The following is a 576716-nucleotide window of genomic DNA, read 5'->3' as shown; positions in this document are numbered from 1 at the left end:
AACGTGAAATAATCCTACTAAATTGCTATAAAAGTTTCTATAGGTCGACTCTGATTGCATACAGGTTAAAGCATTTGTAGCACTGCTATCAACAAAGCGATGTGGGGCCAGTGCTCAAAAACATGTCTTGTGACTCTTCTACTTTATATCATTGATTTCTTGATCAAATATCTTTGAGCCCCAATTTCCTTATCTATAAAATGCACCTGTCAATCCTGGCATCAGTTTACCTCATAGGATTCTTATGACATTCAGAAGACATAAAGTGGAAATTTGAAAGCTGTAAGGAACAAAACACTGATCATTTTAGCATGGAAAATTTAAAGCAGATATAACCAATCATATTAAAGAACACTTAGACTTACACACTGCACTGTCTTGGTGAAGTATCCCAGACAAACTACTTGTAAAATACACTCCTTGAGAGAGAGATACAATGACTGCCTATATTTTGAGTTTTCAGTTATGTCTGGGGCGACCTATGTCTGGTTTCCCTGGGGAAGTCCTGGTCTATGCCTGTTGTCCCTAATTATAAACAGTCCATCATTTTCCTTTTTAAAGTGTCTTAATTTGTACAAAAAATTATATGATCATCCAGCCAGATGATGGATGTTGCAAAAAATGATATTATTGGTGGTAGCATGGATGGTTTCTGAGCATTGTTTCTGGTAAAAATTAGATGCCAACAATTGTTGTCCTACTGAAGTAGCATCAAGTTCAAGAAGAAAAAAAAAGCCTGATTTATACAGCTTTGTAGGAAATTAAAGCTGATATAGTTTTTAAAAAACTTAATTTAGACAAAGCAGATTAATAAAGAGAGAGGATGGGGAAAGGACTTAAGAATTCAAAAGGGTAAGAGGTGGGATCTCAGAGAACTTGTGATGAGTGAACTGGCTTCAGTCAGATCAGAATCTGCACTTGGGTGTTTTAGTCTATTCCCTTCCATTTCATGTGTCTTCAATTTCAGGTAAATCCAATCTGTCTCAGCTGTGAGAAAAGGAATGTATTTTGGGTCCTTCCATGCTTGTGAAAAAGGTGAAAAAGGAGAGCTGGTATCTACCTAGGAGATCAGATAGGTCCAGTCATATAGAAAGAATTCTGAGAGACTGAGTGGAGAAAGCTGAGCCTGACTGGGACTGAATCAGGGCCTCTACCAACCAGTGGGTTCTGGCACTTACTGTCTCTTGCTTGATGATGCAATGACTTCTATGCTCTCTTTCAGCTTCCATTCTTCTCCCTTTGAATCCAACTGCTATAAATCATCAGAGGGATCTATCTGGTCATGTCAATATCCTACTTAAAACCCATCGATGACTGCCAATTTTTATAAGACCTATCCAAATGTTTTAACATGCTAAGTAAGATCATCCCAAATTTGGTCAGTTCCTTTGTTTCCAACCTCAAGAGCTCTTCCCTTCCTGATTTCCTTTCCATATTCTATCAAGATGAACTATACAAAATCTCCATATAAATAAATCAAAAGCAATCAAGTATCAGCATCTCATATAGTTCAACATATTAGGGGGATAGAATAGCTTGCAGTTTTCCAAAAGGACAATTGCTATGTCATGTATCCTGCATCTGCACATGTGGTTCCTTCAGCATCCATTCACTCCCCCCAGATATGTATTAAGTGCCTAGAATGTGCCAGAGTCTATTCTAAGAGTTGGGGAGGCAGTGGAGAACAAGTTACACAGAGTCCTTGATTTTTGCATTCTAGTGGGTGAGGTGGTCAAGAAATATATGAGGGGGCCGGCCCCGTGGCGTAGCAGTTAATTGTGCAAGCTCTGCTGCTGGCGGCCAAGGTTCTGATCCCAGGCGCGCACCGATGCACCGCTTGTCCGGCCATGCTGTGGTGGCATCCCATATAAAGTGGAGGAAGCTGGGCACGGATGTTAGCTCAGGGTCAGTCTTCCTCAGCAAAAAGAGGAGAATTGGCATGGATGTTAGCTCAGGGCTGATCTTTCTCACACACACACACTATATATATATATATACATATGAGTATATACTGTAATATCAGGTAAGTGATAAGAGCTACTAAGAGAAAAAAACAGGGTAGGTTATGGAGAATGGTGGAAGAAGGAGTACAAGTTATAGTTCTGTGCCTGGAACTCTCTTCCCCCCACCCCCACTCCCGCTTTGTTAATTCTTCAACATTCTGCTAGAGCTTCACCTCTCTCAGGTGGTGGATATCCTCCTCCCTCCACCCTCCCACACACGACACCACCCAGACACAATGGATTTTATTAATCCCTCTGTAGGAGATCATGAAGTCCTTCTGGAGGCTAATGTCAGGATGTTCTCTGGCCCCTAAATGTGGTGCAATCAAAAGAATACGGATTTGAATTCAGAGGTACATTGAGTTTAAGTCCCTCATTTTATCTGAGGGATTGCACCACTGCACAATTAAGATGTGAATATTCTTTTTGCTTCATGAGATTTCTGTAAGTCTCGAATGTAACACTTTGAGAATTGCAAATTACGTTACTAATTTTAAAGTGTTATACAAATTTAACCGGCTATGACTATCTTCTCACTACAATGATCAACTGATGATACTTTCAAGAGAAGAAAGATCATCCAAACTCTATAGATACTTTTTACGTAAATGAACTGGTTGTTCATTCAGAAAGAATTAATGCACATGTGCTATGTTGCAGGCATTGTTCTAGGTACAGGGCACAAAAGCACTTTTATTTCATGGAATTCACTTACATTTTATTTTGGAGAAAGTAATCTGGAAAAAAAATGCAGAATATTTTAGTAGATATTGCTAAACACCATCGCATGATAGTTTCTAAACTCAACTTGGCTTTCCCTAAGACTTCCTCTTATATTAGCAATAACATATAAGGTTTTCCACCAATTTAATCTATCTGAAATAACCAAGTATTAAATTATATGGCCTCAGGAGATATAAACATAAGTAGTTTAATACAAAAAAAAAAAAGCATGGTAAAAAATAACAAAGAATTATTCCCGGTGGTGGTGTCAACTTTTCTACAAGGTTAATTAATCACTGCAAATGAGTGTAACTGAAACAGGCTACAGATTGATGTTGACTGTAAAGTTACAACTTTGCAAATCTCAAGCAAGTAACGTAATTTATTGGTCACAATCATAACACACTCATAATTAGTAAATCTTTAAGAGTACATATGAATTTAAAAAAGTAAAACAAACATCCAATTTATATGTTGAAAACCTTTGTTATCTGAAAGTATTACTCCATGTTGAATCAAGTTTGCTAAATTAAATAATATACTTTATGATACTTTATGAAATCTCCATTTTCATGGAGATTTTTATTTTCTATCTCAGAAAAGTTATGGGGAAATGTATATCAAATTCTATGGCCCAAACTCAAGCTTCATTTTTAAATTATGTACAAAGACTTAATCCAAGAGATTGACTCTTTTATTCTAAAACATTAGGGGAATAAAAGTGATAATTGAAATGGAAATATATATGGACTATCACGGATAAGATTCCCCAGTACTGACATATTTTTCTTAAATAGTCTAATCTAATCAAATATTAATAAAACTTACCTAATAACATCTGGAAACAGCTGGCTTTAACAACAAGGGATGGGCATTCTATTGCTTTATCTAACACCTCTGAAACACCTATTAAATACAGGAGATAGTTCTCTGTAGACTCCATGGAAACAAATCAATTTAGTCAATTCTGTTTTAATTGTGGACCTGATTCTACATGATATAGTGGCAAGAATAAGATATTTAAAATCAGAAGATGGGCTGTAAGTCCCTAACATTTAGCATTCAACATCTGTATAATATAGATGATGAAGATTATGATTACAGTCATTTATACTTTTCCTACTTGACAGGGATGCTCATTTATTCTTAAACAAAAAAATATGTGTGACACCTCTGTCATCTGCTGGATCTTGTGATGGGAATGCAAAGATAAATAAAATGTAGTCACTGAACTCAGCAGGTGTAAAGGCAGGTGAGAAAGGCAAATAAAGAGAACCATGGCAATAAGAACTATGCTGGAGGTTCTAAAGGAGCCCAGTGAGGAGCACTTAAAAATCAGATTTAGGGATGGAGGCATCATGGAAGTTCTCATAAAGGAAGTGCATCTCCATGGGCTTTAGACTTTCCCCTGAATCCTAGACTGTCTACTTGACATCTCCACTTCATTGACTAATGGGCAACTCAAACTTAACACAAGCAAAAGAGACTGCCCATCTCGGCTAATCTATCCTTCAGTCTTCTCCATTTTAGTAAATAAAACCTACATGTTTCCAATTACTCCATCCGAAAAAAAATTAGGTGTCATTTTTTTTTCTATTTCCCTTCTATTTTACATTCTGCAGCATGTAGTAGCTCTAAAACATATTCTGAGTTTGATCACTTCTCAGTATCTCCAAAGTGCTAACTCCAGAGCAAGCTGCCCTTCTCTACCAACCAACTGCAGGATCCTGGTTATCAGTGTCTCTACTATCCCTCTGCAAACAGTACTTTCTCCACATAACCAACAGAATGCTCTTTTTAAAGGGTATGTCAGATCACCTTGCTCTCCTGCTTATAACTCCAATGGTTCCTTTTCATACTAAGAAAAATAAACAAAACTATCTATAATCCAAATTTACCAGTTAAGCCCCTGTGCAACTCTCCCAGGAAGAGTTCTCTGAATGAGTTCTCTGAAATCGAGAGTACTGGGTTATGTCCCCCCTCTCCAATTTCCTGCTCCCACAATCTTGTATGCACACCACACTCATTGCACTTTCCACACTGTACTGCAATGATCTGTGTATATTCCTAACAGGCTGCAAGCTCCTTGTATATCTAATATGCTGCAAGATCCATGAGGGCAGATACCACATTTTTATCTTTAGTACCAACACAATTTATGAAACAAATGATGATAATTATTTCTGCAGCTGCATATTTGTGGGAGTTTTAAATTATCCCTAACAGGACAATTTCCTTGAATAAAACTCAGTAGCTCTTTCAATCTCTGCAAAAACCTGGGATTAAGATTTTCAACTGATAAGGAAAGTTATAGAAAAATTTTTCTACTGGCTAAATGCTCATTCTTTATTCCTTTTTGCTTTTCTCCACTCTAGAAGAAGGAAAAATCAAATTTTCTGCCTCCCCTGCAGCCAGGAGCAGCTATAACACGCATGTCTAACCAATTAAATGAAAACTATAGTCTGCTGGGTATGTGTATGATCTCCTATTCCTTAGGAGATAATACATATGTGCACATGAAGCAGAGAAAAATTCGATGAGAACTAATTCTGAGTTCAAAATGCTCTGTAAATATTTAAGGCAGATGTCTCAGTAGATTGAACTAGAAAAGTACTGATTAAAGGGCCAACATTGAATCTGAGCCATGAGAGATGTGGAAAGAGAGAAGGATGGAAGGCATTTGGAAGTCTTAAATTTTTGCTTTCACCCCAGTGAGGAAGATGGAGGCAAATCAGAGGGGACAGTGCTTAATTAAAAAACGAATAGATGGCAAAACTAATAGTAAAACTAATAATAAAAAACGAATAGATGTGTTCAAAACTGAAGGTTGAGGACACATACTTCTAGCGTATTCATCATGGCAAGTCCTAATATACAAAGCTTCTCTGTGGAAGGCTCCCTCCAGTTTTTGACCTTTTGAATTTTTGTCCCTTTCAGACACTGCCTTAGCTTTAGTTCCCCCAAAAGCAGAGCCTGATTCAGGGATTTGAGTTCAGGTAGTTTATTTGGGAAGTAATCCCGGGGAGCAGGAATGAGGATGTGGGGAGACTGGTCAGGGCAGGAAGAAAAGCTGATAGGAGGGGTGCTTCTGCTTTAGGCAGTGGGAGCTTAGTTCTACGGGGACAGCCGGCAAGTCAATGCATCCCAGAATTTCTGCCCAAAGAACAGGAGGCTGAGGTCATTTATCCACTGGCTTCTATCCTGCGTTGGTTGAAAGTTGCCTCTGGAGCATTAACAAACCTGGCCTTCTGAGCTGCACTTTTGCACAGGCCCCTCTGACCCCCACAGCTTCAGAAAAGGTTATTTTCCAAGGCAGAAAATAGCAAGATTGGCATTTGAAGTGGGACTTTGTCCTAATATGAGTGTGAGCTCATGTAGAGCTGTGCACCACTGTGGGTGAACTCAGAGAGAGGCTGAAGGGGTATGCTGCAGGGCATCAAGAATATCTGCTATAGACAGCAATCCCTACCCTGTGGATGCCAACAAACTCCTTTTCTAGGTTCTGGCCCCTGGTACTCCCTAGCACCTGGGCAGTTCAGAGAAGCATTCTGCCTTTCCCACATGTAGCCCCATCAAATCTCAAAATGGGTTCCTCCTGATACTGGCGCCCTCTGCAGGGGAGATGCAGTCAGTGGTTGAATAGTATCTCCAGTTCTGGACACTGAGCCCCTGTCATCCTCAAAAGTTGAAGACTAGCCACTAAACCAAATTGAAGAGTGGAGGCTTCCCTCTGCTCACTTCCCGTTCCAGAGAGCTCCTGCTTTCATCATAAACATCATTTGCCTAGAACTTCCCATGTGCCACATGCCATGTTAAGTAATTTGTAGACATGGCCTTATTTAATCCTTAGAACAGCTTTTACAGAATGATCATCATGGTCCCCATTTTGTAGCCAAGGAAACTGAATTTCAGAAGGAAACAGTGCAAGTCAGTAGGTGGCAGAGTAAAGATTTGAATCCAGCTCATGAAAACTCCAAAAACCATGGTCTCAGCAGCTATACCATCCTGACTCTATGTTTATCTCCACCCTACCACCACCAATCTCACCCTGCTCCAACTTCACACCAGACCTTAGATTGTGCTCTGCTATGAAAGTTGAGGACTGGTTACCCTGAGGTCACTGAGGTCCATTAGAGTCCAACCTCTCACTTTCCCCTGGAATTCCCTTCCTGGAGACAGATGAGAATCTGCTCTCTGCCTTGAATATCCCCAATTAGAGTGACTTCATTGCTTCTCATAGCAGTCTGTTCCATTGCCTAACTGCTCCCTGGGGTCTAACATTTTCCCTGATATTTAGCTTCAATATTCCTCATTGCAGCTTACAGCTTGTTAATTCTCATTCTGCCCTTGTTGATTAATAAGAAGACTTATCCCTGCCCTTCTCACAATATCTTTTTATGAATGTGTCGGCAGAATGATGGCTCCCTTCAGCAGCCCTTCCTTAAGCCTGAGCTGTTCCAGTTCTATTAACCTCTCCACAGAGGTCTCACTCTCCAAGCCTGGGACTATTTGTGTCCCGCTCCTCTCAACTGTGTCAATTAGCCTATGTCCTCAGATAATTTATAGTGTCCAAAAGGGAGCCCAGGCCTGGAGAGGCAGCCAACTCCAGGCAGAGACAGGCACGATGCTGTTGAAATTCACTTCTCCTTTTGCAAAGTGATATCTTAATTATTTTTTCCTTGAGGCAGACAGCCAAGATTTCTCCTTCTCAATGTCCTCTTTATGAACTTGGAATTATAGACTGTGGGAGCTGATTTAGACCTCTGGATCATCTCTCTTATTTGGAAGTAAGTTGAGGCATAGAGTAAATGAGGAGAGTGCCCAAGGTCACCAAGTGGCTCAGTGATCAAGTGAGAATGAGGACCAGCTCTGCAGTCTTCCAGGTCAATATTCCTTCAGTGCAAACTGAAGACTGAGCTCATGAAAATAGGATATGCCTGGATCTACCAACAGGAATAAGATCCGGGAGTGTGGAGTCATTGCAGGCAATGGAGCAAAGAGGTACACAGAGAAGAGGGGCGCGCAGCATCAAATGTTGAGTAAGGTGAGGACTGATAAGTGACTGGTGGAGTCGGCGATGGAGAATCACATGATGGTGTGAGGGGCACTTTTCTTGGAGGAATGTGGGCACGGACAAACAGTGTTGATCTAAGAAGATACGACTTCTAATGGAAAGTTATGCAGTCTTCTGAGAGGGTTGTTTGAGTAAACATTTTAAAATGGTGATGTAATATAATATGACGGTTAAGAAAACAGGCTTTGAAATAAACAGACCACGATTTGATTCCATGGTCTGCCACCTACTAAATATGTGTGTTTGGTCAATTTACCTAACTTCTCTGAACCTGTTTGCTCATCTGTAAAATAATAACAAAATAAAAATAAACATTATATTTATAATATATTAATTATATATAATATATAACATAATAACATTATTATGACACATAATATATGATGTTACTTATATGATGTTATATATGATGTATTAAGTTATATATATTTATAAATTAAAAATAATAATATCTCCTTCCTACAGCTGATGTGATAGTTATATGTGGTAATAACTCCAAAAATTCTCAATATTGTGTCTGGTGCTTGATAAATGCATAACAAATACTAGCTGCAGCTGTTAGCATTTATTGGTCTGTTTATAATCATCATCACTATCACCACCATTATTCCAACAAAGCTAACTCAAACTTTGACTTCATTTCTGGAGTTTTCTACCTGGCCACCTACCTTCTTGCTTTGAGCAGATAGTGTCCTCCATTCCCACCCCCGCATTTCGCAGAGAAAACAGAGATCATCAGATGTAAATACTTCACCCTGCTGTCATTACTACTGACAAATTTACCAATTCTCATGCATCCTCCTAACTTAGTTTCATGGGAAGAATTTTTTTTTTATTTGTCTAAGGTTAAATCTTTTGACACTGCCTTCAGTCTCAGTGCTTTTCCTGTGACGCTCCTTTGCTTCGTTATAGCTTTCATCTTCAGTGTATTGTCCTGCTGCAAGATATCCTTCTCTCCAGAACTCACTTTCCTAATAACAAGTCTCCTGATTTTATTATCTTTTGCAATATGAACAGGTGGAGAATGTCCAAAATCTTCAAATCCTGTTTCCTTTTTGCTTAAGAGTTTCCCCCTCAATTTACTTCTTTTCTCTTGCATTTCATTATAAGCAGCAAGAAGTAAGCAGGCTGCACCTTCAAGACGTTGCTTGGAAATCTACTCAGCTAAATATTCAAGTTCATCAGTTCATTGATTACAAGTTCTGCTCTCCACTCAGCTGTAGGACACAATTCAGTGACTTTTTCTGCCTCTATGTAACAAGAATTGCCTTTTGTCCAGTTTTCAATAACATGTTCCTCATTGTCTTCTGAGACCTCACCAACAGTGCCTTTACTGTTCATATTTCTACCAATAATATGTTTAAGGCAATCTAGGTTTTTTTGCTATTATGCATCTCCATCTTGTAACAAACAGCCTCTACTCGTTTCTAACTCCAAAGCCAATTCCACATTTTTAGATATTTGTTACAGCAGCACTCCACTATCTTGTTCCAAAATCTGTATTAGTTTTTTGTGGCTGCTGTAACCAATTACCATAAACATGATGGCATAAAATAACAGAAATTTATTCTCTCACAGTTCTGGAGGTCAGGAGTATGAAATCCTTATCACTGAGCCAAAATCAAGGTGTCAGTAGGACTATCCTCCCTCCACAAGCACTAGGGGAGAATCTGTTCCTTATCTCTTTCACCTTCTGGTGGCTGACATCATTCCTTCACTTGTGGCTCCATCAGTCCAGTTTTTGCTTCCATGATCACATTACCTTCTCCTCTTCTGTGTGTGTCAAATTTCTCTGCCTCTATTTTATAAGGACACTTGTGATTGCATTTAGAACCCACCCAGATAATCCAGAATAACCCCCCATCTCAAGATCCTTAATTTAATCATATCTGCAAAAGTGCTTTTTCTATATAAGGTAACATTTAAAGGTTCCAAGGATTAGGACATGACATCTAGCATACCTATTCATAATAGATACAATTTTTTCTAAGTTCTCTTCACCTTTCAGTATATTTTTTAAAAAGAAGTTGAGATAAATATATATACAGTAGGAAGACACTATTGACATGAGCACATAAAATTGCTAAAAGCACTGTGACAGGCATTAGACATGCATGATCTCATTTGATCATCAGAATGGCACTTCTTGGTTAGTATTTTTTTTTTAATTTTTTGTTTATTGCAGTAACACTGGTTTGTAACATTGTAAAACCCATTTCACAGTTAAAGGAAAAGAGTGGTATGTCATGTAACTAATACATGGTGGACCAGTAGTTAAACTGGAGTTTCTCTAACTCTAAAGCCTGAGTTCTCCTTGTGTCTAATATACTGTGCTCTATGAGTTGTTGTTCTAGGGCATTTTGGAGGTTTGAGATATGTCATCCACTAAGAAAACAAAGAAGGCGTAGAAAAGCAAGTCTCAAGAATGATGAATATTTTTTATTTAGCTTCTTTCAACAATGACGCTGCTGTCATTCATCCTTGGCAGTCCATTATACATGTGTGGCCATGGGCGCGCTTTCAGCTGACCACATTGGTCATTGGGCTGTGACCACACAATTCACAAATGGAGTTAGAAGCTCAAAGAAGGCTTTATACATACAGGGTCTTCTCAGAAATATTCTCAGTGACCACACCCTATCTATCTTCCTAGGTTTAATGGGCTGAGTTTAGGAAATATTTTGGTCTGGCTATAGCCTTCTATTCCTGCTTAATCATCCACTTTTCCTATCCTAGTTGTCCTGAAAAACAGGACACATGGCTTTGGTTTATGTCTAGAAGGAAAGGTAAAGCATGTTCATATTTAAATAAAACAGAGACAGAAAGTGCCAAGTGTGCCAAGATAGGTAGAGGTGAAGTGTTGGGGTATGCAGAAGAAGCAGATGAGATTTTCAGTTCTTTAGGTAGGTTTCAGAAGGAAGCAGTGATCATGGTTGGCCTCTAAATATAAGGACGATTTGGCTGCATTAGGATTGCAAGATATGGGGAAAAGAAAGGACACTTTGGCTAGGTTGAAGGACAAGAATGCATAGTATCTTGAAAAGAACAACAAATGATTTCCTTTGACTTAAATAAAACGTCAGGAAGGAAAGAAGGAAAAGTTAAGTTTAGATGTGTAGGTTCGGGATTATTAGGTTGTCTTTTGTATTTTGGACTTCATTCTGTTTGGATTGTGGTATCATCTAAGGATTTGGGACAGAGTAGTCATCAAGGATATTCTGAGCACTATAATAACCTGACAGCTGTGGGTGGATGGATTCGACAGGAAGAGACTATAGGCAAGGAGACAGATTAGGAGGCCATTGTAATAGTTCAGGCAGGAGGTAATGATGACTTAAACTAGGGCAGTAGCAGAAAGGAGAGAGGTGAAAGAATGAAGACCAAGCATATTGTATAAGTAAAACCCACAGGATATGACAACTGATTGGTTATGTGGGTTAAGGTAAGGAACATGGGGTCAGAGTTCTAGCTTAGTTGATTGGAAGTACAGATATACAGCTAAGTTTCTTTACAAGTGACTAGACATACAATGGCTCACTTTAGCAAAAAGTCTTTAAAAGATATTTATTTAAAGGATTTGAAGATGACTCATAGATTGAAAGGACACATTAAAATGAGGACTTAAAAAGGGATGAGAAACTCTAGGAATTACAGCCTACTGAGACCACACTCTTCAGGGTGAATTAGTTTGAACCACTTAGCACACTTGGTCATTCCATTAAAGATCCAAATTCTGCGGAATGAAAGAGAGAGAGAATGTGTGTGTGTGTGTGTGTGTGTGTGTGTGTGTGTGTGTGTGTGAGGGAGAGAGAGAGAGAAAGGGAAAGGAAGTCCGATTGGTTGGTTGCATGCCTACTTCTTGGCCAGGAAGAGGGTAACACAACTTGATTGATATGCCCATCAAGATTACATGCAATGAGTGAGAGGTAGTTTCCCAAAAGAAACTTGAAGCATCGCTATTAGAAAAGGGAAAGGATGCTGACTAGTTAAAAAGCAAGGATGTACACCTCAGAGGACTAAAATTCATATAGAAGGCTCAGACTTTGGAGTCAGAGTGTGTGAAAATCACTTAAGTTCTCCTTGTCTAGATCATTAAGAACAAATACACATACTGTAATCTATGCAGAAATAGAAGTATAATGATGTACACCTGAAATTTATACAATGTTATAAACCGATGTTACTGCAATAAACAAAAAATTAAAAAAAAAAAGAAAAAGAACAAACGCACATAATAATGGTGGTATTGTGGTTTGTCTCTTGTTCAATTTTAAAAGAAATGCCTCTTTGGTTAGGGTAAATTATATTAAGGAAGCATCCTTTTAAATAAATAAATTAAATAAATAAATAAATATTTAAATAAATAAATATTTAAATAAATAAATAAATAACACAATTAAAAGTTGATTTATGGAATAGTCATGAAATATTGCCAAATATATACTTGACAATGTTGTATTACTCTTTTACCATACTATGGGCTAAGTTTTCTGGAATTTTATAAAGGATTTGGCATCACATTCATAAGTGACAGTATCTATAGTTTGGTTTTTTTCCCCTTAATTACAAGCTTGCTTTATTATGTTTTAATATCATGGTTATTCTTGTTTAGCTTAATAAATTTAGCAGTGGTCCTCTTTATATTCTCTGAACCAGTTTAAACGAATATGTAAATAATCTGTAACTTTAACTTGAAAACATGGGACATAAAACTATGCGAAATTGGAACCTTTTTGTTAGTAATTTATGATTTTTTTCTTTTATTCCGTGATTATTGGGCACTTTAAGCTTTCTAAATCTTTTTGTGTAAGTTTTGATAATTTACATTTTTCTCAGGGAAAGCTTGCATTTTATCATGGTGCACAAAACTATTAGCATAAACTTATTTAGATATAAAATGGAAAGAATATTTGAGAAGGAACTTGAAAATGTATAGAAGTTGGGGGGAGGGGTCAAATTTGTTGAGTTTGGATGAGATTGAGAAGATCGGGGACGAAAAGGCAGGTAGAGGAGGGTAACTGTGTTAAGTTAAGAGGTTCCAGTATTTTGGGCTGATGCACTACACCTAATGGGTTGCTTGGACTCAGAAAAGCTGGCAGTAGAATCAAAGTAATAGTCAAGGAGAAATACTAAGAAATAGCCAAGAAATGGAAACCTGAATATGAGCATTAAACGCAATCAGAGAGATCATAAGCCAGGAAAGTAGAACTGAGTCTGGATGTAATGGGCAGAATGGCAGGTAATCAAGAACCAAGATCCTGGATGCTGCGAGTATGCTGCAGGAATATTTCAGTGTCCTGTGTTTCTGTAAAATAGAGAGATGGACATACAGAAATGGTGTTTCAAAAACACAAACCTGCCTAGTTAGCCAAAACAAAACAAAACAGAGCAAAATAGATTGGCTCATGTGACTCAAAGGTATTCAAGGGTTCAGACTATCTGGGGCAAGACCTCTTTTCCTCTTTCTTCATCTCTGGTCTCTGCTTTGCATTGTGTTGTCTCCATTTTTAGGCAGGTTATCTCCCTGTTGTATTAAAGAGAGCTGTGGAAGTTCCAGGCTTTCTTGGAACTTTGTGTCTGTGTAATATCAGAGGTTATAACTATGCATTTTACAGATTGTTGCACAAAATTCTTAAGGGAGATTTTGATTGGCTTTGCTTTAGTCATGTTGGCATCCTTGAATCAATGCTATGGCCAAGGAGATGGCTATACTCTGATTGGCCAGTCTTGGTTTGCACATCCAACAGTAAAGGGGGGAAATGACTAAAACCAAGAATAAAGAGTGGGAGGGGTGGGCCTCCCAAAGAGATGAGCAGACCTCTCAAATAATTTTAATTATGTATATAATTTTATATTCATATATATTCATATATAAATGGAATGAGAGAATGAACTAATTAGATAAAACTCTAGGGAAATTCTATGAATTGATTGGTTGAGTGTTTGACTAGAACAAAGTAATTCAAAAGTAATTCACAACTAGGCAGTTAGGCCCTTTCAGAGAATTTCTTGAATGCCTGGCAAAGGTGTTTGGTATTCTTATTTAATCAATAAAAAACCGTTGAAGATATTTGAACAGGCAAATCCTACTCCAGTATATGCATGCTGCTCTTCTCATGAAATGGTAACATCTACTTTCCAGCCACTTGAGTCTATCTGACCTTGTGATTTGCTCTAATCAATATAATGTGGTGGAAATGAAGTTCTGGGACTTCTAAGCAGAGGTCTTAAGAGGACTTATATTTCTCATTTTTGCTTGGAGGGAGACCCATGTGCTATATAAAGTGGTTCAGGCTATCCTGCTGGAGAGAGAAACCACAGGAAAAAGACCAGGAGGAGAGGAACCAAGGCATTTCTGCCAACATCCAGCATCAAAACTACAGAAACAAAGGCAGCTGTCTTGGATCTTTCTTCCCAGTTAAGTTACTGAAGATGATACCTTGGAAAGAGAGAGATTCAGCCTTCCCAGGCAGTTCCAAGGCATTTCAGCCGTCCCAGCTGAAGCCTCAGGCCTCATGGAGCAGAGATGAGCCTGTTTGCTGAGCTCTGCTTGAATTCCTGACTCAGAATAGTGAACAAATAAAATGGCTATTGTTTTAAGCCACTAAGTTTAGAGGTGGTTTTGTTATGCAGAACAATACATCATGTTCATAAAAATAATCTGGTTTGTTAATTAGAAGACAACCTGCTTTATTAATTAGAAGGGGAGAGAATGAAGGTAGGGAAATGGGAGATTTTATTGTCATAGCCCAATATAAGGTGATGAAATCTTGAACTGGGGAAATGTCACACAACAGTGAGCTAAATGACCTTACTTCTCCTTTTCTCTCTTGCTTGTGAGCCTTTAACTAGGCTATCTTATCCATCTCTGATTTCTAACACCAAATCACGTTGGCTGGGAGATGTAGGTGACCTGTACAGTTGAAGAAATTAATTAATGAAATTTGTTTTACCTTTTTCTGTCCATTTCAGCATTCTCTAATAGCTGAGAACATAAAAACACAAGTTAAACACAAATGCACATATACATACACCCACATTTGCTGTTTGAGTACTAATTATTCTTGTAAATGTTTTACTAACAGTAGATTCAAATTTATGGCAAAAATAAGGATCGTAGCCAGATTTGTGTGCTATTTATCTCCAAATTATATCTTGCTCCTGAAAAGCATGGTGAACCGTAGGGGTGTTGGTGAGAGGATTTAGATTTGTGTCCATAGATTTGCTCTCTTACCAACTAGCTATGTGACTTCAGATAAGTCACTTAACCTCTCTGTGCTTCATAGGCATGATGATTCTATATTTTGTGAGATTGTTGAGACAATAAAATGAAATGCATTGGTGAATAAAACTGGAGATGCCTGACACATTGCTGGTACCCAAAGTAAATTCATAGAATGAAACTGGGATTTAAAGATGATATTTTGTGATTTTTAAATTATTTTTACTGTAAGTCCCTTGTTTTAGTAATTACATTACCAATATATTATTTTTTTACCTCTTTATTTTTTAATTAGCTTTTTTCCTTTACTAGGAAGTAGAGGAATCCATTTTTAATTAATTCTTCTGACTACATTTTCATGGCTACCCTAAGTAGCTGAGTAGAATCTTAGACATATGAAATAATGACCCAATTTAAGTTGCTGTATTTTTGTAAAGCACTGGAAGAGAGGAAAGCACTTCAAAGTAATTAACATGAACATGCTCAATTACGTTTCTGTATAGTATGCCAACACCACTACCTGGAAATTCTGAAATTAGGGATCTCAGAATCCCCAATTGCTAGCACAATGAGGTCCAAAGGTATCCCCCTCTCTTCTCTCAAGATGGTCTTTTAGAGAATTATTAAGTATTAAAAGGTTAAAAACTAAGAAAACAGTAGCAAAGAGGGGTAAAAAAGTTCTCCCATCAGGCCAATGGGTGGAAGGGTAGGGTCACTGAATGTAGCCTTATTTCTGCTGGCCATGTTTCTTTCCTACCCAAGCTCCAAAGTAAGCGGACTGTGTAAGCGGGAATGAAATACACAACCCCCTTGTGACTGTGAGCAGCAAAGCATTCTCCGTTTGTGGTTTTCTTCAAATGAGGCTGCTTGGAATATGTGTTTGAAAACACTGAGACTCTTTATTAATCAAGCACTTCACTCGCCCTGCCAGCATAACGTTTCATTGATGTCAAAACTCCCTTAAAAATGGTTTTGGAGCCACTTCTTGTACACAGACTTCAACAGAAGAAATATTTTTGGAATTGTAAATAGAATAATTGAGGCAAATATTTGCCCATTTGGAAAGCTTCTGTAATGGCTTTAATTTTCAGTTGCATTTTAAATATGTAGATCTAGGCATTGGTGGTAGGTACAAGGGGCAAGAATGAAGCACACCCCAAGATCTGGACTTCCCTCAGAGAGTTAAGTTGTAAATGGGCTGACAAATGGGTCAGAGGAGAGCTATGAAAGAGTTTTGAAAAGATAGATTAGATCCCAGGTGAGTGCAAGTAGTAATTAAAGGAGTTAACCCATCCAAAAGAAGGATATGCCAATCAGAAAGGGGCTTCCTTAGCAGAAGCTAAGGAAAAGGAGAGTCATAGAGACAAGCATTGATAATGCCCTTCTAAGAGGTGCACTGAATAGAGGACCCCCAGACCCCAAGACACAACCTATCAGGACCTAGATGCAAGTCCATTCTAATTACATAGATGGTCACATCAGGGTACTACTGCCATATAAGGTGAACTATTTGAGTTATATAGGAAATATCTCTATTCTGATTTCGTATACTTGACAATCTGTTTTCCCATGTAAGTTTTATTGTAAGAAGGCAATGTGCATCCAGGCCACTTGAGAATTCTGATATGAATTATGGTGGAACATCTTGTTGTAGATGAGTAAACAGCAGCTTGTTTCATCAATCCCTGTGAGCTCATAAGTGTGTGTCTACCCAGAGAGACGGATCTACTTCTCTGTGTGTTGGAAAATCAGGTTTCTAGGCCTGCAGGTTGAGGGCTAGAACTTGGGCAGTGGTAAATTCATCCAGGTAACTGATTCTCTGGGAGGGCTACTGAGAGAAAGGTGGGGTTAGATTCTCATGGCTTCCAAAACTGTAACCTTGAGCAAGTTAACCTCTCTGAGGCTTATTTTTCTCATCATATGGGGAAGAGATACTCACTTTGCAAGGTCATTGTGAGTTTTTGAGACATTTGCTCCTGAAGCTCCTTTCTGCTATGAAATTATATGATGCTCTATATGGACATCTTTGGAATGTCTACCAGCCTATGACCCTGCTCTGACAACTGTACACCTCTCATTCACAGGGGTGATTCCTGTGGCCATGTTTGCGTTCTTTGACTCCCTTTCTCTACAGAGGTGGACACCTGGTGCAAAGGAAATAACACTGGGTCCATCAGTTTCTTTCTCCCATAAATGTTGCATGGGTCACAATGACGCTAGCCAATCTCAATGGAATATCTTAACTGGTGGGATGTGTAGGCTAGGGTGCCTGCTTCATAGTTATGTGAAATCCGTATCCAAAGAGAGATGACTAGATCAAGAAGCAGATGTAAAACATCACAAACAACAAGAACAACAACAAACTATATGGTGGCAGAATGAGGGAGATGGAGAGAGTAGGGTTTTCAATCCTGAAAATTTTCCTTTTATTGATCTCAGTGGCTTATGAGGTCCAGTTATATTCCCTGTCCTTATTTTACATAAGATATTCCTGTTATTTTTCCAATAATCCTAACAACCTCCTGACCCCCATGAAGTGAAGCTACCCTGAGCGAGTTTTTGGTACATAGCAAACAGATCTCTGTCCTTCCATCTTTGATTTGAAATCAGAAGAGCCAAGGCAAAGATCATACTCTCTGTGTGGAAACTCCCAAAAGGAGGAAAGGGTAATCAGCTTGTGGAAAAGAGCTGGTAAGTAATCTCTCCTTCATGGGAAGGCTGGCAACTTGCATCCAGACACTGCCCTCGCAGAAGCTTCAAACACATTTCTGAGAAGCTGCTGAAAAACCCAAGTGTCGGGGTATTGGTGCCTTTGAAAAAGGCCAGTGTTGCTCTAACAGGTACAGCTGAAATTTGCTTCCTCATCGCAGATGCGTTCATTATTTTTCTTCCATCAAACACTTTACACGAGGGTGGGGAGAGGTGTTCTCCTTCTTCCAATGCTTGTTCAAGTGTGTTTTTGCAGAGGCAGACACTCTGAGCCTGGCTGTGGCCTGATGACGTGACGACACCAAGCTCCTTCAATTGTCAGGGCCATCTGAGAAAGGCTCTCAGTCCAAGAGCTCAGTGTGGAAAGAGATGAGCCTGTGGCAGGGATGTCCATGGTGTCCCATACCCAGTGCTGTCACATCTAGTGCAGCACTAGAGAAAGTCCTCAGTGAGAGCAATAACCTCTGTCTTTCCAGGCTTTTCCCAACCAACTTGGTGAGGACCCTGTTTAAGATCTTCCCTTCAGATATCTCTATAAGGAGACAATGTGGTACAGCAGAATGAGGGCTGGGTAGAAGACCTGGCGGTAGGATTGAGGTCCATAACTTATGAGGAATCTGATCATGGGCAAGCTGATGACTAGCCTTATCTTCCATGTTCATTAGCCCTATCTATAAAATAAGAGTTTTATGGTAAGGATCAAGTAAGATAATGAAAAGAATTAGGGGTGATATAAATTAAGGCTATGTAATACTCCCCAAATATCTCTTCAATTACTCTATTGTCCTCTATTAGTAAACAATGCTCAATTGATTTTCTGCTGGAAGATAAGACTCTTTTTTTTTTTTTTTGTGAGGAAGATCAGCCCTGAGGTAACATCCATGCCAATCCTCCTCTTTTGCTGAGGAAGACTGGCCCTGGGCTAACATCTGTGCCTATCTTCATCCACTTTTATCTGGGACTCCGCCACAGCATTGCCTGACAAACGGTGCATCTGTGCATGCCCGGGATCTGGACGGGGGCCACCAGCAGCGGAGCACATGTACTTAACCGCTACACCACGGGGCCGACCCAAGATTGCCTTTTGATGAGTCATTGATGTTTCATACATGTGGTCTCAAAGGGTTTCTAAAATTTTTGTTATGGTAATCTAGAGGCCTGACCCTATATTCTTTTATATGCCTTTTGAGAGTACATCTATTGTCTTAATTCTAACACATGTAGATCTTGGAATGAGATAATAATAATTGCTATTATTTGTTGAATTTCTATTAGATATTAAACATAATGCATACATTATTATTAATCCTCCCAGCAGCCCTTTGAAATAGGTGCTATTGCTATTTGCATTTATTTTTTAATAAAAAAAAAGAAAAACAAGCCACAGAGCATGTCAGTAACTTGTTTTGGGTCACATACATACTAAATAACAGAGATAAGACTTAAGCCAGGACTGCTTAACTCCAAGTATCCAATTCGCTTCACTGCTGCATCAAATGTGATGGAGATTATGATATTATGTGGATATTGGATACATGAAATAATAAGTCAGGGAAGTATGCTAGTGAAGGGGAATGGGGGTGGGAGGAAGTAGGAGAACAAAGTGTTGAATGGGCTCAGAAATTGAGTGTTTCTGGAAGCAGTCCTGAAGTTAATTTTAAGCACAGGGTCCAAAGGCTGCCCCAAGCTCAGAGGTTGGGTAGCGAGTGTAGGAGTTTAACTCAATGATAGATCATATAAGCAAAAGATTCCTGATTGTCAGTGGTTAATGTAGCAAGACAGGGCCCTCTTGGGGTACTGAGAGATGTGTCCCAGCAGAACACCACCTGGCAGCTATGCACATGGAGACTATGATTTAGTTATTGGGAAGGTAATAGGGCAACAGCCAAGAGCTGATAGTCATGAAAATCTCATGTAGAAGAGGGGAGTCTACTCTACTCATCGACCCCTTTACTCTGCTCATTCAGTCCACAGCAGAGTAATTGAACAGATTACATGGTACTTGGACCTATTGGCTCTGTAAAACCTCTACCCTTGGAGGAATGTCTCACCACCATTGCTTCCCACCAATACATGATGACCTTACCACCACCATTTCCTCTGACTCAGAGAAAGAGGGAGTTGGGTGGAAAGTTCAGTTCAATTCAGTACAACAAATATTTATGGAGTACCCCTCTGTGCCAGGCACCATGCTAGGCACAGGGATACAAAGATGAATGAGACACAGTCCTTACCAGGAATGGTAAGTACACGGCACATGTGCGGCCACTTCCTCCTCCTTCACTGAGGCAGACATCATTAATCAATCCCCACACTCCTTCCTGCTGAGTCTGCACCTGGCTTCAACTCTTCCTCAACAGGCAGCCACTATCCATCAATAGGAGATGCCAAGTGGGTTGAAATGAATTAGCACGCCTGCCTTAAGAAGTTTTTAGTCTTGGGAAGGGAGAGAGGCTGATGTTTCCTTATGTATCCTTATGTATACTAATCTGCATGGTTCAGGTTCAAAGTAATAAAAAAACTTGAGGGAGCCCGGGGTCTTAAAAAATGTTCATGTTTTCTTTACCTGTCTTATTTATTGTAATTATTTTAAAGGGGATATTTCTGTTAATAAAGACTTAGTATCTTTAGGGAAGCATTTTTCCTTAAGTGCAGAGTTATTCTCATCAGAGAGGACTTCTATTAACATACAGCCTGAGGCAAAAATTGAAATACAGAAACACAGTTACAGAGAGTATAAATTCTTGCTAGAACTGCAATACATCTACTCCAGGGGTCATAAGAATGTGCTAACCCATCACTGCCAGTTCTTCTGTAGCCAAAAAAATCAAGCAGCTAAGAACTCCTCAGGGAAGGCAAGGTGGTGAATGGGGACCTATTATAAAATACACACTTTCAAGAGAACAAGAATTACAGGTAACTTCCCTCTTCTCTAAAGTGGGTGGTGGTAATAGAACTCCTCTCTGTGGACAGCAAGAAGGCCTTGCTTGTTCTGTGGCTTTGGCCATTTATACTTAATTTATGTTTTTAATTTTCTGGAAAGAGCCCAGAGGAGCCCACTGCCCAATGAAGTGCATGATACAGGTTTGGTAAACACAAATTAAAATAAAATAAAAATTCTCTAGTGCCTCTGGACACATCCAAAAACAGAATTAAGAGATTCTAAATCCTAGAGTAAGAATGATCTTCCAATTCTTAAAAGGCAAAGGGTAAAGGAAGAAATGAGAGGAGGGCATTAAAGTGACAGGATATAGCATTAGGCATGGTTGAACTAGACTTAAACGTTGGCCCGGCTAGCCTTCCTGAAAAGGGAACATTACAGCCGTGCAAAATCTGGATTTCACAGTGAGAAGAAATCAAACATAACACCTCTCACTCTGAATCACTTTACCCAAAAGAGCGTTTTGAATCGAGACCTTCATTACTGCCAATAACTGAGTTTACCTAAATAATCTTCAGCACTTTGGAAAGAGGACGAGGCCACTGCTGTTTGGCAGATAAAAACAGAGCAGGAATGGTGTCCTAGAGAAATCTTTTCTTCCCTTGAACTTTTTAAAAAATCTCTCCTACTTCAGCCCCTTATCTATAGAAGAATCCACCATGCAAAGAGTAGAATGTGGAGCCATGAAAATATTGGCTTATTAACAAGTGTTTTTGCTTGGCATTGCCCATGCACTAAATGCAGACTTTCATTCTTGGAAAGGGTAAGGCAAGATATTTAAACCTACTCTATTTCATGTAATATCTATAGAGGCATCGCAGACCCTCAAGAATCTTGCATCTGTATCCAAAGAGTTGAATTTAAACAGAGGACAATTAGAATTTGATTTGAATGACTTCGCTTTCAGTGAGCTGCTGCTAAGAGCAAAGCATTATGCTTGATCCACTGTGAAACTTAATAGGATTGGAAGTACTCTTGCCAAGTCGGAGTCCACTTGTGCCATTCTTCTAATTGGAATTGTGTGTGGGCTCCCAAATCAACAGTTTCCCTCTGGTTGTACAATAGACTTGCACAGTAAGCAATAAATAATATTTAGCAGCCTCTGGGTGCATTTGCATTTGTACAATTTTAATGATTACAATAAAAGCAAATCTTTTAAAAGTTCCTATTATGCTCCGGCCTCTGTCTTATGTACTTTACTTGTGTTAACTAATTTAATCCTCACAACAATCTCACATAATACAAATTATCACAAACTGGGTGGCTTAAAACAATAGAAATTCATTCTTTCACAGTTGTGGAGGCCAGAAGTCCAAAAGTCCAAAATCAAGGTGTCAGCCTTCTGGAGGCTGAGAGAGATAATCCGTTCCATGCCTCTCTCCTAGTTTTTGGTGGCTGCCAGCAATCCTTGGCATTCCTTGGCCTGTGGCTGCACTATAATCTCTGCCTCTGTCTTCACATGGCTTTTCCCTCTGTGTGTCTCTGTCACTTCTCCATTTCTGTGTCTTGAAGGAGAGTAATTATTGGATTTAGGGCTACCTTAATCCAGGATGATCTCATCTGGAGATCCTTATCTTAATTATATCTGAAAGATGCTTATTCCAAATAAGGTCACATTCTCAGGTTCCAGGTGGACATATATTTTTGGGACCCACTATTCAACTCACTACAGTTAATGTCCTCATCCCATAGACGAAGAAACAAAAATCTGTTTAAGTAGATCACAGAGCAGGTAAGAGAGAAAATCGAGCCTTGAGGCCAAGTACCTGAAAGCAGAGACTGATCTTCAGGACCACAGTAACACATGACTCTGTTGTGCTCTACTCATTTTCTCCTCTATGTTTCACTGTGGGTGAACAGACCACCGGATATGATGACAGACTAAATGCAGCATGATGAAATGAACCTAATGTGAGAATTAAATGAATCTGGATGATTCAAGGGGTGGACTGTAGTAGATGTTGTTGGTACCCTATCAGGTACCCTAGGATCCCTTTAGCCAGTTTGGTTAGTGTGCTCATCCTCTAGGTGCTTTAGGTGCTTCAGCTAATGGCTCACACTTACAACCTTCTCTAGGAGATTGCTCTTCAGTGATTGAAGCCACCTTGCCCAGAAGAGTCTGGATGTTAAGCCCTTCTTGCCCACCATCCAATGGACACTGACTGGTTGTGGCAGGGGTACAAAAACCCTACTCTCTTATCTCAAGGCAGGACAGACTGTGGTGAAATTTACCTTCCAAAGCTTGCCTTTGGGATTCAGGCTGAAGCTAGACTTCACCTGACCCACATTCTTGCATAGCTCCATCTCCTTCCCTGTTCTGCTGTTCTCCCTCCTTCCCTAGTTCTTCCAAGGAGAACTCCTTGAGTAAATCACAGTGTACACAAATCGCAAATCAACTTGTGCTGCTAGAATCAGACACTTTCCATATGTCACTTCATTTAGTCCTCACAATAACCTCAAAGGTAGCTCTAATTATCTTTACTTTAGGTATCAGGAACTGACCCAGAGAAGTCAGGGCATGTGCCCAGTGCTGCTCAGGAAAATGGAGCATTTTTACCAAAACTCTCAGGCTCAAGACAAGTGTGCCCTGTGAATGGGTCTGGTCTAGTGAAAGATTTTTGGGCTTTGGAATCAGACACAGTTGGATACTTAATATAACAGTAGCTATTTCTTGAAAAAAATTAGGCATTTGAAACTTTTTGTTGTATTTTTGGATTTTTTTCTGGATATTTTGTAAGGCTGTGAGAAATGTTTGGGATGATGTATGTAAAGTGCTTAGCACCACACTTGGCACATAAGACACACTGGGAAAAGTTAGGTATTGTTCATTGTACTCCTGTCCAGTGATGCAGCTTATGAAGCTGAGATCGGTGACCCGCCAGTGCTGGGCCCCAGCTTCCTTATGGGACGCCTCAAAGTTCAGCCTCCTAAGTCTGCCTGACCTGATGACACAGCCACTTCAAGGCAGTAATCCACAGAGGTGTCAATCTGAATTCAGAGATGAGGGTAACAGAGGCTTCTGTGGGAGAGTGAAACACACCTGAGAAAGGGAGAGAAGTGGCTAAGGTCTCAGGATGAATTTCATTGTGTGTGACACCCTGGTTGAAATCCTATCCCATAGGGCCATCAGGTGACCAATTAGAGAAAGTGGCTAAAATTGCTTCCATGTTGTTTTTTTATTCCCTTGTCCTCCTAAAAATATCTATGCTGAGAGTGTTGGCCTGTGTGTGTGTCTGTGTGTGTTTGCATGTGCATATGTATATGCATGTATGTACATATGTGTGTATGTACATGCGTGTCTGTGTTTGTGTGTGTCTCTTTGTGTATGTCTGTCTCTGTGTGTCTGTGTATGCCTGTATGTCTATGTATGTATATATGTGCATGTGTGTGCATGTGTGTGTGTGCATGCCCACATGCTAAAGTTGGTCTCCTCATTCAGACCTCACTTCATTGTCCTTTTGTTAGATGTTTCCCTCTTCCCTACACTGCTCTTCCCCAATTCAAACCCTGTGCTGAGTAAGAATGTCATTCCTCTGCTTATACTTTCAAGGATTCTCATTTGTTTAGATGGCTTATTATGGGACATATACTCTATTTACAACTTATTTGTCTCCCTTCTTTTATTAAAAATACCTCTTCTTTCTCAAAGACCCAGTTCTGACATCATCTCCTCCAACCACGGAGTCTTCTCAACTCTTCCAGGCAGAGCGAGTTATCCCTTTCCTTCTCTAGTCTCTTGTAGAGAGTTCCACTATAGAAGCTGCTGTCCTTCACTATAATGATGTGTCTACAAGTTTGTCACTCCTACAACATACACTATGGGATCCTTTAAGACAGGGGCTGGGTCATAAATTTCTGGTTCGGAAGGTTTGGCAATATTACTTGGAACATAGTAGTTTTTTAATAAAAGAAAAAAATAAGTAAATGAATGAATAAATGAAAGGATTAAGCGTTAAGCTTAACACTTCTATATACAGAATTCCATATCTGTAAAATGGGAAAGATGAAGGTAGCCAATTGTGTTAGATTAAACACTTGGCCCCAGTTCCTCACCCTTTTCTTCTGTGCCATTGTGGGCAGAAGCTTGGGCATGTTACTTGTGTTTGGCCAATGGCATGTGCGTGGAAGGGAGGAGGTGCCAGTTCAAGTCTAGCATCACTCCTGGGTACCTATTCCTCCTGTCCCTACAGCCTGGATTGCAGTATGAAGACCTAAGCATCAGAACTGCCCCAGCTGACCCCAGACCTGTAGTGAGAAGAGGAACTGTCCAGATAAGCTCAGCCTAGAGCCACAAAGGCAACCCAGCCAAACCACTGATCTGGGATGACAAATGATTGTGGTTTTAAGCCACTGAGTTTTGGCACGATTTGTTACACAGCATTACGGTGGCAATAGCTAACTGATACTCCAACCTCATTTGGTTTTTGTGAGGATTAAATCGGATAATTCATGTCTAGTGCTTAGCACAGGCCCTAGAACATGGTAAGCACAGATATTAGGCATCCCTATTATTAATGTTCCATTTATGTTATTTTATAGGGATAAGCCTTTTACAGAAAAGAACAGCTGGCAGAAAAGAAAAGCAAAAATCTATCAAATTCAATGAGGCTGTCACAGCTCAACTTTGCAATTTCTTTGATATTTGCTAAAAGCTTTTGGTAGAATGTGAAGCAGGATGATATGCTCTGTCTGGGAAGTCCTCAGAAGATTCACACTTAAGCAGAAGAAAGCAGACTTGGCACGGTGGTGCTCCAGCATGGAGGCTTATATAACTGTCCCTGTCATCAGCGGGATGGTCTGCTGGCTTTCCTACAGTATTTTCATTTTGCAAGGCACTTTGTTTGACAACCCCTCGTGTTAACAATTCCTTGGAGCCAATCTGTACACAAAAACAGACAGCTAATTCTTAGAAAGTGCCAAAGAATGGAGTTTATAAAGCTCAAGCCAATAGTCTCCTCTTTGTTTGTTGATGGGTCCCACATTCCCATCTTCAGCCCAACCCCCATCTGATCTCCAGACTAAGATGTCTCACTGCTGTTGGACATCCCCACCATGAGAGCCCAGACTTGCGTTACATTAAGATGTCAAAAAAGAACTCATCATCTTCTCTCCATATCATCCCTTCCTCCACCCCTGCCCAAAATGTGGCTCCAACTGTGCCCTTACTCAGTAAATTCACCCAATCTCCTAAGCCAGAACCTTGTGGCATCCATTATTCCTCTTTCATCCAGCCTTTCTCTCTCCCTTTCCCCAGACATCCAAGTTCTCATTATTTCTCAAATCACTTTACCTTACTCCATCACTACTTTTACTTCATCTCTGTATCCCTGCCTCACCCTCTCCTCTATCGTTTCTCTATTTTTCAAAGTGAGCTCTTTCATCTGCATGTACGTGTGTGTGTATGTGTTTGTGTGTATTTCGTACACAGCCTCATGTCCCCCATTGGACTGTAAGTTCCTTGGCTTTAGGAGGCATACCTGGAATTTTGTTCATTCTCAAGCAATTTTGGGGGGGATCTAATCAAATTAATTAATTAATTCTGACTAGATTGACTTTTAACCAAGCTCTCTGGATAAATGTCTCTACATCTCCACTCCCATCTGTTAAAGCAGAGCTATTTCAGGGAGGAAAGACAAATGAGTCCATAACAAATATCAGCCTACTAGGGATCAGTGGAACCCCAGTTCAGAGTAAAGCTTTTTATAAAAGGTTATGCAGAAAAGACTCTTGCTAGGAGTAGTAGGACTGAAAGGGGCAGCAGAAAATATGGTGAAAGAGGAGGAGAACTTAACATTACAAAACAAATGATGATTCTCAGGTGAAACAGACTCTACCAATTTTACCCCCTTTATCTGACTCATCTTCAGAGGCTGGGAGGCAGTGAGAGGGGCCAGCAGGAATTTGAGTGCTGGGATCTATCTGCAAAGGTCCACATCTTACTCTACCACACGCTAGCTACCTTTGTCAGCTTTTTATAATTCAATTATATCATGGGTAATACAAGAATGATTATAACAGTACTTGCCTTTAGGGCTGTTGTGAGAAATAAACGAAATAAAACCTCATACAGTCTCATCTAGCTCTCCATGCCACTGTTTGAAGGATGTCAGTACAGATTTGACAGAGAAGAGACTCCATCCAGAACAGTTTGGCAATTTGTCCAAGTTAGTGGTGAAATTAGTTTGAGAATCCAGTCCTTTCTGAGTCTCAAGTCCAAGTACCATCTACCTTCCGGATACTCTCTCTGTCTAGGGGTGGGGTGGGCTGGGAAGAACTCTAGGAATTTCCCTATTATTCCTCATGATCTTTCTTTTCTCTGAACACTTTTCTCTGTACTTTTTACCTGTGTCATTTAACTAAATGTTTTCCTTCTTCAAGGACCAGCAGAAATATGGCTTCCATGATTATGTTGGCTAAATTAGTGGTTCCACCATCTGGGCTCCAACTCAGACTCTGATTCCTATAATTTTCTTTCCAGTCCTTGAGATGCCAGCAACTCTTACAGCGGGGGCTCTTTTTGTCTGTCAGAAGTCAAAACACCATTTACCCTAAAGGGTTACTACAAAGGGTTAATATTCTGAGGACAAAATAATCTGTTCATACTTTCTGCTATATGGTGTTTTTCAGGGAGGATGTTAGGGATTATAGTGATAGTGCACATGAATGAGAAGACCTTGATGCTTCTTGAAAAGAATTAGATCTGCTCTGAGTTTGGAGAGAGAAGACAAGGACACTCCCCGACATATGAGCAGGCTGACTACTCTAAGGGAGAGGATGGTGGAGTCATAAATATCTTTCAGGTGTCCAACGCACTTTTCCTCCAAGAAAGAGGATGTTTTATTTATGGCATGGCTTTGAGGGGATTAGTTTGGGCAGGCAGAGCACAAAAAAATTCTCTTAAGTTTCATCCTCTCCAAGGCCCCCTGTTTTCTACTTTCTGACAGCGCTGGTTATGACCTCGCACTTGTCACGTATCTGGTCTTTCACCCTGGAACAGAAAAAAAGGTGATGAAATGGAGGGCTCAGAAAATGAGTCTAGCTTTTCACCTCCCAGGTGTGAAGAAGAAAGGGCTGGTGTGGGGGTAGGGCAACACAGAGAATGCCCCTACATTCTACAGGTCACTCTAGGGAAGACGACCTGCAAAGGGCCCTGAGAAGTCACAGATGCCGCCCCACATGGCGGGTTTATGGGTCAGTGAGGGGAAGGGACACTTTAATGAATGCAGCTGGTCGTCATTTTAGTTCTTAGTGGAAGAAGAAAAGGAGCAGACAAAACAAGCTGTCCAGACTAACCACTAGGTGGATTAGTAATGCCTGAACTTGATAGAGAAGCCAGCCCTCAGGGTCAAAGGATAAACTGATTGGTGAGAACTTTTAGATGCCTGAATTTTAGTGAAGCTATTAGTGCCAATTAGAATGACACTGGAGAAGAGGCTGGAAAGCTTAGGGCTCCAGGAGCATGTCAGGAGAAGGGGTTTGACGGCTGAGATGCAAAGAAAGATGGGTGATTAGGAAGCATAATTTACCCAATTACTTGTGATTTGGCAGAAGTTGGTTTTTAGGACTGTTTTTGTAACCTGAAAATGGGGGCCTTAGAAGCCTGTGAAATGAGGGCAAGGCACGTAGAGTGAAATAATTTCAACTCAGGGAAGACTTTAAGAACATAAGAACTGCCATGCTATATTGGGATCACCATGGGCCCAGGCCGCCATTTTATCTCTGACAGGGGCACTGAGGGAAGTGTGTGTGGACAAGATCCAGCTGTCAAATGCAAGAGTTAAGGAAGTCCTTGAAGCTTCCTTTAGCAGTCTGTCATTGATTGTCATCTAGATGCCACTGAAACTATTCTGAAATGATCAGTATGTTTCCTTTCCAGTCTTTTGGAGTAAAATGGTGGTGCTGACCTCATCCCTTATTAGCTTGTGATCTCTGGCAAGCTGCTTAAACTCTTAGAGTTTCAATGTGCACATTTTAAATATAGGCCTAATAATAGCTACCCTCACAGAATCATTTTGAACATTAAGAGGAAAAGTAATAAAAGATAGTTAATACTAATATAGCACTTACAGCTTACCACGAACTGAACTAAATGTTTTACGTATATATTAACCCCTTACTCCTCACGCAAATTTATGAGCATGGTTTTCACGGTCTCTATTGTACAGAGGAGGACATTACTCATATTGTGCTTAGGCTTAACTTAGGCAAGAGCTGGGAACTTGGTGGCTGTGGGCTTGCCTTCAGACCTTTGTGTCTCAAGATCTACTTAAACCACAGGGTAGTGGATGTTGGTGAATAAACTGTTGCTTACTTCAGTTTTAGTTGTTTCAGAAGTATGTGTTCATTCAGTCTCCCAGAAGATTGGCCAATTCATTGAGACTGAGACAGTTACATGCATATTACGCAAAATACCAACGATTCCCTAAGAAACAGAAATAGAACTAGCTGGACTCCAACAGAACTTATAATCACTTTCTTCCAGGTGTGTAGCACACATAGTCCTAGAACCACATTAACCAATGCTTCCATCTTAAGATCATTGAGTCTAGCAGACTCAATATTGCATTTTCAAACATAACTTGAAATGATACACCAGTGGTTGCTTCAGTCTCACTTTCTTCTTTCAAAAATATATATTTCAGCTTTCTTCAGAATAGGAGGACCTAAAACACATTTAAAGAGATCTTTAAGCTTTTATATAGTTCTTTCCTCTACCTCTTCAAAATATATGGATGAAAGTTTATGTATTGTAGTAGTAACATTTTATTTCTGGTAATCACTTGTTCCTAAAATAACTTGATTTCCTCGGGTCAGAAAGAAGAACTCTGTTTAAATGATTGCAGTAAACATGGGTAAAATATCCTGTAAAAAGGCACAGAGAGGACAGAGAACTAAGTTGTGTTGTCATCAGCAAAGATAAAAAGATTATCTCATGAAGGGAGCTGAAAAGGCTTGGGTTGGTCAAATCTGGTAATATGACTGGAATATTAGAGTGGTTTAACTGTTCACCTACATCAGAGTAACTCAGCACTATTGACATTCTGGGCTGGACAATTCTTTTGTTGTAGGGGCTGTCCTGTGCATTGTAGGATATTTAGCAGCGTTGCTGATCTTTACCCACTAGATGCCAGTAGCACCACTAATATCCCCAGTTGTGACACGCAAAAACATTTCCAGATGTTGACAAATGGCTCCTATGGGGGTGAAATTCCCTATGTTGACAATTATTGATTTACATTTTTATCAAGGATCAGCAAATTTGTTTTCTAAGGGCCATACAGTAGATATTTTAGGCTTTGACAACCATATGGCCTCTGTCACTGGTACTCAACTTTCTTTGTTGTGCAAAAGCAGCTATAGACAGCTTGTAAATGAATGAGCATGGCTGAGCTCCAATAAAACTTTATTTACAAAAACAGACAGTGAGCTGGATTTGGACCCCTGATTTATATCACTGTGAAATAACATGGCACAAAATACAATATGATGCTTAATATTGAGTGAAAAAGAACATTTTCATTCACAAATAAAATGAAATTACTGATAGCACAATCCAGAGACATCTGCTGTCATCTTCTCACACACGTGCATATGCACCGTTTGTCAAGGACAAAAACTTGAAATCTTGCTATACATGTATAATTTTGTATCCTGAGTTTTCATATGCTATTATTTATAGCATAGTAATTTTTTTGGTGTTGTATATTCTTGAAAAACATACTTTTTAATGGCTGTGTAATTGGATATTTTTATTTTTATCATTTTTCCTATAATGTGAATAATGGTACAATGCATATCTTTATACATATATCTCTAGTACTTTCTATAGGATAGATTTATAACAGCAGATTAGTTAATTTAAAGATTAAAAATATTTTTAAAGGCTCTTGGTCTTTTGTACAACTTTACCTTCAGAAATTTTCTGCTGGCTTTTATTCCTATCAGAGAATTAGAGATATTTTGAATTGAATTGCAGGCTAGATAATATATCAGCAGGCAAGAAGCATAGCTTTTCTACTTTACTCATCTCTCAGAGTACCCTGTACAATATCTGCTATATAAACTCCCAGTTAACTGTTCAAATGTAGAGTCAAACACTGAATTCTGAGACTGGGACATACGATATTGTAACAAATTTGAAATTTATCTCCAAATCTGTGAAACTATTGAGACTGTAGATGAGAGTGGCTGGTCGTACATGTAATGACCCCATAAGTTTGGGACACACAGTAAAAGCAGCGTTCTCAGCACCCAGAGTTGCATAAGTTGACATGTCACAGGTTGAGTGGGCGTAAGAAAATGACATAGGATTCACATAGTGGAGTTATTGACATGAAAGGAAGACCAGGAGGGGTCCCATCTCCCTGCACAATTCTAGGGTTTGTGTCCTTTAAATGCGCGGAATATTACCATTAGGAAAATATCATTTATGTGGATCATTGGATTTCCTGTTTTTAATCCCTGCAAGCATTCTGGCAATCTTCAGAGCTAGCAGAAACCACAATCGTGCTGTACAGAAACCCCAGCTTGCACAGGCCACCCAACCCTAAGGGGAAATTTCTTATAACCGGTTCTTTCTCACAACTCCTCCAGGCCCAGGTGAGACAGCTAACCAGACTGCAGACCTGGGCGCTGCTGAAGGAACGGGGAAACTGAAATCTATCACGTCTTGTGTTTTATCCTCCAGGATTGAGTTTAACATGGGATGGGATGTCTGAGCCACACAAATTTTTCCAGAGAAAAACTGGAGAGAACTAGTGCTTTGCTTCTGAGCGCTTATTTTCTGTGGCTCTTTGGCAGTGTGCCCTGGGCTCATTTCACCAGAACAGATTGACTATGTTAGACTTGTCGTCAAAAACCCTCTAGGCTCCCCATCTCGGCAAATTATATGCAGATATGTTTGAAAAACCTAGGATTGCAATGATGTATGTGATTAACCTGATGTTTTCAACATTGCCACCCTAATCATATGCTGTTAAAGGTTTCAGGTAAAGACCCTTTGGCCATGACATGAGCACAGTCTTCAGAGATCTTTATCACTGTTAGTTCTCAATGATGCTGGCCACCGGACGAGCACAGAACAGGTTCTGAAAGGACTGTGACTGTTTTCCAGGTGAAAATGAAAAAATATAACCTGGGCAATATGAAGGGAAAACATAAACCCCATGGCAGGCTCTTTGCTATGGCTCCACACTGACGACAGTCTTAACTCACTTACTGCTTGTCATAACCTGTCACTGAGAAGGTGACATACGATTAAAGACCTCACTTCCTTCATGAATTTACATGAATGCTATCCTTCTGGTGAGGAATCCCTGGCAGCTCCAGCTAAAATTGCAGCCCATAACCTACACCTTGCATTCTCTGTTCTCTTTCTTTTCTGTATCACCTTAGTCCTGATCACCATTTAACGTGCTATATATTCACTTATTTACCCTGTGCACATCGATCTTCCCCACTGAACTGTAAGCTTTGCAAGGGTAGGTTTTGTGTGTGTGTATGTGTGGGTTTCTATTTTTATTTGCTGCTTGGATCTCATTGTCTACATCAGTCGACACATCTTCGAAGGCACTGCCTGGTGGCTAAGCTTCATTTTGGGCTAATTTAGGAGCTTCTGAGGGAGGCCACTAAGTATGGTGTATACGGTATTCTTAGTATATATTTGGAGATTTAATCAAATAGTCACCACTCATATCTAGAGGCGATAATAATGATTAATAAGTAGCATCGTTAGGTTTTTGCTTAACAGATCTGCCTTTAATTGGAGAGGGACTTACACATTCTGATCTGCTACATAAACCCCACGCTCAATACCTGCCAGCCATTGTTTTACTTTCACAGTGGTCCTGTGAGGTTGATTTTATCACCATTTCCATCTTACCAATTAAGAAAATGGAAACTGAGGCTGAGAGATGTAAAGTAACACCCCAGAGTCACTTTAGTTGCTAAAATTAGCAAGTAGCCGTGCTGGGATGTGGACCCAGAGCTCTTTGAGCACCAAATTCAAGACTTTTCCATTGCATGAGGCTGGTCGGTAGGATTCTTCAATGTCTGGGGGGAATTGTGGGATAGGACTTACTTTGCATTTGTGATGAAGTCCCAAAGGCATAAAAGTGCCCTCTAAAGGCACTTTTTTTCTGACAATTTTTATTGAATCAGGACATAACACCACAACATTTTTATGAGACTTTCATCTCAGAAACCCATAATACTTAAAACACATTAATTCTCAAAGCTCACAAGGTAGGTAGCAAATTATTTTGATGGGAAATTGACTATAATAAGAAAATAGCAACACATAAAACGTCAGATTAAGGAAAATGTCAGGCTAAAGAAAAGCGTAAGGATTCCCATACATTCCCTAAGTTAGACAGGAGGATACTTATTAAAGCAAAAGTGGAGCAGGAACAAAATTTGAGAAGTTTTGGGGTTGGCCTGGTGGCGTAGTGGTTAAGTTCAGTATGCTCCACTTGGGCGGTCTGGGTTTGCCGGTTTGAATCCTGGGCGCAGACCTTCATCACTCATCAAGCCATGCTGTGGTGGTGACCCACATACAAAATAGAGGAAGATTGGCACAGACGTTAGCTCAGGGCCAATCTTCCTCAAGCGAAAAAAAAGGAAGGTTGGGAATAGAAGTTAACTCAGGGCCAAACTTCCTCACCAAAAAAAAAAAATATATGAGAAGTGTTAGGATCACTTGCCATAGATGGATGGTTTTAGAGTAGCAATGATTTTTGTGCTATGATTAGTGAGGTTGCCTATTAATTCTTAACAAATATATTGTCATGTCTCCAGAAATATATTTTTTTCCTGAAAATATAGCTCAAGAGTTAAGTACATCATTCTGTTCAACATTTATTTTACACTAACTATATAACACATGATGAGATTTGGCTATTCATTAAAATATTATTTATTGTCTACACCTGTGTAAAGCATCTGACTAGAAAATGCCGAGATGAATGCTCCCTTCACCGTGATTCCAAAACATCTCTTCTCTTCTGTAATAATAGTGATATTCATTGAAAGGCAAGTTTGTTTTTTCGCCTAATTCTGAATTGATGTCTTGAGCAGTACCCCAAATGGAATCTTAAAGTTGTACACGTTGAGGAACACTTATGATTTGTCTGGTATGAATCGGTAACTGGGCTATGCCCTGAACATTGGAGGATTACTAACTTGGTCCAGGTTGTTAAGGATGGTCCAATGTGGAAGATAGGTGAATTTACTTGGGTAAAATCGAAACACGTAGAGACAAATGGCTATCAAAGTTCCCACCGCTAAACACTGGTAGAGGTGGGATTCAAGCTTTGACTTCTAACTCAAATCTGGTGATCTTTCTGATTCATCCCACTGATGGAGGAAATGGTTTGATTTTGCTTTCTTGCCAAGGGGTTTACCCAATTAACTTCCTGTGTGCAATCACAGCTTCTGTTTGTTTAAGTGTCCTCCTGGACCCTGGGACATTATTTATTCTGTCTTTCAAAGGGATCTTGTGACTTGAGGTTTGGGGTTTATGGTTGTAGACTCAAATCAGATGTATCAGTCTGCTAGGGTTGGCATAACAAAGGACCACAGACTGGGGAGCTTAAACAACAGAAATGTATTGTCTCACCATTCAAGGCTAGAAGTCTGAGATCAAAGGTTGGCAAGGTTGGCTTCTTCTGAGGCCTTTCTCCTTGGCTTGTAGATGGCCATCTTCTTCCTGGGTCTTCACATGGTCTTTCTTCTGTATGTGTCTGTTCTAATCTCCTCTTCCTACAAGGCCACCAGCCATATTGGATTAGGGCGTACCCTGATAACCTCCTTCTAACTTAATTAAGTCTTAAAAGACTCTGACGTACTGGGGGCTAGGGCTTTAACACATGAATTTTGGAGAGACACAATTCAGCCCATAGCACTGGATGTGCAAAAACAGTGAGCTCAGTAAACTGGAGGCAAGATGATGCCTATAAAATAATAGATACTTTTAATTCAGGTTCCACCACATGCCCGGGAATTTACATGCTTTATTCCACGTTAGTGTCATAACAGCCTAACAAATTATGTCTTACCGGGCCTGTTTTCTAGGTCAGGTAGCGAAGAGAGGTTAACTAATTTCCCTAAGGTCACATAGCTAGTAAGTAGCACAGGCTGGGATTCATATTGACCTCCAAAGCTCTGCAGATTGCTCCTGAGCTGGATCCAAATACTGTAGCACACTCAAGGGGGCGATCTTGCTGAAACATGTCACAAAGCTTTTACTCAGACCCTGACTGTTCTTAACCCACAAGGGTAGAAGCCCCGGTGGTGACGAGAAACAGCTGAGACCAGAGGCACTGTGACTCCCACTGCGGCATCAGATGTCTGTCATGAAAGGCCACTTAGCAGACCCAAGAAGGCTGAGGGACATTTAAGTACTGCACGTTCTAACATGCAGAAAGCAACAACTCTCCACCAGCCAGGCTTGAAATCAAAAGCCCAACGCCTTTGCCTCTCTGAGGGGCGGCCTGTCTCCCAGGAATGTGGCCATGATAAACGAGAAATATGTGTAAAGTGTGAGCCCTTGCCCCAAAGGGTGCTGAATAAATGCCGAGTATTATACCATTGTTTATTTGGGCTACCCAAGTGCATTGGACTGAACAAGAGTATTTCTTTCATTGACAATCGCAGTCACTGTGGTGAAAAGATTTATGTTACGACATATGAATGATGTTTCTGTGTACATGCGTGTGTTTATGCGTGTGTGTGTGTTAATATTTGGTGTGCTGTGTAAGGAGATGGGGGCTGCATTTATCCTGGAAAATGAGCTGGAAATTTTAGGAAAGTTTTGGTTACCCACAATTCCCCTTTGACAGACTTCTCCAAAATTTCCAACTTAATCATGGGTTCTTTAATTTGAAGGGGAGCTCAGGGATCGCCTAATCCTAGTCTCTACCTAGTTTCAAACGCTTCACTGTAACACTCTGGAGATGTGGTTAACCAACTTCTACTTGAACACTTCTGCTGATGGGGAACTCACCACCTCTGGAGGGACATGTGTTCCTTTTGTAGACAGCTTAAGGGACAAAGGGAAATAACCTTTATAGGGCACTTTGGATGTTTCAGGCACTGTGCCCAAGGCTTGACATATGTCGTTTCATTTACCCCTCATCATAACACTCAGAGGTAGGTTTTACTGGTGTTCTTATTGTTACCACTCTCAAGGCTTACTATGGACAAGGCACTCTTCTATGCACTTCAGATATATTAAGCCATTTAATCTTTTCAAATACCCTATAAGGTAGGTGCTATTATTTCTCCATTTTATGGCTCAGAGATATTAAACAACTTTCTCAAGTTCACACAGCTACGAAATGGATTTGAATATGGTCAGTAGGATCCAGAACCATGCTTCTTACTGCTATGTTCTGCTGCATCTTATCATCCTGAATTTAATGCCAAGAAAATCAAGTCTCAGAGAGCTTTAGTGCCTGGTCACAGGTCACATTGTGGTGATTTGCACTTGGCTGTATCTGATTCCATACTCTTATTATTTCCATAACTCCACTTGGCCTCCAATTATGACAAAGTGCTATCTAAACCAATTGAGAGAAAATTGACCTCCATTCAATTGTATACATGGAAGCAGGTTCTGCTTTAGAGTCACTCCACAATCGCTCTGCAGATTTGTAAGCAGCTCACATTGTCTGCAACTCTAAATATATGCAGTTCTTTTCGTTAGTCTTTGCTCTTTATAATTTCCACCTGCTCTACTCTCGTCTAGATATTTTATTCCCTTCCTTCTAAAGAAGGAATTTTCAAGTGGGATAGCCATCCCTGAGCCCTAATTATACAGAGTGGACTAGATGGGCCAAAATGAATGGAACTGTAATCTTCTTCTGTTCATTTATGCAGTTAGTCAATTAGTTGATAAGTAAACAAAAATGTGTTCAATGATCTGTTAAATATCGGTGATCAGCAATCCGTCATTCTCCCAATTACACATATGCACATAAGTACTTATACACCATACACACCTGCCTGTTACTGGGCTATGAGATATTGCTCTGTTTAGTCATTCACTCTTACCTCATATTTTAAAAGCCACACCTTTATAAAATTGTCTATATCTGGTTGCTAAGTCCTACTCCTTCTTTTTCAAACTCATGTTGGTTACCTTGGCTATAAGTTTCCCTATTAATTTTAGGATAAGTTTTTTAAGTTTTGGTAAAATTTCTGTTGATATTTTCATTGTAATTACATTTAAAAAATAGTTTCATTTAAGGAAGTCTGACACCTTCATGATATTTAACCTTTTAATCTATGATCATGTTGTCTCTCTCCATTTGTTTTATTTTTTTATTTGCACCAATTTAACAATATTTTCTATAAACGTCTTTGACACATTTTGTTAGGTTTATTCCAATGGATTTTACATCTTTGATGTTGTGAATGTTATAATGTCGTACTTTACTTTTTAAACATTTTCATAAGTTTTTACATTTTAATTACATTTTGAAAATCAGGAATTTTTACAGCATGTTTTGTGAGAAGGTGCAGCAGCTCTGGGGGCCTTGAGGTGGGGTGAATACTAATACAGAGGGAACAGGCTACAGGACCCCTCTCCCCTATTCTACTCCCCTATACCACCGGGACTTTGGAATTTGTATTTTATCTTATGAAAAATGGGAAGGCTTTGGAATGTTCAAAGTAGATTATATTCTCTGGATGTGCAATGGAAAATAGATGGCAGAGGAGCAAGAGCCAACACAGGGAGATCGATTTGGAGTCTTTTTCAGTAACCCTGACTAGAAAAAATCATTGCTTGGAACTTATGGGATGTAAATACATATATGTATGTATATATACTTTTTTTTTCTAGTGGTAGTGGGAGATGGGACTAATATGGAACATGTTTTGTAAACACAATTGACAGGATTTACTGATAGATTAGATATTGGCAGTAAGCAGAAAGGAGGCATCAGGAATTCTGCTTAGATTTTTGCTTTGAACATCTTGGTGGATGGTGGTGACTTTGGCTAAACAGGGGAGACTGGGAGAGAAGTAGATTTGTGTGTGTGTGTGTGTGTGTGTGTGTGTGTGTGCAGGAGAGAGAGAGAGAGAGAAAGTGAAAGCAAGAGCATAAGGAACTGGATATTTAAGTCGAGTATAAGAAGATGTCAGAGGTACAGAGAAAGTTCTGGGAGGCAGACATATACACACAGGCAATATTTTGAAGTTTTCTGAGTGTTAACAAATGGGTGCATTACTTGGATAGTGTGTTAGATAGTAGAGAGTTCATGCTACTAAAGACAAAGCAGGTAACTTTTAACATCGTTTTAATGGTTTGCTGATCAGGAGGCACTGTTTTCAGCAATTTTATTTATTTATTTTTTTATTGTGAGGAAGACCAGCACTGTGCTAACATCTGCCAATCCTCCTCTTTTTTTTGCCGAGGAAGACTGGCCCTGGGCTAACACCCGTGCCCATCTTCCTTTATATGGGACGCCGCCACAGCATGACTTTCCAAGCAGTGTGTCAGTGCGCCCCCGGGATCTGGACCGGTAAACCCCAGGCCACCGCAGCAGAGTGTGCGCACTTAACCGCTTGCGCCACCGGGCAGGCCCCTGTTTTCAGCAATTTATATCTTGATACAATAGTTTATTATTTGTATATAATAATTTTATTATATTTTAAAAAATTGGTTGTGAGTTAGAGATTGACACATAATGTGTTATATTTTTTTTTCTGTTTAAAATATTGGGTACTAGCCTCCCAGTTGTCACTTTTGTTCCTGGTTTTCAGGAAGAAGTTGCTAACGTTAAGTAGGAGGTGCCTCTAGATGGTATTTAAATCTACATGACTGATTGCAGTTGCCTTGGAAGATTGCTAAGTAGGAGGTGCCTCTAGATGGTATTTAAATCTACATGACTGATTGCAGTTGCCTTGGAGGATTGCGTGGACATGGAAGAGAAAGGGGCTTAGTATCTGAGCCCAGAGGCACTTTCACTCTTAAAGAACAAGCTGAAGAGGAGGAGCACCCAGCAAGGTATAAATGAAGGAGGCGTGGCCAGTTAGGTGGGAGAATAACCAGGTCAGTGTCATAAGGTAGAAGGAAAGAAAAGAGCTATTTTCACAAAAAAACAAGTGAAATAATGGTGACCTTTGGTAGCAGAACGCAGAGGTCCTTGTTGGTCTTCAGAAGAGTCATTTCTGGGCAGAGGGAGGAATGACATTGAAACAGCAGTGACAGCCAACTTTTCAAAGAGTTCTGCTCTGGTGAGGAGTAGACAAATGGAGTCAGAGCCACAGGGGAAGATGCCGCCAAGGGAGGGTTACATTTTAAGATAGGATATAATAGATCATGTGAATTGGCTGATAAAACTTAGCTGGTAAAGAGCGAGAAACATATTGCAGAAAAGAGAAAGGAAATTTTCAAGTACAAAATTTTTGCATAGGCAATAGGATGGAGGGTATGAGCTTAAAGAGGAACAGTTTATCTGTAGTAATAGCAGAAAAAAACAAGATATATCAATAAGGATAAGGGGGGTTTGTAGTCTTAATGGTGAATTTTGTTGAATAAATTAATAAATGTATGTATGCAGTATTTTCTAGGATTATGGACTAAATTATAAAGCATAGTCAGTAATTGTGTTAACATGGGTAGAAGCAAATAAAGAAGACATCAGAGAGGAATTAAAAATTGGGCAGAGAATTTAAATAATAATACTGATAACAATATTATAAATAATATAGGAGGATGAGGATGAATTAGAAAAAGGAGGAGGAAGAGGGATATGGAAGAGCTACATTTTGGTGAGCACTTCATATTTGTATTCTCTATCTCATTTACTCCCACAACAACACTGAGAGGTAGTATCCATGTTTTACATATGCAGAAAGCGAGGCTCAGAGAGTTTAGGTAAGTTGCCCAAGGCCATACAGATTTTAAGTGGAGGAACTATGATTTGAACCCAAGACAGCCTAGCTTCAAAGATTGCATTCTTAAATATTCTGTAATTACAGAGTATGGCTACACAGAGATGAGGGAAAGACTTCCTGGTTAGAGGAAACAGCATCAGCAAAGGCAAGAAAGCACAAGGATGCCTGAGCAATAGTGGTTAGTTCAGTTAGTCCAGTGCAGAATGACAGGAACATAGGATATGTCCACATGTTCCCTAAAAACAGACTCTGACACGAGTAAGTGTGTTTAAGTGAGTTTTTAAAGGAGAAACAAGACTGGGAAGGAAAGAAAACCAAGTAAAGATGAAGACCGGTAAAAATCTCACTTAGTGTAGTCTGATCTTGAAACGGAATTCTGGAGTGGAGGTTATATCTCAGATTTGCTCCAATATGAGACTGGAGATCTTGACTGTCACCCTCTTGCACCCACTGATTATCAGTTGGAGGCGGAGTAGGAAGAAATACGGAAATGGATACAAAAGATGCAAGGACATTTGCTTGGAGCATCAATATTCTCTACCACTAGGTTGTTGGGAAGATGTAGGAAGAGTTGAGAATCAAGAGAAATAAGGCAGTCTTCTGAGTGGGATCCAATACCGTGGTAGAGAATTTGGAATTTATCCTTGACTACTCAATTACTACAAACAGGCACTATCGTTATTTTTTAATGAAAGATCTGTGTGATTATGGAAAAATAAATGTCCGCACACTATAATACACAGACACAGGGTGTCTTAACATCACTTTTCTGGGTTGAGCTAGACAGGATTTGGGATTTGGGTTTGAGTCTTGGTTAGGGTCAGACAAATTAGAAATGTCACCATACTGTTTCTGTCAATCATTTTTATCTGTATAATGCTCTGTAGACAAGTGTTCTAATTAGGATATTTTGTCTGCAAGTAATAGGAATCTGCTCTTCAGCTGGCTTAAATAATGTACAGCTAGTAAGATGTAGGGCAGCTCCAATATGGTAAAATTAAGCCAGCAAACAGTATTGTTAAGATTGTCAATAATATAATTCCCTTCCACTTTTCTATTTTGACACTCTCAGTGTGTTCTTTTAGCTCCTGTCATGATCTTAAGACGGCTGTCACATTTCTAAGCACTGTATGCAAAAGCAACGTCTAGTAGAAGAAGGGGAGTTGTTATATCTCGGTTGTCTCTTTTTAGTTTTAAAGAAAATCTTTTCCCGGAAGTCCCCCAGTTGACTACCTCTCACTTCTTATTGGCCAGAATTGCACCCTTTACCCCTGCATAGTCAGTAGTTCAATCACTGGCAAAGGGCAGGGTCTACAATGTTTTGCCTAAATCAAATAAAATTCACCCTTTGAAGCTTTACTGACCTTCCTTGAAAGGCATGGCTACATGGAGGAGGCTAAAAAATCTGAACAAAATCTAGGTTTTGTTAAAAAAGAGGAAGGGAAGCTAACAGTTGTTATGTCAGGAACCATCGAAGTCTGCTTTGACCAGGGGCTTGAGAGCAATAGAGATTCACTCAAGAAAGTTCAAGAAAGCTCTTTTTAAAAAGTGTACTATGTGTCCCAAGAGATTCTCAGTTTTAGCATTTTTCTATGTATAGTCAGTTATTGGGAAAGAAGAACAGGTAGGAAATAGCCTCTCTCTCTCTCTCTCTCTCTGTCTCATCATGACCTCCCTCCGAAGGTCCCAAAGCATCTTATTTCTCTATTTGTATTCACTATCTCCTCCCTATAAACTAATTTTTATTTTATTTTATTTGTATCAAAACTCTTGTCACTCTGGTCCCAACTGTATGTGGCCTTCTGGCTCCAGCTGGCTACATTCTCTCAGTTTTCTAATTCCAAAATTCCTAAAAGCTTATGATGATTGGCTTAGCTCTTATTTTTCTTTCCAGCCATAGGATGTTAGTCAGTCTTTGGGTAAGCTGAACTTGAGCAGGTGCCCACTGTGATCCAATTGTCTGTGACAGCAGAGGCTGTGGGTTAGGGCAATTCACCTTTAACAAGGTTTATGGACAGGAAATGTGAAGGACAGTCACTTGCAAAACATCTCTAACACAGTTTTGTTCTTTTAAGCTTGTGCAGATTATATAAGAAAAATATTTATAAAGCGAGCACTCAATAAATTTATCCCTTTCTTTTTTTCTCCATTCATTCAACAACCATTTATAAAACATCCACTTTCTTCTAGATATTGGAAATACACAGATGAAAAAGACAATGTCCTTAAAAAAAGTCACAGCTATTCAGATAAGCATTCTTAAGCAGTCAGTCTAGAACATTGGAAATATAAATAGAAGATGAACACCTAATTCAACCTCACACCAACACTTGATCTGAATGTTAAAGTCTAAGGAGTTAACCAGACAAACATGGATGGGGGAGGAAGGGCATCAAAAACTGATAGAATCATATATCCTCTGTGCTTCAAATTTTAGGAATTCCCATTAACATTTTATTCTATGTGCCTCTGGATTTGTGCAATGCAGCAATAATGTGGGAAACAGCAACCAGTTTGATTTCATTGGAATTTGGTAAGAATAGGGGCTGGATAAATAAGCAAAGGCTAAACATAGAAGGACATTTTGGAAGGCCTTAAGGGAAATATTTTTTAAAAAATTAAAACAATGCAGGAGCTTCAGATATGGGTAAAATGGAGTAAGCATATTCCACTCTATCTTGATATTCCATGGAATGTAGCTGTAACACTTGGACAGAATGCATGGAGAAGCTTTTCTGTGGACTCTAAAAAATAAATCGTAGCGGGAGAATTGAGGAAGAAGATCAGAATTCAAAGTACCACTGAACTATCGGTGAGTTTTTCAATCTTTTTTACTCTAATATCCCTGAGCCTGGATGCAACACAGCCCAGAAGCTAGAAGTGGAAACTGGTGTAGACAGAGAGAACTCCAGGAGAAGCACTCTAGGTTCTGGCTCAAGTAGTGGGAAATAATTTCCTAATGATCAGAGAGAATGGAATAAACATCTCATTAAAAAAATAATCAATTCTCTCATACCTCAGCCTGCAGCTGCCCACAAACACCTAAAATTCTGAAAGAGTGGAACTTTTCTCTCTGATCAAAGAAGCCGTCCTTCCAAGAGAAGGGAGAAAACCCCAGCATTTTTTTTCTCTCTTTCTATCCTCCACAGCTTGACCCTGTGTGTTGCCGCAAGAGGACTCTGGGAGAGTGGAGTAAGTAAAGCCTCGGCTTTTAGGTTGGAAGGTTGAAAAGGGGAGTTGTAGGAAATGGGAGGTTCTGAGAAGATTTCAGAGAGGAAGTAGTTCTTGAAAATGACCCTAAAACTTGTTTGTGAACTCCCAAGTTATGCATGCATGGAAATGATAAAACAAAAATACTAAAAATTTCCATATGATTTAAATAAGATCCAGCATCTCATAACACAATATTCAAAATATCCAGAATACAATCCAAAAATTACTCAATATTTGAAGAAGCAGGAAAATATCAATTCACAGGGGAAGAGACAATCAACAGATGTTAAGGTAGATGTTGAAATTATCTAATATACTTTAAAGCAGCTACCTTGAAAATGCTTCAGCAAAGTAAGGTGAACACTCTTGAAATAAGTGGGAAGCTAGAGCATCTCAACAAAGAAATCAAAGATGTAAAGAATCACCAAATAGAAATTTATAACAGAAAAACACATTAACCAAAGTAAAAGTTTAGAATAGGCTCAGCAGCAGCATGGAGATGATAGAGGAAAGCATCAATAAACTTGAAATAGATCAACAGAAATTATTCAATCTGAAGAACACAGAGAAGAAAGATTGAAAAAAAAATGAACAGATTCTGGGAACTTGTGGTGCAATAGCAAAATATCTAACATTTATTGAATGAAAGTCTCAAAAGGAGAGGAGAAATAGTGTGCAGAAGAAATATTTGAAGAAATAATGGTAGAAAAATCTCCTGAATTTGGCAAAAATCATAAACTTACAGGTTCAAAAGTTGAGCAAATCCCAAACAGGAAACAAAGAAAGAAAAAGCCAAGAAAATCCACACCCAAACTCATCATACTCAAACTGCTGGAAACTAAAAACAAAGAAAAATCTTGAAGACAGAGAAAACTAATACAATACTTAGGAAAACAACCATTTTAATGGCTATAAATTTCTCATCAGAAAGCATGGAGGCCAGGAGGAAGAGAAACAACCTTTTTAAAGGTATGAAAGAAAAGAACAGTCAACCCAGAATTCTCTAAGTGAAAAATTTATACAGAAACAATTATGAAGTAAAGTCATCCTCAGACAGAGGAGAGCTAAGAGAATTTGTTGCCAGCAGACCTACTCTAAAATAATCAATAAAGAAATATTTTCAGATAGAACACAACAACTATATTCTACAAGAAGTGAGTCTACATGAAACTCACTTAAAATATAATGATCAAGGTAAGACTAAAGTGGAAGGATGGAAAAAGATATACCATGCAAACATCAATCATAAGAAAGCTAGAGTTAATATCTAGCTATATTAAATCAGGCAAAGTAAACTTTAGAGCAAAGAATATTACCAGGGATAAAGTGAGACATTACATAATGACAATAAAGTCAATTCACAAAAAAGGCATAAAAATCTTGAATGTGTAAAATAAGTCCTCACAATAGAGCTTCAAAATATATAAAACAAAAGTTTACAACAGTGAAAGAAGCATACAAATGCACAATTATATTTAGATACATAACTTCTACTCTCAGTAATTCAACCTCTGCTCTCATTAATCAATAGAATTAGTGGACAGAAAGTCAATAAGGATATAGAAGAACTAAATAATGGCATCAATCTAAACTGGATTTTTTTTTAGATAGAGCATATCTTGGGTTACAAAACACAATGAAAAATTCAAAATACTTGAAATCATACAAAGTTTGTTCTTTTAGATTAACTAGATTAATCTAAAAGATTACCTAACCATAATATATTAAACTATAAGTCAATAGCAAAGATTACAGGACAATCTCTAAACAATTGAAAATTAAACAATATGCTTTAAATAATTCATGGTCAAAGAAGGAGTCTCAAGGGAATTAAGACAATATTTTGAATTGAGCAAAGATGAAAATACAGTATATGAAAATTTGTGGGATGCAGTTAAAGCAGTTCATAGGGAAAAATTCATAGCATTAAATATATTAAAAAGAAGAAAGATCTCAAATCAATAATCTGAGTTACTACCTTAAGAAACTAGAAAAAGAAAAGCAAATGCACTCAAACAAGTAGAAGAAAGAAAATAATAAAGATAAAGGCAGAAATCAATCAAATTTTAAACACAAGAATGATAGATGAAATCAAACAAAAATTTGGATTTTTTAAAAGATCAGTAGAGTTGATATATATCTATCGAGACTGAAAAAGGAAAAACAGAGAGGTGATAGAATTTACTAATCAAGGATGAAAACTGAGATATCATACAGAGCTCCCAAATATTAAGAGGATAGTAAAGAATTCTGTGAACAGCTCTATGAACAGAAATTCTATAACCTAGATGAAATTGACTGATTCCTCAGAAACCACAACTACCAAAACTAGATAACTTAGCGTTGTAGTTAATGATTGAATTTATAGTTTAAAAATTTCCAGAAAAGAAATCTCTAGGCCCAGATAGATGTACTGGAGAATTCTACCAAACACATGAGGAAGAAATAATATCAATTCTAGACAATCTCTTCTAGAAAATAGAGGAAGAATCAACACTTGTTATTTTATGAGGCTAGTATTACTCTGATGCCAAAATCAGACAAAGACAGTACAAAAAAGGAAACAACAAACCAAATCCCTCATGTACATAGACACAAAAATCAAGTAAATATCAGCAAATCAAATCCAGTACTATATAACAATAAAACGTGATGATCAAATGGAATTTTTCCAGGGAATGCAAAGCTGATTCAATATTTGGAAATCAATGTAATCTACCATATTAACAGCCTAACGAAGAAAGAAATATGATCACATCAATAGATGCAGAAAGAAGTTTGACAAAATACAGCATCATTCATAATAAAAATTCTCAGTTAACTAAAAATAGAAGGGAATTTCCTTAAGTCTATTAAGAACATCTACAAAAAACCTAGAGCTAACATCATAATTAATGTTTCTAAAATTATTATAGAAAGGCAAATGGACTAAGATTGTCAAAACGGTAGAATAAAGTTGTACTCACACTGCCTGATTTTAAGACTTACTAAAAGGTACACTGATCATGACATTGTGCTATTGAAAGGATAGACACATAAGTCAATAGAGCAGAAAAGAATCTATAAGTAGACCCAAACATGTGTAGACAATTGATTTTTTACAAAGATGCAAAGGCAATTCAATAGAGAAAGGATAGTCTTTTCAATAAATTGTTTTGGAAACAGTTAAACATCCACATGTAAAATAATGGACCTTAACTTTAATCTCACACTTTATATAAATATTAACACAAAATGGATCACAGATCTAAATGTAAAACATTAAACAATAAAACTTTTTGAAAATCTTTGTGACCTAGGGTTAAGCAAGATGTTATTAGATATTACCCCTAAAGCACAACCCGTAAAATTTTAAAAAAATGGTAAATTGGACTTTATCAAAAAATTTTTTAAAATTGCTTTTTGAAACATACTGTTAAGAGAATGAAAAGACAAGTCACAGACTGGGAAAAATATGTAAAAATCATATATCTAACAAATGACTTCCTTACAGAGTATATCAAAAATTCTCAAAACTCACCAGTGAGAAAACAAAAACCCATTTAAAAAATGGGCAAAATATTTGCAGACACTTAACCAAAGGGGGTATACAGAAGACAGATAAGTACATTAAAAGGCGTTCAATACCATAAGCCCTTAGGGAAATGTGAATTAACATCACCATGAGATAACAATACATAATTATTAGAATGTCTAAAGAAATACAGATAATACCAAGCTATGGAGAGAATGCAGAGCAAATGAAATTTTCATGCATTGCTAGTGGGAATTTAATATGGTACAGCTACTCTGGAAAACATTTTGGTAGTTTGTTATAAAGTTAAAAATACACTTATCATGTGACACAGCAATCCTATGTCTAGGCATTTATACTAGGGTCATGAAACGTTAAGTTCACGCAAAAAAACAGGCCTATAAATGTTTAGAGCAGCTCTATTTATAAAATTGCCCCAAACTGAAAACACCTCGAATATCTTTCAGTGGGTGAGTGGATAAACAAACTGTGGTACATCCATATAATTGAACAGTTTTCAGCAATAAAAAAGTGTGAACTCTAGATACACAAAACAACTTGAGTGAATCTCAGAAGCGTTAGGGCTGAGTGAAAGAAAGTGATCTCAGAGTTTACACACTCTATGATCACATTATAGGATGGTCTCAAAAGGACAAAATTATAGTGTTGGAGAACATATCAATGTTTGCCAGGGGTTAGGGAAGAGGAGAGGGTGTGACTATAAAGAAATATCAGTTTTGGGGAGTGATGAAACTATTCTATCTCTTGATTATGGTGGTGGTTGCAAGAATCTATATTTGTGTTAAAATTCACAGAATTGTATACCAAAATAAAGTCAACATTAAAAAAAGTATGTGGAAGATGCACTAGAGGGGTCAAGACAGAGGTATTTTAAACCCCCCAAACTTCTAGAATTGCAGTGAATGACTTCAAATCTTCCAGCAGGGAGTTCAAAAATCTGTAGGGATTCTTCATGGAACGTGCTTTCCCTCTGTGCAGAGAGACGTGCAACCTTTCGGAGGAAGTTTCCCTCGCTGTAAATGCCATTAGGAAACCCTCCTCTTTGAACATGGTTTCCATCTTTGCACAGGAGCCCGCCCCCGGCCTCAGCCCCAGGGTTCTGCGGAATGATGAGCCAAACCAGCTCAAAGTTCTGTGAACAGGGAGGACGAGGACTTGGCCGGGCCCAGAGCAATAAACGATACAGACTGCAGGTGTTTTGTAAAGCGGTGACATGTCAGCTCATGAAATGATACAATGCAGTGGGCTAGGAGCCTGCCCATGTACACGGTGACACGACTGTGTTTTATGGACTGAAAAACAGCATTACACACTGGGAGTGGGGGAGTATTGTAAGGAAGAATTAGACATTCGGTTGGATCAACTCCACAGCCTTAAGAGAGACCAAGTGGACAATGACAGCTTTTGTGGCATTTTTGTAAACCACATGAACTATGAGCTGTGACATGAGTATGTTTTCTCCACAACTGATTTGTTTGTGAAGTAATCAGGATCATATTTATTCACTCATCTAACATTTAATGAGCTGGTCCTCTAAGCTAGGCGCTGTGCTAGGCATTGGGAACAGAAAGGAATCAGACCCTGAAGCAGCTCTGCCTACCAGGATGGAATCTTGAAGGATCTCTGGGGTCAGCGGGATGAATCATCACAGCAGAGCAAAAAGTGAAGTGAGACCACCTCCCCAGAGAGGAAAGGCTGCTTGTTCCACATTAACAGATAAATTCCATGTCTTCCACGGATAGTCAGTAAGCATGAAGGTTACTGTCATGAACTCCCTGCTTTGCTAATTACTACCTGTGTGATTTGGGGCAGATAACTTAACCTCTCTGTGCCTTAGTTTCCTCATCTATAGAAAGGGGATAATGATTGTTTCTACTGCACAGTACTCTGAGCAGGATAAGAATACAGAACGAAGAATAAAGAAAGTAAAGTTCCGGGGCCGGCTCCATGGCGTAGCAGTTAAGTGCGGGTGCTCCGCTGCTGGTGGCCTGGGTTCTGATCCCCACACACCGATGCACCACTTGTCAGGCCATGCTGTGGCGGCATCCCATATAAAGTGGAGGAAGATGGGCACAGATGTTAGACCAGGGCCAGTCTTCCTCAGCAAAAAGAGGAGGATTGGCATGGATGTTAGCTCAGGGCTGATCTTCCTCACACACACACACACACACAAAAAGTAAAGTTCCAGCACATGGTAAATATTCAAGGTATGCCTGGCACATAGCATACATTAGATGATTGTTAATTTTCATTGTCATACCCCAGCTCAATGATCTTGCACTAAAAAGCAACTTATTTTGAGTCACTCTCTTGTTTAATTCCTGATTTGCCCCGTTTAGGTAAATAAGGAAACTTTGCCTTTAGCATTGACTTTCTCAGGTCCTTATCCCATGACCTAAGAAAGCATTGCTCATCTCTGGGCCTCAGTTTTTTTAAGTGTAGAAAGGGAGAGGTCAAAGACTTGACCTAGATGGACACCAAGGTCCCCTCAAGCTCCGGTAATTTACAGTCCAGGATGGGAAAAATGACGCTTGCCGTGGCTTTATATTTCCTATCCTTTGCCTGGAGAAGCTGTTCCCCACTGACTGTGAGTGCTTAGTAAGAAGACCAACATTTCCCTCTAGTGGTGAGTGGAGAGCAGTGACTTCCATTTCACGAATGATTCTGTTCCAAGTGCTTTCATTGTGGGGTGGACAGGTGGACAACTAAGGCAAGACGATTCTAGGTGACACATCAGCGAACATTTCTTAATTTTAGTATTGAAGATTTAAATGTAATGTGTGTTGGAAGAAACAGATGAAGCAGTGCATCAGACTTGGTGATTGCATGGATATTGTTTGTTCTTGGTTAAAGTAGAAAAGAAATAAGGCGATTAAAAAAAGGTAACTAATGGATTATGGTTAATAGAGATAGCAAAAGTCTTGAAGAGTAAGCTTAGAAAACACAAGTTTTTAATTTAACTTTTACTTTCATCAAAAATAAACATGTATAAGTTTGAAAAGGATCAAATAGTTATACAAGACTTGTTAAGAAAAATAGCGGTCCTGCCCCACCCTAGGCACTATCTTCTTCCTAAAGGCAACTGCTTGTAATTTTTCTTAGCTAACTCTTTATTTGCATCTATATTTTCAAATGACATGATTATACTTCTAGATCTTTCTGTTTCAGACATCATACATTGACTTTCTGATATGGAAGGTGGGATTTTGCTTTCTCTTATCCACCACTCCCTAGCACTATCCCCCTTTCTCTCCCTTACTCTCCTGCAAGTTTCTGTTGCTCTGTCTTCCCCATGTACTTATCAAGCCATTTCATTGAGTTCAATACTCATTATTATTACGTTATTATTTCTACGTATATGCTATTCTTAGTTGGCCCAATATAATGAGATTGTCTTTACTTTCCTGAAAATATTTACCTGTGAAGTCAATGATTTTTCTTTTTGTTTGATTTGCTTATTTTCCATATACTTATGATTAATTCAACAGTGAACTCTTCCCCAGTTGTGTAAATCTCCTTTGAATACACGCTAATACTTTAGACATTTTAAAAATGTCTAGTGTATCAGACAACCCCGTTATCTCCGTTCACTCAGGGGATTGATTTTGTTTCTCTCATGTGTTGATCACCTATTTGGATCCTGGATCCCATTGTTTCCTATTTTCTGGTTCATGCCCTTTTTCAGAGAATGCAAATCAAACCTGCCAGGTGATTTCTGAGAAAGAATACCTGATTGGAAACTTTAAGACCTGCCTGGCTGAAAATATCTGTATTGTATCTTCACATGAAATCAACAGATTGTCTGTGCGTAGGAGTCTTAGGGGGCAAATCATTTTCCCTCAGAATTTTTCATGCTTTTCTCCATTGCCTTCTAGCTTCCTATGTTGCCATTGAGAAGTGCAGTATTATATTGATTCTTGATCCTGTACGTAAAATTTACCCCCTCCTCTGCAATATCTGGCCCCTTGTCTGGAAGCTTGTTAATCCTTTTTTTCCCCCAATATCCTGAAACTTCTTTTTTTTTTTTTAAATTTTTTATTTATTTATTTATTTTTTCCCCCAAAGCCCCAGTAGATAGTTGTATGTCATAGTTGCACAGCCTTCTAGTTGCTGTATGTGGGACACGGCCTCAGCATGGCTGAAGAGGCGGTGCGTCAGTGCGCGCCCGGGATCCAAACCCAGGCCGCCAGCAGCGGAGCGCATGCACTTAACCGCTAAGCCACGGGGTCGGCCCCATCCTGAAACTTCTTGATGGCGTGTCTTGGTGTGGGTTTGTTTCTATGCACTATGCTAAGCCCTTTGAAATAGAAACTCATGTGTTTCTGATTTGGGAAATTGTTTAAGTATTTCTTTGGTGAATTCTTTATCTCCAAATTTTCTACTCTTTCTGACTGAAATTGCTAATATTGCATATTGAATCTCCTAGACATGTCGCAATTATTTTTATCTCATCCATTTTCCATCTCTATTATTCAGCTCTGTTTTTTTATGAGATTTTCTGAATCTTACCTTCAAAAGCTTCTGTTGGTTTTTTTCATTTCTTCTCTCATATTTTCTCATATTTCTCTACATTCTTTCATATTTCTCATAATTCTAAGAGCTCTTTTTGTTGCTCTTTGAGATTTCCTCTTTCATAGCTTCCTGCTCTTGTTTTGTAGATTACATATATTCTTTTATCCCTTGGAAGATACCAATGATAGCATTTTTTTAAAGTTCTCTTCTTTTTGTGTGATTTCTCTTTCTTCTAATGTCCTTTTTCTCTCTCCTTTTAGTCTCTGACTTTCATATTAGATGCTCTTTTTTCAATGTAAGGTGACCTTGGCTGATTGCTAATTGGTAAGGATGGGCACAGATATCTGATTAGAAGTTTCATGCGTATCAGTTGGCTTTTTCACTGTAAGGAGACTTAGCTGGTTGTTTTCATTGGGGAACCCTGAAGCCAGTACTTTTAGGTCTTTCCTCTTGGACTAATCCAATTCTCTAGAGAGGACTATTCCGATCTCCAGGATGTAAGTTGGACTGCGAGCACTCGGAAAGCTCAGTGTAGGGAGAAGGCAGGAGGGCTCCAGGTCTCAACACTGAGTACGTAAACTTTCTCATCTTCCCTGTTTGCGCAATCGCACCCACACCTTCCTGCCCAGCTGGGCCCGTTGTCCATCTGTCCAGAGATCCTTTGTTTTATCTTCTTTAGGGAATAAGCCCTCCTTTTTCTCCTGGGTGAGTGGAATGTTGTGTGAACGGGGAAAGAGATCTAGTGATCTGTCTGCTTTCAACAGTGTTTCAACCGTTCCTCTTGCATTTTGCCCCACCTTCTCTCCCATCCTCAGAAGTATATGACACTGCCAATTTCTGATCCTCTCCAGAGTTCTGTGGTGGAAATCAAGTTGCTTCTTTGCTTCCTTCACTACCAGCTTAAGCATCTATTTTTATGGGTCTGCTAAGTTAGTTACTACAACGCAGGCATCTGCTTTCCAGCTTCCAAAATTGTTTCACTATTCTCTCTCCTTTGTCCTTATGGATTTATGCCTTTAAAAATAATTTACCTGTCCTTTTAATGTTTTGTTTTGTTTTTTTTGAAAGGGAGGAACAGATTGAGAGAGAAGGATGGAAGTAAAAGTGAATGTATAGTGTGTGTTTGTGTGTGTGTGTGTTCTATCTATTCCGTTTGGCTGAAAGTCTCATAATTAGTATTTTTTAGAATTCCTTTTTCATTCCTTGGCAAAGCATTTTTAATAGGAATCCTTCTACAATGTTACTGAAAAAAGAAATATTTGAAAGGCAGCAGTAGCATGGAATATCTCTGGGTGTTCTATGAAAAATGCCTGACTGCTGGGGACTGAACTGGGATTATCACAGCCTCAGTGGAGTCATAGGAGGAGAAAAGGACTTTTTAGAGTCCCCACTATGTGTCAGGCACTGTGCTCTACTCCTTAGCATATGTTATCACATTTCATTTTACTGCAGCAACGATTCCATGAAGTAGATATTATCATTCATTTTTTACAAAGGAGATAGAGGATAATCCACAGGCTAAAGAAACACACAGCTATTGAAAAAAAAATAATAATTCAGCTAAGATCTTCTTGAAAAGGAAGTTCATAATCTCTCCACTCCAGCAAACGAAATTCATTGTGTGGCCGAAGCACAGCAAAGCGATTGAATAGTGCTCTGTTATTTACAATTATCCACATTCTTCCTTGTCACAAACCCATGCTTGACTTAAAAAAAGGAAAGGACTCGCTGAGAGCACAGCCTCTGATTGGGAACAATGCTGACTCGTTCTGTGACCTTGGGCACATTGCTTGGCTTTCAGGCCCTCAATTTCTACATCAGAAAAACAAGGTCATCAGAATAAATGGTCTGTTACATTCTGATGATCTATCTTGCAGATGGTGAGCTGGAGGTGCTGAGAGCTTCAAGTCAGATGGGAAGGCAAACGCTCGGCCACCCTCTAACTCTCTGTTTATACTCTTTGCAAGTAACTTCCCAACTGATAGTTCGACGATCTTCCAAATGCCAATGGGCATGAAATATGGTTTTCTCCCAAGTCCCTCTTCTCCCAAGTCCCTCTTCAGAACTGAATCTATCCACATACCCTTCAGGGACCTCAAAGTCTTGTCTAAGCTTAAGGTAAATAAATACTCCAAATGTGATATAAAAATGGAAGTCAAAGGAGAGACTGAGGAAAGGAGGCAGCGAACCTTGTACATTTTACCATATGGCCTCAACATTTTTGATTATTTTATGAATGCACGAGGTGACACACTGGTTTCTTCAAAGCCATTCTTGTACATGCCTTTCAGGGTTATAATCCATGTGAATTTAGATGATGAGGTAATTGGGTTTAATGACTGAAGCAGTGATTCAGGAAGGAGTAGACCTCAAATTATTTATAATAATAATTGTTACTAATTCTTGTATGATATTACTAAAGCAACATTAAAATGGTAATAACTTCCATTTGAGAAACAGAAGCAATCATACATATAATTTTATCCAAACTGCTTGTGTCCAGATGAAGAATCTAAGACTCAGAGAGACAATGTAACTTGAGTGAAGATTTGACAAAAATTATGCTAATTCTTAATTCAATGCTTTTTTCATAATACTCCATTGTTCCATTGCTGGTAGTATTAGCCCATCTCCCTCTATAAATGTCACAGTGCTGATTTAGAACTATGATTGATGTCTATATGATTAGGTATTTATTGATGCTGATTACTTTGATTAGTAATGATGTTCTAGGCAAAGCAAATCTTAGGTTATTAATAGGGAAAATAGATCAAAGAAGGCAAAGTGATATAATCCTAATTTCAACACCAGAAGTTGTCTAACCACAATTGTGATGATATTAGTAAAATGAAATAAGACCATTTCACACCATGGTATAAATATAATTTCATTCTATATATTCCAAGTATATTATACATCAGGTATTGGTTATGTGCTTTGGAAAGATTATCTCATTAAATCATCATAACAATAAATGAAGTAGGTATAATTATTATCCCCATTCCCTGGAGTTCAGAGAGGTGGCTGAGTTTCTCAAAGTCTATGCATGTATTTGACAGAGTTGGGATATAAACTTGGACAGACCTATCCTGGAACTCAGGGTCTTTACTGCTGAGCTACACTCCCCAAATTTTCCCCCAAATTCAGAAATTTTACATAAAGCACGTTGAAGAAAGATTTCACACATATTGAAGCTATGCCATATTATTGCAATTTTGCAAACTTTATCATGACTATTTAATCCAAGTCAAGTGTTTCATTCATTTTGGTGGCCATTTGGTCAGCAGTATCTTTCTCAGCATCTTGATCTCTATTTTTTACCTTTTTATCAATAAACTGGTGTTGGACACCACAGTGGTCTGTGATTAGCCGTTTATAAATACTTTAAGAAATGTGTTTTTTTGGTCCAAAACTAACTTATCCCACACGGGGGGCTTTGTAATATTTTATTGACATCTCATCCTCATTATATGAGCATTTAATTTAAAACTTGACTTCTCTAATCGTTCAATGGTTTCACAAGAGAGAAAAGATCAGAACTCCATCTTTTGAGACGTGTGAAAATACATAAATTCTTCAACCTCTTTGTATCTATTTCATTAATTCAAAAATAGACAAAATAAGATCAAATAACTCATTCATTCTTTTATTTAATAGTTATTGATCATTTGCATAGCTAATAGAATTAAATGTTCACTCAGTTAATAAATTAATTACTTAGAGTCAGAGAGACATGAGTTCAAATGCCAACCCTGCCCCTTTATTAAATGATTTTGGGCACATTTTTCTCATCATAATTTTCGGAAAGTAGTACCATTATTACTTCCTTCCAGGGAGTCTGGATGAAATGAGATTGCTTCTGGGGAAGGATAAACCACAATGTCTGTCACATAATTCATATTAAATAATTGTTTCTCATTCATTTATCCAAACTGTTCACCCCTAAGACAGCTTCTTCCTAGAATAAGACCTTGTTACAGAGTGAGAGGATGGCTTATACAAGGTAAGGAGTTCCAACTGTACCGAAATCATTTGCCTGAACTGTTTTCTTTTCCATTCAGCATTGCTTGTTTACATGGTGTCGGATCAGATGGAAGAGAGAAGAACAATGTGATTCATGATCTTCCTCCATGGAGCCAGCTGCAACATAAATGATGTCTCAGGAAATGGGATAATCTGTTTGTGTGGCCACAACTCCATGATCCCTGACCTGTCTTAATCTTCAGGGATGGATATGTGTGGCACTTTTGTCCCCAGGTGGAATTGAATGTTGGGAAAAAAAAAAAAAACACCATCCGTTTGAGTACTTTTCTTATGTAGTTGCAGATAGCTTAAAAACCTTTGGTATATGTTTTAAATCTTTTCTTTTTTCATTGGGCTCATGAGTTCATGTCTCCTGCTTTGCAAAAGTAACAAGGATTTTCCTGAAACCCATTTCTCTTGAGGATTTGAGATGCTCTTGGGTATCTGCCACAGTAAGAAAACAAGCTGAAGGAATGTGGAAATGTGAAGCCATCTGGCTGCTGGTCCACTTTCACACCGGCTCTAGGGGTCACTGACAGCCCTCCAAGAGCTGTTGAGACCCAGCTCCGACAGGAAACATTTGATCTCATCCCAGCAGTGCCTGGATGTGTGAACTCAGATATGTGGATTGCCTGTAAAATGAGTGGTTAGAGAAGATTCAAATTGGGGAACTTGAAGGAGGTGTTTGGAAACTGATTTCAGTCCCCTCGGAACTATCAAAATCCCAAGTCCCAAGTGCTTTGGTTAATATCATGTATCATTATATGTCAAATTTTTTTCTTGTGTGTATGCCATTGGAAATTGAGAGCATTCAGTATGGGAGGGACTTTGCTTAATATTAGAGGCATGACAATGAATGAATGAAATAGAGTTCCTGTCTTCCAGGATAACCTGGTGGTAGACAGACACAGGAGCAGGCACTGGGAATATGGTATGATGTGTTAAGACAGGTTCCAGCAGAGACAGGTTAAGCATTCATTCTAAGAAGAGAAGGTGGGTACCTGTTTCACTCAGCAGGATCCAAAATAAGTAGACCTGTCATTCATTCAACAAGTAATGAGCACCTAACTATGTGTAAAGGGCCCTCTAGTTCAACTATGTGAGAAAAGCCCTCTAGTTCACCTAACTAGTGCCTGGTGAACTATCTTAAGGAGTGTGTTAGTATGTTAGCAATACCATAGCAAAATATCACAGACTGAGTGGCTTATACAAGAGAAATTTATTTTCTCACAGTTTTAGAGGCTGGGAAGTCTAAGATCAAGGGTGCTGGCAAGGTAGGTTTTGCTCTGAAGTGTCTTCTTTTAGCATGTTGGCTTGTAGGCCATCTTGCTGTGTGCTCACATGACCCTTTTCTGTGGGCACGTGGAGAGAGAGGTAGAGGGCAATCTCTCCGATGTCTCTTCTTATAAGGACACTAATTCTATCTGATCAGGGCCCCACTTTTATGACCTCATTTACCCTTAATCACTTCCTTAGAGGCTCCAACTCCAAAGGCAGCCACACTGGGTGTTAAGGCTTCAACATATGAATTTGGGTGGGGGCACAAACGTTCAGTCCGTAACAAGAAGTGATGAGGATTTGTCTACGTAAAATGCATGGAGGTGACAAGTGAGAATTCTAGACATAGCAGCATGCATATATCAATGAGGGACTGGAATAGCATTGTCAGGTAAAAGACAGGACATCAAATTAAACTTGAATTTCAGATTAACAAAAAATAGTTTGTTTTCATATAAGTATGTCTCAAACATTGCATGGGACATACCTATACTAAAAAAAAAAGTAGTTTATTGTTTGTCTGAAAGTCAAATATAATTGAGTGTGTTGTATTTTGATTTGCTAAATCAGGCACCCCTTGATTGGAGAGCTGTTACAGTCAGAGAACTATCTATGGCATGGTGAAGCTGGCACAATGAGTAGGCAACATGAGCCTGGGGACACAGTCAGAAGGGCCCTTTTATATTTTAAGGAGTGTTGGGTTGTGAGTCATCAGAGCAAACAAGACCTCCTTTCTGAGGATACAGTGATGTGGACCCATCTCTTTCAGCTCTGTTGCCTGGATGGTCACAAAGACCATTCACAATCCGAAGCAAAGTGGCATCCTCATTTTTGTTGAATTCTACTGTTATGGGCTGAATTCTGTGACCACAAAACTTCATATGTGAAGTCCTAACCCCCAGTACCTCGGAAGGAGACTGTATTTGGAGATAACGTCTTTTAAAGAGATACTTAAATTAAAATGTGATCATTAGAGTGGCCCTAATCCAATATGACTGATGTCCTTATAAGAAGAGGAAATTGAGACACAGACACCAACAGAGGGAAGATGAGGTAAAGACAGAGAGAAAACAGCCATCTACAAGCCAAGGAGGGAGGCCTAGAATTGATCATTCCCTCAGAGCCCTTAGAAGGAACCAACCCTGTCAACACCTTGATCTTGGACTTCTAGCCTCCAAAATTGTGAGAAAATAATTGGTTAAGCTACCCAGTCTGTGGTAGTTGTTATGGCAGCCCTAGCAAACAAAGAGACCTTATACTAAAAAAACAAAAAAATGTTCATTATCTGAAATTCAAATGTAATTGAGTGTCTTGTATTTTGATTTGCTAAATCAGGCACTCCTCGATTGGAGAGCTGTTACATTTACAACCCATCCAGGCCTGCCCTCTACCTGAGCTTCCCATTTCATGATGAGAAAGCTGAGGACCACAGGGTTAGCGATTGGCTAAGGGTGTGTCATAAATTCAAAAGAGAATCTGAAGAACAGACACAATTTTAGACCAGGAATATTGGAATGAATGTGCAAATGGAGGTAAAACTGTTTTTTCCCAGGTGGAGGAGGAAAGTGGATTAGACCTCTAAGGACAGGACTGAATTTGCATGTCTATAGACAAGAATTAGTTTGCATTGCTACACGTTATTTACAATTTTTAGAGTTGTGAAGAAGCTTTAAGACTAGGACAAGCTAAAATCAGATAGCATGTGAGGGTGTGCTATATGTAGACGATACATATTTGTTTTCCATTGAAACACACATTTTTCCCTACAGCAAAATTCCTAGGTATCGGAGAGCATTTGGAAGCAGAAACTCATTACTTTGTGTTTCAGGGCAAAACATCAATGTGCATGTTCAGATGTTGGAAGACAAGGACACGCAGGAATCTAAAGAGACATTATGAAAGAACATATCTTCTCTCTGGCCAGTTAGTGTTGGAGAATTTACAGAATCAAATTTTTACAATATTCACAAAATTTACAATATTAGGGCCAGCAGAGTCTGGAATATTGTTCAATCCATTCATTTTATGGAAGAGGAAGCAGAGGTGCCTGTTTTTGAGATGAGGCAGTCCAGTCACCCAGCACTGGGCTGGGATGCATGAGCTGCCAAAGCCAATAAAATGTTTCTGTCATCACATTCTGCTGCTTTTGTGCCTGTTACCGCCTCCTATACCCTCTTCAAAGTGGTGCACAAAATAAATTTTAACCTGGAAAGATCAAATGCAAAAATGGAGGAAAAGTAGAAGTCCAGTAGCTTGGGTTTGGTTCACTGAACCTAAGTGGCTGATTCAGAAGCTCTACTCCCTGTGCCTTTTGTACGCCTGGCACTTCTGCTCTCCTGTACCTTTCCTTATACCCTTCTCTCTACCTGCAGTGTGCTGGTTTACACTGTCATAGCCATGTCCTCCCCAAATTTTACATTCTCTCCCAAACTCCAGGGGCTTTCATCAGTGGCTTTATTTGTGCCCCCGTTAGACACAAGCAAAGTCCTTGAGGGAAGGATTCGTATATGATGAACATTTTTACTTTTAAGCCTGAGGAAAATTGCCTGTTTATCCAATTTCTGTGAGGGCTTTGGGGACTGTGTCTATGTCTTGAGCAGCTATCATAGGGCACGGAATAAGTAGATGCTTACTACGTTTTGTTAGACTGAATGACATTCATGTGTATTTTATTACATCTGTTTGTTTAAAATATTTGAAGAGCTTGGAATCCTGTTGGTGCCCAGTGGCAGTCTTGAAGGCAGAGGTGGGAGAGAATAGTGAAAAAATTCATAATAAAATTAAAAAGTCATAATAAAATAATAAAAATTATAATAAAAATAAGTAATAAGAATCATAATTGAAGAGCTGGTTGAAACCTCTCCCTCCTCTGGCCACCCTTGTCCTTCAGTTGTTCTTCTAGAGCAGGGCTCATCCATGCATTTTAGCTTGCACATGGCATTTTAGCTTCTACCTAAATTCAGCCATTGTACTTAAACTGAATCAGTACTCTATACTCCAACTTTACTTACACTGAATGCTTAAATTTATACTCTACCTAAAGGATATCAATACTTAACCTAAGTGTAGAACTCTACTTAAACTGAATCAATACTACAATTCTAATATACTTAAATTATTCCCAGAGTGAATATTTTCCTTGTCTTTTCTGAATGGAAAAGTCTAGCCCTGTGGTTCTTTAATAATGGGAAATCATAGATTTGACCATGACCTTGAGGATTTGGTGAAATGGAGCTGGATGGAAAGCAATTCTCCTGCAATCTTTACATATGTTACATTTAAGATGACGTGATAGCTCATGAGACTGATGTTATTACCCTCAATTTGCAGATATTGGACCAGGCTCAGAGGGTGTAAGTGACCTGCCCAAGACCAGCCTGGTGGATGTAGGAAGCAGAGTTTTTATCAGGGTCTTCTGAACCACATCTCTGCTGGTTCTATCAACCCTCTTGTTTCCCCAACTCTAAGAGGTTACCCATGTCTTTGTCCTGTGTGAAGAGGCTATGTGTGAGCTGTCAGTAAATGACCCAGAGAGAGAAAAAACAAAGCAGACACAGCTCCTGGGTCCTAGAACAACGTTCCTATCCACCCTCTCTCTGAAAGTTGCTTATGAGATTCAGTGGCTTCTTCTCCAAAGTATCTACCAAAGCAAAAGGATAATGGGGCATCCTGTTGGATGATTTTGATTGCATTAGCTGATTCGTTCCCACCACACTCTGATGAGGCAGATTAGATGTTCTTGTTTAACAGATAAAGGCACTGCTGCTCAACTGTAATGACAATACTAGCTATTATTTGTTAACTGTTTACTCTGGGCAGGCACTGTTATAAACACTTTAAGCATATTAACACATTTAATCTTCTGTGGGAATAGGTACCATTATTATCCCTGCTTTATAGGTGAGGAAACTGAAGTACAGAATGGTTACTTCAGTTGTCCAAGGTTTCACAGCTGGTGAATGGAAGTGGTGGAGCCAACTCAGGTAGGTCACCTCCCTAGCTCATGCACAGAACCACTATGCAAAGATGTTGCATGATTTGCTTGGCATGGGGAAGCTGGTGCACAGGGAGTGGTAGTGATGCGTCTGACTCAAGGCTCTGGTTTCAAAGTCCACATACTTTTTAACTTCCTACCACTTTAGGTCACATAAGAATACAAATTTGGAGTCAGACTGTGGTTTATTACTTGGCCCCCAAGTGGTCCTAGGCAAATCTCTTGATCTCTCTCTGCCTCAGTTTCCTCATCTGTTAAGTGAAAATGATCATTATCCCTATTCCATTATTTTTTTAAGGATTAAACATGATTCTATGTGTGAAGGCTTGGTAAACTATACCTGTCATATAGAAAACACTCAATAAACAGGGGCTGCGATTATTTTTTTAAGTTTCAATTCATGTTTCAACATTGGTATTATTGTCATAGTTATTTTCATTAAAATATGAAGTATCTCAGTGTAAAGGAAAGTGTCATGGAAACTACCAGTCCTGGGTTTGTTCCTGGCTCAGAGAGGTATGTGAAAAAGCCTCATTTTATATCTAAAGAAATGGGAAACCTCAAGAAGCTATATTTCTGGAAGCAGGTAAAACAAGAGCTAGACAGAGCTGAGGCATTTGTTAAATGGCAAAAGCTAGACAGAGAGGGTGCATCCAAAAGCTAGGGCGTCCAGTGAGGTAACCAGGTGAGAGTGGGATGCTCAGGGCAGAGGAAAGAGGAAGAACAGTGAGATGATTCTTTGTCTGGGGCAGCTGTGACTGCTGACACGGCAGTGAAGACAACACTAAAGAAACCTAGCTTGAACAGAAGAAGAGTTTCTTGAGATTTCCAAGAAAAGAAACTGTATAGACATGTGAGCAAAAATGTTGACTGAAATACCAAATTGGCATTGCCTATCAAGTCCCTTATGTGCACGTTTTTTGAAGCACTAAGTAAGGTACTTACATAAGCAGCTGCTTCTGATATGATATTCATTACTATATTTATTAATACTAAAATGCAAAATATCCTTGAAGCCAGCTAGGATGGGCCAATTTGCTTAAGCCCCAGTTGCTTCATTGGCAAAGCAGTAATAATAAAAATTATTTTGTAGATTATCAATTGAGATAGTAAATAGAAAACACAGTTTTAGAGGTGCAGTAGGTGCTCAAAAATGGTAATATATAATAATTATTATAATGACTGTTTGGTAAAAATTAACCATCCCCGACATCCACTGAGTAGTTTGCCATGATGAAACCTGCTGCAGCTTGGATAGCTGGAGAACCCAATCAACTCTTGTCAACAAGGCCCAAGAAGATAAATTAAGATGAAGCCAATGAGTCTGGGCTGATGGCTTCTTGGGGCTCATCTTGAAGTGCTTTGGTGAGGTCTGTTTTGTTTTGCTCTGTTTGGGATCATTTCTTTTGCCACTCCAGCTACGTAAAGATAATAATCGCACCAATAGAACTGGTGACCTTTCACCTTCCCTCCCTTTGATAAAGTCTCATTTTCTAGCAAAACTATGACAAATGTCTCTTCCTTCACCTTCAGTAAACTAGCAGATAATCTGTCTATTATGCTTAATATTCTCTTACCCCCACAAGCCATTGGTATTTGATTTGGATTCCTCTGAATGGGGTGAACATTATATCTCTAACCTACGAAAAAGCTTTGCTCCTTTGCAATGTTGGTGGAGCTAAATTTGTTTTCACAGCTGGTTATACTTGGAGAAGGGTTAGCCGCCGTCTTGAAGGTTCTACCGCACCAGTTCATCACTGAGCCTGCTGTGTGGTGGGGGCTTTGAGCTGTTAACGGGAGGTATGGGGGGAAGTCTAAATTAATCATTTATGATTTATTTATTCTTTTTTTCCATCATGGAGTGAAGCGAACAGATGCCAACATTTCTAGGGCCAGGGCTGTCTAGATGATGTGATGCTTGATAACTGACTCAATACTTATCTGCCAACGGGACAAATCTGTAGGACTAGTAACAAAACCATATACTTACAGACCGCTTCACAATTTTCAGCTTGGTTTTCCTATTCTTGGCCTCGATTGATTCCTATAAAAATCTAATGAGTTAGAGGCTGCATTCTTTTATATCAACATTTACAGGTGAGGAAAAAGAAGCTCAGAGATGGATATGTGTCTTGCCTGAGGTCACACAGCTTGTATATAGCAGGTGAGCATCTTGAATTTCTGTCTCCTAACCCTAAGACCTGTACTATTTCCATGACTACATCAAAAGGGAGACACCGTATGGAGGCCTTCTCTGCTAAAGAGACATCAATCACTTGGATTCACTGTCCTTTCTCTAGCAAGGCCCTAAATTCTCACTATCATGCCCTCCAGTGACATTTTTGACTCAAGAATTTCAATCAGCCTTAAAGAGCACCTGTGTTGCATCAGAAACTTGCTTGGTACTCAGGATAGAGAGATGAAGTAAGATATAGATATTACCTTGGAGGAGCTCTCGTGCTACAGCTGCTTTCTCCAGTATGATAGCTGCTAGCTGAATGCACCTATTTAAATTTAAATAAACTTAAATTAAATATTTAGTTTTTCAGTTACATTAGTCACATTTCAAATACTCATTAGCAATATGTGGCTAATAGCTACTGTATTGGACACCACAGAAAGCTATTGGGACAAAATTGATCTAGAGTGAAAACAAGTAGGTGGACCCAAGGAGGTGACTATCTACTAAAGCAGACAGACTTGAAAATGTACCATTAAGTTTATTATGAAGCCTGATAATGTTCCCCAATAGCACCAATTTTGAAGTTTCTTTGTCCTGTGCTAGTAAATGAGATAATGTTATTAAGTGTTCATTCAATCAACAAATACTTGACTGTCTAGTATGAGCACTGTTCCAGGCACAGAGAATATACTGGTGAATAAGAAGACAAAGTCCTGCCTTATACCAAGGAGAGTCAAACTATTAAAAGAAAAATAAACAAGAAAATATTATATAGTAGTAATTAGAGATCAGTAGGAAATTAAAATATGCTGCTTTTTTAAAGAGTGACTGAGTATGACGTTAGATGGGGTGGTTGGGAAAGCGTCTCTGCTAAAATGATATTTAAGCTAAGATCTAAATGGCAAGAAGGAGCCAGCCATGAAAATATCAGGGAAGAGCAATATAGACAGTGGGGACTGCCAGAAAGAAAATTCTTGGTGTATTAAAGGAACTTTAAGAAGGAGAACTTGTCTGGAGCATAGTTTAAAAGTTGGAAAATAGCCCTAGGTGTTGAAAAAGTCAGCAGGGACCAGCCAGAGTTAGGAGTTTGGATTTATCCTAAAGCAATGGGAAAACTTTAAGGTAAAAACTTTAAAAGTAGGAATATGGCATGATCTGATTTATAATATAAGAGACAACTCTGCTCACAATATGGAGGATGGATTATATTGGGATAAGAGTAAAGCAGGAAAACCAGTTGGTAGACTATTACAACAGTTCGGGTGATAGAAGATGGTAGCTTGGACCAGGGAGCAGCTAGAGAAGATGGAGAGAAGTCAGTTTGTGGATGTGTTTTAGAGGTAGAGTCAATCAGATACACTGAGGGATTGGATATAAGAGAAAAAGAAGATAGATCATAGATGTTGGTCTTAAGCAATGGGGATGATAGTAGTGCCATTTACTAAGAGTGAGAATATTGGCAGGCGCACTGAAAAGGAGGAGCCAAGGGAGAATCAAGAGAGAATCGAGTTAAGTTTGAGGTGCATGTTAGGCAACTAGGTAAAGATACCAAATAGCACTGAATTTGGGAAATAATTCAGGGCTTGAGGAAACATTTTGGATTCTTTGATATACCAATGATGTTTAAACCTAAAACATTGGGGGGCTGGTCCAGTGGCATAGTGATTGAGTTTGCAAGCTCTGCTTCAGCGGCCCAGGGTTTGAAGGTTTGGATCCCAGGAGCAGACCTACACACTGCTTATCAAGCCATGCTGTGGCAGGCGTCCCACATGTAACATAGAGGAAGATGGGCTCAGACGTTAGCCCAGGACCGATCTTCCTCAGCAAAAAGAGGAGGATTGGTAACAGATGTTAGCTTAGGGATAATCTTCCTAACCAAAAAAAGAAGAAAACTAAAACATTAGGTCAGTGAGAGTGTGAATGTTGAGGAGAGGTAAAACTCCAGGACTAAGCCTAGTGTCACTGCAACATTTAGAGGTCAAAGGGAGGGAAGCAAAGGGAGCAAAGAGCTCCAGGGAGGTAAGGGGGGAATCCAGATGCATGCGGTGTCACTGAGGTCAAGCGAAGAGAGGGTTTCAGAAAGGATGGAGTCATCAACTGTGTCAAATAACGCTGAGATCAAATCCAAAAAAAAAAAAAAATGGATCATGACTATAGAATTTTGCAGCATAGAGGTCATTTAAAACCTTGGTAATCGATGTCTTCATGCATTTCTGTGAAGAAAATTGATTGGAGCTTATAGAGGAGAGAGTGCAAGGTGAGTAAGTGGAGTAACAATAATAGGCAATGCTTTCAAGACCTTTTCTTAGAAAGGAGAGCAGAGAAAAGAAACAGAAATTTATAATATATTTTATTGAAACTCGTATATCTAAAATATCATCATTTTAAAATAAAATTAACTTTAAAAATTAATAATGAGATAATTTACATTCTTCTTAAAAATTGAACCAAGTCCTCAAAATCTAGTGTGTGTTTTACAGCACATCTCAATTCAGACTAGCCACATTTCAAGCGCTCGACAGCCACCTGTGGCTAGTGGCTATCGTATTGGACAGCACAGGTATTGGGAGACCTGAAATGCCTGTTCTGGGTTCTGTGGTAGACAAAAGGAGAGCAAAGATCATCTCAGGAATCTTCTCTCGCAGGGAAATCTTTCTCTTCTAGATGGGACTATGAAGTCTCGTATAATTGCTTCAGAACTATTTTCCTATTTTTAGTATTTTTCTTTTATATAATATTTTCTCTCTCAGGCATTCAGAAGCCTCTGATAATCAAATTATAAGAAGTTTGAGATCTGTGAAATTTTAATGCTAAACTTGACTTAAACAGTTAAGAGTCATGTCTGAGAACTTGGTTTGTAAGAGAGGAAAATAAGATAAACACCAAGAACTGCTCCTTCTTGTGTCCATAGTTAAAGAAATGTGTATTATGAAGATACAAAGGTGAGCAGAATTTGGAGAACTCTGGAAAAGTCATTAATATTATGGCTTGTACAGTCTTTGTAAAACTTGATCTTTCTGAATCCAACTCAAACCAGGACATTGGAGGTAGATAAAAATCTCCATTTCTGAGTCAAGTATCTGGCTTCTGGGAATTTGGAGAATCATTGCTAATAGGAAAATGAGTTCAGGTAGCAGTTACAAATACAGGGCCTGATGCAGAGAAGATAATCAATAGATGCTTATTGAAATGTATTGAAGATCTGTAAGAAAGAGAAAAACTATCAAAATATCTCAAAAAGAAAAAAGTAGGCAATCAAATTTTGAACCATTTATTTAATAGTTGCATTTGTTCATTTTGACTAATGTTGGCATTATTTAGTCATTAAATATAACTCAGTGATTCAAAAAGTGTTTTTCAAATACCAGTGTGTTAGGTCCTGGGCTAAGCTCTGGGAATATGGAAATGAATGACAATCTTTGTCTTCAAAGAGCTTCAAAGCTAATTAGAGAGACTGACAAACATACATTTAGGTAGAGGTGACAAGTGCCTGGACAAAAGTAGGCATAATGAATTACAGTAGCATAGAAAATGACGCAGGTTTTAAATATGCAAGGTTTGGGAAAATGTCTATGGTGTAATGTTTAGCGATGTTTCATTGGTATAAGAAACAGTGAGATCTGAACAAATATTTTGATAATTTGTGAGTGCTTTTATTTTTCTACCCATTAATCTGTGTGCCCTTCACTGTTCCTATGGGCTTGTGACTGTGTTCCAGCTGAATGGGTCAATCAATTTATTTCTGTGGATTTGTGCCAAAATAATTCTGAAAAACTGATTGTGGAGCACAGTACCAAAATATTTATGTTAAGTGATGAAAAAAAAATTCAATCAGGAGCCGAGTAAAGTTGCAGCTGGTGTGACCAGGATTGAAGCAAGGAAAAGGCCAAGCAAGAAGGTGGCCGATCCAATAGGGCAGGGAAGGTGAACAAGAAGGCCATAGTGCAGTCGTGGCTAAGCCAGGGGTGGTGCTCTAGTCAGTTTCAAGAACCAGTATTGCTGGGAGATTGATTACAGAGAGGGGACTTGAGCAAATAAATTAATATATCAAAGATAATGGGTGCCATGCTTCTCACTGTTGGCGAAGGCAGTTAGAAATATGGAAAGGGGGAAAGCTAGACCATCCTAAAGTCTGGCTTCAAATTGGAGGTACTGGAGTAAACTCATGGTTTTCAACAGATAGATACACAAACAAATATACAAGTAAATGTGCATGTGTATATATATATATATATATATATATATATATACACATATACATATACATATACACATATACATATACATATACATATACACACACATATACATATTTCCTAGCTCTATATACTAAGAGGGCCTGAAAGCAATGAGACCCAGGTAGCAATGTGTATATGTAGAGCTCAGATGTTGGTTTACAAATACCACCTTTACTAAAAGCAATGAGGACTCTGTGGTGAAATTATGATTTTGAATTTGGAACTACAGCAGCACATGTGAAACATAGAACAACTTATTTTGGCAGAAAGTAAGGAAGTGTTCAAAGAATCATGAAGGCATATCAAAGGGATACAGAAGTCAGTTTGGGCAGGCTCCCACTGGCCAAATCTGGGACAAATTGAGCATTGAAATAATATTGGATTTTAATCCATTAAATAAAGTAGGAATCTGCCAGTCTATAGTGACATAAATGAATTAATATGGAGAAGAAAAAGCTCTTCCTAATAGTAGAATACTAATTAATAAATGTAGATAAAGTTATAGAATTATAAAATCACCATCTGATAGCCATCATAATAATAATTGATTAAAGTAAGAGTCATCAATGGATACAAAAACTGATGAGTGAAAGTTTAATGAGAAATAGAATATTTTCATAGTCTCAAAGTATTTCCTAACATAATACTTGCTAATTACAAAGAAAGATGTAATTACTTTACAGTGGAGAAACCTAGCAGACACCAGTTTAACCATGTGGTTATAGTTTACCTTGCCAATATTGGGACAGATTAATATTATATACTACCTATCAGGATACTGAGAACATAGCATCATTTCTGTGATATTGCTGCTCCAAATGCATAATATAATACTTGCAAAAGTATTGCATCAATGTTTTTGAGGGCTATAATGCAGTTATGTAGGAGATTTTTGTTTGCTTTGGAGAAATACATACTGGAGTATTTAGGGTAACAGTGAATCATGTCTACAAATTAATTGCAACTGTTTCATAAAAAAATCAATATGCACACATGTAAGATGGGAGAGAGACAGAGAGAATAAAAAATAAATGTGTTGAGGCGGGCCTGGTGGCTCAAGTGGTTAAGTGCGTGCGCTCTGCTGTGGTGGCCAGGGGTTCGCTGGTTCAGATCCCGGGCGTGCACCGATGCACTGCTTGGCAAGCCATGTTGTGGTGGCATCCCATATAAAGTGGAAGAAGATGGGCACCAATGTTAGCCCAGGGCCAGTCTTCCTCAGCAAAAAAAAAAAAAAAAAAGAAGAAGAAGAAGAAGAAGAGGATTGGCAGATGTTAGCACAGGGCTGATCTCCTCACTCAAAATAAATAAATAAATAAATAAATAAATAAATAAATAAATAAATAAATAAATAAATGTGTTAAAATATTAACTGTTGGGGAATCTAGAGAATCTCTTGTATTATAATTGAAACTATTCTATTGATTTGAATTCTTTGTTAAATTAAATAAAATTAGAAAAACACAAAAAACCAAGATGGCCAACTCTGATATTTGCTTAACTCCAAATTAACCCCAATTGTGGTTTTGTTCAGATATCAGAAAAGGTGAGTGCAACTACTTAATCTAAAAGTAGTAAATATATGACCCAGTTCTGGCTAATAGGATGTAAGAACAATGAGACTGGGAAGCCTTTGGGGAGAGATTCTCCTCCATGAAAGCAGGAAGACCTGTGAAGAGAAATTCCCTGCCCCATGATCTACTTGCCCCCTGCCCATCCATCCACAATCCAGGCTCTGAATACACTTGTATAATTATATGATACTTGGAGCAGTTGCAGCCATAGGTACTCATGAGGTCAAGTGAATCTTAGAGATGCTAACCCAGAGCCCTAATATCGTTTTTCAGTAAACCAACACCAACAGAAATTACCTATTTCCAGACTTCTTGTTATTAGAGAACAATAAACAACTGATTTTAGGCTATTACTAGTCAGGTATCATTACTTGCAGCTGAAAGCATTCCTAACAGGTACAGACAACAACAGCAACAACAAAAATTACTTCCACAAAGGTGTTGGTGGGAAGATGTGAACCATCAGTCTGGAAAAGCATAACCTAAAGTAGTATCAAATAAACATTGTGTTGGATTTCCTGTGGAGAAAGATCAGCTTGCTTATTAATGTGTGGCTTCATAACAACAAGGATTAGTTAGAATTTTTAAGAAAACAGAAAGGCATTTCATGTACTTACATCTCTTTGCTTTAAAATGTGTGGGCATTCCGAGGACTTTATAAAAATTGAATCTTAAGAACCCACTAAGAATACTTGCATGAAGCCAAACTCAGTTTTATGCCTGTACTGCATCTACCTTGTGCAGGGTTTTTCAAGGAACACTCCAAGGTTTTTGTAAATAGACCCCTGGTGCCTGAATATTAAGAATGTACTTCTGTACCAGGATGTGGTCATCTGTTAAGACAGAAATGTTTTTACTGATTTTTGTGAATTTATTTTCCCTTCCCTCATTTTTTGGTAAATTTTGTGTAACCTTAAACTGTTCCGTGTTCTCAAATACTCACTTAAAACATCAGACCTGACATTATTTATTTTAAAGATTCGTGTAACCCAGTATTAAAAGGGGGGCAACTACTGTATGGCACCTTGGAATTAGCGTGAAAAACAGAGCAAGTGTTTGGAATAATAGAGTAAATCTATAAGAAACTCTTCAGTTGAGAGGAAAATGCGATGTGACCCCCACACAGTAAATTCTTGTGGGAATGTGGAGATCATTTTTTTTTCTTACAACATCAACAAAAAAGCTTTTGGAATTTTTGGTTGACAGTGCATTGAATTCATACATTACCTGAGAGAGAATAGTCATCTTTACAATATTGAGCCTTCTAATCCATGAAATGATACATTTTTGAATTCATTTAGATCTTCTATAATGTCTCGATAGAATTTTATTTGTCATTTTGCAGAAGTTTTGCATAGCTTTCATTAGATTTATTTGTATGTACTTGATATTTCTGATGCTGTTGTAAGTGGTATCTTTTTAAAATTTCATTTTCTTTGTTGCCAATATATAAAAATTAAGCTGATTTTCCAAAATAATTTTTAAATCCAACAATATTTTCTATTCATAAAATTTTCTATCCATAATAATTTATCTGTATATCTGTTGGATTGTCAATGCACCTAATCATACCATTTGCAAATATTGAGATTTGTTCCTTCATTTCTAACTCAGATACATTTCTTTTTTGCTTTACTACATGTCTAGGACTCCAGAACAATATTGAAAAGAAGTATTAGCAGCCATCCTCGTCTTGTTCCCAGCCTCAATAGAAAGACTTTCTATGTTTCACCACTATGTATTGTGTTTGATACAGATTTTTTGTTTATCTAAATTTTTATTATATGGTAATTATATTCCTATTTACTTGCTCATAATATCCTGTTATGTTTTTGATGTACACAAAGTCTGTACTGCTGTTTCTCTTTTCACTCAATATCAATTATTTGTGCCTTCTCTCTTTTTTTGATCAGTCTCACTAGAGTGTTTTATCAATTTCATCAGATTTTTCAAAGAACGAATTTTAGTTTTGTTCATAGTTTATATTGTATTATTTTCTATCTTAGTTTTCTTCTTTAAATTATCACCTTCTATTTTCTCTCTGTTTATTTTGCTATTCTTTTACTAATTTCTTTTCAAATATGTGCATTAGAAGCTATACATTTCCCTATGAATACTATTTTGCCCGCATCCCACAAGCCTTGATATGTATTATTCTTGTTATCATTGAATTCAAAATATTATCTAAATTCCCTCATTATTTTTTTCATTTTTTACTAAGATGTAATTAGCATATAACTTTATATTAGTTTTGAGTATACAACATAATGATTCAATATATGTGTATATTGCAAAATGATCACCACAATAAGTCTAGTTAACATTTACCACCACACACAGTTACAAATTTTTTTTGTGTATGATAAGAACTTTAAAGATTTACTCTCTTAGCAACTTTCAAACGTGCAATACAGTATTATTAATGATAGTCACCATGCTGCACATTACATTTCTAGGATTTATATATTTTATAACTGGAAGTTTATACCTTTTGACCAACTTCATCAATTTTGCCCACACCCTACTCCTGCCTCTGGCAACCACCAAACTGCTCTTTGTATCTATGAGTTCTTTTTTTTTTTTTAGATTTCCTCATATAAGTGAGATCATACAGTATACAGTATTTGTCTTTCTCTGTGTGACTTATTTCTAGCATAATGTCTTTATGAGGCATCCAGGTTGTCACAAATGGCAATATTTCTGTCTTTTTTATGGTAGAATAATAATAATATTCCACTGTATACACATACACCACATTTTCTTTATTCATTCATCCATCAATGAAGACTTAGGTTGTTTCCATGTCTTGGCTATTGTAAATAATGCTGCAATGAACATGGGAGTGTATATATATTTTCGAGTTAGTGTTTTTGTTTCCTTCAGAAAAATACTGGGAAGTGGAATTGCTGGATCATCTAATTTTCATTTTTTGAGGAACCTCCATTCTGTTTTCCATAGTGGCTGCACCAATTTACATTCCCACCAACAATGCACAAGGGTTCCTGAGATTCATTATTTAAGCTAAAGATGTTTCCTATCGATATATCTATATTTTGTCCAGCACTTTACAGTTTACAAAGATCTTTCAAGTCCATTATCTGATTTGACTTTCATAGCAACCTCATGAGATAGGTGGGGCAGGAAGTTATCCATCCTGTGGATAGAGAAACGGGTCCACAGAGAGGATGAGATAAACCCTAGACCATACAGCTGGCATGTGAAAGGGCTAACACTCAAATCCAGTGCTTTGTGATGCTGATTTTGGTAATCCTTCTGCATGGAATTAATAATATTTATAATTTATTCAAGATCTTTTTCTTGTTTTTAAATAAAAGCAGTTAATAATTACTATATATCATATAATATACCATTTAATGTTCTATGCATTTATAAATATTAATTTATCTAGTTCTCACAAAAACTTTGTGTGGTAATCATCATTATCTATATTTTGTGGATGAAGACGCTGAGGCATAAAGAGTTTAAGTGATATAAACAAGTAAAAGTAATTACTAAAGGGCAAATTTGGGATTCAAACCCAGGATGTTTAGCTCCAGAGTTCATGCTTTTAGCTATTACATCACATAGTCTTCTTAAGAACTAAATGTCTATTTTAGGTTTAAAGGTGTCCTGCTCTGTAGAAAGACTGCTATGCCTTTTATTCTCTACACTCATGCTCCCTTCATGTTCTAGAATACTAAAGCTACAAGGAAATCTTAGTGTTCTGTAATACTCTTATTTTATATAGCAAACTGCTCAGTCCAAAATAAAACCCTTGTGGGTTATTTCTTAGATTCTGAATTTCCAAATACCTACTTTCCTCTTTCTTTTAACAGTCTGGGAATGACAGTGTAGAAACCCCAGGGACCCCATTCTTTCCTCTTCTAGAATTTAAGGCTCTAGCTAGACCTCACTAATGTGCAATTTCTTTCTTTTTTTTTTTTTCCAGGTGGCATTCTGGTTCTGCCCAGTTCCCTTAAGCTGATAGCGCCGTGAAGAGAGACATATGCTGCAGGAATTAGGGGAAAGACCCCAAGAGTGAACTCTGATCACTGTTTTCCTCCCAGTGTCCTCCCTGGATGGAGTGTGCTTGACTAGCTTAGCCTCTCTGAGAAGCTGGAAAAAACGAGTGCAGATGAGAGTGTGGCCATTGCTTAGTCACTAAATTTCCATTGCTCCATGAGGCCTGGAAATCCTCCTCAACTTTTATATAATTTCCTCATAAATATGTGTCAGGATTAAACGCAGCTCACCTCTCACCTCTTTAGCATTGCACTACAGACCTTACAAGTGCAGATTATCCACTCTTCCCAATTCCTGAATCCTTGTAATAGTCAGTGCTTCCTTTCTGTTCACACATCCTCTCATCTCTCCTTTTCACCTGAAATCTTGCCCTCTGCCTTCTGAATTCTTGCTCCAGGCTATTCAGTAGGCATTCCATGTGTAAAGATTTCAAAGTAAATGATAGAGATAATATTGCTCAATAGTGTACAATAGAGTGTTTGTAACAGATTGTGTTATTGGCACCAACTTGTCACCTTTCCCTGTATCCATGGCCTTTGCTCTTCAACTTTGCAGTACATTCATACCAAGGGAAGTGGGTTGGAGGGATACATTTACCCCTAGTCTTGGCATGAGACTTGCTTTAGCCAAGTAGATGTTTGCAGAAACGAAGCAGGCAAAGTTGTGAAGAGTACGTCCGTGACAGGCGTACTTGCTCTTGTGCTTCCACCATTTTCCTGAGAAAAACATGCCTGGGTTAGCTAGTCTGTGTTAATAATGGGAGGAGGTAAAGGACATGTGAGCAGAGCTGCCTTGATTAGGTTGTAACAGCCAACCACAACTTGGAGAAGAGGTCCCAATCCAACTTTGACCTTAATGTAGCCTGGTAGTCCTTGGAGGTGGGGGGGGGGGTGAAGGACCTGAAAGCCGAGCTGCCTCAATTAAGTTGCCCCAGGCACGTCTAAGCTAGACCAGAGTGCCCCATCCAAGCTTCAGATTCATGCGATAGCCCAGCCAAGGTCAGCAGAGTTACCCAGCGGAGCCCAGGTCAGCCAACACGCTGCCATCCCATGGACCTGCAAACTGTAATAATAAATGCCTATTATTTTAAGCCACTGAGTTTTGATGTAGTTTATTCCACACAAAGAGCTAACTGATAGACTATTTAAACGTGTCTGGCACTGTGCTAAATGCTTTACATATATTATCTTGTTTAACATTCAAAACATCCTGATGAGATAGGTACAACCGTTGTTTTTTTAAAATTTCAACAGTACATTTCCAGATGAGAAAAATGGACCCCAAATGTTATTTCAATTTCCAAAGTCACACATCTGTGGAATGAAGCCAAGATTCAAATGTAGGCAACCCGTGTCAGATATTCTCTATACCTAAGAATGTATGTCTGTTAGAGATTTTTCTATCTCCATATTGTCAGAATTGCATGCTGAGAAAGGGAACTAAAAATAAACCATGCTGTAGAAATACAGAACATTTCAAAATATGTAATAACAAGAAATTTCTTTTTAATCTTTCTCCCTACACACCACTGACATATACAAATGCCATAATACAAATGCTTAAAGTAATGAAACACCAACTTCTGTGCTTGCTTACATTCAGACTCAAAGTGTGCCAGGAAAAACATACGCTGGCTGCCGTGCATGGGTATTAGTTCCTGGACCTTCAGGATGCCTCCTACTAATTTATTTTCATCACCAGCAGTTTGAATGGTATCCCTTTGTTTTCATCATTCAGCACCACTTACAAAAAGTACAAGAAAAAAATAAAAGCTCTCACTCCTAAAATTTCAGACATATGGTCGCGGTTAAACGAATTCTATGGGATTGAGAAGCAGAGGACCTGAATCCATGATTTGTTCCTAGCCCAAAGTACCTACAGGTTGTCAGATAAGCCTCTGTACACCTCGGAGTCTAGATTTTCTTTGCAGTGTAATGGGGTCACTACCAGCTCTGGGAGCCTATGAAACATTTATTTATTCATTCTTTCATAACTTAATTATTGTATACTAGCTGTGTGTCAGATACAACACCACTCATGGGAGATAGAAAGAGAAACAAGAGAAAATCTCTGTAAGACTTCTCAGTCTGGGAAACAGGGATGGAGCCAATAAGTAAATAGTTACAGAAAAATGTCATAAGTGCCCATTGTTCCTTTTGTTACAAAAAAATACATTTACCATAAATTTAAAATAAATATGTTATTGAAGTTTTAATTAAAGAATTTATTTTTAAATACAATCTTTATATACTAAGAGAACAGAACCAAAAAGTTTTCACTAAAAGAAACTTAGCACTCTTAATCATGTTTTCTTCACAATCTATTATTTTGGTTCTTTTCTCTCTTTTTTTTGAACTAAGTGTCAAAGACAGAGAAATGCCTTGACAATATCCACAACTTGATCATGTGTATGTATGTATATAGTATACATATACATGCATGTATATGTGTGTATACATGTATATATATACAAGTACGCAATAGACGTAATAGGGGAAGAGTGACTTAGAGAAAGGCAAACAACAACTTTGGCTCTTGGGATGAACGGAGGAGTAAAATGTGTCATGATAAAGTTATTGTTTATCTGCATAGCAACACAATTATATAAATACTGAACATGCTAATTTTTCTTCCCTTTTTCTCCCCATACTCTCCTTGTGGTGTCCTTGGAGAAGCTGGAAAGACTATGCCCTCAGTTTAGAAATACATTGAAGAAAAGTTACATTTTATTATACCTGCAATTGATGTCTGCATGTTGTTTTAATTAAAATAAGTTTGGCTGTGACTAACAGAAAAATTTAAATGGCAATGTTTTTAACAAGATAAAAGTTTATTCCCTCAACTGGACAAACATAAGAATGGCTGAAAACTTTTAGCATTCGCTAAGTACCAGGCAGCATTCTGAGTGCCTCCCAACTGTTGACTCTTTTCATTGTCACAGAACCCTATGTGATCTTATTATCCCCATTTTACACTTGAGGAAACTGAGGCACAGAGAAATTAACTTTCCTCAGATTTCCCAGCTGGTAAGTGGTGGAGTTAGGATTTGAACAGAGGCTATCCAGCTCCAGAACCTGTGCCTCTCCTCCCGCTCGCCCAGCGCCTGGAGGTAAACCATTCCAGGTGAAGACGGAACTCCGCAAGTTCCTTCTAGAGTGGCCCTTATTTTCGTGACGCAGCATGGTCTCCACATTCCAGGCAGCAGTGTAGAGCAAGAGGTGGGGAAGAGAATATGTGCAAGTAATTTTACTTATATAATGACTTACATGTCCGTTGTGACGCTGCCGCTGACGTGGGTCTTGCACTCGGCCACACCAGCTGCAGAGTAGACTGGGAATGCAGTCTCCATTCTGGGTCCTGGTGACCAGGCTATAATTGCCCCATGTCCATGGACGAAATAGAATATTAATACCTGAGCAAACAATTTTAGAGACATGAGAAGAAATTGACAGGGACACGATTGTAAAAGGAGATTTTTGCCTCAATATGATTGGATAAAAATAACTAATAATACTGAATTGTTTCTATGTGCCAGGCTTCTTTTCCCCAAGCCATTTATGTGTTAGTGCATACATCTTCCCAATAAAGTATGAGGTATATACTAAAGATAAACAGTGGGGGAAGAAATTATACTATTAATAATATTGAACTAACAGTTTTCTAAGAAACTCTGTAGTTCATTAAGAAGAGTTATATCCACTTTTCAAATATGCACAGATTGGATTATTTACAAAAATTGACTACAGTTGAGCCAGCCCGGTGGCTTAGCAGTTAGGTGCTCGTGCTTCGCTGCTGGCGGCCCGGGGTTCGGATCCTGGGCGCGCACAGACATACTGCTTCTCTTGCCATGTTGAGGCCGCGTCCCACATACAGCAACTAGAAGGATGTGCAACTATGACATACAACTATCTACTGGGGCTTTGGGGGGAAAAAACAATTGACTACAGCAAAATCTCAATATATTCAAATTGTAGAAATTTTATGTCACTCTAACTGCTGACTAATATGTTTATACCCCACATGATGAACGTTTAGAAAATAAAAATTGTGTCAAAAAAGAAAGCTGGATCATGGGGATAACTAAAGACACAATACAGAAAAAATTGAAAATAATAAATAGGACAACATTATATTGTAAAACCAATACCAGAGTAATTGGAAGTTTCTCAAGGTAATTTAAGGTCAATTAATAAATTAATTTTCATTATGAAATAAGGAAAAATTAAACTTTATAATTTAACTTATAACATTAGATTAAAAAACAAGTTATACATCATTGATGAGGATGTAAAATTGTGTATCTTCTCTGGAAAACAATTTGGCAATTCTTTAAAATGTTACCATATGACCCAGCAATTCCACTCCTAGGTACATATCCAAGATAAGAGAAAACACATCATCAAAAACTTGTACATGAATGTTCATAGCAGCATTATTTAGAGTAGCCAAGAAGTGGAAACAACCTAAATAGCCATTAAATGATGAGTGCATAAACACAGTGCAGTATATCCATACAGTGGAATATTATTTGGCCATAAGAAGGAATGAAGTACTAACGCATGCTGCAACATGGATGAACCTTGAATATATGCTACATGAAAGATGCCAGTCACAAAAGATCATGTGTTGAATGATTCCATTTATATGGAGTGTCCAGAATAGGCAAATCCATAAGACATAAAATAGATTTGTTTTTGCCCTGAGCTGGATAGAGGAGAGCAGAGAGAGGATGGGGAATGACTGCTAACAGGTGAGGGATGATGAAAATTTCTAAAAATAGATTGTGGTGATGATTGTACAACTCTGCAAATATACTAAAAAACACTGAATTGCTTTACATGGGTGGATTCCGTGGTCTGAGTCATATCTCAATAGAACTGTTGTAATAGGAAAAAAACAGGAAAATTAAAACATAGAAGCTGTGTATCTGTGATTCCCATTTTTGTTATAGAAACAAATTACCAAAATAATCGTATTATGTTAGCCATCACAAACAGGAGGTTTAAGAATAGATCAGGCTGTGCTATGGAGAAAGAGATATATATAATTTAAAATTTAGCTAACAAGGACTACATCTGCATCAAACTGTGAATATGACATCACGGGATTTTTAAATCCACAGTACTAGGAGCTGGTGAAATGCCAGTCAGGAGAATCCAGAGAATGTTATTTTTCTAGTTCCAGACTAAAAGAGAATAAACGCTATTTTTCTGCTATCTGTTGATATTTTCTAGTTTTCACACCTCTGTTTTTCTAGGTCAGGCTTCATTAGTGTTTCACAAATTTTGTTTCTGTCCTTTGCACAAAATCTACACTAAACATCAACTTTTAAAAATTTATTCAACTTGGGGCCGGCCTGGTGGCGCAAGTAGTTAAGTTCCCGCACTCTGCTGCCACGGCCAGGGGTTCGCCGGTTCGGATCCCGGGTGCGCACCAATGGACCGCTTGGCAAGCCACGCTGCGTCGGTGTCCCATATAAAGCGGAGGAAGGTGGGCATGGTTGTTAGCCCACAACCAGTCTTCCTCAGCAAAAAGAGAAGGATTGGCAGATGTTAGCTCAGGGCCGATCTTCCTCACACACACAAAAAAAATTTAGTTCAACTAAAAAGAATTATCTTTTACTGCAAATTATTTACTGCATAACTCCTACGTGTAAGGCCTTGTCTTGACCTGAAACATGATGGATCTAGAGAGACGCATAACAAACAATTCAAATCCAATCAAAGTGCCCTGGTGGGGATCTGTGTGGGGGTGAGAGAGTGCAGTAGAAAAGTAGCTAAGCCTGCAGCTATCTGTCTATCTGTCTATCTATCTATCTGTCTATCTATCTATCTATTATCTAGCTATGAATTCATATATCTTACATTCACATTTCTATTTTCTTTCTCCTTCTCTATGTATGTATATATAAGTGTATGTCTTTCTCTATATATAATATGTATATATAGATATCTATAATATATATAATATAATATAAAACATATAATATATAGAAAGACATACTTATCATATATATATAGATATCTATATATACATATATATATGCACACATGCACATATATGTATACTAATATAGTTATATGTGCATATATATGTTTATATTATATAGACATACTATACATAACTTCACAAAGGTCTTATCAGGTAATCTTTTTTTTTTTTTACATTTGTTGTTGTCTCTTAAGATTATGAGTGGAGATGACTGTCAAAATACACTTTCCCTTCCTCGCATAATACTAGAATCATAGCTAAGCACACAGCTGTCCAGTTCCACTCTATGTCTGAGCCCTCCTTTGCAGTCAGGCATGGGAATATGCTGAGTTCTCACTGATGAAATGTGAGTGGAGGACATGTGTGCCTCTGAAGACTGATGTATGTCTCCTCCTTCATGTACTCTTTCCCTTTCCCACTGGCTGGAACCCACAGACACTCACCCCCAGCCGTGTAGAGATGCTGACCAGACCCTAGGGGACGGCAGAGTTACGTGAAACTTGGTCTCTGAATGACGATGTGGAACTTGGAACACTTGCCTCAGATTGCTATATGAGAAAGAAGTGAACATGTATCCTCACTAAGCTATAAAATAGTTTAGATCTCTTTGTTACAGCAGTAGACTCTATCCTAAGTTATATACATTGTATGGTAGCTTTATCGCTGTGTTGCCGCAGAATCTTCATACTTACCACTTTTAATGGCCATGTAACATTTCATTAGAATATATACTTGGACATTTCTTTTCTTACTCTTGGTTATTAATAAGGTTGTTTATAGTCAATAAAACAACCATGAAAATCAATTTGTCAACAGCTTTTCTTTCTAAGGCAGAATCCCAGAAGAGGCAGAACCTGTTGGAAAGTTTTGAATAGATATTTGTTCTAAATGTGTTCTTCTGTATTGCATCCTCAAGCAGCTGTCCTGACAATTTATACTGTCACCTACAAAGCCTCAGTTGCACTGAAACCTCACATACAGTATGTAATATTATTTAAATCATTTGGCTAATACCAAAAATAGTCCTTTGATCTTATTTTTGCTTTAATTTGTATTTTACTGATTAGAGTTTGAACATTTCTCCATATGATTGTATACCAATTGTATTTCTTTTCATATGAAATCTCTGTTCAAGTCTCTTAATATTTATTTTTTTAAGATTTTAAACATGTATGTTAAGGCTATAAATAGTAAACTCTTTTGTTATTTTTGATAAAACATTTTCCTAATACTCTTTTATGGCATTTCATTTTACTTTTGTTATTTTCTTGGTGTGACTATATTAGTTTTTACATAAATAATCATACCATTCTTTTCCATTTTAATCTCTTCCATTATTTCAACTGTTATAGGATCATAAACAATCTACAGAGATGATAAATATCTCGTTTTATAATTATTTATGAATTTATGATTTACACTTAATACATTGCATTAGAGTTATTTATGTACCTGTCTATTTTGCTTATGCTTGTCTATTTTTTCACAGCTCTTTGATTAAATGAGGTACATTCTTAATTGAATCGAGTTGAATTAGAAAGCCTTTGAATCAATTTTTCATGAGATGTGAAAGATGGCAATCAAAAACTTTAATTATGCCATGTCATAAATATATACTACATAGACTTTTCATAGAGAAAGGGAAAAAACTTAATAGTTAATACACATTACTATATGTCAGATACTGTGCTTGATTTTGTATATATATTATTTTAAATAATCCTTACAACAATCCTTTAAGGTAGGCTCATGACCTCAAATAATCAGTTTTCCAGAGGAAGAAACTAAAAAGATATGTGGCCATCCCTAGGCACGCAATGTAACGGGTGATCGTTAAAAGCTTCAGTCATCAGCCTTTTGACTACAAATCCTTAGCCACATCAGGGATAAATTTGTGGGCTGCGTGAAGAATGCGCAAATCCCCAGGACATATTCCAGTAATGCTATTGCCTGCAGGGATTACTGTTGGTTACTGGGCAATGGAAGACCTTTCTCTTAGGCCTGTATCCCACAGCCTTTATCTCACTCCTTGTGACAAGCTTCCAAGAACTTTTCCAGGGCATTTTCTCTCTTGTATGGGATTTGCCTATTCAGAATTAGGAAGATTACAGTATTATTGGAAGGAAATGACTAACATATATAAAACAACTGCACAGTCCTTGTCTCAAGAAAGTATGCAATCCTAATATATGGACTTTGAATTAGTCATTATATAGGAAGATCTGACCAGTATTCCTACAAAAGATGGGTTTTTTGCTATATCAAGTTAGAGGTGTGAACTAAACACATGGGAAACCTATAGGAAATGAATCACCTCTTGTATCAGAGTAAGAAAATTGTGGTCTTGGAATTATATGGACCTTGGTTCTAATTTGAGCTTTGATATTTATCAGTAAGCTACTTACTCTTTGACCCTTAGCTCATCTACAGATTTAAAAATATATATATTTTTAAGCATTTTGTGAAGGTTAGAGACAACAGGTATAAAGTAGTTTGATCAGTCCTGCTACGTAAAAGTTACCCAATAAAGGCTCATTATTATTTTTTGGAAAGCAGGTTATGACCTGATCACCCAGTACTCAGATATAAACGCTCTTGCCACGTTTTTAAAAAGTGTTAATTAATCTCCCTTGAATCTGAACTAATTGTGACTGGACTTATGTACTTAGAGAAAAATAAAATGTACAATATCGGCTTTATTACTGGTGAAGCTTGATTAGGGAATGTGGGGCTTTCTCTACTTTCTCCCATTGGTTCTTCAGTCAGGCATTTTGGAGCTGCCTGGAAGGAGAGAAGACATCTGCCTATGCAGTGTCATGCAGCAACACGGGCAGTGGAGACCTCCCTTTCCCCATCAGTGCAGATGAGATCTAGAGCTCTCCAGACCTGATGTTCACTCACGCTAACTATCCACCTAGACAACCATTGCTCCTCTTATGCGGAGGAGCAAAAGGAGGAAGAGAATAGCATAGAATTCTTCTCCATATTTTTCCAGAAAGTGCTGAAATCTTGGCAGACTTTCCCATTTTATGGTTTAATGTAAAAACAGAGTGAGAGGAAAGGAAAGTATATCTATTGTTAAGTTTTTAGCAGCAAGTAATAGAAATTTAAAGAATGGACATTAACATCGTGGAAATATGTAAGTTCAGATAAGAAGGAATTCAGAGGTGGAGTGGGCTTCAAGACTAGTCAGTCCAACAGTTAACGATACCATCAAGGTCAGCCATTAATTCTGTCCTAAGGCAAGTTCCCCCATGATTATAACACCTGTCAGTAGCCAGAGTGCAGTTTCCTCATTCATGACTTAGAGGAGAGAGTAAACCTGGCTTATGTCCATAAAAGCCAGAAAGTGTCTTTCTCAGAAGCCCCTTCTTCTTCCTTCTCACCAGAAGCTTGCTTCAAATGGACAAGCTTCCTTCTGCTCACCTGCCCAAAATGGTTTAGGCTTGCTTATCCTTCAATGAATTATGAGTAAAGGGGCTTAGACTAATCAGCTAGAGTAGAATAGATACTGAGAAAGTAGCACTTTTCTACAGAAGACTTCCTTCTAAAACCTGAAGCCTATTTTGCTGGATTCAGATATACATGGCTTATCTCCCGGCATTAGTAATGTTCAACCTAAGTGTCCCCAAAACTTGTGTAGCTTGATTATATACATCCACTCCAACTGAGTGCTAAATTTCACGTTCTAGAGAAGCATAGGAAAGCTAAAAATGGACATTTCCTTGAGAATTTATTTGAAAGGAAAAATTACTCTTAAATATTGAAGCAACCGAGTGTGTAGACAGTCAGTCTATATAATAGATGATATTCCTTGTTTATATCAAATAAACACAAGTGTGCGTTTTCTGAGGGAATTTTATTTTTCTGCAACCCATGTATTACTTTAAAATAGACTTATTTTACATCTCTTTCAGTTGTTCTTGAACACGCTGTCCCACTTTTGATGTTTTGGCTGTCAAAGATGATGATGTATTTTCTCAAGTTTATAATACACTTGAACATTAGCCTCTGGGGAACTTAACAGGACTGGGTTCCATGTCAGCAGAGCTTGAGCGGTATATTTTTTGATCCAAAGAAAAAGGTTTTTCTAGAGTGGGAAAACTTTTTGGACATAAAAAAATACTCACAAAATATGTGGAAGACTGAAGTGCAAATGATTCTGAAACACAGGTATTGGGTTTTCTTGGAAATTCATATGGGTTCAAAATTGAGACATATGTGCACAATGTACTTGGTCATCTCTAAATTGTTCCTTAGGGAATAAAATGTTATATATTTTTAAATATACTCTTTCAAAAACAATTTGTATTAATTTTTTCTTCCTGAATTTGGGCCATTTATCAAATAAAGAGTATGGTTGGCAGTAATTTTATTTGTAAATCATTGGGAACTGCATTCTCCAAAATATAAGTTAATTTTGAGTCGATTAAAGCAAAAATTGTTCTGGATGAACTTCTGAGGCAGCTTCTTACAAAAATTACATTGTTTTGTGGGAAATCTAGAAAGAAATAAAATGCTATCCTTCCATCACACCTAGGAAGATATTACAGAGCTCTCCAACAAACCTCAAGTATGATTTAAGGATTTGATGCATCTAGTGCACTTCCCATCCAAAGGTTCTGATCTGGTATTATGGCTTCAGGGCTTGGTTTGTTTGGGTTTAGAGTGATTTGCCTTTTGTCCTTTTCGAGAGACAGGGCATGCTAGTCTGACCACGGCTGATGGACCATGTTTAGCACATGAACTGAAGATAACGCCTATGGATAAATAGGGCATCTTTATGATCTGAGGTGGCTTGTTGAGAATGTGACATATTAGGAGTTTGGGTTTATAGATGATAAGGAATGACATCTTCCTATTGGGGTGATCAAAGAGCAGGCAGTTCCCTTGAACTGAGGTAGTGGTTTTCAACAATGTTAAATTGTTCCCATTCTCTACGAGAAACCGTATGTGCCAGTCTTACTAACACTGAAACCCAAGTTACTGTTACCAGTGAAGTCATATATCTAACCACCAGTGTTTCCATGTATTCCTGATACAAACTTTTATCACTAAAGAGAATCAATGCGTACTTTTGAAAATCTAATAAAGCTGATCATTTCCCATTTTACTTAATAATTTTTCTCATGTAGAAATAGTTTTAGATTACTGATACATTTTAACATAACATTAGGAATGTTAAAACAAAACAAAACAAAACAAATCAAGGTGATCTCTGAGAATACCAGGTGGGGCCTGTGGCAAGTGCTTAAAATGCTGGTTAATAATGCCAGATTTTATTTTTTAATGTCCTTTTGCTTATAAAAATCATATGGTTAAATTTAAAGTGATAGTACAGGTTATTTGTTGAATTTAAACTCCTAATGCACAAGATTCTTCTACAAATGGTATTTTTCATTTTTGAGTTGTATTCAGATTTGATACACACGTATAGTTGTTGCTCAATTCTAGCTCTTCCATAACACTTTCCAAGCCTATTCCAGACCAAGAAGTTTTCCTCTTCTAGAAGAGAAAGCTGGAATGAATGATGACTAAAGTTAGGCCCAGCTGAAAGATCATGTGATATTATGATCTTCTGGGACACTATTTAGCTAATAAGGGCAAATGTAAGAATCAAATATTCTATCCATAAGCAACACACACATCTTTGCACTTATTTATATTTTGCATGTCATGGCTCCCTTCTCTGTGCTCCTACTTTATATAATACTTATCGAACTACACTGATGTTCCCTCATGGATTGGTTTTCCCCTGTAGATTATATAATGCCACATGGTAGTTAATATATTTGTACTCTAGAAACTTAATAGCGAGCAAAACAGAGTTCAAAAAATTTTGGAATGAGTAGTGCTATAGACTGAATATTTTTCCTTTCCAAATTCATATGTTAAAATTCTAACCCTCAATGTGATTATATTAGGAGGTGTGGTGTCTGGGAGATGATTAGGTCACGAAGGCATAGCCTTCATGAATGAGATTAGAGCTGTTATAAAAGAGACTCCCTCACCCCTTTGGCCATGCGAGGACACAGCAAAAAGGCTGACATCCATGAATAATGAAGCTGGCCCTCACCAGACATCTAATCTGCCAGTGCCTTGATCTTGGACTTCCCAGCTTCCAGACTGTGAGAAATAAATTTCTGTTCCTTATAAGCTACTCAGTTTATAGTATTCTGTTACAGCAGCCTGAACAGATTGAGATAGAAATTGACACCTAGAAGTGGGGTGCTGTTGTAACGAATACTTAAAAATGTGGAAGTGGCTTTGGAATTAGGTAATGGGTAGAGAGGTTGGAAGAATTTTGGGGTGTAAGCTATAAAAAGCCTACAATGCTATCAATGCACCATTAAGGAGTATTCTGGTGAAGGCCCAGAAAGAAAAGAGGAGAGCTGTAGAGAAAATTTCAATATTTTCAGAGACTACCTAAGTATATGTAGAGTGAAAAGGGAAGAGGACTGAGGTCAGAACTGTCTGTCATATGAGCAATAATGGTAGGGTAGATAAAATAGAGCCCACAAAGACAGTAAGAAGAAACAAGCATAGAGGTAGATGGAGTAAAAGTGGTGTCAAGAAGCCAAGGAAAATTGCTATGGTCTGAATGTTTGTGTGCCCCCCCCAAATTCTTATGTTGAAATTCTAAGCCCAATGGTGATGGTATTAATAGGTGGGGCCTTTGAAAGGCAATTAGGTCATGATAATGGAGGCCTGGTGAATGGGATTAGTGCTCTTATAAAAGAGATCCCTCAGAGCTCCCTTGCCCCTTCTGCCATGTGAGGATTCACGAAGTCTGTGACCTGAAAACTGACCCTCACCTGAGCATGGTGGTACTCTGATCTCAGAGTTCCACCACCAGACCTGTGAGAAATAAATTTCTGCTGCTTATAAACTCCCCAGTTTGTAGTATTTTGCTACAGCAGCTCAAACAGATTAAGACAAAAAGAGAGATGGGTAGATTTTACCCAATGAGGCAAAGTAAGGTAAAAGCTAAAAAGAAACTATAGTTTGACAATTCATGACTTTTGCAGAATTTCAGTGTAAAAGTGGGGACAAATCCTGATTTTATAAGAATGAAGAGTGAACAGGATTTCAGGACTGGATACAGCAAGAGCAGACTCATACTGAGGAATTTAGCTGTGAAGGAAAGGAGAGGATTATTCCTTAATCCAGACAGGGACTTAGAGTCCCAGAAGAGCACTGCTGCTGTTGTTTTAAATATGGGAGAATCCAGCATTTACATTGTCTATAGGGAAGGAGCTAGTAGAAAGAGAATGTTAAGTTAGGTTCTAGTCCTAGATCCCAGGGAAGACAGGAAGGATTGAAATGTTGGTCAAATCAAGAGGCATGGAGAGGGATTCATATTTGTATTAGTTTCCTGTGGTTGCCATAAACAGGTTTGCTTAAAAACAAACCAAATTATTTTTTCACAGTTCTAGAGGCTAGAAGTCTGAAATCAAGGTGTTGGCAAGGCCACACTGGTAAAGGCTCTAAAGAATAATCCTTCCTTGCCTCTTTCTAGCTTCTGGTGGTTGCTATCAATCCTTGGAATTGCTTAGCTTGTAGCTGCATCATTCCAATTTCTGCCACTATCTTCACATGGCCTTCTTCCCCATGTGTATGTTTCTGTGTCTCTTAGTCCGTTCGGGCTGCTATAACAAAATACCATAGACTGGGTGGCTTAAACAACAGAAATTATTTCTTACAGTTCTGGAGTCCGGGAAGTCCAAGATCAAGGTGCCAAATTTCATTCTGGGTCCTCTTCTCTTGGCTTGTAGGTGGTCACCATTTTGGCTGTGTGCTCACATGACTTCTTTGTGTGAACTGACAGAGAGAGTGCAGGCTCTCTGGTGTCTCTTCTTAGAAGGGCACTAATCTCATCATGAGGGCACTCTCACAACCTAATTACCTCCCAAAGGCCCCATCTCCAAATACCATCACATTGGAAGTAAGGGGAGGACACACAAATTTGGGAGGACACAATTCAGTCCGCAGGAGTCTCCAAATCTCTGCCTCATAATAAGGATAGCAGTGCAAGTCTAGAGCTACTATTGTAGAGATTAAGGCAGGAAACTAGGGGGTTCATGCCTCACAGTCTATATTACCTCCGGAAATTGAAATACGTGGTCATCTACTGAGAAGCAGAGGAGAAATGCAGGCATATAAATTCCAATACATCATGAAAAGCCCTTTAGTAATAGTCTGATCATGGCACACTGTGGGGACACAGAGGAGGGAGTGGATAATTAAGCATAGGCCAGGAGATAAAAAGGCTTCTCTGAGAGGGCATGGGACTTTTGTCTAGAAAGATGAGGGCGAATATGTCCTAGAGAAAGTGTGTACTTAGAGAACATTCCAGGCAGATAGAGCAACAGGGGGAAAGGTGTAGGGTCGAAGAAAGGCCAGAGAACTTCATCAGCTGCCCACAGTGCCACAAGCAGCCATGGTAGGATCTTGCTTTGGAACGAGTATTGTTTATTCTGAATTCCTTTATTCTCCCACTCTGCCACCCTGGAAAAGGAAAGAGGGATGTTGACTCCTGGGCCCAAGAGTTTTTATTTTCTGATTGGGTGTCCTCTTACCTATTGTCCCATTATTAATCCCCAAAGGCCTTGGGGTTTACTGAAATGTACAAGGTGGGAGTAATGATTAATACATCCTGGGCCGAGGAGCTGCAGGATGGGGATGCCTGCCTCCTCACAGAGATGCCATTGTTCTTCCCTGAGACGGCATCCCTCCCTCCCACACCCTGACCACGGCTTCCCCAAGCAGAGTGTTTATGTGTTGAGTGCAACACTCCATGGACTTCAGGGTCTAATGGGGTGTGAGAGGGGGCCTGGGGTTTTTCATCTTGTTTTCAGCTGTACAAACACCATACACTTTTCCTTTCCACTCAGGGTCTAAGTTCAGGCCTTCTAAGATATTGAAGACTGCAAAGTGGTGGCAGGGACTCCACAAGTCGAAAGAGAGGGACCTGGAGCCTTCCACCCTAACAGCAAACACATTCAAAGTGTTTATTTTCTCAGCCCCCACCTAAGCTCTCAGATAAACATCTCGCTGGTGGTTGATATTTTAGGACTCCTCAGAAGCTTTGTTTAAAGGCAGCAGGACGGGCTCTCCACTGTCCAAAGCAAGTAGAACCTGCTTCCCAAAAATACAACCAGAATGAGTGAATGAATAGATTTTTCTTTCCCACTTATCATAACTTTTTTCCTTCCTTCCTCCCTCCCTTTCTTCCTTCCTTCCTTCCTCCCTCCCTCCCTCCCTCCCTTCCTTCCTTCCTTCCTTCCTTCCTTCCTCCCTCCCTCCCTCCCTTCCTCCCTTCCTCTCTCTTTCTTTCTTTTTAAGCTTATTAACATTGACTTCAGACATCTTCCCCACAAGTGGAACCTTTCAGGAATTCTTTGGACTGATTGATTAGGAAGTCCCTCCTCCCTGAAACAAAAGTAGATTCAAAGGAAAAGAGGGGCAGGGGATAGAAAATAGCATAAGCTGAACTCTTGTTAGGCATCTATTACTGTGATATACACTTACCACGTTATCCCACTTAATTCCCAGAATGACATGGGAGGTAAATGATATTGCCTCCTACTACAGATGAGAAAACTAAAGAAGATAAAGTAAGATTTCAACCAAGGTCTTTCTAGCTTCAAGGCCCATGTTTTTTTCTCCCTCCTCTATGCTGTTTTACCACCAGCTTCACAATTTTTTTTTTCCCAAAGAGAAAGAGGTGTATATATCGTCAAGAAATGACTATGGTTTGATCTAATACCACTGCTGTTTGCTATTCAGATATAAAATATAGCATGTCTCAGTGAAAATAGCCAAGAGTTAGTAACAGAAGAGATGGCTTTAAGTCACAATGTGGATACATAATATTGAAATTAATTGTGGAATAAGCTATACTGATTTGGGTGCAATTAGAAATCAATATTATCTTGCACCTACTAAACATTAAGAAAATAGAAAGATGAGCAATTATCTGTTGATTTTGGGCAATAGATACAGAGCATTTCGATAATTATCAATAATGTATTGAACATTAGTGTGTGCCAAGCATTAGGGCATTCTTTCATTTTATTCTCACAACATCCTGTAAGATAAAAACAATGATTATGCCCCTCCACCTATTTTTACATTTTACAGTTAAAGAAACTGAGGCTCAAGGGCATTAAATAATTTTTCCAAGTTCACATCACTAGAAGGTCACAGTGCCAGGCTCTTTACCCAGGTTTTCTGACTATGAGTCCACTTGGTTAACCATCACACATATTGACCAGTTCAAGCCCCTCCCCAACCCTGACCCTTTTCCTTGGATATTTATTCAATGAGGGGAAAGTGTATGCTAAATGATGAGGGCTGCCATGAATTATCTTAGTAACTGCTGAATTCCCCCTTTTTCTTAACACATACAGACATACACTGAGAATTTTTTCAGACTTGGGTTCAAATTCTGGTTTGGCCACTGACTAGTTGGAATGACTTTTTTCACATTACTGAACCTCCAACACTCAGTTTCCCCATTTGGCAAAAAGAGCAGATAGGACCCAACCACCAGGTTGGTGGCACCCAAAGTGAAATCATGTCATGGGAACTTTCTCATATAGAACTCAATAGATAGAAGTCATTTAATAAATATCAAACCAATCCCCATCCCTTTCCCTGAGTTCTAGCTTTAATTATAGGTATGAATTAAGTACAGACTAGATAATAGGAAAAAAAGCAAATCACTATTATCTTTTCTCATCAGTGTCTCATAACCTCTGCTGTAGTGATTTCTTCCACCCTACAATATGAAATCCCAGGAAGCTCCCAGGGCATTTAGATTTACACGTGGGTATTATAGTAGTAGGCTATAGCTAAAATAATGCTGCATAACAAACTAATCCAAGAGTTAGTAGCTTAAAACAATATGTATTAGTGCTCACAGGTCCATGAATCAGATGGAGGTTGGCTGATCCGGGCTGTACTTGGCTCCAAGATGCAGTTTGAGTCCAAGTACACTCCATGTGTCTCTCATTTTCCTTGGACAAGTGATTAGTCAGGAAATATTCTAATGATGATGGCAGATACAAGTGAGGACAGTGAACACATGAGATGCCTCTTAACAACTAGGCTTGGAGCTGGCATTATGGTATTTCTGCCTGCCTCTCATTGGCCAAAATAATTTACAGGACTGAACTCAAAGATAAGAGGCCGTGTGGCAGGCAGACCCAAAAGTGACCTCAATGATGAGCTACTTCTGGTGTTCACACCTTTGTATAAGCCCTTCCCCTTGAGTACAGGCAGGATCTATGATTTGTATATAACCAATAAAACATAGTGAAGGTGACAGGACATCACTTCTGTGATTATATTACACTATATAGGACTTTGTTTTACTAGTAGACTTGCTCTTGAGACTTTCTCTTTAACTGACTTTGAGGATATAAGTAGTCAAGTTGGGAGTCCCATGTCACAAAGAGATGAAGGTGGCTTCCAATTGACAGTCAACAAGAAGCTGGGGCCCTCAGTTTTACAACTGCAAGGAAATGAATTCTTCCAACAATTCTGCCCATGGGAAGGACACACCTTGATTATACAAAATCTGGATGTGCAGGCATTCTCAATAGAACACTCTCTCTCTCTTTGTTCTGCTGTTTCGAGGCATATCCAGTCAGCTTCTTCTCTTTTACAGTGCAGTTTTGTTTTCTTTAGACTTGATTAAGATACCAGTCGTGGGGCTGGCCCTGCAGCTTAGTGGTTAAGTGCACGCGCTCTGCTACTGGCGGCCCGGGGTTCGGATCCCGGGCGCGCACTGACACACTGCTTCTCCGGCCATGCTGAGGCCACATCTCACATATAGCAACTAGAAGGATGTGAAACTATGACATACAATTATCTACTGGGGCTTTGGGGAAAAAAAGGAGGAGGATTGGCAATAGATGTTGGCTCAGAGCTGGTCTTCCTCAGCAAAAAGAGGAGGATTAGCATGGATGTCAGCTCAGGGCTGATCTTCCTCACAAAAAAAAAAAAAAAAAAAGATACCAGTCCCTTTGTCACTCAAGACATACATTGAGTTGTCCGAATGGTTTTCTGAAGCCTCCCTTACTTGATTTAAGTTTTAGGCTGGGCATGGGTGTAGAGGAACACACTTTACCCCATAGAAAAGGGAAAGGAAAAGCATTACACTCCAAGAGCAGCACTCTCCTAGAAGGCCCCATTACCAAGCTGCCTGCTGGTGAATTCTTCTTTACCTAGCCTTATACATCCTGAAGGTAAGTAATGGGCTATGTTTAACAACACTGTCTTGGCAAGTTCTGCACAGATGGTTTTCAGTTTGGGGCCTTAACTGAAACTGAGAAATGGAGCAAATCCATTTTAATGTTCTCTTTCTCTGATGCACCTTCTGGTACAAGTTGCTTTTCCTCTAATCATTACTTGCATCATTCACACAATGGAAGCAATAATAACACCAGCCTATCAGTTTTGTTTATGAGAGTTTCTGAGATAATGAACCTAGCAATGAGCAAGTGTGCAATGACCCCTTTACTCCTGGAAGTGGTCACTCTTGCCCTAGGGTTGCTGTAGCAAAGAAGTTAAAAGCTTAGATTAAAAAGGGAGATAAGGGGCTGGCCTGGTGGGGTTTGTGTGCTCCACTTTTTGGCAGCCTAGGTCTCGCAGGCTTGGATCCTGGGCACAGACCTACACACCACTCATCAAGCCATGCTGTGGTGGCATCCCATATACAAAACAGAGGAAGATGGACACAGATGCTAGCTCAGCAACAATCTTCCTCAAGCAAAAAGAGGAAGATTGGCCATGGATGTTAGCTCAGGGCCGGTCTTCCTTACAAAAAAAAAAAAAAAAGGAGTGGGGAGATAATCCTGAATTCAAATCTCAGCTCTACTACTTATCAGCTATAGAACCTTGCACAACTTATGATTTCTCCATGTCATGATTTTCTCATCAGTGAGGTGGGGATATGAATAGTATTTCTCTCATGGGGTTATTGCGATGCTTAAATGAGAAAGTGCATGTAAGTGCTTTGTCAGTGCCTGCCAAATATTAAATGTTCAGTAATATTAGTTGCTATTAGTACAAATATAACAGTTATTAATACATTAATATCAAGTTATATTCTGAGATGTTTTATACAGAATAACCAGTCACTTTCTCCATGATTAAAAAGGTGTAATGATACAATTTTCATGCAGAAGCTATTTGTCTTAGAATACTGTAGGCTAGTTGGCTTGTAAACAACAGAAATTTATTTCTCACAGTTCTGGAGGCTGAGACATCCAAGATCAAGACGTTGGCAGATTAAATGTCTGGTGAGAGCCTGCTTCCTTGTTCATAGATGCTGTCTTTTCGCTGTGTCCTCTTATGGCAGAAGGGGCAAGATGTCTTTTTGGGGTCTCTTTTATAAGGATACTAGTCTCATTTGTGAAAGCTATGCCTTCATGAGCTAATCATCTCCCCAAGGCACCACTTTCTAATACCATCACGTTAAAGGTTAGTGTTTCAACGTATGAATTTTGAGGAAGACACAAATATTCAGTCTATAGCATTCTTTCCTGACCTCCCAAAAGTAATGTCCTTCTCACATGTAAAATACGTTCATTCTATCCCGACAGCCCTAAAAGACTTAACTCTTTCCAACGTCAACTCAAGTCTAAAATCCGAAGTCACACCTAATGAAGCACCAATCTGGATTTCTAACCCAACCCCTTAACTGTCCCAAACTGTAGACCAACTCATCAAATAGTGAATGCATGTTTCCACGGGCAATTCAAGCTCAAGATGTCTGTGTTTTTGGCTACTACCTTTGCTTTAGCACGTTATTCACCTTAAAGTCCCAATATAAATCAATGGCAACACCATGCATTCAGCCATCCAAGATATAAAAATGGAGTTATCCTGGACTCTTCCTTTGGCTTATCCTCCACATGTAATCAGTGACTGAGGACAACAATTCCATCCTTTTAATATTTTTAGCATCCATCCCTCTCCACCCCACTTGCACTGCCTTAATTCATGCATTCAACATCTCTCTTTTACATAACTGGACAGCCTCCTAACTGGCCGGCTTGCCTCAAATATTTCTCTTAAGTCCATCTTTCCAGTTGTAGGCACAGTGCACTTTGTAAAGTAAAAATCAGATTCTGGCATTTTCCTACTTTACACATATGACAGTCTCCCTTTAACCATTTATAGAATAACCACTATGAGCTCTTATTTGCCTCATCAATCTCTTTGCCATTTCTTTCACCTCCTCCTTGCTTTGTAGACTGTGATTCAGACATACTCTAGTACTTTGGGTTCCCAAATAATAGATTTTCCATCTGTCTATGCCTTTGTTCACGCTGTTCTCTTGGTCAAGAATGCCTTTCACTACCTAGTGAAAAGCTCTCATCTCCTAAGACTGAGCAAGCATCATTCCTTTATGAAGTTTTCCTGCTCACCCTAAACTTATGTAGAATTACCTCATTCTTTGTATCCTGGAGATATCCCATAGCTGCTTTGACCAGAGCACCTGTGTTGCACTTTATCTGTTTGCATGCCCATTTTTCTCATTAGACTGTGAAGACTTTCAAGGCAGAGGCTGTGACTTGCTCATTCATATATTCCCATCACCCATCACAATATTAGACACATAATGGACACACAATGAATTAATAGACAAGTGAATGAATAAATAAATCAGTGTTTGAGTGGATGAATCTACTAAATGGAGATAAAAACCCTGATCCTGTGTTCCTCTCAGGGTTTATGTGCTGATTAAATGAGATGATGTATATCAAAAATGCTTTATAAACCCTAAAGAATTATGGACTGCTAAAGAATAAATTATTTTATACATAGTCTTGAAAGGAAGTGAGAAGTCCCTCATGTTGCCATTGTTATCCTAGAATTTTCACTTTTGAATGTTCTTTGGGGAATCCCTAACAAGGTACAAATTGAACAAAAATTCACAGGGGACTGTTACTCTCTTCTCTTTGGTGTCTGCCAGGCTCGGGCAAAAACATGATTGGATTGGGAGGCAGGAGATCTGAGATCTTGTGGGACCTTGAGCAATTTGCTTTCATTTTCTCTGAATCAGTTAAAAGCTGAACCTTAGAATTGACCGAAATACGTTTTGTTTTGTTTTTCTTGTTTCACAAATGAAGAAATTGAAGCTTGCAGAAGCTGAATAAACTCAAGAGGTAGAGTCAGGACTGAAATACTCTGCTTGAATTTCAGGTCCATGCTCTTAACTGTTATGCTATGCTGTCTTTCATGGACTGTATATTTGTTATCAAAGGAAGACTAAGAGAAACAGTGAGATAATAATCTAATTTTTGAATAAAAAACTGAATTATGTAGAAAACCAGCATTTTAAGCCAGGTTATTTTCTTGAAAATAGATTTATTATGTTTCTCAAGGTTGTGATCTTAGCCTAGATTACTCAAAAAAAAAAAGCCTGTGAGAGCTTGATATAGGGGAGTTATTTTGGAAAGAGATCCCAGGGAAGGAGGAGGGGACTGGGAAGTATGAGACAGGAGAGGAGGAAAGCCCATTCGAGGGTGTGCTATCATGCTGATCACTGATGGACACTGGGGCTCAATCCCACTCAAGACTCTGATTAGAGTTATTCCTAGCTCTCAATCCCCTTTATGAAGAATTTCCCCGGGGGTGGTGTCTTTCCAGCACTTCCAGGGAGATGCACGCATCAGAACATCTGAGTGCATTTCTGGAACTTCCCAAACTGCAGAGGCTTAGAATTCCTGGGGCAGGGCTTTCACAGTGCAGCAGAAGCAAGAGGCAGTCAGGTCACACCTGTCCACAGCTGATTGCTAAGCCAATGTCTAGTGTAAAAAGGTAGGTGAAAGAGGATGTGAGATTGATCACAGAGGTATGTGCTGCACTCTCTTTTAACATATTAACAATGGAATCTGGAGGAGTGCAAAGGGATATGCCATCTGCCTAGGAGGTGGTGGGTCGCTCCACAGTAGTGTAGGTAGAAGAAGTAATAGAAAAGCTTCACCCTGAGTAGTGCCACCAGACTGTGTCTACTCATTTACCATGACCAGGCTCTAGCCCAGAGAGTGTAAAATGTATTCAATAAACTGAGAACCTCTGATGAAGCTGTTTAAATGAACCCTGTCCACTAGGCACTTTCTCCTTCCTGTTGCCTGGAATGCAGACATAATATGTGGAGCTGCAGTGATCATTTCGTGACTGTGAAGCAACATTGAGGATGGAAGTCAGTTGCTAAGGATGGTGGAGCAGAATGATAGAAGTTGCTTGGGTTTCTGATGATATTGTTGACGTGCCATCATATCAGCCTGGTCTAACCATTTCTGGACTTAGTTTACCTAAGAGAGAAATTGAACTCATGTTATTTACGACATCATTGTACACAGCCAAAGTGAATCCTCAGTAACAAAACTCTGCTGTTAGTATTTGATCCATTCCTGTCCCTCCAAACAATGATGATTGACTTACCTTCTTCTGGAGTTTGTTTAAAACAGAGGAAACAAGCCCAATCATCTTCACTTAAATTAGAAGCAATGTAACATGTAAAACTAGATAGGTGAAGAGTTACAAAAGGGATATTACCCAGATGAAGTGAAACGATGTTATTTGCTATGGGCAAGATATGTCTAGAGTTTCCCCAACACGGCATCTTTTCTGTCATCGATGTTCAGTTATCCTGAGTCTGGCATGTGGCTTGTGAAGAATACTAGATGGGAAGTCAGAGCTAGCTCTCAGATGGGGAAGTGACAGTGACCTGAGGTCTCTGACACTAAGAAAATTTTGGTTTCTTCACTTGATTCAGTTTCTGTGGGACTGTAAACAGCTGAGAAACTCAACATGACCTCTGGATATAACTCTTTTGATTGAAAGCAAATAAGAAAGGAGTTGAGATGTTATTCCATGGCTGGAATGAAGTGGCAGGAAATTCTGGGATGGCTGCTGGCTTTGCCAAACTATTTGCCATCACAAGACGGCAGTCACTAAAATTGCCTTTTTCTTTCAAGAACAGAGGGATCAAGAGGGATCATATACTGCTAATATTTTGGGGGCTGAGGATCAAATTACCTATGACGATGAAACCTTGGAGGACATAGTTTTCAAAATGGCAAATAGCAGGCTGGCATATGCGTGTTTACATGAAGGTGCTAGTAATTAGAAAAAGCTCCATGGAACACTGAAAACACAAAGTGGATTAGTATATAGAATTAATTTTATAAGTTGGGAAACATACCTCAGTAAAACTTTTTTAGCTACAGTGTAAAATCACTGATTTTTTAAAATCAATTGAAATAAAACAAAACTAAAAATAGCTAATATATATTACACGCTTAATATATAGATGACGGAAGCAGTTATTAATGAATAGTCACCTAAATATAAAGAAAAACTCTCGTAAGTACCATACTCTATTGGATTCTTTAATTCATCAGTTAATTTATTCTTTTAATCATTTAAGAGGATATTATTGCGTGCTTACTATATACCAAACACTATATTAACCAGTCAAAATATATTATTACTGTACTGTCTATTTACTTGTTTGATCTCCCTCCCCCCTAAAAATATTAACCTATTGAGGACAGGGAAAGAATCTTAGACATTTTTATATTTCTTTGAATATAAAGAATTGCCTAATGGACTTGAGACTAGGAATCCAGCAGAGTTCTGTTATTTCCTTGGTAAAATAAGGAAGTTTGACTAGACTGTCTCCATAGGCCCATTGAAGCCTAAGTCTATATGAGGCACTGAGTCTATATGAGGCACTCAATAAATACTTGCTGAACTGATTTATGGGAAATTCTCTCCTGGTGATTTCAGACAAGAAATATAGTGGCAAAGCTCTCTGGCACTTCAAGTAGAAAAGGCATATGTGAGCAGTGATAGAGGCAAATATCTGGCTTTGAAGAGCAAACCTAACTTTTCCTGACTTGGGGCTCCAGAACTCCAAGTAAATAATAAAGATGCTATGTAAGCAAAGCAGACGGTTCTCACAGTGAACTTGAAAGCAGGGAGCCATATTCTAGCACGTTATGGGTAGTTTATGGAGCACATCAGTTCATAACGTGAGACAAATTGGCACCAGGGACTCCAGTGGCAGTAGTCCAAGTGGACCACCAAGGAAGAAAAATGAAGAGAATGCCAGCAAGAGAAGGTCTAGTCTCCTCTCCTTAGAGTTTGAGTTTCTAATTTCTCAAAATGTTCCCTTAGCAAAAGGTTAACACCCTAATCACTGTATAATTTATGACTCTTGAAATAAGACATGTAGGCATTCATTTGTTCATTCAGTCATTTTTTCATTCATGCATTCATTTAACAAGCAAGGTTTTGAGCCCCTACAAAATTCCAGGCAATATGGCAGGCACAGGGGTTACAGGGATGAGGAAAACTCTGTAGGATGTCTGCATGAATGGAGTTTAAAGTCTAGTGGGAAAGACACACAGTGGGAGAGAGCATGGTGCTATGGGAGCACAACCTGGGGGAACTAACCTTCTCCTAGGGGGCCTCCCTCCTGGCATTTGATTAGAGTCAAAACTGGCATGATGAGTATCAGGATGGGGAGGGCTGGCTGGGGAGAAAAGACCCTAGGCACACAGTACATCTCTGCAAACAGAGCTCTTAACCTTGTAGACTATTAAAAGATATTCCTGTAGGCCAGAGAGGTAGTAGGGGTTTGTGATGATGCTGGGGAAAGGGGTGGAGTCCAGGTCCTCAAAAGCCTTATATGCACTGGCAGTAGAAAATATATATCTTGCATTCACCATATAATAAGAAGGTACCGGGAGATTTTAAGCCAGGGAGGGACATGATCAGATTTGCATCCTAAGATGAGCCCTGCTACTTTTTGGGTGAAAATATATTGTGACCAGATTAGAGTGTATGTGGGAAAATCTGGTGGGGGCTGTCATAATCTGGGCAAGGGGTGCATGTTCCTGGCTGGTGCTCAGATGGTGGTGGAGAAGCTGGCAACATGTGCATGAATTCATAACAAGAGGTAAAATTGGTAGGACTTGACAGCTATCAGCCGTAGGAGCAAGAAAGAGAAAAGAAAGAGACAACGATGCCTCCCAAGTATCTATGCTGAGCAACTGAATAGACAGGATGATATTTCAGGTGGGATGATTACTTACTGAACTTTGGAGCACTGAATGACAAAGTCTCTTAGAAAGGAAACTCCCAGTATTTCAGTTTTGAAACAATAACTTTAAGGAAATGGTGAGAAATCAATACAGAAATGCCACTGAAGACTGTTGGTGAAAAGATTTTGGAGCTCAGGCAAGAGGTCTTGGCTGGAGATGGAGATTAGGTAATTATGAAACCTTAGAAAGCCTGTGATCTTACAGTGAAGAGGAGTGAAGAGCAAAGGAAAGGAGACCAGTACAGAAGTCTTAAAAATCCCAATTTTTAAGAGTCAGGTAGGGGAAAAAATGTTAAGAAGCTGTGGAAGAATATCCAGGGAGAATGCTGGAAAACTGGAATTATATCTTCTACTTGCATGGAGACCTACAACAAAGAATGTCAACATGAGTCTATGTTTATTGTGACAGTATTATGTAAGAGTTTTACTCACCGTATTACCCCAAATTTCCAAATTAGAAATTCTCAGCTTAGACAACTACAAAAGCTATACTTCTAAACAACTGGTTTATTTCTATATTACAGAGAATATGCATATTACAGCACATAGGTATTACCCTTTTTCTGTGGATGTCAGGAAGATCTGAGATAACAATTTCAGTCAACGTTTTATTTATTTATTTATTTTTTGTGAGGAAGATCAGCCCTGAGCTAACATCCATGCTAAATCTCCTCTTTTTGCTGAGGAAGACTGGCCCTGGGCTAACATCTGTGCCCATCTTCCTCCACTTTATATGGGATGCCACCACAGTATGGCCTGACAAGTGGTGCCTTGGTGCACGCCCGGGATCCAAACCCTGGGCCACCAGCAGCGGAGCACGCTCACTTAACTGCTACGCCACGGGGCCGGACCCAGTCAACGTTTTATTTTTATGAGAAACTTAAAGCCGTTTGGGCATGTATTTCTGTTCACATCTCTCTATTGCCTCATTTTCCCATTCAACTTATTTTTCCTCATTTTTATTTATTTTAAACTATTTATACTTTTACCAAATACTTTATATTTTTGTAACTCATCTAGCCACTTTTCAAATGAGCTAGGATATATATTCATTAAGTTAAAATATGCTCATTTAATAACAATGCTTTTGACTGTCATTGGATTTATTATTATATTCAATTGAGAGGAAAAAAACAAATAAATAAAAGCAACTCATAAAACCTTATTTTATTTGAAATATTTCTTTTGAAAATATTCAACAGAACCCTCTATCCTTCTGTCATCCTTAGAAAATAGAATGAAATGACTAATAAATAACTCCTTCTGGGTAGAAATTTCTTATAAGATTTTATTATACACGCATATTTATATCAGTATTTATTACTTGCTCTTAAAATGTCACGTGGGCTGTAGACAAGACTCTAATACAATTGCTATGTGTAACTCATGGAATATAGTGATTGCAAATTCAAAAGGAGAAAAATATAGGTAGCAGAGAGGTGCATTGAAGGACATTATTCTCTCCCCAGCAAACCACCTGGGATAGAAGTGTCAAGGGGATTGAAGGTGATGCCACAAAGACCCTTGGCATAGAGACCTATGGCTAACGTCCACCATATTTGAACAGGAATCCCTGTTCCTTCTTTAGGTCTCATAGTAAAGTGGCAGGAGGGCTGGAAGTGGTGGGAGGTGGGTGGGGAGCATAGCAGTGCCTCAAAAGCTTTCCTTACTGCAGCTGTTCTTCCTGTAAAACACCCTGATCCCAGCAAGCATTCCTCTATACGTTGGGCAGCACTACTCCAGGTTAAATGATGGCATTGGTTAATAGTTTTGAGAGCTGTAGTGAATGGATAATAGATCTGAAAGATTTATTGAATTACCCTATATGAAATTATATGCTAAACTGTCCTGTCAGAGACTTACCAACACAAAAAGGTAAGTCACGGGTATGGTAGCTCTAGATCAGAGCCCACGGCACTAAGACAGATATGGAGAGGACATCCCACCAAACTTCTATTCAAACTTCAATACCCAGATATATTTCCCTCCTCTATGAAGACTTTCTCAACTTTCCCCAAACCCTCAGTACTTTGTTCATTCCACAAGCTAACACATGTGGGGGTGAAGGGCTGACTAAGAAGTCATTTTTCCATAGGCTTAAATTTAGACTTGTGACATAATCCCCAAATGAATTTCTTTATATCGTCACAGAAGTACACTCACAAAATTGAAGACAAACATTAATCACACATTTAGATTTTCACTGAATTTAAATTCCAGTCCAAACTGGCTTATCATTAGCTTTAAATTTTATATTCTTAATATATTCTGGATTTATTTTGTCAACAGTACAATTATGTGACATTACACTTTTCGTAATTTTGATTTAGTTTCTTCAATTTTTAGTGTACTGGGATCCCCAAAGACACACATAGATATGACCTTGGGGCCCTCTAGATTTTTGAGAGATCCTGATTCATTTTTCTATTATAGGCTTTATTATCATATTTAATGATGCTTATTGTTATTTGCTTCCTCAATACCCTCTATATTGCAGGGTCTAAGTTTTATACTCATCTTGGCAAAAGAACACTTGTCAAAGTGAAGTGAAGTAACAGTGTTGCTTAAACTACGGTGTGCATAAGAACAATCTTGGAAAACTGTCAAAAATCCATACTCCTGAGCCTTAACCCCAGAAACTTGGATTCATTAGGATTGAACTGGGACTCGAGGACTGCATTTTTAGTAAGGTTACTCTAATGCGATAATCTGTGGACTGTGCTTTCATAACTTAGCCCCAGGTGTTAGATATACTTGACTCCTTATGCCAATGCTGATCAATTGGTCATGGCGCTATCCAAGGAAGCTTTGAGAAGAATTGTAGGCCTGCACTAGGTTTCAATGGGAGATATTTCTAAACTGGAGGAATAGGTTGGAGTCAGAATGAATATTTGCTATGTTTTGTCGTCATTGGTTTAAACCAAGAGGTGAGAAGGGAACTAGTACTTATTTGATTCTTCTGTGAGTCAGAATCTAGGCTAGATACTTTACCTACAAAATCATTTGTTATCTCCCCCCAGTCCAATGAAGCAGGCAGGAACAGAGAAGTTAAATAATTTGGCTAAGATCTCACAGGCAGGTAATCGTGCTGGGATTTAACTGCTCCTTATTATTAGCCCACGTCCTTTCCACTTTCTAGCAAAATTGAGAAGCTCCTCAATGGCAAACTGATTACAAATTCTTTCTGGACTAAGAATTATGATATGCAAAGCCAGGTTGACTATCTATAATACTAGGTATTTTATGGCTTTCTTAATGAATTTGTCAAGGCCGCTCTATGTTATTATTCCAGTTGACTGATGAGCTACCTGCCTGAGGCTGGAAGTCTAAATTGAAGGACACTTTGCTGAGAGCCTGTGCACTGGTGGAGCTCAAAGCACTTTTATGTTATTTTAGAAGTCAGCTCCAATGCAAAAATACTTAACATATTTTCAAATATCCCATGACAACCTATGCAATATAACTTTAGAAAATCAAACATTGAATTTGGCTATTTTGTGTTTTAATTCATATGGTAAAAATATTTCAAAATATTTTTAAACAAGTAAATGTGACCTTTATGACTAGCTGCGTGAAGTCTGTTGAGCATGCTTGACATTGTTTACTTGTGTTTGCTATTTGTTAGGTAAAGAAAACAAACCTAAAAAATATTGAGAAATCAGCTTCACATTTGTTAGACCTATCTAATGGCTAAGATAAAACCTGAAATAATGAAACAATGAAAGATACACATGCATTCATACAAATAAACACAAAATGGTCAGACTAGCTTATAAATATGATATGGGAGAGGGATAGATTTCAATCATTTTCCGGAAGTCAGAAGATAGATTTGTAGAAATTTATTAATTCAACTGAATGTACTACATGCCAAGAATTGTGTCAGGCATTGTGAATATAAGTTATATGAGACATAATCCTCTGCCCTCACAGAGAGCATTATCTTGCACAGAAAATAAGTAAACCTATGAGTATGTGTTACGCTCCATACTTTGGGAGCATAGAAGCTGAGAGGTGGAGAATCCAAATCAGATTTGGGGCTATGGGAATTCTTCCCAGTAGATGTGATGCTTGGATTGACAAAAAAAGGAGAAAGGAAAGTGCATCTCAGATGAAAGTACTAGCCTGTGAGAAAATGCAAAGTCATGGGATAGAGGATGCATTGGCAAAGCCATGAATAATTCAGTATTACTTGTATGAGAGGCAGTAAGGCTCAGAAAGTGAGGCTCAGGACCAGGTAGGGACTCCCTGATTACGTAACTGTGTGAGCACTGACTTCAAGTCTCTGGTCTTTTGTTTCTTTACATTTATTTTTACATGGAGATTGGATGCAAAGGTCTTTAAAATCTTTTTCAGGTTGTTAAAGATCTGATTCTATATTTATTCGTTCAATAAATAGATATTAAAAATTCATCATGGGGGCTTGCCCAGTGGTGTAGTAGTTAAGTTCACATGCTCCACTTCAGTGGCCTGGGATTCACAGGTTTGATCCAGGTGCAAACCCACACACTGCTTATCAAGCCATGTTGTGGCAGGCATCCCACATATAAAATAGAGGAAGATGGGCACAGATGTTAGCCTAGGGCCAATCTTCCTCAGCAAAAAGAGGAGGATTGGTAAGAGATATTAGCTCAGAGCTAATGTTTCTCACACACAAAAAAAAAATTCATTAGGTAATAAGCACTTGGGATCTATCAGTGATTAAAATAAAATGTAAAAAGTCCCTTCCCTCTTTGAGCTGAAATTCTGGTGGGGACTTTACAAAATCACAAATATGTTAAAAGGTAGGAGGCGCCACGTATAAAAGAAAAAAATAGGGGCTAGCCTGGTGGCATAGTTGTTAAGTTCATACACTCTGCTTTGGTGGCCCAGGGTTCGTGGGTTCAAATCCTGGGCACGGGCATACTCACTGCTAATCAAGTCATGCTGTGGCAGCGTCCCACATACCAAAAATTATAGGAAGATTGGCACAAATGTTAGCTCAGGGACAATTTTCCTCAAGCAAAAAGAGGAAGATTGGTAACAGATGTTAGTTCAGGGCCAATCTTCCTCACCTAAAAAAAAAAATCAGGAAAGAGGATGGTGCAGACTTTAATTTTAAAACAGTGGTCATGAATAACAAGTTGAACCAACACAACTTGATTTCAAGACTTATAAAGCTACAGTAATCAGGTCATTATGATACAGACCTATAAAGATAGGCAAATATGTAAAGGAATGGAGTCCAGAAATAGACCCACACATAAAAGGACAACTGACTCTTGACATAGATGCAAAAGCAACTTTATGGAGAAAAGATTGTCTTTTCAACAAAGGATGCTGGAATAATTAATTATCTGTGTACAAAAAATAAAATAAAATTTAATCCATACTCGCACACTATTAAGAAAAAAAATCTCAAAATGGATCATATGCTTAAATCTAAAAACTAAAACTAAAAATCTTCTAGAACAAAACAAGGGAAAATGTGACTTTGAAGTTAGTATAACTTCTTAGATATGATATGAAAAGGATAATCTATAAAAGAATAAATTGATGAATTGGACTTCATCAAAATAATTTTTTTTAACAAACTTCTATTTCAAAAGGCACTGTAAAGAGAATGAAAAGACAAGCCACAGACGGGAAGAAAATTTTGCAAATCATATATCTAGTAAGGGGCTTGTAGCCATAATATATAAAGAACTCTTAAAACTCAATAATAAGAAATCAACCCAATTAAAAAAAAAAAAAACCCAAGCAATAATTTTACCAAAGAAGATTTGTGGATGACAAATAAACACATGAAAAAATACTCAACATCAATAGTCATTAGGGAAAAGTAGAATTAAATGCACAATGAGATAATGGTACACACCTATTAGAGGGCTAAAATTAAAAAGACTAACCATACCAAATGTTGACAAGGATGTAGAGAAACTGGAACTCATACACTATTGATAATGCTGGAATGTGAAATGGTATAACCACTTTGGAGAACAATTTAACAATCTCTTAAAAAGTTAAATATCCATATACCACATGTTCCAGCCATTCTAATCCTAGGTATTTTCCCCAAAGAAAAGAAAGCATATGTCTTTTCGTGTGCAAAAAGACTTGTACACAAATGTTTATGGCAGCTTTTTTTTCAGTAATACCTAGTCAAAAACTGAAAAGAACTCAAAAGCCATCAACAGGTCAGTAGATAAACAAGTTTGGTCTATCAGTACAGTGGAATACTAAACAACAATTTAAAGAGATTGATACATACAATAACATGGGCGAATCTCAAAATAATTAAGCTTAATGAAAGCAGTCAGACAAAAGAGAGCACATACTACATGATTCATTTACATAAAATTCAAAAAAATGCAAACTAATCTATTGATAAAGAAAGCAGAGGGGTGCTTGCCTGGGGATGGAAAGGAAGATGAGGGAGGAGTGGAAGAGAGAGATCAGAAAGGGACATGAGGAAACCCTGGGAGGTGATGGATATGCTCACTATCTTGTTTGTGGTGATGATTTCCCAGGTCTTTTCATATGTCAAAACTTATTGATTGTACACTTTGAACATGTGCAGTTCATTATATGTCAATTATACCTCAATGAAGCTGTCAAGAAAAAAAAAACTGGTCAAGCTAGATTTCATTGAGAAGATGATATTTGAGCAAAATCTTGGTGTAATGAGAGCGTTAATTATGTAGATATTTGGGGGAAAAGCATTCTAGACAGACAGAACAGTAAGTGCCATACACCAAGTCAGGAATACGCCTGACAAGCTTGAAGAATAGAAAAGAATCGGTATGGCTGAGCAGAGTGAGCAAGAATAGAAAACAGGAGATCAGAAAAGTCAAGGAGCTCACATATTGGAGACCTTGAGTGCCATTCTAATGATGTTCCTTCTTCCTCTGAATGAAATGGGGATCTGTTGTACATTTTTGGTAGATTAAGTTTTTTAAGATGACAGCTTACATTGTAAAAGGACAGCTCTAGCTGCTGTGCTAAAAACAGAGTGTGAAGAGCAAAGGTTGAAGCTTTAAGGCCGGTAAAGAGACTATTTTAATAATCTGGGAGGGAGATGATAGTGGCTAGAACCAGAGGATAGTCATGAATGTGGGAGGAAGTGGCCAGATTATGGACATCTTTTGAAGATGGAGTTTATAGATTTCCTGATGGATTTCGTTGATGAGTGAGGGATAAAGATAGGTTTAAGAATGACTCCATGGTTTCATGCCTGAGTAACTGAAAGTAAGCTGTGGCCAACACCTATGACGAGAACAGCTATAGATAGAGCTGGTTTGGGGATGGCGTACAGTATTAAACCCAACCAACCAAGCCTCTGCCTTCCTAGAGATTACATTCTTGAGCAGGAAATTAGATAATAAATATAAATATGTGCCTCTTTCTAGAGCCTGGGTTTATGTGAGGAAGAGCGACTGGGAAAGAAATAATTCGTCTCTGGCATTATCTTCTTTATAATGTAACCTTTTGGAGGACCCTTGGAAGATGATGAACTGAGTGCGTTTTCACCTTCTCGGTTCCCAGCATGATCCATATGCCTGTCCTGAGTCAAAGAGTTTGTAGGCAACTGGGAATGAATGAATTCTTGGGTTTGCTGACAACTTGGTGGGGACAGCTGGAGCAAAACATTTTAAACATAGATCAGATAAAGTCTGAGGACCAGTGGAGAGATCTGGAACAAGAACTGGAATGCTGAAAATTCTGAAAAGACACTGGGCAACATAGACCAAGGGAATGCTATGAAGAAAACAAACATCTGCCCTACCTTAGTGTACTTTGTCTTTCCCTCATCATGACGTGGAGAAGAAACTCATTGAGGTGGGCGGGTTCAAGAAGACCATGGAGCAGAGAGACTTCCTTCTGGGGTCCCCGTAGGAGACTGGGCTGCACTCACTCCAGCCATGGTGGTGGGAGTGTTTACGTTTTGCTGCTGCTACTTAGGATCAGTAGCAAACTCCAATAAACTCCACAAAGAAAAATTGCACATTTGAGGGTGCCCAAATACCAGAGAGAAGAACCTCTGATCCAATAAATCAAGAACAGAACAAAATAGATTTGCCAGAGACAGCTAACAACTTGAAAAAAACCAATAAGAGAATTTCATGATTTTCATATGGCAAAAGTCATGATTATGAACTAAAAAGATATTAATAGGCAAATTGAAAAAAAGAACAATTGCTGTCAAAATCTGAATTTATGACCTTGATAATCAGGTAAAAGAACCATCTGCAAGCATGCAGCAAAAACTCAAAGAGATGGAAATCATTAGGGAAATCATAAGAGATATAAAGGACCTGAGATGGAAATAACAGGATTTCTACATAGCCTCAAATAAACATACGGGTAACAGGGATAATCACTCACATGATATGAGAAAATGTTTTTTGAGATGGAAAAACAACTAAATATTCAGAATGAAGTAGAGACTTGATGAAAAAAGATACATACCTAGACATATTCTAGTAAAATTTATAAATTTTAAGAATAAAGATGAGGACATATATATATACACACATATACATATATGTATACACAAATACATATATATATATAGAGAGAGAAAGAGCAATTTAGCTACAAAGAAAAACAAATCTGCTTGATAATTGGACAACTTATGCGAAAGAGGGAAAATAGAAGATGGAATAACATCTATATATACTGATGAGAGAAGAACCGATACTCGTTAATCATATCCCATAACTCCCTGATAGGGTAAAGGAAAGATATTTGCAGCTATCAAAAGATTCAGAGTCTACCACCCACTCATAACACTGAAGAAATTACTAAAGAAAGGACTCTAACCAAACAACAGAGTTAGAACAAAGACCTCAGAATTGTGGTAGATGAAAAGTAAAGGGAACAAGAGTGAGTCTTTTATCTTATATTCACTCCACTTGTATTTTCATCTCTATAATCTGTAGGAGACTTCAACTGAATTCCTACTTTTCCTAAACATCTACGATAATAAGAATCATGGACAAATCCTTAAGAAATTTTATGAATTCAGCAACTTAATAACAAAATCTGATAAACATAGTTCAAAAAAAGAGAAAAGAACAATCTCACAGGATTCAAACACAAGCAGTGTAGCTCAGGGCTGCGTTCTTAAACACTGTTAAACCATTATATACAAAATCAATACCAAATTCAAATGACCAACAGACATATGTAAAGATGCTCCAACTCCCTTGTGATTGGGTAAATGCAGATTAGAGTACATAAGATATTACTTTCCATTCATTAGTCTAGAATATATATATATTTTAATGATAATGCCTACTTTTTCGAAGGATAATAGAGAAAAAGTATAGTTACAACCAATGGATGTGAATTATTATGCACTTTTGGGAAAGCATAAAGGCAAAATTTATTAAAAATAAATATACATATTACTTGCAGACCAGCAAATGCCACTCCTTGGAACATACACTATAACAATTAAATAGCAATCCATATAAAGATGTGCATGAAAAGGCTCTTCATAGTAGGAAAACTGAATCATTGAATGTTCATTAAATGTTGAAAACTTGACTAAGTTATCTATACCATGGAATACAATACTCTAGCAAAAAAAAGTAAATTAGGGCTATACTAGTTTACTAGGAGGCGTTTCACAACATTTTTTGAATGAGAAGCAAGATGCAGCGCAACATGTATAATATGGTCTCGTTTTTATAAAATAATGACAACATTGTCCTGTATATTTATAGGTGCAGGCATAGATATGTGTTTATGTGCATGCATATATTTTCCCTATATTATTATATGAATATGGAGACAATACACAATGATATATAAATTATTTACATAGGTTAACTGAAGAGATGAATGATGTAGATAAAAAAGGACGATGCAGAAAATTCTGTGTCGCTCAAGATTCAGCACCCTGTCAGCAGGGTTCCAGTTTAGATTCTGCAAATAATTTGCAAAAGATTTGGAAGATAGAAAGAAAGGAGAAGCCATTATTTTCCTCTGGGAGAAATATTTTGGCCAGTGGATAGAGTGCACTGTGAATTTTGGCATAGCTTCTTAAAAAGTTCTTGAATATCATTTACTTTGGTGGACAAGCAGCTGAGATGATTGACAAGTGGTTCCTGTCATTCCTGCACTTGCTGATTTCTTGAAAGCCAGTCATGGCTTTCTCTCTCCAAGCTTCTTCAGTGGTTTTGGAAACATCTAATTCCCTGTGATAAATCTCTTCCTGGTAAAATATTTAGAGTGGTTTCTGTTTTCCTGAATGAACCAGTTTACTATTGTCACAATAATGCTATATTGTAGAAGACCTTAAATTCTAATGTCTTAAAACAATAAACATTTACTATTGCTTATGAGTCCATAGATTAGCTGGTTCTTCAGGTCTATCTTAGGCTAGGCTGATCTCAAGTAAGCTTATTCACATATCTGAGGCCAGCAAGTGGAGCAGCTGGGGCTAGAGGGTCTAGGATGACTGGTCTAGGGTGATTCTCTTCCACATGGTCTCTCATCCTCCATTAGATTAGCTCAGGCTTTTCATATGGCAGCCCTGAGTCCAAGAGAGCAAAGGAAAAGCATGCATGGCCTCTTGTGACCTAAGTTTAGAATTTGTACACCATCTCTTCTGCCATATTCTGTTGGCCAAAGTAAGTCACAAGGCCAGATTCAAAGCATAGGAAATAAATTCCATCTGGCGAAGAGAGAGGCTGCAAAGATACGTTGCAAAAAGTATGGATACAGAAAGGAGTGAAGAATTGGAGTCATTTTTGTTATCAATTGATCATATTGATCTGCGAGGGAGGTAGATCTCTCTGAGAGGGAGGTAGAGAGAGAAGGCAAAGAGAAAGAAAGAAGAGAAAGAATGCAAGAAAACAAAGCATGTAGAAAAACACGCTTATGATGTAATCTCATTTACTTATTTATCTAAAATTATGCATGTTTGTGTGTATGCACAAAGAAAAACTTTAAACTTAAAAGTTTTAAGAGGAAAAAAAATAAAATCTTTCAATCTGGGTAGTTTCTGTATAGAATAGGAGTGTGAGTGCAATCATAAGGCAAAGTTTCTAAGGAATGAATGAGTTTAAAACTCCAGATAAAATAGAGAGAACAATTTAGCTCATGCTGGAGGATTAGCAGAAGAGTGTTATGAAATAAAGTGAAGTAGGCAAGACTCAGATAATCCCAGGCTCTATGAGTTAGATTAAGATGGCGATTCAACGGATGGTTTAGTAGGGAATGTTAAATTTACATTTAAATTGATAAAATATCATTTTGCCTGCTGTCTCAGGAACAGAATGTAAGCGGACACGGGAAAAGATGAGACATGGATTAGGAGACTGTTTAGTCAGGTGAGAGATAAGAATGGCCAGAAAGTTAGTGTTATTAGTTGAGATAGTGAGGATTGCACGACTGGGATATATTTTGAAGTAAATTTGACAAGACTTGCTGATATATTAGACTTGGAAAGAGAAGAATCAAGTCTAACTCCTAGATTGTTGGCTTTAAAACTTGAGGCTTCTTCAGACATTCAGTCAGATGAGAAAGTTTGAGGGAATAGCAGATTTGAAAGAAAAAAAATCAGGTTTTCTCTTTTAATCATGGTAAATTTGAAATGATTATTAGGCATCTAAGGGGAACTATAAAGAAGGAAGTAGGGCATGTAAGTGTGGAGTTCCAAGGAGAGGTAGAGCTAGAGATTTTATTTACAGATGCCATTTAATGGCACGGAAATGACTGAGATAACCTAGAAAGAATACAGGACACAGAAAGAGAAGCCATCATGCAGAGTTCCATCAAAGGAAGCCAACAAGAGGATAAAACTAGGATAGAGAAGTGTCACAAAATTCAAGAGAAAAGGTATTGAAATGAGGATGAAGTTGTCAAATGTATCAAAAATTGATAAAGGATCAAATTCAATAACAATGAAGAGAAGACCATTGAATTTCACATTGGGGGTCACCCTGGCAAGAACAGTTCTTTCGACTGCTGAAAATAGAAATGGACATTGTGGAGATATTGCATGTTGTGGTTATGGCAGTGCTACCAGAAACTGCTTTTTAGAAATTTTGCTGTGAAATTTTGCAGAGATATGGGGTCAAAATGGAAGAGGGATGTGTATTCAAGACAGGAATATTGTTAAACATGTGACGTGCTAAATTATGTTTATTTACTCATGGAGATTACCGTGAAGGAATTTATGATGTAGGAGATAAAGAGAAGATAAGAAGATAAAGAGAATGAGAAGGTGAAAATAGACAAGATCTAGAGAAAAATGGGGCCATTGGCCTTCGATGGAAGCAGAGACTGTTCTCTAGCAACAGCAAGTAGGACAGAAACAATGGCTTTGTTGAAGGCAAAATGAAGGAGCTCCTCTTTATTGGTATCAGTAAGGAAGAGGCAAGGTTATCAAGTAAGAATGAGGACTGTAATGCATGTAGGAGGTTTGGGAAGAGAAAGGAGCTATGAAATAATCATTTTTTTAGAGATTGGAAAATCAAACACACTTGGAAAATATGTTAGTTTTTTTTAGCAATATCTCCTGGTCTAATTTTTGATGCTTAATAAACGTTTATTTATTTAACTAAAATGCATATAGTATTTAACGATATGCTTGGCACAGTTCTAAGTACTCTATAGATATTAGCCTATTTAATCCCTACAACAATTCTGAGATATAGATATTATTATTATCTCACAGTTACTGATGAAGTCACTGAAATACACAGAAGTTATAAAACATATCAAAATCATAGCTCTAAGTGTGTGGCAGAACCAAGATTCAAACCCACTCTGGCTCTGAACTTCACACTCTTAACCCTATTTTATGCTAGTGAAAGAAAGAAAGAATGAAAGAATGAATAAATATTAAGGAATATTGAAACATTTTGTTAGAAGTCCTCTTGGTTAAAAAGGATGGGCCAGCTTATCATTTTATAAATCTCCATATCATAGATGAGGAGGCCGATCTTCAAAGACATTCAGCAACTTTCCAAAATGTACTGAACCAGAGGTGGTAGAAGAGGGGCTCACACCAGGATAGACTCAAGATCCAAGCACATAACTACATTATAACGTTATCTTTACTGTGGGAGGACCAGAACTATGCCAATTAAAGAAAAAAATACACATTCAGAACTGGTTGAAAACTAATGCAAAGGCGTAAGGCAGATGTTTGCCAAAATATCATTTGTATAATTAATAAAGTTCATTTAAGAGAAAATGGCCTCTCTTGCAGACAAATTAATCCCCAGTGCTGAACTCCAGCTTCCGGCAGATTCACCGCCCACCAGCATAATGACTGAGCGGAACTCACACTTTCTGAGGATGGACAGAGCTCTCCAAGGCCAGGGGGAAGGAGGAGGGGAGCCAGTCACACATGCCCAGTTTCTCATTCTGAAATCACCAATTAGGTAGTCACTCCCTCTTCTTGGAGGTTTAGAGAACACAGGAGGGTTGGGCTAAGGTAGCTCCTTCCACATGAAGGAAACATTAGAAGAGGGTTGGAGTCCCTCCAACCCCACGTGGAGAAACAACAGGACATAACAGTCCTCAATGAGAGATGGTTTCGTGGTATTTCAATCACCGTTGTCTGGCAAACTGGTTATCGAGTCTTCTACATCCTATCATGACTTCCAATGTGGAGTTTAAATGGTCAATTTAATTGAGACATAGGAAAGAAATGTCAATTTTGGTAATTAGAGTTGTCATGACCTTTCTCCCTTGTTCTCTTGGCAAATGATTGTCCACACTTACAACTCCTGCACAAATACCATTTCCCCCAAGAGAACTCCAATCTCTGTATGCTATCCACGCCCCCATCTTTCCCTGGCTCTATTACACTTCATCTCTCACTGCTCTATATAACCCCTGAACCAGGTGTGTGCTCTGTACCCTGCATGTGCGCACACAACTCTGCATTCTGAATTATTTCTTTGACTTTCTGGCTCTGAGATCCCCTGATGGTATTGATAAGAGATAAGGGCCTGTTTGTGTTTATGTGTCAGGCATATAGCAGAGTTCTTAGCATATGTTGACTCCTATGCTGGACTCCTAATTGAATGATTGAATTATGAAAATTGCATTGAATTCAATGAGATCTTTAGTTTAGTTCCAAAGGAAATACATAATTGTCTGATTCTTTCAAACTACAGGTCAGAGAACAGTGATAAATTATAAGGAAACCAATGAAACCATTAGCTGCGCCTCTTCAAAGAGCAGCTGCATTTCTTATTTTAAAGGAAAAAAAGAGATCATGTATATGAAATGAAATCTTAGATTTCACACTTTCTCATTTGAGAGTTCAGTGGCACTGGATAAGGAGTATAGTGGACACACACAAGATAATTGGTCAATTGGTTGGAATGTCTAATGTGTTTAGTTATCTGTAAAATGTCAAGAAATGAGTGACATCTACTGATTTAAAAGACTTAAACGTTCTGTGACTCTTCCCTCTTCATTTTTCTTCGCCCACATTCTCATTAGTGAAAAACTCTCTTTTTCCAGATGGTAGCATAAATTTTCAGGTCAAGTGATATTAAAAATAGATAATTGGCAGGACCCCATGAGTCTCTACAGAAAGACTAAACAGTCACAATGGGGAATATCATTGTTTTGCTTTTCTTTATGAGCTTTTATGTACTCAGCTGCTGCTCAGGCAGACTTTTACTGCGGTGGGACCTGCATCGTTCTGAATTCCGGTTCCACATCACTTCCCATCCTTTACACTCAGCTCCACGCCACACAAGTCAAGGGAAAAAGCCTAACAGCTGCACTCAAGTTCTGAATGTGCTCTCCCCCAAGGAACTGGCTGGGTTTGGCTCCGGAACCAGAATTCTATACCTTTTGTCTCCTGGTGCTTATATTTATAAGTACTCTGTTGCCTTAAAGAACTTGGACTGATAGAAAAAAATGTAAAAGGAAAACCAAGTTATTTCAAATCAAGTTAAAAGGTTCAGCTAGTTTTGTTTAAAGATTATAGTGATTATTATTAATTCAGATTAATAATTGTTCTTGGCTAATATACTCCATACACATCTCAAATGTTACTCCTTTCAGGAAGCTTTCCCAAACCCTCTGACTCTTAATTGATCTCATTGTTTGCACTTTCTAGAGTCACATACTTTCATCTGCATTTACTTGTAAGTCCGTGAAAAGCTAGCTCCATAGAGCACTCTACACCTAATTCTTCTTAGTGTCTTTTCCAGTGGCTGACCATGAAGAATGGAGGCACTCAATTTACATTGGCTGAATTTTATTAAAGTAATCTATGATAGGTTCATAATTTTGATGCCACATATCTAAAAACCTTGAATTATTAATGCAGAATTCAGAAATACCTTTTTATCATTTTAATTAAAATCACCCTTTTATTATCAATATTTACTTGTAGTGCTTATACTTAGAATTACTATTAAAATCAAAGGATGGCAATTCAGATTATAAGTATAATAAAACCAAATAATAAGTAAAACATTATCGAAGTTTCATAAAAGTTAAAATTGAGAGAGACCCTCGAGATATTTTGTAGAATATTTGTACTTCATAGATGAGAAATATGAGGCTTGAGGAGTGTAAGTGACTTATGCCAGATTGCAGTGACTCAGTGGTCGCCTCTAGGATAAACTAAGGTTTTAAGAGAAGCATTACCTAATGCAGTCAGACAGGTGTGGGTTTTCTTCCAGTTATGTGTCCTTGGGCAAATTACTGAAAGTCCCAAAGATTAACTGCAATGTTATGATTTATAATAAGAAATATATATTTAGTCTTCCTCCTTTCTGGCACAGTGTCTTTTGTTATGTTAATGGGGTGACTTTTGGAAAGCATCTAAGATTGGAGGCTGCTTGCCAGTAAACCAACCATGAGTTTAGAGGGTTGGAACTTTCAGTTCCATTGCCTCACCTCTGGGGAGGAAAGAAGGGCTGGAGGTTAAATCCATCACCAATGGCCAATAATTTAATCAATCATGCCTATGTAATGAAGCCTCCATAAAAACCAGAAGAACAGGACATGGAGAGCTTCCAGGTTGGAAAACACATGGAGATTTGGGGAGATTGGCTGCTTCAAGAGAGCATGGAATCTCTGTGCCCTTTCCCCATACCTTGCCTTATGTATCTCTTCCATCCTGCTGTTTCAGAATTTTGTCTTTTATAATAATCTGGTGATTTAGTAAGTAAAATGATTGTCTGAGTTCTGTGAGAAGCTCTAGAAAATTAATTGAACCCAAGAAGGGACTCTTGGAACCTCCAGCCTATGGTGGGTCTGTCAGAAGCACAGGTGACAACCTATGCTTGTGACTGCATCTCAAGAGGGTGTGAGGAGCAGCCTTGTGGGACTGAGCCCTTAACCTGTGGGGTCTGCTGCTTTCTTCAGGTAGACAGTGTCAGAATTGAGTTGAATTGTAGGACACAGAGGTGGTGTCAAAGAATTGCCTGGTAGTGTGGAGAAAACTTGCCCCCACCCCCACATAAATTAGAATTGGTGACCAGAACCCTTGCTAACTTTTCTCATTTGTAAGATAAAACAATAATGCTAATTCTTCAGCATTTGTATGAGGATGAAATGGCACAACATACAGGAAAGCATCTGGTTCTCAGTAGTTGATGCTCAATAATTACTAACTGCTGTTAGAATAATTATATATCACATAATCAAGTGGGCTACCATATGTATAGGTTCTGATGCTCAATAAATATTTCCCTCTCTAATCCTTTCTTAGTGTTTGATACTTTATGGTCAAACACTAGTTGTTTTGTCAAGCAAGCATGGCCATTTCTCCCTAAGAAGTACATGCAGCAGACATGTCAATTGCTAATTTCTAGTAGAGATATGACTTCACACACAACCTCCAGGAGGGAACACCCCAAATACACATGTAACATATTGCTGTCAATAGTACCATGGATGACACTGGTCCACCTTGGCCAATGGGATTTTCTTGAAAGAATTAAGAACAATGACACTGAGGGAATGAATTAATGAGAATGATGGACTCTTGAACTAAGAAGTCATGTAAAGTTGGGTCCAGTGTTAGCAATAGGACAAGTTAAAGCCTCAGGGAGGGTTCTGGGAGAAGAGAAGCTGTGAGTGAAACAGAGGAAGCCAGTTGCAGGCCAAAGCAGGAGAATGGAGGACAAGAAGGAGAGACACAAGGGAAGTAACAATGTAGCCCTTAGAAAACTGAGATTGGCTTTGACTTTGTGAGATGGATCAATAGTGCCCTCACAATAAATCATGCTTCACTTATGCTAACCTGAGCAGATTCTCTTTCTGGTAATCAAAATCTCATGCCTAGAACTGTGTCTTAGTGGTACAGATAACTTTTCAATGGCAAAAGGGGGAAAAAATGACTCATTCCAAATTCCAGAAATATACCGGCACTGCTCACTATAACTTAGAAATGTTTACTTCTGTCTCTTTCAAATGTGACATCACTTTCTTTATATGCCTACAGGGTTTTGGCACAGGAGGCAGCTCTTCACCCTTCCCCCATCCCCATTCCGGCAGCTCCTTGTTCCTTCTCTGAATTCTTGAATGGTGACCATGTGAACTGCCCCCCAAATGTGTGGTCTGAGCTGGTCTTTGAAGATTGCCATAATGATCTTTGCTGACTTCTGCCCTGTGCTTTTATTTGGAACCCCTGGTTGGCTGTTTGCTTTCCTAAATGTTAGCAGACTCTGAGCTGATGAGTTTTAAGCGCCTGCAGTGATCAGCACCAGGTCCTTCTTGATCAGTGACTTACAGTTTTACATTTACTTCATATATTGAAAAATGAAATGGAAAATATCAAGATAGAGAGCATCCCATGTCCCTCTTTTTCTTCCTTCCCTTCTTCCTTCTTTTTCTCCTTCCTTTTCTGCATCTCCTTTTCTTAATTCCACTCTTTCTCAAATAGTTTTGAACATATCTGTGTGACAATAATAAAAACATTTAGCTTTTCTTCATGGTTTCAATGTTATATTCATTATAGAAAATTTGAAAAATAAAAAGAATAAAAGAAAAATACCAGAATTCTACCACATAGAACAATTAGAATTAATTTTTTGGTTTATCTCTTTTTCTTCTCAGTTTTGTCTCAGATATGTAGATAAATGGATCGATTGATCAATTGATAGATAGATGGAAGATACATAGATATATAGGTAGATAGAAAGATAGCTACAGAGAAGGAACTGGTATAATTTTCTCTATATTTTTGTTTTCTGTGTATCACTTATAAGGATACTTTTCAAAGTTAAATATTCTTAGAAATGATTATCTTAGCTGAATATTTTATCATATAGCTACACCATAATTTATTTAATTCTGTACTTCAGCTAATAATGTTGTCTTATTTTTCCAGATATATAAAAATGTTATAATGAACAGTTTTCATATATTTTTAAACAAAAATTAAATGCATAATTAGTGTTCTCTAGGCTAGAATAAGCAAATTTATAGAGTTGTATGGTATAAACTTTGTAAGAGATCTTGATTTACGTTTCCAGACTATCTTCCAGAAAGTTTATTCCAAGATAAAAAGATACCATTAAAATAACACATACCTCAAATGTAAGATAATTAAGGGTGATTATTAATTATTAATTTGCTCTGATAAATTATTAATGAGAACAAATGAACGTGAAAAAACATTATATTCCCGTGTAATTCAATTGAATACAGCCACAAGGCATTTATAGAATGGTAGAGCACATTGCTAGAGATAATTTTATTGTTGAAAAATATTTTCATGACACAAGAGGTGATTAGTGCTATGGATTTAAGGATCTACGTCAAATCAAGAAAAACTAAATTTCAAAGCAATTTTGTCAGTAAAAGATATACAGCAATAATATTCATGCATTTGGATGGTAAGAGTGAACAAGTTCAGATCTTGAAATCAGATAAATAGGAAGCGATAAATACTGTTTGAAGATAAAGAAAGAATATTGCCTTCCAGTTAGCAATGACTGCATGAGCATATGAATCATCTGACTTTTCTTGCTATCTTACTTTTCAAAATAGGTTACTATTTTTTTTAAATATATTCAACATATACATAAGCGTGCATACAGTTGAGAGCAAAATCTTTATAGACTAAGAGATAATCCATAGTGAAGAGTAAAAGCTAAAAACCACATTTGCACAGTCTGCAATCTTGCATTCCCAATTAAGCAAGAACCCTGAACTCCTTACGTATAGCTTGATCCTGGGCTGAACACCAAAGAACAAGATTGAAGCAATTGCTAAACCACCTAAAAAAGAGATGCATGAATAGAGAAGAAAATTCCACAGAAGTTGAGTCCTTAACCTAAATCAAAAAGTGTATGGGCACATTCATCACTACAAGTCAGGTAAGAGAGTTGTGCAAAATAACTACATGAATAATCTTAAAACAAGCTTGGAGTTTTCAGATTGGTGATGGCAAAGACTTCTACTTATGGCAGTATAGTACACTATATGCTTTGAACATTTCTCCCTACTAAAAATGCAACCATATATATATTAATTGGATATATATACACACATATGTATATATTTTTAAAATTTAAATCTCTTGCTGAGCTAATGTGAAAGGAGGAAATCTACAGCGGCCACAAAATAAGTGAAAGCAAGAACTTTGGAGTTAAAGGAGCAGAAAAGTTGCCTTCCTCCCTGAAGTTTCCTTCTAGGTTCTCCTGGGTCCTTGACAATGGCTGCACTGGATGTGTTGGATAGAGCCAAATGTGGAGTGTGTAAGAGGAGACTCCTGTATAAAGCTGGGACCCCAAATGATGGTATGTTTAATATAAGGGTAAATGATAAATAATAGACCATGTAGAAAGAGTGAATGAGAAAATTTGCCATATTCAATATTTTATAAATTAGTGACTACAAGATGGAAAACTCTTGGGTTAGGGGGGTGAATTCATGCTACCCATGTGGATAAACCTCAACTGGATAATTTAATTTGAAATGTAATTAAGTGATAATGTTCAGAAGTTCCTGAACAATTCGTCTCTAGAGACATATAATTTCAATCTAGGGCTCAAATTGTACGCCAAATAAAGATCCAAAGAAAATCAGCAACTTCCAATAAAAAAAATAAAAAAACACGCAAATAAATAAGCCACTCTGAATGATAGCCAGAGTGAGGTTGGGGGTGGAGGGAACCTCAGACAACAGAATTTCACTTGCAAACACTTCAGATATTTGAATTATTAAAAAACGATATAAATTAACCATGTTTAATATGTTTAAAGAAATGAAAGAGAAGCTTAAAAACATGAGCAAGGTAGATATAAAAAATAATAAAAATGCTTTAAAATTAAATGAAATAATACATCTATAAATGAAAATGTAATAATTGAAATTAAAAGCTCAATGGATAAATTAAGAACAGATTAGATATTTGCACACTTATGCCCATAGCAGCATTATTCACAATGGCTAAAATGAGAAAGCAGCCTAAGTGTCTACTGACAGATGAATGGATAAACGAAATGTGGTCCATCCACACAATGGAATATTATTCAACTTTAAAAAGGAAGGAAATTCTGACACATGCTATAACATGGTGAACCTGGTGAACACTATGCTAAGTGAAATAAGCCAGTTACAAAAAGACAAATACAGAATGATTCCACTTACATAAGGTCCCTAGAATAATCAAATTCATAGAGACAGAAAGTAGAACGCTGGTAGGCAGGGGCGGGGCAAGGAGGGATGAAGTGTTGTTCCTTAACGAGTACCATTTCAGTTTTGCAAGATGACAACAGTTCTGGAGATCGGTTGTGCAACCATGTGAATGTACTTACCACTACTGAACTGTACACTTAACAATAGTTATGATGGTAAATTTTATGTTACATATATTATACCACAACTAAAATTTTTTAAAAGAACAAATAATATACAATTGAAGAGAGAAATATTAAAGTGGAACGTGAAACTAAAGAAATTACCTACAATGTAGCTCAGAGAACAAAAAAAAAGAGAGAGGGAGAAACAATGAAGAGAAGTTAAGAGGATAGAGGATAAAATAAGACGTTTTAACATGTTCTTATCAGGGTTATAGAAGGACACAATAAAGAGAATAGGAAATAGGCAACAATAAAAGCAGACGTTGAAAACATTACAGAATTATTGAAATATACCAATCTTCAGATCCCAAAAACACAATGAAACAGCAACCAGGGAAAACTGACGGAAATCCTCACCTAGAAACATTTAAACCCCACGACAAAGAGATCTTAACAGCAGCTCGGGAAAAAAGACCCAACACTTAAGAGAGATGACTAGGAGACAGAGAATGGACTTGTTAACAGCCGTAATTAAAGACAGAACACTGTAATCATTTTTGACTATTCTGAGAAAAATGATGCTTTCAACCTGGAATTGTATATGCATGTAAATGATATTTTAGGAATGAAAGTGAAATGAGCAAGAAAGGATGACGTGAGGAGCAGACAACTACACAATCAATGAGAATGCAGTGCTGTACGAAGTGAAGTGATAGAACCGTGGATGCTGAGAGAGTACTGAAGAAGGGCCTCCTAGTGGGCAAGGTGAGCTGTGCTCTGACTTGTCCTGGAAAGATGAATAATTCAGCAAGGGAAAAGAAAAGGAAGGGATTTCAGGTAAATAAAACCTACGCAGAGAATGCATGGCAGTGTGACTCTTTAAGACCTGTTTGGGGAATGGAGTGGAGAGACGTCAGGGACAGGAGCCACACCCCAGGTGCTTGCAGCGTCCCCCTCTGCTCCCCATCAGCCAATCTTGTCTCTCCAATGAGGCTGATCTCTCCTTGCTGGTTTGTTCTGGCTCCAGGTTGTGCAGAATAGAAAACAAGGCACATAGCAATATTGGCTATACCGTATTGGGAAGTTAGTTTTGCTCTCTGAGACTGATGTACTTTGAACCGAGTTTTAAGGGTGTGCAAGGTAAGAAATATAAAATAGAAACGGGAAGGGAAGAAATTCCCCTGTACTGCTGTTGGCTGCGTGCAAGAAACCAGGACAAAGTCCTTTACATACATATCTCATTTCCTCTTTGCAACAAACACGCAAGTACACTCGACCCTCCATTTTACAGATGGGGACATTGAGGCTAACAAAAGTCAATCAAGGTCACACTGCTAGTTAAACGGGGTGGCCAGGATGTTTGGGGGGGTTCCAAGCTGAGAATGCTTTGGTTTAAGTGGTTCTGGGGGTGAAAGTCAGTTGCTGCTGGTAGTGCAGTGAGATTTAGTACTTTCCTGACCTCTGAAAGGGAGTCTATGCACGGGGGATGACTAAACATTTAAGTCGTTGCCCGCTATTAACTCTCCGGGCAAGGAAACACGCGTCTCCGTTTATATTGCAAGTCTTGGCGGTCCTGCCCAGGCAGCGCTGGAGCATGTGTTTCTCCATGTCCGTGGCAGGAGGCCACACGCCATGCCTAGGTGCACGTTAACATGACATAAATGTTAATGTCCTGTTCTAAAACCAAGCCTGCGGGAGGGAGGAAATACCACCCCCGCCTACCCAGAGCCCATGTTTGGACACTGCAGTCTATATTTTGACTCCAGAGTGTGATGACTATGTAACTTTTCACAAGGATTTCATTTTTTTCCCTGTCAAGCCACATTATTTTAAGGGTGACAATAACTTGGCTGCAAATGAGCTGAAACCATCAAGGTGATAAATGAGTTTCTGGGGGAGGGAGGCATCGGCCTGGCCCGTACTTTGCAGGACCACACACCTCTGTCACTCTTCCACCTTCTTAGTAGAACAATGTGTCACAGATCTCCCCTGTCTGCATCCCCCCAAAGCCCCTTCCCTCCCAACCTCCTGCTTCTTAAGGCAATAGAGAGCCCTGAGCACTTGACTTTGGAAAATATACTGTATTTCATGGAGTTTGCAAAGGCGGGGGAAAGATCTGATATTTTCCCCTGGCTGTTAGCAAGGATCTGATTTATAAATCTGCCTTTGAGACAACTCCTCAACCAGTTTATTTTCTCTGTCAGCCAGGTCTGGCTCTGAAGTGGGCTTGCCCACGGACTGCTCAGTGGTCAGCCTGCTTTTGTGAGTTGAAACCTAAGAGGTATGTCCGGAAGGGCCTGGTGAGCTGGTGAGCTGAATTTCTTGTCAAGAAAGATGACTTTCATTACTATTTTACTGGAGAAAGTAGGGGGTAGGGGACAGGTTATGCCCAAGTTTTATGTACATAATCTCTTTTAAGTTATTCTCATTTAACTCATTCAACACAGCTAGGTTAGGTGATTTGCTAAAGGATTCCTCCTGAGACTTAACTGCCAGGATTTGAACCAAGAGCTGTTGTACTCTGAAGCTGCTTTCCCCGCCGTCTTTATTTTTGTCCAGTGCCCCATGCGAGATAACACCAATGTCATCAGGAAACAGTGGGGAAAACTGGGGTCACCTCCTTGCACATTCAATAGTGAGCAAGGCTTTGTGGCAGTAAATACGTGTAAAACACCTTAACAGAGCCTGGCTTAGAGCTATGGGCTTTCTATCTGCTATTATCCTATTGTTTACATTTGCTATTCATATATTCATATTTGCTATTTTATGATGTCTTGAGGGGAGGGACAGGAAAAAGGCGTTAGGGAGTAGATTGACATCAATCCTGCATCTTGATGGTGCAACAAAGGAAAGTACAGAGGTTTCAAGTTGACTGAAAACCTAGTATCTAATGGGCAAGCTACATGTGTAGTCGGAGCAAAGAGGAACACAAACTGGCTGACTGAAATGTGGCCAAGAGATGGCCAATCTCTAAGGACAGTCGGCCGCAAAGACGGAGTTCCAATGTCATGAAGAGCCAGAAAAGAAATGTAATCTGTTGTTTTCTTTCATCTTTTCTTTTCTTTTTTTTTCTAATGTTGCATGAAAGTTGATTTTAAGTTACGGGTTAAGGTTAAAATCCACTGATTAGAATGTACTTAGTGCAATTATTTGTTTACATTGTCTAACATGTTCTCTAGATGTGGAGTGGCTGGAGGGCATGGATTTGGGCTCATTCAAGGTATAGTCTTGGGCACACACTCAGTGAATGTCTCGGAAGTAATCAATGATGGGTGAGGTAGGTGAGTCTTTTAACTTCCTTGAGCCTCAGTTTGCTTTATTATTAGAGAACGGTAAAAAAGCCAGCCTGATTAGACTGCCGTGAGCATCCAAGAAGATCACCTTTGTGAAAGGCATTGTGTGGATTATAACACTAGTTCTGAGAATATACTTAAAAAGACTTAAGGGCCGGCCCTGTGGCATAGTGGTTAAGTGCATGCTCTCCGCTACTGGCAGCCTGGATTCGGATCCCGGGAGATCACCGAAGCACTGCTTGTCAGGCCGTGATGTGGCAGCATCCCATATAAAGTGGAGGATGGGCACGAATACTGGCCCAGGGCCAGTCTTTCTCAGCAAAAAGAGGAGGATTGGCATGGATGTTAGCTCAGGGCTGATCTTCCTCACGCACACACAAAAAGAGACTTAAATAAAATATAATGAAATTGATAATTGTAACATATACATCAGTAACTCAAAAATCAATCTCCAGCCCTGCCCTGTCTTCTAAACTCTAGACTCTAGTGATTAACTATCTACTTGTTAACTTCATGTGTTTATTTAAGGGCAGCTAAAATTTACAAAAAGAATGTTACATTCTGTATACTCACAAACCTGCTCCTTCCTAGATTTTCAATCTTAGAAAATGTCACCAACATTCTCCCAGTTGCTCAGATCAGAACACTTGGGAGTCATCTTTGACACATCTCTTTTTTCACGTCTACATTATTATTAGCATTTTCTTTTTCAGCTTCAAATTTATTAAATTTGCCAATCTTTTATAACTGGGCTTTTAGTAATACTAATAAAGACCTTCCCTGGGCTGGGCTGGTGGCCTAGCGGTTAAGTGTGGTGCACTCCACTTTGGTAGCCTGGGTTCAGTTGCTGGGCACAGACCTACGCCACTCATTGGCAGCCATGCTGTGGTGGCAACCGACATACAAAATAGAGGAAGATTGGCACAGATGTTAGCTCAGGGCTAATCTTCCCCAGAAAAAAATAAAGACCCTCTCCACTCCAAATTTTAAAATTATTTATTTTTCTACTAGTGTTATGATTTTTGGGGGGTCAAAATCATCAAATCATATGGAGTTTATAGTGATGCAAGGAGTGGGGTAGGGATATAACTTGATGCTTATTCCAAATGGCTACCAGGTTGTTCCAGTACCATCTATGGAAAAGGATCTCTTTACTCCACTGATGGATAATACCACTTTTATTATATTCTGAATATTTTATTGTATTCACTCTCATATGTGTGTGGGATTCTCTCTGGATGCTCTCTTCTCTTCTGTTGATTCATTTCTATATATATTTGTGCCATCATTGCTCTCATCAGGCTTTGTTATATGATTTGATATCATGTAGGACTTGTCCACACCATTACTACCTTTCCCCCCCAAAAAATGTTCCTAGTTCTTATGAAGTGATGTTTGCTGGTTAAACTTCCAAATTCAGAAGTCAGGTTGTTTGGGTTCCAAGACAGCCTCTGCCATGTAATAGCTGTGTGATTTTGGGCAAGTTACTTTAATTCTCTGTTTCTTGAAATCTCCATCTGTAAATGTGAGAATAAAATAATGCTTTCCTTCCAGAATTATTGCTGAAAGTGTGTTATTTAATACATGTATAATGCTTAGAAAAGTCCCTGGTACACAGTCAATAGGTAATCTATTATGATTCTTGTTTATTTGTTTTTCCACTTGAAAGTTAGATTCTTATTGCCCAGGTCTAAAAAAAATTTGATATTTTTGTTGTGGTTGCATTAAGTTTACAGATTAATTTGGTAAGAATTATACCTCTATGATATTGGATCTTCCTATCCAACCACAAGACGTGCCTTTCCAATTTATTCAAGTCTTTTTCTGAGTCTCTTCCAGTAGCTTTTTAATGTTTCTTCATATAGATCTTGCTAATTTTCTCTAATGATTTACCCATAGGTATTTTATCTTTTTTGTTACTATCATAATGTACTATTTTCTTCATTAGATTTTTTAACTGGTTCTTGTTTTTATTTAGGAAAGCTCTTATTGTCTGTATTAATTTTGTTTCCAGCCACCTTTAATATTTACTGATTTACTGTACTATGATCTGAATGTTTGTGTCTCCCAAAATTCATATGGTGAATTCTAACTCCCAAGGTGATGGTATTAGCAGGTGGGGCCTTTGGGAGATGATTGGGTCATGATAGTGGAGACCTCATGAATGGGATTAGTGCCTTTTTAAAAGAAGCCCAAGAAAGCTCCCTCACCTACTTTCCCCATGTGAAGACACAGAGAAAACACAGGATCTATGAACCAGGAAGTAGGACCTCACCAGACACTTAATCTGCTGGCTTCTTGATCTTGGACTTCCTAGTCTCCAGAACTGTGAAAAAAAAATTTCTGTTATTTATAAGCTACACAACCTCAGTATTTTGTTACAGCAGCCCAAATGGACTAAAATGACTATAAAAAGTAAATTTGACATAATAGTATTTATTTTAACAAGACACTTGAAATATTACTTTTTATTTTTTTAAGGAAATGTAAACATTTGTTTCTAAAATCCTTAATTAAGATAAATGAGAAAAAATCAGCAACTCTCTTCTTGTAAATTATGCTTCCTTAATTTTTTCTAATAAATAAATTTCTTAACTCAAAAGATAGATATAAATAACAATAGATACCACTGCACACCTATTAGAATGACCAAAATCCAAAACACTGACACCATCAAATACTGGTAAGGATGTGGAGCAACAGGAACTCTTGTTCATTGCTGCAGGGAATGCAAAAGGGAACACCCACCTTAGAAGACAACTTGACAGTTACTTACAAAGTTAAACATTCTCTTGTGATACAATCCAGAAATCACACCCTAGGTATTGGTAATTACCTAAGAGTTGAAAACTTATGTCCACACAAAAATCTGCATAAGGAAGAGTGAAGTTAGCATCACGGTGGAGTGAATTGTTCCCTCAGTGTCTCCCCACTAAGTTACAACTAAATGGACATTCATTAACCAACAGAGGATTCCCTACAAAGCACAATAGGATGTCTGAGAGATCCACACAGCCATACATCTGAGGTGGGGGTACTGGATCCCAAGGAAGCAGTGGAAGTGGGTGAGCAGATCCCTTTTCCTCCCCAGAAGCAGCAATCTTGGTGACAAGTGCTCACACAGCAGCCGGCATGTAACTGTAAGAGGAGGTGGGAGGAGAGGCAGGCCTGTGTGTGAACACTTTTGCTTTTGGAGATGCAGCCTAGCCCATGGGACCACCAACCATGTGGTGGTGGCCCCGCCAATGGGAATGCTCCACACCAAGTGGCACAGCTCAACCCTCCTGAAGGACACCCACCAAGCACAGAAGCTCAGGTGAACTGCCCATGAGTGTAGAGTGGGCCACGTGCACAAAAGAAATTGTGCATCCCTTCCTGCCTAGTGCACCTGTTTGGCAGGTCCCCTGCCAAGGCATTGGCCCTGCACCAGAGCACATGCTCGTGCATGTGTGACCCACCAAGCAGCTGTGGCCAGGGGGCAAATAAGGAGGGTCCCTACCAATACAACTTCCAATAGATGCAGCGGGTTCAGAAAACACAGTTCCTGCCCCCCCCCCCCAGAAGTGCCAGGTGGAATCTGTGATCTGATACTACTATAAATGCCTCGGCAGTTCATCAAACACCATGAAAAACCATAGTAACACTTCAGAGCAGAAGGAAAATGACAAATCTCCAGAAACCAATCCTGAACTCACATAAATTTACAATCTAAATGACAGAGAATTCAAAATAGTTGCCATAAAGAAACTCAACGTGTTACAAGAAAAAGCAGAGCTCATTACTCAATGAGCTCAGTAATAAAATTAATAAGAAGAAAAAATACTTAACCAAAGAGACATAAACTCTAAAAAAACAAAACAAAACAAAAAAACCAAACAGAAATGCTGGAGATGAAGAACACAACGAATGAGTTAAAAAAAAATCTAGAATCCTTAAAAAACAGATCTGACATTATGGACGGCAGAATTGGTGATCTAGAGGACAGAAATATAGAAATGTTTCAGGTGGAGGAGGAGAGATAACTAAGACTTAAAAAAAATGAGGAAATTCTTTGAGAAATATCCAACTCAATTAGAAAATGCAACATAAGGATTATAGATATTCCATGGGGAGAAGTGAGGGAGAAAGGAGCAGAGAGCTTGTTCAAAGAAATAATAGCTGAGAACTTCCCAAACCTGGGGAAGGTAATGGACTTACAAGTACATAAAGCCAATAGAATTCCTAATTACATCAATGCAAAAAGATCTTCTCCAAGGCATACAATAGTAAAACTGGCCAAAGTCAATGAAAAAGAAAAAAATATAAAGGGTAGCAAGGCAGAAGAGAATAATCTACAAAGGAACCCCTGTGAGGCTTTTAGCAGATTTCTCAGCAGAAACCTCACAGGCTAGGAGAGAATGGAATGATATATTCAAAATACTGAAGGACAAAATCTTTAAGCCAAGAATACTCTACCCAGTGAAACTATCCTTCAGATATGATGAAGAAATAAAAGCTTTCCCAGATAAACAAAAGCTGGAGGAGTTCATCACCACCAGATCTCTTTTACAAGAAATGATCAAAGATGCTCTCATACTTTAAACAGAAAGGCAAAGGTTTAGAAAGCCTTGAGGAAGGAGATAAACAGACAGACAAAATCAAAAAATTGCAGCTTTATATCAGAACATGTTAGCAAACAATTATAACATGAAAGATAAAGGGAAGGAAAGCATCAATAATAACAATAAACACTTCAATTTAGTCACAAACTCACAACACAATAGAGAATAATTTGTGACATCCAGAACTCAGAAAGGGAAATGAAAAGGGATGGAATCTGCTTGGGCTAATGGAGATAAGAGGCTATCAGAAAATGGACTGTCTCATCTACAAGATCTTTTACACAAACCTCATGGTAAACACGTAACAAAAAAGTCAAAGCAGAGACACAAATCATAAATAAAGAGAAAACTGAGAAAACCCTCACAAAAAACCACCAAACTGAAATGACAGTCAGAAATACAAGGGAAGAGAAACAACAGAAATATAGAACAACCAGAAAACAAGAGATAAAATAGCAGTAATAAGCCCTCATATATCAATAATCACTCTAAATGCAAATGGATTGAATTCTCCAATCAAAAGACACAGAGTGTGGGGCTGGCCTGGTGGCATGGTGATTAGACTCAGATGTTCCACTTCAGCACCCCAGGGTTTGTAGAGTTGAATCCCAGGTGTGAACTGATGCACAGCTTATCAAGCTCTGCTGTGGCAACATCCCACATACAAAATAGAGGAATATGGGCACAGATGTTAGCTCATAGCCAATCTTCATCAGCAAAAAAGAGGAAGATTGACAACAGATGTTAGCTCAGGGCCAATCTTCCTCACCAAAATAAAAAATAAAGACATTGAGTGGCTAGATGGATTAAAAAAAACAAGACCTAACAATATGCTGCCTCCAGGAAATACACCTCAGCTCTAAAGACAAACAGACTCAGAGTGAAGGAATGGAAGACGATACTCCAAGCAAACAGCAAGCAAAAGAACAGAGGTGTTGCCATACTTATATCAGACGAAGCAGACTTCAAGATAAAAAAGACAATGAGAGACAAAGAGGGGCAGTATATAATGATAAAAGAGACATTCCCCCAAGAAGATGTAATACTTATGAATATATATGCACCTAACACAGGAGCACCAAAGTATACAAAGCAACTATTAACAGACCTAAAGGGAGTAATTAACAGCAACACAATAATAGTAGGAAACTTCAACACCCCACTTACATCAATAGATAGATCATCCAGACAGAAAGTCAACAAGGAAATAGTGGACTTAAATGAAAAACTGGACCAGGTGGACTTAATAGATATATATAGAACATTCCATCCAAAAACTGCAGAATACACACTGTTCTCAAGTGTACATGGAACATTCTTAAAGATAGACCATATGTTGGGAAACAAGGCAAGTCTAAATAAATTTAAGAAGATTGAAATCATATCAAGCATCTTTTCCAACCACAATGCTATGAAACTAGAAATCAACTGCAAGAAAAAAGCTGTGAAAATCACAAGTATGTGGAGATTAAACAACACGCTACTGAACAACCAATGGATCAATGAAGAAATCAAAGAAGAAATCAAAAAATACCTGGAGACAAATGAAAACGAAAATACAACATACCAACTCTTATGGGATGCAGGAAAAGAGGTTCTAAGAGGGAAATTCATAGCAATACAGGCTCATCTCAACAAACAAGAAAAATCTCAAATAAGTAATCTTAAGCTACACCTAACTGAACAAGATAAAGAAAAACAAACAAAGCCCAAAGTCAGCAGAAGGAGGGAAATAATAAAAATTAGAGCAGAAATAAGTGAAATAGAGACCAAAAAAAACAGTAGAAAGGATTAATGAAACTAAGAGTTGGTTCTTTGAGAAAATAAACAAAATTGACAAACTCTTAGCCAAACTCACCAAGAAAAAAGAGAGAAGGCTCAAATAAATAAAATTAGAAATGAAATAGGAGAAATTACAATGGATACAACAGAAATAAAAAGGATTATAAGAGAATACTATGAAAAACTATATGCCAGCAAATTGGATAGCCTAGAAGAAATGGACAAATTCTTAGACTCATACAACCTCCCAAAACTGAATCAAGAAGAGACAGAGAATCTGAACAGACCAATCACAAGTAAAGAAATTGAAATGGTAATCAAAAACCTTCCAAAAAACAAAAGTCCAGGATCAGATGCTTCTCTGGAGAATTCTACCAAACATTTAAAGAAGATTTAATACCTATCCTTCTCAAACTATTCCAAAAATTGAAGAAGATGGAATTCTTCCTAACTCATCCTATGAGGCCAACATCACCCTGGTAACAAACCCAGACAAGGACAACACGAAGAAGGAAAATTACAGGCCAATATTGCTGATGAACATAGATGCAAAAATCCTCAACAAAACATTGGCATACCAAATACAGCAATACATTAAAAGGATCGTACACTGTGACCAAGTGAGATTTATACCAGGGACACAGGGATGGTTCAACATCTGTAAATCAATCAGTGTGATACACTACATTAACAAAATGAGGAATAAAAACCACATGATCATCTCAATAGATGCAGAGAAAGCATTTGACAAGATCCAACATCCATTTATGATAAAAACTCTCAATAAATTTGATATAGAAGGAAAGTACTTTAACATAATAAAATCCATATGTGACAAACCCACAGCAAACATCATATTTAACAGTGAAAACTGAAAGTCATCCCTCTGAGAAAAAGTATAAGACAAGGCTGCTCACTTTTGCCACTCCTATTCAACATAATAATGGAGGTTTTGGTCAGAGCAATAAGGCAAGAAAAAGAAATAAAAGGTATCCAAATTGGAAATGAAGAAATGAAACTCTTGGTGTTTGCTGACAACATGATTCCCTATATAGAAAATCCTAAAGAATCCCTCAGAAAACTATTAGAAAAAATCAACAACTACAGCAGAGTTGCAGGGTAGAAAATCAACTTACAAAATTCAGTTGTGTTTCTATACACTAATAACAAACTAGCAGAAAGAGAACTCAAGAATACAATCCCATTTATAATCACAACAAAAAGAACAAAATATCTTGGAATAAATTTAACCAAGGAGGTGAAAGACTTATACAGCAAAAACTATACGATATTATTGAAAGAAATCGACGATGACATAAAGAAATGGAAAGATATTACACGCTCAAGGACTGGAAGAATAAACATAGTTAAAATTCCCATTTTACCTAAAGCAATCTACAGATTCAATGTGATCCCAATCAGAAACGCAATGACATTCTTCATGGATATAGAACAAAGAATCCTAAAATTTATGTGGAACAACAAAAGACCCCAAACAGTCAAAGCAAACCTGAGAAAAAACAACAAAGCTGGAGGCATCATAATATACTACAAAGTACACTTTGTAGTATACTACAAAATATATATACTGCAAAGCATAAATATACTATAAAATATACTGACTTCAAAATATACTACAAAGCATAGTAATCAAAACAGTATAGCTCTGGCATAAAAACAGGCACACAGATCAGTGGAACAGAATTGAAAGCCCAGAAATAAAACCACACATCTATGGACAGCTAATCTTTGACAAAGAAGCCAACAACATAGAATGGAGAAAGGAAAGTCTCTTCAATAAATGGTGTCGGGAAAACTGGACAGCCACATGCAAAAGAATGATAATAGACCATTATCTTACAACTTACACAAAAATTAACTCAAAATGGATTAAAGACTTGAATGTAAGACCTGAAACCATAAAAATTCTAGAAGAAAATATAGGAAGTACAATCTTTGACATCAGTCTTAGCAGCATCTTTTTGAATACTATGTCTATGCAGGCAAGAGAAACAAAAGAAAAAATAAGGAAATGGGACTACATCAGACGAAAAAACTCCTGCAAGGCAAGAGAAACCATGAACAAAATGAAAAGACAACCCACCAACTGGGAGAAAATATTTTCAAATCATATATCTAACAAAGGGTTAATTCCCAAAATATATAAAGAATGCATATAACTCAACAACAAAAATCAAACAGCTGGATCAAAAATATGCAGAGGATATGAACAGAGATTTTTCCGAAGAAGATATACAAATGGCCAACAGGCACTTGAAAAGATGTTCAACATCATTCATAGGGAAATGCAAATCAAAACTACAATGGGATGTCACCTTACACTGTCAGAATGGCTATAATTAACAAGATAAAAAATAACAAATGTTGGCTAGGATGTTGAGAAAAGGGAACCCTCATACACTGCTGTTGGGAGTGCAAGCTGGTACAGCCACTATGGAAAACAGTATGAAGATTTCTCAAAAAATTAAAAATAGCAATACCATATGATCCAGCTATCACACTACTGGGTATTTATCCAAAGAACTTGAAATCAACAAATCAAAGAGATTCATGCACCCCTATGTTCATTGCAGCATTATTCACTACAGCCAAGACGTGGAAGCAGCACAAGTGCCCATCAACTGATGAATGGATAAAGAAGATGTGGTATATATATAAAATGGAATACTACTCAGCCATAAAAAAGACAAAATCTTCCCATTTGCAACAACATGGATGGACCTTGAGGGTATTATGTTAAGTGAAACAAGCCAGACAGAGAAACACAAACACCACATGATTTCACTCATATGTGGAAGATAAAGAAACACATGGATAAAGAGAACAGTTTAGTGGTTACCAGATGGGAAGGGGGTTGGGGGGTGGGCAAAAAGGGTAAAGGGGAACATATATATGGTATTGGATAAAAATTAGACAGTTGGTGGTGAGCACAATGCAGTCTATACAGAAACTGATAAACAATAATGTACACCTGAAATTACACAATGTTATAAACCAATATGACCTCAATAAAATAATTGGAAAAAAAAACCTGCACAGAGATGTTTATTGCAGCTTTATTCATAATTGACAAAACTTGCAAGCAATCAAGATGTCCTTCAGTAGGTAAATGGACAAATAACTGTGGTACATCCAGATAATAGAATATTATTCAGTGCTAAAAATAGAGGAGCTATCAAGCCATAAAAAAACATGGAGGAAATGTAAATGCATATTATTAAGTGAAAGAAGCCAATTTGAAAAGGTTACATGTTGTATGATTCCAACTATACAACATTCTGGAAAAGGCAAACTATGGAGATAAAAAGATCAATGGTTTCCAGGGGTCAGTGGGAAAGTGAGATAAATAGGCAGAGCACAGAGGATTTTTTAGAGCAATGAAACTACTCTATACGAAACTATAATGGTGGAGACCTGTTATTTTTCCAAACCTACAGAATGTACAACACCAAGAGGGAACCCTAATGTAAACTACGGACTTTGGGTGATAATGATGTGACAATGTAGGTTCATCGATTATAACAAATGTACCACTCTGGTGGGGGATGTTGATAATGTGGGAGGCTGTGCGTGTATGGGGAGAGCAGGCATAAGAGAAATCTCTGTACTTTCCACTCAATTTCACTGTGAACCTAAGACTCTAACAAATAAGAGATATTTGAAAATTTAGATAGTATTCAAAAGCAACATTTAACATTCTTAAATAGAGATAATATACATTCACAAATCCATGGCTTCATATTATTAATTCAACAAGCATTTACTAATTCCCTTTTATGTTTCATCCACAGTTAAACATACTAGGGTTGTTCAATCTGAGAGGGGCTGAAATTTTAGTGATAATAGCGGACGAGTAAATTAACAGTGATAACACAGACTGGTAAGTACTACGGGAGAAGTAAGCATTCTCTCCGCTTTTAATCTTTCTCTTCCTGGCTTTCAGTCAATTCCCACAATAAGTACTAGAAGACAAAGAAGCCAACCTGTTAGTTATTTATTTTGATTTCTCTTCAGTGCTGCACCTGTGACCTCAAAGCTCTACATGACTAACTCTGGCCACTGGGGAAGCTGAACTGACTTGCTCTGACCTTTCATGACCTACCTTGAGGCTAAATCCATGCCTTGAGGAACAGATACTGGTATGGACAGAGCCCCAGTTCAGCTGTGTTTATTAAGACAGGATCACAGATGTGTCTTTCTGCAATGCAACCTTCATTTTTCATGACACTTGGAATCATTAATGTATTTATTGTTTTTATTCTAATTCATCATTTAAAATAGTATATATCTTAGCGTCTAATGGTAGGAAGTGATTCCACTCTGACAATTTCCTTACAATAAATGAGAGTGGAAAACAGAACACGATCAATTACCAATATTTACTGAACTCACTTGCTGAGGACAGCAGTGTTGATCAAAGTGGACAGGTCACCAGTTCTGATCACAGGTATCTGGAAGGAAAAGGAGCAGAAGATTCTGCGGTCTACTTTCTGATTCATCATTCGCTCATAGGCCACAGTTTACACTTACTATTGATCTGTCTGTGGTGCTTAGGATTACCTTGGATAAGCCACTTCCTTCCGTGGATCCTCATTTCCTCAAATGTAAAATGAGAATATTAGCCTATATCAGCAGTCTTCAACTTGGTTTCATGTTAGAATCCCCTAAGTGGCTTTTAAAAATGATGACCCCAGGGCCGGCCCGGTGGTGTAGCGGTTAAGTTCCCGCGTTTCACTTTGGCAGCCCAGGGTTTGCTGCATCAGATCCTGGGCATGGACCTACTCACTGCTCATCAAGCCATGCTGAGGTGGCGTCCCATACAGAGGAGCTACAACTCTACAACTGTGAGACACAGCAAGGTACTGGGGCTTCGGGGAGAAAAAAAAAGGGGGGGGGGAGATTGGCAACAGATGTTAGCACAGGGCCAATCTTCCTTAAAATAAATGATGATCCCCAGGCCCCATCTCAGGTCAACTGAATTCAAACATTCGGAGCTGGGCTTGGGTATGGAGATTGGTGTTTTTTGACCTGCCCCAGGGGACTCCAATATGCAGCCTACGTGGAGAATCAATTGGGATGAGCTTCTTAAAAGCCTTTCTATCTCTCAGAATCTCTGAATCTATGAGGGCTAACTCCATTAATAGGAATGATGTTTCCCTTGAGCAAATTTAAACGAATTAATTTATTTTAAACTTTTTAATCCATTTAAACAGGTACAGGTTGAGGATTTGCTGCATGTTGGACTCTGTGGCGGTTGTTGTAGGAAAAGTGCTGATTCTCCCTGGGCTGACCACACAGCTTCTGAATCAGAATCTTAAACCTGAGGCGCTGGAACAGGACCAACTACATAATTTGTAGGGCCCAGTGCAAAATGGGCATGGGGACCCCTTGTTAAAATTATTAAGAATTTCAAGATGGTGGCAGCAGAACATTTAACCAAATGTTGGCCCTTCTGAGCCAACTCAGAATGTGAAACTGCATAGATTACACTCCCATGAAGGTCGCCCTGAACAGGAGTTTGTTGTTAACAAATTCCTCAAGTCATTTTGATAGGTCATCTGATTTGGAAACCTCTGTGTAGGGGATTAACAGATACCCAATTCATAGTATTTATTCCAATGCAGTGGGGAAAACAGGCCGATACCAGTTAATGGGCTAATCAGGCACCTTTGCATATAAGGATCAGAGACTCACTCAATGTTTCTTAAATATAATAGGATTTTATTGAAAATGTTCAAGAGGAAACTGGGGAGAGGAGACTCTTAGAGGGATAAGGAAACTAGTACAGAAAGTCTGCAAATCAAAACCACAATGAGATGCCACTTGCTCCCACGGGGATGACTATATTTGGAAAGACTGACAATAAGAAGTGCTTGTGAGGATGCAGAGAAATGGGAACCCTCCTACATTGCAGGTGGGAATGTAAAACAATGCAGCTGCTTTGGAAACAGTCTGGCAGTTCCTTAAAGGGTTAAATATAGAGTTACCATTTGATCCAACAATTCTACTCCTAAGTATATGCCCAACAGAAATGAAAATACATGTGAACACAAAAACTTATACACAAATGTTCACACAGCATTCTTCATAAATGCCAAGAAGTGGAATGGAAATAACCCAAATGTCCATTAACTAACTGATAAATGGATAAATAAAATGTGGTATAGCCACACAATGGAACATTATTCAGACATAAAAAGGAATAAAGTACTGGCACATGCTACAACATGGATGAACCCTGAAAATATTACGCTAAGTGAAAGAAACCAGATAAAAGGTCACATATTATACGCTTCCATTTATATGAAATGTCCAGAATAGGCTAATCCAGAGAGACAGAGTAGATTAGTGGTTGTGTAGGGCTTGGAAGATGAGGGGATTATTATTATTATATAGATGCGGGGGTTATATATTATTATTTTAATAACACTGAGCTAAATAAAATATATTGTTAAAATTAATTTCACCTGTTTCCTTATACCTTTTTAACATGACTCCTAGAAAAATTTAAATTACATGTGTGGCTTGCATAATATTCCCGTTGCAGGGCACTGGCATCGATACTCCCTCCCAGGGACATGGATTGCCATGCCTGTGGCCCCAGCACCTGGAATAAGGACCTGCACAGAGGCCTCAGCGATGGTGTGTGTGTGTGTGAAGTGACGAGTGGAGGAGAAGGTAATTCGTGAATGAATGAGGGAACGGATGAACGAGGATTCTATATGCTGTTCCAGGATGTGGTCAGTTTCTTCTAAATCGCTGAGGGCTACATGTGAGTACACACATGACTGGAAGGGAAACAGAGGGAGTTGGAATTGAGGAAAGCTCACCAAGGTTTTGAGGGAGGGAGTCTCAAAGAGCGTTTGATGGGACCTCACTTAATAAAAGGGCCCAAGAACCCAGACCCTTGCCTCACCCTTCTTTCTTTCCTTTTAAAAAAGCACTCCTGTAGCACTTGAATATATGCCAGGGATTGTCCTCGGCATTTTGCATGTATTAACTCATTTAAACTTCTCATCACCTTATGAGGTAGGCACTCATTGTCTTCCTTTTACAGATAAGGAAACTAAGGCACAGAGATGGTAAGTAACTCACCCAGAATGACCCAGTAAGTGATCGAACTGGTATTCAAACCAGGTCATCTGTCCCCAGCATCCATACCCCTAACTACTACAGCACCCTGTCTCTCTTATCCTGTCATCTCACCCCATCCCCAAGCTTTACTCCAATAGAGAAATAGGTTTCTTTTTTCTTCCTTGACTGACCTCTCTTCCACCCCCGGTCCCTCAGACCTTGTGTTCCTTGAGAAAGTTCTCAATGAACCTTGTTCTCTGGAAAAAATTTTAAGTAACCCCCTGAAGTTCCCCACAAATGAGTCACAAACACGTCACAGCTACATGGTCAACTACAACAGCCAAATAACCCTACTTCCCCTGATCCCTCTGCCCCCATCCCTGAGCCTGGCCCACACCACCTTCTCCCTTCCCAGCCCAGGAAGCTCCTCTCCCAGACATGGGATTGGTCCTCCCCACCTTCCTGGGCAGACTTGAGGAGAGAGAGTGCTGGAGGAACCTGAGGCTTCACAGCTCTAAGCAATTGCTTTACCTGTCAGTCTAGCAGATGCCTGTGAAGTGAAAAGAGGTAACAGAACAGGGGGTTTCCGGACGCTACCTTGGCCAGTGCCCGGGAGATGCCTCAGGCCCACCCACTAAGGACTCCATCCCAGCCTCAGCTTCAATCCCTCCAGTGACAGAGTAGCCCTGAATTTCCACCCACTGGGAGCAGCCCTAGCCCAGGATCTCCACCTTCAGGGCCAAACAAAAACTGGAACACTAAGAAGGAACCCACAGTCCATATTCCTCTCTTTCTCTCTCTCCTTAAATTGTGAATAATAATGCATTTACTTATTCTCCCAACTAAAACATGGTTTAATTCCTTTGAAGAATCTTGTAAGGTAGCTTGACTAGACAGTAGATGGGACAGTCCAGTGCCTCTGGTGGGGGGGCCAGGGTCTTACAGTCTCCTGTCTTTTGGTCCAGCAAGTAGGCATTTGGATTGATGGTCAGTCCTTTTTCTGAACATCGCTGGCTGTGGTGACACCCCCACATACAAACACCCTGCTGTCTCCAATGGAGCATATAACATGGGACTCACCCAAGGGGCAGTTGTTGGGCAGGAGAGGCAGTGAGATGGTTGTCTTGTTGGCCTTGATCTTCTGCAGGTTGATTTCCATGCTCTGCCAGTGGCTGTGCACACAGAGGATGTTGTCTTTATAAAAAGAGATCAGGGGCTGGTGGTGGAACTCAATGGGGAAGGTGATACTCTGGACCACCTCCCCAGTGTTGGTGTCAAAACAATCCACAACCCCCCGCCCTGGAGATGGAGCACTTCACCAAACACCACCCAGTGACAATGTACAGGTTCTGGTCACTCTTGGTGATCACGACTGTGGCATCCATAGGGATGCTTATCTTCCCTGCCAGGCACCAGGCCTCCTTGCACTCATCATAACAATAGATGCCAGAGACATACTGCCCTGGGGCAATGCTCCCACTACTGAGTACAGTGTCTCACCACAGGCCACCGTGGTGGGGAAGACAAGCCCAATTGGCAGGTCAGGCAACTTGGTCCAGGAGCTGTCATCCATGTCATACCACCAACCCATCTTCAGCCCTGAAACCTGGTCAGTGGTGCCACCAGAGATGTAGATGTAGCGACCAACAGAGATGGCATTAAGTGCTGCTGCCTGATAGGGCATCCCTGAGAGCTTCAACCACAGGTTCTCCTGGAAGATATACACAAACATTCCATCATTGAACTTGTCCTGGGCCTTTAGGCCACCTAGGATGAGTACTGAATCAAGCAGGGCCCCTTTCTGCTGGTAGCTCAGCAGGCTGGATGGTCTCCCCTGCTTTCAATCCACAAGGATGCTCTCAATCAGGGTTACATGGGTTGAGCTGTTTTCCATGCTCCTCAACTTGTTGCTGGCAAACATCAGCGTCTTGTTGGAGATGGCATTGAGATTGATGTAAGAGAAATTCGTGAAATACTTCTCCTGCTCATCCTTCCAGAAGTACACCCAATTTATGTGTGCTCTGAGAGCCTCGTCCTCATTGACCACGTGCAAGTTTTCATCTTGAAGCAGGCAGCCGAAGATGACAGGTGGACAGCACATGAAGCCCTCAGGCACGGAGCCCTCAGGACTGGCCCAGTAGTGAAAGTTGTCGTGAATGCCTGAGTAGGCCAAGTCCGATACTTCTTGAAGCACAAACATCTCGGCCAAGATGAGGTGGCGCAAGCAGTTAACAGGGCTAATGGAGTTAATCATGAAGTCATTGCAGTGTTTTCAAAGGCACGGTATGTTGAAATACTGGGCCCCACGAAGGAGTTCCTCCACGTTCTGCTCCGAGATCACAACCTTGCCACTGTAGAAGTAGTCCAGGAGCTGGTCCACCGTGGCTGGACTCAGGTGGTTGGGGTCAAGGGTTATAAAGAGCTCATCGGTGGTCTTCACATCATCACTAGAGAAGAGGCTTTTCACTACTGGAGAGATAGCAGCCAGCACGTTGCAATGCACATAAAAGACATGGTGGTCCACAGTCAGGGCCATGTCCCAACACTCTTTGCCTTTCCTCTCTTCATTCTGTTTCTGCAGCAGGAAGCTGTCAAAGTTTTTCTCGGTGAATTCCCATTTCATGGTGCTTACTGCTGGCTGAGGCAGAAGATCAGCAGCAGGTACTGGAGAAAAGACTTTCTCAGGCCATTGGGATTCAGATTGATGGTTGTTTGTTCAGCAGTTGAGTGGGGAGGAGTAAAGGGTTGGAGAGAGGATGATGTCATAGAGTCAATGAGGTCATCACAATGCAGGTCCCCCAGAGGCCTTTCTCAGATGCTCAGGGCCTTTCTCCCCCATTCTGACTCCAACCTGCCAAGGCCAGATACCCTATCAGGACCTAGTGCCCAGGGCCCAGAGCTCAGGAGGAAACTCAGAGGAGGGTTGTAACTGCCCCCTGGGACCTTCAAACTCAGTTCAAGGCTGTTTCTGGAATGTCAGAGCCAGTAGCGCAGGGGGTGGTGTAAGGAGAGATAAAGGCAGGGTGCTCCCGAAGCTTGGCTGCAGGTGCTGCCACACTGGGCACCCACCTGGAGAAACTCATGGCCTGGAGGGTTCAGAAAGTCTGATACTCCCTAAAACTGGACATGGGAAGCCATTTGAGATCCAAAGTGCTCTAAAAACTGTCTGCACTGGTTAGAACTCTGCTGCTTACAAGAGTAGAAAATCCAACCTGCTTATGCAGTATAAAGAAAATAGCATTGGTTCACATAACAGAAAGCCTGTATGTAGGGCTGATTTCAGACATGCTTGGCACATGACCTGGTTCTCTCTATTCTTGACTTGGCTCTGTTCTCATTGTCTCCTTTCTGAGGCAGATTATCTCCAAAGTGTTAAGATGCCACTGCTGCCACTCGAGACTTTATGGCTGGCTGTGAGGAGGGCAGCTTCTTTCCCCAAGAGTCAAACTGTCTTCTAGTTAGCAGTGACCCAAATTATTCTCCTTGCTAATTCATCATCCAATTAATGGGGACTGAGAGTTGAGATATATTAATTAGTATAGACCAATAAAAGTCCGTTGAGGGAAAGCTATTCTTTTCTCCTTTTTATAGATGATGAACTTGAAGTAGAGAGAGTTATGGCTTGCCAAGGTCATAAAGCTAGTAAAAGTGAAACCTAGGATTTAAGCCCAGGTACCTGACTTCAGGAGTCATATTATTAACCACTTAGCCATCTTAAAATTTCTAATTAAACAGACTTTCTGTTTTTCATGGTTTCTTCTTACTCATAATTTCAGCACACCTGTGGCTCCTCATGACTTATTCTCTACCACCTGATATTTTGGTGGACATGTAACTGCTGCCAACTCCATAATTTTCTGTTCTTCCCATTTTAGATTCCTGATTGAGATAATATGATTGACCTACACTGACCTTGTTTGAGCAGAACTTTAAATGTCTCATCTCATCTTTGGCCACTGGCCAGCCTACTATGATAGGTCAGGGGTCTTCTCCTGGTCTAATACTCTTTGTCAAGTGAAGCTGGTCATGATGACGTAAATATAAAGGCTGTGTCTCCTTCCCCTTCTGCTTGCCCCCCAATACTTCACACCTAGCTGGAGCTTGGAACATGCTTATTTCTCTTTGAGGTAGGTACTAGGATTGATCTCTGAGGTATACACATGTGCAATGAAAAGTATACTATGAGGCAGAGTAAAAGGCATGGCCTAAGCCTGGCCCAAACACAGCAGTGTGAAGATTAAAGAAGAGAGAGGTCTCATTTGTCATGCTCTTTGGAGATGTGGTCATAGCATAGGTCTTGAAGATGAGTAGGGAAGGTGAATCAGGTAAAGGGGACAGCAGGAGCAGGGCATGGAGGCTGAACTGCTTGGCGTGTGATTGCTATAGACATTGTGATTAGTCACTTTTTCACTCAAGAGACATATATTGAACAACTACTATATTCCCAAGGAGATTATATATATATATACAGTTATATATACATATTATGTTATATGATATATAACCTCAGACTTCTAGAGGCTGACAGTTTTGTAGTTAGGAAAAGAGGGAGAGTTACTGTGCACAGTTAATGTGCACAGACTTGTTACTGCTATGTGCCAGAGTGGGCTTCACGTTAGTCCTCAAGCACCCTCTGTAACAATCTTTGCCTTTCCCCAAGAATGGTTGACCAATTCTCCTCTGTGTGAGCGCAAGTTCTTCTGAGAAACAGATATCATGATGCAATTCAATGTGCAAGATATTTATTGGAGGAAATGCTGATAAGGCATAAAGGGAAGAGGGAGTAGGAGAAAGTTGAGGAGTGTCTTTAGACCATGGTGTAGGTCTGACAACTGTGAAAGGAGAAAGTGGATTGGGAAGGAAGAGCTTCAGATCATACTCCTAGAACGAGTCAGGCTAACGGGGAGTCTAACGAAGAGACTGCCCACTAGAGGATTCCTGCATTCAGCAGGAAAGGCCTAGTTCAGCACAGCCTGAGTAGAGCACGGCCTTGCTCTGAACATCATGGGCAATCCCAAAGTTGCGGTAGCTGGAGGCTGTCAACAAACTACACTCCCCATAGAAGCTTCTCTCTCAAAATGAGATATAAGTGGCCCACCCCTATGGCTGTTCCATATCTCCAAAACAATATTTTATACTATATACCATATTATTTTAATTATTGATATATTTTGTCCTCTTTGCATACCCGTATGTTTGTTTCTATCCTTCATCCCACTAAATTTAGCTTCTTGAGTACAGACCATGTACTATTATTCATTTCTGAAATTTCAGCATCTAGCAAAACATACAGTAGATATTCAGTAAATAATTACTGAACAAATGAACGAATGATCCAATCAATCACTCAGAGAAGGGTTTTGAGCGAAGAAGTTAAATGATTGGCGTCAATCTTTTGAAAGGTTATTCTGACGTTGCTGTAATTTTTGTGTTGCAGCAGAAAGACCATGGACTCTTTATCTGACAGTCCTAGGCTTGAATCACATTTTAAACTGCTTATTGGGTTTGTATCTTTGGCCAAATGACCCGGCTTTTCTGAGTCTCAGTTTTCTCATTGTAAAGTGAAAATATCACTTACCACATGGCTTTTTGTGAAGGTTAAAGAGATGATGCATATAAATGGGTGCTACAGAGCCTGGCATACAGGGGAACTTCCATCAATGTTGCTTGCTTTATCTCCTTTCCTTTTAAGATCAAATCATTCAATTGCCTGCTGAAGAGGGTGAATTTGTTTCCCTACTCTTCTTTATGAGGAGAAAGGCAGCAAGAGTTAATCTCAACAGTGACCTCCATAGTCCAATATTTGGCATAATAACAATCTGATTGAAGTACTTACCAGGTACATTGTCTTTCAGTCCTCTTAATAGCCTCTGAATAACTAATGCAAAAAAGTATGTAGTAAAGCTATTCTCATTTTACAGAGGGGGAAACTGAAGTTTAGGATGTTAAATAACTCACCCTAGGAAACATTTCACTAAGTGGAAATATTAGGATTCAAATACAAGTCTGTGTGACATCTGAGCTCCTAAACATTTTGCTGGCTCTCTAGTGATGGGTAAGCAGTTAGGAGACCCCAAGGACTGAACCCCATCCCAAGTTCTCTAAGCTTTTCCCCAAGATCCCAAGAAACTGCTTGAGGGTATTCCAATCCTGAATATCAGGAACCAGGCAATATCATCCAAAGAGGGAGGAGGATTAGGACTTGAAGAGAGATCTGCTACCCTTTTGTTAGGGTGTTCTGCCCTCTGCTGGTTGCTTTTAATGCTTTTATACAGGAGTCATTTAAAATGCCAACACATCTTTTTATTTAGGTCCCCTTGGTGCTAACCGAATTATTGCAAATAAGAACATTTCATAATATGTGTAACTATTTATAAATATGTGACTATTTGCAAGGATATGTGCATGTGTGTGTGCTCACTCACAAAGCTATAAAGCATAACACAATCCCTGTCACACAATAGGCAATAAGTACGTATTGCATGGATGAATAACTAGAAACTCACACACAGGAAGAACATGAACAATCAAAGAGTTGGATTGAGTATAGAATTAAGGTGATAGAAAAAAGAATGACACAGCTACAAGGAGTCCTGATAGTTAGTGTGGTGCAGTGACAAATAACTGATATTATCACCACCATTTTACCACTAAGGGAAAAAAATCCACGGAGAGGTTAAATACCTTGACCAAGGTCTCAGCTAAATTATTGGCCAGCAGGTATTCCAACTCAGATACTTGAGTTCAACCCGGCTTCCAGGACAGATTAACACAGCCCTGCCCTCACTCTCTAGGCTGGTAGACCTTGACTCCAAAACCTAAAATGAGTAGTGGGCTCATGGATGGTCCAGAAAGTATGAAAAGGAAGTGAGAGTCAGTGTTTGCTCACGAGTAACATGTGCAAGTGTAGACGGGGTGAGGAGCTGCAGGAAAGAGAGCTATAGGAAGTCACCAAGACTATGAAGAGCTTGATATGAGCCTGTTACTCTCATACAGTGTTTGTAAAAATTGTTTCAGATAAGTCTCAGAAATTCTGTGGGGGGTAGAATTTTTCGCAATGTTTTCAGATGAAGAAACTGAGGCTCAAAAAGTGCTCATAAGTTGAAACTTTGATGGTCAACTTTGTCTCAGGAATTGAGAAGAGGTGGCCCCCAGGTTCCAGACTTGGTAGCCAATAACAGAAGCATCTGAAAAAGGCAGGTACCACAACATTTAGATGGTGAGCTTGCTGGATTCTAGGACCTTGTCTAACTCAGGGTTTCTCACAGTTTAATGTGCACATGGAGACCTGTGCATTTTGCTGAAATGCAGGCTTGGATTCATTAGGTCTGGAGTGTGGCTTACAACTGGGCTATTCTAACCAACTCCTAGGTGATAGCAATTCTGCCAGTTCATGGACCACACTTTAGTAGCATGTGTCTACATTGCCTCTAAGCACTCAGCTTGGGATCAGGCAAAAAGTTGGTGCTCCATGTTTCTTGAACGAATAAATGAATGAATGAATGGATTGATCAATCAGCCAATGTTGACATTTCTGCAATTACAACAGAATCATGAATCAACGATCTGTGCTCTCTTTTGAGCCTAAAATCTGTTTAGTTAACAAACCATTGCTTTTCCTTATTTTGCCCTCTAGATAGTCAGACTGAGATCTTTTCATCTTCTGCTTTCTTCTTAATAAAGTTATTGGTGTGGTGAGAGGAAGCACAGTTTCTCAGGCTGGGATATTTTGGAGATAACACTTTTAACTAAGAATATTTTGAAATATTGCTGAAAAATTCTGACACTTTTGGCTTTAGGAATTTTCCCACTCATTTCCTTCCTTGCCTCCCTTCCTCTTCACCTCTTTTTTTTTTTTTTTTAAACAAAAAGTAAGTGTGAAACACCTGGATTTTTGTGATTTCTATTTTCTCTTGTTTTCTGTCTCCATATGTGATGCTCTGGGGGACATGATCACTCTTCTGAATGCAGCAGCAAGTGGGGCATGTGCTCGACCTCCTTCCCCACCTCATCCCACCCAAACCCCAAATATAAACAAATTATTTTGGGAGCGATTCTGGCAATTTCCTCACTGCAGTGTCAACTAACCCATTATTTCTGGGCTGGCTATGCAAATTCAATCATTCAGATCAGCAAAACTGGGAGGCCATCCCTGCGTACATAGACTTGACGAGTATTTCATTACCTTCAAAATAGTGCTTGCCAGCCTGCCCGTTTAACGTTTTGCTGAATACTGCTTGGAACTAATGAGATCATCCCAAACCTCAGCTGATCATTACCAGAGGCTTTGCTCCCCAGTTCCTCTGGGGAAAACAGAAAGTGCTGGAGGAAGAGGAATGAGGGCACTGTTAGGAGTGAGGGCAGGCGCTTTTCTGAATTTTCAAATTTGTACCTTATTTTTGCATTCTAAGTAAAAGGCATTGGAGAAGCTAGGAAAATGTCTCAATGCCATATTGTGTATGTTTTTCTCTAAATCCAAAACTTAAAGTGGAAAATAGGTATATATACATCTATTAAAATAATGACTTTAATAAAACCTATGTTCTGATTGGGTGCTTTGAATCACAGTCGATAGGAACAGCCAAATTAGCAGCCCTTCTATGCTTCCAATCGGCCACAAGGGGGAATTGGGTGGTTCCCACTATAATAGCAATAACAATAATAATTTATATATAGATGGTCCCCAACTTATGATGTTTCAACCCGAGATTTTTTGACTTTATGATAGTGCGAAAGCAATATGCAATCAGTAGAAACTATAGTTTGAATTTTGATCTTTTCTGGGCTAGCAATATGTGGTAGGATACTCTCTCATGATGCTGGGCAGCAGCAGCAAGTCACAGCTCCTGGTCAGCCATGCGACCACAAAGGTAAACGACCAACACACTTAGACCCGTTCTGTACCCGTACAACCACTCTGCTTTTCACTTTCTGTACAGTAGTCAATAAATTAGCTGAGATATTCAACACTTTATTATAAAACAGGCTTGGCTTAGATGATTTCGCCCAACTGTAGGCTAACGTAATGTTGTGTAATGTAGTGTTAATGTTCTAAGCATGCTTAATTATGCTAGGCTAAGCTATGATGTTGGGTAGGTTAGGTGTATTAAACGTAATTTTGACTTACGATACGGTATTTTCAACTTAAGATAGGTTTATAGGGATGTAACCCCATCACAAGTCAAGGAAGATCTGTATAATATTATATATTAATATAAAATATTATAGGATTATATGTTAATATATTATTAATAATAATGATGATATTATTCTAAAAGTTATTCTAAAGGTTATCAAGCCATGGCATTACAGAAATTTGGAGAAGGAAAGAAAAAAGAAAAGAAAAATCATTCCCAATCCCACCATTTTAACACAATCATAGTTAATGTTGGATTTTATTTTCTTCCTACCATTTCATTATGTATACCATGTTTCAAGGGTGTATACATAGTAACCTAATAATTTTGTGTTCAGTTTTTTTCACTTACCATTTTCACATATCATTACAAGCATATTTATATATGATGATCCAATATTTATGCTGATTATTTTAATAGCTTTGTAACATTTCATCAAGTAAATATGAACAGTTTACTAGCAAAACCACTATGTTGTCTTCCATTAATAAGAAAGTTTCAAAGGTAAAAACTAAGGTGATGTGCAATAGTGCCTAGAATCCCACTCCAAGGTTTAAAAATGTGCTTTCTTGTACATATTTTAAACCACAGGTAAACCACCATGAAAAGAGGGTGTCGGTTGACTTGGATTCTGTTACTGGCTCAACCAGTCAAGCTACTTTGAACACCTGGCTTAATGTTAATCTTCAGTGCCTATGAAATCAAGTCTAGTGATACCTATTTAGCTTAGCTTAAAGTGCTGTGGTGAGGAGTCCATGAGGAGAAGCACATTTAGATCTGGAAAGCACATTTGTAACATATTGCAACATCATTTAGTTGCTGTCATTCTATGCTTTTTCTGTATGGCTCTTACCATGCCCTTAATCTCTGAAAGGCAAGGTAGCCTCAGTTACCTACTGGAAAGCACCGCTATCAACACCAAAATTTGATACAAACAAACAAAAGAATGCTCACGGCTGGCCAGGGTCCAGAAGAATGTTCAGCCTAAGCCAAGATGGGCTTGGCTGGCAACTTTTGGGGCTGCCCAAGAGGTTACCTTCACTTGGGTTCTCAGAAACTCTGCCCTAGAATCCATCTTTCTCCCTCTCTCATGTTGTCACTTGACTCCCCAATCCTCTTTCAGCTGGGATCCTGTCTCTCTTTATCCTAGGCTTGACGATCATTTAATTCTACCCGGTTTTCTTCTGGTTTGAGCTAGAGAGGATTTCAGATTCATGAGGGCTGTGAAGAAAGTGAAGGCAAGCCAAGCTACATGTCTTAGAAGCAATAATTTGTAAAATTAAAGAATCAGAATTTTCACTCTGCTAATAAATTCCGGGACATTATTATGCACAAAATATCTCTCTGTCTCTCTCTCTGGTCTCAACAAGTTTGAGAGGGTGAGAAATAAAGTCTATCTTGCCACTTCATATAACCACTAACCAGTAGACACAATTAAGTGTGACATTCCAGTGAATACTGTTATAACAAGAGCCACAAAGTGGTAAAGCATAGTTAAGAAACCATTGATGAAAGTAAGATACGATACCATCTGATCTCAAAAGCAACAGCAAGGTGGTTACTGTCTAATAGCACCCTGTGTTACATCTTTTTTTTTTTTTTTTTAATTTTTTTTTTTTTATTTTTTTTTATTTATTTATTTTTCCCCTAAAGCCCCAGGTGATAGTTGTATGTCATAGTTGCACATTCTTCTAGTTGCTGTATGTGGGACGCGGCCTCAGCATGGCCGGAGAAGCAGTGCATCGGTGCGCGCCCGGGATCCGAACCCGGGCCGCCTGCATCGGAGTGCACGCACTTAACCGCTAAGCCACGGGGCCGGCCCTACATCTTTCTTTTACTAAGGGACACAGCACAATCTGGAATGTCAAAGGAAGAATTAATACAGCCCACTCACAACTAGTTTTTCCCAGTAAGACATTATTCCATTTCTTTCCATTTATTGACTTTGAAAATTATTCTGCCAATGTTTTCAGAGAATTATTTGTCTCACAAATGCCTTCCAGTGAGTCAAGATTCTTTTTAAATTTTTTTTCCATTCATACAAATTTATAGCCCAACTGTCACTTGTGTTGTTTTCGGCCCCAATGCAGAGATACTTAAGCTCTCTACATCTCTATGTGCTCCTCTGATTCTCAGTCTGCTTTGCAGTTAGGTTGGGCTATGTGACCATTTTTGGCCAATGGACTGAGCACAGAAATGACCATTAAACCTGGCATGCCTCCTGCATCTCTTTCTGTCTCTGCTGCAGCAACCTTGGTGAAGCTCCAGACGGAGCTTCAAGATGGAAAGAGGTACAGGATAAAAGACAGCTGCCGAACCCACATCAAACTGTGATACAAATGAAAAATAAACTTGTATTGCACTAAGCCACTGAGATTTCAGGGCTTCCCTGTTGCACAAGTTATCATTAATTAACCTGACTAATACAGCTTTGCAACAAAGCAGGTTCAAATATCCAAATGGTTTGGGTAAGGGACACATCTGTGTACCTTGCCAGGATTTTGCACATCAAATTAGAGAACTACGGCTGCTGCATAGGTAAGTTAAATTCACTGCTCAATTATTTTCAAGAGATTGTTTTTATAATGTGAATTTTCCATAGTGTCCATAATTATCTCTTTGCTTCGTCTTAGGATGTTTTAGTTATGAATGTGGTCATCTTTACTAGGCTGTTAGATGCTGAATAACTGACATTATGTGATTAGTTTCTAGCTCCAATACGACACGGCCTAAATAAAGTGTTCTGGCAGCCTGTGGTTAATGCCAAATATGCGCTTTATGAATGAATGAGCAAATACACCCATTTTGAATGTTTATCTCATTTTCAGAAATGGCAATTTACTGATTTGTTTCCTCATAAGACAAGTAGCCAAGTATTGTTGAGGCTATGATGTATGGTGGGAAGAGGACGCAGAATCAGAGGTTCTGAATCTACATCTCTCCTCTGCAGTACCAGCTACAAGACTTTCTGTAAGCTTTCTATCCTGTTCCCTGCTCCCCCTAATATAGAAAATGAGGAGATATTTCATTGGGTTGTTGTGAAAATTAAATATATGAAAGTACTGAATGTTCCTGAGATCTCATCAGACACACAGTAAAGGACTTTCTCAATAAACATTAGTTATTCTCAATAAACTTTAGATTCCTCAGGGGAATCACAGTGTCGCCTAAGACATGAAGGAAAAAAACCCCTCTAGTTCACATGATTTATGACATATGACCACCAGGTGGCACTATTGAGTCAATAGCAGCATTTTTCCGGGAAAATGTCAATTCTGAAAGTCTGAAAATGTGTATTTTTCCGCTGTGATCATAACATAGATAGTTGCTAAAGATTATGAGATCTGTGTGTTATAATAGCAAGAGCTGTGTGTTATATCTTTTCGTTTTTATTGCTTTCTAACACTTCAGAAATAATTCACCATTGACAGATTGTTGTTGTTGCTGTTATTATTATCACGATTATGAAGCAATAGGAATGGAGACAATTTCATTTTCTTAGCCCGAGATATTTATCAGGGAATCATCAGGTTTTCACATAGAGAAAGGGAAAGTTTTAAATTCCTTTTTTGGAGAATATTTAAATTTTACCAGTGCAGAAGAAAATCTCTTTCCACAAACATTGGTCCTTGAATGATAGGAAGAAGGGTTACTCTTGCCCCTCTGGGCAGCTGAGTAATATAGGCATTGCCGTTCTTCCTCCTCAACTTCTGGGGCTTTCCAAGAGGGCTCCTTCTCTTAGTCCCTTACAGACTCTTTCCCCTGGAAGCCCCCTCCTCTTCCACATGAATTCCACGGTCGCATAGACTCTGCTCCACTTCCTGCCGAGACCCTGCCTTTTTCTCCTAGTCCTCGGATCCGGGTTGACTATCATTTAGTTCCCATTGCTTCTCCGCTGTGAGCTAGTGAGGGCTTCAGAGACCTGTGGGCTGAGGAGGAAATGGAGGAGAGCTTCATTTCTCAAAAAAACCATGGATGTATTTAAACCATTTAGAAAAGTATGGACTACAACAACACCTGTGTACTCACCACCTACATCTAACAAATGTTATCATTCCATCATATTTATTTCAGCTCTTAAAAAAAAAATTACAGACAGCTAAACTCTCCACCCGCAATCCTATTTCCTTCTTTCTCTCCCCACAGAGAACTATCACCACCAGGGGAATCAGTAAGTATCTTGCAGTGCACATTTCGATTCTTTGGCTCCTTATTTATATGACGCTTATGAAGGTAATTTTGTGCAGTGTACATAATTTTTCTGCTTTGGAAATGTAGAGAATGAGACAGGCAGAGGTGGGATCATCCCGTGCTCACTTACCCTTCATCCCTCCCTGCACTTAGAGACCTAGGCTGCTGTCTGACCCCAGCTTTCTTTCATGTTCTCATTTCTCAGGATGCTGGCATAGAAAGGAGCATGTTATTTAGACTCAAAGGGCATAGGTTCAGTCCCAGCTTTGCTGTGAGTGAAATAGAAGGCCTGGGGCAAATCGCATCATTCCTCTGAGCTACGTCAGGTTATCAATGCAAAATGTCTAAAGTAATACTGTTTCCACGGGGATCATTAATTTAATCTACAACTACATATTGTAGATTTTTATTGCAATTGAAAATTATGTATTTCTAGTGCTTGACTTCAGAAATGCAAACTCACATAAGACAGTATCTCCAGAAAAAAATCCCGTTCTTGAGTGGAAAACAGGTGCATTAAAAACAATTACTGTTGGACGTGCTCAGTATTATACTCGAGGCGTCTTTTAACTGCTGTGGGAGCCCAGGAGAGGAAAAGGTTAGCTGTGCCCTTGGCATCCGAGGGAGCTTTGTTGTTATTTGTTTGCCTATTTTTGCTTTTGATTTTTTTAAGGTGACAATCTGAGTTGTGCTACACAAATAGGATGGAGCAAAAAGGAGAAGGAATCAACACTTATTTGGCACTTACTAAAGGCCAGGTGCCACACATACCTGATCTCACTTACTTTCTCACCTGCTCATTCATATTTTTTCCTTTCTTTATCTAACGCTTATACTGTGCCTAGTATTAAGAAAATGATATTTTGTTCCTGTTTTCCAGATAAAGAAGCTGAGACTCAGAGAGGAAAGACAGGCATCCAACATCAAAGGGAAATTAAGGGCTGCAAGCAGGTCCCCATACCCTCTCACGGCACCCCTGGGTCAGGGTAGGGAGCAATGATGGGGGTCTAGAGGCCTGGGCCCAGCCTCTACTCATTCCCCTCTGAATCAAAGTTATTTCAGGATAACTCTTCCAAGTCAAAAATGGCTTTATTTTATTGGCTAATTTGCCAGCATCTCACAGTGTGCCTCCTTCCTCCTCCTCAAAGCTCTCAGCTACCTGGGCTTCTAAGACCCCACCTGTCTTGATTTTTCTTGTAGCTCTTCCTACAACCTCTCAGCCTCCTCAGAGGCCCACATCTTGCAAGTGGCTGCATCCAGGGTCCCTCTACAATCCATTGCTATTTTCACTGTACACATTGTATGACAAGCCCTCACAGCTATTCTCTCAGTTTGAACCCCAACCCACACATCCAGCACTCTTTACCCAGCTCTGGCTGTCACCATTGGGTGTCACTTTAGAGCTTTCTCATCAGAGAGGCATTTCCTGAACGTCAGAGAGTCAGGTCTCAGTCTTACATCCTCCTGACTTTTCCTTCATAACACTAATTTATGATGTTAAATTATATAACTTTATGTGGTTTTTGGCTTAAGACTTTTCTCCTCTTCCAAATTCTAAGTTCCATGAAAACAGACTGTGTCTGTTAGCTTGAAATTGCATATCCATTGTCTAGCATGACAACTGTACATAGTACATGCTAAATAAATATTTGTTGAAAGAAACACAAAAGCAAACTCCCAAACATTCATCTTTGATTTAAACCACATCTCTTTTGTGAACTCGCAGCCCACACATCTGACTTGCCGGTGAATGCCTGGCAGACACTGCACACACAGAGGAATGCCTGCATCTAAACCTGCCTCCTCCTATATTCTCTAAATGGCCAAATGGCTTTGGGCCCCCTTCCACACTTGGGCAACCACAGCCTGAGTTTCCCATTTATCAGAGACTTCTCTCTCTCTCCCTCTTCTCCTGCATTCAAATAATTGCCCATTCATGCTGACTGTCCTACTAAATATTTTGTAAATCTCCTCCCTTGTTTTCACCACACCCATGTGCTTATGGACCTACTTCAAACCCCCATGTTCTCTCACTAGTATCACTTGCAACAGGTTTTATATAAAGCTACCCTTTTAGTTTGCTTTCCCAAACTTCGTACTTCTGTGTCCCACCTTCAGAATCTCTTTTGCTATATTCATCATATCTCTGTAGCAACTGTACTGTTATTTATGTTATTAAAAATAGGGGCCGACCCCGTGGCTTGGCGGTTAGGTGCACGCGCTCTGCTGCTGGAGGCCCGGGGTTCGGATCCCGGGCGTGCACCGACGCACCGCTTCTCTGGCCATGCTGAGGCCGCGTCCCACATACAGCAACTAGAAGGATGTGCAGCTATGACATACAATTATCTACTGGGGCTTTGGGGGGAAAATAAATAAATAAATAAAATTAAAAAATAGACCTTGACCTTCTTTTTGGAAGTGGCTAAATTTTTGCTAAGCCATAGTATAAATGGAATCAGTTTTCATATGCTAGTCATAATTTTTCTACTAAGCAATGAACATATAATTATTAACATTAAAAATATTAATTCAAGTGCCACCTAAAATCACTTCACTTCACACATCCCTTGTGGAATGTAACACATTCTCCAAACACTGACTTGGTCCTTACTGCATACTATTCGTGTTGTAAGGGCTTCCACTACCATGTCTCATTGAACATTCTATGTCTTTTCTAATTGCATTATTATAGTAACATCCATAATAAGTATGATTATCTCTATTTTACACAAGAGAAAATTGGAGGTTAAGTAATGAGCCCACCTGGTAAGTAAGGGACTGAGAAGGAGCCAGTCTGGGTGACAGATCCCACTTTGGCTCAGGGCTCTGCTGTCGTTACCCAGGCTTGCTACTGTCAGCCATGTTCCCTTCAATCCTGAACGCTCAAATTCCTTGGGTGACACCCTTCAATGTCACCCTATTGCTTATAGGAGAAAGTCCATATACCTTAGCACAATACATCAGACCCCCACTGGTGTGGTGCCTTCCTTCCTCCCTGTCCTGTCTCATCTTTCACATGCCCTGCCTTGTGCTCTGTGCTCCAGGAACTCTGACCTGCTGGCTGGAACTCACACCCTCTGGGTGAATTCTGGATTCTGGCCTCTGTTAATGCTGTCTTCTAAGGTGGGAAGGCTCCTCTCTCCACGGCTCTGCCTTTCCTTATCTGTCCTTACTTACCTCTTCTCCTCTGTTAACACTTAAATGCAGCCTCATCTCCTTTAAAATTCCTTCCTGAGGGCTCCTTCCCCCATTCCCAGGTTGGGTTGCTTGTCTGTCTCCTAACACTACACACACATCTATCTCACCTCACCATATCATATTACAACTGCCTGCTGTGTTTCCATCTCCTTCTAGAAAGGTGATGTCCTCTACAGAGAGGACCTGTGTTTTTTTTACTCACTTCTGTGTTCAGCAAATCTAACCCAGACCCAGGTTCAATGAATCATATTTAAATACATGAACAAATTCTCTCTACTGAAAAACTTCAAGAGAATAGGAACTCAGCTCCATCTTTGTATTAGTTTCCCACATAAGACATAAGTGTTTGTTGAAATAAACTATTGAAACCTCTATGGCATTTAGGACATTATCTTGTTATTCTGATCTAATTTAAAACTAGATTCTTTTCTAGTTGGCTTTCAGAGACAATATTAAATCATGTGGTCATCTTGTTTTTTACAGGCAGGTGACCTTTTATTGTAGAAAAAGGGAGCTCTTTAGGCCTCTGTGGTTTGTTCCTTTAAGAACCTAACTATTCAGCCTTCTGAGAAGCATGCCTCCTATTTCTGTTGATGAAGATGTTGCCCAGGAAGTAGCTTCCAGAATTCTGACTGCTCAGTTTTTGGATTCTCGCCCTGTGCTTGATAACTCTTTTTAATTAGCCCCTTGGTAATCTTTCCTCTCTCCAAAAATACCATTTTGCTGTAGGGAGACAAGGACAATCTCTTTTTCTCCAAGAGATAATCCTGGATCTCCTCTGCAGAATCAGATAAAAGTTGTAACGTATTTTAGAAGACCTTGTTATCAAAATGTGTATGCTAAACCCACGTTGCCCATCTCTGTACGTTGAATACAGTTCATTGTCTGGTGACGTTTGCAGGTCACATACTTTTTATTTTGAATCAGGATATGTTTTCAACCATTTTGATCATCATTTAACACCCTACCCCTTTTTCTTTCCAGTAGATTTACCTTTTCCCTACTGGATGAAATGGTACCCAGACCAGGGGATTTAGCAAATTCAATTCCCCCTTAGCTTTCACTTACGCTGTTCAAACTACCTCAGTCAGAATAAGTTCCTTCTCCTAAAGCGGGGAAGAGGGCATCATTTCATTTCTATTTCTATGGGAACTTTCTAGAATTGAGCTTGGTGTGTAAATTTCTCTCGTACTGAGAAGCATGCTCCTGGAGGACACAGGACACAGCTTTCTCGCCTTTGCATTTTCAGGGCTTGCACACGGTGGGCTGTTTAAGTATTTGTTGTGATGAATGAAAATAAAATGTGTGGTTTCTTTGTCTCCACGTTTTCCCATCTTTGGCAGAAAGACCTTCATAAAACAAAGATCTGACAAGTCTGCCTGAGACAGTGGGAATCTGCTGGGATCTGGCATTGTGTGCTGCTCCATTGTCATCTCTTCTTGCTCCTTACTTGGCATCTGAATCCCTTGGAGCTCCTAGGGAGCTGCTTGAGCCCCACCTCCAGCCCTATCCTGCCCACATCCCAACTCTGCTCTGTGTTCTGAGCATGACTTGTGTTTATCATATCCTAACACTTGATGACTGGAAATAAGATCTTTGAGGGGTGGGAATGATCTGGATTCTCTTATTCAAAGTCATATTCTGGGTGCCTGGTATAGCATATAGCACAGAGTAGGTGCTGAGCCAGGCAATAATTATTAAATGCACAAGAAGTAAATAAAGGAATACACACTCTTCACTACAGTGCCCTCCCTTGCCCTCCTACTTGCTCCCCTCCTTCATCTGCCAACTCAAACTCATGTTCTGTGATTCAGTTCAGATACATCATCCTGTGGGAGCCTTCCCAGATCATCCCCTGGCCCTCGGATGAGGTCGCCCTCCTCCGCAATCTCATAATGCCTTTTTAGACGATCCTCGTTGCCTTTATCACATTACACTGTAATTCTCTCTTTATTGGTCTCTCTTGCTCTCCTACAAGATTGTGGGCTATGTGAAGGTGGAAATTTTAACTCAATCATCCTAGTTTTCCTGCCTCTTTGGGCTCTACTTACAGGAAACACTAAAGATATATTTGTTGAATAGATGGACAAGAGATACGTGAGAGTTTGCTGCAATACTGTATCCTTTGAAATTGGGAAGTGAGCCCAAACAAAAAAGATCAATTGAAATACCACTATCTCTCTAGTGAGGTGCAACTAAGAAAACGGACAGCACAATCAAAGAAACAGATCAACGATCTGCAGGTCTTTGGGGTCTAGAAAATGTTTTTGCAAGCCCTCCATTGATTCCCAGAGATCTGGGAATCAGGTGATAATTATCAATGTGCAGACAAAGAAAACAAGAGAAATGAAGCATCTTTAAATATATTCAAAGCCAAATGTCTCCAGTTGGGATATCAGCAAGTAATTCCCCAGGAGAGATGACAGCTACTGCTGAAGGATGTTGGGACGAGGAAGTCAGTGAAAGGTTATGTTTTAGTAAAAGGAGACTGCACAATATCTAACTATAAACTATTGTTCTTGAAAAAAGTGGACATTTATAATACCTGACTATTCTGGTGTTCTGAGACCAATTTCAATGGGTCTGTGTGTGGGGTGGGGGTGGGGGTGGCATCCCACACCAACAACGAGAAATTCTCCTGACACCAGCTGGGCATCCTACAAGTCAACACAATTCTGACACTCTCTACCCAGAGATAGCATCAGATCTCACAGGTTAAGAGTTCAGTCCTACAAGATGCTCCCCTTCACGTCACCTCCCACTTCAGATGCTAGGCACAAACACAAGTTACTACTTGTGCTTCTGACTGACTGCCTATAGATCAGAGGTTCAAACAACACCTCCCATGGACTTTAGGCGCTAGTTGCAAGTCCAGGTTGTTACCTGTACTTCTGACCAATTGGCTATAAATCAGAGGTTCTCACAACCTCCTCCTCCAGTTCGATTAATTTGCTAGAGCAGCTCACAGACCTCAGAGAAACATTTTACTTACTAGATTGCCAGTTTATTGTAAAAGGATATAACTCTGGAACAGCTAGACAGAACAGATGCATGGGGCAAGGCATGGGAAAAGGGCACGGAGTTTCCATGTCTCCATACCCCCCCCAGCGGTGTCATTCTCTTAGGACCTTAACGTGTTCACCAACTCAGAAGCTTTCCAAACCTCATCCTTTTGATTTTTATGGAGGCTTCATTACATAGTCATGATTTATTAAATCATTTGCCATTGGCGATTGATTCGACCTCCAGCCTTTCTCCCCTCCTCGATGTTGAGGGGGAGGAAGATACTAAAAGTTCCAACCCTCTGTGTGGTTGGTTCCCCTGGCAACCAGCCTCCATCCTTAGGTTACCTAAGGACTTTCTAAAAGTTACCTCACTAATGTAACACACTGTTATCACTCATATCACAAGAAATTCCAAGGGCTTTAGAAGCTCTGAGCCAGGAAGGAGGCCAAAGACCAAATACACATGTCTTATTATAAATCACAATATCATACTGACTGTGGACACTTATAATACCAAGAACTTTGAAAAGTGTTCCTTTAACATTGTTTTCTAGATGAGGAAAATGAAGCTCAAGGGATGAAATTGCTCATTTTTGCCTATTTTGCTCCAAAAACATGGAATCCATGAAAATATAAGGTAGTGGTTAAGAGTATGCACTTGGAGTCAAGTTAACCTCAATTGCAATCCATTTTCTGCTCACAACTGACTATATCACTTTAGTCAAGTTACTTCATCTCCCTCTCCTTTTTTTCTTTCTGCAAAACAGGGCAAGTTATGGTACCTTCCTCATGGAGGTGGTGGGGGAATGAAATCAGCCAATTCAAGTAAAGTACCATACAGTTAGTTATTACTTTGGTGGGAAAAATTATAATAGCTCTTCAAATTATTTCAGAAGAGCTAATGGGAAAGCTTCAAGTCCTTATTGGGGTATGTGTCTAAATTACCTGCCTGTGCAGGAGTGTACATGCCTAGCCCTCCCCCACGCCAGCCCCAGGCTGAGAACTCATGGTTTTCCTGTTCCCACAATCCTGACCCCTGCTGGTCGCATCCTCTAACTCCCAGCCCCCCTCACTTAATGGTCACACAATTCCAGAGCAATTACTTGCAATCAAGGGGTTTGGGGGATGGACAGGAATGGAGAGAGGGAGCATTCATTCTCATACTTCCCTTCTCAAAGTGGCTAGGGAAAATCCCTAATTCTCAGTCATCTCCAGCTGTTCCCCTAGTTCTGTGCCACTGTCTTCATGCCTTCTACAAACACAATTAACATGCTGTTAAACCTTGCACAGTGGTCACTGAAATAGAGCCTTGCTTCAATATGTGTAACTTAAACAAGGTTACCTGGCTAATAAATGTTAGACTTAGGATTCATCCAGGAATATCATCATGTGTCTCAGGTTATCGAATCAATTCGCTCATTCGAAATTACTTAAGGGACACCTACCATATGCCAGGTACATTACAAGGCACTTAGGGACAGGGTGTCACCTCTGCCCTTATGTAGTTATAGTCCAGTAGGAACAGTAAGTCCTATTAAAGGAGTAATAAAATATATAATGCAACAGGAGCTCAGAGTGGGGACACTTCCAGATGTGAAATCCAGGTGTCTTACCGTCCCCACAACCCAATAAATGGCTGTGGAATTGAATTGAAACAGTGTTCCTATTTATGTAGTATTGCATTATCTTACTTTGGGTTTCATTCAATAGCCATGGTATAGACAGATTAGTCAAATGAAGCTCCAATAGCAAACTTACATGTTTACCTCTACTTAAAAACAGGTTGGGCCGGCCCCGTGGCTTAGTAGTTAAGTGCGTGTGCTCCACTACTGGCGGCCCGGGTTCGGATCCCGGGCACGCATAGACACACCGCTTCTCCAGCCATGCTGAGGCCGTGTCCCACATACAGCAACTAGAAGGATGTGCAACTATGGCATACAGCTGTCTATTGGGGCTTTGGGGAAAAAAAAAGGAGGAGGATTGGCAATAGAAGTTGGCTCAGAGCCAGTCTTCCTCAGCAAAAGGAGGAGGATTAGCATCGATGTTAGCTCAGGGCTTATCTTCCTCACAAAAAAAAAAAAGGTTACGTTATGGGAAGCTTAAAATTTAAAGTTTTAAAAACAAAGCTCTCAGTTCATAAACTCAACAGTAACCCTTTTATAGAGTCCGCTAAATCCAAGTGTTAGTGAAGTGCTGTTGGCAAACTTCAACTCTGCTATGTGATGGTGGATCTACGAATGTTCCTAAGTTGAAAGCTCATAAGTGAAAAGATCATAACTAGCAAATTTATAAATAGAAGAGCTTCCTTACTTGTTGTTAATCTTATAGTTACAAAAAGTTGTAGGAACCTGAAACCCTAGCTTCAGATTTCCTGCCTCACAGTGCATATCTCTACATGTTCCTGGTCCTTGTGCCCTGAATCAAAAAAAAAAAAATATTTTAAATTAACAATTATCCATAATAATTGCTGAGTGACATGAGTCATGGATCTCAGAGCTGTGAGATAGTATTGATATGATGGTGATGGTGGTGATGAAATTAATCATAATAGAAACTAATAACTATTGAGCACATGCTAAATCAAGGCATCGGGCTAAAGTATGTACATATATCATTTCATTTAATCTTTACAAAAATCCATTAAGCATCCTGGATTTCAGATGAGGAAGCTAAAGCTTTGAGGCTTTCCAGCCATCACAAAACAGCAAGCTGCAGAGCTGGGACTTGACCCCAGGGGGGTTTGAGTTCAGAGCCAAGCCCCTAATACCACGCATGATTCCTCAGTTTCATTAATCAAGTCTCTTTCACTTCACAATTGTAATTGAAATCTAAGAGGTTATATCTTATGCCTGACGTCAGTCAGTGAGTGACAGAAGATGACTAGAACCTAAGTGTCCTGACTCTAAGCTTCTATTGTTTGGGATTTTCTTTTTTTTTTAACAGTTTATCAAACACAATCAGTGCAATTCTCAGTCAAGATGCTTTCCCTCTTACCATCTTTGGGTCAGTAAAATCCATCCCATGGCTCATTCTTATTCTTCAAGTCTCAGTTTAAATATTTCTCTATCAGTCACGACAGGCTGAGTTACACTGCTGTTAAAAAGAATCTTAGTGGCTTAAAGAAACAAAGCTTTACTTCTTGTTCGTACTCTATGCCCATTAAACGGAAGCTCATGGTCATGCTCTGAGCATCCTTTCCCAGGTCAATGAAGCACCTGTGATCTGGGAGGTGTCTGGTCCCTATGCAGAAAGAAGGAGATTGCTGAGCATCTGAAACCATCATTCAGTCCTGTGACTGGAGGTCACTCACTTGTGTCCATTCATCTCTTTAGCTGAAAATAAAGACATGGACCCACCCAACCACAAGAGGGCCAGGAAGAAGGGCCCTACTATTTGCCTGGACGCCAGAGAGCCAGAAATTCTCTCTGAATATCCTTGAGGACCTTCATAGTGACTTCTTCAGAGAAGACTCAGAGCCCCTTCCTCCTTATTCTCATCAGTGGCTGCATTCCTCCACTTAAGGCCACGGGTCCTGTGATTATACTTTCTTGTCAGGTTCTCCCTTTTCTTACTGTTACTAGTCCTGGGGTGCTTTCTCATCCTATGCCTGTCTCACCCCATCAATGACCTTATAGATTGTCCTTTCATTAGGCTATCTTTAGTTATCCCTTTGAGTGATATCTCTTTCTTTCTGGATCTTGAATGTCCCCAAACCAGTAAACTCATGTCTAAACTTAGATATACCCTCTTATTCTTCCCCAAAAGGAATTGATCTCCCTATTGAAACCTCCATTCTCTCCTTGACACACTGCAACAGGTTTTCTGCATATTCTGCTCTCTTGTTATGGTTCTCTCCAAAGTTACAAGTAATCTCCATATGACAAAGTAAATGGGTAATTTTATTCTCTTATCACATTCCAATTCTTTTTCTACCTGCAAAGTTAGGAGCAGAACAAATCAACAAGTCTGCTGCCTAAAAGCAGATATCCAACTAACAACATAGATACTAGGTGTCCCTTAGTCTTTAGACCATGACCATTGGTATTAGGGTAGGGGTTGGACCTAGTGCCTTGTGGGGAGCACAGGGAACATCACACTCACAAAATTACCACCCATCTTTTTCCTTCCTTTGGCCATCTTCTTATATAAATGGGAATACAGGGAACTGGATGATAACTGAGGCACTGGCTTTTCATTGCCTTGAAGAAAGTTTCTCCCCCAAATGTTTACAGCTGTCCTTAGGATCTATAAGTACTTTACACATCTTTGCCCTCAGATTTGGCTCCCCATCCCTGATTTGAGGACCATGGTATAGTCTCATTCAGTATACTGCTATACTTTTTGTTTCAGTTATCTATCCATTGCTACATAAAAAAATTACTCAAAACTTAGTACCCTAAAGCAACAAACATTTATTATGTCTTATGATTTTGCAGTTCAGGAACTTGAGCAAGGCTCAGCAAGAGGATTCTTCTACAACGTGTTGGAGCTGGCTTGCATCAGTTTATAAGAGGCAATTGTTAAATATTCAGGAATTTTGTGAGGTCTATGGCTAAACCCGCAATAGCTTGAAATCAGCCATGGTGGAAATATTTACATCACAGAAATTGGCAAACACTAGAACATTTTTAATTTTTTCCCCAGAGGGCCAGTTTACCCCCACACCACTGCTTCTGTTAGACATATCCTTGACAGTGGTCAGTATTCAGCTGGCAATGGGCTGGTCTGGAGAGTCCAAGAAGGCTTCACTCATGTGCTGGCACCTTAGTGAGAAGGGCTAGAAGGTTCAGTTGGGACTGTGGGTCAGAGCACCTACACATGGCCTCTACAGCATGGTGGTCTCAGGGTATTCAGACATTTTAGATGGCCACTCAAAGGTCCTGGTGCCAGTGTTGCAAGAGCCCATGTAGAAGCTGCAAAGTTTTTATGACTTAGCTCTATGTGCACATTAATTTGTCAATCAAGTTACTATGTCCACCTCAGATCCAAAGGAACTAGACTTCCTCTCTCAAGGGAGGGAGTAGTATAGAGTTAGTGACTACTTTAGATGTCCTTCTTAGGTGGTAGACACACACAAACACATAAATGACTATAATTGCCTTATTAATATCTCAGCCTCAATGTTTTACAGGCGTCTCTAACTCATCCTGTTCAAACTGGATTCGTATTCTTTTCCTTATATTAGTTAGGATAAATCCTGCCAGCTGCTATAACATACAAATCCTGAAAAGTTAACTGCTCCCTCTGTTCAGTGTGGTCATGAGAGGGCCAGTACTCCATGCAGGTATTCAGGGACTCAGGCTCTTTCAATACTAGGGCTCTGCTATCTTTCATAGTTGGCTTCAAGGCCTCAAGTTTCCTCTTAATCCATGTTGGCTGGCAGAAAGAGGAAAGGAGCATGGAGATCATTTGAGAGTTTACAGGGCCTGGACCCTTTCCTTCCACACTTGGTACCAACTTTATCTTCTTCTTAAGGGAGACAACTCAAAGCTCCATTTAGACATTGCCTCCACTCCAAAGCTGGGGTCTATGGGTGAGGTACAGTCCTCTCCATCAGAGCAGATACTGTTTCTTGTGGTTCAGTGACCCATGAATGAAAATGCAAGTTATGTTTCCCCACAAGTTTCCACTACCAGCAAATAGAGAATGATGCAGGATAACTGCAGTAAAACTTCCATTTGGACAAGGGAAAAGGAGAAAACACACATCAGCTCCTGGTACATAGTAATTCACGTCCAATTCTTGCTGGACAGAAATTTTGAATGTTTTCTACCGTAAGAGAGGGGAGAAGCTCCTACTTGGGCCCCCATTCTGCTCTCAAGCAGAAACACTCCCTCCTATTGCACTTTAAGATCTCTGGTTGACCTTCTAGGGGGTTCCTTTGTGTCTATAATCTCCCTTGGTCGCATCTGAAGGGGTGTGAGGAATATTTCTTTCCTGCATTGCTTTTTCAGCCTCATTCCCGCTCATGGAAGATGGGTGACTGCAGAGTTATTTTGCGTCTTGAACAAAGTCTTTTTTTACCCCTTCTATTATTATCTTTATTCTAGTTTCATATTTTATTTGGAAAAACAATTTCCTTACACATTTTGCAAGCTTCTGATTTATTTCTTACTAGTCAACCTCATGTGTTCGTTACCATGCCCAAAGTTCTTTCAGATTCTTCACTCTGATTTATTTCTTCACTCTTCACTATGAGGCCTCTTTCTTTCTCTAGAGAAAAGTAGCTACTATCTTGAGGTATTCTGAAACAATATCTGGGAAGGCCACACCCTTCTTCTAATTTTTGCCACAGGGCTGAGTGCTTATGTTCAATTGAGAAGTTGTAGTGGGTCTTTCACACAAAGCTTTTTAAAATTGCATCTTTTACACTTGGAATAGTTAGGTTCCCCAACCCTGTACAGCTCTGAATTTCTAGACTTTGGTATTCTCTTTCTCTTCTGCTTGCCAACAAGCCAATTCTTTCCTGAGCAATTTTTTTTTCTTTTGTTTAATCCTTGCCAATTACACCAAATAACAAATAATACACACTAGTAAAATCTGTTTGCAATCTCTTTTTCAGCTCAAGAGGAGCATGATCTGCCTTTCAAGTTATCAGGACAATTTTACCAAGTGAGTCGCTACTGTATATATAGCATGGATTTATAGCCAACCAGTGGCCACCCTGTCACACGCCAATCAACTGCTAAAGAAATGACCCTTAGTAGTGTTTATTTTGTTTTGTCTAGTTTCTATTGTTCGTTTGTTTTTGTTTTTACAGCAACCCACTACATCAAGGTACTAATTTCTGATTTAGTCCAGGTAAGCTAACATCTGTGAGAAACAACATCAGACTTCACTGGTTTAATATCGCAAAGGACTTTTCCTCATCCACATGATGGTCCACTCTGTGCATGGTCGTTTCCTTTCAGCAGTGACTCACAGTCCCAACTGATTCCATTTTGTGGCTCCAAAATTACCCTGGGGTCCCCCACTTGACAACCAGGAGAAGAAAACCTGGAGGTTCATGTGGAGATTTTAGGCGCTGTGACTAGAAGTGACACACGTCATTTATGCCCATATTCCATTGTCTAGAACTCAGTCTCATAGGTCTACAATACCATCTTCCTGTGGGACTAGGAGGAAAAGTATACAGATTTGTGACTATATAGCATTGTCTCAATCACAGTCCCCAAATAGATCCCTTTCTACATTTTGTATCTAATTGAATCATAACATCTTACTTGGGCCAGAGAAAGAGGTCAAGGAGTAAGGCTTCCATATCTAATCTTTCACGAAGTTCTATCCTGTTGATATCTCTTTCTATCATGTCCTTTTTTCTACTGTGACAACCACTGTCTTAGTTTAGGCATTCATTTTTGCCCTGTGGGAATTTTTTCGATCGCCACCTACCTGGTCTGCCTACCTCCCATCAAGACTCTGCCAAGCTAAGGTCCACCCTACTACTAGACGTTTTTAATGAAGTGAAAATATGACCATCTTCCTTCAGGGCTTTAAATCTTTCAATCACTCCCTGTGTCTTTTAAGATAAGCATTATATTTCTTTGAAACACAAAGCTCCCTTAATGATCTGTCCCTTTTCACCCAGAGTTTACCTTTTGCCTCTCCTTTCTCTTCACTCTTTGCTTCAACCAATGCCAACCACTTTTTTTAATTAAATTTTTATTTGTTATAATTGTAGATTCACATGCAGTTGTCAGAAATTATTCCCAATGTTTTAACTCCTGAAATCTATCATGCCTCTACCTCTCCAACAACCCTCCAGAGGGACTTTTCTATCTGACTTTTACCAACAATTTAATCCTTGTTTCAATGATTACCTTCAGTGGGAATCCTTCTCCTGTGTTGCCCTCCTGCCTCACTGTGTACATATCTTCACCTTCGTATACAACGTGCAAAGTTGGCTTGCTGGACAGTCCACTTATCATAGGGGTGGGATCATTTCTTTTTCAACCTCATAACCCTTAGTTATGGCTCAGCTCTTAGCCCATAGAAGGTACTCAATAAATGACTGTTGATTACTACTTGGCAAAATCTGTAATAGCTAAGCATTCAGGATCTGGATGGATATTTGTGCAATAAAAGATTAACTCAGCATCTGGAGTACTCAAACTCTGCACATTTCAAAGAAAACACTGACTCTTAACAAGCTTCTGTGAGATAACCTCTAAGCCCTTGGAAAATCCTACCTGAGAAGAGTGCCTTGTATACCTAGGGCCTTAGGCCACTCCAGTTTATGCTAACAGTGTTATTTATGGTGGGGGCCTTGGGTCAAGCTATATCAGTTTGATATTTGGAGGAACTAGAGATCAAGAAACTAAGATCAGCCAAGTGGGTATCCGTGTCTACATGACTGACTGCCAATGGAAACCTTAGACACAGAGGCTCAGGTGAGTTTCCCTGGTTGGTGATACTCCATACGCATTGGTACAGATGGTTGCAAGGAGAACTAAGCACTGCCTATACTACTCCACTGGGAGATAACAATTGGAAGATCATGCCTGGTCTCTCCTGAACACTACCCTATTTGTCTTTGCTGAATTTCATCTCTATCCTTTTGCTGTAATAAACTGTAACCATGAGTCTAGCACCTTTTCAGAGATCTGTGAGTCCTTCTAGTAAATTGTCGACCTAAAAGTGGTCTTGGGGACCCAAAGTAGAACTGAATCTGCTTTCAAAACTAATTAGTTGTGTGACCATGGGCAGACAAGCCAAACTCTGCAGGCTTTAGTTTTATCATCTGATATGTCGGATAGTAATAATGGTGCTTACCTCATTGGGATCTGGTGATGATTCAATATTGTATGTAAAGTGCTGGATTTATAATTAGTGATCAATAAATATCAGCTATTATCACTGTCATAATTACCATACTCTGAGAATTTCCATGTTATTACATATTTTATAGTTTTTGTAAATGTTATTTTAAAACATCTTTATCTTCCATTAAAGACAACATCATGGTTTATTTAGCCACCCCTTTATTGTTGAACAGTTAAGCCTCTAAATAAACATAAATAACATTGTATTGAGTCTACAGATCATAATTTCTATATTTAGGATTATTTCCTTAAGACACATTCTAGAGATGAATTTTCTGAGTTAAAAGATTAAATATTTTAATGTTTCTTGATGAATACTGACAGACTGATTTCCAAATACTATTTTGCACTTTTAATAGCAAAGTAAAATTTGATCCATATTCTTAGACCCATGATGACATAGGAAAGAAATGATTTCTTTTGATTAAACATCTCAGAGTAACCAATCGTCCTAATGTGACCATAAATTTCCTGTGAACGAACTGAAAAAATAATTTTTGCTCTCTCTGGTTCTGAAAATGGAAGGTCCATACAATTTTCACAGACTTCAATTGAGTATATTCTCCATTCCTCTAAGCATAAGGCAAAAATCCACCTAATAAATACATCATAATGTAGAAAAAATTAACTTCTATTAGTAAATCTGCATCTATTAGAGAGGATTAAAGGGAAAGGAAAACATTTTTACCTTTAGTTTCACAGAAGGAATTAATTCATTAGGCAGAGTTATGCTAATCATATTCATGCGTAATGTGATAGTTTTGTCATTAATGTTTGCACAAATCTGAGGCAGGAAATGAATAATTTTCCAGAGGTGAATTTTAATTTTGGCTTCTCCAAGTATATCATTGACATTATTGCATTTTTACCTTTCCTACACCTCTGATAATAAAGTAAGGGTGACAGGTCAAACAAAATTTGTAGCAAATACTAATCTTTTATACTTTCATCTGTATATTGAAACTTTCTTAATGTTTAGGCTCCAGCTGATTATTGACATGTAGGAACACAACGCAGATATCTCGTGAACTCCAGCTGTTAGAGGAAACTGGACATTTCTCTGAATGTCTTGAGATCACAAAACGACGTGCTGGCCAACGATGGATGCTCTTAAAGAGTGAAGAATTGCAGGCTGATTTTGCCCTCCCCCTTAAAACTTAGCAGCAGAAGACATCTGTAGTAAACATCCTGAGGATCTCTCTAAGGTGAGAGCTTCTAGGGGTGCTGTCCAGAAGCTGTGGCTACAAAATCAGTGCAGAAATTTGCAGGTCCTTCCTGCCTACTGCACCAAACTTACTACTACTGTTCCTTTAAACCACCTGATTCCCTGGATTTGCCTTAAATGCTGCCTCAGAGCCCAGGGTCAAATTGTTCCTGGTTCCTATGCTGTCCTCTTCCCATCTCTGAATGGCCAAGTTCTGAACAGCCTTCCAGACTCAGCTGAAATGTGTCTTCCCAAGATTCTTTCCCTATTTCTGCGATGGAATGTTCCATTTGCTCAGCTTATTCAAGCTTGTGTCATAGTAATTTCTGTATATGTCCACTCTCTTCTATAAACTATCAAACTCTCAAGGAAACCACATAGTACTAACTATGAAAAGGATTGTGGATTCTCAAGGAAAATTCTCAAGGAAAGGAATTTTGTCTGATTTACCTTTATATTTCAAACAGACTTGCACATAGCAGTTGTTAAAGGAGAGCATGATGAATGAATAAATGAGCACAAATACATACTCGGATGATTAAAGGCTATTGTGTAAAGTGCATTACAGTGTGAAAAAAAATCTGGTTTTAGGGACATTCTATCCTTCTTTAATTAAAAGAATATTTGTTAAACACCTGCTATGTCCCAGACACAGCTCGAATCCTGGTTCTGCTTTTAATAAGCTATGTGATTTTAGACAAAGTACTTAACCTATCTGAGTCTCAGTTTCCTCATCCATAAAGTGAAGATAATGGTCTTTAACTTGCCAGGATTTTGTGAGCATTCAATGTGAAAAATTACATAAAGCTCTCAGCAAAGTATTTGCTTAATAATTAATATTTTCCTTCTTCCTTGAAATTCCATTGGACAAAAAATATAAATCAATCAAAAAACATGATTGCTTTTGTAGTTAGTACTATGTGGTTTTCTGTGCTTCAGATAAAAGAAAACCAGAATTAAGGAAACTACTTCTCAAAAATAGTCTAGTCTTGACTTCTAGGATATATAAAGGATATTTCTAATACTAGAATATGTAACAATATGTTCTTACATTTCTATGATATGCTGTGTCCCAGGAATCCTGTGAGTTGGAAGAGGCTTAATCCTGTTTTTTCTGATGTAGAAACTGAGGCTCAGAGGAGTCAGGTGGCTTCCTCATGGCTGTACAGACAGGAAGCACCAGAGTGAGAAGGTTTACCTTCTTCTTCTGACACCCACAGAACACTTTCCAATCTCTGAAACCTCCATCTGTAAGAGGTGCGGTTGCCTAAACGTGCCCCTCAGCAGAGACTTCTCTCATCAGTAGCCATCTACCCATTATTTTCCCAGCGGGCTCAATCTCCAGCAGGCCTCTCCCTTTTGAGCTCCCAGCCTCCCACCCCTGGAATCTTGCAAGCAAGGCTTGGTAAATGTGTCATCAAGTCAGTGTGTCACAAATCCATCAGCATTTCCCAGCTCTGTCATGACACTGCCAGAGCCCTGTAGGCACAGCCCAGGTAGACACTGGTGAGCTGTAACAGGAAAACAAATGAGCCACTTCCAATGAGCTGGAACCTTCTGCCTGAGTAAATGTTTCAGTGGATTTGTTTGCTTCCTGCAGCTGGCTAAGTAGTTTTGGTGACTGTGACAACCGTTTCCATGGATTTGTTTTTACCCCTCATCAGGCTTGACACGTGGTCATTCTGTTCTATAATTTTCATGGTGGAAGTGCTTTGTGATGAGGTTTAAACAGTGTACCCTGAGCGTGGCTTTGAGAATGAGCTGAGGACATCTGAAATAGCTGCAGGAAGGCAGGAACTCCATATGGCCTTTACCCATTTCTGCATCAGGGCAATACAATAACCAAGGCTGACCGTGTGAATATTTCCTTCAAGGAGATAATGCATTGAAAGAACTCTGGCCTAGGATCCTGGGGAAGTGGGCTGTAGTTCTCCTTCTGATAGGATGTTACTAGGTAACCACAGACAATTCACTTAAACTACAAATTTACCTGACCATAAGAATCACTTGGGATGATTGCTTGTAAAAAAAATATATAGATTCTTGAGTTTAGTCTCACATTATTGCATCAGAACCTCCAAGGGATAAGACTGGGGCCCTATATTATTAACAAGTGTTTCAGGTGATGGTTGCAATCAGATTTTTTGGAGGAAATACTGGCCTCCAGGCTGTCTGTGTCCCCTGACATCTCATATTTAATAATGTATGAAAATGCTTCTGTATTAGTGATCCATATTGCACCTGCTTCATATTACCTGGAGGCTTTGCTAAAAATGCAAATCTCCAAGCTATATTGAAGACATGCTGAATTCCAGAATCCTTGGGAGTATGACTCATGTACTTTTGTAACAGATTCTCCAAGTGATTTGTATCCACACCAAAATGTGAGAAGCACTAATAGAATTTCTTTATACAGTTTATTATGTTTGGAGATATTATCAGCCTCTTAAGGCAGTTGTGAGGATTGCAGGAGATAAAGTACTTAGCATAGTTTCTGTTATGGGTAAGTCCTCAATAAATGTTAGCTACAAACACAATAAAGTATTTAGTGCTTTTCTTGGGCAGGAATTGCATCTTCCACTTCTGATTTCCATGACATACTAGGAGGGGGCATGGTGGCTGGTCAATATGTTCTTATTGATCTAAGCCGCTTTTGTATTTCAAAAGTTTATGCTTTCTATTCTCTTTTGCTCTTCCTTCTCATGCCTATTTTTGTACTGGAAGAATCACAGGGGAAGGAGAACTGCACTTTGATCAGAGTTATTCTGGTCATCATAAAATGTTATATTTGGAAGGTTCCTACAGAGCTCATGTCTTCAGAGATGAGCAGGTTATTATTAGTCTTGTTTCATGTATGAAAAAAATAGATCCAGGCAGGAAAGGTAACCTTGTACAAGGTTACCCTGTTAGTTGGTAAAAAAGCTGAGACTAGAAGTCATATGCTCCATCTTCCATCCAGTCTTTTCCACTCCAGCACACTGCTTCTCATAGTTGCGATTACAGGACTGTCACTAGCATCAACTTTGTGTTCTGAAACTTCGTTTCTCCTTCCCTCGTCTTCATTCTCCACACTCACCCTGCTCCCCTTTTGTGACCCCATCTTTCCATATTGGCCCTATCTCCAACTAATGTTTAATAAATAAACCAAGGTGTTAGGCACAAAGGAAGTTGGCTCCTTTGGTTGTGATTGCTTTTGACAAAAGAGCAATATGCAAGGGAGGTGCTTGACCCCAGCCTGTAACATGATGGTGGACATTCAAACACCATGGCACCTGAACAGGTGAAAGAGATTCAGGTAGGAAGTTCCTCCTGCGTCCCCTCAAATCATAATTCTGAAGGCAGCTTCCTCCTTTGTCCATGTGTAAGACTGCTACTGACAACATGCTTTTAGTGCTATATTTTTTGTAATAGATTTTCAACCTCTAGAGCATTATCTAGAGTGATATTTAGAAAAAAAGCACAGATTCCATGGATCATTGGATGTCTTGGGATTCACTTGAGATGCATACTCCTTTCTAAGTACCAATGTGAGGATAATGTCCAGAGCAGGCACTGGTATCTACCAGGATAGAGGCCACATGGGGAGATCAATTCCAACTCAAAGACCTGCATCCTGAGATCAAGCCTAACACCTTGACCATGGTCAAGGTCCACTCACTGGCTGAATTGATACAACTTCAGTCCAGGGTTTCATGAGAGTGGAATGTGATATTTTCACACATTCTTCTCTGGGACATTATTTCTACTTGGAATTTTGCAATATTATTTAATTCATCCTTTACATTTAAATATATAAATGAAATATCATTGAACTGCACTTAGCAGTCAGATTAATTAAAACATATTTCTTCATTATGTTGTATGAAATACTCAATTTTTTCTTACTACTACTAATAATCCCTTGAGGGAGTACCCCCACCATTGACTCCATTATTTTTGTTTCAACTGTTTTCTGAAAGTTACCATGTCTGTTGTACATAGTGAGGTACTAAAAACAAACCAGGTGTTAAACATAGGACTTCAATTATTTTTAACAAGTAGGACTATGGAGACTGCAGATGGCTAGCAGTGCTTGATTAAACCTTCTTAACTTCCATCTTTATACATTTGTATGTACCCCATGCTGTGCTATCAGAGGCAACTGATATTATTTTAGCTCCCTCACTGTCTGCTCTTTGACATCTCTCATTCTACCCGCAGACCAAGGGTATAGCTAGCAGATACATTGTACCGTTTTTGTTAAAAACCCAAAGTAAGCAATGGTTACACGAGCCCTGACTGCCATTCTTCAAAATGCAGTTGGAATCTTTGAATGTTCTAAAACATTGTTCTAAAGAAAGTCCTCGTGCTGTCTCTACATTCTTTGGGGGAAGACTGCTACAAATTTAGATAGACCAGGTTTGGAGGGCCAGTGGGGTTTCCCTAAGAAGCCTTGTTTAGGAGATGCATCCATTTAGGGGATGAGATGTTCCAGGTGCAAAAACTGTGTCTGGAAGCTATGATCAGTGTCAGAGAGGAAATTATTTTGCATATAGCAGGGATTACGCTTGTCATTGTGCTGGCTCTGGCACATGTCAGTTATTGGCACATACTGGCTCTGATTATAACTCTCATTAAAATTTGTGTAAATCCTTTAAAACATTCCAATAGTGGTCTTAAAACACGCATCGAATGAGAAAAGGAAAGTGTTACTGTACTTACCATGCAGGAGAAATACATTTTCAAAAAGGCTCTACACATGAAACAGAAATAAAAATTTAAAGCATCTGCTTTATGTTCTGACAATGCCGTTGTCAAAAATCAGTGACAGTGTCATAACACTTGTTTACTTTAGTGAACATAAATTGTATGTCTAAAGACAAAAATACTCTAAGCAAATATTGAACATTAGTTAATAAAATGCATTCTGAAGTATTTAAGAGGGTGTATAAATGTCTACAATTTACTTTGAAATGCACCAAAAATAGGACGGAATAGTGCATGAATAGGGAGATGAATAGATGCATAGATATGTGATAAACAAATATAGTAAAATTCCAGTAATGGAATCAAGGTGACGTGTATTTGGTGTTCACTGTAAACTTTGATCAATTGTGTTATATGTTAGAAATTTTTATAACAAAATATTGCAAAAATTCAACAGTTTTTGTTTTAGGTGTTTGATTATTTAATTTTTTCATGATGTTCAGCAAAGACTTTTGATCAATAAATACAAGCACTCTGAGTTCAGGGAAGTTTTCTTCACTTAAACCTTAATTGTCATTCTCTTCTGTGTGTTCTGGTCATCTCTTCAATTATTTGTAGATTGTATCTTGATTGCTTGCCTTCTGCGTCTATCGCCTTCTCAGTCATGATTTTCATCCCCTTGCCCATTTTCCTTTGGCCAACTTTCTTATCCAAAAATCATGATTTTATTTTCTGCATTATCAGTTCTTATCCTTGCTGTTCCCAATGCCAATTTGAATTTAACTATTCAAATTTTAATTTCAAGCCTTCTTTTGCTTGCTCAGCTCCCTTTTCAACTCAGCCTGCTTAACAGCCACTTTTCTCTTCAATTCAGTGTGGCTTTGTTTCTCTTACAATTTTTTAAAATCTTGTTTCAGAGTTAATATTCTCTTGCTCTTCATTCAGAACATAAAGCAGATGCTTTAAATTTTTATTTCTGTTTCATGTGTAGAGCCTTTTTGAAAATGTATTTCTCCTGCATGATAAGTACAGTAACACTTTCCTTTTCTCATTCGATGCGTGTTTTAAGACCACTATTGGAATGTTTTAAAGGATTTACACAAATTTTAATGAGAGTTATAATCAGAGCCAGTATGTGCCAATAACTGACATGTGCCAGAGCCAGCACAATGACAAGCGTAATCCCTGCTATATGCAAAATAATTTCCTCTCTGACACTGATCATAGCTTCCAGACACAGTAAATTCATGGATTTGTAGTCAATTGATCTTCAACAAAGAGGCCAAGAGCACACAATAGGAAAGAACAGTCTCTTCCTCAAATGATGTTGAGAAAACTGGTGCTCCACATGCAGAAGAATGAAATTGGACCCTTATCTCACGCCATTTACAAAAGTCCATTCAAAATGGACACAGTTTTTGCACCTGGAACATCTCATCCCCTAAATGGATGCATCTCCTAAACAAGGCTTCTTAGGGAAACCCCACTGGCCCTCCAAACCTGGTCTATCTAAATTTGTAGCAGTCTTCCCCCAAAGAATGTAGAGACAGCACGAGGACTTTCTTTAGAACAATGTTTTAGAACATTCAAAGATTCCAACTGCATTTTGAAGAATGGCAGTCAGGGCTCGTGTAACCATTGCTTACTTTGGGTTTTTAACAAAAACGGTACAATGTATCTGCTAGCTATACCCTTGGTCTGCGGGTAGAATGAGAGATGTCAAAGAGCAGACAGTGAGGGAGCTAAAATAATATCAGTTGCCTCTGATAGCACAGCATGGGGTACATACAAATGTATAAAGATGGAAGTTAAGAAGGTTTAATCAAGCACTGCTAGCCATCTGCAGTCTCCATAGTCCTACTTGTTAAAAATAATTGAAGTCCTATGTTTAACACCTGGTTTGTTTTTAGTACCTCACTATGTACAACAGACATGGTAACTTTCAGAAAACAGTTGAAACAAAAATAATGGAGTCAATGGTGGGGGTACTCCCTCAAGGGATTATTAGTAGTAGTAAGAAAAAATTGAGTATTTCAATTTACTTCTGGGGTGAAATTGTTGAAAAATAATAAAAATTACAAAATCAAGAAATAATTTATTTATTTATTTATTTTTTTTTTTTAAAGATTTTATTTATTTATTTTTTTCCCCCCAAAGCCCCAGTAGATAGTTGTGTGTCACAGCTGCACATCCTTCTAGTTGCTGTATGTGGGACGCGGCCTCAGCATGGCCAGAGAAGCAGCGCGCCGGTGGGAGCCCGGGATCCAAACCCGGGTCGCCAGCAGTGGAGCGCGCTCACTTAACCACCAAGCCACGGGGCCGGCCCTCAAGAAATAATTTAAAGGGCTGATGTTATATATTAAAATGTTTATTGATAAGTTATAAGTTTAAATGCAAATTGTAGCAATGTAATATAAAAATAAGATCAATATAAATATTTAAAATATTAAATTTATTACATAATGACTAAAATCATTTGTTAATTTGTAATTTAAAATAAAATGAATGAGGTTAAAATTATGTTTTAATTCCCTAACTCCACATTATATTAACAATGATTAGGCTGGGTCCTGAGATAATTTCATCTGGATTTTGATATTAGACAATTAAAGATTGAAGAACTTTTGAGAGGCGGAGTCAAGATGGCAGCGTGAGCAGACTCGGAACTCGCCTCCTCCCGTGGACACAGCCAATTTACAACTACTCGTGGAAAAATTACCCCTGAGACAGAACTGAAAACTGGGTAAGAGGAACTCCTGCAACAACGGACAATCCTAACTGAGGTGGAAGAGGCAGAGACTCCCTTCTGGAGAGGAAAAACGCCGCCTTCACAAGCTGCCAGCTTCACGGCCGCCGGGAGCAGCTCACAGGTAGGCAGCCCTCCCTGGAGGCGCGGGGACCTGAGCCGGGGAGCGCCCCCACTGTGGGCATTTTGTGGACCCAGCACAATCGAGACCTGCGGCATAATATCTGGCTTTGCCTGCTACTAAAACATTGGGGAGTACCCCCAGAAAACCCGGTTCACAAAGAAACTAAAACCGGCTCTTAAAGGGCCCGCACGCAAACTCACCCATTTCAGAAAGCATCCTAAAATCACCAGAAAGAAAGGTGCACAGTGCTGTGGTGCAGCCAACCCTAGAGACTGGCCCCACCCAACAACAAGCCCTCAGGCAACTTGTGGGCCTGCATAGATTGGTGACTGGATTCTCTGCAGCCTGGCAACTGAGCCGACTTGAGCAGGGCAGGGTGTGCACAGGGAGCGGGTGGAGAGTGTGGGGCGGTGGCGGAGTGTGTGGGGCTCCCACCGTGGAGAGACTGGGTCCGCTTGGGGAGGTCGGGGCGCTCACACGGGGCAGGACTGTGTTGACTGTGTGTGTGGACCTGTGGGCGGCAGGGTTTGTCAGCTGCAGAAGACTTGTGCTTCTCAAAGACCCACATAGGAGGTTTGCCCCACCTTCCAAAGCCTGAAACGATTGGGTGCTCCTGTGCCTGAGGCCAGCCCCACCCAGCTGCAATCCTCAGAGAGCTGACAAGAGACCTAATAGGCTAGAGGCTTACAGCAATTGTAAGGCCCTGAGCCTAACAACCTGCCACACTGGGGGCCTACTCACTTAAAAGAAATACTGCAACACAAATGTGGTATTAGAACTTGCAGCCAACTGTGCTGGGGCTCCCCACACCTGATAAAGAGACTGAAGGGCCCACAACAACTACAAGCAGCTGAGCATTACAACAGCTGGCCAGGAGCATAACTAGGCCTCCCTGGGTGCCTACAGGGAGAGCAAACAGGCCACAACAGAAGGACACACGTAGCCCACATAGGGGTCACCCCTGGAACATTGAGAACTGAGGGAAGCACACTGGAAGCCTCCTAAGCCATCACTTACATAAGGTCACCTATCCAAGAGCAGGAGATGTAGCTGACCTACCTAATACGTAGACACAAGCACAGGGAAAGAGGCAAAATGAGGAGGCAAAAGAATACATTCCAAGTAAGGGAACAGGACAAAACCCCAGAAAAGGAACTCAGTGAAACAGAAATGAGCAACCTACCCGACAGAAAGTTCAAACTAAGAGTGTTAAGGATGCTCACTGATCTGGGGAGAAGAATAGATGAACTCAGTGAGAATGTCAACAAAGAAATGGAAGATACAAAAAAGAACCAATTAGAAATGAAGAATACAATACTGGAAATGAAAAATTCATTAGAGGCACTCAAAAGCAGAGTAGAGGATACAGAAGAACGGATCTGTGAGCTGGACAAAAGACTAGAAGAAATTACCCAAGGTGAACAGGTAAAAGAGAAAAGAATTAAAAAGAGTGAGGACAGTCTAAGGGACCTCTGGGACAACATCAAGCGCACTAACATCCGTGTTATAGGTGTCCCGGAAGGAGAAGAGTGAGACAAGGGGGCAGAGAATCTATTTCAAGAAATAATAGATGAAAACTTCCCTAACCTTAAGAAAGGAAACAGACATCCAGGTACAGGAATCACAGAGAGCCCCAAACAAGATAAACCCAAAGAGGCCCACACCAAGACACATCATAATCAAAATGTCCAGAATTAAAGATAGAGAGAGAATCCTAAAAGCCGCAAGAGAATGTCAAGTTACATACAAAAGAAACCCCATAAGGCTATCAGCTGACTTCTCAGCAGAAACCTTACAGGCTAGAAGAGAATGGCATGATATATTTAAAGTGCTAAAAGGAAAAAACTTACAGCCAAGAATACTCCACCCAGCAAGGTTATCAATCAAAATGGAAGGAGAGATCAAAATTTTCCCAGATAAGCAAAAATTAAAGGAGTTTGTCACCAAGAAACCAGTGCTACAAGAAATGTTAAATGGAATGATTTAAGGGGAAAAGAGAAGACCACAAATAGGAAAAATTATCTATTTCCATGATTAGAATGTAATGGATACAAATACACAAAAAAGAGGTTAGATATGATATCAAAAACATAAAAGGAGGGAGGAGGGGAGTTAAGAGTACAGCTTTCAGACAGAGGTCAAACTAAAGTGACCATCACTTCTGTATAGAAGAAGAAAGGAACAGAGAAAGACTACTAAAACACTGAGAAAAAAAAAAAGTTAAAAAATGGCAGTAAGTACATACTTATCAATAGCTACTTTAAACGTCAATGGACTAAATGCTCCAATTAAAAGGCATAGGGTGACTGACTGGATAAAACAAGACCCATATATATGCTGCATACAAGAGACACACTTCAGACCTAAAGACACTCACAAACTGAAAGTGAAGGGATGGAAAAAGATACTCCACGCAAATGGCAATGAAAAGAATGCTGGGGTAGCAGTACTCATATCAGACAAAACAGACTTTAAAACAAAAACTGTAAAAAGAGACAAAGAAGGGCATTATATAATGATCAAGGGAACAATCCAACAAGAGGATATAACACTTGTAAATATCTACGCACGCAATGTAGGTGCACCTAAATATATAAAGCAATTATTAACAGACATAAAAACAGAAATAGACAGTAGCACAATAATAGTACGGGACTTTAACACTCCACTTACACCAACGGATAGATCATCCAAACAGAAGATCAATAAGGAAACATTGGCTTTAAAAGACACACTAGAACAGATGGACCTAGTAGATATATACAGAGCATTCCATCCAAAAACCGAAGAATACACATTCTTTTCAAATGCACATGGAAGATTCTCCAGGATTGATCACATATTAAGCCACAAAACAAGTCTCCATAAATGTAAGAAGATTGAAATAATACCAAGCATCTTTTCTGACCACAACGGTATGAAACTAGAAATCAACTATAGGAAGAAAATCAGAAAAGCCACAAATACGTGGAGATTAAACAAAATGCTACTGAACAACGACTGGGTTAACGAAGAAATCAAAGAAGAAATCAAAAAATACCTGGAGACAAATGAAAATGAAAATACGACATGCCAGAATTTATGGGATACAGCAAAAGCAGTTCTAAGAGGGAAGTTTATAGTGATACAGGCCTATCTCAACAAACAAGAAAAATCTCAAATAAACAATCTAACAATGCAGCTAAAGGAACTGGAAAAAGAAGAACAAACCAACCCCAAAATCAGTAGAAGAAGGGAAATAATAAAAATCAGAGCAGAAATAGAGACCAAAAAAACAATAGAAAAAATTAATAAAATCAAGAGCTGGTTCTTTGAAAAGGTCAACAAAATTGACAAATCTTTAGCTAGACTCACCAAGAAAAAAAGAGAGAAGGCACAGATAAGTAAAATCAGAAATGAAAGAGGAGAGGTTACAACAGACACCTCGGAAATACAAAAGATTACAAGAGAATACTATGAAAAGCTATATGCCAACCAATTCGACAATCTGGAAGAAATGGATAAATTCTTAGAATCATACAACCTTCCAAAACTGGATCAAGAAGAAATAGAGAATTTGAATAGACCAATCACCAGTAAGGAGATCAAAACAGTAATCACAAACCTCCCCAAAAATAAAAGTCCAGGACCAGACGGCTTCTCTGGGATGCAGGGATGGTTTAACATTCGCAAATCAATTAACGTAATACACCACATTAATAAAATGAAGAACAAAAATCACATGATCATCTCAATAGATGCAGAGAAAGCATTTGACAAGATACAGCATCCATTTATGATAAAAACTCTGAATAAAATGGGTATAGAAGGAAAGTATCTCAACATAATAAAGACCATATATGAGAAACCCACAGCTAATATCATCCTCAATGGTGAAAAACTGAAAGCTATCCCTCTAAGAGGAGGAACCAGACAAGGATGCCCACTGTCACCACTCCTATTTAACATAGTACTGGAAGTCCTAGCCAGAGCAATCAGGCAAGAGAAAGAAATAAAAGGGATCCAAATTGGAAAGGAAGAAGTGAAACTGTCACTATTTGCAGATGACATGATTTTATATATAGAAAACCCTAAAGAATCCACCAGAAAACTTTTAGAAGTAATAAACGAATATGGTAAAGTTGCAGGATACAAAATCAACATACAAAAATCAGTTGCATTTCTGTACACTAACAACTAAGTAGCAGAAAGAGAATTTAAGAATACCATCCCATTTACAATTGCAACAAAAAGAATAAAATACCTAGGAATAAACTTAACCAAAGAGGTCAAAGATCTGTACACCGAAAACTATAAAATATTTCTGAAAGAAATTGAAGAAGACACAAAGAAATGGAAAGATATTCCGTGCTCTTGGATTGGAAGAATTAACATAGTTAAGATGTCCATACTTCCTAAAGCCATCTATAGATTCAATTCAATGCCTATCAAAGTTCCAACAACATTTTTCACAGAAATAGAACAAAGAACTCTAAAATTTATATGGTACAACAAAAGACCCCAAATAGCTAAAGGAATCCTGAGAAAAAAGAAGAAAGCTGGAGGTATCACACTCCCTGATTTCAAAATATACTACAAAGCTATAGTAACCAAAACAGCATGGTACTGGCACAAAAACAGACACACAGATCAACGGAGTAGAATCGAAAACCCAGAAATAAACCCACACATCTATGGACAGCTAATCTTTGACAAAGGAGCCAAGAACATACAATGGGGAAAAGAAAGTCTCTTCAACAAATGGTGTTGGGAAAACTGGATAGCCACATGCAAAAAAATGAAAGTAGACCCTTACCTTACACCATACACAAAAATTAACTCAAAATGGATTAAAGACTTGAATGTAAGACCTGAAACTATGAAACTTCTAGAAGAAAACATAGGCAGTACGCTCTTCGACATCGGTCTTAGCAACATCTTTTCAAACACCACGTCTGACAGGGCAAGAGAACCAATAGAAAAAATAAACAAATGGGACTACATCAAACTAAAAATCTTCTTCACAGCAAAGGAAACCATCAACAAAACGAAAAGACAGCCTAACAATTGGAAGAAGATATTTGCAAACCATACTTCTGATAAGGGCTTAATCTCCAAAATATATAAAGAACTCATGCATCTAAACAACAAAAAAACTACCAACCCAATTAAAAAATGGGCAAAAGACCTGAACAGACATTTCTCCAAAGAAGATATACAGATGGCCAACAGACACATGAAAAGATGTTCAAAATCACTATCAGGGAAATGCAAATCAAAACTACAATGAGATATCACCTCACGCCCATCAGAATGGCTATAATTAACAAGACAGGAAACAACATGTGTTGGAGAGAATGTGGAGAGAAGGGAACTCTCCTACACTGCTGGTGGGAGTGCAAACTGGTGCAGCCACTATGGAAAACAGTATGGAGATTCCTCAAAAAATCAAGGATAGAACTACCACATGATCCAGCTATTCCACTGTTGGGTATTTATCCAAAGAACTTGAAAACACCAATTTGTAAAGGTACATGCACCCCTGTGTTCATTGCAGCATTATTCACGATAGCCAAGACTTGGAAGCAACCTAAGTGCCCATCAAGGGACGAATGGATAAAGAAGCTGTGGTATATATACACAATGGAATACTACTCAGCCATAAGAAACGATGAAATCCAGCCATTTGTGACAACATGGATGGACATTGAGGGTATAATGCAAAGTGAAATAAGTCAGAGGGAGAAGGCGAAATACCATATGATTTCCTTCATTAAGTAGTAGATAATAACAACAATAAACAAACACATAGGGACAGAGATTGGATTGGTGGTTACCAGAGGGGAAGGGGGGAGGGAGGAGGGTGAAAGGGATAATTCGGTACATGTGTGTGGTGATGGGTTGTAATTAGTATTTTGGAGGTGAACATGATGTAATCTATGTAGAAATAGAAGTACAATGATGTACACCTGAAATTTTTATAATGTCATAAACCAATGTTACTGCAATAAACAAAAATTAAAAAAAAAAAAAAAGAGATTGAAGAACTTTTTGAAGCCAAGTGCATCCACTATTAGAAGTAAAAACTGGCTGTGTACTTTTGAAATCACTACAATAAGAAGCACAAACAAACAAAAGCAAGAGAAAATACACATTTTATAAAACCCAGAAAAATATAATCATAAAATGTTGCTGTGACTATTTCATGGTGGTATTCATGAAAGTAGTCATAGTGGAAAGTAGTCATGTGGGATTCTTGTTTCTTGTATTTTTTATATTTTACAAATTCTTAGCACTGGGCATATATTGCATTAGTTATTGGAATAAAAATTAAAAATTTGTTCAAAAACACTTAGCAAAATCTTTGAGGCCAGCCGGGTGGCGTAGCAGTTAAGTGTGTGTGCTCCACGTAGGTGGCCCGGGGTTCACAGGGTCAGATCCTGGAAGCGGACCTACGCACTGCTTGTCAAGCCGTGCTGTGGTGGCATTCCATATAAAGCAGAGGAAGATAGGAAAGGATGTTAGCCCAGGAAAAATCTTCCTCAGCAAAAAAAGAGGAAGATTGGCATTGGATGTTAGCTCAGGGCTAATCTTCCTCACAAAAAAAATAAATAAATAAAAAGACTTAGAAAAATCTTTAAAATGTAATTCATGTTTTGAACCGACTCTGCATCACAATTTTATTCACTTTTCAACTTAACAAAGTCTTTTCATAGAAAGTATTTCACTTAATGTTGTGGAAAAATGTACGCTGTACTTCACAATTGCCCCTGGAGAACTCATTGTAAACCTCTTGGTATTTCTTATATTTATTTCTGTTGCTGTTTTACAGAATACACATTATACCTAATAAACGCCCAAAGCGTAACATACTCAATTCATTTGAAAAATGTAAATCTTCTAAGCATTAAAAACAATTCTTCAGATACATATAATTACTACTACAACTTGGGGAAAACATATAAATATTCATATATATATGCAGAATTCAAAGGAATGAATTGCTAAGGACTAAATGTTTATGTCCCTCCAAAATTCATATGTTAAAATCCTAACCCCAAGGGGATAGTATTCAGAGATGAGGCCTTTGGGAGGTGATAGGTCATGAGGGCAGAGCCCTCACGGATGGAATTAGTGCTCTTACAGAAAAGGCCCCAGAGAGATCTCTCTCTCCTTCTGCCATGTGAAGACACAAGAAAAGACGGCCGTCTGTTATCCAGGAAGCAGGCTGTCACAAGACACTGAATCCCCCACACCTTGATCTTGGACTCCTCATCCCCCAGAGCTGTGAGAAATAAATTTATGTTGTTTATAAACCGCCTAATTTATGGTATTTTTTAATAGCAGACTGAATGGACTAAGACATGCATTTAGAATCATCTCTTTAGAATCTTGGTTTCAATTTCAGACTAAGCTGGGATGGCAATTTTTGAAAGCAGAATCCAATCACCAGGGAGGCAAAATTTAAAAACTCAAAGCAAGCAATGGTTACCTGAGCCCTGACTGCTGTTCTCAAGAGGCATTAGAACCCTTTTCTAAAGAACGTCCTAGTGCTGTCTTTTCATTCTGTGGTGGAGGACTGCTGCAAATTTGGATGAGACTTCAGGAGCAAAAGGCAATATACTGCTTCTTCGACAATGTTAAAAGTGAAATAAGGGAAAGTGAGAAGACATGTACTTTATGGGATGATATTTGGGGTATACTGGACTAGGTCGCAGGAACACTTAGCATGAGCCTGCACTGTGCTGTGAATCAGATTATTTTTGGGGAAGAGACCAGGCGCCAGAGGGTGTCTCGACATTTGGCATGTGACACATGGGTTCCTCGAAGTCATACAGGCAGATTGCTCTGAAGGGAGCAGGAGAGACACCAATGGGAACGCGTTGAACTGGTTGGAAAGAAGATGATAGGGAGGTAGGGTCAAGAGTTCTTCAATCTTTAGGATAAAAGTAAATGTAAGGGAAACCTTTCTCCTCCTCTCCTTGTATCGCCACGTCATAGCATAGAAGAAGGAACTTCCGGCAATCCATCTGCCCTGCAGGGAAGGTCTGTGGAAGGCACATTGCTTCTCTCTACTCCCCAGGGCAGGAGGAGTAAATAATCCATCCTGCCTTGGGATGCATTTCAGTAATGAATAGAGATAGTGTGGAAAGGCCATGCTCCAGGTCCCCTGACCTCTCCTACTAGCCTAAACTTGGATTCAGTGGACGTCCACACTTTCTTGCCTTCTCACTTGGCATTACACTTTCTTCCTCTGTCTGTTACACTGATCAGGTCTCTGTCAGGACATCCAGAGTCTCTGAAGCTTGGCAATATTTTACTGGTGTAGAAGTTATATAATACCTGCACAACGCACCTAGGGGCTTCAGAGCTGGGAGTGAAAACACCTTTTTGTTTTCATGTTCAAGGTTTGTCCTCTGATAAGGTTTACCAGAAACTATACATTTGGGAGTGATTAGATTCTTATTCAACCATTAATAAACCTGAGACCTTGAACTCCACTTGATAGTGATTCCTATCTCCTCTTATTGGTTAGAACTTCAGTGGGGAACAGGGGTAATCTTAGCCTGTTTCCATCCCAAATTTTCCAACATTGTTTTTAAGATAAAGTATTGATACCCCTTTCTTAATAGAGATATCTGTTGATACTTAATCAACTTAGTTATGATAAATGTACTGACATTAGAACAAAGACCATTAATCAGGGTATTAAAAATTTAACAGGAACATGCAGTTCTCAAAACATTGCATATATTATGTCACCTATTACTGAGCATCAACAATATATTCCAGATGTGGTGACACACTGATTTGCCTTTCTTGAATGGCATCTACTTCTGTGAACTATTTCCTTAAAACATATTTCGAAAAAGATCTGCTCTGTCTCACCTCCCTGTCCAGCATGACTGCATCTGATTCAAAATAGTTCAACGAGAAATATTCCCCAGAATTTTTCACACCGGGGCTGTAAGAGAGGAGAAATTTCTATTAGAGTGATGACATTATGCTAGTGTGAGCCTGGAAGCTGCCAGTGACCATCTATGCCTTGCTACATGGAAAAGCCAGCTTGTGGTAGAAGAATATGGAGTCAACATACCCAAAATAGCAGTAAAGAGATAGCACAAGAAGGATCCTGACTGTTTCCGGTCATGTGTTCTCTAGTTTGCTCTGGCTCCTGCTTTTTGGAAGTTTAGTTGTTGAGCTCATCTGAGAGATACTCATGTATCTTTCTAATAAATTCCCTTTCGTGTAGGCTTGTTTGAACTGTGTTTTTATCAATTGCAACTAGAAGTCTTGGTTAATACACTGGATGCTTTAAATTAGTTTTTGCTATATTTGTGACATCCCAACAAGGTACCCTGGTGGTCTAGTGGTTAAGATTCAGTGCTCCCTCTTGGGATTGTACCGGTGGCATAGTGGTTAAGTTCAAATGCTCCATGTCAGTGGCCCGGGATTCGCGGCTTTGGATCCTAGGTAAGGACCTACGCCACTCATCAAGCCATGCTGTGGCGGCAACGCACATACAAAAAATGGGGGAAGATTGTCACGGATTGTTAGCTCAGGGACAATCTTCCTTAAGCAAAAAGAGGAAGATTGGCAACAGATGTTAGCTCAGGGCCAATATTACTCACCAAAAAAAAAAAAAAAAAAAAAAGATTTGGTGCTCTCACTCTCATGGCCTGAGTTTGTTTCCCAGTCAAGGAATCACACCACCAATCTGCTGGTTGCCACACTGTAGCAGCTGTGTGTTGCTGTGATGCTGAAAGCTATGCCACCAGTATTTCGAATATCAGCAGGGTCGCCCATGGTGGACAGGTTTCAGCAGAGTTTCCAGGCTAATACAGACTAGGAAGAAGGATCTGGCCACCCATTTCCAATTTTTTCAGAAAAAAATTGGCATCAAAACCCTATGAAGAGCAGCAGAGCATTGTCAGATATAGCGCCAGAAGGTCAGAGGATGACACAAAAAGACTAGGCAGGGTTATGCTCTGCTGTACACAGGGTCGCTGGGAGTCAGAATCAACCCAATGGTACTAACAACAAACAAGGTAGGTATCTATCCCATCTATATATGAGAAAAGTTAGGCTAAATAACTTATCCCTTTCCAAAGTCCATGCTTTTTTCACTCTATCTCAATGATTTTTGGAAATATCTTGATTAAAGCTAACACAACAATGCAACCAGTTGATCACTGGCTATGATGGCTGATTGTCCTGAAGCCCTACTGTAGATGAGGTGGAAGAATTTATCTGTGAAGGAGACTTACGAATCGCCCAACCTACTGAGTCATGCCAGTTGCTCTTCTCTCCCTAATGAAGGGGCTTAATGGCTTGCATTCCCGCATGAGACCATGGAGAAAATATGACAACTGCAATGGATCTTGGGTTTCTAGCCCCTTAGGCTGCTCCTCTTCTCACTGCCACATACTCTCTGACGGTTTCCTGTTGGCACAATGAGAACTCAGAAGACTATGGGTAAATAGAGAGACAGATGGAGGAGTTCCATCAGGCAACCAGAAGGCAGCATCCAGAGACTGATATGGTAGGGAGGAAAGATCAGTGTTAGATTGGGTATGAGGGTTCTGAGGCAGATAAATTGAGCCAATGGGAGTAGTTAACTGGAAGAGCTCAAGGTAGGCAGATGGTCAGTGTCAGAAAGACTGGATGGAGTTTTTGGGATGTTGTGCTGAACCTTGGCTAGAGGAGGATTCTGTTTACCTGGAACACTGGCCAGAGCAATGGAGGGTCTCTAACTTGGAGAAAATGAGAAACTGGTTAGATTATGAGGACACAGACTAGGGCATGGGGAAATGAGGTAGAGATGGAGTGATTAGGGCTAAGATACAAGCAGGGTTTTATTGCTAATATTTAAGATCCTCATTTAATTTAAATGGTTGGATTCTCAAGAGTTATATTCCTAGTTCTTTTCCCTATTTGCTGTCCTCAAGATATCTAATCCAGTGTTGCCCAGTCAAACTTTCTACAATAATGGAAGTGTTCTATTTTGTTCAATATGGTAGCCACTGGCCACATGTGCCACTAAATTTAAATTAATTAAATTTAAATAAAGTGTAAAATTCTGTTCCTCAGTTGTACTTTGTATGTTTCAACTGCTCCATAGCCACATGTGGCTAGTGGCTCCTATATTGGAAGGCACAGAATTCCATGCCCACAGCTTCTTCTAATACTGATAAGCTTAAATCTTACTTCTGAGGACCCTCTCCATATCTTCGTACCTACATATCAAATTACATATGAGACATTTTTTCCCCTGCAGTTTCCACAGGACCCTCATTCCTACATTTCAAAATCTAATTCATTTCATTACCCCAAGTTTATCTTTCTCTTTCTCGGTAAGAGTTCCCATTGACCGGTCAGTTTTCTAAGCCAGGTATTAAATATAGGCGATTATCCCTCTAATTTTCTAAAACCAATAATGTATCAAAACCCATTTATTCTATCTACTAACTCCTTTCTTTAGTCTTATCTCTACTATGCATTCTTACAGTCACTGCCTTGATTTAGTTCCTTTAAATATCTTTCCCATAATTTCTTGCAAAAATCTCCTAACTTGAGCCCTTCCTCACAGTTTTACTCCTATTCAGACAGTCTTCTATTATGGTCAATCACACCACCATGGTGCCTATTCTGAAACGCAGATCTGATCAGATCATTCTCCTATGTTGAGAACACCCAGTGTTTCCCCAGCAGTTGCAAGACCAAGTCTAAATTGTAGTGTGTATACCCAGGTGTCTTCTGGGTTCTCCCTGCCCCTTCAGTTTGAGTTAAGAGCACCTGTATCTCATGATCCACACAGATCCAAATGCCCTGATTTTTCTGATGAACTTCCAAGGTGAGGAAAGCTACTGTTTCCAAGGCATCTTCTTCCTCCCCTAGCATCTCTCTTAAATGCAGTCAGTCTCTGGACTTCACAGCGTCAACTCAGCCCCTACGTTAGTTTCCACAGAAACAAACAAACAATATATCTACTGTCATAAAGAATTCAGGATTGGAGTGGGCTGTATGGAGAAACTGGGGTTCACACATCAAACCTCCACATCAAGCAATATAAAAATATATAAAATCTATACTAGACACGCCAGTTCTCAAACGTCCTTGTCAAGAGGCAGTATAGTGGATTGGCTAAGTGTGTGCTCTGCCTGGTTTTGAATCCAGGCTCCCACACACACCAACTAGATAACCTTGAGGAAGTCCTTTACCTATGAGTACCTTCATCAGCTGGAAAATAGGCATAAGCAGAAACCTTATTTCTTAGGGTAATTGTGAGGTGTAAAAGCATTAATGCACATAAAGTGGTGCATGTTGTCGGTAATGGTGTCTGGCCCATGGTAAGTGTTCAAGGTATGCTTGCTCCTAATAAAATTATAATCATCATTGTTGGTATTAGCACCACCATTAGAGGGTCTCTTTTTGTCCTTTTTGACCATCCTACTCCTAGATTCCTTTCTTTGTCTTTTCCTCACCAAAATCCCATTCCTCATTGTTCCCCTGCTGTTCTCATCACTCCCACCTCCGACAGAGACACACACACTGAGTTCATATTGTTGGGAGAGAGCTGCTGCACATTCTTGGGATCCATGCTGCTCAATTCTCTAATGCCTTCAAATTAGCACTTCCCAGGCTCACTATGTTTTCCAGGTTGTTATTTTCCCTCATAGAAAGAGGACCCATCCTACGAATAACTCTCGTATTAGATATTAATAAAATTAATAAAAGGAAAATGTCTTCTTGTTTCACATGGCATGCCAGCTTTTCATAAGCAAAATTGAAGCCACTTTGCAATTTCATCTCTTGCATTTGTCCTATATGCATGCTGAATTCTAGGCCCACTGAATTGTCTCCACCTGAGTCTTTCGTTCCTCTGTGTCTTTGTACATACCATTCCCCATTCCTGGAATGCCCGCCTTCTTGTATCCCAAGGAATCTCCTACATAGTTGAAGGTACACATCAAATGTGATGCTCTTTCTGACTTTTGAAACTTAGTCTAACGCTCCTATTGGGAGTTTAGAAGACCTGATAAATAACATACATTTTCCCCTGTAGAGTTCGAAGTATAAATTCTAGAGTCCTCTCTCTAGAGTTCAAAGTCTCAGACAATGACGTATTGGAGCTGGCTAGCCAGAGCTGATTGTATGCATCTCAGCCCTGTGCTATGGTCAGTGACTTTTTGTCAGTAGCTTGAAATCAACCATAGTAGTGGAATTTACACCAAAGAAATCTTCAAACATTGCAAATCAGCTTTTTTTCTGCCAGAGAGTAATTGTTAACCATTTACTGACACACCAGTGATATAACAGAAACAGCGATTTAAAAAAATATATCAGCTATTTTACTGATAGAATTGATAGAGAACTTTCCAACAATGAGTCTGGTCTCCTAATGCCTTTGTCAGGATTAGACAGACTAACCACCCACTTGTGGGCAGGGTTGGGAAACCATAGACCTCCCTGAAAGGGCTTTGGCCTTACCAAGAAGATTATCACAAGGCCACAAGTAGAACAGATAACGTGATGTCTTTTAGTGAGAAAAACTTCCCTAGTGTCCTCTCAAGCTCTGCACCCAGTCACAACTCCTAGGGAGGAGGGAGATACCAGAAGTCTTAACAAATAGAAATTTCTTCTTCATTTCACTCAGATAATGGAAAGGAAGAAAAAGGAAGTTTCCCTTCCTTCTTGTTCTCCAGATCAGTTTACACATTCTTGAATTATAAAATTAATTGCATGTTTTTCTACTTGGCTTACCACCTGTCTCTCCTACTAGACTACAATATTCTTAATGTCAGGGACACTTGCATCTTCAGAATGAAAGGCAATTTCAGGAACATAGTAGGTGTTTAATAATTGTTGAATGGGTCACAAAGTCAAAGATTGGCTAATGAAAATGTTGAACTTTACTGGAGCCCCATAATCCTGGAAAACAGTAATTGTTAAAGAAATACCCATCTACTCTTTGTATTTCTTTCCTGCCCTCTTGTAATAATCTTTTTGAATAAAATATCTCCTTACACACATCTGGATTTATTTGCATTTGACACTAAGCACACAGGTGACTTGATATTCAGTAATAGAAGCTACAGGTATGAGACCCTTTAATCCCTACAACTAAGGGCAGGGTTTGTTACAAGATTCTGAGGCAAGGAGCATCTAAGGTCCAAAGATGTTAATGGTAGCCAGAGGGGAGGGCACTGAGCAATGCAGATGAATATATAGCAATTTAATTTACATCTGTGATCCTCAGAGACCCCTGGGAGCTTTTATCAATGCCCCAGCCCAGATTACCAAATCAGAATCTTCAGGATGGGGGCCAGGAATCTGCATTATTAAAGAGCTTCCCAAATGATTTACATTCACAATCTGCTAGAGGAAATTTTAAAACTTTTACTCCTTCATTTGAATCCTCTTTATTGAACCTGCCAGTGTTTCAAATTATGCATTTCAATATTAACAGAATTGAGCTGTGCAATTTAAATTTTTAATCCCTAAACATTTAAAACTAGGCATTAATTTCCAGCTCATGCCCCCTTCTTTTGAACATGACCTTTATTTTAATAGTGATGAAATTTATGAAGCATGCTTCATTTCCCTGATTTACTATAACATAGCTAAATTCATGTTGGAAATGATTAGACTGTGGCTCCATATTAAATCCTTAATATACACACACGATGTGTGTGTGTGAAATTATTGGTTCTCCTAAGCCACCCAGTTAAAAATATAGATAATGGAAATCAAATTTGTAGTCAAATTTTCCCTTTTTATGACTCAACAGAGCTTGTCATCACCATACAAAATTCAAGAACACATAAAGGGAAGATGACAAAGAAAAGAAGGCCACGTCTTCACTGAATCAGGTTAATTGTTAAACACCTGATGGCAAATGAGCAGCTTGAGACATTTTCTTTCTGAATAGATTCGTTATTTTGGCAAATTATAGACACAGCGTTAGGCTACCTAAAATGAGTGACGAGTTCCAGTATATGCTTTGGCCCCAGATTTATTTTTTCCTTATTCCATATCACTTGCCAACACAGTAGGCAGTGAAATGCAGTGGGAAAAAATATGAAGCCAAATAACACAACAAAATACTGGAACATCTTTGGGGTCAATTCTGAACCCATAAAGTAGCTGCTAATATTTTCCAATATTCACTCCAAAGAATGTTAGTGATCACTAAGCTATTTCTGAGTCCTTTTGGGGGCAGATAGAGAAGGATAAAAGTTAAAAATGGTGGTGGAGTCATATACTTTCTTGTAAAGATGGAGTCCAGAAATGCAGTCCAAACTGCTATACAGAGGAGATAGGACGTAAGGATGACTGAGCAACATTTGTACACCAGACATTTTACATTAATTCTTTCATTCAAGCTTCACAAAATTCCACTAAAAGGCTGAGATTCTTATTTTACAGATGAAGAAACTGAGGTTTAGAGACTCTAAGAAACTTGCCCATAATTACAGATTTAGAAGGTTATAGGTCTCAGATGCCCAGCTAAGATCATAAGACTCCAAAGTCCAATAATGATCCACTTAACTCCAATATTTCCTAAAATAAAGTGGTGCCCTTTTACATGCATTTTCTCATTTAAACCTGATAACAATCTCGTGGAATGGGAAGGGTAATTATTAAATTTCCGTTACTGAAAGGAAAGGGAACAGATCAAAGCTTTTGCTCTTCTTTTAGCTCTCTAAGAAGGATACTTTCATACTAAATTTATTTTTATTACCCTCAAACTTGTACATTCCAGATATATATTTTATATGTCTCATCATCCACACACTATTGTAGCAGCCTGCCTCAAAAGAGAGTAGAATTTGGAAATAAAAGACCTGGATTTGAATCTCAGTTCTACCTCCTACTGTTTTATTTAATATGATTGTTTCTTTCTGAGATTTGGGGGTGCATTTCGTAGTTCCCTGCACACGGTGGGTGCCTTCAAAACACAGATTTTAAACTACATGACAGGGACATTGGTCAGGCTCAAAGTGGCTGTGGGCCAGAGTGATGAGAAATGGGGCTGTAGAGTTGACCATTGATCTAATTCTGAGATCAGATGGAGAACTAAGCATGAAGAACACTGGTTTAGCCAAGGGTACGGTAGAAGCTGTGTCCTAGCAAAGACTGTGTCTTCTGAATTGTTTTTTTCTGAGGTAATATTTTTCTATTGACAAGCCTTTGGATCACATCCATTATAGCTTTTCCACTCCATGCACTGACCTGGCTGCTTTGTCCATCACTGCTGTTGACAGAGCAGCACTGGCTTCTTCTGACAGGAAAAGCTTGGCACTGCTTTCACATTCATACCTGGCTGGGGCTCTTGGCTTTGGAGACTTTCCCAAGTTTTCCTTTTTTAAAAAAAAAATAAGGTTCAGTAAAATATGTTCCATCACCTTGGCAATATTTTGAATCAAATATTCAACGCAAATATGTGTGTTACTTATTTGAGTGGTTAATTTGAGAAGAATTTCATCTAAAGCATTTTAAGCAAGAAGTCATATCTAGCTACTTATCATAAGTAATATTTTAAATATATTTTTATTCATGCTATATTATAAACATTAACACATAAATGAAAATAACTGACATGAATTAGAAGGCTACTATGTGCTACGTACCCTGCTTAAGACATTGTACTAGTTTCCTAGGGCTGCTGTAACAAAATACCCCAAACTGGGTGTCTTAAAGCAACAGAAATTATTTTCTCACAGTTCTGGAGGCTAGAAGTCTGAGATCAAAGTGTTGGGAGGATTGGTTTCTTCTGACGCTTCTCTTCTTGTCTTGTCTATGACCATCTTCTGTGTCTTCATGCGGTCTTCCTTCTGAGTATGTTTGTATGTTAATCACTTATGATAAGGACACTAGTCAGATTGGATTAAGGCCCACCCTAATGACCTCATTTTAACTTCATTACTTCTTTAAGAGCCCTACAAATAAAGACATATTTAGAGGTACTGGGGGTTTTGAATTCAATATGTGAATTTTGAGAGAACACAATTTATCCCATAATGGGTGTTTATATGGATTTTTTTTTATATAATTAAATGTGAATTTTGTATAATTATTCACATTTTAGAATGAGAACAAAGAAGCTGAGTATCCTTCCCAAGATCAAAGAGCTGACAAGTGACAGAATTAAGATTTAAAGCCAGGTCTAGGAAACTTCAAAGCTCTTAGTAACTAGTCCAGTGCCTTTTCCACTCTCTGCCATGTCTTCTTTCCAGGTGTCCTATCTGCAATATATTAATATTCATCTCTCTCCAAACACGTGTACTAGCTGACTCATTGCAATTTTTGCTACAAACTGATAACATCTTGCCCAAGTGATGTTAAATTTTGCCTGAAGAGTGGACATTTTGCTTCAGGCATTATGCAGCAGCTGTCTTGACTAGTTTGATAAACTTTGATGCAAGTGGAGGTTAGGAGTATATTTTGTTCAATGTCACAGAATTTTAAGTAGTTTTGTGTGAGTGACAAGTTTCCTGTTTAAGTTGAGTTGTGGATTGGTTCATGTCTTAGTCACTTCTGGCTGTTATAACAAAAATACCATAAATGGGATGGCTTAAAAAAAAATAAATTTTTTCTCACAGTTCTGGAGGCAAGGAAGTCTAAAGTCAAAGTTCTGGCAGATCTGGTGTCTGAGAAATCTCTTCCTGGTTTAAAGATGGCCATCTTCTCACTGTATCCTCACATGGCCTAGAGAAAAAGGAAGCAAACTCTCTCCTGTATCTTTTTATTAGGACACTAATCCCATTATGAGGGCTCTACCCTCATGACCTAATTACTTCCCAAAGGCCCCATCTCCAAATATCATTACATTGGAAATTAGGGTTTCAACATATGAATCTTGGGTGGACACACATTCAGTCCATAGCAACTCATGAGGAACGGATACCTTTGACAGATGTGTGGCATCACGATTTCACATGGGCTTTCTTATCTGACCTCATCACAGAAGCATTCTCAGGTAGAAAACATCAATATCATTATGACTTAGTCAATTTGTGCTACTTACTCTTCTAAGCTTCTCAATGCAGTGGTTAGACTAGGCTTCCAGGTGGTTATAGGACAAGCCAGGAGATGGCCATACTAGGACTTAAAAACTAGTTGTGGTAAGTCAGGTTAATAGAGGAAGGAAGAGAGATGCAAAGAACAGCAGGAAACGGGGAGGGAAAATTGATTATAAAACTTACGGAAGAAGAGCTTTCAAAGTGTCTTTCTGGCCACATTTATGAGCACATCTCACTTGTGTAGAATTCTGTTGGCTTTCATTAAGGTGAATTACAAAGACATAAATCACAACCTTGGAGGGAACTCTGTCAGAGAAGATAAGACAAATGTGCACATACCTATAAGACAGGTAAACATGCAATTAAATTATAATGAGTGTTTAAATTGTTTTCTGTGGTAATGTTTTGTTTTCCGCTTCTCTCTTAGAAGAGGGGTCAATTTTATTTAAAATGATCAGTTGCAACAAAGTGAAATTTGACTGAATTTTGAAGGGTATTAAAAGAAGTTTATGAATCCACAGTGAGAAAGAGAAAGGAGGATATGAGCTGAGTGCAATATAAAGAGACTACTGGTAGACATAATGTGGGTAAGAAATGATAAATTGTAGAGAAGACAGAAAGACAAGGCAGTCATTAGAAAGTGGTAGGAGAACTGGCTACAGATAAGATTTGGTCCTGGTTCATGATGGAATAGGGGAGGGGCTTCCTTGACAGATTAAAGGATTAGGGCTTTATTTGGAAGGCAGTGGGAATTGTTTATTTGCCTTTCACAAGACAAAGTGTCTCTGTTTTGGAAAATCACACATGATTTTGGAATGAAGTCGCTATCATCCAGCTTCACCTTTTAAATGTTCACATCAGAATTTGGTCACAAAGAAATTGGACTAAATTTTTACTTAAAAAACAAAAACTCTCGCTTTTGATCACTCTTAAATGATTAAAAATTGTCTTTACTATTTAATAAGCACTTCTAGGAAATCGAGCTGAAACAAAAAAGCCAAAATGCAGACAGAGATGCTCATAGCAGCAATATAAACTGTTACAGGGAAAAATTAGAAACAACCTTAATTTTTCCTTTTAGAAGAATAGTAAAATAAATTATGAAATGTCTATACGATGGACTACAATGCAGCCATTTTAAAACTTTTGATGATGTGTATGAAATAGGAAGGATGCACAACAAAATGTTAACAGTGATTATCTGGATATACAGGATTCTTGAAACTTTTTTATAAATTTCTCTATTTTCTGAGTTTCACAAATTATTACATATTTATTAGATAATCAGAATAAAAATTGAAATTAGTCTGAAATCAATTCTAGGCAACAGTTCCAGTAATGGCAGCATCTTTGGAATAATCCATAACAATCAAGGAGATTACTTTGAAGGAAACAAACATTGTTCGCAAGGCTGTATTCTAGTCACCTGACATTCTAGTCTGTCAACATGTGTTTGTCTTTTTTTGTTCTCAAAACTTTATAAAAAGGAGAATCCCTGTCCGCTGAGTGGGGATTGCTGAGTGGAGGTGCCAGTGGTACCCATATTCTGGCCTTCTGATTGGAGCTCATGTGCAAATCTGATTCATCTTTATACCATCAGAGTCTAGTACTGTGCTTGACATATTATAGATATATTTGAGGCATACTTGTTGATTGTATGAAAAATCTTGTCAGAAGGTTTGTTCCTCTCATAATTAGTGTACTGTTTATCTGATATTTTTGCCCACATTTGTTTTGGGGATTTGTCCAAATCACAACTCAATGTATCTACTTGTGTTATGTAGAATGTATTCTGCTGAAATTTCCTTTGTCAAGTTTGGAGGATTCCAGCTATTCTTTTTACGGGCTTCATGACCATGGACAAATAACTTATCTTTTCTGATCTTTATTTTATCAAAGGATTGGCTTTAGGGTTAAATTTAAAAAATAAATGTGGAAATATCTGGGACTGGAATTATAGAGGTAGCTGATAAATGTTTGAACGAGTTGACTGCTTCCCAGTAAACAGGATTGACTGCAGGCATTTTGCAGAAATTATGAGCCTTTCAGAAAAGAGGTATCTAGCGTTCATTATAGCAACAATGGTGAGGGGTGGGGATATGTTAAAGCAAAGACCTGACCACTCTTAATATCAGAAAATAAGTCATGGCTGGTTGCAGGGAGGCACCGACTGCCTCCCAAGCATTCCACCACAGCAGGAAGCAACACACTAGCTTTGAGGGTCAGGTGTAATCTCAAATTTAAAGGGATATTTTTAATGTTGGCTAATTAATGACCGTTCCAAAAAGTGTCAGAGATAGACAGTAAAATCTTGATAAATTTATAAAGTGATTTTTCTCGGCATATTCTTCAAATATTTCCTCATTCACTTAAAGATGCTATGAAGGCAGGAAAAAGAGAGATATAAATCTGTGTGCCCCAAGGCCACAAACTAGGAGGCAAAATCAACTCTGATAACACCCCAGAGGCAATGAGCCCCAGACACTCAGGCCCGCGAAAGAGCTTGTCCTTTGAGGTTCTCTGTGGATTATAGAGGCACTGCCATCTAGTGGACAGAGCAAGAATTTTAGAATGGGAAGATCAGGTTCTTGCGCAACTCATTTGTTTCATCTGTGAAATGTGATTAATCACGTTTCTTAAAAGAAGAAAAGAAGGTACTCTTCTTCTTAAGTGAATTTCACGTATAAGCATTATATAATAGAATTCATATGTATGCATTCTATAATGGAATTACATCTTTATAATAACCCTCACATTTCAGAGGAGAAAACTGAGGTTTAAGGAGACAAAGTAGCTTGTCCAATGTTATATGCCTTTTAGTGAGAGAGGTGGGCTTGCTGCCAATGACACTCAAACAATGAGAGAGCAATGTTTACTCCACAGCACCACACAGGTATTAATCTTAAATGTAGAGGATTCAGGGGGTTCACTGTCCAGAGCTGGGATTTCATTTCTGGCTCTGACAGTTATCAACTGTGTGATCTTGCACAGTTTATTTGATGTTCATAATCTCTGAGGTTATTTCTACATAAAAAGTGAATATTAAACAAAAATATGTGTTTAAGTACTCTATAAATTTTAAAAGTTTGAGTTTGTTATAATTGCAAGTATCTCTATTTTAGGTTCGTGTTTTGTATAAACACAAATAGAAGTTCAATAGAGGAAGATGTGAGAGAAATATGGGATAAAATGGGGAGAAAGATGGAAATTGGATAGAGAATTCAACTTTTAAAACTCTTTGGTTGAGAATTCTCAATACAACACTACTTTTGCCAGAAGAATCACCCAGATGCTGAAACAACGACTTATCTACATACACGTTGAATGTTAGACGGGTGATGTACATTCCCCAGACCCCGAAGAGATTTGCACCCCTGTTTATGGCCATTAATGAGAGTCTAGGATTCTTTTGCAATATATGAGGTATATGGGGGGGTAGGAGTCAGCTTTTGTCTTTTAAGATTTTTAGAATTCTCATACTCTTAGGCATTGTAGCTTCCAATCCGCTCTTTTCTTCTTCAGATCACATCCCTTCAAATAATTATTGCTGACTAAACAAAGCTGTGCTCTAATTTAAGACTCTCAGATAGTACCTCTCTAGACATTCCCTTGGCTGAAAGGAAAAAAGTAAATAAAAGGAATACTTCACAAGGATCAGTCACTACCAGTATTGCAATAAATAGTTTTTGCAACACAGAGATAAAGAAAGTTGATCAGAGTCTAATAGGTAGGAACTAAATACAAATTCCCTGAGTTCAAATCCAAGATCATCCTGTTACTAGCTGTATGAACTTGGGCAAGCTATGTAGTCTGTCTGTGCCTCAGTTTCTTCACCCATACAGTGGAGTTAATAATAATACTTACTTCATAAGTTTGCTGTAAGGTTTAAATGAATTAATATGTGTAAGATGCTTAGGACAGGGCCTGACACTTAATAGTTGCTATGTCAGTGCTAGTTATTTCTTTCTTGTGCTACCAAAACCCCGTGTTTGTTGTTTGTCACCCTATGTTTTGATTTCTCATTATTATTGCCATTTGCTCTTCTTTTTTTTTTTTCACTTAACTCTGACCTTCTATAACAGAGTCGGCAAACGATAGCCCATGCCACAAATTCAACCCTCATTTGGTCTTTTACAATCCATGAGCTGAGCATGTATTTTACCTTTTTAAAATTTTGCAAAAAAAAAAAAAAAAAGGAATAATATGTGACAGAGAATGTCCCACAAAGCCTAAAATATTTAACATCTGGTTCCTAATAGAAAAATTTGATAATAACTGTTCTAGAAGACAGAGACAATATTTCATCAATTCTTATGCTCACATTTTTGATATCGAGACAAAAGACAAAGAAGAGAAAGGAAAGAGGTACGCCGAAGTAAAATACCGTAGAAACACTGTGGAAGGAGACGTTAGTTCTGACCATGCACATCAGGGAAGGCTTCAGCATAGGGGTGATCTCAATGAGAGAAGAAGGTTTGATCAACTCAAAATGGATTAAAGATTTAAGTGTAAGATGTGAATCTATAAAACTCCTAGAAGAAAACATAGAGGAAAGCTTCATGACATTGGTTTAGGCAATGATTTCTTGGATCTGACATCAAAAGCACAAACAACAAAAGCAAAAATAGAAAGCAGGACTACATCAAACTGAAAAAGTTCTGCACGGCAAAGGAAACAAACAACAGAATGAAAAGTCAACCTATGGAATGGGAGAAAACATTTGCAGACCACATATTTAATAACGGGTTAATATTCAAAATACAAAAGGAACTCAATAGCAAGAAAACAACTAACGTATTAAAAAACATACAAAAGACCTGAATAGACATTTCTCAAAATAAGACATACAAATGGCCACAGGTATATTAAAAGGTACTCAACGTCATTAATCATCAGGGAAATGCAAATCAAAACTACAATGAGATATCATCTCACACCTGTTAGGTTGCTATTATCAAAAAATAAAAAGATAACAAGTGTTGGCAAGGGTATGGAGAAATTGGAATATTTGTATACTGTTAGTGGGGATTTTATGGAAAATGATATGGAGATTCTTCAAAAAATTAAAAATTTTTATGAGCCAGCAATCCCACTTCTGGGTATATATTCAAAAGATGGCCATCTTCTTGATTTCTCTTGAAATTAGGATCTTGAATAGATAGTAGCACTCCTGTATTCATTGGAGCATTATTCACAATATCCAAGAAATGGAAGCAATCCAAATGTCCATCAACAGATGAATGGATAAAGAAAATGTGGTGTATACCTACAATGGAATATTATTCAGCCTTAAAAAAAGAATGAAATCCTGCCATCTGTGACAACATGGATAAATCTGTAGGACGTTATGCCAAGTGAAATAAGCCAGTCACAGAAGGGCAAATACTACATGATTCCACCTATATGAGGTATCTAAAATAGTCAGACTCATAAGAGAGTAGAATGGTGGTTGCCAGGGACTGAGGGGAGAGGAAAATGAGTTGCTATTCAAAGGGTATACAGATTCAGTTAAACAAGATGAAAAAGATCTAGGGATCTGCTGTACAACGTTGTGCCTATTGTTAACAATACTGTATTCTCCACTTAAAAATTTATTGAGGGCAGATCTCCTGTTAAGTGTTCTTACCACAATAAAAATAAAGATTAAAGAAAAGAATAAGAAGGTTGGGTACATTGAGGTTTGGAACACAGAAACATTTTAAAAATATTTCACAGATGTTATTGAAATAAACAGTGACAATTTTATGAAGGTAGTGAATCAAAGATACTCTCTGGACTCAATAAGGTTAAGTCCTGGGTGAAAAAAATGTTCTTTGAATCTCATAGTAGCCTTATGGGGTGAAAATTATTGTTCTCTTTTTATAGAAGGGGAAACAGAGGCTCAAGAGTTTGATTTGTTCAAGGTTCCGTAGCTCATAAATGTCAGAATAAAAACTAAAACCAAATACAGTCAACCATGCAATCTCCTCCCTCTTTACCTGCCAAAGAGTTTACTTTCACAGGAGGAATCTTGTAACCCCATCTGGCTCAGTACTCTACTTCTGATTAGGAGGATTGTTAAACAGCCTTGACTCAGGCTTAAAGGCTCAACATCAATCCTGCCCTTGACGTAAAGCTAGTAATTAGGGGCTTAGCCTTCAACCAAGTTAGACAATTTGTGTTTTTGCTCCAGTAATATCTTCCTTGTCTTGTTCCTCATATTGTTCCTCCCAGCATTCATCCCCAAGAACCTGCTTTGAATGACTTCCCGTAATCCCAAGTCCTCAACAGCTGATGGGTAAGTTTCCCTGCACTTCCCTGATCCTAGAGTGCTGTTTGTGAATCCATTGCTATGTTTTGAGCTCTTCCTACTGCCAAATTTCTTCTACATATGGATCTCTGCTTCAAGTCTGTTGCCAAATTTCGTCTAACCCTCACTCCCTGCACCTGCCAACACAGTGTCTCCTCACAGTCTTATTGATAAAGCATTGCCTTTGTTTGGCTATTGCCTACTCTGCCCTTAAGAGCATGTATGTTATGCCAATCCGCTTTGTCCTGGTCCTGACCATCTTACTGTACCTAATGCTCATTAGTGGTAATGCAAGAGAGGATTAAACAAGCAAACAAACAAGAACAGATGATGTTTTTGATTGTGTAAGTCACCATTAATATTTAACATATGTTGTGTTCCCTTTGGTCTTGTGTGTGTGTATGTGATCATGCTATACGGTAGAGGATCCCCAGCTCTCTTAGTTCACTGAATGCTTGATACCTCAGTAATGTTTTTCATGGCACCTCTTAAGACCTATATTTAAGATTTCTATTTATTAAGTACTTATGTCTAAACAACTTAAGTATTTGTATCCTCAAAACTTGTAGCCATTTGAAAAAATAAGACACATAAGTAGAAATAAAAATAACGTTTTCATTTAATTCTCAAATAATTATACTTATTCACTAATGAGATGAAACAAGTGTACTTGCAGGGCACTGCATGGCTATTTAATCCTTGGAATCATATTAGACACTACTACCCTCATTTTATGTTCCACATTGGTTGCACAAGCACTTAATTTTAATCACAACTGCTGAAAACCCAGCTTTGCAAAGATATGATGTCATCAAAGGAATGTAGCACAGACTATTGTTGAAAATATGAACCACCTCGAGCTAGTAGTTTATGTAGCATCTAACAGATATTGAATATAACTGTATTTCTCTCAAAAATGTAAAATATCCTGGAGCACACTGAGAGTTTTCTGTGGTGCCCCAGGGAACTTCTACATACAGTTTGGGAACCATAGCCATATGAAGTTTTGTAATTTGCTATTTTTACTGACATAGCACATAACCAATTTCCAGTAACATTAACAACGTTTTAAAAAACATTTTGTTTTCTGAATTTAAAAATGAAGTTTTTTAGTGATGTAAATTTCTTTAATGTAAATTTCTAAAGAACATTGAATTTTAACAGATATCTAGTCACTCTTTGCTGTATATTCTGCCAATATTTGTATGCATTTTTTCATATGATTGAGATTATATGGTTTATGAATGTTTGAACTCTGCTTTTTTTCCCCTTCCTCCTATATCATTCTTCTACTTCCAACTAATATGGAGTAACAGAGAGCAGATTTCCCCCCTAGACTGAAACAACTAAAAAAATAAAGACAAAAATTTATGAAACAGTGATTTTCAAGACACTGGAAATCAGGCAAGTAAAAAGGACAGTGATTGTTGAGAGATGGAAAACATGAGTTGAGCCCTATGATTTCCCCAGATTCCTGGCCTTGAGAGACTCTCCTGGCCATGGTTCACGGATGAGGAACTGAGGTAGAGCTCAGAGCCCAGGTAAACAAAGGTGGCTAGAGTTTGCAGGACAGAATGCCAGAGAAGAGACAGCTGACCCCTTCTGAAGTGGTTTCCATTATAATATTCCACAGAGGATTGATCAGGGCATGTGTGTGAGGAAACTATGTAAGGCTGCGGAAAGAAGTATTCAAAATGATAGCTGAGGTCAGTGCCCAGTGCAGACACTAGACCAGGAATATTGCCTATTCTTACCAGTCAGACTGTAAAATTACATAATTCATGAGAAATTGGGTACAGTACTCAGGAAAGACTTACCTCAGTAGTGGGAAATATAAGCCCGAGACTAAGCACTGCCCTAGACACACCTAACATGTCATAAAAGCAAACCCAAAGTGCCCAAAGTGTCCAAGTAACTTATCTGTGTTATAGCACAAAGGTCAAGATTATATACAGGATTATAATCAGAACCAATATAGTTGGGTTTTGTTTTTTTAAAAAATTCAATCTACCAGTCTCTGCCTTTTAGTTGAGCTATTTAGAACATTTACATTTACTGTGATAATTGATATAGTTAAGTTTAAGCCTATCATCTTGTTATTTGTTTAGTCTTATTTGTTCTTTGTTCTATTTTTCTGCCTTCTTTTAGATTATTTTTATGGTTTCATTTTATCTCATTTGTTAGCTTATTCACTATAACAGTTTAACCACCCACTTGTGCCAGAGGCTAGAAATATGTTCCTTGTTGGCATCAAGATGTTGAATGATCCAGCTATAAAACCCCATCTTAGCATCTGTTTTTATGAATCACTACTGGAACCAAATATTTCCAGTTGGGTTTCTCAGGAAGCAAACTCTGAGTTGAAATTTAGCATCCAGAGAGTTCTTTAAGTAGTGTCTTTAGGATCAATACCTATAGAAGGGAGCTGAAATAAACATGTGTGGACAAAGACACTATCATAAATTGTCCTCAAATGGAACAAGATGATAATGCCTTTATACTCCCACATGGATAGGTTATTGGATCAGGGCCACTCCAGTAAGGGTTTTGACTTTGAGGAAAGCAGTTCTCTGCAGGTGAGGCAATTCCTTAAAGAACTGATATCTGTACACTGACTGTCAATGGTATTCTCAGAAACTGGCTCAGCAAATTCTTCATTGAAAGCAGATTTGAGCAGTGTATTATAGTGCCTATTGCAATCTTTTATTAGAATTTCTCAATCTGTGCACTTACATCCCTTAACGTCTCTTTCTTATTTTTTACCTGTTTATTTATCTATGTTACTTTCCTGGTGAATTTCTCTGTACTGTCTTATAATTTACTACTTCTTTCAGATTAGAAAAGAGTCCCAGAAGTGAGATTTTAAGTCAATGATTTAAATGACTTTTTAAGGCAATGATTTTAAAAATTTCTAATAAATTCTTGATCTACTATGATTAGATTTATATTCACCTTCTTTTGCTTCCAATTTTTTTCCATTATTTTTTATTTGAATAGTTTATTTATTTTTATCTCTTTGAGGCTTTTGAATATAACTTTTTATGTCCTTTGAAGATTGTGCTATTATTTTCATTTCCTCAGAAATAATTGTTTTCCTACTTTCTTTGGTTTGTTGGCATTTGTGTCTCTGATAAATTTTGAAATTTTACTTCAGCTTGAAGGGAATGATTTTTTGGTAATTTTTTCAACTTCATACCTACCTCTCTATATAGAGGTTTTGTGATTGCCTCTGTCCTGTTCATTGATTTCTCCAGGTGAGAACCAAATCATTTATTGGTGGCTTTAGCTTTGTTTCACAGCATTGTGTTTAACTATTGGTCCTTAACAAACTATCCCCAAATTTATTATCTTAAAAAACAATCATTTATTTGCTCCTAATTCTGCAATTTGGGCCTGACTGTGGCTTGTTTCTGCTCATGTGGTATAGGCTAGAGACATTAATTTACATTCAGCTGGGAGCACAGCATGGTCTTCCTGGTGGAACAACCAAGAAGGCCTCACTATGTGTCTGGTGAGGGTACAGGCCATTAGCTGCAGCGCTTTGCTACTCCGTCAGGTGGCCTCTCATTCTCCAGTAGTTTAGACAAGTTTGCTTACATTAAGGAAGAAGAAAGGCAAAGAATTGTTGTTGGCGTCATCTTTAAGGAGAATATACCACACACAGGAATGCAGTGTATTTAACCACTGAGTCAGCACACTTTCAACAGTTTTCTGATTATGGAGCAGTTGCTTCACTTTCACACAACCCCAGGCAAGCAACCCATTATTGTCCACACTCCTGGATGGTGGTGTTAACAGTCATCCATATCTGTTCCTGGCTGATTCAGCCCCTATTTCACACAATGATCCTATCTCTGGTCTTTTACCATGTGAGGCTACTTTGAATCCTTGTTGCTTTTTTGGGAGCAAGGGAGAGAGTTCCTTACATTCTCTTATATTGACTAGAAGTTCAAGAAGAGTTTAATAATTGGAAAATCGTAAATGGGCTACTTTAAAATAATGAATCACCACCCATTGATAGCATTCAGGCAGAACCATGTGACTGTGTTTTGTGCCTTCATACACAGGATAAAATCTAAGGCTAAATAATCTCTTAGTTTTTTGTTTTTCGTGTTTTGGTTTCTGCCTAACACTCAGATTCTATTTTTCTCTGTTCAGAAAAAATAACATTGAATTGAAGAATATTAGATTCAAACCAGAACTTAGAAAAAGTTTGGAAACTTTTCTATTTTCCCCTTCATGGATAAGAACATTCTATAGAGAAGTTTTTAATAATCTGTGATTGTCATGGGCTATGGAGGTCCCATTTTCAATGAGCTTCAATGAGATTTGTGAATGAATGTTCCTGTCAGAAATGTAAAATTCTCCATTTTGACTATAAGTCAGACAGTCAAAAGAGCACAAATCCTCAAGCTCTTTAGTGTTCATCGACATAAAAGCTCACTTAGATGATTTCTTTGTACCTTCACCGATGTCTGGGAAATATGTCAAATGCCCTTTGACATATTTTTGTCCTATTTAGAACCAAGTGTACACTTCTAATATTTCAATAGCATTCTTTTCTTCATATAAGCGTTTTAAATAGATTCATAAAATATTGGAGGTAAGAAGGATTTGTAGATCACTTGCTCTAACACTTTCATCTCAGAGATGGGATTATTTCACTAGGATAAGAGATTATCCAGAGCCTTTATGACAATGGCAGATGATGATGATGATGATGATGATGATGATAGCAACTCTCATTTCTGAGCTCATGATATGTGCCAGACGGTGTGCTCAATGGTTAACAAAGATTAACTCCTCTTAGTACTCACTATCATCCTCTGAGGAAAGGGCTGCTGATCCCATCTCACAGAAGAAATTACGCCTTGAATAAAATAATTTACCTGAGCTTACAGTTATCAAGCAGCACTAGAGCTCAGTGAGACCTCATATGTGGTAGCAAAGTGGTACCAGCTGGTACCAAAAAATCCTGGAGACCCAGATATCTTAAACATCCATTGTAAAACAATGAGAAGACCATTGGTTTTGGATCCACAAAGAGTTGGGATTAAAAACTGCCTTGTTCATGTTGTGTGATCTTGGAAAAATTACTCAACCCCTCTGAGCTTCAATTTCACCATCTATCAAAAGGTGGTAGTGAAAGTCCCTTTCTTATAGGCTGTTGAGATAACTAAAGATGACATATGAATGTAAAGTTCTTAGAATTATTTCTAATATACAATAGGCATTAAAAGCTGGTAAAATAAAACATATAGTAAGTATATACAATGCTATTACTATCATCATTTGATACTCAACACTTAAGTAGTTCTTTGCCTAAATGTTCCTGGCCAGTGAGACCGTCCTTGGACATCACATTTAATATGGCAGACCAGCCTTCCCTCCAGCACTCACTATTCCCTTCCCTACTAGACTTTTCTCCATAGAATTTATCAACATCTACTGTGCCACTTATTTGTTTATTATTTGTCTGCCTACACTAGCCTATCAGAACTCTTATCTCTTTTGTTCACTGCTCAGTTTCTAGAACTACAGTTTGCTCAATAAATATCTGTGGAATGACTATTATTATTATTATTTTTGTTACTTTTGTTATCTAAGACTTAGTCTCCTCTCTTCCAAGGTCACTGTGGTGGGCTGAACTATGTCCCTTAAAACTCATATATTGAAATCCTGTCAGCACTTCCGAATGTGATTATAAAGAATACAGAATGTGATTGCATGCTTTAAAGGGGTAATTAAGTTAAAATGGGGTCCTTAGGGTGGGCCTCAATTCAATATGACTAGTGTTCTTATAAGAAGAGAAGATTTAGATACACACATATACACAGAAGTATCTTACCTTACCATGAGTTAAAACCACGTGAAGACACAGGGTGAAGACGGCAATTGACAAACCAAGGAAAGAGGCCTCGGAAAGAACCAACTTGCTCACACCTTGGTGTTGGAATTCTAGCCTCCAGAATTGTGAGAAAATAAATTTCTATTGTTTAAGCCACCCAGTCTGTGGCACTTTATTATGGTAGCTCTACAAACCCAAACAGTCACTTTTCTCCAGTATACTTTCAAAATACAGGGTTTGTCTCCCATCTGCTCCTGAAGCATGTGCTCAAAAGCTGCTTTCATGAATTGCACACACTATGTTGCCCAATGCTTGGCTATTCAGTATCCAGTTGCACTGTGAGTATGGCAACAATACACCCCAATTTGTCTACTCTTGGATCCACCTAAAAGTTGTAGATTTGAGACTCTCCTTATATATAACCATCAGCAAAGGGATGATTATTGAGCAGGACTCACGACTTTATTTTAATTTTTGTTTGTTTGCCTCCCCTTCTTTTTACTCCCTATATCACAAGCCTAGCTGCACATATTAAGTAGACTTCTACAAGCTTAAGACAATAGAGAACATTTGTAATACAGCAACACAAACAAATTAAAATAGGATATTAGACATGCTCGCCCTTGAAAATTCCGTATCCTTTTCCTGTCAGAAATATCTCATGAGTCGCTCTTCTCCATAGGCTCATCCTTCTAGACCTCTCTCTCCTGAGTTCCTCCCCTTTTCTATTTATTTTCCTGCCCCTTATCTCCAAATTACCATGATAGTTTTATGCATTTCAGTTTAACTCTCTTTTTGTTTATGCTTTCTTCCTAAATCTTGGCCCCCTAATTCTTTTGCTGAGGAATTTCAGTGTCAATTAACATAACTCTTATTTTTGTTTTTTGTTATTTTGTTTTTTCTCACTATTTTACTATTAATGACCTGGCAAGAACCCTCACTATCAATAAAACAGAAGTTTAAACCCATCACCTCCTGTCTAAATCCTTGACTACTCTATAGTGATCTATTTTCCTCTAGAGTGGAGACCACTGCTACTCAAGGTGTGGTCCCAGCAGCAGCAGCAGCATCTCTTTGGAATTTACAGAAAAACAAATTCTCAGCCTCATTTAAGACCTATTGAATTAGATTATTTGAGGATTGAGCCCAGTGTTCTGTGTTTTAAGAAGCCCTCTGGGTAATTATAATTCATAGGAAAATTTGCCAAGTTCTACTCTAGGCTACCCACAATGCTTTTGTGAACCTAGTTTGCCCAGCTGTAAGACACTATTGACAGGTAAGAAAGGTATATGATGTTCATACGTGTGGGCAGATTGAGAGTGTGAAGAGCCTAAAGTTTATAAAAATTGGAGAGATACTTTAAGAGTAAATATAAATATTATGAATACAAAATTAGGTACAAAGATAAATATTTAATTAAAAGGATGAAAATCACAATGAATGTCAAATTTTAACAAGCTGACATACTGACAATATCACAAAGTCTAGGAAAATACACTATTTTCATCATTAATTTAATTCATTAATATAATACTTATTTTTCTACATTTTTGGCTGCATACTCATCACCACTTTGTATTACAAGAATTTGGTAACATAATTTCCATAGAGAGTGTAAAAAGATAATTGTCTTTTTATTCTACCATGGTTGTTCTACATTCAGCATTTCTATGAATGATGATTTAGAAACATTTCAGCTTAACAATATATTAGAGGTATTGCTGTATAAATATTTAGGATTGTAAAATATGGCAACACCTTTATTAACTTTCTTCCATCCTTGAGCTGTTACAGACATGCTTATAGTTTGTAGTAGTACTATAGATATATTCGTGCCTTATAAAAACAAGAATTCTGATAAATTCTATGTCATGTTATTCCCATAAAAAGATAAAACAATTCATGGTGTATTTTTAATTATATATGCTACCTTATTGAATATATTTCTTCTAGTAGCAAATCTCTTTTAACTAGGCATCAGTGAAAACTGAATCTTCTACTTACAGTTTTACTTGTCTGATGATTGAAAGAATTTTCCACAGACTGAATTCTGGCTTCATAAATTTCATTCATTTCTCTTATACTACCCACTTACTCCTGGTTCTGGAGACCATAAGGCACATTTGTCATGATATGAACCTCTGGTCCTGGATAGTCATATTACCAGTTTGAGTGATTAACACCAGGGCAATAGTGGTATTTCTGTAAGCTGTTCCTTCACTTTTATCATGAAATTGTTTGACAATGACGTAAATAGATCCAACTAATCTAAAAATCAATGAATTCTTAACCAGATTTTCCCTTATGTGGAATCCAAAAATGCCCATGGTTACTTAAATTCATCCAATATGAGGAAAAGTATGACAGAAGGAAGTCAAAGTAGAAACAGACACATGTGTTAACCCATTTCAACTGAAAGTATTTATTTTTAAAAAGTTTCCAGAATCATATGATCATTTGAACCCATGTACAGCCCCCCCCAAGGATGCTTTAGGAAACTCATGCAAGTAAGTGTCCCTGAAGATAATCTTCATCAACTTTGTGGTACATCTGCCTCTATCCACATGAAACTTATTTCAGTTGATAGTGCCAAGTTGGCATTGGGACAATATAAATATTAAACCTAATTAGTAGCTATGATCTTTGAGGCAAAATGGTAACATAAAGAGGGAAACTTTGTGCCCTAGCTCACAGACTTGAGAAATTATATTGATGTCATGTCTGCCATCTTATGTAAGCAAGACAGTGGACATATTCAATCTAGTTCTAACTTGTTCATTAAACAACATTCATGTAAGTCATAAGCAAAACAAAACAAAACAAAATATCCCCTCTTCCTTTGCAAGGTTGTATAATCTTTGCCCAATTTGAGCCACTTTTCATCCCATGAACACTGGTGGGTTATTTGGGGAAGGAATCAGTCTATTATTTCAGTCTTTATCCCTAGTCCAGGCATGATTGTTCTCAGAGATATCTTTCTTGTGAGTTTTTGGTATCTTTTGCTCTTCTGCACCTGCTTATGAACAAGAGAGTTTCTGGGCTCTTCTCAGAAGCATTGCACCAGAGGTAGTACCTAACCTTTCTTTTACTTCCAGAATCCATAGATCAGAAAAATTCCAAAATCACATGCATGCAAAATATCAACTAGGGAAAAAATGAAGTCATGAATTTCTAAGACAAACGGAAGTCAGGTTATCACTGTATGTCTCTATTTAACACATCAGAAAATGAAAGATAACAGAGGGCTCTGATGTTGGATTAAACTGGAGACCTAATGGAAGAATAATTAACAGAGGGCTGTGATTTTACATGCTGATGCTTAAGAGAGGATGACAAGAAAACTTCTTTGATTCTGATAGACAGGTCAGTTAGCAAAATGAAGCATATTGGAAAGAGGCTTGTACTGAAAGTAAGGAGTTGTGGCTTCTAATTTGAATTGTGTAACAAACTTCACAACATTGACAAAGTCACCACCCTCTATTTGCTTCAGGATTCTTTTATGTAAAATGGAGTTTTGACCGGGTAAGTTCACGGAGACAAGACATGTGGACATAAAAACTGAAAATACATACACTGGTATTACATGAGGAAAATAGAGAGTGTAGTAATAGATGGAGAAGCTATCTTAAAAGAAAATCCCAAAGGTCCTAAAAAGGTAATGTTATTGTACCACACAAAAACATTTTCTCTAAAATACATAAAATACTCCAGATTAGCCTCTTATACTCCAGTACTCACAGGGACCCAGGAGAATTGAATCTTACTCCCAACTTGACACAATGCTTTGGGTGACAATAGACAAGTTATTATATCTGTTAGAGACTTAATTTTCCTATCTGCAAAATGAAGGTCTCAGACAACAATTGCGGACTTTGAAATTACTCTTTAAGAACTAGCCAGAAAATCACAATAGAACCAATGAAGTCTGTGTTTCTGTAGTTTTCATTCAGACTTTGGTGTATATTGTCATACACTGATGCCAGGAAAGTAATATGTCTGTGACACCATGGGGAAAAGACAATGAATGTTCTGCATTGGTACTTTTCCTCGACTTTGCCATATGTGTCTCGTCCCTTGGCTGATTTTAATGTGTGTCTTTCTTCTGTATTAAACTGTAACTGTAAATGTAATGGCTTTCAGTAAACTCTATGAGTTGTTCTACTGAATTCTAGAAACTGATGGTGGTTTGGAGAACCATGGAACTTGCAATTGGTGTCAGAAGTGAGGGTGGTCTTGTGTGGACTGTGTTGTCTCTAACTTTGCAGTAGGCTAAAAATCTTACAGTGCTTTACAGCTCTGCCTCAGGGGACTGACTTTATTTTGAACATAGCTTGGAGAACTCCATGCCGAAGGGCATTGTCAAAAATGATGAGGGCTTAGTGGAGAACAATTAAGAGAAGACTGGTAGCTCCACAAACCCAGCAAAACAGCAGATCAGCCAGAAGTTTATAGAGATAACTAAGGAAAGAGATAGCTAAGAAGGACCCTCCTTGGTTCAGAATCAACACTATGGGGCAGAAAGTCTGTGTATATGTGTTAGGCTGCACCTACTCAGGGAGAATCATTGCAAGATATGGAGCAGACTTGAAAGCATCTCAAAGCAACACACAGGCCCTCATTGACACAAGGAAAAAGCCAATGGTACAAGGGGCTTAAACACAACCTCTGACCAAACACTGAATGAACAATAAGCTACTCTGACCTAGGGATGACTCATAGGACTGCTGGCATAAAGATAAAATCACACTTATCCCTGGGAGTCTGGAAGACTGTGTGCATGCAAGGTTTACCCTGTCAGGAATGATTGGCGAAGGAAATGAAGCTACTAGTCCCTGGCTTAATGAGGGACAAAAAATGTTAACCTCTGAACTGTGATTACAGTCTCGAAACCACACACACATCCAATAGTAAACTATAAAAATCTAACTTTCCAAATGGGTTAAATGAAATCTTTAACCAATAAGTGGCTTATGCCAATCTAGGAATAACTCCTAAGTATCCAGGATAAAATATAAAAACAATGGAAAAAACCTGAGTAGGGCTATCTGAGATTACACACTGTGGGGGACATAGATTTTGCAAAATTAGTACAGTCAAATCACTAGACAGATAAACGAATGACCAAGCAAACATCAAAAAAACCTCTGATGGAGGGGTGAAAATTAAAATTCAGAGCTTCTACAATATATCACCTAAAATATACTGCTTAAAAAAAAATATGAGACGTGTAAGAAACAGAAAAGTGTGACCCATACACAAGAAAAAAAAAATCAAGCAATAAAACTGCCTTTGAAAGGGCTAAGATCAGACAAAGACTTCAAAACAGCTATTATAATTATGTTCAAAGAACAAATGAAAACCATGCTTAAAAATTAAAGTATTATGATAATAATTTACTAAATAGAGAATATCATAGAGATAGAAATCATACAAAAATGGGGCTGGCCCAGTGGTGCAAGTGGTTAAGTGCATGTGCGCTCTGCTGTGGTGGCCCAGGGTTCACTGATTTGGATCCCAGGCATGCACCAACGCGTTGCTTGTAGAACCATGCTGTGGCGGCATCCCATATAAAGTAGAGGAAGATGGGCACAGATGTTAGCTCAGGGCCAATCTTCCTCAGCAAAAAAGAGGAGGATTGGCATCAGATGTTAGCTCAGTGCCGATCTTCCTCACAAAAAAATAAACAAATAAATAAATAAAAAGAAAGAAAAAAGAAATCATACAAAAGAACCAAATGGATAATCCGTAGTTGAAAAGTACCATAACTAAAATGGAAAAAAAAAAAAAAAAAACTAGTAGATGAGATCCATAGATGACGTGAATTGGCAGAAGAAAGGATTGTCTAACTTGAATATACAGCAATAAAGATTACATGATATGAAGAACAGAGAGAAAAAGAATGAAGAAAAATGAACAGAGACTCAGAGAAAGGTGTGATGCCATTAAGTGTACCAACATATGAGTAATGGGAATCCCAGAAGGAGAAGAGAGAGAAAAAGGAATGGAAAAAAATATTAAAAGAAATAATGACTGTGAACATTTTTGTTGAAAAAATTTAATCTACACATCTAAGAAACTTAATAAACTCCAAGTAGGATAAACAAAATAATCCACACTCAAACATATCATAGTCAAAATGCAAAAAGACAAAGACAAAGAGAAAATATTGAAAACAGTAAGGGAAAAATGACTCATAATATACAAGAGAACACCAATAAGATTAATATCTGACTTCTTGGTAGAAATAATGGAGGCCAGAAAGCAATGGGAAAACATAATCAAAGTACCAGAAGAAAAACACACACAATTGTCAACCAAGAATCTTGTATCCTCAAAACTATGTTTCAAATGTAAAGGTGAAATAAGTTCCCAGATAAACAAAAATAGAGAATCCATTACTAGAAGATCAGCTTTACAAAAAATACTAAAGGAAATTCTCTAAGATGAAAACAAGTGGCACCAGAAATTAATTCTAATCCACACCAATAAAAGCACCAGGAAATGTCACTATGTAGGTAATTACAGAAGACAGTATAACTGCATATTTATTCTTCTTTCTTCTCTTACCTGACTTAAACAGCAATTGCATAAACCAAAATTTATATAATTACATTGTTGGACTTATATGAAAATATAATATACTTGCCAATAACAACATAAAGAAGGCAGGTAGGAACAAAGCTTTATTGGACTAAGGAAATTACACCAAGTGGCAACTGAAAACTGCAAGAAAAGCATGAGAGAAACTGCAAAGGAAAGTAAAAAGTAAAAAATCTATAAATCTGTGCTTGCTTACTTTTCTTCTTTCAGTTTCTCTTAAAGACATATGTTAACATTTAGAAGGAAAATGCATAATAATAATTGAACAAAAATGAGGGGAGATCATTGAGCTACATAAGAGTGAATTTTCTATTTTTTACTAGAACTAAGTCAGTACATATCTGAAGTAGATTCTTATATATATATATATTGTAAACCCTAGAGCATCCACTAAGACTATAACTCAAATTAATTAAATGCAATTTTAAAATAGTTAAATATAACTCAAAATTAATTAAATATAATTAATTAAAATAGTTAAAGGAATGAAAATGTTACACTAGAAAATAATGACAATACAAAAGAAATCAATAAAGGAGAAATAGAGGAACAAAAAAGAACAAGGCACGTAGAAAATGAAGTAAAATGGCAGATGTACTTCCAACCATATCATTAACATTAAATATGTTAAATTTTTCCAACCATAACATTAAATATGAATAAATTAAATAATTTAAGCAAAAGGCAGAAATTACTAAAAAATAATCAGATGACATGCCATATACAAGAGACAAACTTTAAATTTAAAGATACAAGTAGTTTCAAAGTAAAAAGAAAATGATATATCATGCAATAATAATCATAAAAAAGCAGCGATGCTAATATCAGACAAGATAGACTTTTAACAAAAAATATTACCAGAGATTGCAAAATGACAAAAAGATCAATCCATCATAAAGATATAACAATTATAATAATTATAAACATATATGTGCTTAACAACAGAGCTCCAGCATACATGAAGAAAACACTGACAGAATTGAAGGGAGTAGATAACGCAACAATCAAACTTGGAGACATTAATATTCCATGTTCAATAATTGATAGGACATCTAATAGAAGATAAGCAAGGAAAAAGAAGACTTATATAATACTATAAATCAAATAAATTTAATTAACATTTGTAGAGAACTCCATCCAGTGCAGCATGATATATAGTCTTCTCAAGCACACATAGAACATTCTCCCAAATAGACTGTATACTGGGTCATAAAACATCATTCAATTTAAAAGCATTAAAATCATACCAAATATGTTCCCTAACCACAGTGGAATAAAATTAGAAAGCAATAATATGAGAAACTCACAAATATTTGGAAAATAAACAATACAATCCTAAATAACTAATGGTTTAAAGAAGAAATCACAAGAGAAATTAGAAAATACCTTGAGATAAATGAGTAAACAACACACCAGAACTCATGGCATGCAGTTAAAGTAGTGCTCAGAGGGAAATTTATAGCTGTAAATGTCTATATTGAAAAAAAATCTCAAACGAATAATTTAACCTCCTGTTTTAGGAATCTAGGAGAGAAGAAGAAAGTTGGAAGATTCACACTTCCTAATTTCAAAGCCTACTGTAAAGCAACTATAATCAATAGAATGTGGTAGCGGCATAAGGATAGGCATCAAGATCAATGGAATAGAATTGAGAATCCAGAACTAAAACCATACATTTATGATTAATTTTTTTTCAATAAGGAAGTTGGATAATTCAATGGGGATAGAATAATCTTTTAAAATAATGGTGCTGGGACAAGTGGGTAACCACATGCAAAAAAATGAGGTTGGATATCTTCCTCATATCATACACAAAAATTAACCAAAATGGATCATAGAACAAAATGTAATAACTAAAATTATAAAACTCTCAGGGCCGGCCCTGTGGCATAGCAGTTAAGTGCGTGCGCTCTGCTGCTGGTAGCCCGGGTTCGAATCCCAGGCGTGCACCGATGCACTGCTTGTCAGGCCATGCTGTGGTGGCATCCCATATATAAGTGGAGGAAGGTCGGGGTAGCCCAGGGCCAGTCTTCCTCAGCAAGAAGAGGAAGATTGGCATGGATGTTAGCTCAGGGCTGATCTTCCTCACCAAAATAAATAAATAAATAAATAAAATAAAACTCTTAAAAGAACACATAGTAGTAAATCTTTGTAACTTGAATTAGGCTATAATTTGTTAAACATTGCACCAAAAGCACAAGTGACTAAAAAAAAGATAAATCAGAATACATCAAAATTAAAACTTATTCTGAAAATAATACTATTGAGAAAGTGAAAGACAAACCACAAATTATGAGAAAGTATTTGCAAATCATACCTAATAAAGGACTTGTACTGAGAATATATTTTAAAAAAACCTCTTACAACTCAGTAATAAAAAGATAAATGAATTAAATGATTGGTGCTATGAACTGACTGTTTGTGTCCCTCTGAAATTCACATGTTGAAACCTAATCCCCAGTGTGATGGTATTTGGAGATGGGGCCTTTAGGAGGTGATTAGCTCATGAGGATGAAGCCCGTATGAACGGGATTAGTGACCTTATGAAAGAGACCCCAGAGAGCTCCTTGCCCCTTCCACCATGTGAGAACACAGCAAAAAGATGGCCATCTATATACTAGAAAGCAAGGCTTCATCAAACACTGAATCTGCTGGCACCTTGATCTTGGACTTCCCAGCCTCCAGAATTGTGAAAAATGAACGTCTGTTGTATAAGCCGTTCAGAGTATGTTATTTTTGTTATAGTAGCCTAAATAAACTAAGACAATGGGCAAATGATTTGGATAGGCATTTCTCTAAAGTATATTTACAAATGGCCAATAAGCATATGAAATGATGATTAACATCACTAGTCATTAGGAAAATGCAAATAAAAGCCACAATGTGGTACTACTTTACACCCACTAATATGTCAAAAGACAAACAAATGTTGATAAAGATGTGGCGAAATTAGAGTCCTTATACATTGATAGTGAGAATGTAAAATTGTGTAGCTGCTTTGGAAAACAGTTTGTCAGTTTCTCAAAATGATAAACATAGAGTTACCATGAGATACAGCAATTCCATTCCTAGGTATATACCCAAGAGAAATGAAAATATATGTCCACATAAAAACTTGCATATGAATGTTCATAACAGCATTATTCATAATAACCAAAAACTGGAAATGGCCCAAATGTTCATCAAGGATGAATGGCTAAATACAATATGGTATATCCATATAGTGGAATATTATTTGACAATAAAGAAGTCAGTCAGAAAAGACTATATATTGTATGATTCCGTTTATACAAAAGGTTCAGAGTAGGTAAATCTGGAGAGATGGACAACAGATGAGTGGTTGCCAGGGGCTGAGGGCATTGGTGGCGAAGAGTAATGGAGAGTGACTACTAATAGGTATGTGGTTTCTTTTTGTGACAATAAATGGTCTAAATTAGATAGTGGTAATGGCTGCATAACCTTGTGATTATACTAAAAAATATTGGATTGTACACTTTAATGTGTGAATTATATGGTATGTTAATTATACTTCAATATATGTATTTTTAAAGATGCTCTCCAGGAGACAAGAAAAGGAATGCGTTTTGGTGAGGACAAGAGAAACAAAGAGACGATCAGTGCTGAATATATGAAAGGTGAAGTTTGTCCACATGACCAAAGAGAGGCTTTAGACGTAACAGAAATAGTTAAGGATTTAAAGGGCAATTATTCAGTTTCTTGCACTTAGTGAGTAATATGAATTTTCTCCTCATTTTCCCTAGTGAATCTTCTGTAAAATATTCCTTGCTCACTAACATTTAGCTTTTTTTTTCCTTTTTGAGGTACTTGTAAAAATATTCAGTCTAATTTTAAAGTTTGTGTGTTACAAAAATATTATCTATCCACCAAGGAGAGCCAAGCTATAAGATTAGAATAGAGAGCCTAATATTCAGAGCTGTCTGGCAGTGAATCTAAGTGCTTCAAAGTACTCAGGAAGACACCAAAGCACTATCTATCAAAACGTTGTAACAAATATAGATTACATTCGTTAGGTGATTTGAATTTGAAAATGTACTCAAGGTACTGTATCTTCTTAACAAGAATCTAAGAAAGGCAATGTTGCCCCAATTTGATGATGAGGTGCCTCAGCTTTAGAGTTTTGGGGAGTAGCTCCAATTATGCAGATAGCAAGCAGTATCACAGAGATAGAACGTAGATGCAGATATTTCGGAGGCCAATGCCTCACTATTTCTCAGACTCCAAAGCAGACTTCTAAAATTAGAGCTTGTGCATTGGACTATCATAACCTCGAGTACACGGACAGCATCTTATATATTTTAGTTATCCTGGCCTCTTTTACTCGTAGTGCGTGAAGCATTCAAAAATTATCTTGAATGAATGACCACAGGAAAGTGGAAGTTGATTTTTAAAATATTGAGATATGATTGATACATAACATGGTGTAAGTTTAAGGTGTACAGCGTGTTGACTTGATACATTTCTATCATGTTACATAATTTTCATTTCTTTTTTGTGGTGGAAACAATTAAGATCTATTCTTTTAGCAACTTTGAAGTTTATAATACAGTACTGTTGTCTATAATCACTATGCTGTGCGTTAGATCTCCAGGACTTGTTTATCTACTAGTTACAAGTAGGTACCCTTAAACAACAGTTCCCCAATTCCCCCTGGAAGTTAAATTTGATGACCTACAAAGAGAGGATACTAGATTTTTCCTAGAATCTCTGTGTTCTAAGAAATGTTATTTCAATTTGGAGAAATATTAACTTATCTGTTTTCCTAAGACCTATACCTTATAAGGTTTCAGTCATCCCTCACCAGATGAAATCCTGCCATTTGGCAATGTCACTAATTTTCTGAATTCAATTAACAGCAAGAGAAAAAATACAAATGGCCCTTGGATTGACAGATAGTTGTTACAAAGAAGAAAGCCTTCTAAAATACACTTCATGGGGCAGCCTAGGGGGTTGCGCACTGCCATGGTTACTACTTGGTTTTGAGATTTTGAGAGTAGTTTAGGATAACTCTAGAATATACTTTCACTGCCCAGGTGGTGTGATCACAGGACACCCTGTTGTTCACGTCAGACTGAGGTAATAGTATGAATTGGGTACCTGAGTTGCGGGTAGCTGGTTTTATTTAATAGTGCATGATATCTATCTCTCTGAGGGATTCAGATGCATGCTGTGTGCTAAGAATTTTGAACTTTAAGTTTACAAAAGAAAATGAGAAGCTTAGATGTAGGATTCTGTGTGTACAACGAGGCCGAGGTGTCGGAAACACTTATAAAACTCCCTGATGAGGTTTCCTTCTCCTGGCTTCATGGATAGTTCAGTTTGTGTTTATGCAAATGAGAAAACAAATCAGTAGTTAACAGGAACACCGCTGTGCTAACATATTAGCTTTCGCTTTATAACCAGATGATGTCAATGACTGCAGGTTACCCCAGTGGGGACACTGCCGGGCAGAGGAGTGAGCACAGTGTGCCCCTCCTACTGGGATGGCAAAAATAGATCCATCTTTGTCAACCCAAATCAACATAAACGTGCAGTGGCTTGTGCATGTGGATGGATGTAATACATTACATGTATATAGATGATTGGATGTAGTTATGTAAGTAGGAAAGCTCCCGGCTTTACCCTAGCCATGAGTATAAGTTTCTTAGGGCTTCTGTAACAAATTACCACTTAAAAGAACAGAAATGTACTTCCTCACAGTACAGAGGGCCAGAAGTCTGTGATCAAGGTGCCAGTGGGGTTGGTCCTTTGGAGATTCTGAGGGAGAAACAGTCCTGTGCCTCTCTCCTACTGCCTCTTTTCTAGTGGTTTCCAGCAGTCCTTGGTGTTGCTTGGCTTGTGACAGCAAAACTCCAATCTCTGCCTTCACAAGGTTGTCTTCCCTTAGTATCTGTGTTCAAACCTCCTTCTTCTTGTAAGGACACCAGTCATTGGGTTAAGGACCACTCTAATCCAATATGACCTCATCTTGAATTGGTTACATCTATAAAGACCGTACTTCCAAACAAGATCACATTACAGGTCCCTGGAGTTAGGACTTCAACATCTCTTTGAAGGACACAATTCAACCCACAACAGCATTTTTATTTTAGGATGCTGGGTGAGGGAGGGGCCATTTTTTTTTGTCTTGTGTAGGAATATAATGGAAGGGTAGTAGTTGAGGCAAGGAGGAAGCCCTTGGGCAGTATCAGAGGGACCTCGGAGAAGATGGTATGTATCTGCAGAAGGCTGGCCCAAGATTGGGCTGTCAGTCAATAAATACTATGTTTCACCATGAGTCAGATACTATGGTGATATGGTGGTGGATAAATAGGTGTGTCCCTGGCTTCGAGTGGACAGGAGAAGAGAGGCTGCTTATACGTGTAACATGGTGTCTGTTGTCCAGATTGTTTCCAGTCTGTTTTCCCCGTAGGTTCATGCTGGAGACCTAGAGATGGTAAAGTAGGAGTGAAATGGACAGTGGAGTGCATACACTCACAATATGTGAAATATCAGGGGCAAAGGGCAATAGTTTTCTAGGCCGCAAGAGGCCAGGAAAGGTTTGACACACTTTGGTTTAGATTAAAGCATAAGTGGAGCACACTCTGAGAACAACCTCTGTGACAATGAGACTCTGGCCAAGCATCATTGGTGCCTGCAGGAAACAGCACTGAATTAATTTCCTATTGCTGCTGTAATACTTGCCACAAACAGTGGCTTAAAACAAAATAAATTTATTATCTTAAAATTTCCATGGTCAGATGCCTGAAATGGATCTTATGAGGTTGAAATCAAGGTGTTGGCAGAGCTGTGTTTCTTCTGGAGGCTCTTGGGGAGAATCTATTCCATACCTTTTCTAACTTCTGGAGGCTGCCCACAGTCCTTGGCTTGAGTCTGCATCACTCTAACTCTGAATTTTCTGCTTCCGTCTTTCACTTATAAGGACACCTGTCATTACGTTGGGCCCTTCTAAATAATCCAGATGGTCTTCCCATCTCGTAACTTAATAACGTCTGCAAAATCCTCTTTTCCATGTAAGGTAGCATATTCATAGGTTTGTGCATTAGGACATAGACATCTTTGAGGGACCATTGTTCTACTGACCAGAAGCACCCTCAGTCATCATTGTCAGAAACCTGGACCTCAGAGGCCCCAGTAGACAGGTGGCCAGATGAGCTGCCATTTGGCCAGAGAAGGCTCTGGGCATTGGTCCTGTTTATCCCAGGAGGCCCCTCTGCATTCAGGTAAGTCTTTGTTTACAATTAAATGTGTTTGTGTGTGTGTGTGTGTGTGTGTGAGAGAGAGAGAGATGCCTGGGAATGTGGTAGATGATGTTTGTATCCCCATCCTTCAGCAATATTCAACTCCAATGTTAGGGCAGTAGTCATGCTTATTTTTCTGCATGTACCACTTATGCCCAGTTCAAGTCCAATTCTACTAAAATGCCCTGATACGTGTACAAAATATAGGGACATATGTGTATCATATACTGAACGTGTATATCAAAATGTTTATATCTAAATATGCATTATATATCCATAATTAATATTGTTATATATAATATATATTATCCATATGTTTTATAATCATCCTAATGTGTAATATGAATATTATTATATTCATACTAATGTGAATACTGTTATGTAGTTTATATACAACTATATGTGACATATTTTATGTAACTGTGTAGTTATATATGTATATGGATATATAAAAATATATATATACAGTGTATAAATATACTTTTTCTATTATAATTTTTTACTTCTTGGACAGTCCTTTCTTTGGTCCATCAAGTTGGATAAAATAGACAATACTTAAAAATATACAATGTATAAATATACTTTTTCTATTATAATTTTTTACTTCTTGGACAATCCTTTCTTTGGTCCATCAAGTTGGATAAAATAGACAATACTTAAAAAAGATAATTGACTTTATAGTAGACTATAGAGCAGAACATAAAATTTCAGGGAAGAAAAGGAATATACTTTGAACAATTCCTTTATATCTTATATTGCTTAAGCCTCTCACCTGCTGTAAGAGATGGTTAAATCATAAACATGCCCATTCTAAAGATGAAAAAAATTGAGACTCAGAAACCAGTGAGTTTTCTAAAATCAGGCAGCCAGCTTCTGTCAGAATGGAGCTGAATTCCAGGTTTTCTGATTAATCTAACATTGTCACTTCAAATCACTATGAGCTTGGCATATTTGTGCAACTGTAAATGAAGGTGATGATGGCAAGAGCTCATTCACAGAGAGTGGTAAGGGTCAAGGTCGTGAAAATAAGAAAATGCATGCAGGATTCTGTCAGTTGTAAAACACTATGAAGTTCTTTGTTGAACAACATGCCACTGAGTGTAAATGGCATGTTAAATGAGGTGGAACCAACTGTTCCCTTTATAGGAATCCCAAAAAGGATCATGTTGAAGTATCACTGTGCAGACTGTTACCCACGTGAAATATTCTACTTTGACTAATCTAATTTAATCCTCACACATATCTGATGTAGTTACTGACTCCATTGTATAGTTGAGGAAATAAAAATTCAGCAAGGATAAATAATCTTCTCTCATGGCACCTGGGTTCAATATGAGAATGTCTCTAACAGCCATATTTTTTGGACTCCTTTCCATTTATTCACAACAATATGTATGTTCTTGGAGGTGAAAAGATGCATCAATGCTTACTAGCACTCCGGAGTACTCACCTATTATTTAAATAGGGCAATGGTTCTATAGGTAAAAAGGAGATAGACCAGTGTCCAGAAGATTATAACATAAAGCAATAATTCTTTAAATAAATACTTATCAAACTGACTTCCTTACACTCTCAACCATCTGTATTTTCTTTCCTTCTGCAAGTGCAGTCTGTCTTTTCAACATTCTGACAGAGGTTCCAGGGAAAGCAGGAAGTATTGAAAACAGGAGAAAGTTCTTTTAAGGCCTCAGGGCAAACTCTGAGTTCTCTGGATGGATTTGGCTCACATTCCTTGGTGTAACCTCTATGCATATCAAAACCTCCTGCAAGACACCCTCCACCTCTCAGATATGCGGTTTAGTGATGAATGTTTACCATATCTATGCTTCCTTTTGTGCATGTTTGTGACAAATCCAAATCTTTGACCTTTAAAATAGTAAACACAGCATTTCAATTTTTCTAGTTTTACTTGAGACAAAAAGTATGAGTTTTTCATTAATATCTCTCAAGAATCTGCCTACCACAAGCATCTGGATACTATTTTTTTCTGGTCTGGAATACAGATGCTTCTGTCACTTCTCCATCCAGGTGCCTTTGTAACACCGCTTCATGCTGTAAAAGTTTACTCTGATGTTACATCCCTCAGAGAGCCTGCCCAGATTACATTTTCTCCTGCCTGAGTTGGAAATATTTTGTTTTTACAGAGAACCCTGAGCTTACCTAAAAAATTGAGCACATTGAGAGTAGAAATTTTATATTTAAATCTCTACTGCCTCATATAGAATCAGAGTTAAAGATTAATTTTAAGTGCTTAATTTAAAATAAATAAATAAATAGCAGTAAATAAATGGAGAGTCAGCAGAACAGCTTGTGACCTAAATGGAAAATTGTCAAAAACCACATGAGTTTTACACTCAGTAGAGCTCTATAGCTGCCCTCAAACCATTCGGAAACAGTCTTTCAGTAAGTAAGACACAAATTCTGCTCACTAGTATTTCTGGCTCTCTTCCTCCGGGTGCATGGTCAGATTTTAGCTCCTCCATGCATTCAAGTGTAAGCATGAGCTGGTCACTTATCTAGGTCAATGAAATGCATGCGTCTCCTCTGGGAAAAGGAATTAAGATCTAGGATGTGATTCTCTGTATTGCCCCTTTCCATGCTATGGAGCTAGGTGATCTTCTCAACAGTGAGATTCTATTCAAGTCTGCATTCTAAGTCAGAAATGACATAGGATCCTATCCCTCCCAACCCACAATGGCTTATGAACAAGAAACAACTATTTTGTGGCTTTAAGCCACTGATATTTGAGGGGTTATTTGTTATGGCAGCATAACCTACTCCTTTCTGACTGATATAATAAGTATTGTTTGTAAAGTTAGCATTTGAATATAACTTTCTTGGTTTACATTGATGATCAATTATTCTTACTCATAATGGATGCTAAGAAGATATTTTGGATAATTCTGCTTCTTGGTATTTATCAAAATACATTTTCCTCTCTCACCTGTGAACAGATACATGTGGGAGTCTGTCTTGAGGTGTGCATAACATAACAGCACAAAGGTCCATTCCATTCTCTTGAGAATTTTTACAATAAGAGATGAGATAGCTCTACATCTCATACTGTACCTTGAGAAGTGTGGCTAGCTTTATTGTTTGTTTTACTTCTCTTAGGAACTATCAAAAGCTCAAATATCAGTGCTCTAGTTGAGAAAAGAACAACTATAACTGAATTTCTTCACCATTGGTTATCTCAAGAATAAATCAGGGGCTGGGGAGGGGTCAGCTCAAGAGTTAGAAGTGACCAGATGTTCTACATTGAGTTTGCCTGTGGATGATGGACTTCTTTTTTTTTTTTTTCCCTCCAAACTTTCTAATGTTTGGGGAATAGAAATCCTGCTTAAATCGTTGACTTTATTTAAGAAGAAAAATCTTACCAACGGGGGGCTGAAGAATCAGTAAAAGCTAATATCTGGTTATTGTTTAATGTTATCTTGAGTAAAAATGCAAATAGTTGTTGAAAGTACTTCTGAATTGTCTGTTAGAGTTCCGAGTTTTCATCCAATGACCCGTTAAAAACAATGTAATATGTATTTGAGCCTATTCCCACCCCCACAAAAAAAAAACCCACAATGATTTCTTCCCTGATTTTTGCTCCTGCTAAAGGAAGGCACCAAGGAGAGGCCTTGTATGGATGGACGAGATCAAGATCAGTGAATATTTGAACAAAATAATACAACCTACTACACATAGAAATCCAGCAGTACAACTGCCCCTCAGACTCAGAAGTCCTAATTCCAAGTATAGTGTTTATTTTCCTGCATCCTGACTGACAAGCAACCAATTTGATAATGGAGGGTTAGAAAACAACAACAACAATTGCTGCTGCATAGCTTAGAGTATTGCTTTGCCTTTTCTGCATTGAGATTTCTTATATATTTCCCATTTCACCATGTAGAAATTGAATTTCAACAAAAAGATAATTATTATCCTTGAACAAATAATAAGGTGTCAAACATTATGTAGACCCTTAAGTCTATGTTGATCTATTGGCTAGAGGTTTTCCATTCCTTTTCTTGTAGAAATACCCATGAGAAGCATTTACCTTAAAATTTCCCTGATTCCCATAGTAATGAATTCACTCTAGTTTACTCACACTGGGTATTATACTCAATCCCACATTCTGTCACTTAAACCTGTTTTCTCAGTGGAAACGGAATAACTTTCAGGATGTCTTAGGCACTCTCCTTTTCTCACCCATGCCAACAGTGTACATAAACCTGCTATTGACTTAGGACTTAGCCTTCTTTATCCTGTTTGAACATGACAAAATCCTTAAGAGAAAACTGAGGGATATTTTCCCAGCCTTTGAATCATTATTTTTTTCTCTGTGGGATACTTGCCAAATCTTAGCTCTGGGTCTGGCCCTAAATATCTGAAGGCATTTTCAAAGCCTAGTACCTCTGTGGTCTCTTTCCTGGATTTACCCCAGCTTCCTAAATATAAATTAAGAATAATAAAAAAAAAAAGTAAAGAGAAGAAGAAAAGAACTAATATTATACATTCCATTCATTCTTCTTTTTTGCCTCTGAAATGTGCACAGATTACAATCAAATCTTCTTTGTTTTGTCACTTGCCAAAATTTGGAATACCTTTGAAACCCACTAGTTTTAAAAATTTTCACTGTGAGTCAGTCTTTCTACCTACCTGAACTGTTATTCCTGGAGCTGTTTGTTGGGTTCTTTCAATCTACAAAGTTTAATCTATCATTGCAGGTGTAGCTTTGCCAGGGTCAAAAGGAAAGGAAACTTTCATGTGGAAACATAGAGTCAGCCTTGGACAAAAATGTAACGATGGTGAAGTTTTCTTACTGCCTGAGCTGAAATTGATGACCCATTGCTTCCTGGAGGTCCTCCTTCCCATTCATTTATACATCTTTTCTTTGCTCATTGTGTAACTGGCGGCAATATGCCATAGTAGTGAAGGGTGCACTCTCTGAACCCTGTCTACCTGGGTTTAAATCTCTTGCTCAGCCACTTGACTTGCTTAGCCATCAGATTAAGGTATGTATCCATTCCAATCCTCAGTTTTCATTTCTGTATAAAGGGGTGCTTTTCAATGCTTATTCTTTGTGTTCATTATCTCTATTAAATAAGGCAAGGAATATAAATTGTGAGCATATTGCCCAGCACATAATAAATTATTGTTAAATGTTAGCTGTCATTAATATAACTTTGATTAGGACACTGAGCTTTCATTTTTCTCCTTGCTATGTTATAGCCTGTTTGACGCTATAACTTCATTATTTTTATTTTCCAATGATTTTATCTGAGTACTATGCCAGAATCATGTTCAGCCCAGTATACGTTACGAGTTATATCTCATGTCATGTTCTCAAAATCTCTGTAAGGTAGTAGACAGATTGCTTCTACAGATGGAAAAACTACTTAGAGAAGTCAGGTAACTTATCAAAGATTTAAGTGGTATGGTTATGATTTGATTATAGATCTATTTTATTTTAAAACTTCACACCCTCTTTACACCATACCTCTTTACTCTTCAAAAAGACCAACACAGCAGTAACAATATTTTAATGAAGAACTTCCTTTTCTCATACTTATTGCTTCCACGTGGAGGGAAACCTGTTAGTGTGAACTTCTTGTCCTCTCTGTACTTTCCATATCCTTGCTCATTGTTGGTGACTTATGGAAAGAACCGAGAGTAGTTTTGACTCTGTCTTCCTCTCTTCCTTCTCTTTAGGAATCTGCCCGTCAACAGAGAATGTGTGGTCTGGTGTGCCAGAGGTCCTGCAATAAGTCTACTTGTAAAGACCTCACCCTGGGGAAAGAATTGCTTGTGATTGTTTGGGCAAGTCTGCCTAATTCTGTTGGGCACTCTTCCTATACAGTCAGCTACATCCACGTAAACAGCTTTTAACAGCATCAGAGAAAAGATTTTCATTTCCCTTGACCTTATTTCCAACTCTACCTCAATTGGTTTCAAATTTAGACAGGAAAACATTTATTTTATTGGGTCCTCTCATAGGTCATTGTCCAGACTGGCTTTTTAAAATGATGCTAAAGACAGACATGTTTCATTGGCCATGTGGAATACCAAATAATTGTGAGAAGGGATTTTAGGAGAAGCCAGAGTTCTAACTGCTTTATCCAGGTCTGTTCAAGACTTTGCTTTCCCAGCTTTCAGTGCCAGGGCTATCAAGAGTAAGGACAGGTTCACAAGTATCTCCTGTTTCTGAGGTTATCAGCAATTGATTTTGGGACACTTGATCCCATGCTCTTCTGTTTACTATCTAAGTGAGTGCTTGGACAGATTTTTTGGGATAGAGACCAATTTTAGAATCAACTAAAAACTATGCCTCTTTCCTCTTCCAAGAGAAAATAAAAAAGTAAAAGCAAAATTTTGCATTTAGTTCATGTATCTTTTATTTCCTCATTCATTCGTTTATCTATCCTTTCAGTGTTTGTTCAACTCTTGTTTTACGACTAGGACTCTACTAGCACTGGTGATAGAATGGTGAGCGAGCATAAAGGATTCTTAAGTTTAGAGAACTCAAGTAGGAAGCCAATTTTAGTACCAGATATCTGTATTCATTTATGTTACTTTATTTTGAATGATAAAATCTGATCCTACTTAGCTTAAGAAAAGAGGAAAGTATTTGGGAGGGCATTCAAGTAACAGGTGGAATAGGAACAACCTGAAAAAGAAAGGAACCAAGAAGATGCCAGGACTTGGAATAGCTGAAGCACTTGGATCTTCTATCTGAAATGCTGCCATTCGTGTGACTCAGCTTTTATGACTTTCTCTCTGTCCTTCCCTGCCCTTTCATTGGATATCTAAGTGAATCAGACTAAATTAAGGGCTTAACCTTCATCCATCAGCTGTGGCCACGAGGCGGATGATCATCTAAGTAGTGACATGGCCACTGATATATGAGGATTAGCCCCCAGAGAAAGCAGAATTACCGTGAACCGAGCAGTCACTGCAAGAAGACTATGCTCTATGAGATAGATGGAATTTCTCTATGTTTAGGTCAAAATGATAGAATATCATATATTTCATATTGTATAATCTAAAAGAAAACATTTGACTTCTTGGCTCTCAGCACATCTACATTCTATTCTTCTCTCATTCATTCAAAGATGTTGCCAACTAAAGAAATTCAACAATTCCACATGTAACTCTTGGGCTTCCACAAGAATAGTGATCATTTTACTTTCTACTTTGTCTTCAAGTACCTGCATCCCCATTTCTCATGGGGTAATGAAAATAGGGACTGCGTAGACGGCTGGCTTCAGATTCTGGGTGGAATATTTAAGCACACTGCCTGGCTCAACACAACTGCTTTAAGAATGTTTGTTGAAAACACATAGAGACAGGGCCGGCCCCGTGGCTTAGTGGTTAAGTGTGCGCGCTCCGCTGCTGGCGGCCCGGGTTTGGATCCCAGGCGCGCACCGACACACCGCTTCTCCGGCCATGCTGAGGCCGCGTCCCACATACAGCAACTAGAAGAATGTGCAGCTATGACATAAAACTATCTACTGAGGCTTTGGGGGAAAAAATAAATAAATAAAATTATAAAACAGAAAAACAGAAAACACATAGAGACAGAGATTGGATTGGTGGTCACCAGAGGGGAAGGGCAGAGGGAGGAGAGCAAAAGGGATGATTAGGCACATGTGTGTGGTGATGGGTTGTAATTAGTCTTTGGGTGGTGAACATGATATAATGTATGCAGAAACAGAGGTATAATGATGTACACCTGAAATTTATATAATGTTATAAATGAATATTATGGCAATAAAAAAAAAAGAATGTTTGTTGTATAATAGAGACTTTATGAAGCTTCACTAAGGTGACAAACTGTTATGGTCTGATTTGTATCTCCCTAAAATTCATATGTTGAAGTCCTAATCCCCAGTATCTCAGAATGTGACTATACCTGGAGACAGGGCCTTTAAAGAGACGATTAAGTTAAAATGAGGCCATTGGAGTGGGGCCTTAATCCAATCTGACTGGTGTCCTTAAATGAAGAGGAAATTTGCACACATAAAAAGTCACCAGGAATGTGCATGCACAGAGGAAAGGTCATGTGAGGACACTGTGAGAGGACATCCATCTGCAAGCCAAGGAGAAAGGCCTCAGGAGAAACCAAACCTATCAACACCTCGATCTTGGACTTCTGGCCTTCAGAACTGTGACAAAATAAATTTCTGTTGTTTAAGCCGCCCAGCCTGTGATATTTTGTTATGGCAGCTCAAGCTAACTAATAGACCAACTATCCTGGTTTGCCTGGGAATGAAGGGTTTCCAGGGACATAAGATTTTCAGTATAAAATTGGAAAGTCTTACGCAAATTGGGGCAAGTTGGTCACCTATGGTTTAAACCAGTATATGCATGTGGTTATCCTATTGAAAACAACTTGGAAGAGGAAAATGGCTACTATCAGAGGAGTAAAGTAAGTATGGTGTGTCAAGGACCCATCATAGCACCTGACACATCGTTGCTATTCAATAGATGGAATTAATAGTAAAAATAAAATTAATATATCTTTCAAACTTATGTATCATGCTTTGTATTAAAAGAAGTAAACATATCATCTCCACTTATCCTGACAATTACCCCTATTATTACCATTTTTCAGATGAGGAAGTTGACTTCATCTCATAGAGTTTAATCTTAGAAAAAGTAAGTAAATCTACCAAAGTCATGCAATTTATAAGTAATGACACTAGGATATTAACTGAATTTGGTCTGATCCAAAGCTTCTGTTCCTTCCTTGAGATGCCCTCTGCATTCTTATCTCTCATTGCTTTGGTTGATTTCCCATGTGATGTTTCTTTCACTTTTAACTAAAGCTTTTATCATTTCCCTGATTTGAGTACTGAGTTCATGATTTTCTGATTTCCAATTGGGCTGCCCTCAGGGGGTACTCTATACTCAACCACAGATTTTCATTACTTTTATTAACTTAATTATTCTACCAATCTTTAATGTGTGTCCACTTTGTGTTATGGATTCAAGTTATAAATACAAATAAATCCAACCCCTGTCCTCCTCGTAGTAGAGGAAACTTCATGTGTGTTAGGGAAATTTTACTCAGCAATACAACTTTAGTTTTATTCTAACAGTCTATGTATTGAATTAATACTTCCCAAGAAAAAGATTCTAATTTTTCTCTGAGAACTAGATCCCTACTCTCTAACTCAAGACTGAGGCATTGTTACACAGCACTCACAGTTTGGGTCTAGCTATCTAATTTGTTTTTCTCTGTTGTCCTCAAAGGTAAATAAGAAAAGAGTGGATACAGCAGGAGGCAAAGAACTCATACTAAATGGTTCTTTTGTTTTTTTTAGGAAACAAACATGATTTGTTCAACTCATCAGTAAGAAACCATAAGTGCTTTTGAATAATCAGTGATGATATGGACATGGCCTCAGTGTTCAATGGGATGACTGTAAAGAGTGGAATATAATAAACTTGATCTGGAAAAATGTTTACTGAGAGGAAAGTCACCATGCTGCCTCGGGCTTTGTGAACTTTTCCAGTTCATTTTCACTGAGAGCTAAGTCTATGAGCTGTGGCTTCTTCATTCCAGTTCTGTTACCAACCTCGGATAGAAAGAAACTCCAACATCTTGGATTCCTCACTGGCTAAATGGGACCACAGTGACAAAGACCTACAGGAAAGTGTTGTGGTCAGGAACAAGATATTAGAAATCATAGCATGATATGTGGAGACATCAATGTTTAGCCATAACTTTCAAAGCAAATAAAACCTTGGTTCACTGTACCAATAAGACAATGATTTTTAGCAGTTTCTCTCTACTGCTCTCTAAAATCACATAGTACAGCATATTTTTGAAAACCTAATGGTTTTTCCAAGAGGTATTTATTGGAGTGAGTATTCGCAGTGGTGAGAATGGCATGAGGTGGGCTACCCTTCCATCTGACTCTCAAGTCTCTGGGTTTGACTTGCTCTTCCTAGGCTATGGGTGGGATTGACATTCGTTCCCTGAGTTAGACCCTGTTCTTGGTCACTGTCATGCCTGGATCTCTGGCCACTAGAGCCATACTTCTCAGACAGTGCTTACTGGAGTAGTTTTCCATTCATCTCTAGGACTCTGCTCAGCATAGAAGATAAGGTGACCTGCACTTTGGGGAAAATGCAGGTCATCAGTGAAGGCTGCTTTCTTCACCTTAGCACAGCAGACTTGCTCTGGAAGGGGCTGGTCATTGCAGTGAGCAGTTATGTTTCAGGAATTAGTTTATGTTTGGTAAGAACATTTTGATTGCCACAAAGCTGGTACACAAGAGTTGACTCAGCTGGAATCAAGGGTCAAGATGTTGTGGATGTACTTGAAGGAGTGAGCAAAACACTCCTCTCAGGCAGGGTTAGGAGCTGGGGGCGTGGATGGAAACATAAGTGCTGGGGGGCCTTATAGCCTGCTGATGATGATCAAGGGCGCCCTCTCAGCTTTCCATGACAGGTGTGTAGGTACCCTTAGCAGTAGCAACTCTAGAACTCTCTGGCTGGTTAAGAGCCTGTGTCTGCCTCTGATTGGGATCAGTGACTGGTGGCTGTGAACATAGAGAGGGTATATCTCGGGAATCAGATGTTCTTGACCAGTGTGGGTACTCACAAGAGAAATGTCAAGTGGGAAGCTGTGGCTGGAGGCAGGAGGATGTTTCCTCAAAACAAGGGCGTTATCACTGCCAGCAACACCAATGGGCTTGAGTCTTGTCATAAACTCGGCCACATGGCACTGGATCAGGGAAATTTCTCTCATAATTTCTGCATGCTCCAAGTGGTTTGTGCAACAGTAGAAGCAGAAATAGAAACATCTAGTCCATAGGAAAACATAGAGGACCTCACCCGGGGGATGATGGTGGGAGAGGCTAATCTGGGACAAGCTATCAGGCTCACATGCCATTTGTTCCTGGTCAAGAAGGCATATCTAGTTCAAATTACCTAGGGAAGGCTGCTTGGGGATACCATCCAGTCAGTGGGCTTCCCCTGAGGGCTCAGCTCTGTTGGTAGTGTTCTGCCTGGATGAATCTCAAGACTTGAGTTTGGGGTGGCATCCGGTCACAGGGTGAGTTGGCTTTATTCTGGGCCAAGGGTCCAATTGACTTGGGGAAGACAAGCCTCTCTCTCTGCTCAAATAAGGAGAGTCTGTCCTCCTGACCTAGGAAAGGCAGCTCCACTTCTTTCTGTTCTATTGGAAGACTTGGGGTGTGGGCACTTCTTCTCCAGGGAGAATGGCTTCCCTGGAAGGAGGAGTTTCTACTCTCTTTTGCTCCATGGGCAGATTTTGGGAAGGCCAGTCCATGACTTGCCAGAGTCTTCACAGAAGGTGTCTTTATGGGAGAAACTCCTAGAGAGAGGGCAGGATGAAAGGTCAAAGGGTAATCTGCAGGAGGGGCACAATCCAGGAAGGGGAGGGAGGGGAGAGAGGGGAGGAAGCTGCTGCTCAGGCAGCTTCTTGGTGTTGAGGGGGAAATGCTTTTGTCACAACTCCCTCTGCCCTGGAAGCCTGGGCCTCCTTCAGAAGCTGCAGAAGCTTTGCTCAAATAGGTCAGGAGCAAGGCCACTCTTGACAGCGTTCCTGCCTCAGTGAAGCTTGGTCCATGTCTGCCAGGGAGGTTGGATTCCCTCTGAAATTCAAGGACTTGGAGGCTGGAAACCTGCTTCTCTGGCTGTTATTACTGCTCCTTGTCAAAAATGTATTATCTTAATGTCATTTTTATGTCTACAATCACATGGAATTCCATGCCATAGAAGAGCAAAATATATACATAATATATATATATATAAAACAAGTACTGTATTTAATACAACATGGCAAACACATTCTCCATGCCGCATTATTTTGTTGCATTAAGCCTTACAACATTAACCTTGTGAATTAGGTCTCACTACTCCATTTCACAGACGAGTGTACTCAGTGTAGGCCTAACTCTTCAATTCAGAGGGGCGTAAATCCAGATAGCGCTTGTTTGGAACAGATTCTTCAGATGGACTAGACACTCATAGCTTTTTTTAACTTTGGGCAACTAATTCCACGGACTTCAGGTTTTCTTAAATGATCAATTTAAAATAAAATCTATTTTAATTATTTATTTATTTTATTTATTATCTATTATTTAAAAATAAAAATAATCTCTTGTAGTCTCCTCAACATCTTGTGAGGACGTTCCATTTCATCATAATTTATGGATAAGGAAACTGAGTCCCAGAGAGTAAATGCTTCACCTAAGGACCTCAACTTATATTTAATGAAACTAGATTCTTTTTAGATTCTCTCTACATCTTAGTGTGACATTCTTTTTACTTTGCTCTGCTCTTGTTTGTGGGGTGTGGGGTCTATTGAAATGGAAAAATACACTGGGGATCTTACTTCACATGTTTAGGACTTTACTTTTTTTTTTTTTGTAAGGAAGATCAGCCCTGAACTAACATCCATGGCAATCTTCCTCTTTTTGCTGAGGAAGACTGGTCCTGAGCTAACATCCATGCTGATCTTCCTCCACTTTATGTGGGACACCGCCACAGCATGGCCTGACAAGGGATGTGTCAGTGCGTGCCCGAGATCCGAACCCGCCCGCCAGCAGCGCAGTGTGCGCACTTAACCGCTATCCCACGGGCCGGCCAAGGACTTTACATTTTAAAAGGGCTTTCATGGAAAGACATCCCATGCACATGGATTGGAAGAATAAACATAGTTAAAATGTCTATATTACCTAAAACAATCTACAGATTCAATGCAATCCCAATCAGAATCCCAATGACATTCTTCACGGAAATAGAAAAAAGAATAATAAAATTCATATGGACCAACAAAAGACCCTGAATAGCTAAAGCAATCCTAAGAAAAAAGAACGAAACTGGAGGCATCACAATCCCTGACTTCAAAACATACTACAAAGTAACAGTAATCAAAACACCATGGTACTGGTACAAAAACAGACACACAGATCAATGGAACAGAAATTGAAAGCCCAGAAATAAAACCACACATATACAGACAGCTAATTTTCGACAAAGGAGCTAAGAACATACAATGGAGAAAGGAAGGTCTCTTCAATAAATGGTGTTGGGAAAACTGGACAGCCACATGCAAAAGAATGAAAGTGGACCATCTGCTATCACCATTCACAAAAATTAACTCAAACTGGATCAAAGACCTGAAGGTGAGATCTGAAATTATAAAACTCATCGAAGAAAATATAGACAACACACTATTTGACATTGGTCATAAAACAATCTTTTGGAATGACATACCTACCCAGATCAGGGAAACTAAAGAAAAAAAAAAGCAAGTGGGACTTTATCAGATTAAAGAGCTTCTACAAGACAAACGAAACCAGAATCAAGATGAACAGACAACCCACCAGCTGGGAGAAAATATTTGCAACTGAACAATAAAAAAACAAACAACCCGATCAAAAAATGGGCAGAGGAAATGAACAAACACTTCTCCAAAGAAGATATACAGATGGCCAAGAGGCACATGAAAAGATGTTCAACATCACTAATCATCAGGGAAATGCAAATCAAAACTACACTAAGATATCACCTCACGCCTGTTAGAATGGCTATAATCACCAAGACAAAAAACAACAAATGTTGGAGAGGATGTGGAGAAACAGGAACCCTCATACACAGCTGGTGGGAATGCAATCTGGTGCAGCCTCTATGGAAAACAGTATGGAGATTCCTCAAAGAATTAAAAATAGAAATACTCCATGATCCAGCTATTCCATTACTGGGAATCTATCCAATGAACCTGATATCAACAATCCAAAGAGGCTTATGAACCCCTATGTTCATTCACTATAACCAAGAAGTGGAAGCAACCTAAATGTCCCTTGACTGATGATTGGATCAAGAAGATGTGGTATGTATATACAATGGAATACTACTCAGCCATAAAAAAAGATAAAATCGTCCCATTTGCAACAACATGGATGGGCCTGGAGGATATTATGTTAAGTGAAATAAGCCAGAAACAGAAAGACAAACACTGTATGATCTCACTTATATGTGGAATATAAACCAACACATGGACAGAGAAAACTGTATTGTGGTTACCAAGGGCAATGGGGGTAGGGGGTGGGCACAAGGGGTGAAGGGAGACATATATATGGTGATGGACAAACAAAAATGTACAACCCAAAATTTCACAATGTTATAAACTATTAAAACATCAATAAAAAAAAAAAGGGCTTTGACCTAACCATACAAATGCACACTTCTGAAATTAAAAGGGTTTTGGAGAGCATGTCGCACAATCCATCTCTGGACTGGAGACACCAGTAGAGCTCAGTGGAATCCCCAAACAGAAAGGGCATCAATGTATCCAAGTTCCAGAGAGGTAAACTGAGTCTTAAAGAACTTGGGGAAACCGCTCATTGGTGACAAGTTTGATACAGTAGCAGTAGAACTGAAAATCAACTTTCTTGATAAATGGAGCAGTTTCCTGCTCTTTCTATTTTCTTTCTTATATACTTATTTATTTATTTGGTTAGTTGCACCTGGGACAGCTTTATTGCCCCAAAGCAATGTGAACAGAGTTTTAGACAATGACATCATTGTAGAGCTCAGATGTGTTCACTGCTATAAGTGGAGAGTTTCCAGCAGGCTGCCACTTAATGAGGCAATCTCAAAGCAGCTTAGACCATTGTTTGCCTTTTGCCTTTGTTTGCAAATTCAGCAGAACTTCATGAAATCTGCCAGAAAATGACAAGAGTCTAGCAAAATTACTCATAACTCAGGGGACTGGGTGAAATCAAACTGTCATTGCCTCTTCCCGTGGCAATTTGAGATGGCCGATGAGACAGGCACCTGCACACGTGTTTACAAGGTCAGGATAACAGCAGCTCGGCATAGGCACTTTCCCCAGCGATTTCACCTTTGAGACCCAGTACTCTGGATTCCACCACAGTTACTGAAAAATGTCTGTTGCCCGGAAAATTACCTCCAAAAGTCACTTTGTGAAAATAGTCCTCAAAAATAGGGTCTCAGTGAGAGTAAAGATTGTGATTGATTTTCCAAAAAATGAAAAAATAAAAACACCCAACTTCTATTTTTATTAGACATATAGCTGGTTATAGTAAGAAGGAAGGAGGAACAGAAAAAATAGAAAGAGAGGAGGGGGAGGAAGAGAAAAAGGCAGCAACACGAAGCATTCTGAAAAATTAATAACTCTGCTACAAGGATGTTAATAGAGCCCAAGACCTGGAATCTACATCCTATGGAGATTTTGCTGTTCTTACACCAGTGCGATAAGAGTAGGATTAATTAACGTATGAGGGGCCGCAGCCATTCCTCATATTCCTTCTCTCTTACCTCTAAGAAGCATTTTACCTTTCTGTACTCCCATCCTTTACTGTCTAGGGAGAGTGCCTTAGCCTGTCTGCTTGCTGGGCTCCTGTGCTCCAAGAAGCTTGAGAGGAGAATGGTGCAGATGTGGGAGGAAGGAGAGAGGACTCCAGGCCTCAATCAGAGCCCCTCCTCTTTCTTGTTCATTGTAGATAATTTGAATAATGGGTGAAATGGAAGGAGAATTATAAAAGAAGGCAGACCTTTTACTAATTAGATTTGGGAGGAAGATACAGGGAAGAGCTTGTGGATGGGGTTGTTTGTGAGGCTAAAAGCAGGCATGGGATATAGGAGAAGTGGGATTTTGAGAATTCTTGCTGACTTGCTTGAGAGACATGTAGCATCACTGGAATACCTTATTTCATCATTTTGGATGCTTAACTTTTTTTTTAATATGACTCTGCATGGAAACTAAGTTATAAGCCCTGACGTTTTCTAGGTTTTATCAGTTTCTTTATTATAAACTCACCGAAATAGACTTTTCACCCAACTCTTAATTCTCTTTTTCAGTATGATGAGTGGTTAGACTAGAAGAGAGCATAGAGATGGTCTAGGATGCCAACTTTGGTTCACTGAGCTGCTCTTGGGGCATCAGGGTAAGTGGACTAAGCACAGGACTGATGATCATAAGGACTTTCTTAGCTGGTCCAAATTTAAAGCTGTTTCCCCACTTAGAAAACAAGGATAATAATAATACTGTCTTGGAGAAGCATCTTCAGCAGATTCCTCCTATATTGTAAGAGGATCCTGAGATAGATGAGCTTGTCTCCAAGGCTGGAAATCTCCCAAAAGTCAAGTTCCTTACTTGAGAACAGAGGACATCTAATTATCTTTTTCTGATTCTGGCCCTAAGGGAGGCTTCTGGGAAATGGGAGGGTGTAAGAACAGGAGTTGAGTGAACTTTTTGACAATTTAAGTCAATAGTCCTTAACCATTCTTGAGTCAAACACCTGCTGAGATTTGATGAAAGCTGTGGAAATTCTCTCCAGAAAGTCTATTAATGCATAAGTTTGCAGAAACCATCAATGGATTTCAGATCCAGATGATCTTATTTAAGCCAAGGACTTAGAAACTAAAGACAAAGACCCAGGACACAAAGAACTTTGGGATGCTTTAGAAATGTCAATTTGAGAATGATTGCTCATTATCTTTTGAAGTTTTCACAAAAGAAATAATGGTAAGACTCTAAAACTAGGTAAACCCTGGGATCCTTAACCACGGGCCACAAGGAAGAGGGGCATTGAGAAGACTTGTTCCTATTTGAAAACAGAAATTTTCTAACAGAAAAAGCTTGCTTTTAGAATAAAATGCAAACTCCATAAGGCCACAAGGGCCTTGCATGATTTCATCCCCGTCTGCCACTCCGTCCACATCTCATTCCATTCTGCCTGTGCTCCAAGCACGTTGACTTCGAACCTTTCTTCGAACACTACACACTTCCCCATCTCGGAGTTGAGCAGTTCAGCTCCTTACGCTGGAAATGTTCTCCCTCCATCTAATGCCAGGATGGATACCGTCTCATCCTCCTATCAGTTCATCAGAGAGAACTTTATTGATCACTTTACCTAAAACAGTCCACCCTCATCCTAGTCTCAGGATCTGGTATGTTTCCTTCATCTCTCTTACCACGGAGATTGTCGTTAATTTGTTCCTTTAAAAGTTGTAGCTAATGTGTATTGAGCACTTACTGCATTCCAGACACTATTTAATATTATAAAATTTAACTCTCACAACAACTTTAAGATGCAGGGACTATTATTATTCCTTTTTAACTTATGATAGGAAATTGAGGCACAAAGAGGTTAAGTAACTTGTCCAAGGTCACACAGAAAGAGGTGGACCCAGGATTCAAACCCAAGCCCACTTGCTGGACCCTCTTGCTATTCTGTCACTGCTGCTTTTGTCCGGTCTCCCTCCACTAAAAGGGAAATTCCCTAGGGAAGAGACTCTGCCTGACTTCACCATAAACTTCTTGAGCACTTGGAACAGTGTGTGGCATATACTCTGTGCTCACACATTTGTTAAAGATATGAAAAAGAGGAGAAGGGAGGATCTCTTGAACTTTTCAGAAGAAAGAACTTGAGGGGTTAGGTCTGGGAAGTAATCATGAGACTGATTTAGCAGATAAAAGGGTTGGAACTTGTATTCTGGATTCAGGGCTCTGTACGTAGTTAATTCCCGGTTTTGTCTAACTCCCTTACCTGATCCATGCCTTATTTCCCTCAGTGTTGTAAGTTTTGTAGTTTATGTCAAGCACCTAGCACATAGCAAACCCTCAGTATCTGGCAGCAATCATGATGAAAATGGAGGAGGAGAGGAGGAGAGGAGAAATTAGGGAGGAAGAAAAGAGAAACAGAAATCATGTTGATTTTATTGAGCCTATATATGCATAAAAGTATTGTTTCATCAACTATAAATCGCTATGCAAATCTTAAACGGACAATCCCTTCACTCCTGGGTACTGGGTCTATTTGAAAGAACATGCATTTTTGGAGTTAATTATTCTTAAACTTTTATTATTGCTTAATAACCAGTGGTGTGCTGGAACATGTTTAACAGCTGGTTCTTGGGGTAGAGGCTGGAGCTGATTCGTAGCAATTGCTGATTGACACGTCATAAATAATTCCACTGTGGCTGACTTCAAGCTACAAAAATGGCATCCCTGAATGCAGAGTGGGTTCTTACAAGCCAGTGTGAGCTGGTTCCAGTGCACCATGGTACCTCCCGCAATATGACCCTGCAGAAATAATCTTTCTGTGACTCAGTTTCATGTCCATGAAATGGATATATCCATAAGCGTCTCCCAGGTCTGGGGCTGTTGGGCAAATTAAATGCAACAATTCATGGAAATGCCAAGCACAGTGCCTAGTAGACAGCAGTGAATGATGAATATTGGCTCCTTCCTCTTAAAGATAATTCAAGGTTAAAAATCCAAAAAAGTTTTCTCAAAGTCGTGTTGATAGGGAGAGAACTGGGAAGAGAATCCAGGTCTCTTAGGAGAAACAATATTTATCTTACTTTTCCACTTTCTTTTTTATTCTGTCTCTATAGTGATCTTATCTAAACATTTTTTCTTGGCTCTCATTTCATCTACTAGAGCTAGATGGTCAATTGCAGAAAGGACAAAATAAATGAGAAGTAATAACTATGGCCTTGGTGCCACAGTTACTTTATAAATAAAATGAATCTTTCAGAACATTTTGTCCGATAAAATGACATAGCTGGAAACCCAAAGCTGAATTTATAAGATCTAAAATATATGGATTTACGGATTTTAATAAAAGTGTTAAACCCCTTGATTTATTACAGAAGTTGCAAAACAACTGACTATACACACACATACGTGTATATGTATATATGTATGCATACATACGTGTGTATACATATACACACAAATGTACACATACATCCATTCACATTTATATATAAATATGTGTATTTGTATACATGTATATTAGACTACATTTTTATTCATAAATTTATAAGTAATCTGGAACAAGAAAACCCAGAAATAATTAGTTTATTGATCCACTTTCCAATCCATTTGTTCTCTTATTCTCTTGATTATTCATGCGTCCAATCTTTCTGGAATATCTGCCACAGGTCAGACACCATGCTAGGCAGGAGGGCATGCCGAAATGAATTCTATAGGTCCCCTGCACTTCAGGAGTCGACTGACTCCTGGGGAGATAGACGTATATAGAGATAATTACAGCGCGAGAAAGGACAGAGCACCTGATAAAAATAGAAGTGGGAGACACAGGAAGTTTGCCATGTTAAATTTTGTAAAGTCATGATTTTACAGGGAACAGGGTGAAGGGGAGCATTGTCTTTTAACCAGTGTTAACTTTTTGCTTATATACCTACATTGAAGGACAGGAACTAAGCATTGACTCCAAAAAATTCAACATAGGATTGTCTCTTTGAGATCATATCACTGAGTATTACCCAAGACTTATTACACCTTCTTGGATTCAGGGTCTACTGGCACCTACACGGTGATACACTGCCGGCCTGTAGATGGCAGACTTCGCTCATTGTTCTGATGGATTTCACCCACACCTGTTGGATGTGGTATTAAACTTTGAGACGTAGCCCTCTAACCCTCCACCTAGTGCTGCTCCGCAAATATAGAGCTACATATTTCTTTCCTTGGTCCATCTTAAAGCCTTGCGATGCAACACATTTTTCATGTCAGGGGTTTTTAACATTCCTTAGCATTTTGTGAGCACAGCTCATAAATGAGGGTGAGGGCAGGGCTTCAACTTGAAAGACTTTTGATCTTTGGATGTAAATAAGGAATTATTTAAGAAAAAATGTCGATATTGTAAAAAAATCAAGTAAATTAAAAATAGAGGCCACTAACCCTGAATATAAACATGACTTCAAAGCACAGGCACTCTTTGCAACACATCCACTCCTGTCCCTTCTCTGAGATTATGGCAATCTGTTAGCATCTTGGCCCCAGGGCTAGAATTATTTCAATTAAGCAAGTGTTTATTGACTTTTTTCTATGTGCAAGATAATGCATTCGATGATAAGGGAATACGTAGTTGAATAAGCATAAAACTTGGCCTTTGAAACTCATAATTTGGGGGAGGAGACCAATAATAGTGCAGCTAGAATATTACATCAGAAATTCCAGCAAGATGCTATAGGAGTGGAGGGATAGAGGATATTACACCAGATAATACTGGATGGATTATTTGTGGAGAACAGAATTAGAATTAGCTGTGGGCTGATTCACAGGCAGCTCTGAAGAGAAAGCACTCCAAGCATTTGGATCAGTTTGAACAAAATCATATTTTGCAAGCTCTTTGGAGGCAAAAACTGTGTGCCTTTTTCCTTTTTGTCCCTCTCATTTTGTGTAGTTCATGAGGAAGTGCTTGTGATATTCAATGGAATTGAATTTTAGATTTCATGGTCAAAAATCTGTATAATCTCCAAATGAATGAATTTATATCCTCTATGCAATTTACTCTATATCTTGAAATAACTTCTATTTATACCACATTAAAATATACCTATCTGGCAACTTTATAGTTTTTAATATAGGCTTATTATAAAAAATTTGCAAAATTCAGGAAAAATTAGACAATAATAAAAATAACCTGTCATCCCACCTCCCTGATAAAACTATTCCTAATATTTCAGTGTTAAATAAACCTTAATGATTAAATAAACATTCTAATAGCATGATGTCTACATTTATTAAAAGTTACTAAGATCAGATAAAAATATTGACACATAAAGCCAGTCATGAGCACAATGACATTTTCCTGCCTTGTTAAAAATTATAAGTGATCAATGAAAATGATTTCCATTTTGAAACTAGAAAATATAACTCGCGTATTTTTTTTTTCAGTGAGATCTCAGCTTTGGGTTTTGTATCTAAAAGATTTGGATTTAAGTCCAAGCTAAAATGAGTTATTTTGGGGGTCACTGCTTCTCTTTCAGAGACTATTTATTTTTCTGTAGAATGATGTCAAACTATCTACTCTCATTTGTGAGGTTTAAGAAAAGTTGTGTGTGGACTTGGCACACGGCAGAGGCTTATGAAATATACCTTTCCTTCCACTCTTCATATACAGTAAGTCCCTTTTCTCTTGCCCACTGAGAATCTATGAGAAGCTTGTAAATATCACCCTAGTCCAGGATTTCTCAACCTTTGCACTATTGATGTTGGAGTCAGAAAGCAAAAAACAAATTTTTGTTATGGGGGCTGTAGGATGCGGTAGGATGTTTATCAGCATCCATGTCCTCTACTCAAGAGACGCCAGTGGCAATTCCCCGAGTTGTGGCCACCAAAAATATCTTCAGACATTGCCAAATGTCTCTGGAGGGCGCGAATCACCCCCATTGAGAATCACTGCCCTAGTGCCTTAAAGAATGCCTGCTCCATTAATATATGGATAGGAAACGTCTCTCTCTAACACACTCATGTTCTCCACTGCGGGCTGCACAGCTGCAACTCTGGTTGAGAACCCTTCAACCCTGCCTTCCCAAGCTTTACTAAGCTCAGCAGACACTGTGACCCTTTACTGCCCTTCTCTACATCACCTAGGTCCTGAGAATTCCTGGACACAAAAGTTTGTGTCTTAACATCTTTTTCCCAGACAAGTTTCTGGGGTCTGTAATATCTATGCTGTGGTAAGTGTATTATCTCTTTTGCCTTGGGTGAACATTTCACCCGCTGAATCATAGTCTCCCCAATGGCATGTCCAGCCTATTCAAGCAGGTTTCTGCCTTGGATTTTGCTTAGCAGTCGGGTTTCCCACCAGCACTGCCCTAAACCCCAGGCCACTTGGCTGAGACCCTGGCATCTTTTACAGTTTGGAATCATCATAGCTCTCCAGGAACCTGGGGTCACAGGTCTCTCTACCCTCAGTGACTGATATAGAAGCTATACATATAAAATTCTTGGGAGGAGGGGTCATATAGTTTGAATATGATTATGTGGATATCTCAATCAAACAGTGACAATGAAATAGCATTGAGATTTGAGCTAAACCATACTATTCATACTTGTCTTTTACTTTTATTTTCTATTTTGATTATTTTTTGTCTGCCATTTTATGCTTTTACAGCGTGTACAGAATTGACTTATGTTTATTCATTTATTTAGTTGACTTCAAGCACATTTGACAATTCTGTCATGTTACTGACTATAAGAGCTCTGCTTGCACACAAGGGCATGAGGCTCTGCACAACCTCTAATGACCATTCCTCTTTCCTTCCTGACAGTGCTGTGATTTTCACCCCTGGCTAGACTTTTAGTTGAAAATAGTCTTACTGCTGAGAAATACCTCATCTCCTCCTCCCTGAAATTATAGATCCCCGCTCCCCAAGAATTCCTATTTAAGAATTTTAGCACCTGTCCATTCTATTGGATATCAAATTCAGTTAAAACACAGCCAAAATTCTTACCATACTGTATATTAAACTTCTGGCCTGGCCTCTACCCCAGATGATTTATTTTTATCCATATCAAAGTCCTTTCTCCAGGTTTTTCTAGATTCTACCTTTATTTTTTCTCCCGTAAATTTTAGATACTAGTATTAGTCAAGATTTCTCAAAAAGCAGAATCTCAGGCAAAGGTTTGCATCATATAGATTATTTTGGGAAGTAATCTCAAGGAACAGGATGGGGACATGGGGAGAATGAAATAGGGAAGAAAAGGAAGAATATTTTAGAGTTTGTTATTGGGATGGTCGCTGTCGTGGCTCTCTTAGGCTAAATTTTGCTGGGAAACCTTTAAGTCATATGGCATGTTCCTCAAACTTGTTGACCTGAGGGAGAGAAAGGGGTTGTATTTATCCACTGTCTCCAATCTTTCATTGGTCAAGAGTTGCCCCATGGAGTAGTAACTCCGTCATAATTCCAAGTTTCTCCATGTGTCAAAATGGCTTCTCTGACTGTCACGTGACTCATGTGACAGCATGAGATCTTTAGCGCAACAGAGAGAAGTACCATAAGATTATATCTACTTGAGGCTGATCACCATAGCAATGGCTGGAGTAAAAATGTGAATGGAGAGGATATGACATAGGACACAAGAACTATCTAATATACCTAGTAACGGGATGTCCAAAGTCCTCCAAGTGATGAGGTAATGGACCACTGGGTAAGAGCCACTTTATATTATCAGTGCCAGGACTCTCTTATTAGTAATATTAGCCCTTGGTTTACTGGGTAACTAGAGAGAAGATGGGGTTCCATCTGATAAGCAATAACTAGTGAAAATGTATTATCCAGATAAAGCCAGCATTATGGAAGAAAGATGAAATCTCAAAAAGGCTTCAAATGGGCATATTTTTATACAAGGCTCAAGTAGATTATAATAAGCTCCTTGCCCCCTTATTGGCTTTGCATTCTTCTCCCCATTTGAGTCCTCTTTCAGTTCAACAGGACAACTACCCATAATGTATGTGTAACCTTATCAAAAGAGAAAGGCTTAATCAGTTTGCTACTGTTATCTTCACACTTTGTCCTGGAAACTGTGCATATCATTTATAATCTCTGCAGGATCTGGGTGTTTTGGTGGGTCCTGTGTACATGTCCAGATGTAAAGCAACATTATATAGATCCCATGTATGAACTCTATGAACTATGGAAGGAGTGACTATAAGCAATTTCCAACAATGATACTGGAGACATCATTGGGTGGTTCTGCTTAATAGATAAGGAAGTTCAGAAGTTGAATTTAACATTAATAAATCATCAAGCATCTATGATTTCAGCTTTTTCCCTTAAATCTCTGAAGTCTCTCAATATCTGTTAGCATTTAACATTCTTTGCCCACTCTATCTTTAAACCCATGGAAGAACATTGTCTCAAAGGATTTTATATTAAAGTACTCCATTGTGAGTCTTTGCACATGTGTGTATGTGCTTATGTGTGCATGTGGTGCATGTGTGTGTGTAGTGGAGGGAATGTAGAAGTTACAAGTTATAAAATTTTAAGAATTAATAAAAGAAAGATCATCGTGGTTGGGTTTCTCCAGTAGCAGAGCATGGGACAAAGATTAGAATGCAAGTAGTGTATTGGGTGATCCCAGGAAACGCTGGTAGGGAACAGTGAAATAAGACAGAAAAGGGAAGGCAGCTGTGTTACTCCAGGTCCTCTGGGAAGCAGACACCAAGGCAGGAATACATGTATAAGGATTTTATTGGGAGAAAACGTCTGTGTAACAGAAAATGGGAAGGGACTAGGGGAAGCTGGGAAAACAGTGGATTTCAGTGGCCATCTGATCCTTCGTGAAGGAGAGGGGGAAGGAAGATGGTTGGATGGAAGCATCTTAGACTACTACAGAAAGTTTGGTAAGGCCTACAGGGAGTCCTTGAGCCCTAGTAAGCTATCAGAAGAATACTGCATATGCCTTAGGGTCCATGTTTCTCTCAGTCATCAGCTGAGAGCAGTCTATGGGAAGTATGGTCTTGGCATAAATTCAGTGTCGGATTTAAGAACAAAGCAACTGAGGCTGTCAGTCATTTACTTTCCTTGCAGTCAGAGAGCTGACAGGTGTATTATCAAAGCCATCACAGAAGCCAATTTGAGGTGCATTAAAGTTTATGTTACTGACATGGGCATTGGGGCTCAATGTTGCTCAGGACCCCTGGAGGCTGTGGAGAAGCAGACCTCAAAGTTGTCCTACCTGAAGGATGAGGAAGCTGAGATACTTATCCACTAGGACTGCTCCTGGTACATCAACCACCTGGCACCCCTGCCTGCCCCACGTTCAGCCAGAGAAAGCTCGCAGGCAGGGAAGCACAGATGCTTGAGTAGGAGGCCATTGGCACTCACAAAAAGGAAATTACCAAGAGGATGTGCGCAGAGCACCAACACAGTCCATTACAGTGAGCTAAAGAGAAAAAGAAGCAACTTCTTCGGAATGCTAATTATTTGTTCTTCAGCCTCTCTAGGTTTCCCAAGATTTGAGGGTAGTCAAGTAGCATTTTCTTTCTGTTTATGATTTCCCTCTGAGACTATCATTGCTTTAGGCAAGTGTATTCATGTGAAGAATCATTTTTCTCCACGTCTGAGCCTGTAATAAATGTCAACCCTTTTTTGGCAACTGCAGCTAATGCTGCAGACCTACCGTTACTGAAATTGAAATTACATATGTTAGGACCCCAGATCAATTTATTTCAAAGGACATCCAAGATCACTCTGGACAGGCAATGAAACCTCTCCACCTCTGTAACTTTGAGCCTCTTTCTGAAAAAATGAAGATGGAATTTTCTACTTGCTTTTTTTTTTCTTCTCAGTTCTTTGATGCAACACATAAAGCAAATAAAATTGTTAGCTTTATTAATTCCCCTCCAATCTGGCATCCTCTCTAAAAGACTTAGTAAAACCAGGTACTCAGGAAACAAAGTTTAAGGTCTTTAAAGTCTGCTCAGTGGAGCCTCTAAGCTGTTCAATAAATAGTCCTTATATTTACCTAGGAATCATGAGTTGTTGGAGCAGAAAGTAAGCTCAGGCAATATCACAGGCAATGCTTCATTTTACAAGTGAGAAAAATGAATGCCAGAATGGGAAAGTGACATCCCCAAAGCCATACATCTGATCAGTGGTGGAGCTAAGACCAGAATTAAGATCGCCTAACACCCAGTCTAATAATTTTTAATAGAATTTAATAATTATAAATCTAATAATAATTAATAATAAGAAATAGAACTTATGTTCTAATTTCTGGTATTAAGACTTTTTGTGCATTGTGTCATACTAGGAAATCTTTAACAGGATAATGGGTCACTTAGGAGGTAGTGTAGCAACCTAGTTAAGACCAGGAAGCCTCTAGGATCAGAATGCTTGGGTTCAAATTCTAGGTCTAACACGTATTATCTGCATGATCCTGAGTGATCTCTCTATACCTTCTTTTTCTCGTTGGTAGGTAAAAATACCTATCTCAATACTGTTAAAAGGATTACAAGAGATCATATAAGAGGCATCCCTAGATGGTGTCTGGACCACAGCAAGTACTCAATAAATGTGAGCTATTATAATGCCATCTTTATGACAGCTCTCTAAGGTAGGTTTTATCATCCTTATTGTACAGATGAGGAAACAGAAATTTACCGAGTGGTCTCAGTAGCAAGCAGAAGAGCTGCACTTCAAACTCAAGAATATCTGACCTAAAGCTTTAACCGACTGAGTTTTACCACCTTGCTTCTCTTCAGTGACAGATACTCATGCAATGTTGATATATGTCAATCGTTTAACTTGCAAATGTGTTTCTCGTTCCATTTGGAAAAATCTCATCTCTCATTTTGGATGCAACCTCTCTGTTGCCCTGGGACCTACAATTTTCCTTAAAGTGCCCAGTGCTGTTCTCATCACATACTCTTCTTCATTGGATTGATCATGGCCATAGATCAAGAACAGTATTACTCAATTTCATAAAAAAAAAAATTCATCTGCAATTCCTCAAATTTCAACCTAATGACATGAGTCCTTATCAACAATATTTCAGACAGTTTTTTTCTTTTTTTTGCCTTTATACACGCTCTATGAAGTGGTTGCCACTAGTTTCTCCTTTGCGATTTGCTTTATGTGGTACAGTTCACATCTCTGTAGGTACTGCCCCTGGATTTTGCTCCTGCCTTTAAAGAGCTCATAGTATAAGAGGAAAATATTGGAAGCCTATACAAATATCTATAATGAGGCAAATATCAATTGAGTAGGACAAGATATATACTATAAAATGGGGCATAATGAAATGTAATTTGTAGTGAGGTTTTTTTGTGTGTGTGTGTGAGGAAGATCATCCCTGTGCTAACATCCATACCATTCCTCCTCTTTTTGCTGAGGAAGACTGGCCCTGAGCTAACATCCGTGCCCGTCTTCTTCCAGTTTATGTGAGACGCCGCCACAGCATGGCCTGACAAGCAGTGCATCGGTGCCCGCCCAGGATCCAAACCCGGCTCACTAGCAGTGGAGTACGCACATTTAACCGCTATGCCACGAGGCCGGCCCCTGTAGTTTGAGTTTTAAAGATAGAGCTACAAACTGTCGAGTATCAGTGCTGTGCCTGAACCAAAGTATATAACGTCCCTAAGAACTTAAAACAGAGGGAAATTAGGCTGTAAGACAACATATAAAAGATAGAACATAGGCATGCAGAATTACCTGAAGCATAACATGATTCCTGGGGCAACTAGACTCAAGAGTAACATTTTTTAATATATTAATATACTCTCACAATAATGTGTCAGTCATAATGGGATTGGGCATGCTTGCTAGTATAGGAAGAGAAGAGTCAGAAGAGTTTATGTTAGCAGAGTCTAATCAATCAATTGCAGTCCATGGGCAAGGACTACCATGCATATGTTAGCCTAATTGCACTGGACCATGGGATTCTTCTCACAGTTCTAGTTTTCATGCTTACCAAAGGGCATTAAGGAGATACTGAATTGATGACAAAGACTTTGATTGTTTACACTCTCCATGGCAATGATTTCTCATGGTTTCTTACTAACAGTCTCTGGTTGTAATTCAGAGTCCCATGTTCATTGGCTAGAGGAAGAAAAGACTCAACAAGAAGCCTGAACATATCAAGCCCACAAGATGATTATATTTCTCATTGTTGTTTGATAAAATGCATTTTGAGAACATGTGAGTTTTGTATTTGTTAATTTAGTGAGTCATTCTCTCAGTGTCTCGTCATTACTGGGTGCTAGTAAAGCAGGATCTGCGTCCTTAAAGTAGAGTTAGACCAGGTGGGGCTCTCTTTTAGAAGACACTTCAACATTACCAGATTCATGTCTGTCTTCTATTGATAGATGCACTTTTAAAGGCAAAACACTATTCTTTTACAAGTTGTATCCGTGTTTCTTTGAGGGAAGCAACTGTCTTTACTAGGTAAATACCTTGATGGTTACACTGGGGTTGAAGTTGGAGAGTTGAGAGCATAGTGCGAGAGAAATGAACTCTGCATGTGAAATGAACAGGGATTTAGGATTGAGGTAAAGAGAAGTATGACAGAATTGAGGGATAGAAGATTGAATGATACCCATTAATATAGAAGGAAGACCTATTTGGAACAAATGGCCAATGCAGTTTTGGTATTCCAGTGATACATTAGAAGTTTTGTCAGTCTTCTGTGCAAATAGAAGACTCATCTCGATGGATAGATATGTTATTGTTATTATTGGTGCTGGACTCAAGAGAAGAGAGCTACATATCAGGTTTGTTTTGACATGTGCCTGAATAGAGACACCATCTACAAGGGTATCCACAAACTGAATTAATTCAGAGGAAGCGGAAACTGAGAATCAGGAGTATCTGGAAAAAATGTAAGTCATTCTTCTTAGAATCCCTGGAATGCTTGAGAAGGGTGATTTCTCCACTGCTTTTGAATCTGAAAGTTCAGGGTATTTCAATTGACATCTGGGTTTCATAGGGAAATAATTACTTTCTTGGTTATTATCACAGGAATTAATAGAAAGGAGGGATAATTTTATGTTGGAGCAGAGAACACTTGGCAGCAGCCAAGTGGGACTTTGAAGCGTAAGCTGTATTCTGATAAGCAAAATAAATATTAAATATGGGATGTTAATAGGTGGTTAAGTAGATGTTAAGTAGTGGTTAAATATGGGGAAGGGGGAGGATGAACTGTGTAGAAAAAAGGTTCTGAGCATTTGTGAAAATGAAAGGTTGTTTGGCAGTCATTGAGCAGACCATTTGGAGGGAGTGCAGGGCTTGTGGAGGGATGCGATCTCTGTAGACCACTGTACACTGGAGAAAGGGCTGCTAACTATGGATACACATAAAAACTGCAGGTCCTGGGACCGTATCATCATGTGAGAAGCCATTAAAATGGCCATTAATAGAACCTACGAGCCACTGAGGAACTATAAAAGCAGAAGCTATGAAGTGCATCTAAATTCAGGGACAAGGAGAAAGTAACTATGAGCTCCTCTGGGGCTCACTCTGAAGTGACCATGGAAGACGGATCAATGTTTTTGGTGCCCCAAACCATGTCCCCCCAGTCAACCTCTGATTTCAGTCACATTCTGGTGGACATTTCCATGTGCTCTGATTGGATCCCACCCCAAACCCACTTAAGGAAACTCTACTTTTCTGCTGCAGGGATTTCTCCAAAGCCACTGAAGGCTACCTAGCTCATGTATCTGATGCAATTCAGAAGGGTGAGTGAATAAATGCCTCCAGGTGAATTCCTGACTACTGGGGCATGGAAGTTAGGGAGTAGATGCCCCTGACTCCAGCCTTCAGACCAATAATACTGAAGCTCAATCTAGCCGCTTCCATGGAAAGTTCCCAGAAGCACTGAGTCCCATTTTCCACCATAATAACCTGCATTATAATGTACCTTTCTCTCATTATGTCACTCTCCCCATTCCCTCACTCCTGTTTTCAGAGGTACGTCCCCAGTAAACCTGCTCCCAAATCCTTGTCTAAGGCTTTGTGGTATGAAATTTGTCAATTATGAAATAATTTTAGAAGACTGTGTGCTCTTGAGATACAGGCAGGAAAAGCCAGAATATTCTGTATCCTAATTGGGCCACTGTACTTAAGGAAAGGATTTATCCTTGCAGGCTTCAGGGGAGTGGGTCTCTATGAATAAGTTGGAACTAGAATGCAAAGGATCTAGATTCCTATACTAAGACTTTGGACATTTAAACCATAGAGAACTACTAAAATTTTGGGAACTCAAATGTAACAGGATAAAATCGAGTTTTTAGACGGAAGATTAGTATGCCTAGGGCTGAGAGCCGAATTTAGAAAGACTCAGGCTAAACACAGAGGGACCTCTGACATGTTAATCAAAAACAAATAATGCTTTCCATTTTTTTCCACAGTTTAAATTTCACATGACTTGTAGGTATTTACATCTGTAGTTTTAGCCAAAATGATCAGTTTTCCACCAACAAAAAGAAATGCCTTTCCCAGGTGTATATATTATATGTGAATGTCCTTGTAATTCCCTACTGACACCACAAATTCTCAATAAGCCTTTGACTATTGGACTGCAAGTTCAAACAGTTGATTTGGGGAGAAGGCATTTGAAAACTTGTTCAGATCCTCCTGGCTCGATAGAAACCTGTAATACTCATTATTTGATGAGAGGTGAAGACTAGCCTCTTCTTTGGAGGATTTGCCTCCACAGGGTGGAACACGTGAAAATGGGAAATGTTTTGTTTTAGAATGGCTGAATACAAGATCAATATTTATCATGGAAGATGCTGACATCCCACTAAGAAAAGTTCAGCTGCAGTTTGGAGAGATGCATTCGGTGAATCTGTGTGGGAAATCGGCTTTCCATTGAATGTAGAAGGCAGTTTGTAATGAAATTCAAAATTGAGTGAAATTGGTCCAATCTAAAAACGCAGAAAAGAAATTTAAGTCTTTTTAGAAGACCTCAGTCAAGGTTCAAATCAATACGAGCTGATTTATTATCTGAGGCATATAATGAAAACCAAATTTTTGCTGGGATCCAAAGTGCCTGTGCTTTAGAATTTTTTAGCTTAGCAGAACCTGCAAGCAGGGATAGAGAAATACATATAAAGGCAGGAACAAACATGATTAAAAATTAATTTGGAGGATTTTTAATGTCTTCCAGTTTCCTTGACCTGGCATTCAAGACCCCCATGTGTTGTCTTCAGCACATATATATAACCTTGTGTATTAGGATTCAAAATGGGACTTTTTTTCTGCTTTTGTTTTTTTCTGAGGCTCCCAAAAGTTAAGAACAAAGCCATGACTGGTGGCAAGTGCTCCTACATTCTCAAACTGGTTTCCAGTGACTTAGCCCTCAAGATCTGTTTTTGAGGGGCCAAGAGAGCATTTCTTTAAAGATGCTGAGTTCCGGGGTGTTTTCCCTCCTTCTCCCTATAGGGATAATGAGAATCATCCTTTTTCTCAATTCAAATCAAATGAACAGGGACTTAAGTGTATCTCTTGCAAAACTAAAATCTGGGGGCCACAGTGCCCTGATGTGTGTCATATCCTTGAGAAATCTGTATGTGACAGGTGGTAGCTGTGGTCCAAAGAGACATAACAGAGCATAAGAGACACCTGGCTGTAGAAGAAGCTAACTATACTTCCACTCATGGTATGGGGACAAGAAGCACAAATTCTCCAAGTGGAACACTTGGAGAGATGGCAAACAGAGTCGCTCTTGCTTCTACTTTTGGGTTTCTTGTCTCATGTATTGATCTTATTGGAGACACTGCAACATATATATGTCTTGATTCAAAGTGGTGAAATATGGGAAGTGGGTCCTGTAATCACAGGTCCATGCAAAGGTGACCTTGAGGCCTTGCAAGAAGGGAAGGCAAACCCATACCATACCCAAAACACGTGTGTATTCATATGTCTATTCTTGTGAAAATGAATTGCTGACATTTCTGGGAAGGAAGAAATCCAATGCAGTCAACTTGCTATCAAGTGGTTATTTGATACCCTCAAATATGCAATGGGAATGGTGCCATTTGGGGACTAAGAGTTGAGGTCTGCTGCTGATAGGTTGAACTCTGGCAGTGGAAATAGCTAGATCAGCTTTGGCTAATGGGGGCTCATGCTTATCCTTCATCTTTGTCATTAAAGCCTGTTCACTTATATTGTAATTCTGCCAGAATTGAGGTGGCCAAGGATAGAAGCTGGCTTACATCAACTCACCAAGGCATTTTTCTCCTTGACTGGTAAGTGCCTCTTTCATGAAAAATGCACACTGATGGGAATTAACATATAAAGACCTTCCCACTTGGTGCCCTCACCTTATCTCCTTGCCTATTCACCTCCCGCTACCCCAGGCCTCCTTGTTACTGATCTTCCAATCTTTCTCCTTCTACACTTCTTCTAGTCAGCCAGGCCACTTACCACTGTCCAATTTCCATATATAAGCTGACCTCAGGGAACTCCTTTTTCAACACAAAGTGGATAACCAGGTGTAGTCCCCAAATCTCTACCCACTGGGAGAAATTTCTCTTGCAGTTATCTATCAAGGCCATCTATGAGTGGGCTGTAGTTCAGGTGACATCTACCACTGGGTTACACTCATGTACAGAGACTTCAGGCTTCTGATCAGTCAGCTTTATACCCCTCTCACTTCACTCAGTCACAAGGACGCAAGCTGCCTTAGGAAGGACATGATCTTAGATGAGACAGTTCTCTATAGCAGAGACAGACTCTGAAGGAAATACCAGTAGGAGACTCTCTTGTGACTACACTTTCCATGACTGGACAACAAATCCTTCATGAATGTGGATCTGGGTAGTGTATCTTCATGTCTACCATTGTTTAACCCTTGTGCACTTCAGATTAATTTATCCATGTAAAGTCAGAGAATAGTTCCTGCAGGATTCTGGTGGAACTCTTTTCTTGAGAGGAGCTTGTAAGATGAAAGATAGAAGAATGAACTATACCCATCCAGCTACAGTTGGTCTGAGGGCTGAAACTGATACTTATCACCTCTCTCCTGCATTACCCATTCTAGGTTTCTTTGCCCCTCAATTAGTCTTGCTGCTGGCCTTGATGGCTTACAGACCCAGAGCCTCACCTCTGAGAGGCCTGACCCTCTGATCATGATGCCCTTCTTAGTCAGGCGCTGCTCTACTTACCCTTTTACCATTACATCTGGGGAAGGGAACAGCAAGAGGCACCCAGGTCGGTCACCAGGATTCCACATGGAGTCTTTTCCACCTGCATGAGAGCGTGGAACCCGAAGTTGTATCCTTTGCTCAGTGCCCAGTATATACTCAACAAATATCTGTGCAATGAGTAAAGATCTTCATGCATTTATGAATATTGGTGCCTTCACCAGTAATTCACTCCCACACCCCATTTCCAGTAATTGAACTCTGTTTATTACTTAAGGTACAGCTCAGGAGTGCCCTCACTAATAAGAGTGTATAAGAAAGCATAATATAAACTATGACTTGGTTGAGTTTCCCACTAGTTCCTGAAAGCTATGTTTTCTCATATCCTTTTATTTTCAGATCAGTTTGTGCAAAAATGTTGCTCAATCAACTGTCCTAACTTATATCCCATGACTTATTAAAATATAACTTCTGCCTGTAAAAATATTCAAGACTGTTTCTTTGAAGACTTTTAGAAAGGCTAGCATGAGCTACAACTCCATTCAATTAACTCATTAAACTCTATATAATCAGTCATTTAATATCTCATTGATTAGATTTCAGAATTAAAAAACAATAAATAAAATATAATCTCTTTTCTTGTGGAGTGCAGCATCTGTCAGAGGATGCAGTAGGTGCTATTACAGAAAATTCATAAGGTATGGAGGAAATCCTAAGGGAACAGTTATAAACTAACCAGAGGAAAGTATGGAGCTCAGTGGTCAAGGAAGGAAATATTCACAGAGGATGAGTGACCTGATGTGGGCATGAAGACCAGTTTGAGAGGAAGATCCCAGGCAGAGGGAAAACATAGAAGCCTTTAGAGGGACGTAGCACAGAACCACCAGGGATCCTTGGATAGTTTGGCATTGTATGTATAGCAAAACAACACAGACCATGAAGCACATTCAGTGACACACTAAAAAGCTGTGGATTACAGCATAAGTGACAATAATCCTTAAAGGCTTTAAGCAATGATGCAATGCAATAAATTTTCATTTTGGATATATTATTTTAGTGAAAATGGGGAATACAAATTGGAATAGAAGATTAGGAAGGACAGGAGGAAGTTAGGAGACACTAACTAATAGGAAGTTAGGAGACACTTAAGGGAAAAATTGAGTAAAATTTAGCACTCATTCATTGAACATCTATTGTTGTTTCAATGCATTATTATTGTATAGTGCATTATGCAAGGCACTGAATGCAAAAAGAAGGCACAGCTTTCCTTTCTTCATTTTGTTTGAGGTGCTTTAGTTTCAACCACTATACCAAGAAAGAGATGGACAGGCCAGCCTTGGTGGCCTAGTGGTTAAGTTCAGCACGCTCCACTTCAGTGGCCCCCGTTCGGTTCCCAGGACTGCTCTGTTAGTGGCCATGCTATGCTGGTGGCCCACATACTGAAAAATAGAGGAATATTGGCATGGATCTTAGCTCAGGGCGAATCTTCCTCAGCAACAAAAAAGAAAAGAAAGAGATGGACCAGGCCTGGCCATGGGAGTGTAGCAACATGCTTGAAATATCAACCCTGGAAGGCTCTGTGGCAGATACCAAATACGTGATAACGTATTTAATTCTTACCTCAATATTTTGAAGTAGTTATCCCCATTTTACAGAAGTAGAAAATGAGGCTAAAATAAATATATATAATATTTATATATATATATTTATATAATTATATATATTTATATAATATATAATATAATATAATATAATATAATATAATATAATATATAATAAAATAATTTAGAGCATAGATTTGAAAGTCAATCAGATCTGGATCTGAAAACTGCTTCTGTTATATCACAATTGTGTAATTCTAGGCAAATTATTTGAAGACTGTGATCTTTAAATTTACTTATTTATAGAATGGGGAACATGCTTTATTCTTGCAGCATTATTGAACTTCTGAGAGAAAGTAAATAAATTTGTTTCAGTGCCTGGGATACAGTGGTTACTGAATAAATTGTCTTACACCTTTGATCAAGATGTATAATGGTGCTATTTACTATGATGGGAAGACACAGGAACAGATGTGAGACAGAAGACTGAATGTTTAATGGGGAATGCTGACTCAAGAGGCCAGGAGACATTGTAACGAGTGTTGGTGTTGTCCTGGTCCACATTGCCCTGGTCCACGTAAGTTCGCACAGGTAACTGTAGGGTACAGCTTTCAGCACACTGACAATTCCTTATCTCGAGAATCTGGATCTGAGTCCCTCTTCTTTGAGGAATTTCTCCAGCATCATTGGAACTTGTTATGCTTCAAGTGGCACAATCTAGACGTTCAGGTAGTTGATGCCCCTGGGGGCAATCCTCAAGCAGTGGGAATTGGGAGATGTTGATTCACATGCCAGCCTTTCCAAGCTCTGGTGGGATCATTCTGAGGCAGTTCCACACAGTTTTCAGAATGTCCTCAATAGAATGAAATGCCAGTGATCCCACAATGATACCCAGCTCCTCATTAACATGCCATTCCCTGTCTCACTTCACCAATTCTCTTGTGCTTCCTCTAACCCAAACAAATTATCTGTACCCAAGTCTGAGTCTCAGGGTCTACTTCTGAGGGAACCCAAACTAGAACAAACATTCAAATGAAAATATCATTGGTTTACAACTTACGTCTAATTGTTAACTCAGTGCTAGACACATAAATGGCATTCAGTGAATGGTTTCTGAATGACTGAATTGGTGGAGCGAGAGGATCTTTTGAAGCTGGAGATAATAGATTTTAAAATTAAACATAAGTGATAGTTGAAAGTTTGGGATTGGATGGATTACTAAAAAAAGGAAATCTTGCATAGTAAGAACAAAGAAAGCTGGGACAGAATTTGGATAAACACCAATTTTTCTACTGTGGTAAAACATACATAATATAGCATTTACCATTTTAACCATTTTTAAATACACCATTCTGTGGCATTAAGTGCATTCACAATGTTGTGCAACCATCACCATCATCCATCCCCAAAACTTTTTCATGCTTCCAAACTGAAATTTTGTACCCATTTAACACCAACTCCCATTTCCCTCTCCTCCCAGCCCCATGACAACAACCTAAACATCAACTTTTAATGATCAGATACAGACAGACTAACCAATACAACAGAGGGAGGTGGTCACAAAGGAGTAGAAAATGAAAGGAGGTTCTTGAAACTCAGAGGAGATAGTTTTAGGAAAGGAAACCTGGCCCATGGAATTTAATGCTACACAGATGTAGAGTTGGTTAACAGCTATGGTTAACAGCTAAAATATACCTATTGGATTTGGAGATGAAATACTCCCATAATATGCATGGAATTGTGAATATAGAACCATGGCTACAGTGGACTGAGAAGAAAGTTGGATGACAAAGTGGGTCCAGTGAGCCTATGCTGGTCTTTTGAGAAACTTTTATTTCCTCCACAAACATGTATTGAGTGTCCAAACTGTGTTAGACATTATCCTTAAATTAGAGAAATAGTGTAATATCTTCTCTCCTAAGAATTCAGAGTCTGGGATTCTCTCAGAAAAACATTTCATTAAAGTAAAACTGATCATCTAATATGTACTGTGCTCTATGCTGGATATTTATTGTATGTTATGCCATTCTTTTGAAGTAAATATTACTATTCTAATTTTACAGATAAGGAAGAGAGGAATCTGCAGAATTGAGAGAAATTGAGAAATTTTCCCATTGTATTTTAATACTACTTGTAGATGATTCCATCTGAGTGGGTTCAAAACCTGATGCTTTTCTCACTATTCTGTTAGACACATAACTTTGGAAGTTATGCTGCCATGCAAAATCCACATAATTGGCAATCAGGGAGGGAAGATCATGGACTAAGTATAGGTACGGACCTTAGGCATATTTTGGCTCTAGGTGATAAGTCATATATTTATATACGACTCATTGCCTTCTATCAAGAGCATGGGTGTCCAGATGCAATTAGTACCAAGTTCAGGTTTGATTTTCTGCAAGTATTAACAACCCTCTTTTGGGTTTAGCTTCAAGTGTAACCTCCTCCCTGTGGGCTTCTCTGAAACCCTCTCTCTCCCTTAGGCAAGGGAGTTTCCTCATCGCCTCCTTTATGCTTCTCTATACATGAGTTCAAACATTTTCCATTTCAGCTTACAGAAACTGAATCCAAGCAAACTTAAGCTAAACTTAAATTTAATTGAGGTTAAAGTGGACTATTTAATTAAAAGAAAAAGTCAAGAGACTGACTAAATTCAGGCATGACCTGATAAAAAATGTTCCAACAATGTTTTTGGAATTTGATCTCTCTTTTGCTAACTCAACTCCTCTCTCACAGATATTGATTTCATTCTTAAGTGGACTTCTTCCATGTGGCCCAAATATGGCTCCCTGCAGACCTAGGCTTGCATTCTACCAGCTAAACAACTGTGGAGGGAAGAAGATATCGCTTTCCTATTAGTCCCAGTCAAAGTGCCAGTACTGATCCTAATGTCCTTCTTTTGGTCATATGGACAACCTGACGACAAGGCTTTGGGGCCAGCCTACCTGAACTAATGGTGCCAAGAGTGAAGCGGATGGGATGGGATGAATCTCCAAAGAAAATGAGAAAAAGAGGATTGGATACCATAAAAAGACTAAGCCTTAGATATCTTTTCACAGCATTTAGCACAATGTATTTCAAATTTCTATCTCCTTCACTTAACACAAGCCCAGCGTGTTACCTTCATACATCTCTTCATCATTTATCCAACACATATTTTTGGGCAGCTACTATATGGCAGGACCTCTACTAAATCCTGAGGTCATAGCGATGAGTAAAATAAACAGATTCTCTGGCCTCACAGAACTTAAAGTCTGTTATAGAGACAGACATGGAAAAAGTGTGATGAATTTTACGAAACAAAAAATATAGGTCCTAGGGTCGTCTAGAAGCCCAGAGCAGAGCTTTAAACTACTCCAAGAGGTCAGGAAGGCTCTCTCAAGTAAGAAATAGATACAGATATAATTACAGATCTAGATCTAGATCTCAGTAGATGCTCCCTAAATGATAAAATAAATAGCTACTTTAGGCACTATTTTACTTTGCTATAATAATATCTCATGATGTAGGTCATTTCATTTTGCAAAAGACCTCCACATTAATTTGCTCACACACTATGCACTATGTATATATATAAAATATATATATAATTATATATATATATAAACATATGTTACATTTATGTACCATTTGTTATACATATTTTTTGAGGAAGTATGAAAGACCAATGAGTTGAGTGTCCCCAGCAGGAGAGACTGGGTCTTGATAAGGATGGAGAAGTGACCAGCGTTTGTATCCTAAAGGATAATGTTGTGAAGCTAGTAGTTTGAGATACCAGGACCTCTTGGAAAGTTTTAAGTTAGGAAGCATCATCTTCACCTTTTGGAAAGGTCACTTGGCTACAGTGTGGAAAAATAAATTTCAGGGAAGTAGATATTAGGGATGGAAACAATGAGACCAGTTAGTCTCACAATAGACGCCCTGAACGAATGAATAAATGGCCATTTTAGGCCAGACCATTCTCTTAGGATTATAAATGATGAAAACTTTAGCTTACTTAGGGTTTTTATTTAGTAACACACCTTCACACATATCTGCTCACTTTCTTTTGATAGGTAATATCGAGAAACAGAGTCTAAGCGATTTGCTCAAAGCCACAAGACTAGTAACACTCAGGTCCCTGACTTCTCATCTAGGGTCCAAGAAGACCTGGGCACTAGATCTGTTGCACACCATCATCTCTCTGTGTGGAGGTGGCAGCTTGAGAGAGCAGAACTTGGAGCACTCCCTCTGCCGATTTGCAGTATAACCTTTGTAAGTCATGTCCCTAAGTGTTTTTACTTCCTCCCATCTGTAAAAGGGAGTGCTAATAAAATTTTCTGTGTTTTCACTCAGCAGAATAATTGTACTAATCAGATGAAAAGCTGTGTGTGCAAGTGCTTTGTGAATTAATTAATTCATTAAAATTTATTAAGTGCCTATTATACACAAGGAAATGAACCACATATTGGGGATACATGTTCAAGTAAGACATCATCTCTTACCTTGGTGAGCAAAACAAAGGAAAGCAATAATTAAAATACAGTGCGTTGGTTGTTATAAAGATTAAGCAAAGGATGCTATGATAGGCACCCCGAGGAAGAGCCCTTAGTCTATACGGAGGAGGTGCATAATCAGAGAGAATGTCTGAAGGAAGGGATACTCAAACTTAATTTTGAACACACCACTCCAAATTTTTAGTTCTCATTTGATATTTTCAATTATTATTCTTGTTAATATGAACCGTTATTAAAATATGTACTATTAATTTTATTATTACTATCTGAAAAAGGACCATAAGAGAGTCTGTTTAGATTATTTTAGCACATAGATATGAGGAAACTTTCTGGAAATGAGTCTTCCTACTCCTATGCAGATGGTTCCCAGCAAGAGGACATATTCCTTTCCAGAGAGAACCACAATGCAGCAGCTGGCATTTCTGATACTTACATAACTGTCAATTTTTACCCCAAATCTGCTTCCTCTGTGTACATGCTATAAATCACCTGGATTTTATTAGGAAGGCATTATGCTTCTTAACAAGGTAACACCTTCAGGAGGTAAGACTGTTTGCCTCTGTTACAAGTAAATGACATTTAAAAAAATGTTGTCTGAGCTGGTACTGTGGTAAGATCAAATGGATTGAAATACAGGGCAGTGAGCTCTTTTCTCTTTTTATAAACTAAACTTTGTTTTTTATGACCCTCCTGCTTTCATCTGGACTCTGAAGGATTCTAAACTTGAAATCATTGAAGCTGTAAGTGATACATTCTACTTTCAAAGGGAAGTTTTAGTACGTTTGCTTGGTCTCCTCCCATCCTCCATTTTTTTTCCTTTTCTTTTTTTCTTTTTTCATGCCACAACTTGTAAGCATGTGGATAAATTAACTAGGAAAAAAAACCCTTGGATTAAATCAACCTGTTGGAATATGACTAAGTAAATGAAAGAGTACTTTTAGAAAAGTAATGCACACTGAAACTGAAAGCTAATGAATGTACCTAAACACTCCACCCAAACACTATTAGAACTAATATACAAATTGACTAAAGTTGCAGGATACAAAATCAATGTACAAAAATCGGTTGCATTTCTATACACTAATAATGAAATGTCAGGAAGAGAAATTAAGAAATCAATCCGATTTAACCAAGGAGGTAAAAGATCTATACACTGAAAACTATAAGACATTGATGAAAGAGATTGAAGAAGATGCAAATAAATGGAAAGATATTCCTTGCCATGGATTGGAAGAATTAATATTGTTTAAATGTCCATATTACCCAAAGGATATACAGATTGAAAGTGATCCCTATAAAAATTTCAATGGCATTTCTCACAGAAATAGAATAAGCAATCCTAAAATTTGTATGGAAACACAAAAGACTCCAAATAGCCAAAGCAATCTTAAAAAAGAACAAAGTTGTAAGCATCACATGTCCTGATTTCAAACTACATTACAAATCTTTAGTAATCAAAATAGTATAGTACTGGCATAAAAACAGACACATAGATCAATGGAACAGAATAGAGAACCCAGAAATAAACCCATGCATGTATGGTCAATTAATTTACACCAAAAGAGCCAAGAATATTCAATGGGGAAAGGATAATCTTTTTAATAAATGGTGTTGACAAAACTGGACAGCCACATGCAAAACAATGAAACTGGACCCCTATCTTACACCATACATGCAAGTCAACTCAAAATGGATTAAAGACTTGAATGTAAGACCTGAAACCATAAAACTCATAGGAAAAAATGTAGGAAATAAGCTCCTTGACATCAGTCTTGGCAATGATTTTTTGGATTTGACACCAACAGCAAAGGCAACAAAAGCAAAATAAACAACTGAGACTACATCAAACAAAAAAACTTCTGTACAGCAAAGTATACCATCAACAAAATGAAAAAGCAACCTAAATAATGGGAAAAAATATTTGCAAATCATATATTTGATAAGAGGTTAATAAATAAAATATATAAAGAACTCATTCAACTCCATAGCAAAAGAAGCCAAACAATCCAATTAAAAAATGGGCAGAGGAACTGAATAGACATTTTTCCAAAGAAGACATCCAAATGGCCAACAGGTACATGAAAAGCTGCTCAACATCACTAATCATCAGGGAAATGCAAATCAAAATCACAACGAGATATCACCTCACATCTGTTAGAATGGCTATCGTCAGAAAGACAAGAGATAATAAGTGTGGTGATGATGCAGAGAAAGGGAGCCCTTGTGCACTGCTAGTGGGAATGTAAATCGGTACAGCCACTATGGAAAACAGTATGGAGTTCCTCAAAAGATTAAAAATAGAACTACCGTATGATCCAGCAATCCCACTTCTGAGTATATATTCCAAGGAAATGAAAACAGGATATCAAAGAGATATCGGCATTCCCATGTTCACTGCAGCATTACTCACAATAGCCAAGATGTGGAAACAGCCTAAGTGTTCATCAACAGATGAATGGATAAAAACGATGTGGTAAATATATACAATAGAATATTTATCAGCTATTAGAAAGAAGGAAATCCTGACATTTGGTACAACATGGATGGACCTCGAGGGTATTAAGCAAAGTGAAATAAGCTGGACTGAGAAAGACAAATACTGCGTGGTATCACTTATATGTGGAATGTGAAAAAAAAAGTCAAACTCATAGAAACAGTAGAAAAGTGGTGTGGGGAAGATAGAAAGAGATTGGTAAAAGGGTACACACTTTCAACTATAAGATGAATAAGGTCTGAAGATCTAATATATAGCATGGTGGCTATAGTTAACAACACTGTTATATAATTGAGATTGGCTAAGAGAATAGCACTTAAATGTTCTCGCCAAAAAAAAAAAAAAAAGGCAAATATGTGAGGTGATGGATGTGTTAATTAAGATGGAAGGAATCCTTTCACAATGTACACGTACATCATATCAGCACGATGTACACTTTAAATATCTTACAATTTAATATGTCAATTATATCTCAATAAAGCTGAAATTAAAAAAACAAAACTAATGGGTTTGGGAATGAGGGAGACACAGAGGAAATTGCTGTAGATTAATTTGACCCTTTATTTTGAAATACTAAAATGGCAACCATGATGATGATTGTGAAGACGATGATGATTAAAACAACTCTGATTTTAGAAGGTGTTATATATAATAAAGCAATGATAGGAAAGTAGGAGTGTGGAGTGTTCCTATTATACCACATTCCATCTTCAAATGTATCTTTCTAATCTCATCTCTATATATGAAAATTTCCGCTCATCCCGGTTCTCTAGAAAGATAACTCTAGAAAGAGTGAACTGTTGGGCATTTGAACATTCTGTTATTTATTATTACCTTTAAAAAATATACTTAGACAAGTCTAAGGGCATCTTCCTTTCTAAATAAAAAATATATTGAATATTTAATCTCTCATCAATATGCGCTTCTCAAACAGCACCTGTTTTATGACTTGAATTTACTGAAAGCCACCCCCTTAAATGTTTATTCTGAGTAACTATAGAAATTGTTTAAATATTATATGGAGTTTTATGCCCCAAATTATAACAGAATTTGCAGGATGGACAGTAGCAAAATATGGTTTGATGTAGATATGAGTTAGAGCAGGAATCCATTATACAAAAATCACAGAGTCACTGTTGAAAATCAGGCTTAGAAAGTTATTGGTCTAAATTAGAATATTAAACCTATAAACTACAAAAAGAAGTCTGGGGTGGATCTTAACTTATTACTGATAAGGTAGAAAACATTCACAAGAGTGTAACAAAACACGTGTTTTTTATTGCAACAACGCAAAAAAAAGATAAATGAATTAAACACTATTTAGTTGGTGTCAAACTTCAAAGATCAACCTTTGACAAAACACAGAAGACAGAATAATGCTTAGAGAACAGAAAATAAATGTTATAAATTTTTACAATGCCAAAGTCAAGTTCCAACTGGCAGAAGATGGGAGGCAGCAGGGGGAAGGTAAAGTAGTGAGAAAGGTGTGCTCATATCTTCATTACAATAATGGGAAGACAACATGAAATTGATGGCTTAGGAAAAAAAGTGGAAATGAAATAAGACCTATCAAAATTTCAGAGGAACAGAAAGAAAAAAACAATCAGCTAAATTCTCACGTTTCATGGCCAAAGACAACAAATATTGTCTTTTAAAAAATGTAGTAGTGGCAATATAGAGGTGAGAAGACAAAATAAAAATATTTACAAGGGGAAACTAGGAAAGAGAAGAGGGATTACAGAAGATGAGGTAGTGGGAGACCGGATAAAGTGGGGCAAGCATCTGGAGAAAATGGAATGGTTGGCTTGGAGGAGGACAGTGAGTGAGCTGTACCTGGAGGGGTCATGGGGTCAAAAGAAAATCATGTCTTGTTTGGTTTCTTCCTTACAATGAGAGACTCAAGTGTTTTAAGTCCTTTATGGAAAGAACCAATGGAAAAAGAGAGGATAAAGATATTGGAGAGAGGATGGACTTGATATTGGAGAAAGGCTGTAATTGATTGACACCATCCCCAAGGATAAGGAGATGTTAGAAATCAATGCCCAGGAAGAAGGTTCATTTTTACATGGAAAAAGGGCCTCTCTCAGAGTGAGGTTTCAAGGAGAGAGACAAAGATGGCTGCAGATTTTAGCAGTGCCGTTAGTTCCTTGTTCTCTCCTTATGCTCTTTTATTAATCCAAACCAGAATCTCGTTGAGATTTTGCACAGCTGAAAGAAACTGAGTCCCAGGTGGACAAGGTGACTAAGCCAGGGTCACACTACAAAAGTCAGATTAGATATTCTTTCCTAGTCCAATGTTCTTCCCTTTCCTATTTTTTTCATCTGGGCTGTTATGACCGAGTTTAAACTCCTAACACACTTAAGTGTTGAGTGCATACTCCCCTCTTGGCTCTATTCCTTTGTGGTAATATCTCCTCAGGGACGTACTTATCAAACTAATTCATCTGAAGTCTTTGAAATCAACCTACCTACATTACTGTGTTTAAAAAAATGCAAAAAGGAATGCTACATTCTATGCCTGTGCCAGGAGACAATTTTAGAGTGAAAGAAAACCAGCTCTGTGAGAGCCTCCAGGGAGCTTAGATTTCTGATATAAAAAGAGAACTTCAGTTTCCCCTTATCTCCTATGTTTAGGATGTTAGCTTTTATTATTTTATTGCTACCAACCCAGAAAAGGGGGAAAAAATAAAACTGCCATTCTGGAAATAAGTGACCTCATTTCAACCTTGGAAGAAAGGGAGAAGTAAGGATGCAGAGGAGAGAAAAACAATCTGTGGGAAGAAGAGGATGATTATGGTTTGGAATTAAGGTAAATTAGCAAAGTCCTCTTATGGCAGAAGTTGGAATGGCAAGGTAGAGAAGGGTGATGTGTGCTGTATGCAAGCACACAGCCAGGGTCGGGAAGGGGGCTGAAATGTACGCTCAGCTCATGGTATCTGTATCTCATGTCTGGTCTAACCACTGGAATCAAAAGTTAGCAAGTGAGTGCTGGGAGTTCAAGTTCTAAATACAGTTCTGAACTTGGGGCTCTCTCAATAAGGACCACTGTCTTTGCTCTTGGGGGAACCAGGTCCCAGCAATAAACCCCATGCAGTTGAGAGGGCGGTGCACTAAACCAGTTGTCAATCTGCAGTCACAAAAACAATGAGCAAAGACAGATTTCTCTTCCCTGGAGAAGCAAACACAGAACTACAAGAGCAGAGCAATTTGCTGCATTAATAAATAAAAAGGAAACAAATCGAAGGATTTGTCTTTAAAACCAGTGCAAGGGATTTTCTTTGTTGAGGCAGTCTGTATTATTTATGGGTCTGTATGAGAATGAACTCCTTTGAGCTTATCTCTGGATCAAGGTAGAGGGTAAAGTCATTTCCACAGACTTAAGGCAAATTTCCTCATCTGTAATATGAGATAACAGCAGCTTTCTTACAGGGTTTGTGAGGGTCGGGTGAGCTAAACTGAGGTCTTGGCACCAAGAGGTCAGTTAAAAAGTTGCTTCTCTTTTTTCCATAAATCATGCCAAAACATTTACAGTTTTGCTATATTACAGGAAAAGTTTTAGGAAGAAAAAAGTGAATCAAAGAGACAAGATTGGAAAAAAATAACCTGAGAAGATTCGAAAAACAGTTATAATAAGAAGTTCTACTTTTTTTACATCTCTGATAAGAGTTTTCTTTATATCAGGGCTTCTGGAAATAGGGATGAGGTGCTATTTACCAAAATGTCAAACTTGATGTTTAATTGCTCCCAACTTCTAAATCCCCCCGAATTCTTGATCATTTGTTTGACTTTTCCCTTAACTTTGGCATAACTTTCAACTCTTTACTTGCCTTTGACCTTGAGAAGTTGCTCCCGGTAGCCTCTAGAAGGAGAGCTCACTCTGAGCCAGGCAGCCATTGAGCTGTGTGTCTTAGCCCCACTGTTTCTCCTCATCGTCTCAAGAACCCCTCAGATCATTTTAACGCCATTTTACGAAAGAGGAAACTGTCCATTTAAAAGGACATCACCGTGGGAGTGGCCTTTGGAGGCACCTTGCCTGTTTGAATCCCGGGCCTCTATTTATTAGCTGTGCGATTTTGAGCAAATTGTTTGACCTCTCTGTACCTCAGATTCCTCATCTGTAAAACGGGAATGATATTTGTACTTATCACATATGATTATTGTAAATGTGAGTGGGGAAAATGCTTGTTAAGTCCTTATCATAGTACCCTGCCCTAAGGGGGCTTAGAATAAATATTAGCCATTGTTATTGTTATTTAAGGGGTTAAGTAATCCATTTCTAGTAAATAGCAGCACTTCCTGTGAAAGGCATGCCAGCCTGTCTCCAGAATTAGGAGTTCTCCGTCATTAGGGTATACATGCATCGTGTGGTGTTATTTTATGAATTGGATTGAAGGCAAAGTGCTATAATCTTTGGAAGGAAATTATTACAGCTTAAAAATGATCAGAAAATTCATTTAAGAAATTTAAAGGTGTCATAACAGTGTAAATATTTTATGATTCCTATAATTGAAATTGAAGGATGGATATATATGATTTGCAAATAAAACTGCTCATAAAGTGATTTAACACGAGTATCTGAAATAATAAAAATGGGAAGAAAGTGTCCTTCCTTGCAAAGATAATGAACAATTTACAAGAGAAGTAAATACAATCTGCAGCTCATTAAAGTCTTAGCAATAAGCTCCCTGTGGTAAAAAGGAACTTATTAGGGCTTGAATGCAGGGTAGGCCAGGTGTGATGATGGATGACTCAGAAGGGCCGTAATGGGAGGGAGGAGAGTTAGAGAGGGATACAGAAAGATAACAAGAATAAGCTGTCTCTTTCTGTGCTTCTCTTGAAAGATGAAAGAGCCATTTAGGAGAAGGGACTGGCCAATATCCCCTTCAGAAGGCAGATGCTTCAACGCTGTCCTACTTAGCACTGAGATTACAGAGTGGAACTGTCCTTGCGCTTCTCTGAATATTTTGGAACCAAGAGTTTTAAGACATTTGAGCACCTAGATGGAGGAGGGTCTGCTTATACTCAACGCCTCATTCTTACATGGCTATTTCTCCCCTTTTCACCCTTTCTAAGGAGTTCAGAGTCTGAGCTTGATCTCCAAATCTGTGTAATTGTGTGATATTAGGACAATCACATCACTTCTGTGGGAAGGGTTGGGCAAAATAGGGGCACAGAGAAAAAGCAACTCTCTCTCTCTCTAGGGATGTCGGAAAAGGATCGTTTCCTCAAGGTTCTTGCCAGATGTGTAGGAGCGTGGGGAGAAAAAGAAACCTGCGTGTGAAAGGGAATGGTGAGAAATGCAGTATGGGAAGGTCACTGGAAAAAGAATGCAGGTTCCGGGTTCATTGGTTCATTATGCCTTCTTTGAAATGTAGGGGCCCAGTGATGCTTGAGAACTCGGAATTTTTCAGATTTTTGAAAGACAATATGGAACAAATGTCTTATATTACATCATACCCTGGTTGATCTGGACAGTGCCACATATTCAAACCAGTATTTCTCCAATAAAATGCATGCTTATTGCCACAAAGTGAGATTAAAAAAAAAAACCTGTAATTAGCTTCATAACAGTTCAGCTTTGTTGAGTTCATCCAAGTTTAACCATTCTCCTCCTGTTAAGATATTTTTTCCCACAAGAAGTAATTCTTTGGGTTATTTCCTTTCGTCATAATTAAATTTCTCTCTTACCTTTGGTAATCGGCCTCTCCCCAATGTATTGCTCCATAATTTTCCTTAAGAACTTGGAAAGCAAATATCAAACTTTGTTGTAGAGAGTAACTAGTGGACAGGCCCATTCACCAGAAATCAACATAAGAACAAACCCTTTTGGGTCTTCAAAAGGTAATTGACACATTTTTTGTGACTCAGAGTCTGTGGGTTTAGTTTCCAACTAACAATTTCCTTTAGAGCCCAGTATTCACACGGAACTCTTGCATCCCTTCTGTGCTCCACCCCACCCCTTGCATACACAAGCACTTACCAAGGGCCTGGTTTTATTGTAATCATCTAATTGCTAAACATGCTCAATTTATATTATGAGAGTTGGAATATTTCTGAAAATTTTACATTGTATGATTTCATGGATGGGAACAAGAGAGGATCCACCAATGTTTTTACATAATTAATAATATGTGAGTGTATATATGTGTGGTGTTCACACTACCAGACTATAATAGGGGTTCTCACACTTGAACATGCATCAGAATCACCTGGAGTTCCTCAGTTCTAGTTTCTGATGCTGGGGGTCTGGGTGTGCCTGAGAGTTTTCATTTGTAAAAAGTTCCTAGGAGATGCTGATGCTGCTGGCCCAGGGAGCACACTTTGAGAACCACCAGGTTTTGGCATACTGGGATGCTGATCAGATGGTGGGAGGAGAGAAGGAGGCTCAGATGGCTGGCTGCTGGTGTTCACTAAAGGAAGGGAGGGATGCATCAGAACACTCAACAGATGATAGAGATAAGAAAAGAGCTAAACAACTGAGAAATTCAGAAGTGTGCCACAGACCCGTCCAAATCACGAGATTAAAAGCACATGTCTTCAATATAAGGTATTAACAAGCCTCTGAGAGTGCAGTGCAAGGCAGGAGGCGGAAAAGGGGCCACCGAAGCATGCTTACAGCTTCTTCATGATGGCATTAGGGGGAGGCAGTAGGAGAAAGGATAAAGAAGTTGAGCTCTGACACCAAACAGCCCTTAGTTCAAATCCAGGGTTTCCAATTTACCTAAGGGGTTTCATTTTTTAAAAGTGAGTTAACTTCTCTGACACTCAGTTGCTGTGTCTGTAAAGTAGGGGCAATTGTGACAACTATATGGGGATTAAATTAACTATGTCAGACCCCTAGTATGTAGCTATTAAAAAAATAAAGTATCACAGTACTTCTATTGGTCATAATGAGAGAATCAGCTAATGATCATCAGAAATCTGGAGCCAGGGATCATATTTGGTATGTGTTTGTATCCAAGCAGAACTTATAAAGATTAGGTTAACGTTATGAATTTGAGGGATAAGAGGGAATTACAAACTTCAGAGGAGCCACGATCCCTCACCCTCAATTACTGGGGATGGTGAAGAGGCATGGTTGAACCAGAGCAAAAAATTGCCAATAGTCATATATCCCAAGACAAAGGAATATCCATCATAATCAAGGATCTTTCCCAGACTCCTGAATATGTCATTCCAAAGATAACAAAAACAACAACAATAATAAAAACAATAATAGCAATTGATTTATTGAATTCTTTCTAAATTTCTATCTGCCAGGCCAAGACAGTTCTAAGGTATATACATACACACATTTGTGAGTGTGTACGTGTGTGTGTTGTATGCATTTGTATAAGACCCCCAGCATTTGCATTTGCAGAACCCTATAAGGTAGGTATTATTACTATCCCAATTTACTTTGGGGAAAACTGAGGTACAGACAAGTTATGAAACATGTAAGAAAAACTCCACAGGCATCAACTTCAACATTCAACATCAAGTCAGTCCAGAGTCAGTCCTTGGTTCTTCTGTACCTTGTCCTGTTTAAGTTTGTTCCCTAGTATGTCTTCTTTCATTGTTCCAACTTCTTAGGTACTCTAATATTTTTTATACAGCAATCCAATTGATTGATTGGATTGCTGCATTCCCTGATATTTTATCTTTATCCCTGACATGTTGCTTTTTGCTAAGTGCCTTCTTGATAAATAACCTATAAGAACCAAATTGACACAACCAGGTGTTACCATTCACGTTTCTTCTTCATATCTGATCAGAGAGGGTGGGAGATAATACAATATCACCTATCTTTGTGGGGGGAGTCAAGGTGACCACTAACTTCCTGGCTAGAAGGACTAACTTTATAAGTAGGAGTTATCTACCAAGTTTCTATCATTAGTCCAGGCTGCAGAGAGAACGCTAGCCTGGCCCACTCACGTGGGCTGCCTTGCTTTGAAAGGAAAGTTGACAACCAAACTTTCTTGATATTGATCACCTCCTAACTCAGCCTCTGACTCTCTGCCTAACATAATATCTCATTCTTTGTCTAATTATGTCTCCTTGCCTCTCGATCTCTCCCCTTACCTCCATCCTTAGCTTCACTCTACTTCACTCTACTCTCTGTCACTCAAATACTGGTGAGACTGAGTAATGCCCCAGTGTAGAACATTAGCAGACATGAGGATTCGGTACCTAAGACATTATGCTAAGGAGACAAAGTCAATATAGTTTGTTTCCCTTAGATAAAAGGCTTCAAGAGATAATGAACACCCTATTTGAAATAGAGAGAAAACTCGCTATTATTTTTGGAGGTTATCATGCTGGCAAGGTTGCTTGAACTCCAAACTTAGGTTCAGTGTAAAATTTATTAAGTTTTATGGCTTATGGCACCTCAACGATATTGTTGGACAGACAATGATATTCTCAGGTGCAATTTTTATGGATGGATAAGGAAGATCTCCTTCATTTAGGGTATCCACCTTCCTCTGCTTTCATAGCCTCTAATGCTTATCTTTATCTCTGAGCTTATAATACTACACTGAAATAATCTATTTACAGCTACTTCCTCCACTCCTCTATAAGCTAGTGAGATCCTATCATATTCATCATTGTATCTTCAGCATCTAACTCAGTGTCCATTATATAATATGTGTCTAAAGAATATTTGTCAAATTGAACTCAACTAAAGTGGGATGAGTGAAGTTAGGAGGAGGGGTCCTCAGGTTAGGAACTTCATGAATGCTTGTGGGAATCCAGCTCTTACTGAGCTTTGAATGCTATGGCAGGTGCATAACTACTGCATACCTCTTAGGGCCTGTGATTAGTGATTCCAGTAATAGCTGAGATAAGCACTAAAATGTCAGTTACTCAGGGTCAAGCTAATGGGTCTGCAAATACTCTGTGGTTATCATAGAACTGTCCTTCCCATTCAGGGGGGGTCATTATTAGGCAACCTCTAATTTCTACTCTCTATAATTTCAATGCACAGTCCCTCCTACCCTGCTTCATTCATCTCCATATGCTATTTTAAATCAAGTAACTTAGGCTAGGTCTGGCATATAGGAATTAGTAGGTGTGAAGCCTGGATTCTCCTGATACATGATTGAGGTTGTAGAAAGAAGAGGCTGGTATTTTAGCTGATCAGAATCAGGAAGGTATAGAGGCCTTCACTGACTGGAGTCTCTCCATATGTTTCCTTTTCTATAAGCTTTGTGGGCATAGATGACAAGCATGGCATTGGAAGCTTCTTAGATGGAAAAGAGAGAAGGACAAGAGAATCATACTCACCGTGGGTGGTCAGGGAAGAGCTATCAAAAAGAAGATCAGGTCTATGCCAGCTTAGTCATCACAGTAGTACCCCCTGCCCACCATAATTTTGGGTTATCCATGTCCATGTTCCCTTTCATTCCTTTGTTGTCTGAGAGTCGACTATCACTTTCAGTACAAACTCACACTTTTATGAACCTTGATAGCCAAGGCATATTTTTAACATGCAGATTAGATACCTGGGAGATCATTTTATCTTCTATTTTTGAAAAGTGTATCTCATCTTTTCTTTTTGTCAAAGACAATAAATTAGGGACTAACTCAAAACTGTCAGCTCTGATCTAGATATTTTCTTGACCCCCTGATGAGACTAAATTCAAAAACAATTAGCTGTTTCATGACTTTCACCTTTGATGGATGGCAGTAGTTGCTTTTCTCCCCCCAGGAGTAAAATAAGAAGTAGAGAGCTGAAAGGATAAAATAGCTTTTGGATCAGAAATCTTCAGTGTATACTGGTTTTAGTGATTGCCTCGGGCAAAGTTGTAGCATTTTTCTGGTTGGAAATGGATGGCAGTAGATCCATCCATAGATACTTTCTCTATGCTTGCCTGGGAATAGCTTGCTACTCTCATTCTTTAGGGCTCTAACTTCTTCCATTAAGACTTCCTAAATATACCCAACCCAAGACCCTTTAATTCCAGTCGCTGTGGTTTATGGACATTCATGGAACACCTTCGTTAAAACGATATCCATTTGTGGCTTAGAAGGGAAATTCAGGACAGAGTCAACATACTTCAGTATCATGTCTCAATCATGCCTATTCAGAAATAATAAGAATAATGACCATTCATTGAGTATTTACTTAGTAGAAGGTGCTGTGTTTGTCCCTGTGGTGAACACTTATTGTATATCATTATTTAACACCATAGCAGCCATGAAAATATGACTTGGAGGCCTCCAAAAACAGGGAGCTTACATGACTATCTGCTGTGCTTTGAAGTCTATTCTCACATTTGCATAGAGGCCATTCTTCCTATGGTCACAGTCTGACTGAGTGTGGCAGGGATACTAAGACAAGTCCACTTCTGGAGACATGCGTATCAAGTGATGTCTGATTTTGACTGGAGGACTCCCTTGCAATGGCCTTGCTGAACCTTCTTTCACGGCTAGGATGATCTAAGATGCTTCCAACAATCTTCCTTCCCTCTTGACTTCACTAGGATCAGACTTGTTTCTCCGCCTGTCCAGCCCCTATTTCTCTCATGGGCTTTCCACCCATTAAATCCTTAGACATTTGTTCCAGCCTTGGCATCTACATCTTGGAGTATCTACACTAATGCAAACCATTACAATAGCTCTGTGTGGCAAGTGCTATTTTCCTCATATTAGGATAAGTAAAAATAAGCCCTGAGAATTTCCTGAGGTCCACAGATCTGTTACTGGAGGATGACAGATTTGTGGTTAAAACTCAGGTCAGGCCCATTCAAACTCTTCACTTCACAATACATTGTGTTTCTTGACATATCCAGAGGTGGCCAGCCCTCAGAAATAAGCAGAAGAAAAACTCCTAGATGGCCTCAAAGTTGACTAGATAGAGCTGAAGAGAATATTTATAAATTAGATGATAAATCAGAGGAAATTACCTGGAATGAAGCATAAAATGATAAAGGTATAGAATGAGAGATTTGACATACAGTTTACAGAAGTCGCAAAAAGGAAAGAATGGAAAGAATGGGGGTGAAGAAGAATTGAAGAAAGAATGGCTCTTTTTAAATGAGTTCTTAGAAATTGTGGCTTAGAAAGTTTAGTAACGTGGCTAAGTGAGATAGCTCAGATTCATGTCCAGGTCTGTCTGAGGGTTTAGCCAGGCTCTTAACCACATGCTTGCTGCCAGCTAGCACTTCAACTAAGCCTTGTTTGTTCTCTTGGATATTTTATCAGGTTTTTTTTTTTTTGCTGAGGAAGATTCACCCTGAGCTAACATCTACTGTCAATCATTGTTTTTTTGCTTGAGGAATATTAGCCCTGAGCTAACATCTGTGCCAATCTTCCTCTATTTTGTATGTGGTATGCCTCCATAGCATGGCTGATGTGTGGTGTAGGTCCATGCCCAGGATCCGAACCCACGAACCCAGGCCACTGAAGCAGAGAGAGTGGGATTTGAACCACTCAGCCATGGGGCCAGCCCCCCATCAGTTTGGTTTTTGATCCCACATCCTGGAACTTGTTGTTTGTTGTTTTTTATCTTTCCTTCTAAAATCTATTCTATACTCAACTCATCTTTTACATACTGTCAATATAATTTTTGGATACCAATCTTTTGTTGAACATATTTGGGCTTCTTTCCATTTTTTTAGTATCCCCAAATGGATAGGCTCATAATCATGAAACAGAGTCAGAACTTGAAAAGTTGCTAAGATTATATCAATTGTCAATAACTAAGTTTACATTAAGTAGTTCCTCTAGTCCTCACATTGTGCTAGTCACTTTGAGGGGATACAAGAGAATTATATTACATAGTATCTGCCTGCAAAGTTTGCTATGTTGGATCTATGAAATGGCAAAAAAGCAAGTCAATTCACCCAGCAAATAAATCAATTTAGGACAAAAATAAGTCCTGCTTTTATATTAGTAAAAAAAGGACTGGTTGTTTCATGAATATTACATAGGCACAAGATTCAAAACTTGTTGTTTTCAAGTTCAGTAGAAGAACTTTCTAATCTGTCTCATTTGATTCTTTTTTAGTCAAATATTCATATTATTGATACATTTTTAATTTTTAAAAATTGGAATATAATTCACATACCATAAAATTCACCCTTTTAAAGTGTACAATTCAGTAGTTTTTAATGTGTTCACAAAGTTGTACAACTATCACAATTAACTAATTCTGGAACAATTTCATCACTCCCCCAAGAAACCTCGTGTACATTAGCATCCTTACCCATTCTGCCCTCTCCCTAGCTTCTAGTAACCAGTCATCTGCCTTGTTTTCAAGGTTCATACTGTTAAAATTTTAATTGTAAACTGCCCTTCTATCAATCTTTGTTATAGAAAAGTAGACATATTTCCAATTCTAAACATTGTTTTTTACATTTATTTTGAATTCATACCCAAGTAAGTAACAAATCAGTGCACAAATCCAAATTAATGGTGGTTATGGTCATCAATCTTTAACACAGAAAACTAATTTCCCCCCTTCCACTTCAATTCAACTTTTCAGTACTTTGGGGAGGAAAGAGGAAAGAAATCGCTGATGGTAATTACATAGAGTAAATATTTCTATGAAAATAATACAGCTAGTCATATCTTCTGTTTTGCTGTAGGTTTCAGGAAGTCCAAAATAAAATTTGAATCTATCTTTGCAATCAATTAAGGCATTGTAACCAGGACATTTATTTTTTAAATCTTTCTCTGACTTTGGATACATTATTATTATTATTATTATAGTTGTTGTTGTTATGGCAAAATTGTCTGGTTTAACTTTTTGATTTTCTTCTATATTTTACTTTAATTCTATTATATAGGTTTATATAAGCTACCTACGATACTTTGAATCCTGAGGTAAGGTATAAAAACTTTCCAGTAAAAATATATATTGAGAGGTGAATTTGAGCTATAAAAGAAAGTAATATATTATGATTAAGTGTGTCCCTGAAAATTATTTATCTTTAATAATTTTATTTTTCTTACCTAAAGTACCCTATTGAGTTTTTGGTGAATGTGGCTGATGAGAGATGGAAAACTCTAGAAAATGGACTAAGAAGGACAATTTCTTTAGAACTGGCTCCACATCCCATTCACTTGTTTAGCCTCAGGACTTGTCATTATCCCAGACCATGGGAGGAATTCAGTCAATATTTGTATGTGATACAATATCAGGTGTCACTTGGGGGTCTGGAGTGAAACTGTGTAAACTCTAGGGAAAATTTTTAGTTTTTCTTCTTCATTTTTTTTTTCTTTTTAATGATCTTTTCTTTCTCTACACTTGATTGTCATCTTTGCGGACTGCATTTTATTCCAGGATCAGTTGAGAGCCTGGCTGTGCTAAGAGCTTCAGTGATTCTCACTGAGGGCCATTTGGCCCCTTAGGAGACATTCAGTGACGTCTGGAGACTTTTTTGGCTGTCACAATTGGGGAGGGAGAGTGCTACTGGCATCTAGTAGGTAGAAGCCAGAAATGATATTAAAAATACTTTAATGCACGGGAAAGCTCTCCACAACAAATAAAAGGTTGGTGGAAAGAGTGGAGTTTCCTCCCAGGACAGTAATTTAATCATTTCAGAGAACTGAGCCCATTGTTTTCCTCAAAAGCATCTGAAATGTTGGATCATTGGATTACCAGCTATCTCTCTTCAATGGATGGGCCCAACCAACCCATATTATAGAGACAGCCTGTTTTAAAAGAAAGATCAAACTTTGTTACACCAGTGAAAATGAGCTCTTTACCTTTTCTCTTGTGGATGTCTGTTCTGAACAGAATGCCAAAACGTGTAGATATTTTATTATCCCCAAAACTGTGTTACTGCAAAGGTACTTTTTGTTCTCATAGAACTTCATCTGTACAGAAAAAGTGTTTCTACTTTTCCTCCTCATCTCAACCAGGAAATATTTTAATCCAGATGACTAGTTCTTATTTTAACCACATCCAAATGAGCCCTTCTGGAATATGGCACATTGTTAACATTTATAATATAACTTATTATTTAATTAACAACCAACAAATTGGTGATAACTGTAATATGTTGGGGTCAAGATGAGAAGGGTGATTTGATGAATGCTGTGATAATAATAAGCTGAAGCTTGTTTAAAAGTCAGCGGGTCAGTTTGAAGACTATAGATATGTAGACTTGTTAGGAAGTGATTGTCTTGTATGAGCCATGAAGGACAGCTGTCTGAAAATAAAAGCAAGTGTGTCAACCATAAAACATGACAAAAGAATTTTGACAGAAAGGTAATTTGTTGAGAATTCCCTTAGACATTCTATAATTAAGCTAATGCCATTCAAAACTCCCTGAATTGGAATAAGATAAGCCCTGCAATTGAATTCCTAGTAAGATACTGAGACTGTCAAATTTCAGTTTCGTGTTGGTAATATCAATCTGGGCATTGTTTATTAAAATTACTCTGACTCCGTGTTCAAGTATTTCTGTCTTCTAGTAAACTGTGGATCCCTGAATGATACCAACAATGCTTAATTCATTATTTTTTTCACACTACATTGTTAAACAAATAGAAGGCACTCAATCAATGTTAGTTAAAGTTAGGAAGAAGGCAGGGAAGGAGAGAGGAGGAAGAAAGAGAATGTCATCAAGCAAGACATAAAATGCCCAGCTTAATAATAGATCTTGAGCATGTTCTGTCATTAGTTTATCAAATATGCACTGAACAATTACAGTTTCAGAATCCAGGTAAAAAAGAAGACTTTCTCTAGTTCTAGTCTTGAATAGCTTACAGTTAGGCAGAGATAATAGAAAATAAATAAATACAAAATGATGTTACCATATGATTAATTTTATAATAGAAGCTTAGATAAAATACTTTATAGAAAGACAGAGAAGGTACTGAATAACTTTCATTGGAAAAAAAAGATTCAGAGACTGGATTGGGAGGACTTCGTAGGAGTTGCCAGGTGTCAAGGCACAGGAGGATGTTAGAAAGAGGGGCAGTATCTGAAAGGGCAGAAAGGTAAATGAGAGACAGATTCCTTTGGAGACAGTAACACATATGTGGTAAATTGTTTTATTTTTCTTATTTTTTTCTACCCTTCTATAAGAGAATTTGCAATTCCAAGTATTGCTATGTGGTTTTTGTTGCCTCTCTCCAGTCCATAGAGACAGCTACACACCATTGATGTCAAGATTGGCCCAACGACTTGCTGTGGCCAGTGGAAAAACAATGGAAGTGACCTTATCATTCGAAACAGAAGCTTTAAGAGCCCCTCATGGTTTGGATGTTGTTTCCTTATTTATTTATTTTTTTGTCATGAGACTAAGTTAAGGGCTGATCCTTAAAGCTGGGTTGTGAAGTGAAAAGAGGTGCTGAGCAAAGCCACAAGCAGAGCTGTATGTCTGCAGCCCTTGACATACAATTCAGGAAAGAAAGAAACCTTTGTTGTTGGAAGCCATTGAGATATAGGACTCTTGTTTATTATCACAGAATAACCTAATGAAAACTTACTAAAGCAGTAATCAAAACGATTAACCTGGTGCATTGCCAAGGCTATGGCCACTTTAAGTATATAATTATGTATACTATCATCATCATCATGAGTTCATAAACTCACACACAAAAACACACACAGCTTTCAAATTGATGTGCAGTTAAAGTGCAAATCAAATTTCTTGAATACTTCATACAGATCTCTCAGCGGAATTATGCTTTTACCACTCACGGACTGTGCTGTCCCACATAAATTGTTTCTGTTATTTATTAATAAACATCACATATAATCAGAAATATATTGATTTTAAATTTAATTTCAATCCACTATCCTAAATTTCAATATGATTATGAATTAGATTATAGTGATATTTATTTTAGGTTATTTTAGGTTAATAACTAAGGTTAGCAATTATGAGCCCATAAAATGAAGAATAATAGCTGGGTGTGCTGTATCATCTAGGGAAGGCTGAGCTGAGGGTATCCAAAGGATTGACCACACTGGCTTGTGATGGTCAACCAGGTTCATGGAACATGATAGGGTAGGAGCATAGGGGCAAGTTGGCTCCAACAAGGAAGATCTCACACACTTGTGTTCATGGTTTCGACAATTGGAACTTCTTCAACGTTTCCAATAGAAATAAACAGTTTTTCTTCTAAAAAATTTGTTATGTATCCACTAACGAATTCCACAAGCAAATGACACCTATCCTCATTAGGATCTGTTGAGAGTCCAAAGCTGACTGAAGGAAGAGGAGAGGGAAGCCAGAAGGGACATGGATGTTGTCTGTGACCTGTAGGGCGCCACAGGAGTTAGTGGGTGATATAGGAGTGCAAAGACAGCCAAGAGTCAGGGAATAGCATCCTACTCTTTTTAAGATCCCCTTCTTATATCTCTGCCCTCACCCACTGCACCAGCTCATCCCTGTTGACAAGGAGATTGTTTACATCCTATTTATTCCTGTGTGGTCAGAGGGTGGCCAGCACCTCTGTCAGCTGTCACACCCCATGGGAGCTGGTACCACTCTGGGATGGCTGGACTCAGGATGCCTTGTGCCACCATGATGCCATGGTGTCCTTTGTTGGCAACTCTGTGCTGTGATAAACCATCAGGCAAGTAACCCCTGTTGCCCACAGCCAGGAGTAGCAGTCCCAGGAAGTCTACCCACTGCATAAATTGTAGATGTTGAGGTCACCAAGAAAGACATGATTCACCCAGGCACTGGGTGGAACAATGCTTTACTCACATACAGAAGAGACAGAGTAAGATCGGCATTAATAGTGAGTGTTGGTCCCCCATGGATAGCAGGTCTTGCCCTGCAGTTGGCACAGGTCAATCGTTCTGCATGCACTTCTCTTGTGCCGCAGAAAAAGAAGCCCATTCTTTCCCTCTGGTAACAGATGCAGCAGTGAGGTTGGCCAGGTGCCATATGAGGCACAGGCTTAGAGTAGAGCAAAGAAGTGCACATCAAGCCTGAAACAAAGAAAGATACTCCAAAAACAGGTGGTAGGCTCAGGACAGGCTGGGAGGGCTCCTCATCTCCATGTAAGGAATTGTTCCAGGCCTGGGGCTTACTCTTAGTTCATTCTTATTTTTCTAGTTTCTTAAAGTGGAAGGTTAGGTTATTGATTTGGGTACCATCATAGGCCAAAAATTCATATGTTGAAATCCTAATCCCCAATATCTCAGAATGTGATTGTATTTGAAGATAGGGTCTTTAAAGAGGTAATTAAGTTAAAATGAGATTGTTAAGGTGGGCAATATGACTAATCTAATATGATTAATATTCTTATAAGAAGAAATTTGGACACAGACAAGTACATAGGAAAGACCACATAAAACTACAGGGAGAAGACAGCCATCTAGAAGCCAAGGAGAGAGGCTTCAGAAGAAACCAACCATGCCAACACTTTGATCTTGGACTTCTATTTTCTAGAACTGTGAGAAATTAAACTTTTGTTAAGTCACCCAGTCTATTATTCTTTCTTATGGCAGCCCTAGGAAACTAATATGGCTACTTTTCCCATTTTTAATAAGGGCATTAATAAGGTATAATTTTTGATTTAAGCTGTTTTTACTGTATCCTACAAGTTTTGATATGTTGTGTTTTCCTTTTCATTCATTCATCTCAATGTATTTTCTAATTTCCCATGTGATTTCTTCTTTAACCCATTGGTTATATAAGAGTATGCTGTTTAATTTCCACATATTTGTGAATGTCCTAAATTTCTGTCTCTTATGTATTTCTAATTTCATACCATTTGAGTAGGGGAATATACTTTTCATGATTTTAATCCTCTTAAAGTTATTGATATTTGTTTTATGGACTAATTATGGTCTACCTGCATATTTTTTTGTTAAGAAATCGGTTGTTAATTTATAGAGGAGCTCCTATACATAAATCGCTTCTCTTGCTGCTTTGAAAATTCTCTTTGATTCATCTGTTTGATCATGACACGTCTAGATGTTGATGTCTATGATTTTATCCTACTTGAATTTCATTGAACTTTGTGGATGTGTAGATTGAAGTTTTCCATCAAACTTAGAAAATATTTGGCCTTTACTTCTTCAAATATTCCTTCTTTCCCTTCCTTTATCTCATTTCCTATGAGACTCTGAGATTCCCTTATATGCAGCAACATGCTTGAGGGTGTCCCACAAGTTTCCGTGTCTCTTGGTGTCTCATCATTCTTTTTTCCTTTCTGTTCTTAAGAGTGGCTAATCTCAATATAAGTATCTTTAAGTTTGAAGATTCTTTTTTTGTTTTTTGCCTGTGAAAATATGCTCTGGAGTTCCCTAGTGAATTTTTCTTTCATTTCAGTTATTGTTCTTTTCAACTCCAGAATATCTATTTGGTTCTTTTTTTTTTTTTTTTTAATTTCTATCTTTGTATTGATATTCTCTATTTGGTGAAACATCTTTCTCATACTTAGTATTCTAGTTCTTTAGACAAGGTTACATGTGGTTCTTAGAAAATATTTAAAATAGCCTATTTCAAGTCTGTCTAATGAGTCCGAAGCCCGGACCTCCACAGGAACAGTTTCTATCGATTGATTTCTTTTTCTTGTGTATGGGCCATAGTCTGTTGTTTCTTTTATATCTCATGATTTTTTTAAATTAAAAAACAGACATTTAAAATAATATAAGGTGGCAATTCTGTAAATCAGACCTTCCTTCCTCCCTAATATTTGTTGTTGCTTCTGTTTATTCTTTTTTTTTATGGTTAATGACTTTTCAGAATTAATTCTTTAATGTTTATGTTCTTTGTCATGTGAGACCATTGAAATTTCTGTTCTACTGTTAATTTAGTAGTCAGCTAATGATTATACAGAGATTTCTTTAACTACCTAGAACCAATAAGACTCCCAGTCTTTGCCAAGGGGCTCTGTATGCATGTTTGTGCATGCCTTAAACACTCAGATAAACAATTGACACATTTGCCTTAAAATTCACTTCGCCCTTCTGCAGAACCTCAAACTAAGGCAAGGATGAGAGTTGGAACCTTTTCAGTTGAGTAAGTACAAATCTCTGCTCATGAACACAGCCCTACACATGCGCATGGCATTCCCAGGAATATGTCAAAGCGTCTCATTCCCCAGCATTTCCTTTTAAGCTTTTTGGTTATCGTTTGCCTCAACTGTAATGTACTGCCTCAGGAAGCTACAAAGTTAAATAGTTTCCTGTAATTGTTTTTGACAGCCCCTATAGAAAAGTTTTTTTCACACTGAGCAAGTTCTGAATTAGGTCGAATAAAGACAATGCTTCATGTGGGGACTTCCAGGGAAACGCTAGGCAGGTCAAATAATATCGATACTCTGAGAATTGAGGTTGAAGGAACCCCAACCCCATTCTACCTCCTGTGGTGGCTGTCAGGTTGCTGGTTTCCACCATGATAGCAAGCTGTTGATTTTTAGGGTCATCACGGAACTGGAGAGCAGGAGATAGGACCAGGGCAAGTTAGGAGACCATGAATCTCACAGTTCTTAGCAAGAATCAGCCATTTTTCCTGGAAAAACAATCTTGAATTTCTGCAAGCTTTTTGTTAGTTTCCAGAGTCCTGAGAAGTTTGATTATGAAAATTTATGCCAGTGTTTTGTTTCCTTTATGAAGGAGTGAATTTTGGAAGTCCTTACTCTGCCATTTTTACTGATGTCATTCAGAGATCATTTTTAACATTACATTTCCTCTATGCAATTAAATTATTTTCAGCAATAATTAACTAATAATCAGTCATTAGGATTATTTTCTTGTTTTTTTCACTTTTAAAATAAGTCAGTACCAATTTTAAACTAATACATTTCAGTTGTAGAGATATTATTCACAGTCAGAAAAATAATTTTCTGCATGAACTAAAACTTGTATTTACCAAATAAAACTATTGCACTTCACATTGTGTTTAACTATTTTAAATACAAATAAATATTCCAAATGTTCACATAGAATAATAGAATTGAAGTAACTCCAGTGGTGTTTCTTCAGTTTTATAATCAATGTGCTACCATTTTTTATTTTGAATATACCCCTTCAATGCAGATATATGAAACACCAAAGGGCTTGGAGACACAAAGTCTCCCAAGTGAGCTTGAACTATTCAGAATGTATTCCTTTATTGCCTGAACATAGGATGGTCTGCTTCCACCGCCTTGCTCCTGGTGTGCCACCATGATATGCACTCTCCTTTTTTTCTCTTTTGAACACAATGCAGACATGTCTCTCATCTGAGCCTTTCTACTTGCTCTTGTCTCTGCACATTCTTGTATCTTCTTCATTATAATCTTTATTTATCCAATTCCTTCTAGTCTTTCAAGTTTCTACCAAGGTATCACATCCTCAGAGAAGTGCTCCCGATCCCCTTCACCTCCATCCCAAATTTGTTTAGGCCCCTTGCTCTAACAGCAAGCATGTTGTACATACTTTCATTCTAGCACTTACCATGCTGTATTGTAATTGCCTCTGTGCTTGTCCCTCTTCTGAGGGTAGAAAGTAAATCTTATTCAGTTTTATTACCAACAACTAGTGCTTGCCACATATCAGTAATACAATAATTATTTGTGGAAGGAATGATGGGAAAAGGACCGTTGTTTCTCACTGAAATGGTTTTATAGCAGTACAAAGTGGGAAGGATTAGAGTAGTTGATGTCCTCAAATGTTGGTGGCCAGCATACAGAAGCAATTTCTACTCTTTCATTATGTATTTATTCCCTAAGGGTGAGTTCATCAATGAAAGGCATTTCTCTTAAGTGTGAAACTATTTCCTTAAGGAAGTATTTCTTCATAAAATGAGAAAGACACGTGAAACTTTTATAACTGTGGTGGCAGTAGGCAGAGTGCTACATTAGAAATACAAGAAGATTTTTCAAAGATGGGTCATTAAGTGGAACACAATTTGAATTATCTAAGGCTGATGACATGAATATCTTTATAGACTTAAAACTAAAACAATAAGTAATACATTATGTGATCATGATTATATATTATTATATTCTTATAATGTTAAGTTAAAATACTTATAAAATTTTACTCAGATTATCAAAATTTGTAAGATACCAGAAAGAAAAATATGAAAAATTTAAAATACCCATAATTTTCACTGTTAAATTTTTCTTATTTTCATCTCAACTTTTACTATCTTTATAACCAGACGTTATAAGTGTATTTTAATTTTAATTTATATTTATATATGCACTTATAATTTATTTTAACAAAATTTGTATCATATCGTACACACTATTTTACTTTCCTCCATCTTCTTTCAATTTGTCTAGGTCACTTAATATTCTTGAAAAATATTTTTTGACAGTTATCATTAGTTTAGTATAGTATAATATGTTCACCTATTTCCTCTTTTGTGGATTACAGGTTGTTTCCTTTTTTTTTTCTTTTTAATTTTGCTAATACATGAAAGAAAAAATATGTACTATTTTGGGGTAAGTTTCGCCTATATACATCTTGGATTTTTTATTTATTTACTTATTTTATTTTTTATTTTTAATTTTTTTGGTGAGGAGTATTGGCCCTGAGTTAACATCTGTGCCCATCATCCTCCGTTTTGTATGTGGGACGCTGGCGCACCATGGCTTGATGTGCGATGCACAGGTCCGTGTCAGGGATCCAAGCCTGCGAACCCCGGGGCCGCTGAAATGGAATGCATGAACTTAACCACTACACCACTGGGCTGGTCCCTGTATCTTGGATTTTTTTAATGCTAAATTCTTTATAGTGGTATTTAGTTTTTGAAGATTATTTAAAATATTTGATTACTCTTAAATAGTCTACTTGCTAGAAAAAGAGTTTTATAAATTAGTATGGAAGTTATAAATATCCTATTTACACTTTAATTTTTATGGATTTGTAATTTGTCCTCTAATTTCACTGGCCGCTCATTTTCAATATCTTTACTCTTTTTTCAGAATTTTCAACATTAGAATATTTTAGGGTTTAGTCCCTGGACCTGCCCTTCTTTGTCAGATTTTTTCTTGGTTATTTCATCCACTGAATGATTTTATGTGCCACCTTAACTTTGATGACTCCAAAATGTGTATCTCCAGTCCTGCCTTCTCCCATGAACTTCACACTTATGTCTCGAAGTGTCTGTGATATCCATCCAGTGTCTAATACACATATCAAACTTATTTCCAAAATGCACCTCTCTTTTCTACCAACACTCAAATCTGCTCTTGTCTCAGTTGTCTCTATCTCAGTAAATTAAAAATCTAAATTTTTGCAAGTTTGTAGCCCAAAAACTTAAAATCATTCCAGACTAATTTCTCTCCCTACACTTACAAACAAACCATCACAAAGTGAATGCTGTTAGCTTTAACCTCAGACTTCTCTTTACCAACCAATTTCCATAACCTTCACCATCACCACCCAAGAACAAACACCACCGTCTCTACCTATGCTACTGCAATGCATCCTGGTTGTCTTTTTACTTCAGCCCTGATCATCCCTCTCACAACATATACACAAAAACTATTTCCCACACAGCTACATGACTGAGACTTTAAAATAATCACACCTGTCGGAATCTTCCAGTGCCAGACTTTCTCACTAAAAGGAAAATTAAAATTTTTACAATGTTCTACAAGATCCCACAAATTCTGGCCCTACTATAATAACCTTGCTACCACACACGCCTGCCTCAGGCCATTCCACTATTTCAGGAAATGATTTTATGGGATCTCATTGACTGCAGAGATTAATTTATGGAGAATTGGCATCTTTACATTATTAAGTTTTTCTATCCTAAAGTGAGATATATTTATTTTCCTGTTTCTTTTTTCTGAATACATTCTATAAGAAAATTGTTTTTTTTTCAAAAATTGTATCTATATATTTCTTATTATATTTCTCCCTATGTATGTAGCTTCTGTTGTTATTCTTAATGTGTACTCAATTTTTTCCAATTACATTTTCTTATTCACTATTATCAGACTATATCAGAGTTTTTCAACCTTGGCACAATGTAACATTTTGGACCAGATAATTCATTGTTGTAGGGGCTGTCCTGTGCATTATAGGATGTTTACCAGCATCCTTGGCCTTTACACATAGATGCCAGTAGCCTTCCCCCACTTGTGATAATTACAAAATGCCTCCAGACATTGCCAAATGTCTTGTGAAGCACAAAATTGCCCCTGAATGAGAAGCACTGATTTTTATGAAGGTACGGATTGAGTTTTAAATGCCACATGCAGCCCATTCTTGTTTGGTTTAAATGTTCCCCATGTTCCCGTTCATTTTAATCAGTTCTTAATTTAAAAACTTATGGTACCTGACATATTGGCTATAAGAGAGAGACATGCCAAATGATTTCCTCAGAGCCTCACATAGATTAAGCCCATGATTACAGGTAATCTTAAATTTACCAGTTTATGTGCTTTAGCAAGCACTAAGTAATGGAAAATGTGTAGGCACTGGGGACCAATAACCTGGGTGTGGTTCCCAGCTCCACTGCCTGGAGGGTATACAATTTCATGCACATAATTTAACTTCTCTAAGTCTCAGTTTTCTCACCTATAAATGAAAGGTGGAAGCAGCTGCTTAGCACAAATGTTATGAAGTTTAGTGTATGTATGATCGAGAGCACACTTGAGATAACATATGTTTGTAGCTATTATTGTTCCCTTAAAATAAAAAAAGTGGCAACTGGGAGCTCTTCATAAGACCTGAGGAAACGGCTGTGGGGCTGGAAAATACAAACTCCGTGATCAACACTGCACTAAATAATACATCATTTTTGCCAGGAACATTTTTTAATGCGCTGTCTAGGGATTATGCTAGAACTGAGTTTTCGAATGTGTGATATCCAGACCCTGTCTTTAAGAAGTTTACTAACAGGAAAAAAGAAACATAATGATGATACAAGGTGGCCTGTATTATAACAAATAAATGAATAGACCAGTACAGGGAACAGAATCAGAGGGTGATATTTTTGCAATGCCTTGTCTCAAGAATAAGAATTGATGTAAGAAAAATGATTATCCATGTACCATATTTATATGACAATATATTTTTTTTAGTTTTATTTATTTATTTTTTGTTCATTGCAGTAACATTGGTTTATAACATTGTATAAATTTCATGTGTACATCATTATACTTCTATTTCTGCATGGATTACATCATGTTCACCACCCAAATACTAATTACAATCCATCACCACACACATGTGCCTAATTACCCCTTTCACCCTCCTCCCTCCTGCCTTCACCTCTGGTAACCAATCCAATCTCTGTCTCTATGTGTTTGTTTGTCGTTGTTATTATCTACTACTTAAAGAGTGAGATCATACCGTATTTGACCTTCTCCCTCCGACTTATTTCACTTTGCATTAATTTGGTAAAATAATAATTGGTCTGCAATTCCAAAATTTCCATCAATAGTCCAAGTCTCTGGAAATTTCCTATTGAGGTTAGCTACTTGTATTATGTAATGGTCCCTTTTACCCAAACTCAAGAAATATTTTGGAGAGAATTATACAAGCAGTTTCTTCCTTAGGTTGCTAAATTGCATAAAATTATTAACCAGAGAGTTAAGGAGGATTTGCAATTGTTTGGCAAATTTAGGACTAGCAGAAGATGAAAAGAAAATAAACATTGGCTGGTGTAGAGATACCACCTCCTCCTGCAGGACTTAACCTGCTGAATATTAAAGGCTGGTCTCTGTAGGGGGAAAGAGATATAACTCACAGCAGGAATCTATTTAGCCCCCAAATAATCATTTTTAACCTTTAGAAACATTTCAAAATGCTTTACATACTTTCGTTGATATTTTATCAAAAGGAAGCGTCCCCATTCCAATTCTCTAATTAAAGAAATCAGAGTTCAGAAAGAGAAAAAGAAAAAAAAATTTAGATATATTACTTGCTCCAAGTACATCACTTTTTGCGTGATTAAGAAAATGAGACACAGAGTGATGGAATGACTTGTTCAAGGTCACACAGATATTTTCCGTTAAAGCTAAAGTTAGAGCACATTTCTCCCATACCTAGCCTGGCGTATTTCCCACTACACTTTCTACTCTCCACATACTTCACTTTGTCATCTTTTTCAAATGAATGGTGCTCGGATAAGTTCCAAAGGCAAATGCACCTTCAGCTCCATTTCGAGAGTTCATCTTGTAATTGTCACACCTGATCTCTGTCCCAGTGCCTGAACGCAATCACTGAAGATAATTTGAATCGACCGAGACACCTAGAGTCTGCCATTGACCCTCCTCATTCAAACTATACCATTGTGATAGGCAAGGGTGCTCACTGCCACTTTAAATTAGTGGTTTATCTTGAGTCCTGGAGAATGGAAGTCTTTTCAGGGGGAAGGGATGATGAATCACATGGCAGGGAACAAACGAAACTGTGATTAATGGGACATTACATAACAACAAAAAAATAGAGCCAACTGTGTGCAGAGATAACTGGAACCACAAAGACTAACTTATTGTCTAAGGCGATGTAATTAACTTCAAGCTTCTCCATAGCTTGGATGGCTGATTCCAGTGAGCTTTTCCATTGTGCTGGTAATAATGACAAGGTTGTGGCTTCTTATTTTAAGTACTATCCTATTAAGGACCATTTTTCTCCAATGCATGGCACTGATAAAATGTCAAAGACTAAGATATAGCATTTTGAAGTAGCACAGTTATAAGCAACTGTTCAAATGCATTCAACTTTCCCTCTTTCCCAAGGAAGATAATGGAAGAAAAGACCAAACATTTGACTTATGATATACGAGCTTCTTCAAATATTTTAATACAAAAAGCATTCACTGACTTTTTTTCTTTTTTTCGGTTGTTCCGGGTAAAGAGAAAAGAAGAGTTTCAGAAAATGTTGCATTACAGTAACTATGATGAAGCAAGATTTCTTTTTGTTTATCGCCACCTGATAGGATAACCCGTCCTGTACATGCAAAAGCGTTTCTCTCATTCATAGGAAATAAGTAATTGCTTTGTCTATTAGAAGGCTTGGGTTGGATACTTGTGAAAGTGTTACAGATTCAGAAATTACTCTGTACATTTTAAATAAAGAAAATCAGTATTGTGAATATTTTCATCCACTGCAATCTTGTCCACATTCTTTAGTTAGCACAGTTGGAATGAGAGTTTGATTTAAAAATGCTTGCTAACCCCTTTGCAAAATTTGGAGGCTTTCCAAATATTGCTTCATTTCATGTTTTTGGAATTATTTAACTACTCTTACAGGCTAACAGAATAGCAAAAATCGTCCTCTAAAATTCTGAAATATGATATATTTGGAATACCAACTTTTTCCAAATTGTCAGGTGTGTTTTTCTCTTTCTGACTTTGAAATAATAATGTCTTATATTTTATTGTGCATTCATCCTTTACAAATAACATGAACCCATTTGATTGTACGAGGTTAGATGTTAAGAGAGCAGAGATGTGTTATGAGTGAAACAGCATGGACTCTGGGGTCACCTATCTGGGTGGACATTTTGCTCACTTAATTATTCATAGGAGTATTGAGTAACTTATTTTCTCTCTTTGAATCTCATTTTTCTTGTCCATTAAAACAGGATAATAATATTGACTTTATAGAAGTATATGAAGACAGAAAGAGATCTTGTATGCATAGTATGCTATGAAAGCACTCTAATAACTCTTTCTGTCCACTAACCCACCTCTTCTTTACTGGAAGAAAGCATTATGTTTTATTTATCTTTGTGCTTCAAGAAAGGAGGAAGGAAGGTGGTAATGTAGCCTTTATTAAGAACCTATCATGATTCAAGCTCTGTTGTAGCTCTTTTCATATACATTAGATTATTCAAAAGGTATTACCTCAATCTTTGCAGATAAGGGAACCAAATGTTGGGAATACTAACTAAGTTGTCTGAGATAATAAAGTGCCCAGGCCAATGCCTTAAGTTTAATAAATACTTTTTGAAATGAAACATGAAATGCAAGTGTGACATCAGAGATACTATGAGTGAACATTCTCTAATGTGTATCTCACTCAGGCTGTCATGCCAGCCCTCAGAACAGGCAAGAGGCCGAGCATAAGCGGGTTGCTCCAGCCACATATGTAGTTCTCCAGCCTTATTTCTACCTGATTCATATCCATTCTTCTCTCTCCTTTCCTTGAATCAAGTTCCACTCTGCTACTGACCCCACTGCCATCAGTCTTGCTCCTCATTCTTCAACTTCCATACTCACTTGACTCTTTGCTCTTGATAATGACCACCATCCCCCCAGCTATAACTTTCATTCCTATCCATATTTATGGTCTTCACCAAACTCCCTGCATTTATGGCTACTGTAGACAAATATCTTTCCAGATTTGAGTTGCTTTGACAATCCTCTTATTACTTCCTCTTTTGGTAAGACTCACACAATGCAAATTGGTCATGTAAAAAGGAACTAGTGTTAAAGAAAAATTACTCAATACCTCTTGTTAAAGCACAGTTTGGAAGACTTTATTCAACAGGGGACCATCGTGATAGGTATAGGGACCACCGTGATAGAAGTTTACAAGGGAGAGAGTTTCGACTCAACTCCGAATATAGCATGTGCAAGTGGGAATTTATAGCCAAGGAGCAGGGTGGGGGTCAGTGGATGGAAAATTATTAAGAGGAAACTTCAGGGATAAGGAAGATTCTGGCTTAACTGATCTAACAGGATTCTTGCTGAAGGCAGGCCAGGGTGATCAGACATCACCTGGGAGATGGTGGAGGCGAGGAACCTCATTAAATATTGAGGGTGATCAGATTTTGAGGGTGAGAGTTCTGGTTAAACTGACTAATCAGGATTCTTGCTAAAATTGGACAATGCAGAGAGAAACACAGAAGTCCAAAATTCAAGCCTAATTGAAACAGAGTTCAGGAGAGCCTGAGGAGAGCTTGGTCAATGAGAGAATCTTTGTCGCTCGACAGATGAGGAAATGAAATGGAACAAGAATGGCTTGCCTCAAGTCCCACAGTTAGTCAGGGAACTAGATCTGTTGTCTGCTACAGCCTGACTTGTTGCCACTTCTGCTGGACCACTGGTTTTCCACAGGAGGTGGTTTTAACCCTCAAGGGACGTTTGGTGATATCTGGAGATATTTTTGGTCGTAATGCTACTGGCATATAGTAGGTAGAGATCAGGGATGTTGTTAAACATCCTACAACACACAGGAGCCCTCCTCCACAAACAAAGAATTATCTAGCCCCAAATGTCAATGCCACAGCTGAGAAACCCTACCATGGATTAAAGTACTGAATCATGAGGAAGCAGGAAGAAGTCTCCCTCAAGTGGCTTTACTGATTTTCATCCATGTGAGAACAACTTGGTACAGCCGTGATTAAAAATGCATGTCACGAGTCTAGAGTTCTATTTACATATTTCCCATTGATTTACTTTGTGGCTTCCTGTTCATCACTTCACTCCCAACAACAAACATTTGCTCTGAAGCCTATGTGTGTAACTGTAAAGGAGGCATTAGGAAACAAGTGTTTTCCATATCAGCACTGACCACTTATGCACTAGAAAACACTAATTATTCACCCCAGTGTTCACTTGACCTTTCACACATACAAGAAAAAATATAAATTCTCCAATTTGCCATTGATGTTATGGCTATAACATCCACAGAGACAGAATTTAAGTGCAATATGTGCTATTGGCCACGTATTAAATAATGCAGCCTAATTGAAACAGAGTTCAGGAGAGCCTGAGTAATATATTCAGGCTAATATATATAATTAGATAAATTAATAATGTGTTGTAATAAAATGTTCTTTATCACCATTATATTTATATTCCTTTATTAATCTTTCTTTTGCATGATTTCTTTATTCTTTTCTTTGTGTCAGCCACGTGGCCCTAAATGTTACACCAACTACTTGCCAAATCTCGGTTATTATAGCTCACGTTTTTCTAGCTTGTTTTTATTCTCTTTTCTCAGTCTCAGCTCCCTTTTATCTCAATCTTAGTTTTGGTGTCTCTTTCATCTCCTCTTCAATTAGTCTCTTTTCTCTCCTTTTCCACTAAATCTTTTCTCTTCTCTTAAAAAAAAAAAATGTGTCTCCAGGTTAGTTATGAAAGAACAGAGGGAAATGGAAAAAGGGAAGATGATTTTCAATCTCGTAGCTACTTCCTTTGGTTCTCTTCTGCAGAATTACTGAACATATTTAGAAAGACTAGACAATGATGTCAATCCAACAGCCCATACTTTAGGGAAGAAGGGAGACTTATGTAAACCACGTACCCTTTAGGACATGGAGCAAACGGCTGGAGGGCTGCTAAGGCTGGTAGAGAATGCCTTTCAGCTTCAATGAAACATTTATTTAGGAAGATGTAAACATGAAAGACAATCTTGATACTGCTGGGCTCCTCAACTCTTTTAGAATAAGGCCGTTCAAGATTTGACTCTTATCTCTTTATTCTTATCATTTATATCTTGGACCCAAATGCTCCTCTCTGAAGCCGGATTGAGACGTGACATTCCCTGAATGCCCCATACTGGCTTCATGTCTTTATGTCTTTACATGCAATTACTTCTCTGTTAGGACTCTCTTTTCCCAGTTCTCTGCCTAGAACATTTCTGTTCATCCTTAAATATTTAGCTCAGAAAGGTCCCCTTCTTCCAGTCCATTTTGGCTTAAACTGGAGCCTCCATTATGTTTCCAAGTACCAGGTACTTATCTCACTTAATTATCTGGATGCATTTGTCTGTTGTTTTATCTTCCTTACCGTATTATGAACTCTTAGTGGGGGGTTGGGGCTGTGGCTTTCACCTTCTATCTCTAGCACCAGTTACATGGTTTTGCAAAGTAGATGGACAATGAGTAGTAGCTGACAAAATAAATGAATGAAAATAAAATGGGTAAAAAATTGCCAAGAAGAAGGGAGGCCCAAATGGAATACACTCTTGGTGTACAAATATTGCAGCAATAGAAAAATAAAAATATTAGAGTGCCGCAAGATATCTTGAAGTGCATGGGAAAAAATAATATACCAACTACCTATAAATTATGGGAAGAAACTTCTGTCATTTCATTTTTCCGTTTCCAACACTTAGACATATAACAGATCATCAACTTTTTGGTTGAATAAAATCATTGCTTCCTTTAAGATAATTTCATTACTGTTATTATTAAATATGGATCTTCTACAGGGAACTAGAACTTAAACTCTATTTACAGACAAGTAAAATTTACTTATTATGTGAGCTGGACTTGGTCCTGTGCCACTTCATTCTTTCTTATCCAATGTCTTTCCAAGGCATTTTACTTAAGTTGCTTTTCCCCAACCTTGGAAGATATTAAAGGAAAAAATAAGTTCTCTGGTTGCTTTCAAGTAATGAAAAATAGTCTATTTTCCAAGATATTTAAAGGCAGTCTCACTCAACGTAATATCAGACCATATATTACTCACTTATAACATTACTCATTTGTAAAATTTTATCCTTCTTAAAGCTTAGGCCTAACTTAAACCAGAAAACCTGGAGTCGGGAAGGGGCTATGGTTTGTTTTTCTCTTTTTTATTTAGTTTCTCCTTCAATCCTCAACTGCTGTTTTGGGTTGTTTCTGGGCAGGAATAAATGAAGGGAGGAGAGTTAAGGTAGAGAAAAAGTCTCTCATGACTTGTTAAGTTTTAACTTGGTCCAAATGTTCTTTGTATGTGCTTAATTCCTTCTTTTGTGCTATGTTTTATTTTGCTGGGGGGAGTATTTGAAGTGCCTTAATAATTTCTCTCAATTCCAGTTTTCTTGGTCTAGGTAATGACTCATTTTTTCAGCCACTTACAACTTAACTCTCAAGCCCTCACTTCCCATCATCCCTCCCATTGTTGAGGTCACCTTACCCCTCCAGGCTGCCCTCTTGGGTGAGCTCTTCCAGACCACTCTGTCCACCTCCCTTCCGCAGTGTCCACATCTGGCCCAACTGTAAACACTTTGCTAGACTCTCTTATCACAGCATGTTCTCAATGTAGCCCTGTCTCTTCTATGCTGCTGGGAGAAAGGACCTTTCAAAGCAAAAGTCAAATGCCATTTGTTTCGTCCCTTATTCTCCTGGCAATACACATCAAGCTTTCTAAATGGTCACTTGGCTTGAGTAAGGAGAATACTTCTCTTCTGATCTTCTGTGTAGGTATTGGCTGATGGGTCATAGCACTCTGGTGATTAATTTCAAAGAAATTTTGTTGTCATAAGTCATTAATGTTTGCCCTTGGGGGCAAAGAGATGTTTTCTTATCAATGGCTCTCCTCCTTAATCCTACCACCAAGATGACCTGGCTGAAACTGATTATCTTTTGCTTGTGACCAGAGAGGAGCATATTTTGTATTTTAAGTGGCACTAATGTAGGGTTCCAACATGAGTTTTCACTGACTGTCAATGTTCCTCTTTTTAGGCTTTTAACTGGACAGAGCTTCGTGTGCTAGCAGGGTAGTCAATAATCTGTAGCAAACAGCAACATTTTTATTAGTGCTGAAAAAGACTGAGTATCTGCTAGCTTCTTCTGCATAACAAACTCCCCTGAAAGTTATGACTTAACAAAACAACCATTGATTTGGTTCACAATTCTGCAGATTGGCAATTTTGGACTGGGCTTGGCTGGATGATTTTTCTGGTCTATTAGGCTCATTTATACAGCTGTGATCAGCTACCAGTTTTGCTGGGGCATCTCAGTGGAATAACTAATCTCTGCTTCATGTGACATTGCATCCTCTGGCACACTAGACCAGACTTCTTCATATGCTGGTGACAAGGATCCAGGAGAAAGCAGAAAGAGTAGATGCAGGCAAGTCCCCAAGAGCCAAGGTTCAAAACTGGCATGTTGCCCCTTCCAAAGCTAACTTGGGTTTTAGGGAAGTGGAAATAGATTCCCCCTTGTGATAGGGTGTGGATACTGGAGGGGGAATAATTGCAGCCATTTTATAAGCAATTTATTACAGACTGTCACAGACTGTCTAAGATATCTCTTTTGCATGTGTGTGTGTGTGTGTGTGTGTGTGTGTGTGTGTGAGGAGATCAGCCCTGTGCTAATATCTGCCAATCCTCTTCTTTTTTTGCTGAAGAAGACTGGCCCTGGGCTAGCATCCGTGCCCACCTTCCTCCACTTTATATGGGATGCCGCCACAGCATGGCCTGCCAAGCAGTGCGTCGGTGCGTGCCCGGGATCCGAACTGGCGAACCCCGGGCCACCGCAGCGGAGCACTCGCACTTAACTGCTTGCTCCACCGGGCCGGCCCTAAGATATCTCTTTTCATCTTGTCTCGATATCCATACATCCCTTTATCATTGGACATAAAATCTACTGACTGGAAATTATGAATGGGTAAGTAACTTTTTTACATATGAGATGTAAAATGCACTCAGATTATCTGAGGGGTCATTAACAAAATAGGAAAGTAAAAGCTCAAATGGGGAGCTAAAAATCTAACAATCTCTAATGTTCTGTGGTTGTGCTTTCTGTGAGTCCAGTTTTGAAACAATGAGATCTTGAATTTTGTTTTATGATTATTATGTGACAGTTTCCATATCTTTCTCTAAAATTGGGAAATTTTCTTGCAACTCTCAAATTATGCGAATTGTTTTTACTTGTCCTAAGAAAATGTTCAACGTAGTGTAACTAACAAATATCAGATATAAACATATCTATGGAGTTTAGCAATTGAAATGTGATGCGCCCGTAAGTTATCTTTTTTCGTTGGCCTTTATGTCTTAGATTGGAAAATCCCCAAAGACATGATTTTTCATTCACATTCCCTAGACTTCTCTTTTATTTGAGAAGAGTTCTATATGCATTTTACAAGCACCAAATTCTACAATAATCCATCACCAATAAACCACTTACTGGCAATATTTCTGTGCTTTAGTTATTGCATTATTAATTGGCAGAAGATTGTAAACATGATTTATGAATTACCTACAAAGTATGCCTACTGGGAAGGAGGAAATCTGAATGCAGGTAGTGCAAAAATATGTGTGAGTTTCAGAGACTGCAGGTCACCATTTAGGGAACCTCTGTTTGAAACATACAAGGGGTAGCATGACCTTTTTACTAGATGCAGATATCGGGAGCTTTCACTGTATTATAAAAAGGCTCCTTAGAATTCAAATCATGGTGGGAAATTGACAAGTCATACAAGATTTGTAAGCACATTGTGTATTATTTTTCCTACCAAACTAATAAAATTTTTTAAAGTAAGATAACTGAATAGATATAGTGCTGTAATATGAGCATGTTTATTCTCCAGAAGAAGGGAAAATAAACTATTATAATCTGGAAGTACATGTAAAATGCCTAAGAATATTCCTGATATTTTGTTTTGGTTGAGTGATTACAAATAAAGAACACACATCTTCTCTACCTGGGTTCTGAAACAATTTAGAAGCAAAGCAACGGATTCAATAGATGGGGGACAAGATATTATCTTTATTGTTATCAAAGGCTATGTTGAAGACATAGTTTATACGGCAAGGCAATTAGGCTTCTTAACACTTGCTAATATTGAAGTCCAGAATTAAACAATCTCATCAAACTCGTCATAGGAAATAGCCAAAGTTTTTCCCTGTAAGACTGAAGGAGAAGACAAGAATTTAGACCAACCTAGGGCACCGTCATATCAAAGTTAACTCAGCTGAGGAGCGTGGTCAAACGGTGTGAGGCATGGACACTGAGCTGATACCAGCAGATAAACCTTGAAGTAAGCCATGAATAAGGTGAGATGGCCCAGCAGCAGAGGCAGGGAAAAGTCAAGGGCTGGGTGGAGGAGGTATCAGACAATAACATCTATACCTTTGCAAAACTGAATCTAGTGTAAATGCAAGCAAAGCCCGCAGAGGCAGGTGGCTGAAGGCAGAAGTGGGGGTAAGAGAGAAGCTCTCTGAGAGGCTAAAAGTTTTTGTTCAAGAGTTTGAACATAAAATATATGGAACATGTTCACATGATCAAATTTCCTCGTGCTTTATACTAGACTGAATAATTATTTATTTTATAACCCCTCCAACATGTAGATGAGCAGCTTAGAATTAAAAAAAGGGGAGAGAGATAAAATAAATAAACCCAAATTTATAAGAACAATAAATTTGAAATATGAGTTAAACTTTGGAGCCACATTATGCTAGGTTTGTGGAAAGAGCACTCCATTAGAAATCAGAAGCTCTGTGTTCAAAATTTGGTTTGTCTCCCAAACAGTTATGCAGTCTTAGGCAATAGCCTTAGCCACTATTTTCTAAAGTTTGGTCCCCCCTTTCTTTTTTTTATATTAAAGAGTTGTCATAAATGACCTTTAAGGATTTATATTATCCTATGATTCTAGATATTGTTTTTATCATCTCTCTAATATAAACCAATGCCATAGCAGTAAACATTAGCACATTTCTATCCACATTAATAACTCCTTTTATTGAATTCAATTCTATATTTATAGTGGCCCATATTCAAATAGGTGTCAATTTCCAGATAGGCAACAAATCTATATTTCTGCAAAATATTTCCTCTTAGGAATACCTAATTAAAAATGGGCAAAAGAAGCTTGTCAAAATCTAAACCAAAAGAATCTATTTTTGTTCCTCGTAAAATTCTTTCCATTGAATCACTGATAAATTAACTTGTACACCTATCATTCTATCTCCAGTCTCTCACGCCCATGAACTTAAGACAATCAAGGCACTGAAAAGCATCTGTTTAGGAAGTAGAAAGAACAGACAGTGGACAGTTCCAACTATGGAGTTAAAGCTCATTTGGATGCTATTTGTTTTGGTACTTCTTCTTTGAAATACTTAGTATTCTGTATTATTTATTGCTTTGACCCCAAACAGCTGTCCAAAACTTCAAACGTTCTCTGACCACCGAGACTTGACCATTGCCATCTTCAAGTATTACTTAGATCCTCAAGTGTATTGAAAATCCTAGTACCATTTGTTACATGATACTGTTGAGAATCCAGGTAGCTGCCAAGAAATAACATTTCAATATTCTTCTCCTAGATTTTGTTCCAATTAAGCAGGCATCTGAAGGTAGAAATTCTTAAAAATCTTGGAATCCAGAAATGACACTGATCAGCAGCAGTGTTTGGGAGACAGAATACACAAAGGTCTCTCTTCAACCCCTACCAGGTCTGTGGAGAGACTCTTGACATACTATTCCACCATTCCAGCAAGAGGAGGAGGTGTCCTAACCTTTTAAAATATTGTACTGGCATGGAAACTTTGGGCCTTCAATGAATGCATAAATTTATTTTGCCTTACTTGGGATATCAAAGAATGCACTATTCCATAATTCATGCACATAAAAAAGGAATAAGTAAATTGCAAAACAAATAGACTTTAAACAAAAGGTTTTCATATCACAAGTTTTCTACTTCAGTGTACAGTTGAAAAGGTCTCAGCAACTCTAGCATTCGTTCCTAAAAAACAAAGTTTATATTCCACATTTCTTATTTGACCTTGTGAAAAGGCAAAATCATTATATGATGAGAGGTGTAAGGCTCCATTTGGGTACTTTCTCAAAGATTACTCCATAATATAATATTGAGGTAGACTTCCTTTTTGCACAAAACATTGCTTCACTTGTGTAAAATGTTGGGTCTCCTCACCTTTAGATGCTTTGGGGAAGATGATAATTCAGGAAACTTGGTTGTGCCTCATTTTGTCAGCTTCTTTAATTCCTGTTTTGGAAGAAGATTTGACTCTATCTCAGAGAAATTCAGTAAAATTTAGATGCAATAAGTATTATTAGCACTAAAGAGGTCCACAAAATTCTCAGCATCATATTAATCCAAGAACAACAACAGCAAAACCCTTTTGAGTCTACATGGGTATTTTTATCTAAATGCATTAGCTAATTAGTCTGCATTATTTAGATAAAGAAATAATTTAATTACATTTGCACATAAGGATGTCTACTGTGTTCAAGGTATTATAGTGAGCTATGACTGTGGATAAATTGATAAGACAAGAAATATGCTATCAGGAGTGTATAAATGAATTAAGAAGAAATACTTCTAAATGTATATTTGTTTAATTCCAGGTGTCTATGGATAAGGTATCTATTTAAATAAAACCTATCTTCTCCACCATAGTGGAGAATCTACTGTGGTTTTTGGTGTTTGACTGCTCACAGCTTTTACGGTTCACCCCTCCCTCTTTACCTTGGGTTTCATGTTTGAGAAAGTTAATATGAAAGCCCAGCTCCTCCTTCCTTCGATGACCACACAAGGTTACAACCACCCATGCCCCTGCCCACACGTAAGGACCCTCATTCTGGCCACACTTCCTAACCACAAAAAAGCCCCAAGCTGGGATCTTTTCCTGATTCTCTCAAGCAATTAAAGAACCTGCTTAAGAGACCTGCCCTGCTCTTCCCAGAGACTTCAATTTTGTAAGTTGTAGACCTTCTCATATCTTTTCATGTGTGTGTGCCATCACCAGTCTAGACATGTGGACCAAGCTTTGGGAGGGGGCCCATTATGACTTTGCAGGGATGGACATAAGATTCACCTCAGTTTGGAACCAACTGAGATATAGCCACAGGACTCAGATGTATGGAAATACAAATATCAGCTTTATTACCCATAAAACGCTGAACTGGAGGGCGTGGTTAGATATGAGTGTATGAAAGATTTCCTCGTTCTCTACCCCATGCATCAGTCAGGATAGGCTGACTGTTATACTTGGGTAACAAACAGTCCTAAAATACATATCCAGCAATTAAACACTTCCACCAGTCACAGCAGAGTTAGACAACCATAGCCCTCTGCCATGGAAGGATCCTCACCTAATAGCAGAGAGAAGATCAAAATAATGGGAGAGAAAAAGAGAGAGATTGAGACAGGAGGGGCTGAGAAAAGGGGAAGAATTCTGTATTCAAAACCTACAAATCAGATAAAACTCCCCCTCTTATGGAGAGAAGGGATGAGTGGTGAGGATGGGTGGTGAGAGACCATGAGTGTCACTAGCAACGTGTCAGCAAACTACAGCCCTCAGGCCAAATCCAGCCTGCCACCTGCTTTTGTAAATAAAAGCTTTACTCGAGCGCTGTTACACCCATTAGTTTACTTACTGATTATTGTTGCTTTCACGCAACAATGGCCGAGTCGAATAGTTGTGACAGAGAAGCCATGGCCTGCACAGCTAAAATTATTTCACCTCTTTATAGAAGTATTTCATCTCTTTTAGGCCCTTTATAGAAAGAGTCTACTGACTGCTGCTCTAGCAAATGTCTATTCACAAGGATATTTAAGAGAGTATAAGTTAAGCAAGGAGTAAAATCAAAATTCAGGGAAAAAGAAGAAAGCAGAAAAATTATTTTTTGTCACTAGTTTTTTAGGACCTTTGTGAGGATCCTGTTCAACCTCCCAGCCTGTTTTCAGTACCAACATTGAAGCAAATACAGCAATAGCAAAGGCAGGTGGGCCTGGGTTTTAATTCCATGTCTTCCATTTACATGCTGTGTGACCTGGGGCAAATTCATCAGCATCTCTTATCGTTAATGGAGATTATAAATGCATAGGACCTAGTACTGACCTGTTCCGCACTTAGTAGGTGTTGTTTTCCTCTCACACTCCTTTGGGTATTTCAGAGTCCATTATACATACAGCCTTTAGTGGAATCTTCCAGTGATATGGAGACTACTTTTTGGCAAGGCAGCACTTTTTTATAATCAGCACTCTTCCTAGAGGAGCACTCTATATTTTAAAAAATTATATTTTTTTCTTTATAGTCAAATTTAGCCTTAATTTACCTACCTTTCAGCTGTTTCCATGACTGTCTTCTGCACTTATAAATGTGTCCCCAACTGTCATTAACATTTTGGTCTATGATAAAGTTGTCATTGGTCATTAAAGGAATGGGAAGTTAAGGTAATTTAAATATTGTTTATAAAGCAAAATGTGTTCAATTTAAAGGACTGTCTTTTATTCCAAGGGTATGTAATTGCTATCATCCTTATATTAAAATAACTTTTAATTTATAACACAATACAAGGTGTGTAAATATATAATCATGACAAAAATTAATACTTGCAACACTTTATCTCTCTCATTTTGTCTTACATTAATGATGCACAAATTCCAAAACTCAGGACCACTGAGGTAAACAGTTTAAGGATACCACACTTCCACATATTTGACTTTCAAATTTGAACTGAAAAAAATAAGTTGTTAGGCCATTCCCCTTTCGTCTTTTCTCCAGTGCGAACATGCCCAGTTTTCTCATTAGCAACTATGGTGAGGCGATTTTAAGTTCTGTAACATGGCCCCTATCCTTCCTGACTTACATCTTAAACCACTCACTTTTGCCTCCTCGATACTCTCCCTTTGCCAGACCCTGGTATCCATGCCTCCTTCCCAATGGCTGCACTTTCTCTCCTGCTGTCATTCGGTTCGGCTGCGCACATGCTCTGCAAATGACATGCTTCCTCTGCTCATCTTAACCAAAGACTTAGCCTTCGAAGAGAAATAATATTTTTCATGTTAGAACTAATGACATAGTCTCATGCCAAATACTGCGTGGGGCAATTCCGTAACTAAGAGGTTTCAGTCTCTGCTGTATCAATTTGCAGATGAGGAAATCAAGACCCAGAGTGTAAGTTAACTGCCCGAGTGCAGACAACTGGTAAATGGCAGGGCAAAGAATTCCATTTAGGTGTTATGAATCTAAAGCCTGTGTTCTTTCAGTCTCATTGCCCTGCAGTTCTGGTGACTGCTGATAGGCCTGTAGAGCAGAAGAAATTAGTTTAGTTGTGATATTTGAGCCCATCTCCAAGTTGACCTTCTCCCTTAAATCACACTGATCCTTTTCTTTCTCAACGGAATCAGGGTCAGCAGGGGTTTTTTGATTCTGTATAAGGGAAAGCCTCTGTACAAATCTTCCCACCACTTCTCTGTGACAGGGACCCTCTTTTCTCTATTTTGAATGTCCATGGAGTCATGCTCTAGATGGTCCATGGAGATGAAGTGCAATCATTCCTGTCCTCAAGGGCTGTTCACTATAGACTCTTCATTCATATTCTTCCAAGTCAGAGCCTCGATTTCTGCAGAATGGAACTTTGAGGCCACTTGACAAATGTCAGTCCCATTCTGTTTTCTTATCAGTTTAATAAGAAGACTGAAGAACCAGAATATAGCATTCAAATTGCATTTTGTTTCTACTGAGGGCATAGATTTCAAATGAGCAAAGGAGAAATTTGTTTTCCCAAAGAGGAAACTTCAGGAACAAATGGAATGAAGATAGCAAGAATTATCTTTAGTGACTATTGTGTCCTACAATTCCTTGCAAAATTAAAAAAAATGCATATCATAAAAACTGCACATACATTTTTCAAAACATAGTTAAAAATAAAAACAAGTATAATCAGGACTATACACATATAATGTATATATTTTATATGCATATTGTATATGCATTATATATATTTTATCATCCTGATTATGCATATTTACGTTTGTTTATATGTTACATATGTTTTTGTATGTATTTGTGTATATTTGCAGCAGTGTTTCCCAAGTATAAGTTTCCTGGAAGATATTTTTAAAAATGCAGATTCTTCTTGGGCCCCTCTTCAGACCCATTGAATCAGAAATTTTAGGACTGTAGACCAGGAATCTGTACTTCAGACTATTTCCTTAGCTGCACTCAAGTTTAAGAACACATGATGTAAAAATGTCCATTTAAAAATATATTTTGGAGCATTTATATCTAAGCTCTTTTATGCATGCTTTTTCACAACTATATCCTGTGTCTATCACCTAACGTTGCATAAAAAAAATATTACATGACTGACAAGTCACCATAAACACCATTTTAAAGGCTGCATGATATAATATGTGGAAATACTCTAGTTAATCATTTTTATATTTTTCAACATTTAGATTACTTCCAGGTTTTTGCTCTGTAAAGAATATCGGTGTGAATCTTTCCAAGCATACATTTTTTCCCCCCATTCAAACCCTATCTATCTACCTACTGTGGTGATTCTTTATTTACTTACAGTGTGTTAAAATGCCCTTGTTAATACATACTTGCCAGCATTGAGTATCACCATTTTTCTAATAGTCGCAATTTGAGAGACAAAGTTATCTTACTTTAACTTGACATCTTTAAATGAATGTATAATGCTCAATATTATCATCAATATTTCCTATTTTTTGAATCATCTGTGATCTATAACAGTTGTCTACTATTTTTGCTGATTTTTCCCCTTAAAAAGTTAATCTACAGAGCTATTTATTTATTAAAAATAATAACTCTTTAATGTCACTGCTGTTCACTTATTTGCTATTTTTTGTCTTTGAATTTTGTTCATCATGGGTTTTGAAAAGCATTTTCTTTTAGTTTTTTTGTACTTAATTTTTCAGAACAACTCTGCTTATTTCATTACGTTTATTCTTAAATTATATTCAGATCCAAGCATTTCATAGATATTAAACTATTTAATCTTTCAGGTACTTTGTGTGTAATTTTTTCTTTTCATTGGATTCTTTGGGGCTTATATTTGGGTATGTTGTAAGGAGATTATGAGCGGGTCAGTACTATTATGGTAGCCCAACGTCTTGTGATCTCATGAGAGAAATATAGCATCGGCCAGCTTAAAGGACTTTCACCAGACCTCCTTCTAGAATCAGAACCCTGGCCTCAGGCAACCCCAAAGGCACAAGTGCCAGGGTTCCTGGGTGGCTTGGTCATATCCATGGGAAGGGTACAGGGTCAGAGAGCTCTCAAGGAGAGAAACCTCACATGAATCTGATCCAGGCTCAGGGCAGGCATGGCACTGCCATCCTCAAAAGGTCACAGGGGACCCAGAAAATTTGGAGGAAAGCCCTTGGAACTGTGGGGGAGGGTTGCAGATAGTGTCCTGAGATTCAGGACTTGTTCTGTTTAAGGCTAGAACTACAGTGAGGTTAAGAATCATGCACAAGACAGGACACCGATGAGAAGGCTATTATTGGCGTGATTGTTATTGGGTTTGTTTCACTAGAAGTGCATATCCTCCCAAGACAGAGTCTCATGCTCTTCCAGATCAAACTCTTTGGCCTTAAATGGATGACTTTTGAGTCTTATTTTTCTCATGAAGGATATTTTCATAAGGAAAATGTTTATCAGTATGACATATTCACAAATACGATTTAAGATGACCAAATGGGGTTAATAGGACAGATCTGCAGTATGTGAAATAACTCATGCATGCATACCCGCTCAAATGTTTATCTTAGCTCAACTCTTGGCTCATGATAAGCACTCAGAATTGGTTAGCTTCCTCCTAGACCCAGTGGACAATCACCAAACAACCACCCTGGCAGAATGCCAATTCCTCCCTCCCTCCACTCAGTATAAGAAACTTCACTTTTTTCTACCATGGATAAAATGCTGAGTCAGTTGTAAAGTAAGTGACTCTAATTGAGACAAGATAAACAATTTATTTCATTATTTAACTGAACTTTCTGAAGCATAGACCGAACAAATATTTCATGACCATTTAAAAAAGTATTATATTAAAAAATATGTTTTTGTATACAAAGACAAAAAAGGAATATAAACATGAAAACAACCATGTTTGGGTGAGGGGAATATAAGGGATTACTTTCTTCCTTGTTTTTCAAATAATTTTAATTATTTTATGATACTGTTTTTAAAATTGAAAAATTAAAAAATTTAAAATTAAAACATTTATATAAATTTATATTATAAAGACATTTAAGTGGCATTATCTTTTGTAAAAATGAAAGAAGATCTTTCCCGTAATAATTTAAAGGTATGTGTAGCCAACTGTCCTGGAAATCCTAATGTTTCTTTTCACCAATTTCCTTAGTATCCCTCCTATATTATTCTGCACCAACAGCAGACTGCCTCTTCTTTTATGTAATAACCAAAGCATTTTTCTGGGGGAAGCTGATATAAGAACCTTTTTTCACTTTAACTTTTCTCTCTATTTTCTCATTTTAATAGTTTCTTTCCCCATCACTCATGAGGGTTTCTAAGTTAATACCTGCCACTGGACTTTAAAATGACTACAGTTTGCCAGGCTTTTGAAATGGGGTCATGTGCAGGATTTATAATTAAGTGATGGCCGAGAGGTCCTCCCTCAGAGGGAATAAAAGTAAGTCTCTGCGTGAAGCTGTGCAATTGGGGAGAATAAAGAATTGATGTTGCCAAGAGTGAAAATAGGGATTTTTGTTTGAAAATAGAGATTCTCAAAATCCATTGTGTAAGCCCTCTAGAGCAATCTGCTAGTTCCAATTACTAGGCCCCTCAGAATTTCATCCTCATCTGTAAAATGGCATATGATTTCGTGTTCAGTCTAACCACCATGGCAGTTGTGAGGATCAAAGAAGATAAAGTATTTAGAATAGTGCTGTGATCTCTTAAGGACTTCAAAATCAAAGAGGATAGATCTTTTTAGTTCTAAACTACCCACAAGGAACATAGCCAGCATATTGACGTGCACACTTGTTGGAGGCGAAGGGCTCCTGACTTCCACCTCTGCTCAGCTGAAAGAAGATAATGGAGATAATGAGCAAGAATAGGACTTTGACTAGGAGAGATTCTTGGAACCAGTTTTGTGGGGTCAGGTGAGCCAGCTGGTGGCACTACCAGATCTAATTAATTATAGTGTTGATTTCTCTATTAACATAGCCACAATGATATCTTGCAGCCTAGGTTTATGTCCCTGAGAAACATGCCTATTTTATAATGTATAAACATCATAGTCTAAACCAAGCTACGCCAAAATCAGCCTTCAGAAAAATACTAATGGCAAAATTACAGCTACGTGAACAAAATTGTTATAGAGACTTTGAAGAAGGAAATTTTAGAATCTCAATTTTCTTTGTATATATTAAAAGAAAGTGTCTAGCAATCCCATTAGTTTTCACGTGTAATTGTAATTATTGAGTTTCAATGAAGAAATCAAATATATTGCACTTCTGGTCAGTGTGTTTTGACTAACTGCTTATTTGATAAATTATATAATGTCAATTGTTATTAGCCTCATAGAGCTATCATTTAATAACCAGAGCTATTACTCCACCTAAATTCTTTTTATGTGCAATTTTTGGAAAAGAAAATTGACCCAGACACATAATTTGAAAACAGCCAGAAGTTACTGGTACACATACTAATATGGACCTTTGAAAGGTGTCTTGGTGGGGAGTTCATGTACTATTCTCTCATCTCCCATTTATTAGGAACTTTCCTTGTGTCAGACACTGAGATCTGTTCTGGGATATTTGGTAGAGGCCTGTTGTTTCATGACATCTCCAAATTGGCATATACACCCTCCAGTCAGTTGCCATGTAACAGGTCTTTATTGAACCCTATGAATTGGTATAGTTACTGGAAGTAGAAGTTTTTGCCAGGTGTGGTCAATTCCTTGAAAACGGGAACTGTGGTTTGTTCATCTTTGCAACTCTTATAGCAAACAGCAAAGTCTTTTAAGCATAATAGATATTCGGTGCTTATTAGTTTAATTAAATTAACAGAGAGGGTCTGATAGGGCTTAAGAGTTAGAAAGTTGTTTTTTTTTTTTTTTTAAGGAATAGTGTGCTTTCTTAGGAAAATGACAACTGCTTTTTGTCTTCTACCCAAAAGTATGCGTATAGAGAAATATGGCATCTAACTCTGAAGGGCAAGAATGCACAGAGCAGGGTGTGTGTGGCTGAAGGTAGGGAAGAAGGAAGAACAACTGACATTCGTTGAGTGCCTCCTATGTCATGGGCCCTAGATGGTGTTGCGCTTAGTACTATGTCTCCATCCTTGGCTGGTATACCCTTTGTTTGTCCACACTGATCCCTCACTTTGACATTTTTATATGTTTAGCACTTGTTTATAAGCTCCTGTTGTGCACCAGACTCTGTGTCTCATGCTTTCTGTGACCTGGCCCTTGATTACTTCTCCACCTTCACTTGCTGCTGGTTTTGCCTATCTCAACTTGATTAGCCACCAAATCTTTGGTCACTTTCTCCAATGCAGCAAATTGTTGCCCATGTTAGGGCCTTGTACGTATTCTTTCCTCTTCTGGGAACATAAAGAAACAGCAACTTGCAGGGGTAGTTGCTTTCTCGTATTTAGATTTCAGCTAAAATGCAATTTCACATCAAAGAGTTCTTTCATTACTGTTGCAAAAAGCCCCATTGCTCTTTGTCACAGTCACTAATTTAATGACTTCATTGAAATTACTGAGCAAAAATGTTTCCTGTCAGTTTAATTGTTTTTGACTGGTATTCATTTGTACCACCTCCACTCTTCAAAATGTAAGCAACCACTCAGAAGATATAAAAGACAACAAACAAACACATAGAGATAGAGATTGGATTGGTGGTTATCAGAGGGGAAGGTTGGGGGAGGAGGGTGAAAGGGGTGATTAGGCACATGTGTATGTTGATGGATTGTAATTAGTCTTTGAGTGGTGAACATGGAGTAATCTACACAGAAATCGAAATATAATTATATACACCCGAAATTTATATAATGCTATAAACCAATGTTGCCACAATAAAAAAAAAAATATGTAAGCACCATGAATGCAGGGGATATAAAAGACTTGGTGATGATTTTATCTGAGGGATAGTCCCTGGCCTGTAAGTGGAAGTCAATGCATGTTTGGTTACTAAGTAACTGCCTGAGTGAATGACTTTAAGACACTTGAGACACAGTCCATGCTACCAGAACCTCATAATCTATTGTAGACTAGGTTACTAGGAAAGAAGACACAACGAGCTAATGCTCTGAGAGGAATAAGCCATGGATTCAGGATGCCCACTGAAGGGGCCCTAAAACCAGAGCTGGGATGTCATGGATCAGGGTGCAAAGCTGACCACGAAAGACTGAGCCTGACCTGAATTTTCAAGGAGCACAGGACTAACGGATAATGATAAATTTCACAGTTAAATGTTAAAAGTATTGCTACGGACTGAATTGTGTCCCCACTGCCCCCAATTTATACACTGAAGTCTTAACCACTAATGTGACTATGTTTGGAATAAGGCCTTCAGGAGAAAATAAAGGTTAAACGAGGTCATAAGTGTGGGGCCTTAATCCTATAGAATTGGTGGCCCTGGAAGAAAAGGAGTAGAGAGATCTCGCTCTCACAGATCCTCTGCGCCTGCTCAGAGGAAAGGCAATGTGTGGACAGAGTGGCCATCTGCAAGTCAGGAAGAGAGCTCTCATCAGAAACCAACCCCTCCAGACTTTGATCTGGGACTTCCAGCCTCCAGAACTGCACGAAATAAACTTCTGTTGTTTAAGCCACCCAGCCTTTGGTATTTTGATATGGCAGCCTGGGCAGACTAGTACAAGTATAAACAGGAAAGATTTCTTAATTAAAATCACTTCATTAAAATTTCTTAATCTATGCTGAGCCTGAACAAGGTTCTTTTTTATCCACTTCTTTTAACTTTCTATTCCTTGCTCCTGAGATTTTAATCGTCTCTCCCATATATCATTGCACTATAAGTTGCTTCAAATATCATTTAGAAAAAATTAGATTATTTATAAATAAGTAAATAATGAAAAACATTTCCTAGCCCTAAACACTAGTAGTCAGCTTTTTTTTTTTTTTTGCATTCTTAGTCAAAGAAGAATATTCATTAATTGTTGCTTCTTTGTCTTCAGTTTTCTTCCTGCCTCTGACAATACTAAAGCTATATCTCTAGACACGCTGTAGTGAGAATTTATTTTAATTGTGAGAGTGGCTGGGGTTGTGACTAATTCACCCCTTTGTAGTATGCTTACTTCTTTATGGCTACTTAACAACTAGTGTTAGTATTATTTGGCTTCTAAATCTAAATCATTGTTCACTGATACTCAGAGGTTCATCAGACAGTGCCCGAGTTCCCAAGAGAAAGTTGAGAAGTCTGCTTTTCAGCGGCATAATCAGGAGGTAAAAGATCAACATTCTTCTGTGTGTGCTTCAACACATTGGTATATTGTGAAAGTTCCTAGTAAAAGTCACTACAGAGAAAGCTGAGACTTACAACATCAGGTTGGGTCTTTGGTTCAACCAGGGATATGATAGCAGAAGAAAAGGTAACTTTCCATAACATTTGTCTATCATTTCTTCAATGTACTTTTTACTTTTTAGTTTTAGGAGCTCCATCTCTTGAGATAACTAGTTCCATAGCTGGTGGATCAGACACAGATTTTTAGGTAGAAGAAGTAATTAACCAGTTCATCTCGCACAGCTTACTTAATCATGCTAAGCCTTATTTACCACATCTAGAAAGCAAAGATACTTATAATACCTTCTGGAAGGGATGAAGCAATGTATGAGATAATACATGTAACAAGCACATAATAAATACTCAAAAATGTTCCTATTAGTGGTGATAATGTACAGACAGTCCTGATTCTGAAGTTATTATTGAATTATTTATTTGGTTACCACAGGATATGCCATTTATTTATCTGAGTTCCAGTCAATATGTGTAAACCTGGGATTAGAAGACATGACTTTCATATTTCTCAGGGATCTAAAAATAGAAAAACTAGCTGGAATGGAACAGCTTGTTAATGTAGTGTGATATTGTGATGATTAATTTTATGTGTCAACTTGGCTGGGCTATGTTACCTAGCTATGTGGTCAAACATTATTCTGGATATTTCGGTGAGGGTGTTTTTGAATGTGATTAACATTTTAATTGGTGGACTTTGAGTAAAGCAGATTGCCCTCCAAAATGTGATTGGACCTCATCCAATCAGTTGGAAGACTTAATAGAACAAAAGACTGACCTCCCCTGAGCAAGAGAGAATTCTGCCAACAGACATCCTTTGGACTTGAACTACAGATTTTATACTTGCCAGCCTCCATAATCACTTGAGCTAATTCCTTAAAATAAATTTGTTTCTATATATACACAACCTATTGGTTTTGTTTCTCGGCAGAACACTGACTAATACATATATGAATTGATTTATTTGTACTCTAATAAAATATTTATCAAATACTTAATGTATACCATGCACAATTCTAGGCGAAAGGAATACAGCAATGAATAATATATAGAAATCCTCAGCCTCATAGAGCTTACATGTTGGTGTGGGATAGAAAGACAAACAACAAAACAGCATAATTTCATGTCGTAATGTGTTGTGAAAGAAAGGAAAGAGGGAGGCATGATAAAAAGTGACTAAGGATGGAATACTAAAACAGAATGTGCCAGATGTCTTTCATTTGCCCTCCACATTGACTCTCTACCTTTCTCTATTCTCTACTTTGGAAGGAAGCTGACTCAGGGAGACTGCATTGATTGGTGCCCTCAGGTTTGTTGATTATTTGGACTCCAATAGAGATTGAAGATGGGAAGAAAGTGAAGTCAGAGTATTTATTTCCTCTGCTCTCTCCTGCAAGGTGAACTTGGACTTGCTCTGTCCCTGTCTAAAGGTCACTGTTCCTTGGACTCTACACTATTGTCCTTCATTTTGGTTTCTGGTAACTTCTACTACTTTGAGATCCTGAACTATCTCTAGTGGTTTCTCCACACCCATATGTTTATAAATAGTCTCCTTGAAAATAAATCCTCAAATTATCCTGTTTTTAGTGTGTCATCTATTTCCTGTTGGTATCTAACTGATACAAAACCATCACAGAAGGTCTCCTGAGGGGTGACGTTAAGCTGAGACCAACATGCTGAGAAGGAGCTAGCTATGTGAAAGTATTTGGAAGAAGATTCCAGGAAAGAAGAAGAGCAAGGGCAAATGTCCTGGAGGTAGGAATAAATACGATGTTTGAAGAGTAGGAAGAAGTGTGTTGAGTGACAAAGAGAATGTGGGAGGAGGTCAGAAAGGTAGGTAGGGGCACATATATCGGCCAGAGTAAACAAGGTTAAAGCCTTTGAAATGTTTTAAACAGAGGAGTAGAGCAATGTGAAGAATTCTTTTTACAGTAGGAGACCTCTGTGGTAGGCTGAATGAGGGCCTCTCAAAAGATATGTCCACATCAATTCTGTGAATCCTATGAATATTACCTTATTCGGAAAAAAGACTTTGCAGATATGATTGCATTAAAGATCTTGAGGTGAGGATTATCTTAGATTATCCAGATGGGCCCCAAATCCAGTGATAAGTGTCTTTACAAGAGAAAGGAAGAGGGAGATTTGAGACACACAGAAGAGAAGACAGAGGAGAGGAGGTTGTGAACATGGAAGCAGAGATTGGGATGATGTGCCACAATCCATGGAAGCCAAGGATTGCCCAGAGCAACCAGGAGCTGAAAGAGGCAAGGAGGGAATAATTCTCCTCTAGAGCCACCAGAGGGATTATGACTCCACTGAAAACTTGACTTCGTACTTCTGGCCTCCAGAACTGTGAAAGAATAGATTTCTGGTATTTTAAGCCACCTAGTTTGTGGTACAGTAGTCCTCCCTTATCCGTGGTTTGACTTTCCATGGTTTCAGTTGCCTAAGGTCAAGCACAGACATTGTCTGCTCCTAACCTCCAACCATTTACATCATCATGGCTCAATGATCCTCCTTCTGACCTATAGTCAGAAGGTTGAAAACACCAATTTGCAAAGGTACATGCACCCCTGTGTTCATTGCAGCGTTATTCACAATAGCCAAGACTTGGAAGCAACCTAAGTGCCCATCAAGGGACGAATGGATAAAGAAGCTGTGGTATATATACACAATGGAATACTACTCAGCCATAAGAAACGATGAAATCCAGCCACTTGTGACAACATGGATGGACATTGAGGGTATAATGCAAAGTGAAATAAGTCAGAGGGAGAAGGTCAAATACCGTATGATTTCCTTCATTAAGTAGTAGATAATAACAACAATAAAGAAACACATAGGGACAGAGATTGGATTGGTGGTTACCAGAGGGGAAGGGGGGAGGGAGGAGGGTGAAAGGGATAATTCAGTACATGTGTGGTGATGGGTTGTAATTGGTATTTTGGTGGTGAACATGATGTAGTCCATGCAGAAATTGAAGTACAATGATGTACACCTGAAATTTTTACAATGTTATAAACCAATGTTACTGCAATAAACAAAAAATTTATATTAAAAAAAAAAAAAGAAGGTCAATAGAAGCCTAATGCTACATCACAATGCCTACGTCATTTGCCTCACCTCATCTCATCATGTAGGCATTGTATCATCTCATGTCATCATAAGAAGGATGAGTACAGTACAATAAGATATTTTGAGAGAGAGATCACACTCACATAACTTTTATTATAGCATATTATAATTTTTCCATTTTATCTTTAGTTATTGTTGTTAATCTCTTACTATCCCTAATTTATAAATTAAATTTTATCATAGGTGTGTATGTCTAGGAAAAAATATAATATATATAGGATTTGGTACCATCCTCAGTTTCAGGCATCCACTGGGGGTCTTGAAACTTATTCCCCACAGATGGGAGGTGACTACTGTAATTTGTTACAGTAGCTTCAGGAAGCTAATACAACCTCCAAGAAAGCTCCACATTATTCATTCTGCAGATTAACCTTAACTGTGTTTCACTGCTGGCTTCTCTGTTGCCCCCACGTATCTTTTGCTCCCAGCTTTGATATGGATGCATACCAGGGGTCAATTCTGTTTATCCCCAGCCTGCTTATACCAGTTCTACTTGTTATTATAACCATTTAATGATGCAATTCAGTGTTATATAAATTAATGGAATATGAATATGAGTAAGTTCTTGCATAAAATTATGTGAAAAGTGGCAAATAAACTGAAAAGTCATAGAGAGACATCAGGTGAGCAAATCACACTGGGCCTTGAAGGAGGTCAGTGTAATCAGGAGAAGAGTGGAGCAATAAAGGCTATATAAACAGATGACAGATGGAGGTTCAAGCTTCCGGGCTCCAAGATTCCCACAAGGAGATAGATAGTTGTTGATTATAACATAAGAATAAATGGGCAGGTCATCTGGGAAAAACAATGGCCTTCTCCTATGCCCACTTTTACACACATAAACTGGAGCAGTTCTGCTTTGATAGGGCCTAGATGTGCATCCAAAATCCTATCCTCTGGACCAGGTGCACTTTGTTGCTCTTTGAGTCAGTTTTCTAGAGCTTCTGTGTTAGATTCCCCAGAGCTTCTAGAAGTCTAACAAGCTCTTAGTCTTTGAGTTTATCCTGCAGAATTCCAGAAAACGAATGAACCTGCCAACCAACCAACCAGCTACCAACAAAAAATAAAACAAACAAACAACTACAAGAACAAACCCTTGAGAGTCATCATTTCTTTGAAAACTAACCTGAATATTTTGGAATGACTCATAAAAGGAGAGTTGATTAAAAATATGAAATATGTATTAATGAGACAACTATAAAATACAGAAAAATATTTTAAAAATCTAATTAGATTCTATATACATATTGTTTTGAATGTGTCTTCACATTTTGATTCATTTTAAAGAAAGTTAGATTGGAAATTACAGGTGATTCACTGTGGGTGTGGCTTATACTGCAAAGAGATAGAACTCCAGCAGGAATCTGGACTCTAAGAAAAGGCCTTCGGTCTACAACACAAGACTGGTGAATTTGTGTACATTTATAGTTTCAAGTTAAAATGTGTGTGCAAGCTATATGTGTATTACATCATTTCCTCACATTAATAAAACATTTTTGATGAATTGACCAAATACTGGTTCTTATCCGATTAAGAAGGCCTATCCTCTATAAGGTGCTGATAAAACCTTGGGTTATGAACACCTTGGGTTTTCCATGTTGAAATGCACCACCTTTTTATCCTTGCCTCTTTCTCCCCCCAGATCATCACCCCAGACTGCCTCAAGAGGAAAGACACCACTCTGCCTTAGTTTTGCTATAGCCCAGCACCTACCATACTGCCTGGTACAAAGTAAGTCCTGACAAAGAGTTGTTGCTTTAAACTGATTTGGGTATTCTCCATTCAACTTGTTAAGTCAGTCATTTCCTACTTATTAGATCTTTTCAGAGAAGGCTTCCTGATGTTTCTTTCAGTCAATGTAAAATTAGCTAAAGTCAGTCAGAACCACAGCTAGTGAACAAGAGGGGTGGTCAGGTTAGGAAATTCAGATGTGAATGAGATAATGATGAACTGTTAAACAGTAGGGCAGCATTTCCTGTTTTGCTCACAAGCTGAATCTGAATATCACTGTGACTTGGAAGAATTAAAATTTAAAGAAAGGATGCAAATAGGTGTTTGTATTTCCCCACTAAGTTCCCAAAGAGTAAGAGCTTCATCTATTTATTTAATAAATAAATACAAGTTCGTTGAGTACTTATGGCTTGTGAAATATTGTGAAAGTAAATGCCTTGGGTAATTTTGTTTAATCACCCTTCCAACCCTGAGCACATCTGGAAGCAGCATGGACTATGGGGTCAGGGAAGACAAGTGGGGATTTCACTCCCCCATCGTAGTCAAACGTATTGAGCACATAATATGTATCAGTGACTGTCCTAAGCACTTGTGTTTCCTTTTCATTTCTCATATCATCATGATGTAGAAAATTTCATTACACCATTTTCCATGAGGAGATACAGAAGCATAACACAGTAATTTCTCGGATCTAATACATGACCATCTTGATTTGCACCTGGGCTGACTTCAGAGCCTGTATTTACATATCTGGTCTCCTTCCTTCAGGGTATTATTTTCTTGATGACCTTACATGTTTTATATTCAATTTCTCAGTTTCCTCAAATGTAAGTTGGGACGATGAGATATTTTGTGCAAATTAAAGGAGCTTGTTAGTGGCTTTGCTCTAAAACAAAGCAAACACACAAACCTAATTTCTCTTCTTTTATGGATGAGATAACTGAAACTCAACAAACCCAACTGAGTGACGGAGGCAATGAGTAAGCGGTGGAGCTCTGCAAAGTCCACCGTAGTGTGATGTTTCCATCTTTATACACCCATGGGGGATTGGCCCAATGTTGTGATTATAGCATGTACTCAATAAATGCTTAGGAAATTCAATGATTCAAAACTGTGCTGATCTTCCAATCTAGGTGCTTTGATGTCATTTACATTCTTATGCTTTCATATATTCTGAGGTTTGCTCAAAATTGCTTTTTAGTTTTACCACATATATGCAAATTTATTAAAAACATGGGACTTCTAATTCAATCTTCAGCCACAGTTGACATTTATGTTGTCACAATATTTATCTTACCCTTTTAGGTTACAATAGATTTTTTATCATTTTTATTTTAAAAATAAACCACAATAACATGAAATCCAGATTTAATCTCTATTTGAATGCAAGTTCCTATAGCTCTATGGCTTTCTGTTTTTGGCCACTTATTCTCATTTCAAAGCTGTATCATTAAATTTCAGAGTCCTAAACAAAAGACTAAGGAGAAAAAGGAAAGCCTGAAAGTTGCAGAAGGCCAGAGAGTATTTTTTTATTTTTTGGTGAGGAAGATCAGCCCTGAGCTAACATACCTTGCCAACCTTCTTCTTCTTACTGAGGAAGATTAGCCCTGAGCTAACAACTTCCGTGCCCATCTTCCTCTATTCTGTAGACAGGACACCACCACAGCATGGCTTGATAAGCGGTGTGTAGGTCTGCACCCTGGATTCGAATTTGCAAACCCTGGGTCGCTGAAGTACAGCGTGCAAACCTAACCACTACACCACCAGGCCGGTCCCCAGAGAGTATTTTTAAAGGTGATCAATTGGATAGTTTAGTACAGAAAAACAAACTTTGAAACACAAAGGCAAAGTTTGAGATACTATAGAAATTAAAAAAAAAAAGCCACTGTCAAAAGCACCTATAAAATCAATGCACAAACCCATGAATTAATAATAACAAAAGATTCTTTATTCATGACCATTTTTAATAGCTAATTATTCATAACTATACTTAAAATATGGCACTTAGTGAGTTTAAGTAACGTTCAAGGCATGCAACTATTCATCATTCATTCATTCATTCTTTCATTTTTTTATTCGTCAAATAATTATTGAGCATCTACTATATACTAGGTATCATTAATTCAGGCAAGGATGTCAGTGTTTGTTTTTCTTTTTTTAGAAAAAGAGTTTTAGACCTTTTTGTTTAGAGCAAGGGTTTCCAAAGTGGGGTATGTGTCATAAACTGTATTTAATATACAAATCGACACTAGGTATCTTGCTTAGCATGCTAAATGTTTTGATTAGGGACTTGAGGTGGATCGAATCCCTGGCCCCAATTCTTCACTTTTCTCTGCCTCCTTGTTTCTGAGGCCTCATTGTGGGTGCAATGTATTCCCACCTCTTGATTCTGGGCTTAGTCATGTGACTTGTTTTGTCAAACAGAATGTGGGTGGAGGTGAGAGTGTATCCGATCTGAGTCTAGGTCTTAAGAGGCCTTGTGTGCCTCCACTTTTTCTCACTTGTGCTTCTGCCATCATCTTGAGAAGAATTTTCTTTGTCTCTGCTACCCCTTTAGCCTGGGCCCCAGAATAAATACACATTTGATAGAGTCACCCCAGCCAGAATAGCCAAATCTGTATGTTGAGTCAGAGTCGCCCAGGTGAGCCCAGCCTAGATCATCTAATACTCATTTGAGCTTCAGATTGGTAAGAATAAATAATCATGCTTTTAGCCACTGAATTTGGATGTGTTTTGTGATCCAGTGTTTCAATGGCGATGGCTGACTGGCTTCTATTGGCCTAATACCTCTGATGTCTTCCCATCCTCTTACTTCTTTCTTCTCCAATAGTGAGGAATTACCTGATTGGTGAGTTTAGAAGAAGAAATTGGAGACAAATAGTCAAGCCATTTCTTCTTCCGTTATTCTTGGATGTAAGGTGCCTGCAGGGATAGATATTCTGCTCTATTTCTTCTTAAGTTTTACAGGGTGGAGGAACACACACACACACACACACACACACACACACCCCCAAATACATGAAACACATATAGAGAGACCTGGTCCAGTTTGGGACAATCAAGTTAAGTGGGCAAGTTGCTTAAATTTGAGGTTCAGTATCAGAAAGCACACAAGACCACAAATATAAGCCATGCCTCATGAGTAATAAAATTGGTATTTTAGCCTCACTGCCTTACTTTATTTTATTTCTCAATTTGTTCAGAATTAACAAAAGGAAGAGGGATGCCAATCATTGAGCATGCAGCATGGGCCAGAAGGATTGGGATAGGTGTTCCATGTGGTAAACTTAATGGTAAAGGCTCCATGGTGTTGGTGATGGCAGTGAAGGAGGTGGAGTTTGGAGGTTGAATTCATTTCATTGGGGGCATTAGACTGTGGACTTTGAGAAATAAGCTTTTATTGATTAATTAATTAATGTATGTATGTGTGTATGTATGCTTAATAAGCACTTATAAAGCACGTGCTTTATATATGAACTTATTTAATCTTTATAACAACATTATATCATAACGTTATCCTGTGTTATCATATAGTGTTACTATATCATAGTGTTGTCCTCATTTTAATGATGAGGAACTTGAAGCATAGAGAGGGGAAGTAAATTGCCCAAAGTCACATACCTAGTAAATGGCAGAGCAAGGATTCCAACCCTGGCATTATGTCTCCAATATTAATATATTTAATACTAAGCTTTACCTACACAACAGATATTTAGGTTCAAAAAAAAATAACTGGAAATCCTCTTCTCAGGTTCATGCCTAGCATTGGGCCCATTGTGTGGATATGGCATTTCAAGCTTCATGATTCACACAGGCTTATCCTGGGATACAAGCCTAGTTTTTTCAGTTGGATTTTAACTACTGTCACCTAAGCACCTGGTTTAGGCCTTAGAGTACATGGGATTTTGAACTTAATCAATCTCTGCAATTTAGGGCAATTTTGTGCAAACGCAAGTGGTATGTTTTATAGAATTACCACCATATATACAAGTTCTTATGCAGTAGGAGTTTGAGTCCTGTTTGTTTTATGCAAAGGTGAACCTCAGAAAAGATGTGGGCCATTGGCAGCCATTGGACTCAGTAATGGAATAGAAGTTCTTGTTTTTCAAGAAAACCACGGAGACTGTAGTCTGGCAAGCAAATATTGGACACACTAGCCTCAGCAAAGGTGAAGATTTCAGTAAAGCTATAGATTGCAGGCTCAATGGTAGAAGGCATGGAGTGACTGTTACACTCTGACCACACACTACAAAAGCTTTGGCCTTAGCGCATCGCAGGTTGCTGTGGAAGAACCAGTCACACACTGCCCTCAACAGTGGTCATAGAAGATGCTTGCTCTGTGGAGCCTAGCAACAAATTCGGGTGAAGCTACAACCAGCCTTAGCACCGGGGTGGGCCAAATTTCTGTGACTTGATCTTGAACCATGAAAATGCAGATTTTCCTGACCAGCATTGGCCAAGGCAAACATTTCACCATAAGAGAGTCTTCTTGGCCTTGTAGATATTAGAGGAGAGACCAATATTCTCTGCTTTCAAATGTTAGGCACATGAGTTGCCCATGAACTAGACAAAGGTATTGAGGCCTCAACTTCTAATTGTTAGTGTCAAAAGTAGTCACACAGTGTTAGATTAGGGGCTTCAGATTTCATTCTTCTTTTAAGGCCGGGGCTAACCTTGAATTCATGAAAACACTTTTCTATAAGTGGCTTTATGGTCAAGCTAATGAAGCTTAGGCTTCAGGGTCCCTCTTGTATAGTTTCCCTCCAAAGTTCTCTAAATCTTCCCAGTAATGTGTTCATATGGTTATATGTTTTGTAAGTTACAAAAGTAAGATAATTTAGCCACAATCAGTTATGACCATTGCTTATTTAGATTCTGACCACCTCTCCATTTCTTTTTCCCAATTGATGAGTGGGATAGGAGTTGTCATGGACATTTTTGGGACCAAAATAAAGGGAAGTTAAAGTGGGGACACATTTAGTTTGAGCTGAGAGGGATATATGTATGTGGATCATTATCACTTTCAATAGTATGACAAAAAGTCATAGTATTGTTAGCCATCTTGGCATAAGCCATGATTCCAGGCATTTCCATCCCATCTCTGTGCTGACTCACTGAAAGGCATTATACTTAGGAGCAGAACCAGAGGTCATAGCTGGTTTTGTAACTGAATTTCCACATTATTTTTTTTTGTAAGAGGATGCTGAAAATTGTATAAACTTCAGACCCCACAAAACCTGAATCTGACCCTGTCTACAGGTTCATCCCTGCCAGATGGTCTCAAGTTAGCTCTAGATTAAATAATTCCTTGTGAGGGAAAAAGCATGACTAGGGCAAATTCCACAATAAGAGGCAGTAGAAGCAGGCAATGGGCCAAAATACTTAAAGTGCCTGAGCAGGAAAGAGTGGACATTATGTCGCTAGAAAGAATTCATGCATCAGCAATTGTTTTCAAGGATAAAAGAAGCAGAAAATAAAAGGATAGCTATAGACACAGTTATAAATATGGAGATAGATATGTTTATAAATATACACTAGATAAGAGGTAAAATTAAGATACCTGGTGACCTGGGCAACCACTATTGCATACTTCTAAACCTTGCAAGACAATAGCAGTAACTCAAGTGACACCCTCTGCTGGTCAGTGCTATAATATTGTAAGTCCTATTTAGACTCTTTAAGAAGTGAGATAAAGATGAAATTTACCGTGGGACTAAAACAGAGAAGGAGAGAGAGAGACAAACATACAGAAAGAGAGACAGATACACTGACAGAGACAAAGAGAGACAAAAACAGAGAGACAGAGAGGCTTCTGGCTGCTACAAAATGACTCCTGACCCAACCAGGCATCAAGAATGTCTTGTTGAAACTGAGCTGAATAAGTTCAGAGGGATACATTTTAGACTTGAATTTCCTTGAACTTTAATTCACAAGGAAGAAAAATTTTATTTTAAGCAGTAATTCCTATGGACTTTAACTTGCAAAGTTTTTTAATTTTTTTATTGACTTTTTGTCTGGATGATCTATCCATTGGTGTAAGTGGGGTATTAAGATCCCCTACTATTATTGTGTTGTTGTTAATGTCTCCTTTTATGTTTGTTAATAGTTGCTTTACGTACATAGATGCTCCTATGTTGGGTGCATATATATTTATAAGTGATATGTCTTCTTGGTGGAGTGTCCCTTTTATCATTATATATTTCCCTTCTTTGTCTCTCTTAACCTGTTTTATCTTGAAGTCTACTTTGTCTGATATGAGTATGGCAACACCTGCTTTCTTTTGTTTGCCATTAGCTTGGAGTATTTTCTTCCATCCTTTCACTCTGAGCCTCTGCTTGTCTTTAGAGCTGAGATGTGTTTCCTGGAGGCAGCATATTGTTGGTCTTGCTTTTTAATCCACTCTGTATCTTTTGATTGGAGAGTTCAATCCATTTACATTTAGAGTAATTATTTATATATGAGGGCTTAATGTTGCTGTTTTGTCACTTATTTTCCGGTTCTTTTGCATTTCCTTTGTTTCTTGTCCCATTTGTCTTGGACTGCCAATTCAGTTTGGTTGTTCTGTCTTATGACTCTTCTAGTTTTCTCTTTGTTTATCATATGTGATTTTGTTTTGATTATTTGTTTAGTGGTTACCTTGAGGTTTGTATAAAACATCTTGTGTATGAGATAGTCCACTATCTGATGGCCTCCTATTTCCTTATACTAAGTCAATTCAATCACTTTCCTCTTCCCCTTCTAAGTCATTCTTGTTATACCTTATTCTATCTTGTGTTGTGGGTGTGTGTTTACAGTGATGAGGTTAAATTTATTTTTGGTGAATTCCTTCCTTTGATCTTTGATTTTGGTATTTAAGTGGTTGCTAACCTAATCCGGTAAAGATCTACTATTTTTCTGAGTTTGTCTACCTATTTTTCTCCTTGCTCCAGGCTTTGTGTTCCCTTTCTCTTCTTTTTTTCAGGCCTGAGGGCCTTCTTGAGTATTTGTTGTAGTGGGGGTCTCGTGGCCATGAACTCCTTTAGCTTTTGTTTATCTGGGAAAGTTACTATTTCTCCATCATATTTGAAGGATATTTTTGCTGGGTAGAGTATTCTTGGCTGAAAGTTTTTTTCTTTCAGTATTTTGAATATATCATTCCAGTCAAGTTTGGTGGAGTGTCAAGTTTCTCTTCAGAAATCCACTGAGAGCCTGATGGGAGTTCCTTTGTGTGTTATTTTTTGTTTTTGTCTAGCTGCCCTTAATATTGTTTCTTTGTCATTGACTTTGGCCAGCTTTACCACTACATGTCGTGGAGTGGGCCTTTGCCTGTTGACGTATTTAGGTGATCTGTTGGCTTCGCTTACTGGTATTTCCTGCTTCTTCCCCAGATTTGGAAAGTTCTCAGCTATTATTTCCTTGAATAGGCTCTCTGTTCCTCTTTCCCTCTCTTCTCCCTCAGGAATACCTATAAGTCTTATGTTATATTTCCTAATAGATTCAGATATTTCTAGGAGACTTTCTTCATTTCTTTTTAGTCTTAGTTCTCTCTCCTCTTCCATCTGGAGCATATCTGTATTCCTATCCTCTATAATGCTAATTCTTTCCTCCATATTGTCAGCTCTGTTCTTTAAAGATTCCATATTCACCTTTATCTCCTCCATTGTGTTCTTCATCTCCATCAGTACTGATTGGTTTTTCTTTATGATTTCAATCTCTTGTGAAGAAACTCCTAAACTCATTGAATTGTTTGTCTTTGTTGTCTCATATTTTGTTGAGTTTTTTTTATGATAGATATTTTGAAATCTCTATCATTTAGGTTATGGATTTCTGTGTCTTCAGGGTTGGTTTCTGGGTGCTTGCCATTTTCCTTCTGGTCTGGTGATTTCATGTACCTTTGCATTGTGGTTCCTGTATTGGCTTTGTTTTTCCTCATCCTGGAAATATCGACCTGCAATTTCCACTTGTCACCACCATGTGGGGGTAAAGGGCTGTGTAATCTGAGCCCCCTGCACTCTGCCTTAGCTGTTCGCTGTGATCTGCCAGCTGATTGGTCTGGTCCGGTTGGCTGAGCTGCAGTGTCCGGCTTGCGGGGAGGCAGAGAGCTCTCTCTTTTGCCCGCTGGGTCCCTGGCATGGGGGGCTTCTTGCTTGCCCCTCGTTATCCACTCTCCTGGGGTTCTCAGATGTTGATGGTACCCCATAGCAGTTCTGAGTCCTCTGTGTGGGAGTTTCCCACTGGCTGAGAGAGCCCAAAGAGCTACAGTTTCCCTGCAGATGGCTGTCCCTCCCCCCTTTCTGGGAGCCGCTCGGATTGGGATTGCTGATCTGATAGCGAGGGAGAGGAGTTCTCTTTACCTCTCCCCACTTCCTCCAGGGGCCCAGCACGTTCCACTCTCAGATGTGTGGCAGTGTGGATCTTTCCGACCTTGCCAACCTTGCTTTTCATTGTCTAGGACTCTGTTGTTGGTCTGTGACTGCTCCTTTTGTTGTATCTTATTGGGGGAAGAGTTTACGGGAAAGCTCACTCTGCCACGATGCTGACATCACCCAAAGTTTTTTAATTTTTGATTTTTCAACTTTAATTTCTTCTTGAAATATGGGTCACAATTTAAATTAAATTTGGGAGCATTTTCATACTGTTGGTATTTTGAGTGACAATGGTATTTAATTTTATTGTAGACTCACTAGTAAGATATATTATACAACATGGCTGGACATAGTCTGAAATGGAAAATAGAACACAGAATCAATTTTAACTTCAGATTCTGACCATGATGGAATGAAATAGTACAGAATTATCTTCCCGCAATATAAACTAAAAAGAAATGGACAAAATATAGGAAATAACTATTTTAACATGTTGGACAACATGCAGAAAAATTATGCCAGAATAAAACAAAACAAACAAGGGGAGCCCTAAGATTGCACAGCTTTCTGACTGGAGGAGTTACAGAATGAGGTGCAGTCAGGGGAAGCCAAACAGAGACAGATCCTGCTGAACAGAAGAGGCAGAGATCAAAGGAAGGCCAAGGCAGCTGGAATATACAGAGCTGAGTGCCCAAGAGAAAGGAGATGTATAGGAAAGGAGTATAGATACATATCTTGTCTTCTTGAGTCTTTAGCTGAATATCAGCCTGCTCACGTGTAGAGTGAAACCCCACAAGTGAGATAAGGAAACCTCCCAAGGAAAGAAACAATATAGGGGAGCTGTAAGCCAAATAATTCTCAGAGATCACATGGAGTTGGATATTATTAGAGATCCCTCTGGGAGAGACTTGTTGAATACACAGGGCAATCAGTAGAGACAGGAGAGGAGTTATGCCCTGAGAGTAAAAACATTTTTTCTAGAATAAATGCTACTCCAAATTCAATCTCCTTCTCCTCCCGAAAAACTCTTAAAAACAATGTTCATAGTTTTTAAAATCCAGTGCTTATTTGACTTAACATTGTGTTCAACATTTATTTCATCATAGAATCACCCTCTGTGGCACAGGTATAAGAGTACTTTTCATTTTCTGGGAGTTGTATGGCATATTAAAAGGTTTATTTGTTTAACAAGACTAGTTTACCAAGTATTAAATTAAATCTCCATTTACATTCTTCTATAAAGCTTGGCAAGGACTATGTTAAAAATAATTTCAACTGGATGCAGTAAGCCATTTTGCAGTAATTCACTGTTTTACCTTACTTTATACAACTAATACACTAAATCAAATCTTGATTTAAAGGCACAAGGAAATTAGATAATTTAAAGAAAGCTCCAATTTTTAAAAGCTTTAAAAACTTGAGAATTTTTCTGTAAAATTAAAAGTGGTCATTTCCTTTTCACTTAAAAAATTGTTTCAAAATTATTAGATTAACACAAAAGTAAACTACCTGCCAGATAAAGCCTGATACTCTTTAAAGGAGTAAAATAAAGTCTAGCAATCAAGAACATAACATTCACAAACTCCAGCAGTCAGTCAAAATCACTAGATTATGAAAAAGGAGGGAAACGTAACCCATTAGAGAAAAATTGTTCAGTAGAAACAGATATTGAAATAACCGAGATGATAGAATTAACTGAAAAGGATGTTAAAACAGATGTTATAATATGCTCCAGATATTTAAATAGGCATTGGAAGATACGATCATGATTTTAAAAATGGAATATGTAAAATATACCAAAGAGAACCTGTAAAGATGAAAAATATGGTACCTGAAATGAAAAATACACTGAATAAGATTAATAGTAGTTTAGACATTTATGAAGAAAAGATCAACAAATTTGGAGACACAATAGAAACTATCTAAAATGAAACAGAGAGGGAATAAATAGTATAAAACTACATAAATATAATTGTTAATTTTATGTGTCAACTTGAGTGCCCAGATATTTGGTCACATATTATTCTGGGCATGATTCTGAGGGTGTTTTTGGATGAGATTAATATTTAAATTGGTAGACTGACTAAAGCAGATTACTCTCCCTAATGTGGGTGGCCCTCATCCAACCAGTTGAAGGCCCGAATAGAAGGAAAGTAAGGGAGTACTTACTTACTTACTCCCTTGGGTAAGGGAGAACTTCTCCCACCTGACTGCTTGAGCTGGAATATGAGGTTTTTTTCCTGCCTTTGTATGCAGTCTGAAACATCGGCTCATCTTGTGTCTCTAAGATGCTGGCTTTGCCTATCAGCTCTCCTGGGTCTCCAGCTTGCCAAACGTAGGTCTTGGAACTGCTTTGCCTCTATGATCACTTGATATATACGTATCTCCCATTGTTCTCTGGAGAACCCCGACTAATACACTAACACTATATATGATCATTGATGATTGCGTATATACTCCAGTTGATATATATATAGTATTGTGACCTGTGGGACTATTTTAACTGATGCAGCATGCATGCAGTTGGAGTACCAGAAGAAGAGAAAAAGAGAAAGGTAGAAAAAACTTTAAGAAGAAATAATGATCAAAACAAGTAATAGTCAAAACAAGTGATAAAGGGAAATCTTTGGGAAAAAATTACATTTCATACAGAGAAACAAAGATAGGGAGTAGAGCAGACTCTTTATTTCATTGTCATATTTCTCTTTCTGATTCAGACAGCAGACTGGAAAGGGAGACTTTACTTATTAAATTTCCTTAAATCTGAGTTTAATATCAACATAATACAGAAGGTTTAGTAGTGAGATAGTAGAAACTTCAAAAGTGGAAAGTTGAATTTATCTTCTCCTTTGTTGATTTTCATTCTGCTTATTATGACATTAGGTTGTTTGTACCGGCCTAGTTAAGTGGATTTTCGGTCCAGTTTGTGTAAACTAAATGTCTCACAACGAATTAATGGCTTTGAAATTCCAGCAAAGAGACTAGCAGAGCTAATGCTTCTCTTCCTTCTAGTATAAGTTCATTCTCAGCTACAATATATTTTTAAAATCATAATGATAAAATTGGATATAAACAGTTAATCAAGAGAATTTTGAAAGAGTCAGAAAACACTATTTGAAATATGAGAGTTATTTATCTTCCTTCATAAGGAATTCTATACATCCTGTAAATCATGCCTAGAGTTAGTTATGAATCTGTATGCAATTTGTGTATATGTATACTATTCATATATATATGTATATATATATATATAGGGTGGTTATACAATTAAAAAAGTTGGCACCTAACAGTTTCATTAACTCTTCTGAGATCTGATAGTACTGGGTTCATATCTTGCTTCTGCCACTTACTAGTTGAGAGATATGCAAGTCCCTTAAACTTTTATGCTTATTTTTTCATTTGTAGATAGGGAATAATAAAACACCACTTACAGAGCTATTTTAACTATCAGTTAACTATATACATATATTACTTGGTACACTATCTGGCATGCAGTGCTCAGCCAGTGCCACCTTTTATTGGAAATGGTGGTAGCACATCTTTTTTTTAAATCATTTTATTGAGGTCATATTGGCTTATTACATTGTAAAAATTTCAGGCATATATTATTATATTTCAGTTTCTGTATAGACTGAATTGTGTTTACCATCAATGGTCTAGTTTTTAGCCATCACCATACATATGTGCTCTTTTACCCTTTTTGCCCTCCCCCCACCCCCTTCCCTCTGGTAACCACTAATCTGTTCTCCTTGTCCATATGTTTGTTTATCTCCCGCATACGAGTGAAATCACATGATGTTTGTCTTTCTCTGTCTGGCTTATCTCACTAAGCATAATACCTTCAAGGTCCATCCATATTGTTGCAAATGGGATGATTTTTGTCTTTTTTGTGGCTGAGTAATATTCCCTTGTGTGTGTGTGTGTGTGTGTGTGTGTGTGTATATATATATATATATATATACACATATATATACACACCACATTTTTATCCATTCATCCATTGATGGACACTTGGGTTCCTTTCAACTCTTGGCTATTGTGAATAATGCTACAATGAACATAGGGGTGCATAAATCTCTTTGAATTATTGATTTCATGTTCTCCAGATAAATATCCAGTAGTGGGATAGCTGGATCATATAGTATTTCTATTTTATTTTTTTGGTGAGGAAAATTGGCCCTGAGTCAACATTCATTGCCAATTTTCCTCTTTTTGCTTGAGGAAGATTGTCCTTGAGCTAACATCTGTGCCAATCTTCCTCTACTTTGTATGTGGGATGCCATCACAGCACTGCTTGATGAGCAGTGCATAGGTCTGCACCCAGCATCTGAAACTGTGAACCTCAGGCCACCAAAGTGGAGCACACAACCGTAACCACTATGCCACTGGGCCGGCCTGAAGTATTTCTATTTTTAATTTTTTGAGAAATCTCCGTGCTGTTTTCCATAGTGGCTGCATCAGTTTGCATTCCCACCAGCTGTATATGAAGGTTCCCTTTTCTCTACATCCTCTCTAACATTTGTTATTTCTTGTCTTGTTAATTATAGCCATTTGGATGAGTGTGAGGTGATATCTCATTTTAGTTTTTATTTGCATTTCCCTAATAATTAGTGAGGTTGAACATCTTTTCATGTGCCTGTTGGCCATCTGTTTATCTTCTTTGGAAAAATGTCAGTTAATATCCTCTGCTCATTTTTTGATCGAGTTGTTTGTTTTTTGTTGTCGAGTTGTTTGAGGTTATTATTTTTTTTTTTGTGTGAAGACGATTGGCCCTAAGCTAACATCTGCCAATCCTCCTCTTTTTTGCTAAGGAAGACTGGCCCTGGGCTAACATCCATGCCCACCTTCCTCCACTTTATATGGGATGCCGCCACAGAATGAGTTGCCAAGCAGTGCGTCGGTGCGTGCCCAGGATCCTAACCAGCTAACCCCGGGCCACCGTAGCGGAGCGTGCGCACTTAACAGCTTGTGCCACTGGACTGGCCCCTGAGTTGTATGAGTTCTTTACATATTTTGGAGATTAACTTCTTGTCAGATATATGATTTGCAAATATTTTCTCCCAGTTGGTGGGTTGTCTTTTCCTTTTTTTAGTGGTTTCCTTTGCCTTGCATAAGCTTTTTAGTTTGATGTAGTCCCATTCGTTTTTCTTTTGTTTCTCTTGCCTAAGTAGACATGGTATTCGAAAAGATACTGCTAAGACAGACGTCAAAGAGTCCTTATTTTAACTGCCTATGTTTTCTTCTGGGAGTTTTATGGTTTCAGGTCTTACATTCAAGTGTTTGATCCACTTTAAGTTAATTTTTGTGTATGGTATAAGATACTAGTCTAGTTTCATTCTTTTGCATGTGGCTGTCTAGTTTTCCCAACACCATTTATTCAAGAGACTTTCCTTTCTCCATTGTATGCTCTTGGCTCCCTTGTCAAAGATTAGCTGTCAATTTTACATAGACATAGTACATAGGTATACTAGGTACGTACATTGTACATAGATGTGTGGTTTTATTTCTGGGCTTTAAATTCTGTTCCAATGATCTATGTGTCTGTTTCTCTGCCAGTACCATGCTGTTTTGATTATCATAGCTTTGTAGTGTATTTTCAAGTCAGGGGTTGTTCTATTGAATATAGGATGCAATCTCTTATAACGTTTTTTGTCATGTAATAATATAGAGACCATTTTACAAGTCAGTAAATATATGGTAACAGGCCACATCTTTAAATGAATGAAGATAATTTCGTTGTTTGGATTTACCATAAATTAATTGATGAATTCCCTGTTGTATGATATTTAGATTTTTTCAAGATTTTAAAATATATAGGTGATGTTTTATAAATATCCATATTCCTACATCCTGAAGTTTTTTGCCAATTGTTTTAGTCAGCTCACGCTGCTATAACAAATTACCAGACTGGGTGGCTTAAACAACAGATATTTATTTTTCATAGTTCCGGATGCTAGAAAGTCCAAGATCAAACTGCTGGTTGATTCAGTTCCTGGTGAAGATCTTCTTCCTAGCTTGTAGATGGCCACATTCTCACTGTGTCCTCACGTGGTGAAGAGAGCTGAAATGTGTTTTCCTTTTCTTATAAGGACACTAATCCCATCATGAGAGTCCCACCCTCATGGCCTTACTAGACCAAATTATTTTCTGAAGGCCCCATCTCCTAACACCACCCATCACATTGGTGGTTAGTGTTTCAACACATCAATTTGGCAGGGGGCATAATTCAGTCCATCGTATCAATTATTTCTTCAAGATAAATACTTAGCTATTCCATGTTTTGATAGCATGAATATATAATAAAATATTAGAAACCTATCCTCTGAGAAAATTGTACTGTTACTCTGTTACATTTGCTTACAAAAGTGCCTGTTTCTCCAATGCTAAAAATAATTTACTATTCTTTGCTTATATATTAGAATAACAAGATACCTTCTTGTTTTCATTTTTAAAATTATTATTGATAATTAATGGGACAAAAAGTGATTCTGTACATTAATGATTAATGTTACTCAATTTAGTAATCATATATTTGCCTATTTTATTTTAATGTTTTTAAATTTGCTGTTTTATATTTGTTTCAGATTTCAAGCTGTCCTATATCTTAATTTTCAAAACTTTTCTACCATGTGTTAAAGTATTTTTAAAAAGTTTTGTGCATCATATTTTTATTTTATGATTACTTAATATAACTTACCAATATTTTTATGTGGGAAGATCAGTCAGCCTCATTGTACAGCCTCTAAGATTAGATTTACACCCTATCACCAAAGGATGGAGGTGAGATTAGAACCGAGGTGCTCTGATTATGGAATTTTTCTCCTAATTCCATGTTATAATACTACGTGACTCTAGGCAAGTAAGTCACTTAGCAACTCTGATTTTTCCCCATATGATTGAGGAGTAGCAATATGTATCTTATAGGGATTGTGAAAGATAACAAATGTGAAATGTAAAGCACTGAACATATGGTAGGTACTGAACAAATGTCAGTTTCCTCATTAAAAAGCATAAATTAACTCTTTGTAATGAGAAAGAGCATGCTGTTACCCAGTATACCTTCCAATATTATGTAATTTGAAATTTCAATTAGGATGGCCTCATGCTTATTTCTTCTTCCTTCTACCACTGAAGGACCTGATGACAGATGCAAGAGGAAGGTAAAAAATAAACCATTTTAAAAAATCTCTGAGTGCTCTGGAGGATAGTTTTTCCGTTTTTCAAAGGAAAGGTCCTTCATTAGAGGCAGATAATAGTGCTCTTTATAAAGCATTTCACATTAACTGGCCCTAAAAAACAAGCTCTTGTGTATGCAGTCACATTACCTGAGCCAACACTTGAAGCCTCCTGCAAAGCTGAAAGTTTTACATACTCCAAGAAGCACCGAGCCTGAGCACTTTTATTACTGGTGGAAAAACAGACCCTAAGCAACTCGAGGAAGCTAAACCAGTCAGGTGGAAAGGGACAGTGGAACAATTCATTCCCCAAATTTATACAAGAAGCCTTGGTGGGGCAGGAGGCAAAATGCTTGCTTTCTTTTATCTGCTGCCACTAAAAATGAAACATATTTTACTTTACAAAACCATGGCATTCCAAACTGAAGGTTGTGACATTTGGCCACACACCTTTAGTTGTACAAATAAACATGTTAATCTCAATGGAGCTGTGGATTTACTTTTTTTGTATTAGTGCCAACCTCAGAATGTGCTCTGATTGCCTGGTTTTAAAGATAACAGAATGTTAAAATTGGGTGAGGTGATGCTTGCATGTTAGTGTAATTCTTTGGAGTTAATGTTAGAAAATTGCTCCTCTATTTAAGGCAGTACCTGATGTGAGTGTTTCTTGTGGTTTTCAGAAGGTTGTTTTGTAAGTGTAGCTTGACAAGAGACCCTGATATCCTTTGAGGGAACAGTCACTACTTATACTTGATTCGTCTCATATGATGCTATGAATACTATATTATATGCCACTGACATTGCAGGAGGGAAAATGCTATTTCCCTCTAGGTTAGGGGCAGATTTTTTAAGTAGGGTAAGTCATTCTTGATGCAAGCATATTGGGAGGATTGTTGCTTCTTATACTGGAAACCAGAACTCGGAAAGAGTTCTAAGTGGGGATAACATTCTTGGTCTTGTTGAGGAAGGAGGCATGATGACCAGGAGAAGGACAATGCAGACAAGTTTTAGGATGGAGCCAATGATGTAGAAGAGCTTGGAGACTGGGAAATAGCCCTCCAATATGTTGCCTATCAGGGTTGATGATTCTGGTGATAACCCCATCAATGTGTACAAGAGAGCAAGTTAACTCTGGGAACTTGAAAAGATTATACTTTTAAATTATGCTGTTTATGTTCCATCATAATGACACCAAAGCGACATAGCCAAGCCCATGCAGGTTAGATCTGTGAAAGGTGACATGAAGGGAACCATATTAAAAGAGAGCTGGAGCAGCCATTTCAGAGGAGTTGCCTTGCACATCTTGTTTTCTTTACCTTTCTAACTGGACCAAACTGCCAACATTCCAAGAAGTCAGTAATGACAAGAATACCCTGTTTGTAAGGATTGATGACATTGGACTTTGCTGGTGACCAAGTTGCTAATCAATCAATGAAGCACAAGTCTAGCTTTTTGCCTGATGATGGAATCTAAAGCCAATTTATGAAATACAAATCTAGCCTTACCTCATCTAGCACCAATGAATTCTTCTTTAATACAACTTACCTCACTTCCTCCCTTTTTCCCATAAAAACCTTGAGTCCCTGTCCTGTAATTGAGACATTATTTGGATTTCTACCTGAATCTGTGCTCGCCAAATTGCAACTTTTGATCTCAAAATAAATGCTTCTCTGCCTATTATTTTGGCTTTTTATTTTAGGTTAATGAGTGAAAGCTACCAATTCAGCAAATCTTGACTCCTTGGCAGAGTACTATACTCTCCAGAAAATATTTCCTTTTGTATTGTTTCCTTTGCTGCACTTGGCCAAAGTTCAACTTTCTAGCATGATTTTTTTCTTTCTAACAAGACGGAATTTTATTATAATTGATTAGTGTTCAATCAGTAACTCTTTGGTTTCAAACTCACTCCCTTATTTTTCAAAACTACGCAAGGAGAGATGGTAGCGTTGACAAATTGAGTTTGACACTAAAATAAAGTTCATATATCGGGCTTTCCGTGCAGGCAGAACAACAGAGATACGGCAAAAAGGCAGAGTTAGCAGACATCCTTGAGTACTGAAGCAGGCAACTGTATTTGAGAAACAGAGGGCATACATTCCCCACTGAAGTTTGGAGCTGAACAGGAACAAATAGAACCAACATGTCTTCTAAGTCCAGTGGTTCCTTTGGTGGAAGAGGACATAGCGAGCAAGGATGACACCTTTATCTGTCACAAATGAGAAAAAAATGCAATGTAGAGAAAAGGACATTGACATTGGGATCAAATTGATAAGTATTAGAACATCAGCCCTTCCACATGCCAGGTAAGTTATTGGTCCTAGCTAAACCCCAGTTTCCTAATCAATAAATTGGGGTTAAGAATAATACCTTAGAGTTATCATAGTTATCAAATGAACTAAACCAGGAGTCATAAATTACAGCCCATAGCCAAATCTAGCCACTGCCTTCTTTTGTAAACAAAATTTTATTGGAACACGGCCTACTCGTTTACATACCATCCATGGCTACAACAGGAGAGTTGGTTAGTGCAATGGAGACTGACCCTATGGCTTGCAAATACTAAAATATTTAATATCTGGCTCTTCACAGAAAAAATTTGCCAGCACGTGAACTAAACTATGTAAACTAAACTAAACTAAGTGAAATACCTATTATTCTGGCACAGGGGTACTCACTTTTGAGTAACAATTGTTAATTTCATTATTACTATTATTACTTATGGATAAAGACGCTGTCCAGCTGATGAAAGCAAATGTTATTGTGTGAACCATTACTTAAATTCTAAATCCTAAATCTCAGAAAACTTGACTAGCTTTCTACCTTTGTGTTTAATTCATGAACCATTTAAGCATATGGACTCATAATATTCTTTATTACTATTCACATACAGCTTCTAGTTTCTATTAGTTTTCCCAACAGTTCTAGACTATGTGTTGTCATTAAGAATATCATTTATTTCTTCAGCACAAGGTCTAGATTTGAAGCCAATTTGAAAAACCTTTTTCTTTATTTCCTACCTGGTTCTTGGGAACTTTTCTCTCCAACTGTTATCAGAGGAAAAGGGAGCATTGAGACTTCCCCTCCAATTAATTAGAGCAAGAATCATACAATCTACATCTCATTTCTCTAGGGACTCACTCTGGTCCTGCCCAGGCTTCCCAAACTCTAAACATCTCTCAAGTAGGAAGCATCCCCAGGCATTATGACATGACACTTCCTATGTGGTGAAGCCAAGAGTGGATGTGCTTCTTGCCAAAGTCTTAGAAGGAGTGAGACCTAAGAGGAAGCTTCATGTCCCAATCTCCTTTCAATACGTTAGTTTGTTTTTTCCTTTGAATATTAGTAGCTTGGCATGCTACTAATGTTCCTTGCCACACATTAGTTTAGCTTTTCCCTCATATATTTGTAGTTTCAAACATTAGTAGCATGGGGATAAGAGAGTAATAAGTGAGAACCACAAAAAGGAAGAAATGTTTGACAATTTTTATAACTTCTATGTTCTCTACTTCACCACGCCCCTTTACTTTATGCCAGTCATTTCCAAAATTGTCAGTCATTTCCCTGAGGACATCGTTGAGTAACCTCGAGGACTCTGTTATGTCCTTGACTCATACTTTCTCCTACTCAGTGATGGAGTTCTGAGATGGAGTGAACTTGATTCACCCAAGAGCTAAGAATGAGGAAGTAGAGAGAAAATAAGAGCTGTGGAAAGCCTTCAGATTTGGAAGTCTAGATCCTTCATGTCAGAGATGCAGAAACTGAGGTCCAGTGAGTCACCAACCTGCCCTAAGCCACGCTGTACAGGATGCAAAGACATAAGAGATCTTACAATTCTCAAATTGCATTCTTTATAAATGGTTAGAAGTTGTATTATCATACTACGTTTTATATAAAAGTTACTCAACATGCTGCATTTGGATAAATTTTTATGAACAAAGGAACATCCAACAAAGTCTTAAATTCATTTATATGTACCAATGTTTTAGAGAAGAATGATGTTTCTTCATTCCATAGATATTTATTGAGCATATTTATTGAGCAATAACTAGAAGCCAGGAACACATAAATGAGCAAAATGGATAAAAATGTCTGCCCTTTTGGAGCCTACAGTTTAGACAGAGGTGCTAGAAAATTAACAAATAAATGAATAAAATGTACATTATCTCTGATGGTGATAAGTTCTACCATAAAATGTAAAGCTGGGAAGGGGGAAGTAGCTGCTGGGTTAAAGGTATCACTCAAGGTTAAATAGAGTGGTCGGTGAAAGCTGGGAGATGCCTCAGCAAAGACCTGCAGAAAGGGAGTGAGCAAGTGGTGCAGATTTTGGGGAATGAGATTTCCAGGCCAGGGAAGTGCCAGAGAAAGGACCCTGAGGCAGGAGGCTACGTAGTGTTTGAGGAGCTGTTATGAAGTCAATGTGGCTGGATTAGAGTGAATGAGAGGGCAGCCCAATAGGAGATGAGAGGAATGAAGGGAGAAGGCATGCCATGACCTATAAGCCATTTTTAGCTGGATTTTATTTTGAGTGATATGGAAATCATTAAAGGTATTGCAAAAGTGTGAAGTGGTCCAATTCAAATTGGCTGCTGTTTGAGAATAGATTTAAAGGGAAAAATACAGAACATGTCATTCCGCTACAGGAAAAGCAGAAAAAAAGTTTAAAACTCCTACCTGGCATAAAAGACTTTCCACATTCTGGTTCTATCCGTACATTCCACGTGACCTTTCCTCCAGGCAGATTACCTTCAAACTTCTCCAAGAACACACTGGAAAACTGGTGCTCCCTCTGCCTGGCCTTGTTTATCCATCTTCTCAGCAAATCCAAAATCTACATAGCTTTCAAGATTCAGCACAGTGAATCTTGACTCTTCTGTTAGAAGATACTTTTCAGCTCTGTTAGTTGTTGTCACTTTTCTCTAGGGGCTCCTGCAGCACTGTGGGCATACCTAACCCCAGGAGCTGACTCAGTGAATTTTTCTTAAACTTTCATGTGTCCGCTTCTGCAGGTGGACCCTGAGCATGTACACAACCAGTCTTCAGCTTGGGATCAGTGCTCAGTATCTGTGTAGTAAATAAATGCATAAATAATTGAAAGAAAGAATGAATGAATAAGTTCTAGAGATCTATTGTACAACATGCTTCCTCTAGTTAACAGTATGGTGCTGTACACTTCAAAATTTGTTAAGAGGGTAGATCTCATGTTAAGTGTTCTTTTTATTTTTTATTTTTTTGGTAAGGAAAATTAGCCCTGAACTAACATCTGTTGCCAATCCTCCTCTTTTTGCTGAGGAAGATTGGCCCTGGGCTAACATCCATGCCCATCTTCCTCTACTCTATATGTGGGATGCCTGCCACAGCATGGCTCGATAAGCAGTGTGTATGTCCACACCCAGGATCCAAACCTGCGGACCCCGGGCCGCTGAAGCAGAGTGCATGAACTTAACCACTATGCCACCAGGCCACCTCCTCATGTTAAATGTTCTTAACACATGCACATACACACAAACAAAAAGCAAAGGGAGACAAGGAAACTGAGAGGTGTTGGATATGTCTATTGCTTGGATTGTGGTGATGGTTTCACAGGTGTTTGCATCTGTCCAACATCATCAAATAGTACACATTAAATATGTGTACAATTTGCATATCAACTATACCTCAATAAATCTGCCAAAAAAAGAATGAGGCCAAAGTATGCTCTTTTCAGCCATCATATTCCTTCTCTCCATGACATTGATGTTCTTAAACCCCAACATGGCATGGTTCTCCAGGCATCCTCTCCTTTCTTTCATCTACCTCCCTTCTTAACAGCCTTGACTAGGAAGACTCAGCCAACGAGTGAGGATTTTTACAGACATTAAAATGTTTTCCAAAAGCATGAAAGACACAGATCCCATGTGAAAGAGCTGTTACATTAAGAAACCTGGGCACCTTTGATGAGCTCTATGTACATATATTTTTATGTCACCTGAGAGTCTTATTTTTTATTTGACATTATTTCCTGAAGTACCATATTTAACTTCATCAAAGGCAACCTCCCAGAACAAGGGAGCAGAGAAAAATGAAGAAAAATCAAGATGCACCAGCTCATAAATGTTCTCTGCTCCGGGCCACTAATTAAAATCTGTACAATTTGGTGAATTTGGACTCATGTAAACACCTATGATACCGTTATCACCATAAAGTGACCTTTATAAAGCCATTTACAAAAAAAGAAACTGAAAAATATTACAGCATGTACAAATGTCCCTTTCTCCCTTTGTCTCTATCAAGTCATCTTCACACCAAACTACCTAATACTGTTTTAGTGGAATTTTCTAAGTACCATGAGGTCATAAGACCATAGAAGAGCTGGACTAAAATTACATGAGGAGTGGAAGAAAAAAAAAAAGAAATAAAAGGTTATTTTGTTTTTTAAAGGTCAGTCTAGCTGGGCCCCACACATTGATTTTCTTAGGTGCTACAATTAAACATGTCTCAAAAATAAACGTATTATAGGCAATGGTATGTTTGCAACCACCTATCTGAGCTTTAATTTGAGAATGGAATCAATAAACCTTTGTGTTTCCATAACAGAACATGAGCAAAAACTCCGTGATGAGGGCATATTTGTTTGTACAGTTGGCTGATATTTCAGGCCAATGACTGCTTTGACAAATGATACCCTGCTTCCAATCAATAACTCATAAGCCACAATTTACTCTTTCTCTACTTTGAACTATTACCAAAAGGAAGCAAATATCAGTATCATTTCCACTTAAAACATGGGTAATAGTTGATTGTGTGTGTGCATATGTGTGTGTATGGCTCAAAGGGCAAAGTATGACCACCAAAAGCAGTAGATTCCTCTGTTGGGAACTGTGTGAAGACTCATAACTGTGGTGGGAGGAAATACTACTAAAGAAATTTGGCAAGATGCATTAAAATCCTTAAGTACCTCATATCTTTTGACTCCAAATCCTATTTGGTCTAAATCTGTCCTATAGAAATAACCCAATGATTGGGGGAAAAGGAGATTATGTACAAAGCTGTTTATTGCAGCATTATTTATAATAGAAAAAAGTAAAAGCAAGCTAACTTTCCAACGATAGTCATGGTGAATATCTTGAGTTGGGTAGTACACAGCCAGTATTAATGCCATGGGAGAATATTTAGAGAAAAAAGTGAAAGAGGAAATTGGATGCTTGGTATTATTTCAAATATTCATAAAAATATACACAGTACAAAGGAAGGACATAAATATTCTAAAATATGTCTAGTGATGGTTTTAAGGTTTTGGGAATATGAAGAAATTTTTCCCCATCAGTATGCATTTTCCAAATTTATTACAAAGAGTAGCGTTATTCTTAAAATGAAAACTTTTACTTGAAATACTGACATCAAGGGAAGAAACTGTAAATGAAAAGGCTAATCAATTTACTTTCTAAACATCAATAAGGACAATTTCCTATGTTCAAAAACATTATAAATAAAACTAAAAGTCAAAGGGAAAACTGGAGATGAGAAATGGAGCATAGATGTTCATTTTGTTAATATTTGTTAATAATAAATATATTTTAAAAAGTTAAGAATTCAATATTCTTAATGTATATAATATATAATTATATAATGTATAATATATTTATTAAGAATATTTACTTACATGTTATATATTATGCAATTGTATATATTAAGTTTCTATTATATAATAATATATGTAATTATATATATTATAATATATAAAATATCCTTAATGTATAAAACCAGTACAACAGACAAATCAAAACAGACGAAGTAATGAAGGAAATCAAACATAAAATTTCCGAAAGAGGAAACACAAATAGACAATAGCTAAGCATCAGACCTATGACTTAATTCTAAGGGTAGCAGTTCTCTAGAGAAGATTAAATTGTCAACCCCAGAAAGTCTACTATACCAAGATCAGAATGGGGAACTCCGACTCAGTGCACTCAAGAACTTTGAAACCCAATATTCTCTGAACCCACTGGGCCTGCAGAAGCGGCCCACTTCTTCCTCTTCATGGCTAGCACTCTTCACTTGTGCCGAGAAAATGCAGAGGGCTCTGCTTTACAGAACAGCATATACCTTCCTTAGGATTTTCCCTACTTTCTTACCTGGCCATCAGACCAATTATTCAGATCAAGTCACTGGCGTGGGATGTGATGGACCTGCTAGATAAAGAAAGGGATTAATTGAATTTTACAGTTAAGGAAACTGACATAATATATGCTGACTTTCACACTAAGAATCATTACGACAATTTTACCTTGTGAAACAGAAATAGATTTTGGTTTATATCTTCAATTCTAAATTGCTTAGCTAATAATATGTCTACTGAGATTTATAAGAGAACAATACATACTACTCTTAGAAGTGTCAATAGAATAATTTGGAATTTCATGTTCTCTTTTGCTAAGTTTTTTGTCATGATCCATGATGAAATACATTTTTATTTATGGCGTGTCTGTGCCATAAATCACTAACTGTTGAATTTCTAAGGAAATTTAAGACAAATTTCAATAGGCAATTATATTGTGTTAAAATTTCAATAGGCAATTATATTGTGTAGAATACAGTTCCGGAACTCAATTATGTACTATTTTTATCTCTAAACACAAAGAGGTTACAGTAAGTGCTAAAATAATGTAAAAGTGGGAAACAATTTAGTCAATATTCATATCGAATCACATTTATTGTACCTTGAATTATTTTACTTGCGACTGTTTTTCTTACATTTAGGTGTCTCATATCTCCTTCATATTTCTTGGCGGATTCCGGTACCTAGGACAGTGCCTTTCACATAGAACTTCTACTTATTTTTGTTCTTAGGACTAGATTAATGACTTGAAGGCAAATCATATAATGCATTGTAGGATGTAAGCCCAGGCACATTCATTTATTTATGAAACATGCACTGATTCCTACTCTGTGCCAAGAACCCTGCTAGGTACTACTGGGAACACTGGGTTGACAAAAGCATGATCTTTGCTCCCAAGGGACTCATATATTTAAATGTCTTGAAATTAACAGATGAAACAACCAAAATCTATTTGATAAAAAAGATTCGCTATGAATGCTGGCTCTAGGTGGGTAATAATAGCTTAGCTTCCTAGGTAAAATCATTGGCCTAGTGTTAAACTTAGATTTCATCACAACTGATTGTGACACTCACATAGCAAATAATAGCAAAAATTTAGTACTTTAATACCTCAATGTAATTTATGTTATTCAAAATCAGATTTTACCAAAACTGTCCAAGAATCTGTTATAGTCTATAGTAGGCTCTTTTGCATACATTATGCAATCTTTTTAGTGTCTCCTTTTATTTTACCTTTTGTGCAAATAGCTGGTCACACTACTCTGCCTTGTCCCAGCCCTTAGAACATAGCAATGAATAAGATATTTCCTGCACTCAATTTGGAAAATATTAGTCCTCTTTCAAGACCCACCTCACCTGTAAATTCTTCTGTGATGTTTTCCATGATTCCTCTTAAAAGTATAAACCACTCCTCTTCTTTTACTCCTATGATTTTTTTGTGTTCATACTCAAAGAGGAAAGGGAGACAATTAGGAAATGAATTAACGGAAATGCACCAAGGATGCTCCTCAATTCATGATATCAGCATAATTGAACATGTCTTTGAGTTCAATATTCCTTATTGGAAAAATGTATAATTTTTTTTATTTTATTGAGGTCATAATAGTTTATAACATTGTGAAATTTCAGTTGTACATTATTATTTGTCAGTCACCATATATATATGTGCCCCTTTACCCCTTATGCCCACCTCCCAACCCCTTTCCCCTCTGGTAACCACTAACCTGTTCTCTTTGTCCATGTGTTATTTTATCTTCCACATACGAGTGAAATCGTATGGTGTTTTTCTTTCTCTTTCTGGCTTATTTCACTTAACATAATACCCTCAAGGTCCATCTATGGTGTTGCAAATGGGGCAATTTTGTCTCTTTTAATGGCTGAGTGGTATTCCATTGTATATATGTATACCACATCTTGTTTATCCATTCGTCAGTTGTTAGGCATTCAGGTTGCTTCCACGTTTTGGCTATTGTGAATGCTGCAATGAACATAGGGATGCATAAATTGCTTGGAACTGTTGATTTCAAATTCTTTGGATAAATACCCCGTAGTCAGAGAGCGGGATCATATGGTATTTCTATTTTTAATTTTTTGAGAAATCTCCATACTGTTTTCCATAGTGTCTGCACCAGTTTGCGTTCCCACCAGCAGTGTAATAGGGTTTCCTTTTCTCCACATCCTCTCCAACATTTGTTATTTCTTGTCTTGGTAATTATAGCCATTCTAACAGGTGTAAGGTGATATCTCATTGTAGTTTTGCTGTGCATTTCCCTAATGATTAGTGATGTCGAACATCTTTTCATGTGCCTGCTGGCCATCTGTATAGCTTTGGAAAAATGTCTGTTCATATCCTCTGCCCATTTTTTGATTGGGTTGATTGATTTTTTTGTTGCTGAGTTGTATGACTTCTTTATATATTTTGGAGAATAACCCCTTCGCCGATATATGATTTACAAATATTTTCTTCCAGTTGGTGGGTTGTCTTTTCATTTTGTTCCTGGTTTCCTTTGCCTTGCAGAAGCTCTTTAGTCTGATGAAGTCCTATTTGTTTATTTTTTCTTTTGTTTCTCTCACCACAGTAGACATGGTATTTGAAAAGATGTTTCTAAGGCTGATGTCAAAGAGTGTACTGCCTATATTTCCTTCTAGGAGTTTTATGGTTTCAGGTTTTGCCTTCAAGTCTTTAATTCATTTGAGTTAATTTTTGTGTATGGTGAAAGATAGTGGTCCACTTTCATTCTTTTGTATGTGGCTGTCAAGTTTTCCCAACACCATTTATTGAAGAGACTTTCCTTTCTCCATTGTATATTCTTGGCTCCTTTGTTGAAGATTAGCTGTCCGTAGATGTGTGGTTTTATTTCTGGGCTTTCAGTTCTGTTCCATTGGTCTGTATGTCTGTTTTTGTACCAGTACCATGCTTTTTTTCATTACTATAGCTTTGTAGTATACTTTGAAATCGGGGATTGTGATATCTCCAGCTTTGTTCTTTCCTCTTAGAATTGCTTTAGCTATTTGGGGTCTTTTGTCGTCCCATATGAATTTTAGGATTTTTTGTTCTATTTCTGTGAAGAATATCATTGTGATTCTGATTGGGATTGCATTGAATCTGCCTAAAACATACTGCTTTAGGTAGTATGGACAATTTTAACTACGTTTATTCTTCCAATCCATGTTCATGGAATATCACTCCATTTCTTTATGTCATCATTGGTTTCTTTCAGTAATGTCTTATAGTTTTCATTGAATAAGTCTTTCACCTCCCTGGTTAAATTTATTACTAGATATTTTATTGTTTTTGTTGCAATTGTAAATGGGATTGTATTCTTGAGTTCTCTTTCTGTTAGTTTGTTATCAGAGTATAGATATGCAACTGATTTTTGTAAGTTGACTTTGTACTCTGTAACTTTGCTGTAGTTGTTGATTATTTCTCATAGTTTTCTGATGTATTCTTTAGGGTTTTCTATATAGAGCATCATGTCATCTGCAAATAGTGAGAGTTTCACTTCTTCCTTGTCAGTTTGGATACCTTTTATTTCTTTTTCTTGCCTAATAGCTCTGGCCAAAAGCTCCATTACTATGTTGAGTAAGAGTGGCAACAGTGGGCACGCTTGTCTTGTTCCTGTTCACAGAGGGATGGCTTTTAGTTTTTCCCCATTGAGTATGATGTTGGCCGTGGGTTTTTCATATATGGCTTTTATTATGTTGAGGTACTTTCCCTCTCTACCTGTTTTATTGAGAGTTTTTAGCATAAATGGATGTTGGATCTTGTCACATGTTTTCTCTGCCTCTGTTGAGATGATCATGTGGTTTCTATTCCTCATTTTGTTAGTGTGGTGTATCGCATTGATTGATTTGCAGATGTTGAATCATCCCTGAATCTCTGGTATAAATCCCACTTGATCATGGTATATGATCCTTTTAATGTATTGCTGTACTCAGTTTGCCAATGTTTTGTTGAGGATTTTTGCACCTATGTTCATCAGCGATATTGGCTTGTAATTTTCCTTCTTTTTGTTGTCCTTGTCTGGCTTTGGGTTCGGGGTGATGTTGGCCTTCTAGAATGAGTTAGGAAATGTTCTTCTTCAATTTTTTGGAATAGTTTGGGAAGAATAGGTGTTACGTTTTCTTTGAATGTTTGGTAGAATTCTCCAGAGAAGCCATCTGGTCCTGGACTATTTTTTGGGAGGTTTTTGATTACTGTTTCAATCTCGATACTTGTGATTGGCCTATTCAGATTCTCTATTTCTTCTTGATTCTGTTTTGGGAGGTTGTATGAGTCTAAGAATTTATCCATTTTTTCTAATTTGTCCAATTTGCTGGCATATAGTTTTTCATAGTATTCTCTTATAGTCCTTTGTATTTCTGTGGTATCTCTTGTAATTTCTCCTCTTTCATTTCTAATTTTATTTATTTGAGCCTTCTCTCTTTTTTTCTTAGGGAGTCTGACTAAGGGGTTGTCAATTTTGTTTATCTTCTCAAAGAACAAGCTTTTAGTTTCATTGATCCTTTCTACTGTTTTTTTTTATTATTATGTTGGTTTCTATTTTATTTATTTCTGCTCTAATTTTTATCATTTCCTTCCTTCTACTGACTTTGGGCTTTGTTTGGTCTTCTTTTTCTAGTTCTGTTAGGTTGTGTTTAAGATTACTTATTTTAGATTTTTCTTGTTTGTTAAGGTGTGCCTGTATTGCTATGAATTTCCTTCCTAGGACTGCTTTTTCTGCATCCCATATGAGTTGGTATGGTGTATTTTCATTTTCATTTGTCTCCAGATATTTTTTGATTTCTTCTTTAATTTCTTCATTGATCCATTGGTTGTTCAGTAGCATGTTGTTTAGTCTCTACATGTTTGTCACTTTTCCAGCTTTTTTCTTGTGGTTGATTTTTAGTTTCATAGCATCGTAGTCAGAAAAGATGCTTGATATTATTTCAATGTTCTTAAATTTATTGAGGCTTGCCTTGTTTCCCAATATACGGTCTATCTTTGAGAATGTTCCATGTACACTTGAGAAAAATGTGTATTCTGCTGTTTTTGGATGGAGTGCTCTCTCTATATACCTACTAAATCCATCTGGTCTTGTTTTTCATTTAATTCCAATATTTCCTTGTTGATTCTCTGTCTGGATGATCTATCCATTGATGTAAGTGGGGTGTTGAGGTCCCCTACTATTATTGTGTTGCTGTTAATTTCTCCTTTTAGGTCTATTAATAGTTGCTTTATGTACTTTGGTGCTCCTGTGTTAAGTGCATATATATTTATAAATGTTATGTCCTTTTGGTGGATTGTCCCTTTTATCATTATATACTGCCCCTCTTTATCTCTCATTGCCTTTTTTATCTTGAAGTCTACTTTGTCTGATATACGTATGACAACACCTGCTTTCATTTATCATTATCTTGGAGTATCATCTTCCATGCATTCACTCTGAGCCTGTGTTTGTCTTTAGAGTTGAGATTTGTTTCCTGGAGGGAGCATATTACTGAGTCTTGTTTTTTAAACCATCCAGCCCCCTCTGTGTCTTTTGATTGAAGAATTCAATCCATTTACATTTAGAGTGATTATTGATATATGAGGGCTTAATACTGTCATTTTATCACTTGTTTTGTGGTTTTTCTGTATTTCCCTTGTTTCTCATCTCATGTATTTCTGACAGCCATTTCCATTTGATGTTTCTCTATGATGGTTTTCTCAGGTTTCTCTTAATTTATCATTTGTGTCTCTGTTCTGATTTTTTGTTTAATGGTTACTGTGAGGTTTGTATAAAAGGTCTCGTAGATGAGATAGTCCATTTTCTGATAGTCTATTTCCTTAGTCTAAGCAAATTCCATCCCTTTCTGCTTCCCCTTCTACGTTATTATTGTCACAACTTATTCCATTTTGTGTTGTGAGTTTGTGATTAGAATGAAGTGATTGTAGTCATTTTTGATGCTTTCCTTCCCTTTATCTTTTATGTTATACTTAATTGTTTGCTAACCTGTTCTGATACAGAGCTGCAATTTTCTGATTTTGTCTGTCTATTTATCTCCTTGCTCAAGGCTTTGTAAACCCTTTCTTTTTTTTCAGGTATGGGGGCCTTCTTGATCATTGCTTATAGGGGGGATCTTGTGGCAATGAACCCCCTCAGCTTTTGTTTATCTGGGAAAGTTTTTATTTCTCCATCGTATCCAAAGGATATTTTTGCTGGATAGACTATTCTTGGCTGTAAGTTTTTGTCTTTCACAATTTTGAATGTATCATTCCACTCACTCCTAGCCTGTAAGGTTTCTGATGAGAAATCTCCTGAAAGCCAGATAGAAGTTCCTTTGTAGCTTATTTTCTTCTGCCTTGCTGCCCTTAATATTTTTTCTTTGTCATTGACTTTAGCCAGTTTTACTAATATATGCCTTGGAGAAGGTCTTTTTTACATTGATGTAATTAGGAGTTCTATTAGCTTCATTTATATGTAATTCCAGCTCCTTCCCTAGCTTTGGGAATTTCTCAGCTATTATTTCTTTGAACGAACTCTCTGCCCCTTTCTCCCTTTCTTCTCCCTCTGGAATACCTATAATCCTATGTTGCATTTCCTAATTGAGTATGATATTTCTCGGAGAATTTCTTCATTTCTTTTTAGTCTCAGTTCTCTCTCCTCCTCCTTCTGAAGCATTTCTTTATTTCTGTCCTCTAAATTACTGATTCTGCCATCCGTTTTATGTCTAGTGTGCACTCAACATGATAATGATGTTCAATATTCTTTTTGTTGTTATTACTGTCATTATTATTGAAATTTGTCTAGAATATGAGAAAGTGGACCACAAAAAGATAGGATAAACAGAAAGCAAATAGCAAGATAATATATTGAAAGCTAACCAGATCAATAATCACATTACATGTAAATAATCTAAATAACACAATTATCTCAATTTAACTCAATTTACATCAGTTTGGATCAAAAAGGACAGCTCAACTACATGCTGCCTACAAAAACATACTTGAATATAAAAGAAAAAACAAGTTAAACTTCAAAAGATGAAAACTTATATTCTTTGTTCTGGAGGAGGTTTTCAGAGCAAAGACCAATGTTGGATTAAACAAGGTCATTTCATAATGATAATGGTGTCAGTTCAAGAAGAGAACATAGCAGTCTTAAATGTTCATGTACCTAATAATACAGCCATAATATACATGAAACTAACAGTAATAAAATTACTGTTAATTTTAATTACAATTAAAGTTGGAGATTTCAACACCTCTTTATCAATAATTGATGGAACAAGTAAACAGGAAATAAGCAAAGATATTGAAGATTTGAAGAGTATAATAAACCAACTGGACCTAATTTATATTTATAGAACACTCCACACAACAACAGCAGACTACCATGAAGACAAATTAAAGAAGATTTAAATAAATGGAAAGATATACCCTGCTTATTGGTCAAAAGATTCAACATTGTTAAGATGTCATTTCTCCCCAAATTGATCTTATAGATTCAATGCAATCATAATCAAAATCCCAGCAGACTTTTTTTTTTGTACAAATTGACAAGATGATGTTAAAACATATATGGAAATGCAAAAGTCCTAGAATAATCTCGAGAAAGAAGATCGAAGTTGGGAATGTAGGACTACTCTATTTCAAATCTTATTACAAAATTATAGCCATCAAGATGATGTGGTATTGTTCAGTGGAAAAGACTGAAGAGCTTAGAATTAGAACTGTACATATATGGACTACAGATTTTTGACAAAGATGAAAAGGTAATTGAGTGGATAAAGAGTAGCTTTTCAAGAAATAGTGCTGGCATAGTTGTACATTCATATCTAAGAAACGAACTTCAATATGTACTTTATATCATATACAAAATTAAATACAACATATCATATGCCTAAATGTAATACCAAGAGCTACAAATCTTCTAGAAGAAAACTAGTGTGATCTTGGGTTAGGCAAATATTCCTTAGCTACAGCATCAAAAGTATGATCCATAAAAGAGCAATTCATAAATTAAACTTCATCAAAGTTATGAAGTTCCGCTTTTCAAAAGACACAAGAGAATGAGAAGGCAGGCCGTAGATCGGAGAAAATATTTGCTAATCATGCATCTGTTAAAGGACTTGTGTTCATAATATATAAAGAACTCTCAAAACTCACTAAACAATCCATTAAAAAATGAGCAAAAGATTTGAACATATTACTTTTCACTAAAAAGATATATAGCTGTCAAATAAGGATGTGAAAAGATGCCCAATATCATCAGTCTTGTAAGCAAATTAAGCTTACAAGATACACTAAAAACATTTTAGAATGGTTAAAATTAAAATGATTGAGCATGCCAAGTGAGACTTTCACATGAATGTTCATAGCAACTTTATTCATAATAGATCCAAAATGGGTCTATTATAGGTGAATGGGTAAACAGTGTCTATCAGCAGCCATTTGAGGGAAAACTATTCAGTAACAGAAAAGAAGAACTTATTGATATATGCTACAACATGGATGAATCTCAAAATAATTCTGAGTAATGGAAGTCATACAAAAATAGACAATATACTGTGTGATTCCATTTATATAATTCCAAGAAAATGCAAATCAATCTATAGTGACAGAAAGCAGAGCAGTGGTTTCCTGGGCAGGGGTGGAGGTGTGGTAGAGAGGGATTAGTCAGAGAATTACAAAGTACGTAAAGAAAAATAGATAAATTACATTTGCAATTTTAATTTGGAAAATTAAAAATAATTCTAATAATTAACCCCAAAGTTTCAGCCTTGGCACTAATAAAGGAGATGAAAAGGAAATGTTTTATTATATGGATTTTTTTTTTTTTTTTTTTACTAATCCATTGGTCAAAGATTAAAAAACTAATGATACTCGGGGCTGGCCTGGTGGCCTAGTGGTTAAGTTCACGCGTTCTGCGTCAGCAGCCTGGGGTTAGCAGGTTCAGATCCCAGATGTGGACCTACACACTGCTTATCAAGCCATGCTGAGGTGGTGTTCCATATGTAAAGTAGAGAAAGATGGGCACGGATGTTAGCTCAGGGCCAATCTTCCTCAGCAAAATGAGGAGGATTGGCAACAGATGTTGGCTCAGGGCTAATCTTCCTCACCAAAAAAAAAAAAAAAAGATACTCAATGACAACAAACATAAAGGAGATGGCCACTGACATAATTCTTAATGGAACTATAAAGTTCTGTCTGGAGAACAATTTGTCTCAATGTACATAAAGCCCCCTATGTTTTCAAATCAATGCCTAAAAGCTAGTCTGAAATGTAGATAAACATCGATATCAACATCTTTTCAACATTTTCACAATAGCGAGGATTTTAGAATAATATAAATGTCCCAAATTGGGTATACCATATGCCAAAGCGCTTAAAACAATATTTTTGCAGAATATTTAATAATATGAGAAATGCTATGGTTATCCATGTTCAGTAGAAAAGACGGGTAAACAAAAATAAAGTAATTACTTGCAGTATGAAAAATATATATTGAAAAAAATAAAGGAAAACATGGTGGATTATAGAAAGTTAATTAGGTACATTGAGTTATATATTATCTATTATATTGATAGATACATTTATTAATGCAAGGATGAATGACAAGCATGCATGATTCTCTGAAATCAAGGAAGGGAACTGAATATTGGGAGGAATGGGATAGAATGTTTAGAAGGAGGACTTCAATGTTTCACTCTGTATAAATCTGTAAAATTTAGCTGTTTAACAATATGAATGCATTTGTATATTACCTCTGTAATATGCTAATACTTTGTGTATTCCGTGGACTCCCACATTAACATCTCTAGTTTTGACCTCTCCCTTAGCTCCAAATTTATATACACTTCATGAAGAGACGTGGATAATTGTTATACAGTTCATATTTTAAATAAGTTATAGACAAATTGCCACAATAACACGCACTCGTATGCACACATACTCACACACACACACTTGCAGAATAGTCTAGAGATAGAACTCTTAAATTAGATTTACTTTGCAAGTAACCTAACATGGCACTTTTTGCATATTGTTCGCTACCTCAGTACTCTCTTCTTCAATTAAACTGTCCTGGGACTCTGTGGGTCATTAACGTATGAGGAAAATGATACTGAGCACATTTACTGTTAATAGAAAGGGGGGATAACAACAACATCAATGTAATCTCAAGAATTTTGCACTCTAGGTGGGGTGACGGACAATAAAGGAATGCCTTAAAAGCAAGTTCTCTTTGGACAATATTCCTCTGAGAACATGTGGCTTGAGTTTCTGTTATTAAGGAGACATAGTGTTATTGATAAAAATCAACAAGGCCATTTGGGATTAATTGGTATGAAATATTTGGCATGGAAATTTTACCTTGTTGAGACTTAAATGGGTATTTGGAAAAATCTTTTTATTGCTACTCTTATTAAGCCTCTAATCATTCCATTAACATTTATTGAGTGCCAGCACTCCAGCAGCTGCAATCACACCTGCTCTTAGAAAACTTTATTTTTCAAAGTATTTGCTCTATTTAAAGCTCCATGTTTTATAAATAAGCTTTATGCACTTAAAGGGAGAACATGCAAAATCCAGATAGTCTGTGAATGGAGTTATTATTGCTACACAATAGTGTGTAATTTGTTCCATATCAATACCTGTGATTTTTTTCCTTGGCATTTCTCAATTCTGTGCCCCTGTGGTTTTCTTCCCCCAAGAAAATGCAATGCCAGAGAATCACATTACTATTCACTTGTCAGTCTTGAACCCAGGGCGTTCAAAAGTAGGCAGAGCTTGTCCTAGGCTGGGATCCCAAGGGGACTTGGTAGTAGGAAGTGAGAGTCACTAACTTTGAGGAGCCTTAAGGCTCCTCGGGGCCAACTCTACAATGGGGCACTATGCTACTTCACTGCCAAGAGAAGACCAAAGACCACTCAGGGCCAGTCCTGTTGCTAAACTAAACCTTGATTTTGTACCTAATGGGGGTACCAAGGGACTTAGAAGGAAGATCATGATTATCTTTGTAAGAAATAACCCTCTTCTGAATTATGTGTGCATGAGAGATAAACTTTATCAAAGACCAAAAGTTCCTCCCAGCTGCTAACTCTGTGACCTTGGGCAGGGAGCTCAGTTGCTCTGGGTCTCGATTTCCTCACCTGCCAAAGGAAGCTAATGATAGCTGCCCTACCTTCTTCTCTGATACGCAGCGATGCTCTAACTAATTAATTTAACAGATATGAATAAAGGCTTGGCTTTGTTATGTACCTGATTCAGTAAAAGGAAGCAAGGGCACAAACATGAATAAAACATGTCCCTGCTCCAAGAGGAGTAGCTCCGTCCATCAGGAGAGACAAACAGGTGAGTAACTAATGGTGCCAGTGGGCGGTAAAACCATGATAAAGCTACAGGCTATATGTTATGGAAGGCTTAAATGAGGGAATAATTAATTCTGCCATGAGAGGGAGGAGTATGAGGGAAGGATTTACAGAAAGGATGATTTTTTAGCATTATCTTGAGAAATGAGTAGGAGTTTTCTAGGTAGAGTTGAAGGACATGGCACGAAGCGAAGAGCAATCAGTAAAGAAACTGCACAGAGGAGAGGTATGTGGAGGAAATGTGTGCATTTCACGCTGCGTGTGCAAGAGCTCTGCCATCTGTAAAGTGGTTTACAGGTGTGAGGTGGCATTATTGTCAAAACCACATTGAAGTTACTTGAGAGCAGAACTCACCTCTGTTCCCTCCTATGCCCATGGCATAGTTACTCGTCTCATGTTCATGGCTTCTTGTGTTGTTTTGCTAAATTGTATTCTTATCAAAGTTAACATATGCACCTAATTTGAAAAAGTCAAGTAGCACTAAAAGTCTTAAAACACTCCATTCCCAACTCCCGTTTCCCAAAGGCAACTGCTTACCAACTATTATAGCTATTCCTTCTGGTATTTCTAAATAATACATCTAGACCATGTTTATTTGTTTTTTGCTTTGAGACATTCTCTATTGACTTTTCCTTATGAAAGATACAACTTTAACCCTCTTTCCTCATCACTCCCCATTTACATTTTACCACCCCTATGTAGTGAAAATAGTTATTTAACAGTCATCTCTTTTTTTTTTTTTTAATTTTTTGTTTATTGCAGTAACATTGGTTTATAACATTGTAAAAATTTCAGGTGTACATCATTGTACTTCTATGTCTGCATGGACTACATCATGTTCACCACCAAAATACTAATTACAACCCATCATCACACACATGTACCGAATTATCCCTTTCCCCCTCCTCCCTCCCCCCTTCCCCTGTGGTAACCACCAATCCAATCTCTGTCCCTATGTATTTGTTTATTGTTGTTATTATCTACTACTTAATGAAGGAAATCATACGGTATTTGACCTTCTCCCTCTGACTTATTTCACTTTGCATTATACCCTCAATGTCCATCCATGTTGTCACAAATGGCTGGATTTCATCATTTCTTATGGCTGAGTAGTATTCCATTGTGTACACATACCACAGCTTCTTTATCCATTCGTCCCTTGATGGGCACTTAGGTTGCTTCCAAGTCTTGGCTATCGTGAATAAGGCTGCAATGAACACAGGCGTGCATGTACCTTTGCAAATTGGTGTTTTCAAGTTCTTTGGATAAATACCCAACAGTGGAATAGCTGGATCATATGGTAGTTCTATCCTTGATTTTTTGAGGAATCTCCATACTGTTTTCCATAGTGGCTGCACCAGTTTGCACTCCCACCAGCAGTGTATGAGAGTTCCCTTCTCTCCACATCCTCTCCAACACATGTTGTTTCCTGTCTTGTTAATTATAGCCATTCTGACGGGCGTGAGGTGATATCTCATTGTAGTTTTGATTTGCATTTCCCTGATAATTAGTGATTTTGAACATCTTTTCATGTGTCTGTTGGCCATCTGTATATCTTCTTTGGAGAAATGTCTGTTCAGGTCTTTTGCCCATTTTTTAATTGGGTTGGTAGTTTTTTTGTTGTTGAGATGCATGAGTTCTTTATATATTTTGGAGATTAAGCCCTTATCAGATGTATGGTTTGCAAATATCTTCTCCCAATTGTTAGGTTGTCTTTTCGTTTTGTTGATGGTTTCCTTTGCTGTTAACAGTTATCTCTTAAGCAATTGTTTGGTGTAGTATATTAATTATGACTAGATAAACAGTGTTCAAAGCTAAACCTTGCTGTGTACTATTGTGTGTTATGATAAATCATTTCCTTCTTTGTATGATATTTATTTGCTCATTTTGCAAATTGCCTCGGTTGTTTTTTGCTTGAGTTTTTATGTATTCATCCTTAATTATCCTCTCCACAAATATCTAATGGCAGTGTGAAACTCTTTTAAATAGAGACAAACACATAAAGTGAGACCGTTCATTTTTCTTTCTGTCTTTTTTAGGGGTGGGGGAGAGGGATGCATCTTCTTATCCTAGTCTGCTCTGATTTCTCTTTAGCCCTGCTATACACCTGTTTAAACGGGAATTTCTTTTAGTATTTTATTATGTCCAATGCCTTGTTTCCTGGATCATGTGACTTCCTCTTTCTTGTTTCACTCCCTTGTTTGGGGATTTCCTTCCCAGATTCCCTTTCTAGAGTATACAGGAAATTATTATTTTTTTAAGATATCAAAGATCTGAGAATTCCTTTATTTTTACCCTCATCCTTGATTGATAGTTTGACAGAGAATAGAATACTAATTTTGAAACCCCACCCCCTCAGAATGTTAAAATATCTCTCCATTGTATTTGAGCTTCTAATGGGTAGTGACCAGGGAGATGTACAACTCTGATCTTCCTGAAAGGAGGAACTTGGATCTGCCCTGGGGTTGCAGTGACATTGTAATCACTGCAACATTGGGGTGGGGCACTCTTTTCCTGGGCAGCTCCAGCCAATGAGTGAGCATGGTGAAATCTCAGGGCCCGTCCATTTCTCCCCAGAGTAGGAGTCCTATAACAGACAGTCTTTTCTGGGGAGTTCCCCTTTGGGTCAGCTGAGACTTTGTCAGATATGTATTGTGGTATGAGGTTCTTCCTATCCTACCCTACTTCCTCTCCTCTTCCTTTCACAGGTATCGAGTTTGCAGCATGGTCTTACATCTCTTATAGAGACTTTTTAGAAAAGTCTCTTATTTTTAGCCTCTTGCTTTACTCTATCCTCCATTTTTCCTGTTGTACTTAAATCAGTAGACAGGACTCAGCATTGCCCATTCTGCTCTTCTAAGTCAGTTACTATGTATCCATCAGCTTTTTTTTTTTTTTTTTTTACAGAATATTGTTTATACCTCTTATCTACTGAATCATTATAGTGGAAACCTAGACACTCATTTCTTCCAGCTCCTAGGAGTTCTGGTTATCATGAAATGGCTCACAGTTGAGCCCTTCTCCAGTAGTTGCCCTCAGCCTAAGAGAGCTGCTCACCCAAGTTCATGTCTGTCTTTGGTGGCCTGCTTCCAATCACTGGTTAATGTGTGGTTGCAAAGACTCATACCCATGCCTCCATTAGGAACAATCTATAGGGCTTTCTTAGCTCTAGCAGTTCCCTTAAGCTCAACTGAGTTCCTTATTTGCAATTAGGATCACAGTTCTCTCTCTCCCTATACACAACACTTACTCCCCCACAGGTCTTAATCCCAAGGATACTCCCTAATAAACTTTTGACACACAAATCTCATCTTAGAGCCTTTTTACAAAAGAACATGAACTTAGACACATCTCCATTCTCAATTTCTTTGTCCTTTTGTTTTATGCCTTTTAAAATGTTTTCTACGGCATTTTAGTTTTAGAAGAGGGCAGAGATCATTAATGCATTTAATCTGCCATAATTAAACAAAAGTTTGATCCACCACATCTCTCCCAGTTAATGAAGAATAGTTGATGGGTTTTTTGTTCCCCAATTTAGGAGCTCTAAGAAGAGTCAGAGAAAAAATGGAGAAATGATGTCTTCAAAAATCCATAATTAGGTCTTTTTATAGGGATGAGGAGCAGAATTTCTAGCAGAAGGATAAATAAAAGGAATAAAAATCTTCTTCGTGGTTCATTGTTTCTCTTTTATGGCTAAGAGTCTAAATCCCTGACTAGCTACTTACCATGAACTTCGTAGTTCTCTAAGGGACATAAGCATGGGGAAACACAAAAAAATTCATACTCTTTATTATGAGCTCAAACTTCAGCCCAGATCTCTCTTTGGCCTTTTCCTTGGAGAATTGGTGGAACCGTGCTCTTTAGGAGGGAGACCTCTTATTCTCTTTAGTGTCTGCTTAGTATTTACCCTGGCGGGAATGGCTGACCCATGTCCTCTTTCCCATGGCCCCGGACTCAGACCTACTTGCTAGGTCCTGCTAATTTCACTGTTAACTGTGGAGCTGCCTTCCAAAAAGGGTAAAGCTCTGGGTCTCTCTGCTCACCATGAAAACACAAGAGGAAAGGGAGAGGATACAGAGAAACTATCCTCTCCACCAGTATATTTATATTCCCTTCTCTCCTTTCTCTAAAAACAAATCTTCTGGAAGATTATCTACCTGAAGGATCTTAAGACATTCACTTTGCCCTTCATGATTCTCACAAATTTTTATTTACCTGTATGAAGTGTAGGAAAGGTTGTTGATCTTTCCTTTATGCTAGAATGCAAACAAATGCATTACTAATATATGCTAGGTCCGTTGCTAGCTTGAGAGAGTCAGATGTATTCAACACAGATCTTGCTTCCGTTTTAAGCATTTCCTCTAGAATGGGAGTGCAGCTTGGTTCGTAGGAGAAAGGACTTAGAGTGGTTGATAGAGCAGTGATGCCTTCTGAATATGGCTGGCATTGTTTAAACCAAAATAGTCAGAATGGGAGGAAGAATACGGGGTCTTTCCAGTTCCTAGTAACAGTCCCAGGGTGGGTGGCTTTCAAAGCAGGAAAGGAATGAATCATTTCAATCCAGGTTGAGTAAGGCAGTACTTCTTCTGTGACATTTCATAAGCACATTAAACTGATCTAATACGGTTCAAAAGGAAGTTCAGTCAGGTGCCAGACCAACAAAAAGGAGGGTCTTGGTTACTTCTTTACCATTTCTGAATTTCACTGATCTTTTTTACCATAATGTAATGGAAGATGTGTTTGAGAGCCTTTCATGGAAAGAAGTGGAAGTGAAGATTTGTTACTATTTGTTGTGTCCTTGCCATATCCCATGTACTGTTATAGTTACCTTATCTTGTTTAATTCTTTTTACTACCTTACATTTGTGATAATGCAAACTGCCTAAAGAAGAAGAAACTGAAGTACAGAGAGGTTAAGTAACTAATTAGATATCACATAGCTGATAAGTAACAGAATCCAGATTCAAAACACAGGTTGATGTGACAACAAAGTCCACGAGTTTTTGCCCAATTATAAACTGATTCTTTACACTTTCCTTCCAGTACATTTTGTTAGTTTATTTTTAATGCTTATTTTTATTTTATGAGCAAAATGATGACAGAGAAAATAGAAAATGAGATTTGGGCAGCTGTTCCTAATCATTTTTTTCTTTTTCATTATTTTCATATTCTTTTCACTATTTATCTCTATAAATCTTTCTTCTATACTATCCCAGTGAAAAGTAAGATAGAGAGCTCATCTAAAGAATAGATGCAACACGGGTACAAGATAATTTGTCTTGGTGATCATAACCATGACCATTATCCATGAAGGCAAAAACAGTTTAAACTGAGTTCTTAGCACCTCTAGGACTATCATATATAAGCTCCAAGATGCGTCAGGATCGTCCCTGGAGCACAGACAGGGTTATTACTTATTGTTGATGAGCAGTTCACAGTACTTCACTTTTAAAGAACGGATTGGGGGATCTACAATACAAAGCAAGTTATGGAAAGAACAACCTTACTGAGGAGCAAGTAGCATCAATCTACCACTAATTCTCTGAGAAATCATGATGGAATCACATTCTTCTCAGTTCCCGTTATTATAATATAGGAACAATGTTGTCAAAGGTGGATCTTTTCGCATATAAAATAGGTCAAAATGACATAGTGAAATAGTATTATTTTGGAATCAGAAACCCCGAGAGGTTTAATCCTAGCTCATATGTTTATGATTTGAGATGGAAATGAAATCCTGTTGCCTCTCTGAGCCTCAGACAGGGCTTTAGACCAGTCTGAATCCTGGACATGTTTGCAGATGCTCATGGGAATTTGACCTTTGCGTTATCTAGGCTCCTGTTAAACACTCAGGAAAGCGTTACCTGCAGATGGTGTTCAGAGAGCATAAAGCTAACGTGTCCAGAGGGGAAGGTATGAGAGTATTAGAAGCTCCTAGGAATAGCCTCAAAATCAGATGTGGATTCCTGTGGTGAAACCCCACCTCCTTCCATCATGGGCAGTGTTTTCTCCACCTCGTCTCCAGGTTTTCCATTAATTTTTGTCTTTAAAGAATAAAACAAATTCTCTATCTGGGGCTGTTGAACGTCTCTTTCAATCATATTATTGGCTCATCATGTGAAGCATGCAGATCCTAAATTTATCTACCTAAAAATGATGCATGAGTTATTATGCCTTACATCACAGAGTTCATGTTATGTTTATGTTAGCGTATATGTGAACATATTTTTTTTAACCAAGATAGTTTTAAGTTTACTTTCTCAAGTGATCAAATGAATAGTTCAACTCTTAAGTGTATTAGAAAACCAACAGTAAGGGAATGTTCTTGATGGAATATATTACATTGCACAGATATTGTGTTTATAAAATCCAGTTTCTAAATATTCCTTTAATGCTAAAGGATTAAAGGTATCTATAATAGTCTTTTGAATTTTTCTCCAAGTGGTTATCTCTGTAACAGTGTGTGGAGGAAAAAAAAACTATAAAAGTCAATAGAAAAGCCATGGCTCTACTCTTTTTTGTCTTTTACGGCATACTTTTTTTTTTCTAAAGATCTCTAACTCTACTGGTTGTGCAAAGAAGTACAGTACTTTAAACACTATAATTTCTTTGAGTGGCATGATCTGTTCCTTAATTGGAAATGCTTATAATTTATGCATAATGACCATATATTTGTAAATTCAATTCTGAATATATAATCTGACCAAAGTTTTCTTTTTTTCTGATTTGTGAGTTTATGTGAAAAGATCCCATTAAAATTCAACAAATTATTCATTTATAATTTTGAAGAAGGATGGAAAAGATAAATTTACTTCAAATATGGGAAAAATAGGGGACTTTTCTTTCTTGTAATTTTCTCCAACAAAATGTTTGTTGAAAGGCAGTAGGCTTAAGTTTAAGAAGAGAGGTTTTTGCAAGTTCAAAGATCTGAGATTTCAGCCCCACCACTTTCTGGTTGTATAATCTTTCGTAAATTATTAGTCTTGTAAGGAAACAGTCTTGCTTTACCTCTCCTCTCCCCACTTCCCACTCCAATCATGAAGTTAGAACAAGAGTGATCCTCTCTGTGCAGACCTAGTACTTGCCCACAACTAATTCACAAAGGGGTGAGCATGTAACCAAGACATGCCAATTAGAATTCCTTTCCGAGGATTTCTGAAATAGACTTAGGGAAGAAATTAGTCTCTATTTGATGGCAAACTATTAGTTGTTAGGTTTAGGAACTGGTGTTTAGTTTAAAAGAATGAAGTCTATATACAACAATACACAAGAATGAGAGAGTGAGAGGATTAGTTCTGGTGGATCAAGTTGTTTCTCAAGCCTAGCTATATGCCCGCTCCTCACATTATTGCTTCTTTACCTTCCTAGGTCATCTATCTTTTGTTTAATTACATAAACCAGGGAATTATCTTCTTACTTAAATTGTTTGAATTTTGTTTCTGACATTTGGTAAAGAAGAATTCCTGACATACAATCTCTGTGTCTATAATGTATTTTGTAAAATGTGATGACAATAATAAAATTATCATAATGAATAAATGAATTGATAAAATGCCTGATATGAAGCACAGAGTATAGTACCTAATGCTCACCAGCAGCCAACTCCCCTTAACCATTCTCTACTTAAATAATTGATACGATACAAGAATATCAAATTAATCTCTTTATTATCAATTTGAAATAAAGTGTTGAGTCATGAAAAAAATATATGCGTGCCATTTTGATATAGGAGAAATGAAGAGATTTTAGACAAATGAAATTTTAACCTAAGTCCATCACTTTCTAAATGTGTGCAATTTTGGGCAATTTGCTTAAAAATCATGCATCTCAATTCCCTCATATATAAAAAAGGAATGTTAGTTCTCATTTCTCACGACTGATATGAGATGTAATGACAGGGCAAATGCAGTAAGTACTCAAATGATCTTATTTTCCTTTTCTCTCTGAAAACGTCTATTCATATAGACTCCAGCTGTGATTTGAAGTTTATGAATGTAATTTCATAGAGTGATTGGTGATGTCCAACATCAAGTCTATACAATGTATATTCAGATGAAACAATAACTAATCATCAACAGGAATGAGACAAATGTAGAAAATATGATCCGTCTCTTCACTATTTTAATGGTAGAAAAAGGGAATCCAACCCTTCCTTTGGGGTGGGGGTAGAGTTTCCACCTGAAAAGAATCAACACGTTATTATTTGTTCCCGTTCATTTTTAATTTCCTTCTCCAAATATGAAATTGCATTGATTAAGGATATAAATGTAGGGGATAAGTAGGAGGTTTAGGTCAGAGACCGATCCAAGCTTCTTTTGGCTTGAGCAACTAGATTAGAGAGTGGTGTCTTTTACTAAGGTGGATAGCAAGAGGAGAGATTTATTTGCTTAAGGCAGAACATTGAGGGGAATGAGGTTTTCGGTTTTGGAGAATGTATTCAGTTTGAGGTGCCAGTGCAACTGTGAGAAGCTCAATGGCGATACTCAGAGTATGATGTAACTGGAGCTGAGGGCACAGGTTGGAGATGGAGATACTGACTTGGAGTGGTAGCAGGTGAGACTCCTCAGGAAGAAAACATAGAGAGTGAGAGAAGAAGGCCCAGGGCAGACTCTAGAGACACTGATTTAAGAAAGAGAGAAAAGAAAGGCTTTCAAAAGAGTCTGAAAAAGAACAGAGAGTAAAACAAACAAGAGAAATTAGAGAGAATCTGAAGATATGGTGTACATTGGAGGATTAATGACTGTTGGAAATTGTCAGGGTTAGAATCCAGAGTAGAAATGGAGATATTAGCATTAGGTCATCTCTTTTTTATGACAGGAGGGAAGGATAAATGGATGAGTGTAAATAAAGACAGTCTTATAGGTTTGTTGGCATCTAAAACTAACATGTATAAAACTGCACTACTTATATTTCCTTCCAAACTGGCTCCTTCCACTCTCTCTCCATCTCAGTCAAATGCAACTCTATTCTTCCGGTTTTTAAGGCCAAATAATCTGTGTCATATTTGACTCTTGTCTTTATCTTGTACCCCACATTCAGTCTCTTAAGACATTCTGTCAGCTCTGCCATCCAAATATATCCAGAAAAAAATGACTTGTCACCCTTCCACTGCCCTTTTGATCAGAACTACTTTCCTTTCCTGCCTAGATTGTTGCAATTTTCTACTTGGGGTATATTACCTAAGAAAATAATCCAATAAATGGGAAACATTTCTCTAGAAATAGCAATACTGCTTACAAGTGTATAAATCCACCTCTTTAAATTTCATATATATTTAGCTAGTTGCTTTCTAAAATAGAAGTACCAACTTGTAAGATGACAAACATCGTCTCTCCATTGCCAGTATTATGATGTACCTTTTGTTAATAATGATAAGGAAAAGGGATGTGTTTAAATTTATATCTATTTGATTCCATGACTTCAAGGCTTCTTAAAATGTGATTGCCCTTTAACTCTCTGGCCCCATCTTCTATTACTTCTATCCTCATTCATTCTTCTCTAGCCACATTGCCTTCCATAATGAAGGTCATAATTTTAGTTCATGGAATCTAAATATGGCTTTCATAAGCAAACTTTGGTAAGGACAAATATTTATCTAGAATTTAGGGACAAATTTGAGCATCAAACACAACTGCTACAAGATAATCTCAATTTTTCTCTCTCTTTCTGTCTTTATTTTCTTTGACTGTAGACCAACTATCCCCATATATCATAGGAACCATCATCAACTGCAGCTTCCAAATGCCACACATATAATCTTTAACCTAAATTGATACAGAATGATTTACAGAAGGAAAGGACATTAGGACACAAATGGAATTGAATATTTAGAAATAATTTGGCTATGGCTGTGTCGTAAACACATTAAATAAGAGCGAACAGAAGAAAAAAACAAGAATGTACAAAATATTTTTCTTCAGTTTTTTATGCTTTCCATTATACTAATTTTATAGGCTACTATTTAATTTCCACAATCATAATTTTAAATAACTGTAAAACATTAATCTAGTGTATATATTATTTTTTGTGAAATAATTGTTCTATTACTGGACATTTAGTTTACATTAGTGCAGCCAATATAAATTATTCTGCTATAACTATCTTTGTGTATATTGGATTACTAGAAAAGTTTATTAAACATTCATTGAATGAAGTAAAATATAGTCAGAAATAATTGTTTCAAATACTGCTAGTTGCTATGCCCTTTTCAGTTCTTTTTGTTTAACAAACATTTGGTATCATTGGACAATGGTGTTTTTAGATGTTATGGCAATTTTTGTTTCCTCATCTCCGTGTAGCCAGCTTTGACTTTAAAGGTGATAGATTTCATTCAGGAAACAAATTATGTCCACATAAAGGAATTTTGACACATAGCTGATGAACCCTGTTTTTCCTACGTTGGGCAAAATGATTTATAGAGTCAAAGGACATCAGTAAACAGATGCATCTGAAAGCTTCTGAGATTTATAAATAGTTTGACTATGTATTACATTTTATGTCTGTATCTAAACATACTGAAAAATGGAGGTCTAAGAAATAAACGCTTGAAACTCCAGAACCAACAGTCTAAGAACTCTCCCAATGTTGTCTGTGACCTGAGGTGAGGGGAGGGCATCTGTTCAAAGGACAGGGAGATGTGGGGCTGCCAACTCTGCTTGCATAAACTGATTACAATTTTTATCTAGTGATCTGTGATATCTCATTTTGTGTAGTTGGGTTGAATGCTATGTCTGACACCGAAACATCCCACGACTATGAGCATACCATTTACCTTTCTAAACTCAAATTTTCTCATTTGTAAAATAGGGGAAATACCCATTTCCAAGGATGATATTCAAAATATTAATGACTGATACAGCAGAGACCACCCAGAGAGGATGCTGGTTACAGCACCAGTGCCGGTAATTGGATCCCCACCTGTGCCAGGTGTACCTTCTTATATGCTAGATTGTAGGGAGCTCTGAAGAGTGCTGTGGGGAGAAGCACAGCTGAGCCAGCTGAGCAGGAAAGGAACTAGGACATGTGGGAAGTAGCCATTTACTATTTGTAATGGAAGTATTTCAATATTTTAACAACTAGTAGGTCTTCTCTAGTGTGTGTGACTGACCATCAACCCTATTTCATAATGGTTTTTGTGAAGAGCGAATGAGTGAATACATTTGAAGCATTTTACATTGTGTTTGTACTATAGTAAGAATTTGATAAATAATAATAGTAGCATTGGTAAATTTAATAAATTCTGCTGTCATAATTCACATTAAAGAGACTATCATGAAATAAAATCTTTGGAGTGTGGGGGAAAAATATGAGGGAATGGTGGAGAAGGATTTTTAGAAATAATTTTTTTGCTTTTCCTACAACAGATTCTTGAGGAAGTACAGTCCATCCACAAGCAATTGGATTCAAGTGGGGCTACCAACCCCATGGCCTTGCCTGCTATGCCCCGGAGATGACCACAGTATCTAAACCAGGCCAAACACACACACTTACAGGAACTTAACCCTTGAATGAAGTGACACAGAATGTTGTTGAAATACTCAATTTTGCCAAGATGTCCTTCTCCATCTATTAATCAATAGATTTGAAACAGTTCCAATAAAATTCTCAATATGCTTTAACAACCAATTTATGAAATCAGTTTAAAATTTATATTAAAAATCAAGGTTCAAATTAGCTATAATAATTCTAGAGGAGAGGAGAGAATACAGGAAAAGTGGACTTGCACTACCAAACACAAAGATTTTTAATTGTGTAGTGTTCAAGGCAGTGTGGTATTTGCAAAGTGATAGGGATACATGGAGAGATACAGAGCATAGAAACTGAACTCAAATACTTACGGTAATTTGAAATCTGCTAGAAATACCTGTGGAGAAAGGACAGACTATCATTTATTTAATGTATAGTGTTTGGATAAATGTTCTTTTCCACATGGAATAAAAACATAATTAACTCACATTACACACTAAAATAAATTCTATATAGATTAAACACACACAATCGTCTATACACATATTGGAAAAATTATAGAACATCTTGAACATATCAGAAAAGGGAAAAACTTCTTAAGACAGAGAGTGGAGGCCTTTGAGAGTGGCAGGTCTGGAGCATCCAGTGTCCCTTTTGGGAGGGCCACATGAAGCGATCACTGGGCCAGGCCAGGGCTGCAAGGTTGCTGAGGGACTGCCTGTTCTGGACACCAACCATACAGTCACCACAATCAGGAAGAACTGCCTCTTCCCCTTGAAATGTCCCTCCAGCGCCCTCTGCTGGGGAAGCTTAACATTGTGCTCTGCATTTGTCACTGTAGAGCGCCCTCTACAGTCAAAGGTTTCACAGTAAAGGAGAAATGCTTAAAAGAACTGTGCGTAGTTTTGGAGGAGTAAATTTGGAACTGAGAGACAAGAAATATATAATTGCAATAGTATTTTTTTAGCTCTCGTGTTTGTGTGCTGATGTTTTAGTCTGGCCTCAGTTCGGTAGTTTTTCTGGTCTAATGTGGGCTTGCTCTCATATTTGTGGTTTGGCTGGGTTTTGGATGACCGGGGATGGCCTTGACTGTGGTAGTGTGTCAGCTTGTCTCCATGTGACTCATTTTCCAGCAAGCTTGATAATGCTTATTTTCATGGTGATCATAGAGAGCAAGAAAGCATATATACACAGAGAATTTGAATTTAGTTTTGAAACTGGCACACACCATCACTACTATTGCACTCTATTAGTCAAAGTCAAGTCACAAGGCCAGCCCCGATTGAAAGGATAGGAAAATAGACTCTGCCTTCTATGACAGGAACTCTAAAAAAGCATAGATACAAGAAGGGGAGAGTAATTTGGGCCTTTGACACAGTCTGTCTACCACATCATTATTGCCTTGTTATGCACATCTGTAAACTCCAGTATCTTGAGTCTGTATGCTCTGTGGGTCCCTCTGTTTCTTGCTCAGGTATTGTTTTCTTCTTCATGTGCTTGGATATCATTGGCTAAGTGATAGCCATTGCTCTGAGAAAAATATTTTTGGAGTTTTTATGCAGGCTAGGGTAAATTTGCCCTCCCCCAGAGGCTGTGTTTGCTTCCTTTAGGTGCCTGGGGATAAAACCATTTGGAGACCACCACAAACCAAGGTCACAACTTGATATTTCTGAACCCACCCAGGTGATGCACATGCAGTACTCTTGCAATACATGTGAAGGCTGATCTGGGGACTCAACTTCTTAGGGACAATAACTTTTCTTTTCATTTCTTTTTTCTTCTCTTGCTTTGGTCAGCATCATGGCAATCCCATCAACAGTAGCCTGGACTTAGAATAGGATTGTTTAATTCAGATTTGCCTTTATCCTGAGGCTAAAGCTTTTTGGAATCCCAGTAAAGCTGTTTCCCATGGTTTTTGAATGTTGTATACTGCACAGTTTCAGGGGATGCAATTTACACTGTAGTGGATCAGAATGCCCACTTCCCACCTTGACGTTTTTGCAGTATATAACCTGTGCAGTTGTACTTGATGGACCTGTTCTCAGCTTAATGCGGAAAGAGTGGCTATGAGATTGTTCTTGTTGGACGGTCACCGTGCCTAGGATTCTGTCCTCGCAACTCCAGTAAATCATGCAACCCTCGGTCCAAGCATGTGATATTTGTAAGCCCCCTTAATACATATTTGATGCTCCAATAGTCTGGTTACCTCCCTGGGTTCAAACAATTCTCCAAAATTCCACCAGTTTTTTGCGCTATCTTTTCAGCTCTTCCAAGACTTTGTGGTGATTAACAAATGTTTTATCTGGTATATTTAATTGTATTTAGTGGAAGAGTCAATTCATATAACCTTGCCTAGACCTTTGGTGTATGTTTTAAAAGATTATTTTTAACAACTATCGGAGAGTGAGAGGAGACCAAGGATGAGAGCAAGGAGACGAGCAGAGCCTTTTGCAATAATTCAAGCAATAGACTGGACCAAGGTAGCAGGGGTGTAGGTGGTGAGAAGTGATTTCTTACTGAGACAAGTTCAGTAAAATGCTTCTGTGACTTCTTCATATCCTAGTGAGTATCTGAATGATGACTTTTGTACCTTCAAGGTTGTGGACCAGGGCTGCAGTCTGATCCACGCCACTGGATGAAAGATAAATTTTTCGTGGTGTACTGAGGTATATCTGAATACAAATTGCCTTCAATATCAAGTATGATTAACACTGTGTCTATATGTTTTAGAGTGTTATTTACAAGAAGAGAAATGATGGATGAAATAATGCATTTTATGCCATCAGGTTAATCATCAGAGTTGTAATGTGATCAGTCTAATTTAATTGGCAAAGATGTAAAGTTATAAGTAAATCAGTCCAATAGATTGGGCTTTTTTGTTTTTCTTCCTGAAAGTTACACATTGAAATAATATGTTCTCCATTGCACTCTAAATATTAATAATCATAGCTCATCTTTATAGTTTACTTTATGCATTTATAAACATGCTTTTATAATACCCTTAGATAGAAATTTCTGACTACTGCTTCTGCCACTGCAAACACTGTCAGTTTTCCAAGTAATACACTTGCTGACCTGGTCTGCCAACTCTAGTTCCAGAATCTAACTAAAACTGATTAATATATAACTGTTAACGTGTTGTATAAATAATTTCATTAGCAGGGGGCATACATGGTTTTGCACATTTGAAATTAAAGCGTAACCAATTTTGTATTTTGCCTTTTACCATTTTTTATATCCAATCATTTGAATTATTATAAACATGTTTTGAAGGTGCTATATCATCTTTATAATTATCAAATTAAGTAAAAGAAAACTACTGCATAGAGTTAATGTACCAATTACCTCTCATTTGGATAACAAGAAATGTTGTCTTTGGGTGACCTGAATGATTTCACAGCTAATTTAGGCAGGACTGGACTGAGTCTCTTAATTTCCTAATTTGCTACTGGGTCAAACCACAGGGAACTCATATCAGAGTAGATTTAGGAGCATATATAAAAGACGTAAAAAAAGTACCTTAACAAAGACAGTTTGTAAGCCAAAGAGGCTTGATTAATAAACTTCTAAAGGTTTAACTCACCAATTTAGAAATAACCCCTCCTTTATATTTCTTCTTATTTTTTAACATATATATTCTAAAATCTTGAAGCCCATTTGAACATGACTCACTATTTTAAGCTGCATAATGAGTCATTTTAAATACATTTTTCCTCATTGTTTGTGGGAATTGAGAATTAATCTCCTAGGGCCATGAGGTTATGTGTTCAAGAACACTTGACCTACCCTGTGATCTGGTCCAACTTCTTCTGATGGCTCTTCTGGGCCACAGAGCAGATGGCCAGGCTGACCTGGTGATGACCCATCTGTCTGAGTGAACTAAATTCCCAGCTGAGAGCAATTAGAGGCCATATTAATACCCAGCAGGAACTGTAAAGACTGGTTGGGCAGTCTGCTGGCTGGATATAAACAATCTCAACATCAGTTAGGTTCAGAAGGCAGACATTCCCAAATAAGCCAGAGGCATTCAGGAATCATAGCTTTAAATGGCATTGAAAAGAGTTTGTTTTTACATAAAAAAATGAACTTGGGTTAAATAGAAGGGACTTTAATGGAAACAGCAAGGTATGTTTCCCTTTCACCTTCCCCTTTTCTTGTTCTATCCCCCTTCAACTCCATCACATGTGTTTATACAAAATATGAGTTTTCCCTTTAGAAGCTAATTGCACTGAAAGGTTGATGGGTGATAGGAAGCTAAACTCAACTAAACCCATAAACCTTAGGTGGGATATCATGTGGGCTACAAAATCATATTCATTAATTTCAAAGAACATGTTCTCTCAAGAGGCCTGGGATATCAAAATTGATTTGATGACTTGATCATTCAGAGGATTCAGGAGAATTCAATTTGCTACCTTCCATGTATATTGAATTTTACTGTTTCCAAACACTTTTGCCTTACAATACCTCATTTAATCCTCACAACGATTATTTCTTTCTTTTTTTTTTTTTGGAAGAATAAATGGGAATGAAGGCTCAGGAGATGTAAAGAAATGTCAGAATGGCAATCTGACATTTATATGTTTATTGTTTTTAGTTCTTTAGGGGTTCCACTGTACCCTCCTAGTTTCCTAAAAGTCAGGCAGTGTTGCTGGATCCATAAACATCATACCGCACAGGTATGAGAGTAACTCACATTCTGGGGTGGTGGTTCTCAAAAAAACTGATTCAGTGACAATCTTTCCAAACAATCCCTCCAGGATTTTATACAACATCCAAACCCGAGAATGTCTCAGAAGTGCCTGCAGATTTCTCTTCACCCAGCCCCTATGGGGGGCCATTTTGCAAATCCCACATGAGCACTATCTCAAAATTTGGCCATTTTAACAAGGTGACCCATTACTCAGCCAAAACACAACTCATTACAAGATCATTTCATAAACTGACTTATCTCTGATGCCAGTTTCAGCCCTTTCTACATTTACTTGTATTAAAATTAACTTACCCCATTAAATCTGGTGATATGTGATGACTCTGCTATGTTTTATATTTTGTTTTAGGTTATGTCTTTTTTAAACAAAATTAAGTAATGCATGCACATGCATATAATATCCGACAATATACAGAAATCAAATAATGAAAAGCAAGACCCCCTCCTCCAAGCTCCCACATCCCTAGTGCATATCTCAAAATAATACGAATGTGCTATTTTAATTAATATTTGACATTTCTTATTGAATTTTTATTATGGTAGAGGAGTATTTCTCTCACATATGTCACCTTACTTCCCTGTGTCCCTTCCTCCTTCTCCTAATATCACACTACATTCACTTCCTCTACTGGTTAATTCTGCAAATTCAAGTAACATGCTTACACCTATAGTTCTATCCTGACAACAGTATATGACATTCCAGGAGTCCTCAATATGTCAGATGAGGACATTAACTCAGCCACATATCTTTGACCTCCCAACCTTAGGACTTTTATTTTCCCATCATCAGCGTGCATATTTCCATTCTATTTTGTAATCATAAATAAGACTTTCACAGTTTATCTACATGTTGATTCTGAAAGTTGAAAATGAATGCAAAGCATAGCTTAGAAATTGCAATTAGTACATTTTTTTTTCTTTTTCTGTTTTTGGACTGCAAAGTCAAACCTCATAGGATGATTGTGGGCAGCTGGTGCACAGAAGAAATTTAGTATTTTACCTCCAGAATCATCATCATTACTACACAATAGAAAAAAGTATAATGTGTGCAGGAAATTCAGAGAAGGAATATAGGCCAATAAACGTATGAAAGCATACCTAACAAAGAATGATCAGGGCATCCAAATTAAACAACAATTAAATGCCATTGATACACTGGTGTTAAGCCTTCAATCTGGCAAAAGTTAAAAAGTCTGATAATATCATAAAATGACAATATGTAGGGAAATAGAAACTCTCGTTCATGGCTCGTGGAAGTCTCATTAGAGCTACTTTGGGGAGCAATTTAACCCTACTTTGTTGAAAATGTGCATTCCCTATGTCATGGTGATTTCTCATCTTCATAGGTAACAAAGACAAACTCTCACGTATATTTGCTCAAGGAAACCTCTAAAGCAATGCTCATTGCAACACTGTTTCTAAAATAATATTTTAAAATTAAAAATCCTAAACATCTGTTAAAAGGAGTAGAGGTAAATAAAATGCAATCTGTTTATGTGAGAGAATACTAAATATAAGTTTAAAAGAATACATTAACTATTTTATTCCCTTGATGTCAACATTGAAAGGACTCCAAAACTAACGTAGAATTAAAAAAATATCAAAATTGATGAATGATATGTTTATGAATTTAAATATGCATAAAGCTATAACAAGGAGAACTGATATGTATTAAGTGATTAATATGTTCCATGTGCTCTTCACAGGGCTTCATACACTCATAATTCTTACGATATCTTTACAATGTTGGAGTTGGTAGTGTGATCTCCTCACATCACAAATGAGAAAAACAAGTCCAGAGGATAAGAAATATTTTCAAGTTCCCACAGCTAGGATAAAAATGAGTCGTGTTATACACTTTTCCAATATTCTGCAAACAACACCACATTGGTTATGTCTGTGTGTGCGTGTGTGCACATGTGCAGATGCACATGTAAATTACAAAATTTCAATGAACACCTTTGGGTAAGAAAGAGGAAAATCAGACAGGAGCTGGTCATCTAAAGGGACTGTAATGCAAACTGTAATGTTTTGGTTGATCTTATTAAAAAATAAAAGGAAAGAATACATTGTGGAGTATAAACACTGGATGACTGACTAACAATAAAAAATATATTCAATGTACTTCCTTAAATAATTAGTGTAGTTAGTACTCTTACACACATACAAGCTAGGAATAAGAGCATAAAATATAATACATAATCAACTTTTTCTTTTCTATAGGTGTATGACAAAAATTCCCAAGACAGTAGCTAATTAACATTCTAGATTTTATAAGTGTTTATATCTGAGAGCTGGCATTGACCTTTAATTTCCTTGGACTGGTTTAGTGATAAATGCAGACTTGAAAAACATCAACATATTGCCAGTTGAGCAAAACAAAAGGCATTTGTTTCTCTCAGATGGATATAAACAAGAGGAACTCTTAATTTTTCTCTATGCAAATGCATGCATTAAGAAAAATAAAACACCCCTCCCATGCACATAGCTACCAGATCATAAGACTCACTCACACATACATCTGTTACGGTGATCTAAATCAAGCTACTGCAATATTCCTGTTGGTTTTTAATATGCTGCGAGCAGTTTTCTCAGAAAGATCAAGTTAGAACAGCTGGTTATTTCTGAAGAATTCAACCTACCCAATTTAACATTTACTAAGCAGTGGCCTCGGTGTGGTTGGAGAATCAAAGGTGAATAAAGCATGACCCTTATATTTTTGGAATTCAAAATTGATTAGAGGAGTCTTCCAAGCACATGCATAATTATAAGTTGGTCTATTGTGGTAACATAAGTGTTATAAAATTGCTCTGGGACTGCAGAAGAGAAAGCAAGTTGTTCTAACTGGGAAGATTGGAGAAGGACTTGCAGATCTTCCATTGGAACTGCTCTTTGGAACATACTATCAGAATGATAAAGGAGAGAACTTTCTAGACACAGGAATCTCTATACAAACATTTTTATTGTATTTTAATCCACGTTATGATTAGCAATTATTAAGAGCAATTTAGTAACCACATTGCGCCACATATTCTGCATATATTACTTATTAGCAAGCCTGTAGTTACTGGCTGACATTTATTGAGTGATTACTATGTAGCATCAACTAGCCTAAAACTTTGGTATGGTATTATGTCCATTTTATGAAAGAGGAAATCGAGGCTCAAAAATATTAAATGGCAGCTAAAAGTGACGCATCCAGTTTTCAAACACAGGTCTGCTGATTTGAAGACTGTGCTCTCCTGACATGAACTCCACCATTTGAATGAAGAAATTAGTAAGTGATAGAGTGGAGATTCCCACTCAAGGACAGGCTGGCTCCAAAGAATTTGGTCTTTCCTCCTTGCAGCAGGACCCCACCATGTTGGTAAGACATGAGGAGGTACAGTTTTTACCTGGAAGTGTACAAGTACAAGCAGAAAAATATACTCATAGCAATAATTTCAAAATTCCTAACCTGTTTAATAAATAACTAGAGCACCTGACCCACACTGGGAATTTCCATGTGAATGTCCCACTGATGCCTCAACATTTATATTTCTCAAACTTAACTCTCTGAATCTTTCTTCATGATGCTTAAAGGGTGCCACAATCCAGGTTGTTACACATGCCAGAACTTGGAGGTATTCTTGATTTTTTCCCTTGCCCATTACCCACATCCATTTGCTGCTCAAGTGGTATCTATTTTATTTTGTAAGTATGTGTTAAATTAGCCCCCTCTGTTCCATTCCCACCAATTTGAGTCAGATCAAGCCCGTGTCATGACCTGTCTATGGCATCCTTATAATAAGACTTCTGCCCCTCAGCATTTCTTCCTCTCATCTGTCACCTACAATCCTGCCAGTGTTCTCTCGCTAAAAGCAACCTGATTCTCACTTTTGTAGTTAAATCTCTGAATCCTTATTACAGTATGCAAAATCCTTCACCACCTGCTCTTGGGTTACCTGATAGTATGGTGATTAAGGGTCAAGATTCAAGAATCAGGTTGCGAGCGCTCCAATCCTGGCTCCGACACTTAGCTGTGTCACCTTGGACAATTTCTTTAACCCCTTAGTGTCTGTTTTCTCACCTCTGAAATGATGATAACGGTATATACTTAATAAAATTGTTACATGGATTAAACGAGTTAATACATGTAAAATGCTTAGATTAGTGCCAGAAATTACTACTAAGTGTTTGCTATCATTATTTTCTCCCATGTACAAATCCACGTGCTTTGGAAACAGCCTGCTCTTTGGACACATCGACATACAATACTCTTTCCCTGACATGTCTTTCCCTTTTTCTAACTGGCATATTCTTCTTATCCTTTGGTAACCCATTTCCAACATCCTTTATGCTGTGATGCCTTCCTTGTCTCTCCCCTACAAAATTAATAGTTTCCTTCTCAGTGTTCCCATAGCAGTTTGTTGAGACTTAGATTATAGCATTTATAATACATTGTAAATCTCTGTTTAAGTGTCAGCCAACCATACCAAGCTCCTCCAGAGCTGAATATGGATTTTATTCTGCTCTGTGTTCCAGCAGCAAACACAAGGCTGAGAGAAGAGTGACGTGGTTGTGATTGAGAAAACGTGACTCTGGCAGGAGGAGAAATGTATGAATGGAAAGAGAGAAGCTAGAGGCAGGATAACAGGTTAGGCGGTTACTCATAGTTCAAACAACGGAAAATATAGACAATGGTAACGAAGCAGTCAATACCAAAGGACTTTGGAAGTTGAAGTGAAAATATATAACAGGTAATGGGGGGCAATAGGGAAAAGTTATGTCAAAAATAATGATTTTACTTGGGTATAAAGAGGGAAAACTTGTTTATGTGTTGTCAGTCTTCTTTCTCCTCCTCCTCTGTGTTCTCTGTCTTCTTTCTTCTCTTCTCTTCTTCTTCTTCTTCCTCCTCTTTCTCCTCTCCCTCTTTTTCCTCTTCTTCCTCCTTGATTCATAGGTCCAAGTATGCTGATCTTTTTGGACACAAAATATTTAGAGCATATTTGAATGGCACAATTGCAACGAGGATTTTGAAAATTATAAGGAGCTCTACAAATGGGAGGTATCACTTTTCTTATTACCAGAGTGTTGTAACTGGTTTCTATGCAATGAGTTTAATTTTTCCTTGCTTCTAGGGAATGTAGTACTTATATGTAGATTGCATTTATATAATCTGATTGAGGTTTCTAGGTTATTATTCAAACCTCAACAATATTCACCAAAACTTAGTAACTTGATTTGCTACAAAGTGCTTTTTTTTATTGAACATATGCAGGGAATGTATTTGTATTTGAAGGAAGTATGCTTACATATCATCTTTCAAAATTTCAGTAAAAAAATAAAATAGGCAGGGTCATTTCTTCACATTACTTTTAGCTATTTATCTTGTAACAGAATAACAAAGTCAATAGCCTTGTCAAGTTGAGTTAAACCTTAGCCTGCACCCAACTGTTCCTCCATTGGGTAGAGAGCATGTGATATCCTTTAAATAGTGCCTGGAGATCTAAGGGCAGGGAGGATTTATAATAAAGTGTTTTTGATGTTATTTTTGACACATTGTTAAAAATATACTTCCTTCACATCCTTTGTACTGAATTTTTTGTCATCTCTCCTAATCTAAAATAACATGCAGTGACCTTATATTAAATACCACTAGATGATTACTTAAGACAAGGCATCAAGACTACAGTAATCTGTGATAAAATAATTGCAAAGTAACTTTAAAAGTGTCCTTTGCTAAGCTAACATATATATATATATATATATATATATATATATATATATATATATATATATATATATATATATGTATTTTTTTGTGAGGAAGATCGGCCCTGAGCTAACATCTGCCAATCCTCCTCTTTTTGCTGAGGAAGACTGGCTCTGGGCTAACATCCGTGCCCATCTTCCTCTACATTATATGGGACGCCGCCACAGCATGGCTTGACAAGCGGTGCGTAGGTGCACTCCTGGGATCCCAACCCGGGCCGCCAGCAGCGGAGCACGCGCACTTAACTGCTATGCCACTGGGCCGGCCCCCTAACACATATACTTTTAAGACAACACACCCAGCAATTACTTGATGATGTTTCAAACAAACTCCTAACATATAAAAATACTTTTGAAATCTATGTACCGACATAGATTGTAAAAGAAAGACATTTAATAGCAGTAATATTGTAATTATTATTTTCATAGGAATGTCAAGAACTGTGAAACATCTTAGTTGCCAGCCACTATTTTATGGACACTAGTAGAAGACATGAGACTCCTGTTTCAAAGACGAAGGATGGTTTATTACTTATGGCAATGGCAGAAGCCTGAGTATCAGCATTTTTTACCCTTTTCCTGAGGCTCAATTCCTATAACGTGATGTGAAGAGGCCAGATGACACCTGCACATAGATTGAGTTGCATTATTATCAGTTTGCAACTTCAGCAGGTAGAAACTGGTCCCCCAAACATGAAGGGCAGGGACAGACATAAGAAAGAGGTAGATCACCCCAGATTGGTAGGTGGTAGTTTTAATAAGCGAGAGAACTTACGTATGAGGCTTGTCTTAGGTGGCCCCAACATGAATAGATCTCTACATTGGCCTGGCAGAATCTTGCAAGTTTATATAGAGGCTTTAACTGGGTTCAGTAGTGTATTGGTAACCGAACTCAATGGGTTCATCTCTTGGTGAGTGCAGGGCTGAAAAGCACAACTAAGGCAGAAGTAAGTGAAGAAAAGGTTTATTACTTGCACAAGCAATGGATAATATCAAGGGTATCTTCCAAAAGCAATGTCTCCCTGAGCTCAGTGCTGGTGGAGACTTCATACACAAGAGAGCAGAGGATAACAGGTTTATGTGTAACAACTGTGCTCATTCAGGGCACATGCATAGCAGGTAAACATGCTACTTACATACATCACAGAATCTGAAAATGGCTGCTTGGACCCTCCCAGAGGAGAAGAATTTAAGATGCTAATGAATTTAAGGTAACTTTAGGATGCTTGGTGCTAGAACACTTTGCAGAGGTCTTGCTGCAAACTTGCAAGTTTCTCTGCAAGATAACATCATTTGCAAAACAGGGACATCAGTTTCTGCAAAGCAGAACACATAGTTTCTTCCTGTCTGAAAAACATTTGACAGACCCTGTTAGTTGTTGATCAGATCCTCAGTAACCCTTTCTTTGCCTGGTTCCCTGGTCACATATTCAGTCCAGATGGTCTCAACAACACACTGTGATCTCAAGGCTATGCCCTTGAAACAGTTCCTGCTGTGGGAACAGTGGGCGGAGCATAGAGTCCAAGGACCCAAATGCAGAGGGTGGGGTGAGGAGCCTCCAATTGCCTGGGTCCAGCTTGTGGGTCAACTGGCAGTCATGTCCTCTTGATGACCTCTTTCAACAATTACAGGAAAGGAATCCTGAGCTTAGGAAAAGTAAGTCTTTTCTAATGTGCTGAAAGCATGCCTGCCCTTTGCTACAGGTGGAGACACTATGCCTATTTTTCAAAACTGCAGGCACACAAGCCATTTGTTCTGGAGAGAAACACTGGTTCTATCTTCAAAAGATGTTCACTAAACTAACATCCTTGAAAAGATAGTCTGGAAAAAAGGGCAGTTAATGCCTTCCTTTCAAGACATGCAGAAACACCACAGATCCCTGGATATAACTGTTGTCTCCCAGCAGAAAGACAGTACCCCTTGAGCTCTGGAGCTAATGCTGCCAGGATTTATCTCTACCAGTTAGTTACTTTACAGTGTTAGGCAATTTACTTCTCATAGTTGTCTAAGTTTCTCATATGTATATTGGGATAACAACATTCCCTATGGTAAAAAGTTACTGTGAAGATCAGATGAATTACTACATAAAAAGCCTTTAGAACTGTGTATACACTGTAAACACTAAAGAAATATTACCTATTATAGATAAAGTATATTACAAATAAACTATTGGTTGATTTTTCTTACTTTTAAAGTATCACTTAAATATTGTAAAAATGTGTGAAAAGACTACGCCAGATTCTTTTTTGGAGTTAAAATATTCACACTTGTTATTTGATTTTTTAACATTTGGCAGTAAAAATACACATTTTATATCTCTTCAATTTATGTATAGCTTATTGATCTTTCTATGTTGCTATAATAATTTTGTTACATACATTATTTTATTTATCTTCGCAGAAAACTTGGAGGTGGATGGCATTAGCCCCAAGGAAAAAAGTCACACTCTAACCTGGTTCTATATGTGCCTTTAATTTATACACCTTTTCCAATTAGATATAAAGTACTCTGTTAAGAGATATACCTAACCTTTGATTCTATCACAGCACCTTGTACAACTCCTCTGTGATATTAATAATTTCATATTTCTCTACTGTTCTATAGTTACCAAGCACTACAATACATCATCTCTTTGTATGAATTTCCTTACTTTCATGTTGAATAAGAAGTTTCAGAGATAGTTAAGTGCCTGGCACAATATCACAGAGCTTGAAAATACAAGAGGTGGGCTTCAATCTATGTATCCATAGCCTAACCTGCACCTTTTCCTGGCAGAACGCTATCTCCTGCTGTGTTGTTCCCGTCTCCTATCTACTCATAGGAGCACTATATCATTGTTTAACACTTTAGATTGTCTTCCCTGGCTAAATGAAATGGCCTCTGGTATAAGGGAATGGTGATGCAATTTTCAGGGATTGCTACTAGAAATCCTGCTATAGATTATCCACTTCTGAGGTAAGAGAACTTTCTTTTCTCCAGAATAATAAAACTGCCTTAATTTGGGCAAACTCTCTCATCTGAGTTGTCAGCTCCAGCGAGACGATGTGGTGCAAAAGAAGTAGAGCACAGGATCAGTTGAATGAGAGGTCCTAGAAAACTATCCTTCTTCAAGACGGACTCATGAATCCCTCAGTTGTTCTATTGCAGTGTCCACATGGGCACCTTGAATCTTTCGTGCAAGATCAGGAACAAGAATCCAGAGATAGCTGGGAGAAACAAGACTTGATTTTACTCTCAAGAACCCCAGGTTGCTTCAATCTTGTGCCAAATAGCAGCCAACTTTTCACTCAAAGAAAAAAGATGAAGAACACAAAAGAGATGCTACTTTTAGATGGGCTTGTGATATATACTTATAGTAAAGCATGTCAGCTAAGGAACCGTCTCAGGGTTTTATGGCACTCCAGAAGCCAGTGGCTGGGATAATGGGTAGCAGGATCTAATCTCCTGACAGAAGAGGAGAATAAGACGTATGTAAGATGTCAGCATCCTGAACAGTAAGAATGTGATTTTGTAGCAGGACTCTAGTTTTAATAGGTGAAGTGCTAGACTTGGAAACTGAAGATGAGCGGATAGACAGGAGCTTCATCTTACCCAGTTCAGACAGAGATTAGGCATGGTTCAATGGGTACTCAGGTGCCCAGAGCTTTTGGTCGCAAGACTCGGTCTAGATCTCATTCACCGTTTAACCATAAATAGAAGTAGGTAAAAGTGCCCCCACGAGGACATTCCCAAGGTATCAGATCTTGAGAATGTGTCAACATGGAAACTCCCAGGAGATCCTAATATTGAGTTATCAAATGAGAAGCCTGAATTTTGGTCTAGAGAGAGCCAATATCTTAGCTAGAATGTTAACATAAATCTTCAAATTCCAATAAGAAAGTAATATGCAAAACAGAAGGAAGATTAGTAAGGCCATAGACCAGAAGAATTAAGAAATGTTTGGGATACAGAGGTAGAAGAATATAAGTGCAACTTATTCAGAACTACCATTGTCAATGGTAAGAAAAATATGAAGTTTTCCCTTTATGTGGTATATGCAAGAGATATGGGGGGCAAGAGGTAGAAATACATGAGATATTATATCTAGAGCAGCAAAATTTATTCCAGATCCATCCAATTGAGGGTTGAAGCTGACAATATGCTTCCTGCTCTGGGGAAGACTGGTTCATAAACTGGAAAGACAGCCTGCTTCTATACAGACATCCAAAGGAACTCAGACAGGTAGAGAAAGCAAGGGATGACAGCACCTTGTCAGGCAGTAAAAAAGAGGAAATAAAGATGATTCCTACACATAATGAAATCCTGAAATCCTAGCTGTGATATAAATTGTCCCCAGCTTATTAAAGCCAAGCAAAGAAGATTTTTATTTTCACCTCAGTGATTATTAAAGAAGGTTAGAGCAAACATGATCAATGTTTCACCTCTCAGAGTCATGAGACATATTTGTACTTTGCTACTAAACAAAAATATGGAAGATACTCTTTAATTAGGATTTTCCCGATACAGACACCATTAGAGACACTTTATTTTTTATCCATATGTAGGCACTCATTTGTTTGAGCCACTTCTTAAGTCAGAAGCACGCCTAGTGTTCTCAGACTTATGAGAACCCCAAAAAGCAGGAAACAAATTTAAGGGCATGCATTCTGAGTTGGTTTGTTATAATTGTTAAAAAATAAAATTCAACTGAGAAAATTTCAAAGACCTTATTGTCTTTATTCAATGATTCATAAGTAGGGCAGTATCCCATCTAGAAGAAAGAAAGGAGCTCCAAGGAGCTGTACAAAATGAAAGATTTTTATAGGCAGAAGAATGTGGGAACAAGAAAGTTATACTAGCAAAAAATGGGTTGGTTGTGGCAAAGTCACTGTCCCTTAGGGGATGGCGGGGGTCTACCAGACAGATTACCTCACTAGTGCTGACCAGGAGGTTCTTGATTGACTGATTTAAGATTCCACTTCTGAGAGAGGCTGAAACTGTAATTGAGTCTCGGTTTGGTGAGGTGGGGCTTAGCATAAGTGACACTAGTTTGAGCCTGGTGTCTTGATTTTAGCGTAATGAGATACTGCCAAATCCATCTCATGTAGAGCATAGCTGTTTCATGTTTATGATCTATTTAGTTCTTGCTTGACACTAGCCCCATCCCAACTTGTCCAGAACGTGGTTAGAAGACTGCAGGATGTGTGGAAGGGACTATCATGCCTGCATAGCTCCAATGCCTGGACACATTATCAAACAGCTGCACTCTAATCTGATGAGATGTCTACAGGTACTGATATTTCTCTCTTCTCTTTCCAAGACATCACCTGGTTACCATATTTCCATTCTCTATTTCATACTCTCAGTTAAATGTCTCCTGTCTGCCTCCTTCAGATCAATTCTCCCACTACACACAATGCTTCGCATTATTTTTATTCTTTTGGGTACTCCCTAAGTCAGATTTGGACTTTAGACAGCTTGATCTTCTCCATTGGAAACTTGCAATTAGCCTCACTGTCCTAAACCCTAGGAGCTCCTGACAGATCCTTGTTCCCAGTTGCCATACTAAATGAAACTTATAAGATCCTAAAAATCTCAGCCCCACTCTGTTTCACAGTAAATATTGCCCAGAACAGAAATTATAATAGATATTTCCAGACTTCAATAAGAGGTATCTGGAAATATTCTTACTGTTTGAAACCTAGAACCTGATATATGGAATAATCTTTACTATGTACCTCCCAATCCTTATGGCCTCCCCAACCCTTACTGTGCTTTGTCTGTTCGACAGAATTACTTTACTGTTAGCTTTACTTTTACTGTTAGCCAGGACTGGAAACTTGCCTTGACTGAGATTGACTCTGATTCCTGGGGATCCTCTCACTCACTTGGCCTTTGCTAGGCCTCCAATTTCTCAGAGGATTGAACTCTGATCGGAATTTCTAAGGATTGGCTGAACGGAGTCCAGGTAGAAAATTCTCCCACAGTCCATCATCTGGCCACAAGTATTGTTACCACCTGCATACTCCCATTTCCTTGCTCCTACCCCCCAGAGCCAATGCTGAGATATAAATGACAAAATTAGAGAAAGTGTGAGCTTTCCATGGTCCTTTGGGGACTATACATACTTGGAGTTGCTTTCCCTTACTGTAATGAAGGCAGGTGTTTCAAACTTATTCAACATAACTTATATAGTGAGATCTCTGAGGGAGAATAATTTCTGACGTTATTAAGGAGAACCCAGCAGCAATTTAGTGCATCTTTAATAATGGGTTCTTTCTTAGCTCTCTCAACTCTCTAGCTGTAGGGAGACATGAACAGAGGGCAGTAGCAGAGCAAAGGGGTCAACTCTTAAACTTCCCTTGTTCCCGTTAACAAACCACCTGCTGAGCATCATGAATGATTTTTCACAGAGCTGTTTAACATGTGTTTTCTCAGCTGGCCCCAGGTGTGAGTCATACTCTCTAGGAATACACAATCATTTTAAAACTTTGCAAGCAACCAGAACTCCTAGGTCACTTTAGTACAAGACCAAATGAACACAATGTTTGATAAGAGTCAACATAACCACTTCAATTTTTAAGAGATAAAAATAAAATAAAAAAGAGAAACCAATACCTTTATTTGACATGAATTCTGACTTAAGTAATTTATACTTCAAAAGAGACTACTGGCCTCTTGAAATTAGGCAAAAATTAAGAGAAGAATGTATCTTTATTTATATAAAATAAAGTTAATTGTGATTTATTTTTTGATGACTTCCAAGTTCCAATTTGCACGTCATGAGACAGATTTGTGTGTAAATTCAGTGATTCTTTTCCATTCGAGAATGGAGAAGAAAACTTGTTATTTGGCACTCCTGGTTATCTTGAATAACTACAATCTTCAATAGTAGCTCTGTTGAGTAAAGGAAAGACTTTTGATCTTCCTGGCTTCTCTCCTTGAGTCTTTATTAAATTAGTTCTATTGTTGTATAATACAAGCTTAAATATACAAAACCTGTGAAATAACATGACCAATGGTTGAGTTCTTTGTATGTTTCAAGTGTGATAATTACTATTTTCCAATACTAGTAACTTTCTCTCATGGAGAAACTCTGACACACAAATGTTTCAATGAATGAATGAGAACATTCACTGAGAACTTTCATGAACTCAGTTAGTGAGAACAAATTCCTATGTCAGGAAATCTACGAGACTTTTCTGTAGATACTTGCAACATGATTTTTCTTGCTGACAGTCATTGAGAAATGAAAGGTCATTGTTTTCATTTTTCTTAATTTTCACAAAGATGCTCATTTATAAGTATCTAGTCTTCTCTACCACACTCATAGAGATAGTCATGGTTGGTGGTTTGAGAAGGTGTGAAAAGAGGGAAAGGGTGAGTGAGAGCATTTTATGACTTATCATGGTAGGGATACATGGCATCAAGGTAAAAAAAAAAATTCTACACTATATATAACAATGCTTAAATATTTTTATGGATATAGCTTCATAAAATATCTTTCCATCACTGATGTTCCAAAATGATTCTAAGATACACTGTGAAAATTCGAAAGTGAATAAACCATATCCCTGTGGTGGCATAAAGTAAGAATAAATAATTTTTGATCAAAGAATACAATTATGAGTTTTAACACACAAATGATTTCAATAATGTCCATCGGTACTGGATACAACACAAGTATCACTTCTCTTCTTTGGACAATTGAACTAGTATTTATTATAGCCTATTCATGTTTTGGAAGGAGTTCACATCCTACTGTTTGTATCAATTTTGTAGTCAATTGAAGTCCTTAGGATTCTATATATGTACTGTTCTTAAGTATTCTGGATTCCATAGATATGCACATAACTCTTTGAACCCAATACAGGCCTTTATCCTGAGTCTTATTTTTTCCTCTCTACGGACCAGGACTACCAAGTGATTCTTGAATCTCATTTCTGTTACTTTCTTATCATTTAAAATCTTTGTCAATCCCAAATTTAACATTATATTTTCTCTGGCTTTTTCAAAGACATCAGCAAAAGAGTTGAATGAAACATATAAGATTCTAGAAAAATCCTTGCAATGAATCTCTAGGGTCTCCCTCTTTATTGACCTTCACGCATTCACTTGTTAATTCACTCATTTGCCATTTACTGATAAATAGCTATGTCTGAGGCTTTTTGCTAGCTGCTGTTATGTAGAGATGATTAAGACATAACTACCACCTCAGAGAGCTCATAATTTAGTTGGTAAGAAATATATTTAAATCGTGCTATGATGGTAGTATACACAGAATAAACAAGGAAACAAAGGTAAGAGAAGTTAGTTCTAGCTGAGGGTCATAGGTATCAGTGGTCAGAAGTAAACAAGATTCTTGAGCTGAGTTTTGAAAGATGAACATAGAAATCTAGGATGGTATGAGTTGAGTTAGGCTGGATGATAAGGAAGATTTTACAAGCAAAGCGATCTAAATGTATGAAGTCAGAAAGCATGTGCTACCATGGAGTTTTCAGCCAACGGAAGCAGTCTGGTGTGGCTATGGTGTGGTGTGGTATCCAAAAGACTGTGGTGCCATAGAAAGTGGGACTGGAAATAACAGGTGGGAGTCACACTCAAGAGGATATGGTAGACCCTGCCGGGTGTTTGGAGTTTAATCTGTCGGTACCAAAGAAGTGTCAAGGTGTTGCAAGGAGGAAAGCATCACAGAATTGAATCTTGGAGAATGAGTCATAATTCATCAGATTTGGAGGGAGAGAGAAAGATAAAAAACATGGATTTAAAATTCAGTATCAAACAGTGAGACTCAAAATGCTACATAACCACTCTTGATATCATTCCCCGATACATATTTTCTCAGCTTTCCCAAAAGACCAGGAGCAGTTCTGTCAAAAACATCTTGAAATTTAAGTTTGCTATACCTATGGTATTCTATTGACCCGCTTCTAATGCCAAACAAAATGGAATGAGATTCAGTTGAAATGTTGTGTTTGCTGAGTTCTCAAGATTACATCTGTTGATCACATTTTATTTTTTCTATAAACATAAGAACAAGGATAATAATCTCCACTGTGTATTGAGTGCCTACTAAGTACCTAGCATCATATAGTCATTTTTTCAGTCTATGCAACAATCCCAAGAAGAACGTTAAAATATTATGGACTATTAATTTAATGGACTCATACAGCTATGATAATGAACTAACTACTACATGAAAAATACGGATGACTCTCAAATATAAGGTGGAATGAAAGAAAGCAGACACGCACGAGTATCTGCTGTATGATTCCATTTGTATGAAGAACACAAAGCAAAGCTGATCTATGGTGATAGAAAAATAGGTTAGTAAGTGTTTTGGGGGTAAATTAATTGGGTGCTGGTACAGGAGTGAGTTTATTTTCTGAAGATTCGTGGAGCTGTACACTTTTGACATAAGAACTTTCCTGTTTCACATTCTACTTAATAAAAAGTTTTAGAAAATCATTCTCACTAACTTGGGAAGAATGAGTTACTGTGGAGCAAGTGTGGAATGAAGGATGCCAGTGAGTAAGCCATTGCAGTCAGGTGGGCAAGAGAGAATGATGGCTAAAGCTAGGGACAGAGAAAAAAAGATTGAGAGAAACGGAAATATTTAAGATATAATTTGATGCTAAAGCCAACAAGACTTAATTATGAATTAGATTTTGGAGGATGATGGAAAGAGAAGAATCAAGAATTATCAGTAGACTTTACTCTAAAAATCTAAGTGAATGATGGAACCATTTATTACTTGGGGAAGATTGGTAAAAATAAATGGGTTTGGGAGAGTTTTCATCATAAGAGTTTGATTTTGAATTAAATGCGAGATATTCAAGTGAAGATGTCAAGAAGACAGTTGAATACAGAGAAGAAGAGGTGTGAGGGGGAAAATTGAGAATTTTCTGCTCAAAGAATAAATTGAATCACAAGATTCAATGAGATCAATTAGGGAAAGCATGTTGAGAGAGAAGACAGGAGAACTCAGGATAAGTTTTCTTTTTAGTATAAGTATCTCCCAAATAGTTCATGAGACATACTTATTCTAAAAAAAAAAAAAAAAAAAATTGCTTATTTTGATGCTTTTTTTTTTTTAAACCTGTAACTCAAACTTATACAGGCATCCTATATTTTCATTTTATAAATCTAGCAATCATAACCTAAAACCAAATCCTGGAGTACAGAACAAGAGAAGGAACCAAAGGAGACTGAGAAGGATCCATCACTGAAGTAGTTGAAAATCAGCAGGTTGTGATTGTTAAAAACCCAAGAGAAAAATTTTAAAAGTACTTAATTGCCAAAGCATTATTGATGTTGAGGGTTTGAGGCCAGGACCAAATGCATTTCTTATTCAGTTCATTTAAGTAAGACTAGGTATTTATTATGGAAGGTATTTATTCCGTCATGCTTTCTCTTGGCCATCTTGGCTACCAGACTAGACACAGAGGCCTAGAAGATCTGCTCCAATGCACAGCTACATAATGGTCCAGGTGTTTGACTTTGGGAAAGCTACTCATCCCTCTGAAGCTCAATGTTTTTTCCTATACAAATATACTACTACTAATGTGTATGTGTAATATATCAAGATTATTTCTATAAAAGGCTTGACATTGACTATTTTTATTAGTGTAACAAATACATTCAAAGCATCTTTCTAATCTTGCAGATCTTTGGGTATATGTTCATTTCAGCACCCACAGAGCAGTGCTCACTAAAGTTTTATCATGTGCCTTGTATGGATGTGGCTCTACCTGGATACAGAGGGCTGTTGAGCACATTTTAGTGACCTTAGCTTTTGCAGATTGGGGCAGAGTACCTGAGCAGTGAGCACTCAGTGCCCACTCCTAGACTCTTATCTCTTGGCCTAACCTGCTAGAGGTTCCACTGCTCTGTCTCTGGCATGGTCAATACTCACAGCGCATCCTAGGATGGGTACTGTAAAGTCCCAAATTAGAAGTGTCTTCGCAGCAGAGTGTCAGCTCTGATGCCAGCACATCTGGATTTGGAAGCATATGGATCTATCTTTAATCAACAACATAGCACAGCACTTCAGGCACATGTCAGAGAATTCAGCCATGAGATGACTTTAATCAAGCACTGCCAAAGGGCTGCCAAGATCATCATTTTTAGAACAGCATACTTCAAACTAGCTGTGGAGAATGAACATTTAAAGAAATTCTTTGCTTACTCTTCAATCTCCAGTTCTACAGTGCATAATTATTACATAGCTAATACCACAAATGAGTTCCATGCCCTATCACCATAAGCAAGTGTGCTGGTCATGTGCAAGTCTTGCTGGTCAAGTCTGGTGGTTATGATAATGCTAAATTGCTATGGCAGTTTGTAAACTTCTCAATTTTTGTACCTAACTCACTGGGGATGGGTACCAGTTCATGAACCATACTCTCAGTAGCCCTGGAATCAAAATTAAACCTCTACTCACTTGCTCAGAAATGTCCATTGGCTCTCTTTTTCTAATAGGTTTAAATATGGCTTACAAATCTCAGCATGGTTATTTGCCCCAGAGCATTTTACTTAACTCACTATTACAGCTCCCATCACGTTTATCAGTATTTTTCTGTTTACATATGTCTGCTAGCTACACGTGTTCTCCTAGAGGGCAGCCACAGGGTAGTAAACATATGCATAGCCCCAGCAACTAGCACCATGCTTGATAAATAAGACGACCTCAAAAAGCTCATTTGAACACTTAGTCTATATTTATTAAGAACATGCCGTGGGGCAGGACCCATTCTAGGCACTAGAAATGTAGTGATGAACAAAACTGGCAAAATCCTTCCCCACATGGAACTTTACTTCTGTTGAGGGAGAAAGAAAGCAAGTGAGATTTAAAAAAAAAGTGAGATATGTAAGAGTTTAGTTGGGGATAATTACTGAGGGGAAAAAACAAAGCAAGGGAAGAAAGTTATTGAAATTTTATAAATTTTTTCTACATGATCGAAAGTAGAGCCGAGTCAAAACACCTTCATCATCTGGTTGTAATAATATCGTTCTAGTCTCATCTCTCACCTCTATGACCACACACACTGAAATGCTCACAGAACCTGAGAACTTTCTTGAGTCTATTATTTCTCTCTGCAAAGCTTTCTCCCTTTTCTACTTAGAAAACACCAGCTTACCCTTTAAGACCCAGGTCAAATTTTATCTCTGAGAAACCATCCTTGACCCCGTGGGAGTGTGACAGTTAGCTACTCTCAGGCATTCTCAACATAACTGTAGCTTGGGCATGATTACATTGACTTTTGATTATTCGCCTGTGACAAGTTATCTGCAAGAGTCGGAAGGCAAAGGTCTTGTTTTTCTTCCTTTTTGAATTCCCAGCAGCTGATGTGGAGTCTGGGATATCATGGAAGCTCGATAAACATCTGTTGAAATAGATTCAAAGTAAAATAAGTTGAAAGAAGCTGTCTAACACATATAGGAACATTTGTTTCTTGGTTTTGTGAATTTTTTTCGGAAAATAACACACTTGGAGTATATTAGTTTAAATACCTACACTGATGTTTCCTGAATATAATATTACATTTTTGGAATATATGATGGCAAGATAAGAAATATCTTTTTAAAAACTCTTTCCACATCCTTGACATATTTAGCTCCCCAAACTGTAGATTTAAAGATACAAGTGATGATATTCTTCTGGAGCTCTGGTAAAAAATTATATATATATCTACATATATATATATGGTTTACATATATATGTAGATATATATATCTACATATATATATATGTAGATATATATATCTACATATATATATATGTAGATATATATATAATTGATATTTAGAGTGCTGCTTCTGTAATAGTAAATACACCATGTGATCTCCCATGCAGCATCTTTTAATTTCTCACAAGGACCCAGCAAGTTACCAATAGTTTAAATTTTCAGATGAGTAAACTGAGATTGCGAGTTCTTCTCTATTAACTGTAGGAAGAGCTATTATTCATCCAGCACTTACTAAGTATTGATCACTGTGCCAAACTCCTCAGACACATTATCCCACTTGGTTCTTCCATGGCCTAATCAAACACTTGAGAAATTGAGGATTAGAGAGTATACATGGTTATGCCCAAGAGCACACATTCAGAACTGTGAACCAGGCCCGGACAGTCTCGTCACCAGAGCCCACTTGCGTATCCACTATTCTGCTCTGCCTCATATTCAGGTAATATGTGTGAACCATGTTGGAATCAAGTCATTTGATCCAGAGGCCAAACTCTGTGTTGCACACTAAGGAGCATTCTTCAGTAATTCTTGTGGGTGGTCTGGGTTATCCACAGACTGGCTACTTCTTGTGCAAAGATTTACAAATACTAATGTGTACAATTTACTTAATATTAATTGATCCTTGTCTTATTTTTAAAAATATATTCTTAAAGTATGCTATTCACACTTAAAATAAGCACATGCCCAAGAACTGCACAACCTGACACATTTTCCCAAATTGAACACACTTATGTTGAATAAACAAAACATTGCCAGGACCCCAGAAGCTTCCTTGGTTTTCCAGTTTCCTTCCTTCACTCCCACTAAGGGCCACACACATTCTGACTTCCAACAGTATAGATGCATTTTGCTTGTTTTTCTACTTTATAAATGGAATCATTTTGTAATATTAATCTTGGTTATACCTAGGTATCATCACATAGCCAACCCCCTTCGAGCATGCCTGCCTACCCAGAAATTCTGGGATATAGTGCAGCAGACTCAAGGAAGCACTAGACTAAAAGTCAGCAGCCTCATGGTGCTGGACAGTCTGTCATCAACTCGATATCACAGAAGAGAAACTGCAGGCTCAATGGGTCCATAGTTATTCCTCCAAAGTCTTGAGATTTTCAGTGGCTTCCAGGTAAGCCTGTGAGAAGTCCCCCAGCCCTCCATCTTCTTTTTTTTTTTTAAAGATTTTATTTTTATTTATTTTTCCCCCCAAAGCCCCAGTAGATAGTTGTATGTCATAGTTGCACATCCTTCTAGTTGCTGTATGTGGGACGCGGCCTCAGCATGGCCGGAGAAGCGGTGCGTTGGTGCGTGCCCGGGATCTGAACCCGGGCCGCCAGCAGCGGAGCATGCACACTTAACCGCCAAGCCATGGGGCCGGCCCCCAGCCCTCCATCTTTGGTGCAGCAGGCTGAGGTTGTTAGCAGTGGGTCCCCTGACTTTTGCTCCTCCAGCCCTAACAGCTGTGTGTGGGCCTCTAAGTTCCTATATTAATTGCCCTTCATACTTAGAATACATAGACTGGCAACCATTTTTATTGACCAAAATCTGATACTCTAATAGCATTATCTGAATTTTGTCATTCGTTAAGCTGATGATCACACATTTCACCTATTTTCACTTAAGTTTCCTAATCTCTAAATTGAGACAGTTGAATATGACAGCCTATAAGATTAATCCTAATTCTAATATTACTATATTTGTGATGATGAACTCAACTGTGTTCAGATTGGGAAGCCAGATAGCATAGCAGCAGTAAGGGCCTTAGCTTAAGACTGACTGTGTTTATGCCCCTGCTCCAATCCTGATTAGTTGAACTTGAAACAAGTTTCTCATCTTTGCAGAAGCCCCGTGTATTCATCTGTAAGAGTCACAAGTATTTGTTACTCACAGCAATGTTGAATAGGTCTAGTGATTGATAATTAGCGAACATTCAATAACTGTTTAATGCTTTCTATTCTTTCCACTCTATTTCACTGAGAAGGTGCATGATACATTTAAGAAAGTGTCATTTAAATGGCAAAATAAATACAAATTTGCAATCAAAGAAGTATTTTTCAGTCATCTGAAAACTTCAACGGGTATGGAAGGTTTTCTCCCCCACGAGGTTGGAGGGATGTATGAGGTGTACTATACTCAATTGTATTTATGTTCTGCAGAATATTACTCAGAATAGATTTCTTATATTGATTAAAATAATATGCTGACACAGGGGACTAATTTTGATCATCTTAAATTTATGTTATAAAGAACTTTAAGAAGTCAAAATTGGAGACATCCTAGAAAGCAGTTTCAGGACCTCCAGCCAATACGCACATCCAATGCATTTACCATCACCTTGCTGTCAAAAAGGTATGGGGAACTCTTCTAGCTTCTGTGCAAAGATAGCAGAGTTAACAAGGTCACAGAAGTATTTACACTTTGACTATAGAGATGAAAACTTAATAGTAACACAAGAATTTCCACGCTGCATAAATTCCTTCCCTGCCTAAAGCCACGTTTAACACAAAACATTTAGAAAGAAAAATACACAAGATGATAGTATTAAATGAAAATTCATGTTATTTTAGTAAACAGTATTAATTTTTTCTGTTGTTTTCATATTTTGCTTAATGTAGTAGACGATGAAATAATTTTAATTCAAATGATTCTAGCTTTGTATTCATGAGTAAGCCACGTAAATTCTCTAAGCATCAGAAAATAGTTTTTAAAAGAAGGGAACATAATACCTGCTTTATCAGTCAGAAAAGACTGGCGGTGCTGTAGTAACCAATGACCCTAAAGTCTTAGTGACTTATAATGATGAATGTGTAGTTCTTGCTCACAGTACATGCCCATCACAGGACATGTAGTGAAGGAGCTGATCATTGCAGTTTCCTTCAGCCTTGGCTGATGAACCAGCTACTGTCCAGAACATTACCAGTCACTTGCCAGAAAGAAAGGAGAATGCAGAGAAAGATGACATGGCCCCAAATTGACACACGTCACTTCCTTTCTTGGTTCATTGGCCAAAACTAATCAGAAGTTCTCACCAAACTTCAGGTAGACGTGGAAATAGAATACTACCATGTCTCCAAAGGTAAAGAGAGAGAGCCAGAATATTCAGGAGCAGCCTTCATGAATCACCCCTGTTCCACCATCTTCACAGGATACTGGGAGGATTAAATGAGATAATTATGTATGTGAAAAGAGTTTTCAAATTATAAAGAATTATATAAATATAAGAGATAGGAATGTTGTCATTAATATAATTATTGGAAAATTGGAAAGCAGAATATAGGACTCCAGATCAGATCTCATTTATTAAGGAGCTGAAATATTTTATGGGCTAAAAAATGTTGAGAACAGAGTACCTTATATGCCTATGGTCTTATACATTTATCTTGAGTCAAACTTTCTTTACCACCTTGTGCACTTAATAGTAATTCATGTTAGTATTCCATCCCTCAGATTAATTAGGATTTACAACTGTGACAACACTTTCCTCTCAGTGGTTCCATCATGAGAACTGCATAATGTTGATTATAACAGCTGGCATTTTATCATTTGTTTCACTTTGCAATTTTTACTTTCTAATTGAATACAATTTCTCACATATGTTAGCATGAAGCTCACATAGAAAATGAGGAACAAATAATGAACAAAGATTAAGACTCCACAATAGTTGACTTTTCTTAGGTTACAAATGACACAAGAGTCTGAGCAAGTTCAAAAGTCATTTGAATTTCATTTCTTCAGAAGAATATTAGGAAAGTATGCTTTTATTGCACAGATATGGTATTATCACATTGAAAACCCCAAATTATAAAGTAGATTATCCAAAAGTCTAAGAGTTAGAAGGTAATTTAAGAATATGTTCTAATCTTCCATAATCTACTATATTTTCTATGCAAATGAGAGAGAGAGAGAGAAAGAGCGAGCACATTCTTTGATGTTCTATAGTTGTAATCTACATTCTTGTGCAGCCTGCCCATATTTTATTTCTCTGATGTTTACTGTTTCTATTAACCACTTTTCCACTTATCTGAGCTAGTCTGAGTAGGTTTCTTTACTTTTCTTTGTTTTCTTTTTGTAAATGACCAAAATTTTTAGGTAGTCCTTATAAGCTTTGCTCTACCTTTTCTGTTATAGCTTTGTGACATGTCCCTCTTTCTGATTCCCAACATGTCTTGTAAAAGCACAAAGAGTCCACATTTCACAATTTACTGGACATTATCCGAAATCAACCAACTAATATGTATTAGATACCTATTCTGTGCATACACTGGCTGATCCCTGAGAAGATATAAGAACAAAGAATCATCCTGTGGTCTTTTGGATAAATCAAGTGTATAATAATGGGATTAGTTCTAATAATAAAGGCAAGTTACTAGTTATAACAATAAAGGCATTTTCAAGCACCTACTAGGTATTCTAAATGATTAAGCACTTTTGTTGTCTGTATTTCAATTAATTCCTACAATGACTGATGAGAAGAATATCATTCTCCTTTCTATTTTTTATATATGAGGATACCCATGTTTGGATTGCTTAAGAAAGTTGCTCCAAATTGCATATTATTATATGATATAGCCTGGAAACAAGTTCTGTCTGACTCTAGAGTTTAAGCAAACTTCAAAGCTTGGGGACTGACATTCTTGACTTAAAAACAAGACATTCATACATTAAGATTAAACAATGAAGTATTAAAGAATAGTCTAATTCAACAATACTGAAGCATCACAATCCAGTTTGTAATCAGCAAGCATTGAAAACAATAAATTGTATTGCTTGTCCAAAAAGAACAAATGAATCACGATGATATGGAATTTTCTGTACAGACTTTATTAATGAGGGTTTTATTTATCTTACAGTAAGTGATCCCATCACTGAGGTGAATCAGACAAGTATACTGGGACTATGCTAGATTCAGGAAGCCTCAGGTTTTTTTTCTCATTTATCTGCTGTTCAATCTTGTGCAAGTTATTTGTGTTGTCTGATCCTGTGTTTCCTGGTTTGTAAACTAGAAGTAATATAGCTTACCCTACCTATTACACAGAATTAATGAGATAATGGATGTGAAAACTGGAAACTCTTAAACTAGCATAAGGAATATTTGTATTTCAAATAATTTGATCAAATGTCAAGGATTAGTAGGTGCTATGGAAATTATCCCATTGCTTACTCTATGTTAGCTTTTCCAGAAAAAGGAAGTGGATTTTATGCTGTGGCATTTTAAAACCCAGGAGAGCCCTGGTTTCCTCAGAGCTGTTACTCCCAGTGTCCACTTGTCCACAGAGTCACTTTCACTTCTGGTGTCAGAGGGTAAGCTTTAAACACATACACATATCTGATTGGCAGAACTTTAGAGTCTAGATGATCAGCTGTGTTTTGTACTCCAGTTGCCACAACTTCCTAGGGCATATTGTTGATTCTTAAATTTTGGATGAATGAATATAGGTATGTATAAGTGACTAGAGAGATGGAGGGATGTTGGCTGTCTGGATGAATGATGTGGAAAGATGGTTGAGTGCATGACTTGTGGGTGGCTCAGACACAGGAGCTGAGTCCATGATCTATCCCTTCATTCCTTCATTCATTCACTAAAAAGTGTTGATTGCTCAGCCCGGGAAATCCATCACGATAAATGGAAAGACATATGTGACACGGTCCTTGCCTTAAAAAAACTTAAGTTCTAGCACAGAAAAATATATAATCTAAGACAGAAAGACAGGTGAGTCTTGAAAGATGTGGATAAATGTGAATAAAAATTCAAAAAGTTATAGATTTTTTGAAGGAGGGGATGAATTAAGGAAAGTTTGTAAAAAGGTTATATTACAAGAATAAATATTGCAGTTTCAAAGGTTTGAAGGGAAAAAGAGGGCAAAACCATGTTGGTCCAAATCCACTTGTGCTGAAGGAGATATTTGGCAGTGTGTGGTAGTTCCTCACCTTTCTATTAGTCAACTCCTGGAATTATCTCCCATCTCATGGTAACAAGCTTTAGTGGTAAGAGGACTTACATCTGGATCCTGTGTAAAACCTTTCACTGATGGCACAGATTAAGCAAGTTACTTAATCTCTTTAACCCTCACAAGTCTCATTAATGGGAATTACAATGCTTACTTTGTAGGAGCACTGTGCTCAGCTTAAAGTTCAAATTCAAGAGGTGTTTGCCTAATGAATGAATGGTTACCATAAATGGAATTCAAGAACTGACGTGAGTATGTGTGTGTACAGGAAAATTAGGTAAACTCTGAAATCATTTTCAGCTCTTTGCTTCTAATTACGATATCATTTTAAATTTTGTTGTGCAATATTGGAATATTTTGACATGTGAGAGAGGGGCAGGAGAGAAAGTAGAGAAACAAGTTGTACAAAATGGCAATATTAAGTTACTTTGACATAGTACTTTAGAGTTTACTTGAGTGCCTCTTCAAACTTATTATTTTATATCAACCTCACAGGATCCTTTGGCAGGGACTCCTACATATTGGAAACAGTATAGAAACTTCACTGATGAGATAAATGTTCCATACTGGGGTTTTATGTGGAAGTATGCATTTTCAGAAATATGATGCATTAATATATTTAGCAATTACATGGATAATCGACTATCTCTGAAGTAAAATAACCCTCTCTATAAATAATGTGCAGTTTGGCAGGATTTTGTGCAGATGCCTCAGTACCCTCCTCATTATGTGTGTGTGTGCATTTATTTTTAACATTTGTATTTTTTATTGACTCTTCACGATTTTGGCAAGTCGAAAGGTTTGTGGTGGTTAGGAAACGTGTTAGTATTGCAGTTGGTTTGAATGGAATTCTTTTGCCACTGATCAACCTACACCGTTTAGTTTCTGAGCTGCCACTCTCCAATGGATTACTATCACTCTAAAGCACGCTTGGCTGGTGGAGGAAATTATTTGAACTGTGCTGGAGACTTCAGTCAAACAGTCCAGCAACCACACTGCTCCTTTGATTCTAAATGATCCATCTCAAACAACTTTATCACACGGAGTTCTTTTCTCTTATGTGATTTCCCTTAATAAGACAAGGGTACCCACTGAGAATCATCATCATATTATATCCACTGCTCACATACCACCTCTCGTTGTACTATGACACTCCCCGCCCCTCCTCCCCCCAGGGATTCTGGAGAGGAACGTCAGTCTTGTCAGTCTTCCCCTATAAAGTGATCAGGCAGAACAGCTTTAGTTTCTAGCTGAGGAATCTTAGAGTTCTCCTATGACAGTGTTTATGTCAGAATCAACTAGGAATCATCTCATATTATTGAGATTCTGATAGTGGAATCTCAATAATAGATTGAGACAAAGAGTTAAAGAGAAAAATGTAAAGAGCTCTGACACGAATCTGGTTTAATGACTATAAATAAGTAACTAGGTCCCAAAATAAAAGTGTTTTCCTTTTTTAAAAAAATAACTAAATAAAATAGTCTTAAAGTGTGTTTTGAAAAATAAAATCACCATGAAAATTGAACTATTTTCATTATTTAATGCTTCAATATTCTCCCCCACATATATGTTAACAGTATTATAAATTTTTATCCATGTACCTGTGTGTATACATGTATGCTTTTGTGTTTGTGTGTATGTATAAAGCTCTTAGGAAGAATAGAGTTTGTCTAAGACTCCTAACTTGAAATTTTGTCTTGGTAGTTCATTGGGCATGCATTCTTTCATCTAATCCAATATCATCCAACTTTAGATAGAATATAGAGGTAAAAATGTAAGGAAAGGAATGTCTGCATGGTTAATCAATCTCAAAAAATTCTTAGTACATGAGAATTACATGTAAAATATATAAAAAATATACAACATATATATAGTGTATATATATAATGTTTGTATGTATATGTGTGTAGATATAGATATATATACACACAAGCCATATATATACATAGAGTATTTAATCTTTCATTGTTGTCCCCCATGTATATGTTAACAATATTATAACCTTTTATCCATATATCTATGTGTAGATGTGCATGCTTTTATGTATACGTGTATGTATAAAGCTCATAGGAAGAATAGAGTTTGCCTAAGAGTCCTAACTTGATATATATATGTATATATATGGCTCTCATATGTTGAAATATATTTGAGACTTGTTTCTTGCTTTAACATCCCTAGGGAGATTTATACATACATTCATATATCAACTGCTCTGAGGTGTCCTGCAATAAAGAAATCCCTTTAATGTCATTTAATCTGGAGTGAGATATACTAAAAATTATTTGACCCAGAGTTATTTTTCCATGGATATGCATAACCACATTAGGTTCTTGTAGAAAGTGTGTTCTACTGTTCTTACTTTTGGAAGTATTGAGTTAGACACTTTTCTATAAATTTCCGCATTTACTCTTACAACATCTCCATGAGTTATTGTAGGGGCTATTCATTTTTTTTTTTTTATTTTTGCTAAGCAAAACCTTTTTTTTCTGGCAAAACAATACCTTGAATTTCCTTTGGGGAAAAAAATCACTTTTCCTCACCCTCAACATCAACTTTATAGGCAGGCTTTATGTGATTGAATTGATTTATTCATTCAATAAAATGTATGGAGATTTATCTGATATGCCAGGTACTTTTACAGATACATGAGATATAGCTTCAAACAAAATAGACAAAAAAACATTGCCGTGATTGAATGTACAAAGAAACAAATGCATAAGTGAAATGTAGAGAAGATCAGATGATGATGAATGCTATGGAGAAAAAATAAAGCAAGGAGGGGGGAATTGAATGCTGGGGGGGACATGGTGGTTTCACCGCCCGTAGTAATTTATGGAGAGGCAAGGGATGAGCTCAGAATCCTGAGCTTCTTGTGCTCGAAATAAATAGTTAAAATAATAAGATTGGTTATGAGGTACTCAGTCAGTAAATATTTATTGAATGGCTGCCATATGCCAGGCGAAGTTTAGATATTGCAGATATGGAAGTTAATAAAAACGAAGATCTCTGATTTGATGGATACAGTGCTGTGCTGAAAAACGTTTGAGAACTCGCTCTTCATAAAATAAAAGGGACCTTGATTTGGAGACTTTGCAGATTATTGTGATCTAAATAACCTACCGTGACAAATTGCAAGCTACCACTAGAATATACAGTTGGAAAGGGATGTAAATAATCAGCTCTTGCATGAAAGTAAGGACAGGCTCAGGTACACCACTGCAGGTCCCTTATAGTCTATCGTGTAAATAGAAATGTAGTAAATGATAAGTTAACACATGCCTTAGAAGGTAATAAGTGCCAGTGAACAAAAGAAGGTATAACAGCATAAGAGGGGATCAGAACGCTGCAGGGAGGAGGAGTAGAATGCAGTATTAAGTAGGGAGGCTGAAACTGACGTCACTTAGAAGGTGATATTTCAGCAAAGATTTTAAGGTTAGAAACATAGATGATCAGATGCAGGGGGCAAGACACCTAGAGTAAAGGTTCTAAAATGGAATCACTTTTGGCTGTGTTGAGGGACAACCTGGAAGCCTGAATGGCTGGAGCATAATGAGTGAAGGGGAGAATATTAGATAAGGCAGGGGTACAGATCGTGTGTAGTCTTGTAGACCACTGAGAGGAAATTTAGATTTGACTCTCAGTTAAATTGGGAGCCATTTTAGAGTTTTGAGGACAGGAGTGACATGATCTGACTGTTATTTTAAAGAACTCTTCTAGTTGCTAGGCTGGGAATAAAGTACAGGCAAGGAAACCATTTAGGATTCATTCTAGTTCAGACCAGGGTGGTAACAGTAGAGGTGGTGATAAGTAGTTGGATTCAGAATACATGTAGATGGGACAGCCAACAGGATTTCCTGATAGGCTGGAGGTATCCTGTGAGGGGAAAAAAAGAGACTAGGGAAGACTCCGAGATTTTTGGCCTGAGCACAGGGAAGGAGGTAGTTGCAATCAAAGGAGTTTGGAAGGGATTTGTGTGGTGGTGGGAGTGGTGGGACAGGATCAGGACTTCAGTTTTAGAGTTGAGTTTGAAATATTTTTAGCACACAAGAGTGGTTATTGAGTAAGTAAGAAGTTGGATACATGGCCTGGAGTTTGGGAGACAGGTCTGGGCTAAAGATAAGTATTTTTTGTCTTCTGTAAGTAGATGATTTTAAAGCCATGTATCTGGAAAAGATTGCCAAATGAATAAGTACAGGTAGAAAAGAGAACCAGGAAATGTCTTTTAGTGTCTCTTACGAACTACACCACTGAGAGGTCAGGGCAAAGCAGAGGATTCTGCATAAGATACTGAAAAACATTGATGAGTGAAGTAAGATAAAAACCAGGATACTGTGATGTCCTGCAAGTCAAGACCATCAAGGAGGAGGGGGGACCAATTATTTCAAATGGTGCCAGAGATCAGGTAACATGAGGTCTAAGAACAGACCAATGGATCTAGAAACGTGGTAATTACGTTAATATTTACAAGAATCATTTCAATGGAAGGAGGGTGAGAAAACATTTTAGTGGGTCCAAGAGAGATAACGGGGAAAGAATCGATATCAGAGCAGACTTTAGAGCGAGCTTGTGATTAGTACAGGAAGTTGTGGGGCCTTTCCAAGTGTACTTAGCATCTGGTACTGTCTGTTTGGAGCTATCCTCAAAGGTGACTTGGCCCTGGGAAAGGGGAAGCATTATATAGAGAGGGAGGGGCTTCTGTGTTCTTTTGTGACTCCTGCTTTGAGATGGTAAGACTAGGGAGGGGTGGCCTTATATAGCACTTATGCATGAAACTCATTGGCTCTATTCTGACTGCTGCTGATAGAGATGCAAATGGGGCCAACTTACAGAAACATTAGAGACCTGTGGTTAAGCAAATCAATGTATTTCATTTCTCCAGTCCAGTGATTAGATAACAAACCAGTGAGAGTCATGTTCCCATTTTTAGCTTACCTACTGGAGGAGAAATGCTCTCTTACTGCTGTATTTGAGTCTTCGGGAGTGGTGATACCTAGTTGGTACAGTGATCTTAGGCTTGCCTGGGTAGATCCTGAAGCTATAGAGGCCACCAAATGGATCCATCATAGAGCTAAGAGATGAGAAGAGGCTGAGTCTTCTTGCCATCATTAAATCTTGAAACCAGTCATGCTTTCAGCCTCCCATAGTTCTGATCACTTCATTTACCTAAGCTGATAAATTCCATTTTTTTTTTTTTTATGAGGAAGATTAGCCCTGAGCTAACATCCATTGCCAATCCTCCTCTTTCTGCTGAGGAAGACTGGCCCTGGGCTAACATTTGTGCCCATCTTCCTCCACTTTAAATGGAACGCCGCCATAGCATGGCTTGACAAGAGGTGCATCAGTGTGGGCCGGAGATCCAAACTTTGGGTTGCTGCAGAGGAGCACTCACCTAACCACTCCACCACTGCCACTGAGCCGGCCCCAATAAATTCCTTTTTTGATTTAAGTCAGTTCAAGTCAGATTTTTGTTTTCTCTTTTTATAATTATTTTTTTGAGTTCATATTGGCTTAGACATGGTGTAAAATTCAAGTGTACTTTATTATATTTCAATTTCTGTATAGACTGCATCATGTTCACCACCAATAGTCTAGTTTTCATCCATCACCACACATATGTGCTCCTTTACCCCTTTCGCCCTCCCCCACCATATTCCACTCTGGTAACCATCAATCTGTTCTTCTGATCTATGTGTTTGTTTATCCTCCACATATGAGTGAAATCATATGGTATTTGTTTTTCTCTGTCTGGCTTATCTTGCTTAGCATATTACCCATAAGCTCCATCTATGTTGTTGTAAGTGCCACGATTTGTTGATTTGTCTTTTTTATGGCTGAGTATTCTGTTGTGCATATATACCACACCTTCTTTATTCATCCATTGATGAGCACTTGAGTTGCTTCCATGTCTTGGCTGTTGTGAATAATGCTGCAATGAACATAGGGGTGCATATATCTTTTTGGATGATTGATTTCATATTCTTTGGATAAATACCCAGTAGTGGAATAGCTGAATCATGTGGTATTTCCATTTTAAATAGTATGGAGGAATCTCCATACTGTTTTCTGTAGTGCCTGCACCAGTTTGCGTTCCCACCAGCAATGTATGAGGTTTCCCTTTTCTCCACATCATCTCCAACACTTGTTATTTCTTTCTTTTTTTTTTTTATCACAGTAACATTGGTTTATAACATTATATAAATTGCAGGTGTACATCATTATATTTTGGTTTCTGTATAGATGACATCATGTTCACCACCCAGAGATTAATTACAATCCATAACCACATCCATGTGCTTAATCAGCACTTTTGCTGTCCTCCCATTCCCCTCCCCCTCTGGTAACCACCAATCCAATCTCTGTCTCTGTGTGACCTTTTGTTGTTGTTTTTATTTTCCACTTATGAGTGAGATGATACTGTGTTTGACTTTCTCCCTCCGACTTATTTTGCTTAGCATGTTACCCTCAAGGTCCATCCATGTGGTCACAAATGGCTGGATTTCGTCATTTCTTATGGCTGAGTAGTATTCCATTGTGCATATATACATCTTCTCTATCCATTCATCCCTTGATATGTCCTTAGGTTGCTTCCAAGACTTGACTATTATAAATAATGCTACAGTGGACATAGGGGTGCATGTATCCTTATGCATTCATGTTTTCATATTCTTTGGATAAATACCCAGCAGTGGAATAGCTGGATCATATTGTAGTTCTATTCTTAATTTTTTGAGGAATCTCCATACTGTTTTCCATAGTGGCTGCACCAGTTTGCATTCCCACCTGTCGTGTATGAGGGTTCCTTTTTCTCCACATTGTCTCCAACACCTGTTGTTTCCTGTCTTATTAATTATAGCAGTTCTGACGGGTGTGAGATGATATCTTATTGTAGTTTTGATTTGCATTTCCCTGATAGTTAATGACGTTGAACATCTTTTCATGTGCCTGTTGGCCATCTGTATATCTTCTTTGGAAAAAATGTCTGTTCATATCCTCTGTCCATTTTTTGATCCGGTTGTTCATTTTTTTTGTTGTTGAGTTGTATGAGATTTTATGTATTTTGGAAATTAACCCCTTGTTGGATATATGATTTGTAAATATTTTCTCCCATTTGGTGGCTTATCTTTTCATTTTGTTGATGGTTTCCTTTGCTGTGCAGAAGCTTTTTAGTTTGCTGTAGTCCCATTTGTTTGTTTTTTCTTTTGTTTCCCTTGCCTGAATAGACATGGTATTCGAAAACATACTGCTAAGACCTATGTCAAAGAGCATACTGCCTATGTTTTCTTCTAGGAGTTTTATGATTTCAGTTTTGCAATCAAGTCTTTAATCCATTTTGAGTTAATTTTTGTGTGTGGTGTAAGATAATGGTCTACTTTCATTCTTTTGCATGTGGCTGTCCAGTTTACCCAATACCATTTATTGAAGAGACTTTCCTTTCTACGTTGTCTGTTCTTGGCTCCTTTGTCAAAGATTAGGTGTCCATAGATGTGTGATCTTATTTCTGGGCTCTCAATTCTGTTCCATTGAGCTGTGTGTCTGTTTTTCTGCTGGGAACATGCTGTTTCGATTTCCATAGCTTTGTAGTATATTTTGAATTCAAGGAGTGTGATACCTCCAACTTTGTTCTTTTTTCTCTGGATTGCTTTGGCTATTTGGGGTATTTTGTTGTTCCATATAAATTTTAGAATTCTTTGTTCTACGTCCATAAAGAATGTCATTGGGATTCTGATTGGGATTGCGTTGAATCTATAGATTGCTTTAGGTAATATGGACATTTTAACTATGTTCATTCTTCCAATCCATGAACGTGGACTATCTTTCCATTTCTTCATGTCCTCTTTGATTCCTTTCAATAATTTCTTATAGTTTTCAATGTATAGGTATTTCACCTCCTTGGTTAAATTTATTCCTAGGTATTTTATACTTTTTGTTGCAATTTTAAACGGGATTGTATTCCTTTTTTTTTTTAATGAGGAAGTTCAACCCTGTGCTAGCATCTGCCAATCCTCCTCTTTCTTTTGCTAAGGAAGACTGGCCCTGGGCTAACATCCGTGCCCATCTTCCTCCACTTTATATGGGATGCTACCACAGCATGGCTTGCCAAGTGGTGTGTCAGTGAGCACCCAGGATCTGAACTGGCAAACCCTGGGCCACCGCAGCGGAGTGCGCACACTTAACCGCTTGCGCTACCGGGCCGGCCCCATGGGATTGTATTCTTGATTTCTCTTTCTGCTAGTTTGTTATTAGTGTATAGAAATGCAACTGATTTGTGTAAGTTGATTTTGTGCCTTACAACTTTACTGTATTGGTTGATTATTTCTAACAGTGTTTTGATGAATTCTTTAGGGTTTTCTATACACAGAATCATGTCATCCACAAATAGTGACAGTTTTACTTCTTCCTTTCCAGTTTAGATCCCTTTTATTTCTTTTTCTTGCCTAAGTACTCTGGCTAAAACTTCCAGTACTATGTTGAATAAGAATGGTGAGAGTGGGCATCTTTGTTGTCTTCCTGTTCTCAGAGGAATAACTTTCAGTTTTTCACTATTGAGTATGATTTTGGCTCTGAGTTTGTCATATATGGCCTTTATTATGTTGAGGTGCTTTCCTTCTCTACCCATTTTATTGAGAGTTTTTATCATAAATGGATTTTGGATCTTGTCAAATGCTTTCTCTGCATCTATTGAAATCATCATGTGATTTTTACTCTTCGTTTTGTTAATGTGGTGTATCACATTGATTTGTGGATGTTCAACCATTTCTTTTTTTTTTTAATTTTTTGTTTATTGCGGTAACTTTGGTTTATAACATTGTATAAATTTCAGGTGTGCATCATTATGCTTCTGTTTCTGCATGGATTACATCATGTTCTCATGTTCACCAGCTAAATACTAATTACAATCCATCACAACACACATGTGCCTAATTATCTCTTTCATCCTACTCCCTCTCCCCTTCCTCTCTGGTAACTACCAATCCAATCTCTGTCTCTATGTATTTGTTTGTAGTTGTTATTATTTACTACTTAATGAGTGAGATCATATGGTATTTGACCTTCTCCCTCTGACTTATTTCACTTTGCTTAATACCCTCAATGTCCATCCATGTTGTCACAAATGGCTGGATTTCATTGTTTCTTATGGCTGAGTAGTACTCCATTGTATATGTACACCACATCTTTTTTATCCTTTCGTCCCTTGATGGGTACTTAGATTGCTTCCAAGACTTGGCTATTGTGAATAACACACAATGAACACAGGGGTGCATGTATCTTTACACATTGGTGTTTTCAGGTTCTTTAGATAAATACCCAGCAGTGGAATAGCTGGATCATATGGTAGTTCTATCCTTAATTTTTTGAGGAATCTCCATACTGTTTTCCATAGTGGCTGCACCAGTTTGCACTCCCACCAGCAGTGTAGGAGAGTTCCCTTCTCTCCACATCCTTGCCAACACTTGTTTCCTGTCTTGTTAATTATAGCCATTCTGACGGGCGTGAGGTGATATCTCATTGTAGTTTTGATTTGCATTTCCCTGATAGTTAATGATGTTGAACATTTTCTCATGTGTCTGTTGGCATTCTGTATATTTTCTTTGCAGAAATGTCTGTTCAGGTCTTTTGCCCATTTTTTAATTGGGTTGTTAGTTTTTTTGTTGATGAGATGAATGTGTTCTTTATATAATTTGGAGATTAACCTCTTATCAGATGTATGGTTTGCAAATATCTTCTGCCAATTGTTAGGTTGTCTTTTCGTTTTGCTGATGGTTTCATTTGCTGTGCAGAAGCTTTTTAGTTTGATGTAGTCCCATTTGTTTATTTTTTCTATTGTTTCTCTTGCCTGGTCAGACGTGGTGCTTGAAAATATGTTGCTAAGACCTATGTCAAAGAGCATACAGCCTATGTTTTCTTCCAGAAGTTTCATAGTTTCAGGTCTTATATTCAAGTCTTTAATCCATTTTGAGTTAATTTTTGTGTATGGTGTGAGGTAATGGTCTACTTTCATGTTTTTGCATGTGGCTGTCCAGTTTTCCCAACACCATTTGTTAAAGAGACTTTCTTTTCTCCATTGTATGTTCTTGGCTTCTTTGTCGAAGATTAGCTGTCCATAGATGTGTGGGTTTATTTCTGGGCTTTCAAGTCTATTCCTTTGATCTGTGTGCCTGTTTTTGTGCCAGTACCATGCTGTTTTGGTTACTATAGCTTTGTAGTATATTTTGAAATCAGGGAGTGTGATACCTCCAGCTTTGTTCTTTTTTATCAGGATTCCTATAGCTATTCGGGGTCTTTTGTCATTCCATATAAATTTTAGGATTCTTTGTTCTATTTCTGGGAAAAATGTTGTTGGAACTTTGATAGGGATTGCATTGAATCTATAGATTGCTTTAGGAAGTATGGACATCTTAACTATGTTAATTCTTCCAATTCGAGAGCATGGAATACCTTCCCATTTCTTTATGTCTTCTTCCATTTCTTTCAGCAATGTTTTCTAGTTTTCAGTGTACAGGTCTTTGATCTATTTGGGTAAGTTTATTCCTATGTATTTCATTCTTTTTGTTCCAATTGTTAATGGGATTGTATTCTTAATTTCTCTTTCTGCTACTTCGTTGTTAGTGTATAGAAATGCAACTGATTTTTGTATGTTGATTTTGTATCCTGCAACTTTACCATATTCGTTTATTACTTCTAAAAGTTTTTTGGTGGATTCTTTAGGGTTTTCTATGTATAAAATCATGTCATCTGCAAATAGTGACAGTTTCACTTCTTCTTTTCCAATTTGGATCCCTTTTTATATCTTTTTCTTGCCTGACTGCTCTGGCTAGGGCTTCCAATACTGTGTTAAAAAGGAGTGGTGAGAGTGGGTATCCTTGTCTGGTTCCTGTTCTTAGAGGGACAGCTTTCAGTTTTTCACCATTGAGGATGACATTAGCTGTGGGTTGTCATATATGGCCTTTATTATGTTGAGGTACTTTCCTTCTATACCCATTTTATTCAGAGTTTTTATCATAAATGGATGCTGTATCTTGTCAAATGCTTTCTCTGCATCTATTGAGATGATCATGTGTTTTTTATTCTTCATTTTATTAATGTGGTGTTATTACGTTGTTTGATTTGTGAATGTTGAACCATCCCTGCATCCCTGGAATAAATCCCACCTGATCATGTTGTACAATCTTTGTAATGTATTGTTGTATGCGATTTGTTAGTGTTTTGCTGAGGATTTTTGCACTGATGTTCATCAGCGCTAGTGGCTTGTAATTTTCTTTTTTTGTGTTGTCCTTGTCTGGTTTTGGTATCAGGGTAATGTCGGCTTCGTAGAATGAGTTAGGGAGCTTCCCCCCTTCCTCAATTTTTTGGAAGATTTTGAGAAGGATAGGTATTAAGTCTTCTTTGAATGTTTGGTAGAATTCACCAGGGAAGCCGTCTGGTCCTGGACTTTTATTTTTGGGGAGGTTTTTATTACTCTTTTAATCTCCTTACTGGTGATTGGTCTATTCAAATTCTTTATTTCTTCTTGATCCAGTTTTGGAAGGTTGTATGATTCTAAGAATTTAACCATTTCTTCCATATTGTCGAATTGGTTGGCATACAGCTTTTCATAGTATTCTCTTATAATCTTTTGTATTTCTCAGGTGTCCGTTGTAATTTCTCCTCTTTCATTTCTGATTTTACTTATTTGAGCCTTCTCTCTTGTTTTTTTGGTGAGTCTAGGTAAAGGGTTGTCAATTTTGTTGATCTTTTCAAAGAACCAGCTCTTGGTTTTATTAATTTTTTCTAGTTGTTTTGTTTTTTTTGTCTCTATTTCATTTGTTTCTGCTATGATTTTTATTATTTCCCTTCTTCTACTGATTTTGGGCTTTGTTCTTCTTTTTCCAATTCGTTTAGGTGCCTTGTCAGATTGTTTATTTGAGATTTTCTTGTTTGCTGAGATAGGACTGTATTGCTATAAACTTCCCTCTTAGAACCACTTTTGCTGTATCCCATAAATTCTGGCATGTCATATTTTCATTTTCATTTGTCTCCAGGTATTTTTTGATTTCTCCTTTGATTTCTTCATTGACCCAATAGTTGTTCAGTAGCATTTTGTTTAATCTCCACATATTTGTGGCTTTTCTGATTTTCTTCCTATAGTTGATTTCTAGTTTCATACTGTTGTGGTCAGAAAAGATGCTTGGTATTATTTCAATCTTCTTAAATTTATGGAGACTTGTTTTGTGGCCTAATATGTGATCAATCCTGGAGAATGTTCCATGTGCATTTGAAAAGAACATGTATTCTTTGGTTTTTCGATGGAATGCTCTATATATATCTACTAGGTCCATCTGTTCTAGTGTGTCATTAAAGGCCAATGTTTCCTTATTGATCTTCTGTTTGGATGATCTATCCGTTGGTGTAAGTGGAGTGTTAAAGTCCCGTACTATTATTGTGCTACTGTCTATTTCTCTTTTTATGTCTGTTAATAATTGCTTTATATAGTTAGGTGCTCCTACATTGGGCGCATAGACATTTACAAGTGTTATATCCTCTTGTTGGATAGTTCCCTTGATCGTTATGTAATGCCTTTCTTTGTCTCGTTTAACAGTTTTTGTTTTAAAGTCTATTTTGTCTGATATGAGTATTGCTACTCCAGCTTTCTTTTCATTGCCATTTGCGTGGAGTATGTTTTTCCATCCCTTCACTTTCAGTTTGTGAGTGTCTTTAGGTCTGAAATGTGTCTCTTGTATGCAACATATATATGGGTCTTGTTTTTTTATCCAGTCAGCCACCCTATGCCTTTTAATTGGAGCATTTATTCCATTGACATTTAAAGTAGCTATTGATAAGTATGTACTTACTGCTGTTTTTTAACTTTATTTTTCCTCAGTGTTTTACTAGTCCTTCTCTGTTCCTTTATTCTTCTCTTGCTCTCTTCCCTTGTGGTTTGATGGTTTTCTGTAGTATTATGTTTGGGTTCCTTTCTCTTAGTTTTTTGTGTATTTATTATAGGTTTCTGGTTTGTGATTACCATGGGGTCCATATACAGAATTGACGGTCTCTTTAGTTTGACCTCTGTCTGAAAGCTCTACTCTTTAACTCCCCTCCTCTCACATTTTATGTTTTTGATATCATATCTAACCTCTTTTTTGTGCATTTGTATCCATTACCCTCTTATCACGGAAATAGATAATTTTTCCTATTTGTGGTCTTCTCTTTTCCCCTTAAATATGTCCCTTTAGCATTTCTTGTAGTACTGGTTTCTTGGTGACAAACTCCTTTAACTTTTGCTTGTTTGGGAAACTTTTTATGTCTCCTTCCATTTTGAAGGATAACCTGGCTGGGTAGAGTATTCTTGGCTGTAAGTTTTTTCCTTTTAGCACTTTAAGTATATCGTGCCACTCTCTTCTAGCCTGTAAGGTTTCTGCTGAGAAGTCAGCTGATAGCCTTATGGGGTTTCCTTTGTATGTAACTTTTCTTTCTCCTGCAGTTTTTAGGATTCTCTCTTTAACTTTAATTCTGGACATTTTAATTATTATGTGTCTTGGTGTGGGCCTTTTTTGGTTTATCTTGTTTGATGCTCTCTGTGCTTCTTGTACCTAGATGTCTGTTTCCTTACTTAGGTTAGGGAAGTTTTCATCTATTATTTCTTGAAATAGATTCTCTGCCCCTTTGTCTCACTCTTCTCCTTCTGGTGTACCTATAACACAGATGTTAGTGTGCTTGATATTGTCCCAGAGGTCCCTTAGACTGTCCTCACTCTTTTTAATTCTTTTTTTCTTTTACCTGTTCAGCTTGGGTGATTTCTTCTAGTCTTTCGTCCAGCTCACAGATCCATTCTTCTGTATCCTCTATTCTGCTTTTGAGTCCCTTTAGTGAATTTTTCATTTCCAGTATTGTAGTCTTCATTTCTGATTGGTTCTTTTTTATATCTTCCATTTCTTTGTTGACATTCTCATTGAGTTCATCCATTCTTCTCCCAAGATCAGTGAGCACCCTTAACACTCTTTGTTTGAACTCTCTGCTGGGTAGGTTGCTTATTTCTGTTTCACTTAGTTCCTTTTCTGGGGTTTTGTCCTCTTCCCTTACTTGGAATATATTCCTTTGCCTCCTCATTTTGCATCTTTCCCTGTGCTTGTGTTTATGTATTAGGTAGGTCAGCCATGTCTCCTGCTCTTGGAGAGGTGACCTTATGTAAGTGATGCCTTATGAAGCCCGCAGTGTGCTTCCTTCAGTTCTGAATGTTCCAGGAGTGACCCCTATGTGGGCTATGTGTGTCCTTTTGTTGTGGCATGGTTGCTCTCCCTATAGGTGTCCAGGGAGGCTGAGCTATGCTTCTGGCCATCTGTTCTAATGCTCAGCTGCATGTAGTTGTTGTGGGCCCTTCAGTCTCTTTATCGGGTGTGGGGAGCACTAGCACAGTTGGCTTCAAGTTCTAATAGCATATGTATGTTGCAGTATTTCTTTTAAGTGAGTAGGCTCCCAGTGTGGCTGGTTGTTAGGCTCAGGGCCTTACAACTGCTGTAAGCCTCCAGCCTTTAGGTCTCTTGTCAGCTCTCTGAGGATTTCAGCTGGGTGGGGCTGGCCTCAGGCACTGAAGCACCCAATTGTTTCAGGCTTTGGAAGGTGGGGCAAACTCCCTATGTGGGTTTTTGAGAAGCACAAGTCTTCTGCAGCTGACAAGCCCTGCCACCCACAGGTCCATACACACAGTCAACACAGTCCTGCCCCATGTGTGTGCCCCGACCTCCTGAAGTGGACCCAGTCTCTCCAAGGCGGGCACCCCACACACTCCACCACCGCCCCACACTCTTCCCCCTCTCCTTGTGCATGCCCCGCCCAACTGAAGTGGGCCCAGTCACCAGGCTGCAGAGAATCCAGTCACCAATCTATGCAGGCCCACAAGTTGCCTGAGGGCTTGTTGTTGGGTGGGGCCAGTCCCCAGGGTGGGCTGCCTGCCCTGACTGAGCTGGATTAAATTGGTGCTCTAGTGGGTGGGGCAGATCTTGGGCTAGCAGGCCCCAAGGAGAACTCCAATGGCCTCTGCCAGTGTCTGTGTCAGCACACCCACACCAGGCCACAACAATGGCTGCCGCCAATGTCCCAGTCCCTGGAGAGATCTCACCACCCACTGAGATGCACTCAGGGCCTATCAGGTGAGTCTCTTTTCACCAAAGCACTGTGCACCTTTCTTTCTGGTGATTTAAGTTGCTTTCTGAAATGGGTGAATTTGTGCATGGGCCCTTTAAGAACCAGTTTTAATTTCTTTGTGAACCAGCTTTTCTGGGGGTACTCTCCAATGTTTTAGTAGCAGGCAAAGCCCCATATTATGCCACTCATCTCAATTGTGCTTGGTCCACAAAATGCCCACAGCAGGGGCCCTCCCGGCTCAGGGCCCCACGCCTCTAGGAAGGGCTGCATACCTTTGGGCTGCTCCCAGGCGGCTGTGAAGTGCTGCAGCTTGTGAAGTTGGCATTTTTTCTCCCCAAAAGGGAATTTCTGCCTCTTCCACCTCAATTAGGATTGTCGTTTGTTGCAGGAGTTCCTCTTATCCAGTTTTCAGTTCTCTCTCAGGGGTAATTTTTCCACGAGTAGTTGTAAATTGGCTGTGTCTGTTGGAGGAGGTAAGTTCAGAGTCTGCTTATGCCGCCATCTTGACTCCTCTCTGCTAAACCATTTCTGCATCCTTGGAATAAATTCCACTTGATTGTGGTGTACAATCCTTTTAATTTATTGTATTCAATTTGCTAATATTTTGTTGAGGATTTTTGCATCTACGTTCATCATTGATTGGCTTGTAATTTTCCTTTTTTGTGTTGTTCTTGTCTGGTTTTGGTATCAGGGTAATGTCAGCCTCATAAAATGAGTTAGGAAGCATCCTGTCCTCTTCAATTTTTCAGAAGAGTTTGAGAATGATAGTTATTAAATCTTTGAATGTTTAGTGGAATTCACCAGAGAAGCCATCTGGTCCTGGACTTTGGTTTTTTGGGGGGATTTTGATTACTGTTTCAATCTGTTTACTTATGATTAGTCTATTAGGATTATCTATTTCTTCTTGATTCAGCTTCAGGAGGTTGTATGATTCTAAGAATTTATCCATTTCTTCTAGGTTATCCAATTTATTTGTGTACAGCTTTTCATAGTATAATCTTATAATCCTTTGTAGTTCTGTGGTATCTGTTGTAATTTTTCCCCTTTCATTTCTGAATTTGTTTGTGTCTTCTCTCTTTTTTTCTTACTAAGTTTGGCTAAGATTTTGTTAATTTTGCTTATCTTCTCAAAGAACCAACTCTTAGTTTCATTGATCCTTTCTATTATTTTTTTAGTCTTTAGTTTGTTTATTTCTGCTCTGATTTTTATTATTTCCTTCCTTCTACTGACTTTGGGCTTTGTTTGTCCTTCTTTGTCTAGTTCTTTTAGGTATAGTATAAGATTGTTTATTTGAGATTTTTCTTGTTACTTGAGGTAGGCCTGTATTGTAATGAATTTCCCTCTTAGAGTCACTTTTGCTGCATCCCATAAGTTTTGGTATTTTGTGTTTTCACTTTCATTTGTCTCCAGGTATTTTTTTGTTTCTCCTTTGATTTCTTCATTGATTCAATAGTTGTTCAGTAGTATATTGTTTAGTCTCCACATATTTATGAGTTTTCCAGCTTTATACTTGTAGTTGATTTCTAGTTTCATAGCATTGTGGTTGGAAAAGATGCTTGATATGATTTCAGTGTTCTTAAATCTACTGAGGCTTGCTTTGTTTCCCAGCATATGGTCTATCTTTGAGAATGTTCCATGTGCACTTGAAAAGAATGAGTATTCTGCTGTTTTTAGACGGAATGTTCTATATGTATCTATTAAGTGTGTCTGATCTAATGTTACATTTAAGGTCACTGCTTCCTTGTTTACTTTCTGTCTGGATGATCTATCTGTTGACATAAGTGGAGTGTTAAAGTCCCCTACTATTATTGTGTTGCTGTCAATTTCTCCCTTTAGGTCTGTTAATAGTTGCTTTTACTACTTTGGTGCTCCTGTGTTAGGTGCATATATATTAATAAGTGGTATGTCTTCTTGGAGGAACATCCTTTTTGTCATTATATAACGCCCAGCTTTGTCTCTTGTTTTTTTGTCTTGAAGTCTGTTTTTTCTGACATAAATATGGCTACTCCCACATTTTTTGCTTGCCATTTGCTTGGTGTATCATCTTCCATCCCCGAACTCTGAGCCTATGTTTGTCTTTAGAGCTGAGATGTGTTTCCTGGAGGCAGCATATTGTTGGGTCTTGTTTTTTAATCCATTCAACCACTCTGTGTCTTTTGATTGGCAAATTCAGGTCATTTACATTTAGAGTGTTTATTGATATGTGACAGCTTAATATTGTCATTTTATCTTTTGTTTCCTGGTTGTTCTATATTTCCATTGTTACTTTTTCTTTGTATTTCTGTCTGCCATTTCAGTTTGGTAGTTTTCTGTGATGTTTTTCCCAGTTTTCTCTTTATTTATGATTTGTGACTCTGCTATGATGCTTTGTTTTGTGGTTACCATGAAGTTTGTATAAAAGATCTCATAAATAAGATAGTCCTTTTTCTGATAGCCTCTTATCTCCACTAGCCTCTGTGGGTTCCATCCCTTTTCTCTTCACTGTCTATGTTTTTGTTGTAACAAATTATTCTACTTTGTGTTGTGAGTTTGTGACCAAATTGGAGTGGTTATAGTTATTTTTGATACTCTTTTCCCCTTTATCTTTTATGTTATAATTAAGTGTTTACTAACCTATGCTGATATAGAGCTGAAATTTTCTGATTCTGTCTATTTATGTCCTTGCTCAATGTTTTGTAAACCTCTGCTTTTTTGTTTCGGGTAGGAGAGTACCTTCCAACATTTCCTGTAAGGCAGGTCTGGTGGTGATGAACTCCCTCAGTTTTTCTTTGTCTGGGAAATCGTTTATTTCTCCATTGTATCTGAAGGATATCTTGCTGGATAGAGTATTCTTTGTTGATAGTTTTTGTCTTTCAGTATTTTGTATATATCATTCCACTTTCTCCTAACTTGTAGTGCTTCTGCTGAGAAATCCGCTGAAAGCCTGTTGGGGTTCCTTTGCAGGTCATTTTCTTCTCTCTTGCTGCCCTTAATGTTTTCTGTTTGTCATTGACTTTTGACAGTTGTAATGTTATATGCCTTGGAGAAGGTCTTTTTGCATTGAGGTAATTAGGAGTTCTATTAACTGCATGTACTTGGGTCTCTAGTTCCTTCCCCAGGTTTGGGAAGTTCTTGGTTATTATTTCTTTGAATAACCTCCCTGCTCCTTTCTCCTTCTCTTCTCCTTCTGGGATACCTATTATACTTATGCTACATTTCCTAATTGAATCAGATGGTTCTCAAAGAATTTATTCATTTTTTTCTTTTTAAATTTTAGTTCTCTCTCCTCCTCCACTTGAATCATTTCTAGATTTGTATCTTCAAACTCACTAATATAATCTACTTCAAGCTCACCTGGATATAATCTGTTCTATTTTTAATGCTTTCTACGTTATTTTTCATCTCATTAATTGTGTTCTTCATCTCCAGAATTTCTGTTCATTTTTTTTTTTTTTTAGAATTTCAATCTCTTTGGTGAAGTACTCCTGTTCACTAATTTTACTCCTGAGCTTATTGAACTGTCTTTCTGAGTTTTCTTGTAATTTGTTTAGTTTCCTTTTTTTTATTTTATGAGGAAGATCAGCCCTGAGCTAACATCTGCCAATCCTCCTCTTTTCTACTGAGGAAGACTGGCTTTGAGGTAACATCCATGTCCATCTTCCTCCACTTTATATGGGATGCTGCCACGCATGGCTTGCCAAGTGGTGCATTGGTGTGCACCCAGGATCCGAACTGGTGAACCCCGGGCTGCCACAGCAGAGGGCGCACACTTAACTGCTTGCACCACTAGGCTGGCCCCCTGTTTAGTTTCTTTTTGACAGCTATTTTGAATTCTCTGTCAGTTGGATTATAATCTTTTACTTCAAGTTTAGTTTCTAGACAGTTGTCATTCTCTTTCTGTTTTGCCAGGTACTGTAGTTCTTCATGAAGCTTGAGGATTTGATCCTCTGTTGGTGCATTTGTGGTAGTAACCACCTTTCTTATTTGGATACACGTTTGGTTACTTTTGTTCTGAGCTACTTCTGATTGTATTTGAGACCCTGTACTTTCCACCCTCCACTGCCTCTGCCAGAGGCATCTTCAGTGCCCTCCTTGTGACTCTGAGATTGCTGGTGCCTTGCTGCTTACAATATTGCTGCAGTCTTAGGTGTCACCACTGGGGTCACTGGGCTGTGAGCTCTTCTGTTGCTTCCAGGGTTGCCTGTGTCTCGTGTTCTTCCACTGGCTCTCCATGCACTCTCCATAGGCTTGGATGCTGCTGCTCCATGCACCACCTCTGTTACTGTTCCCCAGGTTGTCTGGGGGTGCTGGTTTCACCACTGTCAGGGGTGCTGGGTTCATGGATGTTGCTGTTGCTGCCAGGGGCCCGGGGGCCCGGGAACTTGTATGCAGTGCCCACTGCTTGTGGAGCCAGTGTTGGGGATGCTGCCACTGGGGACTGGGTCTCTAGTTCTGCTGTGGTTTCTGAAGCCTCTGGTTGCAGGTCTCACCTGCCACTACTGGGGAGAGGGGAGCAGGAGATAAGCAAGGAGAAGTTGTGGTTGCTGCTTGCTCATGCAGCCTTTGGTCTCTGACACTAACCAGTTTGTTCTGAAAACTTAGATCAGGGTGCCTGCCTCAGCTGGGAAAATCTGAGTTTTGCATACTATCCTCACTGTTGGAAAGACCTGGCCACTACCAGGGAGGCAGCAGGGACGCCCTTGCTGGATCTGCTGGGGGACAAGCAGGGAGAAAGCCATGCCTATTTTTTCTGCCCCTGCAACATCTGCTCACAGGTGTACTTGCTGGTACAACTGGAGGATGGGCAGGATGCCTGTTTTTGCTTCCTCCATGTCTGCTTGCTATATTGCAAGCCACAACGCCTGCTGTTGTGTCACAGCAGGCAGGACAACAGTCCTGCAGTGACTGCTCACAGGTGTGCCTGTCAGTGTGAAGATCTGCACCGTGGATCGGTGCTGCTGGGGTAGGGGGAGGTGGCTGCTTCCATAGTTCATTGCCTCCCAGAGGTCCAGTCTACCCACTTTCAGATGTATAGATGCATGTATCTCTTAGGCATCCTGCTGTGCTGTGTAGGGAATCCTCTGTTTGTCATTGGATATCCAATTACTTATAAGTTAGAGGGGAGAGAAAAAAGGAATAACTCACTCCTCCAAGATGCTGATATTATCACCTCAAGTCAGATTTTCTGTCAAGGTTTCTAACTTAGCCAGATAGGTATTATCACCACATTGGTACAGATTGGTCTCATTGGTAGAGTTAAGAACACTGAGGCTTATTTTTCAGTGAATGACTAAATGCCCAGGATCACACAACTAGTGAATGAAACCAGCTGTGTCTCAGAGCCATTTACTTTCCCTATTCTACCGAGGAAAAAATGTTCAATGAGTTAGGGGAAAAAAATAGCTAAAGAAAAGAGATGAAAACTAACTTCCAAAGAGTCTACAATTGGAAGGGACTTTCATGATTATTTTTCTGATCCCCTTATGAGGAAACTGCACCCTAGAGAGATGGGAATAGCATGGCCAGGGTCAGAGGGAGAGGGTTTAGCCAGCAAAGGAAAAATTGTGCTCAGTTTCTGATTCTGCACCCAAGCTTCAAGCTTCCTTCAACTCCACATGATACTGCAGACAAAAAAAAAAAGCAAACAAATAAAAATAAATAAAAAACAAGAGTTAGATAATTGAGGTGAGGGAGAAAGAGTAGTGCTTGAATAGCACTTAAGAAGAAACTCTAGAAAATTGAATTAGGACACAAGGACAACTAAGGTAGAATCCATATCTCCTCTACATTAGTGTTAAGAAGATGTAGGACATTACAAATGTTTAGGTAAATAACTGAGGATAACGTGTGTCTTGAGAATTTGGGGTCTTATTAAGAAATCCAATGGAGGGTAAATCCTACTTAAGGGTGCTCCCTAAAGAAGAACTGATGCAAAACTGGGGAGAGAAGACTGTGGATCACTCTTAGCCTTAGCTAATCAGTTCACGGCAATTTGAGGGAAGAACAGCAGGAAAACTAAACAGGTAAGCTATATGAAGGGAGAAGGGAAAGGTTAGTTAATAAAAGCATATTTTTGAGTATCCACTATCTGCTAGTATTTTGTGGGATATCTATAACTTACAAAGAATCATATTATCTAGTTGATACCTCAGAAAATAAATAAATAAACAAATAAAGCAACAAAGAAGAGGAAGGCATAGTCATCTAATGTAAATATATAAAAAATGTTACTGATAACAACTCATTTCACTTATCAATGGCTATATAGTATAGCATCGAAAGTATGTAGTAGGAGGGTCTGAATTAATTGGAAGAGAGTTATTGATCAACTGGTCTGTTCTGGTGATCTCAGGGTGATGTGAATACAGCTGTGCTCCATGCTGTCTCTGGGTCTAGTACTCTTGAACAGAAGTTAACACAAATTATACCATGTGGTCCTCATAACTCTCCTGCTGTGGTCAATTATTATTTTTTCTTCTAAGCAAACCTTCCTTCACTTCAGAAGAGTATCCTCTACTTTTGGTAAATTGCTCCAGCCCCACTTCAGCCTAATAGCTCCAGAAGACACTGCCCATCACAATGTACCACTCTACTAACTCTGGGGAGAGAAAAAGTAAGACAAATTGGGCCAGAGACTTCCCTTAGGATTTTTGAGTTACAGGTAATAGAGGAGTGGATGTCTCTACTTGGTGGGTAAAGCAAAAGATGTGAACTTTGAAGCTCTTTGATACTTGTCTCAACTCCCACTCTCCACATGTAGAAGGGGCTTGTCTACCATCAGAAATATGAAGTCAACATTCAGAGAAAGGCACAATGACAGTGAGACAATCCTGAAGGTTTTCTGACCCCTGGCTTGGGTTCTCTACAAGGCTAGTTTCTTCCATTGTTCTGTGGCTTGAATACATAAGCTTATAAAATCCATCATTGTCCTAAAGGAGTTGTTTTGGTTTCTGTCATTTTCAACCAGGAAAGTCCGATTGAGGCAAACACCAGAGGGTAGATGTGGCCTTTTCCATGCTATGGCTGTGTGAACCAAGGCTCAGTGAGGCTGGTTAACCTGCCCAAAGTCACTCCTTTTTCCTATTTTATGTACTTAGAGGTACCATCTCAGCTACCCACGTGGTCAACTCCTCCACTTTATTGAGAAATCTGAAACACCACCTCTTCAGAGTTGATATTACCGATCACCCTATTTAAAGTAGCACCCTCTAGTCCTCATCTCTGCAACTCTTTTCATTTACCCTTCACTGTTATTCTTCACAACACTTATCCCTTTATCCCATCCTGAACTTAAATAATATAATCATTTTTTTTCTTTTAATCATCTGTTGTTCCCCCCGCACCCTAATATGAACTCAGAACTCAGATTGTCTTATTTACCAGTATATCCCCAGAACCTAAAATGAATATGTCAATAAATATTTTTGAATAACTGAAGGAACAAACATATTAATTGTTTAAATGGTAGAGTATTTTGCTCTGATCTGCTACTTGTGTTTTTACTTAATAATAATCGGAGATTATTAGCTTTGATAGTTATTTCTTATTCATTGTAATGAAGAGTATTCCGTCATATGAATGTAACATAATATATTTAATCACTTCCCTTTAGATAGATCTCCTAAACTTTTGTTCTTAGGGGAAAAAAGTTTGCAAATAATCTCATTTTTATACATTTTGTAATCATATGTAAGTCTAATTATAGACTAAATTGATAAAAAATCGAATTTGTGGGTCAGAAAGTATGGACATTGATAGTTGTCACTTTGACCTCCTGTCAAGATTGTAACAGTTTATATTCTAACCACCAATAAAAGAGAGTGCTCAACACCTCGCCATTATACTGCTATCAAACGTTTTTGCTCTTTCTCAATTTGAGTGGTGAAAAATGATGTATTATTGTAGCTTTATTTTTGCAATTCTGTTATGAATGAAATCTAGTGTCTTTTTACGTTTCATGACTGGCTGTGTTTTCTCTTCTATGAAATTTTGTTTTGCTGACTATTCTCATGAGCTGGTGGTGTTTTCATATTAATTTGTATTTATTATACATTAAGAAAACAAGACCTTCACTTGTGATATGTGCTGCAAACTTTCAATCCAAACTTTTGTTTGAATTTTTACTTTATTTTGTTTTTGTCTTGCAAAATGTTTTATATTCTCTATATTGTCATTTAGAAAATTTTACAGCTCTGGCTTTCATCATTACTGAAAATATATTCTCCATAGGATTTCTGGGGGGAAAAAATCCTTCTAAGTTCTTATCTTTTTAGGATCATTTAAATTCTTAACTCATTCTTGTTATTTTTCCTTTTATATAAAACATCATATGCCTTCAACTTTACACCATAAACATGAGAAAGGAAGGCATAGTCTATCCCTTCAGGGATTAGAATTCAATGACATCAAAATAACTAAATAAAGTGTTAAGTTTTACATGTTGTTTTTTTACATGCTTCTATGTCAAACACTGAAGGAAGTGAATTAAATGAATAATATATTTCTATTTCTTTCCCTGGTATTTCCTATAGTTTTCCTATATTGATGTTGGTGATATATTCTGAGCTGAGCATATAGTATTTAAATTTCTTGACCTCTAGAAGAACATATAAGCTTTATCCATAAATGGTCCTTGTTCTTTATTTCTCTTTTAGCTCATTCTTGAATAATATTAAGGTTTGAGTCCATCCCTTCATCTACATTTTCTCAGTATAAAATTGCCCATCTTTCTATTTTTCAACCTCTCTGAGTAAAGTTATAGTCATAACTTTTTCCTTTGTAATCCAATATGATATTCTTTGTATCTAAATGGGTAATTTTATTTTTATTTCTTGATATGAAATATATATTTGGTCTTAATTGCATCTTATATTTTATGTAATGCTTTCTGCGTTTACTGCCTCTTTCTAAAATCTTTTACTATATGTGAAGTGTATTTCTTTGATATTTGTGTGTGTGCATCCCTTGATAATTTAGAATTACATTCCATTAATTGCTCTTCCTAATGTTACTTTTATAACTACAACTTTATATAAATTCTTGCTATTCTGTTGGTTTACACGGCAACTATTGAATCCCCACAATGAGCAATTATAGGATTACTACACTATGCCTTTGTTTAGATTCTCCCAGAAACAAATCCTGAGACAAAGATTCAAGTGTAAGCTGTTTATTAGGAGGTAATGGTAAGAAAATGGGAAACGGAAGAAAGGCACTAAGGTGGCATTGTCAAGCCAGCTCCTACCATGGGTGACTGGAGTGAAATCCTGCTGGGGAACTCTTAGAACCAGAGTAAAACACTGTCTTCAGGATCATTTCACCTGAAGGTAAGGATAGTGGGATGATTACACATCAATCCACACCACTAATTTGTTGAGGGCTGCTCCCAGGGGTGTTAATTTCCCTGCACTTCTGGCTTTTCTCGCAGTCAGAGGAAGAAACATCAATAGCTGAGAAGATATAAGACAGAGAAATGCAGGTACTAGAAGTTGGAGTTCAAGCTGTCCTGTCCTGAAATGGAAAGGACACAGAGATACGGCCAGGACACTCACAGCATCTGCTACAGCCCTTCCCTGGCATCACACAGATCCATTCATGTCCCACGTCAAATTCCTGTCAGCAGTTATTTTAAATGGTGCCTCTCACAAATTCTAAAAAAATTGGAAGATTTACAAGAGGGGGTTTGATAGGACAAACTCTAATCCTCACTGCTAAAGGTGGTCCTAGAGCCTTGATTGACATACATCACTGCTTGTCTCTACCACTTGTTCTAGATTTCCCCCAGCCACATTTCTGCTCATGCTGTGGTTATGAGGCATTTGTTAGGTTGTGATTGTTAGAATTACCCTTTACAATTTTTATAGGACGGAATGTGGAGGCATCAAAATGTGCCCCTAGAAATCCTTTGAATCCCATACTTACTGTTCCCTATCACCACTATATAATAGCAATATTATCTTCTTGTGATTATTGAGGCCAATTATCCTTACCAATTATAATAACTCTTCTTTGCCTGCTAGTCTACTAGCCTGAAAAACCATATGGTGGGAGACATAGTAGAATTCTTACTGTGTCTCTGGAAGAGCATCCCTTTGCCTCTCCTGGCAAGAACCCCCCGTGCTCCTGAAACTAGACCTCTAGTCCAGCAAAATCTAAAGCTATTGGCACAGGAAGCACACATTCCCCAGGAAGGGTACTGAGAGTAATGATGAGTCAGGTCACTCTTTATACCACTGAAATCTGCACCCTATTTACCTACTGCAGAACCAACACCACATCATGGCTGTTGGTTAAAATTACATCAAATATTGAAGGACATCACTTCAGACCCGTAGGGTACCATACCACAGCTGGCATCTAAACGTATCTTGAGGAGTCCATCCCAATGTTCCAGATGGATGGCAGCATGCAGGGGGTGGAGTACATGGAAGAACCAGTGGATCTTGTGCTCATGTGCCAAATCTCACACTTCCTTGATGCTTTAAGTGAGTCCCTTGGTCTGAGATAATATTACGCAAAATCCCATGACAATAACCTAGTGACCTTTTGGTTACTGGTGCTGGCTCAGGATCTCAGAATAAGGAGTACAAATCCATACTCAGAATTCTTGTCAATCCCAGTAAACATAAAAAAGGTTCCCTCCAGGCAAAAAGAGTCCAGTGAAATCAACTTGCTGCCAAGTGGCTGGTTAGTTAGTCTTCTTGAAAAGATGATACTATATCATAGGCTCAGTGTCTATCTCTGCTGCTGACAGGTTGGGCATTCAATAGCAGCAGTAACTAAGTCAGGTGCGACGATAAGGGAGCCCATGCTGTCAAGTCCAAGCATTGTCTCCATCCACGCCACTATAGCTTCTCTGTGCATAGGGTAGCTCTGGTCAGAGGCTGGCTGATCTTCACTGAATGAGGTCAACTGTCTCCTTGGTTATTCAGTCCCTCCACTACTGTGACTGCTCTCAGGTTGGAGGACTTTGTGTTCATCCTTGAAGGACCATCCATATGCCTCTTACACTAACATCTTTTTCTTTGATCTTTTAAGCTTGCTCCTTCCAGGACCATGACCAACCAAAGAAGATATTTGCCACTGCCTATGAGTCCATGTATATTCTTTACTCAGACCACTTCTTTTTCTACACAAAGTTGATGACTAGAGGTTTAATGCTTGTAGCTCTGCTCAGTAGAAGGATTTTCCTAATCAGTATCTTTCAAAGCCACTTTTGAGTGAGACTGTAGTGCAACAGAGGTCCGTTTTGAGTTCACACCTACGTATCAAGATGGCTCATCCATAAACTAACCTCAGATTTTCCTCTTTGATCATCCCTACAAGACCATAGGAGTGAGATCAGAGAAAAAGGTGATTATGATAAAAGTGGGTGACATGGAAGTCTATTTGTATAAATGACCTGTTTGTATAAGTGACCTGTGCCCTCTAGATGTGTGTGCATCACAATGGATTGCTGCTGTGCCCACTTGACTTTTTGACTTGGTGAGTCCGACAATATTAGCTCTGGACAATATTGTTAGTATAATCGCTTGGTGTCCTATGATCACACATTCAGTTATATCACTTGCCCTTTTTTCTTGAAAATGATGCTTTAATATCTCCCAGATCATTGGACTCCTAAAAACTTATCAACGTGGCTGGTGCCTAAATCATTCATTGTAGGATTTATCACATGCCCTGTAGTGTGCATATCTCCAACCAGAACATGCAGTGTACTTGCCACTTCCTGCCCTCCAGGTCTAATTACCATGATTTTATTGATATAATGGACCAACATGATGTTCTGGAATATCCAAAGATAATCAACCTCTCTACAGACTATATTATAAAAGAAAATAAAAGTCCTGGGACAAGAACATGACTATATCCTCTATCTAACCCAAGGGAATACAAAATGTTTCTGATCCTTTTTGTCGACTGGGAATGAAAAGAAAATGAATTTTCCAGATCAATAACCATACACTAAGTACCAGATTGCTGTGTTGATTTACCATATTAGTTTGATTCAAATAAAACAACCATTTTTGTAGGTAAAAAATGATCGAATATTGGTAATTTATGTGGTTTCACCTAGAGTAAGATACTACATTTACCACATCGGATGCAAGCAGGGTTATTAAGTTTACAGTGTCCACCACTAGCCACTATGATCGGATTGGGGTTGTTGCTAGGACAAAATCAGTGAATCAAACAGATAAACATTGTGTACCCAACACCTTGCACCTTTAAGCCTTTTAGGATGATACTAAGTTACTGCTATTATATCCATAATATAGCAATGCTTCTGATTCACTGTTTTGGCCATTGGAGAAGAGGCAGTTTCAGGGACTTCTACATGGTCTTTCCTAATATGATGGCTCTTCCACCACAGTTCAGGAAAACAGAATGAGGGTTCAATCAGGCATTAATTATATTAAGCATCCTTTTAAGCATTTGATAATTAGGAAAATGAACACAGGGTAGGTCCACAGACCATTTGACCCACTCTGAGATGAATCGGGCCAGGACTCCATTTATATTTTGGCATCTATATGTCCTGTTCTCTAGTACTAAGGTCAGTGTCGGGTTAGACCCTGTATCTGACAGTCCTCAATACATCCAGATGTTCCTTTTCCCCCAGTGGACAATTACTCATATAAATGGCCATAGGTCCCTTTAGAGAAGGAATTGTAGAAATGCTATAATAAACATTTGTAGAAATGTAAGATCCTCCTCAAGGTCACCTGCTTTCCCTTTTAGTTAGTGGTCTCTGGGTCTTAGAAATAGTTCAGTTCTGAAACCTGGACTATGTGTGGTATTATTACAGATCCGATATCAGGCTTTGGCTCATCCTTTTTGATCTTATTTTATTTGTATATCAAGCAACACCCTCTTTGCCTTCCCATCCATCTTGCCCCTATAACTGTCTATTGGCCGTTCTGGGTTATCTGTGTTTTATGGTAATTATGTTCTCCTTGCTACTGATGAGTAAGTACCTCCTTCTGTACTTCTAGAATACTTTTATTCTAGAACTCTATTGTCCACATTGGCACTAGGGAGCTCAGTTCCACAGCATTCTCAGATCCTGCCAACATTGGTCTACAAAGAACATCTATCACCTGGTTCCCCAACAATGCTGATCGCCTCATGAGCATATTCCTCATCGTTTTTATAAAAGGAATGTCCTCTAGGCTCTACTGGAGAACATACCCAACTATTTGGTTCTCTGTTTTAATGTAATAAATCAATGCTAAAACAGACAACTATTTGAGTCTTTAGATTTTTTCCTTAGTACTCTGCCAAGGTAGTTCTGGAAACTCCACCTCATTGTTTGATTCAAACTTCAAGGAGGTCATCCTTGCAATGAATTTGGATTTGGCTCTATGTGTCCCTGTCTGAATATTAAATCTTAAGTCGTGAAAGAGAGCCGCCATATTGATAACTCTCCCTTATCCAGTTACATATTCTCTCTCCGCTCTTGTCCAACATCATCAAGGTCTACTCCTAACCATGTTCTCCTGGTTCCTGCTAATAAATATTAGCCTGACCTTGTTATCCTATTGATGTATAACCTTACCATCCTGAAACAAAGGCCACATTCTCTCAGACCATTTAAGACATGACCTATTATTAGTCTACCAGTTATAAAGGGAGGTGGGTACAAATCTTGAGGATGACAACTATAATCTTGTGATGTATTTGACTCAGTTGGAAGCTCTGAAACTCTGCATGGTTTCTAAGCATAGGGAATCTGCTAGTAAAGGGATGCTAGCAAGGGGCATGTGTGTGGGAAATGAGACACTTCTGCAGAACTAGAAGGTTCTGGACAATCTGGGGATTCAGGTTGCTCATGAATATTGACCCAGCTGTTCCCAAGCCAGGTCTTAGGCTCCCACTTTCCTATCAGGCCTTGACTTTAATATGGGGAATTTTCCAAGGCTGTGAAATTTCCTTAATGATAATTCAGCTGCTGTAAATCAGATATTGGGCCTGGTTTTCAGCAAAGTCTTCACTCTAGCTGCAAAAGATGGGAGATTCCTTACATACTGTTTTATATACATATATAGATATCCTTTTGGCTTTTATGTCACGCTGTCATTTGGTAATTGCCTGATGTGAGCTTTCATTTGTTCCCTCAGTGTTTCAGTTGCACTTAACAATAAACAATTCCATAGTACTTTTAAAGTATTGCCTTTTTATGTCCTGAATGCTAGAGATATTGCATTAGTCGGGCCATCTCTCGCTGTTTGTATCACATCCTAAGTCACCACAGGTGAGGGTTAATTGTATGATCGATGCTAGCTAAAACACACCAGGTGTTAGCACCTCTCACAATAAAAAATAACATTGTTGTTGCCTTCTGGTTGGTAAGTTATCCAATTTCAGAATCCCATCATGAGTATCTGCTTCCTAAGAGCACTTCTCTTACCAACTGTCTTAGTCCGTTTTCCATCAAAATCAGACCCAGAAACAAGGATTCTGGTCCAAGTGTTGATCTGAGAAGAAAAGGTAGGAGGATGGGGAAGGGAAGGCCAACAATAAGAGGGCCTGCTACCATTTGAGTGGCTGGAGAAACTTGAGCAGCCAATGTAGAGCACATGATTGTGTTTCATTGTTATCCCACCTGAGGGGGCGTGTCTTTGGTTGAGGGCTGATCTGAGGGGAGTTAATTTGCTGGCACTTCTAGGCTGCCATTTGGGTGGACAAAAGGCTTTCTTGCAACAGAAATCCAAGCCTTCCTGGAGAAGAAATTCAGATGCCGGCAGTTGTAATCTGCTTTGACATGCACTGAAGTAGTAAGAGTGAAGAGAAGTGGGTGGGACGCTGACCGTGTCTGCTATAATTATTTTTTCTTAATAAAATGACTTTTTTTCTTAATATTATGCTATTTAACTTTATAAATTTCAATACGCTTGTATCCTTATAACTTGATTTATCCATTTTATATGATATAATTTTGAGGGCTTGGTTATAAGAGATGAGGAAAGGAGACTTCTTAAACTATCTCCCACATTCTCCTTCTCTTTCCTTCCTTCTTTTACTGTTTACCATTTCTACATTTCTAGGTTTATAACATTTTTATTCTGTTCAGTCAGAGTTTTGTATTACAGTTGTCTTAACCTTAGCCCTATAGATATATGGATTCAAAGTATACTGTGGGTTCTTTTCTCAAAGATTTTCGATTCTTCTTGTTTGCTAAAATTTGCCTTCTAGTACTTGTTCAGAAAAGGCTCATGCAAAATATGTGATTCCTCATACGCTCAAAAAATGTTTCATTATATTTCCAACCACCCATTCAGCTTCCCTGCTTGGATTTCCAATAGGTATCCCAAATTGTATAATTTCCAGAGTGGGCTTACAATCTTCCTCCTACCAAACCCCAAGTCTGTTCCTCCCACAATTTCCCCAGTAAACGGCAATTCCATTCTTTTCAGTGGCTTAGAACAAAACACATGGAGTCATCTTTGACTCCTCTCTATTTTTTTTACTAGACTTTATTTTTTTTAGAGCAGTTTTAGATTCACATGAAAATTGAGCAGAAGATATATAGATTTCCCATATACCCCCTGACCCTACTCATGCGTAGCCTCCCCTATTATTAACATACCCCAATAGAGTGGTACATTTGTTATAGCTGATGAACCTACATTGACACATCATTATCACTCAAAGCCCATAGTTTACATTAGAGTTCACTCTAGGTGTTTTATATTCTGTGGGTTTGGACAAATGTATAATGACATGTATCCATGATTATAGCATCATAAATAATCATTTTACTGCCCTAAAAATCCTCTGTGCTCTGCCTATGTATTCCTCTCTCTCCTAACCGCTAATAATCACTGCTATTTTTACTGTCTCCATAATTTTGCTTTTTCCAGAATGTCATATGGTTGGAATCATACAGTATACAGCCTTTTCAGACTGACTTCTTTCATTTAATAACATGCATTTAAGTTTCTTCCATGTCCTTTCATTGCTCAATAGCACATTTCTTTTTAGCACTGAATAATATTCCATTATCTGGATGTACCACAGCTTATTTATCCATTGACCTACTGAAAAGCATCTTGGTTTCTTCCAAGTTCAGACAATTGTGAGTAAGTCTACTATAAACATCCATGTGCAGGTTTTTGTGTGGACATAAGTTTTCAACTTCTTTTGGTCAATATCAGTGAGCATGATTGATAGATTGTATGGGAAGAGTATGTTTAGTTCTGTCAAAATTGTATTCCTACCAGCCACAAAAAAGAGCTTCTCTCTTATTTTTGAATCCTACATCCAATTCACAAGTATTTTTGTTATTGCTTATATTGCTACCACCTAGGTTCAAGCCATCATAAGCTTTAACTAGTATTATTTAATATCCTCCTAAATAGACTCCCTATGTCTACCTTCAGTCTTTTTTAAATTCAGAAGACAGAGTAAGGGAATTAAAGTATACAGCAGATCGTGTCACTCATCATCTTAAAACACTCTAGTTACTTCCCATCTCAATCATAGTAAAACCTCAAATCCTTAAAGTCGCCAACATGATGCACTCCTTTCCACATTTCCTTCCCGACCTCATCTTCTTGTTGCCTCCTCCTTACTCTGTTCCAGCCATACTGATCTCCTTCTTGTTCTCTGAACACTCCAAGCACATTCATGCTTAAGGGCCTTGGTACTCACTATTCTTTTTGCTTAGAATATTCTTTCCTTGGATACATGCAAGGCTTACTCCTCTACTCTTGTATTGGAAAATCTGGAGCTGGTGTATAAGAATATGCAGATTATGACCTGCTGAATGAAGAGGCACAAGCCACCCACACAAGGTCAGCAGGTAGCTACCTGAGCATCTGAGCTCTCAAGTTGAGGAAGTGAAAACCCCTGGGCCATTTTGATTGAAGGCGCAGTTTCAATACACTTGCACAAAGGAAGTAAAGTCACAAGGCTTATTAAGTCGCAGATTCCAGAAGGGGGCGAAATGAGCCAGGGGAAGGGCAGGCCTCCATCCCAGGTCATGAGCCAGCAGGAGATAGACAGCAAGATAGCAAGCATCTATTACTTATAAGGTGCTTGAAGTGACAGTCACTAGTTTTTCATGAGCTCAGCTCTAAGTGGTTATTTTAAAATGTGCCCCAGGAAAAGCAAGGCAGGAAATTATGGCAGAAATCCTAAACTCAAGTCCTTATCTAAACATCCAGACTCTGGGTGTGAGCAAGTTGTCATTCTGTAAAATGCCTCAGTAGCAACTCAAAATGGCTGTTTTCTCATCACAACTCATTCGTGTTTTTATTCACACGTCACCTCTCACAAAAGACTTACCTGGTCATTCTCTCTAAAATGGCAATGTCTTTGACAATCTCTATCTACTTTCTGTGCTTTATTTTTCTTTTGAGCATTTATCACTTATCACCTCCTCACATACTATGTATCTTTTTAATTTATCTCATTAGTGTCTCTACTTTTTCCTTCAATTAGAGTGGAAGCTCCGAAGGGATAATTAGGCACATATGTGTGGTAATGGATTGTAATTAGTATTTGGGCGGTGAACATGAGAACATGATGTAATCTATGCAGAAATAGAAGTATAATGATGTACACCTGAAGTTTATACAATGTTATAAACCAAAGTTCCTACAATAAAAATAAAAATAAAATAAAAGAATGGAAGCTCCGTGAGGCAGAGATTTTTGTCTGCTAGTTGCTGCTGTTGTATTTCCTGCACCCAGAATGTTTGATAGTAACAGGCACACAATAAATATTTTCAGAACAAGATATGAACATTGACTTTATAGTTAGACTAAAATTTAGTTGGGCTAAAATTCTTGTTTCCCCGAGGATGTTGTGCCCACATGCTCCTCAGTCTTCTAACATTGAATGTTGCTGTGAATCATTTTGAATCTAGCCTAATTTTTTCTCCTATAGATGATTCGATAATTTTTCCCAGATGCCAAAAGTATTCTTTATCTTAGAAGGCCGGTATCTTTCAGTGTGTTCAGCATTCTCTTTCAAAAAGTCTTGGGTCATAGTGTACCCTTTCAACATATATAATTAGGTCTTCTTTTACATCTGAAAATATTTGTTAAATCATATCTTTGAAAACATATTTAATCAGTTTTTGGAGCTACATTTCATGGAGGGGGTGTGCGTGTGTGTGAAGTCCTTTTCTCTTTCCTTTGTTTTTTATCTGCCATCTGCAATCCTTTGAATCTCTGTTCATTTCCCTTTTATTTTTTCTCTCTTGTCTTTCACGGCCTTACTGTGCTTCAAGCAGCTTCTATTTCCCTTTGTGCTGCTTCCAATGCAGACACGGTTTTGTAGATGATGTTTTTCCTTTTTCTTTTCCACTTATTTCCCACATTCTGCCAGCTCATGTTTCATCTCTTTTGGTTAACGTGACGTATCTTACTAGTGCACTTTTTTTGAAGGTATTTTTAAAATTTTATTTATGGCTGTATGTTTGCTCATATTTTATATCTGTTCTGTGGCAATATTTTTCTGGTGAGGTTTAGTCATCTCTCACATTTTGCTGTCCCTTTTCTTCTTATTTCTTGCAGTATCTTTGTATGGATCCTGTGCTCCTTCCTTTTTGATGATTTCTCATCTTTGAATGGGATGGGTTCTTACAGGACCAACTACTGGAGATTTGGGTTATGCCAAGGGCAGACTGGTTTCTGCATCAACAGGTTTTTTTACATAACAGGGTGGGGTAGCTTATTTGGCAGGGTTATGAGCATAATTGTTGGAGCCTTTGCTTCTCCCCAGAAAACAGTGATCAACAGCAGTCAGGTTGCTCCCCAATCAAGATCTCTTCTCCCTAAGAAACTGCTTCGAGGTTTCCTGAAACAACCCTGCTTTGCCCACATCTCAGTGTTGTGGGATGGTGGCAGGGATGTTCCTCTGACTAGTCTCCTGTTCTAGTTCCTCAAAGAAATCGGTATTGGATTTGCCCGTTATGTACTGCACTTTCTTTTGGGAAACTATTTTTGCTAACTTTGAGTATAGATTTGTCATTACAAACATTTCTTTCAACAAGTATCTTTGACCTTCACTGCATTTGGCAGCTCTTTCTCATCCATTGTTATTCAAGGTTGCAGGTGTCTTTAAATCTTTTAAAGATAAATTTAATCCTGTGGAGTTTCATTCTATCACACTGGCTTTCAGGCTTTTTTATGCATACTTTTGCATAGGAAGAAGGAAAGAGAGCTGGACATGGATACTTGAAAAACAACAATATTTAAGGGAGGAGGGGAAAAGGCTTTAAAGAGAAGAGAGACAAGAGACTCTACAGCGTGTAGATGTGTAGAGGAGGACTCAGGATGTCTTCTGGGTGAACACTGGTGACCATCTGCTCAGATACAACACTGAGCTGAGAAAGATTTAGGAAAGAAGACAATGAGCTCTGATTTGCACATGTTTTCTTTAAAGCATTTGTGGGCTATCCCGGCAGAGCCCTCCAGCCCTCATTGAATATTGAAAGACAAAGGTTGTGAGGAGGATGAGTTTGAGATAGAAATTTGGAAGTTACTCCTGCACATGGTAATTAGAAAAAAAAAGGATAGAATGAAATCATTGAGATAAAGTGTGTATTGTCAGAAAAGCAGAAGGTGATGTGTCAGATTTTGTATGCTCTGGGCCTAGGCAAAGGGGTCTCATTTGGAAACAGAGAGATAAAAATAATAGACAGAGAAGAAGAACCTTGCTTGTCTGCAAGAAACGTTGAGCTGGATTATTTTAACAATGCCATTTTAATGGTATTTTGTTGTTGTTCCTACACAAAATTCTTATTGTTATTTATCGATTCATGTAACACATGTTTATTGTGTCTTTTATGTGCCATGCCAGGCCCTGGGGAAAGAGTCATGGGTAAGTCACAGCCCTAGTCTTCAATTATTATCTAAAAATACCATAGAGGGGGTGGCTCAAATAACAGCCATTTGTTTCTCACAATTCTGGAAGCTGGGAAGTCCAAGATCAAGGTGCTACAGATTTCTGCATTCTTCAGTTGGCTGGTTTCTGATTTCTGCAGTTGCCTGGTGAGAGTCCTCTTCCTTGTTCTCACTGTGTCCTCACACAGCACAAGGAGATCTCTCTGGGGTCCCTTTTATAAGGCCGCTAATCCCATTCCTCAGAGTTCCACCTCATGACCTAATTACCTCCTAAAGGCCCCACCTCCAAATACCATCACCTTGAGGGTTAGGATTTCAACATATGAATTTGTGGGGGACACAAAGAATCAATCCATTGTAATTATGATTCTTTATGGAAAGAATAAAGAATGATTCTTCACTTTCTTTTTTTTTTTTTTTTTTTGGTTTGGGATAGAGAATCCAAATGGAAATATTTGAGGACCTATTTCATCAATTCAGCAAATACTCATTGAGCCTCTGTTATGTGCCAGAGACTTATCCAGGTACTGTTGTCAGTGCAGAACACAGACAAAAATTTTTACCTCACAGAATTTCACTAGAAAATTGATAATTCTTTCCCCAAGGAGGGGGGAGGAGGACACTTTTGAATATTGAATGATCCTTTTTTGAATAAAACTTTAAGAGATCACAAACCATATGAATCCTGCTATAAATTAAAAATAACTAGTTTATGGTTTAGTACAAAGACTAAATAGAGTATTTTGCAGACAATAATTGAAGAAAAGATAAAAAAATACAATGATTTTGAGTACCAAAAGGACTACAGTGATCACTCTCCCTCACAAACATTCAGTGAAGTGTATCATCTCGTCTTACATTTAATTCACCCAACTCTCAGAGCTTAAAGTACCTTACCCAGAGTCACACAGGTGCTCAGTGGAGGGACCCGAGTTCTGGCCCAGGCTTCTGTGACTTATTCCATCTCACTCCATTGCCCACTAAATTATTGCCCACCTAGATTCCAGGGGTATGGCTTTAGCCTGATTCAATAAAGCCACTCTGTTATTCTGTTTCTGTTCTCTGACTCCAGCTGTTCTTGCCTATGGTGAGGACAACAGCATGCTCCTTCTTCCCTTTCTTCTGCTCACATGCCCCAAAGTAAGTGTTAATTAATAAAGCTGTTTAGTTTCCCAAACATCTGAAAGATGTAAAAAATATGGAGAATTGAAACCACAGCCTTTCTTCTTTTCTAGCCAGTGATCTGAAAACTTTTACAGGCAACTGTAGGTGCTGGAAGAAATAAATAGATGCGATTTGTGGCAAACATGTCAAGACTGAACAACCGTGAAGAGTTTCTCCACCGAGTAAATGGTGCTAAACAACAGCCAAAACCAGCCATTGAAGGCAGTATCTTTTCACATAAAAGAAATATTAATTTGACTAAATGTTCCAAGACCTTCTTATGTAAACATAACTCAAACTCCCTGAATGGCAAATAAAAGAGAAATGTGGCAGATAAAGCTGTTCACAGCTAAATATATGAAAACCAGAAAGTGTGGAGAGCATTCCTTTGTTTACCCTGGATTTTATAGTCTTTGTTCAGAACAAAAACAGCTGTACTGTCCAACTTTACTTCAGAAACTTGTCTTCAGTCGCTTGCATTGGGTGGTAAATGTGTGGGTATTTATGTGTGCCTGTATTTGTGTGAGCTCACATGCATATTTCACTGTGTGAGCTCATGCATTTGAGTACATCTGTCTGAGAAATGATGTCTATGTGTACCCTGTGTGCATATCCTTGTGTGTGCTGGGTTTGCAGGCATGTGTATGAGCCTGTGGACATATGTGCATGCATAGGTGAATGTATGATCCTGTGTGTTTGTGTGTTTGTGTTTGCAGATGTATGAGTGTCTATGTGCATGCAGTTGTGAAGGGTTACATGTGTGAGTAAATTTAAGTGCTTAAGGGGGTGTGTGTGTGTGTGTGTGTAAGCGCGAGTGTGGGGAGGAGCGTGAGTGCCTCTATGTGTAAGCTCCTTGCTTTGTGTGTAAGCATGCCTATACAAGCCCAGGGGTATATTGGTATTTGTAAGAATGTGTGCATGAATGTGTGCATTGTCTAAGTCTGGGGGAGGGTAAGGGGTCTGTCAGCAATGTCGAAGAATGACAAAGTGTTACTGGAGGGGCTGTTTCTCAATCATCATGCTTCACTGTCAGTGTGGAAGTCTTTTCCAGAAAGGGCTGCTGCTGATTTGTCGTGCTGTTAATTGATGTCAAAGCTCTGTCTGTTGGGTCTGGCACTCAAGCAGTAAAGTGAAATTTCCAAACAAGTCCAGAGCCCCGGAAGCTGTTCTGAGTTTACAAGGTGATTGAAGACAGACATTTTTAGGGAAAAAAAAAAAAAAAAAAGATTACATTTTTGGTGGTACTTCACCTAGAGGACCAGTTTGACAGGTCTATGTGTAACAGGCTTTGGGTAGGTTAGGGGGGTGAGAACAGGAATGGAAGAGGGGGCAGGGAATTAGGTGAAAGGGCAGCCAGCCAAGCTCCAGCTGAGACAGCTTCTCCTTCATTTTCCCAGACTCTGAGTAGCTGTTAACCACTTCAAGGCTTTTTCCTCCAAAGAGTAGGATCCTAGAACTGAGTGAGACACCATTCAGAAGACCCCTTTCATTTAGATTTTAGGAAACTGAGGCCTACAGTAGGAAGGCTACTTCCCTGATATAGTAAGAGGCAGACTACAGATTCTAACCCAAATTAGCAAAATGTGAGAACTGTTTGTAGAATTCAGGTTTTTATTTCTTTCTAATATTCTTCTATTTTCTTTTTTGCTATGATTCAATTTTTATACAAAAATATATATGTTCAAAAAAACCAGAGGCTAGGCAGCTGTTGGTTTAGTTGAGGAAGGAAAGAAAGAAGGGCCCTAGGGCAGGACTCATGGCCCATCATTTCCTTCCCTCATTACTGCACACATCCTTTCATCTGAAACCCAAACACACACAAATACATGTACTGCTTTTTTTTTCTCTTAATAGGTATTTTGAAATATTGGTGTAGCACGTAAAGTACCTCTTACCAGAACACATTTTTAATTCCCTTTTTACCCATCATGCAGACTAACTGAACATCATTTTCTCAATTGATACTATAAGTAAATACCTTTAAGAAGCCATACGTATTCCTATATCCATGCAATTCATGGTAAGGGTGCAAATGCACATTTACAACATACATGACAATTAAGGTAAACTGTATTTTTTATTTTACAAAAATACTTGTGTGATTACTAACTCACCGTACAGAGAAAGAAACAGATTTAGGGCCAGTGGTATAGTTACGGTGAATAATTAAGAAAGATTTGAAGCATGTATGTAAACTGTTTCCTAAAATGACAAAATCTGCATGTGGCAAGCTAAAAATGCCAGTGCCTTTAAAAGGGGTGAAACAATTTATCTTCCAAATAAAGGCATGGCTTTGGATGGGACGATACTCAGAGGAGATATCTCACTATCTGTAACCAAAGTGTTAATGGGAGACTTAAATTTCTAGAAGGAAATCAAAACACCCTGCCCAGTCTTAAGCACATTGTTGTTCCAAGTCATCAGAGAATAGAGTTTCAGTTCGATTAGCAAGCACATTACGTATTTTTAGGACCTCTTTTGGTGACTGCGTGTTCTTTTCCTCTTTGAATTATCTCTGTTGGCCTATTGCATCTTTGGAATTTCTCAGCACTTCCCTGAAGCCCCCACAGAACAGGTAACCAAGCCAGGCCTGAAGTTGCCTCCTACATGAGAGAGCTCACTGACAGTGCAGCCCAGGTCAAAAGAGGCTGTTAAGGCCATTTGTACACCAGGTAAGGAGCACTCTCCTTCCTCGTGCCTTCAGAACACTGAGATTTCTACAACTCATGGTCAGAATAAAGGACTAAAAAACAGCCCAGAAGTCTACTCCACCTGAATTAAGATGTATCATTTAGATCTGTGGCCAAATAAGTGTTTTAACACCTTACTTCCAGAGTTTTAGAGATCGATGATTCTCAACTGTGGCTTCACATTAGGGCAATTAAGGAGAGTTTTCTTAAAAACCCTAATGCCCAGGAACCCCCAAATATTCTGCTATAGTTGGTCAGGAGCTAGTTGAGGTCTCTGGCTAGAAGGAGTAAAGGAGTTGAGGTTCAGATGTGGATTAACCTAAACGGCAGGAGACAAAATAAAGGCTTGGAACCAAAGCCTTATTATGATACAGTTTATACATTTGCCTGGAGCAACGCCTCCACCTACTGTCCTTTGGGACTTGCAGTACTGAAAGTTAGCTCTGAGATTCAGAGATTCAAGGACCTGGATATCATCTTTCCAATGAAGACAAGGTTAACATCAAATAATTTATGATGATCTAGGTTAGGAGACATTCTTATCTCCTCCTCATACTCTTTTTTCTGGACCAAACCTCTTGGAAGCACTGGGGATGTGGCTTCTGTATTTCCCCATGCTTCCTCATTCTTTTGTCATTAAGTCATGACTTAGGATTAGTGCAATTGGGAGAGAGGACTGCTGCTCATTTGTAGCTCAAGCCTTTCCTAGCCTCTTGTGGATCTTTCTGCTTAGAGAACAGGGTCATATACGTTGTCTCTGGTTCCATGTTAAAAGCATATGGGCATCAGGGTCAAATTTCATCTTTGAAAACAGGTATGGAGGCCTGTATCTCACTGGCCTCAGCTAGGAGGTAGCAAATTCTTTTGCTACACTGGCCAGGATATGGTTTGCTAGTCATTCTCTCCCTAAGGCAGAGCATCTCAGTGGTTTAGATCTTGTCACTCAAAGTTTCATCCAGGAACCAGCAACCTCCGCATCAGTTGGGAGCTTATTAGAAACGCAAATGCCCTGACCATGCTCCTGGACCACTGTGTCAGAATCTGCATCTTCACAATGTTCTCAGGTGATACCCATGCACATTCAAGTTTTTGAGAAGTGCTGATTAGGCCAGTGCTTCTTTCTCCATCCCAGCTCTATAACCAAATCATTTGAGGAACTTTTTAAAAAGTAAACTGAAGCCCAGGCCTCACCCAAGACCAATTAAATCAGAATCTGTTGGGTGGGACCAGGGCATCAGAATTTTTAGAAGCTCCTCATACAAATGTGAAGCTAGATTGAGTGACACTGTGTGAAAGTTCAGGAGCAAATTATTTAAAAGTGTATTTTAGATACAGATCTAAGTTATAAACTCAAATTCCTATATATCAATAGTAAAACCAATATTTTGATTTTCATCCAAATGATTTCACTCTCTGTATCTTACTAGCTTCTGGACACATAGAGGTAAACATCAAATATTTTACTTTGCCCCTTTTAAATACCAACAAACTATTAGTTGCCATATGAAACATCAAGTGCTGCTGAAGAAAAGTTGTAAGCCTAGACTCAGACAATAGGTGGATATACACTAAATAAAAATATGCCCTAGCTCTCCTACGTGATTCCAAAGGTTAATTAGAAGCATAAATGAGAAGAAACTATAATGCTGTTGCCCCTTTCACTATCATTCGTCCAACACTTCTGGGAGCTTCCACCCCACTTGTAATCTCTCACTGGCCCCTTCTCTTTACCCTGAATGTGGTGTCTGAAAGTAGTCATTTATGCCTTATTTACCCTCTGATATTTCTTTGTGCAGGGGCTGAGTGGAGGGGTACCTGCCAAATGGATAGAAATTTTATAACTAATTCTTTTTGGGTTGAGTAAAGAGATATACAATGTTGATGAAGTGAGAATGATCAGTGAACAAGGAGGTAGGATGCAGGTTGTGAAAATCTTCCCAACCACCTCTGAAGTCACATGGTACACCTGTCACCTATTCTGGCATAAAGTAAAGACCAGAATCTTACAGCCCGTGGGAAAAATCTGGCCTGTATATATGTTTTAAAGATTTGTTTTGAATTAGCTGCTGCAAGTTAGAAATTGAAAGATCTTGTATAAATTTGGACTTCTGACTTCTCGTAGAAAATGGAAAGAACTAGCAATATATTTTCCTGGTTCAAAACCTTAGTAGTTAGGAAACATTAAGCAAGTTGCGTAGCTGTTGGGAACCTCAAAGTCCTTGCCTATAAAATGAGGATAAAGACATTTACTTACCTCATATAGTTATTATAAAATTAAATGGGGCAATATATGTAACTCACACTGCACATTTTCTGATTTATGGTAGGATCTCAATAAACAAAGTTTTGTATTTATTATTATTATTCAATAAGTTACAAAGAATATACAAGCATAAAATATAATAATTTTAACATTAAATACCAAGATTATCTAATCATTTATTGATAAAAATTGTACAAAGTGGTTCTTAAAGTGTTGTCTCTATTCTGATTTAGTCTGAGTTATTTGCTTGTTTCTTTTGATTTTAATTATCGCTTTTTAACATGAACTTTATTTTATTCTCTCCAAAGTTGTGCAAACTAGATTTGGATTATTCTAATATCCATGTTCTCTGAACCTGTAGTGGTGGGTGTGGGAAAATATATGGTTTTCAGAGAAGCTGAGTCCTTCTGGAAAATACTCTACATTTCTTATATGTAAATCACTGGTTCAAATCGCCCTCTATAATATACACAGTAGTAGCTAAAAATTTCTTTTTTACAACAACTTTATACCCTAGCTGGACAAATTTTTAACTGTTTCAAGCTTGCTTCATGAAGTTTAGGACACATTGGTATGTATGACTAATCTTAATATGATGTTTAGAACATGAACCGAGAATGGTTTGGCATCTTAGAAATAAAAATACATTGATGAGCATCATGTGTCTGACCCTGGGCTGACCAATAGGATATAGAGGCCAAAGTCTTTAAAATCTTCATTTCTTGCCTGAAAATTCCATTCCAGCTGTGTTTCTTTGGTAAAAGATCTTGACGTTTCTGCCAAATTAAAATTGAAACAGTAATTTGACATATTCATCTGGTAAAACTTCTTATAGAAATAAATAATAACCAGTGAATAAAGTCAGCCATTATGTCCAGGCTTGTTTATAACTGCAACTGATTTAATTGAAACACAGCTGCAGCATTAAAACCATAATAATATTTGTTTAGACTTTTCCAACATTTTCACATCTTTTATCCAATAAAATCCTTAAATCAACTCCCTAAGACTGTTAATGAAGTTAATTAGTTAACATAGACTAGGTTATGCTCTGCTAACCAACAACATCCAAAAGTCAGTGGCTTAACAAAGTAAGTTAATTTCTTGCTCATTGAAATTCCGGGTGACTCACTGATCCAGACTCTTTCTGTTTTATAACTCTACTAGCTCAACATGTGGACTCTATTCTGGCCATAAGGAGGAGAGAGAACAATGCTCTTCATCAGAAATAGAATGCTACCACAGAGGCAAGCTGTTCTGTGTGAAGAAAGATAGTATCCTTTTATTGATTATAGTGTGAAAATCTGGATTATGGGTCTAGATCCCACTTAACAGCAGTTGGATTTGAGCACTATTTAAGTGTCAGTAACACCAGTATTCTCTTTAATAAATGGGAACGGCAATATTTGCCTTGCATTCAATGAGATAATGCAGTGAAAGCTCTTTGAACATTGTGTAATATGACACAAAAATAAATTATTAGGTGATCAAAATATCTTCTATTAAGGTAAAGTTGTTGTCATGGTCAGTTCTATGTGTTGACATGACTAGGCTACAGTCTCCAGTTATTCAGTCAAACACTAATCTAGATATGCTGTGAAGGTATTTTTCAGATGTGATTAAAGTATATAATCAGTAAACCTTAAGTAAATATTACCCTTGGTATTCAATCAAATGAAAGGCCTTAAGAGCAGAACTGAGGCTTCCCTAATGAAGAAGAAATTCCACCTGTGGACTGCAGCCTCACGACAAACTGGAGAGTTCCCTGATGGCTTGCCCTATGGATTTCAGACTTGAACTGCCTCAAAACACACAGAGAATTCAATATTTTCCTAAAATGTTGAGAAATATGGCTGATGACATAATGATCAACATGACTTGATTTATACCCTCAAGAAGCTTCTAATGTAAGAAGATGGGAAGATGTCTGCCAAAACAACAAGATAAAGAATGCAATGATAAATGCCATAAAAGTGAAAAGGATGGGAAAGGAAAATGATATTTTTGGACATTTATTATGTTTCATGAACTGAACTAGGGTCTTAGGGTCTTTACATGATTTATCACATTTAACACACAACCATCTCATGCTCTATCTGATGATTTTGAAGAGGAAATTGAAGGCCAGAAAATGGATAGCAGTTTTCCACATTTCACAAGAGAACAAGAACCAAGACTTGAATTCAGGTCTTTCTGACTCCAAAGAACATCATTGTCTGTGTGTGGTGGAGATTCAGGGGGACAAGGTGTGCATCAAATCTTTGGGAAATAGACTCTCTTTCATCCAAACCGGTGTTCATTTTCCCATACACAGAAAGACTCTCCATCCTCTCTGCCTACTTGAAAACTTCCAAGAAACCAACATGAGGAGCCAGTTTTTTGTGAAAACTTTATGACTTTACAACTCAAATCCCACCCATCAATTTCTTTACTCTTCAGACTCCTGTGTCTCTTATATCCTTCACTAGCTTTTTCACATGGACATTGTTAGATAACTGACTAATTTGAGTATGGATAAACCTAAGTAAATATGAACAAACTGAATGAAGGTTTAGATTTTTAGCTTATTCTCTGAACTCAGTGTGATTCTAGCTCTGACTCTGCTGCTATCTATGTAACTTTGGACAAGCGACAGTATATACAGCTCTTAAATTTTCATTTGTGAAATAGAGGGTATTGATGGACTTTAAAGCACTTTCCAAGTCTAATATTCACTCATTATTTCAAGAAATGTCCCTTGTAGATCTCTCTGTTTGTCTTCTGGACCAACGATGATGATGTGGAGTTTAAGACATAATAGGGAATGGCCGGCCCTGTGGCTTAGTGGTTAAGTGCGCGCGCTCCGCTGCTGGCAGCCTGGGGTCGGATCCTGGGCACGCATCGATGCACCGCTTCTCCGGCCATGCTGAGGCTGCGTCCCACATACAGCAACTAGAAGGATGTGCAACTATGACATGCAACTATCTACTAGGGCTTTGGGGGAAAAAAAGGAGGAGGATTGGGAATAGATGTTAGCTCAGAGCTGGTCTTCCTCAGCAAAAAGAGGAGGATTAGCACGGATGTTAGCTCAGGGCTGATCTTCCTCACACACACACACAAAAAAGATATAATATGGAAGATGTTAACAGAAATTATACAAGTAATTAGTATATTATGTATATATGATAACTTAATGTATTGCCTCACATGTGATAGGATTCAATGAAAAAAATTCCTTTTTTCTCCCCTCCTGCTCTTTTTTTGTACTATTCTGCAGCCACTGTCAAAGTAAATTTGATCTGGCACATCAGCCGTCACCCTAAATCCATAGATGATGTGTTACCTGTCTAAAAGGCAACAGATGAGATTCTTTGCCAAGCCCCTGCTCTCTATATCACTGTTTCATCCTTCATCATCTCCTGGAGACAGATTCACAATCCTCAGTGGTTTCACAGACTGAAAGCATTGTTATTATTTACACTTAGTTTCTTCCCACCTGCTTCCGAAAAAAAAAAAAAAATGGTTTGTACTCATACAGAAGGAAAACAAAAATTTGCATGCTCTATCAATCTTCCTGTCTCCTGAGATGGTGAGATTTACAAGGGCAGAAGCCAGTAGGAGGAGGAGCACTAGATAGAGAGATAGAAGACTGGTTTCTAGGTTAAAGGAAATGATTTAAGGGCAAGTGCTGCATGAGTAGAAAATGCCATTTACACGTCAGGCATCCTTATCATTATTCTGGGGTTTTTTTGTTTTTTTCCCCATATATGTATATGTTTGAGAATGCAATTTCACCCCTCAGTTTACTCTCCAGTAGAATTATGGTTTTTAACTAAATATTATTACCAATCTAATATTCAGCCTAAAGATATCTATTTGCTTAAAAACATATTATCTCAATTTTGAACAACCCATTTTATCCAGTACTAATAGACAATAGACATTATCCATTCGCATTAGAAAGAAGGGAAAAGTCCAACTAATTGGAAATAATTGTCCTAAATAAAGTACTTAAAAGGCTTATTTTTGTTATTATTATTCCAATTTTGTACCTCATTCTTCATATCAAAACTCACTCCTTTAAATATCTTTAATCTTCATAGTGCTGTTTATTCTCCCAGGCAAAATCCATCCAATGGTCCCAATACGGCTATCACGGATCCAGTCATCACATCTGGAAGCAAAAACTGGACTGCATAGCCCCACCCCCATCCTCTCAAATGGGTCATTTTTTTCGCGAGACAAAATTGTTCCTAGAAGTGCCCTCAGCAGCCTTTCTCTTGTGTTGCACGCTGGAGTCACATGACCACTAGTCATTGGCTATGGTAGGGAAATATCAGGGTTGTTCTAACCCAATTAAGACTCACACTTTGATTTGGGTAGAAGGCCAAACTCTCCTGAAGCTAAACCTTGCTGATACGTAAATATTGGGACTGGAGTAGTAAGGAAAACAGGCATGTGGCATAGCAGTCAACAGTGTCAGCAGTATTCTCTCGTGCCCCCCGGCCTCTCAGAACATCCCTCTACCCACCTTCTCCAGGTCATTGAATGTCCACGTCTAAAAGCAAATATTTAATAGAGTCACAACACATTTGCTTGAACTGTCCAAACATGGTTTTAGAAAAGACTATATTAGCAAAGCAAATTCAAATTATATGTGAACAAATACACGCATCTAATTCATATAAATATGTATGGATGTATATATAAATTAGACATAAATAATTTATATATTCATTATAAATATTGAAATAGTATTCTTATGTATACGGGATATGGTAAACGATCATCCCACATTATAGCAGAAATACTTTAAAGAGAATTATTGAAATTACATAAATGTATTTAATTGCATGAGAGTATATATATATTGGTATATTAAAGTAAATATATATAACATATATGTGAATATATATGCACACACAGACACTCACGTGTGTATGGATTGTGAGAGACAGAAAAAAAGCTCTTTTGTTCTCAACCAGCTCTAGTTAGCTCTTGTAGTGGGGGGATAAGTTTTCTGCTTGTTCCTCATCACAACTTCCAAACCATTTCTTCCACTAGCTATATTAAAAAAAAAAAAAAAAAAAAAAAAAACACTCTTTTTAAGTATATATCACTACATTTTTATCACCCATTACCCTCTTCTTCTTTATTGCTGTCATCAACTATCCAGCAGTCAGTAACCCTTATCCATTGATGTTTTTAGCGTCTGGCTTACAGTTTTCTTCTCTACCACTAACTCCTGTGAACATTATTGGTGGTCTTCAACAATACTGTGATGATAGACTTTCATTTTATTGATGTTCCAGCTCCCATGAACTTGTCCCTCCCTTCTCCCATTTGCTGGCCGCTACTCCCATGGTCTTACACTGGATTTTGTCTCATCTTTAACTGCTCAGCCACTAAGATATCAATTTTAAGTACCCCGTTCTCCAGCAACCATCTTATTATTATTCTAAGTAAGAAACCATTCTTTCTAAATAAGTGTATTTTCTCTTCTCCCGGAAAACTATTTCATATATTTGTCTCCCTCCTAAAAATTTCAGCATTCCCCATGCCCACACACAAGGGTAACCAATGACCGTAGCTACTATTGCATGAAGCCAATCATTTAAATATCACTTTATCTGCCCGCCACTAAGATTCTGGGCTGCCTACATCTGTACTCATATTCTCATCCTTCCATCCTATTAAAATATATGGACTTTCTCCTCTCTCTAATGCCAACTTTTCTACTCTCCTCTACTGGGTTTGTTCACAGGTGGCATTATCCATTATGTTCTTTCTCTTCTGTATTATTTTCTTTGATTTTCTTAAAATATAAATCTTCATATCCCTCTGCTACCCACTTATAGAGGTATCTCCCCTTGCTCAGCACTTCAGCTGGCCTGGGTTGCTTACCAGGTAGAGTGAGCCAGACCTTCATCTCCAAATCTCTGAGTTTTTAGTGCCTTCGCCTTGTCAGGCTATGTTTGTTGCAATTGTCTATTCACTATTATGTCTAAGCATGGAACACCTAGTGATGCTACAGGTCTGGTGAGTGGGCTAGACCAGGTGAACCCAAATCACCTTTCTTGCACTTACCTGCCACAGAATACCATGACTAATTTCTGCTTCTTCTATAAAACTTCCCCTCTATTGAGGCTTCATTGATGGCTCAGCATATGGGTTATTATGCCACATACTTAATTCCATATTTTATTCAATCATTCATCGTAGCTTTACAGATGTGGCTCCTGTCTCTTCCTCTAGATGGCAAGAGATTTTTGTCTTTTTAAGCCCTAGATATTATCCTCACTGACCAAATATAAGTGCTTGTATACAACTTTCATTTATAAAGTGAATTTTCAAATGAATTTCTTATTAGTCTCCTGTTAAGCCAACTGTTTTTGTCAGCAGCCCTTGGATAAATGGTTCCAGCTGCATTGTTCATTTTCTCTGTCATCTTTAACTTGTGATTTTTTGAAATCTGTTTTTGTGCCCAGAGTACTTAGAGAGTCAAGTAGAACTCTACTCTAGCTGGTGACACCCATACAGTGGTTTATTTAAACATCTAATGATTACTAGGGAGGTGGCAAAATTCTTACATCTCCAAGAACCTCTCCCTAGGGCTTTGCCACAGAGCCTGCTATCTTCATTGTTAGATACTTCCAGTTAGAAATCAAACCTAGAAGGTCCCTTCCACTTAGCAGGAGTCTTGAGAGGAAATTCTGTTTAGATCATTGTGATAACAACAACGGTAAGTTTCATATAAACTCTTTACTTTTTTCCATTTTCTGAAGGTGGTTGTACTTTCATGCTTTTGACATACATACAGGTATTACTTTTGTGATGGTGTGTATTCATGGACCCTGAGCTCTGGCAGAGCTGAGCCCAATTCTGGTTTTTCCGTTTACTAGCTAATAGGGCTCTTCCCTCTCTGAGCATCACTTTTCTAATCTGTTAAAAGTGAGAAGAACTATAGTATAATCTCACAGGATTACCATGTGTTTTCAGTCAGGCAATGCATGTGAAGTGCTCAGTACAGACTCAGAGTAAAAACCCAGTGAACGCTGGCCGGTTTTCTTATTACCATCGTCATTGAGGAAATCTATATTAAGGAAATCTTCTTATACCTAATAGAAATGTTTATATCCAAATATTATTTATCACTGTGTTATTTATAAAATTAAATAGTAAATAAAAATCCAAATGAGCAGCATTAGAATGAGGAATATATATGATGAGACAGTAAGTATTAAAATTATGCTTGTAAATATTTTGAAATAACATATAAGTATAGATTTGCTTCAAAGTTAAGTAGTCGAAACAGAAGATAAGATTTAGTATGTAATATGATGTTAGCAACATACAAACAAATCGTCCACATGTATAAACATGGCTGATACAAGCTGATGATAATCGTTAGGTTAAAAGCATATGGCCTGATGGTTTTGTTTACAGTGCTGGCAGGAGAGAAGCACCAGAGAGTGTCTTACCTGGGCATTGCTTATCAGCACGATGGTGTAGCACATTGAGAAGGAGGGAAAGAGGTAAAGACGGCAGCCTCAGCTTAATGGTCAGGAACCATGGATTCCACTTCCTTAACTCACTAAGGCATTTGGGCAAGCCACTTTCCTTCAATGGACCTATTTCCACATCTGTAGAAAAAAGTCACATTAGATTAGGGTAAACAAATGAAAATTATGATGTACATTTTCTGAAGACCTACTAAATGTCATGCAAGTTTTATAGTTTGCCTCCAATTCTCACAACAGCCCTGCAGGGCAACTATTGTTATTCCTTTTTTATAGGTAAAAAAACAGGCTCAAAAAACATAGGAACATTTCTAGATTTGCACAGCTAGTATTTTGTAAAGCTGAGATTTGCACATGGGTGTGTCGGGTCCAAAAAATCATGTTCCTTCTTTTAGACCACGTGACTGTGAATATAAGAATCTCAGCATGGGGAAGCAGAATAGAAGAGAATATATTACTCAGCTAATGTACGTAGGAAAAGGGAACCAGCAGACAGCCAAGGAAGAGATTAAAGAACAATATGTTTTCTTACATATCTTTCTTTCCTGGTTTCATTTTGTCTCCTGCTGCATTCTAACCTGTCTCAAGCCTGAGTGAACTTCGTCAAACAAAGGTCTGAACTCACTACTTTGCTCTAAAATTTGCCCACTACTTAAGAGGAAAGTGAAGGTTCCTTAGAGTAGCATTCAGCATCCTTTCACTCTTGCCTTGCCTCATACCCACCCCAGCATTATCTCCCATGATGCCTACACCAATCCTCCACTTCAGTCTGACTGGTCCTCTGACATTCCCCATTCACACACCGTGACTGATGACTGTATCCACCTTTCACCAGGCTTTTACTTGTGGCATCCCCTCCCCCACCATCCTTGGAACACATGCCATTTTTCTGCAAGTTTTGAAGGCTTAGATTTTAATCAAAAGGTCCTTGTTCTTGGTAGAAAATGAAACTGAGATCCTTTAAAGACTGATGTCGCCATGGCTGGGGAGATAGAGAATCTTAACTTCAAGAGGTTTGTAGGTTTGAACACCAGAAGAGCCGCTGGAAGCATCACAGAAGTGCAGCAGGGTGGAAGATGTGGAGATGAATTTTATGGTGTTTTTGAATACCCCAAACTGCAGTTGTTAGTTACAGCCCATTGCTTATAATGTTGATGTATGAGATATACAATTGCTGTTAATTAATTTCATAAATCTATTAATTCATATGTATGTTTTTACTGTATAAACTATACTAGTGCATTTGTGTTTATATAGTTTTATAGCTTATAGATATGAATAATACATGGTTTTAATTTTAACCTTATTTTAGTAGTATGAAAGCTCTTTTTCTCTAGGGAATGTATTATAATAAGAGAGATTCTTTATATTTGAAGGGCTCTTTATACTTTAAAAATATTTTTAGGTTATTATATTATTTGATACTTGAAGCACTGCTTAAAAGTATCTAAGAAATTGAGGATCAGAGAGGTTAAGTAATTTTTCTCAAGCCACACAGCATCCAAGAAGAAGCCAGATCAGAATACATGACAAACAATTTTATTCTCTTCTCCATAGATCATAATATTTCTTTTCAAAAAACAAGTACATGATTTAAAGTTCAAAGTTTTGGGTATTTTTCAGTCTACTGCTGGAAGGTGAGAGATGGGAGTGGAGCACCTTTTCTTGCCTATTGAATTTTTTTTTTTTTTTTAAAGATTTTATTTATTCATTTTTTTTCCCCCCAAAGCCCCAGTAGATAGTTGTATGTCATAGGTTCGCATCCTTCTAGTTGCCGTACGTGGGACTCGGCCTCGGGTTGGACGGAGAAGTGGTGCCTTGGGGCGTGCCCGGGATCCGAACCCGGGCCGCCAGCATCAGAGCGCGCGCACTTAACCGCTAAGCCACGGAGCCGGCCCTGCCTATTGAATTTTTAATTTATTTTATTTATTCCAAATTATATAAAAAGGACAGAATTCTTATTCACTGATTACCTTTCTTCCTGGTGAAAGTCCATTCTATGTTTATCAGACATCTTTTTGATAACTATGCCATTTGGTTTTGATATTCCTTTTAGTTATTTATATTCCTAAAAGCCAAATTCATCAACAGCTGCAAAAAAATGTCACCATCATCATCACTCACAGTATTATTTTCACCAAGTGCAAAATATAAACAATAGGTTGGCTGAAACGTATTGATCATATTTCTTTGGAAAATCATGGAACTTCCTCTGAGATATACTATTTGTCATAACTGTATTTTTAGCCAAGAATAATGAATAACTGATAAAATGAAATATGGTAGGACATAATTGGCAAATGGAGAGCATTTTGCAGAAATCACTCAAAGTATTTTGAATTTTATTTCAAGTCATGGTTTATTTAACACTAGCTGAGCGCTCAGAGTCGCGCACAAAAGATTGATGATCTTTTAGAGCAATTCCTAAGTGTAATATTATGTCTTAAAGAATTATGCCACTCTCTTTAAGGGTGCTGAGAAAGATGTTAGGAGGCATCAATAATAATTCAAATATTACTAACCATCTGCATTTTGTAAATCAAGTAGACAGAGGGTTTCCCCATACACTTCCTGAAGGAATTACATGATCCCAAAAGACATTTACTAAAGCATTTGTATAACAGTATAGTTTATTATTGAAAGATAATGAATTTGTGAATAACCCTAGATGTTCCAAGAAGAAGAATGAAATAGAAATAATACAAGAATCTACGCAAGGGAGAATTTCTATAAGTTTGGTGTTGGCATAAATATTTCAGTTGCGTTTCCCCGAGCATCATTTTTGCTCCTGATAGGGAAGTCATAAATGTTCTGTCTGCTGAATGTTGTTCTAAATAGTTCTCCTGTGTCCTAAAAATGTTTATGAGGCTCTCAGTACCTATGTTAACTCCAGGAAAGTATTTAGTCATCGAGAATACTTAGATCTTAGAAACTTGAGAAGAAGTTGATGTTTGTAGTAAGTGCTTTCTGTACATCTTTCTTATTTATTTATTCTTTGCTTGCTTTCTTGCTTTCTTTATCTTCAGGTCAAGCCATAGGATATTGTGAAATTAGTATAGGTTTCGAGTCAGAAAACTTGATTGGAGTTGCAGATCTGGTATCTATTATCTTTGAATCTATAGAACAGTTACTTAGTTTGCCTGTGCCTCAGTATTTTCATCTATAAAATGGGAATAATAATAGTACCTAGGAGCAATGCTTAGAAAAATGATACAGAATAGATCCTCATTAAGAGTAAGCTATTATTATTAAGCCTCTTAACTCTTCTGAATCAGAGATTCCTCTTTTAAAAATTGGGAAAATATAGAATTCTGAGCTTACCTAGCTGTTGCATCTGATCAAAAAAGAGAAAAGAGTCTGAAATGTTTTGGTAAAATAGTTTTCTTTACCTTTTTGGAGGAGGCAGTTTGTTTTAGTATATTGGAGTCAGAGAATTTGGGTTTGAGTCCTGATGAAAAATGATTTTATCTGTAAACAAACCATTTGGCCCATTTGAGACACTATTTCTATCTTTGAAAATTATAATAATTCTCATTTATCAAAGTCACTGTGAGACTCCAAATAAGATAGTGTATTCAACTGTATAGCTCTGAAGAATGGAAAAGGGGTATGTTAATGTCAGCTGTTAATATTATGATTACTAAGACCCAAATGGATTGTCGCTCCTCCCGCTTTTCTCTGTTTCCAGAAAAGCAATGGGGACGTTGTGCTTTCCTTCCCATGCACTGAGTTCAAGATGGAGCCTCTTCCTAATGAATTGCATTTAAAGCCTCAACTCTATGGCTTAGAAGAAGACAAATCATCATTCAATAGTCACGAGTCTTTGCTAGTCTGTCTTTTAGCTGCTATGGAGGACACAGAGTTAAGATTTACATGGATCTTTTCTTAAGGGGTGAAGAGTCTAGTGGGAGAAATAAGTTTAAACACGCACACACTATAAAATGAAGTAGAAAAGGCATGCACTAAAAGGAAGTCATGGCTGGGTGTTAGAGGAGGTCAGAGGAGGAGAAAACATCGATATATGGTAGAAATGGCTTATGAATGAGAAGACATTTGAACTATGTGGTAAAGATCAATTGGATTGACTCTTGTGGGAAATGGAAAACAGACAAGTAGCATTTGTAGGAAAACTATGATGAAAGTGTTAGAGGGAGATGACTAGGAGGAGAAGAAGGAACATATAGGATGAAGAGAAACTTTCTTCTGACTAGAATCTTGTATATTGGGACTTTGATTAGGCCTAAAATTTAGCAGGCTTAGGAAGCTGCACTTTGTACAGAAGATATGGGAAAGCTAATATAATTTTTAAAGCCAGGTGGGGCCTTATTAGAACTGTGCTTTAACAAGATGTCCTTTCTTTTTTTTCCCAAGTTCTAGTATGACCTTTGGAGCTGTTGTTCATGTGTGGATCTACCAATGATTATCTCTTCTTCTGACCCTAATGGGGCAGGTGCAGGACCCTCCCTTTTTTTTTCTTCCCCAGCATTCATCTGCACACAATATTCCTCTCCTTTCCCACATCCCACATACCTTTACACCCCTGTTCTTTGGCTTCTTTATATTCCATCCACCAAGATGTCCTTAACCATCTTACAACCTTACAAGTCACCTCATTGCTCTGCGTTGCCTTTTCAGATCCTCTAGAGAGATTCTATTGCCTACTCACTTGCTTGCCTGATGCTGTCCCTGAAACTCTACAGTACAAGATGCCATACAGTAGGTAATATATTGGTTTGTTTGCATGCCTGTTTCCCCAAATAAACTGTGAGCCTCTTGATGAAACGGTCCATTTTTGCTCCTTTTCTGTAAGTCCACTTTACTTTACTTTATCACCAAAGGACACAATATTATAGTTATGCGATATAATCTTATTGATATAATGACAATGAGCACCGAATAATCTAATTTGAAATTATTATTAAAGTGCTCTATCCCCTTAATGTCTAATGTATTCATACTATGGTACCCTTTAAATCAGACTATGCTTTGTTGCTATGATTTTTTGCTATATTCATTCTTTTATTAAGTACATATTTATTTGAGAGGAAGTCAGATTATATGAAAAATATCCTGAGATACATATCAATAGGCTTAAATTCTGATCCTAGTGCTTTCTCCACGTAGATCTATGACCTTAGGCAACTGTTTAAAATTTTTAGACCTGAGTTTCTTAGCTATGAATTGAGATATTGGTTATATGCTCACTATGATTTCTTTCAGCTCTAGCCTGCTATAACGTGCATTGTGCTAAGCATAACAACGTATTCTTATGACTGTCGGAATAAAGATAAAAACTGATGAAGTTTTCAGAACCTAATAATCCCCCTCTACTACCACTAGATTGTAGACCAACTGACACACAGGTGGTGGGTAGGCATTAAAACACATAATCTACTATCTTTCTTTTTTTTTTTTTTTTCCCTGAGGAAGATTCACCCTGAGCTAATATCTCTTGCAAACCTTCCTCTTTTTTTGCCTGAGGAAGATTAGTCCTGAGCTAACATCTGTGCCAATCTTCTTTTATTTTGTATATGGGTCGCCACCACAGCATGGCTGATGAGTGGTGTGGGTCCACGCCTGGGATCCGAACCCGCAAACCCAGGCCACCAAGGCGGAGGGTGCCGAACCCAACCACTACTCCACCAGGCTGGCCCCCACTTTATTTTCTATAGATATTAATTAGAAAATGCAGCCTGGACTTAAAGTCAAAATAGAAATTATTACCACCTCTCCCATGAATTGAGCCCTGTTATAGACGAACATTCAAAAGGACTGAGGGAAGCTTAGTCCACCACAGCAGGAGTAAATGAAGAAATATGCTCAGTTTGTAGGTAGTTCCGTTTAGAGAAAGACAAAGTGCAAGAACGTACACTACCTTAAATTTGAGCAGTAGTGTAGCCAACAAATATCCAGCTTTCACACATGCCAGTACCTCCTTCTATGCTTCAGGGAGTAGTGAGTGATGGGTAGCAAGAAGAGAAGAAGAATCTGCCCCAATATTTCCTGGAGAGGTAGAAGGATTGAGGGGAATTCCTATTTCTAGGCAGAGAAGAACACATGATGAAGAAAAACACCCTCCACCAACACCGTCACCATCACACACACAACACACACACAAAGTCTGTTCTACTGAATGCATGCAATATGATTAGTTTTAACAGAAATGATCAAAAGCATGTTGTTCTTTAGAACCTAGAATCAAAAGATGTTATTGAGATTTAGGAGTTGCAGATAATGCATTTGCCACTTGGAGCATTTATCTTTCTGGTCTCATTCGCACCTCATGAAATTTCTATTATTAAAAATATTCTACCTAGTTCAAAAGTATATTCATTGGTTCAGTTTTGAAACTCATATATCTTCTGGTAGAAATGTTGAATGAACATGATTCAAAGGAAGAAAACTAGGTATTACAATAATAAATCCTCCAAAGTCCCCTCTCTGTCTCTAAAAAAATAAGTAAATACAAAGAACAATGTGTATGGTCTCTCTTTACTCTTCTGGACAATACCTGCATGTATTTTTTCACATGCTCCTCCTTTGGCATATAATGTTATTCCTTGCCTTCCCTGCCTATAAGTTCTCTAAGCTAAAGCAACCTTCTCAACCTTCTCACTCATTGATACAAATCTCTTACATCCTCAACAATGATATCTTCCCTGACCTCTGAAATAAGTATAAAGTAGTCTTTCTCTTTCCCATTCTCCCTCTCCATTGTTGTGTCTCTTTTAGTCTTCTGTTTAAGGACTTGCCATATTGCATTCTAATTTTAGTTTATTTGTCTCTCAAATCACTAGAATGTGCATTGCCGAAGATAAAATATATATTATATACATAAGAAGTTCCCAATAAATCTTTGTCCAATGAATGAATAATTGATGTTTTTTGTCCAATGAATGAAAAATAGATGTTAAAAGAAATTTTACAAATGCATTTAAATAGTTGGGTTTTATGGACAATTTTCTAAATCCAAATGTAGTAAGGTTGGAATTCTTGAGAAGAAGAAACTGAGGAAAGATTTGAATGTAAGAGGTTTATTAGTGATGTGATCACAGAAATCATGGGAAGAGAGTAGAGAAGTGAGATAGGGAAGAGAACAAAGTCAATAAAAGTTGTGTTAATTAACTGGTTGCCATCGTGGGTCACTGGGCCTCAATCTTGCTAGAGATCTCTGGCAAACTGAACAGAGAAAACCTGAGGATTTTCCCACCCAGGAACCAAGGAAGCTGAAGTTTTTAAGCACCCAACTCCTGTTAATGATCAGTTTAATGTTACTGATGCATTGCTAATTTATTTGTACCTCCAGTCTGTCCTTGTGGGTGCCACATCTGCTCCAGTGGCCAGATAAAGCCCTTGGGCAAATATTCCCAGGTATTTGTAGCAGGAAGTCATCAAGTCAGCAATACACAGAAACACTGAGTGCAAAGGGGATGAGTATGGTGTCTCAACAACTTCAGGATGGCCAACTCCATATCCAGAAAACATATCAATTGTTGTAATGACGAGGTGCTGACTCTGTGCAAGTGATAGAGTTCTTATGTAATTTGTGCTTAAGTGACTGACTGATCTTCTTATTATATATTACCATAGCAAGGGCCCGGTTTCTAACTTTACTAATGGTAGGTTCGATATCAGCAGCACAAAGTTTGTAACAACCTTGATAAAGGAAGCCTATAATTGTGGACCCATGAATAGCCTCCAGTCCTACCACCATGAATACTCACTGTATGGGCACATTGTGCAGGCACTGGGATGGGCAAAGAAGGGGAGGCTGGCTGCCCTCAACTGGATGAATTCATCCTGATTATCTGCTTTTTCAGGGTTTCTGCTGAGATGGATATTCTTTCTGGTGGGCATTGCTCTGAGACAAAAAGATCTATATGTTTTGGGCTCAATTTCATAGGCCCATCCCCAAGTATCTTCCTGACAATTTTCTTTTTCATTATCCTCAATTTCCAGTCTTTTCCATGTTAAGTCATTTACCATTGCTCAGGTGTCTGTGTGTATTCTTACCTGTGACCACTTTTCCCACCAAGTGGATGAACAGATGTACTGCAGAAGATCTGCCCACCAGGGAGGAATAACCATCACCACTGTATTTTATGGATATTGGGGTTGTACTGAAGAAATTGTCTATTTTCTGCTCATACCAACATATGAAGTTGATCCATTTGTGAACCAGTTTTGGATTATTCTAATGTCGTCTGGTCCTAGGAAATACCCAATAGGGCTATAGGTATGAGCTGAGAAGAGGCATTGGTCATGAAAGCCCAGTGACATAAGGATCTGGGCCACTCACTTGTATAAATTATTTGTACCCTCCTGTCCTGCTCATGCCCTTAAGTACCATTTTCATAAAATAATAAATTGATGTTGTGCTTTCCTGACAATAATTAATGCATAATGGACTCACTATATGGTACAAAGGAGACTATATATGAGCTGACATATGAGTATATCCATTGTATACTCACTAGGTGTCTTATGGTCTATTACAACATTTCTACTAAGGTCCAGTGACTTGTCAAAAGTTGCTATTCAAAAGTGAATAGTGCTCTGTACACAGAAAACAGGCTGGCTTCAGAGCCTTGCCAGAGAGTCAACATGTTGTAGACCACCATGGATAATTCACAGATATTTTTGCTTCCTTTAATGCACCCATTTGAACCACTTCCTGAACTTTCTGCAGAAGGCTCTGTTGTTCTAACCTTACTCAAAACTGGCAGCCTATAAGTCATCTAATAAATGAATCAGAGCTATATTGCCAAAAACGGTACGTGCTGTCTTCAAAACTCTAAATGGCCATTCAAGCACTGTCCCAGTTTCTTAGTGGTAGGAAGCACAAAGTGAAATATTTTGAAATTTATTTGGGAAGAAGTGTCTAAGTATTACCCAAACTCTCAGACCTCTAAAAACTTAACAGATACGTCAGGTCCCCAAAAACTTTATAGGGCTTAATATCCCATCCTCTGATGCAAAGCTGGCTTTCCAGAATGCTTGTATCTCACGGTCACTAGGTCAAATTAAGACGATGTCATCAATATAGTGCAGAGGTATAAAAACTACAATCCCCAAGCCAAAGGTAGCCTGTCATCTATTTTCATATATAAAATTTTATCAGGACACAGTCATACCCATTAATTTACATAACATCTATGACTGCTCAGTGGCAGAGTTTAGTAGTTGTGACCAAAACTGTATGTTCTGCAAAGCCTAAAATATTTTCTACTTGACCCCTTACAGTAAAAGTTTGCTGAACTCTGGTATAGTGGAGTAGTGTAATGCATGACAATGTGTCCAGATGAGCAAGGTCCCTTCAATCTACATTGAGACAGAGAGGAGGAGATTAACATAGCTTTGAGACAAGACTGTGAAAGTGTACTGCTGTCTTTTCAAGTGAATGCTAATGACATCGGATACTCTTTCCTGATAGGCATTGAAAAATATAGCTTTCTCAGATCAATAGCTACACACCAAGAGTGAGCAGGGAATGGTGATTTCTTCTAGAAAAGATACAACTTCAATACAGAAACTATTATTGGGGCTACCACTTATAATTATGAAAGATTACCATCATGTGTCAAGATTAATCTTTTTTTTTCTTTTTCACATTCCATATCAGTAAATTAAGCAAGATATAATGAGGCCCACCATTGCTATGTCCTTTTTGAGGGTGGCATTATGTCTCTTACTTCATTCAGGATTCACTGTTACTTGAGATTTACTGTGAAGGGGGGGTGCGGAAGTTTCATAAACTTTTGCTTGGCCCTTTACAACGTAATAGCTCTTCATCCTCAGGTGAAGGAACAAGATGATGGTTCTGCCAGCTGCTAGTTATATCCATATGGATTATGCTTTCTGAGGCTGGGGAAATGAATCAGCCATTATGTACTCAGAAACTGAGATGGGGCATATTTGGGTCAGGAGTCTAATTATTATGTGCTCTCTGTACACCTACAGTCTAAAAGTGGAACTATACTCATTCCTTTGTTACCAGTGGTATTTCAGATCCTCCATCCAATAGCCGCCTCAACATCTAGATACTTCTTTTTCCCTCAACGAAGAGTTGCTTTTATAAACAGCTGTATGTTGCTTTGGGAAGACATAGCTATTGTGTATATTTGCTGTAGTATTAAAGGATCTTTTAAACAGGTATGATCTTCCTTTCAATCAGTAGACTCTGGAATCCAACAACTGGCTTAGGTCTGGAAACCAGGTAAGGGAGAGTGACTATCCAATGGGTCAGTTGACATCAGCCTTCTTCTTGTCTGTCCTTAATCACTTTTTTATAATTATATAAATAAAACATTATTCCCATTGGCTGTCCATCTATCTTGCCACTTGAAATGCCATCACCAAGATCCTTGGTTGCCTTCCAGGACTTGCTGCATGTCCCCTTTACCTCTAATAATTTCAATCCACTTTACCTCTAATAAATGTGTGTATTACCTGGTCTCAGCTATTCTGAAATCCTTTCATCCCTATCTGTTAAGGCCATTCTGCTATCTCTTCCTTATTTATTTCTAGACAAACATTTTTTCTAAGCACAAGGACCAATTCCAAAAGTGTACTAGGATTGACTTAAGGCATCCTTGCAGGAGTATTAAATCCTAAATCACTGTAGAATGTCCTCATGTCAGTAAACTCTCCCTCATCCAGCCATATATTCTGCTGGACCCTCCAGATCTATCCCCAGCCATGTTCTACTGAATCCTGATAGTGTGTACTATCTACCTCTTTTCAGGATACACTCTTTTATCCTTGTGTCATGCTGACACTAAATATAGGTCTTTTAGAACAATGAAGACAGGAACATATCTTGACACGGTATTACATTGGTTGGCATTCACCTTGGGTGAAGCCCTGGCATGGTCTTCATACAATGAGACATTGTTATTCTTTAGTAAATAGTAGAAGGGCATTCTGCTGCCTAGAAGATTTAGGGAAATCTTAGGATTCAAGGTTTTCAAACACATCTGCCCAATGTCCCCATTTCAGATCTTAGCGTCCTATTCTTTTTTTTATCATGGACATAACTTTACTGTAGAAGACTTGTTAGATGGTGAATTCAGCCTTAATCCTAACTCTGAAACCCTTATAATCAAATTTTGGGCCTGATATTCAGCATAGTCTATTCTCCAGGTAAAGGTGAGGGTCTTTTCAAACCTTTCCATTGAGGCTTTTCTTTTACAATGTTCCCTGGGTTAATAGTTGGCTAAACTGAGACTAGTGTTTTCTTCTTTCAGAGCTCCATGGCAGTTGTTAAAAGCCAGAATCTTTACATTTTCCATTGTCCCATAACCCAGTTCAGCTTCTCACACCTATATCTATCCCATCACCACCCACCATGATTGTAATCTTATTAACCTGACTTGCCACACACTATGGTACCATGTTGCCATTTTGTCATTTAGCAATCTAATCCCAGAACCCTGTTCCTGCAGTCTATAATCTTACTTTTGTTCCAATTATCATAGGTTGTGTTTCCCTTGAAGCAGATCCTAATTCAAGGCTTGGAGTGTAATAGCCTATTTTGAGATGGGTCACAAGTTGCACCAGAAGGGAATAGGGAAGTAAAGCAGGGAAGAGACGGGTCTCAATACAGTGTGTGCTAATGAACAGTTATTACTCGGGCCAACTGGGACTCTATCTCCCTGGAGACCTCTGGGAGACTGCATGAAAATCCTTCATTGTTAGACTCATGCCATGTGGCAAATATTGAGCTGAATGTAAATAAAGCAGGAAATAAAGTGCCCAATCCTTCAGAAAGCAACCTAGGACTTAGAGTTCAATAAGGCTAACTAAAATGTGAGTTCCTGGATAACAGATTAAAATACTCACAAATGCAACCCCAGAGATAAAATCCAAGAAGAAAACACATTTAAAAAAACTATCACTTTTAAATATCAAATAGTGCATGACATCAAAAAACCCAAATAATATAAAAGTGGTAAAAATTGTGGTAAAAATTGTTAGTTTCCTATTCCAAGCTTATGCATTACTGATCTTACTTCCCGGGATCATCTGCTATTAACAATTTATGTATTTATTTCTTACATAAATGTACATTGCCTTTACAAATATTGCTTTAGTAAGAGCTGTTTATGTTCCATCACCCCATCTCCTATTCCTCTTCTTCTCAATTTTTAATAGTAGACTTATTGTTTACTTCTTATATTCCGTTGGCTTTGCAATTTTAAATAAATATATAGATATACAGGTATCTATTAATATTGTAAAATTTTAGATAGCATGTCTTGGGATGAGGATATTAGTGCCCCTACTTTTCCCTTGGAGAAAAGAAGTTTGATTTGACTCTTTCAATGACATAATTTGACTTTCAGGATTAATAAATGTGTGCATTGGCAAACCAGTCTCCCATTCTATGTAACATCAAGTGAATCAATGGAAAAACAAAAACAAGATAACAGCAACAAAAATAAGTAGAAGAAACAGCAACAAAAAGTAAAGAGGAAATTAATGCCATACCTAGCAAATGTTCTCAGGCAGCTGTGAGGTGTTTCTTTTAGCCTTTTCCTTGATTTTACACCTTCTGTTCAGTGATTTTGATGTTTGAAATTTGTATCCTTTGTTACTCTTTTCTTTGGCTCTTAATCCTGGATATTAACTACAGAGAAACTTATTCTAAACTATTAGGCAAAAGTCTCAACTTCGAAAGCTGATTTTCAAGTGGCAGTAATGAACATATTTTAGATACATGCCCAAGAGCCTAAGACAAAGCTATTGATACAGGAGGAATGAGGAGCCTTGGAAGAGTGGAAATAGATCTGGACTAGGTACCTGGACACCTGGAGTCACTTCATTGATTAAAATAAATCTTACAATTAAAAATGAGCATCTAGGGGCTGGCCCTGTGGCATAGCAGTTAAGTGTGCACACTCCGCTACTGGTGGCCCGGGTTTGGATCCCGGGCGTGCACCGCCACACCGCTTCTCTGGCCATGCTGAGGCCGCGTCCCACATACAGCAACTAGAAGGATGTGCAACTATGACATACAACTGTCTACTGGGGCTTTGGGGGAAAAAAAGGAGGAGGATTGGCAATAGATGTTAGCTCAAAGCCCGTCTTCCTCAGCAAAAAGAGGAGAATTAGCATAGATGTTAGTTCATGGCTGATCTTCCTCACAAAAAAAAAAAAATGAACATCTAGTTCATGCTAGCTCAGTGCTAAGTGCTGAGATTAGAGCAGGGAATGAGGCACACTTCTTATGATCTTGGAAGAAAAAATTGTATGTGATACTTATTAAGTCTGATAAATAGAACAAAGAAGTAGGGGGGAAATGACCAAGGGAACCGAGAGGTGGAGGCCTCATACCAGTTCTGGTAGACCAGGAGGTTTTCTGGAGGCAAAGTTGTTTCTGTTTAAGTCTAAAGGAGGAGTGGGGTTTTTGAGGAGAATTGTAGTGGCTTATGTGAAAAGAAAGAAAATTTTTAGTAGAGAGTGTTCGTGTTGGCCAAGTGGTGAGACAGAGCATAAGTTCAAAAGCATTACATATAATTTAGTGTATCTAGAGCACAGGTCATCAAACTTATAAAGGGCCATATAGTAAATATTTTAGGCTTTGCAAGCCATCAATCTCTGTTGAAACTACTGGAGATATAGTGGGGAGGCAGACACGGATAGCATGTAGACAAATGGGTACGGCTAAGCCCTAGTACAACTTTATTTACAAAAACAGTCAGTGGGCAATAGTTTGAAAACCTCTGATCTAGACTGTAGGGGGTTGGGGATTTTGAGAAATTTGGGGCTGCCATAGTGAACAGGAGCCAGACTATGGATGATCTTAAGTGGGAATGCTTTAGGTTTTCCTTTGTCACTAATGAGTGGTCATTAAAGACTGCAAGCAAAGTAAAGAGATCATCAGATCTGTAATTTTATCTTTTTCTTTCTAGTTATAAAGCCATGAGTAGATTAAGGAGGTGAAATAAGAGCAGATAAACAAACTAAGAGGCATTACAGTAACCAGAGCAAATAAGAATGAGCTGACTAAGTAACACCAATGAGAACAGAGAGAGAAGAATACTTAAGAGGTGTTTAAGAAGTGATTGATGGTATGAGCAGGGAGCGAATTGATTAGGAAGAGGAAAATCAAGAACAATTCCGGGATTCTGGCTTAGGAATCTGGGTGGTAGTAAGAACACTCACTAAGAACAGGGACATGAAGGGAAACTGCGTTTGCAGGTGAAGATAACAAATTTGGTTTTGAACATGTTGATCTAGGGGTGTCCATGGCTCGTCCAAATTCCCAGTATATAAGATTGTCAGATAAAATACAGAACACGGGTAAATTTAAAGTTCAGATAAACAATAAATAATTTTAATATAAATATGCACAAAATATTTCATATATATACTAAATATACATATTTCTTATACTAAGCAATAATTTGGTTTTTTTTATCTGAAATTCCATTTAGCTGGGCATCCTGGATTTTTATTTGCTAAATCTGGTAAACCTACAAGTATATAGTTGATGTAGGTTGTAATTCACAGAGAGAGATATGGAAATGAAATACAAATTTGACAATCATCTACATGTAACTGACGATGAAGCTCTGCTGCTAACCAGCTCTCTGATCCTGGCCCAGTTAACCTCACCTCACATTTGTATAATGTGGAGACTCTATTCACTGATTTTCTTTAGCCTTTCCTGTTTATAAGATGATATGTAACTATAAATATACTTTCTCGAATATTTTTACTTGTTATTGTTGTAATGTTAGCTACTATGAACAAAATTTACTATATTTTCACAGAGTTCCATGTCATATTGAATTTTTAGGGAAGAGCAAATTATCATTTGCATGAAAAAGTCTCTTGCTCTGTTTTTTCAAATCCTTTTATAAAAACTAATGGCCAGCCATTTTGATATAGAAATGTTTATTTCTTGAATACCAGTTTCTTTTATTCATTCACTTTGGTCACAGTATGCCATATTTGGATCATAAATTTTGATTTATACTCAAGTCACACCAAGAGGATATTGATTCACTTGAACATATTTGATGCAATACATTTCTGAATACTACAGTTGCCTATAAAGTAGCAAAACTATTTCTCCCTGTTTTATTCTAAAGAGAACTTCATATTTGAGAAATGATCACATTTGATTTTCATATAGGTTTTAGACCCTATTCTAAATAACCAGTCAGCAGAAGATAAGAAACTCCTCCATATGCCAGCATAATGATGTTAGGATCCCCGACCTTCATGGTTTTATGAAAGATCATAAAATGAATTCAATAATATTTTGATAATTTACTAATCCTGATAGCTACAATCAATTACATTGTGAAGCATTCAATATTGTTATCACAATCATTACAGGTAGTGAAACTGAAGCTCAGAATGGCTAAATGATTTACCAAATGTAGTTCCCCTGTGAATAAAGGAACTAACATTGAGCACAGGGTTTCTGGTCTCAAATCTTATCCTCTCTTCATAGTACCATCCTGTCCTTCTTGATTTCATAGGCTTTCCTCACAAATAACTGGAGTCCTTTTCAAGGAAGTTACACTAGTGAGTGATATAAAGAACATTAGGAAGCACCTCCTATGCACCAAGGAGCCTGAACATATCATCTTGATGCTTCTAGGAATTTACTCAGAGGTCCTGAGTTAAGAATTTAACAGATATTCTACTGCACTCAGTATACATCTATCTTCTAATCACTTCTCTACTAAAAAACTTCAAAAGTGTGACTGTCTCAGAGAGTCACAGATCCCAATGTAGATACGAAGCTGCCAAAAATATTTTTTGTTTCCCCATCTTACTAAGCACTTTATCTTATGATGTTTGAAGATGTGATGAGCATTTCTTAGGCTTCCTTGTCCAGCTTCTTTTCCCTTTTCTTCCAATGACAGCCTCCCCAATTTTCTTTGGTAATCCTTCCTCCCCCCAGTTGCAGCCTATGTTTTAGGTGGTTCAGATTTCTCACTGTTCTATGGCAATCATAATTTCAGACAATGGATTCCGTTTGCACATCCCTGTGGCTATGCCATCAGATGGGTAACAAGAATGATTTTGCTATTCAATTTGGGGCAATGAGTATCAGATTTAGGGTGTCTTCCCTTCCTCCCTTCCTTCCTCCCACCTTCTCTTCCTTCTCTCTTTCCTTCTTTCTTTCCTTCTTTTTCTCCTTTTTTTTTTTTTTTTATTATTTGGGTACAGTGAAACCTTGTTCACTGGTTTCAATGCTATGAGGACATGAGCCTGGAGCTGCTAGAGACCTCATACAGGGGAATTATGAAATGGAATTGTGGAATTATCCTAATGAAATTATCAAAAAACAAAGATCTTGAAGAGGAAAAAGTAGAATGTCAATGAGTCAACATCCTTTGATCTCTTGGATATAGCAAAGAGTAAATCCAGGGCCACCCTTGAATTTTGTACATGGTCAAAAGCACTTATTTTAAATAATGCTCATTTGGGGAGGCTTTCTGTCATTCATAATTGATTAACATAAGAGAATGTCCTCTACTTGGGCACTCTTCAGCTATGTCATTCCTTGTGTCATTCCTTCTGTTTCCCAAACTCTAGGACCCACCAACTCTAACGTGAAAGTCATTACAACTCTCTACCATAAATGGTTGTAAATATATCTTCAAGTAACAGTCAGTGTAGACAGAACACTGGTTCAACTCCCAATTCTGCCACTCGCATAGCATTGTGATCTTTATCTTCCCCAGAAATCTGTTTATATAAGCAGAACTTCAACAGATTTCTCTAGAGATAAAGCTATTTCTTTCCAAATGAAAGAGAATTTGCTAAAAAATAAGTTGTTTCTCACTCTTATACTTTGATCAGTAAAGTTCCCTCAATAGGCAAACATTTTTATAAGATGTAATTGTAGTCTAACAGAGGTCACCTTGGAGGAAGAAGAGGAAAACCTACTTATGAAACCCCTTCTGGTCTATATCACTTTTGAGTTCCTAAGCAGGTCATTTAATCTCTTAAAAATTAAGTTTACTTATCTCTAAAATGGAATGAATAACGTTTATTTTGCAAAAATTTCTTTTTTTGTTTTTTTTGATAATTTCATCCCCCTTTTTTTAAAAATTTTTTGTTTATTTCAGTAACATTGGTTTATAACATTGTATAAATTTCAGGTGTACATCATTATACTTCTATTTCTGCATAGATTACATCTTGTTCACCACCCAAATACTAATTACAACCCATCACCACACACATGTGCCGAATTATCATTTTCGCCTTCCTCCCTCCCCACTTCCCCTCTGGTAACCACCAATCCAATCTCTGTCTCTACGTGTTTGTTTATTGTTGTTATTATCTACTACTTAATGAAGGAAATCATACAGTATTTGACCTTCTCCCTCTGACTTATTTCACTTTTTGCAAAATTTTTAATGTCGTGGGTATGTGGATGTAATTAGAACAGGAGGTTGGAGAGTCTAATGCCATAGTTAGAATATACTAAAGAATCAGTAATTGTGGGTAAAATTGGTTTCAATGGACTGTTTAGCTAAGATAGAATAAACCTAATGATCTTTACAAAGGAGAACGTTAATTCTGTTAAGATCATGATTACTAGTCATGATTATCATTTCCTTGAATGTAGGCTTCAATGTAACAAGAATCTCTTCTCTCTCTTTCACCACTGACTCCCTAGTATTTAGCACAATGGCTGGCACATAAGGAACATTGAACTATTCCTCCTTGTGTTAACTAATTAATTCATAACTTGAATTAAAAAAAATAATTTATGCTGTCTAATTATTGTATTAAATTTTATTCATAGGAATATATAGGGAGACTTGATCACCATTCCAGTTTCAAATGGCTGAGAAATGTGCCAGTGGAATGATAGTCAAGAATGGACCAAAATATTTGGAGCCAGAGGCATTAGAAATATTCTCTGAAATCAGCTAATCCTCTTCAGGGTTACCATATAGTCCAGTTTGCCAGAAGAGTTCGGATTTAAACTTATTGTCCAGAAGTAATTATAAATGAACCCCTTCTTACTTTCTAGGGTGCCTGAGTTTGGATAATAAATTATATGAGATACTAGTCCTATTGCCTGTTACAGAAGAAATAAAGCCCTTCTCTAGTATTGCCAAGTGATGGGGAACTCAGGACATCACATATGGCTCAATCTACTGTTGATTAACCCAAATCCTAGAAAGTGTATATTCTTATAATTCTCCTTCACCCACTCATTTTTCCCCAGAAGCATTGGGCAAACAAGGACTTATTCTATTTTTCCGGACTCTAAATGGAATTCCTGTGAATATTTGAAGACCACTATGTATTCTCATTAGGTCTTCTCAATTTCACACAAGATATTCCTGGTTACTTTAATTTTTTTCATGATTTACCATTTCAGAATTTCTCATTTTGCTGAGCACATTCCCCTGGATGGAACTCTAAGTCACCAATTAAAGCTTTGAATCTAAGGTATCTTTGTCTTCTCTTTCATTACACATTTCACATACTTGTTTTTTCTGCCTGTTTCTCTTTCTCTTTATCTCTTTGTTCCTCTCCTGTCCCTCAACAAGAGACAGTCAACTCTCTTGTTCCTGTTCTTTCAATCTATTTGTTGTTTACCTTTATCTCTATCAATGCTATAGCTCTATTTCTCTTTTTCCTGCGCTATATCTTGGTCCCTTCCTCTGCTTTCCTTTTCCGTCACTGTTCCTCTCTCTTCTCTTTATCTTTCTCCTGTTTCCCTCCTCTCTGGGCCAACTGTGTATCACAGGCATGGGCCTGTTATTAATATAGTAATGCCCTTCTCCATTGTCACTGAATAACTGGCAGTTGTGAGCAATGTGAGTAGCAAGGTCAGGCTATCAAAAACTGGAATATTAAATGTCAAATCTAAGGGTAACAGAACCTGTTTTTATCCATACTCTGCTTCCATTTTCCTGCAGATCACATTGTGTTTTAAAGTTCTCTGAAACAATATTACAGATTTTCTTTTATCATCACACCTAGCGTTCAACAGAGCTGATCTCTGAAAAAATAAGTGAATAATGAGGTTTCAGTGAGATTGGAAGTGTGAAATTAACCCAAATAGAAAGGGTTTGCATTCTGAAGAAGCCTGGAGGAATAAGGAGCATTAAATTGCAAAGACAGAATTGACCTGCCACATAGATAGACATTGTTTTGGTGGTGAGAGGATAAATTCAGAGTTGGAGGCATCAAAATGCAATAGTTTTCACTCTTAAAAGAGTCCTTCAATAAATTTGTGATTAATTGAATAAACCTGCTTAAGTTTTCATTGAAAGATGAGATTTAGGTTTATATATGAACCTCCATAGAGGTCTATTCACTAGATTTTAATTTTTTTTTTGATTTTTATTTATTTATTTTTCCCCCAAAGCCCCAGTAGATAGTTGTGTGTCATAGCTGCACATCCTTCTAGTTGCTGTATGCGGGACGCGGCCTCATCATGGCCGGAGATGTGGTGCGTCGGTGCGCGCCCGGGACCCGAACCCGGGCTGCCGGCAGCGGAGTGTGCGCACTTAACCGCTAAGCCACAGGGCCAGCCCTATTTACTAGATTTTAAAAAGAACTATTACGTATTTAGTTCTCAGTATGTTACCGGTACTGTGCTAGGCATTTCACACATTTTATAAACTTTTATTTTAAGGTAATTTTAGTCTTATGAAAGAGTTGCAAAAACAGTACAAAGAATCCCATGTACCAGTGGTTCTCACTGGGGGTGATTTTATGCTTTCTCCCTCGAGGATATTTGGCAATGTCTGTATAAATTTTTGGTTGTCACAACTAAGAGGGGGTTGCTAATGGCATCTGGTGGGCAGAGGCCAAAGATGCTGTTAAACCTCCTACAATGCACAGGGAAGCTCCCCCAACAAAGAGTTATCCAGCCCCTAATGTCAATAATTCTGAGGTTGAGAAACACTGTCGTATGTCCTTGATCCAGATTCTCCAAATGTTAACTTCTTACATATACAGAGTACAATGACAAAAAATAGGAAATTAACACTGACACATTGCTATCATCTAATCTATAGATCATATTCAAATTTTTTTCAATTATTCCAAATATCCCTTTTCTCATCCAGAATCCAACCCAAGATCCTGCATTTAGTTGAAATGCCTCCTTAGTCTCCTTTAATCTTTCATGACCTTGACACATTTGAAGACCACTGGCCAGGCATTTGGTAAAATTTCCCTTAATTTTGTAGAATTTTTTTAATTTTAAAATTCAGGTTATATATTTTTGACAGGAATACCACAGAAACAGTGTGTCCATCTTAGTGAATCATAGCAAGAGGCAGACAATATTGGTTTATTCCAATAGTGGTGATGTCAACTTTTATCACTTAATTAAGGTGATGTCTTCCAAGTTTCTTCACTGTAATGTTACTATTTTCCTCTTTGTAATTAATAAGCATTCTGTGAGAGTTACTTTTAAACTATGTAAATACCTCATTTCTCATCATATATCCATCCATTAATTTTGGTACTCATTAATGATTCTTGCCTGAAAAAAATGTTGTTACTTTAGAGTTTGACCAATGGTGTTTTCCTATTTCCGTCACTTATTTTATATTTGTTGGTTGGAATTCTCTTGTAAAGGAGAGCTTTCTCTTATTCTCCATGTATTTCTTTATTCAATTATTCATTTATTTCAGCATAGATCAAAAGATTTTATATTTTTCCTAGGGTTAGATCCCATTACTATGATGTTATTATTATTATTTTGCTCAACATATACCATATTTGGCTATTGAAAGCCCCTTCAAGTTGCCTTGCATGCATTTTTGAAATGTCTTCATCGAGTTTTGAGCACTTCCTTCCTTTCTGATACTACAAGATGTTCCAGGCTTATCTTGTACTTTCTGTGCTACAACCCTGGAATCAACCATTTCACCAAGAAGTCCTAGTTACTTTTGTTTGAGAATTGCATTTAGAAATGAAGCTTTGGCATTGAGTATGCTCACTGGTTCTGTGGTATCATTGCTTCTAATTTTTCTCAGTACACAGAGTTAGGAAATATAAATACACATACGCACATCTGTATTTCCATAGCTATCTATCTGTGTATATATTTTAAAACACACATTTAATACATATCCTCCAATTGCAACATAACACCAAAAGATTCTACCCTTTCCTCTTTCCTTATTTGAAACATTTTTCTCTGACAGTGTGAAATTTGGCTTTCATTATTTGCTATATATTTACTTATTATCTCCATCATAAAATACAAATAAAGTAGTTTTAGCAATGCTAATTCAAATCAGTGTGAAAACATCCCTACTAACTAACACAAAATATTTGTGTACAGTTTTTTTGGTTTTTAGTCTTAAGTACATAATAAGATAAAAACTTTGTTTCATAGTTACCTTAATTATCTCCTTCTCATTTAGTATTTTTATGTTATTTATTTATAATACAATTATGTGAGTTTGTTTCTTTTGGCATTCCATTTTGGGTTTCCTCTTCATTACTGTTAATTTTAGACATTATTTTAATTATAAAAAATATTAAACGTTAGAATTATACAAAAAGTTGTACTCAGAGAAGTGTCACTCTCCACACCCAACCCTTCTACCCTGGTCCCAGTCTCCCATCCATCCCACTCTGCTCCTGTTTCTCCCTGTAATAAGCACTCTTAGTGGTCTCTGCTTTATCCTTCTTGTGTTTCTTTTCACACAAATGGTCAGATACATTCATACTTCCTTATGTTCACTTATTTTTTTACATGAAAGAGAGCATAACATAACTTCCCTTTTTCCTCTAGACACGTTGTTTTACTTAATTCTTTAAAGAGTCTTTTGAAATATTAGTAGTAAAATTATTTGAGAAGCCCTAAAAATGATTATCAAGAGATTCTTATAATTGCTCTTGGTGAAAGTCTTACATGTCATAGGTTCACAGTCTCTGTTGAATTTCACCTATAAAGTTGTGTTTTCCATGATGTCCATTAAAATTACTTATCTACTTTCCTTAAAATCTTTATTGGTTCTCTGGCACACAAAATAAAATACAGACTCATTAGCCTGACATAAAAGGCTCTCTAGATTCTGACTAATTATCTGGCCTGGTCACTTGCCACTCTCCTTCCCAATCTCAGTCCTCAAATATTCCTTGCACACACTCTAAGCTAAAGTCACACTGAGCCAGAGTATAAAACAGTTTTCCAAAAACATCAGTTTCTTCCATGCCTACTGAATTTTCGCAGGCTGATTCTTCACTGATTCATGAGGGATCTAATTGGAAAAATCCTCTAGGTTTTTAAGACAGGTAAGTGTCACCTCCTATGTAACAAATGTACTCTCTCCCTAAGAACAAATGAAGTTTAACCTTCTTGGTCCTACAACTGCAACCTCTTATATTTGTATTTGTCACTCTGTGTTTTAATTTTCTCTTTCTATCCCTTGAGAATAACCTCCTTGAAAGCAGGGTCCAAGTCATAGACCTCTCAGGAATATCTAAGAGATTAAATAATATCTAGCATCTTTTAGGTGACTAGTGGTTTATATATTGAATTCCATACTAATAAAAATGACCACTTTTAGTGATAAAGAAATTATTAATAGGTGTCCCAAAATTTAGCTCTGAGGATACATTTTTATGTTTTGGTTATTTTCTATAGAAGGCTGTTTATAAACTCATTTCTACTATACAACTCATTCTATGTTTTAAATACCAAGAAAATTTAAAAGTTCTGTTTGTTTTCCAGGACAAATTTATTTTACAATGTTAATTTAATTATATTTTTACTTTCAAATGGATAGCATTTATTTTTTAAGATTCTACTTTTAGATGATCTAAATTGCTGGCAATTGGTTTTTATTCATAAGCAGCATACATTCTGCCCCTTTCAGGTAGTAACTCCCAATATACACCAGAAAAGTACCCTTTTCTCATCTTAGTCCTCTAGTTTTTTTATAGAAATAACACCATCCCCATGTACAGGGGTGTGTATGTAACTCAGGCATGTTCAATAAAATCACGGCATACCCCTTTTCACCGTAATTGGTTGAAGAACAAGCATGTGACCCAATTAGAGTGAATAAGAATGAACTTAGTGTAGTGCTTTTGTTGAAATACTAAGAAAATTAAATTTACTCATAGTGATGGGGTTGTTGTGAGGACTGAACGTAGACCTGGAGCTACTGGCAGAAATCCTGTCTCCATAAGAATAGAAACTTCACAGAGAAAAATAAAGCCAAGGATGGAAGAAGCAAGACAAAACTCTCATGTCGTTAACTGAGCACTTGAAACCAGCTCTACTACTAGACTTGTCAGTTATGAAGTCCTCTTATAGGTGGAACCAACTGAGAAAGCTGTTGGTAAAGGCAGAAGGAGAAATCCAAGCAGCAAACTGCCTAGAGCAAGGCTGGCAATTTTTTTCTGTAAAGGATCACATAGTAAATATTTTAGCCCTTGAGAGTAATATGACCTGTGTGACAACTACTCAACTCTGTTGTTATAATGCAAAAATAACCACAGATAACATATAAATGTCTGTAGCTATGTTCCAATAAAATTTTATTTACCGGCATTGAAATTTGAATTTCATATAGTTTTCGTGTGTCTCTAAATATTATTCTTGTTTTGATCCTCTCTACTCCCTTAAAAATGTAAAAGATATTCTTAGCTCATAAGTTTACAGGCAGAAGGAAGTATTTGATTCATGGGCCACAGTTTGCATACTCCTGTTTTAGAGTAGCATGAAACTTTATGTAGGACACCAGGAGACACTACATTTTCCTAGACCAGGTTTCTGATTTCTGGGATTTCCTTTCAAACAGGAATACTGGGCAAGTAGAATAGGTATGATAATATGGATACATAATATTAATCATAGTGTGTGTGTATTCATGGAGGAGTCTATGCTATCATCAAAGGAAAAGATAACAACACAAGTCAGTAAAAATAAAATGAGTTAAAGGGTTAAATTAAGAGAACATTTTACATGTAAAGGGGTCCCATGATAGACTGATCTCATTAGTAGCTCAAATTTTTCACTTTCTTATGTAATCATGCTCTTTACCATATGAATTTACCAATAGACAATCAACTCTTAGACATGTGAACAAGCTGAGCTAGGACCAGAGACATCACCTGTCTGGCCATCTGGAAGCTTGATCGAATAAGACCTTATTTTTTGCTATGCTACTGATGCGTTGTGTCTATTTCTTATGCAGTATTATTTCTTTTTTTTTTTTTTAAGATTTTATTTATTTATTTTTCCCCCAAAGCCCCAGTACATAGTTGTCTGTCATAGCTGCACATCCTTCTAGTTGCTGTATGTGGGACGCGGCCTCAGCATGGCTGGAGGAGTGGTGCCTCGGTGCGCACCCGGGATCCGAACCCGGGCCGCCGGCAGCGGAGCGCACGCACTTAACCGCTAAGCCACGGGGCCGGCCCTGCAGTATTATTTCAAAAGTCTATTGATACAAAACCTTAGGGACTGGTAAGAAAAATTGTACTGGGAAAAAAAAAAAAAAAAAAGCTCCACAATTGATGTCTTAGTATGAAAACTCCACTTTATAGTAAAGATTTTTTTTTTTTTAATAAATGTTTTGTTTATTGCAGTTACATTGGTTTATAACATTGTAAAAATTTCAGGTGTACATCATTGTACTTCAATTTCTGCATGGACTACATCATGTTCACCACCAAAATACTAATTACAACCCATCACCACACATGTACCGAATTATCCCTTTCACCCTCCTCCCTCCCCCCTTCCCCTCTGGTAACCACCAATCCAATCTCTGTCCCTATGTGTTTGTTTATTGTTGTTATTATCTACTACTTAATGAAGGAAATCATACGGTATTTGACCTTCTCCCTCTGACTTATTTCACTTTGCATTATACCCTCAATGTCCATCCATGTTGTCACAAATGCCTGGATTTCATCGTTTCTTATGGCTGAGTAGTATTCCGTGGTATATCAAGATTTTATTAAACAAAAAGCCACATGGAAATGAAATAAATAGTAATTAGAGGAGGAACACCAAGTGGTCTCAAGAGCTCCACATTGGAGGAAGGCATCGAAAAAGAAGTTTATGTCACAGAGAAGAATGAAGTCTTGAGGAGAAGAATTTGAGTTTAGAATAAAATAGTGAAAAATGTGAGTCTAAATATCCAAGAGCTTCTGGCCATGGAATATATAGGTGGGATCTCTTGATTAAAGTCCACGTCAGTATTAAGTCATGCTACTGCCAAGCACACAGTATTGCCTGTGCTGTTTGACGCCAAAGCAATCTGGAAATAGCCTGGGTCTGAATCACTATGAGGGCTCCTTCTCTCAGTTATCTGTGTAAGAATGGATCAGAGGAGACTATCAACTACCTGCTTAGAGGTTTCCCCTGACCCGGGATGTTAAGCTTTTCTGGGAGTCAGGGGAGGATATGGGAGTAGAACAACAGTGACAATAGTAGGAATGATAGTAACATCCGCATTTATTGAGTTCTTCATGTCCCAGGTACAGTGAGTGCTAAGAAATTTACCAGCATCCTATTAGTGAACTGTCCTAGCACACTCTAAGGATAAGTACTATTATTATTCTCGTTAGTTTATAGGTAGTGAAACTGAAAATTAAGTAGTTCAATTCATTTACCTAAGGTCACACAGCTAGTAAGCGAAAGAGAAGAGTCTTTAATAAAGTTTGAACCTTAGTACTGGCAGAGAAGAGGAGATGATCAACAATTTTTATTAACCAGAGAAGTGATAAAAGAAAGATGCTGGTTCTGTGTCTTTAGGAATGTATAGAAGAGTATCAGATATCAGCAGGTGTGTCCTGGAAAAGGAGAAAGTCATTCCAGGAAGAGACAATATTCTCTGCCAAGACACCAAAGCAAGTACTTGAAGTGTAAGAAGTTTGAGATGGCTGGAAAACATGGTGTAAAGGCGGCAGCAGCAAGGGATCATAGTGGAGAATAGGCAAGAAAAGGTAGTGGAGGTCCTTTTCTGCCGTATTCCAAAGTGTGGGTTTCATTTTATAGGCCATAGGAAGTCCTTGAAAGATTTTAGGTTGGAAAATGATATGGTCAGATTCAGATTTTAGAATGTTCACTTGCTCTGACTGTGCAGAGAATAGCCTGGAAATGAGTGAGACCAATTTCATTTTCACACATTAGGAATAGAATCAGTTCAATGTAGGCAAAGTATCTCTAAGTACATTCAACAATATTCCATTAAATACAGCCTGTTTGAAGTATGTTGGACTGAGAACTACTCAAGTGATTTAAAAGAAATGTATTGACCTCAAAGGTTAGCATAAGGGAACATACAGTGTTAGACTTTAGACCTATGAGAAAAAGACAAAGCTCCACTATTTCACCTCTACACTCCAACTAGCTTCAGAGATATAGCTTTTCCTATCTAAAATTGCAGGAGAAACAATCATGTAACTTCTAATGAAAAAAGCGATTGTCTCACTTGAATTCTGGGCTATTTTAATACTTCAAATTTCAAGAATCCTCACTTTCCCATTTCACAATCATTATAAAAATCAAATAGCTTCTTATTTTTTTATTTCAGTTCTGATAATTAATCTTCTCAATATTCTTCTTCCCTGAGGAGCCCTCAGTAGAATTGGGGTGCTCCTTAGACCTTAAAACCACTAAAATCTAGCTTCAAATATAAAACCAGGACCACTTTACAAATCTTCTTTGTGTAATAAAATAATGAGATGAGGCTACACAGATACAGACATGCACATTTCGTTGGAATGTAATAAAAATAAATACATCAACAGAACCAAACATCATCAAATGTTGATATAGCTCTCCATCTGTGTAGCATCCACTCCTGCTAGATCCTTGGGACTAATTACATACATATACAGTTGGTCTTCTAGGACCCAGTAGAAATCCTTTATGTGTATATGTGTGTGTGTGTGCACGCGCGCGCGTGTGCGTGTACAACACTTAAGAAGAACTTATTCATTAATATAATAACATATTTAAATATCCACTATGTGCCAGGTAATGTGCTAGGTGTCCAGTACATCATAGCTATTAAGACAAACCCAATTCCCACTCCTATGGAGCTTAGTGGCATTGTACACTTTACTTGAGATGTTAGCCCTTAATCCTCCTCTGGTAAACAGGGCTGGGTCACATGTTATCCCGGAGCACTTCTAGCCTCTTTAATTTAAAGCCTAGACTAGAATCTATTGAGAAATCTGATCAGTGGTCCCCTTCCTTTAGATCCTGTTTGGGAGATAAAGAACAGACCTCCTCCATTGCCTGAGTTAGAAATCAGACGTAAGAAAGTTGGAGTCAGACAGATGGGGATCAAAATGGCAGCTTTGTTGCTGATAGAGATGATGATCACTAAGCTTGTCCCGTGGCTTAGAGTAGAAGAGAGAACATGCTCCCTCAGAACAGCGAGATACCAAAGAGAGAAGTGGAGGAAAAAAGCCAGAACTGTGCAGTCCCAATTCAAGCACCCAAGTGACCATTAGGATAACATACTCCTATCCTGGAAAGGAGAGTGAATAGGCAAAGACAGGGCAAAAATGTTACATTTAATTGGTGTCCCTTTACATGGAGATATGGAACAAGAGAAGGGATAAATCTCACTTGGTTAACCATAACACAGCATAGCAAATATAATTTGTTTTATATGTTTATAGATTTGTGTTACTAATATATTGCTGAGGATCTTTTCACCAATATTCATGTGAGATGTTAACCTGTAGTTATCTTTTCTTGTGATGTCTTTATCTGGTTTTGGTGTCAAGATAATACAGGCCTTTTAGAATGAGTTAAGAAGTGTTCCCTCCCTTTCTATTTTTTGAAAGCATTTGTGTAGGATCAGTATTAACTATTTAAATGTTTAGTTGAATTTATCAGTGGAGCCATCTGGTCCTGGATTTTTCTTTGTGGGAAGTTAATTTCTAATTCAATCTCTTTACTTGTTATGGGTCTGTCTAGATATTATATTTCTTTTTAGTTGGTTTTATAAGTTTATATCTTTTTATAAATTTACCCATTTCATCTAGGTTGTATAATTAGTTGACATACAATTTTTCACTGTATAGAATTATAAGATTTTTTATTTTGTAATGCTGGGAGTGATATTGCTTCTTTCATTCTTGATTTTAATATATAAGTATTTTCTATTTTTCTCATTGTTATTTATATTTTGGTAATGTAGCTAAAGATTTGTCAATTTTTTTAATTTTTTCATAGAATCAACTTTGGTTGTTTCCATTGTTTTTTCTATTCCCTATGTCATTTATTTCTTTTCTAATCTTTATAATTTCCTTCTTTCTTAATTTGGGTTTAGTTCACTCTTCTATTTCTAGTTTCTAATGATGGAAGATTAGGTTATTGACTTGTGATCTTCGTTCTTATGTGTTTAGAGCTAAAAATTCCTCTAAAAACCCTGCTCTAGCTGCATTCCTTAAGTTTTAGTATGCTGTGGTTTTGTTTTCATTCATCTCAAGGTATTCTCTGCTTTCTCTTGTGATTTCTTCTCTAATCCATTGGTTAATTAAGAATATGTTTTTACAAGAGGCACACTTTACATTCAAAGATACAAATAGGTTGAAAGTAAAAGTGTAGAAAATATTTACTATGCTAATGGTAACCAAAATAGAGCTGAGATGGCTATACAAATATCAGACAAAATAGAATGAATTTAAGACAAAATTATTATTAGAGATAAAAAAAGATATTTTATAGTGATAGAAGGGTCAAACCATCAAGACATAAAAATTGTTAACATATATACACCTAGCAATAGAGATATAAAATTCACAAAAGAAAAAAAATGACAGACTTAAATGGAGAAATAGACAATTTAACAATAAAAATTAGAGACTTCAATACCCAACTTTCAACAATGTATAGAGCTATATAGAAAATCAAGAAATGAATGGAAAGTTGAACAACATTATAAATCATCTAGACCTAACAGATGTTTATCTGAAGTGCACATAGAACATTCTCCAGAAGAGACCATAAGTTAAGCCATAAAGCAAGCATCAATAAATTTAAAAAGGTTATAATTGCATAAAGCATGTTTTCCTACCATAAAGGAATTAAACTAGGAAGTAATAACTAAAGGAAATTTTGGAAATTCACAAATATTTGAAAAATTAAAAACATATTTGCCTTTGACTTGCTGTATGGTGCATATGTGTTGATGTTATGGGGACTAGGTGGGGGAAGTGTTTGAGATGTCACTGGTAAATAAACCAATGAAAATAATGTAACACCATCAGTGCCAGGAGGAAGTTAGTTCCAGATAGATGTAGGTATGATGGAGAAAAAACATCAATGAGAAAGAAGAAACTCTCAAAGGTGGAAAACTGAGAGAAAGAACCAAAGTAAAAATAAATTTCAGAGTAGAGTTAATTGTTATTTAAGACAGGTTCTGGAAATAGATTGTAGTGATGGTTGCCCAATATCGTGAATGCAACCAATGACACTGAATTGTATACTTAAAAATGGAAAATTTTATGTTACATATGCTTTGCCACAATTTTAAAAAGACGGAAAAAAACCCATTTGTGGTTGGAATGTGAGGAACAAACTTGGACGAGGAGGTGAAGAATCAAGGAACATAGTTAAGATAGAGATGGCTCCTCATTAAGTCCTCACAAACACTGCAGTGTGTTAGGAATTGTTTCCACATGCAGAAACCAAGATCCAGAGACATTCTGAGATGCCAAAAGTTGAAAGATATTCTAACGCATAGCTGGGAGAGAGGCTTTCCCTCTTAGCATAAAATTGAGAAATGCATTTATTTTCAAACTTATGCCCCTCTGCCTACTCATTGCTCAATTTTGATGTTTAAATAAGCTTTGCTTTTCATTTTGAAGCCTCAGATATAAATTGTCTGTTTTCAACTATGCATGAAAATTCCCATCAACAGAAATATTAACAATTTTTTTATTATAACAGTGCAATTATGCCATATGTAGCAGCAATTACAGTACATACATTAAAATAGTCATCATATTATCTGAAATTTCTGGCAGAAAAGACAATTAAGATATTTTCCCATTTAAGTAGTAGTTATTCCACTATTCATCACATTGCCTATTAAATGGATACATTTTGATTTTTTTAGACTAAAAAACAATGTAGAGAATAAATTTTAAAAGAGGATTTTCCTCCAAAATCTGTAAATTTACAAAAAGGTCTATTTCATGGGGTTCATGTCAGCCTCATTATTCTTTTTGCAAACTCTTAGAGTAAGTAAAAAGAAATCTTTGATTCTTAAAGTCTCATAATAGAAGATCTGCAAAGATAAGTATAATCAGAGGAAAATGTATCAGAATTGAAGTACCTTTGACAATGCTCTAATCACATAGGGCAATTGAAAGCATTTGTCCAGAGAGAATAAGTTCCAATGACTAAGACTCAGGCATTTTCCTATTATAAAAGAAGCCCACAACTCCCTGATCAGTTAAAATGGAATTGTCTTCAATTTGCAATAATAATTTCCATAATTCGACCATGAAAATAGAAGCAAGGCAATGCAAAATTAGAATAATTTTGGTATGAGCTTATGATATTGCTATAGCTCAAAAATATGTCTGATATTTATCTCTGAATGCCTAGAAGAAGTTTTAGCACTGGCATAGATCAAAATAATGATCAGTCTCGTGAAATATCTTTATTTCATATGGAAAACTACCTCTTCAACTGTAATTCTGGAACGTTTCTTTCAACAACATCTATCTGTTCATGGTGGTTTACATGCAATTCACTCCACAAACATTTATTATGAGTCCAGTCTATGGTACTTTTCAGAAAGATAAATAAGCTAACATTTTAGCATCGTAGGGAAAGAGGGTAATAGTTTTGAAATACTAAAGACTTGCTTGTACCACTTATTAATTCTGTGACCTTATAAAAGTCCTATGAATTTACTCAATATAAATTTCCTAATCTGTGAAAATGGACATACAATTTATCTCACATGGCTATTATGAGAATTAAGCAGGATAATCCATGTAAAGTGCTTAGTACAAATCCTGGTTCATAATAGATGTGCCCTTTAAGGTAACTCATTTCCTCTGTCTCTTGGTCTCAACAAGTTCACAGTGGTGAGAGCAATTAAAATTTTAAAAACTTGGTAAACTTACTGAATATGTACTACATGTCATGCACATTGCGTGTGTGCTTCCTTTACTAATCTATCTAACAAATATTTATTGAACCTTTCCTATGTGCTAGACCAAGGTCCAGACATTGGGAAAAATAGTTCCAAATAATAAAATATCCCAATTTCATGGAGTTTACATTCTAGTGTGCAAAACAATGAGCTAGCAAAGTGATAAATAATAATAGCATACATTTTTTTGGTACTTGCTGTATGCCAGGGACTGACCTCGATATTTAATGCACATTAACTCATTTAATCCTGAAAACAACACTATGCAGCAGACACTATTATTTTCATTCCCATTTCATGCCTGAGGAAACTGAGGCAGAGAAGAATTAACTAAATTACCCACAGTAGTATGTGGCAGAGCTGGGATTCAAATCTAGGCAGATTATCTTTCAAACACTGTCTTTTTTCCACTGCTGTTTCTTTAAACTCGTAAGGAATTTAGGTTATGTGTTTAGCTACGCAGAGAGGTAGGAAACTAAACAGCTACCTATCATTCATGGCAAGCAATTAGATGCTATTCAAAGTGTAATTGGAGGCTATTAGAAGGTTTTAAGCAAGAGAGTGATGAAAATATCTTTATGTTTTATAAATTCAATCTATTATGTGGGGAGAAAGATTCAGGGAGAGTGTTGAGGAACCATAAAAAAGAGATAGGATTTGATGTTAGAAGTCCTGGTGGAAAATGATGAGAGTTTGGACATATTTGTTGTGTGGGAGACAGTGAGAATTTATTGATATGGGATCCATTTTGATGTTTAGCCTATGGAACTTGCCAATGGGGTGGATGTGGAGGGAGGAAAGCAATCAAGGATGACTCCTATGTTCATATCTTGAGCAACTCCATGGAAGGTGGTGCTGTGATTGACAGTAGAAAAGTGACTGGTGTGGTATAGGAAACAAGAGTTTTGTATTGGAGTTGGTGAGTTTGATATGTGTGCTAAAATCCACTTGGATACACGCATCTGGAGCTTAGTGGAAAGTTAACGGTTAGTGATAAAAATTTGCATGTATCATCATATAGTGGTCTTTAAAAATATGAGATCAAGTAAACTCTCACAGTGAGAAAGTATGGAGAAAGAAAAAAGAAGAAAATTGGAACCAAACTCTGAAGGCTTTGAAGTGCTTAGAGAGTGAATCAAAGAGAGTGAAGCCAGCAGAGGAGACTGGAGGAAGAATGGCTAGTGAGGTCAGAGAAAATCCAAGGAAGCCAACAGATCAGAAGCCAAAAGAAGAGTATGTGCCATTTAATTGTCTTAGCAGTCACCCTGACAAGGTATTATTATAACCTGCATTTTATAGATAAGGAAAAGGAGGCTCCATGTGGTAAATAACTTGCCCAATATCACACAGTGAATAAATCCACATTTTAGATCATGCTTTTGTATACTAAATATACAATATATTGTAAATATACAATATATATTTGTATATAGATATATATATACCTCCTTTAACTCTACAAGTAGTACTAATAGTAGTACTCTAATCAAGGTATATACTAAGCATTTGCAGATGCTAACGAGTGAATTAATATTAATTTCTTTCCCTAAAATAATACAAAAAGGGTAATATTTTCCTTAACCTGAAACATAATTAGGAATTCCTCACAGTGACAGAAATGGCAGGATGAAAAGGCAAGCATTCTAGACAGAGAAATCACCAGAAGTATAGTGAGCAAAGTCACCATGGAAAGAAGTGTGTTGTATTAAGGTTGTGTGTGTGTGTTTTCCTGTGGAATGGCTCATTATCTAGAGTATATAAAGTATAAGAGCAGAAAGGTAGTGGATGTAGAAAAGACTTGAAAGAAAAATGAGATCGGATTTGGTAGGTTTTTTAATCTCACAAACGAGTTTGCACTTTGCTCTGTAGGCACCATAGGGAAACTAAAAGTTTATAAAACAGAGTAGCATGTTAGAGTTATCCATATGGAAAATAATTTTGACTCCTAGAGTAGATAAGCTATTTTTGTTGGTTCAGCATCTTCTTTGAGGGAAAGCCGTCCTCCACTCTTAACTGGTTCTGATGGAACTGTTGATCATCACACCTTCCCTCACTTTGTGCAGAGGGATGAACACCCGGCTCAGATTGAGACATTTATAGTGCACCAACCCACTGGGTCCAGTGATCAAATGCAGGGTAATCATGTCCTTTTCTTGTTTATGATACAGCTACCAAGAGAATGAAGCTCTCTTTTCACTGGAGCTGCAAAGTTGGGACCATAAGAAACTAGAACTGCCAGTGGTTGGATCTCAAGTTGCCTGAAAGAGACAGAGCCCTGAGGCACCATTCTGGATCTAAGCATTTCTGGGACACTTTTCTCACTTAGATTTCACAGTTAAATGAATGGGTGAAGTCCTTTTACCCTTGAGTATATTTCAGTCCTGTCTACGAGACTGTAGTAAGAAAACCTGGGAATGTACATTAGCTGATTACAGCAATAATCCTGATAAGAAATGAGGAAGATACAACTATGGCTACAAAAATAGCAATGCCAAAGGGACAGATTTGAGGCATTTTGGAGGGAACTGGTGTTCAATTTAACTTAACATAAGTAATATCGAGGTGTTTAGAAAAACTGAAGTATCTTGTTTGAAAACTGAATGGTTATTGATATGACCATTCATATGTGACCATGCCACACCTGTGACATGACAGAGGTGGAGAAGACAGATGAGGAAATAGTTTATTTAAGAGTTTAAAAGTGAGTACTCATGGAATTGGAATTGGAACTGTATGTAGAGGAAGGTATAGGTATAAGCAGGTCAAAAGGGCAGAAACAATGGTCTGGAGTTCAAAGCACTGTCTGACCTAGAGTGTAGATTTGGGAATCATTAGCATGTCCACGGTATGTGAGCCATGAGATTTGACAAGTGTTTTTAGAGAAAGAAAGAAAGAATAGTGCAGGGAAGGAGGCATGTAACACTATCGCATGTTCTTTGAAAGTGGTGTATCCTTCGACACTAGCACAGGGCTTTATGAGTGAATGAATGTGCTAGGCTCAGTTCTAAGCATGTTATGCTGGCAGGACCCTTTAATCTTCCTAAAATGCTCTGAAGTGGGTTTCCATTTCTATCTCCATTTTACACGTAAGGAACATGATAAGATCACTTGTAATTTAAAATTGATAAAATTCTAGAATTTTATGATTTTGTATCCAGTTCTGTGTGAATTAAAAAAAAAAATCAAAAAAGATGCTTATGCCAAGAATTCTTAAGTGTATCTCTACATTTTAAACCATGCGATTATCTTAAGGTCATTTTGTTTATACACAATCAACTGCATAGTATGGAGGCACTTCGGCTGTCCCAGAATCAAGTCAGAATCAGTCAGGCAACAATCAGGGTTACTCTTTACTGTGCAGCCATTGCTATTGACTGGCAGTGTTGTTTCTTATTTGGTGCTTTTAGAACAGAGTCAAATTCACTTTCTCAGAGAATATTCAATGCATTACCCAAAATAATTTTTGCTAAAAAATATGAAGATTTAGTAAATATGCAGAAATAATTCATTTTAAATTAGTTTTTAAAAAAATACTATTGGTGACTATAATTATTTAAGTTATTGTGAAAGAAACAGACTCAACGAAAACCTGCATTTGACATCAAATAAATGAATTCATAGTTGGGGAGTTCTGGATCATTGTTCTTATATGCTTCTGTTTAAATACATTTATATGTACTAGAGAATATAAGCATCCATGATTAAAAAATAAATCAATAAATAAACACCAGCATCATGTAATTTAGTCTGGAAATATTACTTTAATAAATTCTGTTTAACGTGTAAGCTTTAACAAATATCTTTCTTTTCACTTATTTTTCTAGTCCTAGGAAGAGTCAGTTTAGGAATAATTAATCATATTAGTTAAGTGATACAATGTAACTACGCAAATGCACATGAGATTGTAAATAACCAAGTTGATAATCATTAACTATTTAATGATGATGAAGTATTTTACAAATATATGATGCAATTTAAAAGTGAGATAAGAACGATAAGTTAATAAACAGGGGGAAATGAATGTTTGCCTTTTTCCATATGGGATGTATCACACTCCATTAGAAAAGTGGGCATTAACTCATTTATTGCTCTAAGACTCTTCTCAGAAAACTTCATTAGGAATCAAAGATTCATTCTTTTATTTCACTCCTTAATGGATATCAGTAGAGGTAGGATGTGTTGTGGGCTTATGTTTGACTCAGGAGAGAAAACACCTTATTTATTGTGAAGGATTTGACTCCTACTCTCTGTTGCTTTGACCAATTCATTGCTTTTTTATGGCCTTCAGTTTCTTCAAGTGTAAATTCAAAATATTAAGCCTTCTCCTATTTTCCTCATACTTTTGATGCAGAAACCAAAGGAAACACGGATGATCATTGTTTATACATGTCTAAAACTTTCACATTTTTTAGTCTTCGTGTGTTTAAAGGAGGCTACACAGAAATTTCTAGGATGGAATCTGGTAAGATGAGCCTAGGGCAAGGGCTCATCAAATGACCAGTTCTTAGAGTGAGTGCCTCAGTCTGAAAGCATGCTCTCCTGCTTTACAGGTCTAGAAATTTGCTACTTTGGCGATGTATATTTGGTCAGGAACTACTACTCATATTCAAAAGAGAATGAAGAATAAACCGACATGACAAAACTTTAATTTATAATAAATGTTAGCCTTTTAGAGATAGCCATTATCTAGGCTTCCCCACCATGAGAGATTTTGGAAGCCACATAAATCATCAGATAGCTACTTATTGATTACAGAATTAGTGCCAAGCAATGATCTCAAGGGATATTTCATCCTGATGAGCTGTTGTAGCCACACCCCTCTGAGGTTGCTGGGATGTTTGGGTTCAGCCAATTCCACCTAAAACAAAGTACTAATGATATATATGCATATTCCTGTTCTCTGCCTCCTCCTTTTCATAAGCTCCAAGCAGATCTTCCCTCTTTCACTAAGATCATTTTCTTAAAAAATGCCATTCTGTTATCACTTTAGTTGTGCTAACTAAAACGAAGTTTTCTCCAAATTCATCTCCACTTCAGCAGACAATCTTTTGAGTTAATTCTACATAGATGATTTATTTTATCACTAATTTAAGAAGTAAAAGCTAATTTTATTTCAAATTACATGGAGACACATCACTTTAAAACAAATAAGCATTCATAACTAAGATGTGTTTGCTATTTTTATTATTCCTACTATTTATTTACTCTACTTACTCCATTCCGTGTTAGGTGTTTTATGAAATTTTCTTGTTTAGTTTTTAAAGATTCCCAGAAGAGGAAACTGAAGCTTAGAAAAGTTGAATATTTTTTTCAAGGTTAGGTAGCTAGTAAATCAGGAAGTTGTCAGAGATGAAATTTGAATCCAGGTTGAGCACAGAGTCCAACTTTTTAACTATTATTCTATTCAAAAAAATAAAATCTCAATAACATTTGATAATGTATCTGAGAGTACTTTATAACCATAGGTTGGTATATAAAGTGGTCATTTCATATCTTCATAGTAAAAATAATATTCTATCATCTAGAGTGATGTGAAATCACTCACATAGTATATTATTTGCTCCAAATGCTCGTATCAAAGGGCTTGATTCTTTTGTTTCTTTGTTTACATTATTTGTTGACTTCTGCCTTGTTGGAGGGATTGTATAGTGAGTGGGCAGAGTAGAGTTTTGGAGTAAGATAAACTTGTCTCATGGCTCCATTACCTACTTGCTGTGTGAACTTTGATAAATTATGTAACCCACACTTCTCAAAATCAATAAAATGGAAAGTTTACTATTCATTCATATGCTTTCACTGCTAGGCACTGGAGTCCAAAATTAAGATAAAAAATAAAAATAAAATACAGGTGGTAGCTCTCATGGAGAGAATGATTTAATGAGGAAGACGTAATAATTAAATAAAATTGTATTGTTACAAGGAAGAAGAACACAAACAGTGCTGTGCTGGTAAACTGGCTCTCTGAACAGAAAAATAAATCCCCAATTTGTATGTTTATTGATTCCTGTGGTGTAAACACTCCCACCATGGCCAATTTCAAGCTACCAATGAGCTCACAAAACGCCTGAATGTTTTATAATCTGCTCCTGTGTTCCAATAGAAGCAGATTTCTGCCACCACTGAGTGTTTGGTAGGGTTTTCCTGTCAAGAAACTTCTATGAACATCAAAAGGGTTAACTGAGTTAGCACATGTAAATTGCCTAATAGAATTTTATTTTTGCCGATCAAATTTCTATAAACACCAGTGCCTTTTTACTCCACGTGTCTACTTAAGATGTTACTTGCCTCTGTTTGATAGATTTAAGATCTATACAATTAAAGATTAAAGGCTGAAAAAATTTTTCTGTCTGTATTGGGAGTCTTTTACAGAACTATGATTTCAATTATACGGTGAAGCATTTGTACTTGTGCTTTAGGAGTCAGAAGATGTAACAAATGGAAGGCAAAAGGGTTTTTAAAAGTCCCAGGAGCAAAGAATAATATACATGCTGTGATAGATAGATGAGATAAAATGGTTATCCACAGGGCATTAATTTTCTCCTAGTATGCACGGTCCTCTCTTAAGAGTAAATAAAATCAACATTTTTTCAAAACTTTGTGTTGAAACTTTCCTTTACCCTTTGCCGTATATATATATATTTTTTTTTGCTGAGGAAGACCGGCTCTGAGGTAACATCTATTGCCAATCTTCCTCCTTTTTTTTCTTTCCCCCAAAGGCCCAGTAGATAGTTGTATGTCATAGTTGCACATCCTTCTAGTTGCTGTATGTGGGACACGGCCTCAGCATGGCCGGAGAAGCGGTGCGTCGGAGCACGCCCGGGATCCGAACCGGGGCCTCCAGCAGCGGAGCGTGCGCACCCAACCGCTAAGCCACGGGGCCGGCCCTACCCTTTGCCGTCTTAACTTTATTTTTTTCATTTCTCTTTTCCAATATCCTTTTCAAATTCATTATAATGTCATTCTTCCTCCCTATTTCCCTCGGCCTTCCATCAAACTCTTAGTTTCATTTTTTTTCTCCTTTATCTTAAATCATTGATATTCCTTTTTTTCTTCATCCTTTTTCTTCTATTAATTTAATTGTATTTAGCACATTGCAATTTCTAGCTTCCACTTTAGTTTGGAGGCAGTAACTGAAGTATAATTTGCATAAAAGAAAACGCATAGATCTTATCGTACAGTTGATGAATGCTGACAAACACATACATCCATTTAACAACCACCTTGATTAAGAGAAAGGACATATTGATCACCCCAAAAAGTTGCCTCGTATTCTTTTTCGGATAACCCTGTGCCCCAAGACAACTATTGTTCCGATTTCTGTCACATAGAGTAGTTTAGCCTATTCTCAAATTTCATACAAATGTAATCATGTAGTATATATTCTTTTGTGATTGGCTTTTTAAAATTTAATATAATGTTTGTGAAATAATCTGTTTTGTTGCTTTCATCAATGTGTTACTCTATAATTGCTGAGTAATGTATCTTTGTATGAATATATCATAATTTGTTTTTGTATTCTTTTGGTGGACATTTATGTGTTTTTCAGTTTGGGCTATTTATGAATAATGTTTCCATGAACATTCTTGTTCGAGCTTGTCTAGGACATATGTTTGTATTTTGGGGAAGAGGAGTGTTAATACCCTGGGGTGAAATTGATGGATTAAAGGCTAGACATATAAATAATGTTATAAGAAACTGTCAAACTATTTTCCAAAATGGCTGTGACATTTTAACTCCTATCATCAATGTATGAGAGTTCCAGTTACACCACATCCTCACCACATTTGGTGTTTCCTGGCTTTTTAATTTTAGCCATTCCAGTGGGTATGCAGTGGTATCTCAGTGTAGTTTTAAATCGCAATTTGCTGAAGTCTTATGATGTTAAGCCTGTTTTCACATGCTTATTAACTTTCATATATCTTCTTTTGTGAAGTTTCATTTTCACCATTTTTTATGGGTTGCTTGCATTCTTTTTATTGCTTTGTAGAAACTTTTTATATATTCTGGGTATGAGTTCTTTATCAGATATAGGTATTGCTAATACTTTTTACCAGTCTTTAACATACCTTCCTATTTGTCCACAAAGTTTTTTGAGGGGCAGAAATTTTTACATTTGTTTGAGTGTAAAGTTACACATATATGTATATGTATATATACACCTATATATGCATATGGTAGATAAATAGATAGACAGACAGACAGACAGGTGGTGCTTTGTGTCCTAGAAAATTTATACACACAGAGATATTATCTGTGTCAGTTGGAACTTCTGTGGAGGAGAAAATAAAAGGGAATGAGGATTGCAAAAGATTATTGGAGGCTAACATCTATTAAAGAAAAAGAATAGAAGCAAGATTAGACAAAGAGAACTATCAAATTGGGATATAGATCTGATAATCTGTCAGTTCAACAGGAAAGTCCAGGCAAAGATTGCCAATTGGAGAAGTCGTATGTTGGGCAGACAAGATTAGACTATTGCTGCACGAAAGTCTTGCTCTCATTGCCTGTGACCACCCTGAGCAGAGTATAATCTTGAAGGGTGATCCGAACAGTACAAGCTGTATAGGTATAGGCTGTATCAAGTCTGCCACAGCCCACTCCTTTTGCTATCTGGATCCATTGCTTCATAAACATTTGAGGAAAAGTTCCTTCAATGTTCCTGTAGGCTTGTCTTCCTGATAGGAGACTTAGAAGCAGAAAGTTAGTGGGACACAGTACAGGACTGTACAGTTTCTGCAGTTGATTTTAGGCTACAGTTGATATTCATAAACTTCTTCCACTGCCGTTATAAATTCCCCTTGACCTAGGCTCTCACTTTTGCTGATCTCAGTGCTTACTTGGTGGGTGACACAAACTCTCATTCCTGAAGGTGACTAAGTCCTCGGTTATGATATCCATTTCAGGGTATACTTTCTGCGCATGTCCATTAACAGATGGTGACCCTTCCTCTTACGTGTGGGACCTTGGACACAAGGAATCCAAGTGTCCATTGGAAACTGTAGCTTTTAGTTGAATAGGACTCTTACTGTGTCCTCTCTCCACTCTTTTTAAAGTCCAAGCCCAGGTATGTTTGGAATACAGCAATGTCCATTGCAGGAACCTACTTAATGAGCTAACCCATATATAAATAAATCTTGGTTTGTTTTTGTTTTTAGTGGGTTCTCATACAGGAACTCCATGCAGCTGTGAGTAGAGAGAAGCATGCTGGTACAACCATGTTGGGTAATAGGGGGGCCTATTGAACATGACAGCATGTTCATGAAGCTTGCTTGTGTCCTCTGGCCATGCTTGGACTCTATTATTATGTACCATTTCCATCCTATTATTGATGGCTGCTGAGAACACACAACATTTTGACTTAGTAGGTCTTATAGAACAAAACTCATGATGGGCAGTTCTGAATGCATCGTTACTTGGTATCCCATAATTATGACTTCCATCTCTACCAGGAACCAGTAGCATGCCAAGGACTCTTGATCAAAAGGTGTGCCATTATTCAAAGCATAGATCATGGTTTTACTCCAGAAATACATTGTGATTTTCCCATAGGGACTTGCCATAAATTCCACGTTATGTCTTTTACCACCACTGAAATCTCCAAAATTCTAGAGTCTTCTGTATCTTATGGCTCAACTGCAGGGCTGCTTGCATCACAGCATGGACTTTCTGCAGAGCCATTTCCTGCTCTAGGCCCCACTCAAATCTGGCAGCCATTTATGTTACCTGGTATATAGGACAGAAGCATATTCCTCCAGATCTTGAAGGTATTAAACTTCTTTTTTGGGGGGCAGAGGGGAAGAGAAGGTGGTGATTAGGAAACAGTAATTTGACCTTTACATTGAAGAGAATGTCCTGGAACATCCTTGATCACCAGGCCCTTAAAAATTTCACTGAAGAGGCAAATCTCTTAAACTTCAAAAGACTTATCTTCATCCTCTAGAGAACATGTATCTTTCCAAGGTCTCCAGCATGCCTGCCACTTCTTGCTCATTCACCATGAGGTTATTGACATAATAGATCAATGTGATATTCTGTAGGATTCCAAAATGGTCCAGATCTTTTTGCATTACATCATGGCACAGAACCAGAAAGTTAACATAGCCCTGAGGCAAAACTGTGAGCATATATTGTTGTCTGCTTTGCATGAATATGATCTGTTTCTAATCCTTTTTCTTGATTTGAAATGAAAAGAATGCATTTGATAAATCAATAGCCAAATATCATATATCTGAGGACCAATAATTCTGATAGCATGACAGCTTTAATTGAGCCTACTAATTGGTTGACTTTTCAGTTGTCCGTAGTTATTCTACAGGACCCATCTGTTGCTATAGTGGCCAAGCTAGAAAATCACTTGGAGATATGTGATCACTCCATCTTGCATTCTTTAAATCTTTAGTGGTGGATTTAATCTCTGCCACTCCTTCTTTTTGTCTTCCTCTCAGAATGTGAGATATGGTAATATTTTTATTTACTATCTTGAAAGGGGAGAAGAGAAGTTTCACAGGCTCACTATAATAGCTCTTACCCTATAGGCTAAGGACCCAATGCCAAATATGTCAACAATAATTATATATTCAGGTACTTAGGAAATTACCAGTGGGTCTATGGACCCAGCAGCCCCGGTGTAAGCTGGATTTAATCAAGACTCCATTTATTACCTGGGCCGCATAAGCCCCTAACTCTAACAGAGAGGTCGTGATGATGCTGTATGTCTTTCTTTGGGTGACAATAGTCCATTCACATATTGTATCTAAAAATCGTTGAAATATCTGGCTGTTTCACTTTATCCAATATACGATCATCTGAGTAAATGATCATAGTTCATGTGGGCAATTACTGGCAGAATTACTACAGTATATACTTGCTGTGGTGTTTCAGAATTTTTCATCCTAGACAAGTCGCCTCTTCTTCAGTCAATAAGTTATAGGTCCAGGAATTTAACAATGATTTATGACTCTTTATTATGGCAAATTTACCTCAGCTACCTGATCATTTATTCTTGCCTTCTTTTGGAAAAAAAAATATCTATCATTCGATATGTCTGTCTGTCTATCTATCTATCTATCTATCTATCTATCTATCTATCTATCTATCTATCTATCTATCTATCTATCTATCATCTCTTTCTCTCTGTCTATCTATCTATCTATCTATCTATCTATCTATCTATCTATCTATCTATCTATGTATCTATCATCTATAATCTATCTGTCTTTTGGCAGTACCCTAGTGGCTGCCTATCTCTTTGCTGCTAAAGATGCAATGCTTTAACCAATTTTCACAATTCTGTAGATCAAGACTGCTTGACTACTACTATAAAGTCTTTGCAAGCACCACTGAGATCTCTGCAGTAAAGATTTTCTGCTAGAAAAGTCCCTCATTGCATGGAAATGGCTAAGCCTTTGTACCACAGTGTTGTTCAGTCATTGATGTGTGTCATCCAAAGAACAACCAACCTCAATACCTGTGATGATCCTGAGGAGCTAACAGCTGTATGCTGTCATTTAACAACACTCTTTAGAGCTACTATACTGAAATGAAATTTATTTTTGCATATGGACCTTGTTTCCTGTAATTTAGCTGAATTGACTTATTGTTTTTAATTTTTTTGAGGGTAGAAGATTCTTGAAGATTTTCTATGGGCATGACTATGTCATCTATCAATAAAGATGGTTTTATTCTTTCCTTTAAATCTTTATGACATATGACTTTTGTTTCTTTTTTGTTTGTTTCTTTGTTTTTTCTTTTTCATTCTTTCTTTCCTTTGTTCTTTCCTTCTCTCTCTCTTTCTCTCTTATCCTCTCCCTCTCTCTCTCTCTGTTTTTCTTTCTGGGTTCAGTTCAAGGAATTTCAACAACTGTGCAAACATATGTAACCATTACTCAATACAAGATATAGAATGTTCCCACTACCCCAAAAAGTTCCCTCATTCCTCTTTCCAATGGAAGAAGTAAATTTTCAAAGATACTTTTGTCTGACTTATTTTACTTAACATAATGTTTTTGAGACTCCTCTGTGTTGTGGTATGTTTCAAGAGTTGTTCCTATTTATTGACGAGTTAAATAATTGCATGAGTATTCAACAATTCTTTTATATATTTTCCTATACATGGACACTTGGGTTGCTTTCAATTTTGGGCTGTTATCAATAAGGCAGCCATAAAATATTCTTCAATAAATATATCTGTGGTCTTTTATTTTCAATTCTTTTGTGTAAATACTAGTAGTGAAATTTCTGGGTCATATAGGATCAAACTTTGGAGAACTTTATAAGAAATTACCAAACAGATTTCCAAAGTGGTTATAACATTTTAACTCTGACCAGCAATATATGAGTGTTCTAGTTGTCCAGCTTCCTCAACATTTTATTTTGGTCAGCATGACCAACTGTAGGGCGACAGCAGCAGAAGAAGGTGTGGTAGGATTTGAAAGCTTTTAGCAGTCAAATATCAAAAATGGAGTTAGACCCTTTGTTACACTTGTTTGTATTTTTATTGACGATTTGAAGGAAATGTTTCGATATAATGGATAACTGTGTTTTGCCAGACGTATCTATTGTGGATATTTTCCAAGTCTGTGGTTTGTCTGTTCATTTTTTAAATTTTAGAGAGAAAACATTTTTAATTTTGATAAAGTTCAATGTAACATTTTTTCCTTTTATGTTTTGTGCTCTTTGTGATCTGCCCCCAAATCTCTGCCCTCTTCAATGTCATGAAGATATTTTCCTATGTTTTCTTCTAGAAACTTTTTGACTTGGGTTTTAGGTTAGGCCAATAATCCATTTCAAACAATTAGTTTCTGAATCAAGTGAGCTAGGATTTGAGGTTTTCATTGTTGTTTTCCCATGCAGATATCCTCTTGTTCCAGAAGCATTTGTTTAACCAAGCTTTTCTTTTTCCCTTTAAAATAAGTTAGTGTCTTGGTCAAAATTCATTGACTGCATGTGTGTGGGTCAATCAGAACTCCCTATGCTGCTCTGTTGATCTATTAATTATCCTTATGATGAATCCAGACTGCCTTGAGGACTGTGGTTTTATAGTAAGTGCTAAAATCAGGAAGTGAAAGTCCTGCAACACTTTTCTTTTTTGAAACTATTTTGGTTCTGCTCAGCCCTTTGCATTTCCATATAAATTTGTGAATTAGCTTATCCATTCCTTTAAAAGAGGCTGATTTAGTTTGATAGAGATTTCATTGAATCTATGAATCAATTTTGTGAAAACACATCTTAAAAATATTACATTTCCAATTCATGCATATAATACAAGCAGTCCTCTCTTTGCATCATGCTGATATGCATAGATTTCAGTTACCATGGTTTTGAAGTTCGAAATCAAAAGGAAAAGGTGGACCGAGTGATTCAAAGATAAGGTCAGTGAAAATTTGAGTCCCCAAAATATATAAAATACTGTTTCTTTTCCCTGTAGAAATTGTATCCTCCAATTTGTTATGCTACAGTGTATCTTATTTTAACTTTACCAAGTTTGTCCTCTGGGATAGTACAGAGTGAAGGATGAGAGGGCAGTGGAATAGCATTGTGGCCTCCCCACGGTTAGGTAAGCAGCCAGCTTTTCCTTCTGCCTTGTTCCTAAGACCAAACTGTTTGCCCACTTTATTTTATCACAGTGACCATAGGACTGGGATTTCTCTGGCTCTAATTTAGACACGTGTTTTTCCTTTCAGTATCAGAGTCCTGTCCCTAAGCACCATGCTGGCGCTGGGTGGCTGCCACACCATCTTGCTGAGGCCTCTCCAGATAGAACAAGGTCAGAAGTTTCCTTCCCTCTTGTTGGAACCTGCACACTGCACCACTTGTATTTGCTCTCAGATTGCTGCTCACGTTGTTCATATTTTTTCAAACAAGCAGACAAGGAAGCAAGGAAACATACGTTCTCTGATAATAATATGAATGCATATATGTTTAATATCATTTGAAAAGCACTAAAATGCACAACGAGAAAATAATTAAACTCACTCAAAACCTCCCATCCCAGAGAGATAGCTATTGTTATCACAGGGGTTTATAGTTTTGTAAGGTCATACATATATACGTATGTATCATTCTACATCTGTTGATTTTGAAAATTTTGTTATATTTACTTGCTGCTTAAATCACATGCAAACATTTCCCTTTTAAAAATACTAACATTAAAGATAAAGCTAAATTCTCTACTAAGAGCTGCCTTGGTGGAGGTCTTGTACTCCCCAGGGCAGCCCACGTCCAGTAACTGAGCAAGACAGGGGTGCAAAGGCCCTAGGCATTTGGCCCAATGCAGGACAATTAAAGGTGCAGACCTTCCTGCAGAGCTGCTTGACGGGTTGCCTGAGGTTCCCTACACACTTTTGGGCCCCAAACTCTATCTCAGTGTCTGCTTCCAAAGAGCCCCTCCTACCATAGTCTCTTTGACCTTGACCTCCTTCTCAGACACTCAGATGCACATCCCAAATATGGTCCCTAATCTCAGAGATAACCACTGTTATCAATTGCTGTATATCATTATTGCACATACATACACACACAGGTGAAAAATACCTTGCATTTGTTAAGGACTGAAAGTTTGTGTCCCCCCACCCGACATTCATGTGTTGAAATGCTAACTCTCCAATGTGATGATATTAGGACATGGGGCCTTTGGGAGGTGATTAGGTCATGAGAGTGGGGCCTCCTGAATGGGATTAGTGTTCTTATAGAAGAGACCCCAGAGAGCACTCTTGCATCGTCTGCCATGTAAGGACACAGTGACGAGACTGCTGTGAACCAGGAAGAGAGCCCTCACCAGACACCAAATCTTCAGGCACCTTGATCTTGGATTTCCAGCCTCCAGAACTGTAAGAAATAAATGTTTGTTGTTTAAATGACCCAGTCTATGATAATTTGTTACAGCAGCCAGAACTACAGTATTGTTTTGTAATTTTGACGAAAATTGGATCATATGTATTTATCATCGGGCAATTTTATTTTTTCTTTTCTTCTCAAAAGTATGTTTAGAGATTTGTTCACATCTGTATTTGTAGACCTAGCTCATCATTTTAAGTGTTGCTTTATTCCATACTCATCTACTCTTGATATAAGGCAGTTTATTTAGTTGTTTCTATATTGACAGACTCCTAAGTTGTTTCTATTTTTTACATATTTACCAACAGTAGCAAAAAGAATACCTCTGCATGTGACTCCTTCTGCAGAGGTGTGACTGTATGCCTAGGTAGGTACTGAGAAATGGAATTACTGGGTCATAATAAAAGCCCCATTGTTATCATATTTCCTCAAGCATGGTTGTACTAATTTAGGCTCTTCAGCAGTGAATATGAGAACACATTCCCTGTCTACTCTCTCCCAAACATGATATGTTCAAGAGCATTTTGCCAATTTTATCCTGTAAATTTACTGCTAATGTTTTCTTTAAAATGTTTATTGTGAAGCATTTATCTTTTGATATTTTCTTTTCCCTCTTTTATTTCACTGCCATCATCCAAACTTTACAACTCACATAATGCCTTCACATCTATAATCTCATTTTATCCTCACAACAATTCTATAAAGTAGGCAGAGCAGCAATTTTTGTTAATGAAGTTTGAGAGAAATGATTCCAATATAAATGTTCAGCTATAATATAATAACATGTAAATACATTTAGAAGTGAAGTTCTACGGTACTTATGTATATTTCATATTTTAACATTTTGTTTTGCTGTTTCCTGAAAAAAACTTTTCCTATTTCTAAATCTTGCCGAATCTGTTGTTCAGTAGAAAAATATCATGATTCAAGGGAAATAGAGAGGATTTCTTCATTTTAAATATTGGGCAGCTTTCTTACTGAGGAAATTGTCTTTTTTTTTTTTTACATATGCTATGCTATTAATTGTCTTCACAGTTCCCTAAGTTCAGAACCCAAGACTACTTAGCTTGTTATTGCTTAAAAAGGTATAATATCATCTGTCTAGAAGTTATCCAACAACTACTGAGACTTTAATTAAATTTTCATTCTTTTCTTGCTGTAACAGAAATGTAATTTTTCTTTGATAAAATGTACATATAAATGTTACTCTCAAATTAGCAGATCAAGGAGTGCAATGCAATATTTAATGAGCTATTATAGGAAACCAATAGACAAGATGTGACAATGGGTTGTAAAATATAATTTATGGCACTGTCCTTCATTTTCAAACTAATTAGACTTCTGGAAAGTGTGGTGCTGTCTTAAATAAAGGGTGATTAAACATCTGGTGGATATAAAAATATGGTCAATTCAAGTCCCATCTTTTCAGGGATATTTTTGCTAATAATTCTAGACACCTCCACTATTCTATTTTTTTTTTAAATCATCAGTTTTTTTGCTTTGCCTAATTATGCATCTTAGTACTCACTTCTTTGTCAGTCCTTTTTCTTATCCTTGTAGTTCTAAGATTTTCACAGCTGAGTTTACTTACTCTGTGCCATCTCACTGCTGGTCTGAGAATATCATCTGCCTCTGCTCCACCACCAAGAACAAACATGCAATATACTATGCTCCCCATTTCAGGGCTAGTAACCAGATGAGACAGGCTCTTACTACCTTCTAGTCCTGTTCTACTTTCTACCTTTATCTATTAGTCAAGGTTCTCCAGAAAACAGAACCGATAGGGTATATAGATAGGGATTTGGATAGAGATAGAGACAGAGATAGAGATAGAGATGATAGAGATAGAGATAGAGATAGAGATAGAGATAGAGATAGAGATAGATAGATAGAGGTAGAGGTAGAGGTAGAGATATAGAAAGAGCTAGAGAGAGAGAGGGATTCATTTTAAAAAACTGACTTATGTGATTGTGGGGCTGGGCAAGTCTCAACTCTATAGAGCATGCCAGCAGGCTGAAGACTCAGGCAGTGTTTCTATGTTTCAGTCTTCTTCAGGCTGAATCCCTTCTTCTGGAAACCTCAGTCTTCGCTTTTAAGGCCTTCAACTGATCAAAAGAGGCCCACCTACCGGCCCTGTGGCATAGCGGTTAAGTGCACAGACTCCGCTGTTGGCGGCCCAGGTTCAGATCCCAGGCGTGCACCGATGCACCACTTGTCAGGTCATGCTGTAGCGGCGTCCCACATAAAGTGGAGGAAGATCAGCAAGAATGTGAGCTCAGGGCCAGCCTTCCTCAGCAAAAAGTGGAGCATTGGCATGGATGTTAGCTCAGGGCTGATCTTCCTTACAAAAACAAATAATAATTAAAAAAAAAAAAGAAAAAGAGGCCCACCTACATTACGAAGGATCATCTGCTTTACTCAAAGTCTATTGATTTAAATGTTGATCACATCTAAAAAATACCTTCACAGTAATATCTAGAGGGGTGTTTGACCAAACAACTGGGCACCACAGCCTAACCAAATTTACACATAAAATTAACCATCACACCCTGCAATAAGACTCAAGCCTTAGTATTGCAGGACAAAAGGAAAGAAATGAGAAACAAAACAAAAATCAAAGAAAAGAAAAACAAAACCCAGAAACACAGTCACACAGTCACGGACATCTAATATTTTAATTACTTTAATTGGTACTTTCTGTACTTAAAATTTAAGTCAGGAATTTAATGTATTTATTTGTATGCTATTTCTTTCCCATTTGATTTCTTTCATTTTTACAGAAATACTGAAAAATAATATGACTACCAGTTTCTCAGTGCAAGGCATTGAAACTCATATGTTAAAAAATTTACCCATGATCATACAGTTGACAAAGAGTCTTAAAAATGTACCATCTGAAGATAATCAAAAGAGTAGTTGAAGTTTGATCTGGCAAGAAGTCTTGGCTGAGGAAAGTTATCTCTTTAATTTATGAAAGGAGAACAGGAAAAAAACAAAAACAGGACATTTGTAAAGTATTAATTACAATGGAATCTGTGTTGATTATGGAAGGAAGTGAAAATAAGAGGGATTAACTCACAGTAAAATAAAGATTGAAGTTAATGGACTTAAAGAGGTGAAGAATTGCTGTGATGAGCATTCCAGAAGAGGTGAACTGGGATAGTGGTGTGGGAGCCATGCAATTATGCTGTGAGAGCAGTGCCCTTATTAATGGTGTAAGATCCAGGTGTGTGATCATGGAAGTAGGAGCCTGAAGAAGCATGGAGGAAAAAGTTTTTAGAAGAGGTAAAGAAATTGAGAGGCCAGATGATCTATGAGTTACCTATTTGTATATTGACATGTTTGTGAATTATGATAAGAATAGTGCTGAGGAGGAAGATAGGAAGATTATAGATTCAGCAGCCAGGGTCTTCAACAAATGGGAGGAAATGATTGTATGATTCATACACAAACACAACTCGATAGTGTAGCTAGGGGTATAGTTCTGTGATACAACTTTCAATAGAACTGGAGGTGGAGAGTGGACAAGGAAGTAAGAGGAATATTTAGGGAGTGGCAATGGCCCAGAGGCACTGGAGTGTAAACCATGCCCTAGTAAAGGGTCATGGTTGTAATAAGGAACCGTAATTCTGCCACTAAGCACATTATACTAGTATGGATGAAATCAGAGATATGGAGGCCAAAAATATTCAGAGCCCAAACAACTGCAGGCAACAGTTGGTGTTATAAGCAGAGAAACCAAGAGTTTAGAGCCTTTGTCTTGGGAGGGTTGGGATGCCCAGCTTTCTCTTGGATGATATTTTCATGATGTCTGGGTTGATTCTACAGGAGCAGAAAAGCTATCTGAAGTCAGGTTTCTCCCTACCTGATTCTATTTTATGCTTACTATGTGGTAGGATTATGCTCACTTATAACTTTCTCCACATTCCTGAATTTGGGAGCAAAGATCTGAAGTAAATGGCAGTTTGAACAGAAAATGACACCCATGTAATGAGCATCAAGGGGTCATCGTTCTCTTCTTCCAATTTTACCAAATGGGCCATTTCTTCTTTAAACGACAAGACAGTAATGTCATTCACCACCAACTATCTGTCATTTTGATGGCAAAAATCATCACACTCTTGTATCACAGATATTACAGATCCACATGAAAAAATGTGTTGACATTTTTCACTCATAATAATATGGGCTTGATTGTTTCCATCTTTAATTTATCCAAAAATATATGTGAGAAATGTGCAGTGACTGAATTATAAATGCTAGTGGCTGAGGGGAAGGTGGTAAGACTACAGAATAAAAACTACCTTCAAGAATTACAGGTCACAAGTGTTTAGTAGCAAAATAATCTTATTGGATGGTTTAGAAGCAAATATGAAGAGACTCAGTGATTCTTCTGGATTATCCATTATAAATTTGATGTATAGCAACCAATATAAATGTTGGTTTGAGGAAGCATACAGAAACATGCATAACCCACTTCCTTCATGTCTTAGAGCAGCTTCCAGTTCTTGGTGATTTTATTAGAATTATAGAATTCTAATACTGGTAAGATTCTTAGAGATTGTCTAAATTCAGTTCATCATTTTATTGATGAGGAAACTGATGAAGAGCTTATTTGGCAATTGCCAAAATTCAAAAGTCACAGGAGTTGTGACTTTTTGTAGGCTAGGGAAGGCCCATTATTTAGTTCTTTGTAAATAAGAGTTCAATTTGGAATTTCAGGACACCAAGAAACCTGGAGACCTGTAAGAGAATTATTATGTTGCTCTTTTATTTAACTACACAAAACAATGTTAAACAAAACTCAGATATTACCACAATGCTTTCAGCCCTCTGCTTATGAGCTAAAGTATTTTTTTCCTACAGCTAAACATAGAGGGGCACTGTGCCTCTCATATTCACTTGCTTCTTATAGTAAATTCACCCCGTATGTGAATAGCTTCTCCAGGATTCCAGGATTCTTTTTTTTTTTGGCCTCTTCCTCTACTATTTATTCTATTTTATTGATTTTATGTTGTTTTATTTTATTTTATTTTATTTTTTATTGTGGTAACATTGGTTTATGACATTGTATAAATTTCAAGTGTACCTCATTATACTTCTATTTCTGACTAGATTACATCACGTTCTCATGTTCACCTCCCAAATACTAATTACAATCTATCACCAGACACATGTGCCTAATTATCCCTTTTGCCCTCCTCCCTCCCTCCCTCCCTCCCTCCCTCCCTCCGTAGATACATGAACCCCTATTTCCATTGCAGCATTATCCAGGATTCTTATTGGTCTTCTTTTCTGGGAAACGTATAAGAAGAGAGATAATAGGACAAACTACAGCTCTTGATACTGCCATTGATGTAAAGTCTGTAACTGATACTCATCCTTTGTTTCCTCTGCCACATAGTCTACCAACTCAGTGAGCACCTCTGTTGCTCTAGATGACTTGCCTGGTGGGGCAACCCAGAACTTCATCTTTGTGGGTCTGACTTCTTGGTTATCATGCCCATATCATACCTTGGCTGATGTATCTGTCCATTTATCATTAAAACCGGTCATGAGAACACCAAGAGACACTCCAGGTTATCACTTGAGTGCCAAACATATTCTTCCTTTCCCCTGTGATGTAGGAGACAGCCAATATCTTCATAGCTGGGATCAATTAGCCCTGCCAGTATGATGTTAACTTTCCTTGCATATTAATCTCTTGGCATGAGGAGCTTAATATGATCAAGTGACAGCTATGGCTTAAAGTTCAATGGGGCTTCTACAGTACTATAGGGTGAAAATATTCCCCTTATTAGAATCAAGATCTCTTAACCCACAGAGCCTGAATCAAGATCTCTTAACCCACAGAGCCTAAATCTGGGGTTATAGGGAGTGTATATTCCCTGATTAGGTGAAGGGGAGTAATGGTGAGTGGGGTGACTTCTTCTTCCACTTTTAGTTACTGAGTGGATGCATTCTATCTATAAAAGAACCACATAATAGTCATTGATTTAGCGTATATATTCTATCTTCATGAATGATAACCCCTTTCCAACCTGGCACCTCAACTACACATATGAGAGGTATATCCTGAAAAAGAGACACAGAACGCTTAAGTGGTTATTGATGCTGCCTCCCTGATAGTGAGTGTAGCATGATTACATGTCAATCCTGTGGACAATCATTTTGTGGACATGTATTCACTAAGGACCTACTGTGTGATATGTAGGAGTTTATCATCACGTGAGAAGCTAGAGAAAAAATTGTTTACTGAAGTAAGTGCTAGGAAAGATGTCAGCAAGGATTAACATGAATTTTTGTGAGGGCTGAATAAGATATCACTTATGAATTTGCCTTAAACAGTACTTTGTTTATACTAGATAGTGAATATTTATTGAGTCTTACAGTCTATATTTAGAATTTTAGCAGGGAAGAACAGCTATCACAGTACCTTTGACAAATGAATGATTTCTGTGAATTTGAGGATCAGCCTTTTTGTTTGAGTGTCCAGATTTTAAAAGTGGTATAGTTGAAGGGAGATTAACAGAGGAAGGGGTTACCTGTCTGGCAATCAAAGTAATTTAATTAAGCCTGGTATCAGTGAAGTGGTACTTGCAGCACCTGGCTTACCTTCATAATTTTGTCTGTGTGGAGGTGTAATATTTTTTTGCAAAGTAGACAGCAAAGTAATCTCCTGATAGTGTGGTAAGAAGAGAGTGGAGAAGGCCCCTAAGAGTATAGTGAGATTTTACACTAGCCAGTGAGGGTGATAATAAGGGAAGGTGTTCAAGGAAAAGAAAAGCATTCATAGGAGTTGATGAGCCAGATAAGAGATGCAACGAGTGTCCTGAAGGGTGTCGGGAAGCTTAGCTGGTGCAGTGAAACTGGCATTGTTCAGATATTTTATCAAAGTAATTCCCAATCCACTAGGTGGGATAGAGCAGCAGACATTTGCATACTGCAAATGATACTCAAATTTTCAGATGAGTGGCAGCAATGTGGTTCCAGGTGGTCTATGTGTATGGAAGCCAGAGGCAAGGCACTCTCCTAAAAGAGAGGTCAATAAATCAGATGCCCACGGGGACCAGGCAGATAGGGTAAATGTGTGACTCAGGCCAGTTGCTGCACAGGGAGTGGCAGAGACAAATGATGTAATGCGAAGCACATGCATACCCTGTGTGAAAGTGTCGGCCAGAACTCAGCATTTAGCCTATGTCTGTTTGTGAGAAGTGGGCCAGTTTTGCAAGATCTCAGGCATTTTTCAAGATATTTATGTAGTATTTATTTAAATTTAGATATTTATTTAAATTTTAGATATTTAAATGTTGGAACGAATCAAAATTTTTGAACCTGGCTGAGCCAAATATGAATCTGAAGATTAGATGTTACCTATAGGCCTCCACTCTGCAATTCTGGGATAAAAATTTGTCAGAGTCCTAATGTAAAGGACAGAGCTTCAGAGAAGGGCTCCCGTGTCATTCTGGGATCTAACTATGAATCAGAAAACTGAGGCAGCATTCTAGTCATCAGGGTTTGAGTGTCACTGTGGGAGTTGGAAAAAATCTAGGATTCCGTGGGCAAGCTGGGGCCGTAGTATTCACCATATTTGTGAGAAAGGCTAAATTTCTCTCTCTAGTTTATGAGTCTTTCAAATTGAGAGGCCCACATCCTCTCAATGGAGGATAAAAATAAAAATCTAAATAATAGTCCAAGGTATTTATGCAATCACTCATACTTATTTACTTTTACTCACTTTTTTTGGGTTATTGTTTTCCTGCTTCTGATCCTAACTTTAAAATCTGCTTGTAGCAACTCTTGTTTAAGGGTATCCTTGATTTCCCTGTTGACTTGTATTTTTTTTTACTTTGGATTCCAACTGATCTCGTGTCAATACTCATCACTCCGGTTTTGGTATCTCCTGTGGTCTACATCTGGAAGTATGTGGGCCCCATGGAATCCCAGTGATAAAGATTATTTCCTGGGTACCAGTAAGGGAAGATAATTAAAAAGGTTAGTCTTTATGGGCTCTTTAAATTGTCAGAATTGCCTCGGGAATTTTGAGCAGAATAGAACCTAAGAACCTGACCCCTAGGCAAGGAGACATGGTCCCTTATAGAATTGCACAGGTTTGGGAGTATAACTTGTGCTGGTTCCCAATCTCTGGAGTTCATCCGGCTGAAATTCAAAACTGCTCCTCATACACAGAGGGCAAGGAGAGACTGAAGAAAGAGGCAGAAAACTCCAGATTGGTAGGTGGCAGTTTTAACGAGAAAGGGAACTTATATATGAGGTCTGTCTCAGGTGGCTGCAAGACAAGTAGATCTCCATACCTGCCCACCAGAATCTTAAGAGTTTATATAGAGGCCTTAACTGCATTCAATCATGTATTCAGTCCAGAAGGTCTCAATAACACCTCTCTCAAGGCTTCATCCTTGAAACTCTTCCACTACGGGAACATTGGGAGGAACATACATTCCAAGGACGTGGAGCATGTGTGGAGGCTCTGACTGTCCAAGTCCCGCTCTAGGGTCAACTGGCGGTCAAGTCCTCCCAATGACCTCCTCCAACAACTGAATACACTGTTTATTCTTTCTTAGACTCAATATAAGCATCTGTAATTATGGATAATAATACAACAGACTTCACAGAGTTCTTGAAAGGCTTAAGTACGGATCACATTTTTAAAATGCCAGAGAGTTGATTGGCGTGTAACGTGGTCAATGCACCATGATACTGTCTTTTCCTCTCTGTCCTCCCAGCTGTGCACTGAAGAAGACAGAGAATGCTGAGGGGGAATTCCTGGTGTTCATTTCTCTTCCAGCAATATTTTTGGTAAGCATGTATATGTATTTTTTTCTATGTAAAAGATACCTCTGAGGCTTTTAAATTGTGCATGGTAATTTTCATGTTATCATCTACTATGCAATCTACACCCACTCCCTTCCCACCTACAAAGAAAAATAAATGAAAAGACAAATACAAAAACTACTTTGGTAAAAGCTAGGCAAGGCTATGAAAATGACATATTATATAGCAGTATGACCCAGGGACTTGCATAAAATAATTTAGTATCCAGAACATCCTGATAATGAGTAGTATAATAAATCCCCTGAAACCACCATCTCAACTTTAGGAAAGGCCAGAGGATAAAAAGACACAAGGTTCACGTTTGTTTTCAGAACCTCTCACCTTGACTCTTTTTCCTTTCAAACTGAGCATAGGCTTGATTTAGAAATGAACTGCAAAGCCAGGTTAAGAAGAATATAATTTTGAATGCCATGCTATGGATTGTTCTTGCCGGCAATAGGATGATTCTTGGCAAAGAAGTTTTAGGTGTGTAACTAGAAAAAGATGAGCCCTGGTGCAAATCTAATGCCCTCTCCTCCTTGACAGACACACTTTCATACAATAAAGATACTTACCTTTCTTTATTCTTTAAGCAAAGAAACAACAGAATAAAAAATTGTGTCAAGGCACTCTTACCCTGAACTCATCTGGACAGGTTGTGGTTTTGATGTAAAAGGTCAGTTGCTTTGTCTGAAGGGAACCTTGCATGACGATTTTCTAGGAGTGGACATTGCTACATATACAGCGCTAAGCACAGGCCATAGGTTAATGCGGGTTAAATTCTTTTTATTCACTGAATACTAATTTTATTGCAGATAATTTTCTCATAGCTACTTCTCAGAGGTGAATATTATAATCTGAATTTTATAGATGCAGAAACAAACCCACAGAAGATAAATGACCTAACATACTGCTAGCTTGCGTGTGCCCTTATATGACTTTGTATTTGTACGTCTATTAATATTTGAGGCTGGTTTGTAGTTGTGTATGTGAGATCTAATTACTAACTTTTGATATTAGGGTTATACTGATTTTGAAAAATGAATTGGCAAATTGCTTTTTGTGCTCTAAAAAAATTTATATAGCATGAACATTACGTATTTCTAGAAAATGTGTAAAAGCTAACCTGTTCAACTACAAATACTCAGAGCCTTTTTGAGAACAATTAAAAACTGATTGACTGATTACTTTGTCTCAAACTTTTGGGCTCTTCAGGGTTTCTATTACATCTTTACTTAACTAAAGTAATTTATATTTTTCCAGAAAATTATTAATATTCCAGTAATATAGTTTTAATTTATTAGCAGAAAATGTAGCGGTCTCATTTTTTTTGGTGATTTCATAAGTATTTCAATAAAAAATGTTGGGAAAGTGAATCAGCTATTGGTGGTTGGTTTTTCATGATTTGCTGGTCTTTTTGTGAGCTTGAACTAAGGATAAGGGTAGTGACCCCAAAAGTATTTTATCAGCAAGAGACAAAAGGAGAATGATGTTGTCATTTCATACTGACATGAAAATCAAAACCAAAACATCCAGGACAAAATAATAAGCATTTGTACACTTTCTTCCACAACTCCAGAACCAAAAATGTACCTTCTGTTTCCAATAAAGATGTTTAAGGAGACTACAATTTCAAAATGAGATAAATAAAAGAGTTGATGTGGTATTTGTGTTGCCATCCTATCATCATGGAGGTATTTATGTTGCCCCAACAGTCACAAAGAATCATCACGGCTTGTATTTTTAATGCTATAGAAAGTTGAAAACAAGAATTTTTAACTGATATCAAATCAAAAGTGTATAAGGAATAGACTATCCATCTAATTTTGTTATATAATATGAAAATGCCACATGTGCCTGGGACCCTTTCCCACAATCCCCATGTGTGTTCATTAATTTATTCATTCAGTTCACATCATTATGGAGCATCTGCTCATATCACAGGCACTGTGATAAAGTCATGAATAGGATGGAAAAGTCCCTTAATCTTATGGATCTTGTGTGTTGTAGAGGAAGACAAAAAATAAACAACTAACAAATGACTCAATCTCAAATGTTATTAGTGCTCTAAAGGTCATGATCATGGTGATGTGATAGAGAAAAGAGGTGGGTCCCTCTTCAGAAGGCCCAAAGGAAGGGTTTTTTTCATGACGTGAAATTAACACGAGAAAATAAAGATGAGAGACAGCTATGTGAGGTCCCAGAGGAAGAGCATTTCAAGCATATAAAACAACAGGCATAAAAGTCGTTAGATAAAAGAGAGTTTGGCACACCCCAGAACTCTACCCAGCTGTCCCAAGCTTTGGAAGTGATAGAGAGAGCAAGATGAGATGAAGTTAGTATGATGGGCAGAATGAAGACTACAAAGGCCTTATTTAACAAACAAAAGAATTTATATTTTAGCTTTGGTGCAGTGAGAGGTCAGGTGGTAGAGAAATAGCAAGTAAACAGGAGAAATTAACATCATTTCTATATGCTGATGTGGTTCTTCAGAATCCTAGCCTGGGAGGAAAAGGGGTCAACTGAAGTCTACATTTTTGAAATTGACCTTTTAACATAAAGTAAAACACCATTCACTCTCCATTTTAAAAGCAGCTGACTTTGCTCTTAGCTATTCAATACATTCTTGTTTAGGAGTTGAGTTTAACATGATGGCAGAATATGACTCTGGGTTTGTATGAGGGACTCATGGACAGATTTGGTTTAGAGAGTGAGATGAAAACGTATTCTTTTTTAGCGGTGTTCAGAAATAACTGTCTGTTTATGTAATTTTTGTACTGATGGAAAAGTTTAAATTTACGTCTTCTTTTAATTCTTAAATTCTTCCCTGGGGAGGTAGAGTTCACTCATACTTGGGCAGTAGAGTTGAAAGCACTAGAAAAAAAATAGAAATTTCTCATACTTTCTATTGTGATCTTCCCAATCTTACAACATTTTTTTTTTTTGCCTCAAAAGTAAATGAAAAGGCATGGTAAATGTAAACTCTTCATATTTTCAATGGCTTTTAAAAAGGAAAATTTTGTAAGGAGGAAATTGTTGAGCTTAAATGTCTTTAAAAAACCTGATACGGGACTTACAAATATAATTATTGGGAAAATAGATATTTTTAGCAATGATTTTAAGAAGTAATGCTCTCTCCGACCATATCCTTTTATGATCTGAGTTTACCTACTTGAAAACATCTGACTAGAGTGAGTTGTCATCTCTCACTCTGTATTAGTTTTCTATTGCTGCCGTAACAAATTACCACACACTTAATGGCTTAAAACAACACAAATTTATTCTTTTATGGTTCTGGAGATCGGAAGTCTGCAATCACTTTTATCTGTATAAAGTGAATGTGTCACCAGAGGAAGGTCCCAGAGGAAGAGCATTTCAAGCGTGTGAAACAACAGGCATAAAAGTCATTAGGTAAAAGAGAGTTTGGCACATCCTAGGTTCCTTCTGGAGGCTCTGAGGGGAGACTCTGTTTACTTGTCTTGTTCAGCTTCTAGTGGCTGCAGGTATTCCTTGGCTTCTGGCTCTTTCCTCCGTCTTCAAAGAGCGTCACTCTAATCTCTGCTTCCATCATCACCTCGCCTTCTCTTCTGATGCTGACTCCTCCTGGGTCTCTCTTTTAAAGAGTATATCAGGTCAACCCAGATCACTCAGGATAATCTTCCCATCCCAAGATCCTTATCTTAAACACATATGCAAAGTCCCTTTCGCCATATAAGGTAACATTCTCAAGTTCCAAGGTTTAGGACATGGACATACTTGAGAGTGTGGGGAGCATTAGTCAGCCTACCACACCCTGTAAGCCAAATTCCTCCATGGTTTTGTATTCTAGCTCACATAACCAGTTCTCTATGAGTTTTCTCTCTTTGCCCATTTCCAGAATTTTTAGTGATCTCTTTCCTTCAAAACAGCCTGAAAACACCAAAATCATAGTACTAATCACAACACAATTTTCTCTCTCTCCCTGAAATATTTGGGATCATCTAAGCCTTATTAGGATGCTTACCCAATTCCTGAAAAATAGTAAATACTCAATAAACATGTCAAATGGCTGAGTTCAATGAAGTAATGTCTTCCTTAGTCTTCTGTTTGTGTTTTACATCAAAAGACTTATGTTCCTCAAAGGTGTAGAGAATATAAGCAGAGGCATTCTGTAATCTTTAATATTATGAGATTCTTCTCTCACTGTATATTTTTTCATAAAAAGCAGACCACACACCTGAATGACCTAGATTTGCTCAAGAATTTTCAAGCAGTCCACGACAACTTAAAAAAGGGTCAGCCACCAGCTGGGAGCTGGACAAAACACTGAGCTGGTACCACAGTGTGGATTGTGTTTGATAAGGACAGTGAGATCATAAGGGAAAAGAAATGAAAGTGTGTATTTGGCCTGTTCTTTTATCTCTGACACTTTGTAAAGCTGCCCTCAGGCAAAGTTAGTGATCTTGTGTTTCGAGCAAACAAAAGTGCATTTTATCATTTTAGTCTGACTAGCACTTACGATTTCTTTAATAAAGTCACAAAGTAGGTGTCCCTACTTTTTTCTCATATTTTGCAGAATGTCTTATGTATTCCTCTCAACTTTCCCAACTCAGCAATACTCATCTTCATTATTTTTTCATTTATTTCCTTCAGTCAGTCTAGATTTCTCTTTGTTCCATGTAGTGATGAACTCTGACCATATTTGGGTGATGTTGGAGTTAGCTCAATTGATTCATTGCTTGATAAGGACTCATGTACCGCAAGGCTTACTGGTGAGAGGCAGACCTCATGCTGAGTCAAACTGGGACAGCAGGCAGGGCCAGGAGGAAGATGAGGTGAGGCTCTGCAGCTGGCAGAATGTTGGCAGGCTCTGCAAGGAAATGGAGGCAGCTGAAAGGAGGGAAGCATTGGATTCCTCAACACAAAGTTAGGTAGACAAATAAGAAAAGTACACTTTTTTGTTTTTTTTTAATGCCAAAGTAAGAAAGTTTACCAGGAACATGGACAGGAGTTCAGGGTTATTACCTGATCATTTCTGTTTTTGATCATCTGTCAAATGCTCTTATTTTTTTCTCATTTAAAGAAAATATCTGTCAATAGACCTGAGACTGCTTAGTTTGCAGAGTCAAAGTCACCAAGGCTTGGAGGTTTTTAAGTAACTTGCCCAAGGACACACAGCTAATAGGTTGCAGAGTTGGGATTCAAAACCACCAATTCAGTAAATCCAGTTCATATTGCATCTAGAATCACGGAGTTGCAAAGATATGAAGACTGCTCCACATCACTCTCATGGCGTACCATAAGAATCTGTGCTAGCAGCACAACTAACCTGGAGGCGTGGTCATGGTATCCAACGAGAGGCAGTGCTCATGAAGTCAGGCTACCTTTACAAGGGTTAAAATAGTCAAGAAAGATATATTATGTTTGAGGATAAATGTGCGTTTGTGGGGGGGGGGTAGTGGGAAAACATTGAGTAGTAGTTGAGATTCAGATAGATTTGTGTTCTGATTTCAGCTCTGACTCTTACAACTGTGTGATCTTTTGAAAGATACTTAACCTTTCTAAACTCCAGTCTCCTTATCCTTAAAATGGAGAAGATAATTGAATTATAGTGCAAGTTAAATTAGTTGACTGTAATTAATACTAATCTGCTTAGTACAGGCTCAGAATAAGTGCTCAGTAAATATTATTATTGTTATTATTATTATTATTATTACTATATATTATCTTTTCAACTACAAACCAGAGCTGTTTAAAATCCTTTAATACTGCACATCCTCTCTACGTTACTGCTATAACTTTGCAGTGTAGGGGAGGAAGAGATTTCCTCTACCCTCTCTAGGTCCTTCTGGCTGGGCTATGAATTAAAATGACATGAGACAGAATAACAGGAGAAAATCAAACAAAGCTTTATAATATGTGTACATGGGAGAGACCCAGGAAAACGGAGTAACTCACCAAAATGGCAGAGGCTATCATCTTAAATATCATCTTCAGCTAAAGACAAAGGAGGATGTTGGGGTGGAGGGAGTCAGTTATGGGAGATTACCAGAAAAGCACAGTAAACAAGAGTAAGGTTATTATGCAGATTTAAGTCCTAGTCTTCCTCATTAATAAGAGTTTCTAGAGATAAGGTCATCCCCCCCGCTTCCCGGTACAGAGAGCGAGATACGTTTACAAATGGAGATTTCCCTTACAAATGTAAATTTCTCTTACAGAGGATAACTTCTACTTTCACTTGATTTTCAGAGCTTTTCCTATGTCTGCAGTTTTTAAAATTAACCAGCCCAAAATAATCCTCATGCCAGAGACACATTTTGGGGTGGCTAATTCTGATCCCCTACAGCAGCATGGAGTCAGTAGAGCTTGGCTATGAATTTTGTATCCTAAAGACAAGCCTTTACAATCAACAATGGAATATTTGGCAAACAATCAAAGTCCTGTAACATCAGAATTGGACTTCTAAAACGTGGAGCCAAAGCAGAAAAAATAAACATAAATCATCGCAAAGTAGTGTGAGGAACAGTTGAGAGAACTGGAGATATTTAACCTGGAGAAGAAAACTGGCTTAAAGAATTCTATAGATATTCAAAGAGTCATCCTAAGATAGAAGAATCTAACTTTTTTGTGTGTGTGTGAGGAAGACCAGCCCTGAGCTAACATCTGATGCCAATCCTCCTCTTTTTTGCTGAGGAAGACTGGCCCTGGGCTAACATCCATGCCCATCTTCCTCTATTTTATATGGGACGCCACCACAGAATGGCTTAACAAGTGGTGTGTCGGTGCACACCCGGGATCCAAAACGTTGAACCCTGGGCCCCTGCAGTGGAGCGGGCACACTTAACTGCTTGCACCACGGGGCCAGCCCCAGAATCTAACTTTTTTAATAGAGTCTATATAGACAAGATCTATGACCAATGGCTGATGGTTACAGAGAGATAGATGGAACTTAAAGAACTATTGAAAGTTGAAATGGGCTATTGTGGGAGGTAATGAACTCTCTATCAAGAGATTTTAGTAACATCAGGAATACTGAGATCAAGGACACAGTGGGGCAACCTCATAAGGGGTTTATAATATTTTCTTTTGATTCCCTCTTTTTTTTCCCACTATGTAGACTCTACCACTTGCTTGAGAGATCTCTTTGTTTCTCTTGGCCACATGGAATACAAAGGACCAGAGATTTTATGGAAACATTGGTGCCAATGCTTCCCTACTTTCCAGGCCCAATCACCATGATGGTGCCCCAGATTGGAATTTGAGCCTAAAGACTTTGCTATTAAGAGTGTGCATTTTCTTGGAGTATCCATTCTCTATTGTCTTTGCAAACCAAGAAAGATCACAACAGGAAGTGAACAGAGTTTTGAATTCATTTTTCGGGATACATTAACCAAAACTATTAAGACTAGCTTATCCTTATAGTCATGTCTATCTCTTAAAGTCTTAAATTCTATCCAATGTTTTAAATTTAGAATTTCTATCATATTGTATATATTAATAAATATATTATACCTATTTATCTATCTTTATATTGATAATCCAGTTTTCAATATATCTTTAAATAATCTGAAGCTTACCATTAGTTCCTAGTGTCTTAAGGGTACATTTTATTGCTTTGCTCAACTCCCAGAAAAGAAGCTCAATGTCATTCAACATCTAGGTCACTCTCAGTGCATATAAGCACCTTAATTAGGTCATGCTCTGAGCCAACAGTTTGTATGTATCCTTTACAAAATTGGAGATTTATATGTGGATTCATTTTTCTCTGTCCATTTTGGTGTGGAACCAACCTCCACCTTTCCTATAAATGCATACTTAAAGTCCACAGGCTTCGTGTGAATAATAGATTTTGTCTATGTAGGGTCACAGTTAATGATCCATAACTATCTTGCTTTGCCGCTCATAAAATGCTCAACTCAATTAGTGAATTAGCACCCCATCAAGTTGATGCCAAAGATGTGAAACTTTGAGAATCTTCATTGCAGCTAATGAAAATATGTTTAGAAATTGCTTCTCCAAATGAGTCACTAGCAAGAAATCAGCTTATTATTGTAGACTGTATTTGGTTTGGAATAATCAATCTTCCCTTCAGCTCTGTCATCTAGCAGCTCATCAGATATTTAAAGCACCAAATGAGCTGTCTGCCTTTAACCATTCTTAGAAATTGGGGCATTTTCACAGTTTATCAAGTGACATTCGGGCCATTATTATACAGATTGAAAACACAGCTACAGCAAAAAAAATGAATGACTGCTACACTTCTTTAAATATAATCGTTCTGTTCACTTTTAGTCAGCATTGGTTAAAAAGTAGCTGCCTTTCTTTGAAGGGTACAGATTCCAGGGGAGACGTCGTTAAAAATATTAAGCATCATACATTATTTCAAACATCTGTAAGTGTTTGTATTGCACATTATGAAAACCTTGATATAAAATGCCACAATTGAACAGGCAAGTATTAAAAATGTCAGCACTATTATATCATTTCTGAAGACCAATTTGCCTTCTTTCTTTTTAAGGTTGTAATGAGCCTGGTTCATTTTGCTTCCTACCATTTATCTTTTCAGTAATAATAGAAAATTTCCCCTAGGCACAGCACGCTATTCTTGTCTTAGATGATTAGGCAGAAATGAAGATCATAAAGGTGAGAGATTTTTCTACAAACAATATAATGTTCTTACAGTAGCTTGCACAATTTAGGCTGAGGAATTCCAACTGAACTCAACGATGGTGGTATTGTGATGTAGCAGGGCCTACAGAAAACAAATAACAAAGCTTCTATTTCGTACCGTGCTAGGAGGTATGTGGGAAGGTAAAGTTTAGACTTTGCCTCAGCCTTTCTTTGATGCTCAGTCAACTGTCAAATAATATAATTTAACCGGAGAGTGTAAAGTGCTGATCTCAAATGCACCGAGGTCAGAGAAACAGGAATGGAATAATTGTAGGTCTATTACATTTAAACTGGTAGAAAAACAATTTTTTTCAACAATTATTCTTTGTTGAGGATTAGCATTTGTGTATCAGATGTGTGTGGAATAAAGAAGGCCCATTGACTGTCATGCTCCAGAAGCAAAGGTGTTAATTGCGCTTTTGAGAAAGAACATGCATTTTGGAGCAGCCAAAACTGAAAGTTACTCCTGCCTCTGCCACTTTCTGCTAATATAAATAAAACGTACAGAGGCTATTTAAATCCCCTCAGCCTATTTCCTTACCTGCAAGTGGAGTTATATATTAGTTTGAACCACATGAAACTGTTATTTGACTATTTTTTACTTACCGAAGCAAATAGTTTACAGTGTTACTGTGAGAAACAATGAAAAAACAAACAAACAGCCTTGCAAAGAATGCATGGTATGGTGCAATCAAGTCCCTTTCCTCTTCCTTAATGACCCCTCAAAGCCTTCCAAGTGCTGCACTGGCACAGGTACCTAGCTGAGAATAAAGAAGCTTCTTATAATGATGAGAATGATTGCACTTATTAATTAATAACTGTGCATAGAACTTTGCATGCAAAGTTTGCATGTAATTAATCTTTACAGTATGAGACAGGTGTTATGATTATTTCTATAATGTGGATTTGCAAACTGAGGTCACATATTAGGAACTGGACTCAGGAAAGATAACTGGAGACCCTTTGGTCGTAACCAGCACCCTGTAATACTTTCTGAGAGGTCAGGGACCTGTTTTCAATGTTATAGATAGAACTTCATTGCTCAAGCTTCCTCTATAGCCCTTAAAATTTAATAATAATGCATCATACCTTGATGTTCAGAATGTTTTAGGCATGCAGATTCTGTAATTAGGCTTTTAGAATTCAAGTCCCAGGTCCTTGATCTTTTAGATATATGACCTTATAACACTGGAAAAGTCACATTTTATTTATTTATTTAACTTATTTTTAGCGAATATTTATTGATCCCATAGGTAACAGCCACTGTTCTAGGCACTTCGCTCACGTTCCCCCCTTTAACACTCATAACAATCCCAGTAGATGGTATAAGATTTCCTTTTTGCAGAGGTGGCATCTTGGGCACAGACAACCTACATAACTACTCAAGGTCATACAACTAGAGAGCAGAGCCAGGATTTGAACCCCATAGTCTGACTCTAGGTCTCACACACTCTTAACGATTATGCTAGATTTAACCTCTAATCTCCATTTCATCAATGTTTAAAAGGAATTTAATGGGAATATACAGGAAAAGACCTGGCATACGCTATTTTCAATAAAATTTTCCTATTATTATTTTTTAATCACATTTTATTAGCCACTTTCTTACAAACCCTGCAACAATGATACTTGTTATTCAAGTATCGTTGGTCCTAAATTCAGAGGAAACACTGAGCCTTATCAAATTAGGTTAATTTGCCCAAAAAGACACATCAAAAGATCCTAGAACCTACAGCTTTTGACTCAATGCACTTCTTTTCTCAATAATTCACTCCTCCATTATTTTTCCACTGTAAATGTTTATTATTGATCTATAATTTTATCTGATTTTTACCAGTTCACTTTTATATTACAACAGTTAATTAATTTTTAATTTCCTGTACATCAAATATCATTGTTATATGTGGGTAATAACTCTCTATAGTGCCTAATGTAGTACATCTATGAAAACATTAATAATTTTCTGACATCAACGTGCATAAGTTCTTTTTTGTGTTAAAAAATTGTATGCATCTTGTACAAACTAGAAGGATGAATAATCTTTTATTATTTTTTTTTAATTAGAAGAAGGAAGAGGAGACAACTGGACACAAAAACTTGGGTGTCTCCCCTAGAATATCATGTGATTCTGTTCTTGGAATAGCTTTTAGATATGATGACTTGTCTGTATTCGGTGGAGGCCTATATGCAATAAAAAAGCTCAAAAGACAGTCTTCCTCCCTGAGACTTAATTTCCACAAGGTACACATTGACAAAATCTAGTGGATGCTCTGGTGAACCACCCGGAACCTTCCTTCAAGAATGAGGCACTAATTTCCCCAGCTGCGGAGCACACTGTGACTCACAGCTCACAGCTGAGTTGATTTCCAAGAATCACCCTCAGCCAAATAGAATCACTTTGTTGGCTGTCACACCTCTTCCTGCAGGTGGCCCTCATTTAACAACTGGTCAGTGAAAGGACATAAAAGACTGATCCTTTTATCTCAAGGTGGGAAAATCTGAAGGGCTGTACCAGTTTCCAAGTTCTTGGTGGATTCTACCATTAGCAGAGGCCTTTCTTTATCTCTGAGAGGGAATAGGGACTAGGGCACAACTTCTCGCTCTTCTCAATACTATGTCCTTCTTTTACCCACAGGCTTGGATCCAGAGAGTACTCTCCAATAAAATCCCTAATCCCTACACACTGATCTCTACCTCAGAGTATGTTTCCTGAAGAACTTGACCTAAAACACCCAGGTTTTCAAGAATGGAGACCCGCTTTGCTCCTTACCTTAGTGTGATCCGATACTAGAACATTTCAATGATTCCTAGACTTGGTTGGGCCATATTGACTGTGATTAAGGCCCTGGTTCTCACCATTGCCTATTTCCACCATGATCTTGCAATACTTTCAGCCTTGTAATATGTCATAACTGGCCCATAACAACAAAACACCGATCTTTTCAACTATTCTCAGCAATGTGTCTCAATTCCTTGTCTTTGGCTCTGATGTCTTGGCTTCATTCCATTAGTTTAATCTCCATCTTTGGCCTCTCTCACATGTGGCACCATTTCCAATGTTCTTGGTATTTGAATCTTGTATTCTGTGCTCAGGTTCTGTCTTTGTACATTTCCAGGGACAAATAACTTTTGTCGATATAGATGAGCTCACTTTGCTCTGGTTTCCTCCCGGAATTAAAAGCTTAACACTTATCCTCCCTCAGAGATAAATTCAGTCACCACCTGACTGCCTGTATCCTCATATGTGAAGATAAACCTCACCCTTTGAACTCATCCATCACTTCTCAAATTTCGTTGTGTGGAACTAGAATCTCATAAGTTAAAGGTGTTACTCAAGAAAAGAAAGGGAAAAAAAAGACTTATAAAAAGTTGTTTGGTAAAATTACCTTTCTAAACCCCCTTTTAAAGGTTTACATTTTCCTTTACTTGTCAAAGGCTCTCATAATTTCTGCAATCAAGAAATTCTTTATGCTTATCTTTACTTCCCCTATTTCTGAAATCGGAACTGACCATGGGATGCTTTTTTGCTTCTCTGTTTTGTATAATATCTGGCAACCATTCACAAAGCTTTTGTTTGCCTTGAAACAAGTTTTGGGAACACAAATCTGGTTTAACATCTGACCCAATTTAGGATCTCTTTCTATATCTGAGGATGATTCTCTAACATGAGAGAGACTTACCACATTTGTATTTCACTTGACTTTTGTTTTGTATTTCAGATATTTGGGTTAATTTTCTGCACATAGGTAGAGGGCATGAAATTGAATAAAAAGGCAGTCATCATACATCATATCTTCCTTGTGCTCCAGGATAGAACAGCCCTAGTTGAACAGAAATTTAATGAATAGGGGCCAGGCTGGCCCTCCAGCCTTGTCAGGAACATCTCCAGGGAATCAAATGCATAGCCTCCCATAAGGCAGACAATTCACTGGTGGGCTATTCTAATTATTATAAATTATCTTCATTATAATTTCTATACAGCTATCCCAGATTGCGCCTCCAGATAAACATCAAAAACTAGTTTTATTATTATTATTATTAATATTTTTAATAATGTTGCCACCCCTTCAGACATTTGAAGGCAACCGAACCAACTTACTCAAGACTTTTCGTCTCCAGACTAAACATAAATGAATTATTTAATGTTCCACAGTTGGCATGTTTTGCAGAATCCTTTTAAAATGTATTCCTCACATGGACTTATGCTAGTTTACCACCACAATGCCTATCTCCAACTTTTAGCCACTTTTAGCTACCACATTTCTATAACAACATTCAGTTGTTTAGGCAGTCATTCGAAGGTGCACCGAAATGGAATAGAATGTTGCTTCATTGTTGTTTCAGAGGAACGAGTGAATTTTGCATTTTCTTCCTAGGGTTTCCTTTTAAATAAAAGATTAGATGAAAAAAATGGATAAGACTCATATTTTTAGTCTTGACTATGATTAAAAGACCTCCTGTACTGGGATAGTTGCATTCTTTGTGATTCACACACCAGCTGGCATATGTGTCATTTAAGAAATGGGAGCCAGAGGATTGGGGCTTACTAAATAGTATTAGGTCCTCCCTGGGAAATGAAAAGTGATCACCTATTTTGCTTTACTTTCCCAACTTACAGAATTACCATCGTTCTTGCCAATATTTGACATTTTAAACTTCAAACAAATTACCCTTATGCACAGAGCCATTTCACACAGATTTTCTTATTTAAACAAAATGTCGTTGAAAGGAAATCACACTACTGAAAATCACTACTTTCTCAATGACTGAATGTGGTTGATGTCTTGTAGTGGGAGTAGGTAAAGTTTGATAATGAAAGCATTGAATATGATTTATCAGTGAATGTAAACGCACTTTCCTAATCATTTTTTCCACAAACATCAAAATAGGGCATTAAGAAGCCAAATCAGGGAGTAATTTAGAAGTATTAGACTAATTAACAAAGCAAGATAGATAACGACAACTTGTTTAATTATATTATTGATTTTCCTTTTAAGTCAATGTTTATTTCCTTTATCCAAAGGATAAAGCTAAATATAGCTTGTGGTATTCAAATCTAACTTGTCATCTTGTGCCTAATCCCGGCCATAGCTACTCTACTTTTTGAGCGCGTGCTGGACAGTTCTCATTAACTCCATTTTATTTTATTTGGGATGGAAGAGAGAACTAGATGAAAGAGAAAAGAATGGACATTTTCCTGATAATCTCTCCCTGGAAGAGTTGAGTAGTGTCTCATCCAAGTTGATGTAATCATTGTGACCTATCCACTATTTGATTGGGTGGAGGTAAGGGGAAATTGTAAAATTCTATTTCTTCCTTAAATATAAACAGTAGGTTTGATGGGAAGCTCAGGTTGGTAGAATCTGTCAGCTCTGTTGGCTCTTTCATAAATGCATCTGACACCTCAGGAATCTCAAGAAGTTATTCATCCCAAAAGAGTTGAATATAATAGTCAAATTAGATGTAAGTGTTCTGGCAGCTAGGAAAGTTGAAGATGTAAGCAGCAAAAGCTATGGGGACAATCTAAACTGCTCCTTTTCAAATGAAAAACAAATATTAAACAATTAAAGAAATATAAATATATAACGAGGCAAAATTTAAAAAGAAAATATTAGTCATAATTTATAAATATTTTATAGACTTCTAACTTTTAAAATGAACTCTAGAGAATGAAGAGAAATGCAACATCCGTCAATGCATTTCGAAACATTAGATCAAATGTTTGCCAGAGATTTTCTTCACTAAAAATATAAATAATAATATATATTTCCAAGAATAAAAGGTAGATATGATATACAATAGTTATTGACATCTTCTTCCTCTTCACCATTGTCTCAATCTGAAACCAGCGAAGCATCAGAAAACTTGGCTTTGATTAGTTTTATTTATTCTGAGTCTCAGTTCTCCCATATGCTAAGAATCCAACAACAACAACAAAATGAACAAAAAACCTAGCAAACCGAAATCCAAATGAAACCAAACCAGATGGAAAGAAAATAGAACACAAGAACTTTCCAATGCCTTCACATATCATTGTACAGTTTGTGTCCAGCAAGGGCCAGTCATTGATTCAAGCCTTCTACATATATTGACTCATTTATTCCTTAAAACAACCTTAGGAGACAGATAGTATTATTTTTCCCATTTTATAAGGAAACTGATGTACAGAGAAGTTGTGTACCTGACTCAAAATCACATGGCTAGTATGTGGTGGAACTGGCCTTGGCCCTGGCCGTCAGGCTCGGTAGCCTTTTTTTCTTCACACACACACCCCTCCCCTTGTGTTCTGTGTGTTCTCATAAAGTGCTGCTCCAATGCGGGAGATGATTCTTTTACTTCACTTATTATTTAATAGGAACACTAATCTAATTTAAATTGAATGAATTCTGTAATTTTTTATCTAGACCCTGGTACATAGTAGTAGTCAATAAATAGAAAGTGTCTTTCTTGTTTCCTATTTTTCCTTTTTATTATTTTAAATCTGTCCTTGCATGTACCCAGGAAAAGCTACTCTGTCACATACTAAATCAGGTTATTTAAATGCTTATAGGGTCTTGATAAATATCATGAAGCACATTTTATTATCTGAATATTTTGGAGACTAAAGTTTGTGGTGAAATATAGAAAATTTGTGAGCCTGATTTTGGCAAGGGCAACATCACTTTATCTTCCTTCTCATTCCCACTAATCCTCATGTCTCCCGAAGTCTTGGTAAGAGAGAATTATGGGATGGACACTTGAAAAGAATAAAAAAATATATTAAAATAGTCAATATTAACACAAATGAGAAAAGATCCTATCTTGTTGATGTTCCACTAAAGACGTAAGATTTAAAGTCTTTCCCATTAAAGCATAGAAACTACAGACTAAAGGATGCCTCGCCAGAAAAGAGCAGGTGCGAGGAGTGAAGAATGTGAGGGGAGGAGAATAGTACAAGAGACAAGAGAGAGAAGAGATCTTGAACACCATCCAAGAGGAGCTCTTTATGGATTGGAAGATTTGCACCATGTACTGTACTGGGTATGACAGTGACCTTCTAATTTTAAGAGTGTTTTAGGAGTGACCTGCAACATCAAAATCTTTCCACATGGTGTGGGAGAGCTAAGGGATTGATTTTTTAAAGATAGCCTTAAGTATTGGCTTACAGAGAAAAGTGAATTTCAGAAGGGCAGTTTCTGTTAGGCTTACCAAAATTTTACTGTAAAATTCAAAACAACCTAAAAAATTAAAAAAACTCCAATGCCCATATGGCTCTTTTATTCTCAGCTATATAGATTCAGGAGCTCTGAGGTTTCCCATTGAGGACGCTCAATAGAATAAGCTACTCTCTGGCCCTTGTTTGTCCCATTCCAACATAGATCTACAATAAGGTGATTCTAACACCTTGGTTCACTTTAAAATTGAATGTCACCTGGAGGTGCCTCATTTTTAGTCTTCTCACTGTTCCCTCTGACCTGAGGATAAATCGCCAATGGTAGACACCTTAAATTGCCATTTGCAAGTTTGACTTTTGGTATCCCCAATGAAGACCATTAAGCAAATCTCATAATGCTGTAATTTAAATGTTAACAGATAATTGCCCATGTAATTGTTCCAAGTCATTTTATTATCATTAGAGGAGGATAAAAGTCAGCAATATAATTTAATATCAAATATTACTCGATTACTGAGATACACTTAATGGTAACGCATCTGTTTTATAACAACTTGAGAGTTTTCATTTTGGCTGAAGACAAAAAGAATGCTGATTCTGGGCACAGAAAGCATTTTAGAAGGCAGGAATGTTGTCCCTGGTGTCTGTCATTTACCAGGGTTATGCCCATCTCCTTTGTCCTCAACAATAGCTTCTAAAATTATTGGCCTTTGCCCTGGATATTTTCTACGTGTAGCATGTGGGTGAGAGTAAGTTGTTCCCTCTACAAAATGAGAAGTAGAGGTGATGAAGCTTCAATCTTGTTTATTTCTTTTATTTCCCTTCTCAGTCATGGGGCAACTCCGTGGGTGTTCCTTTCTTTCTCTTAGCCTGGAGCCTCCCATTAGCTCCCTGCTACTGGTCTGACACTTAGCTGTTCACCATTCATTCTTTATTGACTCACTATTTATTTCAGAATTTTCTAGACTACTTTTGTTTAATTTTATTTTTTAAATATTAATTTAACTTAAATTTAATTAAATAATCAGTGAGATTGATTATATGATTATAACCCAAAGAGTTAGCATTTTTATCATTATCCTGTTAGCAGGTAACTGAAAATATAAAAAATGTGGACCTGATCCTGTACTTTAGTAAATAGTCAATTTCAATGTGACCTTCTGAGGATTTCTGCCATTTAGTCTTTTCTGATGGCACCTCAATCTTCCCCCAGGTCCTTCCCTTAATATCTTCAAAATCTTATAGAGGTTTGTTTTTTTCCCTATTAAGTTATTTAATAAGTCTTTGTTCTAGGTTTACTATTCTAGCAATTGTTTGAAAAATACAGATCATGTAAAAATCAGGATTTTCAAATTTAGTATCAAAACAGTTGTACATATAACTGTTGGTCAGGGATCATTAAAATTGTCTCAAAAATATAATTAAACTATCCTTACTTTACCTAATTATGGTATAGATATGTAACATAATACAAGCAAGTATAACATTTTAAATTATTTTCAAAATTCAGCATCAAAAAAAGAGAAGTTGAAAAAACAGAAATATTTAGTTGGTATTTTTTTCTTCCATAGTTTATTCCTCCTTTGATTTGGAAATAAAAGTCTGACATATTTTCTTTTGCATCAAGATATCAATGTCAGTTCTTGCATTTTTTGTTGCAATGTTCAGTACAGAATTAAGCATTGAAGTATTTATCTGGGAATGACATATATCCATTTATTTGTGTAACGGAAAAATGCTGTTCACATATAACACAGGTGTTTCTGAATACAGGTAGTTTGTGTAAAGTGATGTTTTCTCAATGGTTTATTTAATAGATGGGGTAACGATTTCAGATATATTTAAGGTTTGTGATACCCCAATGGATCGTATTTATTGTTTCTGATCGTGTTAATTACAGTTCAAATAATTTATTTTGGAACTCTCCATTCTTTGATCATTGTTAACTGACAAAGGCAAATTGTAATGTCAGTTCATTTTCATAAAATTGAAAATTGAAGAATATTTTTGGAAATCAATTATTTTGAACATGTAGCTCAAGCTACTACTTTGACTTTTGGAAATGGCTTAAGCAGAAGAAAGTGTCCCAGATTACTCTTTCCCTGGTGAATCTCTAACGAACTCTATTCTACTAGAAAATTAAAAAAAAAGTGCACTTGTTTTAAATTATTTTTTAATTCCCTCTAAGATAAATATTTAAAGAGTTTTGTATGGTTGTAATGTCAAACAAAAATATCTAATTGTTGATTTGATTTTTATTGGAGAGCTTGAGGTAGGATTTTTCCTGGCGTGACATGAGCAAGTAAATTTCTTTCAACAGATCAAAAATTGCCCCAGCATCTTCCCTTACTTAATTGCTCATCTATAAGGTGTGTGACAGATAAAATGTATATCCAATTCATCAAGCAGAGCTTTAACTGTTTACGCCTAAAACCATGGGAACATTTCCAATTTACATATTCGTTGTTGTGTGCCTGGCAGGGACTGTATGAAACTCTTTAGCACAGGTGGTTATTGGTAAACAATGCAATGGATGGATTTCAAATTTGGGGTCTTTTCAAAATTGTCAAACATGGTTTGTTTGTTTAGTACAAAGATATCATCAACCATCAGATTCCAAACCAATTCAGACTTGTCTATCTTCATGTCTTCAACACCCAAGGAGAAGCCATTTTAGGCTATGTGTTTTCTATGGGAACCGCATATATGAATCTCTTGGTTGCATATAAATTGTCCTTAATAAAAATAGTTAATGTTCTGTGGATTTTCCCCTTTTCATTCAACGTGCTGAATAATTCCATTTCTGGGTGAATTTACATTTACAAATGTTTGTTTCAGTTTAGGACTAATAATTTCTGCTGTACTTAGAAAAAAACTTTTATAAACTTGCCATTGGTAAATGATTTTGGTACTCACGTCATTTTTTCACTTGCATTTTATAGCAGCATTGCTTAGTCTGTTATTCAGAAACAAACCCAGCTAAAATTTTAGTCTTTTTTGTTTAGGTTATTAACTTGTTCTTGATGCAACTACTGTATTTACCTGTCATAGTACTTAATATGCTTTGTTTATCAGTGACACCTTAATTTGTATGCGTTGACACAGACACATTTTGTTTGCATGTTAAGTATGCAGAAATTCCTTTCATTTCTAAAGCAGAAGTACATTTTCTCACATTTTTCTTGAAACATGTGGCTTTCATAATCCATTTAAAATTTTTCCTTTATAGATAAAAATACAGGTACAAAAGTACTTTCCTCTTAAATTTTCCATTAAAACAAAGATAACATGCTGAGCAACTGCAACTGACATAGTGCTCAATGTTTGAAATACAAAAGAGAACAACGAGGACTGTGACACTGAAAGGAGAAAATGCTCACTGGCTCCAGGAGATTGCTGCCGCTTCACAGATATCCTGAGCTTTTAAAAAGAGGTAGTATATCCAGATTCTTATATACAATCTCCTGATTTGTGAGTGTTGAAAATAAATTATTTTAACTTTGTGAGATGAAACTAAAACACATGTTTTGTAGCGAGTTTGTACCTTCTATTATGAATAATTATGGAACATCAAATTTTTCATTTAACTTTTCTCTCAAATTTTGCTGTTGAGTACAAATGACCAATGACTCTTATTAAATAAAGCAATATTATTTGAAGGAATCTGGGAAATTTTGGATAAAAAGAAATTATGGTAATATTTTCAGTTCAAACTAATTTTTCATTTAGCGTTTCATGTTAAGTCTGGACTATGCACATTGTAAATTGAGAAGAAAGGTTGGACCAAGAAAATGTCCAAATGAACTATTTCAGAGAAGGACTTCACTCTTGAGGATTATTTTGATGACCATCATTTCCAAAAAAATCTTGACTGTGATTAGAATTGAGGCTGTCGAGAAGGTTGCATGAGAGTGGTAATGAAATCCAGTCCAAGCTCAAAAATTTCGTAATGTACTCCAGAATCTACTGTGGGATTTTATGAAGTTGTCCTATGGTTTTCTTGTCTATCATCAAATGATTAGTGTGCACAAACTACGTGCATGGCACTGTGCTTATCCCATAGGGATATACAGACTTGAGTTATAATCTGTAATAGAGGACACAGATGTACACATACATAATAAGGGGATAAAGCAAGATGTAAGTTCCACAAATACATGGAGATATGTGTAATGATTGGAAGGGATATTATCATAAGAAGGAAGGGCAAAGAAAAATTGATAATACCTATAGTCTGTGTAAGCTCCCTGTTTCTGTATCTTTCTTTATCTGGAAGCCAGATTTTGATTTGACTGAAATTAAATAATATTTGTCAGAAATGTAATCTAAATGATTCTCCATAATTCATGATAAAGAACTTAATGTTGTCCTCCTCTAAGCTCATTGCTTTTTCTGTCAGAGTCCGATTTAATCTTAACATTTTCTCCTAAAATGCTATTACCCTCATGAGGACACCCTTCCCAAGCTAGATAGATATAATCAAGCTCTCTTCAATCTCATAGCAATTTGTACATATGTCTATTTATTAGTAGTAAATACTGCAATTACATCTTTATGTCTTCTTCAACAGAATATAAGACATATGTCGGTTATCATCTTTTGGGAAATTATGTCCCCAATGCCAAGCATGGTTAATGTCTGTGGGATGAATAAATGAACAAATGATTTGGCAACAGCAACCAGGTTGAAAGCTTAATGTGTTCTATGGTTGCTATTTTATTGTTTTACCTTCCTTTCTGTTGAGATAGATTAGCTGGTGATAGATTAATGAGGTGTTCTTAAAATAAAGTAGCTATAACAGACAATTCTAGGTTTGCATGTCACATGTCTTAGCCATCAGATAGAGAATTCGAGCAGATTATGGAAATTATTGTCCTCTTATGTTAAATATATTTATGTTATACATATTTAAATTACATTTGTTTTTTAAAAAGATATTAATTAGAGATTTATAGTATATGAAAGTATTGTGTAAAATTATATGGAGCAGGACATCAGTTAAAACAGTGGTGTAAGGATCTCTAAAAATTATCTTCTCCATAAAATGAATGAGAACACCGGCATAAAGTTGTCGTAATCAGCTTTTTAGAACACTAGAAATAACCAAAGGCTTGCAGCAATTCAGAAAGTGTGGATTCAAGAAAAACAGCTGCATCTCAGTAAGAATAGTGAGCTTTGTGGCACTTTAATTTTCCACATTCCCATTCCTCTCTTCCCAACTCCAGGATAGATTTAAAACAAGAGACTACAATCACTGTGAAAACCAGCAGTCTGATAGCCAAAGTAGGGGGCAAAACTGGGTTGGAGCTTCTTCAAAGCCCCATTCCCATAGAACTGGCATTATTGGACTGATCTGGTAGTTCCCTGGAAATACAATTGCAATTCTGTTTTTATTTGACCAGATTGAGAGTTCTCCCAGTGCAAACCACCATTACCATAGCTGCATTTTTCTAAAACAATCAGAGGCAATTGTTGAACATCACAGCCACCTCAGGCAATGAATAGCATTTGGGACAAATAAGATAACCAAGAATTTAAGAGAAAAAGCTCAGAAACGAGAAGTCTATAGAGGGCTTTGAAAAACTCTGTTGCATTCCTGTGAATCATAAAGACAAATTGCATATGTAGGATTGTGGGTTTGGGGCTATATGCATTCTCAGGAAAGACCAAAGAAAACCATATGTTCTCAACTGTGACTGAGCTTGAGGCAGTCCAAGCAGATAGTTAAGGCTAAGGTAGAATTGTTAACTGAATGACTAAATGTTAAATGCATGCCCTAATATGAACCCTGAACCCTTAATGAAGGATTGGGTAATGTGTTGGTTCCAGAAATTTAAGCAACTCTCTGTCAAATCATAAGCTGACCATCAAGTTAAATGAACAGATACTTCAGTGGCCACAAACAACAAAGAATAGATACTTTATAGTAATAGTTCAGAAAAGTCACCAAACAAACAAAAAACAACTACAAACAGCAACAATAAAGCCTGAGAATGAGGGAGAGTCTGATTTCCAGAACTGTCAGATTATGTTATTTTAAATGTCCAGTTTTCAACAAATAACTATGAGACAAGCAAAGAAACAAGAATGTATGGCCCATGTACGGTGGGAAAAGTCAACAGAAACCATACCTGGGGAATCTCTAATGTTGGACTTACTAGGATAAAACTTTTAATCAGATATTTTAAATATGGCCAAAAAACTAAGGAAAATTATGTCTTAAGAACTAAAGGAAGTATAAAAACAATGTCTTCCCAAATGGAGAATATCAATTAAAGGATAGAAATTTTTAAAAAGAATCAAATAGAAATTCTGGAGCTGAAAGTACATTAAATGAAAAGAAAAAAACTTCCTGGAGAGGTTCAACATCAGATTTGAGCAAGCAGAGGAAAGAAAAAGCATTCTTGAAGAAAGGTTAATTGAGATTATCCAGTCCAAGGAACAGAAAGAAAAAATAAGAAAGAAAAAATAAACAGAGCTTCAGACACCTGTGGGACATATTTAAGAGTACTCACATACAATTGCATATGGACTCCCAGCATAATGGGAGTCTCAGAATGAAAGGAAAGAAAGAAAGAGGCAGAAAGAATATTTTCAAAAATATTAGCCAAAAGAATTTCTTAATGGGAAAGAAAACATTAGTTTACACATCCAAGAAGCATAACAAACTCCAAGTTGCATAAAGTCAAAGAGATTCACACCTGGACTAATCATGATCAGTCAAAAAGCAAAGGCAAATACAAAATCTTAAAAGCAGTAAGGGAGCAGAGGATCATCACGTACAAGAAATCATTTACAAGATTAAGGCTGACATTATATCATAAGACATGAAGGTCAGAAGGTGTGGGATGACATATTCAAATTGCTGGGGAAAAAAAGTCTATCAACCAAAAATTCACAATGTAATAAAACTATCCTTTAAAAATAAGAAGAGGGGCCAGCCCAGTGGCATAGTTGTTAAGTTTGCATGCTCTGCTTTGGTGGGCTGGGATTCGTGGGTTCGGATCTCAGGTGTGGGTGTATGCACCACTTATCAAGCCATGCTGTGGCAGGCATCCCACATATAAAGTAGAGGAAGATGGGCATGGATGTTAGCCCAGGGCCAATCTTCCTCAGCAAAAAGAGGAGGATTGGCAGCAGACGTTATCTCAGGGCTAATCTTCCTCACAAAAAAAAAAAAAAGGAAGAAATTAAGATACCCCAGGTAAAAAAAAATAGTGGAAGAGTTTGTCATTAGTAGACTGCTATCCTGCAAGGAATACTAAGGTGAATCCTGCAGGCTGAAATGAAATGACACTAGACAGTAACTCAAATCCCTGACAAGAAAGAAAAGCATCCTTAAAGTTAACTAACTAGATAAATATAAAAGATAGTATAAATCATTCTTTTCATTTCTCTTTTCTCTTCTCTGAATTTAAAGACAGCTGCATAAGGCAATGTTTATAAATCTGTATTGATGGGTGTTACAATGTAAAAAGATATAATTTGTATGACAATAATAGTATAAAGGAGGAGGAATAGAGATAGGTAGGAATAAATTTTGTATACTATTATAATTGATATTAATTCAAAATACATTGTTATAAATTAAGATAATAATGGTAATCCCCAGGGCAGCGAGACAATAACTTAAAAAATATAGCAAATGAAATGGCAAGGGAATTAAAATGTGAACTATAAAATATCTATTCAACATAAGAGAAGGCAGTAATGAAGAAACAAACTGGAAGAAGAGGAACAAAAATCACATAAAACATATAGGAAATAGAAAATGGCAGATGTGAATCCTAATGTGTCAGAATTACATTGAATGCAAATGAATTAAATATTCCAATTACTCAGTTAAAAGGTAGAAACTGCAAGAATGGAAAATATATATAACTATACACTATCTACAAGGGATATACTTTACATTCAATGATAAAAATAGGTTGAAAGAAAAAGGTGGAAAAAGATAAACCAATCAAACTGTAACCTAAAGAGACCTGAGATGGTTATACTAATATCAGACAAAACATACTTTAAGACAAAATAGTATTACTAAAGACAGAGAATGATAATGTTTAATGATAAAATGGTCAATCAAACAAGACAAAATATTAACATATACGTACCTAACAACATAGCTCCAAAATATAGGAAGCAAACTGGTATAATTGAAAGGAGAAATAGACAATTCAACAGTAATAGTTGGAGATCTCAATACCAAACTTTGAATTATGGATAGGACAATGAGGCATAAAGTCAACAGGTAAATAGATGATTTAAACAAAAATATAAACCAACTAGACCTAGAAGACATCTGTCAAATAATACATCAAACAAGAGCAGAAGACATATTCTTCTCAAGTGCACATGGAATACTCCTCAAGAGAGACCATAAATTAAGCCATAAAACAATCATCAATAGAGTTAAGTGATTGAAATAATACAATCTATTTTCCAACAACAATGAAATGAAATTGGAAATCAACTAATAGAAGAAAAGGTGGAAAATTTACAGCTATGTGGAAATTAAGTCACACTCTCTTAAATAATCAATGGGTCAAAGAGAAAGTCACAAGAAAAATTAGGAAATACTTCAAAATAAATGAAAACAAAAGCATAGCATACCAAACTTATGCGATGCAGCTAAAGCAGTTCCTAGAGGAAAATTTATGGCTGCAAATGCCTACGTGTAAAAAGAAGAAAGATCTTAAATCAATTACTAACCTTCCACCCTTTTTAAGAGACTAGAAAAAGAAAATCAAAGTAAACCTAAGTCAAAGAGAAGGAAAGAAATAATAAACATTGAGTACAAATACATGTGAGAAAAACTAGAAAAACAATAGAGAAAATCAACAAAATCAAAAGTTGGCTTTATGAAAAATATCAACAAAATTAATATAACTTTATCTAGAATGACCAAGAAAAAAAGAGAGAAGGCTCAAATTACTAACATCAAGATGAAAAGGGGGACATTACCACCAATCTTAAAGAAAAAAGAGAATTATAGCAGAACATGATAAACAATTATATGCCAATAAATTAGCTAAATTAAATGAAAATGATAAATCCCTAGAAAGATACAAACTACTTTTTAAAAAAACCAAATAGAAAATATGAATGAACTTATAAAAAGTAAAGGGATTGAATTAGTAATCAAAAACCTTGCCACAAAGAAAACCTTAGGACCACATGGCTTTATTGGCAAATAAAAATATTCACAAAACATTTTTAAAAATTCATACCAATCTTTCACAAACGCTTCTAAAAAGAGAATAGAAGTGAGCATTTCCCAACTTATTCTATGAGGCCAGTTTTCCCGTCAGACAAAGATATCAAATGAAAAAATTACTACAGACTAATATCCCTTATGAATATAAGTGCAAAAATATTCTCAACAAAATACCGCTAACCAAGTACAGAAACATAGAAAAAGAATTATACCAGGTGGGTCAAAGTGGGACCAAGTGGAATTTATCCCAGAAATACCGATAAGTTCAACATATAAAAATCAAAAATGTAATGTACCATATTAATAAAATGATGGGGAAAAAAGACATGATGATTCTATAGACACATAAAAAGCATTTGACAAAGTCCAACATCAATTCATAATAAAAACTCTCAACAAACTAGGAATAGCAGAGAATTACCGAATAGATAAACCATGTTTACAAAAACCCCATAGCTAACATCATACACCAAGGCAGAAAACTAACCAAGTCTTCCTCCTAAGATCATGAACAAGACAAGGATGTCCATTCTCACCACTTCTATTCAACACTGTACTGGAAGATCTAGCCTTGGTATTTACGCAAGAAGGAGAAATAAGAAACATCCAGGTTGCAAGAGAAGTAAAACTATTTCTTTTTTTTTTTTTTTTTTTTTTTTAAAGATTTTATTTATTTTATTTTTTCCCCCCAAAGCCCCAGTAGATAGTTGTATGTCATAGCTGCACATCCTTCTAGTTGCTAGTAAAACTATTTCTATCTGAAGAAGGCATAACTTATAAATAAAAAATCCTAAAGAATACACCAAAAAATCCATGATAACTCATAAACAAGTTCAGCAAATTCGCAGGATTCAAGCTAACACATAACAATCAGTTGTATTTCTCTACACTGGCAACAAACAATCTGAAAATGAATTCAGATAGTATGTAAAATACCATCAAAATAATAAAATAAGGGGGACTAAATTTAACCAAATAACTGCAAGACTTGTGCACTGAAAACCACAAAAATTGTTAAGAGAAATTGAAGACCTAAATAAACGGAGAGACACCCTGTGATCTTGGACTGGAAGACTCAATATTGTTAAAATGGCACTATTCATCAAATAGATTTACAGAGTCAACAAAATTTATATGAAAATCCCAGATTCCATTTTTGTAGAAATTGGCAAGTTGATTATAAAACTCATGTGGTAACACCAGGGGCAAGAATACTAAAAATCTTGAAGAAGAACAAGGTTACAAGACTCACACTTCTTGATTTCAAACCTTACTAAAACGCTGCAGTAATCAAGACCACGTGGTACTAGAGTAAGGAAAAACAGAGAGATCAATGGAATAGTATTAAGAGCCCACAAACAAACCAATGTATCTATGGTCAATGATTTTTGTCCAGGGTGCCAAGACAATGCAGTGTGGAAAGAACAGTCTTTTCAACAAATGGTGCTGGAAAAGCTAGATATCAACATGCAAAGAACATATTTCTACCCCTACCTCACATCATATACAAAACCAACTCAAATAGGTCAAAAACCTAAATGTAAGAGCTAAAACTAAAAAATTCTTAGAAGAAAACCTAGGAGTAGATCTCGTGACATTGGATCAGGCAATACATTTTTACATATGGCACCAAAAACAAAAGCAACAAAAGAAAGAATACATAAATTGAACTTTATCAAAATGAAAAAGTTTTGTTCTGAAAATACAGCCCACAGAATGGGAGAAAATAACTGGAAATCAAATACATAAAAGGAATTCGTATCCAGAATATATTTAAAAAAAATTCTTATAGTCCAATAATAAATAGACAGATTATTCAATTAAATGATGAGTAAAGAATTTAGATAGACATTTCTCCAAAGAAGATATATAAATGGCCGATAAGTACACAGAAATATGCTTGACATCAATAGTCACTAGGAAATGCAAACCAAAACCACAATGACATACCATTTCACACCCACTAGGATGGCTATAATAAAAAAATCACACAATGACAAGCTTTGGTGAAGATGTGGAGAAATCGGAACCCTCATATACTGTGGATTGGAATGTAGAATATTGTAGCAACTTTGGAAAACAGTTTCACAGTTCTTCAAAATGTTACATATAGAATTACCATATGGCCTCCCATTTCTACTTGTGGGTATGTACCCAAGAGGAATAAAAATATATATCTACACACACACACTTGTACATTAATGTTCTTAGCAGCATTTTTCATAATAGCTAATATGTAGAAACTCCAGTTAGTTGATGTGCTAGCTCCAAATGCCCATCAACTTATGAATGGATAAGCAACATATGGTATTTCTACAACAATGAAATATTATTTGACAATAAAAAAGAATGAAGTACTGATTCATGATACAACATGGATGAACCTTGAAAACATTAAGTTAAAGAAGCCAAACACATGAGGGCACTTACATGAAATGTCCAGAATAGACAAATCCATAGATGCATAATGTAGATTACTGGTCAATACAGGGTGTGGGGAGAGAGAAATAGAATTTGACTGCTAATGGGTGTGAGATGTCTTTTTGAGGTTATAAAAATGTTCTGGAATTATATAATGGTGATGATTGCACAATGTTGTGAGTATAATACAAACCACTAAATTGTACACTTAAAAGGTAAACATTACAATTTTAAAAGAGTGATGTATATCTGAATTAAAAAAAAAAAAAACTTGGAGCTTATAATGCTGAAATAACTGATCTCCAAAACCAAAGTTTCCTGGAAGCATGTATACAAAATATAGAAAGACGCCAACAGATACCCTGCATCAAGGGTAAAATGATATTGGGCTGAATGTGGTGTTAGCTGGCATTTGATTTTCACCATAGTGAATATTGGACACTTACTGTGTTCTTGTAGGTTTCTTAAGTACTTTACCTGCACATTTTCATCTAAATCCTCATAAAATTCTGTGAGGATTTATAAAATCTTTGATTTTACAAATGGAAAAAACAAACCTTTAGTGATTAAGAAATTAGTCCAAAGCCTCTCCATTACTGTGTAGCCAGATTTGAACTGAGATATGTCTAACTCCAAAATCCATAGTATTCCACTGAAGTATAACCTTTAATTAATTAATTGATAAATTATATCATCTATTCAATAAGCATTTTTTTTAGTTTCTACCATGGGTCACTTTTAAAAGCAGACAATACAATGGTAAAATATCAGGAAAAATCAATGCTTTCATGGAGACAGCATTCTTGGGTGGATGAGTAAGAATCAGGAAGCAAATTCATTATGGTGAGAACTCTGACAAAATAAAATATGTGGACATGATAAAGAGAGATTGAGTGGTCAGAGGAGCCCTTGCAGAGAAGGTGATTTGTAAGCTAAGACCTGAATGATGAAACAAAACCAGCTCTGCAAAAGCCTGGAGGGAGAGAATCTCAGGCATTGGGAGTAGCTAGCACAAAAGCCTCGAGGCAAGAATGTGCTTGGACAGAAAGAAGACAGATGTTGCTAGAATATAATGATGGAGGTGGGTGGAATGGTGGTCTGAGAGCCAGGTAGGGACCAAATCATAGAAGGCTTTGCAGACCTGAGTAACAGGTTGGAAGGAGGAAGAGAATGACAGTCATGATGATGATGAAGATGATGATGAAGATAACTCTACTAGAAACAAACAAAATCAGTGTGCATACCTGATATGTGCCAGCATTTTCTAAGTGTTTTATATACATTGTTCTCACTTATTCTCAAAAAGCATGGTACGGGAAGAGTTATACCCATTGTACATAAGAGAAATCAAGGCTCAGAGATATTAGCTAACTATCCCCAGATGACATAGCTAAATGAGTGCTAGAGGAGGGGTTTGAATCTATGTGATTTCTTTACCACAATTGCTAGCCCCAGCTGCCTTCCAAAGGGGAAATTCTGTAGCAGAACACTATGTACCCTTACCATTCAACAGTATTTCTTAGTTGAATGAATTAGACAGATTATTTTGCCCACCAAATGTTTCTTGTGTGTGTTCTTCTCTCCGTGGCTAGTAATACATCTTAAAGATTCAATGTTTATTATTTGTATCTCTGGGGACTCTAAAAGTCGTGATTCCACAAAGAATCCCCACATCTTGAGTCGTCATTCTGGATCACCACCCATGAGGATATTTTAAGTGTGCATTTTATGTTCTAGGGACAAAATATCCCAATCTCGCTGCAAAAACCAGCTTGCACGACTCAAAGGCTGTGACAGGTTTAGACTGTCAGTTATTAAGCAGATTGTTCTAAATAAGCAGGCAAGATCTTGATATTTTGACATGCAGTTATAGAAAAGAGCTGGTAGCCCCAGGAGCAAAAAATGAAATGTCAAAGAGTCCAGGGATATGTCATTGTCCATGAAAAGCCATCAGCAACTGCCTGAGAAAACATCAGATTTACATTTACTCCACGAAGTCGTAAAGAGTATCGACAAGTGAAATGTTTCTCGTGTTATGTCCCCTGGCAGGATTTTAAGAAAGACAAATGATACCTTTTTCGTGGTTGTTTTTTAAGAGGTTCAAATATGGGTCAGAGCAGTGAGGGAAAGCTTCAGAGCTGCTGTGAGAGAAGACTCCGCCCTTTTACAGAGACACAACCCATCTGAGAGTGATTGTGATGGAGTGAGAACAAGGGAAGTTCTTATTATCGCTGTCCTCATATAAAGTTTTAGCTCTGTTAATTTTTGCTGGGAAATTGAGGCTAACTAGCAGGGAGCTTGCCCAAGGCATGATTGCTAGCTAGCAGCAGAACCAGGATTTTAACCCAGGCAGCCTGCTCCTAGATCCTACAGACACTCTCTGTATAAGGAAGGAACCATACACATATCTCCTTCTGGGAGGAAAAATTATCTTAGTCATACTAGATGGCCAGGTTGAATATCACATCTAATGAAATGCCTTCCCAAGACCCTGAGGCACAATTAATTACTAAGGCCATTATTTAAAAAAAATATTCTCTACTCAGAGTGCTTTGAAATACTTTAACATTTATTTATCCCACTGTATAAAAATTATTAGTTTATGTACTTATCTGCATATATCAACTTCATCCCCAACTAACATACTACCACAGGAGATGCAGTGATTTCTATTTTATATCCTTCCTCTTTAACAAAGAGCCTGAAAAGTAGTAAATAAGTAAATGATTAAATAAATTAATAACTCTAGCTGGAAATAATCTAGCAAATGATATTTCAGAAGCTTTTCCAACCTTCACAATAGAGTTATGGTTGGACACTCCTTTTAATTCCTTGCGATAAAATTGTTCAACCTTTCAATGTTTCACTTGCCCTGGATGAGAAGGCCAATTTAGCATCATTCATCTTCCAGGTAAGTTCAGAATTATGTTTCAGGTGTTGTGATTTATGGTAAAGTTTTTATTTTAATAAGGGAGAGAAATAGTTACCTCTTTCCCAGATTTTCAAACTAGCTTATTCCAGGATGAAAAGTATAGGTGGAGTCTATATATAGTCTTGTTTGTCCTCCACTGAGTAGGTTTATATATTTATTTATTTTTCTTGGAGATACTGCAGTTTATCTCTATAGGTGACCACATATCTGCAAAGCAACCAGGCAAGGATTTTCAGGAGGGTCTTGGCCTGAGGCAGCCAATATGGTGGTGGATTAACCTTTCATCGATCATCTGATGGGCCAGGATATGTGAGAGGGACACACTAAATGAGCAGTCCAAGTCTTAATCTTGAAATAAAATCATTTTGTGCCTGCAGAAAGGATTAAGGAAACAGAGTCTGTCTCTCTCCTGTTAACAGAAACTTTAGCTCCCTTGTCATCACTTGATGGCTTCCAGCTTTCCAGTGACATCTGGTCAATCAACCTGCTGCAGTCCTACTGAGTTCCTAATGGGCTGTTGATTGGCACGTTAGCAGAGCAGGAGTGGTAATAACATCAGATAAAAATATGAAGCCAAGTTCTATACCTTCCAATCAGGTATTCTGACATATACTAGGAGCTCCTAAGATGCAGATCCAGTTAACATATAATTAGTATCAATTCTGTTCCAGGTGCCATTCTAGGTTATACTTTACTTAATCTTTATCTGAAAGGCAAATACTATTGCTTCTATTTTACAGATGCAGAAATTGGGACTCAGAGAGATTAAGTGGTCAAAACAGAGTATAATTCAGTTTTCTGGACATTTATTCTATTGGTCTGTCTATTAGGCCAGAGATAATTAGTACCAGTTAATAGCTACAATCTTTGTACTGATAATGATGACACTTTAAAGTCTATTATAATCCTAGGTTAAAAGTGAATTGTGTCCATGGATCAACAGAGGTGCAGAATACACCTGTATGTGAAAAAGGAGTATGAATAAGATGTCCAATTATGATCCTGGTTTTCATATTTCACAAATATCCCTCAAATCTTTTAAGACCTCTTTTTATGTATTTTCATTACTCTGGTTCAAGCTACAGTCATCTCTTAACGAGACTAATTCACTAGCCTTCTAACTTGGCTGCCCATTTCAACTTTTCTGCCCACTCCAATTCATTTTCTCCTCTATAGCTAGAGGTAACGTTTTGAAAACAGTATTCTAATCACTTAATTGCCTCTAAAATGAATCAACAAACATTTAGTATATCGCAAAATCTTTTCTTAACTCTCTAATCTCACCTGAAGTCATTCCACCATGCCCTTTTATTGGATACCTAAGAGGCATCTCAAAGAAAAATGTCCAAACAGGACTCTTGACAACTGTTCCAGTTATTTAGCGCTCCATAATAAACCATTCCAAAAATCAGTGGTTTAAAACAATCACATTTATTTTTTCCCACAAATATGCACTCTGGATGGGGCTTGGCAGGTACAGCTTGTTTCTGCTCCACTGGGTATCAGCTAAGCAAGCTCAAAGTCACCAGAAGTTTACTCACTTATATGTAGAGTGGTTGATGGTGGCTGTGGACTGAGACATTAGCTGGGGCTGTCAGGTAGAACACCTATAAGTGACCTCTCCATGAGGGCTGGGCTTCCTCACAACATAGTAGCTGGATTCTAAGGGTGAGTGTCTCAGGAAACAGAATACCAAGTGGAAGCTGTACTCCCATTCATGTTCTAGCCTTCAAACTCAGACATTCTATTTGTTGAGGCAACCATAAAGCCTGCACAGTTTCAAAAGGAGGAAAAATAAACTCTCTTTCCACAGAAGGGAGAGAATGGCAACATTCTAGAAGAGCATATAGGACTGGAAACATCACTGTGGCCCTTTCAGTGGACAGAGCTAAGATGTATGTGTGTATGTATCTATTTCTATCTATATATAGACAGGTAGATAGATGTTTCTGTACGTGTACAGAACTAGTTCTGTATACAGACTACACACACACACACACACACACACACACACACACAGACATATGGAGAATGAGAGATTTACAAATGCATTGATATCTAGTATCTCTATTATTGAAATCCATAAAGCCATGAGTTGACACTAACATTTCCAATCCAATGATTTCTATCCAACATCACAGGCTTTATTCTACTTTTCTTTCTTTTTATATCTGTAACTCCCTTCTCTGAGAGTGAAGGTCCTTTTCCAAAATATACTAATTTATTTGATCAATTTCTCTCTAGGCAACAAGTCTCTCATTTCCACCACTACTGCCTTGTCTGCGTGAACACTTTCTTTAACTTGTCAGCTTCGTCCACTGTGCTCAAGGCCGCCCATTTGCAGATAGCCTCCTCACTTTATTAGTCTGCATGCTGTGTGGAAGCCCTGTTTTCCCTTCTCAAGCTCTAAATTCCCATATTAGCTCCCCTGACTAGAGCTCTGTTCTCACTCTGCTTAGGCTCTGTACTCATGAGTTATTGTGCCCATACACATGGATGCCCTTCTCACTCCACTGGGCTCTGACGCTCCATACAAGGCTTCTCAATCTCCTTGCCCCTCACCCAGCATGGATACCTTCCTTATCTTACTTGTGCTCCAAATCTCGACAAGGACATTCCTCCATGTAGACACTCTCACTACCATGTTTGGGTTCTGAAACCCTAAGCTGAGCCACCCACAGACAGGGATGCCCTCCTCACTCGGTTGGGCTGATTCTCCATGACAGCCCATTCTGTGCAGACACTCTCCTTTACTTGTTTGGGTTTGGAAGTCCCACACAAAGCTACTCTTCCAGGTCAGTAACTAATGGCTTTAGGACTAAGCTGTTCAAGAAGTTGAGGGGAAAGGTGTGTCAGTGGGTCCTTTGAAAGCAGATGCTGAAATGGAGTTAGGAATGCGAAAGATTTATTGTGGAATAGCACCTGAGAAGTAATAGGACAAAGGCAGACTTGATCTCAGCCCATCTGACAGGGAGACTCAGATGATGCCAAGTGTGAAACTGTGAGGCAGATATATCGAAGCCTCTGCTGCACCAGTGGAGAGCTCTGGAGCAAAGATCACCCTTCAAATGAGTACTGTGTTGGTCTTGGCCCTTATACAACAAGCTTGCTCAATCAAGAAAAGTGTGACCTCGGGCCGGCCCCGTGGCTTATCGGTTAAGTGCGTGCGCTCCGCTGCCGGCGGCCCGGGTTCGGATCCCGGGTGCGCACCGAGGCACCACTCCTCCAGCCATGCTGAGGCCGCGTCCCACATACAGCAACTAGAAGGATGTGCAGCTATGACAGACAACTATGTACTGGGGCTTTGGGGGAAAAATAAATAAATAAAATCTTTAAAAAAAAAAAAAAAAAAGAAAAGTGTGACCTCAACTCAAACTCTAAGGCAGAACTGAAGAAGTTATAGCTGGCAAGTGCCAGTGAAGCATAATCCTCACAGCCTGTCAACAAGTTCTTTCTTGAAGAGGGATATAAGAGGTACATTTCTGCATCTGCCACAGACAGGGTATGGGAAAAGAAAGGGTAGAAATTTCTATTAACTTTTGATAGGTGCTAAATATCAACATAAACACACAGACAGGTCCTGAACAACTCAATCCTGCAACCCACAAAAATTCAATATCTAGATTATTGGTTCTCAAACATCATTGTCTTTTAACATCACCCTGGTAATTGGCAAAAATATAGATCCAAGTCACACACATCATAAATCTAGAATTAGAACCTGGGTCTCAGGAACCTGCATTTTTAATTTTAAGTAAGTCAAGTCATTCAAAACATTTTTAACCCTGCCTTTGGATCCCTCATCCTCTTAACAAATACTTCTTGTAAGTCCATTTTTATCACTATAGTGTGTTGACTGATGTGGCACTTCAGTCCAGCCCATAACTCTCAGAACTGTAACTATTATTTTGCTGAGTGCAACATCTTGTCCTTTTACTATAAATCTGTTTTTCTCTGGGGCACGCTTTTATAGGTCAAGATCTTTGCTGTGTTATTGAGAAATATAGGTTGGACTGTAAAGCGCAACTGTTTCCTGCAAAGTCAAGAAGTTGGGCTTAGCATGATGGATATTCTTAGGTTATGCGTGTTATAACATACCTTGAATGTTAAAGTTATCTCAGTAAGATTTTTTATGAATCTGACCTGCCTTGCCAACATGAGACATTAGACATTAGGAGCATGTACAAGAGGAACTATGAGCAAAAGCCAAAAATTTCTGATATTTACTTCAACCATCCTATTCTAACATTCTTCCTTGTTTTCTGGTTTTCTTTGACATGCTAACTGCTTGACTCTGAAAGTTGACTCTGGATCTCTTCTTAAGTTTTTCCTTGCTTTGAAACATACTTCCTCATCTTTGACTGCAACACTATATATTTTTAATATATTTAATATTTAATATGATGTGGTTATTTCCCTTGTCTATACACATAAACAGACACAACTGTTAAAGTGCCCCCACTGTCTGAACTAGGAAACTTGATCCATTGGGGAGGCTGATCCTAACAAGGGAATGTAGTTGTTCAATGCACAGTATCCAAAGAGCTTGCCAAAGTCACAGATAATTTGGTTGGCATGGACTGTTAACAGCGTGGTTCATCCTATTTGGTAGCGTCTGGTAGCAAGGTTAGTGTAGTCAGCAAGTTATGTTCTAAGACTAGCATATGTCAGAATGGGAATGCCAAGAAATTTGTCCATTCATGAAAGGACAACATCGTGGGGGATATAGGGTCAAGATTCAATCCCATTATCATGGAGAAGGGCATGATCTGGGCAGGATTGAGAGCCCAATTCAAGCTAATTGAACTTCACAATATTTATCTGGTTCTCAAAGAGTGTTTCATATGAAGCAGGTATGAAAGAGGGAAGTTATGAGTATCGCCACTTGTGGAACATCTACATTGTGCTAGGTGTTGTCCACTCTCTAGGTTGCCACAAGATTTCTCCTAACTTCCTTCATTCTGATCTTTTGCCATTCCATTCTTGGGAAAGTTTTATCTTTCAAGGATAAAAGGATGGAGATAGAGACAAAGGTAAATGATAGAGACAAAGCCCTAAAGTAGGCTAATGATCTGGGTCAGGAAAGGAGAGTAGTCCAAAGTTCTCTTCCTATTCTGAGATTCGTCTTCTCCAACACAGACTTCTATGGGAGTTCTACAGGGCCTGGGACACACCCACATCTTTGGAAGGTTTAATAGTATCAGTAGAGGATCAAGGGAAAGGAAGTGTGGAATGAGCAACATGAGACTGATTTTCATTTAGGATGTCTCAAAAAAGGTTAGAAAAAGCTCTTCAGGTTTGCTTACGACACCTCTGAGTTCTCAAGGATAGACAATTTGAACTTTATGAAAGAAAAGAGTGATAAAGAGAACTTATTTACCTGACATTTCTTTTATGTTCTAGATCTCTGAAGGAGATGGCTAGATTGAAATTTGAGGTCTTAGTTTACCTTAACAGGCACCCATCCTCTGCTTGGCATTGACTTACAGGAGATTATTAATCCCAATAACAATTCTGCAAAGCCATTCTATTAGTTTCCTATGGCTGTTGTAACAAATTGCCATAAACTTGGTGGCTTTAAAACAATACACATTCATTCTCTTACACTTCTGGAGGTCAGAAGTTCAAAATCAGTTTCACTGGGTTGAAGTAAAGATGTTAGTAGGGCCATGTTCTCTTCTAAGGCTGTAGGAGGTCATCTGTTTCTTTGTCTTTTCCAGATTCAAGAACTTCATTCTTTGATTCTTTGGCTCTTATCCCCTTCCTCCATCTTCAGAGCCAGCAGTGTAACTTCTTGCTTCAGCAATCACAATGCCTTCTTCTCTTGTAGTAAAATTTTCTATTTCCCTCTTATAAGGACAATTTCAATTGGAATCAAAGCCTACCTGGATAATCATGAGAACCTCCCATTCTCAAGATTCTTAACTTAATAACATCTGCAAATTTTCTTTTGCCGTAGGATATTCACAGGTTTCTGGGATTAAGACTCAGAAATCTTTGGAGGCCATTATTCAGTTTACCAAAGCCATGTTTCCCTGCATTTTAGATGAAGTCACATTGGAGTAGATCCTAGATTAAGATCCATATCTTCCTGTAGCTTACAATTATTTTTCCCTTATCCATAACTACCCTATTGTCTTAGTCCTAGGAAATAGAAAACATTCATAGATACAGGGAATTCTACTGGCACCAGGATTCCAGAGTGCACAGAGCTCACACAGGGACACAAGACACCAGGTACGGGTGGCAGCAAATTTAATGACAAAGTGCTTCATTAAGAGGAAATAAGGCAGGAACTGATGTACTTTCTCTATCATCAATTGTACGTATAGTGAGAGATAAATATTTTTAATCCTCTGAGATGTATTTTCCTTATCTTCAAAATGGGAAAATTATATGTGCCCAATAACCTCACAAGCATATTGGAAGGATTAGATGAGGAAAAAAGAAGAAAAGCTATTTAAATAGTGAAACACTATGATCAGGTACAATCTTTAGGGTTTATGAATCTCTATCCAAACAGTGCTGAGGGAAGTGGAATTTTTACTTTTCTGTTACAGAAACATCACTCCTTGATTATTTTATCTTCTGGGGATTGTATGAAATACTTGACTTAATTTTTAACTTTTATCTGAAGCTGCAGGTATTACCAGGAAAATTTATTAGTAGATAGCAAAAAATAGATTTTGGCCTTCTGAACATGCTAGCAAAAATAATGTTTGCCTTATAAATATTGAAAAAAAACTGAATTAAAAAGTCCCTTAGAAAGAAAACTGATTTTTTAATGGAACAGCTGGACTATTACATTGACCACTTTACAATCTGATTTTATTTTCCTGTCTTTTTAGTTCATCCATATTGATGTATTGCTCCTTATGTAAGCATAACATAATCCAGCAGACCACAGGAAAATTTCAGTGGCCAAATGCATTCTGAATAATTGCTACTCAACTGACACAAATCTGTTTGCAACTTCAGGATTGTAAAGCAATGGGATTGGAACTGACCTCAGGAGTTGCCAAGGGGATGTGTGGTAAAACAGAAAGATCACTGGACTGAGAGCCTGGAAAACCATTTTCTAATCCATTCTGGCAATCCTGTTCTCTTCCATTTCTGCTTTGTTTCTGTTACTATTTCATACATTTTCATTCCCAACATTTTCCAATATTTCATTCCCAATGCTACTGCAGGAAGATTCTTAATTATCTTTCCTTTGGACATTGGTCATGAGATCTTAACTAGTTAACTCTCTGTCATCAGTGTAATCTAGCTGTGTGCTTCTGGATAATTTACTTTGTTAAGACTCTGATTACTGAAAAAAAAAAAAGACAATATCTGACCACTGGGTTATTAAGGATATTAAAAGGTAGATATAAAGTTCTTATCACAGTAGCTGGAACATAGCTGGCACGTAAGAAAGACTAAGCAGGTAGTGTATAGTGTTCCTTGTTTCAGTCTTTCCCAGCCCCAATTCATATAAAATGTCACTGTCAAATTAATTTTTTAAAAAAGATACAGCTCGGGCCGGCTCCGTGGCTTAGCGGTTAAGTGTGCGCGCTCTGATGCTGGCGGCCTGGGTTCGGATCCCGGGAGCGCCCCGAGGCACCACTTCTCCGTCCAACGTGAGGCCGAGTCCCACGTACAGCAACTAGAAGGATGTGAACCTATGACATACAACTGTCTGCTGGGGCTTTGGGGGGAAAAAAACTGAATAAATAAAATCTTTAAAAAAAAAAAAAAAAGAATAAAAAAGATACAGCTCTGATCCCGTTACTTCCTTATTGAAAAATCTACACTGGTTCCTCATCATTTGACTCAACGCATTTCTTATGTCTTATCAGTCTCCCCCAACCCCTCACTTTAGCAACCTGCAGTTTTACTAATGCTATAATCCTTGTGAGTCTCTAACACCCAGTTTGTTGATTTATTTCCTTTATTTGTAATTTTTTCCTGCACCATGCCTGTCCAAATCCTACAAGCCAATGGAATACAGAATAAAAGTTATATTATTTCTGGGCCAAGAAAATTAATAAATGTGTATACTTTCATTCTTTCTCTTCAGCCTAGTTGAAACACATAACTTCTTTAATCTAATAAAAAATATCTCTAAAGAGCAATAAATAAACAAAAAACTGCACCCAATTTCTTACTTATTGGTGAAATCAGTTTGGGAAAACTATATGACAGTTTGTACTAAAGCTGAACAAACTCACGCTGTTTTACTCATTAATTCCACTCTTAGGTATTTATCGAACAGAATAGGGTTTCTTATGTTTACCACCATTAGCAATATTTCAGTGCTATTAATAATAGTAACTCCAGAAATAACTTAAATATATGTCAAAAGTAGAATGCATAAATAATTGTGATATATTCATGTATTGGAGCTCTACCCATGCACAAAAATGAAACAAACGAATGAACAAACAAAAACTATAGTAAACTAAATGACTTGGATGAATCTAACAGACCTAATATTGAACAAAAGGAATCAGACATTTATACTCCATTTATATAACTTTTAAAAAGAGTCAAAGATAATCAATGGATGTAGAAGTCAGGATAGGAGTTACTGTTCAGGTAAATGAAAGAGAACATGAAAGGGGCTTCTGCAATGCTGGTAATGACCTCTTTTTAAAAAAAAAGTCTAGTCATACAGTTATGTTTACCTTGTGAAAAATTATTAACCTCTATATTTATAAGCTATATAGTTTGTCAAATGTATATTATAATTCAATACTATATTAGCTTGGACTACTATAACCAAATACCATAGACCGAGTGGCTTAAGCAACAGAAATAAATTTCTCACAGTTCTAGAGACTGGGAAGTCCAAGATCAAGGTGCCAGCAATGTAGGTTTTATGCTGAGGTCTCTTCTCTTGTCATGTAGGCAGCTGCCATCTTGCTATGTGCTCACATGACCTTTTCTTGTGTTGTAGGGGCAGGAAGAGAGAGAAGAAAGCTCTCTGGTATTTCTTTTACAAGGACAGCAATCCCATCATGGAGGCCCCACACTCGTAGAAATCCCACCCTCATGACCTCATGTAAACCCAGTTATCTCCCAAGACCCCATATCCAAATGCTATCATATTGGGGATTAAGGCTTTAATATATGAATTTTGAAGGGACACAATTCAGTCCACAGTAAATACCATGTTATAAAAATAGCTATAGGCTTTAGCTCCTTAAACTCTTCTCCTTACTCCCCCTCAAAATATCTAATTATTTAATTCTTGGGACATAACGAAAAATGAAGATTTTTTGCAATACTCCAATACTGTTCCTCCTCATACTCCATTTGTAAGCCCTCGGTGTTTAGAATTAATCTTCCTGCTAATGCCTTATGGCTACAAAGAGACTATCCACATACTCTATTGTAGCTTCTAAAACCCACCCATCCCACTCTATGACCTTACTAACCCACTTTACCCACTTCCAATGACCAGTTCTAAGCCTTACATTTGCATTAGCAAACCAGCTCCCTTCTGGAACTAGAATTCTACACTGAATCTCTGACTACTTGATGAGTTGACTTACCTCTGCATGAATCTTGCCAATTCTCTCACCCAAGACCACACCTCTTTATCCTCCAGCCACAGACTGGAGCCCTGTTCCAAATGAAAACCTGAAAACTGCTGTACCATCCAACACCAAGCCAAGGCAAATAAACAGTTTGCTCTCCCACCTCTTAGACTCCACAATTTACCTTTTGGGTGATCTCCTTCCAGTTCAGCCTCTATTCAGATCTGTTTATCATGCTTTGTATTTATTTTTCCAATTCCATTTTGGCCAATGTTACTCAGGACCAAACATACCAGGCATTCAAGATCATGCAAGTTATGACACATTTTAATGTTTTCCTACCTTGATTCTCTTTTTTCTGCTCTTCTCAACATTTTCTCCCTGTATTTCTTGAAACTTTTCAAAGAATAGTTAGAACATGCCTAGAATATTCACCTTTTAAATTAAAGAAGAGAAAGAATGGACTAGTAAGATCAAAATAGAAATAGAAAAATGATTAATTTTTCAAAGTTAATAGAATATAAATCAAAGACATACAAGTGTGGAAGGCAAGAGCACTCAGATTTGGACAAGTTATTCTCCTGCCCAGGTCTGTAAAAGGAAGGGCCCAGGGTCAGGGCAGGAAATGATGAAGGGCATACCCAGCTACTTTATGGGAGCTCCCCTGAGCTGTAAATTCTCTGAGTCTAGATTCATAATGGAAGAGTTTTAGTAGCCAGACTTGGATGTGAATGGCATTAGAGTCTGTAACATTTATTGCATTCATCTTCAGGTTAATCAAATTGCTATTATCCAACTAATTGTTTTGCAAGTAGTTTAGATACTTTGAGAGTGAAAAGTGTTTAACAATGAAATTGCTTTCTTAAGTTCTATTTAATGGCATCTTATAGACAAAAGGTATCATTAAAGAATTCCTTTTATTCTCTGGAGAGGTTAATGGATTATACTATGCCTAGTTTCTAAATGTCATGGTCACAATAAAATACATTAAAGGGATTGCACAATAACAATTATTTCTCAATAAAAATCATACATAAAAGGTAAACTTGTAATAATGCTTAAGAATAAGCAACACTCTAAAAGACGGAAGAAGGATAATACAAGACGTTCCCCTTATTTTTATCATCTTCTCCCCATCTCCTCTTCTTTTTTCTCCTCCTCTTCCTCCTACTCCTTCCCTCTCATAAATCAACCTTACTCTACTAATGCTAAAATAAACCAAACACTGGAAAATGAATAAATGTACTGTGGTGATTCTGTGTTATATTTTGGTGCTAACAATCTTACATTTAGTGCTAAAATTAGTAAGAAAAAGAATCAATAAAAAGACATGCATCGTCATCATCATCATTGTTATCATCATCCCTGATGCTGGCCAGGGTGATGTAAAGTAAACTGGGGATGAGAAAATCAGTACAACCTTTGTAAGAAGACTCTTGGGGATATGTATTAACATAATAGTATAAGTTTAATAAACTTAGATCCAACTACTACATTTCTGGAACTCTATCTGTAAGAAAAAATCCTAAATATGGAAATATTGTTACATTCAAAAACATTTAACATAGTTATTTATAATATTAACCAACTTGAAACAACTTAAATGACCCAGAAAATTGGAATGATTAAAAAAGATTATGGTATATATACTCAATGGAATATTATACAGGATTTATACTGAATGCCTATGAAGAGTATGTTATAAATCACATTATAAGCATTTCTCTTGTTAAGGGAAACAGCAGGATAACTACTATATATAAAGTATGATTAGAATCATGTTAAATGTGTTCAGAAAAATGAATCTAAACAAATATGTTACCACTGTGGAATTCAGGCTGTAGGAGAGTTCGCCTCCTTCCATATATTTCTGTTTTACAAATTTTATTTAATGACTCTGAATCGATTTTTATAATGAAGTAAAAATAAACATATTTTTCGATGAAGTTATTTTGGAGGTCAATGCTTTTTAGTTAACCCAAATTTACATATCATGCTGTGAACAAGCAACTCATGTGCCAGGCACTCTGCTATGCATAGGGCAAGCAGAGACATTGAAGACATCCTCCCTGTCCTCAACCACACAATGCCAAGAGGGAGATGCAGATGTGAACCCAACTAAACACAAAGTGAGCCAATTCTGAAGAAGTTCAGAAGACAAATTTAAACTAAGCTCTTTGAGGACACATGGAAGGAAACGTTAGTTCTAAGAAGTGGACTCAGGAACGGTTGTGAAATTTGAAATAGCATTTGTATGAGGGGTACTGTTTCCACTGACATGATTTGTGAAAGCTAGTTCTGGAGGAAAGTGTTTCCCTGGCAAAGCCCCAGGTAAGATGTGGGGACTACATTCAGGGAAAACAGGCTATATTGGCTTGATGGGAAGCATTGTCAGGAAGTACTAGTCTCAATGACAGCTGGACATTTTCTGTGTGCGCGCACATACACACAACCTGCAGGTAGAAAAAGTATTGATATGGGTTAGAAACACAAAGGGGCTACTTTAAGAGGAAGTGAAACATCCAATTGGCAGAGGAAAGAAGGTGAAAAATACCTCCCTTTGATAATAAACATTATGCATGATTCACTCTGAGGTGTCTGCATAGTTTAGCTAGTTAGAAGGTCTTCCCACTGGAAGGCTGACAGGGTCAGTATGTGGAATGGGAAACAGGAACCATGGAGGGGATTCACTTCTGGTCAATCAAATGTATACAAATATATTGTGTGAAATTTGGATTAAAGCTGTGTAAACAGGAAGCTGATTTACCGGAGAAGAGACCGCTTTCCCGTACCTCTTTCTTGCTACTTGGACTGTGGATGTGGTAGCAGGAGCTCTAACATTCATTTTGGACTACAAAGTAATCTTGAGCATGGAAGCCTGTGTGAGGATAAACAAAGAGAAGGATGAAAGTGACCATCCTTGCCTTAAGCTGCCCATCCCCCAGATTTCTTTTATGGAAAAGAAAAAGTGTCTTCTAGAAGCCACTGTCATTTCAGTGTTCTATTTTGTTATATGTGGATGAAGTTAATCCTAACTGAAAAAACAAATATTTACTGAGCCATGGTTTGTTTTAGGCACTGTGATAATATATATATATATATATATATACACACACACACACACATATATATACATACACACACATGCTGTAACTATATATTTAATCTTCATAATAACAATTCTTACAATAACACAGTGATGTATATATTAATTCTGCCATTTTATAAAGTAGAAAACATAGGATTAGAAAGGCTAAATAATGTGTTCAAGATCAAACAGTATGTGAGTAGTGTGAGCAAACAGCAAATCTCCATTATAGTGTTACCATATGTACAACATATATGCTATTTCTAATTTGCACACACACTATGCATTCTGTTTTCTATTTCTGACATTTCTGATGACGATCCTTATTTTAAGATTCAAATCAACTGTCTTTTTCTCTGCAATTAGCTTTTATGTTAATTTTAATTAAAAAATAATAATAAAAGCATAATATATCCCACCTTCCAGTGGTACATTTCTAGTCAAATTTGGCAAAAATGTCATATGGCTACTTCTAACTTCAAAAAGGGCACGAAAGAGCAAGTCTTCATGGTGTCTGGGAAAAGAGGAAGGAGTCAAGTATTTACAAACAGCCCTAAGGACTAAGGAAGATTTTTGATATACTAGCAAATCAGCTTCATAAACAATTGTATCAATTTATTCTCCAAACTTCTAAGGGATCTGCAGGGCAGATCTTTTATTACTTATACCTTCCATGATCTGGCAGGACACAAGAGGGAGACTGCACAATGAGAAGGTCCAGCATCTGATGTCGCTTAGTAGAGTCTGTTTCAATTTATCATAATTGTTGCTGTCAATAAAATGGCAACACAAGAAGTCATGAGTCTACTTCTGCAACTTTACTTATCTTAGGGACATGTACTCTGTGTTCTGCATTGTTCCTAGAGATATTGGAACTCCTAAGAGTGTCTAATCCTATTGTGAGTTTCTCATTCAATTCTGTGTCCTTCCTGTAAACGAGAAGCTGTATTAGAAGAAGCTCCACTTCCTTTAGATTTTCTGTTTGGTGTCTCCATGGATGAGTTTCCTGACTGAAAAAACAGGGGGACACAGTTTCATAATGTCAGAGATGAAGAAGGGTTTGGCTTCTCTGGTCAGTTTATGTAGTTTCAGGCAACAGTTTCCAAATTCTATATCTGTTCTCCCTTCTTTCCTAGGCTTTTAACCTGAGTGTCTCTTGAGTTTCCACTTCCACCACCCTGGTTCTTGGGTAGCAGAATGGAATGGGAGAAACCAAACCCCGCATCCTCACAAGCACTGCAGAATGCCACTTCTCAGCCTCTGCTGTGATGTTGCTTAGTGTGAGTTACTTAGTCTCTTTTAACTGATCACAAAAATAATAAATTAAAAGGAAGAGATTCTAAAATTCATTCTCTTTTAACTTTGTCCATAACCAGATATATACATTGGAAATGTACAATGAGTTAGCTTGTTATTAAAGAATACTTTGTTCCAAAGAAGAATGCCAACTCTAAAAATACATTTTTATATTTTATTTTTTTTACCTTGCCTAAATACACAAGAAGGACTAATTCTCTGTGTGTATGTGCATGTGTGTGTGTGTATTTATATGTATTATCTCCCCATCTGATATGACAGATTCTAGTCCCTGACTTTTTAGAAGGTGCTAAAAGAAATCATGTACCAGGCCTCTGCTGATAATCATATTCCTTCAAGTTACCTTGATGATTTGACTTTTTAATGTGTATTATTGAAACAATATGTATTCACTGATTTGCATGACAAATAAATTACCAGTTTGAAGTGTTGAATGCCCAAAGAAATTTAATCACGGTGTTTCAGAGAAACTATAGTTACAGTGTGCTTTCTGTTTAAAAAATAACTTATAATTTCTGTTCAGTTCAACAGATTTGCTGAGTATTTACCCTGTGCCCAACACTTTGCTTTCTGTGGAAGACAAAGAGGAAGAAGAGACAGCCCTTTGCTATAAGAATTCCACGGTTTGATGTGTGTTCAGAGGGCTAAGTGACTGTAACGGCTTCTTCTTCACTAAGGTTTATGTCCCAATTGTTACAGGAAAGATTCTACAGCAAATGTCTTTAGATCATGAGGTTTTTTCAGGCCTAGTCTTCCCTCTTTTGATTTGAATTTTTCATAATTTTTGGATTTCCTAGGCTTTGGGCTGTCCACCTCATACACTTGATCTCCTCTTTGCATAATCAAGGTACAGTATATGTTTCAGGGCACTGAGCTTTGGCACTGGAGATGAGTGGCGAGCAACAGAGACACAGCTCAGCCTTCCGGGATGTAGAGTTTCATCACGGAGCAGCAGGGTGAGAGTATATGATTTCTTGACCTAGAGTGATGGTGGAGGCAGCAGTTAATTATTCTGGCGTTTGTATGCCAAAGCCAGTCTTAGGAAAAAGAGATATTAAGCTGTTTAAATAATCCATAAAGAATTAAATTCTAAACTAGAGCCTTGGGCACTAGTAGTGTAAATGTAGAAATTCTAAAAGTAATATCAACGTAATTCCAAAACTGATAGAGTATGGAAACAAAGCAGAGGGAGAACTATATGTTATCTTGAGGGTTTTGTCTTAATTTCCTTGGTAAACGAGGATACTATGAACTAAAGTAGGGAAGAAATTTAAAAAAAGTGTGGAGGTGGGTTGTGATTTAGGGAGACTATATATGCCGTTTTAAACATGTTAAATTTGAGTTTTTAGAGGGTCATTTAAATGACTATATTAAAGGGAAAGTTATATTTAGAAAAGTCTAAATCTTAAAGAGAAAATCAGAGCTGAGATGAATAAGAAGACCTCATCTGCATTCAGTTACCAGTTACGTCCAAGAATGGTTTAAGAAAAGTACGTGCAGTATGAACTGTTATTATTAGTCCTATTTTTTCAAATGAGGACTGCAATAGACTGAATGTTTTTGTCTTCCCCAAATGCAAATGTTGAAACTTAATCCCCAAGTAATGGTATTAGGAGGTATGGCCTTTGGGAGGTGATTAGGTCCTGAGGGTACAGCCTTCATGAACAGGGTTAGTGCTCTTATAAAAGAGTTACTTCATTTTTTCTACCATGTGCAGACACAGTGAGAGTGCCCTCATTTCTTCTACCACGTGCAGACATAGTGAGAATGTGGGCTGTCTATGAACTGTGACGTAGGTCCTCACTAGACATCAAATCTGCCTTGATCATGAACTTCCCAGAATAATTACATGACTTGACTGTAGTCATGTAGCAAATTAGTACTAGAGCACAAATACAGTATTATTATTTTTTCGTTATGTTGCTATTGCTAATTCTGAAAGAGAATTTGAAAGAAGAGGATGATGATGATGATGATAGATAGATAGATAAACCACATTCATTAACAATTACTATGTGATAGACTACAATGAATGTTTTATAAGAATTATCTTATTTTATATTGACAAAGTTGCTAGGTGTCAGTCCATTTATTACATACATTTTACAAAGAGAAGCCTGAAATCCAGAGCAGCTAAGAAGTGGATCAGCCAGGATGTTAACCTTGATTTGTTTAAGAGCAAAAGTATTCTTCTAGCACTCTACCATTCTCTTTGCCATTCATCTGTCCATCCATTCATCCATTCATCTATCTAACCTATCAATTAACCAACCAAACAATATTAAGTTCATTCTCTCTGTCAGTAATTGCCCCTCAAAGAACTCACAGCCTAGTGTAGAAAACTGAAAAACTAGAAATTCTTTTATTGGCTAATATGCTATTTTTAAGAAACTTAAATGCCCAGGATGGAATTTTTTGCCCAGATAACATTATTACTATTACGGTTATTAGTAGTGAAATATTCCTTTTGTGATGAATAATAACAAAAATATTTTGGTTATACAAAAAGTCAGTAAGAAGCATATTATTTACATTGTCAATAATTCTTCTCCATTAACAAGTTTGTATCAGGACATGATAAAATGGGCAGATCTTCGTGGAAAGGAAATTGTAAAGAAAGATTTAATGCTTTAGTCATTTTTTATTTCAATTTATTATTGTGTAAAATGTAACAAACTTGCATCCCCTTGTTATGGTTACTGTGACTTTCCTACTTATTGGATGTTCCATCATTAGCCAATTAGCCATGGGTTCTCTGATGCAGAATGTCTCTGTGTTTCACGGGGTGGCCTTCTACTTTAGGGTTATGACAATCAATTTTTCTCTAACCCTTCTCATGTTCTTTTTTTTTTGTGTTTTCTTCTTAGAAGTGTTTCAGAATGTTGCCACCAGTTCTAAATGGTGAAGCACAGTTAGACATTGAATGCTACTAAAGACCCTGGGTCAATAAGGCCAAGGCTCAAAGTGCTATGTTCCTCTTGACATCTTGTGGTACCTTGGGTAGAAACTTGTACTACACAGGAAGTATGGTCTCTGAACCATCACTCCTGAAGAAACAGCAGTGAAGCCAAAGTTAAGGGATAACCAAATCCTCCACTGAGAAGGGCCTTGGTGAATTGCCAGGGGCTATTAGTTTCAAGTCTGGAGTCTGGCCAGTATTAAATTCAAGCTGGGAGGCAAACTGAGAGCAGAATCCCAAAGGGAAGGACAGCAAGAGAGAATCAGTAAGCACAAAGTATAGCTCCAGGGAAAGTTGGTCCTATATTATTATGCTAGAGCTCAGCCTCTTTTGAAGAATTTTGTTACCCATCCCCAAATGACTTCTCTGCTTAGTTTTAAGGGCACAGTACTCTAAGCCAGCTACCTGACTATAAGGTGTTTATTTCTAGGATTAGGGTATGATTCTGTTGTAATGGTTTTGACTCTGTAATCAAGAGACTAGAAGATATTCATCAAAATAAAATGTACTTTGCCAGGAAATCCCTTAGGAGGCAGAGAGACTGCCTAGTTATGCATGTATTAATCTGGACCATTTATTGAACACTTATTCTGTTCCAGGTACTTTCCATCCAGGATTTCATGCAATTCTTACTACAAAATTTAGATACTGATGCTAGATATTATTAAATTCATTTTTACCTTGAATCTGAGGCTTAAAGGTAGCTCGAGCTGCTTGCAATGGTCCAGAAATAATAAGTGGTGAAGCCAAAATTCAAAGTAGGTCTTGCTCTTTATCACTCTGTGTGTTACGAAATGGTCTTCCAGGTCTAGGTTCAAATTTATTTTACAATGCCTCTCACAAAGCTATATGAAGCAGAGTAATGGGCCCTAAAGATAACAAAATCAAGCAAATAAACAAAAAAATTATACTTCTTGGTGTACCAGAAATTATTCTTTGATCTCTCACCTTATTTATAACCTCCTTTGATCTCTCACCTTATTTATAACTTTTGACCAGAGATTAAACTAAAAATAGAATCAGTCTTTCAAAGTTAACAACTTCTCATTGTAATAAACATTTCAAAACATGCTGTAGGTCCTATGAGGATGCTCCAAAGGTTTGAGTAATGATAGCATATTTAACCTTGCACTATTACTACTGCTGATAATAATAACTAGTCTTTTGTTAATTTACAGTTTTAAAACTTTGTTATCTTTATTGCTTCATAAAATCAAGTAAACTCTCAAGGGTCTACTTTGAAGATGACTCACTTGAACATCTAAATTAGAATAATACATCATCTCGAATGAATTGGGTACTTATATATAAAAATAAATACATATGATCTCATATTAAGAGAAATGATGCATCTTAAAGCCCTTTGTAAACTCTAAGGTTCTACATCAATGTAGGAACCATTATTAATCTTATAATAAGTCAAAAATTTTCTTAGGGAAAAGACTCACTCAGCAACATCTGGGTAGGTGGCAGCTTGGCCTCTAATGATAGGGAATCTCAATACCTTGTGAAGCAGCTCCCTCCTTTTTTACAAACATCTTTCAAATAGTGAGAGACAGAACTTCCTTACATTAGATCAAAATCTATTTTGGTATATGCTAAGGTTTTGGGAAGCCAATCAATATCATTGTTTCTTTCTGGAGTTTGGAACCCATTGAGAACTAGAGATAAAGCTAGACATAAAGAATGGGGATAAAGCTATTGACTTTGTGATTGATAAGCAGAATTGGAAAATATTGCTTGACCCATGGTCACAACTAAATCCCCTAACATGTTTCCCTCTCCTAAATAGAACTTTGCCCATAAACTACAAGTTTTCAGGCATGTTTACCCCATGGATCAGTAGAGAAGTATGAGTCACTTGGGGACGGGCCATTCGGAAAGAAAGCAAGAAAGGGACTGAGCTCAAATACTCTATCTTTCTCTCCAGCCACACTGACAAGATAAATCACTTACAAGGAAAGTAACAAGGGAAGCCTTAAAGAGAATAAGAGAAATCTATTGCACCTCCTGAAGAATGGACAATTCCTTTGCTCTATGGAAACTGCAGGAAGGAGAAGTAAGCGATCCTTCATAACTTCTTAATTTCTCAGGTTTTGCTCCTTGAACTGTTGGTCTTATCAAATAATTTTATGGCTGACTAGACATGTGGCTGTCTGTCTCAGGAGACTAGAACACTCGTGTTTTAGGGCAGTTGCTAATCTTCATTCATGGGTCTTTTCTCCACTTCCAAGCATTGTTCCTTTGGTTCCATGGTTCCATTGGTCCTTCCAGAACGACTGGTGGACAGTTTATCTTTTCCCCCTCCACCAATGTTAAATAGAACAGAACAGTAATTTGAACTAATCCTAAAACTCTATTGTACCCAAGGCCCAAAATGTGTTCCTTGTTCTATTATGCACAACCATTCTGCCCAACATATAATGCTTTAGTGGTTAGGCAGTAACTACATAGGAAAGCTTAAAGGTACTCACTTATTACAATATTCTCAACACAAAATACCCACAATGTGCATGTAAACATCTTTCTACTCTCAAAGCCTCAGAGAAGATATAAACCTTGAACATACCATGTGCCTTCCTCCTTTAGGTGAAATTAACAATACCATTCTTTATCCACTCTTCGTTCTGGTCCAGTCTTACTCAGAACCCCAGAATGGGTGTAGTTGCCTTCCAGTGTCCAAAGGTGAATTAATTCAACTGAAACTTTCTTCTGTACTTCACTTTTAAGAGTTCAGATGTTAATAGGATATTATAGACTTCCTCATCCCCAGTCCTACACATTCTACATTGAATAAACACAAGGAAAAACAGAGTAATATCCATTCTCAGCACTATTTCATGTATTTGTTCATTCAGTCATTTCACAGATATTTATTGAGTGCCTAGTCTGTAACAGGCACTATGCCAGAAGTTAGAGATACAGCAGTGAACCAAACAGACAGAAATTCTTTCACTCATGGAACTTATATCCAATTGGGAGAGGCAAAAAAGTGTAAAGGATACATAAGCAAAATACATATGGGTTTGATGTTGACCCATGCCAAGAAGAGATAAAATACAGAGCTGGGATGGGGTGAGAAAATATGTTGGGGGTAGAGTATGGGATGACATTTTAAATACAGTATCCAGGGCAGGGCCCACTCCCCCATACATGAAGGAAAGACCAATGCATAAGTGGAGATAGAGACCAAATGCACTTTCATGGATGCCTAGAGGGAGGAGAGAAATGAGTGGGGACTGGAGATAAAGAGGGAAGTTATAGAAATAAAATAAAAAGCAAGATTCCTTTCTGGTATCTATTAAGATAGTGTGACATGAATTAAAAAGTGTGAATGACTCAACTCTCTGCACCTGTTCTATAAAAGGAAAAATTCTTAGACCTTAAGAGCCATTACTCCAGGTAAAATTAAGTCTCAAGATCCAGTACTTGGTGCAATGCAGAGCCATGTTACTGGTACCCATCAAAGAAACTACTGGAGACTCAGTATGTGAGAGACTGTGAAGATAGAAAAATTCTTGCTTTCTGTCTCACCAGGATACCAGTTAGTCTGTCTGTGCTAAGCATCCCGACAGTAAAACCTGTGACCTTAAATTCTAAGTGAATTCGCCCATCAAGGGGAGGGTTAATTATAATCTATGCCTACTCTCATAGCATGACATCAAAGGTATTACGCATTTCCTCAAAAAGGTAATTGACAGCCCCAACCAGCACTTTGTCTTACCTTCCCCTCACGTTCAAAGCTCCTAAAATTCATTTCCCCCTGAGCCCTAGAATTCTGGGCCCCTGCCTTTGCACTGGGTATGGGCTTCTTAATGGCCCAGCCTCCATCTCATGAGCAGCCTTTCTTAGCTTCATCCCACAGTGCCTTCTGCCATGGCCTTTTGCCATGGAACCTCCTAGGACTATGGGAAACTGCCTATGAAGGGACAATTTCCTCCTTGTCACCATATGTGTTTCTGTTGGAGGATCACTCTCTGCAGAATCCAAAACAAAAGTTGCTGGGGACGGTTATGATGCTTGCATTCTTAGGTACCTAAGCGAGCATATTGGTTTCAGTCATTTTTCAGTCTACCACAGTGAGGATCAGTACCTTTGTTGCAAACTCCTCAAGACTGTCTGTCTTCAGTTTTTGAGCATTTCAGGCTTCAAGTAACTTCTCTGCTACCTCTGTTTCAGTAGAATAAGATAGGACTCTTGTGTCCTATTTCCATCTAATTTTCTTTCCTCTGTGCTCCTTTAAGGAAGGTTCAATACCTTAATCCAATTTAACTACTTTTTCTGTTGATCTCTTTCCTTCTCCATTATGCTAACACAATTTACTGCATCTGAGCACCATCTTTCATTTCTCTTTCTTTCGAGGCACAAGTAGTTTTTCTTATAACATCCTCTGTAGGTTTTCATCATAATGAGAAGTACAAAGTAAATGATTTGTGGGTCTGACAAAAAAGCATCCATTGTCCAAAACAATCTTGTCCTCGCTCACCTTCCTAAGTAGGATAACCTCACCCTAGTGGCATTCTCCTCTCATATCAACATCTAAACCAGTCCTGTTCTTGACTGATCATTGCTCTGCTTGGTTCCCTTTGGAGTGGCACTGGTTCCTTGTGCTTTCCTTAGAGTCCCGATCCCTGTCATGCTCGCTCAAGACAATGGGATAGCTGCATCCCTAACTACAACTAAGCTGCTTGCAATACACTCTATGGGGCTTTGAGTAGACAACGTCCTTCTTCTTGACCTTTCCTTTTCAAATCAGTGCAAATTGTCTGTCACCACTCTGTACAGCTGTTCTGATCTTTTGTGGAAGTTTTCTCTTTTATTATGACACAGCTCTTAAAGGCCTTAGGTATGCCCTGTGTCTGGTTTCCCTCCGGGGGTCTCTGCACTCTGCTCTCTGGAATAAATCCTTCTTCTTATGCATGATTGGGGGCGGAGACGTCATCCTCTCTGATCTAGTATCAACAGATACCTGCCTCTCCCCTAAACTCCCTTCAAGGACATTCAATCCACATGAATCCCTTTTCCCCTTTTATATTTTCCAGTCTGACCTCTGTGATACAAACTCTACCTATAAAACCACCCCCTGTTTCTGCACAAACACATTGCCTTCTCTCATATGTCTGTCATTCTCCACTGCTCCTACTCTGATAGAAAGACAAACACAAATTTTAAAGGAATTCAATTTGAGAAAACTCAATTCCTAAAAATGGGGTGGATGCTACAAGCACAGGCCTTTTTAATGTTTTTTCTTAGTTTTTGAGTTGGCAATTGTTTCATTTCACTAAGTTTCTTTCTACCTCATTCCAAGAATATGGCATAGCCCCTATATAGAAAAGATCTTATTTCTTTTTATTTATTCACTAGTAAAATCCACCACCCTCGGGCCGGCCCCGTGGCTTAGCGGTTAAGTGCGCGCGCTCCGCTGCTAGCGGCCCGGGTTCGGATCCTGGGCGCGCACCAACGCACCGCTTCTCTGGCTATGCTGAGGCCGCGTCCCACATACAGCAACTAGAAGCATGTGCAGCTATGACATACAACTATCTACTGGGGCTTTAAGGGGAAAAAAATAAATAAATAAAATCTTAAAAAAAAAAAAAAAATCCACCACCCTTTTTCCAGGAGGCTGCCTCTTTGTAATCTAATACCATTAGTGAGAGTACATGTCCGCTCGGGCTCTCTATGAATGCAAAGGCTAGACCTCATGCTCTGTAGCTTATGCTGAACTAACTGCAATCATAGTGTTAAGTCACTGCCTGGGACTCTTGCAAATAAACTCAGGATGGGAGCAAAAGTCATCTCATCTACTAATGCCTAGAACATCTCTTCTCTAAAGAATCTTAGTTGGGCCCAAATCTTTTCCCTATTACCTGCCTCCTGACTCAGCCCTGCTATGTTAAGTCAGGTCAAGGTTAGTTACAGTTAAGTTAAGGTCCCAGGGATGTGCTTAATAAGAGTGAAGGGGGCGTCACTAAGGCCCTCACCTTTTTAAAGATAGCTACTTTTCTGTGATTTACTTCTCTGTGATTAGGGGTAGCTGAGACCCATCACATTCAAAAAGACTTTAGTGACCTGAACTTACTAAAGCTTACATCCTAAAGCATCTTATCCCGGTTCAGCCAAAAGTTTCAATCCATCTGAATTTTATGTACATAATTTTAGTTCCTAATTCTTAAGATTCTGAGCCCATGCACCCCTATATAATAGCGCTCTGTGTTCCTCTACTCAAATTAGAACCCATTTGTGAGGAATCAGAAAAAAAGTTAAAATGTTATCTTTGTTACTAATAAAGCCGATGAGAATACAGTCTTAGATCTGCTGCCAATAGGCTTTCAATACACCTTCTACCTGTGAATTAACTTACCCACCTAGCCTGGTAGTGTTGGAAAAATCAGAACCCTGCATGCTTGAGAGCCTGCCTTAAAAAAGAGGGGGAAAGGAGGTGATGGTTAATTTTATGTGTCTATTTGACTGGGCCATGGTGCCCGGATATTTGGTCAAATATTATTCTGGATGTTTCTTTGAGAGTGTTTTTGGATGAGATTTACAGTGAAATCAGTGGATTTTTGAGTAAAACAGATTGACCTCCATAACGTGGATGGGCCTCATCCAATCAGTTGAAGGCTTTAATAGAACAAAAAGAGTGACATCCACTAAACAAGAATGAATTAGTCTGCCAGCAGACTGCCTTTGGATTTCATTTTCAACGTGGGATCTTTCTGGTTAGCCAGCAGGCTGTATTCGGACTTGAACTGCAACACTTTCCCGAGTCTCCAGCTTGCCAGCCTCCCCCATCAGATTTTGGACTCACCAAGCCTCCCCAATCACATGAGCCAATTCCTTAAAATAAATCTCTTTCTCTTTCTAGAGAACCCTGACTAATACAGGGGGTCTAGAAGGGAATCTCACTGTACATTCTTGGTTCCCTTTCCAAACTCATCATTTCATCAACCTGATGAATCTTTTTTTCTCCCTCAGCAACCAGGGGCTGAGGTGGGGAGATAGGCCAGTAGTGTTTTCCCATATTTTCCTCCTGGAGCCTGAGGGGTGCAAAATGAGTTCTCCCCAACTTCTATCATTCGGGCCATCAATCTTCCTTATAGAGTGACATAGACCAGGTTTAATCATTGTTATACACAATAGCCTCATACTTATTTTTTGCCAGTTTTGATCTTCATATATGTTTACCCACTTCCAGACTAAACGGAGACTTTCAACCTTTTGCTTCTTTTGCTAAAACTAATTCACTTTACATCTGAGTCACAACCCAGGTGCCAGGTATAAGGCAGCAAATACAGACTTCGATTCAGACAAAAACTGATTTCAAACCACAGGTGCTCCCATTTATAAATTCTTTGGTTTTAAAATGCAGAATCTCTCTGGCTTATATTTTCTTCTGCTATATATTTGAAATAATGACAATCTTCCTAAAAGAATTTTCATGAGAATTAAATTAGATAATAAAGGTGAAAATGTCTTGCACAGGGTCTAGAGCACAGTTACCAGTTATTACTGCACTTTTGAGGTTATGAAGATGCTCTGATGCAAAGGGAGTCCAGAATTCCCCAAACTCTGCTTTGTCAACATGGCTGCTGCTCTTCTGTTAGTTTCTGAGGAAGACATTGACAACGATTCTTGTCTTGACCAAACTTTAGTCAGGCTCCTGAACCTTGTCCGAGGCCCATCTGTGAACTTCTTTGTAGAATCTAGTTTTAACAAGAACCCCAAGTCAGTTTAGCAAGAATCCCCCACCCCTGGCATCTGCTCGCCTTGGCCTGCCTTCAGCAAGACTCCAGTTGATTTGGTTTAGCCAGAATCCCCCCAGACTTGATGTCTCCTCTTGGTAATTTTCCATTCAATGGCCCTACTCTGCTACTTGGCTACACATTTCCACTGTCTCTATTCTACTCGGAATGGAGCCCAGTTTTATACTGGGCTTTTTCCCTATTGCACTAGTCTTGCGTAAAATTTGCCTTCACCACTTTAACTTCCATCTGGCTCTGGTTTACTTTGACAACACCCACAAAGGGAGAAGAGGAAAACAAAGGCAAATTACACTTTATATGTAGCAGGGCTTTCGCCTAAAATTCCATTGCAGAGTTCTCTGGTGAATTGGGCTGGAGGAAATGCCTTGGGTTTCAGGCCTCCTGGTATCTCTCTCCCTTTCTCTCTGTCTCTCTTCTTGAACATAAATAGTAGCATTAACCCAATTAGTTATAAAGCAGTGGAATGGAGGATATGAAAGCAACAGAGTGTAGAATAGAAGAAAACGTGAGAGAGATCAAGACAGTTGGCATAGATGTGCTACTATTTGGCCTACATGGGACCTTGTCTTATATAGTCCAATGTGTCTTAGGCATGCAGAGGGAGAAGACCATCCATATGCTGGTGTGGGTGTGTGTGTGTATGTGTATGTTCAATAACCACACTCACCAGAAAAACATATCCCAGTCAGAAGGTTCTGAACCAGCAACTTCAAAGCTCCTGAAGAAATGCAGGGAGGAGGTAATATAATGTCTACATTAGAAAAGAAAAGAGTGAGCATGTTATGTATCTTGCATATCTTCTCCTTGAAGTATTCACATGTAAGAGGTACACCAAAACATTATGCTTTCCATTCCTAGAAAGAATACTCCTTATCTAGGTACCCCTTATCATAGAATTTTATTCAGTAAGCATATCTGTGCTCTCACAAGTCTAGAGAATGGACACTGTATTAGGCTTTTTATAAACAACTAGTCTAAGTAAGAAAATGACAATGCCGGTTCAGAAAATTGTAAAATCCATGGATTGTGTGGCATCAGGCACAACTGGATCTAGGTATTTGTGATGCAATCACATCCCTGTCTTTTATAATATCTCTTAGCTCTACTTTCCTCTGTATGAGCTCCATTCTTTGGTTTTCCTGCTACATGTCAAAGTGATGCATTCAGAAGGTTCAAGCCTATATGGTACTTATGATTCCTGATCTAAGAAGAGTGATCAACTGTCTTTCGACATGTGTACCACTTACCCAAGTTTCATTGACCCTGTCTAACTCATACGTTTCCTCCTTCATCTAATGTTAGGTCCAGGGAGATGGGGCCTTCTCATTGGCCAGAGTAGTGAATGGTTACCATTTCTTATGGATATCCCATTTCTTTTAGGATTCTTCCTATACTTAGAGAATTTCCCCAAAATGAATCTAGCATCTCTAAGATATTACCCTGGAATGCCCTTTTATAGCCTCCCTTGCATCCAGGGAATAGGCATGAGTACTATATTCAACCTGTCAGACTCATCCATGTGAAATTCATTCAGAACAGAGCAATGGGAGGTAGCAGGAGCCATTTAGAATTTATCCACGGCAAGGGTAGCTGCTGACATAACAGGTTTCAGATTTGTTTACAAGTCTTCAGGCTTCATTTCTGGCCATTCATCCTTATGCATAAATGACTCTGTGATACTCTCGGAGATTCTTTGTGCCACATGAAGACAGGAAATTCATTTCTTCTCTACATTAGCAAGAGTTGATTCAGATGTTCACAACTAATTACCCTGACTGTTATAGCTAAAGTAAGTCAATGGCCCACTCTGTTAATGGGAAGCGGAGGTCCTAGTTTGACATCCATAGAATATTGACATAATTTGGGAAAGGGTCAATTCTCCAATGAAAGCAATGCTGTACTGTCAAAAAGTCTCAGATATCCACATAGATCTGTCATAATGTACCAGAAATATTCAGTTATGAAGTAATTCATTGACTTGTTAATTAACGAGAAATTCTCTGGAACATCTTCTGATGAAAGCAGAATTTCCTTGCTTTCATCCGCTTGGCTGGCCCTCCCCTGGCCCTTCATGTGCAACCAACCAGCACAAACATTCTGCTGGGGCAGGCCCGTGAACCTGCCATGATGACCAGGACCATACTCCTCTAATTCCTTCTCCACACTTCACCTCCCAACCCTGACTCTGGATACTGGTTCCTTCCATGAAAATTTAATTGCTTCCCTTAACTTTCTGCTACTTTTAGGGTAACCTACTTCTTTCTTTGGCTTTTTAGGCTGTTTCTCAGCTTGTTTGCAATTCTGCATTCTTCTGTGATTTGTGTATTTTCCACAGGTGTTCAGTAGGAGTTCTGCCATCTTGGCCTCATTAGACTTTACTGGCCCGGTCAATTCCCACTGTCCACTCCATAAGGGAAAGTTGACTCAGACACCTCCTGGTGGGTGTGGGTGTCCTTATTGCCACTGAAATCTCCACCATATCTTCTATTATGGTGGGGGGTCCAAACTCATTCCCTTCCCATTCTCTAAATCCCACCATTGAGCAGTTTATATCTACTGTTTATATCTATGGAAGATCCACAGAAGGAGAATATACAGCTGACATCTTAATACAATTGGCCTTTGAGTTATTACTGAAGCCCCACTTTTTCAGATCAGTTTTCTATAAAATTCTGTGTGGTTTTGTAACAATTTTAACTCAGCTTTTATAAGCTAAGTTAATGATGTTGCTACTTCCCCTGGCAGTTTGCTGGTCCCAGGTGCTCATGGGTAGCAGATGTTACAAAGCAGCTGGAAGATGCAGGGCTTTGCATAGACAATACAAACCATACATATTGGAAATAAAATAAGTATATTTTATAACAAAGTGAAACTAAATTTCTTGTGAACCAGTGTAACACTTTAGAATAGGAAGATGGGATGCATTTTGATAAGGGAAGATGCTAAGAAATGGCAGTTAAGAGACTTGAGTTCTAGTTCCACACTCTACAACTGTGTAAGCTTGAGCAGGTCCTGTCATCCATCAGAGGCTCAGGCTCTTCATCTGCAAAATGAGGGGTGTGGATTAAATCAGGTATCCACAAGCATATTTAGATGTGAACATTTTAGGCTTTGTGGGCCATGTATTCTCTGTTGCAACTACTCAGTTCTACCATATTAGTGTGAAAACAGCTACAGACAATATATAAGTTAATGAACATGGCTGTGTTCCAATAAAACTTTATTTACAAAAACAGACGGTGGGCCAGTTTGACCTGTGGAGTGTAATTTGCCACCTCGTTGACTAAATGATCTCTAAAGGTCATGCACTTTCATTGTAACGTTACCTGATCCCAAATACATGTAAGATATCTGGTAGAGCAAAATTCCCAAAATAAATTTAAAATTAGATTATAGTAGTGATATTTTATTTACATTAAAGTTGTCTTTTGTGATATTTTCCATGATCCCTAGTCCCTCATCCTAGTTCCTCAATACCACCATCTCTTCAGTTTGCATGGGCACACACACACACATGCACACACAAACACACACATATACATTTCCCTCACAAGTTCAAACTGACCTAGTCTCAAGTTGCTGCCACCTGAAAATCACTGTTCTAAATGTGCTCATAAGTTACAAGCAATTTTGATACTTTCTAAAGTATGGACTGTGTCCCTAACAAACTGACCTAGTAACAATCTCATTATTTCATCAAGTCAATGATTATTTATTAAACACTTACATACTTGGCACTGTGCTTGGAGCTGGGGATAAAATAGTGAGTAAAACAGATATGGTCCATATCTTCATGATCTAAATAGTCCAGCATAAGTGATTTAATATTTCAACATCTCACCTGCTTAATAAGGTGTATTAATGTAGTACTAAACATACAGAATCATGAACCCAAAAGACCTGTGTTCTTATCTTAATTTACTATCTGGATGACTTTGGTTCAATTCTTGAAGTTTTGTGAGCTTCACTTTCCTCAACTGTAAAATAAGGATAGTTATATATTTACCTTAACGGTAGGTCTTTATTACCAAAGCATAAAAGCGTTCGTTCATGTGAAATGTTATCTGCAAACTATAAGTTTTGTACACATAACACGTTTGAGTGAAAGCTTTTCTTTTTTGAATCTAATTTATTTAGTTCAAGGTTGTCAGATCTATGTTCACAATTGCATTTTTCTTTCAGGCCTACTTTAGAATTCTTTTATCAGACATTCCTGGATAATGTTACCTTTACTTTCTAAGCGTATACTTAATATTTTATTTTAGTAAAAGGTAGAACCAGATTTCCTTATAAGTATATGCCCGTTATATTAAAATTGGCATATTAATTGAAAGTCATTATAGGAAAATAGATTTCTTGAGGTTCCCATTTGCATTGCAGGTTCTTTTACACTCATCTCTCCTCCTTGACCTCTCGCCCCCACATGGAGGTAAATTATAAACCAGTACTAGTAATGCCAATTGTGTAATTTCAAAATAGGACACTAAGCTAATTAATTTAGCTAACTGATAAAAAAACATTGTATTAAATATAATTGACCGATCCACCCATGTTCTTGGATACATAATATATGTTTTTGAATCTTTTATTGCACAAATACCCTGTTCGATATTTTCTCCGTTTTAAAACATGCTCACAACTAGCAAGCAGATGGACCAGGATTCAAGTTACTCGACTTTAAAACACCTGCTCATTCTTCCAATTATACTGTGTTCTCTCTTTCTCTGTTTCCTTCTTCAGTTTGAATCTAAATTTAGTTTTCAGATAGTCTAGAACCATCCTGGAGAGCCATTAAGATGACTCAGTTTCTATTCATATAAGAAAAGAAAAACCTTCCTGAGTAAGGACTCCTCCTAAGGGAGCAACCAGATGCTGGAATAGAGTTCACATACAATGAATCAGAATTGGAGGGCTGGGATGACCTTGAGAGCATTCCACTCACATAGTCCTGTGGCCCATTCCCCTCCTCTTGCTCCTGTGTCTCATCTTGGAGATTGGGGCGGGGGTGGTGGGAGAGGCAGTGCAATGGAAGATAAAGTAATCCTAGAAGAGCAAAGACATGGGGAAATTCAGCACATCGGCAGCACAGCTGGCCAGCCTTTCAGATCAGCACTTGGGCCTGAAGCACATTGAGGTTATGTCCTGGGTACAGATAGCAGCACCCTTAACATTTGCCTCAATAGCAACATTCACCCTTGTAAGCTGTACAGTGACCCTGGTGGACAACAGCAGGTGCACTTTCTACAGGTGCTACTTCAAGTCTGCTGCTTCCTATTTTCTTAGAAAAAGTGAATAATTCCACAGTTAGCTGGGAGAAAAAAGCAGAAACAGATCCAGAACTGTTCAATACAAATTTTCTGTGGACCCATGTTTCCACAGGCTAATTGGTGGCAGAATTCTCTCTCTCTCTATATATATATATACATAATACCTTCTGCTTTTATGATCATCAGTTCTAGAATCCATCTTTATTCACCATTTTAGATCATAAGACAGTCTTTATTGTATAAAAATAGTGGCAACTCTATAAGAGTTCCTGATCATTTTATATCCATTTACCATCATGTTCTTTATAAAATTCTATAAAAGCATATAGATTAAAAATTGCAAATTACCCCAATCTACCTTATTCACATTTACAACCTCCCCACAGTTTGCTGTGTATCCTTCCAGTCCTTTTGAATGTCAAGTCCATGGAGTTCTTGCTTCCTAGCTCCAAAGACGGGTTGGACTGACCAAAGGAGAAGGGGGCAGGGGGAGGGCGAAAGGAGTAAAAGGGCACCTGTGTATCATGATGGATGGTAATTAGTCTTTGGGTGGTGAGCATGATGTAGTCTACACAGAAATAGAGATATAATGATGTATACCTGAAATTTATGTAATGTTATAAACCAGTGTGACCCCAGTAAAAAAGTAGGGAAAAGAAAGGCCAAAAAAAAAGGAAAGGAAAACATAGCCCTCATTTACTCTCTTTCTTATGCCTGGAGCCAACCCTAAACACCTAGCTTCACATTCTGCCCCTTGGAAAACTAGTCCTGTCTCCTGACACCACTAGAATCCAAGATGCTTCTTCTGCAAGTGAAAGGAAAAGAGAAAGAACTATTTAAAGGGACCCACAAAGGCCTTAACACTCCTGCCTGCTAAGCTAAACTCACATCCCATGCCCTTTCTCTACCAAACTTCCTGCTGTAAGCTCTGCTCTCCCAGGAGAGGCTCTGAGGAGGTATCTAGCTGTATATTTGTAGGGAAATGAGAGAAGACTTCAGGAAAACAATGTAATTAAATTTCCAATCCAGTATCTTTTAGAGGCAAGACTTTGAGAAGTTGCTTATACTTTCTAACCCTCAGTTTCTCTCTAGTGAAATGGAGTTAGTAAATACCATTTATTTACGTAAATGAATATTGAGGTGGTAAATACTGTTTACCACCTAGAATAGCGCCTGGCAAGGGAAGAAAACCATTTAACAAAAGAAAGGGAGGAGGGCTTGGGGCTTGGAGTGAAGGAGAGAAGGAGGATGAAAAAGAGGAAAGTATGAGAATTATTTCTATAAAGTGACTGTGTCTTAGTAAGTCCTTTAATTAGTGCTATTTCCTATCCTCCTCCTCTCCTCTTCCTACCCCAATGGAGATGTTACCAGATCTTTCTTCCAACTAACCTCTCCTAAATGTATATATTTCATTGTTTTGTATTTTTACACCATTTTAGCTTTGCACATCCTTAGTCTCAGATGTCTAACAATAATGATGTTGTAATAAAGAGATGGGATGTGGACCAACATAAAGTGTGAACACTTTATGTCCCCTCCCCTCTTTATACCTCACAGGTGACTGTGACTCATCACACAATGACTGTGATCCCTCAGTATCCATCCTTATGATGAGTTTCTCTATTTAAAATGTTTGAAGGAAAAAACAGAGCTATCTTGCTTTCCTCCTCTCCTCTCTTTTCCTTTCTCTCCTCTTTCCTTCCTTCCTTTCTTACCTCCTTCCTTCCTTCTTTTCTCTAAGACAAGACTTCTCTGGAATTTCCTTCTTCATCGGCTAATAGTCTTGTGGTTTTGTTTATGGAATACGTTATGCTATGGGATGAATTGTGTACCCTACCAAAATTTCATACATTGAGGTTCCAACTCCCAGTACCGCAGAATGCAGCCTTATTTGGAAATAGGGCTGTTGCAAATGCAATTAGTTAATATGAGGTCACAATGGAACAGGGAAAGTCCTTATCTAATATGTCTGGTGTCCTTATAAAAAGGAGAAATTTGGACACATACTAGGGATAACAGGAAAGCAGAGATCAGGGTGATGTACCTACAAAGTAGAGAACATCGAAGATCACCAACAAACTACCAGAAATTAAGAAGGAGGCATGAAATAGATCCTTCCCTATCACCTTCAGAGAGTATGGCCCTGCCGACACCTTTTTTTTTTTTTTTTTGGGGGGGGGTGCCAAGTATTTTTTTTTTTTTAATTTTTTGTTTATTGCAGTAACATTGGTTTATAACATTGTAAAAATTTCAGGTGTACATCATTGTACTTCTATTTCTGCATGGACTACATCATGTTCACCACCAAAATACTAATTACAACCCATCACCACACACATGTACTGAATTATCCCTTTCACCCTCCTTCCTCCCCCCTTCCCCTCTGGTAACCACCAATCCACTCTCTGTCCCTATGTGTTTGCTTATTGTTGTTATTATCTACTACTTAATGAAGGAAATCATACGGTATTTGACCTTCTCCCTCTGACTTATTTCACTTTGCATTATACCCTCAATGCCCATCCATGTTGTCACAAATGGCTGGATTTCATCGTTTCTTATGGCTGAGTAGTATTCCGTTGTGTATATATACCACAGCTTCTTTATCCATTCGTCCCTTGATGGGCACTTAGGTTGCTTCCAAGAATGGCTATAATTAACAAGACAGGAAACAATATGTGTTGGAGAGGATGTGGAGAAAAGGGAACTCTCATACACTGCTGGTGGGAGTGCAAACTGGTGCAGCCACTATGGAAAACAGTACGGAGATTCCTCAAAAAATCAAGGATAGAACTACCATATGATCCAGCTATTCCACTGCTGGGTATTTATCCAAAGAACTTGAAAACACCAATTTGCAAAGGTACATGCACCCCTGTGTTCATTCCTGCCGACACCTTGATCACAGACTTGTAGCCTCCAGAACTGTGAGACAACAAACTTCCGTTGTATAAGCCACACAGTTTGTGGTACTTTGTTACAGCAGCCACAGGAAACCATCACACATTATAAGCTTATCTCTCTAGACTACTCTTTTTAAATGGTTGTCCTTTATTGATTCATTTACCTCTTGAAGCTTTTATCTTTATAAGAGCCAAAGTGATCTTTAAAGTATTAAATATAATCATTTACTCCCCTGCCCTATGTCTTAAAATACTCTAATATCTCCCTGTTGCCCATTGGAGTGGGAGTGATAGGACCCTGCATGTTCTGGCTCTACCTCTCTCCCCAGTCTCATGTCCCCTACTCTCCCTTAACTTCTATGCTACAGCAACACAAGAGGCCTCTCAGATCCTCTCATCCCCTTTCCTGATCCAACTCCAGACTGGAGTCTGAATACCATTCCCTGAGCTGGATGTGAATGGTGCACAGTGGTCAGCCCGTTTCTCTAACCACCTGTTGTCCAGTTGTCATGCAGGGCACGGCAAACATATTTTTCTATGATTTTAGGATTTTTCTGGTTGAAAAGTTAGTTATTTGTATATTTTAAATTCTGCTTGAATCCCCTTAGGCCGAGTATCATAAGCTTCAGTAATAAATCAAGCAAACACATCAAAGAAATAAAGCTTTCCTGAGTTTCAGTCCTGAATCACCGAAAAAGTGTTCTTTCCTGGCAAAAAGCTAATTTTAGCTTGATGGTTTTTCCATAGCATTAATTCCTAAAGGCATTAGGTGGAAGGGAAGGTGATAGCTCCTTTCGGTCTTCAAAAATGGAAGCAAATGAAAACACTTAATATCCCCATTATGCTCGAACTGCTCCCCTCCACTTACTGGGATCTTCAGGTTTTTCATTATCTTCTTACTACCAATTAACTTACCTGAGTATAATCAACAAACAATAAAATGCTGTGGCTGAAGAAATTAGTCTCTAAGCATTTCCTAGAATTTTTGTGAGAATAACAAAAACAATATGTTTAAGATATAGCCATCTCTCTAGAGAACCACACTTACCTTTGGCCATAAGACCACAGTTCTGATTGGAGTGATTTTCCCAGAGTTCAATCTCTCAGCTCTTATGAAACTATTTTCTGCACACAGACTTGCTTATGTAACAGGTCTACAGAATCGAAATAATCTGGTGGCCTCTAGAAAGAAAGGAGAGGAAAATGCATGGAATATGAAAAGGGTGAGGAAGCCTTAAAGTTTCCCAAAAAGTAATTTCTTCTTGAATGATACACAGTTAAGATTGAAGCACTGAATACTGAATCTCTGATTTGAGGCCTTTCCCTAAGATTTAGGGACACTTGATTCAGAGCCTAGAAAGGTGATGGGATTGTTAATGTTTCCCATTTATTTCTGCCTTGAATGTGAAAGAAAGCCAAAAGGAAAAAAAGATTATCTTCTACTCTCTGAAATAGGTGGGGGTTAGATCGCAGGGAATGTGATTTGGGTTTTATAAGGTGTGAGCTGAAATCAAACCATTCCAGCATCTTAATTCCACACCCAATTCCACTCTGTGCTAATTAACATGGCAGAGCGATGCTGACTAAAGGATTAAGTTACTTTCCTGAAAGAACTTCACAAAGTCTAATTTTATGAAACCTAAAAACGGTATAACGGAGTTTGGGGGCTGTGGATCTCACCAGATGCTTGCAATAGGGCTACTCAGGGAAATGGAAGCCTGAGAAGGAATTAGGAGGGATGCAGAGTGGTTGTCAGAACCCTGGGAGACATGTTCTTCGCCTGTCCTGCTTGTCTCATATTTTAATCCTCTACTCCCTGGAGTAGAATGTGAAGAGCAGTAGGTGGAGTTAAAGGCTAAACACTCGGCTTGAAGACCTAGATTGTCACTTGGTAGTGGCTTTGAGAAAATTGATTCACTTCCTTGATCCTCTACTTCCTCACTCAAAAAATTGAAATTATCATACCCACTTCAGGGATTGTTATGAGGATGGAGTGATGTGTTGTATACGAAACATTTTGAAGTAATAATAAGTGAATTCCTAATAGTGCTTATCATATGTCACTCTTATATAAGCACGTTAAAGGTCTTTTAGCAAATAACAAACTTATAACTAAGTATTATTATCCCTATTATGTGGATGAATAGTAGGCACCAAAGTGTTTAGTTTCAAAAACTATAAACATATACAGTTTGCATCTATTATTATGATCATTACCATTTTTTTAGTTTATAATCTCATTACTTCTCAGTAGCATTAAGTGCAAAAATAGGATGAAACAAAAGGGAGATATTTAAATGTGTAGATGTAAGAGTATAATATTCTGACTCTTACTCTATTTGACCACTTTGCTTATTCTTGGATACATCGTTGTGGATATATTCCAGATAAATAGTTTACGAGCATATCAATAAGCAGAACTTGATTTCATTTACACACTTCTGTCCATCTCTGCTGTCACCAACCAAGTCACCATCTTGTCCAGTCTGTATTAAAGAAACCAACCCCTCACTGAGCTTCTTGACTAGAGCCTCACTATCTTCCTATCTAATCTCCACACTCCATGCAATCTTTCTAAAATATAGTCGTTCTATTCTTCAGGGTTTATAATAGACCTTACGGTAAAGTCTAAACAATTTGTGTCAGCTTACAAGACCTTCAATGACCTTGACTTTCTCAGCTCCCCACTTCTTCTTCCAACTCCTCCTCTTCCCCCATTTTCCGTCCTTGCCCCTGCACTCTATGCTGACAAGGCATCTGGATTTCTTTCAGTTACAGTCAGTTCTGCAATAACATGATAAGTGCATTCCTAAAAATCATGGCACTTTGCAAAATTATGCAGTATAAACCACAAGGTTTATGGGCCCTGGGCTTTAACACTCAAAATTTTCATTTGTGGCACATATAAAAAGAAAATAGAAACCTACTGGAAATGGGAACCCAGTTTTACACATGCCAAATGGATAAAACATGCATAAATGCCACAAAAAAACAGTGGACCTGGACCTTGAAAAAGACCTGAAATGTGTTTATGGAAGTGACAACTGGAAGAGTGAAGCTTATAAGCAATTGTAAAGTGGTGGAAGGAGAATTATCTAAAATTGTAGGGAAAGGTGTCACACCAGATGTGGAAGGATAAGTGTGGTTCATATTATACAGAGTGGACCACAGTGGCCAGTGGATGTTTGAGGTGTTGCATGTGAGCATTTAGTGAATTCCTACACAGCTTGGTTCAGCCAGATGTGGTTTTAGTGTTTCTCACAGACAAAATTACTCATAAGCAAATGCAAAATTTACTCCTGCTTAAATCGTTCCCTAGTATATCAATTGCATTGGAACAAATTCCCTTTTTCAAAATAAGTGCTATAGCCCAACTGTGTTTTGATGTGCGGTGGTTTATCTTGCTCCTGGGTCTGAACTCTGCTAGGCTTTTCCATAGAACCCTCACCCATCCTCTTCTTTACTCTCGTTACTCCTACTTATTCTTTAGATCTTAGCTTTAACATAGTTTATTCCAAGAAGTCTGCTTTCAGAAGAACTTCAACACATGCCAAGCAAACTTTTCTTAAACTAATCCCATCCTATTTTCACTGTTATTGTTCCTAAACCCAGACTCATTGACTTAAAATATTTTGTGAGAACACTTGTTTCCTTATCTCTTCTCTCCCTCAACAAACTCACCTCCCCCATAGTCTTCCTCATCTCAATAAATGGAAACTTCATTCTTCTAGTTAATCACAACCTTGGCATCATCCTTAGCTCCTCTCCTTTATACCTCACATTCAATCTATCAGGAAACCTTGTTGGTTTTGCCCTCAAAATATATTTAAATACAACCACGTTTTGCCAACATCGCTGTTGTCCTTTTTCAAGAACACTAGCACCTCTTGCCTGGGTAATAGTAGTGTTTTAACTGGTTGCCTCCCTGTTAGGTTTGCCCCATGGAGCCTATTTTTAACACAGAAGCAGAGTGATCCTTTTAACATGTAAATCATGTTACTCTTCTGCCAAAAATGGCATCCACAGTCCCAACCATCAGCTTACAAGGACTTAAATGATCTCATGCTGTCACCTGTCCAACTCCAACACGTCTTCTGTTATTCTCTCCTTTCTCTACCCTCCAAAGGTACCAACTCCCTTGCAATTTCTTGAGCACGCCAAGCACATCACCTCAGGGCCTTAGCCCTTGATGTGTCATTTATCTGGAACACTCTTGGCTCAGATATCAATATAGCTTGATTTCTTGCTCCTTCAAGTCTCTGCCTAAATATCACTTTAGCGGTGAGATTTTTCCTGAGCACCCCAATTAAAGCAGCAAAAATACTGTCCCTTCACTATCAGCATGGCTGTCTCTATTCCCCATCCTGATTCCTTTTTATCCACAATATTCTACATTTTTCTTCATTTTATCATTGTCTAACCTTTCCAACTAGATCATGAAGACATAGGATTTTTGTTCACAGCTGTATCCTCAGCAGGTAGAAGATTGTCTGGCATGGAGCAGGCATTCGACAAATATTTGTTGAATAAAAATTTCAGATATAAGGTAATTGTATAAGCAATAAATTGTTTTTGAAAATTACTTACTACAGAGGTATCAATATGTTTTTCTAAATTTTCTAAAATGTTTTTAGAAAACCAAGCACTATCAGCATGATTTGTTTTTATTCGTAGTTGTGCTGAAAGAGGTTCCATTTGACCTACCCATTTTGGAAGTCGTTCAATTACAAGTCTACTGTCTAAGGAAGTCTACCCTACTAATCTCAGGGATTAGATGTAAGAGTTTGTGGAAAAAAACAACAACAATAACACTATTAGTGATAGAGTGCTCATTTCCTAAAAGTGTATATCCCATAGAAAATTAGTATGGGAAGTGGCTTCCATTACACAACAAATTGGAGTTCTGGCCGCCTCTTGTTCTTCAAGCTGCATCATCATCATTGTCTGTGGGTAATGATTGCATAGCTATAAGGATGAAGTGATGTTTAAAATTCAAGAGTTTACCAGTTAACTTTAGCTGGCTAACTGGGTTATTTTACTGCTCTATATATGCACTTATTTATTCGTTTGTTTTCTTTTTTGTTTACAAGTTCTGAGGTGGCAAAACCTTGGGTCCAGCCACGTTTCAAGCACCTAGAGCTTAAAATGTGAGGGCCAAAAGGGCAGCATGGGCTTGATGTCAGAACCGAGCTCTAATCTTAGTCTCACCTCTTGTTATCTGTGTGACCTTGTGAAGGTCATGTAAGTTCATGCTTCTCAGGACCTACTGAGAAAGGGGCAGCAACATCAATTAGCGTGCTAATTGGATTTTTCTAGGAGAAACTGCTCTCCAGCAGTGAAATTCAGCCTCACCTGCAATGTTGTGTGTAAATTTAAGCTGGTTGGCTTGGCTCCTGTGTGATTTTTGTGATTGATGAGTTTTTATATTTTCATGACAGTGTTTCTCTGGGAGAAGGAACCAGCACTGGGGCTAGATTGCTAACAATATCATTATGATTTTATTATTGTCCTGGTTCTGGAGATCCATAACTTGGTTTTCTATTAGCACATTACTCAAGTGAGACAGTAGGAAAGCAATCACCTCTGTTGTGGGGCAGCACAAGCCACCTGGCTTTTGGAAATGCCTGTTTTGATGCATTAGAAATGAGAACACTAAGTGAAATGACCAGCATGAAAGGTGGTTTTCCTTCCTTGTGCATCTGTATCTAGTGACTGAGAAATACTCACCGGAAAGGGAAATGCATAAGACCCATTAACATTTGGAGGATAAATGCACACTCACCAAGAGGTAAATATGCCTATTAGAGTCAGAAACATGTATCAATTTCATTGGCAGTCTCACGCAGGCAAACATTAATGTTGTTAGGCCAGAAAGATTTTAGTGGGACCTGAAACTGACAGGTTTTAATTTAAGAAACGTTATAAGAAAAAAATAAAAAATAGTTGTCGTGACCTTAAAAAGAGGAAGAAAATTTGGCACGGAAATCTGAATGCAATTCCTACAGCTTTTCTATTCATGGGATTCCAGGACTATGAAGGCTCAGGAAGAGAGGCAATGGAAGAAAATTTACCTTCCACATTACTGCATGTGCCATTATCTATTTAAACCGAAATTTAGAATAAATCGTAACCTTGTTGTATAAGTTTGCTGGAGCTGCCTAACAAAGTACCATAGGCTGGGGGGCTTAACAACAGAAGTTTATTATCTCACATTCTGGAGGCTAAAAGTTGAGAACAAAGTGTCAACAGGGTTGGTTACTTGGGAGGCCTCTCTCCTTGCTTTGTAGATTACCGTCTTCTCATTGTGTCTTCAGGTCATCTTCCTTCTGTGTGTGTCTGTGTCCTGATCTCCTCTTCTTATAAGGACACCAGTCATACTGGATTAGGGTCCCCCTACGGACCTCATTTAACCAATCAGGAAAAATAGTACTGTTCCACCTCCTCTTCAAGGTGCCCTTTGCTTTATTGATTAACATTTACGGAGGAAGGACCTAGAAAAGGGAAGATAAAATCTAGTTTTTTTTTTTTTTTTCTGGGTTTTCATATTAATACAGAAATACTGAGCAAGTACCAATGATAATGGTACAATTATGATTTAATTTCCCAAGAAATTGTATAAGCAATGGAACTTAGAAATAAGTGAATATATATTTGGATAATTTATTTATTGGTGATTATTTTCCCCATGTGTAGTTTAATATAAAATGTTAAGATATTTAAGGAATGAAGAATAAATATACCTGGTTTGGAATGTGTACTAAATAATCTTATTTTCAATTTTGTAAGATTAGAGTCTTTTCAATATAACTCCAATCTTTATGGAATCTTAAGACAGTGTCCTTATTTTCATATAGGATTCTACTACTGTAAATTAGAAGGAAGTAAAGTTGATGTATATTTATCTTGACATTCTCTATGCAGTTTCTTCAAGGTAAATATATTGATATTTCTTTGTCTTAATCGTAATACAGCACAATCAAAATTGTATCAGAGTCTATTTGATACCTTCATGACAAGTCATCATTTCTAAATCAGTTAGTGTGGCAGGAAGGGGGAATGGGAAGATAACTAGGCTAGAATTGAGGAATTCTGCATTTTATTACCACTTCAGCTACCACTGTCTCATGATATCGGACAAGTTACAAAACCTGTCCAGACTTCAGTTTACTCATCATCTATGGAAGAAGGATATCAATCCTTACCATGTAAGTAGCAAATCAGATAACACATGTGTTAACTCCAAGAATGTGTGAATATAAAAGATTATTGTTAGTATTATTGTTCCTTGAGGAGGAGAATCACTCACCAGGTTGTGTTCTAAGCACTTTGTAAACCGTGAGAATTCTGTGAGAAATAAACGTAATCCAGTCTTCAGGAAGTTGACAACAGAGTGAGAGAAAGACAAGGTAATTTGTGATCACAAATTCCAAGTGTTGCGTGCCACAGTATATACCAGTGTGGTGTGCTCTGGGTGCAAAATAAAGGGACACAAAACTCTGCTGAGGGTGAGCATGGAATGTGGAGGGAGCCAGCACAAGTTTCCTGTAGATGACACTAAAACTGAATTGATTAGTATGAGCAGGACGTAGCCAAGTCAATAGAATACTTTTTTATACATAATACAGTCTATAAGCTATTACATTAGAATCAATTAGGCAATTTACACAGAAGATAATGGGAGATTCAATTGTATTTTGATATAATTGGTGATTTTTAAGAATAAGTAAAAATTTGGCTTCTACAAGGATTTTTATGGATTTTCTGAAACTTTTAGTCTTTTGTAGGTTAGTATTGATACTTCTACTCTAGTAATTGTGGCAGAGCGTACTTTCCAAAGACAGTCACAGCAATACTCCCCATCTTGAATACTATTCTGCAGTGTGACTTTTCCACTCCTTTCATCCAACAGTGGGGTCTTTGCCCTTCCCATAAATCAAGGTGAGCTTTCAAGTACTTCAACAGACAGAGAAATGCCAGAAATGATGCTGTGTAACTTCTGAGGTTGGGTCATGAAAGATGATGCAGCTTCTTCATTGGACTAACTGTGCATGGAGTGGGAGAAGTCTATTACCCTAGAGCCATCATGTTATGAGGAATCCAAGCCACAGTGAGGGCAAGTGTATGTGCTCTGGGCAGCAGAGTTGGTCTTTGATCTCACCAGGCCAGGCAACAGACAGGTGAGTGAACAACCCTTCAGATGATACTCTCTCTAATCTCAAGTCACCCCCCTCCAGCCATGAGTCTTTCAGCTGTGGTCCCCAATAGCACATACTTTAGTGTAGACAAACCACCCTTCTATATGCTATCTGAATTCCTGACCCCCAAATCTACATAATTAAACAGTTGTAAGCTGCTAAGTTTTGGTCAGTTTTTTTATGGGCCAAAGAATAGAATTTGGTACCAAAATGTGAAGTTGCTATAACAAAAAACTACAATATGTGGTATTGACTATGGACCAGACAATGAGCAGAATCTAGACGGGCCTTGAGGAGAATGTTAGAGAAGCCTGGGAGTTCAGGGAGGGAATCATTATGGGAGGCTAGAAACAAGGTAATTCTTATTGTATAATAGCATAAAGTTTGGTAACGCTATTCCTTGTAGTGATGTGGAAAATAGAAAATGTTCTTAATTAACATGAATTTGGCTGAGATAACTTCCAGACAGAATATGAAAAAAGATAGCTAATTTATTTGATCTATTATGGCTAAAATATGGATAGAGAGAAATGAGTTAACAAGAAACTGTTCAATTTTCCAGAAAAATGTATAGAAATTATACAGGCACCAAGACTTGTTGGATTCTAAAAAACAAAAACAGAAAGGCAAAGTGAAACAAAACAAAACAAAAAATGAAGTGGTAAAGGCCCTCTAGGCAAAAATAAAACACAGGCTATTCTCAGAGTAAATATGAAATGAAGGTTGTTATTCTAAAAATTCTTTTTAAGATTTCAGAAATACGTAACGTGGAACCTCATAGACCGTTTCAAATAAACAAAAGCCTTCTAAGGATCTAAAGAGTGTTCCTCACAGATGGTCTCTGTTAAACTATAGGGTTTCTAAGAATATTAAGAGGTTTCCCAGCAAGCTCACAAGGAACCCAAGGAAAGAAGAGCTTATCCTGACGAGATTTATGGATGCATTTTTTTTTTTTCTTTTTCCTAGTGGAGTAGTTATAAATGGATACACAGGAAGCCCAAAAAGTTTTTAAGAGAAAGAGACTGAAAGGGCCAGACCATATAAAGAGAAAAGAGTCTTTTGAGATCCAAATTTTTATAGGCAGGAAGCAGGCTGAGAAGGTCACTCAGTTACAAACATGAGTCATGTTTTAAAGAAGTGGAAAATTGATTCAGAAGGCTGGACCAAAACCCCAGAGGGCAGAGCTAAGAACCAAGGATAACAATTCACAAGGAGTTACACATACCTAATCAAGAATGAGCAAAATGTGTTGCTTGGATTTTAGAATTTTTTTACTGTCTAATGTGTTCCACTTTGAGCTCTTTCAAATGGAAGTGACTATAGTAGTTGTCTTGTGCCTGTTCCATCATTAAATTGTGTGTGTGTGTGGCAGGGGAGGGGAGGAGCACAGACAATCTTCTTTCTCTTTAATTACAGATTTTTTTTTTGTACTTCGGTAGTTTTATTTAATTTTTTTAGCTTTATTAAAGTATAATTGATAAACAATTTGATTACTTTGGATATATGCATACACCTATAATACCATTACTACAATCAAAGTAATAAATATATCTCTCACCTCCAAAGTTTCTTTGTGTCCCTTTGCTTTGTGTGTGTGTGTGTGCGTGTATGTGTTAAGAACACTTAACATGAGATCTACCCTCTTAACAAAATTTTAGGTTCACAAAGTCATATTACTAACTATAGGCTCTATGTTGTACAGTAGATCATTTAACTTAGTCATCTGTATAAATGTAACTTTGTAACTGTTGATTAGCTACTCCCAATTTTGCCCTTTTCCCAGCTCCTGGAAACTACCATTCTATTTTCTGCATCAATAAGTCTGACTATGTTAAATCCCTCATGTAAGTGGATATATGCAGTATTTGTCCTTCTGTGACTGACTTATTTCAGTTAGCATAATGTCTTCAAGTTCCATGTACGTTGTCACAAATGGTAGGGTTTTCTTCTTTTTTAAGGCCAAATAATATTCTATTACACCTATATACCACATTTTCTTTATCTGTTTGTCTGTTGATGGACTTTTGGGTTGTTTCTATATCTTGGCTATTGAGAATAGTGCTTCAATGAATACCAGGGTGCAGATATCTTTTCTGGATCCTGATTTTAATTTTTTTGGATATAAACCCAGAAGTGGGATTATTGGATAAAATGGTAGATTTTTTTTAACTTTAATTTTTTGTTACAGTAACATTGGTTTATAACATTATATAAATTTCAGGTGTACATCATTATATTTCGATTTCTGTATAGATTACATCATGTTCACCACCCAAAGACTAGTTACAATCCATCACCACACACATGTGCCTAATCATCCCTTTTTCCTCCTCCATCCCCACTTCCTCTCTGGTAACCACCAATCCAGTCTTTGTCTCTATGTGTTCATTTGTTCTTGTTTTTATCTTATGAGTGAGATCACATGGTATTTGACTTTCTCCCTCTGACTTATTTCACATAGCATAATACCCTCAAGGTCCATCCATGTTGTCATAATGGCTGGATTTCATCACTTCTTATGGCTGAATAGTATTCCATTGTGTATCTGTACCACATCTTCTTTATCCATTCATCCCTTGATGGGCACTTAGGTTGCTTCTAAGTTTTGGCTATTGTGAATAATGCTGCAGTGAACATAGCCGTGCATGTATCTTTACGCATTTGTGTTTTTATGTTCTTTGGATAAATATCCAGCAGTGGAATAGCTGGATCATATGGTAGCTCTAGTCTTAATTTTTTTGTGTGTGTGTGAGGAAGATCAGCCCTGAGGTAACAACCATGCCAATCCTCCTCTTTTTGCTGAGGAAGACTGGCCCAGGGCTAACATCCGTGCCCATCTTCCTCCACTTTTTATATGGGACGCCACCACATCATGGCCTGACAAGCAGTGCGTCCGTGTGCGCCTGGGATCCGAACCCAGGCTGCCAGCAGCGGAGCGCAAGCACTTACCCACTACACCACGGGGCCGGCCCCTTCTTAATTTTTTGGTGAATCTCCATACTGTTTTCCATAGTGGCTGCACCAGTCCGCACTCCCACCAGCAGTGTTTGAGGGTTCCCTTTTCTCCACATAGTCTCCAACACACGTTGTTTCCTGTCTTGTTAATTATAGCCATTCTGACAGGTGTGAGGTGATGTCTCATTGTAGATTTGATTTGCATTTCCTGATAGATAATGATACTGAACATCTTTTCATGCACCTGTTGGCCATCTGTATTTCTTCTTTGGAGAAATGTCTGTTCAGATTTTTTGCCCATTTTTAAATTGGATTGTTAGTTTTTTTGTTGTTGAGATGTATGTGTTCTTTATATATTTTGGATAATAACCCCTTATCAGATGTATGGTTTGTAATATCTTCTCCCAATTGTTAGGATGTCTTTCATTTTGTTGATGGTTTCCATTTCTGTGTAGAAACTTTATAGTTTGATGTAGTCCAATTTGTTTATTTTTTCTATTGTTTCACTTGCCAGGTCAGACATGGTACTTGAAAATATGTTGCTAAGACTGATGTTGAAGAGCATACTGCCTATGTTTTCTTCTAGAAGTTTCATGGTTTCAGGTCTTACATTCAAGTCTTTAATCCATTTTGAGTTAATTTTTGTGTATGGTGCAAGACGATGGTCTACTTTCATTTTTTTGCATGTGGCTGTTCAGTTTTCCCAGCACCATTTATTGAAGATACTTTCCTTTCTCCATTGTATTTTTAATTTTTTGAGGAACTTCCATACTGTTTTTCATAGTGCTGAGCATTTTACATTCCTATGGACAGTATTTAAGGGTTCCAATTTCTCCACATCTTCATCAAGTCTTTTCTTTCTTTTTTATTTTTTTAATAATAGACTTCCTAACAGGTATGAAGTTATTTCTCATTGTGATTTTAATTTGCATTTCCTTCATGATTAGTGATATTGAGCACATTTTCATATGTCTGTTGGCCATTTGAATGTCTTTTTTGGAGAAAAGTTGTTCAAGTCCTTTGTCCATTTTTTATCAGGTTATTATTTTTTTTCTTTTTGCTATTGAGCTTTAGATGTTCCTTATATGTTTTGGAACCCCTTATCAGATATACGGTTTGCAAATATTTTCTCCCATTCTGTGGGTTATCTTTTCACTCTGTTGATTGTTTCCTTTGTTGTTAAGTTTACAGATTCTTAAAGTGATAGAAACTATCCTAGAGCTGTCACCAGAAGGAGTTTCATCTGGATATGAACTGATTTGGATGATAGGATTCTAGACTTACAGCTGATGCCATAATGGAACAAAAATTTTGGAGTCTTAGCAGAGAGCATGAGTGTATTTTGTATGTTGGAGGGACATAAAGTTTAATGACCAGAGGGCAGACTGTGGCAAGTTGTTTCTATAAAAGATGGCCATGACAACATGGCACATGCTTTTTTATAGTGTGAACTTCTAGATTTGGGGATGAGGTCGGGGGTTTATGAGTGCTTTGAATACGACAGGAGTGACATTGCAATTTCCAAGGCTTGGTCCTGAAAGGTAATGGAGGTTTTGCTTTATCCATTGGAACATTCACACATGAAGCCTCAGCTGTTACTTAGACAATCCAACTGCCCTGGAGCTGCCATTCTGTGAGAAAGCCAAGAGACATGGTGCAATCACATGTATGCTCTGCAGTCAGCAGACCTCGTCTTCAATTTATCCGAGCCCAGGCACCAGACATGTCAGATAACTCTAGCCCCCAGCCATCATGTTATGGCCAGTCTCTAATTCATTCAAGCTCAGGTCACAGACATCACAGAGCAGAGAAAAGATGTCTCTGCTATACTGTCTCCAACTTGCTGACCTTCAGAATTTGAGAACATAGTAAGAAATGTTGTTTTGAGCCATTAACTTACGATTCAATTTGTTATGCACAAAAGTGACCAGAATAGTACATTTTAGAGAAAACTTTATTAAGATATTTCAAGTATGCATTCTTGTTGTAAAATAATTCAGGAAATATCTAAGAATATAAAGACAAAATTAAAAGTCCCTTTCACATACATACTCTCAAACCACTCCTCTTAGTAAAAATATCCCCTATTTTAAGCTAGATATGCATTCTTCCAGATGGTTTCTGTATTTATATCCTTTACATATAAAAGTATACCATCTTTTAAAATAATTTTTGGAATACTATTTATATTGTTCAAAGTACTACTGTTCAAATTCAACAGGTTGCCTTGGAAATTTTAACACTGCAGCATATATAAGTATATATCATTGCTTTTAACAGCTGAATGCAGAGCTGAAGTATGACTTTCATGGGTTCTATCAAATTTTGCCTGGATGGGCCCCTTCTACATTAAAAAAAATGTTAAAAATGATCTTTTATGACTATATTGATATAAAAATGAGTATAATCTAGGATGAAATAATTATTATATTTATTTTTTTCTGATTTTCCAAGAAATTAAAATTAAAACATTTGTGTGGGCCCTGAACTGTGCCTACTGAGCCTAATGTAGAAGTTGGCTCTGGCTGAATAGAATCTCTTATTATGAATATTCATGATTTATTTAACCATTTTTTAATTGAATAATTTTTTTTTTTTTTTTTTTAAATTTTTTGTTTATTGCAGTAACATTGGTTTATAACATTGTAAAAATTTCAGGTGTACATCATTGTACTTCTATTTCTGCATAGATTACATCATGTTCACCACCAAAATACTAATTACAACCCATCACCACACACATGTACCCAATTATCCCTTTCACCCTCCTCCCTCCCCCCTTCCCCTCTGGTAACCACCAATCCAATCTCGGTCCCTATGTGTTTGTTTATTGTTGTTATTATCTACTACTTAATGAAGGAAATCATACGGTATTTGACCTTCTCCCTCTGACTTATTTCACTTTGCATCATGCCCTCAATGTCCATCCATGTTGTCACAAATGGCTGGATTTCATCGTTTCTTATGGCTGAGTAGTATTCCATTGTATATATATACCACAGCTTTTTTATCCATTCGTCCCTTGATGGGCACTTAGGTAGCTTCAAGGTTGTGGCTGTCGTGAATAAGGGCGCAATGAACACAGGCGTCCATGTACCTCTGCAAATTGGTGTTTTCAAGTTCTTTGGATAAATACCCAACAGTGGAATAGCTGGATCATATGGTAGTTCTATCCTTGATTTTTGAGGAATCTCCATACTGTTTTCCATAGTGGCTGCACCAGTTTGCACTCCCACCAGCAGTGTATGAGAGTTCCCTTCTCTCCACAACCTCTCCAACACATGTTGTTTCCTGTCTTGTTAATTATAGCCATTCTGACGGGCGTGAGGTGATATCTCATTGTAGTTTTGATTTGCATTTCCCTGATAGTTAGTGATTTTGAACATCTTTTCATGTGTCTGTTGGCCATCTGTATATCTTCTTTGGAGAAATGTCTGTTCAGGTCTTTTGCCCATTTGTTAATTGGGTTGGTAGTTTTTTTGTTGTTGAGATGCATGAGTTCTTTATATATTTTGGAGATTAAGCCCTTATCAGATGTATGGTTTGCAAATATCTTCTCCCAATTGTTAGGTTGTCTTTTCGTTTTGTTGATAGTTTCCTTTGCTGTGCAGAAGCTTTTTAGTTTGATGTAGTCCCATTTGTTTATTTTTTCTATTGTTTCTCTTGCCCAGTCAGATGTGGTGTTTGAAAAGATGTTGCTAAGACTGATGTCGAAGAGTGTACTGCCTATGTTTTCTTCTAGAAGTTTCACAGTTTCAGGTCTTACATTCAAGTCTTTAATCCATTTGGAGTTAATTTTTGTGTATGGTGTAAGGTAAGAGTCTACTTTCATTTTTGCATATGGTTATCCAGTTTTCCCAACACCATTTGTTGAAGAGACTTTCTTTTCCCCATTGTATGTTCTTGGCTCCTTTGTCAAAGATTAGCTGTCCATAGATGTGTGGGTTTATTTCTGGGCTTTCGATTCTATTCCATTGATCTGTGTGTCTGTTTTTGTGCCAGTACCATGCTGTTTTGGTTACTATAGCTTTGTAGTATATTTTGAAATCAGGAGTGTGATACCTCCAGCTTTGTTCTTTTTTCTCAGGATTCCTTTAGCTATTCAGGGTCTTTTGTTGTTCCATATAAATTTTAGGATTCTTTGTTCTATTTCTGTGAAAAATGTTGTTGGAACTTTGATAGGGATTGCATTGAATCTATAGATGGCTTTAGGAAGTATGGACATCTTAACTATGTTAATTCTTCCAATCCAAGAGCACGGAATATCTTTCCATTTCTTTGTGTCTTCTTCAATTTCTTTCAGAAATGTTTTATAGTTTTCGGTGTACAGATCTTTCACCTCTTTGGTTAAGTTTATTCCTAGGTATTTTATTCTTTTTGTTGCAATTGTAAATGGGATGGTATTCTTAATTTCTCTTTCTGCTACTTCGTTGTTAGTGTACAGAAATGCAACTGATTTTTGTATGTTGATTTTGTATCCTGCAACTTTACCATATTCGTTTATTACTTCTAAAAGTTTTCTGGTGGATTCTTTAGGGTTTTCTATATATAAAATCATGTCATCTGCAAATAGTGACAGTTTCACTTCTTCCTTTCCAATTTGGATCCCTTTTATTTCTTTCTCTTGCCTGATTGCTCTGGCTAGGACTTCCAATACTATGTTAAATAGGAGTGGTGACAGTGGGCATCCTTGTCTGGTTCCTGTTCTTAGAGGGATAGCTTTCAGTTTTTCACCATTGAGGATGATATTAGCTGTGGGTTTCTCATATATGGTCTTTATTATGTTGAGGTACTTTCCTTCTATACCCATTTTATTCAGAGTTTTTATCATAAATGGATGCTGGATCTTGTCAAATGCTTTCTCTGCATCTATTGAGATGATCATGTGATTTTTGTTCTTCATTTTATTAATGTGGTGTATTACATTGATTGATTTGCGAATGTTAAACCATCCCTGCATCCCTGGAATAAATCCCACTTGATCATGGTGTATAATCTTTTTAACGTATTGTTGTATGCGATTTGCTAGTATTTTGTTGAGGATTTTCGCATCGATGTTCATCAGTGATATTGGCCTGTAATTTTCTTTTTTTGTGTTGTCCTTGTCTGGTTTTGGTATCAGGGTAATGTCAGCTTGGTAGAATGAGTTAGGGAGCTTCCCCCCCCCTCAATTTTTTGGAAGAGTTTGAGAAGGATAGGTATTAAGTCTTCTTTGAATGTTTGGTAGAATTCACCAGGGAAGCCGTCTGGTCCTGGACTTTTATTTTTGGGGAGGTTTTTGATTACTGTTTCGATCTCCTTACTGGTGATTGGTCTATTCAAATTCTCTACTTCTTCTTGATCCAGTTTTGGAAGGTTGTATGATTCTAAGAATTTATCCATTTCTTCCAGATTGTCGAATTGGTTGGCATATAGCTTTTCATAGTATTCTCTTATAATCTTTTGTATTTCTGAGGTGTCTGTTGTAACCACTCCTCTTTCATTTCTGATTTTACTTATTTGTGCCTTCTCTCTTTTTTTCTTGGTGAGTCTAGCTAAAGGTTTGTCTATTTTGTTGATCTTTTCAAAGAACCAGCTCTTGGGTTTTATTAATTTTTTCTATTGATTTTTTGGTCTCTATTTCATTTATTTCTGCTCTGATTTTTATTATTTCCCTTCTTCTACTGATTTTGGGCTTTGTTTGTTCTTCTTTTTCCAGTTCCTTTAGGTGCATTGTTAGATTGTTTATTTGAGATTTTTCTTGTTTGTTGAGATAGGCCTGTATTGCTATAAACTTCCCTCTTAGAACCGCTTTTGCTGTATCCCATAAATTCTGGCATGTCGTATTTTCATTTTCATTTGTCTCCAGGTATTTTTGATTTCTTCTTTGATTTCTTCATTAACCCAGTCGTTGTTCAGTAGCATTTTGTTTAATCTCCATGTATTTGTGGCTTTTCTGATTTTCTTCCTATAGTTGATTTCTAGTTTCATACCTTTGTGGTCAGAAAAGATGCTTGGTATTATTTCAATCTTCTTAAATTTATGGAGACTTGTTTTGTGGCCTAATATGTGATCAATCCTGGAGAACGTTCCATGTGCATTTGAAAAGAACGTGTATTCTTCGGTTTTTGGATGGAATGCTCTGTATATATCTACTAGGTCCATCTGTTCTAGTGTGTCGTTTAAGGCCAATGTTTCCTTATTGATCTTCTGTTTGGATGATCTATCCGTTGGTGTAAGTGGAGTGTTAAAGTCCCCTACTATTATTGTGTTACTGTCTATTTCTGTTTTTATGTCTGTTAATAATTGCTTTATATATTTAGGTGCACCTACATTGGAGTGCGTAGATATTTACAAGTGTTATATCCTCTTGTTGGATTGTTCCCTTGATCATTATGTAATGCCCTTCTTTGTCTCGTTTTACAGTTTTTGTTTTAAAGTCTATTTTGTCTGATATGAGTACTGCTACCCCAGCTTTCTTTTCATTGCCATTTGCGTGGAGTATCTTTTTCCATCCCTTCACTTTCAGTTTGTGAGTGTCTTTAGGTCTGAAGTGTGTCTCTTGTATGCAGCATATATATGGGTCTTGTTTTTTTATCCAGTCAGCCACCCTATGCCTTTTAATTGGAGCATTTAGTCCATTGACGTTTAAAGTAGCTATTGATAAGTATGTACTTACTGCCATTTTTTAACTTTTTTTTTTCTCAGTGTTTTAGTAGTCCTTCTCTGTTCCTTACTTCTTCTATACAGAATTGATGGTCACTTTAGTTTGACCTCTGTCTGAAAGCTGTACTCTTTAACTACCCTCCTCCCTCCTTTTATGTTTTTGATATCATATCCAACCTCTTTTTGTGCATTTGTATCCATTACGTTCTAATCGTGGAAATAGATAATTTTTCCTATTTGTGGTCTTCTCTTTTCCCCTTAAATCAGTCCCTTTAACATTTCTTGTAACACTGGTTTCTTGGTGACAAACTCCTTTAATTTTTGCTTATCTGGGAAAATTTTGATCTCTCCTTCCATTTTGAACGATAACCTTGCTCGGTAGAGTATTCTTGGCTGTAAGTTTTTTCCTTTTAGCACTTTAAATATATCATGCCATTCTCTTCTAGCCTGTAAGGTTTCTGGTGAGAAGTCAGCTGATAGCCTTATGGGGTTTCCTTTGTATGTAACTTGACATTCTCTTGTGGCTTTTAGGATTCTCTCTTTATCTTTAATTCTGGACATTTTGATTATGATGTGTCTTGGTGTGGGCCTCTTTGGGTTTATCTTGTTTGGGGCTCTCTGTGCCTCCTGTACCTGGATGTCTGTTTCCTTCCTTAGGTTAGGGAAGTTTTCATCTATTATTTCTTGAAATAGGTTCTCTGCCCCCTTGTCTCGCGCTTCTCCTTCCGGGACACCTATAACACGGATGTTAGTGCGCTTGATGTTGTCCCAGAGGTCCCTTAGACTGTCCTCACTCTTTTTAATTCTTTTCTCTTTTACCTGTTCACCTTGGGTAATTTCTTCTAGTCTTTCTTCCAGCTCACAGATCCGTTCTTCTGTATCCTCTACTCTGCTTTTGAGTCCCTCTAATGAGTTTTTCATTTCCAGTATTGTATTCTTCATTTCTGATTGGTTCTTTTTTATATCTTCCATTTCTTTGTTGACATTCTCACTGAGTCCATCTATTCTTCTCCCCAGATCAGTGAGCATCCTTAACACTCTTAGTTTGAACTCTCTGTCGGGTAGGTTGCTCATTTCTGTTTCACTAAGTTCCTTTTCTGGGGTTTTGTCCTGTTCCCTTACTTGGAATGTATTCTTTTGCCTCTTCATTTTGCCTCTTTCCCTGTGCTTGTGTCTACGTATTAGGTAGGTCAGCTACATCTCCTGCTCTTGGATAGGTGACCTTATGTAAGTGATGGCTTAGGAGGCTTCCAGTGTGCTTCCCTCAGTTCTCAATGTTCCAGGGGTGACCCCTATGTGGGCTACGTGTATCCTTCTGCTGTGGCCTGTTTGCTCTCCCTGTAGGCGCCCAGGGAGGGTGAGTTATGCTCCTGGCCAGCTGTTGTAATGCTCAGCTGCTTGTAGTTGTTGTGGGCCCTTCAGTCTCTTTATCAGCTGTGGGGAGCCCCAGCACAGTTGGCTGCAAGTTCTAATACCACATTTGTGTTGCAGTATTTCTTTTAAGTGAGTAGGCCCCCACCGTGGCAGGTTGTTAGGCTCAGGGCCTTACAATTGCTGTAAGCCTCTAGCCTATTAGTTCTCTTGTCAGCTCTCTGAGGATTGCAGCTGGGTGGGGCTGGCCTCAGGCACAGGAGCACCCAATTGTTTCAGGTTTTGGAAGGTGGAGCAAACCTCCTATGTGGGTCTTTGAGAAGTACAAGTCTTCTGTGGCTGAGAAGCCCTGCCGCCCACAGGTCCACACACACAGTCAACACAGTCCTGCCCCGTGTGAGCGCCCCGACCTCCCCAAGTGGACCCAGTCTCTCCAAGGCGGGAGCCCCACACACTCTGCCACTGCCCCACACTCTCCACCCGCTCCTTGTGCACACCCTGCCCCGCTCAAGTCAGCTCAGTTGCCAGGCTGCAGAGAATCCAGTCACCAATCTATGCAGGCCCACACGTTGCCTGAGGGCTTGTTGTTGGGTGGGGCTAGTCTCTAGGGTGGGCTGCCTGCCCTGGCTGAGCTGGATTAAATCGGTGCTCTAGCGGGTGGGGCAGACCCTGGGCTAGCAGGTCTCAGGGAGAACTCCAATGGCTTCTGTGTCAGCACGCTCACACCAGGCCACAACAATGGCCGCCGCCAATGTCCCAGTCCCTGGAGAGGTCTCACCCCTCACCGAGATGCACTCAGGGCCTATTAGGTGAGTCTCTTGTCACCGAAGCACTGTGCACCTTTCTTTCTGGTGATTTTAGGATGCTTTCTGGAACGGGTGAGTTTGTGCGCGGGCCCTTTAAGAGCCAGTTTTAGTTTCTTTGTGAACCGGGTTTTCTGGGGGTGCTACCCAATGCTTTAGTAGCAGGCAAAGTCAGATATTATGCTGCTGGTCTCAATTGTGCTGGGTCCACAAAATGCCCACAGCGGGGGCGCCCCCCGGCTCAGGGCCCCGCGCCTCCAGGGAGGCTGCGTACCTGTGAGCTGCTCCCGGCGGCCGTGACGCTGGCGGCTTGTGAAGGCGGCGTTTTTCCTCTCCAGAAGGGAGTCTCTGCCTCTTCCACCTCAGTTAGGATTGTCCGTTGTTGCAGGAGTTCCTCTTATCCAGTTTTCAGTTCTGTCTCAGGGGTAATTTTTCCACGAGTAGTTGTAAATTGGCTGTGTCCACGGGAGGAGGTGAGTTCAGAGTCTGCCTACGCCGCCATCTTGACTCCGCCCCCTAATTGAATAATTTTTAAGATGATTCTACTATGTAAACAATTTTCACTAATGGAACGATATTGCAATTGACATGTTTGTACTCTCTCTCCTCTTTAGACCCACTTATAAGTATTTTTCTAGAACATATACTTAGAATTGCTACATTGATGGATATATGTATTTTACAATTTTTAATAAATGTCCCCATATTGCCTTCTCAAGAAGCTATAGCAATTTACAATCTTTTCAATAATGCAGGGCCATTTCCCTTACATTAAAAACAATATTTTATAGTATCAATCATGTATATATGAGATAGTATTTTTGCAAAACTTTTAACAAAAATCTTCATTGAGTATGTGCATGTGTGTATTTTTCTACGGTTATGTTAGCATAAGAAATGATATAGGATGATTCACACAGGCTGTTAATATTGGTTACCTGGGCGTGATAATGGAGAAGGCAAGGATGGAGGAAAAATTAAAAAATCAAGAATTTAAGAAATTATTTAAAAAATGAATGTTTTAAAGCAGAAATTTTAATATATGATATTATAAGCAATAATATAAATTCTTTTCTCTTTATGATGTATGTCCAGACCTCTAGTGAGGGACGCAGTCTAATTCTGATCCTTAATCAAGAGGTAACCGTTGGGTGAGTCAGAGCTGGACACCTGACCTCAAGCATTCAATCCATAGGCTGTCCAGAAACCTGTGATATTTAAATTAATAGGTGAGAAAGAATAGTATCGAAGATCTATAACCCTTTGCCGCAGAAGGAAAAACTAGTAGCTGATTCTTTGAGCCTGCAGCATGGTGTAGTTCTCCATTCTTAAGTGTTAAGCAAAAGCAAACAAAAAAAAATTTGCAAATCACGTATATATAGCATGATTCCATTTCTATTAAAAATAATCTGTAGGTGTCTCAATTCTGGTTTTTCCCACGAATTACCTGTTTATTTTGGTTTTAATGTGTTGTTTCATTTCCGTCCTACCTTTTGTGTGTTGGTTTTCCTCAAATGGTTGGTGATTCACGTTTCTTTCTTTAAGGAACGGAGAACGTGTTTCATGTGTGTCTGTTTAGACCTGAAGGATGCACTCAAGTTAGAAATCACTAACTCTATGCATCTAGAAGATGGCGTTTAGGGAAGTAGTCCTTCTGAAAAGTGATTAGGAAGCTGTGTGGAGTGTGTGAACATACACCTTCTCCTGATTCGCACACCAGAAAAAATATTTTCAGGTGCCCTGTTACACATTGGGAAATTGGTATAACTAATAGACATTTTTTTAAAAATAGACATTATGTAAACTGATAGAAGTCCACAAAAGGGAAATAAGCAAGAAACAGTAGTTTTGTGTGTGTGTGTGTTTTTAAATATACAAACAGATAAAATCCAATTACATTAAGTACTATGCGATGGAGTTTTGAGTTGAAAATTTCCTTATGTAAAATCACAGTCACCTCTAATCTCATCACTGATCTGGCCATAAAAACCTGCATGGAGATAGGCTTACGTTCCACTTTTAACTTACCCCTCTCATTTCCTTCCCTCTAATTCTCCACCCTTCCTTCCCCTTCCATCCTCTATCCTCCAGTGAGGAGGGAGCAGAATGTTACCTGATAAGTGAGCTTAAGCAGTTGTATCTAACTGAGACCTGGTTAGTGAAGAACTAGGGCTTGTGGCCTTGAATGTAGCTAGTTTGAAGCAAAAATGAACTTTGCCATCTTAGATGCTGAAATCAAGCACAATGAACAAATTAGGGAGTCAAATTTACACTCTTTTAAAAGGATCTTCAGCATATTACTAGTTAAGGTTATGTAAACATCTGTGGCTTCGACAAAACTACTAGGGCTGGAAAATCTGAAAGTAAGCGAAGGACCAGTTAGCATAAAAGAGTGCCCATGAACTCCAGATCTGCTAAGGATAAAAGCTGCACAGACTTGAGTGGTTTCTAGTAATGTTATTGTTATTAAAAAATCCAAAAATGGCATTGTGTGCTTACATTTGACTGCTTTTTGTTGAGTAGGGAGGTAAGGAAGTGGGCTCAGTCTGCCATCTTGTGTTTATTATCCCATTAATGATAATTCATCCACTGAGAAATCCACGTTTTCACGGCATTATTTGCTAATTGTACTTATAGGAGCCTCAAAATTCTTTCAACCATAGTAATGAATACACAACTAAAGCAGGTTCTAGTCTATATTTAACACAACCCATGCTCACAAACCTTCAAATATGCTGTTTTGTTCTATACACTTAACATCTCCTATTGGTCTCAAGATCATCTAAAATCAACAAATATGTATTAAATATTTATAAAGTTCTTGCTGGGAGCTAGGAAATTCCATAGTAATAATTTTCAAACATTGACATCTTTCTTTCTGCTTTTACTTGTTACATCTTTTCCTCTCTTTTGCTTGTTTCTGTCTTTCTCTTCCCCTCTGAATCACAGGAGCCTTCATGACTATGTTGTATTTTGAAAAGGGACTGTAAACAAAAGTAAGACTTATGTGATCTTATGTGATGTTCATAATTCAGATATATATGAATATATATACATATATATACATATCTTTGCTAGAAATATTTACTAAGTAAATATTAAGATTAGAAAAAAAAGTTGGGAAAACTTGATATATTGCATCTACTTCCTTCATTTTACAGGTGAAATGCAAAGAGGTGAAATGACTTACCCAAGACCCCATTGTAAGTAGAAAAGCTGGTAAAATCACTCAGGTCTTCTCTCCTGTCCAGGACTTTTCAGTATAGTTTGGAGTTTTCCCAATTATAATTCAAAATCATGCACCAAAGATTTATGTGTGTGTGTGCATGGCTGTATGTCATTTGAAAGTCAGTTTCTAAATACTCATTTTACCAATCCAAAAATGGCAGTGATGGTAATGGCTATGTGTCTATAGATATAATGGATACGTGACATTGAGACTTTTTTGTTGTGTGCCTACAGCGATTGACCTCAAAATGACTATGGCTTCCCAGGCTCTCCCACTGTTACAAGCTCTCTCTTTTTCCCTTGCAGGAAGTTTGGTCTTTTCTTGCTCCAGAAGAGCCACGTGGCTTGTGATTGACAAGTAGCCTCTTTGCAGATGTCACTTCTCAAGAATCAACAGCTCTGCCACATTGCTTTCAATTGTGTTTGACAGTATACTTGCAAAAATCTGTTGACAACGTATTTCAGCTTGTCACATGTGAATTATATTTTCCTTGCCTGTTGCCTGAGCAACAGATATTAGGCCCAAACAAACTACATGGCACTGATAGTGAGTTAGAAACTTCAGAGGGGCCCCCTGTGAGTGATACAAATTCACTCTTGGATGATACAAAGTTATCATGGAGATATTGCTGATTAAATTTATTGGTAACCAATGATAGGGAGTGTCATTGGATGTGATGGCTCTGAATGCCATAGTTACAGGAAGTCTGCACTCACACATTAATTTATACAGCAGAGTCAGGAGTCACATCTCTGGATGCTGAAGGAACCTGCTGACGTGATATCTGAGCAGCTGTCATTGCACATTGAGAAATCCTAGAGGAAGGGAGAAGTGCCAGGAGCTATAAAGGTGAGAAACTGTCCCAATTTTTTAAAGAGAAGAACATGATTCATATCAGAAATTGCAGATTTTTGGCATTATCTAGAGTAGGCAATTAAATAAATGTTGTATTTTAATGCTTAGAATATGTAATGTCTCTAATATAGGTCCTTGAGAAATATCCAATAACTGAATTGACTCAGATTGAGTGGAATTAGTGATCACTGCAGAACTAAATGGACTATTTAAGAGCAAGCCTTGCCAAACTCCTCCAGTGCGTTTTTTGGATAGAGTAAGTCAATATCTCATCACAGATTTTACATGGTGAAATGAGAGCAGGATATTATTTTTATTTTATTTGAAGCTGATTTGACAATCTTTTCATCTTAAATAGATAAGAGTTTTCTAGAGGAAGGATTCAGTGATCATGCTTAGCTATGTTCCCTTGAGAATTTTTTATGATTTGAATAAAGGCATAAAGATCTATTAGCAAACTCAGAACAAGTTTAAGATCTGTGTTTACCAGAATGTAAACTCCGTGAAGGCAGCAAGTTCTGTCTGATTCACTGTTTTATTTCCAATATGTGTTTGACTGATGCACATGTTCAATATAATTTTGTTGAATAATCAACAAAACCAGGGAAAGAGGAATAAACAAAAATGAATTTCACCAGTTCTGCATGAATTCCAGTCCTCCTTAGGTGTCTCTCACCCAATCTTAGAGTCTCCAATGAGTTGGTTCCTGTTAACCTCCAACCTACCCTTGGCTGTCCAATTGTAGCCGTAATTTTCCTTCTTTCCTCCTCTGTCTGAGCGTGACTTTGTCCGAGTAAATGCCTATCAAAGGCACCAGTGCTTTGGTACCCATATGCCATCTCTGTTGATGATTCCTATGCTAAAGCTGTTAGTCCCAGAAGCCAAGAAGAAAAAAAAAAGGTACGAAAGATGATCCTGAAACTGCCAACATCTGTGAAGAAAATGTTGCTGTGGGCTTTCCAAATGCTCAAGACTGGGAGCACTGAGGTTTGGCCTCAATAGTAATTCCCCAATGTAGAGGTTACCTCCTGGCAGTATTGGAATGAGATTGGGAGGGGATAACTTTATTATAAATGCAGATATTACATGCTACATATCACCACTGCTGTTGTAATCATTGCTACCTTCATTGTGGCTTTGCTATTATATGCAATTGTGCCTTCGTTGTCTTCATTTTTCATTGCTATGCAGAAAAGAGTTAATTCAGCAAATCTAAGACTGCTATCCTTCTAAAGTCTTCCTTGCAGGGTTGGCCCTTGGCTGGGGTCTGGGAACTTAGATTTCCTACCATTCCCAGAACTGATAAATATAGCTCATCATGCCTAAACTGTGCAAAGACTGTCGTTTATGCTGAATACCTGCTTTTCCTTTTGGGGACTGGAATTTTGGTGCATTGGGAGGCAGAGGGTGCCTGTATGACCAGCCACTAATAAAAACTCTGGTGATGAGTCTATAATGAACTTCCCTGGTGGACAGCATTTCACGTGTGGTATGACTCATTGCTTGACAAATTAAGTGTGTCCGGTGTGACTCCACCATGAGAAGACTCTTGGAAGCTTGCACTGGTTCCTCTGGATTTTGCTCCATGTGCCTTTTCCCTTCACTAGTTGTGCTTTGTAGTCTTTCACTGTAATTTACATGACTCTTTACACTACTATTATGTAATAAATAGTCATGAGTATAACTGATTCCTATACGCTCTCCTAGCAAATCTCTGAACCTGGAGGTGTTCCTGGGGAGTCTTGACACAATTGTCAAGGAAGGGTCCACATTAACCACTACCCTCAAGGTCTAACCCTCAAGGTCCCTGGAGATTATCATAATTCAACTTTTTTTACTTGTACTTGTTTAATTATTTTTTGCCCATCTGAGTTAAAAATCAAGTATGATCTTATAAGAAAATATGAATAAAATAAATACTAATCAAATAGCAGCTAAAATTTATTGAGCTTAATTATTTAATTTATTGAGCTTATTTATATAATTATTCTTTATGATTCTTCATGGGCGCTATGATTAGTGCATGGCATACATTTTCTCGTTTAATCCTTACAACGATTCCATGAGGCATGTAACTTTAAAATTGTAAATTTATAGATGGAGAAATTGAGGCACAGGGAGATCAAACACCTTGTCAACAGTTTCACAGCTGAAAACAGTAAAGTTGATATTTGAAGCAAGAAGTTTTGTAACATCAGAGTCTTGACACGCAACGCTGTGTTGGCTCAATTTTTACCATCTTTGGATTTACCCTACAATCAGACTCTCACTTGCCTCAAACCGATCATTATGCTCCTTATAGATCTTTTGTTTTAGGGTTACGTTTTTTTTTGACAGAAAACGTCTGAGTCTGTTGATCACATAAAACACACATGATGTTCACACCCACCAGCAGTCCTTGAACAATCTGAGAGAAGTCTGATCATAGGAAAAAATGATTCTAGGTTGTATCAGAGACAAAACTAAGTCTTTATAAAAACACTTGAAACTTCAGAGTAGAGTTACGTTTTCAACTTACTGTTGCCAAAATCCTTGAGAGCAGAGACTCGATCTTAAATATGCTTGGATCCCTAACAACATGCAGTTTCTGGCACATACAAGGTATTTAATTTAAAAAAATGTGGTTGGTGGATAAACAGATGAGTGTGGGGCTACAGAACTTGTTTGGAGATTTGGTCAGACAGAATATCATCCAGAAAATTCAGTGTTGGAGGCACAATTTGGACTCAAGCTTCGGGCAAACAAGTAGAAGTGGCAAACAAGTGTATTCACATTATATTCAGAGCTAAAAGATGTTATAAATTCATAAAATAAACATAACAAAGTCATGCTAAGGAAAAAACTTTCATTTTTAACAACAGAAAAAGTGGCTGATTGCATCTGTACTATTGATCCATTAAGAAGCATGAGGTACATCTTTTCCATGATGTGTTAAAAAATGCAAGTTTCAGCCTTATGAGTATGAAATGATTACAATTTCATTAAAATACGTATGCATTTTAATGGGTATATATATATATCATATTTTTATCTTAT

At 37.8% G+C, this 576716-nt stretch overlaps 1 pseudogene; it reads right to left on the bottom strand.

Annotated features, from left to right (window-relative positions):
* Nucleotides 1-135621: 135621 nt before the first annotated feature.
* LOC101405613 (calicin-like) lies at nucleotides 135622-137390 on the bottom strand (annotated as a pseudogene).
* Between the last annotated feature and the right edge of the window lie 439326 nt (nucleotides 137391-576716).

The sequence above is a fragment of the Ceratotherium simum genome, chromosome 8 (assembly GCF_057802395.1).
Source record: "Ceratotherium simum simum isolate JZ-2026a chromosome 8, ASM5780239v1, whole genome shotgun sequence".
In the NCBI taxonomy this organism is placed as follows: Eukaryota; Metazoa; Chordata; class Mammalia; order Perissodactyla; family Rhinocerotidae; genus Ceratotherium; species Ceratotherium simum.
This window is presented reverse-complemented; position numbering and strand designations above follow the sequence as displayed.